Here is a 446,605-nt window from a genome sequence, read left to right as displayed (position 1 = left end):
GTCTTGAACTCCTGACCTCAGGTGATGATTCAGCAATTCTACTCCTAGGTGTATAGCCAAGATAGCTGGGAACATAGGTCCACACAAAAACTTAAACATGAATGTTCACAGTAGCATTATTCATAATAGCCAAAAGGTGAAAACCATCCAGATGCCCATCAACTGATGAATGAATTTTTAAAAATGTGATATAAATGGCCAGGTGTGGTGGCTCATGCCTATAATCCCAGCACCTTGGGAGGCCAAGGCGGGCAGATCACTTGAGACCAGGAGTTCAAGACTAGCCTGGCCAACATGGTGAAACCCCATCTGTACTAAAAATACAAAAAATTAGCCAGGCGTGGTGGCACGCACCTGTAACCCCACCTACTCAGGAGGCTGAGGCAGGGGAATTGCTTGAACCCGGCAGGCAGAGGTTTCAGTGAGCCAAGATTGTGCCACTGCACCCCAGCCTGGGCAACATAGCAAGACTCTGTCTGAAGAAAAAAAAGCAATATAACCACACAATGGATTATTCAGCCACAAAACAGAATGAAGTACTGATTCATGCTATACCACAGATGAACCTTAGAAACAGTATGCTAAATGAAAGAAGTCAGACACAAAGGGCTACATATTGTATGATTCTAGTCATTTGGAAAGTCCAGAATAGACAAATCCCATAGAGACAGAAAGTAGATTAGTGGTTGCCGGGGGCTGGGTAGGAGGGTGAGGAATGAGAAATGACTACTGATTGGGTACGGGGTTTCTTTTTTGGGGTGATGAAAATGTTAAAAAATTGATTGTGATGGTTGCACAAATTTGTGAGTATGCTGACAACCACTGAATTGTACACATTATTTTTTAGAGACGGGGTCTCACTTTGTCACCTAGGCTGGAGTGCAATGGCACAATCATAGCTCACTGTCACCTCAAACTCCTGTGCTCAAATGATCCATCCTCCTGCCTTGGCCTCCCAAGCAGCTAGAACCACAGGTATGCACCACCACACACAGCTAATTTTTTAAATTTTTTTTTTGTAGCAACAGGGTCTTGCCATCTTGCCCAGGTTGGTCTCAAACTCCTGGGCTCAAGCAATCCTCCCACTTTGGCCTCCCAAAGTGCTGGGATTATGCACAGCTGAATTGTACACTTTAAAAGGGTGAACTGTATATATGAATTATAGCTCGTATTTTTAAAAGTTTAAAAATATGTTGCTTGGGAAAGGACTCTGGGAAGATGGCAGACAGAGTAGGAAGCACCAGAAATCTGCCTCCCCACCCAGGCTGTCTGAGGTAACTATTTTGGAATTCTGGAGTCTATTGAAGGTTTGCAACTTCTAGAGGAAGACTTGGATGGCAATTTGGACTGTTTCAATTTTCGCTCTTAGCACAGTAGTAGTGCTACCCATCCTGTAGGAGGCGAGTGTGCATTTGTTCCAGTAGGAGCCTGCACATAGACTGTGGGAGCCAGGATAGGCAAAAAAAGTATCCTATCCTCCAAATATGAGATATCTGTGCTGATTACTGAACACTGCTTCTGATCACAGGGGTACAGACAAAGAAGCAGGGGCCATTGTTGCACCTCCCCCAATTGTTGCAAGTCTCTCCCTGTCCAGGTGAAGTGACTTCCAGGGGATTGAAAGGTCTGGTACGTCTGTCTTTACCCCTACCCTTCATTTTTCTCTTTTTCTCCCTTTGCGGGGGCAGACATTGAGACAAGCACATTCAAAAGCAACTACATATATGGGGAAAATTAGAAAGTGGCCACCCACACCCAGAGAAAGGCACAGGCTCAAAAAGACCTGAGAAGACCCTAAGTTTATACCTCAGTATGGTCCTTGGCACAGAGACAGCCTACAACAATAAAACAAAAACAAAAACAATAAACAAATACAGTAACAAAAAATAGCAAACCCTGGGGAAAGGGGAGAATACAATTTCCAGAGTTACCACATTATTAAACCCAAATGTATAATTTTCAATGAAAAAAATCACAAGGCATACAAAGAAACAGGAAACTATCCCCAATCAAAGGCAAAAATAAACAGAAACTGTCTCTAAAAAAAGACCTGGTGACAGATCTATTACACAAAAAAATTTTAAAACCTGTCTTAAAGGCTGGGTGTGGTGGTTCATGCCTGTAATTCCAGCACTTTGGGAGGCCAAGGCAAGAGGGTCACTTGAGGCTGGGAGTTCAAGAGCAGCCTAGGTAACACAGTGAGACCCTGTCTCTTAAAGAAAAAAAAAAAAAGAAGAATTTAAAAATAAGCCAGCCAGGTGCAGTGGCCTGTGTCTATAGTCCTAACTAGCTACTTGGGAGGCTGAGGCAGAAGGCTCACTTTGAGCCCAGGAGTTTGAGGCTGCAGTGAGCTTTGATTGTGCCACTGCACTACAGCCTGGGTGACAGAGCGAGACCCTGTCTCAAAACACAACAACAAAAAACTGTCTTAAAGATATCAGGCCAGGTGTGGTGGCTCATGCCTGTAATCCCAACACTTTGGGAAGCCAAGGTGGGCAGATCACTCGAGCCCAGGAGTTTGAAACCAGCCTGGGCAACACAGTGAAACCCCATCTCTACTAAAAAATACAAAAAATTAGCTGGACCTGGTGGCACACACCTGTAGTCCCAGCTACTTGGAGTCTGACATGGGAGATCAACTGAGCCAGGTAAGTCGAGGCTGCAGTTAAGCTGTAATTGCACCACTGCACTCTAGCCTGTGCGATAGGAGTGAGGCCCTGTGTCAAAAAAATAAAATAAAAGAGATGATCAAAAAACTAAAGGAAGATATGGAAAAAGCCAAGAAAATGATGTATGAAGAAAATGGAAATATCAATGAAGAGATAGAAAACCTAAAAAGAAACCAAATTCTGGAGCTGAAAAATACAATAATTGAAATGCAAAAATTCATTAGCAGGATTCAAAGGCAGATTTAAACAAGCAAAAAAAAGAGTAAGTCAAATTGGAGACAGGACAATGGAAACTGAGTCTGAAAAACAGAAAAAAAAAAGATTGAGGAAAAGTGAACAGAGCCTAAGGGACCTGTGAAACACCATCAAGTGGACCATCATACACATTGTGGGAATTCTAATGGGCAAGAAAGAGGAAGAGAAAATATTTGAAGAAATAATGGCTTAAAAGCTTCCCAAGTTCTATGAGACATGAATATAAACACCCAAGCAGCTCAATGAACTCCAAGTAGATGAACTTAAAGAAAGCCACATTAAGACACATTTTAATCAATCAAAGTTTCTTTTTTTTTTTTTTTTAAGATGGAGTCTCGCTCTGTCACGCAGGCTGGAGTGCAGTGGCGCGATCTCGGCTCACTGCAAGCTCTGTCTCCCGGGTTCATGCCATTCTCCTGCCTCAGCCTCCCGAGTAGCTGGGACTACAGGCGCCCGCCACCACGCCCAGCTAATTTTTTATATTTTTAGTAGAGACAGGGTTTCACCGTGTTAGCCAGGATGGTATCGATCTCCTGACCTCATGATCCACCTGCCTCGGCCTCCCAAAGTGCTGGGATTACAGACATGAGCCACCGCGCCCAGCCTTTAATCAAACTTTCTAAATCCAAAGAGAGAATCCTGAAATCAGCAAGAGAGAAGTGATTTGCCACATACAAGATATTCTTAATAAGATTATCAGCAGATTTCTCATCAGAAAGAATAGGATGATAAAGTGCTAAAAGAAAAAAAAAATTCTCAACCCAAGAATCCTATATCTGGCAAAACTGTCCTTAAAAAGTGAGGAAGAAATTTAGACATTCCTAGATAAAAGCTGGGAAAGTTCATTACCACTAGACCTGCCCTACAAGAAATGCTCAAAGAAGTCCTAGTCCTGCAGGATGAAATGAAAGGAGACTAGACAGTAACTTGAAGCCACATGAAGAAATAAAGATCTCAATAAAGGGTAAATACACGGGCAATTATAAAAGCTAGTGTTATTGTAATAATAGTCTGTAACGACACTTTTGGTTTTCTACATGATTTGAGATGAACACATTAAAAAAAAACTAAACACTAGCATAACTGTAATTTTGGTTTGTAACTCCAAAATTTTGTATTCTACATAATTTAAGAAACTAATGCATTTAAAAGAATTAGTTTATGTTTTGGGCCACACAATGTAAAAAGATGTAATTTTGTGACGTCAACCAAAAGGGGTGAGGACACAGCTGTTAGAAGAGTTTGTATACGTCACTGAAGCTGGCATAAATTTAGTGTTATAACTTTAGGATGTTAAATGTAATCCCCATAGTAACCACAAAGAAAATAGCTATAGAATATACACAAAACAAAGGGAAATGAATTTAAATGTTTCACTACAAAACAACTAAACACAAAAGACAGTAATGCATGAAATGAGGGACAAAAAAGCAATAAGCCATATGGAGAACAAACAGCAATACAACAGAAGTTCTTATCAGTAATTACTTTAAATGTAAATAAATTACATTTTCTTTTATTTTTTGAGATGGAGTCTCGCTCTGTAGTCCAGGCTGGATTGTAGAGGCATGATCTCAGCTCCCTGCAACCTCCACCTTCTGGGTTCAAGCAATTCTCCTACCTCAGCCTCCCGAGTAGCTGGGAGTATAGGCGCATGCCACCACACCCGGCTAATTTTTGTATTTTTTGTAGAGACGGGGTCTCACCATGTTGGCTAGGCCAGTCTTGAACTCCTGATCTCAAGTGATCCGCCAGCCTCAGCCTCCCAAAGTGCTGGAATTACAGGTGTGAGCTACCACGCCCAGCCAGGATTAAACGTTCTAATCAAAAGACAAAGACTGGGCTGGGCGCGGTAGCTCACGCCTGTAATCCCAGCACTTTGGGAGGCTGAGGCGGGCGGATCACGAGGGCAGGAGACCAAGACCATCCTGGCTAACATGGTGAAACCTCGTCTCTACTAAAAACACAAAAAATTAGCCAGGCGTGGTGGCGGGCACCTGTGGTCCCAGCTCTACTCGGGAGGCTGAGGCTGGAGAATGGCGTGAACCCGGGAGGCGGAGCTTGCAGTGAGCTGAGATTGCGCCACTGCACTCCAGCCTGGGCGACAGAGCGAGATCCATCTCAAACAAAATCAAAAACAAAAGACAAAGACTGGCAAAATGGATTTTTTTTTTTTTTTGAGACGGAGTCTCGCTCTGTTGCCCAGGCTGGAGTGCAGTGGTGCAATCTCAGCTCACTGCAAGTTCTGCCTCCCGGGTTCACGGCATTCTCCTGCCTCAGCCTCCCCAGTAGCTGGGACCACAGGCGCCCGCTACCACGCTCGGTTAATTTTTTTTTTTTTTTTTTTTTGTATTTTTAGTAGAGACGGGGTTTCACCATCTACAGGATGGTCTCGATCTCCTGACCTTGTGATCCGCCCACCTTGGCCTCCCAAAGTGCTGGGATTACAGACTGAGCCACCGCGCCCGGCCGGCAAAATGGATTTTTAAAAATCCTTGGGAGGCTGAGGTGGGCGGACCACAAGGTCAAGAGATCGAGACCATCCTGGCCAACATGGTAAAACCCCATCTCAACTAAAAATACAAAAAATTAACTGGGCGTGGTGGCGCACACCTGTAGTCCCAGTTACTAGGGAGGCTGAGGCGGGAGAATCGCTTGAACCCGGGAGGTGGAGGTTGCAGTGAGCTGAGATAGCTCCACTGTACTCTAGCCTGGCAACAGAGTGAGACTCCATCTCAAAACAAACCAACAAACAAAAATCCAACTTTATGCTGTCTACCAAACACTCACATTTGATCCAAAGACACAAACAGATTAAAAGTTAAAAGATGGAAAAAGACACTTCATGCAAATAGTAACCAAAAGAGAGCAGGGGAGGTTATAGTAATATCACACAAGATAGACTTTAAATCAAAAAAGGTTATAGGGGCCAGGCATGGTGACTCAGGCCTGTAATCCCAGCACTTTGGGAAGCTGAGGCGGGCAGATCACCTGAGGTCAGGAGTTCAAGACCAACCTGGCCAACATGGCAAAAACCTGTCTCTACTAAAAATACAAAAATTAGCCAGGCATGCTGGTGGGCACCTGTAATCCCCACTATTCGGGAGGTTGAGGCAGGAGAATTGCTTGAACCCAAGAGGCGGAGGTTGCAGTGAGCTGAGATCAGGCCACTGCACTCCAGCCTGGGCAGTAGAGCAAGACTCCATTCTCAAAAAAAAAAAAAAAAAATGGTTACAGGGGACAAAGAACATTATATAATAAAAAATCCAATACTGCAAGAAGATATGACAATTACGAACATCTACACACCTAATAACAGACCACCTAAATATATGAAGCAAAAACTGACAGAATTAAAGGGAGAAACAGTTTTACAACAGTAACTGGAAACTTCAATACCCCATTCTCAATAATGGATAGAAGAATCAGATGTAAGGAAAAAGAGGACTTAAATAGAACAATAAACTAGATCTAATGGACACATATGGAACACTCTATACCTAACAATGGCAGCATATACATTCTTCTCAAGTACACATGGGATTTTCACCTATTAGGTTGGGTATTATCAAAAAGGTAAGACATAGCAAGTGTTGGCAAGAATGTGGAGCAAAGGGAACCATTGTACACTGTTGGTGGGAAGGTAAATTGGTACAGCCATTATAGAAAACAGTATGGAGGTTTCTCAAAAAATTAAAAATAATATGACCCAGCAATACCACTTCTGGGTATGTATCTGAAGGAAATGAAATCAGTAAAGAGGTATCTTCACTCCCATGTTCACTGCAGCATTATTCACAATAACCAAGATATGGAAACTACTCAAGTGTCCATTGATGGATGAATGGATAAAGAAATTATAGTATATATACACAATGGAATATTATTCAGCCTTAAAGGAGGTGCGGTGGCTCTTGCCTGTAATCCAAGCACTTTGGGAGGCCAAGGCGTGTGGATCACCTGAGGTCATGAGTTCAAGACCAGCCCGGCCAATCTGGTGAAACCCCATCTCTACTAAACAAAAAATTAGCCAGGAGTGGTGGCAGATGCCTATAATCCCAGCTACTCGGGAGGCTGAGACAAGAGAATCGCTTGAGCCCGGGAGGCAGAGGTTGCAGTGAGCCGAGATTGCGCCACTGCACTCCAGCCTGGGAACAAGAGCGAAACTCCATCTCAAAAAAAAAAAAAAAAAAAAAAAATGGAGGAAATTCTGCCATTTGTGACAATGTGAACTATAAACTTAGAGATCATTATGCTAAGTGAAATAAGCCAGACACAGAAAGAGAATATGGTATACCATTTATATGTGGAATCTAAAATAGCTGAACTTAAACAGAGTGGTGGTTGTCTAGGTGAGAGGTGGGGAAAATGGGGAGATGTTGGCCAAAGGGTATAAATTTTCAGTTATAAGATGAATAAATTCTAGAGGTTTAATGTAGAGCATAGTATCTATAGTTAATAATGTACTGAACACTTAAAATTTGCTAAGGTAGTAGATCTTAAGTGTTTTCACCACACATGAAAAAATGGTAACTATGTCAAGGTGACAGATATGTAATTAGCCTGACCTTAATTGTGGAATCATTACACAAGGAATGCTGATATCAAAACACCATATTGTACACCTTAAATATATGCAATTTTTTATTTGTCATAACTCAATTTAAAAAAAGAAAACAACTGGGAAAAAAAAGTAGGCTATGTATCTTAAGCATATAAACATTTGACCCTTTCTTAAAAGGTGCTACAGGTAATACTAATCTATTTTCTATGTGGAAAGTGTTTATGAATACAGAACCAACTTAGGCAAAATAAGATGCAAATTATTCTAGATGTAAAGAGTTGAATTTTTTTTAAAAGTACACAGTTTTAACATACTATCCACTCTATCAAGCAGACCTGGAGGGATTCTGGAAGGCAGAGCTTTCAGTAACCTTCTAAAAAATTATTCAATATTATTACACAGAATCAGAGATTGCTGTGATTTTTATTCAATTTGACATCTTGATTAGAATGAAACTAGTAAGAATGAAGGTTTACAAACATTGCAATATTACTGTATCATTGTGATATGGCTTTACGTTGATTGTATGTAGAGAACAAAATAACATTAGAATTAAGGCAATAACAACATGTGCAAACCAAGCACATTACCCTGATATGGTCCTTGACAGAAAGCTCTTTTGGTTAGCTGATGTTTGATATTGCTGCATGCAGGTCATTGCTCTGAAGGATAAGCTATGAATAGAAATTTTTTTTCATTTAAAAAAAAAAAAAAAAAAAATTCCCTCCTACTGGCCCACAATAGCCAGAAGAAGTCTTCGGTAATCTCCACTCGTGTCACCTGCAATCATTGTGCCCAGAGTCTTCTGATACATCTGAGCGAACATCTGTTTTATTTGTACAAGGTCAATCTGCATAAGAAATAATATTTCTGTCAGAAAAACATCTGTGATAACTGACATTTATTAAAATTCTTTTTAAATAATAAGATCTTAATAATAATCAAAGCTGGGGGGGGGACAACAAGTGACTGACATTTTATGGCTGGCACTCATACCAATGCTAGCACTACCCAATGAAGGTCTGATTCACAGCTCTGTAAAATACTTGGTAAGGGTAGTACTAGTTTCATCTATTATTCCAAAGATATTAGTCATTTAAAAACATTTGATAGGATGGCTATTATCAAAACCAAAAAAATAGTAAGTATTGGCAAGGATGTCATGAAATGGGAACACTTGTACACAGGTTGATGGAAAAGTAAAAGGGTGCAGCTGCTGTGGAAACTAATATGGTTAATTCCTCAAAGCAAAACAAAAACACTTCCAAAGAATTACCATGTGACCTAGAAATTCCACTTCTGGGTATATTCAAAACAAGTGAAAGTAGACTTGAACAGATATTTGTACATCCATGTTCACAGCAGCATTATTCAGGTAGAAACAAACCAAGTGTCACAGATGAATAAAAAAAAAAAAAAAAGGTGGGATACACGTACAATGGACTATTTATTACTCAGTCTCAAAAGGAAGGAAATTCTGACATGCTACAACATGAATAAACCTTGAGGACGCTATGCTAAGTAAAAGATGACAGTCACAAAAAGACAAATATTGTATAATTCCACCAATATGACGTACCTAGAGTAGTCAAACACAGGGACAGAAAGTCACATGGTTTGTTGGCAGCAGTCGGGAGAAAGGAGAATGGAGAGTTACTGTTTAAGGAGCATGGATTTTCAGTTTTGCAAGTTGAAAAAACATCTGAAGGTGAATGGTAATGATGGTTGCATAACAATGTGAATGTACTTACTGCTACTTAAAAATGGTAAATTTTTATGTTATGTATATTTTATCACAACTTAAAACATCCTGCTTTGAAAATTTAAGCTAAAGAACAAAGTTTTTTTCAAAATACCATATTCTGGTTGTTTTCTTTAAAAATAATCTATCTTCTTTAGTATAATTTAGGGTTTTTGGCTGGGTGCGGTGGCTCATGCCTATAATCCCAGCACTTTGGGAGGCCGAGGCAGACGGATCATCAGGTCAGGAGTTCGAGACCAGCCTGACCAACATGGTGAAACCCAGTCTCTACTAAAAACACAAAAAAATTAGCCAGGCATGGTGGCACGCACCTGTAACCCCAGCTACTCAGGTGGCTGACACAGGAGAATCACTTGAACCCGGGAAGCAGAGGGTGCAGTAAGCCGAGATTGTGCCACTGTATTTCAGCCTGGGTGACAGAGCGAGACTCCATCTCAAAAAAAAAAAAAAAAAAAAAAAAACCAATAATAATAATAATTTAGGGTATTTTTTTGACACAGGGTCTCTGTCACCAAGGCTGGAGTGTAGTGGTGCAATCACAGGTCACTGCAGCCTTGACCTTCTGGGCTCAGGTGATCCTTCCACCTCAACATTCTGGGTAGCTGGGACTAGCATGCCCGGTGTGTGTGTGTGTGTGTGTGTGTGTGTGTGTGTGTGTGTGTGTGTGTGTGTGTGTGTGTGTGTGTGTGTGTGTGTGTGTGTGTGTGTGTGTCGTGTGTGTGTGTGTGTGTGTGTGTGTGTGTGTGTCGTGTGTGTGTGTCTCGTGTGTGTGTGTGTGTGTGTGTGTGTGTGTGTGTGTGTGTCTCTACCAAATACAAAAACTTAGCTGGGCATGGTGGCACACACCTGTAGTCCCAGCTACTCGAGAGGCTGAGGTGACAGAATTGCTTGAACCCAGGAAGTGGAGGTTGCAGTGAGCTGAGATCGCGCCACTGCACTTCAATCTGGGTGACAGAGTGAGACCATGTCTCAAAAAAAAAAAAAAATTCAAATGTCATTCCTTCTGAGAAAAAAAATAATTTTTTGTAAGTGCAGTAAATATATAAAGTAAAATTTTTTAAAATGAGGCTATATTTAAAGAGACAATTATGAATATTTTAAAAATTGTTTTATTATTAATAAAGGATGCTAAATTTAAATAATGTTGATATCCAATAGGATTAATCTACATAGGCCTTTCATATAATTTTTATATAAGCAAAATGAAAATCAAAAGACAAATGTCTAACTTCCCATAAATTTGAATTCTCCATTGACCTTCTCAAGTTGTAAAATCTGTTAGTATTATCTTCATTAGGGTAGAGTGGCCTATTGCACTAATGCAAGCTTCTCCCACAGCATGAGGAAAGTGAATTTTCTGTTCTTTATACCACCTCTTTTAGGTGGCAAAGAGAGCTCTTTATCATTTTTGAGGGACTGACAACCAACTGGGGAACTTTTAAGAAGTCAACATTGAACATCAAGTAAGACCTGACAAAAAGAGGCCTGCCTCACCTCACTTCGAGTGACCACAATCCGGACCAGGGTGGAGTCATCTGTGCCAGCACCTTTCATAGCATAGTAGAGCCTCTCAGCAAAGAAGGCAGGGCGGTTCAGGGCACACTGCACTGCAAGTTAGAGATGGTTGAGACATGGAATCATGATCTGACAAGAAGTGTAACCCTCCAGCTTCATTTATCACTTCTAGCCTGCCTTTGATTATTTTCTCTGTAATCATCACAGAAACATGAGGTGAGTTAAGGATGTTCAGATGTTCTCCTTGATTTTTTTTGAGACAGGTTCTCACTCTGTCATCCAGCCTAGAGTGCAGTGGTGCAATCATGGTTCACTGTAGCCTCCCAGACTCAGGTGATCCTCCCACCTCAGCCTTCTGAGTAGCTGGGGCTACAAGTGTGAGCTACTGCCCCTGGCCTGACATTCCATTGTTAATACCAATGTTACTAATACTCCCCTTATCCTAATATCCATGAGAATGAAACTTTCACTTTGTTAGACATCTGTGTATTAGACCACCAGAAACTGGTTAACTTCAAAAAGGAAATGAGTCTCACTGGGCTGAGTACCTGAAATATCTGTTTTGAGGACTCAAACTGCTTCGTGGTGATACTGTGAGTTCCTCAGGGCTTTCCCTTTCTCTTTAAAGGAAGTGCTACAACTATCAGGTATTCTGGCACAGTTCTCAAGACAGGCCTACAGATGAAGGCCAAATAATCCCCAAACAGCCCTGTTTGATCACAGAACTACCACTCATAGGAAATTGCATGTAAAAACACAGATTGTTTCTGGGGGCTTGTCCAATAAAGAAAACAAACAACAAAAAACAAACCCCAAAGGATTAGGTCAGCTACTGCCTAAGCAGATTCCACGTGGACTACATTTTCAACATTTAACGGGAACAACTATTCAAAGCTCCCACTCATTTAAAAAGAAAATAAAGCAAAGCACAAAAATATCTTACAGATGGTCTTCAAACCACTTTCTACATATCCAGAAAACTCACGGCTCACACTGCTTAACAAATCTCGATTAGCCATCTGCAAACAAAATTAAAGGGTTAAATATTTTTGTATCTTACAACAGAAGCCAAATCTTCAAAAGAAAAGCTCATACCCTAGAATAAGCCTCCATGGTAGCTCTCAGCTGAGGAAAGCTTCTTGTGGCAAGGATCATGTTAAAGCAAGATTCATCGGTCCCTAGTCTCCCCTCACCAGCTTGATAGAGACGCTGAGCATCTTCCTGAGCCATTTGGTGGTTTATACTCTGGTTCTCATCACGATTTCCCTGCAGAAGAGAAAGGCAGGAATTGGAAGAAATAAATAATAGTTCTACTAAATTTTTTTTTTCCAATCTAGTTCACTTTTGGATTTAAAGAGACTATTTCTTTTTTTTTTTTTTGAGATAGGGTCTTGCTCTGTCACTCAGGCTGGAGTGCAGTATCAACCTCCTAGGCTCAAGTGATCCTTCCACCTCAGCCTCCCGGACAGCTGGGACTACAGGCACAAACGACCATGCCTGGTTAATTTTTTTATTTTTTGTAGAGGCAGGGTGTCTCACTATGTTGCCCAGGTGCTGGTCTCTAACTCCTGGGCTTAAGTGATCCTCCTGCCTTAGCCTCCTAAAGCGCTGGGATTATAGATGTAAGTCACTGGGCCTGGCCTAAAGAGAGAATTTATTAAAGATTAATCCATAATGTCTGTCATGCATATCCTTCATTTCTATGCATGGAAATATAACTAGTAATTTATTATACTGTCAACTGGATTTTATAATATAAGATCATGGTTTAAGGAGGTTATGTTAAAAATGAGGGCTTTTGGGAGCTAAATTAAACCCAAAATGTTTAAACAAAAATATCTCTACTAGGAGATATTAACTACCACTCAAATGAAGAAACAGCTCTCTTAGCTGGAATTTAAGATCAATATGCACGGTACTCAGTTCTACTTTGTATTCATTCATGCGACTAAGAGATATTAAGCACTTTCTTTGTGTCAGGCACTATGTTAAGTGGTAGGGACACAGGAGAGACAGGGTCTCTGCCCTCAAGAAATTTAACTCTAGGGCAGGAGGGAGGGAGGATATAATATGGAGGCTTCATAAACTTTCTTTTCTTCATCTGAGTATAATATTTTTTTTTAAGAGACACGATTTCACTATGTTGCCCAGGCTGGGGTGCAATGGCTATTTGCAGACATGATCATAGCCTCAAACTCCTGGGTTCAAGTGATCCTCCTACCTCAGCCTCCAGAGTAGCTGGGACCATAAGCTCACACCACCACACTCAGCCATCAAATTATAATCTTAATATATAAGTATTTACCATAAATAATGACACATGAGCTTTATAGAAGCAGCTACAAATAACTCATGTTCTGTTAGACTATGCCTGTTTGTATACCAAACTCTTCCCTGGAATAGAAAGGAAGGAAGGAGGAAGGAAGAGTTTAAGCTTAATGAGCAGTTGGTTTCTCTCAAAAACAGAAAGACAAACCCAAACAAGAAAAGGCTGCCTTTTAGAGTCTCGGGGACCATCTTTGGAATAAGATGGAAAAATGCTCCTTGAAACTGAAGAACTGTCTTCTGAGCAACTGGCACAAGGAATAAGTAGAGGCACATTCTACATGGGCGACTGAATAGAACACAGGAAAAGGTACTCACGAAAAATTTCCCAGATTATTGCCTTTGGATTCACACACACTTTCCCAGGAAGTTACTCCTCTACTCATGCCCTGGAAAAGGTAGGGCTGGGCCTTGAACTCTGCATAAAGAGAGACTCAGCACCTCATGTAAAATCTTAATAACCATTTTTTAGCATTGTCTGTTTTCCTTCTTGTTTCTTTTAAATCCTAACCTACTTCCCTCCTGTTACTCTGATTTAGGTAAATTCAATTTCCTTCAACCCATTTACTTTGCTTTCTCATTTCCATATCCACTCACTGTTACACACTATCCTTTCCACAGCTACCTCCCTTTTTTTTTTTTTTAGATGGGGTTTTGCTCTTGTTACCCAGGCTGGAGTGCAATGGCACAATCTCAGCTCACTGCAACCTCCGCCTCCCGGGTTCAGGCAATTCTCCTGCCTCAGCCTCCCAGGTAGCTGGGATTACAGGTGCCACCACTCCTGGCTAATTTTTTGTATTTAGCAGAGATGGAGTTTCACCATGTGGGTCAGGCTGGTCTCAAACTCCTGACCTCAGGTGATCCACCTGCCTCAGCCTCCCAAAGTGCTGGGATTACAGGCATGAGCCACCACACCCGGCCCCTCCCTTGGCTCTTAAGAGCCCCTCCTCTCCTTTAGATCCCTCCAGATGGTCCAATCTTGTGCACTAGCACAATAGCCAGTAACTCTTGATATTGAATCAGCATGCTAGTCATTTACATAATCTCTTTCAAATACACCTTCTTCATCTCATTCTAAGTGTGCTTCTTTTCTTTTTTTTAAGGACAGGATCTCACTCTATTGCCCAGGCTGGAACGCAGTGGTGTGATCACAGTTCACTGCAGCCTCAATCTCCTGGGCTCAAGTGATCCTCCCACTCAGCTTCCTGAATAGCTGGCACTACAGGCACATACCACCATGCTTGGCTAATTTTTAAAAATATTTTTTATAGAGATGGTTTCTTGCTATGGTGCCCAAGCTGGCTTCAAACTCCTGGCCTCAAGCAATCCTCCTGCCTTGGCCTCCAAAAGTGCTGGAATTACAGGCGTGAGGCACAATGTCTGGCCCTAAGTGTGTTTCTAATGCCATTCCAAATACCCTATTTGGAGTATTTTCTGTCAATTCTCCAGCACACCTAGGGAATCAAAATAAAGAAGGTGCTAATCACAGTTATTACTGGGAACCCTAAAACATTTTTCTGCATTTCTGGGTCTCCTCACACAGTCCTCACTTCCTGTAGCACCTCTATGGGAGTCCTGCACATCTTCACTTGATGGTGGGGCATAATGGGCAGGATAGTGATAAGCTCAAATGTACAGTTTCATCCCCATCCCAGCCACAGAGCCTTGAATTGGTTTCTGATTCCATACAACCTTAGAGGTTAAATCTCTAATTCCTTACAAAAGCCAGATTTACAGGAATAAATCTCAATAGTAACTACAAAGAAATCTGTACACCGGTTTCTGTATTGTCCCTCTTAAAGATGGCAATATTGCAAGGTGGCTAAATATTAAAAGGAATAAAGAATGCTCACTGGCAAAAGGCTTTTAAAGTATGTTCCCTCTATCAACGCACAAGCATTCATACTATACTCACCTGGCACATGGACACAAGTAAACGTTCAAAATGTCCTGATGTATCTGACCTAATGTCCTTTTCGAGGTCTCGTCCAAATTCTGACTGATAACATCTGACAATTTCTCGGATTTCCTGATTTGTTCTTGTGCACAAAATCTCAATCAATACACGTTCCTGAGTTCCTGCTCCCTACATGAAATGAAGGGAGGATTATAGAAAGAAAAATGAAATTTCTGCAAGTAATTAAATCTTACTGCTTCATCAAATATTTCTTTGTTCTCTAGAACTAAAAACTATATATTCAGATGGATGATGTGAAATAAAGAATTGCTTTAACTACCACTGTAAATTCAGAACTGCCATAATTTGTACAGTTTTACATATGAAATAGGACAAAATACTCACAATAAATGACATATAGTACCTGCATTGCTTTCCGTAAGCTCCAGGCATCGTAATACGTAGAAGGCATGAAGAGGGCCAGGATCAGTTCTTCCATATTTCCACTTAACTCTGATTTGAGATCTTTGATTAAATCCTATTTAATCACAAATACAAGCTAAGTATACGTGTTCTCCAAATTTTGTCACTTAAATCTTTTAAGGAAAATACAAAAAAAGAAATGGAATTGCTTTATAAAAACCTAAATTTGAAAGCTGAATGTTATATACTAAGAAGTAAATAAATTTAAAGTCTGTTACACTTACACACTTATTACACTCAAGCAGATCATTTTATTCATTCTATCAATAAACATTTAATAAATTCTTATTCCACTCTACCAGGTACAAAAACAAGCGATATATGAAACAAAGAATTATTCAAACTGACAAAAATGATAAACAGATATTTACTTAGTAAAAGGAACTGTTCTTGGTTCTATGAGGAAGTAGAAACCATTATCATCTTGTTCTTATTTGTTTTTTGTTGTTGTTATTTTTTTGAGACAGAGTCTCACTCTGTCGCCCAGGCTGGAATGCAGTGGTGTGATCTCAGCTAACTGCAACCTCCGCCTCCTGGGTTCAAGCGCTTCTCCTTCCTCAGCCCCCTGAGTAGCTGGGACTACAGGCACATCCCACCACGCCAGGCTAATTTTTGTATTTTTAGTAGAGATGGGGTTTCACATGTTGGCCAGGCTGGTCTTGAATGCCTGACCCCATGTGATACACCCGCCTTGGCCTCCCGAAGTGCTGGCATTACACACATGAGCCACTGTGCCCAGCCGATCTTGTTCTTATTTGGAAAGATACACATCTAAAAAAAATAATGTAAGGTAACCTGTACTCTAGCACTGGGTAAGTAGCATAGAAATAAGTAATAGAGAAAGTTGAAACAGAAAAAGTTCAAAGTCAGCTAGAGAGCTCAGAGAAGAATGTAAAAATTAGCACGCAAAGAGGAAGGAGAAAGGTATTTCAGGTAAGAAGGAACACCACCAAGGAACAGAGAAGGGGTTCCCAGCCTTGACTCTTCATTACATTCATTGTGGAGCTTTAAAAAAAAAAAAACAAAAACATTGATGTCCAGGACTAAGACTCAGAGATTCTGTGTATTTTTAAGTTTTAAAGGAAATTACGATGTTCAGTTAAGGTTGAGAATCACTCCTATAGAGGCAAGAATGAGCAAAGCTTGTTCAATGGAACAATAAGACAACCGGTTTTGTTACAGAGGAAGGTTTTCATAATAGATGAGTTAAAACAAAGTTGTAACTAAATCTTGGATTATTACACTGAATGCCAAGCTAAAGAATGTGGACTTGATTCTGTTTGCTGGGAGGAACCACTGGAAACTTTTCATGCAAGAAAATGGCACTGATGTAGCAACAATATTCAGAATGGATGATGGTGACAAAGAAGCTATAGATGATAACATTTAGGCTACTGGAATATTTAGTTAAGAGGTAATAAAGTCTTGGACTTGAATGGTAACAATGGAAATGAGAAGGAACAAAGTAGACAAAAGAAACATTTTAAAGGGCCATTTTATAGATTAGATTAATAAAAACTAGTAAATAACCAACTGCTAGGACAAAGCATACAGAATACTCCCTATAATAAAGAAAAACATGGACTTAAAGATGCCTCTATAGCAGGCTAGAAGAACAGTGTTTTACTAATTAGGAAGTTAAGAAAAGAGGTGGCTAGTGGTACGGAAATTAGATTGTTAGTTTTAATTCTAAAGCAATATATAAAAAAACTTGAGATAGCACTGTGCAGACTAGATAAAAAATTCATAACATGGAAAATATCTTTTTGAGAAAAGTGAGTCTGATGTTGAAGCTTAAGGAGATCGAGGGTTTGTGTTACATAATCAGTCACTGGGCTGGGCAGACAGGGAAAGGCAAAATAGAATAAGCAAGGTGGGACCAATCAATGGACCACTACCCCATTCTGAGAAACATAAACTAGATGCAGAGAATATTAGGATATTTTTAGGATTCCTATCTAAATGGCCAAGCAGGTCGGGCGTGGTGGCTAATGCCTGTAATCCCAGCACTTTGGGAGGCCAAGGCAGGCAGATCACATGAGGCCAGGAGTTTGAGACTGCACTTGCCAACATGGCGAAATCCCGTCTCTACTAAAAGTACAAAAATTAGCTGGGTGTGGTGGCAGACGCCTATAATTCCAGCTACTTGAGAGGCTGAGGCACGAAAATTGCTCTTGCCTGGAAAGTGGAGGCTGCAGTGAGTGGAGATCATGCCACTGCACTCCAGCCTTTTGAGACTGTCTCAAAAAAGGTAAAAAAAAAAAAAAAAAGGCAAAGTAGTGCTATCCATGTTTTCCCATTACATCTGAGGAACAATGGCATTTTTTAGCCATAGAATCTTGTTGGATTTAGAAACTGATCATCCATTCAACAAGTATTAAGTGGCTACTTGCCATTATATACTTGGTACTGTAATACAAAGATGACTATGACCATGGTTTGTCCTATGGGAGCTGAGTTTTTGGGGGTGGGCCATGAGATTAGTAATAACAGAAGTTTTATGAAGTGCTATGGGACTACAGTATTAAGAAGCAGCTAAATTCTGTCCAGACTAATAAAAGAAACTTCACAGAGTAGCTGATATTTAAGCCAAATCTTAAAGAAGTCTGCCTTGAAAAAAAGAAAAGGTATTCAAGGCCAGGAAAATGGCATGAACACAACACAGAAGCATAAAAGATCATGGTGTGTACAGAGAATGGCAAGCATTTCCATATTATTATTTTTTTTTTTTGAGACAGCATCTTGTTCTGTCACCTAGGCTACAGTGCAGTAACACAATCACAGCTCACTAACAGCCTGACTTCCTGGGCTCAAGCAATCTTTCCACCTCAGCCTCCCAAGCAGCTGGGACTACAGACACATGCCATCATGCCCAACTAATATAATTTGTTGTCATGGCATTGTTGGAAATGAAGTCTCCCTATGTTGCCCAGGCTGGTCTTGAACTCCTGGCCTCAAGAAATTCTCTCGCTTTGGCCTCCCAAAGTGCTGGGATTACAGGCATAAGCCACCACGCTCAGTCCATATAATTTTAACATAGGACATGTTTAAAGAAAGGGAGAGAAGCAGAAGGCGATGCCCAGGACCAAGAATAAACAAGGGCTATGTAATAAGCCTCAAATCCCACTGTAACAGGCAAAAGACTGAGTACCATCCTCTTGATCATGATTGTAGTCGTGATCTACCTTCTACTGAATGTCTATCACATACGTGACTGGGGTAAGGTATGATTATGAGATCAAGGACTACTCTAGAATGAAAAAGCCTTTTAAGAGAAATAGGCCAGGCACGGTGGCTCATGCCTGTAATCCCAGCACTTTGGGAGGCTGAGGCAGGTGGATCACTTGAGGTCAGGAGTTAGAGACCAGCCTGGCCAACATGGTGAAACTCTGTCTCTACTAAAAATACAAAAATTAGCCAGGCGTGGTGCTGTGCACCTGTAGTCCCAGCTACTCAGGGGGCTGAGGCAGGAGAATTGCTTGAACTCGGGAAGCAATGATTGTAGTGAGCTGAGATTGCACCATTGCACTCCAGCCTGGATGTTGGTGCGAGACTTCATCTCAAAACCAAACAACAACAACAAAAAAACAGAAATAGGGAATACGGTACTCTTGAGGTCTCTAAAGTCTAGTTGTCCCTCTTTTGCACCACAGGTACTAATCAAAATATAGTATCCAATCTTACATGAATGCAGAGTCTACCAGCCACTGCTGGTGCTCACTCCAGGAAAGAAAAACATACCTTGCCATAGGAGGTCTTAAATGCTGCTTTAATTTTTTGCCTCTGATCATTAGAACGGTTGGCCACCACGTCCACAATTGCCTGCTCGTCTGTCCCTGGAAGAACCACACATGTTTAAGTAAGGACAAAGTATATGCTAGGTGCTGCTTGAGGTCATCTTTTTTTTTTTTTTTGAGACGGAGTTTGTCACCCAGACTGGGGTGCAAGTGCAATGGTGTGATCTAGGCTGACTGCAATCTCCACCTCCCAGGTTCAAGCAATTCTCCTGCCTCAGCTTCCCGTGAAGCTGGGATTACAGGCATGCACCACCACGCCCAGCTATTTTATTTTTTATTTTTAGTCCAGATGGAGTTTCGCCATGTTGGACAGGCTGGTCTTGAATGAACTCAGGTGATCTGCCCACCTCAGCCTCCTAAAGTGCTGGGACTATAGGTGTGAGCCACCACACCCAGCCTGAGGTCATCTCTTAGAATGCTTACAAGGCACTAGACATCAGATTAAATCCAGGTACGCGCACCCAGGCTGACACATAAACTTGGGTTTATGAGATAAGGTTTATTTTTACTTTAGAATTGATTACTTTAACTTATTAAAAAAGACAAAAATTTGTTTTCCTTACCAAAACCTTTCATTGCCTTACGAAGAATTTCTGCATCTCTTATAGCATCGAAGTTGGCAGCTGGTCGGATAGTTCCTTGAGTGCCCTGAGTCACTGTGGCAGGCTGAAAATAAAAGGCATAAAATCCGTGTCAGCATTTCCAGTGAGTTTCTAATGAGGAAACTTAAAGACTTCCCCAGACATCAATCTTAAGTAAGAAGGCCAATGTTTGGGTTTTAAGGCAAGGATATGAGCATTTTATTACCAGGGCTCATTATGGAACAGACAGGAAAGACCTGTCCCCCTTCAGGACAGATTTTTCTCCTGCCAACAGATAGCTAGCCACCAAACTTCCAGGAGACAAGATGGCAAAACTTGTGAAATTAAAGTCACAATCTTATTATGGTTTCCTTTTTGGTAGAATAGGAAGAAAAAAGAAGACCGACCCCTGAATAGTGTGAGATGAGCGACAATGTTTGATTTAAAAACAGAAGAATATAAAATGGCTTTAGTGAAGTAGCACATGAGCGCCCAGTGAGATTTCAAACCAGCAATATAATTTTAGTAATCTCTCTTAATTTCCTACATGGACCCTGATTATTATACATGAAATAAATCTATATGAAAATTAAAAATTGCCATTTAGCAAATACGATGGTAGTAACTGTTTCAGGCAAGAATCACCAGTGGGTGCTAAAATTAGGTGGCAAAAGTATAAAGAAACAGGATATTTGCTTAACCTATAACATTACAGCAGGGAAACCTTGCAGGCACCAACTTAAATGATCAAAATTAATTATCACCAGTAATGGAATAAGTCAACAATAAGTGTCTCCTGATATAATGCACTGGGGGCACAAAATCATTTCTGTGGTACTCTTGCCAAAAAGGCATGACCTGGATTTAACCATGAGAAAATATCAGACAAACCCAAATTAAGAAATATTTTATAAAATAACTGACAGTGTTCTTCAAAAGCATCAAGGGCATGAACAACAAAGACTGAGGAACTATTTCAGATTAAAGGAGACTTAAGAGACATGACAATAAATACAACATTGCATTCTGGATTTGATCCTGAACCAGAAAAAGGACATCATTGAGACAACTGGTGAAATTGAAATAAGGTCTGTAGGTTGGGTAACAGTACTATATCGATGTTATTTCCTGATTTTGATCATTGTATTGTGTTTATGTAGGAAGTTAACATTTGGAGCATCTAAGTAAAGGGTATATACAAATTATTTGTACTATTTTGCAAGTCTAAAATTATGTCAAAATTAAAAGATAAAACAATTTAAAATACAAAGCTATGAAATAATTCAATAGTTTTCCCCAATTTTTTATTTTTTAGAGATAGGGTCTCACTCTGTTGTTCAGGCTGGAGTGCAGTGGCACAAACATAGCTCACAGTAACCTTGAATTCCTGAGCTCAAGCAATCCTCTTGCCTCAGCCTCCTGAGTAGCTAGCACTACAGGCATGTGCCACCATGCCCAGCTAATTTCTTACTTTTGTAGAGATGGGGGTCTTGCTATGTTGCCCAGGCTGGTATCGAATTCCTGGCCTCAAGTGATCCCCCTGCCTTGGCCTCCCAAAGTGCCGGAATTACAGGTGTGCGCCCAGCCCAGAATAATTCAAGAAGTTTCTTAGGCTATTCAAGTCAGGGCTTAAGAGGGATGGGATGAAGATGATGCTCCACTACTTTTTAAAAAATTTTTAATTGTAACAACACATTTCTTGTATGTTTGAATGTTGACCTAAAATAAAGATTACTGTTGTAAAATAAGTGTTTTCACTGCAGAAAACACACATATAAACACACACACACACAGTTTATTTAATCCAATACCTCCAAAATATTATCATTTAAACATGCAATCAATACCATTTCAAAATAAAAGATGATTCAACTGCTTTTTAGACAACAGAAACTGTATTTAAAGTTATACGCATTGAATACAGCAGTACGCCAGCATTTGTAGGGGCAAAGCAACTGAGGAGATGAGAACAAGCCCCATCTTTCAGCAGCTTTTCAAGATAACACTTTTATGGGTCAATAGCTCCTCCCACTCATATATATTTTTACTCCAACATTTTCTTCTACCAGTAAGCCTTAGCATCCATCCTCTACTAGTTTCCAAGCTAGGGCTGTAAGCAGAGAACTAACAAATATACCTATAGTGGTTTTAATAGAAAGCCAAAATTATTCTACTTGTAGCAAATAGTCAAGTATAAAAAAATTTTATAAGCCTTCATGTCTCAAGAAACTAAGTTTCCTTTGATGTAACCGCTGTCACTAAAATCCTAAATAGGACAGAAGCCATTGTTTCTAACACACTGGAATAGATAAACTAATCCTCACTGTGTACCGTTTGATGATTCTCATTTTCTGTGATTCTCTTTTGTAAAAAAAATATATATATATATATCTCTATAGATATATATATACACACACACACATATACACACATATATATATTTATTTCATATTTCATCTGTAGGGAAAAATTTTTTTGATGTATTCTCTGTTGAAAGTCTAAGTTTGATGTAAATTTTCAAGAATACTGTCACCTTCCAGGCATTAAACTGAATTCAAAGAAATCAGGATCTGGGCTGGGCGCAGTGGCTCATGCCAGTAATTCCAGCACTTCGGGAGGTCGAGGCAGGTGGATCACGAGGTCAAGAGATTGAGACCATCCTGGCCAACATGGTGAAACCCTGTCTCTATTGCAAATACAAAAATTAGCTGGGCGTGGTGGTGCACACCTGTAGTCCCAGCTACTCAGGAGGCTGAGGCAGGAGAATCACTTGAACCCGGGAGGTGGAGGTTGCAGTGACCCGAGATCGTGCCACTGCACACTCTAGCCTGGCAACAGAGCGAGACTCTGTCTCAAAAAAAAAAAAAAAAAAAAAAAAAGAGAGAGAGAGAAATCAGGATCTGTGTTCTTGAGGTTAAATTCTAGGGGAGAGTTCTCAGCAAAATCCGCTACCAGAATTTCCAACCTCTGCTATTCTTCTTTAATGCCCATTTGATTCCAACCTTCTTGCTGAAAAACTATCATAGAGCTGGGCACAGTGGCTCACATCTTCAACTCCAGCATTTTGGGAGGCTGAGGCAGGAGGATTGCTTGAGCCCAGGAGTTCAAGACCAGCCTGGGCAACACAGCAAAACCTTCATTTTACCAAAAATTAAAAAATTAGGTGGGAGTGCTGGTGCACAACTATAGTCCCAGTTACTCAGGAGGCTGAGGCAGGAGGATCACTTGAGCCCAGCATTTTGAGGCTGCAGTGAGCTTTGATCACGCCACTGTACTCCAGCCTGACCCGAGCAGCAGACTGAGGCCCTGTCTCAAAATTGAACAAACAAATGAAACAACAACAACAAGACTATAACAGAATTAGAGAATTGGATCAATCAGGAGGGATAAACTGGCCCAACTTCCCATCTAAGACAAAAATTTTTTTTACACCTTCCTTGATATACACAGACACATCCATACTCAACATCAACCAAAATCTGCCTGTGGACTTTCAGTGACAAGAAGCTCACCCCTCACAGGGTAGCCTATTTCACTTCTATCTAAAAGCTCTTCCAAAATTTAGCACTCTGCATTCTGTTAACTTCGACCTACTGGTTTTAGTTCCAGCTTAAGGTGGTAATTGTTACATAAAATAAGTTGCATATGAGACTAATAAAAAAGGAAAAAGAGAAGAATTAAATAGACGCAATAAAAAATGATAAAGGGGATATCACCACCGATCCCACAGAGATACAAACTACCATCAGAGAATACTATGAACACCTCTATGCAACTAAACTAGAAAATCTAGAAGAAATGGATAAATTCCTGGACACATACACCCTCCCAAGACTAAACCAGGAAGAAGTTGAATCCCTGAATAGACCAATAACAGGCTCTGAAATTGAGGCAATAATTAACAGCCTACCAACCAAAAAAAAGTCCAGGACCAGACGGATTCACAGCTGAATTCTACCAGAGGTAAAAAAGAGGAGTTAGTACCATTCTTCTGAAACTATTTCAATCAATAGAAAGAGAGGGAATCCTCTCTAACTCATTTTATAAGGCCAACATCATCCTGATACCAAACCCTGGCAGAGACATAACAAAAAAAAGAGAATTTTAGACCAATATCCCTGATGAACATCGATGCAAAAATCCTCAATAAAATACTGGCAAACCAAATCCAGTAGCACATCAAAAAGCTTATCCACCACGATCAAGTTGGCTTCATCCCTGGGATGCAAGGCTGGTTCAACATACGCAAATCAATAAATGTAATACAGCATATAAACAGAACCAAAGACAAAAACCACATGTCTATCTCAATAGATGCAGAAAAGGCCTTTGAGAAAATTCAACAGCACTTCATGCTGAAAACTCTCAATAAATTAGGTATTGATGGGACGTATCTCAAAATAATAAGAGCTATTTATGACAAACCCACAGCCAATATCATACTGAATGGGCAAAAACCAGAAGCATTCCCTTTGAAAACTGGCACAAAACAGGGATGCCCTCTCTTACCACTCCTATTCAACATAGTGTTGGAAGTTCTGGCCAGGGCAATCAGGCAGGAGAAAGAAATAAAGGGTATTCAGTTAGGAAAAGAGGAAGTCAAATTGTTCCTCTTTGCAGATGACATGATTGTATATTTAGAAAACCCCATTGTCTCAGCCCAAAATCTCCTTAAGCTGATAAGCAACTTCAGCAAAGTCTCAGGGTACAAAATCAATGTGCAAAAATCACAAGCATTCCTATACACCAATAACAGACAAACAGAGAGCCAAATCATGAGTGAACTCCCACTCACAATCGCTTCAAAGAGAATAAAATACCTAGGAATCCAACTTACAAGGGATATGAAGGACCTCTTCAAGGAGAATTACAAACCACTGCTCAACGAAATAAAAAAGGACACAAACAAATGGAAGAACAAGAACATTCCATGCTCATGGATAGGAAGAATCAATATAGTGAAAATGGCCATACTGCCCAAGGTAATTTACAGATTCAATGCCATCCCCATCAAGCTACCAATATCTTTCTTCACAGAATTGGAAAAAACTACTTTAAAGTTCATATGGAACCAAAAAGGAGCCCACACTGCCAAGACAATCCTAAGCCAAAAGAACAAAGCTGGAGGCATCATGCTACCTGACTTTAAACTATACTACAAGGCTACAGTAACCAAAACAGCATGGTACTGGTACCAAAACAGAGATATAGACCAATGGAACAGAACAGAGCCCTCAGAAATAATACCACACATCTACAACAATCTGATCTTTGACAAACCTGACAAAAACAAGCAATGGGGAAAGGATTCCCTATTTAATAAATGGTGCTGGGAAAACTGGCTAGCCATATGTAGAAAGCTGAAACTTAAATAAAATTTACCTAGAAAGGTAAATTTTATACCTTATATAAAAATTAATTCAAGATGGATTAAAGACTTAAATGTTAGACCTAAAACCATAAAAACCCTAGAAGAAAACCTAGGCAATACCATTCAGGACATAAGCATGGGCAAGGATTTCATGACTAAAACACCAAAAGCAATGGCAACAAAAGCCAAAATTGAGAAATGGGATCTAATTAAACCAAAAGCTGCTGCACAGCAAAAGAAACTACCATCAGAGTGAACAGGCAACCTACAGAATGGGAGAAAATTTTTGCAATCTACCCATCTGACAAACGGCTAACATCTAGAATCTACCAAGAACTTAAACAAATTTACAAGAAAAAAATCAAACAACCCCATCAAAAAGCGGGCGAAGGATATGAACAGACACTTCTCAAAAGAAGACATTTATGCAGCCAACAGACACATGAAAAAATGCTCATCATCACTGGCCATCAGAGAAATGCAAATCAAAACCACAATGAGATATCATCTCACACCAGTTAGAACAGCGATCATTAAAAAGTCAGGAAACAACACGTGCTGGAGAGGATGTGGAGAAATAGGAACACTTTTACACTGTTGGTGGGACTGTAAACTAGTTCAACCATTGTGGAAGACAGTGTGGCGATTCCTCAAGGATCTAGAACTAGAAACACCATTTGACCCAGCCATCCCATTACTGGGTATATACGCAAAAGATTATAAATCATGCTGCTATAAAGACACATGCACACGTATGTTTATTGCAGCACTATTCACAATAGCAAAGACTTGGAACCAACCCAAATGTCCAACAATGATAGACTGGATTAAGAAAATGTGGCACATATACACCATGGAATACTATGCAGCCATAAAAAAGGATGAGTTCATGTCCTTTGTAGGGACATGGATGAAGCTGGAAACCATCATTCTGAGCAAACTATCACAAGAACAGAAAACCAAACACCGTATGTTCTCACTCATAGGTGGGAATTGAACAATGAGAACACTTGGACACAGGATGGGGAACATTACACATCGGGGACTGTCGTGGGGCTGGGGGAGGGGGGAGGGATAGCATTAGGAGATATACCTAAATGATGAGTTAATGGGTGCAGCACACCAACCTGGCACACGTATACATATGTAACAAACCTGCATGTTGTGCACATGTACCCTAGAACTTAAAGTGTAATAAAAAAATAAAATAAAATAAAAATAAGTTGCATACATACATGTGATTTACTTTTAGTGTTTCATGTTTAAAAATCATATTCAGTCATAAAATGATTTCTCTAAAATTATATGCATGCTTAAACTAAAATCAAAATTTTCATAACAAAAGTGATTACAGGTTTATAATATGATTGGCAAACAACTTCGACAACGAAAAAAAGGACTGAAAGCAACTTACTACATGCTTGGGAGGAGTATCATTTACTGTATCAGCAAAGCAACTTTGTATAAGAGAGAGACTACTGGTCTAGAAGGCAGAAGATATAGACTAGAATCTTCTCAGGTTTGTCCTTCACTAGTTGTGTTGCCCTAGACAAGTTTCTCAACCTCTCTGGAGCTCACATATCTCTAATCAGGAAAGTGAGCTAAAAAAATCACTAAGGTGTTTCTCTTCCAATACTAGAATCCTTCTCCTACCCCAGCCTAAAACAAGCTTGAAAATGCTAGACATTCATGAATATCCAATATAGAAATCAATACGAAAATCAAAATAAAAGTAAGCATAAAGTATACTGCTTATTATGTTCCTAGTAAGTTGCATAGGCTATAAAAAAATTAACAAGGCAATTTAAGAATAAAATTTGGGATTAAAATAAGAAACCAGGCCGTGTGCGGTGGCTCATGCCTGTAATCCCAGCACTTTGGGAGGCCGAGGCAGGTGGATCACCTGAGGTCAAGAGTTTGAGACCAGCCTGGCCAACATGGTGAAACCCTGTTTCTACTAAAAATACAAAAAACGTGACAGGTGTGGTGGCGTGTGCCTGTAATCCCAGTTACTCCGGAGGCTGAGGCAGGAAAATCGCTTGAACCCGGAAGGTGGAGGGTGCAGTGAGCCGAGGTCATGCCACTGCACTCTAACCTGGGTGCCAACAGCAAAACTCCATCTCAGGAAAAAAAAAAAAAGAAGCCATACAGAGTAGGGCAAATATCTGACATATAGGAAACTCTGCAGCTACTGAGAAAATCCAGTCAACAGGCTAACTGACTACCATGTCTAAAGCCCTACCAACCATTACAGGAACATAAAGATAAAACAGATACAGGTGAGCCCTTAAGGAAGTAGTGAGAGACAAGTACATGAGAATCAGAAACAAAGGCACATATAAAGGACCTAGTGATTAGTGAACATTAGAAAACCTTACTCACTTCACTGCTATAATCCAAAGAAACAGGAGAGAAAACAGGATAGGAAGGAAAAGATTCTGTATTGATCTGAAAAAAGAGTGAAAAGTTATAAAGGTAAAAATGGGAAACAAAACCACCCTACATAAATCACTGTCAGAAATACCAATCACCCAGCCACCCAAATTCATAGGTATAACTGCTGGTAAGGGCAAGAAAAAGAACTAAAACCAAGACCCCAGGTGAATCTCTAGGATAAAGTTGTGAGAATCATTACCTATGAGAATAGACCTATGCTTGTCTTCTCAAAGTCATCAGGACACTATTAAAGCAGATGGACCAAAGAAAGTATGGAGTCTATCAGAAGCAAAGACTTTAGTCTTCCATTACTATAATGGGCCATTTCCTCTGACCCATGGAAACCTCAGCAAAGGACAGGTTCTTTCTTTATCTAGCTACCTAGACTGAGCTTAAAAGGTAGGAACAAAATACCTGACTAGGGTAAGTAGGTTGTCCTCCAGGATACTGAGAAGGCATCTGTCCTCCAGGAAAGCCACCTATAATGTTAAAAAAAATAATAATAATACGGCAACAGGTCTTACATGTCTTAATTTTTCAAAACAGCATTGATGACTATGAATATGGAAACATACAAGAACATTCACACTATGACACTTATGAGGATAGTTTTTAAAAATACAATTTACTGAATCTAAAACCAACTTTGGTCATAAGAACCTTTCTAATATTCCATGTTCTACCTAAGATCCTCACAAATAATACTTTTTTCACACTTGAACCAGATTAAATTCTGATTCCATCTGGAATGGTTGTCAGAATATAGTTCTGGGGGTGGTTTTACTAGTGGTACAGGAGTGGGCAGAGAAGTTCCTGAAGGCTTCCTTTCTGGCTTTGGGACAGATTTTTTTAATAGAAAAAGTGTGACTTTATCTCTATTTTACTGATTAAACTTTTCCATCAATTTAATATATTTCATAAAACCATTATGTTTAAAATTATTTATGGAAATATATAAACATTTATTGCAGATTATCTCAAATAAAAACTAAGTTCTCTCAATGGCGATTTAAAAATTCAAAATATCATGATACTGTTTTTTTCTGGACAGCTAGTACCTACCAGGTAGTGGGATCTGTGCTGGACCACCTCCATAAGACTGTGAAGGTGGCTGTGGATAGCCAGAAAAGCCTGCTCCACCTGGTGGGACTCCAAATCCTTGGCCTGGAGGAACTAGAGAAAAGAACATGTCAATAAACTATAGTACAGTTCTCACGATTGCAGAAAACACTTTAGAAAAATACCTATTGTTAACAGTGGAAAAATATGCTATTAATGTTATAATAGCAGTCCCTTTTTATCTAGATTCAAAACTTCAAATTCTCCAGTAAAAAATAAGTTTTTAAATTTTTACCTTATTTATTTATTTATTTTTTGAGACAGTCTCACTCTGTTGCCCAGGCTGGAGTTTAGTGGCACAATCTCGGCTCACTGCAAACTCTACCTACCAGCTTCAAGTGATTTTCCTGCCTCAGCCTCCCAGGTAGCTGGGATTACAGGCATGCATCACCACACCCAGCTAATTTTCATATTTTTAGTAGAGACACGGTTTCACCATGTTGGCCAAGCTGGTCTCGAACTCCTTGCTTCAAGTGATCCACCCACCTCAGCCTCCCAAAGTGTCAGGATCACAGGTGTGAGCCACCGCACCCAGCCAAAATTTTACTTTATTACTCTTCCTTACTAACTTAAAATACAAAAGGGCTAAGGTTTTTTTGTTGTTGTTTTTTGGGGTCTTTTTTACCTTTGAATAAAGCTGACCTAAAGGTCACAGTCTTGCTAATTGAAGTGTCTTAATTGGGTCTTAAGACTACAAACAAGCAAAGTGTTACATATTGGTCCTTTATTGCCATTAAATTTATTCCAAGTCCCTTCACAGTGGAATTTTTGAAACTGCTCCCAGCTTTCACGTCCCCAGAGAATCTTCATCCCTCCATCTTGCCAGCTAGGTCCTTACTACCTAAGGTTACCTAAGAGCAACTTGACCTTATACAAAACAAGCAGGAATGAAGAGGATAAAGGGAGAAGGAAAAAGTGCTACAGCAATCCCAATCATTACTAATTCCGCCACCCGTAACTCACCTCCGGGATAGGATGGAGCTCCCCCTGGCTGTGGGGCACCAGGATAGCCTCCAGGGGCTGGATAACCTCCAGGCGCAGTGTAGCCTCCAGCTCCTGGGTAGCCACTACTTGGCACTTGTGGGTAAGCACCTCCCCCCATTGGAGGAAAGCCACTAGGATAAGGATACTGACCAGAAGGGGGAAAAGATGACTCCTGACCTGCAGGCTGAAAAATCAGAATAATTTTTAAACAAATACGATCATAGACAAATATGACCCATCTAAAAATAAGGAATAAACAGAGGTTATTATTAAGGTCTAGCATTCTTTTACTTTTTAATTAAAAAGTCCCATTAGAAATTCTGGTATCTTATACTAGTTTATCAGCATACCAGTTTGTAAGGACACTTGTTTGTCAGAATTCAGTTAAATTTAATTCTACTTGAGTCAGACAGGAGGGGTCTGCTTCTCTATTTGGGAGTCAGAACAGGATTCTTTACAAACCTCAACGTTTTAAGAAAAAAACAACTCATTAGTTCCTTCATTTTCCCAGCATCTACAAATATGAGAAAGATCCTCCTCTATATCCTAAACAGAGGAATTTGAGGCTTTCTTGCAACACATCTGGATCTGTTACATAATATTTAAAAATAAAAAAGGTAACCTGTATATCACATCACACAGAGGATGTGACATTTTGGACCTCATGGTTCAGAGCAGCAATATGCAGAGTGGCAGAGATTGTTGCATGTTCACTGAACTCTTTCTCCCCAGGCCACAAAGCTATACAGACTACATTTCCCAGACCCCCTTGCAGTTAGGTCGAACCACATGAATGAATATCAGTAAATGAACGTAGACAAAAGTGACATACACCACTTTCTAAACCTGTCCCCTAAAAACCTCTGGCAAATCCTCCATGCTCTCTCTCTTCCTTCATCTGCCACCCATAAGCAGAGGATCCAGTGGAGGACTCCAAAGTGCTAGAGGATAGCAGGATCAGAATAAGGAAGGAACCTGGAAACCCAAAACACTGCATGAAACAAAGCCTCGTCCCACCCACCCCCTATCCCCCACTGACTTCCAGGAGACTGAAGAAAGAAATACATTTGTTTTTTCATCATGTTAAGTCACTGAGATTTGGGAGTTGTCTGTTTTAGCAATTAGCCTACACTGACTGAAATAGTTACTACAGTCCTGTTTAATACATAGGGACTTGGGAACATATCCATAATTCTCATCTCTCCTATGATAAATTCACGAAAGCTATATAATCACTTTGCATAAGGATACATATTATCATAAACTTGTATAGATCCCTCTTCCTATTCTCCCAGGGTTAGATAGCAGCCCCACAGTTATGAGTATAAAACCGAAATGTGGGCTGCGCTAAGTGGTTCATGCCTGTAATCCCAGCGCTTTGGGAGGCCGAGGTGGGCGGATCATGAGGTCAGGAGATTGAGGCCATCCTGGCCAACATGGTGAAACCCCATCTCTACTAAAAATACAAAACCTAGCTGGGCGTGGTGGCACGTACCTGTAATCCCAACTACTCGGGAGGCTGAGGCAGGAGAATCGCTTGAACCCTGGGAGGTGGAGGCTGCAGTGAGTCGAGATCGCACCACTGCACTCTAGCCTGGTGACAGAGCCAGACTCCATCTCAAAAAAAAAAAAAAAAAAGAAAAACAAAAAACTGAAATGCGGCCAGGCGCAGCGGCTCACGCCTATAATCCCAGCACTTTGGGGGGCCAAGGAGGGCAGATCATTTGAGGTCAGGAGTTTGAGACAAGCCTGGCCAACATGGTGAAACCCCGTCTCTACTAAAAATAACAAAAAATCAGCCAGGCACGGTGGCGGGCACCTGTAATCCTAGCTACTCAGGAGGCTGAGGCAGGAGAACCACTTGAACCCAGGAGGCATAAGTTGCAGTGAGCTGAGATCACACCACTGCACTCCAGCCTGGGCGCAGAGTGAGACTCCGTCTCAAAAACAAAAACAAATAAACAAACAAAAACTGAAACGCACAATTCTTACTTATGGCTCAGCTATTAGTCCTCAGAGTAGTATAGCTATCAACAAGGTGGAACTTAGTAGCACATTTATAAAACGTACTCCAAGTCTAAGAACTACAAATCCACTGCAATTTATCTCTGGATCTAGCCAAGCCGTTAATTATTTTAAACATTCTAACACAAAGGTTAAGACGCAGTGATATTATGACTCAAGGGTACTAAAAAAAAAAAAAAAGAACCAGTGATTCATGGGATGGATTTTGCTTACATCCATGTTTTATTGGCTCATACAGCGGTTAACATTTTTTAAAACTAACTCCTAAATTTTGAAACTTAGGGCAATTTCACATAGAACCCAAGTTTCTGGCTTTACTTGAAGGGCTGGAGTATCTAGCAACACTGAGTGTGCCTCCCTCCATGGCTACACAGGGCTGGTGCTAAGCACCTGCCAGCTTTCAATAGGCAAAGCAAGACCTCTCTAGTCCCCCCCACAATCGCCTTTGCTCACTTGTTCTACGCAGTACCTCTGAGCATCTGAATTTATGATCCCTGCTCTAGCATATCTGTAAGATCTGACATGGGCCAGTCCCAAACAACACCTGTTTTAAGGATGTGAGGTATTAAGTGGCAATACTTACAGGATATCCAGGGAAAGGTGGGTAGCCTGTTGGGGGATAGCCTGGGTATGACATTCTGTAACAACAATAAAAAACGTCCTCTGTTAAGTTTTTTTTGTTTGTTTTTGTTTTTTTTTTTTTGAGACGGAGTCTCGCTCTGTCACCAGGTTGGAGTGCAGTGGCGTGATTTTGGCTCACTGCAACCTCTGCCTCCTGGGTTCAAGCGATTCTCCTGCCTCAGCCTCCCGAGTAGCTGGGACTACAGGTGCATGCCACCATGCCCAGCTAATTTTTATATTTTTAGTAGAGATGGAGTTTCACCATGTTGGCCAGGATGGTCTCAATCTCTTGACCTGGTGATCCACCTGCCTCGGCCTCCCAAAGTGCTGGGATTACAGGTGTGAGCCACCGCGCCCAGCCTGTAATTTCTTATAATGGTTAAGGCTTTTGAAAACATACAGATATACACACATATATACACATACACACACACACAACACACATACACACAAGGTTTTATGCAAAATATTTCTTTTCAAAAGAGTCTGGCATAAAATTAAAATGTGGATATTAGGGGTATAAGCAAAGCTTATTAAATGCTTATTTCATCATTCACACCAATGGAGTCAGTACAGTCTAGTAAGGTTCCAACTTTGTCATGCCATACAATTTTTGTCACATCTCAATTCTACCACTAGTATTATTCATGAACTGTTCTTTTCTCTTTTTTTTGGAGACGGAGTCTCACCCTGTTGCCCAGGCTGGAGTGTAGTGGCACAATCTCAGCTCACTGCAACCTCCGCCTCCTGGGTCCAAGTGATTCTCCTGCCTCAGCCTCCCAAGTAGCTGGGATTACAGGCGTCTGCCACCACGCTTGGCTAATTTTTTGTATTTTTAGTAGAGATGGGGTTTCACCATGTTGGCCAGGCCGGTCTTGAATGCCTAACCTCAGGTGAACCGCCCACCTTGGCCTCCCAAAGTGCTGGGATTACAGGCGTGAGCCACCTCACCCGGCCAAGGCTTCATCTTGGAAGCAGAGGGCAGTCCTCACCAGATGCCAGCACCTTGATCTTGGACTTCCCAGCCTCCAGAACCACACCTGGCCAATCTATTTTTCTTTAAGCCAATTTTTTACTTCCGTTCATTTTAAAAGTATGCTTATCATCAGTATACTTTTAAATATCAGCATACTTTTAAATGGAAAACTTCCAGTAGTTTTCTTACCACAAATAGAAGGTAATATTAAAATAAATACTTAGCTATTACAATAAAAAGTCCTTTCTAGGTGCCACAGAAATCCCCTCATATGGTGATATAACCACATTATGGGAAACAGTGGTACAATGGCTAAGAGTTAACATTCTGGAGTCACATATACGTGGATTAAACCCTAGCTTTCTTTTTTATAAACTTTTTATTTTTGAGACAAGGTCTCGCTCTGTCACCCAGGCTGGAGTATAGTGGCACAATCACAGCTTGCTGCAGCCTTGACCTCCTGGGCTCAGGTGATCCTCCCACCTCAACAGCCCCCCTCCCCACCCAGTAGCTGGGATCCTGGGCTCAGGTGATCCTCCCACCTCAACACCCCCCCTCCCCACCCCGTAGCTGGGATCACAGGTGCGTACCACCATGCCTGGTAAATTTTTGTATTTTTTTTGTAGAGATGGGGTTTCACCTTATTGCCCAGGCTGGTCTTGAACTCCTGGGCTCAAGCGATCCGCCTGCTTCAGCCCCTCAAAGTGCTGGGATTACAGGCATAAGCCACAGCGCCTAGCCTCAAATTACTGTTTTAATGACACTTTGAAAATAATTCCTGTGTAGTTATGCTACCAATTTGACACACATTAGGTCCATTTGTTTCATTTTGCTTTTGACTTTTAAGGTTTAAAAATTTTTTGATTTAGTTTTGTAATTATGTAAAACATTTTCTGGATTCTAAAGTCAAATCTACAAAACAAGATATGTTCAGAAACCTGTTAACTTCTAACCCTGTCCCTTACTATCTCCTACATATGATTACTTTTACAGTCTTCATTCCTTTTTGAAAATAACAACATAGGCCAGGCACAGTGGCTCATGCCTGTAAATCCCAGCACTTTGGAAGGCTGAGGCAGTAGAATCTCTTGCAGCTAGGAGTTTGAGATCAGCCTGGGCAACAAAGAAAGACCTCATCTCTACAAAAAGTAAAATAATTAGCCAGGCATGGTGGTGTGCAACTGTAGTGCCAGTTATTCAGAAGCCTGGACAGGAGGATCACTTGAGCCCAAGACTTCAAGGCTGCAGTGAGCTAGGATCGCACCACTGCACTCCAGCCTGGGCAACAGAATGAGACCGTGTCTCTTAAAAAAAAGAAAACAAAAAAAAAAACAACAAAAAAACACATAGTACTTCAGTGTGTGGATGTATCATGGCTTATTCAATGGCAGACATCTGAGTTATTTCTAGTCTTTTAACTATTACAGTCTTGCAATGAACAGCCGTGTACAAGTATCTCTGTGTATATTTTGCCAATATTATCTTCGGGGAAGATTCCTAGAAATGGCATTGCTGAGAAGAGGTAAAGGTGAATGTGATACTGCCCAATTCCCCTCCAGAGGGGCTGTACCAATTTGCATTTTCACCAGCCCTGCCAACAGAATTTTCCATCTAACATCCTGGATTTCCAGTTGTGTGAATATGGGCAAGTTACTTAGCTTCTCAAAGGAAGTTACTTAGCCTGTTAAGGCCTTCATTTCTTCATCTATAAAATGGGACGTGAACGTACCTACTTAAGGATGTTGTTGTAAGAATTAAGTAAAAGAACAAAGGCAAAACATTTAGCAGTGCCTGCAATAAAGTCCTCAGTAAATGTTAACTGCTATGATCACAGAGAACTGTGAAAGATTATGCAAGAATATTAAAAAATAATTAGCATGAAGTTTGGCTTTTATTAACTCATTATAACACTTTCAGTACATTTACTTTCTCAATTTTATTAGACTTAGAATAATTTTAAAATTAGAATGCTTTCTGATGGAAAAAGAAAGTAGGGTGGTAGAGTCTGGTTAGTCTGAGATTAAGGAGGCATTCATATATTATCTATTCTGTGATAATAATGGTGATCAAAAGTTGATAGTCTTCTGATCAGCAAACGTAACACTGGAAATATCTTTTAAAAACTGCAGTCTGTACCAGAAAGTTTGAAAGTTATGTTCTTCAAAAGGTGCTCATTTCCATTTGGAAAAGTAAACAATAACCTGCACATCAAGTGATGTTAAGACATTACTATTTTTTTAGGCGTGATAATGGTATTATGATTTTCATCAAGTATTCTGATCTTTTAGAGATATACATTAAGTATTTACAAACCAAATGATACGATGTCAGAGATTATGCCAAAATAATATGCAGGAATATTATATATAATATAGTGCAGGAATTTAGACATAATAAGCAGTCAGGAGTTGATAACTGCTCATGCTGGGTGATAAGTACATGGGGATTCATTACACTCTCCTGTCCATTTTTTAAAAGATGGCTCATGTAAAATAAATGGAGCTAGTGTGGATAGAGACAAATATCCCCATATATATATATATCTTTTGCGTTTGAAGAAAACACTATTAACCTAAAGCAAATGTAAATAAACAGAGAAAAAAACAAACATTCAAAAGAATACCCTCAGCCTGATCAAATCTAAAATACAGCCAGGCGCAGTAGCTCATGCCTGTAATCTGAGCACTTTGGAAGCCAACGCAGGTGGATCACTTGAGGTCAGAGACCAGCCTGACCAACACGGTGAAACCCTGTCTCTATTAAAAATACAAAAATTAGGGCCGGGCGCAGTGGCTCACGCCTGTAATCCCAACACTTTGGGAGGCTGAGGAGGAGGATCACAAGGTCAGGACATTGAGGCCATCCACGCTAACACAATGAAACTCCATCTCTATAAAAAATCCAAAAAATTAGCCGGGCGTGGTGGCATGCGCCTGTAGTCCCAGCTACTTGGAAGGCTGAGGCAGGAGAATCCCTTGAACCCAGGAGGTGGAGGTTGCAGTGAGCCAAGATTGCACCACTGCACTCCAGCCTGGGCCACAGAGCAAAACAGTCTCAAAAAAAAAAAAAAAGGCTGGATGCAGTGGCCCACGCCTATAATACACCCAGCACTTTCGGAGGCTGAGGCGGGTGGATCAACTGAGGTCAGGAGTTCGAGACCAGCCTGGCCAACATGGTGAAACCCTGTCTCTACTAAAAATACAAAAATTAGCCAGGCGTGGTGGCATGTGCCTGTAAGCCCAGCTACTCAGGAGGCTGAGGCAGAATTGCTTGAACCCAGGAGGCGGAGGTTGCAGTTAGCCGAGATCACGCCACTGCACTCCAGCCTGGGCAATAGGGCAAAACTCCATTTCAACAACGACAAAAAAAAAATCTAAAATACTATTAGTGATCAGATATAATATACCTGGCAAATACATCTATATAAAGTCAGTAATCACTTTTTTGGCATCTACAAGAAAACATTGCTACAAGTGGAGAGTGAATGATCAAAGGTTTAAACCAGGCTTTTAAAGGTGCTAGACACAGGCAAGAAAGTAGAACAATGTTATTTGCAAGGCAAAAGGTGGGACGTAACTGTGAGACGGATGATCACCAAAATAGACTAAGGAGCAGATTAAGACAGAAGTCAATTAGGAGGCTTTCTGTACGTGTAGAATAAAATACTCATCATTCTCCACCACACCACTCTTAACATCCTTTATCTGTCAATAGCACCACTACTTAAATTACCTAATACTCCAGTATAGTAAGAAACCCAGTATTTTTCTCTTTTTTTTTTTTTTTGAGACAGAGTTTTGCTCTTGTCACCCGGGCTGGAGTGCAGTGGCGCGATCTCAGCTCACTGCAACCTCCGCCTCCTGGGTTCAAGCAATTCTCCTGCCTCAGCCTCCCGAGTAACTGGGATTACAGGCGCCCACCACCACACCCGGCTAATTTATTGTATTTTAGTAGAGACAGGGTTTCGTCATGTTGGCCAGGCTGGTCTCGAACTCCTGACCTCAGGTGATCTGGCCGCCTCAGCCTCCCAAAGTGCTGGGATCACAGGCATGAGCCACTGCACCCGGCCAAAACCAGTATTTTTCTATCCATCCTTTGTAATGCCTCTTCTGTAATTTCTGTTCTCATGGTCATATACTTAGACCCTAAGTTTCATCACTTGATGCCTATCTTACTAAAACTCCTCCTGTGTTTATATTCTTGCTTATACTCTCTCACCCTCCCAATTTTCTCAGACACTGTCACTAGCTAAACTTTCCTAAAATGCTGCTCTTTCAGCAAATTGCTCTTCAGCTCAAAAATCATCAATGACTACTGCTGGAGTATCAAATGAAAATTAATTGGCCTGATATTCAGGTCTCCTTAGTACTGGCTCCAATTATTATTATTATATATATATTTTTGAGATGGTTTCTTGCTCTATCGCCCAGGCTGGAGTGTAGTAGCATGACATCAGCTCACTGTAGCCTCGAATTCCTGGGCTCAGATGATCCTCTCATCTCAGTCTCCTGAAGAGCTGAGACTACAGGCGCACACCACCATACCTGGCTAATTTTTTTTTATTTTTAGTAAAGACAGGGTTTCGCCATGCTGCCCAGGCTGGTCTTGAACTCCTGGGTTCAAGAGATCCACCTGCCTCAGCCTCCCAGAGTGCTAGGATTACAGGCATGAGCCACCACACCCAGACTCTATTTACCTATTTAACTCATTTCTTACCAACACCTAACCCTCAACGCGAAATCTCTACCACTTGAACCATTCCCAGCATTCCTTTGCTTAAGCCATTCTTATCATTAACTGACTTGGCCCTCAAGCCTGGGCTTACTCACCCCTCCTATCTAGCTCAAGTCTCTCTTCCTTCTTTGAACAACATAGTTGACCAAAATAGTGTTTCTCAATGTTTTCCTTTTGAGACAGTCTTGCTCTGTTGCCCAGGCTGGAATGCAGTGGCACAATCTCGGGTCACTGCAGCCTCCGCCTCCTGGGTTCAAGCGATTCTCCTCCTTCAGCATTCCAAGTAGCTGAGACTACAGGTGCGCACTACCGCACCTGCTTAATTTTTGCATTTTTAGTGGAGACGGAGTTTCACCATGTTGGCCAGGCTGGTCACAAACTCCTGACCCCAAGTGATCTGCCTGCCTCAGCCTCCCAAAGCGCTGGGATTACAGGCGTGAGCCACCGCACCTGGCCTCAAACTTTAATGTGTATATGAATCCCTAGGGATCGTGTTAAAATAGAGACTTTAATTCAGTAGCTCCAGGATGGGGCCTGAGATTCTGCATTTCTAAAGCTTTCAGGTGATATGGATTCTGCAGGTCTGTGATTCACACTCTGATACCAGAATACTTTGGGATTTCTGGATCTACACCTAATTTTCTAAATTTGTAAATATACGTTTTGGCACTTTTCATCAATACAGCTGTAAATGATTCATATTTCTTTTATATCAGATGCCAAATAAACCCAACTCAAGACAACATTTATGAAAGTCCACTGTGTAATGAGCACTGTCCTAGGTGCTGATAGAAAGATGGAGAATAAGTATTCAGCCTTTTGAGTACACAGTATAGGAAAATGAGATAATATAGTGTCCCTTATGACAGGAACACAGGATAGAAGCTAAAAATGTGCTGAATTGAGAATAAATGGACATAGGTTGAATCAAGGCTATAAGTCAATAAGAAACATAAAATGATATGAAAACTGACCCAGTCAATTCTAAAATAATCATTTGGGATCCCAAAGGGCTGGATATAAAAACAGGGACAGGCTGAAATTTTTTGCTTTTTTCTTTTCTAAGCCTGGGTTTGTATAAAGAGTAAAGGACTGGCAAAAGCTCTAAAGAATGGTCAGATAGGCCGGGTGCAGTGGCTCACACCTATAATCCCAAAACTCAGGGAGGCCAAGGTGGGAGGACTGCTTGAGCCAAGGAGTTAAAGACCATCCTGGGCGACATAGTAAGACCTCGTCCCTACAAAAACATTTTAAAAATTACCCAGTGCAGCGGCGCCCACCTGTAGTCCAAACTATTCAGGAAGCTGAGGTGGGAGAATTGCTTGAGGCCAGGAGGTCAAGGCTGCAGTGAGTCGTGTTTGCACCACTGCACTCCAGTTGAAAGACAAGACAAGACAAGGAAAAAGAAAAAAAAAAAAAAAAAAAGAAAGAAAGAAAAAGAAAAGTAGATAGACCAAGGGCAAAAGGGTCAGGGTCAAAATAAAGGAAAAAAAATCTGAAAATAATTTATGAGATAAATTAATAGTAATTTGAAAGGCAATATGCAGTTACAGTACCAAAGACATCATAAGCAATTTAAATTTCTAAGTCTCAAGAAATTGTTCCAGTGACAAGACCTATATCTAAATTCTTTAGCTACTATCTTAAATCTTACCTTTACGAGCCTGGAGGAATTATGTCAACAAAAATGAAAACAAGGCAAAGATTATCTGTATATAATAAAAATTAAAGCTATTTTAAGAAAGTGAATTTTGGTACATGTTGAAAAATAATTATATAAAAGACTAGAATTCAATTCCATTTCCAGGAATGTACCTTATAGAAATACTTGCACAAGGGCAAAATTATATACGTACAAGGCTATTCACTGCAGCATTTTTGTAATAGGAAAAGGTTAAAAACCATGTGAACGTCCATCAGTAAGGGACAGGTGTCATCCCAGGGATGCTGGAATGATTTAACATATGCAAGTCAATAAATGTGATGTATCACATAAAGATAATTAAAAACAAAAACCATATGATCATCTCAATAGATGCAGAAAAAGCATTCAACAAAATCCAGCATCTTTTACAATAAAAAATTCAACAAATGAGGCATAGAAAAGACCTAACTCAAAATAATAAAAGCCATATATGACGACAAAGACAACATCATACTGAACGGGGAAAAGTTGAAAGCATTCCCCCTGAGAACAGGAACAAGACAAGAATGTCCACTTTCACCACTCCTATTCGACATAGTTCTGGAAGTACTAGCCAGAGGGAAAGCAAGGGAAAGCAATAAAGTGTATCCAAATTGGAAAAGAGGAAGTCAAACTATCACTGTTTGCAGATATTATGACTGTATACCAAAGAAATCCTAAAGACTCCAACAGACTCTTAGATTTGATAAATGAAATCAGTAAAGTCTCAGGTTACAAAACCAATGTACACAAATCAGTAGCACTGCTATATACCAAAAACGTCCAAGCTGAGAATCAAATCAAGAACTCTATCTCTTTTATAATAGCTGCAAAAATAAAAAATAAAAAATAGAATACCTAGGAATATGCTTCACCAAGGAGATGACAGATCTCTACAAGGAGAACTACAAAATACTGCTGAAAGAAATCACAGATGACATAAATGGAAACTCATCCCATGCTCATGGATTGAAAGAATCAATATTGTGAAAATGACCATACTGCCCAAAGCAATCTACAGATGCAATGCAATTCCCATCAAAATACCAAGATCATTTTTCACAGAATTAGAAAAAACAATCCTAAAATTAATATGGAACAAAAAAGAGCCTGAATAGCTAAAGCAATTCTAAGCAAAAAGACAAATCTGGAGACATCACATTACCAGACTTCAAATACACTACAAGCCTATAGCTACCACAACAGCATGGTACTAGTTTAAAAGTAGGCACATAGACCAATGGAACAGAATAGAGAACTCAGAAATAAAGCCAAATACATATAGCCAACTGCTCTTTGACAAAGCACACAAAAACAAAAATTGGGGAACGGACACCCTATTTAATAAATGATGCTGGGAAAACTGGCAAGCCACATGAAGAATGAAACTGGATCCCTAACTATCACCCAATGCAAAAATCAACTCAAGTTGATAAAAGATTTAAATATAAGACTTGACACTATAAAAATTCTAGAACATTGGAAACAGTCTTCTAAACACTGGCCTAGGCAAAAAATTCATGACTAAGACACCAAAAACAAACACAACAAAAACAAAAATAAATAGATGGGACCTAATTAAACTAAAAAGCTTCTGCACAGCAAAAGAAATAATCAACAGAGTAAACAGACCACCCACAGAATGAGAGAAAATATTTGCAAATTATGCATCCAACAAAGGACTAGTATCCAGAATCTACAAGGAATTCAAATCACAAAGAAAAAAAAAAACAATTGCATTAAAAACTGAGCAAAGGACATGAACAGACATTTCTCAAAAGAAGATATACAAATGGCCAAAAAACATGAAATAATCATTAATTATTCAACATCATTAATTCTTAGGGAAATGCAAATTAACCACAATGAGATACCACCTTGCTCCTACAGGAATGGTTATTCTTGAAAAGTAAAAAAATTGGCTGGACGCGGTAGCCCACGTCTGTAATCCCAGCACTTTGGGAGGCCCAGGTGGGTGATCACCTGAGGTTGGGAGTTTGAAACCAGCCTGACCAACATGGAGAAACCCGTCTCTACCAAAAATAACAAAATTAGCTGGGCATGGTGGCGCCTGCCTGTAATTCCAGCTACTTGGGAGGCTGAGTCAGGAGAATTGCTTGAATCCGGGAGGCGGAGGTTGGGGTGAGCCGAGATCACGCCATTGCACTCCAGCCTGGCAACAAGAGCGAGACTCCATCTCAAAAAAAAAAAAAAAAAAAAAAAAAAAAAAAAAGTCAACAATAGATGTTGGTGTGGATGTGGGGAAAAGAGACCGCTTATTACACTACTATACAGCCTCTACAGAAAACAGTATGGAGACTCCTCAAAGAGCTTAAAAAAAAAAAAGATCTACCATTCAATCCAGAAATTCCACTGCTGGGTATCTACCCAAAGGAAAGAAAGTCATTATATGAAAAAGACTTTTGCACATGTATATTTATAGCAGCACAATTCACAACTGCAAAGATGCGGAACCAATCTAAGTGCCCATCAACTGAGTGAATAAAGAAAATGTGGTATATATAAACCATGGAATACTACTCAGCCATTAAAAGGAACAAAATAATGTCTTTTACAGCAACTTGGATGAAGCTGGAGGCCATTTTTCTAAGTGAAGTAACACAGGGGTGGAAAACCAAAAGCCGTATGTTCTCACTTTGTAAGTGGAAGCTAAGCTATGAGTATGCAAAGACATAGGTATGAAGTGATATAATGGACTTTAGAGACTCAGAAAGGGGAGGGTGAAAGGCGGCTAGGAATCAAAAACTACACATTAGGCACAATGTACGTTACTCGGGTGACTAAAATCTCAGAATTCACCACCATACAATTCATCCATGTAACAAAAAACCACTTGTACTCCAAAAGCTGTTGAAATTTTATCTTTTTTGTTTTTGGAGATGGAGTCTTGCTCTATCATCCAGGCTGGAGTGCAGTGGTGTGATCTCCACTCATTGCAACCTCCATCTCCCAGGTTCAAGCGATTCTCCTGTCTCAACCTCCCGAGAAGCTGGGACTACAAGCACGTGCCACCGCACCGGGCTAAATTTTGTATTTTTAGTAGAGACAGGGTTTCATCATGTTGGCCAGGCTAGTCTCGAACTCCTGACCTCAGGTGATCCACCCACCTCGGCCTCCCAAAGTTCTGGGATTACAGGCGTGAGCCACTGTGCGGGGCCATTGCTGAAATTTTTTAAAAGGAGGGACACGTGAAACAGATTATGGATAGCCATACAAGGTGGTGTTATGTGGTTATTAAAAATGAGGCAGCTTTTTTTTACCCATATATGAAACCATCTGTAACACGTATTAATGGAAAAAAAAGGCAAAGTGAAAAACTGCATAGTGTGCTGCCATATGTGTAAAAAATGCACTGATTTTGACTTATAGAATATCCCTGAAAGGACACTCAAGGAAGTAGAAAACAGTGACTGCTTCCTGGATGAAGAGCTGGGACACAATGGAGAAGACTATTTACTTTTCTTTTTTCTTTTTTTGAGATGGAGTCTAGCTCTGTTGCCAGGCTGGAGTGCAGTGGCGCGATCTCAGCTCACTGCAACCTCCGCCTCCGAGGTTCAAGCGATTCTTGTGCCTCAACCTCCTGAGTAGCTGGGACTACAGACGCACGCCACCACGCGGCTAATTTTTGTATTTTTAGTAGAGACGGGGTTTCACCGTGTTAGTCAGGATGGTCTCGATCTCCTGACTTCGTGATCCTCCCGCCTAGGCCTCTCAAAGTGCTGGGATTACAGGCGAGAGCCACTGCGCCCGGCCGAGACTTACTTTTCAAAGTACTTTAGCCCTTTTAGAATTGTACATATATCATTTATTCAAGAGGCAGATTTTAAACGTTTTTGTAAAAAGCTAAATAACACCCAGAGTGACTCAAAAAATTTCTCAACTTTGCCCAAGTGAATAGTAAGTCTAGAGTTTTTTGGGGTTTTTTTTGAGACAGAGTTTCTCTCTGCCGCCCAGGCTGGAGTGCAGTGGCAATCTCGGCTCACTGCAACCTCTGCCTCCCGGGTTCAAGCGACTCTCTTGCCTCAGCCTCCAGAGTAGCTGGGATTACAGGCGCGCGCCACCACGCCCAGCTAATTTTTGTATTTTTAAGTAGAGACGGGGTTTCACCGTGTTGGTCAAGCTGGTCTCAAACTCCTCCTGACCTCGTGAATCTCCCGCCTCGGCCTCCCAAAGTGCTAGGACTACAGGCGTGAGCCACCGCGCCCGGGTTTTTTTTTTTAAACGTTCTCTGTTAGCAACCACTTTTAAAAGACTAGAAAATCATTTTTGGTTTTCCAAACCATCTCCACCCAGTGAGTCAGTTAGTAAAAGGGCTGGGTCTCACCGTTTCTCATTGATGGCATGAAGCCCAGGAACCCAAGAGGCAGCTGTTGCAAATTTATGGGGAAAAAAAATACACGAAACAGGAAGGGTGACTGAAGATACGCGCAACACCGAATACAATTTTGCAAAACCGGCTTCTAGGTATGGTAGGATCATTTAAATCGGTCAGTGATTTGGAGAAAGAACGTGGAGGCATGGCTAGTCCTCTGCACGGACAGGTAGGTAGCCAACCACCAGTGACGACTGAAAGTTTGCAGTGGCCAAAATTATCTCTTTTACCTATTCAGTGCTTGAAACTCTTTCTTTGCCTGGAAGGTAACTCATTACACTCATCATCTAATTCGGACACATTTAGCAGACTAGCTGGCCATCAGCTGGCAAAAATTAGGCCGTTTACGGCATTCGGAAGATAACAGCGTCATGTCTGTCACTTTACGGTGGACAACAGCCATCTACCTCTGCACCTTGGTTTCCTTGCGCAGTGTTTGCACAGGATGAGCTAATTTCAACACACATTTGCTGCTGGTCGGGGAACAGGAATCAAATCTGGAATGCTATTCTAGAATAGCTTCCAAGAACTGTAAACGAGAACCAGTGTACGACCTTGGCCTGGCGCATTCTGTCCTACGGTTCACTAAACAGTAAAAATTTCCCAAGTTTCCCTAAATTCGCTGTGTCACCGGAAAGTACAGCCACTACCAGTTAGACGGCTTTCAGCACTGCCCGTGCGTTTCCCTACTCAGCCTCCCGCGAGGCAGCTGGGCCACGCTGCGGCCTCAGCCCCTCCACCTGCCCGAGGGCGGGGCGCCACTGGTCCCTGGGATTTCCAAACGGACCGAAGGGCTTCCCGTAAGCCAGGCCGGCCGCCTCACCCACGCCACCCCAACACACCCCGGCCAGCAGCCCGGCTACAAGACGCGCAAACCGAGTCGCCGCCACCCGGGAGGCCCACACGGCCCTCCAGCCGCGCCCCACTAGCACCGGGACAGCGGCGCCCAGAGCGGGCCGAGGGCAAGACCACCGAGGTAGACGAGGTGGGAAGGGGAGGGGGCGCCGCTCCTCACCTGACCCCGGCAGCAGCGTCACAGCCCAACCCGGTCGCCCGCAAGATGGAGCCGGGGGCGGTCCCAGGGTGGGCGGGGCATCTCGCGAGCCCGTTAGGATCGCGGCTGCAGCCGGGAACGCCCCCGGAGCTGGAGAGGGCGGTGCGGGGAGCGGGCTGTCCCTGAGTCCCGCCCCTAGGCGCCACCTGAGGGAAAAAAACTCTCCCTTCAGGTGGCCCAGCGGATTTTTAATCACATTTATCTGTCACAAGGACCCTGCGCCAATCCCTTTTAAGGCTGCCTCAAGTCACCTAGGAAGTTGCAGCAGTCCTGGGGGTATCCCGGGCCGCTTCAGTGGTGGGCGGTAGAGCAGGGCTGAGACTGGGAGGCTGGTGCAGCCTCCCCGCCTCTGAAATGCCGTCCTCTAGGTATTTTCTGGGGATAAAGACGGCGTTTTTTGTTAGCCTCCTGTGAAAGTAATATTTGTGGGAAATCTTTAGTTGGAACTGTAGATGAACTAATCAAAATCACTCCCGAAGGGAGTTGTTAGGTGATTTTAGGCTCCCCTCGTGGCTAGAGCATTAAACACACATTAGCATTAAACATTTGAGGCAATTACAAGGACTCAGATCAGTATTTTACACTCGTTAAGGAATTTATATTACAGAGCAAAACCAATCAGCTACCTTTTAGAGTAAAAGGTAGTTTCTGGGTGTGGTCCCCCGAACAGCAGCGTCACCTGGAAACGTGTTAGTAATGCAGATTATTGAACTCCACCTTAGACCTACTGAATCAAACTCCCCGGGTGGTGCCCAGCAACCTGGTTTAACAAGCCCTCCAGGTGGTTCTGATGCACACTAAAGTTTGCACATCTGATGCACATCAACTTACTTATTCCTCTACACTTTTCTACCCAAAAGTTTCCTCATGGGGGTGGAATAGAGTGGATTACGATTTTAAATGGGAAGAGCAAGCAAAATATACACGGCTTCCAAATAGGTGTGTGGAGTGAAAAGTATTTGAGGCAGGTCATTGTCTCATTTAACAATGGTAGACAAAATGCACAACTCTCTAGGTGACCAGCATTAATTCCCTGGCGCCCAACAGTCTGTCTACCTGGAAAATAACAGGACTTTCTGTCCTACCTACCCCAGAGACCTCCAGGATTTAAGCCTTCCCTGAGAAGCCCACTCTTCATTCTACAGAGTTCCCTTTGTGAGCTCGTTCCAAACCCTCCCTCTGCCTTAATTACCACTGTAACAGGGTATTTGCCAAACCTCTTATTTCCAGCCCACTTTCCTGAGCTGCAGGAATAGTCCAATAGCCTACTACGACATTTGCCATTTCATCCTTTCAATTCATCCTTTCTTCCTAGCATAAAAGGCGTTACAGGATCAGAGACCCTTTCCTCCTGCTACCTCTGCTTAGAAAGCACTGCTCATCTTTTAACAATTACTCATCTAATTAGACTTGTTTTCAAGGTTGCTCATCTCCCTCTTGCTCCAATAAACTCTTCCTGATCTTCTTTTTTGTACTCAACTGGACCATTTAAATTTTTAAATTTTTTTGGAGACAGAGTCTTGCTCTGTCACCCAGGCTGGAGTGCTGTGGCGCAATCTAGGCTCACTGCAACCTCTGCCTACCAGGTTCAAGCGATTCTCATGCCTCAGCCTCCCGTGTAGCTAGCTGGGAGGCATGTGACCACGCCCAGCTAATTTTTTTGTATTTTTAGTACAGATGGGGTTTCGCCATGTTGGCCAGGCTGGTCTCGAACTCCTGGCCTCAAGCGATCCACCTGCCTCAGCCTCCCAAAGTGCTGGATGTATTACAGGCATAAGCCACCATACCTGGGTCAACATCTCTGAAGGCCATCGTATGTTCCAGAGTTCATGTGAAGTAAGAGCCATCATGCTTCGAATGTGAACATCCCACTGTATCAGAGTCTGTTGTTTTTGTTTGTTTTTGTAGTTTTGAGACACAGTCTCATTCTGTTGCCCAGGCTGGAGTGCAATGGCACGATCTCAGCTCATTGCAACCCCTGCTTCCCAGGTTCAAGGAATTCTCCTGCCTCAGCCTCCCAAGTAGCTGGGATTACAGGCATCCGCCACCACGCCCAGCTTTTTTTTTTTTTTTTTTTTTTTTAGACAGAATCTTGCTCTGTTGCCCAGGCTGGATGGAATGCAGTGGCATGATCTCAGCTCACTGTAAGCTCTGCCTCCTGGGTTCACGCCATTCTCCTGCCTCAGCCTCCCGAGTAGCTGGGACTACAGGTGTCCACCACCACGCCTGGCTAATTTTTTGTATTTTTAGTAGAGACAGAGTTTCACTGTGTTAGCCAGGATGGTCTCAATCTCCTGACCTCGTGATCCACCCACCTCAGCCTCCCAAAGTGCTAGGATTACAGGCGTGAGCCACCGCGTCCAGCCTAAATTTTTATATTTTTAATACAGACGGTGATTTGCCATGTTGGCCAGGCGAACTCCTGACCTCAGGTGATCCACCCACCTCGGCCTCCCAAAGTGCTGGGATTACAGGTGTGAGCCACCACGCCTGGCCCAGAGTCTGGTATTTAAGTACATATCCTTTTTGTTCCATTAGAATAGTAATTTTATCCCTCAGGGACACCTGACAACGTGTGGAGACATCTTTGGTTGTCACAACTGAGGGGAGGTGGTGGGGTTACTAGCATCTAGTGGGTGAAGGCCAAGGATTCTAAACAAAGTACATATCCTACAATGCCTACAGTCCCTACACAAAGAATTATTCAGCCCAAAAAGTCAATAGTGCTGAGGTTAAGAAACCCTGAGTCAGAGTGATCTTTCTAAAGAATAAATTGGGTCATGTAATTCCCATGATTAAACTTCTTTAATAGCTTCCCACTGGAACCAGAATAAAATAAAATCCAAACTCCTGATGATGGTCTATTAGGCCCTAGATAATCTGGTCCCTGCCTACATCGCTCATCTAATCCCTTTTCACTTTTTTTTTTTTTTTTTTTTTGAGACGGAGACTTGCTCTGTCGCCCAGGCTGGAGTGCGGTGGTGCAATCTCAGCTCACCGCAAGCTTCACCTCCCAGGTTCACCCCATTCTCCTGGCTTAGCCTCCCGAGTAGCTGGGACTAAAGGTGCCTGCCACCACGCCCAGCTAATTTTTTTATATTTTTAGTAGAGACGGGGTTTCACCATGTTAGCCAGGATGGTCTCGATCTCCTGACCTCGTGATCCACCTGCCTCGGCCTCCCAAAGTGCTGGGATTACAGGCGTGAGCCACGGCGCCTGGCCTTCACTTTCCTTAATCACTAACCTCTGAACACAGTGGCCTTCGGTCCAAACATACCAAGCTTGTGACCAAATGCACCAGATTCTCAGGACCTTGGCACTTGCTATTGTTTCTACTAGGAATGTTCTCCATGGTGTCATCTCAAATGTGGTCTCCTGGCTGGGTGAGTTGGCTCACATCTATAATCCTAGCACTTTGGGAGGCCCAAGACAGGCAGATCACTGAAACCCCGGAGTTGGAGACCAGCCTGGGCAACATGGCGAGACCCCATCTCTACAAAAAATACAAAAATTAGTCAGGCATAGTAGTGTGCACTTGTAATCCCATCTACTTAGGAGGTTCACAGGGGAGAATCACTTGAACCCAGGAGGCAGAGGCTGTAGTAAGCCAAGATCTCACTACTGCACTCCAGCCTGGGCAACAGAGCCTGACCCTATCTCAAAAGAACAAACAAAAAATGTCATCTCCTCAAGGTACTTCCTGAACATTAGTAGCTGCCACCAGCACAACCACTACTATCAGCTATGCTCATTATTTAATTTTCCTTATACCACTTAAAAGCATCTGAAATTCTGTGTGTTTACTGTTTCTGTCCCCATCTAGAATGTAAGCTCCTTGAGAACAGGGATATCTTTAGAGACTAGTAGTGAGTGTTTGATAAATAACTGATTGTCTGATTGACTACAATAGGGCCCCCAAAACCCAAGCCAACTAATTCATCTGGTGATCAGCCAAATACAGATTTATTTCCAACAAAAAACTGGCTCTGATAGACCTACTGAGAGAACCCATGTGCTACCCTAAAGGATTTTCAAAGGTAGTTTTGAAAATATTTTTTTCATTTCATATGCTGACTTTAGAAAACATAACTCCATTATATTGTCCTTGCTTATGTCAGTCTCCTATTAAGGGCAGAAGCCATCTTAGAATCCTCAGCATTTGACAATAAGCTAGGCATCTGGACTTTTATGTACTATCACCACCATTCTACTAAACTGGATGTTTTTGTGCCACCTGTTACTGTGTAGTTTCTAATTATATTCTGGCTGACAGATACATCACCCTTCATCCATCACAATCAGCAAACAAATCCTACAGATTTTACTTTCATGTTCTACCTGCAAAATGTCACTACTTATTTACTTTACTTGTAGTTAAAAATTACCTCTTGCTCTCCATACCTACTGATATAATCTTAGCGGACACCTACATTATCTCTTGTCTGAACCGTGACAATAGTGTCCTAACTGGATTTTCCATTACCAAACCATCTTACACACTACTGCTAGTTCAATCTGTGTTACTGAGCAAAATTCAAAATGATATTTATCAAATAATAGCTATTAAGGACATACTATTTGCTAGGTACTGTGTTAAGGATTTAAATCTCCTTATTTTTTACATTCTCTAAGATTAGAAAACTTTGGTAACAGCTTTATTGAAATATAATTCACCCACATAATGTGTACAATTCAATGATTTTTAGTACATTCAGAGTTGTGCATCTATCACCACAATCAATTTTAGAATGGTTATATCCCATACCCTTTACCCATCACCCCCAATACCCCCATCCTCCCTGTCCACATGCAGCCACTAATCTACTTTGTCTCCATAGACTTGCCTATTCTGAACATTTCATATAAATGCACTTGTACAATACGTAGTCTTTTGTAACTGGCTTTCATATTGTAACATGAATCAGTATTTCATTACTTTTATGGTCAAATACTATTTCCTTGTAAGGATTTACCACATTTTGCTTATCCATTCATAAGCTGATGGATATTTTAGTTGTTTTCATCTTTTGGCTGTCATGAATAATGCTGCTATGAATATTTATATACATATGATTTCATTTCTCATGGGTACAAACCTATGAGCAAAACTTCTGGGTCAAATGGTAAGTCAATTTTTAACTTTTTTTTTTGTTTTTTTAAGAGACAGGGTCTTGATTCGTTGCCCAGGCTGGTCTCAAACTCCTTGCTTTAAGCAGTACTCCTAGCTCAGCCTCCCAAAGTGCTGGGATTACAGGCGTGAGTCATCATTACCTGGCCCTCAATGTTTAACTGAGGAACTGCCAGACTGTTTTCCAAATTGGCTGCATCATTTTACATTCCCACCAGCAGTGTATGAAGGTTACAATTTCTTCACATCCTCATCAACATTTATTACCACCTCTTTATCATAGCCATCGTAGTAGGTATGAAGTGGTATCTCATTGTAATTTTAATTTGTATACCTTAATGATTGATGATGTTGAGCATCTTTTCATGTACTTATTGGCCATTTATACATCTTTTTTGGAGAAATGTCTGTTCAGATCCTTTGCCTATTTTTAACTGGGTTATCTGTTCTTTTAAGTTGTAGGTCCCTTATCAGATATATAATTTATTAATATTTTCTCTCATTCTTTACTTTTTTTTTTTTGAGACAGGATCTCGCTCTGTCACCCAGGCTGGAGTGCGATCATGGCTCACTGCAGCCTCCTGGGCTCAAGCATCTTTCCACCTCAGCCTCCCAAGTAGTGTGACTACAGGCGTGCGCCACCATGCCCAGCTAATTTTTTTTTTTTTTGGTAGAGATAGGTCTATGTCGCTTAGGCTCATCTTGAACTTCTGGGCTTAAGCAGTCCTCCCATCTTTGCCTCCTAAAATGTTGGGATTACAGGTGTGAGCCACCACACCTGGCCTAAAATTTTAAATTTTGATAGTCTAATTTATTTATTTTTATTTTGGTTGCTTGTACTTTTGGTGTCATATCTAAGAAAACATTGCCAGATAAGTTCACGAAGATTTTCCCCTTTATTTTCTTTGAAGAGTTTGTTTTAGGTATTTGAACCATTTTGAGTTAATCTTTGTATATTGTGTGAGGTGGGGGTATAACTTTATTCTTCTGCATCTGGATATCCAGTTGTCCCAGCACTATTTGTTAAAAAGTCTGTTCTTTTCCCAATTAATTGTTTATGTACCCTTGTCAAAAATCAATTGACCATAAATGTTAAGGTTTTTTTCTTTTCTTTTTTTTTTTTTTTTTTGAGACAGGTTCTCACTTTTCACCCAGGCTGGAGTGCAGTGGCACAATCTTGGCTCACTGCAGCCTCAACCTCCTGGGCTCAAGCGATCCTCTCACCTCAGCCCCTCAAGTAGCTAGGACTACATGTATGTGTCACCATGCCCAGCTAATTTTTTTTGTATTTTTTTTAGAGAGGGGGTTTTGGGATGTTTCCCACAGTGGTCTCAAGCTCCTGAGCTCAAACGATCTGCTTGCCTTGGCCTCCCAAAGTGCTGGGATTACAGGCATGAACCACCATGCCCTGCTATTCTTGTTACAGTCTGAATGTTTTGTGAGCCTCCTTCACCCCAACACATACACATACATACACCACACATACACAAATTCACATGCTGAAATCCTAACCTCTGGCTTTAGGAGGTGGGATCTTTGGGAAATTATTAGGTCATGAGGGCAGAGCCCTCATGAGTGGGATTAGTGTCCTTGTAAAAGAGGAAAGAGTGAGCTCAGTCACCCCTTCCACAGTAAGAACATGCCCTTCCCAGACACGAAATCTGCTAGTGCCTTGATCTTGGACTTTCCAGCTTCCAGAAATGTGGAAAATAGATTTGATGTTTACAAGCCACACAGTTTACAGTATTTTGTTACAGCAGCCCAAGCAGACTAAGACAATTCTCAATTCTATTGCACTGACCTTATGTCTATTCTATGCCAGTATCACATTGTCTTGACTACTACTATTTCGTACAGGTTGAGCATCCCTAATCAAAAAATTTGAAATTCAAAATGCTCCAAAATCCAAAGCTTTTTGAGTACTGAGATCCAAAATGTTCCAAAACCTGAAACTTTTGGAGTGCCGACAGAACACTCAAAGGATATGCTCACAGGAGCATTTCGGGTTTTCAGATTAGGGATATTGAACTGGTAAGTACATAATGATTATAGGTTTTGGAACTGGGGGCCGGGCACAGTGGCTCATGTCTGTAATCCCAGCACTTTGGGAGGCTGAGGAGGGTGGATCTCTTGAGCTCAGGAGTTCAAGACCAGCCTGGGCAACATGGCAAAACGCTGTCTCTACAAAAAATACAAAAATTGGCTGGGCATGGTGGCTTGCACTTGTGGTCCCAGCTACTAGGGAGGCTGAGGTGGGAGGATCACTTGAGCCCGAGACTCTTGTCTCAAACAACAAAAAAAAGAAATTGGGATGTGTGAGTCCTCTAACTTTGCAAACATTTTAACTTCAATATTAATTTGGGATACTTGGTATTATCTCCATTTTACAGATGAAGAAACTAAGGCTTAGAGAAGTTTAGCTTCCCTTGCAATATAAAATTTGATGGCTGCTCCAGGATTCATACTCAGATCTACAAAAATCCACAATACTCCTATAATCTTATCTCAATCTACCTTCCAGACTTAATTTATACTAATCCCCAAAGGTACCTTCAAATATCCCATAGGCTTTTCTGCCTCCAAACTTCTGGTCCTGTTGTTCCTTCCATCTTGAGTGCCTTGTGCTCTGTTTCAAAAAATTCTCACTCAGAATATTTTCACTATCGTTTAGCAAAATGATCTCTTTTCACTCTATTTCTTTTTTTTTCTTTGTTTCAAGTTTTAATCAAAGCTTGTATATAAGATTACTTTATTCCTGCATCTTCACAATTGTTTCTTCCTTGTATTTGCCCTTTTCCTTTCCTACTTCGCGAGATTTGGCTTTCCATTCAAGGATCTTTTTGCGGTCTTTGTCCAGTTTTAGCCTAGTGATGACCACCTTGCTAGGGTGAATGCCTATGTGGACAGTTGTGCCATTAGCTTTTTCCCACTGCACCCGTTCATTGTAGATAACATATTTCTTCCTGTAAACCTGGACTACTTTGCCAATTTGCTGACCTTTATAGTGTCCTCATGCAACCTGAACTTCATTATCCTTTTGGATGGGCATGCATTGCACGTTGTACTTCTGTCTCAGCTCTTTGGAAAGAGGGGAAGACATAATTTTCCTGTGAATGTGGGAAGGTGCATTGAAATGCCTTTTGCGATTCTTGCTTCAGTCGGAAGTCACAAAGGGATTAAACTTCATTTTGGCCGCTCCTGCTTCAGTGATGGCCGCAAGAGGGAAGAGAGCTGTTTTCACTCTATTTCCTTAGCACCAGAAGCCTCTCTCGTATTTCTTACTCCATATTATACCTTGCAATAAAGGTATCTCCAAATACATAAATATTATTTCCCTTCCTAAGAATAAACACCATGTCTTATTCACTTTTCAATCTCCCCAAAGCCAAAATACAGTACCTGTAGTATGACAGGTACTGTTTTCAATGAATATATGAAATTCTAAAATTATCCCTATTAGAGTGGGCAATAGAATGTGTATATGTGTGTTGGGGTGATGGGCTGTAATATGTGTGCGAGAGACAGTCATGGCAAGATTGTAGGAATGAATACCCAGGAAATGTCCTAATCCTGAGAGTATGATGAGAAAAGGATGACATTGGCTGGGCACAGTGTCTCATGCCTGTAATCCTAACACTCTGGCAGGCTGAGGTGGGAGGACTGCTTGAGCCCAGGAGTTTGAGACCAGCCTGGGCAATACAAGGAGGCCCTGTCTCTAGAAAAAAAAAAAAAAAAAGTTAGCTGGGCATGGTGGTATGTACCTGTAAGTCCCAACTACTTGAGAGGATGAGATGGAAGGATCACTTGAGCCCAGGAGTCTGAGGCTGCAAAGAGCTATGGTAATGCCACTGCATTCCAGCCTTGGTAACAGAGCAAGACTCTGTCTCCAAAAAAAAAAAGAAAAAAGAAAAAGAAATAAAAAAGGATGACATGAGGCAAATGTGTGACAGAGTGGCAGACCCAGAGAACTGATGCTAATTACTCTGTTGGCAAGAGAGAAACTTCCAGTCTTGAGGTGTTATGTGCAGATGAGTAATACTTGCCAGTGAATAGGAAATAAAACAAGTGACTTAAGAAGCCCCAAACTGAGTTTATTGGGGTATAGAATGGGGGATAAAAAGTAACTCCAGTATATTCAGGAAAAGTCTGATATAGCTTGGGATATCTAAAATATAACACCAGGGCTACTCTAGGGTCAAAAGTCCCCAAGAGAAAACAGGAAAATTAGACATTTCTCTCAAAAAAGCCAGGAAAACAGGACACTGTACCAATGCTTACAACCTCATCCATGTTCCCAATGACTTCCCTGACTTGTCCATTCTTGCACCACTTCGAGTCATCAACATCTTTCCATTTTTTAGCCCAAATTACTGGATGAGAAGAAAGTCTTTTTTAGAAGAATAAGGTGGTTCTCATTCTTCTTCTCAGTGCCATCTGGTTCCAGTCAAAAGGTAAACTTCTTTACAAAGGAAAGTGTTAGGAACTATAAGCTCTGGAAAGACCAACATCAGGGCCTCTTCCCACCCACTAAATCTAATTTCCTATCTCTAGAAGCTACTGTGGCTAAACTCTTAGAAACCAGTTACATTGGCTGGGCATGGTGGCTCATGCCTGTAATCCCAGAACTTTGGGAGGTCGAGGCAGGCAGATCACCTGAGGTCAAGGGTTTGATACGAGCCTGGTCAACATGGCGAAACCCTGTCTCAACATGGCGAAACCCTGTCTCTACTAAAAATACAAAAATTAGCCAGGTGTGGTGGTGTGCACCTGTAATCCCAGCTAATAGGGAGGCTGAGGCAGGAGAACCACTTGAACCCAGGAGGTGGAGGCTGCAGTGAGCCGAGATCGCGCCACTGCACTCCAGCCTGGGCAACAGAGCAAGACTCCATCTCAAAAAAAGAAAGAAACTAGTTATGTTATACAGAAACTCTCAATTCAGCTTAGAATTTTTACCCAAACAGTGAATGAGGTCTAGAATATAATGTTTTTCAAAGTTTGCAAGAACCTGGCATTAGCAGGGTAATTTCATCACAACCTCCACATTTTCCAGATGTCCATTCATGATCTATTTAAATCCCACCATCCACTTTCTCTTCTAATTGCCTATTATCCAGCTGACAGGAGCTTCCAAGAAACATGATATAGTATGCACTGCAGTATACTGGCTGCTTGTTGGGGTTGGAATAGACCTGTTCAGGTTTGAGGGACATGAAAGGATTAGCCCCAAAGGCAGTGATGTGTGTATCCAGTTCCACCAGAATCTGCAAAGAGGATACCAACTCCTGATGGCTGTAGAAGACAGAGAAGAAAAATTACTCTACTGATTGTGACAGAGATAAAGGAAAAATTGCCCAAGAGCCTGACATTTCTGTAATCACCAATCCCCCAAACTGCCTAAGGCTGGACTAGGCAAGGGCTATCTTTCCCTCCCAAATGTCTCATTAAATATTCAATTAACTAGCAAAGGACTGTTCCAAGGGGATGAAAAAGCCATATACGGAAAAGATGAACATCCTCACCAGAAGGTAGATGAGCAAGAGGGGGCAAAATGAGCTCATCTATATAAAGAGAGATGTAAAGTCAGGGAAGTATCACAAATAGGATGAGGTCAAAACCTGTAAACAGTAATCAATGTAGGAATCTTATAGTCACGAAGTAGCAGCAGGGTGGGCAGCCAAGCCTCCATCAAGTCTGGGGAGGAATGGAAACCTGTGGAACAAAAATAAAAATGGGAATAGGGAAAGACTAAAGCAGACCCTAAGAGCAAGATATTTCTTTGATTGTGAGTACCCCACCCCTCACCTTGCTTATCCCCAATCATTATCATCATCATCATCATCATCATCCACTCTTCAATGAAAAATTCTGAACCCAAGTGTAGTACATATGGCAAATGATCAAGAAAAGTTGGGTCATCATATTGTATTTAATGAGACCAAACGAATGGGGTTCCAAAGACAGACGATTCAGGATGGAAAATTCTCAGGGGAGCCACCCTCTATTCCCCTGAACCAATGACTCTTACCTGGATGGAATGCCGCCACCAAATCTGGATGGTGTGTCTGCCCGGTCTCTACTTGCTCCTCCCAGAAGTCATGGTAGAGGCCCCTGTGGGCACTAAGCTGAATTGTGCCAGGTTCCAGGGGTGAAGTTGAGGTGCTCTGTGAAAAGCCAGTAGCTACGTCTACACCCACCATGACCACACGGAGTCCAAGGTGCCCAGGAAACATGTAACCAAGCTCATCATAGTCCCCTGGGCGAGTAAGAAATGTCTCCACATGGGAAGCACCAACCACATGCACTGTGCTTCCCCCAATCCTCCTAACATCTATCCCCAAGGCCCTAAGTCCTAGGCCTAGAGTCAAGGGCCGTGACAGGACATCTGTCAGCAGCCGCTTCAAAGATCCCTGCAGGACATCCAGGTCTGGCCTTGGCCGTCCTACACTGGCCCATAAGGTGGTCACGGCATGACTAACTAGCACAGCATCCAATGTAGCATCTAGGTGTAACCCCTTCATAGAAAACCAGGAGTCCCAGTCCTGTACAGCTTCAGGTGGCCATGGCCAAGGTCCTGAGGGTAGGACAAAATCACCTGTAGGAAACAAGAAATAAGAAGTAACCTAATGCTTTCCTGGCTTCAAAATTTCCCCCTCACTAATGATCAATATTCCCTCCATGTTCACTCTGCCAACCTGTGAGCAGGGGTGCCCCATCCTTTGCCCCACTTCCTCATTTTTTCATAACAATATGATTTTGTATCTTCCTTTAAATGCAATCAACTATGACCATTATGGCAGAGATCCTCAACACCACCACTCCACCTGTGACCAGAAGCCATTCCATGAGACGGTCCACAGCCACAAGACGAAGCTCTTGACAAACCCTCCTGTGTGCGGGCCAGTCTGACCTCTGGCACTCTGGACCACAGTAATAGACATTTCTGCACCTGAGAGAATGAGAGAGAAATAGTTTTTATACTATAAATGTGATTGGGGTTATCTGAGGAAAGGAACTGATATTCCTGCACCTAGGATGGTGAATGGGTAAGGAACATAGGGAGAGGAATGACAGCTGATGCACCAATTTTGGGGACTACATTTGGCAGACAAGGCAGGAGGGATTGGGAATATAATTACTCTGCCAGACAGAGTGATACCTTACTCTCTATCTGGAACAACTCACTTTTTATATCACTTTTAGAAAAAACACCATGAGTTTGCAGCTGTCCTCTCATAACAGGTATGGTTCAACCCCCACCCACCCAGAACAAATGTAGTCTTACTCCTTGAGTACTCGAGAGACAGACAGAGAGGATTGTATTGTGGTTTCTTGTCTCACTTCCCAATAACACCAAAAATAAGCAGGATTAGAACACTGTTCTAATCTCTGGTAGCCTGGGTGACAAAAAATAAGGACCTAAGTCTTAGGTTATTTTGAAAACTTTCAGATCTTTCCTCTTGGAATGAGGTTGTAGTAGAAGGTCATTGCTTTTTTTTTGAGACGGAATCTCACTCTGTCATCCAGGCTGGAGTGCAGTGTGCAACCTCTGCCTCCTGGGTTCAAGCAATTCTCCCACCTCAGCCTCTCGAGTAGCTGAGGCTACAGGTGTGTGCCACCACACCAGGCTAATTTTTGTATTTTTAGTAGAGACAGGGTTTTGCCGTGTTGGCCAGGTTGGCCTCATGTGATCCACCTGCCTTGGCCTCCCAAAGTGCTGGGATTACAGGCATAAGTCATCATGCCCGGCTAGTACAGGATCATTTCTGAATGTCTCCCTATTAGCTCCCAACAAGTCACCTCTTACAGTGCCGGAGAACCCTGGAGTCTGAAAGCCCATTAGGGAGTGCTCTACAGTGAGCACAGAATCGAAATGTGTCTTCCATCCTCTGGAACATTTCTTGAGGACATCGAAATCCAAAGCCTGATACGGGGGTACCCCCATCTACCACCAACCTGCAGAGACAGCATGGAGAAGGAATGACAATGGGGAAAGGAATATCTCCAAAAGCTCTCATGCCCCCCATCTTGTCTCCTACACATTTCCACTTACTCCTACGTCTCCCACTGCCATCATTTTTCACTTAAGTGAATATTTCTTCTTTTATAGTAATATAGTAACTGGCAAAAGTTAGGATGAGAAAATCTCTTATTGCAAATACTCCATATTCCCCAAACTGTACTCCCTCTCCACCTTCTGAAATTTACTTCTACCAGAGACAATATATCCCTTTTCTATAGAGCTGGTCACTCACTTATATTCTTCATAGCTTTTCATGTTCAGCTTTTGAAGGATCAGCTGCGATAGGCCAGGAACATTATCATCCAAGGAGAAGAAGCCAAGTGTGTCAATGCTAGGGTCAGGTTTTGAGGGGGTCAGAGGCACAGGGGTCACAATTGTGGTTGGGGCCATGATGATGGGAGCCACTGATGAGGGAGGTTTCTTGTGCCTTCGTCGCCAGGACCGTGGAGCCATGGCCTGTCCAGTGATACCTGGAGATTATATGCAGAACAGACATGGAATGGAATTTTACAAGCTGGACACTTGTGAAGTATTTTCATATGCTTGACCTTTCATTTCTCATTCCAGTCTCTCAGACCCAGGTTATCAGTAAGATTTATTCAGTATTTACTGGTTATTGATCACCATAGGCAGCTGTGGAAAATACGGAAGAAGTAATTTGTTCTTGTTGTTTTTTGAGACAGAGTCTCGCTCTGCCGCCCAGGCTGGAGTGCAGCAGCATAATCTCAGCTCACTCCACCTCCTAGGTTCAAGCGATTCTCCTGCCTCAGCCTCCCGAGTAGCTGGGACTACGGGCAGGCGCCACCATGCCCGGCTAATTTTTGTATTTTTTAGTAGAGATGGGGTTTCACCATGTTGGTCAGGTTGGTCTCAAACTCCTGACCTCAGGTGATCCACCCACCTTGGCCTCCCAAAATGCCAGGATCACAGGCTTGAGCCACCGCACCCAGCCGAGAAGAAATAATTTTATATGAATATAATTTATACATATTAAGTCCTATACATTTTATATATATATACACACACACACACACATATATATACACACACACACACACACACATATATATAAGTAAATGCATTAAAAAAGATTTGGCAGGGCCCATAGAAAACTGGTAACAGCCAGGCGTGGTGGCTAACACCTGTAATCCCAGCACTTTGGGAGGCTGAGGCGGGCGGATCACCTGAGGTCAGGAGTTCAAGACCAGCCTGGCCAACATGGTGAAACCCTGTCTCTACTAAAAATACAAAAAATTAACTGGACATGGTAGTGGGTGCCTGTAATCCCAGCTACTTGGGAGGCTGAGGCAGGAGAACTGCTTGAACCCAGGAGGCGGAGGGTGCAGTGAGCTGAAATCGCACCATTGCACTCCAGCCTGGGCAACAAGAGCGAAACTCCGTCTCAAAAAAAAAAGAAAATTGGTAACAGTGATTAACTCTGAATAGTTTAAGAAGGCAGTTAAATAGGAATTGGGCTGATCGAACGGAACTGCATACTTATCTGTAATGTTTGACTTTTTTAATAAGGAGAAAATATTAATATATCTTTAATGTATTTTAAAACTCAATTTAAAAGAGGAAAAAGCAATAGAAGTTTTAGTTCTCCAAAGTGACCATCCAATTGGAGAGTTAGACAGTTTAATCTAGAGAGATAAAACATTTATTTTGAAAGACCTATTATCACATGTATAAGCAATAAGCTAAGAAGTAAAAATTAAATGTAATATAAAATGTGCACTAAGAGTTATGTAGTCAAGCAAGTCAGAAAAATTTCCTAAAGTCGTAAGTTCTGAGGTAGAAGTAAGCCTACACTCAGTCACTATCTGGCTGTGACTCTGTGCTGTCCTCTTTCCCTGTCTCATCTTCTCCCATGCCTTCCATAAGAGCTGAGTAAACAGAAAGGACCATAAGAGAAAAATTAAAATGTCCATTCATGTAATATATATTTACTGATAAACAGATGAAATCATTTGTGAAACACTATATATAGAAGCAAATATGAGAAATACATATCTAAATGTCTTGTAGGGAGATTAGATGTAGACTATAAGGTACTAAATAAATCCAACCAGAAAAGTGCAACTAAAGCACTAATGGGAGATCAGAAGAAGAAAATCTCTTCAGTGGGCGAGAATCTCTTCAGTGGCTTTCTTCATGAAGCAGGTAGCAGTTGGAATAGACCTTGAAAGATGGGAATACTTTGAATACTTGGAAATAGGGAAAAAATAAATTCTAAGCACAGAGGAGAGAATAAACACAGAAATATAGACGGAAACATTCTGCAAATTAATGAAACAGAATGACTCGAGTTTGAATGTTTAAAGTATAAAGACCTAAACTTAAGAAGTAAAACTATAAAAGTCTATGGGGAAAGGTTCATGACATAGGTTTGGCAATAATTTCTAGGATATGACACCAAAAGCACAGGCAACACCACCACCACCAAAATAGATGAATTGAACAGCAAAATTAAAAACTTTTGTGCATCAAAGGATTCTAAACTAACAACAGAGTCAAATGACACCCCAAGAATGGAAGAAAATATTTGCACACCATATATCTGATAAGGGGTTAGTATTCAAAATATATAAAGAATTCCCACAACTCAATAACAAAGAACAAACAAAAAAACCACCAAACAACCCAACTAAAAAATTGGGCATAACATGTGAATAGACATTTTCCCAAAGAATATATGCAAATGGACAATAAACACAAGAAAATATGCTCAATAGTCATTAGGAAAATGCAAATCAGAACCACAGTGAGATATTACTTCATACCCACTAGTATGGCTATTATAAAAAAAAAAAACGGAAAATAACAAGTGTTGATGAGGATATGGAGTGATTTGAACCCTCGTACACTGCAGGTGAGAATGTAAAATGGTGCCACCACTATAGAAAACAGTATGGCAGTTCCCCAAAAAGTTAACATAATATTACTATATAACCAGAAATTTCATTCTTAGGTATGTGCCCAAAATATTTAAAAACAGATACTCAAACCAATACTTATATGTGAATGTTCATAGGAGCACTATTCACAACAGCTAAAAGGTAGAAACAACCCAAAGGTCCATCAATGGATAAACGGATAAACAAATTGGGATATAAATATACATATGAAGATGTATATTATTCAGCTGTAAAAAGAAATGAAATACTGATACATGCTACAATGTAGATGAACTTCAAAAAACATTATGCTAAGTGAAGAAAGCCAGACACAAAATGTTATATACATGTTGTATGATGCCATTTCTGTGAAATATCCAGAACAGGTAAACCCAGAGACAGAAAACTGATTGGTAGTTGCTAAGGGCTGGGTGGAAGGGAAAATGGGGAGTAACTGCTTAATGGTTATGGGGTCTTCTTTTGGGGTGATAAAAATGTTTTGGAACAAGACAAATTGGTGGTTGAACAATACCGTGAATACACTAAATGCCATTTAATTGCTCACTTTAAAATTATTAATTTTATGCTATATAATTTTCACTTCAATTAAAAAAGGAAGGAAGGTATTCATAGAGACTGAGAGGCTAAAAAGTTATTAATCCCCAGATTGTCTTCAGGTACAGAGAAATGATAGAGGATTAAAAACGCTGGCAGTGTGAATGAGGACACTGTTAAAGTTCAAACCAGCGATCATGTTTTGTTACAAAAATGATCTGACATTTGATCCTTCTAGATCAAATCTGTTAGGAAAAACCTCAGAATCATCATGCAGCTGAGATGTATGCAGGTGGCAAAAATAAACAAAAAGCTCCTAGAATTATCCAGCTCATATCCATATCTTACAACATGACTCTTAAAAACCTGTCCTCAGGTTAATGGAAGAACAAATTTGTATTTTCCTTTGTACTTTCTTTCTCCTCATCCTTATGTTTCCATCCACCCTCTTAATGTCTCCCCTTATCCCATGGGTGAATGGATGGTTTCAGAGTCCACAGAACAGAAACAGTCAAGCTCATCTGTATACCATATCCTATATATTACCTTCAATGAAGAAGAAATTGGACCTAATGAAATTAGATTATCTTAGGGTTTAAGGGTCATGTCTTTTTACCAAAAGAGTAGATGGAATTGCCCTTCACACTTTAGGACCCCATTTCCAACAACTAACCTCATTCTGTCCTCCACTTTTAATCACCTCACATTCTCACTGCATTTTCAGAATCACTGCCATTCTACAAAAAGCATTTATCTACTCTACCCACCTGCCTCAGGCAAGATAACATTTTCTTTTTCTTTCTTTCTTTGAGACAGAGTCTCACTCTGTCACCCAGGCTGGAGTGCAGTGGTGCGATCTTGGTTCACTGCAACCTCCACCTCCCGGGTTCAAGTGATTCTCCTGCCTCAGCCTCCTGAGTAGCTGGGATTACAGGCTTGCGCCACCATGCCCAGCTAATTTTTGTATTTTTAGTAGAGATGGGGTTTCACCACGTTGGTAAGGCTGGTCTCGAACTCCTGACCTTGTGATCCGCCCACCTCGACCTCCCAAAGCGCTGGGATTACAGGCATGAGCCACGGCGCCCGGCCAAGACACCACTTCCTTAAACCTTGAAAGAATGGACTTTTTTTTTTTTTTTTTAAATAGGTATGGAAGGAAAGTGTGATTTGAGACAACTCTAGGGTCTTAAATCCCAGAATTTATAATAGATATCTCCCTGAAGTTAAAACATAAGCCTTTTTGCTGCAATGGAAGCAAGCCACTTAAGGTCAGAAAGGTACTGCTTTACTTTTCTGCATTTCCAAGGAGAGGTCTTCCTCTAAAGGAAGATTAGCTCTTGGCAATCTGGGAGTTGGCTGAACTGGTTAGAAAGCAAAAGGATCACACAGTTTGGGGAAGAGGAGTGGCGGTAAAAATCCTTAATGTCACAGTCTCCTCTGTGTCTGGAGCACAATGTTGATGATACAAATGAGTTAGCTTTCTGGCAGAAAAGTAAGAAGGTGGGTGAGAAGCCAGGTCTTTGATCTGCATCTATATACATCATCAGGTTCATGTTTGAGTTTGTATACCCCAGGCCCAGACACAGCTTCCCTAGTTCTAATTCTCCTGCAAAGAGCCCCAGGCTACTCCCTGTTCACAGGTTAAAAACTGAGAGAAACAAAGGAAAAAACAGGGGACTCACGGGAGAAGCTGGAAAGAATTGCAGTAAGCTCTTTGAACTTTCCAGAGTCTAGAATGTTCTCCACTTAGAAAGGGAATCCCTTTCATTTTTTTCTAGCCATCCCCAGTGACTTAGGCTCTAATTTAGTCCCAGTATAAGAGAGAGAACACCAACACCAAGAACTGAAGAGGAGACATGATCTTGATTGCCTAGAAAAACTTTTATCCTTCATGTCCAAATTACAAGACAAAATATTAATCTATTCCTAGACCTAGGTTTCCCATCTTCTTCTTTACCACCAAGAGTTCCAAGCTTCACCTAAAGTACAGTCATATTTTCACTGTCTCCAGATAAGGAGTGCTCATCTAATTTTCTGTAAGTCACCAAAAAATGCAAAATGTCTTTGGGGAGGTAGGAAGAAGGGAGAGTGAAACTGGTCATTGGAGATCCTTATAAGGGGGTAGGAAAAAAGAAGGAGAAATGCATTAAGGACACTGTAATTATGGCCACATCCAGCTGTTTAATCAGTGATTAACACTGCCTGGGGTGATAAATACTTCACTCAATTATAAACTAAGCAAGCAGACAGGTTGACGGAAAAAAAAACTTACCCTGCTAAGTCCTCGGCTTCCTTCCTTCTTTCTTTCCTCCAAGTGAAATGAGTTCTTGATCTCTTCAGATCTAGGTTGTGGCTTACTTGCAGCTGTCCCTTCATATCACTTTCCTTTGCAAACTGCTGAAATGCTGAGTCTCAGTGATTAAGTGTGCCCTGCCAACCAGACAGACAAGGCTGAATTCTCCCTAATGAGGCAAAGAGGGATCTGTCCCCCTGCCTGAGGGCTTCTCTTTCTAACCTTTGTTCTCTGCCAAGAGGGCTCAGGACTGTCAACACTCCCAAGTGTTAGCCAAGTAAAGGCCAGGCAGGCTGACAAAAAATGAAACCTGCTGCTTCCTATACTTCTCTCACTCAAGGCAATATTTCTGTTCTCAGTTTACAGCTTCAGAAAAAACCCTTTGGATTCGTGCAGAAGTCAGTATTTGATTGGAAAGGGTAAGCACCTTTCCAACCAAGTGGGAGGAACCAGAGGACCCTCTGGAGTTCTATTTGTTGATCTAGACACAGGATGAGTTCCCCCAGGCCTGGTGTCCTTTTTCAGCATAACAAACATTGTTCAAACAAAACTCAACAATGTCCAATCTTGGATTAAGTAGAAGGGAGAAAATAAATGGCCATTTAATGGTACAGAATGAAATCAGTTGTAGGGGAAACATGCAGAATTAACTTGTAAAATTCACTTTCCCTGAAAGAAGGGTAAGATAACTCTCTGAGTGAGAGTGTCATCAGGGGCACTTTACCTGTTTAAGAGAGGAATAAATGCTTCTGGGATATTAAACAAAACCAAAATATTAGTTAATGACTAAAAACGCATACTATTTCTAGGAAAAGAAAATAGAAAAGAATCAGCTCAACCATTCTCTTATCCTCCTTTTAACTGCAGCTGATCCAGGAAATTCAATTCCACATTCCTAGCTTCTTTCTACTTACAGCTATCCTATCTGAAGTTGTTAGGGCAGTGGTCCTAAAAGACTGCAAGATCTTTCTTACCCTCAAAATTTTTTAAAAATTTTTTAAATAAAAAAGTTCTGACTTTCTGCTTATATCTGGCCCCAGCTCTCACTTACCTGCTTCTTTGAACATCATCAAACTGGGGAACAGAATCACTTGCAATGAGGTCCCGGAATGTGGCAAATCAAATCCACACAGGAACCCCAAACTGTAAAAAGTACAAACTACATGCAGGGAAGGTGGAAGAAAAGTGTTAAGGATTCAACCAAACACTGCATAACATTATGTAGAATAGCTGTGGATAAAGGAAAATCAGTTGCAATAGGCAAAAACCCTAAATAAAATAGGGGTAATTCACTTTGAGCAAAAGTTTCAGGCCAACTTCAAATTTAACAGGCTTCAAAATTTAGCTGAGAACCTCAAATGTTTTGAGTTCTGTTAATAATGGCTGAACTGCAGAAGATACAAGACATCAGATATTGACTTTTCTAATTCAGAAGTTGTCAATGAATATAAAGGAGAATGGTAATATAGAAAAACTTTGATGTTGAATACTTATATTTTACCATCACTATGACTTGCTCTGGTAGACATTTAAAAAGTCTGAACTTTTCACAATTTGTATTCATCATGAGTTGCATTTAAAAAATCTTAATAAATGGTATGCTGTGAAATGAATTATGAAGAAAGACTAGAAAGAGGTTCCTATTCAACATGTAGGAAGTGGTCTGTGAGGCACTATGTGATACTTTATCACTCTTCAGGTATATTGCTTTTCCTGAGTTTGGTTCCTTTCTCTTATTTTCCTCTTAATTTTTACCATCAATCCATAGTTTTTTTTGCTGATAGTACTTAATGGTCACCCATGATTCCCACAACCACTATATAATGCTAGTTATGTACCTAAGGGCTAGGGAAGTTCCTGGCACCTGATATACTAGTTAAACTCTTATTTACTTTTTAATTTTTCTATTGGGTCTATTTTAGCCAGATAAACTCTTTACTGAATAGCTTTCATAAAACAATATCGACAACAATCTTTAAGGTATGCAACTTTCATAAAACAACATCGACAACAATCTTTAAGGTATGCAATGCATAATAATTTTAGAGCAAACTCATGGACTGCTTTGTAAGTTAATATTTTGGCAAGCAGAGAGTTATAATAATTAACAATTTGTGGCCGGACGCGGTGGCTGACGCCTGTAATCCCAGCACTTTGGGAGGCTGAGGTGGGTAGATCACGAGGTCAGGAGTTTGAGACCAGCCTGGCCAACATGGTGAAACCCCGTCTCTACTAAAAATACAAAAATTAGCCAGGCATGGTGGTGGGCACCTGTAGTCCCAGGTACTTGGGAGGCCGAGGCAGGAGAATTGCTTGAACCCAGGAGGCGGAGGTTGCAGTGAGCCAAGATCATGCCACTGCATTCCAGCCTGGGTGACAGAGACTCCGTCTCAAAAAAAAGAAAAGAAAAAAAAAGAAAAAGAAAAAAGAAACAATTTGAGAAGTTCTGTTTGTTACCTGGAATTAGGCAAGCATATGTCTGTGTGTGTGTGTGTGTGTGTGTGTGTGTGTCTGTGTGTGTGCACGCACGCTTGCCTAATATATTTACATATATTTTGTTTGTTTTTAAGGGATGGGGTCTCACTCTGTCACCCAGGCTGGAGTACAGTGGTACATTCATAGCTCAACACAGCCTGCAACCATGAACTCTTAGGCTCAAGCAATCCTCTGTCTCAGCCTCCCAAAGTGTTTGGATTACAGGCATGAGCCACTGTGCCCTGCCTATATTTTGACTTAATGTTTTATAATATATCTCATTGTAATTATTGTTGAGAACTATAATTCAAGTTATTGTATGATTATATAATTTTGAGCAATATCCTACTATCCCTCAATGTGCAAAATCCTATACTTATTTTGATTATGACAAAGAAGAAAGGAATGATAGGAAAATGCAATTATCACTAATATTTTTTCTTATTGTTAGAACACCCAGTAAATTCCCAATACCACTATAACAAAATTCTAGACAATAACATATTTTCTTTCAATTAAAAGATAATAAACAGTGATCTTAAATATTAGATTTAGGAGGCCTACAGTAGGCATTCAAAGTCCTCTAGTGCTCAGTTACTAATGCTCATGTAAAACAAGTATATAACAAAAGTTTTTTTAAGGCAAAATTTATAAAGAATTTAATTAATCAAATTACCACGAACTATCCAAGAGATAATCTCCAGAGGACATCCCAGCTCTAGTAACAGGATTTTCTGATTTGTATCAAAAGGCCAAATCAGATTGCATCTTCCAAATAAAACCCAACACAGAGATAGGAGCAGCGGCCCATGCATGGAATTTATTGTGTGCTACTGTTTATAAAATACTCGAATAGTCCTGCACATGCATAATATTTCCAACTTAGACAGGAGACCATACAGGGTGCACTTTCTGGCAAACAAAACAATAGATGGTTCCGCTGCCTGGAGCTCTGAGTTGTATTCCAGGGCATGAGGGAAGCAGGCCACCAAAGTAAAGGGAAATACCAAACTACAGTGGCAATCAATACAGGTCAATAATTGTGAAAAATTAGCACATGGTTCCATTTAGTTTAACCAAGCAGTTCAGTAACTATCAAAAGAAAGGTTTCAACATGCAGTCTTGACTTTTATGCTTCCACTAACATCTGAATGATTGAACAGAACCATTGCTTCTAGGCTGCATTGCTTAATCAAAAACACTTCCAGAACATTTTAAAATTTCCTTTGCATTAAAACATAAAAATGATAGAAAGCCAGCAGCAAATCACCCTGGTGGCTCTTTAAGCAACTTGAGTACTCACAATAAACTAAAATTTCTCATAACATCTAGGTAACCTATACATGTCGTACCTGTACATCATAGGTCTATATATTAAATATTTGCAAAATGAAAACATGCATACACAAAATACGTCAAGTTTTACAGACATGATTTGAATTAAAATTTACTTTGACAATGTACAAACTTCTTTTAAAGTACCTTAAATGAGTAATTCTGTAATTCTTCATAATTTTGAAATTTAGAGGTTTTCTTCTTAAATCTCTGGGGTATAAGTCTTAAAAGATCTGGGCAAAAAAGACTCTAAATTAGTTTTTGGATTTGTGTTCAAGTAAGAGAGCCTGCCTAGAAATAGGATATGCATTCATAATTAAAAAATACCAAGACTATGTTACAGAATTAGCCACATTTAAGAACTATAGACCTGAGGTCAACATTTTGTATAAATGCCAACTGGGTTTCTTGGCATTTTGCTCACAATTCAAAATACAGCTAGTAACCTCAGAAATGTATTTTAAGACCATGCTAATTCATCCTTTAAAGACATTTCATGGAAAAAGAAAAGTCCACATTAGCTCTTAGGATTGCATTTGAAATCATGATTGAAAAACAAAATCTAATTCTACTGAAGGGGAAAAGAAATCTGATTTGTAAACTTAAATGTGTGAACCACAAGCATAAAATGGAGGTGTGGATGCCCTCCACTGGAAATTGCCCCAAGCCCCTTGCTCACTGCTCTCCACCTTGGCAGCGATGACCCAATCTTATCAGATAGCACATGTCCCAGGGCCCTCAAGACTCCATCCAGGAAGGGGGCTAGGGTCTCAGAAGCACAATGGTTTCTTCAGAGAGACTGTGAAATTTACAGTCAGCTTGGCCGACCCCTCCAGCTCCTCGGGTGATCTGTCCATTTGGGGCCCGAGATGTGAGAGTCCCTGGGAAGTCGTGGGTCACTGGGCAGTATGGTTGCCCGTCCCGTGGTTCTCAGTGGCATGTGCGGTGTTCAGAGAATTGAAACCATCTTGCTGTACAGCATCTTTCCGAGGTGGCATTCTCTCATTGATCCTATCCAAACCCTTTGCCTCTTCAAAACTGCAGATTCTATGTGGTGGAGAGAATCCTCGTATTGCTTAATAAAATGCAAATTTGATACGTCAGTAATTGAAAAACATTTCTGAGATTTCAAAAACATAATTAATGATTTTTAAGAAGAAAGAAATTAGTAGCTGTAAGTAGCAACACATAAATCTTGCTTTAACTGAATCCTATCCTCATTTCAGTCTTCCCTTAAAATGTGAAATGTTTAAACCTAAATATAAACATCATAGCTTTATAGGTGACAAGTGTTAGCAAAGCCTTCCAAAAAATAAAAATACAAAAAAATGTTAACCCTCTCCTGCCCCCAAAATCAACCTCCAGGCAATGGTCTCAGGGTCTCAGTCTGACTTCTACTATACCAATTATCTCCTACATCAGTCCCTAAGATCACCAGTGACTATCACAGTAAGGCAGCAATGAGAGTAGGGGCAAGTGAGGAGGCTAAACAAGGTTAATCCTCAATATATAAATCTGTACCAAGAGCTTGGGAGGAGAAAGAGGTAAAGAAAGGTTAAAATATAGTAGATCAGAACTATCTTGGAGGTCAAGGTCAGCCCACCACCACCAATATAACATTAAAAAGGTGGGAAGTGCCTCCAAGAGTTAGATCTGTGTATGGCTGATAGCAAAAAAGTATTTATAATCTCGTAATTTAGAAGATGTTCTCCTTAATTCATTGGCCATACTGCACGATCTCTGGAAACTCAAATCAAAATAAATGGCAACTCTCCACCAATTGTATGGTTTCTCATTCACTTCTTCTAGAACGATGCATCCTCCATTATTAAAATGTTCACAGGAAATATTTTCAAACCAATTGTTATAATCTGGTTGCTTAATATCTGCAATCCTTAGGACTTAGTCTGGCACATGAACCAAACAAATGGCTGGGGCTACAAACACTGAGGAATGTGAAATACCAAGCCAACACATATATATATGAACATAATCTTATCCATAAACTATAGCCCAAACTGCAGCCAAAAAAGAAAAAGAAAATCATAGTGACAGTTCCTGTATTCTCAGTCAGGCACACTACTGGATATGAGTAAAAACAAACTCACACCTATACCTAGAGGAGGTTTCACTTAGGGAAAAAAATCTGAGTAGCATAAAATCATGCAAAATATGGAACAGATCTCTATTTGCAGGTCAGTTTGGCAATTTCCATTAAAACAGGCAACTATAAAGCTATACTATATAGCATAACATGCTATACTCTAAAGAAATCAGAAACATTACTTTCTGATTGCATATTACACCGGAAAAAAGAAAAAGACTGTCACCATAGACATCAGCCCTTCTGATTTAAAAATGAAAAATTAAAAAAAGAGGGCTGCAAGGCTTCTAAACTTGATGAATCAGTGAGTCTGATTCATCTTGGGCTGTAAAAGCTAGGAGTAAAACACACCCACAGGACATTCTCTGATGCCCACCCACACACCACAGATCTCTGCCCAGCACAAGGACTCTGATCATACCTTTTTCAGCCTCAATAGCCTCAACTGTGGCTGTACAGAAGTGAGCAGAGGCATGCAAAATGAATGAGAGAGATGAGAAGGGTCATATTGTACAGCAGAAAAGGCAATGATCACTTAAAATATCACAGTATCTCATACTACATCATCATTTACAATTTAACATAAATAGTACCCAAATTAGAGAGCCCCATCCAAACCCCCAATTCCTGACACAGCACAGTTTACACACAGCACTATGACAATATCACTCAGAGCACAGAACACATAAACCTAATGTAAACACAGACAGCTCAGCACCCATGCAAATGCACTCCAGTATTAATCACCCATCTTGAATCAGTAATTTGATGGCCTTAGAATTTTCCATTATGTTTATTATATCACATCCATCACAATCACAGGAAAATGCTCTAGGGTAAAAGTATAATAGAATTGTAGCAGAAAAGCAAACAGAAAAGTCTTTTCTTTCATGTCAATGAGAACAATACTCATTACCAGTTGGTTCCCTAAGACATAAACTAGAAGGGGTCAGCAATGCTTTACCTGTCACTTCTAATTTATAAGGCAAAACATAAGCTGCAAGAGCTGATATGACTACAGTGAAATTTAAGGGCAGTAAACTTGGTGAATTACTATAAGTAGAACAGTTCTGTGGCTCTGTTCTTTGTGGGGGACCTGAAAGGACTTCTCCCGTCTACCAGGAACTTCCTTTCTATTCTAGTACTGATGTTCCAAATACCTACAGATATTAACATCTATAGCCTTAAAAAATTCCATTTATACTGACAGAGTTTATCATGAACTCAAATTTGCCTCAGAAAAAGACTACTGAGCATCTTTTCAAACTCATCTACCAATTAAAGAGACATTAAGGAACAGAAGTGAGGTCTTACAGGCATAAATTCTAATTATTTCATGATATAGACACATAGGTCATATTATAAATAAGAAATACATTATTGGTATAGTGTGTCACTGGTCCATTTAGAGAATTTCACCATAATTAGTTAAACATTTTATAGTCAAGGATTCTTTTTTTTGCTCATTTCTGGGTTTGAACTGTATAAAGAGCTCACACTGAGGACCAGGACCCAAGATAGCACACAACAATACTGTTTACAATATTGTCCATTCTCCTTATTACTCAGAATATTTGTAAAAGTAATGCCCTTGTCTCTTCTATTTTGCTTCTTCTGCAATAAGGCCAATTAGAATAATTATTCCTGAAGTGATCTTTTAGCAATTAACATGATTTAGAAATAATTTTATCCAAAGCAATTATTAATGTAAAAGAAACTGATGAATCTAAGGTATTAAAGTGCACTAAGTTAGAAAATGTTGATCTTAACCAGACAGTAAAGTGAATTGGGGACCCAAAAGAATTAGGACAAACACTGAATAAAGGAAGAGTTAATTTTCATTAACTGTTAAACTACATTACAAATCAGGCAGGACATGGAAGATCATGCCTATAACCCCAGCACTCTTGGATGGCTGAGGTGGAAGGATCCCTTGAGCGTTTGAGCCCAGCCTGGGCAACACATAGAGAGACCTCATCTCCCCCCCAAAAAAGTTTTAAAAATTAGCCAGGCATGGTGGTGTGCATATGTAATCCCAGCTACTCGGGAAGCTGAAGCAGGAAGATCACTTGAGCCCAGATTGCTAATTGCAACACTCTATCTGAAAGGCACTATTTCTCCTCTATTTGTTTTCAGTTATATAGGGCATCTTGTCATGGCCTTAATAAGTTTGAGCATAGTGCTATCTCAAACTGTGTTCCTCAGTACTACACAGGATAAATGACCAAGAGGAATTTGGTATTACTAAAATACCAAATTCCCACATATATTTCCCATATAGATCCTGGTGAAGGTAGCATTACAGTGCTACCTCCCAAACAAATTTCCCAGAAAGAAAACATACATAAAATAAAGATGAACAGAAAATCCACCTCCAATAGAGTTGTGCAGTTTGTAAAAACACTCAAGAAACATCATGTAAATTAACTTTTAAAGTTCTTGAAAAGACAATTTTTATTTTCTGACAAATAGGCACGAGGTCTTAGAATTAAAATTTTTTCCTTTTGCAATACCTAACTCTCAGTTATACACACTAACATCAGGGAACATATCTACTAAAATTTAAAATGTAGGATAACTTTAAAAAAAAAATCACAAACATGCAGCTTTTGTATGACTTTTGTTATTTGTTTCAAAGTGGATTTATCTTATGCTAGGAAAATAATTTTGACCAAATGCCCAAACCACACTATCAAGAGCTAGCAAAACTAGAAGGTATCTAGTTTAAGGGGTCCCAAATTAGACCCCTTAAACTCAAATCCTTCCAGTAACTTAGTCCATGCTGAGAATAGAGAGTCCCTCCAGCAAAGCTGCTGTCTTTCAAACCTCCCCTGCAGTTGAGGGTGGTTTCAAAGTTGAAGGAATGAGCTTCAAGCCGTGTACCAATTAAGAATAAACAGAAGTCAACAAAGCACATTGTAATTAGCAGGGGCTAATTGTGAAATCTGAAAGCAAGGTTTGCTGTGGATACAATATAAAAGTAATGTTATATCCAAAGATAACTGAGAGATGACTATACTGTAGATTTATTTAAGTATGATACCCTTTTGATTTTATTTTTCTTTTCTGAACAAAGAAGAGTATAATATTTTTGAAGCTATTAAAGCTCATCCTTTTCTATTAACATTTTTACTAGTTTTATCAAATGTTTAAGATCTTGTTTTAATGTACATTCATGAAATTCTTTTTAGTTCATTTTTCTAATGTTTACAATATAATAAGAAAAATGGAGGGCAAGGAATGTAAAGCAAATCAAAGCAGGTTTTTTTTTTTAAAAGAAAACCAAAAAAAGAAACCTCATTCAGAATGAAAATTTATAACTATAATTTTGAAACACAGTGTACTTTTCAGATATACCAGTGGTGGTAGTGAACAATACAATGACATTTAAAATAGAACATGTATAGGCTACAAGTAAAAATTGTTTACAGGAAAAAAATTTTTTTTTTATTAAAAAGCAATCATTGGCCAGGCATAGTGGCTCACACCTATAATCCCAGCACTTTGGGAGGCTGAGGTCAGAAGATTGCTTGAGCCTAGGAGTTTGAGACCAGCCTGGGCAATACAAAAATATAAAAAAATAAAAAGTACAAAAAATACAAAAAATTAGCTGGCTGTGGTGGCATGTGCCTATGGTCTTAGCTACTCGAGTGGCTGAAATGAGAGGATTGCTTGAGCCCAGGAGGTTGAGGCTGCATTGCACTCCAGCCTGGGTGACAGAGCAAGAAACCAGACCCTGTCTCTCTCTCACACACACACACGTACACATGCACAAAAAAAAGAAAGAGAGAGAGAGAAAGAAAGAAAGAAAGAGAAAGAAAGAGAAGAGAAGAGAGAAAAGAAAAAAAAGAAAGAGCACTTATTATGGAACCAAGTGAAATGAAATTGTGAGGTCAAATGTAAATTCATTCAAAACGTTAAAATTGCCTATTTTTTTCTCTCTAAAAAAGTCACTAATTACAACACCAAAAAGAAACTTAATTATGACTAAGGAAAACAGATCTGTTGCTGTCTATTTTAATAGACAATGACCCTTAGAGGGCTGTCAAAAGTGACTACAAGAAATTCGGGCTTTTCCACATCATGTATTTTTGCTTTCCAACCACAAGAAAAGAAATCTAGACTGAATTACTGTGTATGGTCACTAATACTCACATCACTCTTTTCTATTTAATCTGTGATGGGCTTTTAAAAAGTTAACCCAGTATTTACACAAATATTTACGCCAAAAAAAGTTTTTTAAGTATAAAATATTCAATGAGCCAGATTACAGGAATGCTTTACGTATAATTCTTTTTATTTTCATGCAAAATAAAGGCACACTTAATAACACCCTTTCAATTTTGACTTACAGGATTTAAATTCAACCCCTTATAACAATGACTTAATATCTAATGTTACATTCATGTTCAGAATGCACAAAGTGCAGCAACAAATGCAGCAAACCTCAAAACAAGGTGCTACAAAGCTGCTTCTACATTGAAAGACAGACAAGTGTCTGATGGAGTAATTTAATTGAACATACTTTTACAGACATACAGCTAACCTAAAGAAAGACAGACAGATTTAGGAAAGCAGCTACATCTGCAGAGGAAGGAAACAGCATGTTACAGACAGTTAATTATACATAGAACATTTGACAAACACCACAGAAAACAAACTTTGGCATCATTTACCAGGGTACAAAACCTTGCACAAATCTTTTGGTAACTGAAGGGCATAAGTAATGTTCTGGGGCCTAAGCAGGTAGTTAACTCTAAATTAAGTAGTTTTAAATATAAGCATAGTCCAATACAATGATATAAATTTAAAAAATTAAAAATAAGAAACTTGGAATTACATTTCCATTTTAGTAACAGGAATGTCCCTGATTCACATTCTGAAACTGGGGCTTTTAAAAGAAAAGGGTGAATTAGACAAATGAATAAATAAATATTTCAGACATTATGATATGAGCTGCTCCCATATCATTTCATGAAAAGCTGAGGAACTGACCATTATTTTCAATTGAAAGGAATACCCATTCTATCAGTTTTCTGCCCTGATCAGGTATTAATGAGACACTAGCTAATACAATACCCTGTCTAGGTCAGCTGCTGAGACAGGAACTAAAAAACAGAAGGAATTCCCTGCATGCATTATGTGAATTGTTAGCAAAAGAGTGAGGTGTGCCCCAGTCCATCTGAGGCACAGCAAGTTGCATAACATCATTACCACTTTGCAGGGTCTGCCGTCCTCCAGCTAACACTCCACTAGGCAACATCCCTGTGGGAGTCAGGCCCTTGAGTGTCAGCACACTTTCACTCTCCTCCCTATAGCAGAGAGATATAACAAATATCAGATACTTCCAACAAGTACTTAATTTAAAAGAAGACATAGAGTCTAGATATAGGCCATATATAAAATTCATGACATTCATTGCTATTACCATATTTTCCTCAATTTCAAGACATTAATTTTTCTATATTTTAAGTGTTTCAGGTATGAGGGTGTGCCTTACAATTGAGGCATATATTATTTTTCCTGAAAAGCTTTATTAAATATGTGGTAAGATTCATCAAGGGGCTTCATACTATTGAGAAAATATGGTATTTCATATGCTCTGAAGTTCAAATGTCTGATGTAGTCAGTTTTGCAAACAAATTTTTAAAGACTGACCTATTCATTTGTACCCTTAAACCTGGTCTTCCTGAATTAACCCCAGGGAAGGCAATTTATGGCTCCAGCACAAGGGACTTCCTACATTGATGAACAAGTTCATCAAGAATACTCTAAAAAGTATCCCCTCCTTCTTATCCTGCTCTAATTTTCAAGGTGTGAATTTAGTGTTATCACAAAAGGAACAGAGATACCAAAGATGAGCAATAACAATCACTAGAGTCAAAAATCTTAGCTTCAAAGGGACTTGTGTTCCCATCTTCAGTATACAAATATATAAACTTCTTTTTCTTTTTGAGACAAGGTCTCACTCCATCACCCGGGCTGGAGTGCAGTGGCACAATCACGGCTCACTACTCACAACTTCCTGGGGCTCAGGTGATCCTCCCGTCTCAGCCTCCTGAGTAGCTGGGACCACAGGTGCACACCACCAGGCCCGGCTAATTTTTGTATTCTTTTTTGTAGAGATGGGGTTTCGCCATGTTTCCTAGCCTGGTCTTGAACTCCTGAGCTCAAGCATCCACCTGCTTTGGCCTCCCAAAGTGTTGGGATTACAGGCATGAGCCACTGCACCCAGCCTAAGGGCCTAAGTACCTTTTTTTTTTTTTTCTGAGACAGAGTCTCACTCTGTCACCCAGGCTGGAGTGCAGTGGCGTGATCTCAGATCACTGCAACCTCCACCTCCCGAGTTCAAGCGATTCTCCTGCCTCAGCCTCCCGAGTAGCTGGGACTACAGGCATGCACCACCACACCCAGTTAATTTTTCTATTTTTAGTAGAGACGGGGTTTCACCATGTTGGCCAGGATGGTCTCAATCTCTTGACCTCGTGATCCACCTGCCTTGGCCTCCCAAAGTGCTGGGATTACAGGCGTGAGCCACCACGCCTGGCCAGGCCTAAGTAACTTCTTTATAGGAAGAATGATACTTTTTTTTTTTTTTTTTTTAGACAGAGCCTTGCTCGGTCGCCCAGGCTGCTGGAGTGGCGCAGTCTCGGCTCACCACAACTTCTGCCTCCTGGGTTCAAGCAATTCTTGTGCCTCAGCTTCCCGAGTAGCTGTGATTACAAGGTGCACGCCACCACGCCCGGCTAATTTCTGTATATTTAGTAGAGATGGGGATTCACCATGTTGGCCAGGCTGGTCTCAAACTCCTGACCTCAGGTGATCCGCCCACCTTGACTTCCCAAAATGCTGAGATTACAGGAGTGTGCCACCATACCCGGCCCCATTTTGCTTTTAGATGCGGGACAATGCTTGTAACAAGGTACAATAAACGTAATTTCTGCAAAACAAATAATCAAGAAAATATATCATTACCTGAGAACAGAGAAGACTCTTGCCATCTTGCCAATTGCTCGAATTTTGTTTCTTATGATTTCTTTCCGGGCTGCAGCTGAACCTACTTTCAATGGAATAAATAGAGAGAAAGGCTCAAGTTTAGGGCATGCATGCTTACAATATTCTATTAGCCTGTTCCACACTCATCTAAACCAGTACCAAGACCCCTGCCACCAGCTTACATGGAGGGGACTAGATGAACTCATGCTAAAAAATGTCTTGCTCTCTCAATGTTTAGCTCAGCATTGGTCTAATACTGGGGTCTGATAAATGTAGAAATAAAAAGTAATCCACAAACTTTAATATTTCACTTTACTGGCTAATCAGTAAAACAGCAATGGGGGAAAAAAAAACAAACTTGAGCCCAACTTGCATTACAAACCAGAGGGCAAAAACTGATAATAATCCTATAGTCTCTGTTTAATTTTCATGACAGCCTACGGCATGCAGACTAACAGACAAGAATTGTAACAGTTCTGTAGTCTTATTTAACTATCACAAAGTATGACATGCAGGCTGACAATATTCCATCAGACTATGAGAGAATAAGCTTCTTTGCTTTAAGTTGGTCTAAAATTAATGGCATGAAGGAGCTACTGTGCAGGTAGTCCTGAACTAAGGGCCATACCAGCATTTCAACAATGCACATCTTAACCTAATGTACCAGGTGCTCCTAAGGTCATGCAAATATATACAATCTTTTACATCTCTAGGTGAGTATGACATAAGCAACAAGAAAAACATGGCTAAAGGATCACTACTGCTTCATCTCTAAAGGGTTAGCTGTGCTATCTATGACTGATGTAGAAGAGAATAAACCAAAATAACTAAATCCTTGGCTGAGGAATGACTCAAAGGTTTTATCTTCCTTCCCTTGGCCTCCAGAAAGAACAACATCAATCTCAGTCCTGTTATTTCATATATAGCAACTAGAATCACTCTGGACCCAAAAGTGTGGTTCCTTAGATCTGTGCTTCAACACAATGAAAACACACATGGAAGCACCACGGTTGAGGATAAGGTTAAGGAAAGGCTAAAGACACTAATTCAAAAGGGGCCTTAGGTATACAGAGGTCTGAACAACTGTAAGTCTTCTGGGAGATAACATCTCATTTAAAATTCAAGCAGTCCAAAATTACATATAATTAAAAACTAAGATAATGACTGGACCTGACTGCAAGAAAAGAGAAAAAGAAATCCAACTTCAAAGACAGAAACAAAAGACATATTTTAGGGGAAAAAAATAGGCTCCATGACATGTTTATGATCTTCTAAAGGGTAAATATTATGAGCACTGAAGCTACAGCTTTTATAAGTCCAAAACTGTGTGGGTACCTGGGTACCACAGCACTCTAAACACGTATTTTTAAAATACCAAAAAAAAAAACCTAAAAATATAAGAATCATAGAATATTAGAATTTGAAGAGACACTGGAGATACTATAAAGTGCAATCTCCTCATTTTATAGACAAAGAAACCGAGGTTATTAAGTGACTTGTTCAAGGATAGAAGGTAAGTCTGATTCTCTTCTAATAAATTATTATAAACATTTTGTTTTAAAATTGACAGAATTTTAAAGTAGCTAGACTGGGGATAAGCAGTAGGGTGTTGGGGAGGATGGCTGTAATAAGTACATTCATATTTTCAGATTTAATTTCTATATCTATAAAACCAAATGACATGTAAACTATACTGATGTCAAATGAAAAATTCACAGGAATATAAAAACACTGTACAAATCAGGATTTTACATCAGTCTACAAACACATCATGCATCATATTAAAGTAAATGTTCACAGTAACATTTCTTTGGGAAATAATAAACAATCAAACAACCCTAATCATGCAGGGAAAAGTACAAAATATTACAAATAAGCAAAAGAATGAAATTTTAAAACAGGAATGAAAAGGAGGGAAAATATTTCCATGCACAGAAAGACAGATATCTTGGAATATGACTTCTAAAAATACCAAATACTAACACAGATAAAACTTAAGCTAAATTTGCACAAGGCCCAAGAGGACTCTGCATAGACATTACTCAATGAATGTGCTAACTTACATGGACATGAGGATAACTTATGAAGTCATATTTCAAAACCATGTTACTCTGTCTGGTCTGTACCTTTTTTATTGCCATATATGAGCCGTTCTTCAGATGGAGAGTCCAGAAAAAAGGAAGTGAATGATGGAGAAAAGGTGGTTGAGACAAATAAAAAGATAGAGATTTAACTTGGCAGTGGTACTGAAGAATGAATGTAGAAAGAAAGGGAGAAAAATGAAGGCCCTCATATTTGGAAATTTGAAAAATGTAGTACTGTAGAATCTGGTGAATAAAGAGGGATGCAACTATGTAGAACTCTAAAGTAAAGATTTCTTAAAAGACATGTGCACGGAAGAAATTATGGACAGAATAACTATCATATCTGATGAAAGCAGACATAATTAGGGACAGAAAAAAACATGTGAAAACACATAAGACTGATAAAACACTGCTAACAACAATTGCACATTTATAGTCATACCCCTAAGGAAATGTGTCACCTGTGGAAGTATGTTAAGTAAAAGGTAATGACACAAATGAAATACAAACTCATGTGGTTCTTCAAGGACACCAACATCTGCAAAATCTGTAGTACATTCAGAGAAATGTAGGTAACTTTATAAACTGCCTCAGTAGAAAACCTCACCCCCTCCCAACGAAGGAAAAGCTAAACCTCCCATATTCCCTAACAAGAGCACATGATTTCCTGAATCTGAATTGCAGAACTTTTGCATATACTCAGGAGCAACAGTATGTGCTTTCTGTCCCCAATCCAATCTGGGAATTTGGGGGACATCTTTTTGCAAAAATAGCAACAGATTGTTTCAAATCAAGTAACAGTTCTAAGAGTAGGCAGCTGGGGTGGTTTCATTTGAGCTTTCCATATCTTCCATTCTAATGCTGAGATATATTATTCCTTTATAGGAAATGTACTTATTTTAGTGAAACTGCAACACATATGGATTATGTACTTCCCTTTACCAAACTGAAGACAAAAGATAAATATCTGGAAAAAACTGCATGCAACCTAAATGTCACAGAAATCAGTTTTCAAAAATTCTCTTTTATGATGAACACTTCTAAAACGGATGCTATGTGCGTTTATACATTTAGTGTTAATGCAAATTTTTGTCTTAAAAATGACCCCACACATACATTAAACAATACAGAGTACCAAAGATTTACCACTTAACAATAGTCTTATGCCTCTACCTAATCTTAGCTTTTTTTTTTGAGACCAAGTCTCGCTCTGTCAACCAGGCTGGAGTGCAATGGGGTGATCTCGGCTCACTGCAACCTCTGCCTCTTGAGTTGAAGCAATTCTCCTGCCTCAGCCTTCAAAATAGCTGGGACTACAGGTGCGCACCACCACGCCTGGCTAATTTTTGTGTTTTTTTAGTAAAGACGGGGTTTTGCCATGTTGGCCAGGTTGGTCTCGAACTCCTGACCTCAGGTGATCCATCTGCCTTGGCCTCCCAAAGTGCTGGGATTACAGGCCTGAGCCACCGCGCCCGGCCATCTTAGCTTTAAATATACAAAAATTACTTCTTCTTTCCTGACACTCAGAAATCTCCAATCCTGCTCTCTTTCTCCAAAGAAAAACTAAACCCTTATTCTGATTCCACAGCCATCCCATCAAATTTTCTTTCTAAAGTCAGATATCTCCCCAGACCAATTACATAGAATGGTTCCACCATTGTGTAGGAAAAGAGGAAGGAGAGAACAGAAGGCACGCCACTATGGTGAAAGGAAAGGAGAAAAGATGGAGGGAGTTAGAGGGAAGAAATCAGGGAGTACAAATAAGGAAGGGAAATAAACCTATTTCCAGTAGCTCTTTCCCTATCCCACTTTAAACCTTAGTAGCTATCCGAATCTCCTCCTCTGTCCTCCACTTCCTCAACATTCTTTTCTCTTTCAAACCATTCCCATTTCTCCCAGACTCATATTCCTAAAACGTTCTTAGAGTCCCTACTCCTAATACGTGGTACTGGAAGAGTGAAAAAAATGAGGAGTAATTGTACCTGCCCTGTTAGCAGTAAAGGGAGATCTATTTCTAATATTCAAAGCTGGAACTCAGTGTATTTTCCCATAGAAACATTGTCATAAATGGTGCTTAACAATTTTTAAAATTATTTAAGAGTGGGAAAGAATTTTCATCCTCTCTATTCCCTCAGTTTCTGAATAAGAAAACCTGAGAAATTAGGTGCCTTTTCTAAGATTACACAGCTAGTAAACGGTAGTGACAAGACACCTAAACCACTGATCCTTTTCATTAAACTACACTGCCTCTTTAATGATCAAATTCAATTCATCCCTGGAATGCAAGAATGATATAACAAGTGGATAAATTATCATACTAATAGGAAAAATATTGATGATATATGAAATCTTCTCATTAGAATATAATAAAATTTTATATTTATCTCTGGATCCATCTCAAAACATGACTCAGTATCTTTATTCATATAAATCATAGGTACCTAAAACCAAGTACTATAATTAGACTTAACAAGGAACCTTTTTTTCTTATTATTATAAGAAGAGGACTAAAGTATTATCTACCATCATTCCTATTTAACATACTATTGGCAATACTGATAATAACTTTTAAAGAATAAAAGAAAGGTAAAAATACAGAAAATAAATAACAATATCAATCCCCTATAAATGACATATTTTTAAAACTAATAGAAAACAAATTTAAAATTATCATAGAAAATAATTCTGCTGATTCAAGTTTCTTAGATATAAGATAAACCCACAAATATATAGTATATTCTTTTACACAGATAGAAAATAAGAGACACCAGTTGTAATAGTAATAAGAACATAAAATACAGATGTATTAATTTAACTTGATAATGACAAAATTTTTTCAAAGAAAAACTATATAACCTTAAACGGAGGAAATAGTAAATAATTATATAGAGCAAGAGTTCTTGGTCTTAGTTTGGAAAACTAAATACTATTTTTTGAAAAAGAAAGAAAGAGAAAGGAAGAAGGAAGGAAGGAATGAAGGAAAAACAAAAGACTTGGCCAGGCATGTTAGCTCATGCCTGTAATCCTAGCACTTTTTGAGAGGCTGAGGTGGGAGGACTGCTTGAGGCCAGGAGTTCAAGACCAGCCTTGGTAACATAGGGAAATCTCATCTCTTTTTTTTTTTTTTTTTTTTTTTTTGAGACGGAGTCTCCATCTGTCGCCCAGGCTGGAGCGCAGTGGTGCAATCTCGACTCACTGTAACCTCCGCCTCCCGGGTTCACTGTATTCTCCTGCCCCAGCCTCCCAAGTAGCTAGGACTACAAGCACCCGCCACAATGTCTGGCTAATTTTTTGTATTTTTGGTAGAGACGGGGTTTCACCATGTTAGCCAGGATGGTCTTGATCTCCTGACCTCATGATCCGCCCGCCTTGGCCTCCCAAAGTGCTGGGATTATAGGCGTGAGCCACCACACCCGGCCGGAAACCTCATCTCTTAAAAAAAAAAATTAAAAAACCTCCCTAGATTCAGATACAGAATTAACATAATATCAATTAAAATTCTCACTAAATATTTCACAGATTTTGAAGAATAGAAAACTTTCTAAAAAAAAATCAGGCTATGTGCCAATAATTACTTCAATTATTCATTATCTCAATACCTACAACATTATGAAGTAGGTATTATTGTCACTTCTTTGAACATGAGAGAAACTGAGACTCAGAAAGGTTAAGTAAGTTGTCTGATGCCACAGAGCCATTAGAAGGAACTAGAATCTGAGCCCAGGTCTATTCTTACAATAGTGACAGCAGAACAGGGAAACAAAATATCTATTTGAAACTATTCAATGGCTGGGCATGGTGGCTCACGCCTGTAATCCTAACACTTTGGGAGGCAGAGGTGGGCGGATCATCTGAGGTCAGGAGTTTGAGACAAGTTTGGCCAAGATGGTGAAACCCCGTCTCTACTAAAAATACAAAAATTAGCTGGGCATGGTGGCGGGCACCTGTAATCCCAGCTACTTGGGAGGCTGAGGCAGGAGAATCGCTTGAACCAGGGAAGTGGAGCTTGCAGTGAGCCGAGATCACGCCATTGCACTCTAGCCTGGGTGACAGAGCAAGACTCTGTCTCAAAAAAAAAAAAGGAAAGAGAATTAAAATAAGGAAAAGTAATTATTATTCACTAAAGTTTACTATCCAAACTAAAAAATAACTGATAATAAATATACTATGTCAGTTATTAACAAATGTGTAAGAATAAAAGCACATCTCTGCCTACCACCAACAGATGGCAATGGTAGCGCTTGTACGGTTACCTTGTACTTTCAACAAATGGGCTTTCAAATGTTTAAGAATCAAACCTGTTTGTAAGTAGAGAAATTTCTAAATAGGCTTCATTCAGATTTTACTCAAAAAGTGATCAAATGAAATGGATAGTTTACACAGTTGGAAAAACAGTAATTTTCTTCTTAGCATCATTAGAAATCAAAGAAATGTAAACTTAAGCAACTATAATTTACTACTATATAGCCATGAAGAAAATAAGTAAGATGACCAAAATCCAATGAGGTAGTCCTGTGGAGAAATATGTTTATGGATTCCTTGCTGGAGGCACTTCATAGCGGTCCAATCCTTCTGCAAAGCAATCTGGTAGTTCACAGCTAAACAATGAAGCTAAAAGAGTTACAGAGTTAATTCTGTAACTCTATAATTCTCTTCAATAAATTTATTCCAAGGAGGAAAATAAAAGCTATTATACAAATATATTTATTTTACTGCTATTCATAAGGATAATTTAGAACCCAGTTGCCAAACAATATGAGATTATGAAAATTAAATTTGTGTGTGTGTGTGTGTGTGTGTGTGTGTGTGTGTGTGTGTATTTTTTTTTTTTAATACAGACAAGGAAATCTTTCCATATTGCCCAGGCTGGTCTCCAACTCCTGGGCTCAAGGGATCCTCCTGCCTTGGCCTCCCAAAGTGGTAGGATTACAGGTGTGAGCCACCACATCTAGCCAAACATTATAGTTTATCAGTGGACTTAGAAATACGTAGCTATTAAATCTTACCAATATATAGACCATGTTTAATACACGGAAACATTGAAATATTGATTGCAACTATAAAAAGTATACTAAAACAAAGATGTTAGGGGAATATGGAAGGGAATCGTTTTCAGTTTATATATTGTTTACCTTTTTATGTACTCAGGTTTTAATTAAACATTTAAATAATAAAGTTTTAAATAAAAATTTCAAAACAAAATAAAATGACTTTTGTTTCTATAGTATTACTTTTTACTATAAACATACATTAGGTACATAGGCTTGTTGGCTTACATAACAACCACCACGTATAACTTTGTTTCTGTGGAAAAAAATGCTTTCAGAATCTAAAACTAAATTAGCAAGTGGTCTTTTAGAACACAACCACACTAATTTAGAAGCAGTCTATTTTAGTGTCTAAAAGGAAGGAAAAGCAAAATTGGGAGTTCAGGTATGCTTCTGATGCACTAAGAATATTGTTCTAATAAAACAAATAGTATTTTTATCCTCTTTTCTCTAACCAGTGTCCATATTCGCCAAGAACTACATCCTTTTAACACTTCAATTTTCCTTTCCTTATGTTCTTTCTTCCAAATTTCTCCTTTCCCAAAGTTCATCTTCTTCCCCATATTACAATAAAAAAATGAAATCACTGAAATTATTTTCAAATCTTAATATCCAAAAAAAGTAACTTGTTACTTATCAAATAGCATAGTCTCTGAAAGCAATGGCTATTTTTTGCAAAATAGTGTGTACTGAGGCTAGGCAGTAAAGAAATACCATTTCGCAGTAAAAAAAAAATAGTAAGATGAATAATCATACCATCAAACTGGTCTTCACCTTCAGTCATTAGTTCATCATCAGAGCAAATACTCAGAACATTTACCAACATTTCTGTCACTATTTGGGAAAAAAAAGTTACATGTTAGCTGACCATATATAACTGTCTATACATATACATAGCAACTATTTTTACAAATGGTCAAATAATGTTTAGCCCAAGAAAGCAAACACATTCTTATAGCAAGAACGATGGAATTAAAAAATGCAAAGGCTTTCAAAATGAAAGAAATTCAGTGGATAACAACTCTGAGAGAAAGAGATTCTTTATGGAACAAATTTTCAGGCCTCCCAAAAAAAAAAAAAAATGAAGCCCCATAGAGATAAGAACAGAGATGAATAACAACTGAATGTATACATTTCAAATCTTCATTCATGGATATAGCATAATAAGAAAAAAAATCATGGCAGAGTTTTAGTGGTTCCAAAAAGTCTCAGGATTTAATCTTTTTTTTTTTTTTTTTTGGAGATAGAGTCTTGCTCTGTTGCCCAGGCTGGAGTACAGTGTCGTGATCTCGGCTCACTGCAACCTCTGCCTCTCAGGTTCAAGCGATTCTCCTGCCTCAGCTTCCCAAGGAGCTGGGATTACAGGTACCCACCATCACGCCCAGCTAATTTTTGTAAATTTTTTTTTTCTTTTAGTAGAGATGGGGTTTCACCATGTTGGTCAGGCTGTTCTCGAACTCCTAACCTCATGATCCGCCCGCCTTGGCCTCCCAAAGTGCTGGGATTACAGGCGTAAGCCACTGCGCCTGGCCTTAGTCTTTTAAAAACTGGCTCAGCAACTCTCTTGAAATTTATTTCTAAAGATTACTAATGACTATCTAACAATCTGAACCCTTGGCTCTTTCATAGGCTTAATCCTCTTTGACTATTCTATATATTTTTTTCCTTCTCTTTTCCTTTGGTTCCCAAGATTCTGCTCTTCTGGTTTTCCCACGTTTGGATCATTTTTCCCCAAAACTTTGGATATCCTCAAGATTCTCTCTGTAGTATTAATCCTCCTATATGTTCAATCACTTGGAATTTCTGTCTATTATCATATTTATAGTTTCAATTATCACCCCGTTGAAGATGACTCCAAAATCTGTATCTCCAGTGTTGACCTCTCCTTCAGGCTCTAGATGTCCTTGCTGGTTTTATTGTCAACTGTCTTAAACCATTTGTATACTGTATGTTTCCCCTACTAGAATGAAAACTTCATGAGTGTAGGATGTTGTTTAATTCACTATTATAACTTCAGAGCCTGGCACTGTGCCCTGGCACATGACAGGTACTCAATAAATATCTAACAAATAACTACACAAAATAAGAAAAAGCAAATTTCAATTAATAAATAAAAATGTCTACTGAATATTAGCACCTAGATGTCCTGAAGGCACCTAGAAATGAACATATCCAAAACAAAATTCAATACTTCTACAAACCAATTTTTCCTGCTAATAAATATACTAAAAGCACCCCACATGTCAAGTACTACACTAAAGCTCTAGGATTCAGGTATGAAAGGCACAGTCTCTACTTCAAAAAGCTTACTAACTACTGAAGGAGACATTAAATATCAACTGCAAAAGGTTGATGGAAAACATGCTGTAAGTATTCAAAGATATGCAAAAGACCTGCTGGGGAAGGCAAGGCTTTTGCTAGATAACATTTGAGAGGAATCATGAACTAGGAGTTTGCCAAGTGGAGAGGGCAGATAAGGCATTCTAAACAGAAGTTAGAAAAGTGATGTAGTAGTCATTTATCATAACAGAATAGAATAGAGAGTCCAGAAAGAAAACCTGATATTTAAGGTCAATTGATTTTTGACAAGGGTGCCAAAACAATTCAGTGGCTAAAGAATAGTCATTTCAACAATGGTCAACTACAAAAGACCATTTGCATGTGCAAATGGTCACATGCGAAAGAATAAACTGCACTCCCCCTACTGCACACCACATGCAAAAATTAACTCAAAATGGATCAAACACCTAATGTAAGAACTAAAACTCTTAGAAAAAAACAGGGGCAAATCTTTACGAGCTTGGATTAGGCAATGATTTCTTAGGTATAACAACAAAAACACAAGCAACAAAGGAAAAAATAGATAAATATGACTTCACCAAAATTAAAAAACTTTTTGAAAGAAGCCAGTCACAAAATACCATATACCATATGACCTTATTTATATAAAATGTCTAGCAAAGGCAAATCTATAGAGACAGAAAGATTAGTCCTTCTGATGGTTACACAACTCTAGAAATATACTAAAACCAACTGAATTGTATGCTTTAAATAGATGAATTGCATAGTATATATATTTCGATAAAGCTGTTATGGTGTATACCTTAAATATACACAATAAAATGTATTTTTTAAAAAAATTAGAAAACTTTTGTGCTTCAAAGGACAAAAAAAATCAGGCATGGAAGCATGTGCCTGTAATCCCAGCTAGCTGGAAGAATGAAGGAGGAGGATCGTTTGAGCCTAGGAATTTGAGACCAGCCTAGGCAACACAAAGATCCCATCTCTAAGAAAGGAAAAAAAAAAAAAAATAGCTAGTCATGGTAGGACATGCCTGTAGTCCTACCTACTTGGAAGGCCATGTGGTAAGACTGCCTGAGTCCAGAAGTTTGAGACTGCAGTGAGTTACGATTGCACTCCAACATTCTAGCCTAGGTGACGGAGTGAAAGCCTAAAGGACATTATCAAGAAAGTGAAAGTCAGCCAGGCCGGGGGCTCATGCCTGTAATCCCAGCATTTTAGGAGGCTGAGCGGGTGGATCACTTGAGACCAGAAGTTTGAGATCAGCCTTACCAACATGGTGAAACCCTGTCTCTACTAAAAATACAAAAATTAGCAGGGCATGGTGGCACATGCCTGTAATCCCAGCTACTTGGGAGGGTGAAGCAGGAGAATCGCTTGAACCTGGGAGGTGGAGGTTGCAGTGAGCCAAGATGGTACCACTGCACTCCAGTCTGGGCGACACAGCAAGACCCTGTCTCAAAAAAAAAAAGAAAGAAAGTGAAAGTGGAATGGGAGAAAATTATTTGTAAATCATATACATAAGGGACTTGCATATAGAATATATAAAAAACACAACTCAATAATTATCTTGCATGAAACAACTGAGGCACAGAAAAATACTGCATGTTCTCATAAGTGGAAGCTAAATAATATATATACATGGAGTTAGAGTGTGGAATGATAGACAAAGGAGACTTGGAAGGGTAGAGAGGTGGGAGAGGTGTGGAAGATGAAATTACTTAATAAGTACAATGTATGCTAGTCTGGTGATAGATACACTAAAAGCCTTGACTTCACCACTATGCAATACATCTATGTAACAAAATTACACTTCTACTTCATAAGTGTATATAGACAACAAAAAAATGTTTTATTTTTTAGAGACAGAGTCTCACTCTGTTGTCCAGGCTGGAGTGCAGTGGTGTGATCTTGGCTCACTGCAACCTCTGTCTCCCGGGTTCAAGCAATTCTCCTGCCTCAGCCTCCTGAGTAACTGGGATTACAGGCACGCACCACCACACTCAGCTAAGAGACAGGGTTTCACCATGTTGGCCAGGCTGGTCTTGAATTCCTGACCTCAGGTGATCCACCCGCCTCGGCTTCCCAAAGTGTTGGGATTACAGGCGTGAGCCACCGCGCCTGGCAAAAAAAATTTTTTAATAAAGAAAATTTTAAGACAAATAATCCAATTATAAAATAAGCAAAGGATGTGAAAATATATTCATCCTCGGCTGGGTGTGGTGGCTCATGCCTGTCACCCTAGCACCCTGGGAGGCCAAGGCGGGTAGATCGCTTGAGCTTAGGAGTTACCAGCCTGGGCAACATGGCAAAACTCCGTCTCTATATTAAAATATACATGTATTTTCTATATTAAAATATATTTTACATATGTAAAGTATATGTTTGTATATTAAAATGTATATTTATTAAAATATATATATATATAGTTTCACCCAAAGAATATATACACTGCTGATGAAACTGTAAAATGGTACAGCTAAGGCTGGGCGCAGTGGCTTATGCCTGTAATCCCAGCACTTTGGGAGGCTGAAGTGGGACGATCACCTGAGGTCAGGAGTTTGAGACCAGCCTGACCAACGTGGAGAAACCCCGTCACTACTAAAAAATACAAAATTAGCCTGGCGTGGTGGTGCATGCCTGTAATCCCAGCTGCTCAGGAGGCTGAGGCAGGAGAATCGCTTGAACCCAGGAGGCAGAGGTTGCAGTGAGCTGAGATCGCACCATTGCACTCTAGCATGGGCAACAAGAGCAAAACTCTGTCTCAAAAACAACAACAAGAATAAAATGGTACAGCTGTTTTGGAAAACAGTTTGGCAGATCCTTAAAAGGTTAATCATAGAGTTACAATATGACCCAGCAATTTCACTCCCAGGTCTATACTCAAGAAAATGAAAACATGGGCCGGGCACGGTGGCTCACGCCTGTAATCCCAGCACTTTGGGAGGCCGAGGCAGGTAGATCAGGAGGTCAGGAGATCGAGATCATCCTGCCTACACAGTGAAACCCTGTCTCTACTAAAAATACAAAAATTAGCCGGGCATGGTGGCGGGCACCTGTAGTCCCAGCTACTTGGGAGGCTGAGGCAGGACAATGGCGTGAACCCGGAAGACGGAGCTTGCAGTGAGCTGAGATCGTGCCACTGCGCTCCAGCCTGGGCGACAGAGCAAGACTGTCTCAAAAAGAAAATGAAAACATAAAACTTGCACATGCATATTCTTTGCAGCATTATAAGTCCAAGAGTAGAAATAAATGTCTATCAGCTGATGAATAAAACAAACAAAATGTGCTATATCCATACAATAGAATACTATTCCATCATAAAAAGGAATGTTGTACTGATTCATGCTACACCACAGATAAACCTTGAGACCATGGAAAGAATCCAGTCACAAAAGAGCACACACTGTGTGATTCTATTTATATGAACTGTCCAGAATAGGTCAATCTATGGGGACAGCAGATTGGTGGTTACCTAGGGTTAGCAAGGGGGGTTAGGGGAAAATGAAGAGGGACTGCTAATGGGCACAGGGTTTCTTTGGAGCGGATGATGAAAATGTTCCAAAATTGTGGTAATGGTTGCACAACTCTGTAGTATATAAAAAACATGGAATTGTACAATTTAAATAGGTCAACTGTATGGTATGTGAATTACAAGTCAATAAAGCAGTTATAAAATATAAAGAAAAGTATGAGGGTATAAAACTTAAAGAGCACAGCACGTTCAGAAAACTGGCTTTGCTGTGTTATGGCTACAACGAAGATAACATGAAAGAGAAAGGCAGGAAATGAGGCTGAAGAGAAAGTAGGGAAGGTCCAAGGACTTTGTGTGACAGGTTAAGGTTTATCTTGAAAGCTACATGGAGCCATTTAATGGATATTAAATCGTAGCTTTAAAGTATATATTTTCATCCAGAAACTTGGCTTCTGAAAGAAAGGCAAGAAAGTAATAGCAAAAAAAAAAAAAAAAAAAAAGTCACATCACAGTAGTTAGAAAAAGACATCAGATGAGAGAAATGTTATTTATTTAAAGATCAGATAGATTTGAATAATTTATAAAAGAACTAGTACAGAGAATGTGAAGATATAGAGGACATAAATGATAAAGCAAGTTTCCTGAAAAAGCAGAAAGGTAATAGAATGTAGAGACAAGTTAGACTGGCTTGAATGGAAGGGTCACCTCTTCAACAAGGGAAGAATTCAAGATAAGGGTACTGTATAAAGGAAGAAAACAGTAAGTAGAGAACACTCCAACTACTAATGTGTTTTCACTAGTGAGGGAAATGGATAGAAGAAAATGTTTAAGAAAAAAATATGAAAGGAGCCAAGTGTTAATAGCCAAGACAATGGAAAAAAGGAAGCAGCCCATCCCATCATAGGCCTAGAGGCCTAGGAGGAAAGAATAGTTTTGGGGGTGGGGGAGAAGCCCATTGACCAGAACAGCCTCAGGACACTGCTCCCCACAGCCAGGGACTGCTCCAGCTCCAGCCACCACCTGGTGTTAAACCCCTAGGCAAGTGTTAAGAGTGAATGAAGCTTGGTGGTTTCCACTTAGATTTCAGAAGGTGTATGAGAAAGCCTAGGTGCCCAGGGGCAGAGCCCTCACAGAGAGACACTACTAGGGCACTGCCAAGGGAAAATGCAGGTCTGAAGGCCCCACACAGACTCCCCACTGAGGCACTGCCTAGTGGGGCTGTGAGAAAGGGCTGCTGCCCTCCAGAATGGTAGAGCCACCGGCAGCTTGCAACCTCAGTGTGGAAAAACCACAGGGACAGAACTGCCCACTCATCGAAACAGTGTGCCCAGGATGTAGGACATGGAGTCAATGATTATTTTGGAGCTTTAAGATGTATGACTGACGCAATGGCTCACACCTTAATCCCAGCACTTTGGGAGGTCGAGGTGCATGGATCACTTGAGCTCAGGTGTTCAAGACTAACCTAGCCAACATAGTGAAACCCTGTCTCTACTAAAAATACAAAAATTAGCCAGGCATGGTTGGGACTAAGTAGCTGTAGTCCCAGCTACTTAGGGGTCTGAGGCAGGGTAATCACTTTAACCCAGGAGGCGGAGGATGCAGTAAGCGAAGATCACACCACTGCACTCCAGCCTGAGCTCAACAGAGCAAGATTCTGTCTCAAAAAGAAAGAAAAATATTTAATAACTGCCTGCTGGGTTTCAGACTTGCATAGTGTCTGAACCCCTTTTCTTTTAGCCGATTTCTCCCTTTTGGAGCAGGAATGTTTATTTTATCCAATGCCTATATCCTCATTATGTCTTGGAAATAATTTGTCTTTGATTTTACAGGTTCATAGGTAGAAGGAACTAGGCTTGAGTCTCAGATGAGACTTTGGAGTTGGCACTTTTCAGTTAAATTCTAGAATGAGTTAAGACTTTGGGGAATCAATGGCAGGGGATCATTATAGTTTGATATATCAGAAGGACATGATATTATAGGGACCACGGGCAGAATGATATAGTTTGGATGTTGTCACCTCTAAATCTCATGTTGAATTGTAATCCCCAGTGTTAGAGGTGGAGCCTGGTGAAAGGTGACTGGATCACGGGGGTGGATTTCTCATGAATAGTTTAGCACCATCCCTTTGGTGCTGTCCTCACGATAGTGAGTAAATTCTTGTGAAATTTGGCGTTTTTTAAGTATCTGGCATCTTCCCCCTCGCTCTCTTGTTCCTGCTCTCACCATGTGAAGTGCCTGCTCCCACTTTACCTTCCACCATGAGAAGTTCCCTGAGGCCTCCCCAAAAGCCGAGGAGATGCCGGTGCTATGCTTGTACAGCCTGCAGAACCACGAGCCAATTAAACTCCTTTTTTTTTTTCAGATAGAGTCCCATTCTATCACCCAGGTTGGAGTGCAGTGGAGTGGAGTGATCAGCTAACTGCAGCCTTGAACTCCTAGGCTCAAGCGATCCATTCACCTCAGCCTCCGCCCTCTTTTCTTTGTAAAATTTTTTAAAAAATGAAAATTTGGACTCTATCCTAAGCAAAATGGGAGAAAAAAGCAGACTAGGGATATAAACGGTATTAGGGTCCTACTGGGAGCTCAGCTAATGTTATAAATCAAGGGGTGGTGCCAATTCACAAGTCCGTAAAAATCTCCAGCAGCACTCTGTACTGTGGCTGTAGGAATGGAGAAAATGGATGGCTGGATTTGACTAGATCTAAGATTTACAGGACAAATGAAGTAGAAAAAGGAGTTTGAGGGTATGTTAAGAAGGAAGAGAGGTAAAAAGGGATTTGACTAGTAAGAAAATGACTTAGGCTGGGTACAGTGGCTCACACCTGTAATCCCAGCACTTTGGGAGGTTGAGGTGGGCGCATCACTTGAGGTCAGGGGTTCAAGAGCAGCCTGGCCAACATGGCGAAACCCTGTCTCTGTGACAAACACAAAAATTAGCTAGGTGTGGTGACACACACCTGTAATCCCAGAGACTTGGGAGGCTGAAGCATGAGAACTGCTTGAACCTGGGAAATGGAGATTGCAGTGAGCTGAGATCACACCACTGCACTCCAGCCTGGGTGACAGAGCAAGACTCTGTCTCAAAAAAAAAAAAAAAAAAGGAAGAAAATGACATACTGAAAGGCCTAGAGATTCCAATGAACATGAAGAACAGCAGTAACCTTAGTAAAGGGTTGTTGTAACAACAACAACTCCGAGTTTTCTCATCGGAGTGTGTTAATGGTACTATCTTCACCAGACTCAAAATATCCAAGTCATCTCCAACCATTCCCTACCCTTAAATATGTAATCTTGTTAAGTCTCACTGATTCTACTTCTACTATTCTTTTGGTTCTCCCCACTCTCCGTTCCTAATGCTACCAGGCCTTCATTATGTCTCTACCTGACTTCTGGCGTAACTTCATAACAGGTCTCTCAACCTCAAGTCTTCCTTCCAGTCCACTTCACCACAGTAATTTTTCTAAATGACGACCACAGTCAAATTCCATCTCAGTGGCTTGCTCACCATTTATCAAAGTTCCAACTTCTCTGTGTGGTGATCAATATCCTCATGATCTAGCCCTAACCTAACTTTTCATTCTTTTTCTACTACTGTCCTTCATATATCCTACTCACTAATCAAATTAAACCCTCAAAGAGACCTATGATTTCCTGCTTTCAGACTCAGGCTCAGGAAGTTCTCTTACCTAGAATTCTGTTGCTCATATCCACCAGCACAATTCCACCCCTGTTCAAGACCCTGTTCAAAAGCTACTTTAATCCCTCTGACAGAAACAACCTCCTTTCTCTTTTGAGATGGAGTTTCGTTCTGTCGCCCAGGCTGGAGTGCAGTGGCTCGATCTTGGCTCACTGAAAGCTCTGCCTCCCGGGTTCACGCCATTCTCCTGCCTCAGCCTCCTGAGTAGCTGGGATTACAGGTGCCCGCCACCGCACCCGGCTAATTTTTTGTATTTTTAGTAGAGACAGGGTTTCACTGTGTTAGCCAGGATGGTCTCGATCTCCTGACCTCGTGATCTGCCCGCCTCGGCCTCCCAAAGTGCTGGGATTACAGGCGTAAGCCACTGCGCCCAGCCTCTGCTCTTTTTTTGAGACAAAGTCTCGCTCTGCTGCCCAGGCTGGAGTGCAGTGGTGCAATCTCGGCTCACTGCAACCTCCACCTCCTGGGTTCAAGCAATTCTCTGCCTGAGCCTCCTGAGTAGCTGGGATTACAGGTGCCCACCACCACACCCGGCTAATTTTTGTATTTTTAGTAGAGACAGGGTTTCACCATCTTGGCCAGGCAGGTCTTGAACTCCTAACCCCGTGATCCACCCACCTCAGCCTCCCAAAGTGCTGGGATTACAGGCATGAGCCACCACGCCCGGCCCCGAGCCACCACGCCCAGCCATCTCAATTCCTATAAAACTAGGCTTGTCTTGGAGCACTTACCATATTACATCTTATTATCATTATTTATATATATCACAAGTCTCATATTAATCTGCAAAGACCCATCTTACTTGTATCTGTATTTCCTTGGTACCTCGAATAAAAACACTTAAAAAAAATCTAGTAAATAAATCTTACATGTATGACCCTCTATGGAAGATCATATAATATTAGATCCTCTAGAACAGAGGTTCTTAAAGGAGGGCCAATAAGTGTGAAGGTTGCAAATTCATTTCAGAACTATGACCATCCTGAAAATGTTGTGAGTACATACATTTATACATGAATTTTTCTGAAGCAAAAGTCCATAACTTTTATCAGATTCTCAAAGGGATTCTATATTAAGAAATTAATAAATGTTTTTGACGGTGGCTCACACCTGTAATCCCAGTACTTTAGGAGGTTGAGGCAAACAGAGTCCTTGAGGCCAGGTGTTTGAGACCAGCCTGGCCAACATGGTGAAACCCCGTCTCTACTAAATATACAAAAATTAGCCAGGTGTGGTACAGCATGCCTGTAATCCCAACTACTCAGGAGGCTGAGGCACGAGAATCACTTAAACCCGGGGGATGGACGTTGCAGTGAGCTGAGATCGTGCCTGGGCAATAGAATGAGACTGCATTCCAGCCTGGGCAACTGAATGAGACTGTGCCTAAAAAAAAAAAAAAAAAAAAAAAAATTAATAAATGTTTTTATGTGTACTTTTAAAATGTGACTCTTTATCTTTTAGAAATATATTCTAAAGTATTTATAGGTAGAAAAGAGTTGAGATTTGTTTCAAAATAATTGAGGTATGAGGTGGGGAGTACTGGATGGGGACATAAATGATACAAGATTGGCTATGATTTGATAATTGTTGAAGATGAATAATTGGTATATAGGAAATTCATATTATTCACTCTACCTTGGTGTATGTTGAAATTTTCCCAATGTAAGTTATTTTACTTCTTTAGAGACAGGGTTTTGCTATATTGTCTAGGCTGGGGTGCAGTGGCTATTCAGACGTGTGATTGTCGTACAGTGTATTCTCAAACTCCTGGGCTCAAGTGATCCTCCTGCCTTAGCCTCCCTAGCAGCTGGGACTACAGGCCAATGTAGGAATATTTTTAGTGAAATAGAAAAGGGGTTCTTGGCTAGGTGCAGTGGCTCACACCTATAATCTCAGTGCTTTAAAAGGCCAAGGCAGGAGGATTACATAAGCCCAGGAGTTCAAGGTTCCTGTGGGCTATGATGGCACCACTGCACTCTAGTCTGGGTGACAGAGCGAGACTCTGTCTCTACAAAAAAAATAGTGGGGGTTTTAACTCCCAAAAGGGTAAGGAAACATTGCTTTCACCTAATTTTGGGATTAAATCAGCCTTTCAGGAAGCCTCTGGCTTAGGTTAGTTGCTTCTCAGGAACTAGACCCAGAGTCCAACTGGCTTCTTGGAAGTAAAACAAATGTCACTTGCTGCTTTTCACACCAAAAGAAAATGCTCATTACAATCAAGAAGTAGTCAGGCTATCTAAACAGCCATCATGTATTAAAATAGCAAAATATGCAAAGAGTTTGAGAAGATTTTCTTACTGTGCTCAACACTGGCTAGAATTCTATTTGCATGTAATGTTAAAATCTGAGCTTTACATTTTTAGAGAGATGTGAATAATTTAGAGAAGATCTAAAGAAAAACAACAAAAATGGTCAAAAAGTTTGAATATTTCCTTGTTTATAAAAGATGATTTAGAGTGGCAACGGAAAAACTAAAGATCACTTAGTACCAGACCTCAAATATAGGAATACTGATAAAAGCCTACTGTTCTCCATCTTCACTTGTAAGGGATCCACAGAATTCATCTTAAATTATCTCATCTCTCAAAAGGAGTTGGGCTAAATGATTGTTAAATCCACTTATGAGCTCTAAAACCCTATGATGCCCTGGTTTTTGACAGGTGCATTAGTTGAGAAAAACCTATTATCTCTATTTCTTTCCTTGTTTAAATACTCATAGCATAAATATTAGATTAGATACAATGAAATATTTCCTTATGTGGGACCATCAGAGAATCAAATTAGAATCCATGAAATGTCCATTTTCCTCCTACCTTATCTTCCTGGCCCCTCCATCCTTCCCATATTACATTAAAATAGTTGAGTTGCACTCTAGCCTGAAGGCAGGAGAGTGAGCAGGATGAATTATTTAATTCGTCTGATGATGCTATGATTGAACTATTTCTCATACACCAAAGATAGAAGGTTGTAAGTGTAATGCATCCCTTGCACCTAAGCCCTTAACTGGCCCCCTTCTCAAATGCTAAAGGGTAATTCTATCTCCATATTAACATTGGACCTACTGAGTAAATGAAGAACACCAAATGCAATCTGCAGAAAACCTGTTTAACATACACAGTTTCAGTATTAATTCTGAATTTCAGAACTACAAATTGCCTTGGCAGAAGTGACATATCTCATACAGAAAGGAACATTTTGTAATATGGAAGAGGTGAGAAAAAATAGAGGGGGATACTGAACAAAATGTTTTATAACCATGTCTGTACTCTCATAATGTCATTTTCCACATATGGAAACTGAGGCATTTTCTTATAAAAAAATTAACTTAAAATGGAAAAGAACATGATAGGTAACAAAATCCTAAGAATTCTATAGAACTACAAATGAAACACAGAAACAGAATTTCTTAAATAGCATTTATTTTCTCTCAAAAAGCCTATTATGTACTAACAAGTGTTCCTCTAAATTATCAGAAAGGCATCACTACTAAAATTTTATACATATTTTTTATATAAGAGAAGGAATATTGGGTTACAATCTGAATTTCTCTTTACGATTTCTCTTAAAGTACAGAACTGCTATTAAAATGACTAATATTGCTAAAATGAAGGCTACTAAATTTTCCCATGAATTTCGGTGAAATGCCCAAAAATGGTGTTAAGATACGCAGAAGGGCCCATTTCAAGCAAAGCAATCTCTCCACCCCTTCATAAAAGATTTAAGCTAAAAAAAAAAAAAAAAAAAAAGAAAATCCAACAGCTGAAGACATTGGGCTATTTATAAATCTTCTCCCAGTTCCCCAGACAGCCTCACATGGGGGCTGTAAACAGCTAACTAAAATATCTTTGAGACTCTTATGTCCACACCCACTGACATAAGTAGAGCTGTAACCACAGTGAAACTAGACTTTGGTTTCCTTTAGCAACTATGTGCCTATGATAGTAAACTGGAGTAAATGTAACAGTAATAAAACAATTTTTTTAAAAAATAAAAATTATACCTTTTTCTCCAACAAACGGTAAAGACCACGTGAAGACATCCATAAAATTAGGCAACCAGTAAGGATGTGGAGAACAGTTAAACTGTCGAATATTCATCACATTATTTTCATACTTTAATACAGCAGCTGCAAGATAAGTTGAACATCAATGTAACTATTTGTCATTAGCCTTAAAAATATAAAATACATAAAAGCAGAAAAATATTAAGAGGAAGGGAGATCGGGGGTGAGTGGAATCAGGGCTGGTAGAAGGAGGAAGGAACTAATTTTTAACAATAACACACGTTTTGTTTTTAACACTGTTATGTAGAACTGTAACTATAGTCAGGTCTTCACATTACTAATGAAATTTCCAGATTCTTTCCAGAATGTTTGTTTTACTTTATAATCCAATGATGAACATACATTTTTACTAAATCCAAAATTGTGAAAACTCAGTTTTTAGAGGAAACACAGAATGGCAATGAGCAATTTTCTAGGTTTTTAACGTTCAAACAAATTGAGAATTTAAGATCTTTCTAGCTTCAGGCAACCTGAAAAGGATAGCTGAATGGTAATAAAGCAAACAAAAAAATCCCACCCATTTGGAATATTTTACTTATAAATGTATGAATGTATTTGTTTCATTTAATATGGAAAATCGGACAAAACTACTACAAAGAAATATTTTACTTCGTTTAGAAAAAAAATCCCACTAAAACACCAAAAGAGAATATTATAACCAAACAATCCAAAGATAACATATTCATTTCAGATGCAGGTATCTAATGTTTCAATATGTTGATATAATTGAAATCTTAAATGACCTACATAGATTTCAGTTACTGGTTATATTACTGTATAGAACACTGGGTTAGAAGGGCTGGATTCTCATCTAAACTATAGCACATACTAGCTGTGCAATGCTTGGTAAATTATTCAACTAATGTGTTTCTCATTTATAAAACAGGACTAATATGTCTACCCTGCCTACCACAGAAGTTTAAGATCAGACAATGCATTTCACATGAAAATACATAAAAGTATAAAATGTCTTGTAGATATAATTTTATGGTTAACTTTTTTTTCATTTTAATGAAAAGCACTGAAATGCAGATGTTAAATTCTAACATTTGTGATTTTGGCTAATAGAGAATCAAAAGTAATTCTGCTACATATTACTGTTTACTAACTTAATAAGTATATATTTGTTTCCCATATGAAATTCCCATCTGAAATAAAAGTATTTTAAATTATATGTTTTGACAATCGGTTCAAAGTGGGAAAAAAAAGTATTTTAAATTAGCCTCAAAAATTATGAGCTGATACCAAGCTTTCAGATCTTTTGTAAGGGAGAAAAGAGAGAAAAATCTAGAAAATTGCCTTATGGATAGAATGAAAAATTACAAACATACCCATACAACGTAAACACTCAAACCATTAACACTATTTATGTACAGACTCAGGACTACAAAGAGACATCTGATTTTTGATAAGACAGTCAATGGTTTGAGTTTCTAAGTGCTAAAAAAAATCCATCACTTAACCTCCTGAGTCAAACCAACAAAGGACAATCAGTAAGGCAGTACTCAACTGGACACTGAACACTAGCTCCCTTAATACTAACAAGAGGAAGTCACAGTTGAGGAATTAGAGCATTGGTAGAAAGTTAAATTTAACACTTGGTTCTGTTTTTGAGAATGGAATCAGGGCAGGGGCGCAGTGTCTCAGGCCTATAATCCCAGCACTTTGGGAGGCTGAGGCAGGCAGATCACTTGAAGTCAGGAGTTCAAGACAAGCCTGGTGAACATGGTGAAACCTCATTCTATAAAAATATAAAAATTAGCTGGGCGAAGTGGCGGGTGCCTACAATCCCAGCTATTAGGGAGGGCTGAGGCAAAAGAATCGCTTGAACCCAGGACGCAGATGTAGCAGTCGGCCGAGACTGCACCACTGCATTCCAGCCTGGGCAACAGAGCAAGACCCTGTCTCGAGAGAGAGAGAGAATGGAATCAAAACTTAGATATGTTTCTTCTCAAAAATGAAGTCATATTTCATAAGATATCTATAGTATAAGTTCTTGTAGCATATTCTGTACCCAAGTTATCCAGCATGCTACTGTTTGGTCTCAGGCGAATGTTTTAATCCTTTAACCATCACCTCTCATCATCCAAAAAAACTTCCTCTGTTCCTCTTTTGAACTTACACCATGACTCTTATTTAGCAATGACCTCATTCTCTCTCTAAATGTCCTTTTTAAACTCTTTAACCTTCTGTTCTTTCCTCTTGGCACATCCACTCCAGTCTGAACCTGAAGCTATGGCATAGTCAACTGAATTCCAGACATGTCAAGACAGAAGAGAAGCTGGCCTCTTAATATCATCTTCCAAAGATGTAAACTACATAAACATACCCAATCTCATCTTCAATGTCCTTGACACACACTTAACTAGATTAAGAACCTTTGGCACTTTCTGTCAATAAACTGTATTCAAAATAAAATGAAATCCAATTACTATACACAGGTCAAATTTTCAGGGAAGGTGGGGAAATGAAAATCTCTGGAATGGAAGGCAAAGGAAAAAAGCAGTAAAAAGAAAGAGAAGAATGTATCCCTCAAATGAGATGAAACTGGATTAATTAAAAAAAAAAGCTCAAATACAAATCTTCATGGGGCAGTGATAAGACTGTGGAGGTAAAAGAAGGAAATAAGAAAGGGAAAGAGAAACTCGATCAGTGAACATAAAACAAGAAACATGATAAACTCAACAAGTAGACAGTGCAAATAAAATCATCAAAGCAGCAGCAGCTTTATACAAATAAGAAAACATCCTCAATAAGGAAAAAGATTTAAGAAAGGGGAGTTTGAGAAAATCATGTTTGGTTTTGCTTGATGCACTTAACTCAGAACACGTTTTACAAAACGGCTTTTCCAAGAGACAAGTTGTGGAATGGGGTTACATATTACTTAGTTTCAAATTTTGGATTTTTATTTATTGTTCTCTCCCCTCCATCTTACAGTTATTTATAAAGAAATCTGGATACTAATAGTTTCAAACAACACCCCTTTTTTATTATATTAAAAAAGTCAATTAAAATACTAAGTTGTTTAACAATTTTTTTAATCAACAATATCTTACCTTTATTATTGTAGACATCTAAGTAATTAGGTGCCGAAAAAATTGTTATTAATGAAGGGAACCCTGTAGTTTGACTTTTTCTGTACATTCTATAGCTGCAAAACAAATAGCTTAATATGCATCGTAAAGCATCAATCATGGTTACTAAGTTTGATTTATATTTTAGATGTTAATTTGGGTCAGGGAAACAAAATTCTTACCCTGCATCTTGAGCTTCATGAGCTCTAATAATCGATAACAAATTATTGTTTTGCAAAAATTCACACACTGCTGGATAGCTGTGGGGGAAAAAGAGTAAATTAAGTAAAATAATGGTTTTTCTGTATGAAGCATATGTTATGTTAACAACTAAAATGTGATTAATCTTGGATATTTTTCCTTACTTATAAAAATAAGAACATCCTCGAACTGTATTGTGACTAAAATGTTCCTGTGATTTTTCATTTCCAAAATCTTCAGAAGGATCGGACCATAACAAGTCACACATTGGTCCAAATGCAGGTGGCTCTTTGAATCTATCTAACTGTGAAAGAAAGAAAAGAACAGAAGTAACTCATCAAAAAGTAAGGACAAAATGTGCATAGGAAAATGATACCAACTTTGAATACAGTTCATACTATATTATTGTGAATAAATAGAAGCTATTTCCTTAAGATATCAGTATATTAATTTTTACCATTACCTAATCTTGGCAGTGAAGAGAAGTTTGAAACTTCAACTCTACTCAACAATGTACTATAAATAGAAATCAATCTTGGAAGTAAAATATATACTTACTCTCCTAATATCATCCAGTGTGTGTATTTCTGGTGAAAGTCCACCATGAACACAAAGAAACTGTTGGTTTAAAAGTGCAGCAAGAGGCAAACTATCAAAAGCTTCCATACAAGCTTCATAGACTCTTTCCGAATACTTAATTTTACCTAGAAAAACAAAAAACTAATTGAAAATTACATTATTGGTTGACCATTTTTAAAAAATATATATTAGATTTTTATTTCTTGTTCTCTCCCCTCCTTTATATCTTATAGCTATTTATAAGGAAATTGAGATAGTTAGTTTCAACTGTAGTAATAGCCCAGATAGATAGATAGATAGACAGACAGACAGACAGATGGCAAGAAAATTATACAAACAGTAAACAGCAAAGTGGTGGCCAGGGCTTCAGAGTGAGTGAAGGGGTGACTATAAAAAGGTAGCAAGAGAGAACTTATGGCATGATAAAACTTTTCTGTATCATGATAGTGGTAGTGGGCAACTCTATGCAGTGTCAAAAGTCACAGAAGTAAATACCACAGAGAATAAATCTTACTGCACACAATTTTTTTTAAGGAAACCATCTTCCCCTATAAGAATCAACAAAAATATGCAATGTTATCAGTCTTATGAAGACAAAATATTTGCTCTCTCTAAAATTATTCTCGATGATGTTATGTCTCATGAAGCAAAATATTTGCTCTCTAAAATTATTTTGGATGACAGAAAAGTCATCAAGTATTGTTAAAAATAAGTAAGTCAAATCTCTAAAAACAGGCCAGGCACGGTGGCTCACTCCTGTAATCCCAGCACTTTGACAGGCCAAAGCAGGCAGATCGCTTGAGGCCAGGAGTTCAAGACCAGTCTGGCCAACATGGCCAGACTGTCTCTACTAAAAATACACTGTCTCTACTAAAAATACAAAAATTAGCCAGGCATGGTGGTGTGCACCTGTAATCCCAGAGACTCAATGGGTGAGGCACAAGAATCACTTGAACCCAGGAGGTGGAGGCTGCAGTGAGCCGAGATCGTGCCACTTGCACTCCAGCCTGGGCAACAGAGCAAGACTCTGTCTCAAAAAAAAAAAAGAAAAGAAAGAAAGAAATCTCTTAAAAACAGCTCAACCCTTCACCTTTATCGGCCAAATAAGGCAAAATTAGAACTGTACTTGAGGTTAAAATCATTTTAATACTTGCTTTATTTTATTCTAAGAGTCAATGACTACTTTATTCTTATTACAGGCAAGATGACTACATCATCACAACAAAATTCAAGGTTCATCAAATTTTTCTGAAAAATAAAAGATAATAGCATGCTCATGTCAGAAAAGCTGAGGGGTTCCTCTTGTCTACAATGAATACTTTAAAATGGGCAGTGAAGCAGGAAGCCAATACAGAAACACAAGAAAGACAAAACTCTACCAAATCAAACTATCATTTACTTTTAGAGAGATATCATGCACTTTCATTTGCTCCTTTACAACTTTAAATTCCTATTTTGGTTTTGATGAGATTTTGGTAGGTGGTTTGTTATTTATCTAGGCAAAGAAAAAGAACTTAGTTCCTATTTCCTGTTTTAATACCGTAATATTCAAATATTTAAAAAACCATATATATATCCAGCAACCAGAGATTCTAAACTGGTAGTGTGCTAACGACTCTGTTTTCTAGCACTGTGGTTTAATAAAAATTCTAATTCGACTGCTTTTAGGTCAAGCATGCACTTTCCAGGTCTTATCTTACTCATTTAGGTTAACTGCCTGATCCTTGAAGTTATGAGTATGCCACTTCTGCCACTACCCATCACTGTATTTTTCTCCTTTTGCTGCAAGTCTCTACTTAATATGACCTTTATTGGATCATGTTTTGAGTCTCAAAACGTTGAAATTATTTCTGCTTTTAGAGTTTAACTCTACTTAATACAGTCATAAATATTAACTTAAAAAGCACAAAGGCAGGCCAGATGCGGTGGTTCACACCTGTAATCCCAGCACTTTGGGAGGACGAGGCAGGTGGATTACTTGAGGTCAGGAGTTAGAGACCAGCCTGGCTAACATGGTGAAACCCCACCTCTACTAAAAATACAAAAATTAGCAGGGCGTGGTGGCGCATGCCTGTAATTTCAGCTACTTGGGAGGCTAAGGCAGGAGAATGCTTGAACCCGGGATGAGGAGGTTGCTGTGAGCCGAGATTGTACCACTGCACTCCAGCCAGGGCGACAGAGCGAGACTGTCTCAAAAAAAATAAATATAATAAAAATAATAAAAAAGCACAAAGGTTTGAGGTGTGAAAAAGGCCTAATCTTGTTCTGTAACATATGGTTACTTACAGGTATTAGATTACCATTGCTGTAATAATTTGAGAGAGAAAGGAGATAAACATTGCAGGTTAAGAATTTCACCAACTGTACCTGACTAGTCTTAAAACAATGATATAAAAAAAACAAAAAAAATTTAAGAAGAATTTCAATCATTAATAGCATGATTCAAATGATCTGCAATGGTAACAAGATAAACAATTTGTAGGTTTCCTCACAGGAATGCCTCAAGATTGAAGGACAAAAATCTCCAATGCAAAATAACATTTTTTTCTTTTGGTTTTTATTTTTTCCTGTTAGAAAAAATATATACATTTTTTTTTTCCTGAGACAGAGTTTCGCTCTTGTTGCCCAGGCTGGAGTACAATGGTGCGATCTTGGATCACTGCAACCTCCGCCTCCCAGGTTCAAGTGATTCTCTTGCCTCAGCCTCCTGAGTACCTGGGATTACAGGCACATGTCATCACGCCTGGCTAATTTTTGTATTTTTAGTAGAGATGGGGTTTCGCCATGTTGGCCAGGCTGGTCTCGAACTCCTGACCTCAGGTGATCCGCCCGCCTCGGCCTCCCAAAGTGCTGGGATTACAAGCGTGAGCCACCGTATGCGGCTTAGAAAAATTAATTTTAACATTAAAACTTATATATAAAACTCTAAGTATGTTTGTAAAAGTTAAACATAATAGGAAATTCTGAAATGAAAACTTTTTTTTTTTTTTTTTTGAGACAGGGTCTGACTCTATTGCCCAGGCAATTGTCTGTGCAGTGGCATAATCTCAGCTCACTACAGCCTCTGATTCCCAGGCTCAAGAGATCCTCCCACCTCAGCCTCCTGAGTAGTTGGGACTACAAGAGTGTGCCGCCACACCCAGCTAATTTTTTTTTTTTGTATTTTTGGTGGAGATGGGGTTTCACCATGTTGGCCAGGCTGGTCTCCAACTCCTGAGCTCAGGCAATCCCCTTGCCTGGGCCTCCCAAACTGCTGAGATTACAGGCGTGAACCACCATGCCCCACCAAAAACTTCTTAATACATTAAACACCAGAGAGTGCTTGACAACTGTCCTCAAAGCTTTATGTGTGGACATGAAATCTGTCCTTACATGTTGCACTGTAAAGTCTTCAAAACTCTTACTACTCACTTAAGTCCAAAAGAATACTGAGGAAGTGAAAACATTTCTCCTGGCAGTACTCACATTCCTGCTTAAAGGTAAAATATTCAGTAAGGTGTCTGCATTCATGGTTGCCTCTCAGAAGAAATAATGTGCTTGGGTATAGAATCTTCAGAACCCATAAATATAAGACACACTGCAAAAGAAAATTTTTCTAATGAATTTATCTTGTATTTTTGTTTAATGAAGCTGCTTGATCTTTGCTCCTTTTCCTCTATTACCCTTACCATCCTCTATTATCTTTCTTTGTCCCTTACTAAAATATAAGTACCACAAAATCACAGATTTTGTCATCTTATTCACTTTTGATTCTCCACTCCCAGAAAAGTACCTAGCAAATAGGAGAAGAGCAATAAATATTTGTTGAATGAATGAGTCAAACAATCTATTTAATTACTTTGGGTTTACAGACTGCCCAATATAAAAACAATTAGCACACTGGTCTACAGATGCATATTAGTAAATAAAATAATACTGTCAAAATAACAGCAGCTAACATTTATTAAGTACTTACAATATGTGAAGCACTATATAATTAATTCCCCTAATTTATTCCTCAAACAACACTATGAAGTATGTAATATCATCTTTATTTTACAAATGAGAAACTGAAGCAAAGATCTTAAGTAACTTGTCCAAAACCACAAAACTTCTAACTGATGGAGATAGGATTCTGATCCTCTGATCTTAAGCATTATGCCATGCTGCCCATGAAGGGAAGGTCCATGTTTTATGTTTGTTTCATTGATTATGAATATTGCCTTACATATGGTAAGTGCTTATTATCCTGAACTAATTCAATGCAAATATAATTTTTCAAATAAAAATATTATTAAACATTATAGCAGATACTATTCTCTAAATAGATTTAACATAAGAAAGAGACTCACATTTTACCTATTTGCTTAAAAAAGCAAGAACTATTTGATATGGAAATAAGCATGGTTTATATAATCATATGCAAAAAGAAAAAACAAACTTTTTTATTTTTAGAGACAAGGTCTCACTGTCACCCAGGTTGGAGTGCAATGGCACAATTACTGCTCACTGCAGCCTCGACCTTCTGGGCTCAAGAAATCCTCCTACCTCAGTCTCTTCAGCAGCTGGGACTACAGGCACATGCCACCAGGCCCAGCTAAGTTTTTGTATTTTTTTGTGGAGACAGGGTTTCACCATGTTTCCCTGGCTGGTCTCGAACTCCTAGGTTCAAGCAATCTGCCTGACTTGGCCAACCTGTGCTGGGATTACAGGTGTGAGCCACCACACCCAACCAAACTTTATTGTTAATAAATTAAGGTATATTTAAACGTAACTATTCACACCCTTCATTTTATTCAAAAGGGAAAAAAGTAATAAAATCAGGGAAATAATCTGTTCTCAATGCTTATTTTGATTCTTTGTTATGTTCCTTTTATAACAACAAAATGTATTGAAAGAGTCAGCTACATCCAGGTGCGGTGGCTCACGCCTGTAATCCCAGCACTTCGGGAGGCCAAGGCAGGCAGATCACCTGAGGTCAGGAGTTCCAGACCAGCTTGACCAACATGGCGAAACCCCATCTCTATTAAAAATACAAAAACTAGCCGGGAGTGGTGGTGGGCACCTGTAATCCCAACTACTTGGGAGGCTGAGGCAGGAGAATCTCTTGAACCTGGAAGGCAGAGGTTGCAGTGAGCCGAGATCACGCCACTACACTCCAGCCTGGGTGACAGAGTGAGAGTCCATCTCAATTAAAAAAAAAAAAAAGAGTCAGCTACAAAACAATCTTACACAAGGACATGCACACCAACTTAGTTACCAAATAAGCTTCATAAAACTGTTTATTTTATTGTTTTGGTCAAATGCCTGAAATTTTTTTGTTAAGATGGGCCATTTTCTGATTTGCCTGAAGCCCTGTGATAATTTGGGAAAAGTTGACGAGGCTAATAATCAACTATCAGCAGGAGGAAGAAGAACTCAAAATAGCAAAATTCCTAAGGGAAGCAGGACGGACAGAGTCTAGAACTTCCTTCCACTCTGAGAATCCTAGCACACCTCAGAAAAAAAGGTATATTGGAAACACTGGAGAAGGAGATATAAATAACAGTAACCAACGTAAATTCACCAGGTAAGGTTTCAGTATCTACTAGGAAAGGTGGTTAAAAGCATATGCTGGGAGTCACATTGCCTGGCTATGCTGTTTACTAACAATACCTTGGGCAAGTTACTTAACCTCTCTAAGCCTCAGGTTCCTCATCTATAAAATGAATAAAACAACAGTACTTACCTCATTAATATTATTGTGAGGATTAATCGATATGTCTTCAGTGCCTAGAACATGCTTAGAACATATTAAATGTGCAACACAGGTATCTATTGGTAGAAATTTGACCCCACAATTCTACCTCTAGGAATCTGTCCTACAAAAATAATCAGGCAAGTATGTAAAGACGTATGAATAATATGACTCATTAAAGCATCATTTGTAAAGGAAAAAAACTGGGAAAATCTTCAGTGTCTAACAACAAGGAATTAATTAATTATGGTTTGTTTATTAGATGGAAAACAACGCAGATATTAAAATGATGCTACAAGTTTATATTTACTGACTTGGAAAGATATTTGGTGTAGGGATATATGAAAAAGCAAGTTACAGACAATATTATAATATGATCCCCTTTTCATTAAAAAAAAGAAAGAAAATATATATATTGGAAAATACATATTGTTCTACATTTACTGAATTTTATTTATATAATTTAAAAAGATGGCAGGGCAACGTGGCTCACATCTGTAATCTCAACACTTTAGGAGTCCAAGGCAGGAGGATCACTTGAGCCCAGGAGTTCAAGACCAGCCTGGGCAACATAGGAAACTCCATTGCTACAAAAAAATTAAAAATTAGTCTAGGCATGGTGGTGTGCACCTGTGGTCCCAGCTATTTGAGAGACTGGGACAGAAGGATCCCTCGAGCCCAAGAGGTCAAGGCTACATTGAGCCATGCTGGTGCCACTGTACTCCAGCATGGGCCACAGAGTAAGACCCTGTCTCAAAAAAAAGAAGAAGAAAAAAGAAAAAGGAGCAAAAGGAACCATCTACTGTTAAGTGATAATCAAAAAGTCATTTTAATGCCTCAAGTTTTTAAAAACAAATTACTACTTTCCAAATACACAAAGATTCCATAGGATATACTTGAGTCTTAATAGCTACACAAGGAGAAACAGAAGCACTGGGGCTCAAGCAATAAAAAAATCACAATATACTTTATTTAATCAGACAGAATTCAAGTAATCTGTTTTCACATGGTTTAATTCCTTTAGGGGCAAGAGACATAAATAGCACTAACTTTTTAAGGCCACTAGTTAACAGGGCAATAAAGACCCCTCAGTCTGCTCATAAATTCCACTGGGAAAAAAATGGCAATTATAATTATATAAACAGAGTTACACAAAGAAATTTATTTGAATTGTTTGAAAGACAGAACAGGAACAAATAGTAGCTTTTCATAAAAACTTCAGAATATGCAGAGTTATTAAAAAAACCTAACACAGGTACTTGTAAAAACTAAGATTAAGGGAAAGCATCTATGTTAACACTTAACAGTAAATCAAATGACAATTTATGATTATTACCTCTATACTAAAATAACCTCTGTCCACATAATCGCCAAGAAAAAGGTATCGCGTATTAGCAGGTGATCCTCCTACTTCAAAAAGTTTCATCAGATCAAAAAATTGGCCATGGATGTCACCACACACTGAAACAAGAATATTATTAGACAAGGGAAAAAAATCTCTAAAACAACAAATTTTACTTAAGTTAAAACGTATTTTACATAAGACATAGTACAAATGCTATCAAGAAATGTCTGAGAAGGAAGTAGTCTATGAAGAGTCACGCTTAGGATGATGTGTAACCAAGTGTTCATGTGCTCAAGATCTAGAAAAAGATGTAACAGAAATAACGAAATTTGTGGTCAGTGACAAACTGAAATCTACATTTATAAAGATCGTCTCTAGGACTCCAAGGATGTGTTTTAAGTTTCAAGATGACAAAATTACAATGGTGGCAGTTAAAATATCCATTCTAACTCAATACTTTCTGTTGCTCTCTAAATGGTCACTTTTGGTATCTGATATTACATCAAGGTATTTGACCCTAACAATTGAAAGCAAAGTAAGTATTGATCAAATTGAAGTATGGTCAACACAATTGATGAAACCTTCACAAAAGCATATTAGACTAACTTCTACACTCAGATTATTTAGAATCATGTCTATTCACTGAAAACAGGCAATCATTTTTAAGTATGGAAAATAATTTGAAATTCAAGATAATGCCCGAGTAATATTGATTTAGCATACACTATCACTGAAAACAGTAAGTTGTAAATCCAGGCAACTAAATAATGACATAATAAAAATAATACCCAAAACATGAATAAGCTTACCTGTGATTGGAGCTTCTACTTCTATCATGGTTTTCTCTCTCCGAAGGATGGCAGCACCCTCATTGATAATTCTAAGCGCAATTTCTTCATCTACTCGACCTTCTTTTACCAAGTGGTTCTTCAGAACATCAACCCTGGGTATCCCATCCAAATCAAATACTTCTTCAGATGTCAAGCGATGTGTTGGGGGGAAAGGGACAGCTGCAAATGTTTTTAATTAATAAAAAATAAGTCACCAAAAATACATTAACTTAAAAACTAATAATTGGATCTAGATAAGAGTAAAAATTGTAAAGCAGGGATTTTTCTTTCTTCTTCATTTATTGGGTAGAAGTGTTTTTCTAAATAGTAAGCAAATTATACCACTTTTAAAGCTATTTATACTAACATGTTCTCTGTTAAGAACTATTAGAGAAATGAGTTGTCTCACAAAATTAAGTTCTTTCAGGATAACCAAAACTTTTTTGTTTAAGCCAAAACATCTTTAGGCAGAACTCTCAAAATATTGTATTATAGTATTAGATATTCTTTACCTTAAATGAAGTACAATAAATACAATTTAACGCTGTGAGTAGTGAAGCATGTCTGTAATCATGACTAATTGGTAGGCTGGGGCAGGAGGATCACTTGAGGCCAGAAATTGGAGACCAGCCTGGGCAACACAGCGAGACACCATCTCAAAAAAAACCCCACAACACTTTAATACCAAATAAGCCTAACTAGAAAGAAACGGTGATTTACCGTGTTCCTTTATAATAAGAACATAAAAACAATGTTTTCTGACCAACTTGATTATGCACTTTTAGAGATATAGACCAAACACGAGATGTCTACTTCTGAAATGCAAATTAATTTAGTAGGCTTAAAATAATAAATCATAATTTCAAAATATTGATTTTTCTCCTACCTTACTTAATGTTTCACAAACACTTTCACTCAAAATCTTTATGCGTATATTCGAAACCAGTGCATTCCTTATCATTGGAGTCACTTTCTGAGTCACCTCACACACATTCTGAAAGCAAATCATATTCATTTCCATCTAAACTGTTTGAGATACAGCAGTTTTTGCATATGTGTAAAATGTTATCACTGCAAATTTATCCCTGTAATTTTTTTTTTTTTTTCTGAGACGGAGTCTTGTTCTGTCGCCCAGGCTGGAATGCAGTGGCGTGAACTCGGCTCACTGCAACCTTCGCCTCCCAGGTTCAAGGGATTCTCCTGCCTCAGCCTCCCGAGTAGGTGGGATTACAGGCATCCGCCATCATGCCCAGCTTATTTTTGAATTTTTAGTAGAGACCGGGTTTCACCATGTTGGCCAGGCTGGTGTCGAACTCCTGACCTCAGGTGATCTGCCTGCCTTGGCTTCCCAAAGTTCTGGGATTACAGGCATGAGCCACTGCACCTGGCCTATCCCTACACATTTAACCAAAAGTTCCCATTTGGTCATGGTTAAGTAGTTGGTTTTTTCACTCTGCAGTACATATTTATGATTTCTGTAAGAAATCACCAACTGTACTGTTTTTAAGTGATATTTGTTGAGTGGAATGGAAAACATGAACGTCTATTTCAATGGCATCTAAGCACAATTTTGAGGTCATATACCTAGGAAAAATTACTATATAGTAAGTTTTTCTTATTCCTTTTTTACTGAATCCAACAAGTAAATCTTTATGCACTCAAAATCAGCTTGGACTGAAGCAGTTTCAGGCTCTTTACTAAATAGTGCTTTGTTTTTCAAAATAAAGAAAGTGAGAGAGAAATGTACATTAGGAGTCTAATAAATATAGACTGAAATGTAAGGCAGCGCCCTCTTTCCAGATTTATTTTATTTTATTTTATTTTTTTAAGAAAAATAGGCCGGGTGCAGTGACTCACACCTGAAATCCTAGACTTTGGGAGGCCAAGGACAGTGGATCACTTGAAGTCAGGAGTTCAAGAGCAGCCTGGCCAACATGGTAAAACCCTATCTCTACTAAAAACAAAAAAATTAGCTAGGCATGGTGGTGCATGCCTGTAGTCCCAGCTACTCGAGAGGGTGACACAGGAGAATCACTTAAACCCGGGGAGGCGGAGGTTGCAGTGAGCCTAGACTACACCACTGCACTCCAGCCTGGCTGACAGAGTGAGACTCCATCAAATATATATATATATATCTGAGCATATGGTATACAGTATTTTCCTGATGCTTTAGGGTCATCATTGTAATTATCAATTATTACAGAGAAGCTTGGAAATGTACAGAACCAACTGCTCCTTTACATTTCAACTTAAACTAAAAAAAAAAAAAAAAAAACTAGGTAAGATTCATATCAATTACCTAAGAAAGAATATAACCACATTCTCATACCAGGAGAAAACATTAAGGAGAACTCAATCCTTTACAAGTGAGGTAAGAACTAAGGCAGAGAGATGCCAACCATTTCTAAAAGACTGAAATCACTAATCCCTCTTTTTTATGTATTTGCTATCTAGTAAAATAAAACTGGACCTTGTTTATTTTCACTTCACAAGAAAGATGTATTACCATTACTTTTTACTCATCTAGAATAAGGCATTAAAATATATTTTACCCCCAAATATAGCATGTCAAGATTCTAATAAAATAAAAGCCTCAAAGAATGTTTTTACCAACCAAAGATTAAACAAACCATTATATATGCTATAACCAAATTTGCCCTCATGGTAGAGTAATTGTTTAAAAAATAAACATTTTTAATGAATTGATTACTAAATAAATCAAGTGTTACTTTTGGGACATTATAAAAATGAGAAGGTTAAATAGCTCTTACTAATAAACACAAATTTCTGAGATCAAGATAGAATCCGTTTTTTCATCAGGTCAGAGAATTTTTTTTTTTTTTTTTTAGCACTCTACTTGGGAAAAGAAACACTATTTAAGATGCTGCGTTCTGGCTGGGTGCAGTGGCTCACGCCTGTAATCCCGGCACTTTGGAAGGCCAAGGCGGGCAGATCATGAGGTCAAGATTTTAAGACCACCCTGGTCAACATGGTGAAACCCCGTCTCTACTAAAAATACAAAAATTAGCTGGGTGTGGTGGTGCACGCCTGTAGTCCTAGCTACTCGGGAGGCTGAGGCAGGAGAATCACTTGAACCCAGGAGGCAGAGGTTGCAGTGAGCCAAGATCGTGCCACTGCACTCCAGCCTGGCGACAGACTGAGACTCAGTCTCGAAAAAAAAGCTGTGTTCTACGTGATGAATATTTCCTATTTATTTACTTATTTTGAGACAGAGTCTCACTCGTCTCCCAGGCTGGAATGCAGTGGCGAGATCTTGGCTCACTACAACCTCCACCTCCTGGGTTCAAGCAATTCTCCTGCCTCAGCCTCCCAAGTAGCTCGGATTACAGGCACCCACCACCACACCCGGCTAATCTTTGTATTTTTAGTAGAGATAGGGTTTCACCATGTTGGCCAGGCTGGTCTCAAACTCCTAACCTCAGGTGATCCACCTGCCTTGGCCTCCCAAAGTGTTGGGATTACAGGCGTCAGCCACTGCGCCTGGCCTAGATGATATATACTTCCTAACAACCAACAACATAATTCCACTAATTGCTGAATTCTGTTCAAAACATAGAACTTCCTAAAAATCCACCTATGAGACCACTCCCTACTTCCCCCTCTGCCAGACACAAGTGGTACTGCATGTTTTCATGCACACTGTGAATGCTCTACTTCAAGTCACACTGAAGAACTATAATGTATTTACCTGAAAAAAAAAGTATAAATTGACTTCATGCCACAGTTAGTTATCTAAAGACCTGTACTTTCCTATTTATTTTTCAACTCAAGGCACACTTCTACATTTCAAAACCAGCTGGGACAGCTTTTTTAAAATGTGTACAGGTTGAGTGGTAGAAAAACGTCACCTACTCATGAGTAAAGGTAGATGAAAGCTATAGGGAATCAATGTTAACATAACACTGAAAATAAAAATAGGTAGTTTCAAATGAGTATGTTTTGGCTGGGCGCAGAGGCTCACCCCTGTAATCTCAACACTTTGGGAGGCTGAGGTGGGTGGATCACTTGACGTCAGGAATTCAAGACCAGCCTGGCCAACATGGTGAAACCCCATTTCTACTAAAAACACAAAAAATTAGCCAAGCATGGTGGCCACATGCCTGTTGTCCCAGCTACTCAGGAGGCTGAGGCAGGAGAATCGCTTGAACCGTGGAGGTGAAGGTTGCAGTGGGCCGAGATCATGCCAGTGCATTCCAGCCTGGGAGACAGAGCAAAACTCCGTCTAAAAATAAAAAATAAAAATAAAATAAATTTTAATTTATCAGCAAATAAGAGAAAAAAGGCATGTATAGTGTTGTTTCGCAAGTGGAGAAAGGAGCTTCAGCAGGAGACCTGAGGGGGCAAAAGATAACTGTCCAAATAGAATTTGGCCTAAAATAAGTTGCTCAATAGAGAGTTAAAATTTTTTTTCATCAAAAATTAATTCTCTGGCCAGGTGGGGTGGTTCATGTCTGTAGTCCCAGCACTTTGGGAGGCCAAGGCAGGTAAATCACTTGTGGTCAGGAGTTCAAGACCATCCTGGCCAACGTGGTGAAACCCCATCGCTACTAAAAATACAAAAATTAGCCAGGCATGGTGTCACGCCTGTAGTCCCAGCTACTTGGGAGGCTGAGGCACAAGAATCGCTTGAACCTGGTGGGGTGGAGGTTGTAGTGAGCTGAGATCGTGCCACTGAACTCCGGCCTGGGCAATAGAGACTCTATCTCAAAAAAAAAAAATTAATTATCAACTACTACTTTGTTTTGCAACTCCTAAAGCATTTTAAAGCATTTCCATATAGTTTTCAGGCTTTTTAAAGGTTTTGCTTTTTCATTTCTAATTCATCTTCAGCCAATTATTTCTACTTTTTTTTTTTTTGAGACGGAGTCTCGCTCTGTTGCCCAGGCTGGAGTGCAGTGGCCTGATCTCTGCTCACTGCAAGCTCCGCCCACTGGGTTCATGCCATTTTCCTGCCTCAGCCTCCCGAGTAGCTGAGACTACAGGCGCCCGCCACCACGCCCGGCGAATGTTTTTGTATTTTTAGTAGAGATGGGGTTTCACAGTGTTCGCCAGGATGGTCTCAATCTCCTGACCTCGTGATCCGCCCGCCTCAGCCTCCCAAAGTGCTGGGATTACAGGCATGAGCCACCACGCCCGGCCTATTTCTACTTTTCCAGAGTTTTTTCTTTCGCCTCCATATATACTTTTTTCTCCTAATTTTCAGACTATGTTTCCTTACTTTTCTATATTTGCGACAGGGAAAAACCAGAAAACAAATGTATATAAATGCAATATAAATAGTCAACAACTGAAATGGCTAATAATAGAGGATTTGTTGGAACAACCTAAAGAGCTACAAAATCTGCCGGGCGTGGTGGCTCACGCCTGTAATCCCAACGCTTTGGGACGTCGAGGCAGGTGGATCACCTGAGGTCAGGAGGTCGAGACCAACCTGGCCAACATGGTGAAACCTCGTCTCTACTAAAAACCCCAAAATTAGCCGGGCATGGTGGCGCACGCCTGTAATCCCAGCTACTCAGGAGGCTGAGGCAGGAGAATCGCTTGAACCTGGGGGGCGGGAGGTTGCAGTGAGCCGAGATCATGCCACTGCACTCCAGCCTGGGTGACAACAAAACTCCATCTCAAAAAAATAAACCAACCAAACAAAAAAGAGAGCTACAAAATCTCCTCAAAACCTAAAAATCTTGATTTGGTAACATTCATTTTGACCAAACTGTTCTGTTGAAAATCTTCCTTTTATCCAAATTTTGACATGAAGGGCACATCTATATAGTAACCAATAATATTCGCAAGTTATTTTCACTCACATTTAATGTATGGTGGCTAAAAAAACAAGGACTGAAAAACACTGTAATTTAGGAAGTTGGAAAAATAAACCAAGAACACAGACTGATCAGGAATTGGGAAAAAGGGGGTGGTGGTACAGAGATCTTCTTACTGTTTCTACCACTGGGCAAGGAAACCTGAGAATTAACTGAACCTGTTCCCCAATTCTAAGCAAGGACTGCCCTCTTAGACCTATGAGGCCTCTAACTTCAATGGGGGTACAGTCCGTGCCAAGTGAATAACTTGACTCCAAAGTATCATTCAGATGCCTAAGGTCAGTTAATCTCATCATGCTTCCCATCATTGCCATCCTTGGCAACTATCCAAAATACGGTCTCTGCATCTACACTTCTAAATTTTTCTCTGTATTTCTTTCCCTCGTAAAATGTCCTTCTTGCTGTTCTCCCTCCATCCTTTTCATTGAGGCCTTCAGAATTCCTATTATAAGATTTTGTTTTAATCTATCCCACAACCCCTACACACAATCTCTTTTTTTTTTGGTTTTTTTGGCAGAGTCTCGCATCGTCACCAGGACTGGAGTGCAGTGGCACGATCTCAGCTCACTGAAACCTCCGCCTCCCAGGTTCAAGCAATTCTCCTGCCTCAGCCTCCCAAGTAGCTGAGACTACAGGCACACACTACCACACCCGGCTATAATTGTGTGTGTGTGCGTGCGCGTGCGCGTGCGTGTGCGTGTGCGTGTGTGTATATATATATATTTTTTTTTTTCAGATGCAGTCTCGCTCTGTTGCCCAGGCTAGAGTGCAGTGGCGCAATATGAGCTCACTGCAACCTCTGCCTCCCAGGTTCAAGCGATTCTCCTGCCTCAGCCTCCTGAGCAGCTGGGATTATAGGTGTGCACCACCATGCCCGGCTAATTTTTGTATTTTTAGTAGAGACGGGGTTTCACCATGTTGGCCAGGCTGGACTCGAACCCTTGACCTCGTGATCCGCCTGCCTCAGCCTTCCAAAGTGCTGGGATTACAGGCGTGAGCCACCGCGCCCAGCCAATTTTTTGTAGTTTTAGTAGAGACGGGGTTTCATGATGTTGGCCAGACTGGTTTTTTTTTTTTTTTCCTGAGATGGAGTTTTGCTCTTGTTGCCCAGGCTGGAGTGTGATGGTGCAATCTCAGCTCACCGCAACGTCCGCCTCCCAGGTTCAAGCGATTCTCCTGCCTCAGCCTCCCAAGTACCTGGGATTACAGGCACGCGCCACCACGCCTGGCTAATTTTGTATTTTTAGTAGAGACGGGGGTTTCTCCATGTTGGTCAGGCTGGTCTTGAACTCCTGACCTCAGGTGATCCACCCACCTCAGCCTCCCAAAGTGCTGGGATTACAGGCGTGAGCCACCGTGCCTGGCCTCTCTGTTCTTTAGCTCTACACAGAATACTGTCGTCATCTCTCTAGTTTAATTACATTTTGGGTCTCCTGAAGGACAACACTTCTCAAATTCTTTTTTCAAAGTGGATGGTGCTCATTTTTCCACATTCCACTAATCCCAGTGGAGGCTTCAGCATTCTCTTAGCTCCCCATTAGCACTTCCAACATCATCTCTCCACTAAGGGGAAAAAAAATGCCTCCTCCTTTGAGATTCATGCCTTCTGGCTAGTTTACCCTTGTCCCTGCTATCTATTAAACTAATCACAGGCTGGGTGCGGTGGCTTACATCTATAATCCTAGCATTTTGGGAGGCCGAGGTGGGTGGATCACCTGAGGTCAGGAGTTTCAGACCAGCCTGGCCTACATGGTGAAACACATTGGTACTAAAAATAAAAAAATTAGCCGGACATGGTGACGGGCGCCTATAATCCTAACTACTGGGGAGGCTAAGGCACGAGAATTGCTTGAACCTGGGAAGCAGAGGTTGTAGTAAGCCAGGACTGGGCCACTGTACTCCAGCCTGGGCGAGAGTGAGACTTTCTCTCCAAAGAAAAAAAAACAAAAAAAACTAGTCATCATAAGCTCAAGTTTCTGGCCCACAAGTCTTATCCATTCTAAGTTCCACCATCATCAATGTCTATGTGATAACCTATCTAAAACTTAAGAACTGGCCAGGTGCAGTGGCTCATGCCTGTAATCCCAGTACTCTGGGAGGTTGAGGAGGGTATCTCGCTTGAGGTCAGGAGTTTGAGAACAGCCTGGCCAACATGGCGAAATCCCGTCTCTACTAAAAATACAAAAATTAGTGGGGCGTGGTGACAGATGCCTATAATCCCAGCTACTTGGGAGGCTGAGGCAGGAGTTGCTTGAACCTGGGAGGCAGAGGTTGCAGTGAGCCGAGATCATGCCACTGCACTCCAGCCGGGGCAACAGAGTGAGACTCCATCTCAAAAAAAAAACCAAAACCAAAAAAAAACCAAACAGGAAAAACATAGGTATTAAGAAATGTTTACAGAATTAATGATTATAGTTTCCAAAATACTTGTTTAACGACACTAATTTATGTAGCAATGACAATATATTTATAGTGTTTTATTCATAGTTGACCAAGTACTTTCACATACATAATCCTATATGATTCCCAGGGACATCCTGTGAGTTTGGTCAGGCAAGGTTTTTTTTTTTTTTTTTTTTTCCCCCCACAGAGTCTCGCTCTGTTGCCCCAGCCGGAGTGCAACGGTGAGATCTCAGCTCACGGCAACCTCTGCCTCCCAGGTTCAAGCGATTCTCCCCACCTCAGCCTCTCGAGTAGCTGGGATTACAGACGCCCACCATCACACCCGGCTAATTAGTATATTTTTAATAGAGATGAGGTTTCACCATGTTGGCCAGGCTGGTCTCGAACATATGACCTCAAGTGATCTGCCCGCCACCACCTCCCAAAGTGCTGGGGTTAGGGTCAGGTAAGTTTTATCTCCATTTCACAAATGATAGATAACAGGTTCAGAGACATTAAGTTGCTTCTCCAGGGGTTTCACTATTAAGAAGTAGAGCCATAGTTGAAGTCTTCAGAATGCTGCTCCTGTATCATATGTCTTTATACCAACACAATGACAATTTTCTTTTGACAAAAGGAGACATCAAAAGGCTGATCATGGCTGGGCGTGGTGGCTCACACCTGTAACTGCAGCACTTTGGGAGGCCAAGGCGGGACAATCACTGGAGACCAGGAATTTGAGACCAATCTGGGCAACACAGCGAGACCTCCGTCTCCATAAAAAATAAACAAAATTAGCCAGGCATGGTGGTGTGTGCCTGTAGTCCCAGCTACTTGGGAGGCTGAGTTGGGGGATCGCTTGAGCCCAGAAGTTTGAACCTGCAGTGAGCTATGATCATGGCACTGCACTACAGCCTGGGTGACAGAGCAAGATCCTGTCTTGAGGTTTAAAAAAAAAAAAAAAAAAAAAGCCTCATCATGAAGAATGATATAACCATTTGCTTGCCAGGAGTAGAAGTATGGATTGGCCACATGCTTTAAGGAAAGATTCAATAAATCCAACAGCATTGTCTTCAAAATTTCAAGGTATCCATTGGGTCTCTTTTAATTTGTGGTGGTTCTTTAAATATACCTTTCCCTCAAAATTGGCTCCCCTTCCTGGCTTACACCTGTTAAGGTATCACCATTCTCTATCACTCACACTTAATGTCATTGTTCTCTTTCTGAACTCTAAGTCCTATTGATTCTTCAAATTCAATTTTCTTAAATCTCCATTGTTGCAATACTAGTTCAAGTTCTTATCATTTACTAGAAAATCTCTTCTTCCTCTTTGACTGAACAAAGTAGTAAATTAACCTACTCAAAAACTTGGGGTAGTTTCTTAATGACTAAAGAATAAAGAAAAAGAAAACCTTGGATCTTATTTTCAAGGTTCTTCTCAATTTAACCATTCTCAGTCTTTTACATATCATTCCCATCTTTGCATCTAACTACAACTGCCCAACTTAATCTAGCCCTAAAGCAAAATTATTCTGATTATTGTTTCCTAAAAAACTGTTGCTCACCTATTTCACTTCCATACTCAATCACTCATCCAATATACTTGCCTTCTAATATTAGTAGGAATTTGTGTCACATCTAGTTTTTCATGCCTTCGTCATCCCTCACTTGGACTACTCCATTAATCTTCTAACTAGACAACCTGCTTTAAGCTTCTCGCCCTCCAATAATTTGTTGCACACAATATGGCCAGAATTAGCCATCAAAAAACAAGATACTGGGTCACTATTCTACTTTAAAACCTTCCATAATAATAATAATAATAATGGTGATGGTTACCATTGGTTGAGTACTTACCATGTGCCAGGCCAGGAACTGTGGTACCTACTTTATATGCACGGTCTCTATTAATTCTCCAAAAACCCTATAATAAGATTTTATTAGCTCTACTTTACAGATAAGAAAATTAAGGCTTGGAGATGTTAAGTATCTTGTCCATGGCAAGAAGGTTATTTATTAAGTGGTAGAGCTAGGATTCAAACCCAGGCAGTCTGACTCCAGAGCTTGTGCTTTTAATCATCCAGGAACTATATACTGCTATACTGCTTAATAGCTTAAGTTTTAGCTCCTCAACTTGTAATACAAAAGATCCTTTTTAACTTCATTCCTGTCACTCCTTGCCAAGCACTTCACATACTTTTGCCATACATTTCATGCTTTTTTCAAACTCCATGCCTTTCTGCTTCTGTTTTCCCTACTCTAGCCCCACTTTCTGGTGAAATTCTACTCATCCTTCAAGGACTACCTCGAAACATTATCCTCTCAGTGATGCTTTCCCTCAAAGTAAGATAGCCAATCCCTTCTTTACAGCTCCAGTAGTGCTTTGTACCAAATTCATTACATTATTTATCTATAATAGTGTCTCCCCCACTAGAATGCCGGCACCACAAGAGAATCTATCTTACTTAATATCCTATTCACTTCTGTATCATCAATGCCTAGCACAATGCCTGGTACAAAGCTGGTACTCAGTAAACACTGCACAAATAAATGGTCCCAATCCTCTATTTTAATCCTAACCATCCTTCAAGGCCCCTTTGCTTCTATACAAGCCCTTCCTAGACCATTCCAGTCCAGAGTCATCACTACCTCCTTTGAACTGACAACTTGCTGGCTCAGCAACTTACCTGGCAATTATTAACTATACCTGTCCTTATGACATATGTTGTTAATTTTTCATGAATATTTATTCATGAACCAAGTCTGTATTTTATATTTTATACTTTTGTTGTTCTCCTACAGTTTTGTGATACAGCAGACATTTAATAAATATTTGCTATTTCACGACTGTGACGTTCCAAAATAAATTTTATATACCATACACAGACGATGCCCAATTAGCTTCAGCTTATTTCATCTCTGTGTATAAAAAACATTTTTTATGGTGAAATGAAGTCATATGATTGGCACGCTTTGTTTAATAAATCAAGGTCCTTTTACCAAACTTTTCCTTACAACTCTTGCCAATTCATTCAATAGCTCTGGAACCTGAAGCTTTTGCCTCACTACTGAGCAGCTGTATTTCCAACTTGGCATTTTCCTTTTAAGATAACTTGTTACCATAGTGTTCCCTCTCCCTCTCCCTCTCATCCCATCCCCTCACACTCTCTTTTTCTCTCTCTCTTTCTGTTCCTTTGCTTTCACTAGGACACATGGTACTGAAGATTTATTTTATTTATTTATTTTTATTTATTTGAGATGGAATATCGCTCTGTCACCCAGACGGGGTGCAGTGGCACAATCTCGGCTCACTGCAGCCTCCACTTCTCAGGTTCAAGTGATTCTCCTGCCTCAGCCTCCCAAGTAGTTAGGATTACAGGTGCGTGCCACCATACCCTGCTAATTTTTGTTTGTTTGGTTGTGTTTTTTTTTTGTTTTTTTTTTTTGAGACAGAGTCTTGCTCTGTCACCCAGGCTGGAGTGCAGTGGCATGATCTCGGCTCACTGCAATCTCCACCTCCCAGGTTCAAGTGATTCTCCTGCCTCAGCCTCCCGAGTAGCTGGGATTACAGGCGTGCACCACCACACCAGGCTAATTCTTGTATTTTTAGTAGAGACGGGTTTTCACCATGTTGGTCAGGCTGGTCTCGAACTCCTGATCTCGTGATCCGCCTGCCTCAGCCTCCCAAAGTGCTGAGATTATAGGCATGAGCCACTGTGCCCAGCCAAATTTTTGTATTTTTAGTAGAGATGGGGTTTCACCATGTTGGCCAGGCTAGTCTCAAACTCCTGACCTCAAGTGATCCCCCCGCCTCGGCCTCCCAAAGTGCTGGGATTACAGGCATGAACTACTGCTGCGTCTGGCCTGAAGATTTATTTTAGTATGGTTAACAGTAATGAGAGTGGAAAGTAAAAGAAAAATAATTTCTAGGAGTTCTTTTTACAGATAAGTCCACAAAATAGACTTTGTAAACAAAAATTATAATTCAAGCTGCTTTAAAATATAATGAAATAGAACTAGCAAGAAACACTGAAGTAGCTATGTCACACCAAGGCTATATGGGTTATCTGAAAATAAGTAATCTGGCCAGGCACGGTGGCTCATGCCTGTAATCCCAGCATTTTGGGAGGCCGGGGTGGGTAGATCACCTGAGGTCAGGAGTTCGAGACCAGCCTGACCAACATGGAGAAATCTCGTCTCTACTAAAAATACAAAATTAGCCGGGCATGGTGGTGCATGCCTGTAATCCCAGCTACTCGGGAGGTTGAGGCAGGAAAATCGTTTGAACCCAGGAGGTGGAGGTTGCAGTGAGCCGAGATTGCGCCATTGCTCTCCAGCCTAGGCAAAAAGAGCAAAACTCCATCTCAAAAAATAAATAAATAAATAAATAAATAAACAAATAATAAGTAATCCTCCTAAAGCAAAGCTACTAGAAAACACTTTAGCCAAATGACTTCAGATTTATAAGCAGGGCAACTGGCAACAAAATCCAAATGAATTCTAAGGTTGTCAATCAGAAATACTTTAGCTTAAAAAAAATTAAAACACATAAATTCAGCATTTTGGTTCAATCTGAAAGTCTGATAATTTGAGGTTACTATAACCCATGAAATAAAATAATGTTAAGAAAATGACTCACATTGTAGGTGCTAAAATGAACATATACCCAATACTGACAATGCTCTCTAAGTAAAAATGTGAATTTTTTATTAATACTAACAGTCTTGCTAATCTCAAGAGACAATCCAGCTTTACAAATCTAGAACCTGGTATACAAAGCAAAAAGTACATTTTTTAAGTATCTGGGGAAAAAAGGAGGTATCTGGGCAATTCAGGTCAAGTAAACTTTGTGGGAAGGAGGGAAAGCAATATATATAAATTCAGGATTTTGTGCTTTAATTACCTATACCAGCTTTGCTGATGTGGTAAGAAAGTACACATGCAGATATGGTTAGATATTTTTCCTAATTTTTTTCCACTTTCTTATTTCCTACATAGCTAAAGAATGCTTAATAGAATATAATTAAAAGGGTATATGCCATCTTGCTTAATCAGGTGGGTTAGATCAACTTTCAAACAGAGAAATAATTTGACTTGAGCCAGCAGCTGGAGTAGGCTCAGAACTGAATTTAATCAACCAAAAACCTAATGACCCATCATCTATGACATGGAATTACCACTAATCATTTTAGTGATAAGCTCATCACATTTACATATGAATCACCTACAGTATTCTAAGCTCCCAAACTTCACAAAAAAGTGAATTTCAGGTATCTGATCTTAAACACAGAAAGACCTATATACCCTTAAAAACCTACATGACCATAAAATGTAGGCCTTATGACTACAAGCATAGAGTATACAATTTTGACACTAAGAAGTTCCGGGGAGTCAGGCCGGGAGCGGTGGCTCACGCCTGTAATCCCAACACTTTGGGAGGCCACGGTGGGAGGATCATGAGGTCAGGAGTTTGAGAACAGCCTGGCCAACATGGTGAAACTCCGTCTCTGCTAAAAAATAAAAAAATTAGCCGGGCATGGTGGCACTGTAATCCCAGCTACTCGGGAGGCTGAGGCAGGAGAATCGCTTGAACCCAGGAGGCAGAGGTTGCAGTGAGTGAAGATCGTGCCATTGCACTCCACTTGGGCAACAAGAGTGAAACTCCGTCTCAAAAAAAAAAAAAAGAAGTTCCAGGGAGAAAAAGACTACTTGCATTCAATGCCAACAGATAGTCTCCATAATATCACTACTATGAAAATGTATGGATACAAAACTACCACCACATTGTGGACTTAAAAGAAATTTGGATTTTAACAAGTTAAACTTAAGCTGAACTCACATCATTTATCATCATTTATCTGCAGGCAACCAGTATTTTCTAACATCAGGTATCACATTATAGTATAATTACTGAATAAAAGACAAGGAAGAATCCTGAAGATGAAATTTAAAAGTGAATTTCTGGATCTGTAAGAAAGGTGAATTTCCCAGTAAATGCAGGAGACTCCATGCGCAGTGCAAATTAGTCTGTTACACACAATTTTAAAACATATAATCCATACAGGCATTCCAACTGGTTAACAAATTTCATAAAGAAATGAAAGTTGTCTCTATGAAGAGGGCACAATGAAGCACAAGAAATATGATAACCATGAGTTTTATTTAACTATAATTTTCTATATTAACAAGCTCCTTTCCTATTTATCTAAATCAAATGGCTTTTATTCCACACCAATAACCTGCAAATATGACTGCCTTGGACTCAAAACTCACCCCTAAGGAATCTGCCTTATGTTTGGAATCTTATTTTCACTGCATTAAAGCAGTACAGAAAAAACATTACCATATATATGACAAGCAATAAGAAGATTCACAAACATAAGGATAGCATAAACTCATTGTTCAGGAATGTGATTGGTTACCCCATCTAACAGTCTGGTGAAAAGTGCCCAGGGAAATGAACACACAACACAGAAATACAGTCAGAAAATGAAGAGGTCGCCAATGTCCCCTGTTCCCACCCCCACAAAACTCCAGGATTTCTTGATAGAATGAATGCCTACATTACTATTTTTTTTTTTTTTTAAAGATTTCTCTGTATAACGATTCCATAAACTCGTTATTCAGCTCATTCCAATGCCTGGCCCAACTGGATATACTACTAACTTAAGCCTAGGTGCAAATCAGTGTTTTGTTTTTGTTTTTGGAGACAGGGTCTGGCTCTGTCGTCCAGGCTGGAGCACACTGGCGCAAATCTCGGCTCACTGCAACCTCTGCCTCTCAGGCTCCAGTGATTCTCGTGCCTCAGCCTCCCGAACCCTGGAACTACAGGGGCGCGCCACCATGCCCGGCTAATTTTTATTTTTTGTATTTTTGGTAGAGACAAGGTTTCGCCATGTTGCCCAGGCTGGTCTCCAACTCCTGAGTTCAAGCGATCCGCCTGCCTCAGCATCCGAAAGTGCTGGGATTACAGATGTGAGCCACCACGCTGGGCCAAATTAGTATTATTCTTTTAAGAACTGAAGAAGGCTCAGGTTGAAAATTTTTAATTAAAAAAAAAAAGAAAAAAGGTCTCCTCGTTTTTAAATATTTTAATGGAAACGAGTCAAATTTCAAAAAGTAGGCTAACAGTGTTTAAATACTGTGCCAGTGTATTTGAAAAGCTGAATGAAAACAAAGTACCTATATTTTAAAAATACAATACAAATAAGGAAAAGTTTATTCTACGATTTCAATTTATCAATCAAATTGGTAAATTTGATTGATTTACATGGTAAAGAGAATCATTTCAATTGTTTTTCACCTCCACAGCAGTGTTTGAGGTTGGTAGGTTCTCCCAGGAAGCTTGGAATCTTAAGCAACTCTCAATTAGTCCTCAATTTCTCTATTTTAAATTAATCTGCTGACCTGTTGTGGGTAAACATCCATAAATTCTGCCCTGGCTGAGAAACATTTAACTTTTTCGTCTAGGATGAATGTGTGGGTGTGTGTTTGTAAGGAAGGGGTAACCCCTTTTGACCAAAGTGTTGATGGTTTTCTAAGTAAATACTTGCTATCCACAAGAATTTTTTTTTTCGTTTATGCTGCTTTTTCTCCCTTTCTGCACTATAACGGCTGGCCTCCCAATTCCTGCCCCGACCCTTCACCGTGGTCCAATCCCACAAGGTTCCCCTAATTTCTGCTCCGGGTGGCACCTGACGGCCAAAAGTGAACCCCTGCGGTTGTCGCTAGCTAGACGCGGATAGGGCGGACGACTGTCACCGGGGAGCAGGCGTGGGCCAAAGCCGAGGTGATTTCTGACTGCTCACTGGCGGGCCTCGCGTGGCTGAAGGTCTCCGAGCCCCTAGGTTCGCCCCGGCAAGCCAGAAGTGCAGCTGTCGCGGGGCAGGAAGCTAATCGCGGCCCCTGCGCCGCTTCGACAGGCCGAGTGAGGAGAAAACGGGCTCACTGCAGCTAAAAGCCTCACCCCTTGGGTTAGGAAGCCACGGGAGCAAAACCTCCGCCCCGGCCTGAAAGCAACCGGGAGACCGCGGAGCTACTGCCACCGACTCAGCCCTGCCCAGCAGGGGCCCGCCCAGGGGCCACTCCCCAAGGGAGGCAGCCAGTCACTCGCCCGCCCTTCCGGGCCCACTCCCGAGGGGACGGTCTCCCGCCCGCCCTCACACACAGCTAGCTCCTCAGGCCAGGCCCCCAGGGTTTCGTCCACCTCTCACCTTTGACGACGCGGTCAGCCCCGGGAGGGGGCGGCGGGGGCGGGGGTGGGGGCGGTGCAGCCCGGGCCGGCTCCGGGGCGGCCATGCTGGGCCCGGGGCTCGGCTAGGCTCTGGGCCGGGCGGGGTTGGGGGCGGGGGCGGCGGCTACCAGAGCCAAGCGGCGGCGCCGCCGGGGAACATGGCGGACCCTCTTTCCCTACACAGGGGCTAAGACCGGCATGCACTGCGCGTGCGGGGGTGGGGGCGGGGTAGGCTCCAGGGACTTGGGCAAAATTACTGAAGCTAGGAGACAAACGGGACGAAGCCAAGGGATCAGGTTAAAATTCTTTGCATGCAGAATCAAGAATGAGGAGGTGCTGCGATGAACGACTGCGAGAAAACACACCCGCTCTCATGGCATTCCCAGTAAACTGAGGAGACGTGATTAAACCTCAGGATCTCCTACTAATAGAGAAATGTATAACGATTTAGCTACCAGATCTGAACACCGAAGGGTTGGCAGGGGACCAGAGAATAGAGGAAGCATTGTAGGTTCTAGAGTGGAGAAGGGACCATCCAAAATGGAGTTTGAAAGAGAATTCTGGCCTTTGTGTTTAGAGTCTGGAATTGTTAAGAGTCTGAAGGCACAGAATAAGACTGCAGCTAGAGCAATTTAGGCGCCATAGTTTGTCAAAACAGGTAAGGGGAATAAAGGGGATGACACAATCAGAAGAATTCACCTGAAAAGGATACAGCCTCCTCCTGGAAGTCAGAGGAGTAAATAGGGAATTGGAAATTAATTCCTTATTTCTGTGCATGCACAGAATCTGGGCCCAGGTGACTTATGGAACCTTTATAGAGACCAAGGTGACTGACATTCATGGGAAAGGGGGTAGAGGGGCAATAACTGACTGTTCGTCAAAAATTATTAGACGAGTGTGTCCACGACACCAGGAGATATGTTGAATCATGGACAGGTACCAGCATATCCACTAAGCTCTATATATGTTGATGGTGCAAGATCCAAGTGGGATGGAACAACAAATTCCTGCTCATCCTCCTGCTCAATAATACATGTGCTCAGAATCTGTTCATAATGCATGGTGGTCCCAAGGTCTCAAAGAGTACCTTTCTACATCTTCTTTGTGTCAATTTCTATCCTGAGACCCCAGGAAAAGAGGAAGGGAAAGACCAACAATGGATACTTTCCAAAAAGGGAACCCACAAGCTATTTTTTAGAAGGAAGAGTCTTGGGAGTGAGGCACGGGTGAAAATGGATCTTTCTGGCATGGAAGGGCCATAACACCACAGGGGAAGGGAAAGGGAGAGTCCCCAATGGAAGGAGAGGAAGGAAGGCACAGGAGGCACATCACAAACTTATAAGATAGAGGGAAGGCACCTGGAGTACATTGATCAGGAGTGAGTTTGTAAGAAGAGCTTGAATCCCCAGAAAATCTTCCTAAGGAGGGGAGGAAGTGTATAATGTACTGAGTACTGAATGCTCTGTCAGGAAAGGAATGGGAAACATCCTAGCAGCAATAGTAAAAAGGAAAGGCACCCTATTTTAGGACCCATTGATTCCCACCTTGATTGTATATCCTTCAACTCCTCTCTGGCTCCTCACTTCCACTCAGTCAAAAGCCACTTCATATATTTATCCAGCCTCACCGCCCCAATACAAAGAAAGCAAGAGCATACAAAGGGAAGAATGACAAGGAATTAAATAGAACTATCTTATAGATTTATTAATGAAAAATACTTTACAAAAACAGTATGTTTGGCCTAAAATAGTTCAGCTGACTCTGAGGGTTTACAATGATGACTGAGCAAGTGGCAATAATGGCTGTGCTATTGAGGACAGAAGGCTGTGTTAGTGTGCCTGACTCCATCTGTTCAAAAGGGTGAATGTTATGTTGGCAGCTCCGCGTTCTAGGCCTAAGGTTTGGAGGGCACAGGGAATGCTGACAGGCCATAATACCTGGGCAGGGGGGCTGCCCTGATGATGCAATCAGAACCATGACCACAGGGCTACATATCCCCCCAAGGATGGGGGATAGGGAAGACAAAGGGTCAGGTAATAGGGATAGGTGGATAAAACAAAGAGTAGAAGTTGGGAATATAGTAGGGAACAGAGGACGAGGGCTCAGGTGGAGGTGGGGACATAAAGCATCCAGGAATAAAATGTGACCTTAAGATCCTAAGGAATGGCTAGTATTCAGAGTAATACCATGGATTCATCTTTAAAGTGGTTCAGATAAAACCCTTAAACAGCAGCTGCTTCCTTTTGCTAGGGGGAATGGAAGTTGGAATTTCAAATATCCCCTCCCAAAGAATCACGTCTTTTTAGAGGTTCCTGACACCCTTAGGAGAACCCACCAATTCTATGTTGAGATGAGAATAGCACAACCATGGCAGTGATGCAGGGTACCAACGCTGCCACAGTAGTTTTTTTTGTTGTTGTGTTGTTTTGTTTTTTGAGATGGAGTCTCACTCCATTGCCAAGCTGGAGTGCAGTGGTGCGATCTCGGCTCACTGCAACCTCCGCCTCCCGGGTTCAAGCAATTCTCCTGCCTCAGCCTTCCGAGTAGTTGGGACTACAGGCACGCACCGTCATGCCTGGCTAATTTTTTGTATTTTGGTAGAGACGGGGTTTCACCATGTTGGCCAGGATGGTCTCAATCTCCTGACCTTGTGATCCACCCGCCTCAGCCTCCCAAAGTGCTGGGATTACAGGTGTGAGCCACCGCGCCCGGCCCACAGTACAGTTTTACAAAGAAAGGTGTAGCTCCAGGAAAGGAAAGGTGTAGCTCCAGGAAAGGAAAGGAGTAACCTTTACCATTGACTGTGCTGCAGGACTCTAGCCCTGATCTGCTCTCTTCTGGGAGCATCTGATAGAACGAACAGAAACCCCTCTCCCACTGTCCTCCTGTGTCCAGAGTGGGAGGCATAACTGCTTTGCCTCCAGTCGTCATCTGGGGGCATATCTACTCTTCGAGGACCAGGGGTTCGGGACCCTGGAACAGGATCTGAATTCCAAGCTGACCTCAGGGGTACATGAAGACTGCTAGATGGTGGGTACACAGGATGAACAATGGGAGGGTGGGAGGGTGAATGGAAAAGATCACTCCAGGACTGAGCGTGAGGAACCTGAAGGCCCTTGCTTCTTTCTGGTAGTGTGGCAGTGTAGGTTAGCTGAGGATTGCACCCTGGAGTAGTCAGGAGTCTGGTCCCAATATGCTGGTTGGTCTCTGACCAGGGTGCCCAGGAGTTGTCTGTTCTGGAGTGATGGGGGAGGCTCTGGTAGTTCAAAGTCCTTCCTGTGTACTTGGCCCCTTGGGAAGTTTCACCCCTGTCACACATAGCCAGAAACTGCTGGACACTCCTTGAAGTTCCTGGGGAAAGAAAAGAAACCCAAAGACTGAGCATCTTCAGAAAACCATTCTCCTTCCCAGAGAGCCATGCCTAGCTGTGTAGCCCAATTCCCTACTCCTCCAAGAGCATACACACAAGGGGAAGAAGGAACCAAGCTGTGCTTTTGATTCCATTTTTTAAAATTCTTAATATACATCAAAATCAAATCTCATACCTCCAACCTGGGCAAATGAAACAGTCTCATGGATGTTGCCATACCTCTACCTCCCTCCACTATAATCTCTCATCCACTATACACACACATACAAAAGAAGGGCTCCCTAATATACAGCAATATATAGCAAACATACCCTTTGTGATGACTATACTCCTAGAGCCACCATACCAAAACCTCACTCAGCTTTTCTTTTTAAAAAAAATAGAGATGGGATCTCACTGTGTTGCCCAGGCTGGTCTCGAACTGCTGGACTCAAGTAATCCTCCCATCTTGGCCTCCCAAAGTGCTGGGATTATAGGTGTGAGACACTGTGCCTGGCTTTTTTTTTTTTTTCTCCCAACTTTTCTTAAAATGTTATCTTCACTTCAGTTAAGCTGCCTTTGTTTGATCTCTGAGATCTAATGTGGAATGCCTTTTCTTATACATTTATTCAACTTTGGCACTCTTGATATCTTGGGCTGATAATTCTTTGTTGGGGTTGGGGAGAGACTGCCCTGTGCATTGTGTGATTTATTAATGAAAAATACTTTACAAAAACAGTATGTTTGGCCTAAAATAGTTCAGCTGACTCTGAGGGTTTACAACAACGACTGAGCAAGTGGCAATAATGGCTGTGCTGTTGAGGACATCCCTGGCCTCTACCCACTAGATACCGGTGGTACATCCCTTTTATCCATTGAGAACCACTGCCTCAAGCTTGTACATCCAGCACATGAGGGGGAAAAAGAGAACATCTCACTTGGAAGGTCAAAGAAAGCCAAAATCATATTGCACACCTTCCCCACAATTGTCTGGGTCTGTACACATGGTGTGGGTACTCCATGTAAAGGGTCTTTCCGATTCTCCCACTCATTCCTTATCTTCCTAGACCATCCCTCAGCTGACACTCAGAGGATAGAAGGAGAGAAAACTAGCTGATAGAGATGACCATTTCTGTTCTAGGGGTGTCCCAAAGACTGGGTATTAACTCCCCTTTGTCAGTTAAAAGCTTATTCTATCATGACTGAAGCAGTTCATTCTTGTAAGTACACAGACTCTAGGGGTGCTGGTCTAAACCCTTGGTCTAAGAATCATGGTGCCCAACAAATGATTTAATATTTATCTAGATAAATGCACGACTTTGAAGCAGTAATTCATATCTTCACACCACTCCACCTTGGGATACCCCCCTCCCCATAGGTATACTGATTTGACCCTTGAAGGCCCCTGAAAAGGTACCAAATTCTGGCATATAATATTAGATTTGGGGGAGTTACCTGGGAGTCTATGGGGCTCCCCTGCCACGCTGGGCATCAGGACATCTGGGGACAGGAACTGTGGTTGGGGAAGGTAGAGTTGGGGACCGAGGAGAAACACAGAAGGGTCATGGATGACAGGGAGGGAAGAGGAGCTGGAACAACGGTGCCCGGTTTCCAAAGGCTTCCTCACGTTTGATGAATCCTTATAATGAGACAAGACAAAAAAACATAGAGATGAGGATTAACACAAAGCAGGATGTAGTTGGGTAAACACAGTGAGGCAAGCAAAGGGAAATGGAGGGAACCAGAACACAAACATGCCTACATGCCTTGTTATGGAACAGGACCCAATTTACTCAGTCACTCTCCCTGCTAGCTCTCTAAGAAACTGCAAACTTCAGATCCTTATCCCTTAACCAGTCTTCCTCACATCCCTCACCTTCCCAACCCTACCATTCAGGTCTTTAGCAAACTCCTTAATGCTAACAGTAGAATTAGAAAGATTGAGATAGAAATTTAAAAATAAAAACGAAATATGAGAAATTCAGAAAGCCTGAGAGAATGAGAAAAAAGAAATCCTTCACTTATTCTAAGTACTGAGAATGAAACTATATATGTTTAAATGTAGAATCAAGAACTCTACCCCATCTTCTCTCCTGTCACTGCTACACATTCCACAGCTTCCTCTTTTGCCTGTCAAGTTTGTATTTACTGATGATTATGTCCTGCTCTACTCCCTATTAGTTATCTACTTTTATGATAAATACCCAGAAATATTCCCCTTTAACATCTGAAACACTGACATATCCAAAATTGAACCAAAGTCCTTCCAAACTCCTCCTCCTGGCACCTCATATTCCTAAATCACCCATATTCAAACATTGGCAATGACCTTGATTTCCTACTTCCCATCCACAATTCCATTACTTGCCAAGGACTATCATTTCTACCTATGGGTTTTATATTTAAATTCACCTGGACTACTGCAACAACCTTCAATCTGCTTTTCCTATCTTCCATCCACTCCTCCTTACTGTGGCCTACAAGGTCCTGTGTGATATGGCCCTGCTGCTCCTCACTTTATTTCCTATCATTCCTGGAGCTTTTACACTCTAACTTTAATATTCCTCAAACACACCAAGCTCATTGCTACCTCAGAGTCTTTATACTTACTGTTTCTGTTACCAAGAATATTCTTCTGATGGCTCATACTTTCATATCACTGAAGTCTCTAATCAAAAGTTACTTCCTTAGAGCTGATTTCCCTCACTACCCTAGTATCAGGAATAGCCCTCCAAAAAACCACTATTACCTCTTTACTCCTTATTCTCTTGCCTTATTTTATTATTCTTTATCATACTTATCATCGTCTGGCATTATGTCATTTATTTGTTTATTGTCTTTCTCCCCTATTTCTTTTTACTTCTGTATCCCCAGCACCTTGAACAGTGCCTAGAACAATGTGGGCACTTAGTAATAATACGTTAAATAAAATAATCTATCTGCCAGTATGTCTAATTTCCCTTACGAGACTGCAAGCTACTCAAGGGCAGAATTTGTGTTGTTTCATCAGTGTATGCTCACAGCACCTACTACAACATGGCACAAAGTAAGCATTTATCATACCGCCTAAGGACCAGGTGCCAGTCCTCTCAGCATGTGACATAGCTAATTATTCCTTTCTTCTTTTTTTTTTTTTTTTTTTTGAGACGGAGTCTCGCTCTGTCACCCAGGCTGGAGTGCAGTGGCGCAATCTCGGCTCACTCACTGCAAGCTCTGTCTCCTGGGTTCACGCCATTCTCCTGCCTCAGCCTCCTGAGTAGCTGGGACTACAGGCACCCGCCACTGCGCCCAGCTAATTTTTTTGTATTTTTAGTAGAGACGGCATTTCACTGTGTTAGCCAGGATGGTCTCGATCTCCTGACCTCGTGATCTGTCCACCTCGGCCTCCCAAAGTGCTGGGATTACAGGCGTGAGAGCCACCACGCCCAGCTATTCCTTTCTTCTTGAAACACTCTCACCTTGGTGCCTATGGTACCACACATCCTTGGTTTCCCTTCAGTCTCTCTAATCTTTTTTTCTCAGTCTCCTTTTAGGGTTCTTCAGAAGAACCACCTTAAATCTGATGCTCTTTAGGGATATGTCCTGGCTCCTCTTCTCTTTCTGCAAGTCTTTTCCTCTTTTCAATGGCTATGATTCCCAAATTTCAATTTGCAGCTTATATATCTCATTCCAAAAGCCTGCCAGATACCTCCACTCAAGCTTAATATATGTAAAACTGAATGCATATCTTCCCTCAAATATATCATTATCTACCCATAAAACTTGAGTATCATCCTTTATCCCCTCTCCCAACATCCAGGCAGGCACCAACTCCCACTGATGTTTACTTCCTAACTGGGTCTCAAATACATCGACTTATCTCTATCCTTCCAAACTACTTACTGTGACATACAGGGCTGTCTGTGGTTCATAATATTCTTTGTATCCTCTCTTGTCAACACTCTCCATCATCTCCCCTCGCCAGACTTTCTAATCCTGCCATACTAAATAAGCTTCTTTTAATTCAGTTAATATTTGCTCAGGTCCCTTTTACCTGCTATATTCTTTTTGCTTCCTCCAGGAAGCCTTCCATGATACCTCAAGCCTGATTTAAATATCCCTTCTATTATGTTCCCATAGGATCAAATCCTTAACACATTATAATTGTTTGTTTATTTATCTGTCCCTCACTGTAGACTGTAAGCTCCATAAAAGCAGGGACTATATCTAACTCACCGTTGTATCTCCAGCACCTAGCACAATACCTAGAACACACTCAATAAGCACTTATTTATTTGTTTATTTTTGTGCTAGGAATCTTGTGACAGAATCAATAAGCATTTATTTAAAAGAATGAATCAATGAATGATACAGAAGTCAGAAGAAAGGAAGCCAGCTCTCCTAGGAAAATAACAATTTGCCATTAAATGAATTGAAAGTACATGAGAACAAATGCTAGGAAGGAGAGTCCACCTTTTCCAAAAAAGAATGGCAGCCTGATCAGAATTGTTTAGGAATTTATGAACGATAAATTGAATGAAACTTATTATAAATTCGGCTGGGTTTTTTTGTTTGTTTTGTTTTGTTTTTGAGACAGAGTCTTGCTCTGTTACCCAGGCTGGAGTGCAGTGGCTCAATCTCGGCTCACTGCAACCTCTGCCACCCAGATTCAAGCGATTCTCCTGCCTCAGCCTCCCGAGTAGCTAGGACTACAAGCACCCCCCACCATGCCTGGCTAATTTTTATATTTTCGCCATGTTGGCCAGGCTGGTCTCAAACTCCTGACCTCAGGTGATCCACCATCCTTGGCCTCCCAAAGTGCTGGGATTACAGGCATGAGCCACCACGCCTGGCCTCAGCTGATTTTTAAAAATTGGAAAAATGAGTACCTCTTAGGAGGGAAACTGAATCTGAAGGGCTGGTAGAAGACAGACTTGGTTTTCACCATATATGCTTTTATACCTTTTTATTTTTGTACCGTGTATTTAAAACCTGTTTTTACATTTTTCCTGAACTGACCTAGTGGACAACCTTGAATGCACTGGTACTTTGTACCCTGACCTCTACTGTAATGAAAACTCAACTTGGGCAAGGAAGTGAAATTCTCCAAAGGTATGATTACCTACAAACCTAGCCACTGATATTATTTAAGTTTGTTGATCTCTAATGGCTTGGGCTTTCCTGCCTCTTCTACTTACACATTACTGCACTAGTACCATATGAAAATTCTTAAGAAGGCTTTTTTCCTTTTCTTGCTGATGCACATGCTTCACTTTAGCTTGAAAACACACTGAATTCTATTCAATCACATACTGGGGGTGAGAGGAAAAAGCAAACCAATACTCCATCCCATTTCTTTCCTTCTTCCTTTGATTAGTGCAGTGGGTTCTGACCCAATCAGCAGCCTTTGCTTCTCAGATTCTTCTCAGGGCTTTATGACTCTTCTCACCCCAGGAAACCCTACAACACGCACAGCCTTCCAGAACTGCTACACGGAATGGACATTCCTCTGGGCTCCAACTGAATGTTTGTAAACAAAATAATGACTGCGCGTCCTTATTTTTGCGGAGTACACAGGGCCTTTCCTCACATTACAACCTTCACTTTCTCCCTGCTTCTTCACCTGCACTGTATTTTTGCTTAGCAAGGAGGAGGGTGCTCTGAATAGATGGACTCTGATTCTACTTACAAAACTGTGGGAAGAAACTGGAGCTTCCTCCCTCTCTGAGACAACGGTGCCACTGAGACTGCGTGAGATGCGACGTAAGTTCTCTGCACTGTACTGCTCATCCTCCCCACACTCCCTGCTGAGGCCTCGGCAAGGTGTAGCCTTCAAACACACAGACACATACAGGCAGACACATAATACCAGACTTATGGTTTTCCCACAGACAGTATCCTCAGGGTATGGGAAAAGAGTAGGGGAAGACTCAGTAGTAATAGACACCTGAATTAGATGTATTGGTAAGATAGTGGCCATGTAACAATCTCCTCTAATACAAAAGAAGCCCAATCATAGACCTTATTTTCTTCTGATAGCTCCATATCACCATGCCTCTGCCTTATCATCATCCCTACCTGTCACATCTCTCCATAATTCCTTCCCCAACACACCACCCCAGGCCTAGCACCTTAGCACCTGAGGCTGCTACCTGAGAAGTACGCACTGTTCTGGCTTCATGGAGACCATGCTCCATTTCTGCTGTTGGAGTCTTTGAGAGACCAGGATCATGGGCTGAGTGCAACCTCCTCCCCATGCCATCTGCAGAGCCTGAAGAGGAAAACACAAATACAAGTTGAGGCCATCTCTTCCCCTAGGGCCTAACCTCTAAGCCTAGCAGCACAAACTCAGGAGCTGTTGTTTCATTAAATAATAAATATGCATCCCTGAATTCAACGGAGGAACATGCTCCTGGAATTTAGAAACAAGAGAGGTGGGCACGGTGGCTCACACCTGTAATCCCAGCACTTTGGGAGGCCAACACGGGCAGATCACGAGGTCAGGAGATCGAGACCACCCTGGCTAACACGGTAAAACACTGTCTCTACTAAAAATACAAAAAATTAGCCGGGCGTGGTGGCAGGTCCCTGTAATCCCAGCTACTTGGGAGGCTGAGGCAGGAGAATGGTGTGAACCCGGGAGGCGTAGCTTGCAGTGAGCGGAGATCGTGCCACTGCACTCCAGCCTGGGTGACAGAGCGAGACTCCGTCTCAAAAAAAAAAAAAGAAACAAGAATTTTAGAATATGGATAGTTTACTGAATGTCCCCATCTTGCTTCATTTCATTTTTGTAAACATAATCAGCTTCTGTCAGACGTAGGCTCAAGACTTATAGACAGAGGAAAGTATCTAACAGTGATTTTTTTTTTCTAACACAGTGATTTTCTAAAGTATCTGTGGTGACAAAGGAAATTATCTCCAGTCTAGTTCAGAATAGAAATGATCATAATAATCATCTATCAAACCTCCTCAGTTTATATAACAGGAAAATGAGTTCCAGGGTCTGAGAGTTTCGTAGTTTAACCAGGATTAAAATTAAATCCTCTTGATTTTCAGTACAGTACTCTTACCATCTCACCTGGTGACCTCTTGTACTCTGAGAGCAGGAGCTCCTCAGGAATGTTTTACATATGTAATGCTCTTTTCCCCTTAGCTTCTCTCAAATCATTTAAATTTCTAAACAACCACTAAATGCTTACCTCTCTTCAAAATCTTTCTAGATTGTTCAGAGTTGCTCTAAACTGGATTGGTGACTCCCAAGGGGCTATCCCCAATCCAACTAATTAAGTTTTCCATTCTGAAACTGTATATGCCCTGACCTACATTTGATACATATGTCCATGGCCAATTTATGTCTTGATTTGATGATTTTATTCATATATATATATATATATATATCTGGCTGAAGCTGATATTATTCATGTAAGTATTGTAAGACAAGTTATTTTCAGTATTCCTGGGTACTTAAAGGCAGTGCTTTCAATACCACTTCAGATTCATCTGGGAACTTTTAAAAATATAGCTTCCTGGATGTTACCACAGACCTGAATCAGAAGGTTTGTGGTTGGCGCCTGGGAATTTTCATTTTTGAAAGGTTCCCAAAAAGTCTAAGAAAATATCCTTGAACATTATTGGGGGAAATGTGAAATGTTACAGTCTTCCTAAAAAGCAACCTGGTAATCTCCAATAAAATAAAAAATATATTTATCCTGTTGCCCAACGATTCTAATCCTGAGAAGAAAAAAATACCAGTTCATAACATATATATAAGAATATTTTCTACTGACATAATTTATAGTAGCCAAGAACCAGAAATAAAGTAATGCCCATCTATAGAAGAATAAATACATTATGGTTTAATACCAAATATTGTCCAGCCACTTAAAAAGACTGAACTGAGTTAAACCAGATGATCTGAAGGAATTTTAATGAAACACTGTTGCATTAAAAGGAAAAAAATCTGTAAAATGATATACAAGCAAAAAAAACCACTGTTTATGTATATGTAGGTCTACATAGGGTTGTATAAACAGAAAATACAATGTATGCACACTAGATAATTACCTGTGGAAGTAGGGACTGGCTGTGAGAGAAGAGACAGGAAAATTATCTATAATAAAAACAGCATGTGTGTTATGTTCTTATTTCTATAAAATTATTTCTGTATTTACGTGTTTTTTGGGGTTTTCTGAGCCACTCCTCAGATGAGTATAGGTAGCCAGGTTTAAGGATTACAGCTAAGGCCAGGCGCGGTGGCTCACGCCTGTAGTCCCAGCACTTTGGGAGGCCAAGGCAGGTGGATCACGAGGTCAGGAGTTCGAGACCAGCCTGACCAACATGGTGAAAACCCCATCTGTACTAAAAATACAAAAATTAGCCAGGCGTGGTGGCGAGCGCCTGTAATCTCAGCTACTCAGGAGGCTGAGGCAGGAGAATCGCTTGAACCCCGGAGGCAGAGGCTGCAGTGAGTCGAAATCGCGCCACTGCACTCCAACCTGGGCGACAGAGACTCCATCACAAAAAAAAAAAAAATTACAGCTATGGCTGGCCGTGGTAGCTCATGCCTGTAACCCTAGCACTTTGGGAGACTGAGGCAGTAGGATCACTTGAGCCTAGGAATTCAAGACCAGCCTAGGCAACATAGTGAGACCCCATCTCTAAAAAAAGAAAAAAAAAGCATTAAAAAAATTAGCCAGGTATGGTGGTGCACACCTGCACTCGGAAGGCTGAGGCAGGAGGGTCACTTGAACCTGGAAGGTGGAAGCTGCAGTGAGCCGTGATCATGCCACTGTACTCCAGCCTGGGTGACAGAGCAAGACTTTGTCTCAAAAAAAAGAAAAAAGATTTACAGAGTAATGTTTAGAATTGGGTGTTCCTCTAATCAAGCCAAATGTGACTCCTAGACAAGAAGGTAGCCACTGGAACCTCTTGAAGGGAGTAGAATCTGATTCCTTTAAAAGAAGGCAGGGTGCGATGACTCACGCCTGTAATCCCAGCACTTTGGGAGGCGAGGCGGGTGGATAACCTGAGGTCAGGAGTTCAAGACCAGCCTGGCCAACATGGCGAAACCCTGTCTCTATTAAAAATACAGAAATTAGCCAGGTGCAGTGGTGTGCGCCTGTAGTCCCAGCTACTCGGGAGGCTGAGGCAGGAGAATCACTTGAACATGGGAGGCAGAGGTTGCAATGAGCTGAGATTGTACCACTGCACGCCAGACTGGGCGACAGAGCGAGAATCCATCAGAAAAAAAAAAAAAAGAATTTAAGCAGAGGCAGAGGTGGCCATTTGTAAGGGAATTTCTAGATTCAATAGAAGATAGGGTTAAGATGATGTCTACTCTCTGATCAATAGAAAGACTACCAGACATTATGTATTTGCTGATATGATGTAAGAAATACAAAGAACTTCCTATTAAATATTCTTATTTTTAAAATTTGTATCTGATTTTAATTGAGCCTCTAGCTCTAAGTACTAAGTTACAGGAAAAATGTGGGCTAGAAGAACATGTTTTTTTTTTTGAGACAGAGTCTCCCTCTGTTGCCCAGTCTGGAGTGTAGTGGTGTGATCTCAGCTCACCACAACCTCCACCTCCCAGGTTCAAGCGATTCTCCTGCCTCAGCCTCCCGAGTAGCTGGGACTACAGGTGCATGCCACCATGCCCGACTAATTTTTACATTTTTAGTGGAGACGGGGTTTCACCATGTTGGCCAGGCTGGTCTTGAATTCCTGACCTCATGATCTGCCTGCCTTGGCCTCCCAAAGTGCTGGGATTACAGGTGTGAGCCAACGCACCCGGCCAGAACATTTTTTTTTTTTTTTTCTTAAGGACTTAGACTATAATCAGCAAAATCTACAATGTATGAAATGTTAAAAGACAATGACCAAATTTCTTCAACAAATAAATGGAAGGGGAAAAAACATAGGGTATCATACTGGCAAAAAAAAAAAAAAAAAGACTTAAGAGCCTTATCATCAAAATGCAATATGTGTATCTTGTTTGAATCCTGAATTGAAATAAAACAACTGTATAAAGACATTTATGGGACCACTGAGAAAACTGGAATATTGGCTAGGTATTATGTTAAGAGATTATTAATTTTTTAGGTATAATAATATTATAGGTTTGTCTTTTAAAAAAGAATCTGGCTGGGTGCAGTGGCTCATGCCTGTAATCCCAGCACTCTGGGAGGCCAAGGCAGGTGGATCACCTGAGGTCAGGAGTTCAAGACCAGCCTGGCCAACATGGTGAAACCCTGTCTCTACTAAAAAAAAAAAAAAAAAAATTAGCCAGGCATGGTGGCACACGCCTGTAATCCCAGCTACTCAGGAGGCTGAGGCAGGAGAATCGCATTAACCCAGGAGGCAGAGGCTGCAGTGAGTCGAGATCGCGCCACTGCATTCTAGCCTGGGTAACAGAGCAAGATTCCGTGTCATTAAAAAAAAAATAAAAAAGAATCTTTATTTCTGAGAGACACATGCCAAATTATTTATGAATGAAATAACATAATGTCAGAGATTCAGAGATTTGTTTTAAAATAATCTAGAGGAGGCTGGGCATCGTAGCTCATGCCTGTAATCCTAGCACTTTGGGTGGTTGAGGCGGGTGGACTACTTGAGCTCAGGAGGTAGAGACCAACCTGGGCAACATGGCAAAACCCTGTCTCTCCGAACCACACACAAAAATTAGCCGGATGTGGTGGTGTGTGCCTGTGGTCCCAGCTACTCAGGAAGCTGCAGTGGGAGGACCTCAGCAGTGGCCCTGATGGCACCACTGCATTCCAGTCTGGGCAACAAAGCAAGACCTTGTCTCAAAAAATAAAATAAAATAATGTAGAGGGGAAAGGAAAGTGGGGGAGGTATAGCTAAATCAAAACTGGCCATATGTGTGGTGGCTCACGCCTGTAATCCCAGCACTTTGGGAGCCCGAGGCGGGTGGATCATGAGGTCAGGAGATGGAGACCATTCTGGATAATATGGTGAAACCCCGTCTCTACTAAAAATACAAAAATTAGCCAGGCGTGGTGGCACGTGCCTGTAGTCCCAGCTACTTGGGAGGCTGAGGCAGGAGAATCGCTTGAACCCGGGAGGCGGAGGTTGCAGTGAGCCGAGATTGCACCACTGCACTCCAGCCTGGGAGATAGAACGAGACCTCGGCTAAAAAATAAATAAATAAAATAAAATAAAAACTGGCCATATGTTGATAACTGTGCAAGATAATCACTATGGAAGCTGGTTATAAGTACCTGGAGGGTTATTATAACATTTATTCTTTTATTTTTTTTTTTGAGATGGAAGTTTTGCTCTTGTTGCCCAGGCTGTAGTGCAATGGGCAGCTCACTGCAACCTCCGTCTCCCGGGTTCAGGTGATTCTCCTGCCTCAGCCTCCTGAGTAGCTATGTTTACAGGCGTCCACCACCACCATGCCCAGCTAGTTTTTTGTATTTTCAGTAGAGACTGGGTTTCACCATGTTGGCCAGGCTGGTCTCAAACTCCTGACCTCAGGTGATCCATCCTCTTTGGCCTCCCAAAGTGCTGGGATTACAGGTGTGAGTCCCTGTGCCTGGCCTACTCTTATTCTTTACTTTTGAATATATTTGAAATTTCCCATAACAAAAGTTAATTTTTTATTTTTTAGATATCTATAAGATGATGTCTGCCCAAGTTCAAAGTACGATGAAATTCAGAATATAGGTCAAGAGCAGTGTTTATATAACACTTTAGGAACTACGATTATGTCAAAATTAATCTGGTTACAAAAGACCACATACTGTATGATTCCATTTATATGAAATGTCCAGAACAGGCAAATCTCTAGAGAAAGAAAATAGATTAGTGGTTGCCTGGGGTTGGGGGAAGAAAAGAAGGAGATAAAGAGTGATTTGCCAATGGGTACAAAGTTTCTGATGAAAAGACTTTTTTTTTTTTTTTTTTTTTTTTTTGAGACAGGGTCTCACTCTGTTGCCCAGGCTGAAGTGCAGTGGCACAATCTCAGCTCACTGCAACCTCTGCCTCCTGGGTTCAAGTGATTCTCCCACCTCAAATGAAAACACTTTAAAACTGATTGTGGTGATGGATGGAGAACTCTGATATACTAAAACCCATTGTATTGTACACTTTAAATAGGTGAAATGTATGGCATGTAAATTACTTATCAATAAAGCATTTTTTTTTTTTTTTTAGCATTTTTTGAAAAAGTAATTTGGTGGCCGGGCGTGGTGGCTCATGCCTGTAATCCCAGCACTTTGGGAGGCTGAGGCAGGTGGATTGCTTGAGCTCAGAGTTTGAGACCAGCCTGGGCAACATGGTGAAACCCCGTCTCTATAAAATATACAAAAATTAGTCAGGTGTGGTAGCACATGCCTGTAATCCCAGCTCCTTGGGAGACTGAAGCACGAGAATCGCTTGAACCTGGAAGATGAGGTTGCAGTGAGCTGAGGTTGTGCCACTGCGCTCCAGCCTGGGCAACAGAGCGAGACTCTGTCTCAAAAAATAAATAAATTTTAAAAAGTAATGTAATTTGGTGCTTAATAAATGTTTTATAATAAGATAAAGAACTCCTCGCAAATTATATTTTTCTTTTTTTTTTCTTTTGTTTTTGAGACAGAGTTTCACTCGTCACCCAGGCTGGAGTGCAGTGGCGTGATCTTGGCTCACTGCAACCTCCATCTCCTGGGTTCAAGCGATTCTCCTGCCTCAGCCTCCCGAGTAGCTGGGATTACAGGCACGTGCCACAACACCCGGCTAATTTTTTTTGTATTTTTAGTAGAGATGGGGTTTCACCATGTTGGTCAGGCTGGTCTTGAACTCCTGACCTCAGGTGACCCGCCTGACTCAGTCTCCCAAAGTGCTGGGATTACAGGCATGAGCCACCATGCCTGGCCAAATTATATTTTTTCATATGTGAATCCTAATTGGCATTTTCCTTCATCATCTACTTCCCGATTAATTCTATCTGATCACTTCTTTATTCTATGTCATATCACTCCTCTTTTTTTTGAGACAGGGTCTTTTTCTGTTGCTCAGGCTGGAGCGCAGTAGCATGACCACAGCTCACTGCAGCCTCAACCTCCCAGTCTCAGTTGATCCTCCTGCTTCAGCCTCCCAAGTAGCTGGACTACAGACCTGCACTACCACACCCAGCTAATTTTCTCAGCCTTTGTAGAGATGGGGATCTTACTGTGTTGCCCAGCTGGTCTTGAACTCCTGGGCTCAAGTGATCCTCACACCTTGGCTTCTCAAAGTGCTGGTATTACAGGAGTGAGCCACTGCGCCCAGCCTGTCATGTCACTTCTTAAGGACTCAGTTTTTAAACCAGGGACTCTAACAAAAATAAAGACTAGTTTGATTTTACTTTTTTTTTTTTTAAGAGATAGGGTCTCACTGTGTTGCCCAGGCTGGAGGAGAGTGGCTGTTCACAGGCATGTGCTCATAGCACACTACAGCCTGAAGCTCCTGGCCTCAAGTGATTTTCCTGCCTCAGTCTCCCAAGTAGCTGGGGTTACAGGCATGAGTCATCATGCTCCGCTTGATTTGATAAATATATTGAGAATAGATTGACTACTAGATAGATTTTTAAAAATTTGTTTCTTTATACTACTAGATAAAAAAATTAATGGTCAGTAAGTACTCTTTCATACTGTTTTCAGAAGTATAGTCTTCTTCAAAGCTAACTGGCCAGTATGTATCAATTTTTTTTTAAGTTTATAACATTCAAATTAGTCAGGTATGGTAGTGCATGCCTGTAGTCCCAACTACTCAAGGGGCTGAGGTGGGAGGATCTCTTGAGCCAAGACGGTCAAGGCTACAGTGAGCCGTGATCATGCCACTGCACTCCAGCCAAGACAACAACATGAGACCCTGTCTCAAAAATGAAAAAAAAAAAGTTTATAACATTCAACTAGTTATTAGTCTTCCAAAAGTTTATTCTAAGGAGCTCATGAGAAATGTGGCCACTTAAGTGCAAAGATATTCAACACAGTACTATGTTATTAAAAATTACAAGTAAGCCAGGAGCGGTGGCTCACCTTATAGTCACTTCTCACCTTATAGTCCTAGCACTTTGGGAGGCTGAAGCAGGCGGATTACTTGAGGCCAGGAGTTCGAGACCAGCCTGGCCAACATGGTGAAACCCCGTCTCTACTAAAAATACAAAAAATTAGCCAGGCTTGGTGGCACACGCCTATGGTTCCAGCTACTCGGGAGGCTGAGGCAGGAGAATTGCTTGAACCCAGGAGGCGGAGGTTGCAGTGAGCCAAGGTTGTGCAACTGTACTCCAGCCTGGGTGACAGAGCGAGATTGCCTCAAAAAAAAAAAAAAAAATTGTAAGTAACCTAAATATTCAACAATAGTAGGATGTTTGAAGAAATAAATTACAGTACATTCATATGAAACACTTTATAACCATTAAAGGTAGTTTTTACAGCAAATGCTCACAGATATAACATGAGAAAGTCATGATACTAAACTGTATACATATAGTGTAAAGATACTGCTTTTTGCAAAAACAAAACTATATAGTACATGTGTATAAAAATGAAAACCAAAGGTAAGCTTATGAAAACATTAAGAGTGAGATTATCAGTGATTTTTGATACTTTATGTATTTTCAAACTACCTGCAATGAAAAATGTTGCTATTTTGGGTAATACAATTTTTTTTTTGTTTTTGATTTTGAGATAGAGTCTTGGTCTGTTGCCCAGGTTAGAATGCAGTGGCACAATCTCAGTTCACTGCAACCTCCACCTCCTGGGTTTGAGCAATTCTCCTGCCATCAGCCCCTCAAATAGGTGGTATTACAGGTGCCTGCCACCATGCCCAGCTAATTTTTTGTATTTTTAGTAGAGACAGGGTCTCACCATGTTGACCAGGCTGGTCTTGAACTCCTGACCTTGGGTGATCCACCCGCCTCAGCCTCCCAAAGTGCTGGGATCACAGGTGTGAGCCACCGCACCCAGCTAATTTTCGTGTGTGTATTTTTAGTAGAGACAGGGTTTCATCATGTTAGCCAGGATGGTCTCAATCTCCTGACCTCATGATCCGCCCACCTCCGCCTCCCAAAGTGCTGGGATTACAGGCATGAGCCACCACGCCCAGCCTTATTATTCTTAAAATAATTATTTGTGGCCTGGCACGGTGGCTCATGTCTATAATCCCTGCACTTTGGGAGGCCAAGGCGGGTGGATCACTTGAGGTCAGGGCTTCGAGATGAGCCTGGCCAACACGGTGAACCCCATCTCTACTAAAAATATAAAAATTAGCTGGGCGTGGTGGCACACACCTGTAATTCCAGCTACTCGGGAGGCTGAGACAGGAGAAGTGGCCTGAACCCAGGAGGCGGAGGTTACAGTGAGCTAAGATCACGTCACTGCACTCCAGCCTGGGCAACAGAGCGAGACTCTGTCTCAAAAAAAAAAAAAAATTATTTGTGTACTCTTGTTTCCTTAGATAGAAAGCTCACTGAGGCAGACTCCAGCTTTCCCTTATTCTTTAGATTCTTCCCATATCAACCAGTCCTATCAAAGACCACCTTAGTAAATGTTATTGTAAAATCTACATTAGGATACGGATCCTCAGGAATGTATCTTAATATCAAGTCTTAGGACAGGCACTGTGGCTCACACCTTTAATCCCAGCACTTTGGGAGGCTGAGGAGGGTGGATCACCTGAGGTCAGGAGTTCAAGACCAGCCTGGCCAACGTGGTGAAATCCCATCTCTACTAAAAATACAAGAGTTAGCCAGGTGTGGTGGTGGACGCCTGTAATCCCAGCTACTTGGGAGGCTGAGGCGGAGAATCACTTGAACCCGGGAGGCAGAGGTTGCAGTGAGCTGACATCACGCCATTGCACTCCAGCCTGGGCAACAGGAGTGAAACTCTTCTCAGAAAAAAAAAAAAAAAAAAGAATAAAAAATCAAATCTTATATTTATGTGGTATTCCCCTCAAAGGCTCTGGAGAACACATTAAGTACTCAATAAACACTTACTTAACTGTAATTATATGTTGGTTGTCAGCATGCAAGGAACCTGCACCATTGCAGAAACCGTCACAGCCAAGCTAAGGAAAAGTTCTCCAAGTTCAATTTCACAGAATCATACCTGCCATTTTAGAGTTAGAACATATCTTTTTTTAAAAAAAGCCAATTCTCTCATTTTACAGGTAAAACCTTGGCCCTGGGATATTAAGTGACTTGTCCAAATTTATACTGAGAGTTAATGTTGGAACCAGGAAAATAGTTCAGGCTTTGGAGTTAAGTGCATCAATGTAAGTTACAAACATTCTTCATGTCTTCAATTTCCAGAACTGACTATGATGTGCACTTCAGGTGCAGCTCTTCACTCTGTATTATCTCAGTCAGTGGCTACCCTGTAGGCATATAGTACATTAAAAATTCCATTAACACCAAACTTGACTTTTCCTAAAGGGATCAGGAAGGTCTTGATATTGCTGGTTCAGTATGATCTGGAAATGTCCACACTGAGCATATGGACATCCTACTGCAAAGCAGACCTGGAGGCTGAATCTTGGGATTCTAAGCCATAGAAGAATATATTTTCCTCTCAGCCTCCCTTCATTTCATGCTGTCATGCTGAATCACTCTCAAAGACCTATGAACCATTCTTTTTTTTTTTTTTTTTTTGGAACGGAGTCTCATTCTTTTGCTCAGGTTGGAGTGCAGTGGTGTGATCTCGGCTCACTGTAACCTCCGCCTCCCAAATTCAAGTGATTTCCCTGCCTCAGCTTCCCGAGTAGCTGGGACTACAGGCACGTACCACCACGCCCGGCTAATTTTCTGTATTTTTAGTAGAGAAGGGGTTTCACTATGTTGGCCAGGATGGTCTCGATCTCCTGACCTTGTGATCTGCCCACCTCGACCTCCCAAAGTGCTGGGATTACAGGAGTGAGCCACCGTGCCCGGCCCTGAACCATTCTTTAGCACAGCATACTGGAGAAGCCATGGGCAAATACTTAGTAATCTCTTACTTTAGAAGGAGGGAAGTTGCCTGTGAGTGGTTAATTCTGCCCCTTCCTCCACTCTAGCCAGAAAAATGTCTAGGTCTTGTCCTGAAGGCTTTCTGAGTAAAGTCAAAAGTTCTACTACCTCCTACTAAGCTGGGGATACTATCTGTATAGAACACTCCCTTCTTCTGATCTTTCCCTGCTTTCAGCTTTTATATGATCCTCCCCCCTCCCCCCAACCCCTGGTTGCATTGTTACCTGTTTGGCTAAGTGGGTGCCAGGCCGTATCCTGCTGCCCCCATCCAGAACAGCCAGCTTGAGAAGCCTGAAGACTGGCCTGATACAGAGACTCCAATTCTGAGGTCTCCTGCTCTGTGTCTTGGTTCCAATGTGGATGCAAAAGGATGTGATTTCTCTCTGGATAGGTTACACACGTATGGGAATCATGAGGGGAGGACTTCATTCCTGGCCTAGGGGCCCCATGTTTAAGCTGAGAATCACAGAACCTTGTGATATTCACCCAGGAATCCAAAGGCAAGGAAGTCCCCAAGTCAGTACCGCTGCCCAGATCCTTAGACCTAACATCTCTCACTTGGGACAGCTTCTCTTGGTATATGTCTGGCTCTGCCAATCTGGGCTGTCCTCCCCTAGAATTTTCACCATTAGGCAGCCCAGAGTTTAAGGCAAGAGAAGAATGTTCAGTGGACTCTTCCCAGGAAAGTGGTCTATCCCCACCCTCCAGAGAGGATTGTTGGTTTGCCCATGGCCAGTGGCCTTTCTCCTGACCCTGTGAGAAAGGAGGCTTAGAATCAGAAGAGGAAGAGTTCTTCCTTAGACTACCTGACAAACTTCTATCCTTGAAACCTGTACTATCCCTCATGGAGACACCCTGCATCCTCTGGAACTGCTCAGCCAGAGAACGGACAAGCCCCTTCGTGCTGGGAAACTCTGGCCTATAGGTCTCCTCACTGCCTCTGTCCACTTTTAAAGTCAATGAAGTTTTGAGGCTTTGGCCTTGGAGGCATTGGTTAGTTTTCTGCACAGGATCAGGACAGTGAAGCACAAATGAAGAAGCAACAGGCATTACGGGGTGGCAGCTTCTATACAGGGGAAGGCTGGGCTGAGCTGATGAATTTGAAGGACTACAACCTAGGCTGTGTTCATCTCCCCTCTCAGAGGTGGCTATTCCAGGCATCACCGTGGAGGGGTTAGCAGGATCCCTCTTTTCTTGGAACAGCTGTTCTTGAGCAATGCCTCTTCCTTCTTGTGGAGGGAGCTTGCTGCAACTGCTGTTGTCACACCTAGAGCCTTGCAGCTTACTCTCTGGGGCATCCAATGGCTCCCAACTATGATGAGAATTCTTCTCAGTCCACCCTGGTGTTTTAGGTAAACCTTGCCTGTGGAATGCAGAGGGTTCAATGTTGTCTACTTCAACCGAAGTCAGAAGCTTCAAGGCAGATCTACTGGGGGAGCTGTGCTGTGGGGCAGATGACTCTGGAGATAGTGATGAGTGTGACTCATGGCAGGAAGCAGGTGAATGGAAGAAAGAACTGGCCCCAAACTCTGTATCCATGCGGGATTCCAGTTGGGCCTCTTGGCTTAACAATACTTGGAGCGGGATAGGCTGTTCACTGAAACAAATGGAGAGAGCTCGTCATAAGCTGCCTTCACTGACAGGAACGCTTACAGAAAGAACTGAACATTCCATTCCCATTTCTAGCTATTCACACAGGGAATGGTAAAAATAAACAGAAAGACAAGCACAAGTAGAGTCAGTAGTTCAGAGGATCACAAAAGAAAAGGCACATGGTCAGCTCACACCCAGGTAAATAGGTAACATTAATCCTCTTTATTAAATGCCCTCACCAAAGTTGCACAGTAACATTAAGTGGAGCCCTTGCCAATATTCTTTATTACCTGTGAAGTCACATTCCAATCACATTCTACTTGCAAATTAGGAAACAAAATCAGCTAGTTTCACATGCAGATGACATGGAAGGTAAGCAAAGCCTGAAAATCACTCATACCAAACAGCAAAAATCCAGGATGCTATACAGGGAGGCAAGTCCTACCTGGGGTCCTGAGAGGCAGCCCGGCCAAAGAAACCATGAGGCCACATTTACAAAATACAGGGTGATTTGGGCTCATGGGAATACACAGAAATCAACCATTTCAAATATGTTTTTACAATCTGGATTTTGTTCTATTAGTCACTGAGATGTTTCCCCAAAGCAATACGACTCTCTTGAGATTTAGGAGTAGGAGTAGGGATTAACTGTATTTAGTTGGTTTCTCACTAATTGTTTTGTATTTCTGACTTTAAAAACTTAATGTTACAAGGACTTAAATAAAGCCTCGATCACTCACATACATCAGGATGTATACATTTTCTGGAAAGGGTTTACCTATCTAAATTGCTTATATTCAAAACAAGCCCCTAAATTTGAATGAAAATATACAATAAACTTTTGAGGGTATAGTCACCAGTCACCCTTATAACATAATGGAGAATATGATATACTAATATGGGAAGCCCAATCATAAAAGGCAATATTACATAATGGTTAAGGACATGTGCTTTAGCATCAGATAGACCTGCAATTTTTTTTTTTTTTTTCTTTGAGACAAGGTCTTGCTCTGTCACCCAGGCTGGAGTGTGGCAGCGCCATCACGGCTCACTGCAGCCTTGACCTGCCAGGCTAACCGATTCTTCCACCCCAGCCTCCCAAGTAGCTGGGACCACAGGTATGCACCACCATGCCCAGCTAAATTTTTTGTGTTTTTTGTAGAGACAGGGTTTTACCATGTTGCCCAGGCTGGTCTCAAACTCTTTGACTCAAATAATCTGCCCTCCTCAGCCTCCCAAAATTCTAGGATTACAGGCGTGAGCTACCATGCCTAGCAGTTAACTATTTTTGAACATTTGCCTTTTGAACACTGAACCCAGGAGGCTGAGGCTGCAGTAAGCTGTGATCATGCCACTGCACTCCAGCCTGGGTGAAAAAGCAAGATCCTGTCTCCAAAAAAAAAAAAAAAAAAAGTTAACTGCTTTTATTGATTTATATTTTGAAAACTACTCAGAATTATTAACGGTCCAAATTAATGTTTATTTAAATTCATCTATTCTAAGTAAAAGCCAAATTCCAGGGCTAAGATGTGAGAACTACAACAATGACTACTGGAACTTCTTTCCTATTCCTGACCATAAAGAAGCAAAGCAAAGGGAATCTTTGTGTCTCTTCTCTATGGTGCAATCAGAGCAAGAAAGACTGCTTTCTCTGCTTCCATAAGGATAGGAAGCACTGAAATCCCAAAATAAGTCACATGGTAGCTACTACAACATGAAATGTAGCCTGGATTGCCATGTCTAAGAACATAATATATGCAAATATCATAACCGCGTTATTACACAAGTCCAGGGCTAAAGTTACCCATGGGAAATGTGGACAAATGGTCTTATTATGCTGTACTTTTTGCATCCTAGGAATTATTAAGATAAGGACCAGCAGTACAATGAGCTTTTCACTGTATGTCTGACCTGAAAGAAGAAAATCTTTTCAGAGGACTCCTCTCTCCCCTTCAGTCACCAAGACAATGAGAGCTCTTGCTATAGACTACTCATGGTCATTTCTTCCCCTGGCATTCATAAACTAACATGGTTCCCAAGCACTACCTTGTTGGCTGAGAGAGAGTCCCCGCCTGTGTTGGGAGGCAGGCTGAGGGCTGCGACGGCTGCTGTGGTGATTGCTGCTGCTGCATGCGATCCTGCAGGCTCCGTGCTTTTCGAATACTGATTTGCAACTTCTTATCGACTAGGGCTCTGCTGTGCGTGCTACAGCTGGCACCATGCAGGGCAAGTCTTAGTTTAGCTAAAATGCAAAAGAAAATATAGCAGAAACAGAACACAAAACACAAACAAAAATAAAAAGAATAAAATTGAAAAAAAATGAGCAAAGATATGCAGTAAAACTCAAAATATGTAGCAGGAATGCAAGGCATGGACCATGCATATGCTGTCCAGGGCACACAGCTGCCTCTGGCTATAAGGAACATTGATGGAAGCCATGGAGGCCAAACAGGTTAATCCAAATTAAAAAAACAAAACAAAACTAAAATAAATCAAGAAGATAAACCAGTGCCTCCATCTTAGAGACTGCCACTCTTGTCCTTTGCATCTGACCTGTCTGACTCTGGTCTCCACACTCTACTCTCACCCCTCTCTTCCCAATGGCCAACAGCAGAAATAAGATCCAAACCTGCAACTGTCTTTATAGACCACAGCTTCTTGTGGGTCACATACAAGAAGCTGATATCAATTCTAAGCCTTAGTCTCTTGCTGTAAGTTTATGGTGCTGCATACTATGAAAGTAGGGGAGAATCAGAAAGAATCAAATATTGAATTAAAAAGTCACAGGCCTGGGAAGTCATAGCCAATTTATTCAGTTTTCCTTCTATAAGCTCCAACTCACTAGCTAGTGACTAGCAAAAGAGCAGACTAATTTCACATCTGAGGTCTAACTTTATCCTGAAATAAGAAGGTAGACATGACTGGATAAATCATCTATGGATTCCTTGCTGAGGTTATTCTGGTAAATATCCATAGGCCACAGTGCCAGTGTCAGGTACACTTAGAAATCAAAGGGCAAAAACAGCTAACGTGACTCAGTTTGGGAGAGCAAGAGTGAGGAGACACAAAAACTGTTTTTATCCTGTCTGAGTGACAACACTAATAATACCTATTGTGAAGTTAGTCAAAAGTGCCACAGCCATAGCAGTTAGAGTTACTTACAGATAGCTTCATTACAGAGAGCCAAAGCTGCAGCACAGTCTCCTTTCTGTTCCAGATGCAGTGACTCTTCAAACACTGACTCTGCCTCTTGCAGGGACCTCTCAAAGCCGTCACTCCTCCCTGAAAGGGCCAGCACTTTTCATTTTCATTACAATTCATTACAACTTTTCCTGTGTACTGTTGTTTCCCTTCAGTACACAGAGATCCTTGCTGCTGAGCCACTGGTCTACCCTTATTCCAACTGTCTATTCCTATTAAGAATTATCTGAAAACAAGCAGGACATCCATTTTGCCTTCACCAAGATGTTACCAAGGCCATGAAAGAGAGGCATGCCATTAATGGCCACATATTCTAACACCAAGACCCTTAGGAAGTCCCTCAAGGAAGGAGCTCCAGTGGCGCAATCAGTTAGCGCGCGGTACTTATATGACAGTGCGAGCGGAGGAAGTCCCTCAAGGAAAGAACAAAGTATTCTATATAGCAGAAGGGTAGGTTCTTATGCCTGGAATTGAACTGCTCTTTCCCAGTGCAATTCTTGCCAACTAGTGTCAGAACACCCTAGATGTCGACTGAGACCTTCACTGCTATGTTATGGCAAAGGTAGCTTCATTATTCTGTGGACAGCCATCCATACCACTTATTTACTTCACCAATCCACAGTCCTCTATGCACCACCCTAAACTGGAAAATCAGTACACTTCTTGGTCACAGTTGGTCTACACTTCCTAATCCAATGTATCTGCCAGGGCAGTTGAACTGTCTTCATTCCTGGTTTGCATATACATACTTGTCATAAATATTGCTAAGTATTTACTTTCATCATGCTATTCCTCACCAAAACTACCCCCAAAGAAGTCACCTTCCCATACAGCGAGCAGGGAATATTCCATCCTCCTCTCAAAGTGAATGTGTGCCAAAGCAGGTGCAAAAGAGTCTAAAAACAATACCAGATGAAAAGGCTAGGAAGTACAGGCAGAGAAATTTTTGTAAAAGAACAATCATGTTTATGTATCCCTTGCCCTCTACTTACTCATATTCATACATTGGCAGCAAGCTGTAATATAAGTTCACCTACAAATGGGATTGCCAGTGAGCCTTCACAAGGTTGCAGGGGAAAAAAAAAAATGTCTGAGTCACTTCTCCCATAATGTCCCTCATCCTCCACTTACCTCCAGCAGGATGTGGTAAGAAAGGCTCTTCCACATCCCTAACATTCACTTCCTAATTCATCATGACTTTTTGAGAGCAATGGGAAGACAATGGAAACAGCAGGTTGGTTCTGAAGAACTTGGCACTCAGGATCCACTCTATCTCTAGAGGTGTGGTTTCCCTTACTCCCCAGACCTGAAGTCCTCTCATAATATTTGTAATCAACGAAATGTATACAACCTTTATAACCAGAGGTAGTGCCTAGAACCATTTTTTTTAAGTTCTCTACTCTATGGAGATCTAGACAAGCTATAGTTGATCAATCACTGTACTAAATTTTAATTCTTATCCTTCAGAATCTTAGCATTCCATTCCTTGCTCATGCAGGAAATGCTGAACCACAGTGTATAGAGAACTGACATGAAATATAGCCAGTGGGATCTCCTCCTAACTTTAATCTATTGCCCAACTGGCAAAGAGAGAAAAAAAGGAAAGGAGAGAAATGACAAGACCCCTTTTTTCAGAAGCAAAATAAACCTGGCACACCAATGTGATACAGCTTGAGGTCAAAAAGGGAAAAAAGACTATCCAAATATAGAGACAGCTAAGTATTAGGAATTTAAAATTAATTTGGAAACTAATACAGTGTCTTGGGAAATATAAGGCAACAATTACCTTGAATCAAAAGAGGGTAGTATTAAAGGAAAAAAGCTGCCCCTAAACAGGATTACTTGGCCCAAGAAGATTCTCTAAGTGTATATAAAAAGAGAAAAGTGGTCAACAGAAAACAGCCAGCAAAGTTAAAAGCTTGCACTTACAAACTTGGACCTTCATACTGCTTTAGCACAATTTGTTGTAAGTGGGGTTTCCAAATTATAAAAACAATAAAGTCATTTTATAGGAAAAAAAACTAAGATATAGGTTTCATGGCCTATTTAAGGTAGATACTTCAGCTTGGCTCAACTATTTTGAAGGCTAGTCTCTTTTGGTACAAAGTGACATCCTAAAAAAATTCTAGGAAGAAAAAAAGTCTAACATGGGGCAGTTGTGGAAGTAAAGTCCATGCAAATTGTTTGAGGTTACAGAATCAATTGTCATGGTATCAAAAGTAAACTGGCTTTGTTCTTGCTCCTGTTTGGCAGATCCACTTCCCTGATGCTCCAGGTGGAATATTTCATGGGTATGTTTCTTCCCAGCAAGTAGAATTCCCCTCACTGTCAGTGTGGCTCACTGCCATTTTCAGCTATTTCTGACTCAAGGCTAGTTTTATTTACACCTTCAACAGATGTTCATGGGAAACATTATTCATGAAGGATATACTATCTCTAATCTATACGCTTTTAATAGATGTGCCCCAAATCAGTGCCTATCTCCAGTCAATAGTCTTGTCACATCCTACTCTAACTTGTTCTCGCTGGAATGGTGAATTAAGATTTTAAAAATTATTTTGCTAAAGAGAAGACAGGGAACTTACAAGCTTACATGTTTTTTTCTACCCTTTCTGTCTGTCCCAATCACCCACAACCTAATGCTCACAACAATTACCCTGATTCTGCAGTTCATCCAAGTCCATGAAGCGGCTAGGATGAGGGTTAAACCCTTTTGCTGCCTCTAACTCCTTCTCCCGTTTTCTTCGAAGTTCCTGTTCCTGCGCCCTCCTGGCCACCTCTTCCTGCAATTCATCCAGTTCACTTTTAGAAGATATCTCCTCACCTGTAATATAAGCAAGGGAGAAGTCACCACGTTTCCATTACCAAGACTAAGTACTTGATGAATTTATGACCACTGCAATACTTTCCTTTTGGAATTCTTGCTTTCAACTTGGAGTTTATTTATTTATTTATTATTTATTATTATTATTTTTTTGAGACGGAGTCTCACTGTGTTCCCAGGCTGGAGTGCAATGGCGCAATCTCGGCTCACTGCAACCTCCACCTCCCGGGTTCAAGCGATTCTTCTGCCTCAGCTTCCTGAGTAGCTGGGACTACAGGCACGTGCCATCAAGCCCGGCTAATTTTTGTGTTTTTAGTAGAGATGAGGTTTCACCACATTGGTCAGGCTGGTCTCGATCTCCTGACCTCGTGATCCACCTGCCTCGGCCTCCCAAAGTGCTGGGATTACATACAGGTGTGAGCCACTGCGCCTGGCCCAATTTGGAGCTTATATTTTGGATAACGCTTTCCATAATTAGATTCAGGATGGCACTTGGGCAAGGAATAATAATAATAATAACAGGCCAGGCATGGTGACTCACGCCTGTAATCCTGGCACTCTGGGAGGCCAAGGCGGGAGGATCACCTGAGGTCAGGAGTTTGAGACCAGTCTGGCCAACATGATGAAACCCCGTCTCTACTAAAAATACAAAAATTAGCCGGGTTTGGTGGCAGGCGCCTGTTATCCCAGCTACTCGGGAGGCTGAGTCAGGAGAATCACTTGAACCCGGGAGGTGGAGGTTGCAGTGAGCCAAGATCGCGCCATTGCACTCCAGCCTGGGGGATAAGAGCAAGACTTCGTCTCAAAATAATAATAATAATAACAATAACAACAACAACAACACTTATTGAGTGCTTCACAACAATGGTATTACACTGAACATTTGTTCAGCGCTTACTATGTGCCAGAAACAGTTTTAAGCATGTTTACATGTATTATTTCATTTAATCATAAAACAACTTATGAGGTAGATACTATTACCCCCATTTTAGGAATGAGGAAACTGAGTCACAAAGAGGAGAAATAATTTGCCCAAGGTAAACCAAATGGGAAATAATGGAGCTAAATTAAAATCAAGTAGGTTAAATTCATAATCATGCTCTAATCATTAGAGAACACTTTCTACCAGGTGTTGTCACTGACTGACTGGGGAACTTCAAGAATGTCATTTTCTCACCCTTAATTTCCACCACCTCTTTGAATTTGTAAAATGTCCACAGCAGTATAAGTCCAATTTTATAAACCTTTCTAGACAGATCTAAATAGATCTAGAAGGATGTCCATAATAAATTAAGTGAAAAATTGAGAGGATAACATGCATAGTATGACTTCATCTTTTTAAAAACGGTGCTTACCTATATATATATGTACATAAACTTATCTATGTACTTGTGTAAGCATAGAAAAAGACAGAAAGATATATACCGCAATGGTAACACTGGTTCCTTCAATTTCAGGAGGCAAAGGGCAGATTATTGAATTACTGGACTTGATTTACCCCTGCAGTTTTTTAAAGGAGTATGCAAAGTTACCATATAAGAATGTTTGTTCTGTGTCTTAATAAAATGGTTAGATCAAATTGTGAGGCATAAATAGGGCTTATTATACAAACAGGATGGTGGGGTGATACGGTGTGTGAAGAATCTTGCCATAACTCCTTGCTAATTATCTTTTACCAGTTGAAGAACGCTGTTGGTGAATTCTATCCAACTAGTCCAGAATTGAGGACTATTCAGGAGATCATGAGACTCAGTCGTTAGTGTAATTAAAAAAATGCTGACTATCTGAAGAGAAGGGAGAATAGTCTCACGCACGATTCACAAGTTTCTCAAAACAATGTTATTCAACATGAAATAAATTAAAATGTGGGGAATAAACCAAATGTATAATTACAATGGGAAGCCCAAATGTCTTCCACGTGTCTCTAACTGTAACTTACTAGAGCCCAGGATTCCAGAGATATCTGCCTCTGTAGGCATTGTTCTGCTCTGCCACATGTCCACAACCTTTAGTATACATACCTAAAAGGGTTCATGTCTTTTTACTACTGCTGCTGCAGGCCTTTCTTCCTGCTACCTCTAAGAATTGTCAGTAACTATCAAGAGAATTGGTAGTAAGACTAAGATATTTAGCCAGGGGTAAGGATAAATTTGAATTGCTTATTTCCAAGTTTTGCAAATAGCCACATGTACCCCTTCGGTATGTCAATTCGTAATACTAAACAATAAGAAATCCATTTCCCAAGAGGCTGTCCCTAATCCAAGGAAAGCCCTAGGATTTATTCTTCTGAAAAATGGGGGTGTTATTAACACTGTTCACCATATTTCTGTCCCTTCTTGTTCCCACAAGGGCTCCCTCCAAGTAGAAAGAAATATTCAGGCAGGCTGTGAGGGAGAACAAAAAATAGATAAATCCAAAGATGGAGCAACTGAAATGACTCTACATTTACATTCTGATGGAATACTCAAACTGTAACTGTCCTCTTTTTTTTTGAAATGGAGTCTCACTCTGTCGCCCAGGCTGGAGTGCAGTGGCACGATCTCGGCTCACTGCAACCTCCGCCTCCCAGGTTCAAGCAATTCCCCTGCCTCAGCCTCCCGAGCAGCTGGGACTACAGGTGCACGCCGCTACGCCGGTTAATTTTTTGTATTTTAGTAGAGACAGGGTTTCACCGTGTTGCCCAGGCTGGTCACGAACTCCTGAGCTCAGGCAATCTGCCTGCCTCGGCCTCCCAAAGTGCTGGGATTACAGGTGTGAGCCACAGCGCCCGGCCTGTAACTGTCCTCTAATTTCAAATGTGCTCAGGTAAGTCTGGTCCCCAGACAAAACTGCTGGTCAAATCCAGTCCTCAAATTCAGTGTCATTCTGCTTACCTGAGAAAGGCTGACTCTTTGTCCAGCCACCCATGGATGCCGTGGAGTCTACCTCCAGGATGCTACTGCTGTGCGACTTTGGGATATGACGCCAGGAAGGAACCAACCCAGCTGATCTCTTAGCACTTGGATCCCTTCAAAAGAGAACTCAGAGTCTAGTGAAAGCATGAAAGCAGGTTATGGCAACATTCCTAGGACTAAATCTCTCTCAAAAAAAAAAAAAATCAAACTACACAATTAGAGCTTCTGCTAAACTACTTCTGAAGAATTGAAATATCCACTCATTCTCCTATCTCATCTCATCTCACCTCATTCACATCTTGTGCATCTAGCACAGTATCTGGTACATAATACATATTCAAAATCTGTTGAATGTATTAATGAACATATTGGTTTCATATCTATTTCCTTCTTTCTTACTAAACCTTTGTAGCATCTTCTCATAAGTAAAACTGAACAGGATCCTGTGGACAGGGAAGAACATTGAGAGAGTATGAACATGTGGTTATCACCTTTGTAGAAGATATAATCATTCCTTTCAAAGCAGCTCTACTATTAGAAAAATTGCCTTGGCCAGGTGCAGTAGCTCATGCCTGTAATCCCAGCACTTTGGGAGGCTGAGGCGGGCGGATCATGAGGTCAAGAGACCAAGACCACCCTGGCCAACATGGTGAAACCCCATCTCTACTAAAAATACAAAAATTAGCTGGGTGTGATGGCGGGTGCCTGTAGTCCCAGCTACTAGGGAGGCTGAGGCAGGAGAATCGCTTGAACCCAGGAGGCAGAGGTTGCAGTGAGCCGAGATCGCGCCATTGCACTCCAGCCTGGCGACAGAGCGAGACACTACATCTCAAAAAAAAAAAAAAAAAAAAGAGAGAAAAAAGAAAACAGAAAAATTGCCTCTGTGGCAACTCAGTAAAAATAATATATGGAGATTTGAAAGTTATAAAGCAAACTGAGCCCTATGGGCAGGGTACAATGAGTGCTAATAAACTGTCATCATTATTATGAATATTATTAGCATCATAAAACACAGAGTCCCAGTGACCCTAAAACAAATCAAAATAAAACCTATCCCACCACACTGGGTGTGGTGACTCACACCTATAATCTCAGTACTCTGGGAAACTGAGGTGGGTAAATCACTTCAGCCCAGGAGTTCAAGACAAGCCTGGGCAAAATGATGAAACCCCATCAATACCAAAAAAAAAAAAAAAAAAAAAAAAAAAGCAATGACAACAACAAAACACTGTCCGAAAATAACATTTGGGTTTCTTCTCTGATTTTAGGATTACATAAGTTTTAATTCACTAATCCATTCTTTTTGAGATGGACTTTCGCTCTTGTCACCCAGGCTGGAGTGCAGTGACGCGATCTTGGCTCACTGCAAACTCCGCCTCCCGGGTTCAAGTGATTCTCCTGCTTCAGCCTCCAGAGTAGCTGGGACTAGAGGTGCGCGCCACCACGCCCGGCTAATTTTTGTGTTTTTAGTAGAGAAGGGGTTTCACCATGTTGGCCAAGATGTTCTCGATCTCCTGACCTTGTGATCCACCCGCCTCGGCCTCCCAAAGTGCTAGGATTACAGGCATGAGCCACGGCGCCTGGCCCACTAATCCATTCTTTTTTTGTTTGTTTGTTTGTTTGAGATGGAGTTTCACTCTGTTGCCCAGACTGGAGTGCAATGCACGATCTTGGCTCACTGCAACGTCCACCTCCTGCAATTCTCCTTCCTCAGCCTCCCAAGTAGCTGGGATTACAGGCGCCCGCCACCACGCCTGGCTAATTTTTTCTTTTTTTTTGGTATCTTTAGTAGAGACAGGGTTTCACCATGTTGGCCAGGCTGGTCACGAACTTCTGACGTCGTGATCCACCCGACTCGGCCTCCCAAAGTGCTGGGATTACAGGCGTGAGCTACTGCGGCTGGCCTAGTCCTTTTTTGTTGTTTTTTTTTTTTTGAGATGAAGCCTTGCTCTGTCGCCTAGGCTGGAGTTGCCATGGCACGAGCTCGGCTCATTACCACCTCCACCTCCTGGATTCCAGCGATTCTCCTGCCTTAGCCTCCCAAGTAACTGGGATTACAGGTGCCCACCACCATGCCTCACTAATTTTTGTACTAGCCTGGGATTACAGGCGTGAGCCAACATGCCTGGCCTAATCTGTTCTTTAATACATTTTTTTACTGTGTATATTTAAGGTATACAACATGATGTTATGAGATACATAGAGACAGTAAAACGGTTACTATAATTGAAGGAAATTAACATACCCATCATCTCATATAGTTACCCATTTTTTTTTGTTTTTGTGGCAAGAGGAGTTAAAATCTACTCATTTACCATGAATCTCATATGCAGTACAATTTTATTAATTGTAGTCATGTTTTACATTAGATCCCTAGACTTGTTTATCCTACATATCTGAAAAATACAGAAATCTTCACAAATTTTTGTGCCACCTTTGAGCAGGAGCCACGCTAATCTTCTCTGTATCGTTCCAATTTTAGTATATGTGCTACCAAAGCAAGCACTAAACAATTATTTCATTATCCTTAGCAAACTAAGACAGGAACAGAAAACCAAATACAGCATATTGTCACTTATAAGTGGGAGCTACATGATGAGAACACATGAACACACAGAGGGGAACAACAGACACGGGCCTATCGGAGGGTGGAGGGTGGAAGGAAAGAAAGGATCAGGAAAAATAATTAGTGAGTACTAGCTTAATATGTGGGTAACAAAATAATCTGTACAATGAACTCCTATGACACAAGTTTATCATAACAAACCTGCACATATACCCCCTGAACTTAAATTTTTAAAAATTATTTTATACATGATAACTGTACTTCAAATACAAAGTTCTCTCTCCTTTCTCAAGTGCCTTTGTTCTTCCAGCAGAGGGTGCTGTTGTTATAGGAAGTTGATAGAGCACATAGAGATAGCAGCAAAGGCCATCCCTCCACTTGTCTAAGCCATGCCTGAAAGCCCCAAGTAGGTGGCTCACATTGCTGCAAGAGACAATGTTGCTGTTCAAAGGCCAAACGATACCTGTAGACATTTGAACTCTCAGGCAGGGCTGCATCCAGGCTGACAGGGCTGCTGCTGTTCCTCTCACTGCTTTCATAGCCAGATTCCATTCGCTGGATTAGTCGGGGGTGCTGCTCTAAAAGGTGAGAGCCTGGCCGTGCTGGGCCCCAGCGCTTGTACTGAGGGATTGGTCCACCAAATTTAATGTCGTAAGAAGGTGGCTTGCTTGGTTCATCTGGTATAAATTCTTTAGCTATCCCAATCAAAAGACAGGTATGGAAAATGAGGTAGATTTAGCATTTGCCTAAAATCAAGACCTAACTAACTCCTCCCTCTGGCTACTTATTCACTGAACTCATATCCCTAAAACACCCAACATCAGAGTAAAAATGCCCCTTGCCAGATGTACCAAAAAACCCAGGTTTTAAAAAGACATAAATCAACTTTATTCAAAAGCCCAGTTCTTCCCTAATTATCTCCTCACCTGAATCCTCAGAAAAGGGGCTAAGCTGGGTATAGCCACAGTGCTTCCTTTTGTCCTTACTAAAGATACTGTCAATATTCAGAGATTCTCGTTTGGGTCTCCATGTTGGACGATACTTGCTGGAAGAACTGGATTTTGACTCACTGCTGGTACTCTCTATTTCCCAGTCACGAGAGTGTAAAGGCAGGGTCCTAGGAGGTTTTTTGTCAGGCTGGTCTCCTCCCCTGCCCCCACAGTGAGAGCCTACATTGGTCTGAGAAGCCAGGGATGGTCTGTTATGGATCATATTGCTGACTGTCTCTTTAAAATCCCTCAGCCTGTTGGTGCTGCTGGATGGTTTGGAGGCATTTCTAGGAGCCTGCTTCTCTTTCAGTGTTTCTCCTAAAAACACAAAGAATGAAAGAAATATAGATGTTTAAAGTAATCACGGATACTAGACCCCAGTGTCGAAAAAGCAAAGAAAAGCCCTCTGAACAGAAAGGAGAAGCCAACAGTCTGGAGCATGACAGAAGTTTGACAGAGTGAATGAAGGAGAAAGAGAAGCAGTGCAGAAGGGCTTGCCTTCACTGTGGTATCCCGAGGCCTGGGGCTCATCGCCTTTCCTCCTAACCCGACCAGAGCTCCTCTTGCGCTCTATCAGTGACCCTTTCTTGGATGTGTGTTTCTGATTACATTCACTATCAGTCAGGTGTCCTGAAAAAACAAGGAAATTGGGGTAAGCTGGTATCTGAGACTAACCTCCATCCTCCTGAGAACCTACCTAATCTCCCTTTGGGAGTGCCACAAATTTAGAGTACCCATGGAACAGAAGCTGTAGGGCATAAGCTATCTGATTTCAGTGCAGGAACCTCCCAGTAGATAAATGCAGAGAAGGGCCGGGTGCAGTGACTCACACCTATAATTCCGGCACTTTGGGAGGCTAAGACGGGCAGATCACTTGAGGCCAGGAGTTCGAGACCAGACTGACCAACATGGCAAAACCCTGTCTCTACTAAAAATACAAAAATTAGTCGGGCATGGTGGCATGTGCCTGTAGTCCCAGCTACTGAGAGGCTGAGGCATTAGAATCACTTGAACCCAGGAGGTTGCAGTGAGCCGAGATCACGCCACTGCACTCCAGCCTGGACGACAGAGCAAGACTCTGTCTCAAAAAAAAAAGATAAATGCAGAGAAGCTGGGAGCATTCAAATTTACAATGTCTCCTGAGCAATGACCAATCTCAATCCCACTCCTAATCTTCCCCAGTGACCCAGAAAGACTAATGACATGTTTCTAGGTAACTTTTTAAAGGGAAAGTTTTAAAGATTATATAAAAATGTCAGATAGCCATATACTTTCACTCTCATAAATTGAAGACAGAGTTTTCCTTTTATTTATTTAGCAACACATATCAAAGTCTGATTTTCAGTACATCTGGTATTATCCTGGATACTCCAGACTTTGCCCACAAGAGCTCTGATTTTATATGGCTTTAAGACCCAGTTCTAAGCTTTCCTTAATTGTGGATCATTTAAAGGACATTTCAACTTTGATTCTCATTCCTATCCCCAACCCATGCTTCACGAAACTTGGCTCCATCCAGAGATTACACTTCACCGTTCCTTAATACTAATCACTGGGAAAACCAGGAGAGCTGGGCTCTTTTATGTAACTTGCCCTGCTTCATGCCCATAGTATGCAAATATATGAGCATGATTTGATGACAGCAAAGGTCAGATTCTAAAGGATATAAGCAACTAAATTGCTGGAAGCCAGAGATGAATTAAGCAGGTAAATTAAGTTTGAAGATATGCTTAGAAAAAAAAAACCTAGATCAAATGCATGGAGAGCTAACAAAAATTTGTTTTCACGTGATAGCATATGAAAATCCTTATGCATATTCAAGTATCACCAGCATAGTGATATGGATACATATTTTCAATCAGTTGCCCCTTGGAATCTTGTATTGCTTTTATTTGGTCCTTTGCTACCTCTGTGCCCACAAGAAAGATTTAAGAGAGGAGGAAATAACTTGGAGCAACTAAGTCTTTTTTTTTTTTTTTTTTGAGACGGAGTCTCGCTCTGTTGCCCAGGCTGGAGTGCAGTGGTGCGATCTCGACTCACTGCAAGCTCCGCCTTCCGGGTTTACGCCATCCTCCTGCCTCAGCCTCCTGAGTAGCTGGGACTACAGGCGCCCGCCACCACACCCAGCTAACTTTTTGTATTTTTTTTTAGTAGAGACGGGGTTTCACCGTGTTAGCCAGGGTGGTCTCTATCTCCTGACCTCGTGATCCACCCACCTCGGCCTCCCAAAGTGCTGGGTTACAGGCGTGAGCCACTGCACCCGGCCGCAACTAAGTCTTACAAATGTTAAACCAATGGGCATGTTCAAACCATTAACACAAATCTGCCTCTACTGGAAAATATGCTTAGTTTATCCTGTGGCTTGGCTTCTCTCTGGTTCACAGCTTCAAAAAGTGGGTCTAAAAAACACACCTGACACAATCAATGCAGTAGTCATCAAAAGAAAGCCAACACAAGTCTGACAAAACCTCTAGGTCCAACTACCAATTTACAAGAAATATAGGACACAGAAACGTGTTAAAATATACCATAGGAATAAAATCAGCAAAATTCAGAATGTGGGAAATCTACAGGACACAATAGCTAGTTCTAGCAATAAATTGCAAGGAAAAAAATAGAGGAAAAAAGAGTAGATTAAAAGAAATGCAAAGGACTTATCAACTCATCAGAATGCATAGACCTCATTTAGATGCTGAGTCAAACACATAAACCATGAAAATATTATGATACTTATAAGTGGATATGTGAACACTCATTGGTTACCTATCAGTTTTAAGGAATTATCATTACTATTTTTAAGTGTTACAATGCTGGGCCAGGCACGGTGGCTCACGCCTGTAATCCCAGCACTTTGGGAGGCCAAGGCGGGTGGATCACGAGGTCAAGAGATCGAGACCATCCTGGCTAACACAGTGAAACCCCGTCTCTACTAAAAATACAAAAAATTAGCCGGGCGTGGTGGTGGGCGCCTGTGGTCCCAGCTACTCGGGAGGCTGAGGCAGGAGAACGGCGTGAACCTGGGAGGTGGAGATTGCAGTGAGCCAAGATTGTGCCACTGCATCTAGCCTGGGCAACAGAGCAAGACTCTGACTCAAAAAAAAAAAAAAAAAAGTGTTATAATGCTACGTTTAAAAAGTGATTTCTTATGTTTGAGCAAACACAAGATATATTTATGGAAAATGTGATATAATGCCTGGGATGTGCTTCAAAATAATCCAGGAGTGGGTAAAGGTACAGGTAAAACTAGACTGGCCATGAGTTATAATTATTGAAACTAGGTGATGGGTGCATGAATGGGCAGTACACTATTCTATACAGTTTTGAATATCTTTGAAATTGTTGATATTAAAAAAAAAAAAAAGCCCCCACAGCTTATAAACCACCAATCTCAAACAATGAGCTCACAAATTCTCACAGTCCCTAAGAATATGGAAACTGTTCTATGCCTTAGGCATTCTATCTCCCAGAATAAACTTTTCATCTCAGCAGTCATTCACTGTTCTTCCCTGTATTGATTTCTTTCTCTGACATGGGCATACTCTCCTACAGATAAACAAAACAATGCAAGAATATTCTCTGCATGGAACTCACAATAACAAATAGATATCTTTCATTCTTTTGCTTCTCTATCCTTCAGGAAGCTTAGCAAGCTGACATACAGTTGTCCCTCACCAATCCCATAAATAGGCCCCTTCTATCAAAGCTCTTCACTTAGGATAAAGCCTGGCATGAGAACATGATGATGTGCAAGATCACAGCGGCTTAATGGGATACCACGGGAATCAAGAGTATAGGAGGAGAAAAGCAGACTTCAGAATAATCACATCAATAATCACATTACAATCGTCTTTACTGACATGCTGCTATTGACAGGAGTATGTGCAATGGAGCATCACGGTTCATTCAAAACGGTGTTGCTTCTTTGTAGCCCATTGAATTGCCCAAATTCTGTGCCATTCTGCCTTTGCATAACAAACATTTCTGACTTCCCCCAGTTTATTTCTCCTTTTTTTTTTTGAGACAGAGTCTCGCTTTGTCGCCCAGGCTGGAGTGCAGTGGCACAATCTCAGCTCACTGAAAGCTTCGCCTCCTGGGTTCACGCCATTCTCCTGCCTCAGCCTCCCGAGTAGGTAGGACTACAGGTGCCCGCTACCAAGCCCAACTAATTTTTTTTTTGTATTTTTAGTAGAGACAGAGTTTCACCGTGTGTTAGCCAGGATGGTCTCCATCTCCTTACCTCATGATCTGCCCGCCTTGGCCTCCCAAAGTGCTGGGATTACAGGCGTGAGCCACCGCGCCCGGCCTCGCAGTTTCTTTTTCTTAGGAGATCTACGCAGGAATTGATTCACGCAAGCAGGACCCTCTGTATAAGTCCCTACCTGTGTCCCGACTGCTCTGAGACATGGAATCATTCTCCACATTATAGATGACTGTCCCCTGAGAATCAGAAGAGAAGTGACTGACCACAGACTCATGGTGGGAATGTTTGTAGGGATAGCTCTCCGTTGAGGAATCTGTTCGAGTGTCACTTGAGATGGAGGGCTCCCTCCCTGAGAGGAGGAGGAAACACATATGCAAAAAGTGAGGAAACAGAACAGTAACAGAGAGAAGGAAAAGAGATGGACAGAACAAAGCTCCATAAGGCAAGAACTTCCTAGACACAAGTGTGAGAAGGATATGCTATACCATCAAGCCATTCTTCCCAACACCCAACTTCCAGATCACCCAGACACATGTAAAATTCCTCCCCTCCCTGTCCCTACCTTGCTGAAGCCCTCACTTTGCCTGCCACCGTGAAAAACTGTGAGGGTTTTACAAAACCTATTGGGGGAAAAGCAGAAGTAATGAAAAAGTTGTGAAAAGTAAGATCTATTTAGATGGAAAGTCCCAGGACAATCTGTCATACATAGTCAGTTGTTCTCCTATCCCATAATCTTTCTCCTATACTGCCAAGAATGTCACTTAAAATTTTTTAATTGATATTAGATGCATTTTAATGTCTCTGAGAAATTATTGGGGCTGTTATATGACATACATTAGTATAAATTAGTTCAATCAGACTGCTTCCCTCTGAATACCTAGCTGAGATAAGCATAATAGGACAAACGGGTATTTGACTGAAGGGAGAAGAGGTAGAACAGGTCTGGGTGGGGTATGAGAGGTGGAAGAAAGCACCAGGTACCAAGCAGGAGGGAGGTACAAAGGGGAGAAAGAAAGATGTCAAAGTCAAGTATCTTCTCTTTCAAAATTATATCAAGGGCCAGTACCAGATCCAGAAGAGTAAAATAATATTTCTTCCTCCTTTTCAGTAATCAAGCCAAAACTATTAGGTTATACCTCAAATATATTATAAGATTCTGTGAGCTACCCTAGAACTTTAGCCATCAAGCTGAAAATTGTTTTTACAGAAAGTCGTTACCTAAGTTCTGAAAAATTAACTTAGAAGTGAACAACTGATTCATAAGCAGAGGAATATTACTACTGGACAAGGAATTTTCCCCCCCTCCAAGACAGAGTCTTGCTATTTTGCCCAGGCTAGGCTCAAACTCCAGGGCTCAAGTGACCCTCCCACCTCAGCCTCCCAAATAGCTAGGATAACAGGAATGCATCACCCTGCCCAGCTACACATTTGCAATTTTAAAACAAAAATATCTCATGCCAAACAAAATAACTAGCCTTGTAGTGGCTCAAATAAAACAACTCAATTAAGTCGCTGTTAAATTGCTAATAAAAATCAGCCATCCTCACCAATATTAGAAGGCTAAATATTGAGCCTCACAAACTTAATATCTCAGTCTAAATAAACATAATTTCCTTTTCACTTCTGAGTTGAGGCCAAGTGATTTAGGCAACACTCTTTTGACAACTGAAGGAAATAAAGGCTGGCCCAAGTTAGGCTTCAGCACAAATTGGCACTTCTTTCTTACCTCTAATGGATCCTCTTTCTCCAAGCTAGGTTACCAGCTAAGCACATAATTAAGTATGAGTCCCAACTGTTTGACCGCATGAGGTGAGGAGAGAGGAGAGGTAAAGAGCCAGGCTGCTCACCTGAATCTTCACTGTCGTAGCACGTCCTGCTGTATGACTGGAACTCAGCTTGGGGAGGCAGGTCCTGGGTGGACACTGGGGTACCCTGGGGATCTGCATAAAGCAGCAGCAGGGGCTGATAATGCCCCTTGATGCATTTGGTCACCACATCCTTCCATTTGGGCCCAATCTGAACCAGAAACAACCAGAAGAACATGACAATTATACTTTATATCCACAATTCACAACATATCTTCCTGTTCTGTATTTCTAAAGAAAATAAAAGAGATGAAAAGATAAGAATTGGGTAAAAAGGCAGCAAAAAAGATCTCAGACCTAACACTTTTTTAATTAAATCTTTTTTTTTCTTTGCTAAGTCCTTTTAGAAAGCACTAAAATCCTATAGGAGAATAAAAGAATGAATAAAATTACTTTTATTTCTGTGAACCATCAACTCAGTTGTAAAATAGGAATAAAAGTTCTCAAAGGTGGATATGCTACGTGAGGGAACTTCAGCTGCCTTGGTGACCAATTTCTTTTCACAGACATCAAATTAAGCCCTCACTAGAAATTTGCATTTCCTTAGTTTTCTCCCAAATATTAAAATCACTTTCATGAAGCTGAAGAGCAGACAGAAACTCTCTCACAGACTGCCTTAGAACAAATGACATTCAGTTTCAGAGTTCGCAAATGGTAGGATATAAAATGTCAAACTGCTTAGAATAGACAACTGAACCTCTCGGCCTTAGCCCTGTGCTGGATTCAGCTCTGTTACCACAGTGGAAAAGAGAGAGAGAACAGCCACGGAATCAATTCAACCCAATCCTCAAACTCACACCATCTTAAGCTTGAACCAGTCACATTTCTTAGATAATGTGCTGCTCTTGGGGTTAGACAACTAGCAGAGTGATATGTTCACAACAGATGTCCAGTAAACTTAAAACTGAGTTATTAATGAAAACATTAATATGCTCTTCACATATTAATATAATCATATTTACTACTTTGTAAGGGTATTTTCAAATAAAAACCCTAAATCTAAAAGAGCTTATATAAATTGCCCCAAATTACAACAACGCAAAAGAGACAAAGAAAAGAATAAGGGAATTTGACAAATATTTTACTATTTGTGGAAGACACTGCTTAAAGTCTGTGGATTGGTGTAGATTATAGTCACACCTTATCTCCTTATCTGCTAACTTTATCACAAGCAGCTTCCTAACTCATGCAGATCACATAAGCCACTTCAACCACAAACTCTGTGGTTTAGACAGTACCAACTTTCCTGCTTTGTCATTATAACCCTACATGCCTTATAACTATCCCAAAACACATCTTACTCTGTGATGGGGCACTTCAGGGAGATAACAGAGAACAATTTACAGCAGCCCTGAGACAAAGTAGTACCCACTGATAACTCCAAGATCTGAAATTCTGAACTTTGTATTAACCTTATAACCTCATTTGAGGCATTAGAGTGTTCCTACTCAAATCAATCAACACACACATAAAAAAAAACAAATAACAACAACAAAAAAACATTCCTCTCTGGGGTCCTAGCTTCCAAGAAGACAAAGAAAAGAAAGAACATGGCATGCCAAAAAGGGCTCTGGCTATGTGCAGCCCACTCACTGCATGAACTGTGCCGGATGCATGCCCAAGGACAAGGCTATTAAGAAGTTTCTCATTCAAGGCCGGGCGTGGTGGCTCACATCTGTAACCCCAGCACTTTGGGAGGCCAAGGCGGGTGGATCACTTAATGTCAGGAGTTCGAGACCAGCCTGGCCAACATGGAGAAACTCCATCTCTACTAAAAATACAAAAATCAGCCAGGCATGATGGTGCGCACCCGTAATCCCAGCTACTCGGGAGGCTGAGGCACGAGAATCACTTGAGCCCGGGAGGCAGAGGTTGCAGTGAGCTGAGATCGTGCCCCTGCACCCCAACCTGGGTGACAGAGCAAGACCCTGTCTCAAAAAAAAAAAAAAAAAAAAGTTTCTCATTCAAAACATAGTAAAGGCTGCAGCTGTCAAGGACATTTCTGAAGTAAATTTCTTTGATGCCTATGTGCTTCCTAAGCTGTAGGTAAAGCTACATTACTACATGAATTGTGCCATTCATAGCAAGGTAGTCAGTAATCAATCTCCCCAAGCCCAAAAGGTGCTAACATCCCCACCCAGATTTAGACCTTCGAATGCTGACCCATGAACTCCACCAAAGCCCATGTAAGGAGCTGACACCTCAGGACTGAAGAAAAACTATTTTCTAGAAAAAAAAAAAAAAGGAGATTATAGTTTAAAAAAACACTTTGGGCCAGGCACTGTGGCTCACACCTGTAATCCCAATACTTTGGCAGGCTGAGGAGGGAGGATCACTTGAGCCCAGGAGTTCCAGACCAGCCTGGGTAACATCTCTAAAACAAAAAAAACAAAAAATTTTAACTAGCTGGGTTTGGTGGCCACACACCTATAGTCACAGCTACTCAAGAGACTAAGGTGAGAGGATGAGGATTGCTTAAACCTGGAAGATAAAGGCTGCAGTGAGCCATTATCACGCCCCTGCACTCCAGCCTGGGCAATAGAGTGAGGAGACCCTATCTCAAAAAATAAAGTAAAATACTTTGTCACCTATAAATACAAAACTGCTGAATGCCTGGTGAGGGGATTCAGAGGATATAATAGAAGATACATTGTTCCTATCCTCGAAGAACTAGCCATCTTCAGGGGAAGACAAGATGATACCTTCATGAATTCAGTAGGCAGACAGACATAAAAATATAAAATACGCCGGGCACAGTGGCTCATGCCTATAATTCCAGCACTTTGGGAGGCTGAGGCAGGCAGATCACAAGGTCAGGAGTTCGAGACCAGCCTGGCAAACATAGTGAAACTCCGTCTCTGCTAAAAATACAAAAATTAGCCAGGTGTGGTAGCATGTGCATGTACTCCCAGCTACTCAGGAGGCTGAGGTGGGAGAATCGCTTGAACCCAGGAGGCAGAGATTGCAGTGAGCCAAGACCAAGCCATTGCACTCCAGCCTGGGTAACGGAGTGAGACTCCATCTCAAAAAAAAAAAAATATATATATATATATATATATGTTTTATAGAAATGTGGGGAGGTCCCATTCAAAATTATGAAAATGAAACACTAAAGACAAATTATTCTTTTTTTTTTTTGTAGTCACCAAACACTTCAAAAAGGACTTGACTACTCCTACCTCCTTGACATGAGCATCATCAAAATACATCCATTTGCGAATCTTTGTTTGAAAAAAGAATGTAGAATAATGTTTGCCATAGTAACAGATCATTCCAACTAAGTACAGTTCAGATTGCTTGGCCCGGTCATCCGTCACTCTGAAGAACAGCTGAGGGGAAAGAAGAGAAAAGAAAGCACAGTCACATATTCAACCATTCCACATCATCTCTCAGCAGACTCCACTGACATTTCTTAAGTACTGACTTGCTTCTCTTTCCTTCAGTTTAAGATTTTTGTTAGTTTAGATTAATCATCAGAACTTAACTTCAGCAATTTGTGAGGCCAAGGTAAGAGAATTACTTGAGGACAAGAGTTCGAGAACAACCTAGACTAGATAGCAAGACCCTATCTTTAGGCCCAGTGTGGTGGCTCACGCCTGTAATCCCTACACTTTGGGAGGCTGAGGTGAACAGATCTCTTGAGGTCAGGTATTCGAGACCAGCCTGGCCAACATAGTGAAACCCCATCTCTACTAAAAATACAAAAATCAGCTGGGTGTGGTGGTGCATGTCTGTAATCCCAGCTACCGGAGACGCTGAGGCAGGAGGCAGAGATTGCAGTGAACCAAAATCATGACACTGCACTCCAGCCTGGGCAACAGAGCAAGACCCTGTCTCAAAAAAAGAAAAAGAAAGAAAGAAAGAAATTAACCCAAAAAGACAAAAAGTAAGGAAAAGCAAGACAGATAGTGGCCAGTAAACTGGTATGGTGATGATCTTTCTTCACACCTTTCAATAATTTTCTTACCAGGGCCTATCATAAGAGGAGCCAGGAAAGTTGGATTAAAAAAAACAAAAAAAACCAGCTGGGTGCGGTGGCTCACGCCTGTAATTCCAGCACTTTGGGAGGGGGAGGCAGGCGGATCACGAGGTCAGGAGATCGAGACCATCCTGGCTAACAGGTGAAACTCCATGTCTACTAAAAATACAAAAAATTAGCTGGGCGTGGTGGCAGGCACCTGTAGTCCCATCTATTGGGGAGGCTGAGGCAGGAGAATGGCATGAACCCAGGAGGCGGAGCTTGCAGTGAAGGGAGATCACACCACTGCACTCCAGCCTGGGCAAGACTCCATCTCAAAAAAAAAAAAAAAAAAAAAAGAAACGATTGTTTTTGTTTTTAAGAGACAGGGTCTTGCTATGCTGCCTGGGCTAGAATGTAGTGGCTATTCACAGGCAGAATCATTACACACTACAGCCTTGAACTCCTTAAGCAATCCTCCCACCTCAGCCTCCTGAGTAGCTGGGACTACAGGTAGGCACTGGTGAAAAATGGAGATTTTATTCCTCACAGCCTACTCAGGTAAGATTCCTTGGGAAGAAAACCTAAAATAAGATCCCAGAAAGTTCATTTATTCTCAGTCATGGCTTAATGACATTAAAAAACAATAACAAAGGTTCTCTTTAGTCACAGGATTATCCCAGACATTGGTTCCACACTGTGAATTTCATATTTCTGGGCTCAGGTCACCAACTTTTAACTTCTTCACCTACTATAGCAGTTCTAGTCAGGAATGCCCCTCTTTGGACCTTACTACCTCCCATGGTTGAATACCCTTCCCTACTTTATACTCGTATAAACTAACAATGAATAGAACATATAATAACTCTTCGAACTACTGATTTATTTTTATCAGTAGCTAAGTTCTGCCTATCCTGTCTTTCAAGGCCAAGTCATCCCATTTCTTCTTAAAAAACCTTTGCCACCTATAAAAGGAGGTATATGAGCACATACCTGCAAGCACGGGTATCTGTACACAAATAAGTTTATCTGTCCAAAACATTATAATACTTGTCATCTAGGACATACCTGTTTGTCTAGTGCTCACTGCTCCTAAGCAATACTAAGACTCAAGAACTCAAAGTGAGAGATAAAGGTAACTAACACGCACATCACCCAGCTTAAGGCAGGTTCCCAGGCTGTGGATAACATCTTCTGCTAAGTCTGAGTGGTCTGAGTCCCATACCAGCCCAATCGTGATAATCTGTGGAGCATTCATCAAAACACGGCGAATCCTGATCCTCTCTCCACAGTTGCTCTGAAATACATATATAAGGCTAGTTCAACATGTTTCCCACTGGCTTTGCATCAATTCCACTGATCGACGGTTCCCTTTCCCACTCCAAACCCCACCCCTGATTTAACTCACTGGACAGTTCCGCAGATCCCCCATGGTGCTGGCATTCTGCAGCAGTTCACCAAACATGCTTGGTGAAGGTTTCTCTCGTCTTTCCAGCATACAAATAGCCTGATTGCTTCAAGATGGGGAATAGAAGGGGGATGATGGTTTGTACTTAGTTACTGCTAAATCAAACATTAATGTACATTCCTAACTCACATGTTTGACTTTCTTCCTCTGCCCCCTATACCAAAGCCCCTGACCAGGCTCAGTGTCCCATAAACACAGTAAGTACCTCTACCTGTCCCCAGATCCAAAGCTCATAGAATCCCCACTCCTCCTCCCACTTTGCTGGCCAGTACTGAGCCTAAGAAAAGGGGAGGGATGGGAGAGGAAAGAAGGAGAACAAAAGTTATTTTTAAATTACTGTTCTGCGTTCCTACAATATAGCACAGACTCAGCAATAAGGATATAAAACTATTTGTGTTTTTGTTGGTGGTGGTGGTGGTTTTTTTGAGACAGGTTCTCACTCTGTTACCCGGCTGGAGTGCAGGGGCTCAATCTCAGCTCACAGAAACCTCCGCCTCCTGGGTTCAAGCAATTCTCATGCCTCAGCCTTCAGAATAGCTGGGATTACAGGCACGTGCAACCATGCCTGGCTAATTTTTGACATTTTTAGTAGAGACAGGGTTTTGTCATGTTGGCCAGGCTGGTCTCGAACTCTTAGCCTCAAGTGATCCGCCCACCTGTGCCTCCCAAAGTGCTAGGATTATAGGCATGAGCCACCATGCCTGGCCAAGATATAAAACTATTTGAATGTCTCCAATTAAAGTCCAATAGGCCAGGCACCGTGGCTCACACCTGTAATCCCAGCACTTTGGGAGGCCAAGGCAGGTAGATCATTTGAGGTCTGGAGTTCAAGACCAGCCTGACCAACATGATGAAACACCGTCCTACTAAAAATACAAAAAAATTAGCAGGGTGTGTACTATTTGTAGAAGTAGCTGGAAGTCTCAGCTACTTGGGAGGTGCAGGCAGGAGAATCGCTTGAACCCGGGAGGTGGAGGTTGCAGTAAGCCGAGATGGCGCCACTGCACTCCAGCCTGGGCGACAGAGCAAGACTCCGTCTCAAAAAAAAAAAAAAAGTCCAATCAACTAGAGGAATGCCTAAAGGCACAACAGAAAATCTTGTAAGACTCACCAAAGGGAAGTGGTGGAGATATAATGTACCATCTGGATGAAAGGCAGCGGATCAGAAGTGGCACCACAGCTAGTACATACACACTGGGCCAAAGAGAAAAAGGCAAAACCAAGCAACCATAATCAGGAACTGTTTTGGCACCCATTTAACACCCCACATCCCAGGATAAAGTGTTCTCGAAGAAATGTCTAAAAAAAGATGGAGCTAGAGTTCACCTGCTCAAACAATGTCATTGCAAATTTCTGATGGGAAATGCAGTGTTGGGCAGTACATATATCCTCTTTGGTTTCATCAGCAATGTGGAAGTGAATTCTCATCAGGAGGTTTTCCTGACAGGGAAAGAACAAAAGCAGTACACCAACAATATTTAATAGACAAATACATAAATTGGTAAGCAGCTTACCCATAGAAACAGCAACCCTTCTGGAAGGTAGGAATATTTTGATTTTTTTAAATTTTTAGTTTAAAATAATTATAAATTCATAGCAAGTTTCAAAAAAGTACAGGAGATCCCCTGTACCCTTCACCCAGCTTCCTCCAACAGTAACATCTGTGTTTTTTGGTGTTTGTTTTTTTGTTTTTTGAGACGGAGTCTCGCTCTGTCACCCAGGCTGGAGTGCAGTGGCTCAATCTTGGCTCACTGCAAGCTCCACCTCCCGGGTTCACGCCATTCTCCTGCCTCAGCCTCCCGAGTAGCTGGGACTACAGGTGCCCACCACCACGCCCGGCTAATTTTTTGTATTTAGTAGAGATGAGGTTTCACTGTGTTAGCCAGGATGGTCTCGATCTCCTGAGCTCGTGATCCGCCTGCCCCGGCCTCCCAAAGTGCTGGGATTACAGGCGTGATCCACCACACCCGGCACATCTTTGATAACTGTATCAGGAAATGGACATTGATAGAATCCAGACTTTATTCAGATTTCACCAGTTTTACATGCATTCATTTGTGTGTGTGTATGTATAGCTCTATGCCATTTTATCAAGATATAGACCAGTTCCATCACAAGGCTCCCTCGTGCTAACCATTTAGAGCCTTACCCATCCAATACTAACCCTAACCTGTGGTAATCACTAATGTCTTCTCTCATCTCCATCATTTTATTTCAAGAATGTTATATAAATAGGATCACATACCACATAACCTTTTTTTTTTTTGAGACACACTCTGGCTCTGTCGCCCAGGCAGGAGTGCAGTACAGCGATCTCGGCTCACTGCAACCTCTACCTCCCGGGTTCAAGAGATTCTCCTGCCTCAGCCTCCCAAGTAGCTGGGATTACAGGTATGTGCCACCATGCCTGGCTACGTTTTGTATTTTTAGTAGAGACGGCGTTTCACCATGTTGACCAGGCTGCTCTCGAACTCCTGACCTCAAGTGATCCGCCCGCCTTGGCTTCCCAAAGTGCTGGGATTACAGGAGGGAGCCCGGCCAGCATATAACCTTTTGATATTGCATTTTTCACTTTCCCTTGAGATCTGTCCAAGTTGTGTAAATCAATAGTTTCTTTTTATTTTTATAAAAATACTTAATGCTTTGTATTGCTGCATAGTTCTTCATGGTACAGAAGTACCATCATTTGTTTAACCGTCTACTCACTGAAGGACATTTGGGTTGTTTCCAGTTTTTTACTATTATGAATAACACTTCTATGAACATTCATAAACAGGTTTTGTTTTAATATAAGTTTTCATTTCTGTGGGATACATGTCCAGGAATGTAATTGCTAGATCATATGGTAGTTTACATGTCTAGCTTTTTAAGAAACTGCCAAACTGTTTTCCAGAGTAGCTATACCATTTTACATTCCCACCATCAATATATCAGTGATCCAGTTCCTCAGGAGCACCTCTGATTTGGGGCCACATTTTACCCTGTGATGAGATATGTATCACTCTCAAATTTTCTTTTTCTTTTTTTTTTTTTTTTTTGAGACAGAGTCTCACTGTGTCGCCCAGGCTGGAGTACAGTGGTGCTATCTAGGCTCACTACAACCTCCTCCTCCCAGGTTCAAGTGATTCTCTTGCCTCAGCCTCCCAAGTAGCTGGGACTATAGGCGCCCGCCACCATGCCTGGCTAATTTTTGTATTTTTAGTAGAGATGGGGTTTCACTATGTTGGCCAGGCTAGTCTTGAACTCCTGACCTTGTGATCCGCCTGCCTTGGCCTCCCAAAGTGCTGAGATTACACGCGTGAGCCACCATGCCCGGCCTCAAATTTTCTAAATGGACGTACAGAGAGTCTTTTGAAGGTTGATGGATAGAACACAGAGTTCAGAAGAGCGAGGGGCACTGGGGGCAATGTAGCTATATAGCACATCACACTTATGCTAGGGACTTAGTTATTCCCTGATTAATTATCTTTAGAAATGGAGGAGCAGCATCAGTATTAGCATCACTTAGGAACCTGTTAGATACAGATATTCCGGGACCCCTCTGCCAGGCCTACTATATCAGAAGCTCTGGGGGTAACAGCCCAGCAATTTGTATTTTAATGAGTCTTGGATCCTCTGAAGGTGAGAGCTGATGTTTTATGTAATGACAAGCACAAAACCACCAGCCTAAAGGAAAAATAATAACACACTGCTATAACAGAGACACTTTAGATCCCTGAAAAATCAGAGAAAACTCCTAGTTCTAACTGTAGAGATAAGGGCACAGCAAATTCCACCATAAAGTAGCCAGTCCCTGATGGAGACCATCAGCAGTCCCACCCCATATCAAAGAGGGCCAGAGGCCAGCACTTACAAAGCACTCTGCAGCATCATCCATAATTCCCAGCTGGAAACGTTGTTCATCCTGGAAAGTCTTTGCCAGAGCACTGCGGAGAGTGTCAGATGGAAGCACTTTTTCACTACTACACTGAAACTGGTTAAAGATTCCCTATAGGGAAGAGGTTAGACAAGAGAAAAAGTACAATGCTGTTATTAAACTTCTGTACATCCTAGTCTGTCATGCTAGCATCTCCATGATAATAGCTATGAAACCAAATGAGCTTCCCATGGGTTGACATGCTTGCAGTTAGTAATTAAAAATAAAATCAAGAGTCAGAATGAAGGGCATGATCTGTGCTAATAAAGATCCTCACTCCTTCATCTGAGTGTGATGCCAAGGACACATTAGGAGAAACCACTGTCATGAATTAATGTAATGCAGTTACCTCATTTCCTCTTCCTCTAATACAGACAGAAGTAAATGGGTTAGGTAAAAAAAGAAAAATTACATGTAAACATTACTGACAAATTATTTTCTGGGGGTTCATTCTATGAATCTTGACCCCCTTTCTTCTAAAATTTTCAGCTAATATAAAATTACCAAAAAGTACAAAGACTAATATAACAAAAATCTGTGAGTCTAATACCCAGAAATAAACATTCTATCATGTTTACTTTCATCTACAGATAATGGTAAAGTCTTGTTTAAGACTGCCCCACTCTCTACCAGCCACTCATATCATAAATTTGTTGTACAATCTGTTTTTAATAGTTTTACATATATATCCCTAAATAATACATAGGATACTTTTGTGTATATTTGTGGGTTTTTTGTTTGGTTGGTTTTTTGTATGTGTTTTTGTTGTTGTTTTCTTGAACAGGGTCTTGCTTTGTCACCCAGGCTGGAGTGCAGTGGCATGAACGTGGCTCACTGCAGCCTCAACCTCCTGCCTCAGCATCTGAGTAAATGGGACTACAGGCATGCACCACCACACACCACTAACTTTTTAATTGTTTTGTAAGAGATGAGGGTCTCACCATGTTGTCCAAGCTGGTCTCGAACTCCTGGGCTCATGCAATCCTCTCACCTTGGTCTAAAAGTGCTGGGATTACAGACATGAATCACTGCGCCCAGCCCTATTAGTATTTTTTATGTAAAAAGTATCATACTGAATTTTACTTGTTGTTTTTTGTTTTTTATTTAGCATTGTTTTTGAGATCTATCCATGATGATATAGATATAGACCTGGTACACCTTTTCTCTGCTGTATAGCATTTTCATCGGGTCACTAACCCACATCTATTTATCCATTTCTTTACTGACAGACATTTTGGCTGTCTCCAATTTTTTGCTATTATAAAGACACAATGCCAACTTATACTTCTACCAGTATATAGTAAAAATTTCCCCATATTCTTGTCAAAAATTAATACTGTGAGACCATTTAGTTTTAATTTAGTCTAATTTCATCTTTCTGGGTCCTTTGTATTACTTGTGGCAAATATATTCTCCCAATCTACTGACCTTGGTGTATTTGAATGCACATCACTTTTTAATTTTGGTGTAATTAAATGTATCTTTTCCATCTTTACCTACATCTGAACCCTGATGAATATCATGTCCAAAGAGTAGAATCAGCCAGGTGCAGTGGCTCACGCCTATAATGCCAATACTTGTAATCACTTGAGCTCAGGAGATCAAGACCAGCCTGGGCAACATGGTGAAACCCCGTCTCTACTAAAAATACAAAAATTAGCCCAGCATGGTGGTGCATGCCTGTAGTCCTGCTACTCAGGAGGCCGAGGCAACAGAATCACTTGAACCTGGGAGGCTGAGGCTGCAGTGAGCTGAGATCACACCACTGCACTCCAGCCCGAACTACTTTAAAGTTCATATGGAACCAAAAAAGAGCCTGCATTGCCAAGACAATCCTAAGCAAAAAGAACAAAGCTGGAGGCATCACACTATCTGACTTCAAACTATACTACAAGACTACATTAACCAAAACAGCATGGTACTGGTACCAAAACAGAGATACAGACCAATGGAACAGAACAGAGGCCTCAGAAATAATGCCACACATCTACAACAATCTAATCTTTGACAAACCTGACAAAATCAAGAAATGGGAAAGGATTTCCTATTTAATAAATGGTGCTGGGAAAACTGGCTAGCCATATGTAGAAAGCTGAAACTGGATCCATTCCTTACACCTTATACAAAAATTAATTCAAGATGGATTAAAGACTTAAATGTTAGACCTAAAACCATAAAAACCCTAGAAGAAAACCTAGGCAATACCATTCAGGACATAGGCATGGACAAGGACTTCATGACTAAAACACCAAAAGCAATGGCAACAAAAGCCAAAATACACAAATGGGATCTAATTAAACTAAAGAGCTTCTGCACAGCAAAAGAAACTACCATCAGAGTGAACAGGCAACCTACAGAATGGGAGAACATTTCTGCAATCTACCCATGTGACAAAGGGTTAATATCCAGAATCTACAAAGAACTTAAACAAATTTACAAGAAAAAAAAAAACCCCATCAAAAAGCGGGCAAAAGATATGAACAGACACTTCTCAAAAGAAGACATCTATGCAGCCAACAGACACATAAAAAAATGCTCATCATCACTGGCCATCAGAGAAATACAAATCAAAACCACAATGAGATACCATCTCATGCCAGTTAGAATGGCGATCATTAAAAAGTCAGGAAACAACAGATGCTGGAGAGGATGTGGAGAAATAGGAATGCTTTTACACTGTTGGTGGGAGTGTAAATTAGTTCAACACTATGGAAGACAGTGTGACGATTCCTCAAGGATCTAGAACTAGAAATACCATTTGACCCAGCAATCCCATTACTGGGTATATACCCAAAGGATTATAAATCATGCTGCTATAAAGACACATGCACACGTATGTTTATTGCAGCACTATTCACAATAGCAAAGACTTGGAACCAACCCAAATGTCCATCAATGATAGACTGGATTAAGAAAATGTGGCACATATACACCATGGAATATTATGCAGCCATAAAAAAAATGAGTTCATGTCCTTTGCAGGGACATGGATGAAGCTGGAAGCCATCATTCTCAGCAAACTATCACAAGGACAGAAAACCAAACACCGTATGTTCTCACTCATAGGTGGGAATTGAACAATGAGAACACTTGGACACAGGGCGGGGAACATCATACACCGGGGCCTATCGGGAGGTGGGGGGCTGAGGGAGGGATAGCATTAGGAGAAATATCTAATATAAATGACGAACTGATGGGTGCAGCAAACCAACATGGCGTATGTATACCTATGTAACAAACCTGCACGTTGTGCACATGTACCCTAGAACTTAAAGTATAATTTTATTAAAAAAGTAATTTATTCATATTAAAATATCCAAGTTTTATTTTTCAGACATATTACTAACAAGACCAGAAATAAGACCATTTTATAAACCTACCTATGTGATCTAAGAATAGGAGGCCCCCCGCCAACCTTGAGTGGTCAATTCTTGGTTTTCCTCTTACTTGACCTATCAGCAGCATTTAACTCAGCTAATCTTTAAAATACTTCCTTCCCTTGGTTCCAGGGCACCCCTTCAGGTTTTCTTCCTACCTCAATGGTCAATGGTCACTCCTTATCAGTCTCCTTTGCTGGTTCCTTTTCAATTCCAAAACTCAGGCCTTGGACCTCTTGACTTCCCTAAAGTCACTCACGTTCTTAGTGGTCTCATCTAACATGGTTTTACATACACATACATTGACAATTCCCAAAATTACACTAACAGCCCAAATCTCCCTCCTGAATTCCAAATTTGTAGTTGGCAAAAACTACAACTGCTTTTGTACCAACCTAATGTATCTAACTATATATTGGACATCTACATTTGAATATCAATGGGCATTTCAAATTTAACATTCCCCAAACTAAATGTTTTATGTTTCCTCCCAACAACCACATTTTGCCTTCTTGCCCCATCTCAGTAAACACCGCCACCATCCTTGCAGTTGTTTAGGTCGAAAACCTTGGAAACCACCTGTGACCCTTCCCTTGCTTTCACAACTCCCATCCAATCTACGGGCAAATCCCCTATTTCCACTCTCAAATATATCTAGACCCTATTCCACTCTCAAATATATCTAGACCCTACACTGCTCACCACCTCATCTGCTATCAGCCTAGTCCAAGTCATCTCATCTCTTCACTGGATAATTGCAATAGTTTCCTGACTGATCCCCTTGTCTCCCTGCAGAAACACACAGCAGACAAATACAGCAATCATATGATTTTTTTAAAAATATAAATCAGATCATATCATTCTTCTGCTCAAAACTCTCTAAAGGCTTCCCATGGCATACACAGTAAAAGCCAAAGTGCTAAGTTCTTACGTAATCTGGCCTACGATTCCATTTCTCTTTGTTTTGTTTTGTTTTTGAGATGGAGTCTCACTCTGTCATCCATGCTGGAGTGCAGTGGTGTGATCTCGGCTCACTGTAACCTCCACCTCCCAGGTTCAAGCAATTCTGCTGCCTCAGCCTCCCAAGTAGCTGGGACTACAGGTATGTGCCACTACACCCGGCTAAGTTTTGCATTTTTAGTAGAGACCGGGTTTTGCTAGGTTGGCCAGGTTGGTCTTGAATCCCTGATCTCAGATGATCCACCCGCCTCAGCCTCCCAAAGTGCTGGGATAACAGGCATGGGCCACCACGCCCAGCCATACTATTCTACTTCTGGTTCACCCTACACCAGCTGGCCCCTCACTATGCCCCAAACCTACCATGTATATCTCTGCACTTGAGTTCTATGCCTGGATCATTCTTCCTCTAGATATGTATGGCTCAATCACTCATTTCCTGTGGATTTTTTATCCAAATACTACCTTCTCTATAATAGAGTACTTGCTGATCACCCTCTTTAAAATTGTAAGCTCCACCCTCCCTTCCCCAAACTCCCCACTCTTACATATTTTATTTTTCTCTATAGCAATTATTACTATCTGTCATACTATATATTTTACTTGTCTGATTCCAATATTGAGAATATAAGGACATAAATCTTTATCCTTTTATTCTGTGTATATTCCCAGCAACTAGGACAGTACTGGCATACAAAGTGTAACCGATAACTATTTTTAAATGAATCAATTAATCATTATGTGATGTGGGTAGATCTAAGGGGGAGTTATTATTAAAATCTCTATTTTTTTTAAACAAGTAAGGAATCACCTTAAAAAGCAGAAAAACTTTCTTAAGGTAATATAACTGGTTAGGACAAAATAGGACTAAATTTAGTTCTGCTAATTTCAGGTCAAAACTGTTTTTCCAGCCGGGCATGGTGGCTCACGCCTGCAATCCCAGCACTTTGGGAGGCCGAGGTGGGTGGATCACGAGGTCAGGAGATCAAGACCATCCTGGCTAACGAGGTGAAACCCCGTCTCTACTAAAAATACAAAAATTAGCCAGGCGTGGTAGCAGGCGCCTGTAGTCCCAGCTACTGTGGAGGCTGAGGCAGGAGAATGGTGTAAACCCAGGAGGCAGAGCTTGCAGTGAGCCGAGATTGCACCACTGCACTCCAGCCTGGGTGACAGAGCAAGACTCTGTCTCAAAAAAAAAAAATTGTTTTTCCTATTCTGCCCTCTCACTAGCACCTTTCCTCCTCATACACACTGAATATCTACTCCTGCAGCAGCTCAAGAACAGATTACTGTGTAACCTGCTATCATGTTCCTACAAATGTCTCCATATGATGTGGGGGAGGCAGTGCCAGCAATACATATTTAGTATTATTTAATAAGCTGTGAGGGAAATCTGTTATAATTACTCCACATTATTTTGGCTTAACCTAGAAATTTATACACAAGTCCATTATAAGGACAAGGAAAGTCAGGGCAGGGCCTTCCATAATTTGTTACTGGAAGGGGAAGAATGTCTATCAGTAACCTCTTAAACTAGACCAAAAGGAATGATCTAGGTCCACAGTTAAATAATTGGATATGTGTCCAGTGACCTATGGGATTTTGAACCTTTGTAGAAATAAGGAGAAACAAAGGAAAAGGAAGGGGGAAAAAGCAGTGACTGCTTTTACAAATTGCATAGTGGCCTGACGACATGATGATTTGTTGAAAGAAGGTCAACCCAGCTTGGCAAAATTTAGTGACCACTATTACATCCCAGCCTGTAGCTCTTCTCAATTGTTACTGATAAGAAATTACTGCTGACATAGGCTCTATTACAGAACAAAGGATGGATGAGGTTTGGTCCTTTGTTCAAAATCCAAAATTGGTTCCAAAACAAACCAACAGGAAATTATTTCCAGGATAGTTCTATACAAATCTGAAATTTATAAACTCTGGCCCCTTTAGTCTTCTTCAACTGGATTTCCTCAAGAATTAAGCCCTAATACTCTAGGGCCTCAACTGTTCCTAATGAAATAGCAACTCTCCTATGCATAGCACTAGCTATATGCCATCTTGGAGAGAATTAAGAAAATGGTCACTCTAATCACTTTCTGTGTTCTGTGGTTCAGATGACCCTGTTTGAGAAAGACAGGGCTCCACTCAGAGATGGTATGGTGTAATGGTTAAGAGACTGGATTCTGGAGCTAAAATGGGTTCAAAATCCCAACCTGATACTTCAGCTACATGATCTTGGGTAAGTTATTTAACTTCTTAAGGCCTCAGTTTGTCTTTTAAAAGATAGTTTAATAATAGCATTTACACTGGCCTGACCAGTATGGTGAAATCCCGTCTCTACTAAAAATACAAAAATTAGCCAAGCATTGTGGTGAGCACCTGTAGTCCCAGCTACTCGGGAGGCTGAGACAGGAGAATTGCTTGAACCTAGGAGGCGGAGGTTGCAGTGAGCCGAGATCGTGCCACTGCACTCCAGCCTGGGCGATAGAGTGAGGCTCCGTCTCAAAAAAAAAAAAAAAAAAAAGTATTTACTGCCCAGGGTTATTTGAGGATTAAACGAGTACACACACACACACACACACACACGTATATATAAGGTATACATCACCCGGGCGTGGTGGCCCACGCCTGTGATCCCAGCACTTTGGGAGGCTGAGTCGGGAGGATTACCTAAGGTCAGGAATTCGAGACCAGCTTGGCCAACATTGTGAAACCCCATCTCTACTAAAAATACAAAAATTAGCCAGGTGTGGTGGAAATCACCTGTAATCCCAGCTACTCAGGAGGCTGAAGCAGGAGAGTTGCTTGAACCTGGGAGGTGGAGTACACCACCGTACTCCAGCCTGGGCGACAGAGCAAGACTCTGTCTCAGGAAAAAAAAAACAAAAATATAAATGTATATATCCTAGACTAATCTCTGTCAGTGTGATAAGTGCTAAATGTTAGGTATTATTACTATTATTCTATTTGGGAGTCATTTCACGTTGCTAAAGAGCCTGTTTGTCACTGTCCTATGATGAAAGAAGGGATCTGAGTCAGGTGCTTCTACCTTGAGCTACTTCCTCAGTCTCTGAGATCTGAGTAGGAAGAACTACACTTTTTTCTATTCTCCATTCTGTTTCTCCCATTCAAAGGAGGCATATTTCCCATGACCTAGATAACAAGGGTTTCAGTAGAGAAAGGGAAAGGTCTTAAGGTCAGAGCTCTGACTGCACCCAGAGTGGGTCTGTAACAATAGACCTGGCTCCCTCAGTTCAGTGGTATCAACGTCTCCACGATATAATCTTTTCTCACCTCTTAATTACAGGCAGCCTTCCTCATACACACTGAGAATCTGAATGCATTCAGAATGGCCTCTGACTACATCTTCTTTATTCTCTTATTTTAATTATTGTTGTCAGTCTTGCTCTGCTATTGTTAGGAAGAAGCAAGTGTATTGGGGGTAAAGCTGACTGAGCCCGCCCAGCATGCATCTGTGGAGCTCTGGAAGAAGCTGTAGCACAAAGCCCCTCTGTTAGAGCAGCACACTAACCTCTGTGTGTCCCTCTCACATGAGCACAGGGACTGGAATGGGCCTCCTCCCGTTCTCTTTTTCACCCTCCTCCCACCTTTCCCAGAGGGAGATCCTGTTCACACCAAAGAAAGCCAAGAACATTTAGTTCAGCAGTAAGAACAGGTGGCAGCACCAATAAGGAACAAAAACTGGTATTCTTCCAATTGCTGAGTTCTATGACAGGCAGAGAGAAAGGGCAGGAAGAACCAAAACCCAAGAATCACTTTTCCTGTGGGGTCCCTGATGGTTCCATTTCAACAAGTAGAGAAAATCCACCTTGGAGTTTCTCTCTGCTCTTCTTCACAGGGTGAAACCAAAGAGGTCTTCCTTTTCATTCTCAGGAAAAGGCAAATCACTTTTTGTCTGTTAACTAGTTTCTTGGATGCAGTACAAAAGCAACAAGACTTTAATGACTAAAAGCAGGTGCTTCCCCACCCAGAATCTCTCTTGATTAAGCAGCAAACAATTCTATCCACATGAGCACATAATTATTTGGATTAGCAAAAACCACGTAAATAAGATAGAAGTACCATAAAAACAGAAAGCCTTTGTGCTTGGACATCTACAAATGCAGCTGTTGCTTAAGTATTTTTTCCCCTAAAACAGACTCTTGTCTTTAAGTGGGGAACAGCTTTTTTTCTCTCTCAGGATTTCCCAGTCATATCTAAAAGAAGTCATGAGTAGGGAAGGTGAGGATTAAGGAGAAAGGTTGTCACTAATTTTGGTGCTTTTTGAGCTCAAGGTCTTTGGAAAGTGCTCCAGTGGGCAGCCCACTTCATCCCTGCAATACCTTCTGCAAAGGTGTAAAAACCTTTACACCCTGCCATTAACTCAATTCTTAGGGTTTCTCTTCTCGACCTGGACTTCCCAATTTTGGCTCTCATAATCACTGCTTTTGCTACATCTCCTGGGAATTATAGAACTTAATTGGCCAGTCTGGCTTCTTTGTAAACACTACCCTCTGTAAGTAAAAGGAGTTAGTCCTTGAGGATCACTGACTACTGGAAAAGAGACGTTCACTCGGTTTTGTGTATTCAAAAGAATGTTGAAAGTTGTCTTTTAAGAGGGGGAAAACATTTTACCCTTTTGGCACTCAAAAATAATAACATAGGATTTTAACATTTTATTGTAGAAAATTTCAAACATACAAGAGTAGACAGAAGAGCTAAATCATCTCCCTTTATTTATCATTCAACTTCAACAATTATCAACCTGTGGCCAATCTTATTTCATCTATACCACCCACCCACTTAACTTACTCTCAGATCATTTTGAAACAAGTGCCAAACATTTTTCATTTGTAAATATTTCAAAATATATCTCTAAAAAATAACAACTTTTTCTCTGAAACATGACCATAAGGCTGGGCACTGTGGCTCATGCCTATAATCCCAGCACTTTGGGAGGATGGGTTAAAGCCAGGAGTTTGAGACCAGCCTGGGCAACAAGGCAAGACCTTGTCTCTACAAAAAAAAATTAACTGGGTACAGTGGCATATGCCTGTAGTTTCAGCTACACAGTTGGCTGAGGTGGGAAGATCATTTAAGCCCAAGAGTTCCAGGCTACAGCGAGCTATAATTGCACCACTGCACTTCAGCCTGGGTGACAGAGCAAGACCCTGTCTCAATAAATAAATAAATAAATAACCATAATATCATTATCACACACACCCCAGAAGTTATTAATGTCTTAATATCATCACATATGTAATTTAATACAAACTCTTGATCTAACTTTGGCGAAGGCAGAGAAGAGCTGGCTAGTTTCTCCCTTGAGATTCTCTAACCATATATCTACCTTCTGGACTCTCGATTAGAAAAGCACATACCTATCCTTTACCAGTCTCTTTAAATTAAAGTCAATTATCAATACCATATCACCTCATAACTTTAAGACTTTATTTGCATTCTGTTCATAACAATATTTTGGACTTGCAATGGTAAGGTTAAAGACAATCATAAGCTACATATCACACTCATTCCTGCTACCACCTATGCAAAATAGAGGCAACTCACATATGCACAAAGACAAGAGACAAAGATAAACAGGAACATCAAGACTTCAAGACAATGGACAGAGACAGAGATGGGCCAAATTCACCACAGAAAGGTATTGCTTTTAGTGAGAAATAATAAGCTAATGTTGAGGTTTTATAAAATACAGTAGTCAATTTACTAATTTTTGCCAAGATCAAAACTGCAAGACTGTTATAAATTACCAACAGTATTCAAATCAAATTTTGAGAATACATAACCACTTACCCCACAGGAAAAACTGAAAGGGGAGACCCTTCTGGATATGCACAAGGTTTTGAGATTGTCTAAACTGTAGGATCTGCCATAAATTCTGGCAAGGAAAGAATCATGATGATTCACTATATGTTTCCTTGCAGTCATACCCCTTCTATTTGAATATCATATACAATTCTGAACTCCAATTTTTTTTAAAAAAGCTGAAGGATTCATTTTATACTATTCAAGTTTTGCCAATGGATAAATTAGTTGAGAATATTTAAACCAGTCACAGTCTAATAGGAACTTAAAACTAAGGGAAGGATGATCAAAGGACCATACACATATGCTCATATTCATACATAGGTGATCAAAACAATGAAGTTAAACTCAAGTAGATGATATTTGGATTAGACATAAGGACATACTTCCTTATGTGACAGCTGTTTATTACCAGCTAAAATTTCTAGGGAATATACTAGAAATCTAATTTCCTGGTTTAAAGAATCAGTCCAGAATAATGAGTTTTCTCTTCTCTGATAGTGGCTGTGACTAAAGAACAATGAAGAACCTTCCATTTCTACAATCTGCAAAAGAAAGGAATGGATTAATAACGAACAATGGGTAATTTCTTTTTTTTTCTTTTCTTTCTTTCTTTTTCTTTTTTTTTTTTTTTTTTGAGACAGAGTCTCCCTCTGTCACCCAGGCAACAATCGTGCAATGGCACCATTTCGGCTCGCTGCAACCTCTGCCTCCCAGGTTGAAGCAATTCTCTGCCTCAGCCTCCCAAGTAGCTGGGATTACAGGCACCTGCCACCACGCCCAGCTAATTTTTGTATTTTTAGTAGAGACGGGGTTTCACCATCTTGGCCAGGCTAGTCTTCAACTCCTGACCTCGTGATCCACCCGTCTCCGCCTCCCAAAGCGCTGGGATTACAGGCATGAGCCACCATGCCCGGGCTGAGTAATTCCTTATATCATTTTATTCTCTGTGCTTATGTTCAGTACACAACAGAGAAACAGGCATAAGGTATAACTTGAAAAATACTAGAGATTCCTTGAATTCTCAAATTTCCCCCAATTAACAAGTGGACTACAAGTAAAACACATACCTTCCTGTCCCATCAGAACAGTCTAACTGCTCTCCACATATAGATATTACAGGATACCTTATATACAAAATTCTATTTCCTCCCCACCCACCCTCTATCAGCACCATTCCCAGGCTTTCATGCCTTATACTAGCATTCTTAAAAGAAAAATCACTAATTGAGAAGATTTGTTTAATTTAATCAATCAATGCACATTCTGCTTTGCCTATAACAAAAAACACTCTGTCCTACATCCTGGCACTGCAAAGCCTCTAGTACAATCCCTGAAAGAACAAAATCTTTGTGGCACACTAAATACAGAGGACGGATTTCCTCTCCTGAACAGAGATAAATAAATAAGCCAACACCAAAGTCAAGTCATACCCTGGGGGCCAGGGGTGTAAGAGTAGATTCATTGTGAAGAATAAATAAGACCACTGGGCTATAGGCATAACAGTAACTTAGGTTAGAAAAAATATTTTAGTGATATGAGATAGAATAAATTTGGGGCTTTTGAGGGGACAGGGTAATTAGCTCACAAACTTCTTCAATTTTTTTTTTTTTTGAGATGGAGTCTTGCTCTGTCACCCAGGCAGAAGCGCAGTGGTGCAATCTCGCTCACTGCAACCACCGCCTCCCAGGTTCAAGTGATTCTCCTGCCTCAGCCTCCCAAGTAGCTGCGACTATAGGTGCCAGCCACCACACCTGGCTAATTTTTTTTTTTTTTTTTTTTTTGAGATGGAGTCTCACTCTGTGGCCAGGCTGCAGTGCAGTGGCACGATCTCAGCTCACTGCAACTTCCACCTCCCGGGTTCAAGCAATTCTCCTGCCTCAACCTCCCGAGTAGCTGGGACTAAAGGTGAGTGCCACCACACCCGGCTAATTTTTGTATTTTTAGTCGAGACAAGGTTTCACCATGTTGGCCAGGCTGGTCTCAAACTCCTGACCTCAGGTGATCCACCCACCTTGGCCTCCCAAAGTGCTGGGATTACAGGCCTGAGAAAGTTTTATTCTCAAAAGGAGAATAAATGGGTTATTTATCAAATAAATGGGTTCAGTGACTAACCACATCAAGACCAGCTCAAGAAGGATTTAAAGAGCCATTATTCTTTTTTTTTGAGACAGAGTCTTGCTCTGTTGCCCAGGCTGGAGTGCAGTGGCTCGATCTCGGCTCACTTGCAACCTCGCCTCCAGGGTTCAAGTGATTCTTCTGTCTCAGCCTCCCGAGTAGCTGGAACTACAGGCGCGCACCACCACGCCCAGTTGATTTTTGTATTTTTAGTAGAGACAGGTTTTCACCATGTTGGCCAGGATGGTCTCGATCTCTTGACCTCATGATCTGCCCGCTTCGGCCCCACAAAGTGCTGGAATTACAGGCATGAGCCACCACGCCCAATCTTCAATTTTTAAGTCAGAATTGACAGGCATCATGGTTCAAAGTAAGCAGAATGACACACCGACACAAAATATTTTCAATGAAAGGCATAATTAGTAACTTGCATGCAAGATTTTGAGGCTGAATTTACTGTAGGGACTTAGTATCAAGTAACACAGAAAAAAACCAGTACATTTTACAGAACCAAAGGAAATGGATCATAAATTCTATGTACAAATCAAAGAGATTATAAGTACTGGATACAATACTATACAATTGTATACAGGCATGGTATTGTATTATAGTATACATTATAGTATACAATATTATACAAATGTATAAAATTGTATACAGGCATGAACCACCCTTCCTGGCCTCAGGAATATATATCTTTAAGCCACACATGGAAAGGCAAGTCCCTCATCTAAACATCAGACTAAGGGAAAGTTGGCTAGCCTCTGATTCATCTAGAAACATGTTAATGTTTCCTTTTGTCCTTAACAGTGGTTCCTAGAGTGAATAATTATACTCCAAATAAAAGAAATCTGACTTTGCAGAATTGGCAAGTCCTTATAAAGCTGACTTGAACAACTCAGTGGTTAGGGGAACTGACCCCATACAATTGCAAATTTGTGTATAACTTTTGACACCCCAAAAACTTAACTACTAATAGCCTACTGGAAGCCTTACCAATAATATAAATACTTGATTAATATTAATACGTAGACTACTATCTACATATGTTATGCATTTGTGACATAACTTTTTCTTAATTTTTTTGATATTTCTAGGCTACATGGTTTGTGAGTTTTTTCAAATTGTCAGAAATCTCAAAAAATTTTATAATATATCTATTGAAAAAAATACATATAAACAGACCCACACAGTTCAAACCTGTGTTGTTCAAGGGTTAACTGTATTTCAAATTGAGAAAGTTTGGAGTTTCCTGTTTAGAAAAACAAAACTACAAAACAAGAATTTTACAACCAGGCATGGTTGCTCATGCCTATAATCCCAGCACTTTGGGAGGCCAAGGCAGGTGGATCACCTGAAGTTGGGAGCTCAAGACCAGCCTGGCCAACACGGTGAAACCCTGTCTCTACTAAAAATACAAAAAATTAGTAGGCTGGGCACGGTGGCTCACACCTGTAATCCCAGCACCTTGGGAGGTCAAGGCAGGCAGATAACCTGAGGTTGGGAGTTTGAGACCAGCCTGATCAACATGGAGAAACCCTGTCTCTACTAAAAATACAAAATTAGCAAGGCATGGTGGCACACGCCTGTAATCCCAGCTACTAGGGAGGCTGAGGCAGGAGAATCACTTGAACCTGGGAGGTGGAGGTTGCGATGAGCCTAGATCACGCCATTGCACTCCAGCCTGGGCAATAAGAGCAAAACTCCATCTCAAAAAAAAAAAAAAAAAAAATTAGACGGGCGTGGTGGCAGGCGCCTGTAATCCCAGCTACTCGGGAGGTGGAGGCAAGAGAATCACTTGAACCTGGGAGGCAGAGGTTGCAGTGAGTCCAGATCGCACCATTGCACTACAGCCTGGGTGACAGAGCCAGACTCCATCTCAAAAAAAAGTATTTTACATATCAGCTTCACATTAGAGAATGCAAACAGGGCCAGGCATGGTGACTCATGCCTGTAATCCCAGCAGAGTTTGGGAGGCTGAGGAGGGCAGATAGCTTGAGGTTAGGAGTTCGAGACCAGCTTGGCCAACATCGTGAAATCACATCTCTACTAAAAATATATGCAAAAAATAGCCACCACCTACTGGGGAGGCAGAGGCAGGAGAATCACTTGAACCTGGGAGGCAGAGGTTGCAGTGAGCTGAGATCGTGCCACTGCACTCCAGCCTGGGTGACAAAGTGACTCCATTTCAAAAAAAAAAAAAAAAAGAGGGAATGCAAACAGATCATAAGGAGTCAGCAAAAAGGAATTCTTATTAGCCTCACCAAACATCCCTCTAATTTTTAAATAGGAAGCAGTGAAAAAATGGTATTTAAGTATATAAAATTATACCCACACTGGAAACACCACAAGATAACATGTAACTTAACCACAGAATACCACATAAATGCTTTGCTGACAGAATCCCAGGCCTGCTTTCTTCTTTCAGCAGGTCTTTTCCATCATCACTCCAGCCTCATCCACAATACGCACATATTTCACCCTTCCCTTACCAAATGAGAAAGGCCTACTAAAAAAAGTGAGACCAGGCCGGGCATGGTGGCTCACGCCTGTAATCCCAGCACTTTGGGAGGTCGAGGTGGGCGGATCACGAGGTCAGGAGATCAAAGACCATCCTGGCTAACATGTTGAAACCCCGTCTCTACTAAAAATACAAAAAAAAAAAAAAAATTAGCCAGGCGTGGTGGCGGAAAAAAAAAAAAATTAGCCAGGCGTGGTGGCGGGTGCCTGTAGTCCCAGTTACTCAGGAGGCTGAGGCAGGAGAATGGCGTGAACCTGGGAGGCAGAGCTTGCAGTGAGCCGAGATCGCGCCACTGCACTCCAGCCTGGGTGACAGTGCAAGACTCCATCTCAAAAAAAAAAAAAAAAAAAAAAAAAAAAAGTGAGACCAAAAGTCACAGGATGAAAACCTCTTTCCATCAAATAGGACAAGAGTGAGAAAGATCATAAAAGACAGGAAGAAAAACGGAAGGCAACTACCAAAAACTCCATAACTATTTAATAAAATCCAAGAAGCCCAGGTACGGTGGCTCACGCCTGTGATCCCAGCACTTTGGAAGGCCAAGGTGGGCAGATCACAAGGTCAGGAGTTCGAGACCAGCCTGGCCAATATGGTGAAAACCTGTCTCTACTAAAAAAATACAAAAATTAGCCGGGCGTGGTGGCAGGTGCCTGTAATCCCAGCTACTCAGGAGGCTGAAGCAGGATAATCACTTGAACCTGGGAGGCAGAGGTTGCAGTGAGAGGAGATCACGCTATTGCACTCCAGCCTGGGCAACAGAGTGAGACTCCGTCTCAAAAAAAAAAAAAGAAATCTAAGAACTACTAAAAGATTCTATCAACCCAGAAAACACAGAAAAGTAGAGTGTTTATAGTATGGTCCAAGCACTGTACTAGGCACTGTGAGAAATACCAAGAGAGAAGAGTTGAGCTACTTTCCCAAAAATTCATTCAGCCATGCTAAATACTATTAAGTCAAACAATCATAGATCTAGATAGATAGCATTTCTAAAACTTCATGAAGGGCAGGGCACAGTGACTCACATCTGTAATCCTAGCATCTTGGGAGGCCAAGGCAGGAGGATCACTTGAGGCCAGGAGTTTAAGGCCAGCCTGGACAACACAGCAAGACCCTGTCTCCATTTTTTTTAATTAAAAAATTTAAAATTTAAATAAAACTTCATGAAGAAGCTAACTTCTGAAGCAGAGTTCTGAAAAGTGAATGTGGTTTGGCAAAAGGGAGGCAAAACACTCCATGCAAAGTGAATGGCATCTGAAATGTCTAAGAGGTAGACATAGCAAGTGCACTGTTACCACAATTGAAATGGAGAATGCCCAGGGAAGGAAAGGAAAGAAATATAAAATTAAGTTTTAAAATGTTTGTAATCACGCATTTTTAAGTGATTTAAGAAACAAGTGGGAGCCACTTCAGGATTATGAGAAGATACTAACTTCAATATAGCATTCCAGGGTATTCTCAGGTTTAAAAACAAATGAAGTAGGAAGATACTACAGATAGAGGGGCAATTTAGGGATCTGGAAAAAAGTAATCTTTTTACAAAAACAGTGGGCAAAAAGACTTACTACCAGAAATACAGACCAGAGGGGAAGCATAAAAAGAAATGACAATCTGTTAGCTGGGCGTGGTGGCACATGCCTGTAATCCCAGCTACTCAGGAGACTGAGGCACGAGAATTGTTTGAACTTAGGAGGTAGAGGTTGCAGTGAGCCGAGATCATGCCACTGCACTCCAGCCTGGGTGATAGAGCAAAACTCTGTCTCATTAAAAAAAAAGAGAGAGAGAGAGAGAAATTACAATCTCCATGCTAGAATTCAGGCAATTTTCAGCTTTCCTCTTTACACTTTAGTGTGCTTCCTAGAATGGTTGCAGTGCTTTTCTATATTTTATAATTAAAATAGTCACACAAAAAGAGAATAAACATAACATATACACATACATAGCCAAAGAATAATAAACACCCACACACCCATGTGCCCACCACCCAATTTAAGAAATAGAAAAATAAACCATGAGTTTAAGCCTCTCCAACTGATTACATACTTACATGAAATCTACCCTCCACCTTCTACAGAACACAACTATCCTGAATTTTGTGAAAAGCATTTCCTTTTTCTCTACAGACTTATCACATGCATGTACCCCTGAACAATATGTTCTTCAGTTTTGCCTGGTTTTGATTTATATATAAATGGAATCGTGATTCATATAGTCTTCTATGACTTGCTTTTTTCAATCAATGTGATATTTTATGAGATTAGCCCAAGTTGTTGCATGCAGCTGCAGAATTCATTTTCATTACTATATAGTGTTTTACTATTGGAATAAACCATAATTTTTAAATCCACTCTAGTGTAGTTGGAATGTGTTATTTCCATTTTTCTACAATCTCAAAATATACTACTTTGAACATTCTCAAATATATCTTCTGGCACATTATGTATCAAGAAGTTTTCTACAATGTATTGCTAGGGGTGGAATTGCGAGGTGGTTACATGGTGCAAGTTCAATTCTGTAAGTAATGATAAACTGTTTTCCTAAGTAGTGATATCAATTTATATTCCAGCTAGCAATGTATGTAAAGTTCTCATTATTCCACATTTTTGGTAACACTGAATTTTTTTTTCTTTTTGAGATAGACCCTATCTGTCACTCATGCTGGAGTGCAGCAGCATGGTCAAGGCTCACTGCAGCCTCAATCTCTTGGGCTCAAGTGATCTTTCCACCTCAGCCTCCCAAGTAGCTGGGACCACAGGCACACACCAACATGCCCAGATAATTTTTAAAAATGTTTTCGTAGAGACAGGATCTCACTTTGTTGTCCATGGTGGTCTCAAACTCCTGAGCTCAGCGATCCTCCTGCCTCAGCCTCCCAAAGTGCTGGGATTACAGATGTGAGCCACCACAGCCTGGCAGTAACAATTTTATCAGATTTTTAAATGTCTACCAATCTGAAGGGTATGGCTTAATTTACATTTCTTAGATTACTAATGGGGGCAAGCATTTTTCATATGCTTAGGGGTTATTTGGGTTTCCTATCCTGAGAAAGGCCTGTTTGTAGCTTTGTCCATTTTTCTCTTGACTCATTTATCTTTTATTTATTTATTTACTTATTGAGATGGAGTTTCACTCTTGTTGCCCAGGCTGGAGTGCAATGGCACGATCTCAGCTCACCACAACCTCCACCCTCCAGGTTCAAGTGATTCTCCTGCCTCAGCCTCCCAAACAGCTGGGATTAGAGGCATGCACCACCACGCCCGGCTAATTTTGTATTTTTAGTAGAGACAGGGTTTCTCCATGTTGGTCAGGCTAGTCTCGAACTCCCGACCTCAGGTGATCTGCCTGCCTCGGCCTCCCAAAGTGCTGGGATTACAGGCGTGAGCCACTGCACCCGGCCTTTTATTTATTTTTTATAGGAATTCTCTGGAGTTCTATGCTGGATACTAATCTTTTATTACATATATATGTTGAAGATATTTTCTCCAGGTTTGTAGCCTTGTCTCTTTACATTCTTTATGGAGTCTTTAGATGAATGAAAGTTTTTGAATTTTTGTAGTAAAATTTACCAACTTCCTAACATTTTTTTTCATGTCTTATTTAATAAGTACTTCCGTATCCCTGAGGTCATGATACTCTCTCATATTTTCTTCTAAAACTTAAAAAAAAAAAAAATTGAGACAGAGTCTCACTCTGTCACCCAGGCTGGAGTATAGTGGCACAAACATAGCTCACTGCAGCATTGACCTCCTGGGCTCAAGCGAACCTACTGCCTCAGCCTCCCAAGTAGCTGGGCCGACAGGTGCGCACCACCATGCCTGGCTAATTTTTGACTTGTTGTAGAGACAGGATCCATTTTGTTGCCCAGGCTAGTCTCAAACTCTTAGGCTCAAGCGATCCTCCCACCTTGGCCTCCCAGAGTGCTGAGGTTAGAGGTGTGAGTCACATTTTAGTCCTTAATATCTGAAATTCTTCCTTTTGGTATGGTATGAAATAGGAAACTAATTTCCTTTTTTCTTTTCCCTGTAGGGATAACTAATTGTCTAAACACCATTTATTGAAAAATCCATTTTCTCCTTAGGTTCACAGGGCAAGTAGCAAGTTTCCTATATGACTATTTCTGAACTACAAATTTTGTTCCATTGATTTATTTGCCATACTGTGTAGATACCACATTATCTTAATTATTAGTTTTATAATTCTTGATATCTGGTAAAGTATGCTAGTCATTAATACTGTTTGGCAAATATCTCTGGTCTTACCCCTCTCAAGGATCACCATAGGACTACAGTTCCAGGTTCCCTTGTGGGTCAGTGGGACAAGATTAGTTCTGTTTCAATGAGCTGTGAGCAAAAGTGAAGTGACCTGCTGAGCATTTAACTGCCTGTGCAAAATCCTCCAGAGCTCTTTTTACCCTCTGGCTTAGCAACTAATATTTTATATGGTGGTGAAGCATAGTGGCTCACGCCAGCACCTTGAGAGGCCAAGGTGGGAAGATGACTTGAGGCCAGGAATTCAAGACCAGCCTTGGGTAACATAGCAAGGCCTCATATCTACCAAAAAAAAAAAAAAAAAAAAAGGAGTTGGGCATGGTGGCACACATCTATAGTCCTAGCTACTTGGGAGGCTGAGGCACAGAATTGCTTGACCCCAGGAAACTGAGGCTGCAGTGAGCTATGACTGGTACCAGTGTACTCCAGGCTGGGTGACAGAGCGAGATCCTGTCTCTAAAAAATAATAATACTCAATATGATTGTAGCTTTGGTACCTAAGTGACATAATCAGTAGTATCCCTACTTATCTTTAGTGAATGAGAAATAAATCTTTGGTCTATTAATCACAGGGATTTTATGGTTGTTTGTTACCACGATATAATTTAGCATACTCTGGGCCAGGAATGGTAGTTCATGCCTGTAATCCCAGCACTTTGGGAAGCCGAAGTGAAAGGACTGCTTGAGCCCAGGAGTTCAAAACCAGCCTAGGCAACATAGTGAGAACCCATCTCTACCAAAAATTTAAAAATCAGCCAGACATGGTAGCACCTGCCTGTGGTCCCAGCTACTCGGGAGGCAGAGGCAAGAGGATTCCTTGAGCCCAGGAGGTCGAGGCTGCAGTGAACCATAATAGCCCCACTACACCCCAGCCTGGGCAACAGAACAAGATCCTATTTCAAATAAATAAATAAATAACTTAGCCTACCTACTCTGAAGTCACTCACTCTGTTGTTACTTTTCAGCAGTGTCCTATTTTTCCCTGTTATGTAAATTTCAGAACTATCTTTTCTCAACTTCCAAAATAAGCCTACTGATCAGAGTATACATGAGTACCACCACACTGGAAAATAAATGGCATTATCTAAAAAAGGTGAAGACATACATATTCTATGATCTAGCAATTCCAGTCCTGGGCATGTGTACTAAAGAAATGTGTGTGTACACATAGGTAAACATGTACAAAAATGTTCTTAGTAATACTCTTCATAAAAATAAAAAACTGGAAACAATCCAAATGACTACCAACATTTGGTAGTTGGCAGTCATGTTGGTAGTCATCTGGTAGAAGAGATCACCAACAGTGATTTATTTACACAAAGAAATACCAAGGCCAGGCACAGTGGCTCATGCCTGTAATCCTAGCATTTTGGGAGGCCGAGGAGGGCAGATCACCTGAGGTCAGGAGTTCGAGACCAGCCTGGCCAACATTGCGAAACCCTGTCTCTACTAAAAATACAAAATTAGCCGGGCATGGTGGTGCATGCCTGTAATCCCAGCTACTTGGGAGGATAAGGCAGAAGAATCACTTGAACCCGGGAGGTGGAGGTTGCAGTGAGTTGAGATCGCACCATTGCACTCCAGCCTGGGCAACAAGAGGGAAACTCCGTCTCAAAAAAAAAAAAGAAAAAGAAATACCATACAGTAATGAAAATGAACTAGACCTACACACAACAATGTAGATGCTCTTATAAACATATTGCTGAGCTAAGAAACACACACAAAATTTGCATACAATGATTCCATTTACAATGAAGTCTCAAAAACAGATAATTTAAAAATTAGATTAAGAATAAATATATAGGTAGTAAAACATCAGATAAAACAAGGAAATGGGCCAGGTGCGGTGGCTCACGCCTGTAATCCCAGCACTTTGGGGGCCGAGGCGGATGGATCACGAGGTCAAGAGTTTGAGACCAGCGTGGCCAACATGGTGAAACCCTGTCTCTACTAAAAATACAAAAATTAGCTGGGCATGGTGACGTGCACCTGTAATCCCACCTACTTGGGAGGTTGAGGCAGGAGAATCACTTGAACCCAGAAGGCAGAGGTTGCAGTAAGCCGAGATCATGCCACTGCATTCCAGCCTGGGCAACACAGTGAGACTCTGTCTCAAAACAAACAAACAAACAAAAAACAACAACAAGGAAATGATTACCACAAACATTAGGAAGTCCCTGGGAGAAAAGAGATCTGATTGAGAAAAAAGGGAGGAGAATGTACATGGTACTGGCAATTTTCTTTTGTTTTTTTGTTTTGTTTTGTTTTGAGACAGAGTTTTCCTCTGTCACCCAGGCTGGAGTGCAGTGGCATAATACTGGCTCACTGCAGCCTCCGCTTCCCGGGTTCAAGTGATTCTCATACCTCAGCCTCCTGAGTAGCTGGGATCATGAGCATGCGCCACCACACCCGGCTAATTTTTTGTATTTTTAGTAGAGATAGGGTTTCGCCATGTTGGCCAGGCTGGTCTTGAACTCCTTACCTCAGGTGATCCACCCGCCTCAGCCTCCCAAAGTGCTGAGATTACAGGCCTGAGCCACCATGTCCTGCTGGTACTGGCAATTTTCTATTTTGACTTGCAGAGTTACTGCAAGGGTGTTGACTTTGATTACTCATTACACTGGATTTCTGTGGTTTTACACAAATGTCTTATACCATTTTTGTAAGATTTATTCATATTTACCGCACATACTTTGTTGCTATTATAGAATGCTTTTTAAATTGCGTTTTCTGTTTGTTGCCAGCTATAGAAACAGTACTGGGCTGGGTGCAGTGGCTCACACCTGTAATCCCAGCACCTTGGGAGGCTAAGGAGGGGGATCACCTGAGGTCAGGAGTTCAGGACCAGCCTGGCCAACATGGTGAAACTCCAGCTCTACTAAAAATACAAAAAATTAGCCGGGCATGATAGCGGGTGCCTGTAATCCCAGCTACTCGGGAGGCTGAGGCAGGAGAATCACTTGAACCTGGGAGGCAGAGGTTGCAGTGAGCTGAGGTCGCGCCATTGCACTCCAGTCTGTGCAACAAGAGTGAAACTCCATCTCAAAGAAAAAAAGAAACAGAACTGAATGTTATGCCTTGATGCAACAACCCACTATACTCTCTCATTGCTGCTTCTTAATTATCAGTAGATTGAGTTTTTTTGTAACAGTCATATCATCTGCAAATAATGGCAACTTTGTTTGATCCTTTATAATCTTTATATCTTTCCTTTGGTTTTGTTTTATTTACAATGACTAGAATCTAGTTCAGTGATGAATTGTATTATTTTCAATAAAAGTATTTCTGTTTTTTATTTTTTTAGAGACAGGATCTTGTTCTATCACCCTGGCTGGAGTGCAGCGGCACAATCATGGCTCACTTCAGTGTTGAACTCCTGGGCTCAAGTGATCCTCCCACTTCAGCCTCCAGAGTAGCTGAGTCTACAGGTATGTGCAACCATGTCCCACTAATTTTTTTTTCTTTGTAGAGATGGAGTCTTGCTATGTTGCCTAGGCTGGTCTCACACTGCTGGCTTCAAGTGATCCTCCCATCTTAGCCTCTCAAAGCACTGGGATTACAGGCATAGCCACTGCTCCTAGCCCTATAAAAGTAGTTTTAAAGTGGGGAACAAAAGAGACATCGTACAGGAGGACCCAGATGCTGATGGCTCATTTCAAGTTTACTCTTTCATATGTTTATCATCCTTTCCCTTCTCTCAGAAAATGAAGCCCTCCATCCTGGACGAGGGAATAGCTCTTGAAAACTGGCTATTCTAACAATTTAAACTTCTTAACTACTAAAATCAAGTTCAGCTCATCCACACTTCCAAATTAGTCTATCTGCATTACAAGTCTATAATTTTCAAATCAAGTACATAATAATTAAAAGAATAGAAACAACGCCATCTAAAACGTGAAGTGTGTTCAAACTAGAGCCTAATTATTTAACATCTATATAGCACTGAGGAACTGAAAAGCACTTAGGGGAAAAAAAATCAAATTTTAATACACTCCCAACACAACAAATGAGGCAATGAAGGAAAATAAATCTCTTGGTCAGATCAGGCAGTGATGTAATGAGGAAAGTACCAGAATTCTAACACATCCCCAGAGTTATGAAGACCCAAAATATAGCCTTTGATAAATACATCCCCAAGCCCATTTATCTATCCACCACAAGCAACTGTCTCCCTGAAAGAGTCCCAAAATATTTCCTCAGCCCAACAAATTGACAATTTCCCTTCTGTACTTGTGTGTCTCAGAGGGTAAGTCTAGCGGTTGGTTTTCTTCATCTTTCTGGCTTATATAATGATACTGATTTATACTAAGTAACAGTTTGTCCCTCAGGAAAATGAAATATAACAAGAGTGTGGCAGCCAGTTCTCCAGAGTCCCACCCAGATCAATGAAGAGTATAGCACAGTCCTGACTAGTCAAAGGACTATCAGAGGTCATATAAGTGCTCTCATCCCTTCCTGGTACAGACAAGAGTTTCCAGTGTCAGACAGTTCTTCTACAGGGACTTCTCCAGGATTCACATTTCCCTAGTAAGTATCCCCAAACACGTTTTTTTGTTTTTCTCTCCCTTTCTGAATGACTTTTTGTTGTTGTTGTTGTTTTTTTCTCCCTAGCATGGCTCTAATGCCATGAATCAGACTTCCTTTGGACTTACCACAGGACTACTGTATTTCTTGTTTATTTAAAATTAGATACTTAATGTATCTTTTAGAAAATCAGATAAAATGCCCTTTGGATGGACCCCTGTCTAAATGGGCACAGTAAGAAATGTTATATTCAACTTGTAAAAGATTTGGTTTTATTAATATTCATATTTGAACTCCCCAATAAACCAATAATTTATATTCTACATTTTGTTACAAGTTATAATGGTTCCAGCTGGGCATGATGGCTCACGCCTGTAATCCCAGCACTTTGGGAGGCTGAGGCGGGCGTCACCTGAAGTCAGCGAGACCCTGTCTCTACTAAAAATACAAAAATTAGCTGGGTGTGGTGGCAGGCGCCTGTAATCCCAGCTACTCGGGAGGTTGAGGAGAAGAATCGCTTGAGCCAGGGAGGCAGAGGTAGCAGTGAGCCAAGACCACGCCATTGCACTCCAGCCTGGGCAACAAGAGCAAAAATCCGTCTCAAAAAAAGAAAAAAAAAATCTGCCTATCATGGGCTTAAAACGCCAAAGTGAGTTGGGTGTGGTGGCATGAGCCTGTAATCCCAGCCTACTCTTGAGCCCAGGATCTCTTGAGCCCAGGAGTTCAAGACTAGCCTGGGCAACAGAGCAAGATTTCATCACCAAAAAAAAAAACAAACACCCTCCATAGTAATACTGGTCAAAAAAAATTTTGAGTCAGTTATTGTAAATAACTAATATAACTGGGAAAATCTAAAGTTTTTGGTCACAATTCCTATTTCAAGATGTAAAAGCAACTATTATAAATTAAACATATAACGATCACATCCAAACATCCCTGTAACAAACCAAGAATTCAGACTTTATGAGACCAAAAATGACTGTGGAAGCTTACTCAGAAATCAGACAGACTCATCCATATAATCCATTATATATCTGGACTAAGAAACTGTAGGGAAACTACATGTTGGAGAAACAGAGAAAGCAACAGAATTGGCCCTTTACACATCATAGCTCTTTCTCTTTAGCAACATACCTAAAATCTCTAAGTCAGAAATCTCTCACTTTAGGCCATTTTCTTTGCTCTAAAGAAATCTCTGGTTTCATTTTATTCAGAAATGAAAAACTTGGAAACAGGTGGGGAAGAAAAAAAACAGAAATGAAAAATTTAAAACTAAACAATACATGGGGTAGAGAACTGGTATAAAAGAATCTTTTAAGTGGGGTAATGGGAAACTAGGGAATAGAAAAATTTTAGTACTGGCATTATTCTCTTTTCCTTTTTCTTTTTTTTTTTTTTTTTTGAGCCAGGGTCTCACCGTCGCCCAGGCTGGAGTGCAGTGGTGTGATCAGAACTGCAGCTTTTAACTTCTAAGCTCAAGCAATCCTCCCACCTTGACCTCCCAAAGGCTGGGATTACAGGCATGTGCCACCTCACCCGTTGTACTGGCATTTATCAATAGGAAGAGTTTATTGCTAAATTTAGCTTTAACAAACAAAATTAATTATGTTAAAAACACCTAGTTGCATCTTCTTTTAAAATGAAAAATTTAGAATTAGCTTTTCAAATAAACACTCAAAGTAGAAGCAGGCTGGGCGCAATGGCTCACGCCTGTAATCCCAGCACTTTGGGAGGCCGAGGCAGGCGGATCACCTGAAGTCAGGAGTTTGAGACCAGCCTGGCCAACATGGTGAAACCCCGTCCCTACTAAAAATACAAAAATTAACCAAGCATGGTGGCACGCGCCTATAATCCCAGCTACTCGGGAGGCTGAGACAGGAGAATTGTTGGAACCCAGGAGGCGGACGTTGCAGTGAGCTGAGATCGCACCAGTGCACTCCAGACTGGGTGACAGAGTGAGACTCCATCTCAAAAAAAAAAAAAGGAGAAGCATACTTGCACAGTATTCTATCACATCAAACAGAGCTGCATAAGCAAAAAAGGTTCAGTAAAGGAGACTACCCAAGCCAAGTACTAATTCTTTGAAGCAAGCAAACCAATCATATCCATTTTTGCACTAAACCACGGGTAGATAATTCAGTAACAATTTCTTTGGCATCATCCTGATTAACCAAACCACCTTGGTATTGACCATTTGGCCACCCAACGGTAGTGAGAAGAAACTAATTGGAAGTACTTACCTTGAGAGCGCAAAAGATGCAGGAATCTCCCATGCACTTGTGAGTTGTAAGCTGCCTAAAGCTACGTCGGAAGATATCCAAGTGCCACAAAACCTGATGAGAAAAGGAAAATATTTCATTACTCTATAAAAAGCTACCATTTAATTTTAAAGTAAAGAGTTCAAGCAAACATAGGTAATGACTGCAGAAGATGTCTTTATTCCCAAAAGACAACTTCATTCTAGTATATTAAAACAAACGTGAAAAAAGGTGAGGTATCTAACAAGAAAAATAAATGGTCATATTCTGGGAAAGATATTAATTTGAACGTAAAGTGAAGGTAATACAGTTAAAATATGACATGATATACATCAAATGTGATCCTGAAGAGGAAATTTATGGGTTAAAGCTGAAGAATAAGGATTTATATTAATGATCCACACAAGAAAAGCAAAAATATTTTAAAACTTATATTAGAAATGTGAACTGTAGAAATGTGAGCGGTAGTGTGGAATTTTATCTTTGTTCGAACTCTCAATTTTCAGACATTTCTAAGAGAAGTGTGATCTCCTTAAGTCAAATAGGGTAAAAAATAATGATTTTTATACTTTTGTTGAAATGGGGAAAAAATATGATATTAACAGTGATAAATCATGTTATAGTATATATCCTTGATACGATGTGTTGAGAATGGCACTATACTTTTGTGGTCTTCCTCCCCAAAACCTATTACCCTAGTCTAATCATGAGAAAAGCATCAGACAAATTCCAATAGGGGAAGGGGGATATCCAAAAAAATACTTGATCAGTACTCCTCAAAACTGTCAAAGATTATCAAAAACATAAACATTCTGAGAAAATGTCACAGCTAACAGGAGCCTAAGAAGACATGACAAGTAAATCTAAATGTGGTATCCTGGATGAAATCTTGGGCCAGGAAAGGACACCAGGTAAAAACTAAGGAAATCTGAATAAATTGCAATTTTTAGTTAAAAAAGAAATGATGTAGTATATAGCATAATGCCTTAGGAAGCTCCCCCTTGCTAGGAAAACATTTAATGTCATAATACATGAAAAAGCATAATTTCTGGAGCCCCAGATGACAGCACACCTCTGGAGCTTCTTCTTACTTATATGTCTCAAGATACATACTCTAAAAGTTCTTTGAAACTGGCTATGCTCCCAAGTAAATAACATCTTTTTGTAACAAATGTAATAGGTTCAACTCCTCTGTGGCAAACACAGCTTTGAAACCAAAAGTTAGAATATTAGCTCATAACAACAATTATTTTCAACATGTAACATGATTATAATAGGGACTCCAAAACCACCAATGCCTCAATCATTAAGTATGGATACAGAAATATGTATGTGTATATATATATATATATATATATACATATATATAATGTATTATATGTGGCACTGGAAATTAGAATGGAAAATCATAAATAGTATTGTTTCAACTGACAATATAAATAGACCACATAGAAAAAAACAATTACAAAAATGGGACTATGGCCAAGACACGGGTAAACAAACACATTTATATCAATGCCTTATTTTGCCTGCTTCTAAATCACAAAAGTATTATCAGGATACAAAGTAACTAAAAAAACTAATATGTGGCCAGGTGTGGTGGCTCATGCCTATAATCCCAGCACTTTGGGAGGACAACGCAAGAGGATCATTTGAGCCCAGGAGTTCAAGACCAGCCTAGGCAATTATAGTGATACCCTCTCTCCACAAACAATTAAAAAAAAAAATTAGCCACGTGTGGTAGCATGTGTCTGTAGTCCTAGCTACCTAGGGAGGCTGAGGTGGGAGGATCGTTTGAGCCCAGGACGTTAAGGCTGCAGTGAGCTATGATTACACCAGTGCACTCTAGCCTTGGCAAAAGAGTGAGACCTCTGGCTCCAAAAAAAAAAAGAAATAAAGAAAGAAAGAAAACTAATGTGCATCATCCAGGACAAAAACCTAACCAACTCCACCTAACTACATGAAATTTGAGTAATAATTAGGGAAAGCACTTAAATTTTTTCTATAGGCTTGCCAGCACAGAATTTTTTTTATTGTTTACTAATAAAAACTTAAAAACTGAGAAAGAGGCTGGGCGCAGTGGCTCATGCCTGTAAGCCCAGCACTTTGGGAGGCCGAGGTGGGCAGATTACCTGAGGTCAGGAGTTCAAGACCAGCCCAGCCAACATGGCGAAACCCCGTCTCTACTAAAAGTACAAAAATTAGCCCGGTGTGGTGGCGCACAGCCTGTAATCCCAGCTACTCAGGAGGCTAAGGCAGGAGAATCACTTGAACCCAAGAGGCAGAGGTGGCAGTGAGCTGAGATCCCACCACTGCACTCCAGCCTGGGCGACAGAGTGAGACTCTGTCTCAAAAATAAATAAATAAAAACTGAGAAAGAGCATGAAACTTTTATTACCTAGATAAGCTTGGCAACATTCTTGTATTATGAATGAGGAAACTCAGACACTATTACCTGTACAAAGTCACAAGACTAGTCTACAGAATGGCTAAAACTAGAACCCAGGTCTCCTCCTAATGCCCAAGACCATTGGTCTTTATACTAAATATCTTGTCTTCTCTCATAGCAACCCATTTTCTCATAACATCTGAGGAGTCAAGCTAATATTTTACCCAAGTATAATTATCTTGGGTGGCAAATTTCATTTACTTTTACACTGAAGAGCAGAAAAGAAGAGAAAGTAATTACTTGAAAGTTAGGCCAAGGGGGATGAACTTAACATGCTATGGGTGTGACTGGGCAGAGCAGACAGACAGAAAGCTTTGGGATTCTAAGATCACTCAAGTGGCAAGCAACAGTGAAAGGAAAAATGTAGGGTAGATAATCACCTTAAGGGAATTTACTTTCCCCTAGCTCTGTTCAAGTGTATCTGACTAGACATCAGTTATGAGCCAAAACAGGAGAGCTCAAAGGGAGGAGATAAGTTGGACAAAGACTAGACTCCATTCACTATGTGGGCCAAAAGCCTGAATATTAAGAGATGAGATTAACATACCTGAAAGTCTTTGACTTATGGAAAGAATTTTGCTTCTATACTAGAGAAAAGCAACTAGGATAACACACCTTGCTCCCAAAAGGAGAAACAGAAAACAGGCCAGATGCCTGTAATCCCAGCACTTTGGGAGGCTGAGGCAGGCGGATCACTTGAGGCTAGGAGTTCAAGACCAGCCTGCCCAACATGATAACCCTGTCTCCACTAAAAATACAAAAATTAGCCAGGTGTGGTGATGCACACCTGTAATTCCACCTACTTGGGTGGCTGAGGCATGAGAATTGCTTGAACCCAGGAGGCAGAGGTTATAGTGAGCCGAGATTGCCCATGGTCTCAGCTACTCAGGAGACTGAGGCAGTAGATCACCTGAGCCCTGGAGGTCAAGGCTGCAGGAGCTGTGATTGGGCCACTATACTCCAGCCTGGGCAATAGAGTGAGACTGTCAAAAAAAAAAAAGAAAGAAGGAAAAGAAAAGAAAAATAGGAACCGGTAGAGACTGTTCAGGAAAAAAAGTCGATAAATAGAAAGATAGGCCAGGCGTCGTGGCTCATGCCTGTAATCCCAGCACTTTGGGAGGCCAAGGCAGGTGGATCACAAGGTCAGGAGTTCGAGACCAGCCTGGCCAATATGGTGAAACCCCGTCTCTACTAAAAACACACAAATTAGCCAGGCGTGGTGGTGGGTGCCTGTAGTCCCAGCTACTCGGGAGGCTGAGGCAAGAGAATCACTTGAACCCGGGAGGCGGAGGTTGCAGTGAGCCGAGATTGCACCACTGCACTCCAGCCTAGGCGACAGAGCAAGATTCCGTCTGAAAGATCACCTGGTCCATTTACCTCCCTTTAGGCATGTAAATAATAGTAGTTGCAGTTATTATTATTTCTCTTATCATTATTAATCCCTCTTTTTTACAAATGAGGTAATTGAGATTCAAAGAGATAAAGTGACTTGCCAAAGATCACACAGATAAATGTAAAAATTATCTCAGGTTACTAACCTCAAACAGAGACTATCAAGCATTTTATTTAAAAAGAGTTATCAGAAATACAGCATCAGCAATTAAAAGTCAAAGTTCACCAAAAATAAAGAAATTACCCTTACCTGCAGGGCACTGTTGAGGAAGCAGCTGTTTTGCCCTGGCTCATTGCTGAGGCCTTTGCTGGGGGCTATGGAGGTTGAGCTTCGAGGTGCAAACATCCCTTGTACACTACCACGACCCCCTGAAAAATAATTTGTCTTCCAAGACATTATTGTTCACATTTAGCCTGAAAAAAAAATGGAGAAGGATTTGTGCCTTTTTGGCAGGAATTTCTGTCTGCTAAAGTTCTAAAAGGAAAGGGAATCTAGAATTTAGTGAATTTATTTTGGAAGATTTTGAGTTTACCACCTTCCAAATATCATCTGTGTAGTCAAGGGACTCAGGTATCCTCCTAGATCAAGATGACAGAGCCCTCCCTCACTTGTTCCAAACAATCTCCAAAATGTAACATGGCACAGGACTAATGCAAACAGAGAAATCCTTAAGTATTGCTTCCTTCTATTTTTCTTGAACAGCCTCCATAAAGTCCTGGTGCAGTGGATGTAATTCTCAACTCCAACAGCATCCAGGATCAGGGTAAGATATGTTCTTCAGGCTTGTTGATAATGCTTCTTATGGACTGAAGATTTTTCCAACTGGAAGGAGAGGCAGACAGATAAGCAAGAATCCAACATAATCCTCCTCGCCCTCTATTGCCTTGTCTCATCATCCTCTGAAGCAAAAACTCAAATTCTGAGCAACTGCAAAAGGTTCCACAAAGCCAAGAAGAAGCCTGTTTGAATCATCTGAGGTTTTTGTTGCTGTTCTTGCTGCTTCTTTTTAATGTGCCCCAAACTTCTATTGTCCCATCCAGATCTTCAGCAAGTATCTCCTCTTTCTTCTGGGACTAGAATAGCCAGCTGTGTCAGAGAGCTTTAACAGAAATAAAAAAAATCAAAAGCTTGCGTCACTTAATGACTCTACTGGCTTTGGACTGTTCTGCCAAGATCAACGTTGCCTCACCTCTCACTATAAACTTGAAACCTTGGCAAACAACGCCAAAAAAAAAGAAAAAAAGAAAAGAAAAAAAAGAGAGAGACACCCAAACTAAAGAGATGGAAAAAAAGGTATGAACAGCTTTACTTTCAGGGGAAAATTCTCTGAAATTTTCTTGAAGCAGAAGAAAGTTGATCTGGATAGAAATAAAAACCAAATACAAACTTTCCAGTATCAGGCTAACACAAAACAAATCACCAAGTAAGCACACACAAACTAGGAACTGAAACAGTTTCTTTTGGACATTGTGAATAAAGCACTTTTTAAAAGGTGTTTTCCATGAATATGCTCATGAAAAGCTGCTTAAAGGTGGGAAGGCCGTGTTAGCAGTCTTAGATCTGTTCTGAGTAAAGATGTTCCATCCAGAGAAACACTGATGCTGAGTAAACCACATGTCCTTAACATGCAGTCCAAGAGAACTAAATCTTCTCCTGCCCTGTTTGTTTGTTTCATTTTTGCCAGAGGATCAGAGAGATAATTTTGGTTACAAATCACTTAATCTCCAGATTATATCCAAGGGCTCACAATCAGAGGCAATCCATTGACCAACTTTAGTTTTCAACTAATTAAAATGCCAGTGAGGCAACAGAAAGTAATACCAAAGCAAGTATGTTCCCTGGAAGGAAATCACCATATCTCCAGCTTTAAGTTTTCCTATAAGGCTGCCATGTCCATCCACATAAGGAAAAATTTTTAAATGTTAAGTGTTAAATTTGCCAACATCAACAATTCCTCATTCTCCCTCCCTTCTCACCATCATATGCACCATCTAAAAATGCAAAAATGCTTTAACATCTTAATCACTCTCTGGGAGATCACCTAGTGTTGTCTACAGCATGTCCAATGGAAAAACTGAGGTACAGGAATATTAAATGGTTGCATAAGACTGTTCTTTCCCTTCTGTAAATTCCCAGACTATTTATAATCTACATGTCACAATTAAAGTATTTGATTATACAGTCTACTGTCACATTATTCTCTATTTTTATTACTCTCTGTTTTATATCGTATCCGTCATAATATGACTACATGAAATGAAATAGTAACTACAGTCAGGTATGTGCTAAACACGATACTTATGTCCTTTATTTAATATTCACAACAGTCCTATCAGATAGCTATTAGTAGTTCCATTTTACAGAAAAGTAAAGAGAGGCTTAAAGACATTAACTTGCCCAATTCAACACTGGTAAGTGGCAGATCTAGAAATGTTTGACTATTAAACTATGACTCAATTATATATTTTATTATTCTATTTCAAAAGCTCCTATTACAGTGCTAGTCATAAGGAGGTAGTCAATAAATACTGCCTGATGATTAACATGATATCAGAAAAGAACCCATATCTCCCACACAGACTATAAGACCCTCACCTTTCTACACACAACCTCATACACACCCCACTCAAGGCCACTAAGCAACTTCCAACAAGCCATGCAGCATTCCTTCAGCTCAACTGCTGCAAAGGAATGACAAGTACCAAGCCTCCACTTTGCTCACAGCCAAAAGGACTTGGCAGGCAGGTGGGGTTTCCAATATCCACATTAGGAGCTAACTGAAACTCGGCCTGCCCTATGACACACACTCCTGAGTACAGGGAGCAAAAGGAGAAAAACGCAGTAGCAGAGAAAAGATTCTCAGGCTCTGAATGGCAGTATTATGTAGGGTAAAGCAGTAAGTTCTCAGACCTGTTCTAGGTGTGTCACCAACTAGAAGTGAGAGCATAAACGACCAGACAAGAGAGGCAGTAACAAGTGGTCCAGAGAAATACTAACACCAAAAACATTTCACTTAAATTGTAGATATAGCATTAAACAACGTAATCCTTCTCCAATGCCATTTACTGAAGATATGTGAGGAGGGGAATTATAGTTTTATCTGTGTGGCTCTCACTACCTAGTTTTGTTTTTTGGGTTTTTTTTTTTTTTTTTTTTTCTGAGGCAGAATCTCACTCTGTCGCCCAGGCTGGAGTGCAGTCGCGCGATATTGGCTCACTGCAGCCTCTGCCTCTTAGGTTCAAGCAATTCTCCTGCCTCAGCCTCCCGAGTAGCTGGGATTACAGGCATATGTCACTATGCCCAGCTAATTTTTGTATTTTTGGTAGAGACGGGGTTTCACCAGGGGCTGGTCTCAAACCCCTGACCTCAGGTGATCCACCTGCCTTGGATTCCCAAAGTGCTGGGATTACAGGCGTGAGCCACCGCACCCAGCCAGTCAATTGATTTTTGATGAAAGTACCAAGGCAATTTAATTGAGAAATGACAGTCTTTTCAACAAATGACGTTGGAACAATTGGGACACCCACATGCAAAAAACTGAACCTTGAGTCATACCTTACATCTTATACAAAAATAATTCAATACATCACAGTCCTAAACAAAAAACCTAAAACTATAAAATCTAGAAGAAGACAGGAGAAAATTTTATAACCTTTAGTTGGGCAAAGATTCCTTTTTTTTTTTTTTTGAGACAGTCTCCCTCTGTCACCCAGGTTGGAGTGCAGTGGCGTGGTCTCAGCTCACTGTAACCTCCACCTCCCCGGTTCAAGTGATTCTCCTTCCTCAGCCCCATCACCCTCACCCCCACCCCCTTCCCCCAGTAGCTGGCATTACAGGCATGCACCACCATGCCCAGCTAATTTTTGTATTTTTAGTACAGATGGGGTTTCACCATGTTGGCCAGGCTGGACTTGAACTCCTGACCTCAAATGATCCACCATCCTCGGCCTCCCACAGCGCTGGGATTACAGGTGTGAGCCACTGCACCCGGACAAAGATTCCTTAGATACAACAAAAGCATAATGTATAAAAGCAAAAAATTATAGAATTCAACTTCATCATAAGAATGTCTGCTCTTTGGAAGACACTGTTAAGAGAATGAAAAGATTAGCCAAAGATGAAAAGAAAATGTTTGCAAGTCACATAATAGATAAATGACTTAGATCTAAAATATATAGAATCCTCAAAAGTTAATAAGAAAAACTGCCCAATTTTGGCCAGACGCAGTGGCTCATGCCTGTAATCCCAGCACTTTTGGAGGCTGAAGCAGGTGGATTACTTGAGGTCAGGAGTTCAAAACCAACCTGGCCAACATAGTGAAACCCCATCTTTATTAAAATTACAAAAAAATTAGCTGGGTGTGGTGGCAGACATCTGTAATCTCAGCTACTTGGGAGGCTGAGGCAGGAGAATCGCTTGAACCCAGGAGGTGGAGGTTGCAGTAAGCCGGGATTGCACCACTGCACTCCAGCCTGGATGACACAGCAAGACTCCATCTCAAAAAAACAACAACAACAACAACAAAAAAACTACCCAATTTTGTTTAATGGGCAAAAGATTTGAACATTTCACCAAACAAGATATACAAATGATAAATAAGCACACGGAAAGATGTTCAACATTATTAGCCAACAGGGAAATGGAAGTTAAAACTACACTATACACCTATTAGAATAGTTAAAAACAAAAACAAAAAAACTTTTTAAACCTGACAATAGCAAGTGCCGATGAGGAATCAGAGCAACTGGAACTCTCCTACACTGCTTATGGAAATACAAAACAGGCCAGGTGCAGTAGCTCACGCCTGTAATCCCAGCACTTTGGGAGGCTGAGGCAGGTGGATCACCTCGGGTCAGGAGTTCAAGACCAGCCTGGCCAACATGGTGAAACCTTGTCTCTACTAAAAATACAAAAATTAGCCGATAGCAGGCACCTATAATCCCAGCTCCTAGGGGGCACTGAGGCAGGAGAATTGCTTGAAACCAGGAGGCGGACATTGCAGTGAGCCGAGATCAAGCCACTGCACTCCAACCTAGGCAACAGAGCAAGACCCCATTTCAAAAAAAAAAAAGAAAAAGAAATGCAAAATGACACAGTTGGCAGTTAATTCTAAACTTAAATACATAGTCACGAGCTACATAACGTTTCAGTCAAGAAGAGACCGCATATACAATGGTAGTCCCATAAAATTATGGGATTATGGGACTTACCTTATTTTTACTGTAACTTTTCTGTGTTTAGATATGTTTAGGTGCACATCTATTACTATTGTGTTACAATTGCCTATTTTATTTATTTATTTATTTATTTTTGAGATGGAGTTTCGCTCTTGTTGCCCAGGCTGGAGTGCAATGGTGTGATCTTGGCTCACTGCAACCTCTGCCTCCCGGGCTCAAGCGATTTTCCTGCCTCAGCCTCCCAAGTAGCTGGGATTACAGGCACGCACCATCATGCTCAGCTATTTTTTGTATTTTTGTATTTAGTAGAGATGGGGTTTCACCATGTTGACCAGGCTGGTCTCCAACTCCTGACTTCAGGTGATCCTCCTGCCTCAGCCTCCCAAAGTGCTGGGATTACAGGTGTGAGCAACCGTGCCTGGCACCTATTATATTTAGTACAGTAACATCCTATACAGGTTTGTAGCATAGCAACAGTAGGCTATATAATATAGTCTAGGTGTAGAGTAGGCTATATCATCTAGGTTTATGCAAATACACTTAAATGATATTCACACAATGACAAAACCACCTAACAACACATTTCTCAGAACACATCCCTGTTGTTAAGCAAAACATGGCTGCACTTTTGCCATACTTTTACCTACCAATCTTACTCCTAGGTATTTTACCTTAAAGAAATAAAAAATTGGGCTGGGCATGGTAGCTCATGCTTAAAATCCCAGAATGGGAGGACAAGGCTGGTGGATCACTTAAGGCCTGGAGTTCAAGGCGAGCCTGGGCAACATGGTATAAACTTCTAGGAAAGTAAAAGCCAAAATTGGGATGGAAGCATGTCATCTTATTATGTATTTCCTTGTATAACACAGTTACTAAGTTATATGTCCCACTGTTCCCAATCTGAAAACACTAGTCCTGTGGGTAAGCCAAAAAACCTTTCCATGTATGAAATGATGGAAAACAGTGGCTCTCAACCTTTTTGCAGTGCCTCACATCCAGAGGCAGATTTACCAACCCACTGAAACTTAAGCTTCAGGACTCTTTCTCTTGCACAGATTCTCTAGGCCCAATATCTCATTTTCTGTTTCAAGAAATATTTTCCTTAAAGGAAGCCCTCTGAATTGTATAAGCTTCAAGTGTCAGAGAATCTAAGTCTGCCCCATCCACATTACATAAACGGGGCTTTTATAGTATATATCACTTGAGAAAATACATAATTCAAAAAGCTACTTTGAATTCAGTAATACTAATAAATTTGTATTTTATTAATCAAAGAAACATCTAATGTTATTCACTGTATAAAATTTGTTTGAACTAAATAGATCTAAATATAATATTTGGTCCACATTTGGATTTTGGATTCTTGTGCTCACAGCAAGTAACTCCACAGTCAACAGGGCTAAATTGAAAAGATCATTACAGATTAAGGTTGCCAGAATTAAAGGCATACCTCTAGAAGCTGGTGACCTTTAGAAAAAAACACTTTCTCTGTATTAGTGAAATACAGAAATGATTCCTTCACAAGTATACACAGTACAGCTTAATGTGCTACCATTTTTCTCAGGCCAAAGTAATAAACCAGGCTCCAGCTGCAGCCACCCTAATTATCCCCCACTGTATTCTTCACCAACAAAGTCAGCTTCTCTCAGCCTCTGTTTCTGAAAAAACCCAAAGTAGTCATTCAAATGGAACTGGCTTGTGCATAAAGGGAAGTGAGGCCTGGAAGGACACTGGGCCAGGAGGAGCCTGGCGCCCTAAGAGACAGTGGAGTAAATGAGGTCCAGAGAGCTACAGGTTATTAGCATAAGAGATTCATTACGAGCAGAGCTGGAATGGAACTGAAATCAATGAAGACTAGATAGAATTTGTTCCTGCAAAGCCTGGGAACCCTTTGATAAAACCAGGTGTAAAGTGTGGGAAGTTTCTAAGGAGAAGGACTTTTTTTCTTTTTTTTTGAGACAGAGTCTCACTCTGTCGCCCAGGCTGGAGTGCAGTGGCGCAATCTCGGCTCACTGCAACAGCCACCTCCACCTCCCGGGTTCAAGCAATTCTCCCACCTCAGCCTCCCGAGTAGTTGGGATTATAGTCACGCACCACCATGCCCGGCTATTTTTTGTACTTTTAGTAGAAACAGGGTTTCGCCATGTTGGCCAGGCTGGTCTTGAACTCCTGGCCTCAAGTGATCCACCCACCTCGGCCTCCCAAAGTTGTGAACCACGCTGTGGCACAAGTGTGAACCACTGCGCCCATCCAAGGAGATGGACTCTTTAAGCTAATTGATTTTACAGTAACTAAAGCTCAATAAAGTCTTTAAGGAGACACTACTAATTGCATGTGTAGAGAACTCCATGACATTAATAAAAACGACAGTATCAAAGTATCTCCACTAAGGCATTTATTAACTACAAAGGAAAATATAGTAGTCTCACAATGGAGAAACCCAGCAGAAACTACCTTAACCAAGTGATCAAGGTCAAAATAACCAGTAATAATACATATTGACATCATGAATGCCATGATATGAAGAAACTGAAAAGGACACAAAATTATTTCTGTGGTATTCTTGCCTAAACCATAATCTCAGTCCAATCATCAGAAAAATATCAGACAAATCCAAATTAAGGAATATTTGACAAATAGCCCTCAAACTGATGTTGATCAATACTCTACAAAAATGTCAAGGTTATAAAAGACAAAGAAAGACTAAGAAACTTTTACTGAATACAGAAGAGTAAGGAAGAAAAACACCTAAAATGCAATGTGAGATTCTAGATAGGATCCTGGAACAGAAAAAGAACAATGCAGCCTGTGCAAGATGGCGAGACCCTGTCTCTACAAAACAAAGAAAATTTTTTTTCTGAAACAAAGTCTCTCACTTGTCACCCAGGCTTGAGTACAATGGCGCGATCTTGGCTCACTGCAACCTCGGTCTCCCGGGTTCAAGCAATCCTCCTGCCTCAGCCTCTGGAGTAGCTGGGATTACAGGCGCCTGCCACCACGCCCAGCTAATTTTTGTACTTTCAGTAGAGACGGGGTTTCACTATGTTGGCCAGGCTGGTCTCAAACTGCTGACCTCGGGTGATCCGCCCGCCTCAGCCTCCCAAAGTGCTGGGATTACAGGCATGAGCCACTGCACCCGGCCAAAAAAAATTTTTTTAAATTAGCCAGGCTAATGCTTGCCTGTAGTCCCAGCTACTCACAAGGGTGAGGCAGGAGGACTTTTTGAGCCTGGGAATTCAAGCCTGTAGTGAGCTATGACTGTGCCACTGCACTCCAGCCAGGGTGACAAAGCAAGACCCCGTCTCTAAAAATAAAAAAATAAAATAAATTACAATTTTAAAAAACTGAAAATAAAAAAGGAAAAAGAATAATGGTAGGCAAACTGGTAAAATTCAGGAAAGCTCTTTAGTTAATAGTGTTGTACCAATACTATTAATTCCTGGTTCTGATAAATATATTATGGTTATATAAGATGGTATCATTAGAGGTAACTGTTTTTCCAACTTTTCTATAAATTCAAAATAAAAAACATTTTAAATTACGCAAATAATTCACTGAAGAAAGACGGAACTTTGGGCCCAAAAGGGATTGAGGCATTTGGGAAATAAATATCTATATGTCTAAAGGTAGATGGACCAACATAGATTTATAGGAAAAGAAGAGACGTGAACGGGCACAGTGGCTCATGCCTGTAATGCCAACACTTTGGGAGGCCGAGGCGGACAGATCACGAGGTCAAGAGTTCGAGACCAGTCTGGCCGACATAGTGAAACCCTATCTGTACTAAAAATACAAAAATTAGCCGGGCGTGGTGGCATGTGCCTGTAATCCCAGCTACTCGGGAGGCTGAGGCAGGAGAATTGCTTGAACCAGGGAGTTGGAGGTTACAGTGAGCCAAGATCATGCCACTGCACTCCAGCCTGGCAATGGAGTGAGACTTCGTCTCAAAAAAAAAAGAAGAGACGTTGACATAGTTTGTGATCCTACAATCCACTCAGGGTTACATGTGAAACCTCTTGGTTTACTGTTTAACATCACAGTATGGCAATTAATGGGTTGTTTTATTAGTTCAGAAACCTGTTTCTCAGAGCTAAATGTGCACAGAATGAATTAACCGAGAAGTTTAAAATTCAGCAACATCAGGGGTAAGTAAATGTAAAATGATAGCGGTCTTGTTAGGATTATGAAATTATGGATTTTTTTCCTTTTCTCTATTTTCTAAGTTAACTATAATTTATAAATAATCTATAAACTATAATTTCCTTAAAATAGGGGTTTAAACACATTTTCCCTAAAAACAGAGTGAAAGGACTTGAGACCAAAGATAACCGACCACATTGAGACCCGTAATATCCTAACAATATGAAAGCTGGTTAATAATTGGTAACTGTTTCCTATTTAGAAACAGAGGGCCTGGTGTGGATCTCTATTTCCTTTCATTCTATTCTCACTGCTGCTGCTACTAAGGTTCAGATCCTCACCATCTCTGGACCACTGTACCACATTACTGACTCATTGCCAGTCCTCTAATCCTACATGTCACTACCACCTGACTCCTAAAACACACTCCACACCATGTCACTCCTTTTCAAAATATTTAATGGCTCCTAGAGGGAGATATTCTTTTGGCTGGAAAAGAACAATGGTATTTTTCTAATTCACAGGAAAGAAAATTAATACATGGATTTTTCATAAGTTTCTCTACCATAATTTTTTCTTACCTACTTAGTCTACTGCTAGCACTACAAAAACTTGAACAAACAGTAGCAAAATTAAGAGGGAAAAAAATCAAAGCAGTCAATTGGACCTATTTTAACACCTTTTTTCCTGACTGTGTTAAGCCATTTTTGCACTGCTATAAAGAAATACCCAAGGCTGGGTAATTTATAAAGAAAAGAAGTTAATCAGCTCATGGTTCTGCACTGTGTACAGGAAGCATGGCACCAGCATCTGCTCAGCTTCTGGCAAGGCCTCAGGGAGCTTACGATCATGACAGACCGCAAAGGGAAGCCCAGGTGTCACATGGCGAGAGAGACAAGGGGGAGGTCTCAGACTCTCTTAAACAACCAGATCTTGTGTGAATTAACTGAGAACTCACTCATCACTGAGCTACTCATGAGAGATCTACCCCAATGATCCAATACCTTCCACTAGGCCCCAACATTGGGGATCACATTTCAGCATTAGATTTTGAGGGAACAAACATCCAAATCATATCACTGAATCATGTTCATGATTGTGATTTTTATGCTGCATATTTTTGATATTCACATATTCTGCCAATAAAATTAATTCCTGGCCAGGCACAGTGGCTCACACCTGTAATCCCAGCATTTTAGGAGGCTGAGGTGGGCAGATCACGAGGTCAAGAGATCGAGACCATCCTGGCCAACATGGTGAAACCCCGTCTCTACTAAAAATACAAAAATTAGCTGGGCGTGGTGGCACATGCCTGTAGTCCCAGGAGGCTGAGGCAGGAGAATTTTGAACCCGGGAGGCAGAGGTTGCGGTGAGCCAAGATCGCACCACTGCACTTTAGCCTAGTGACAGAGCAAGACTCCGTCTCAAAGAAAAAAAAAATTAATTCCTAATTATAAGATGGAATTAAATATGTCTAGCACCAGCGTAAAGTCTGAGAATCACCGGAACTTACCACCATTTCCAGCTTCATCTACTCATTCACTCACTGATCAAACATTTCATTGATCATCCATTATGTGCCTCTCACTCATCCTTCACTCCAAGTACACTAGACTCCTTTCTGTATAACAAATATACCCTGTCCTTTACTTTCTCATTGTCTTGACTCTAATATTGCCTCTCTCTGGAATGCCTTTCCTCTCCATTTATTCTTGCTGAAAATCTTAACTATCCTACAAGGAAAAGCCTTCCCAGATCATTCTCTCACCCTCTCACCTTTCCAATCTCCCAATTTATTTCATCCTCCTCTGTGCTCTCAGTGCATGGTGGAGTTTGGATTACAATACTCACATTCTCCCTCATGTTACAGTTATTTGGGTACGTGGACTACATTTTATCTTAAGGGCATCTTTTTAATTCCACACAGAGGTTGAATATAATAGGCATTGAATCACTGAGAGTTTCATTGAAAAAGAAAACTTTTTGTTTGAAGGTACTTAGCCTAGAACAACCAATTCTAACATCCTGATAAATTCTGACTCTTCCTAAAGAAAAGAACTGACAAAATGGCCATATCTAGCTTGAGATACTGCTGACAACTTTTTCTAATAGTGACTGTATCAATGGAAACAATATTTGCTTCTGATTCAAGCTTGAAAATAGAAAGAGATAAGTATCTACAACCATAAAAAGGGCCAAGCTATTTGTTGATTTATGAGCTGGTTATCTTAAACTCTCCAGCGAACAGTTACTCAACTCAAACAATTTCCTGAGGGCTGGACTTTGGCAGCTTCAAACTATTACATCATGTACAACAGAAGAATTGTATGCTGATAAAGGACAAAAAGTCTTATTTTTCCTACACAAGAACTTAGATAACTCTCATGTATAAAAAATTTGTCTAAAATTTGTTAAAAAGTAGTTGGAAAGAAAATAGAAAGGCACGTTTCACTTTGTTATAATTGACAAATTATAAGAACTAAGAAATGAAAGCTGCAGGCTACTTAGCCCTTCCTTATAAAGATCTAAAGTTGTATAATTTACTGACTTCTAAGGGAGGCAGCATGGTAGTAGAAAGAACATAGTGGTTAAAAGTATACCCTCTGCAGGCCGGGTGCAGTGGCTCACGCCTGTAATCCCAGCACTTTGGGAGGCTGAGGCGAGTAGATCACGAGGTCAGGAGATTGAGACCATCCTGGCTAACATGGTGAAACCCCGTCTCTACTAAAAAACACAAAAAAATTAGCCGGGTGTGGCGGCGGGCACCTGTGGTCCCAGCTACTCAGGAGGCTGAGGCAGGAGAATGGCGTGAACCTGGGAGGCGGAGCTTGCAGTGAGCCGAGATTGCGCCACTGCACTCCAGCCTGGGCAATACAGCGAGACTCCATCTCAAAAAAAAAAAAAAAGTGCACCCTCTGCAGGGCCAACAATATTGCAGAACCTCGGGAGGTAACATGCTTATAGTGGAGATCCAAAGGGTCCCATTCCTAGAGAACATTATGTGAATTATACAACTTGGGGACACAGAGTTAGTGGAATAGAACAGGTCTCAGCTCCACCACCTAACAGCTGTGGCATATTGACCAAGTTATTGAACTAACTCTTAGGTACTTCATCAGAAAAAATGGGATTAATAAATAACATCTATCTCATAGGATTGTTATAAGAATTAAATAAAATAATGTAGATATGTATAATTAGCCCAGTGCCTAATATGTCGTGTGGAATAAATATTTTGATGATGATTATGATGAGGATAATGATGATGAAGAATAAGATCAATCTACATTCCAATCCTAGCTCCATCACATTCAGGCCATTTACTACCTAAAATAAATGTGATTTGCTGAAAGGATGCAACAAAATAATGTATGCAGAATACTTAGGGCCAGGTACAAAACAGGAATTCCATAAACAGTAACTGTGATTATGATGACTGACCATCCTCTATATGCATTATCTCTCCCCCGTCTCTCTTTCTCTTACAGGCAAACACACACACACATATAACTACTATAAAAATTTCAGGAGATTAAACTATAATTGATAGCATAAATCCCAAGGCCATATAAAAAATGGGGAAAAGTGTATCCTTTTTTTTTCTTAAATGTATCCTTTTTTGTTGTTTTTTTGTTTGTTCGTTTTGTTTTTTTTTGAGACGGAGTCTTGCAGTCACCCAGGCTGGAGTACAGTGGCGTGATCTTGGCTCCCCGCAACCTCCACCTCGCAGACTCAAGCAATTCTCCTGTCTCAGCCTCCATCCATAGTGGCTGGGATTACAGGCGTGTGCCACCATGCCCAGCTAATTTTTGTATTTTTAGTAAAGGTGGAGTTTCACCATGTTGGCCAGGCTGGTCTCAAACTCCTGACCTCAAGCAATCCGCCCACCTCAGCCTCCCAAAGTGCTGGGATTACAGGCGTGAGCCACCGCGCCCAGCCTGGGAAAAATGTATTCTAAAACCAGTGCATTCTCAATACAATTCACCTAGACTACTGCAGAAACTTTCTAACTATTCTTTCCCCTCTAATCCCGTCTATACAATATTGCAAAAGCAAACTGATGAATCACAATTAGCTTAGAAAACTTCAGTGACAAAACACAGCCAAAACTCTGGCTTTGAATGGCCTTCCACAATCTTATCCCCTGCACATTTCCAACCTCATCTACCCTTAAAACATACAAAAAGATTTGTTCTGTGCACATGCCCAGTTACTTTGTTTTTTGTTTTTCTCAATCAAGGAATGCTCCTCCCGTCTTCCCAGTCCTACCTAATACTAGCAATCTTTTCCACTCAGCAAACCTATTTGAAGAAGTCATACCACTGGCTACTTACAGTGATAGGAACTACTAATAGTCATACATCAGCAGGAAGGAGCAGTCATTTACATTAATTCATTTCCCAAAGGACTGTCTTTTTAAATACCTCTCCACACCAACTGGGACTTCTCTCTCCCTCCCAGGAACATCATGAATCAATATTTAACCAGTATATCAATACTTTATTAGAATACAAGGTAGAAAGTTACATTGCCTTACACTCAACAAATGCTCATTCCTTGTTAGACAAATAAATGAAGAACTAAGTTTCATGAGACCAATCAAACTCACATTTTTCCGTTTAGAGATAACTCAGTTACAGGCACAACCAAACAGCTCTTTAGCTTGTCCCTGAATCTCCCGCCTAAATCATATCACATCTAAATCATACCTTGTGCTTCCAAAAGGTCTACAAAAGAAAGATACTCTATTTTATGGTCAGTAGGACAAACGAAATGTTCTTTCTAAACCCTACTGCCAATAGCAGCAAACTAGTAACAGCAGTGGTTAAAGGAACAAAAATCAATAGCAATTTATTAGGCCCCTGGATAGCAAAACAATGAGTTCCAGAAAGTTGCCCTATATAATAACCTTCTGATTTAATCATTTAGAACCAGAGATTTTTATCCCGAATTTTTTGAATCACTAAGACTTTTTAAATTTAAACACTTGATTCCATCAATGCATTATTTATTAATCATTATAAATATACCCGTACTCAAATTATTTCAGTACCAACAATAATGAAAGTATGACAGTGCTATCAACAAGAGGAAAAAAGGAGGGGAAGCAAACTGACAGCACTGGCTTGACTCATTTCTGTTGGGAGAACACTGGTACTGAATGGCACAAGCAACTCCAGTGTGAGAGAGCAAGCACATGACTGACTGGGAGGGCAACAGAGGATACCAAAGAAAGGAGAACATCTATAAAGAAGCTTTCCTCTGTAGGGGCAGGAGGTGAAGGGATGAGAAGGAATCCACTGAAATCTATTCTAACAGCCTTTACAATACTCAAATGAAAACATGCTACCAGACTTCACACTTTGAGCCAGTTCACATCCTAGCTCTACCACTTACAATTGAGTGACCTTCAGCAGATTATTTATCCTCTTTCATCAGGTGTAAAATTATAATAACGGTAGCCCACTTAGTGAATACAAACTACATGTTTGGCACTGCGCTAGGCACTGGACCCATGGTGTATCCTCTAATTCTCACAATTAACCTGCCAAATAGTGATTATTTTTCTCATTTTGCAGGAAAGAAAACCCATGTTCTTTCTACCTATGTATAGCCGCTTTCTAGAGGGATAATATTACTACCTGGCCAGGTTGTACTGGGAATTAGAAGTAAATGCAAAGCACTTAGCAAGGACCCAGCACTTACCTCATATTAGGAGCTCAAGAAATCATTACTGTACGAATATAACCATCACTTGAATAAGTGCCTCAACTGAACAGCAATGAAATCCCAGAAACAAGTTTCCTCTCACATCATCTACCATAAAGATGACTTCTAACTAGCAGTAGTTTGGGAGAATCCAAAGCTCATCACTTGTAACTGCTTGAAATACCAAAGTATCAATCATCCAGTATCCAAAAAAAAAAATTTTTTTAATACACACACAAATATTCTTAGAAGCTCAAAACATAAAACACAAGGAAATAGCCCATAATGAAAGTGATATTTGACTCAATCTAAAGATCAAATATTAAATATTTTACTTTCAAAAGGATTATAGGCCTCATGCCTCAAGGAAGCAGGCGCTAAATTAACAAATCTATCTAACTTCCCAAAAATCATTCCCAGAAGCATCTGTTATCCTGAAGTACTTGGCAAACCATCTCCCAGAATTGACAACATATTGCCAAAATTTTAGTGGATTTTGCCAACACTATTCTGCTAATAGGAAAAAAGAATCATTCAGCTACTTTCCAATTTAGCCACAAAATAGGCTCTTTTTTCTTCATTACTACTTTAACCAGTACGTTAATACTGAAAATAGGTATAAAGAAATCACAAATAACCTTCTTCTGTTTGAAGGAAATTTAAAATACTAAATCCACAACTCTTGCCTTTAATTCTAAGGAACTCAAGAAAATCTATGATTTTTTTTTGAAAAAAATATGAAATCTCCAAAATCTAATAATTGAAACAGAGAGGAGGGGGAAAGAGCAGAAACAACAGCTTGAAAGATGCCTCTTGAAAGTTGAGAGAGTCCCAAAATCTCAATTTCAAAGTTTAAACTACTGCTATTAAAAGAAATAGCTTATTAATCAGTGCTTGGGAATATTTTTTTTAAAAGAAAGAAAACTTCACAAAAACTAACCGGTTCCTGCAATCTTCTATCTGTTTTTACCACAACAACTACAATACTTACCAGACAGCACAGTCAACCTCCAGCAAAAGACCTCTAATCACGAGGGTATCTGTGGGGCAAGTGATACAAGAATGGGGAGGGATAAGGGAATAGCTAGAGCTGTGGGGAGGGAAGGCTAGGAGGGAGGAGACAACTGTAGCTAGCAACAATGAGAAACTGTGAATCTAAACCACAAGGACTTCCCCCAGAACAGGATATCAGAGAGAAGACAATTCTTTTTACCAACTACCAGGAACTCAGCACTGACAATTCATGACAAAGTTAAAAAGGTGGAGCTTCCAATTAAAAACAAAGTAAACTTAAGAAAGTAACCAAAAGTAACTTGACAGGACGTTATCACAAACTTCACCTGAGGCTTAAGAAAAACAATTATGAAGCTGTTTCCTGGGGCATTCCTGATGACAAAGGTCATCAAACAATAAGGTTTGCAGGGTGGCTGCTGCTTCCAAAGAAGGGCCAGTCCCCCACAAAAAAAGTCCTTTGCACTGCAGTCAAAAGGAGCACGAGAAGACACATTTTTGTAGTTGTTTACAGAATAATCAAAACAATGTTATTGTTGGAATCCCTAATTCAGAATTCCAAACTGGGCTTAAATTAAATCAAATCATTTTAATAGGCAAAACTCCTCCAACTGTCTTAAACGAGCCACACTATTAAAGAAAATTATTATTTAAACTGAGCCATTGGAATCTACTGAATCAATTTTAAAATGCTTGGGATCTAAAGGTTCTCAACCCCAAAGTCCACAACAGGGAAAGATCTCCACCCCTCTCTCGGGGAAGAGACCTAGTTATATCACCAAGAACAAACAGCAGGCAGAGTCCCATCCCCAAACATGTGATCAGTCAACCGAGAACTTGCATTTGCAGGCAGGGCACAAAGGCCCCAGAGGACCAACACACACCCTTCTATGTATTACCTGAGGTTATAAAACAGTTTGATTGAAAGAGGTGGTTTTATAAGCATACTGATGGAAAAAACTCATCAGTAGAATCCTTGCCAAATATGAAGGTCTGTTGTGTTTCTATAGGTTGAGAGAAAATATATGAGTTGACTAAAAAAAAGATGTAATTAAGATTTATTGGTAAAATTTAACAAACATGGGCAATGTCCAAAACTAATTAAGCTCTTACATTTTAACAATACAGTATATTAAATTGAAGTAGTCCTTTGGCCACAAGGAAAGTGCCACAAAAAAAAAAATAAAAAAAAGATACTGTTGCTTTTCTTGTTAACCATTAGCATTCTAACTCAGGTCTCCTAGTGGTGCTAGGTGGAGGAGGAGGTAGTAATGCCATTTCAAAGTGTGAAACACAAAATTTCTACTGATAAGTGCTGACTGCAAATAAAGACATACAAACATCAAGACCAAGCTCTTCAATCAAGTCATTAAAATATAGGTATATATTCATCGCGAAACTAATCAAATAAAACTAGAGTACCGGGACAGAGTTACAGAGCTTCAACCCTGATTACAACTAGACAACATTACTTTTCATGTCTCATCCAGGTAAGGGAAGTGATCCACAGGGAAATCTCACTCTAATAGATTGTAATCTCTCCAGAGGCCCCTCAGAAAACACCTCCCATAAAACTCTGCTATGATACTCACATTCTGCCTTGCATAAGTTATTTTCAGACATTTCTTATTCCCTCTTCAAGACTGCAAAAGAGGTTCTGTGCCAAATAGAAAGAGAACCCTGTATCAACCACTGGGCTTCTCCATTCAAAATAAATTGGGTAACTACAAGTTTTTGTTAGGTTAGTGTCGAATTGCATGTAGAAAAGGTTTTATAGGCCGGGTGCAGGGGCTCACGCCTGTAATCCCAGCATTTTGGGAGGCCAATGCGGGAGGATCATTTGAGCCCAGGAGTTCAAGACCAGCCTGGGCAACACAGGGAGGCCCCTTCTCTACAAAAAAAAAAAAAAAAAAATAGAAAGAAAAGAAAAAGTTTTTAATTAGCCTAGTGTGGTGGCATGCACCTCTCTGGTCCCAGCTACTCCAGGCTGAGATGAGAGGATCCCTTGAGCCCGGGAGGTCAAGGCCCCAGTGAGCAGTGATTGTGTCGCTGCACTCCAGCCTGGGCCACAGAGCAAGACCCTGTCTCAAAAACAAAAGGAAAAGAAAAAATAGAAAGAAAAGGTTTTGGGTACATGATTGCTAACTACGTCAAGAGGGAGAGTGATATATAGGGTTTCAGTTTATTATTTTTTTAAATAGGGTTTTAGTTTAAATGTTCAGGTATTCTAAAGTTGGACGACTAGTTACAACAGTACTTTGTAAAACTGTGCTTCAACAAAACTTAACAAGTCGTATTTTTCAAGTACTTTGCAGGGAATATGTAACACCACAATAGGTCCACCTTAGACCAGAATAGACAAAGGTCTCTGAAAAAATATAAATATTATTAACAGGGAGAAACAATATTTAGGATTTGAGTAAATCAATCAAGAAAAATCCTTGGAGGGTAGTGGGGAGGGTAATGGAAAAGCACAGGCTGAAAAGTCCTATTTGGTCACATTCCATAACTTTTCGTTATTGGTTTCTACTAGCAAATAGAGTAAGGTACAACAGAATGTTCAATGTAATGAAAGAACATTTTGCTTCTCTTAAAAGTCATAAAAGAGAAACAGAGGATTTCTCTAAGAAAAACCAAAATAATTCCCTCTGGAGTAACCCCAAAGTCAAACCATCATTGTTGTCTTTTATTTCTGAGATGCTAATGATAATGCTGATGTCGGCAGTAAAGGCAGGAACTGAGTGGCTCCACAGTAGGAACACGGGATTGGAAAATAAAAGACTCTTTTTTTTTTTTTTTTTTGAGTCCGAGTCTTGCTCTGCCACCCAGGCTGGAGTGCAGTGACACGATCTCGGTTCACTGCAACCTCCCCTTCCCAGGTTCAAGTGATTCTCCTGCCTCAGCCTCTTCAGTAGCTGGGATTACAGGTAGGTGCCACTACACTCAGCTAGTTTTTGTATTTTTAGTAGAGATGGGGCTTCGCCATGTTGGCCAGGCTGGTCTCGAACTCCTGACCTCAAGTGATCCACCTGACTCAGCCACTCAATGTGCTAGGATTACAGGTGTGAGCCACTGTGCCCGGCCAATAAAAGACTCTAGATTTTAGAATGTAGTGACAAAATTTGGGAACTTTTTATTTTTTAAGAGACAGGTTCTTCCTCTGTTGCCCAGGCTGGATGCAGTGCTGTGATCACAGCTCACTGCACCCTCAAATTCCTGGGTTCATGCAATCTTCTACCCTCAGCCTCCCGAGTAGCTGGGACTTCAGGTGTGTACAACCAGACCCAGCCAATTTTTTAAAGATTTTTGGAGACAGGGTCTTAGTATGTTACCTAGGCTGAGACTTTTAAATAAACTGGAGGATTGGGGTGGGGAGGGGTGGGGAAGAGACTGCTTCATATCAAGTGAAAGCCTTTAGCATTTGATCCTGGGGAGAGGGGAAGCTTAATTCAGAGCTGTTAAACTGGAGTTCTAGCAAACAAAAATTAGAGACGGATTTGATCTTAGCTAATAAGGAACCTAAGAGAAAATATTCTAGCCTTTGACTCTAGGTTGTAAGGAAGAATATACCATAAAGTAGATAAAAAACAGGGAAAACTACATAACTAATTTGAGTCTAGTGGAGTTTTTTTTTTAACTTTTTTTTTTAATCTTGGTTTTGTTTGAAGACAGAGTCTCACTCTGTCACCCAGGCTGGAGTATAGTGCCATAATCTCAGCTCACTGCAATCTCTGCCTCCCGGGTTCAAGTGATTCTCCTACCTCAGCCTCCTGAGTAGCTGGGATTACAGGTGCACGCCACCACACCTGGCTAATTTTTGTATTTTTAGTCAAGACAGGGTTTCACCATGTTGGCGAGGCTGGTCTCGAACTCCTGACCTCAGGTGATCCACTGACCTCAGGTGATCCACCCACCTCAGCCTCCCAAAGTGCTGGGATTACAGGCGTGAGCCACCAAGCCTCACTGGTGTTTTCTTTTAAAGACAGAGTCTCACTATGTTGCCCAGGCTAGAGTGCAGTGGCTAGTCACAGGTGCAATCCCTGTGCAATCACAGGTGACTCTAGTTTTTATTCTGAGATTTATTCACAATGTTGGCAGAGCACGTGTACCTTAAAGAGCTGGTTGTTTCACTCAAGTACGCATTACTGAGAAGAGGAATATTGCAGAAAGGGTAGAGGGAAAAGAAAAAAACTGATCCAAAGAATACATTTTGGAGAAACTTCGGCTGTTAATCACAGACCTGAGCAGCAAAATCATCCAAGAAATCTCTGTATTTCTCACACAAATGGACTCTAAAGAAAGAAGAAAGGGAGATAGGGGCCACACATTTGGGCTTCTAATGTTATAGCATCATTATTGTTTAAATTCATTTATTTAACTATATCTTGCATAATTCTAAAAATTATATCAAATAGCATTATGTCATTATGAACATTAACCACCCTGTCTGTAGAACAAGGGTTTTTAAGTCTTGGACTGGACTTAAAGCTCCTAGAAAGCAAGAAGAGTATGAAAACCCCTCTCAAGCATACCACAGAATTACCTAAATGCTAGTCTTACAGAAAGTAATCAGCCAGGCGCGGTGGCTCACGCCTGTAATCCCGGCACTTTGGGAAGCCAAGGCAGGCAGATCTCTTGAGGTTAGGATTTTGAGACCAGCCTGGCCAACATGGTGAAAAACCCGTCTTGACTAAAAATACAACAATTAGCTGGGCATGGTGGCGTGCGCCTGTAATCCCAGCTACTCAGGAGGTTGAGGCAGGAGAATTGCTTGAACCCAGGAGGCGGAGGTTGCAGTGAGCTGAGATGGTGCCACTGCACTCCAGCCTGGGCAACAGAGCCAAGACTCCATCTCAAAAAAAAAAAAAAAAAACACAAAAAAACAGGCTGGGTGTGGTGGCTCATGCCTGTAATCCCATCACTTTGGGAGGCCAAGGCGGGCAGATCATTTGAGGTCAGGAGTTCAAGACCAGCCTGACCAACATGGTGAAACCCCATCTCTACTAAAAATACAAAAATTAGGCCAGGCACGGTGGCTCACATCTGTAATCCCAGCACTTTGGGAGGCCGAGGCGGGTAGATCACAAGGTCAGGAAATCGAGACCATCCTGGCTAATACAGTGAAACCCCGTCTCTACTAAAAATACAAAAAAATTAGCCAGGCGTAGTGGAGGGCTCCTGTAGTCCCAGCTACTCGGGAGGCTGAGTCAGGAGAATGGCGTGAACTCGAGAGGCGGAGCTTGCAGTGAGCCAAGATCGCGCCACTGCACGCCAGCCTGGGCGACAGAGTGAGACTGTCTCAAAAAAAAAAAAAACAAAAACAAAAACAAAAACAAATTAGCCAGGCAGTAGTGGTACGCGCCTGTAATCCCAGCTACTCAGGAGGCTGAGGCAGGAGAATCACTTGAGCCTGGGAGGTGGAGGTTGCAGTGAGCTGAGATCAGGCCATCGCACTCCAGTCTGAGTTGGACAGAGTGAGATCCTGTCTCAAAAAAAAAAAAAAAAAAAAAGAATAAAGGGTCTCTCAGTGTTTATGTTCAAGTAACTTTATTTTACTTAATAATATTCCCAAATGCAAGAGTAGTGATAGTGGCAATTTAACAGGCCATAGAGAAGCCATAAGGTGCTTCCTTTAAGTGAAAAAGTGAAAGTTATCGACTTAATAAGGAAAGAAAAAGAATCATACACTAAAGCTGCTAAGGTCTACCATAAGAACAAATCTATGCATGAAATTGTGAAGAAGGAAGGGAAATTCATGCTAGTTTTACTGTCATACCTCAAACTGCAAAAAGTCATGGCCATAGTTCATGGTAAGTGAAACCACCTTTGCAAAAATTATAACAGAAAATTATTACGGTGAAAGAGATCTGACTTACTTGACTCCCTTTTGCTTCTAACTTCCAAGCTGTCCTTGTTCATTCCTGGACATAAGGCGAACTAACTTTGGGAGGAACTTAGTTTATAGTTTAACTTTGAAACAAAGACAAAAACACAGCCCTTTCCCAGAACCCTCTTCTTGCCTGGGGACTAGACTGCCTTTGCAGGACTAACAAATTGCTACAAGATTAGAAATTATGCTTTAGGAATCATGCAGCTAAAGGCCCCAAGGTTCTACACCTCCCTAACTGCTCCTAGGGATAACATCACTAATGTAAAACCTAAGATTGGTGCTCAAGATATTTTTCAAACCCTGAACTCAATGGATCACCTGGCACCATCCAGATCAATAAACTGTCTCATCTGGTCTTGTGGTCCTACCCAGGAACTGACTCAGTGTAAAAGGACAGCTTTGACTCCCTGTGATTTCATTGCTGACCTAAGCAATCAACACTCCCCACTCTCTGGCCCTCTACCCACCAAAGTAGCCTTAAAAACCCCAATCCTGGAATATTCTGGGAGACTGATTTGAGTAATAATTAAACTCTGGTCTCCTGTGCAGCCAGCTCTATGTGAATTAAACTCTTTCTCCATTGCTATTCTCCTGTCTTGATAAATCAGCTGTATGGGGGCAACGGGCAGAATGAACCCGTTCAGTGGTTACATAAGTGCTTAGTTAAGATGGAAAAGGCAGCCAGGTGTGGTGGCTCACTCCTGTAATCCCAACACTTTGGGAGGCCAAGGCGGGCGGATCACCTGAGGTTAGGAGTTCAAGAGCAGCCTGGCCAACTTGGTGAAACCCTGTCTCTACTAAATATATAAAATTAGCTGGGCATGGTTGTGGGTACCCGTAATCCCAGCTACTTGCAAGGCTGAGGCAGGAGAATCACTTGAATCCCCCGAGGCAGAGGTTGCAGTGAGCCGAGATCATACCACTGCACTCCAGCCTGGGCAACAGAGCAAGACTCCATCTCAAAAAAAAAAAAAAAAAAGGTTGGAAAAGGCATTAAATTTGTGGGTGGAAGAAATGAACAGAATTATGTTCCAATTAACAGCTGTCAGGTTCAGTACTATTCATGGTTCCAGGCATCCACTGGAGGTCTTGCAACATATCCTTCATGGATAAGGAGAAACTACTGTAGTCTTTTAATAAACAGTGTTGGAATAACTGAATATCCCCCACATGCAAGAGAAAAAGTTGGACTCCTATCTCACACCATATGCAAAAATTAATTCAAAATGGATCAAAAACTTAAATGGATGAGCTCAAACTATAAAACCTTTAGAAGAAAACATAGACATAAATCTTCATGACCCTGGGTTAGGCAAAGACATCACACAAGTGACAAAAGAAAAAAATACATAAATTGGACTTCATCAAAATTAAAATTTTGGCCGGGCACAATGGCTCACGCCTGTACTCCCAGCACTTTGGGAGGCCGAGAAGGCCGATCACAACAAGGTCAGGAGTTCAAGACCAGCCTGGACAATATGGTGAAACCCGATCTCTACTAAAAATACAAAAATTGGTCAGGCACAGTGGCTCACACCTGTAATCCCAGCACTTTGGGAGGCCGAGGCTGGTGGATCACGAGGTCAGGAGATCGAGACCAGCCTGGCCAACATGGTGAAACCGCATCTCTACTAAAAATACAAAAAAAAAATAGCTGGGCGTGGCAGCATGCATCTGTAGTCCCAGCTACTCGGGAGGCTGAGGCAGGAGAATCGCTTGAACCCAGGAGACAGAGGTTGCAGTGAGCCAACAGAGCGCCACTGCACTCCAGCCTGGCGACAGAGAGAGACTCCGTCTCAAACAAACAAATTAGCTGGGTTTGGTGGCACGTGCCTGTAGTCCCAGCTGGTTGGGAGGTTGAGGCAGGAGAATCATTGGAACCCAGGAGGGGGAGGTTGCAGTGAGCCGAGATCATGCCACTGCACTCCAGCCTGGGCAACAGAGCAAGACTCCGTCTCAAAAAAAATAAAATAACCCATGCAGATTGACTGCCCATTGAAAAAATAAGAATAATCTACCAGGATCTTCCTGGTAAAATCAAGATGATCAGTGGATACAGTTATTCGATGTCTGACACATTCACTTAACCAATCAATGAAATTTGTATCACTACATTATCAGCCACATGAAAGACTGTGAAACTGATGGGATTTTGACTCACTATATGTAGAACAATCGCCTGATCCACAAACCTCTTAATCCTAAATAGAAGTAATGAAATTCAAAAATAGAAATAGAAGTAATTTGTTATGATCAATCAACCCATACTCCTTTTTCTCCTTAATACTCCATATCATGTTTAGTCCTTTATAATTGAATTTTCCCAAGATTTAACAATTTTACACGTCTATGGTTTTCCAACTACTTTCCTTTCCTCTTTTTGGATATAAAGACATTTGTCTCTCTCTAGTCTTTATGGTTTCTCAAAGACAGTGGTTCTGAGATCATCAGCCAGTTAATTCAGCACCCCGAAATGTAATTCATTTCAGCCTTAAGACTTAAATTCATTTAAAAATGTTCACTCTTACCATCTTGGGCTACATTTTCCAGTTTTTAACTTGCTATATACTTTCTAGTTTGAAAACAATTATCCCTGCTGCTAATAATAATCTATATAATATTTATTTTTTGAAAGAGTTTTACAATTTCTCAAAAATCCTGCAAAACAGGTTAATATACCATATCCCATTTTATAGATAAGGAAACTGAAGCACAGAGAAATTAAAATTATTTGCCCAAGGTAAAGAGCTACAATGAACCAAAATCAATTGCACTTTTGGGCTTTTTTTTTTTTTTTCGAGATAGAGTTTCGCTCTTTTTGCCCAGGCTGGAGTGCAATGGCGTGATCTTGGCTCACTGCAACCTCTGCCTCCTGGGTTCAAGCGATTCTCCTGTCTCAACCTCCCCAGTTGCTGGGATTACAGGCATGCACCACCATGCTCAGCTAATTTTGTATTTTTAGTAGAGACGGGGTTTCTCCATGTTTGTCAGGCTGCCTCGAACTCCCGACTTCAGGTGATCCGCCCGCCTCGGCCTCCCAAGTGCTGGGATCACACTTGTGAGCAACCGCGCCCGGCCCAAGGGCTCTTTTCATAAGGCCATGTGGATCTTTAATACAGAACTTCTCAGGATTGCACATAAAATTTTCTCTGCTAAAAATTGATTTTTTGATTAGCAGTTGACAGGAGTTAAGAAAGGTGTAGGGGTGGAAGGGAAGTGGGGGTAGCTATAAAAGGACATGGTAGATCCTGTGGTGATGAAAATATTTGGTACCTTGACTGTATCAACATCAATACCCCAGTTGTAAAATTGTACTATAATTTTGGAAGATATTGCCATTGGAGGAAATGAGGTAAATGGTACATCAGGTCAATATTATTATTTATTTTAACTCTGTATAAATCTAGAATTATCTCAAGATAAAAAGTTCCATTCAAAATAACAAACCATTGGGGCCTACTTGAGGATAGAAGGTGGAAGGAGGGTGAGAATCAAAAAACTACCTATCAGGGGCCAGGCGCAGGGGCTCACGCCTATAATGCCAGCACTTTGGGAGGCTGAGGCAGGCGGATCACCTGAGGTTAGGAGTTCGAGACCAGCCTGGCCAACATGGTGAAACCCCATCTCTACCAAAATACAAAAATTGGCTGGATGTGGTGGCGGTCGCCTGTAATCCCAGCTACTCAGGAGGCCGAGGCAGGAGAATCGCTTGAACCCGGGGGGCGGAGGTTGCAGTGAGCCGGGATCGCGCCACTGCACTCCAGCCTGGGTGACAAGAGCGAAACAACATCTCAAAAAACTACCTATCAGGTACTATGCTTATTACCTGGATGATGAAATAATTTGTACATCAAACCCCTGTAACATGCAGTTTACCTATATAGCAAACCTGCGCATGTACCCTGGAACCTAAAATAAAGGTTACAAATAAATAAATAATAAATATTTGATATTTCTTTTCTAAACCAATTTCATGTTTAAGAACCTTACTTAAAGTGAATAGGAAAGTTTGGGTAAATTAAAACAAAACAGGATCACGTATAGGAGCTCTGAAATCCAACACAGAAGTCTTCTAATGTGGGATAAGTTCCATCAATAAAAGCTCCAAAACAATTCATGAAGATCCTTGAAAATAAAAAAGGAGCTCCTGGGATTCTTATTTCCTAGAGAAATGAAACCAGTCAAGACAGTGTAGGAAACAAAATTGTTAAGTCATGAAAAGTCACCTCAAAAAGAAGCAATAGAATAAAGTTAGAACCACCAAAGCTTTGCTTTCCCCAACACCACCATACACTTTACTGCAATCCTCAACTTAGAGAAAGATTGAATGTGTGTGTGTCACCTTCAACCTGATACTCACACACACATTTCAAAAGCTTCCCCAAAAATGCCTTTTTTCTTTTTTTTTTCTTTTTTTACTACTCACCAAGTGCCTGAAGCGTCAATCATTTCCTGCTTCTCCCAGCTGCAGGACTTGAAACTAGGAAAACATTCAGTCAGCGTCTAGAGCAGGTCTGGTTAGAAGGATGAGCTCATCCCTTTCAGATGCACACCTGATCCTCAAGAAGCTGCCCCTCCTCCAGCAAGCAGATCTTTGTATGTTTAAAGTGACACCGACAACCTGTACAACCACTTTGCCAGAGCCAAAGTAAGTCCTTCCTTATACATGCCTAGTGCCATGGAATCATTTCCTGGTCTAGCCACCTCACACAGCCACTGAACGCAGGTGGCAGTGGCAACAGCTGCTGCTGCTGCTACTATGGCTTTGTTAGAGAAGGACTTCATTTTCAGCTACAATGGAGGTCAAGTCCTTCACCACTGCCCTGGAAACACTGCACTGTTTGTTTCAACAGCCCCTTGCCCACAGTCAGATCTTACCAGAATCATGCCTTCTTTCAAAACTCACAACCATTTTTCTGAACCAAAAATGTAGCACCTCAACACCTGCCTTATTCCATTTGCCCTGTCTAAAAGTTAAATTAGCCAAAGCAGCTAAATGTACTCTATGTATTTAGAGCTAAAATGTTCCCAACTCAGGTTTGCCTTCAGTTTTACTACCTCTAAGAAAACCTTTATTCTGCTGTAGCAGTCTTTTTATTGGTAAAGTATACAGTAATCCTAACACAGAGATACATAAACTTCACTTCATGAAAAAATAGTATAATAGCCGGGCACGGTGGCTCACGCCTGTAATCCCTGCACTTTGGGAGGCCGAGGTGGGCAGATCACGAGGTCAGGAGATTGAGACCATTCTGGCTAACACTGTGGAACCCCGTCTCTACTAAAATTATAAAAAAATTAGCTGGGCGTGGTGGCGGGCACCTGTAGTCCCAGCTACTCGGGAGGTTGAGGCAGGATAATGGCGTGAATCCGGGAGGCGGAGCTTGCAGTAAGCTGAGATCGAGCCACTGCACTCCAGCCTGGGTGACAGAGCAAGACTCTGATTCAAAAAAAAAAAATAGAATAATAGTGGCCAGGCAAGGTGGCTCATGCCTATAATCCCAGAACTTTGGGAGGCCAAGGCGGGTGGATCACCTGAGGTCAGGAGTTCAAGGCCAGCCTGACCAAGGTGAAAACCTGTCTCTAATAAAAATACAAAAATTAGCCAAGCGTGGTGGTGTGTGCCTGTAGTCCCAGCTACTTGGGAGAGTGAGACAGGAGAACTGCTTGAACTCAGGAGGTGGAGGTTGCAGTGAGCTGAGATCGCACCACTGCACTCCAGCCTGGGCGACAGAGCAAGACTCTGTCTCAAAAAAAAAAAAGAAAAAGAGAAAATAGTATAATAGTGGTACAAAATATCTTCAATCAGAAGTACATGGGTTCCAAATAGTCATTCAACAAACATTTCTGTACACCTATTATGTGCAAGTATCTCTGATAGGGTGCTGAACTGGGCTTTGGACAACAGCATCACAAAAATCTAAGAAAAAACTCATCCCACCCTAATTAGCCTTCCCCAGGACCTTTGCAGTATTTTTACTTCAGTCATGACAAGCTTCTAATATGCTAACAGGCTGTCTAAGGAGTATAAACTAGTCAGAGAAAAATCAAATTCATTAGTGGTTACCTTTGGTGAGGGACTTGTAATCAATAAGGGGAAACTCGGGAGCAAACTAATTTACTAATATTTAATTTGTTGGATGGTGGTTATAAAGATGTTTACTGTATTATTCTTTTAAATGTCTTACAAAATATATAATAAAATTTAAAAAAAACAGAACTGTGAATCAAAGGAAAAAAGAGAGGACAACCCATGAGATGGGAGAAAATATTTGTAAATCATTACTCTGATAAGGGGCTAATATCCACAATATACAAAGACCTCCTGCTGTGTGCAGTGGCTCACACCTGTAATGCCAGCACTTTGGGTGGCCAAGGCGGACAGATCATTTGAGGCCAGGAGCTTGAGACCAGCTTGACCAGCTTGGCCAACATGGCGAAACCCCATCTCTACTAAACCTGTCTCTATTAAGCCCTGTCTGTACTAAAAATGCAAAAAAGTTAATCAGGCGTGGTGGCGCACACCTGTAATGCCAGCTGCTTGGAAAGCTGAGGCAGGAGAAGCACTTGAACCCGGGAGGCAGAGGTGGCAGTGAGCCGAGATCACACCACTCAACTCCAGCCTGGGTGACAGAGTGAGACCCTGTCTCAAAAACAAAAACAACAAAAAAACTCCTACAACTCAACAACAACAAAATACAATTAAAAAATAAAGAACTTGAACAGACATTTCTCCAAAGAAGATACACCAATGGCCAATGAACACAGGAAAAGACACTCAAGATCACTAATCATTAGGGAAAATAAATCAAAACCACAGTGAGATATCACCTCACACTTATTAGGATGGCTACTATTAAAAAAATGGTGGCCAGGCACAGTGGTTCACGCCTGTAATCCCAGCACTTTGGAAGGACGAGGGGGGAGCAGATCATGAGGTCAGGAGTTCGAGACTAGCCTGGCCAATGTGGTGAAACTCCTTCTGTACTAAAAACACAAAAATTAGCTGTGTGTGGTGGTGCGCACCTGTAGTCCCAGCTACTCAGGAGGCTGAGGCAGAAGAATCGCTTGAACCCAGGAGGCGGAGGTTGCAGTGAGCCAAGATCGCACCACTGACTCCAGCCTGGGTGACAGAGTGAGACTCCATCTCAAAAAAACAAAACAAAAAAAACAGTGTTGGCAAGAATGTGGAGAAATTGGTATCCTTGTGCACATTGGTAAGAATGTCAAATGGTATAGCCAGTATGAAAAATAGTATGATAATTCTTCAAAATTAAAATAAAATGACATATGATCCAGCAATTCTACTTTTGGTTACATATCCAAAAGAACTGAAAGTATGGTCTCAAAGAGATAACTTGCCAGGCACATTGGCTCACACATGTAATCCCAGTATTTTGGGAGGCTGAGGCAAGAGGATTGCTTGATCTCATGAGTTTGAGACAAGGCTGGGCAACATAGTGAGATTCCATCTCCACAAATTTTTTTTTTTTTTTTTGAGACAGAGTCTCGCACTGTTGCCGAGGCTGGAGTGCAGTGGTGCAATCTTTGCTCACTGCAAGCTCTGCCTCCCTGATTCACGCCATTCTCCTGCCTCAGCCTGGTGTGTCCGGAGTTGGTTCCTTCCAGTGGGTTCTTGGTCTCGCTGACTTCAAGAATGAAGCCGCAGATCTTTGCGATGAGTGTTACAGCTCTTAAAGGTGGCACAGACCGAAAGAGTGAGCAGCAGCAAGATTTATTGTGAAGAGCAAAAGAACAAAGCTTCCACAGTGTGGAATGTGACCCAAGTGGGTTGCCGCTGCTAGCGGGGGTGGCCAGCTTTTAGTCCCTTATTTGTCCCCGCCCATGTCTTGCTGATTGGTCCATTTTACAGAGTACTGATTGGTCCATTTTTACAGAGTGCTGAATGATGCATTTACAATCCTTTAGCTAGACACAGAGCACTGATTGCTGTGTTTACAATCCTCTAGCTAGACAGAAAAGTTCTCCACGTCTCCACTCCACCCAGGAGGTCCAGCTGGCTTCACCTCTCACTGGGACTACAGGCCCCCGCCACCATGCCTGGCTAATTTTTTGTATTTTTAGTAGAGATGGGATTTCACCATGTTAGGCAGGATGGTCTCCATCTCCTGACCTCATGATCCGCCCACCTTGGCCTCCCAAAGTGCTGGGATTATAGGTGTGAGCCACCGCGCCCAGCCAATTTTTTTTTTAATTAGTTGGATGTGGTGGCATGTGCCTGTAGTCCCAGCTACTTGGGAAGCTGAGGTGAAAGGATCACTTGAGCCCAGAATATCGAGACTGCAGTGAGCCATGATTGTGCCACTGCATTCCAGCCTGGGCAACAGAGCAAGACTCTGTCTCAAAAAATAAATAAAGAGATAATTGTATACCCATGATCATAGCAGCATTATTCACAATAGACAACAGGTAGGAGCCACCTAAGAGAACAGGTAAGCAAAATGTGGTACATACATAGAACTGATTCAGCCTTAAAAAGGAAGGAAAATCTGACACATGCTACAACACAGATGAACTTGAGGACATTATACTAAGTGAAATAAGCCAGTCACAACAGGACAAATACCAATGACTCCATTATATGAGGCATGAAGAATAGTCAAATTCATTGAAACAGAAAGTTGGATGGTGGTGGCTAGGCATTTTGGGGAAGGAGGAATGGGGGGTTGTTTAATGGATTTGGAGTCTCAGTTTTATGAGATGAAACAGGGTGGGCAGGTGTGGTAGCGCACACCTGTAATCCCAGCACTTTTGGAGGCCAAGGCGGGCAGATCACCTGATGTCAGGAGTTCAAGACCAGCCTGGCCAACATGGTGAAACCCTGTCTTTACTAAAAATACAAAAATTAGCCAGGCGTGGTGGTACAGTCCTGTAATCCCAGCCACTCAGGAGAGTGAAGTAGGAGAATCACTGCCTCCTTGAACACAGGAGGCAGAGGTTGCAGTGAGCCGAGATCACCCCACTGCACTCCAGCCTGGGCGACAGAGTGAGGCTGTCTCAAAAAAAAAAAAGGATGAGAGAGTGCTGAAGATTGGCTCACAACAATGTGAATGTATGCAACACTACTGAACTGTACACTTAAAATGGTTAAGATGATAAATATTGTGTGTATTTTACCACAATTTTTAAAAAAATAAAGAGAATTAATCAAAACACAAAGTGGGGCGTGATGCTGCTCACCTGTAGTCCCAGCCAATCAGGAGGCTGAGGTGGGAAGGAATTACTTCAGCCTAGGAGTTCAAGTACAGCCTGGGCAACACAGGAGAGCCCATCTCTTAGCCTGATCAGTATAAGGTGTTGAGAGAGAAACACTCTAAATTCAAATTCAAATAAACAATCTGCTGCTTTTCTCATTTCAGAAAGCAATTCAAGCCTTACTGGTGATATTTGTTGAAAAGGACTAATAGGCGCCGGGCGCAGTGGCTCATGCCTGTAATCCCAGCACTTTGGGAGGCCGAGGCGAGTGGATCACGAGGTCAGGAGATTGAGACCATCCTGGCTAACACGGTGAAACCCCGTCTCTATTAAAAATACAAAAAAATTAGCCGGGCGTGGTGGCGGGCATCTGTAGTCCCAGCTACTCAGGAGGCTGAGGCAGGAAAATGGTGTGAACCTGGGAGGCGGAGGTTGCAGTGAGCCGAGATCGCGCCACTGCACTCCAGCCTGGGTGACAGAGCGAGACAATATCTCAAAAAAAAAAAAAAAGAAATGGGCCAATAGGCATCAAATTCATTACTCCTAACTGCCTAACTGAACAGTTTCATACAACTGAAAAACCTAATATATTCAGGGCAGCTAATATATTTCTAGAGGCAGGAATTAGAAAGTAAATATTGACCAGGCACAGTGGCTCATGCCTGTAATCCCAGCACTTTGGGAGGCCAAGGCAGGAGGACAGCTTGAGCCCAGGAGTTTGAGACCAGCCTGGGCAACATGGTGAAACCCCATCTCTACAAAAAATACAAAAATTAGCCAGGTGTGGTGGCATGCACCTGTAGTCCCAACTACTCAGGAGGATCACTTGAGTCCAGGAGGTGGAGGCTGCAGTGAGCCATAATCCTGCCATTGCACTCCATCTTGCGGGACAGTGAGACCTGGTTTCCACAAAAAGTAAATATCATTCCTAGAGTTTGCTTTAAAAAAAAAAAGAAAGAAAAAAAAAAATAAACAGAAAGAAGACTTAGCCTAAAGAACATAGTCTCCAAATACGAAGGATGGTAGCTTAGAAATAAAAAGTCATTAATTATTTGTCATATTCTATACAAAGTTTGAAGTCTGCATTAAGTTATTAAGAGCCCCATTCCTGAGGCTTATTATTCAAAAGGGTGGAAATAAGAAAACTTTAATTTTAAAAACTAAGAAGTAGGCCGGGTGCGGTGGCTTATGCCTGTAATCCCAACATTTTGGGAGCCGGAGGAGGACGGAGAGCCTGAGCTCAGGAGTTCAAGATCACCCTGACCAACATGGTAAAACCCTGTATCTACTGTATCTACTAAAAATGCAAAAAATTTCCCAGGGATGGTGGCATGCGCTGTAATTCCAGCTGCTTCAGAGGCTGAGGCACGAGAATTGCTTGAACCCAGGAAGCCGGAGTTGCAGTGAGCCAAGATCACGCCACTGCACCCCAGCCTGGGAGACAGAGCAAGACTCCGTCTCAAAAAAAAAAAAAAAACTAAGAAATAATCCTTCAGAGGAAGAAATGTGCTTAATTGAGTGGTAAGGATTAAATGAGTTGCAGTGTGCAAAGTGTTAAGCCTAGCTCCTGCCACATGATATTGCTCAACAAGTTATTCAGACTTGGCCAGGCACGGTGGCTCACGCCTATAATCCCAGCACTTTGGGAGGCCAAGGCAGGTGATCAGTTCGAGACCAGCCTGGGCAATATGGTGAAACCCTGTCCCTACCAAAAATACAAAAATTAGCCAGGCGTGGTGGCACGTGCCTGTGGTCCCAGCTGCTTCGGGGGCTGAGGCAGAAGAATCGCTTGAACCCAGGAGGCGGAGGTTGCAGTGAGCCGAGTTCATGCCACCGCACTCCAGCCTGGGCAACAGAGCGAGATTCCATCTCCAAAAAAAAACAAAAAACAAAAAACAAAAAACAATTATTCAGACTTTCTCCAGTGTCTCATTTCCCTACGTTTCCCTCTTATACCAACGTAACCAAAATGAGTTTGACTGTTTTTAACACAAACATGAACAATATTTGAAATAACTGTATACACTTACAAAGTAATTTTACAATCACTATCTTTTAAAACTTAAAACAGCTCAAGGAAGGGAAAAAGAAAACTGAAATTTAGAGTCACTATAACATTATGGCTACTGTGCTAAGAACTGACATCTATCACTTCATTTAATTTGCTCAGATAGGTTATTATTATCCTAATCTCACAGGTAAGGGAAGTGAGGTTCAAAAATATTTAGTAATTTGGCCAGGCTTGGTGGCTCATGCCTGTAATCCCAACATTTTGGAAGGCCGAGGCAGGCGGATCATTTGAGCCCAGGAGTTCGAGACCAGCCTAGCCAACGTGATGAAACCCAGTCTCTACTAAAAATATAAAAAATTAGCAGGGCATGCTAGCACGTGTCTGTAGTCCCAGCTACACAGGAAGCTGAGGTGGAAGGATCACTTGAACCTGGGAGGTGGAAGTTGCAGTGAGCCAAGATCCCAAGATCGTGGCACTGCACTCCAGCCAGGGGGACAGAGTGAGACTTTGTCTCCAAAAATAAGTAAAATTTATATGGAAAGGCATAGGCCCTAGGAATATGTATTATAGATATCAGTAAGTACTCTAAAACACTGAGGTATCTAAAGCTTAATTTGGTAATTACAAAGTTTCTTATATCAAGTCTGTAAAATAAGCTTGATGTTTCCTTAGACCTAGTGGGCATCAGGAAAGGTGAAAACCCAATACTAAAATGATACTGCCTCTCCCTGGTGTTCCCCTAACACTGAAGGAACACATAGAATTCCCATTTGTTCCTAAATACCCTTCTGATCTTCAATGACCATGAGTAAAGATAAACAAGGAGTTGAAAGAAATGGCAAAAAAGAACCAAAGAACTTATCTTGTTTTGGCACTATACAGCTCTGACTGGGGTCAACATCCAAGACAGGATGTACCATCAAAGGAAATGGATCTGCACAGAGAAATAAAAGCTCAGCCCGGGTCAGAAATGAAACAATGGCACACAAATAAGTTTTGTTTCCACAGAGAATGCATTTTTCTACATAAACTTTACCACGAGGCTGGGTGCTGTGGCTCACGCCTGTAATCCCAGCACTTTGGGAGGCCGAGGTGGGTGAATCACTTGAGGTCAGGAGTTCGAGACCAACCTGGCCAACATGGTGAAGCCCTGTCTTTACTTAAAATACAAAAATTGATGGACATGGTGGCTCCTGCCTGTAATCCCAGCACTTTGGGAGGCAGAGGTGGGCAGATCATGAGGTCAGGAGATCAAGACCATCCTGGCCAACATGGTGAAACCCCATCTCTACTAAAAATACAAAAATTAGCTGGGTGTGGTGGCAGGCACCTATAATCTCAGCTACTCGGGAGGCTGAGGAAGGAGAGGCACTTGAGCCTAGGAAGCGGAGGGTGCAGTGAGCCAAGATCGTGCCACTGCACTCCAGCCTGGCTACAGAGCGAGACTCCGTCACAAAAAAAAAAAAAAAAAAAAAAAATTAGCTGGGTGTGGTGGCGTGTGCCTGTAATCCCAGCTACTCAGGAGGCTGAGGCAGGAGAATTGCTTAAACCTGGGAGGCGGAGGTTGCAGTGAGCCAAAATCATGCCACTGCACTCCAGCCTTGGTAATAGAGCAAGACTCTGTCTCAAAAAAAAAAAAAAAAAAAGAAAGAAAAAATTAGCCAAGTGTGGTGGCACACACCTGTAATCCCAGCTACTTGGGAGGCTGAGGCATGAGAATCACTTGAACCCGGGAGGCGGAGGCTGCAGTGAGCTGAGATCACACACTTGAACCCAGGAGGCAGAGGCTGCAGAGAGCTGAGATCACACCACTGCACTCCAGCCTGGGTGACAGAACAAGGCTCTGCCTCAAATTAAAAAAATAAAAATAAAAAAATTTTACTGTGAAACTACACTATCTACAAGATGTTTCTTCAGAAATTTCTTCTCAGGAGAAACTTAAAAATTTTTCTTCCAAGACTTAATAATTGTCACTGACTTCCTGCCAGCTTTATATCAGAAACTTCTGGCCAGGCACAGTGGCTCACACCTGTACTGTAATCCCAGCACTTTGGGAGGCCAAGGTGGGTGGATCACTCGAGGTCAGGAGTTTGAGATCAGCCTGGCCAACATGGTGAAACCCCAACTCTACTAAAATTACAAAAATTAGCCGGACATGGTGGCACACACCTGTAGTCCCAGCTATCTGGAAGGCTGAAGTGGGAGAATCGCTTGAACCCAGGAGACAGAGTGAGACACTGTGTCAAAAAAAAAAAAAAAAAGAATATATTTGGCTGGGTGTGGTGGCACACACCTGTTATCTCAGCACTTTGGGAGACCAAGACAGGAGAATCACTTGAGCTCAAGAGTTTGAGACCAGCATTGGCAACATGGTGAGGCCCCATCTCTACAAGAAACACAAAAAATTAGCCAAGCATGGTGGTGCACGCCTCTGGTCCCAGCTACTCAGGAGGCTGAGGTGGGAGGATTGCTTAAGCCCAGGAGGTCGAGGCTGTAGTGAGTGGTGATCATGCCACTGCACTCCAGCCTTTTTTTTTTTTGGAGATGGAGTCTCACTCTGTTACGCAGGCTGGAGTACAGTGGCATGATCTCGGCTCACTGCAACCTCCACCTCCAGGGTTCAAGCAATCCTGCCTCAGCGTCCGGAGTAGCTGGGACTACAGGTGCACACCACCATGCCCAGCTAATTTTTGTATTTTTAGTCAAGACGGGGTTTCACCATGTTGGCCAGGCTGTTCTCGAACTCCGGACCTCAGGTGATCCACCCGCCTCGGCCTCCCAAAGTGCTGGGGTTACAGGCGTGAGCCACCGCACCCGGCCTACCACCCTCTTTTTTTTTTTTTTGAGACCCTGTCACCCTCACCAAAAAAAAGAAATTTTTACTATAAAGAGATTTAAAATGTCAAAATAAGAAAAAAATTGCATATGCCAAAACAAAGATAGGCAAAGACATGAACAGTTAGAAATATGACTATCTTGAAAACCCAAAAGGGCTGAGCGTGGTGGCTCACACCAAAACTTTGGGAGGCTGAGACAGGCTGACCACCTGAGGCCAGGAGTTTGAGACCACCCTGGTCAACATGGTGAAACCCTGTCTCTACTAAAAATACAAAAAATTAGCTGGACGTGGTGGCGCGTGCCTGTAATCCCAGCTACTCAGAAGGCTGAGAGGGAAGTATCACTTGAACCCAGAAGGCGGAGGTTACAGTTGAGCCGAGATTGTGCCACTGTACTCCAGCCTAGGTGACAGAGCAAGACTCTGTCTCGAAAGGAAAAAAAAAAAAAAACACAGAAGAAAAAATTATAATTAGCAAAAGGATTTAGTGTCTCACACCTGTAATCCTAGCACTTTGGAAGGCTGAGGAGGACAGATCACTTGAGGCCAGGAGTTCCAGACCAGCTAGGCCATGGAGAAACCTCATCTCTACTAAAAATACAAAAATTAGTCACACGTGGTGCCATACACATGTAGTTCCAGCTACTGGGGAAGGATCATTTGAGCCCGGGAGGTCAAAGCCGCGGTGAGCCAGTATTGCACCACTGCACTCCAGCCTGGGTGATACCTGTCTCAAAAAACAAACAAAAGAACTCTATGGTATTGGCCCAGAAATAAACAACTGAAAAGAACAGAAATATTCAAAAATAAATACATGCAGGCTGGGCGCAATGGCTGGTACCTGTAATCCCAGCACTTTGGGAGGCCAAGGCGGATGGATCACTTGAGGTCAGGAGTTCGAGACCAGCATGGCCAACATAGTGAAACCCCCGTCTCTACTAAAATTACAGTAAACTAGCCAGGCGTAGTGGCATGCACCTGTAGTCCCAGCTACTCCAGAGGCTGAGGCAGAGAATCGCTTGAACCCCAGTGGTGGATGTTGCAGTGAGCCAAGATCACGCCACTGCACTCCAGCCTAGGCAACAAAAGTGAGACTCTGTCTCCAAAAAAAAAAGGAAACACAGGCGTACATACATACATACACAAATGGTGGATATATGGCAATTGAGAATATGATGAAGATAAGATTTCATATCATTAAAGACAGGATATTCAACAAATAGGCTTGGGTCAGTTGCATATTTGTGGAGAAAAAGAGTACCTCCAAAAACATATAAAGATAAATTCCAAATCAATTAAAGAGCTAAATATGTTAAGCTAGTAAAGAGTTAGGATAAATATAAAATATTTTTATAATTTTGGGATGGAGAGAGCCTACTTAAGCAAGCCTCAAAACCCAGACACCATTAAGAAAAAAGGCAGATATGAAATTTTAGTGCATCAACAGATACTATAGATGATGCAACAGATTGTAGAAAATATGTGCAATATATGTTTAAAATACAGGGATACATAGAGAGAGTTCCTATTAGTCTAAAGAGAAAAGTGGGGAGAGGTGTGGATAGTTAATGGGTACAAAAACAAATAGAAAGGCCGGGCTTGGTGGCTCACATCTGTAATCCCACCACTTTAGGAGGCCAAGGCAGCAGATCAGTTGAGGCCAGGAGTTTAAAACTAGCCTGGCCAACATGGTGAAACCCTGTCTCTACTAAAAAATACAAAAATTAGCCGGGCATGGTGGCACCCACCCGTAATCCCAACTACTCAGGAGGCTGAGGGACAAGAATCGCTTGAACTTGGGAGGCAGAAGTTGCAGTGAGCCGAGATCACACCACTGCACTCCAGCCTGGGGAACAGAGCGAGACTCTGTCTCAAAAACAAAAACAAAAATAGAAAGAATGAGTAAGAGGGAATATTCGATAGCACAAATGGATAATTACAGTCAATAATTTAATTGTACATTTTTAAATAACTACAAGTATAATTGTTTATAACACAAATAATGAATGCTGAGAGGATGAATTCCCCATTTTACATGATTTGATTATTATGCAATGCATGCCCATGTCAAAACATCTCATGTACCCAATAAATATACACACCTACTATGTATCCACAAAGAAATAAAATATTTTTTTAAAAATAAAGCTGGCCATAGTGCCTCACACCTGTAATCCCAGCACTCTGCGAAGCTGAGGCAGGCAGATCGCTTGAGGTCAGGAATTCCAGAATAGCCTGGGCAACATAGCAAAACTCTGTTTCTATAAAAAATACAAAAATTAGCTGGTCATGATGGCTCACACTGTGGTCCCAGCTACTCGGGAGTGAGGTGGGACGATCACCTGAGCTTGGGAAATTGAGGCTGTAGTGAGCGAAATCACGCCAGCCTGGGCAACAAAGAGATCTGTCTCAAAAAACAAAAAAGGCCCAGCACAGTGGCTTACACCTGTAATCCCAGCACTTTGGGAGGCCAAGGTGAGAGGATTACTTGAGGCCAGGAGTTCGAGACCAGCCTGGCCAACATGGCAAAACTCGTCTCTACTAAAAATACAAAAATTACTTCAGCCAGGCATGGTGGCTCACGCCTGTAATTCCAGCACTTTGGGAGGCCGAGGTGGGCAGATCACTTGAGGTCAGGAGTTCAAGACTAGCCTGGCGAACATGGTGAAACCCTGTCTCTACTAAAAATACAAAAATTAGCCAGGCACGGTGGCGGGTGCCCGTAGTGTCAGCTACTTGGGAGGCTGAGGCAGGAGAACTGCTTGAGCCCAGGAGGCAGAGGCTGCAGCGAGCTGAGATTGCGCCACTGCACTCCAGCCTAGGCGACAGCGAGACTCCATCTCAAAAAAAAAAAAAAAAAATCAAGTTCCATTTATGTATCCTCAGCAAACTAACACAGGAACAGAAAACCAAATACCACATGTTTTCACTTATAAGTGGCAGCTGAACAATGAAAACACATGGACACAGGGAGGGGAACAACACACACTAGGGCCTGTGCGGGGGTGGGAAGAGCATCAGGATAAACAGCTAATGTATGCAGGGCTTAATACCTAGGTGATTAATAGGTACAGCAAACCACCATGGCACACATTTATGTAACAAGCCTGCACATCCTGCATGTGTATCCAGGAACTTAAAATTAAATTAAATTCTAAAAAAAATACAAAAATTATCTGGGCATGGTGGCAGGTGCCTGTAATCTTGCCTCCTCAGGAGGCTGAGGCACAAGAACCATTTGAACCTGGGAGGTGGAGACCACAGTGAGCTGAGCTCACACCACTGCACTTCAACCTTAACAACAGAGGGAGACTCTGTCTCAAAAAAAAAAAAAAAAAAATTAAAAAAATGTTTTCAGAGAATAAATGTAGCTTTGATACAAAAAGAAAAACTAAAATGGGCCGGGAGGAGTAGAATGAGAAGAAAAAAGCCCAGTTACAAAATAAGCAAAGAATAAGCAATTCCACTGAAAGAAATACAGCCAGTAAAGAAATAAAAAGATGTTAGGCTGGGCACAGTGGCTCACACCTGTGATCCCAGCACTTTGGGAAGCCAAGGCGGGCAGATCACCTAAGGTCGGGAGTTCGAGACCAGCCTGACCAACATGGAGAAACCCATCTCTACTAAAAATACAAAATTAGCTGGGCATGGTGGCACATGCCTGTAATCCCAGCTACTCAGGTGGCTGAGGCAGGAGAATCGCTTGAAACCAGGAGGTGGAGGTTGTGGTGAGCTGAGATCGCACCATTGCACTGCAGCCTGGGCAACAAGAGCGAAACCCTGTCTCAAAAAAAAAAAAATTAGCCGGGCGTGGTGGCGCATGCCTGTAATCCCAGTTACTTGGGAGGCAGAGGCAGGAGAATCACTTGAACCCAGGAGGTGGAGGGTGCAGTGAGCTGAGATCATGCCATTGCACTCCAGCCTGGGCAACAGAGAGAGACTCTGTCTAAAAATAATAATAATAAATAAAACAAAATAAATAAAAAATAATAAATATGGAAAATATTCAACTTCATCTCAAATAAATGGAAATTTAAAATGAGATCACTTGGCCAGGTGCAGTGGCTCATACCTGTAATCCCAGCACTTTGGAGGGCTGAGGTGGAAAAATTCCTTGAGTTCAGGAGTTCAAGATCAGCCTGGGCAATATAGTGAGCCCTCGTCTCTTCAAAAAAATTAAAAATTAGACTTTCTCTTCCTGGTTCCTAGCAGAGTCAGGAAAAGCTTTGTTGAGAGGGCGGGGTGAAAAAAACTTTTTTAAAATTAGCTGGGCATGGTGGTGCACATCTGTAGTTCCAGCTACTTGGGAGGCTGAGGTGAGAGGATTGAGTTCAGGAGGTAAAGGCTGCAGTAAGCCGTGATTGCACCACTGCACTCCAGCCTAGGCGACAAAGACCCTGTCTCAAGAAATAAAAATAAAAATAAGGCAGTGGTTCACACCTGTAATCTCAGCATTTTGGGAGTGCAAGGTTGACGGATCATCTGAGGTCAGGAGTTCGAGACCAGCCTGGCCGACATGGTGAAACCCCATCTCTACTAAAAATACAAAAATTAGCCGGGATTGGTGGCAGGTGCCTGTAATCCCAGCTACTTGAGAGGCTGAGGCAGGAAAATTGCTTGAACCCAGGAAGCAGAGGTTGCAGTGAACCGAAATTGCGCCACTGCACTCCAGCCTGGGTGACACAGCAAGACTCCATCTCAAAACATTAATAAATAAAAATAAATAAAATGAGATCGCTTGTCTTCTCTTTTTAGCAGCAGGGTCTCACTCTCACTCTGACGTCCAGGCTGGAGTGTAGTGGCATGATTTAGCTGACTGCAACCTCAAACACCTGTGCTCAAGGGATCTTCCTGCCTCAGCCTCCCAAGTAGCCAGGACTATAGGCGCATGCTGCCAGACCCAGCTAATTTTTAAAAATTTTTGGTAAAAAACTAGCCGGGGCCGGGCACAGGGGCTCACGCCTGTAATCCCAGCACTTTGGGAGGATGAGGCGGGGTGGATCACCTGAGGTCAGGAGTTCAAGACCAGCCTGGCCAACATGGTGAAACCCCCTCTCTACTAAAAGTACAAAAATTAGCTAGGCATGGGGCTCACGCCTGCGATCCCAACTACTTGGGAGGCTGAGGAAGGAGAATCGCTTGACCCAGGAGGCAGAGGTTGCAGTGAGCTGCGATTGCGCCACTGCACTCCAGCCTGGGTCACAGAGCGAGACTCCATGTCAAAAAAAAAAAAATTAGCCGGGCATGGTAGCTGGTGCCTGTAATCTCAGCTACTCAGGAGGCTGAGGCAGGAGAATTGCTTGAACCTGGGGGCAGAGGTTGCAGTGAACTGAGATTATGCCACTGCACTCTAGCCTGGGCAACAGAGCAAGACTCCATCTCAAAAAAAAAAAAATTTTTTTTTGATAGAGGCCAGGCAGGTGGCTTACACCTGTAATCCCTGCACTTTGGGAGGCCGAGGCAGGCAGATCACCTGAGGTCAGGAGTTCGAGACCAGCCTAGCCAACATGGTGAAACCCTGTCTCTACTAAAAATACAAAAATTAGCTAAGTATGGTGGGGCGTGCCTGTAGTCCCAGTGATTCTCAGGCTGAAGCCTGAGAATCACTTGAACCCAGGAGATGGAGGTTGCATTCCAGCCTGGGCAATGGAGCAAGACTTGTCTCAAAAAAAAACAAAACAAACAACAAAACTGCATGTATTTCTTTTTTCTTTTTTTTTGAGACAGAGTGTCTGTTAGTCACCCAGCCTGGAGCGCAGTGGTGGGATCATGGCTCACTACAGCCTCAACTTCCCAGGCTCAAGCGATCCTCTTGCCTCAGCCTCCTAAGTAGCTGGGGTTACAGGTGCATGCCACCAAATCCTGGCTAAATTTTTTACTTTTTTTGTAGAGACAGGGTTTCTACATTTTGCCATATCCAGGATGGTCTTGAACTTGTGGGCTCAAGCAATCCACCCACCTTGGGCCTTCCAAAGTGCTGGGATTATAGGCGTGAGCCACCACACCCAGCCTAGTATGTATTATAACGCAGTTGTACTCCTCCACTTTTTTCTAAATCAGAGAAGTGTTTATTAAATGGCCCAGCAGTGCAACTGAAGACAGAAAAATTAAACAGTAATATAGCAAACCAAAAATAGGAAGCACCTAAATAAAACACCTGAATCACTTATCCTTAGTACAAGTAGGAAGTATAAGTACAGTTTAAGGTAAACAAGTAATCAGTTTGTATTCTATCATCTATCAGTAAATAGCCTCTTGACAAAACTGGTTTCCCAAAATTAGCTGAGGGCATCTATAACTCTACAGTAATTATTAAATATAACTTGGAAATGTGGTAGAGTACTAGGAACAGTTAACTGGAAACCAGGACATCTGGGACACTGCAGCTGTGTGACTTTGGGTAAGTCATTTAAAAGTTCTCTAGGCTTGCTGGGCACAGTGGGTCACGCCTGTAATCCCAGCACTTTGGGAGGCCAAGGTGGGCGGATCACTTGAGGTCAGGAGTTTGAGACGAGCCTGACCAATATGGTGAAATTCTGTCTCTACTGAAAATACAATAATTACCTGGGCGTGGTGGCGGGCACCTGTAGTCCCAGCTACTCAGGAGGCTGAGATGGGAGAATTGCTTGAACCTGGGAGGCGGAGGTTGTAGTGAGCCAAGATTGTGCCACTGCACTCTAGCCTGGGCGACAGAGCGAGACTCCATCTCAAAAAAAAAAAAAGAAAGTTCTCTGGGCTTTAGTTTCCTCAATATAAAATGAATAGAATGGACTGGTTGACCACTAAAGCATTCCAGTAAGTCTAGAACTGATTATCAATACTTCATTAATGGTATTTATCATTCTCACTTAGGTTTCTGGGGATTCTTTTTTTTTTTTTTTTTTTTTCCAGTAGAAATAGGGTCTCACTCTTTTGGCCAGGCTGGTCTTGAACTCCTGGCCTCAAGCAATCCTCCTGCCTCAGCCTCCAAAAGTGCTGGGATTACAGACATAATCTCTTGTAGATTTATTTACAAAGATATAAAATTCGGAGGCTGGGCATGGTGGCTCACGCCTGTAATCCCAGCACTTTGGGAGGCCAAAGCGGGTCAATCATCTGAGATCAGGACTTCAAGACCAGCCTGCCCAACATGGTGAAACCCTCTCTCTACTAAAAATACAAAAAATTATCTGGGTGTGGTGGCGGGCACCTGTAATCCCAGCTACTCCGGAGGCTGAGGCCAAGAGCAAAACTGTCTCAAAAAACAAACAGGTCGGATGTGGTGGCTCACCACTGTAATCCCAGCACTTTGGGAGGCTGAGGCAGGTGGATCGTCCGAGGTCAGGAGTTGGAGACCACCCTGGCCAACATGGCGAAACCCCGTCTCTACTAAAAATACAAAAATTAGCTGAGCTCGGTGGCATGTGCCTGTAATCCCAGCTACTCAGGAGGCTGAGGCAGGAGAATCGCTTGAACCTGGTAAGCAGAGGTTGCAATGACCCAAGATTGTGCCACTGCACTCCAGCCTGGGTGACAGAGCAAGACTCTGTCTCAAAAAACAAATAATACACAGATAGAAAATTTGCATTTCAACCAGAAAACCGTACTTTGGACTTTGGAATATAGAGTGAAAAAAAAAAACCTGAAAGCAAATATATAAAAACATGTGACACATACATACGTTTTTCTCAATATAAAAAAACTACAGTACGAAGGCGGGGCACGGTGGCTCACACCTGTAATCCCAGCACGTTGGGAGGCCGAGACGGGCAGATCACGAGATCAGGAGATCGAGACCATCCTGGCTAACATAGTGAAACCCTGTCTCTACTAAAAATACAAAAAATAGCCAGGCGTGGTGGCAGGCACCTGTAGTCCCAGCTACTCAGGAGGCTGAGGCAGGAGAATGGCGTGAACCCAGGAGGCGGAGCTTGCAGTGAGCCGAGACTGCGCCACTGCACTCCAGCCTGGGTGACACAGGGAGACTCCGTCTCAAAAAAAAAAAAAAAAAAAAACTACTGTATGAAAATATGTTTGACTAAATGCCTTAAAGTATGTTGTAATAACATTTCCCCTATATGTGAATACAGATAACCATTTCCACTACTAAAATGATCACTTGCTGGAAGCTTACAAATATATAATTGCTTGCTACAACTATTTTCCCAAGCAAAGCTCCCTATACAATTATACACAGCAGAAATTTGGTAATTTACTCAATACTCTATATAACAATACAAATTTCGTATTTAGCAGCATGCTAACATTCACATTAGTTTCCCATATGTAGTGTAAATATCTGAGGGAGAAAATCTATGAGTAAAAAAACAGATACCCCTATCCATTTATACCTTCCAAGTCCCACCCAGAATTCTGGTCTCCTGGCCAGTTCCACCTGCAACCTCCCCCACTTCCTCCATACCAAGACTGCCTCCCTACCTCCCTACAAAAGAAAGAAATCTTTCTTAGTGTATTAGAATCACATAAATTTCCAACACCAATCTCTAATCTACCATCTACTAGCTCAATAATCTTCGGTAACTTCCTGAACTTTTTAAGCCTCGGTTTTCTTTAAAACTAAAGTAACTAGTACCAGCTGCAAAGCAGAGTGTTGTTATAAGATAAAATGAGTAATGCACCTGGCACATTAATAATCACTCAATGAATGTTAGCTATTATTATTATTGCCTTAAGACTGTTGTAATATTTATTTACTTATTTATTTATTTATTTTGAGACAGAATCTTGCCTGTTGCCTAGGTTGGAGTGTAGTGGCATGATTTCGGTTCACTGTAACCTCCACTTCCTGGATTCATGCGATTCTCCTGCCTCAGCCTCCCGAGTGGCTGGAATTACTGGCAGGCATCACCATGCCCAGCTAATTTTTGTATTTTTAGTAGAGACGGGGTTTCACCATGTTGGCCAGGCTGATCTCAAACTCCTGACCTCAACTGATCCGCCCACCTCAGCCTCCCAAAGTGCTGTGATTACAGGCCTGAGCTACAGTGCCTGGTCCGTATTTATTTACATTTACAGTAAAGGAGTACTAAAAAAGACTAATAGGACCAGCGAGGTGGCTCACGCCTACAATCCCAGCATTTTGGGAGGCTGAGGTGGGAGGATCACTTGAGCCCAGGTGCTTGAGATCAGCATGGGCAACATAGGGAGATCCTGTCTCTAGAAAAAGTACAAAAATTAGCCAAGCACCTGTAGTCCCAGCTCCTGGAGAGGCTGAAAAGCAAGAGGATTCCTTAAACCCAGGAGACTGAGGCTGCAGTGAGCCATGATTACTCCACTGCACTCCAGCCTGGGCAACAGACAACTCGTCTTAAAAAATCAAAATTTAAAAAAAAAAAAGGGCTTCAATTATGAACTGACCAGTGAATTTTCTCCTCAAACTTCCATTCTTTTATCTCTTCTGAGAAACTTACTATGTGTTTCACTAAGGCAGCACAGTTTAGTTTGCTTAACACTTTGTAATTTTGAAAACTCTTAGGCTGGGCATGGTGGCTCAAGCCTGTAATCCCAGCACTTTGGGAAGCCAAGCTGCCAAGGCAGGAGGATTGCTGGGTAACATAGCCAGACCAGCTTAGGCAACATAGCAAGACCTCGTCTCTACAAAAAAATTTTAATAATTAACTGGGCGTGGTTGCATGCACCTGTGGTCCTATCTACTCAGGAGGCTGAGGTGGGAGGAAAGCCTGGGCCCAGGAGGTTGAGGTGGCAGTGAGCTGTGATGACACCACTGCATTCCAGCCTGGGCAACAGAGCAAAACCCTGTCTCAAAAAAAGAGAAAAGAAAATTCTTACTTTGGGAGGCTGAGGCAGGAGTATCACTTGAGACCAGGAGTTTGAGACCAGCCTGGCAACATAGCAAGACCCCATCTCTAAAAATAAATCAGCTGGGCATGGTGGCCCTCACCTGTAGTCTCAGCTCTATTCAGGAGACAGAGGTACAAGGATGGCTGGAGCCCAGGAGGTTGAAGTTGCCGTGAGCCATGATCTTGCCACTGCAGTAACACAGTGAGACCCTGTTGCAAAACAAACAAACAAACAAAAAAATTATTTGTCCTGTCAACTACTATATAAACTCTTCAGGGGCAGAACCTTGTCTCATACTTTCATGTTCATATATTGTGCTTATTACATTGTAAGCATTTTTTTCTCTATCAGTCTGCCCTCACAGGGTCTGAGTAATTCCAAGGCAGAGATCAAGTTCTACCTGTATTTGTATACTGAAGGCTCAGCAATCAGACACAAAATAGGTCTCAATAAATATTAAGTGGATAAATGAATTAATCTTTTTTCACTGCAATGCCTTACACAGTACTTTACACATAACAGGAGTTCAGTAGAGCTTGTTATTGGATTCATGCAGAAATCTTTTGGACTCAACCACCACACAAAGCTTTATCTTGCATCAGAAAAGCACTTCTACTTTAAAGTTTAGCTGCTGACATTACAAATTAGGTTTTACTCTAACATATATCAAATAAATGGGTTCAGTGACTAACCACATTAAGACCAGCTGAAGAAGGATTTTAAAAGCCATTTTTTTTTTTTTTTTTTGAGACGGAATCTCGCTCTGTCGCCCAGACTGGAGTGCAATGGTGCGATCTTGGCTTACTGCAACCTTCCCCTGTTCAAGCGATTCTCCTGCCTCAGCTTTCGGAGTAGCTGGGATTGCAGGCGCGCGCCACCATGCCCGGCTAATTTTTGTATTTTTTTAGGAGAGACGGGGGTTTCACCATGTTAGCCAGGCTGGTCTCGAACTCCTCACCTCAAGCAATCTGCCCGCCTCGGTCTCTCAAAGTGCTGGAATTACAGGCGTGAGCCACCGCGCCCAGCCAAAAAGCCATTATTCTAATTAATGCATTTGTGAACCTCAACATGAAAAAATCCAGTTATATAATCACAAGAGAGGTTATCCCTTTCAAATGTATACCTACAAAAGATAGAAAAATGATCAGAAAACTTGTATCTGTCGATTGAAATAAGTTATTTTTATGCCTGACTTGAAGCCATTGTTTTCACTACAAACAACAGTTAACCAGCAAAGTGGTCCACACCTGTTTCCAGAAAACAGTCCTTAAGACTCAAAGACTAGATGTTTTCCCCTCTGTGATTTTAACTCCTGAGAGACATCTTTTATTTCAACATTGAGACATTCAAAACATGTTGTCTCCTAAAATAAAATCTCATTCATTTCTTAAAAGGCAAATAGCTTGATAAGCACACTTTAGGAACACCAGGTTTTACATCCAAATAACTAAAACTATCCCTAGATTTAGTGTTCAGCCTGCTGCTGCAATTAAAAATAAATTGTTTTTTAAGTTACATTTGTGGAAGGTTTAAGTATCGTATTGCACATTTTTTCACCATATCATCTAACCTGACTACCTTGCATATATTTCATAAGCACACCGTAAAGAAATTGTGCACTTGAATGAGTCTGGGAAGAAACGTAAGCTTAGCACACACCCCCTTCTTCCAACTCAATACGCTTCGGAGGAAGCAACCTTAGTGTTTTTTTCTTCTCAAGAATCGCTCTCTCCCGCCCCCCCACCCTGCGCTTTATTTTAGAGTAGCAATCATTCATTATCCTACTCGTAGTTTCTCAGTGAAAAGAACCTTCCCAACTAATACTAGTTCACCAGGACTCTCCGTTCGCATCTCAAGAGTGTCCGTGGGGTATCTCTCCGGAAAGAGGGAAAGGAGGCGACGATCTGGGACGCCACCATTCCCGCCACGGCCATTTAGGACCCAGGTCCCGGCGCGCGGTCCCCGACTAGCCTCAGGCAGAGCCCGGGGATCTGTAAAGGTCTGATCCCTTCTCCTCCCTCCACCCCTCTAACCAGTGAAAAGCAAACTGGGCCCAGCGTCTGTGCTCTCATTCAACATACCCTCCTCCTCGCTGTACCCCATTTCTTCCCACTTCTTTCCCAATGTAACCTGGTCCCTTTATCCAGTTCCGAGTCTCCGTAAACACCCTGCTCCCAACACACACACCCCTCCACGCTCCAGCCTGCGCCCCTTGAACCCCATTACACCCGGGTCCCTCCCCCTGGACCTCCCAGCAGCTCTAACCCTCCCCGCGTGCCCTAGAGCAGACCGGCGCCGCGTCCCTGTACCCACAGGACCCAGGTCCTGCCCCACACGTCACACTCAGGTCCATTCCTCCCGCGACCTAACCTTCCCGCACCCCCTCCCCAGGCTCTACCCCCTGCACCCCGTTACCCCCGGCCCCGCCCCCCTGAGGGTGTCGCACTCACCGCTCCTGGCGCCGCATACTTAACCGCCGCGGCTGCTATAGCTACAGGGAGCCAAGGCAACCAGCTCTCGCGACACTTTCCTTGGCCATGGCGAGAGCAGACGAGAAGAGACTCTCGCAAGAAAGTAAATGAGTCAGGCTGGAAACAGCGAAGTATATCTCGCGATAGCACTGTTTAAAATGGCGGCCTCAAGGCGTTTCATGTGTGTCCCGGACAGGCGTGGAGGTGGGGCGCAGGCGAGGATGAAGCTTGAGTTGGCCGGGAGTCGGAAAACGATTGCAGGCGGGACCGTCCGTCGGGTCTGAGGAAACTTAGCGTGGCAGACCCTAAACTGGGATAACTTTAGGGATATGGCCTTCTTTTCCCAATTGACTCAAAGTTAGAGCAGCGTCGCCTTTAGCTGAAGGTTCATTTTCCCAGCGTTTTCCTTCTCCAGGCGGAGTAGTTGGAGACAGAGAGGGCAGGCCAGAAACTGACCTTCCTATCTCCTCATTCCCTTAAGAACTTTTCATCGTTCTTTCCCCACCCTGGTTTGTAAATGGTATTTGGCTTCATAGAAACGTTTGTCCACGGGTGCCCTGCCCCATCAGTTCGCCCCAGCAATATAGGAAGTTACCCAAAAAAAATTTTTTTATTGACCTTGGATGCAGAAAGGAACCGCCTTGGTGTGTGATTTGAATTTTGGACTTGTTGCTTCCTGCCCTGCGGCCAGGTCCCCCTTACTTGGTGACTCTCAGCACTTAGTTGTGGGGCTTTTTCTCTCTGCTCTCAGACAACGAGGGGACACATGAACAAATGTCCACTGCAGTAGGATTTCCAATAGCAAAAAAAAATCTAAAATTCCATCCATATGAAAATGAGGCATATTCACAATGGAATATACTACAGCAGTTCCTATTCATAAACTCAAACTACACATACTAACAAGGATAAAGGGAAAAACGATGTTGAGAAAGCAAAGCCAGGTACAGTGACAGACAGTGTGATGCCACATCTGTACATCTGAAGCATGTAAAAACCTGACATATTCCTCAGCATTTATGTAAAAAGTACTGTTTGGGTGATAGAACAATGTAAATTCATGATTATAGTGCCTCTGGGCAGAGTGACACTGGGACAAATGCAAAAGAATCAAAAGGGAACTGAACTTTTTAAAATTTTAACTTAATATAAACAATTGAGAAAGTCAATTCTGTGTGATAGAACCAAGGTGTTTTCATATTATTCTTTAGTGACAGGGTCTCACTCTGTTGCCCAGGCTGGAGTGCAGTGGTGCGATCACAACTCACTGGAACCCTGAACTCCTGGGCTCCAGCGATCCTCCTGCCTCAGCCTCCCAAGTAGCTGGAACTACAGGTGTGTGCCACCACACCCAGCTGATTTTTAAAATTCTTGTGGTGGATTTAAAGAACATTGGTCGGCCGGGCGCTGTGGCTCACGCCTGTAATCCCAGCACTTGAGAGGCCGAGGCGGGCGGATCACGAGGTCCGGAGATCGAGACCATCCTGACCAACATGGTGAAACCCCATCTCTACTAAAAATACAAAAATTAGCTGAGCGTGGTGGCGTGTGCCTGTAATCCCAGCTACTCGGGAGGCTGAGGCAGGAGAATTGCTTGAACCAGGGAGTTGGCGGCTGCAGTGAGCCAAGATCACGCCACTGCACTCCAGCCTAGCGACAGAGCGAGACTTCGTCTCAAAAAAGAAAAAAAAAAAAAAAAGAGCCGGGCGTAGTGGCGCGCGTCTGTAGTCCCAGCAACTCGGGAGGATAAAGTGGGAGAATCCCTTATGCTGGGAGGTGAAGGTTGCAGTGAGCTATGATCACACCACTGCACTCCAACAAACAGAGCCAGACTCTGCCTCAAGAAAGAGTGTGAGAGAGATCAAAATATCATTTCAACATATAACCAATGTTATTAGCAAGATAGCTTACATTCTTTTTTTCGTATTTTCAAAATTTGGTGTTTATACTTGGAGCACATCTCATTAAGGACTGGGAGCATTTAAAGAGCTCAAGAGCCACATGCAACTAGTGACGACAGTATCGGATAGCGCAGACCTAGACTCTAGAGTAATGAATGAGCTCTCTAGATGTCTAGGGGGTGGTATCATGGGTGTGTGGTGTATGTAAAAGAAACCCTTGAAATAGCTAACTCAAATGGCTGCAGAGGCTAGGCAAGTGACAATAAAAGATGACCTGACATAGGGACTAGGACCCACTGGAGACTACAAACTCCTATCTAAAAGAGCCACTTTTCCTGAGTTTTAAAATACAGTGATGCCAAACAAGATGTCTGTGAGTAGGACACACAGCTAACTCTGCGGCCAATGTACTGCCTCAGTGAACCGTGGTACTCAAATGTATGAAACACAAGGATTTTTTGTTGTTGTTGTTGTTTATTTTTTTTTGAGACAGGGTCTCTCTAGTCATCCGTGATCTCGGCTCACTACAACTTCCACCTCTCCCACTCAAGCGATCCTCCCACCTTACCTCCCAAGTAGCAGGGACTACAGACACCTACCACTACACCTGGCTAATTCTTGTAGAAAGGGTATTTTAATAGAAGAATAGTAATTAGGCAAAGGGATGGCAAACCTTGAAAATCTGACCAGATTTCTTGCTGGGTCCTGTACAAGTGTGTGCACTTTAAGTCACCATTGCAATTTAGGATTATAATTTGACTTCTAAGTAGAGTTTCCTACTGAGGAGATAATTTTACAACCAACCTGGGCTCCCTATAAATTAATAAGCTGATATCATGATTTTTATTATAGTTAAAATTTTAGACATTCTGAGCTTGAAAAAATTATTTCCAGGTTTTCAAAGCTGTTCACTAGCAGACTCCAGACATTTTTTTTCTCCAACTTTAAGAGAAGGCATATACATATATATATATATATATATTTTTTTTTTTTTTTTTTTTGAGACAAGGTCTCACTCACACCCAGGCTGGAGTTCAGTGGCATGATCTCGGTTCAATACAACCTCCACCTCCCAGTTTCAAGCGATTCTTTTGCCTCAGTCTCCAAAGTAGCTGGGATTACAGTCACGTGCCACTGTGCCCGACTAATTTTTTTTTGCATTTTTAGTAGAGACAGGGTTTCGACATGTTGGCCAGGCTGGTCTCGAATTTCTGGCTTCAAGTGACCCGCCCACCTTGGCCTTCCAAAGTGCTGGGATTAGGAGCGTGAGCCAGCATACCTGGCCTACGAGAAGGCATTTAATTATTTTATGGTTGACTGTGAAAGCTCTTTGTCACAGGAAAGTTATTTGTCTTTGTACTGCTTTTGCCTGATACAGTACCTGGTATACAGAAGGCACATAATAAACCTTTGTTAAAGGGATATAGTCCTTAAAACTTTTGAGGGGCTCACAAACTTAAAACCTGAGAATCTGATGAAGGCTAAGGCTTATTCAGATCTTAACTGTGCCCTATCCATATTCCCTCAAACTACCCCAGAGTTCACCTCAACTTTGGTAGACAGATCTTGTACAGGCCCAGAACTTCTTACCTCAAACACCTGAGTACCTCTATCTGGAAGTGCTAGCGGAGTTAACATTATGAGAGACAATCTACAATCAATGAGAGATGGGATTTGGTAGCTAAATATTCCAGTTCCTCATCCCCTCATTCAGAATGGCTTCAGAATGGAGCCATCCTGAAGCATATTCTACTGTAATGTTTCTCAAAATTTTCTAGCATATGATAATCACCTAGAGAGATTAATATGACACAGATTCCAGCCAGGCTCAGTGGCTTACACCTGTAATCGCAGCACTTTGGGAGGTTGAGGCAGAAGGATCACTTGAGCCCAGGAGTTCGAGACCAGCCTGGGCAATATGGTGGGACTTTGTGAGCACGGTGGCACACATCTGTGGTCCCAGCTACCTCAGAGGCTGAGGTGGAAGGATCACTTGAGCTTGGGAGGTTGAGGCTACAGTGAGCCAAGATTGCGTCACTGCGCATCAGCCTGAGTGACAGAAGAGTCTGTCTCCAAAAAAAAAAAAAACAAAAGAAAAACAATAGAGATTCTTGGGCCCAAGAGTTTGCATTCTAACCACGCTCCTAGGAATACTGATGCTGCTGCCAATCCATGGACCACATTTTGTTTTTTGTTTTTTTTTGAGATGGCATTTCACTCTTCTTGCTCAGGCTGGAGTGCAATGGCGCGATCTCGGCTCACTGCAACCTCCACCTCCCAGGTTCAAGTGATTCTCCTGCCTCAGCCTCCCAAGTACAAGTAGGTGGGATTATACGCGTGTGCCACCACACCTGGCTAATTTTGTACTTTTCGTAGAGATGGGGTTTCGCCATGCTGGTCATGCTGGTCTCGAACTCCTGACCTCAGGCGATCTGCCCACCTCAGCCTCCCAAAGTTCTGGGATTACAGGCGTGAGCCACCGCACCCAGCCTAGACCACGTTTTGAGTAGCATTGTTTATAAGACTCCCTAGTGGGATTCAGCCCCAATAGCTCAAAGGGACTTTTGGCTTTCCTCTCACGCCCTTATACTGTTTGGATTTCTTTGGATCATATTCCAAATGAACTGGTCTTGCATCCAAATCTTTCTTTCAGGGTCTGTTTAGGGTGGGTGGGAGAATACAAACTATGACAACCCTCTCCTTAGGAAAAGGTACAGAGGGGTGGGCGTGGTGGCTCACGCTTGTAAGCCCAGCGCTTTTAGGAGGCTGAGGTGGGTGGATCACAAGGTCAAGAGGTCAAGACCAGCCTGGCCAACATGGTGAAACCCCGGCTCTACTAAAAATACAAAAAATTAGGTGGGCGTGGTGATGGGCGCCTGCAATCCCAGCTACTCGGGAGGCTGGAGCAGGAGAATCGCTTGAACCCAGGAGGCGGGGACTGCAGTAAACTGAGACGCGCCACTGCACTCCAGCCTGGGTGACAGAGCAAGACTCCATTTAAAAAAAAAAAAAAAAAAAAGGAAAAGGTACAGAGTTTTGTATACACATTTAAAGGAGGTAGGCCAGGCACGATGGCTCGCGCCTGTAATCCTAGCACTTTGAGAGGCCGAGGCAGGCAGATTGCTTGAGCTCAGGAGTTCAGGACCAGCCTGGGCAACATGGCAAAACCCCATCTCTACAAAAAAATACAGAAAATTAGCCAGGTGTGGTGGCGAGCTCCTGTAGTGCCACCTACTTGGGGGTCTGAAGTGGGAGGATCACTTGCACCTGAGAGGTGGAGACCGCAGTGAGCTAAGATTACACCACTGCACTCCACTCTGTCGCCCATGACAGAGTGAGGCCCTATCTCAAAAAAAAAAAAAAGAAAGAAAAAATTCTTAGAGGGGGTATGAATTCTCTGGAATTTGCTCATTAGATTTTAAGTGAAGATGACCAGGGTAAATGCCATTTGACCCAAAGTGCACTAAAATATGATCCATCTAATGCAGATTCTGGCAAACTTAATCTAACCATTAGCAGCTCATGGAGTTAGAAGTTATTTTCTGAGAATCTTATTGCCATCTTTTCATTCTTCCTGATCTGCATTATTCTTACTTTGTGGAACATGGCAGTAAGCCTGGGACTCTTAGAGAGTCCGCATCCTTGAAATGAGCAAAAAGAATATTGTTGCGCATTCCTATCGGGCTCTTAAGATTTCTTCCCAACCATACTGCTTTCTAGGTACCACTGTAGTGCCCTTGTAACCCTTAGATCTTTTCTTGCTGTGTTCAACACAGAGCCTGGCATACTATAACTGTAGCTGGTTTCTCCCATTTCCTTCTGGATTCTACATGGCCCCCTATTCTATTTCATCCTTTTGGGAATGTGTAACCTTTGAGACATATATTCCTAAACCCACTTTGGTGTAATCTGGAAACTTTATGGCATGCTGTAGTCTGTGACAATCAGGATAACCCTGATTATACCAGCTTCTAATCAACTACATAAAGAGGGTGAACACCAGGGTCACCAACACCTATTTCCCAACTGCGGTGCACAGCAGCTTTTTAGCTTTGCCGGCACGTGTGTTTGTGCGTGATTATTTGTCTCATGTACTATTGAATAAACATCTTTGTAAGTAACTATGAATGTGGTTTTGTGCGTAAGGGTGTAGGTGTGTAAGCAACTGGAGCTCAGGTCTGTCTTAAAGTTTGCATAATTAATGTTTAGTATTTGGCTTTAATTAGTCTCTGTGCATTGTTAGCCTCAGCTTTCATGTGCCCTCAAATATCAGAGGAAGAATGAGTTCATTTTCCTTGAAGTTTATTGACTGTTACTGGTGGCAGAGCAAATTCCATAAACGAGCAGGTTCCATATGGAGCAAGTAGAAGGGGAGCTCTGAGTTGGTGAGGAAGGATGCGTGGAGTGGGGACTTTTAATAAAGGATGGAAAGGTAGATCTCTCCTTTTTCCCTCCATTCCCATAAGGATACTGGATTAACAGTGGGGGCTATCTGCTCAGCATTCCCTCTCCAAATTGGAGCCAGAGAGGGGAAATGATGCAAATCAGAGGAGGAAACACCTCACAGCTCCTCTGTTTCTCCATCCAAGGGGATGCCAATATCCACGTTGTAGTCTACAGGCTCCCCAGAGCTCAGCCAGGGAATAGGGGTTCGATTGAAAGAAGGCCTGTTGGAGAGGTTTTGGTTGTAGAGGACCAGGGGTTCACTCAGCAAGGGCCCCAGGTCAAACTTGGGCATCTGGAAGGTCATGCGTTTGGAGGCCTTCTCATATCCACCATAGGGCATTGCCGTCCTGAGAAGGGGACACATTATTTAATTAAGAATCAGAATAAAAGAAACAGAGCCTTATCATGAGATGCTGCCCTCTTTGAGAATAGGGAAGTCTGTGAATTCTAGTTTGGGATTGCATCTGTACTCCTTCTTCCTTAGCATCCCATTTTGCCTTCCTGGTTAGCTTGTTTCCCCAAAGCTAATAATGAGAAAAGAAGTCTAGTGTGTACTAAATAGAGACTCTTGGATAGCTGTGACCCAGACCAGCATTTCAGAGAAAGTGACCCCAAATACTATAGACCCAAGGGTCTGAGGTCACCTTACATGACAATGTAGAAAGGCCAGGTGTGGTTCAGTGGCTCATGCCTGTAATCCCAGCATTTTGGGAGGCCAAGGTGGGCGGATCACTTGAGACCAGGAGTTTGAGACTAGCCTGGCCAACGTGGTGAAACGCCGTCTCTACTAAAAATACAAAAAAAAAAAAAACAAAAAAAATTAGCTGGGCATGGTGGCGCACCCCTGTCATCCCAGCTACTCAGGTGGCTGAGGTATAGGAATTGCTTGAACCCAGGAGGTGGAGGTTGCAGTGAGCCGAGATTGCACCACTGCACTCCAGCCTGGGCGACAGAGCAAGACTCTGTCTCAAAAAAAAAAAAAAAAAAAAATTGCAATGTAGAGACCCCCTCCCTCCAACCCTAGTGGACAGTGGATATCCTGGCTAAGAGTAATTATTGTTGCCTGGAAAATCCAGGCTCCTTAGGACCAAATACAAGAGCACCTTTCTAGCTCTTCCCTATCCTTTCACACAGACCTCCTCTCCATGGGCTAGAGAAGCCTAATTCCAAAAGAACAGATACTTAGAGCCATCTAAAGCAGGGTGGCCAGGCATGGTGGTTCACGCCTGTAATCTCAGCACTTTGGGAGACTGAGGCGGGCAGATCACCTGAGGTCAGGAGTTCGAGACCAGCCTGGCCAACATGGTGAAACCCCCATCTCTACTAAAAATACAAAAATTAGGTGGGCGTGGTGGCAGGCGTCTGTAATCCCAGCTACTAGGGAGGCTAAGGCAGGAAAATCACTTGAACTCAGGAGGCGGAGGTTGCAGTGAGCCAAGATCATGCCACTGCACTCCAACCTGGGCAACAAGAGCAAAACTGAGTCAAAGAAAAAGAAGAAGGAAAGAAACAAAGGAAAAGAAAAGAGTATAAGGAAATAGAACCATATTACAGGGAGAATAATGGCATCCTAACCTTGAATGGAAGAGAGCCTCAAGAGGCCTTCAGACATGTAAAATGTTATTCCCATTTAACATTCAAAGCAGGCCGAGCGCAGTGGCTCACGCCTATAATCCCAGCTCTCAGGGAGGCAGAGGTGGGAGGATAGCTTGAGCCCAGGAGTTCGAGACCTGCCTGGGCAATATAGCGAGACCCCATTCTCCACAAAAAGGAAGGAAAAAAAAAGACAAAAAATAAATAAGTGTAACATTCAAAGCAACCCAGGCTCAGAGGTAGAGTGATTTTCCTATGCCTACACAGCTAATAAATGACCATTGAGCTAGAATTCAAATCCTGCCTCCCAGAAAATTTTTTCCTTCATCACACTGCTATGATGAAGCTGAGATAGAGTGAAAAGAACAGGGCCTTTGATTAGGGCCCCCATATCCCTGCCATCTCTCCTTAGCCTCCTTCTGAAACATTTGAATTAGTCTCCATCCTAACTAAAGACACAGTGCCTCACACTAGAATGCATCTGGTTCCTTCCTCACCACCCCTACCTGTTGAAGGACTTATATTTGGGAAGTTCAGCTTTGGCCCCATAGGCCAGCAGGTCAATGCCAAGTTCCACTTTTTGCTGGGGGTCAACCCCCATGGCTCGCTCCCATGGGGAAATATAGGTCTTGAACACAGTGATATGTTTTCCTTCTCCGCCTGCCTGGTCTCCTGGTAGCCATGGGAGAGAAAAGTTAGTCAAATAATAGCAGTTAGTAGCCAATGAAAGGTAATCCCATGCCCCTACACTAGGGAAATTGCAAGAGCCAGGGACTAAAGATATAATATCCTGGTAATTGTATAAGGTTTGTGGCATAATGATAGTCTGTGGGCAGATCTGTGACTGAATCCAAAAAGCCAGGAAAGTAACTGAAAAACAAGGCTTCTGGTAGAATAGACACATCTCTATATACTCCTGGACCCAGGTAATTCACCAAGACATTTATGATATTTAAACTGATATTATTATATTTAATATTAAGATATTTAAACTGGCCTCCTCTGCTCAACACACTCAGTGTAGACATCATTCCTGGGACAACTCTGCTCTAGGGACCAAACACATTACTCTCGGGTGAGTGTACTTGCCTGTTCCTGTCTCAACAACCCCTGCTGTGCCAGCAGCTCCTCCTCTGCCAGCCTGGCCCGCAGGACCACCTGTACCCCCAGCTCCAGACCCAGAGCCCAGATGGTGCTGCTGATCAGAGCCATACTGTCCGGCAGAGCCACTGCCCCCTGCCTGGCTGCCGCCTCTGCCGTTGCTCTTGCTGTAGGAGAATCCCTGACCAGCTGTGCCCAGCTGTCCCCCCACTGTCGGAAGGAACTTCTGGAAGTGATCCTGAAAAGAAGACAAAGTGAGGGGAAGGTTAGCAATGGGTATGGAAAATATACAAAAACAGAGGTATGTTTAGCAAAGGCAGAAACAGTGGCTAACCAGAAGACCATGTATTTTCTGAGATTTCCCCCTCCAGTTGATGGGTAGTACTTGGGCTGACTAAGAGAATTAAACTCTTCTTTTTGTTTGTTTGATTTTTTTATTGTTTTTTTAGACAGAGTTTCGCTCTTGTTGCCCAGGCTGGAGTGTGATGGCACGATCTCGGCTCACCGCAACCTCCACCTTCCGGGTTCAAGCAATTCCCAGCCTCAGCCTCCCGAGTAGCTGGGATTACAGGCATGCACCATCACACCCGGCTAATTTTATATGTTTTTATTAGAGATGGGGTTTCTCCACGTTGTTCAGGCTGGTCTCAAACTCCCGACCTTAGATGATCCGCCCACCTCAGCCTCCCAAAGTGCTGGGATTACAGGCGTGAGGCACCGCACCCAGCCCGAATTAAACTCTTCTTAAGAGGTAGGACCCCCTTGGTTCGTTTCCTCCAGTTATACCTAGGGTAAGGGCAGCGTGTTCTCCACTCTCCCCTTTCTCATCTTTAACAAGTCAAAAAAGACCAAGACTCCTACCCAGCTTTAAAAAAAAAAAAATGAAAAAAATTATTTTGCTTTTTGAGACAGAATCTGGCTCTGTCACCCAGGTTGGAGTGCAGTGGCACAATCTCGGCTCACTGCAACTCCACCTCCCTGGCTCAGGCAATCCTCCCACCTCAGCCTCTCAAGTAGCTGGGACTACTGGCATGCCACCACACTCAGCTAAATTTTGTATTTTTTTTTCCTAGAGACAGGGTTTGCCATGTGCCCAGGCTGGTCTCAAACTCCTGGGCTCAAGTGATCCATCTGCCTCAGACTCCCAAAGTGCTGAGATAACAGGCATGAGCTGTGCCCAGCCCCAACTAAAATTTGGGAGGATGGGGTTGCCATGGAGAACCCAGTCTTAATTACAAGGACTAGAGAAATTCTGCCCCCTCCCTTCCTCAGCTTGTCCAACAGTCAGAACTCCCTTCTCTCTCCTTCTTTCTCTCCCTCTCTCCTCTTGGTGCCTGTTGGACCAGGACTTCCTGACAGTGAAACTGTAGCAAGTGGGGGGAAGTGTGGCCAAAAGGGCAACATTAGATGCAAACCCAAAGCCTAAAAATAACCCCACCAACTTCTTCAGGAGGCTCTTCTGGCCATCCCACCACGTACACCCCAATGCTCCCCCCAGTGTAACCAGACCCAGGCAGAGAAGAGGGCTTTTGGCCTCCTAAAGTTAGATATGAGCAGCTCAGCACTTTTACTCTGCTCCTATATGAGGACCAATGACAGACACTTCTGCCCCCGGCCCCATGCAGGCATCTATTTCCACTCTCCCCCAGCCACTCAGAGAGGGTGGAGGAGGAAGAAAGGAAATGGAGAAGGCCCTTCTTCCTCAGCTATACCATCCTGTGCCTGGCCCCTCTCCAGTCTCCTCTTTCTTTGGAGAAGGAGCCTGACTAGAATATATCTTGAAGGACCGTTTCAGTCTCCACACCTGGGGCTTCTTAGGGAATAGACTGACCCTTTAAATGAAAGAATGGCTCAAATGGGAGATGGCTGTAAAAACTCAATTAACTCTTTCCAGGATTGCCAGATTTAGCAAATCAAAGATAGGATACCACTTAAATTTGAATTTCAGATGCACAACAAATTTTTTTTTTTTTTTTGAGATGGGGTCTCTGTCACCCAGGCTGGAGTGCAGTGGCGTGAATATGGCTCATGTTCATGCAGCCTCTACCTTCCAGGCTCAAGCCATCCTCCCACCTCACCCTCCAGAGTAGCTGGGATTACAGGTGTGCACCACCACACCCAGCTAACTTTTTAATTTTTTGTAGAAACAGTCTTGCCATGTTGCCATGGTGCCAGGCTGGTCTCCAACTCCTGGACTCAAGCACTCCTCTTGCCTTGGCATCCCAAAGTGCTGGGATTACAGGTGTGAGCTACCACACTTGACCCAAATACTTTTTTAGTATAGATATGCCCCCAAATATTGCTTGGGACTTACTTATACTAAAAAATTATTCATTTGCATCTGAAATTCAAATTTAAGTGGACATCCTGTATTTTTATTTTAATGTCCCAAATATTGCATGGGACATATTTAAAAAAGAATTCATTGTGCATCTGAAACTCAAATTTAATTGGATATTCTGTATTTTAAAATTTCAATTTTATTCTTTGCCTTATCTTCTTCCTTTTTTCTTTTTCTTTTCTTTTTTTTTTTTTTTTTTTTGAGACAGAGTTTCACTCTTGTTGCCCAGGCTGGAGTGCAATGGCACAATCTGGGCTCACTGCAACTCCGCCTCCCGAGTTCAAGTGATTCTCCTGCCTCAGCCTCCTGAGTAGCTGGGATCACAGGAACCCATGACCATGCCCAGCTAATTTTTTGTATTTTTAGTAGAGATGGGGGTTTCACCATGTTGGCCAGGCTGGTCTCAAACTCCTGACCTCAGGTGACCCACCTGCCTTGGCCTTCCAAAGTGCTGGAATTACAGGTGTGAGCCCCCATGCCCGGCTGCCTTATCTTCTTTCTAAAATTTTTTTAAATTTTTATCTTTATGTCCCAAATATTGCATAGAGCATACTTCACTAAAAAATTATTCATTGTGTATCTCAACTTCAAAATACAAGACTGGACTGCCCCACTGGGCATCCTGTGTTTTATCTGGCAACCTATCTTTAACACTTATCTTTACTGGGAAGGAGTTTTCTCCCTAAGGGTGTGGTATTCGCCAACCCTTCAGTGGCTCTATGACGGAAACTAGGTTTCAGAGGTGGGCTGGAACTCACCCTGGAGCTGCTGGGGGCTCAATATATCTGGGGGTTTAACAAATTTATAAATTTTCAGGGAGGGGATGTTGACCGCATTTTGGAGCTTCAGGGCCTACTAACAAGCTGTCAGAACAGGCACCAGGCTTTGAGATAGTGATAAAGTTCCAGACTCACCATTGAGCTGTCAGAGAAAACATCAGGGTGGTTCTCATAAATAAACTTCTCCACCCTCATCTGCCGCAGTTTGAACATCTTGGAGCCCCGGTTGGTAAGCAGCGACAGTTCCTCCAACATCACATCCCTTGGGACACTGATCTTTTTGCCCAGGTTCAAGCCTGAGCTCTCCTGTCCACCTTTCAGGGAGGCAAAGAAGAAGAATCAAGGGAAAGAGGAAAGTAGGGTTTTCTGGGCTCAGAATGCAGACTTCATCCACAACTAAGTGTGTATGTGTGTCCTGGCAGAGGTCATTTAGGGGAACAAATGCTGTCTAGTTTGTGAGGGATTTTGATTTCCTGGGACTTGGAGAGAATGCATGGGAACTGGGGTGCACTGTGGAGATAATGGGAATACTAGAGTGGAGAGGCCAATGGGGTAAAAGAGGCATGGGCATGGGGTACAGAGCAAAAGGAGTAAAGGAACATCATAGATGGAGGCCATTGGAGAAACCATGGCATCAGGAAAAGCCCAGAGGCCAATCTTGTGTGGAGTCCAAATACAGATGCCATATATATATATGTTTGTTTTTATTTTTTATTCTTTTTTTTTATTTTTTTGAGACAGAGTCCTGCTCTGTCATCCAGGCTGGAGTGCAATGGCGCAATCTCAGCTCACTGCAGCCTCCGCCTCCCAGGTTCAAGCAATTCTCCTGCCTCATCCTCCCAGGTTGCTGGGATTGCAGGCCCGCACCACCATCCCTGGCTAATTTTTATATTTTTTGGTAGGGATGGGGTTTCACCATGTTGGCCAGGCTGGTCTCAAACTCCTGAGCTCAACTGACCTACCAGCCACGGCCTCCCAAAATGCTGGGATGACAGGCGTGAGCCATGGTGCCCAGCCTACATTTTATTTATTTATTTATTTATTTATTTATTTATTTATTTATTTATTGAGTCAGAGACTTGCTCTGTCGCCCAGGCTGAAGTGCAATGGCGTGATCGCAGCTCACTGCAACCTCCATCTCCTGGGTTCAAGTGATTCTCCTCCCTCAGTCTCCCAAGTAGCCAGGATTACAGGCACCCGGCACCATGCCCAGCTAATTTTTCTATTTTTGTAGAGACAGGGTTTCACCATGTTGGCCAGGTTGGTCTTGAACTTCTGACCTCAGATGATTGGCCCACCTCAGCCTCCCAAAGTGCTGGGATTACAGGCATGAGCCACCACGCCTGGACTTTTTTTTTTTTTTTTTTTTTAATGGAAATGAGGTCTCATTATGTTGTCCAGGCTGGTCTTGAACTCCTGGGCTCAAGTGATCCTCTCACCTCAGCCTCCCAAAGTGCTGGGATTACAGGTATGAGACACAGCCCCAGCCCTATTTGTATTATTTATTTTGAGACAAAATAAATATATCTTAGGGTGAACTCTGTCACCCAGGCTGGAGTGTAGTGTCACAATCACGGCTCACGGCAGCCTCCACCTCCCGGGTTCAAGCGATCGTCTCACCTCAGCTTCTGGAGTAGCTGGGACTCTAGGCACATGCCACTACACCTGGCTAATTATTGTACTTTTTGTAGAGACGAGGTTTTACCATGTGCCTAGGCCGGTCTCAAACCCCTGAGTTCAAGCAATCCACCAGCCTTGGCCTCCCAAAGTTCTGGGATTACAGGCGTGAGCCACTGCACCTGGCCCAGACTTGTCTTAACTACTTTCCCTTTTCTTTCCCTCAGTGAGCTCAGAAGAGTCTCTAGGTATTGAAGAGCTCTTCACATGCATGCACTCCTGCCCACCCCCAGGAAACATGCCTGTGCAGTTTTCCATTTTAAGTACTTACACAAGCTCCCTAGCTCTGGGGAAAGAAGTAAGGGAAATTAACCACTTATTGAGACCTGAGTCTGTGCCAGTCTCCATTATATTTTCTTCCTCAAATTTACCTCACTGACTCATGGGTCCTGTGGTCCTGGACCTGTGCAGGTAACATGGCAGGGTATTGTCTCAGATTATGAAGTGAAAAGGGTAGAAGGTGTTAAATCTTTTCTCTCTTTCTCCTTACCCTTCTTACCCTTCCCTCTCCCACTCCCCATCACCCGCCTTCCCACCACTTAATTTCTCTTGTTTGTTCACCCTAAGATATATATTTCTGGGACTCTTGGGTTAGGGATGCTCTTAATAAATCCCACACTAGGGAGATGCAAACATGTCCTACCTCCAGTGAGTTCCATGATCAGCTTGCTGGATTTCCTCTTCTTATTAGGGGCCGGGGTTCCTGAGAGTGGCATTGTGGAGGTGGATTCAGCCTGGACAGGGTGGGAAGGAGGAGTTGGTGGATGGACAGGGACTGGGAAGAGTGAGTGTCTGTAGGAGAGCACTACTTCTTAACCTGGGTTTAAGGGCTTGAGGGGACAAAAAAATTTTTTTTTTCTTTTTTAGAGACAGGATCTCACTCTGTAGCCCAGGCTGGAGTGCAATGGCACAATCATGCCTCACTGCAGCCTCAACCTCCCTGGGCTCAGGTGATCCTCCAACTTCAGCCTCCCAAGTAGCTGGGACTATAGGTGCGCACCATCATGCCTGGCTAATTTTTGTATTTTTTGTAGAAATGTGGTTTTGCCATGTTGCCCAGGCTGGTCTCAAACTCCTAGGCTCAAGCAGTCCTCCTGCCTCCCAAAGTGCTGAGATTACAGGGGTGAGCCACTTCACCTGACCCAGATTTTCAAAGAAGCATGTATTTCCCCAAAAGGTGAAAACTTGCGCTTTAGGGCTTCTCTTTTCTTGGGATACAGGAAAGGAAGTATAGATGCACACCAGCCCCTGTTGTCTACCAACCTGTTGTGAGCTGTTTTTCATAGAGTCAGTGCAGGAATTAGGAACATAGCTAGGGGTGGGGAGTGTTTAAAAAACAATAACGCAAGCAGGGCAATGCACCCAGGTTTCATCAGCTTGGCATGATTTGAAGTTTTTATTTCAGACTGGGATATCAGACTGGGGCTGTGATTCCAGGCTCTGGTCTCTCCTCAGTCTTCCCCTAGTCCCCAGGAGGACAGAGAAATGTTCTGCCAGGGTTGAGGAGATTCAGCCAAAAACACTCTCCATAGGAAAGAGAGGTTGTTGCTCCTTCATCAGGCCAGCTGGAACATGGCCTGGGAAGTCATGGCCCTGCTCCTGCAATCACTCCCGCCACAGACCCCAGAGTGGAGGCAGGTGTGGAATTGGGACGGGTAGGGAGCATTCAAATCCCGACACATGTCAATTCAGCAATATCATAGCAGTGGGGAATTGAGGTGGGGCAGAAACATAGTAATAGGATCTGGCAATGGAAAGCGACAAACTGGAATAAGATAGACTCCAGTCCCTTCTTAAGAGAAGTTGGCACTCAGTGAAATGCTGTCCTCTTCTAAGTCCTGTCTCAAAAAATACATCTGCAACTCTACTGACTTAGTGGGGTCTCCCTTCCCATTCTTCCAGTGCCTCCCCTGACATCTCCATTCCCCCCAACCTCCTGGGCCCCTCTCCTTCCAACTCTCCTTCCCCTCTCCTTCCAACTGGACAGCTGGGAGCTGAGCATAGATGAGGAGAGGGGAGACTCCCCCAGGATCAAGAATCACATTGTAGACACAGACACAGAAGTCAACAGAGTGGGCTCCAGCCTTTCTAACGATAGAGCTGGAGACTTACCGGCTGCTCAGGCAGTGGTCAGCTCTCCCTGGGGTCCAGCAGCTTTGGAGGACTGAGCTGCTGTGACCGGAGAACACGAGCTGGGCAGGCGTGGGGGCAGCACTGGCAGTGGGGGAGGGAAGTTGGTTATTAATAGAGATGATGAGCGCAAGCAGCTCAAGTGGCACAGGGGGTACTGAGACCTGGAACCAAGATCCCTCCCTCCTTGTCCAGAGGCTCAGGAAGGAGGGAAAAGGCCTTTGGGATTCTCCCACTGAACTGTCTGAGCCAGGGATCAGTCTGCCCAGGGACTCCCCTTCACATTGCACCTAGAGCCTGAGATCCAAAGAAGCACTTAGGGAGAAATTGAAGACTGAGAGGGAGACAGGAAGTAGACAGCAAGTATTGGATAGGAATTCAGTCAGAGAGAGTCTGGGGAACATGCCCTGAGGGCCACACAGAGCCAGTCCAGGGCAGAGTGGAGAGACCTGTGGGTGCATTTGGAGCAGGGAGGGCTTAAAGTGCTATATTTGTGGACAAAAAGGGAAGTCTTCATCGTGGAACTGCTCTTTTAAAGTTCCTGGATAGGTTGGTCTTTTCTTGGTGAGGGCTAGATCTTGGTAGGTTAAGGGACCAAATTAACCAAACCCAGTACCTCCTACAAAGGAATGATGTGGGGAAGACTTGACAATTACTCTGTCTGCCTTACTCTCTATTCTTTCCTCTTGAGCTCTGGCAGTTTTAAGAAAAGGCAAACACTTGCATCTGCCTTTTTTTTTTTTTTTTTTTGAGATGGAGTTTCACTCTTGTTGCCCAGGCTGGAGTGCAGTGGTGCAGTGGTGCGATCTCGGCTCACTGCAACCTCCACCTCCTGGGTTCAAGCAATTCTCCTGCCTCAGCCTACTGAGTAGCTGGGATTACAGGTGTCCACCACCATGCCCGGCTAATTGTTGTATTTTTAGTAGAGACAGGGTTTCACCACGTTGGCCAGGCTGGTCTCAAACTCCTGACCTCAGGTGATCCACCCGTCTTGGCCTCTCAAAATGTTGGAATTACAGGCGTGAGCCACCGCCAGGATCTGGTCTCTAAGGAGTTATTCTCTAGCCACCACGCCCAGCCAGGATCTGCCTTTTAACCTCCATTTGCTGTTGAGATGCTCAGTTCAACCTGCTGTGCGGGATAGACATCGATGTCTCCCTGAGAAGCACATATAGGCTCTCTGAGGTTTCTTTTTTTTTTTCAGATGGAGGCTCGCTCTGTTGCCCAGGCTGGAGTGCAGAGGCGCAATCTCGGCTCACTGCAAGCTCCGCCTCCCAGGTTCACGCCATTCTCCTGCCTCAGCCTCCCAAGTAGCTGGGACTACAGGCGCCCGCCACCACTCCCGGCTAATTTTTTTTTGTATTTTTAGTAGAGACGGGGTTTCACCGTGTTAGCCAGGATGGTCTCAATCTCCTGACTTCGTGATCCACCCATCTCGGCCTCCCAAAGTGCTGGGATTACAGGCTCTCTGAGGTTTCTACTTGAGATTTCCTTCAAAGGGAGCACATACCACATAGGATCTGGACTGTGCCATTTGTACTGTTCCAGCGGAGTCTCTGGGCAGGGCCACAAGCTCGAGAGCCCCCTTGGGGAAAGCCTATCATTTGCCCGGCCCCCTCTTCAGTAGCTGCATGATCTTCCTCCACCTTCTGCTTAGATTCTGGAACCAGTTGCTGCAGCACTTCTGCTGCAGCCACCACAACCCTGTTGCTGCTACCTGAGGAAGTGGCTTTATTTATTTATTTATTTATTTGAGACAGTGCCTCAAATAAATTATTATTCTGTTGCCTGTGCAGAAGTACAGTGGCACAATTTCGGCTCACTGCAACCTCAGCCTCCCCAGGCTCAGGTAATCCTTCGACCTCAGCCTCCCAGGTAGCTAGGACTGCTGGTACATGCCACCACGCCCAGCTAATTTTCATATGTTTTGTAGAGACGGGGTTTCGCTATGTTGCCCAGGCTGGTCTCAAACACCTGGGCTCAAGCAATCCTCCTGTCTTAGCTTCCCAAAGTGCTAGGATTACAGGCGTGAGCCTCTGTGCCTAGCTGGCTTTTTAAAACATTATTTATTTCCTACCTCAGCCTCTGAGTAGCTGGGACTACACGTACACACCAGGAAGTGGCTTTTGTAGCTTCCTTTGGCCCTTTCTGAGCTCTTTACTCTTCCTGACCATGTCCTTTTTCCATCCTGTGGAGACCCTAAAAGGTATCCCCTCCCAGTTGGCTTCTGCCCAGGCCAGTTATGCCTCCAGACCCCTCATCTTTTGTCCTCCTCCATCCCCTCCCAACCCAAGGAAGCAATTAGAAGAAAAAATGGGCCGGGCACGGTGGCTCATGCCTGTAATCACAGCACTTTGGGAGGCCAAGGTGGGTGGATCACTTGAGGTCAGGAGTTCAAGACCAGTCTGGCCAACATGGTGAAACCCAGTCTCTACTAAAAATACAAAACTTAGTAAGGCATGGTGGTGCGTGCCTGTAATCCCAGCTACTTGGGAGGCTGAGGCAGGAGAATCACTTGAACCCAGGAGGCAGAGGTTGCAGTGAGCTGGGATCGCACCACTGCACTCCAGCCTGGGCCACAGAGGGCAACTCCATCTCAAAAAAAAAAAAAAGAAGAAGAAATATAAATGGCAAAAGGTGACTTCATCATCACTACCACCCCCACCCTCAAAAACAAAAACAAACTAGAAGTTTGATCTCCTTCAACTGAGAACCCAAAACGACTCAGTGGGTGAAGACAGGCTATTTAGCCTATGGTCTCTGAGATCTTTCTTTGGAATTCTAAGTGCACTTGGAAGAGTCTGTGGCCTGGGTCTGATTATTGGCACAAATGTGCCCTCTGCTGGCAGAATCAGAGCAATGGCACTTTCCTTCTCTGAAGTCTTTAATTCTCACCTACCTCCAATGCCCTCCCTTCTTTAGCAGTCTCAATTCAGCTTTCTTCTTCCCTCTCCCATCCCACCTTCCCCTCCAGCTGTTGCTTTCTCTTCATTTACTTCCCAGAGACTGTTTAATATGGTTGCTTCCTCTAAGGAGCGAGGAAATGTTGATAGCAAAGGGCTCAGAAGGCCTTTCCAACTTCTCTGAGTTCTATGAACTGAAGCCTTACCTAGAAAGTATGAGGCAAGGGAAGGAAAGGGGAGAACTTGGATGAAGACTGTGGGGAGAGGGAACCAAGAAGAGTGAGGGAGGTGGCTAAATCAGAGCAGGACAGAATTTGTAGAAAAGAGCAAAAGACCTGGGAACAAAGGGCAAAAGGATGAAAAATGGGAGGGCAGGAATAGAGACAGATCAGAAATCAGATCAGGGGAATGGGTTAAAGAAGATCAAGGAGAGATCAGGATTTAGGTATAAAACTAGAAGATAACAGCAACAGAAGGCATGCGGCATAAATTTATTCTTGTGCACAAACCAAAGTATTGTGACTTACACCCAACAAGCAAAGGAAATTATCACTTTCCAGATTACACAGCAAACGTAGCTGGTGGTGGTCTTGGTGAGAAGGGAGTCCATACTGAGATTGGAGATCAGGACCTGAAGCTGAAAAGAAGCAATAGCTGGGGTTTTGACGGATGGAGTGGGACTGAAAAGAGGTTTTGGCTCTGGGTATTTCCCTGCTCTGTCCCAGGTAGTCATGGCAAGCTGCAGAAGACACACTGAAGAACAGACTCAAGGAAAGTCACACAGACACCAACCGTTCTTTCAACACTCAGCACACACCCTCACACCTCCCTTCCACCATCATCCCCTTCCATTCTAACATTCTTCTCCCTCAAATTTTTTTCCAATCCCTCTCTCACACACGGTTGGTTTCTTGTTACTCAACTTTACTTTCTCCCAATATGGCATTGTCCCTCACCATACTTCTGTCTGTGGCTCAATCACACTCATTTCTGCCATGCTTCTGGTTTTGGCCTCACTTTCCACACTCTGGCTCTTTTCTCCTTTCTCTCAAGCTCATGAGGCAATGAAGCCAATGATCTGTTCATTCTCGGAGGGAATTTTCTTTCTTTTTTTCATTTCCTGGGTACTGGGTTGCTCAGCACTGGCCTCTCAAGTTGCTAACTTTTTGAAATCCTGAGGAATAGAATTCTTTCTTCTATTCCTGGTCTAGCTGGTATAACTCAGCCCATGCAAACTGTCCTGGCCCTTCAGTCTTTTCATGCTCCATAACTTTCACAAGATGCTGTACACCTGCTACAGACATTGGTCTCTAAGGAGTTATTCTCTAGTGAATCTCTTTCTCCCACTCAACTCCATGTGGGGATATCTGACCCTTCTATCAGTACAATGATAAGACTCAGATTGGGTCTTTTGTTTGTTTGTTTTGAGACAGAGTCTCGCTCTGTCACCCAGGCTGGAGTGCAGTGGCACAATCTCGGCTCACTACAAGCTCTGCCTCCCGGGTTCACGCCATTCTCCTGCTTCAGCTTCCCTAGTAGCTCGGACTACAGGTGCTCGCCACCATGCCCAGCTAATTTTTTGTATTTTTAGTAGAGACGGGGTTTCACCGTGTTAGCCAGGATGGTCTCGATCTCCTGACCTCGTGATCCGCCCGCCTCGGCCTCCCAAAGTGCTGGGATTACCGGCGTGAGCCACCGTGCCCGGCCTCAGATTGGGTCTTTACTTTGACCTCCCCTCTTACTCATGCCTTAGACGGAAGAGCACACACACACACACACACACACACACACACACACACACACGCGCCTAGGTATATGCCAGCCAAGCTTGGGAAAGCAGAGTGGGGGGTGGGGGTGGCTTAGTGCAAACAGGGGTCAGTTCAGTCCCTTTGCTGTGTGCCTGGTGGTGAGCTTCTTGCCTGAGGTCCCAGTGGTCACTTCTGCTCTGTTTACTTCTCACTGAACATTAAAATGAGGCCCAGGGAGAAAAGCACAAATGTCAAGGAAGAGAGACCTGTGGAGGAATATGGGTGGAGAAGCCTGGAAATAAAGACAGCGATCCAGGCAAGGAAATGCAGAGACAAAGAGAGGCAAAGATACCAAAGCAGACATAGTTGGTTGGAAAGTGGCAGGGAGGTAGAGAGTGAGGAGGAAGGTGGGGGATGGGGACATCAACTTGGAAACCATCTCTGGCAGGAGGCAATTTAGCTTCCAGATGCCAGTGACAGGGGGTAGGATAGGGTAGGAGATGCAACTTTAGGAACTGGATGTTCCACCTCTCCTTGGTCCTGGGACCTGTGCTTGTTCACTGGTGCCCTGCCCCAGGCCTCCACACATGAGCTTGCAATCCTGTTCTGGTGGCTGAAAATCGGGGCCTGGCTACCTGGAAACCACAGGAGCTGGGAGAAGCCCCAAGGCCCCTGGGAGCCTCTGGAGGAGGGGCTGGGCTAGGAACAGGGGCTGAGGCCAGTTCTGTTCTCCAGATGGGCTCATCCAGTGTAGTGGCTGCTCGGGGGGCAAGCACAGTGGGAGCCAGGGGTTCTGCAGTGGGCTGGGGCGCCGGAGTGGAAAACCGGCGAATCTCCCGGACTCGGGCAGTTTTGGGGGGCCCTGAGGCGGTAGGGCCAGGAGTCGGGGGAACCTCATCAAAACAGAACATGGCAGTTTTAAGTTGATAGGGCTGATGACGCATAAAATCTAGAGCCCTGATGCCCTGCTTGGGTGTTGCCCGAGGCCCCTGGGATTGGGCCTTAGGGAGAGTTCGGGCCGCCTGGGGGAAAAAGGGAGAGAGCAGTGGGTTGTAAGCAATAGGAGGCGGGGCACGGATGTTGGGTGAATATTTCCAGGAAGAGGGCAGAGACGGGGTAGGAGAAGGACTTCTAGGCCGAGGGCCAAGACGAGGACCAGGTGTACCTTCCACCACATACCTGTCCGCACGGCTCTGCCGCTTAGCAAATAGCTCCCCACCCCTGCCCTGCAGCCTTGGTGGCTCAGGGATTCCAGCCGAAGGGGCTGCCCCATTCACGAGCCCATCAAGGAGCCCTCGAGATAGGGGCTTAGGAGCCACTGGGGGTGGAGCCTTAGGAGTCAAAGGGGGCGGGGTCTTGGGAGCCATTGGAGGGGGGGTCTTAGGTGTCACGTGAGGCAGGGTCTTGTAACTCTTGGCCCCTACAGGCTGCATGAAGTTGCAGGCTTCAGCCCCGAGGCTCAGAGCATCCTCTTCAGGACCAGATTCTGCACCCCCGGCCCGGGGCTTTTCATCCAGGTTCTGTACCAGCGACAGCAGCTCGGGGTTGGGCGAGTTCTTCGTCTCCTCCTTTCCCGGCCGAAACATCTGCTTCCGGGTCCCCCGGCGCCGGGCCTCCTGCAGGATACCCGTGCGGGCAGCTGGCACAGAGATGCGCTGCTCGCGAGCGCTGGGGGGCTCAGGAGCCCCTGGGCCTGGGGCAGGCGCCTCTGGGTGCGCAGAGGGTCGCAAAGGCGCAGATAGGAAGATAGAAGCCGTGGAGGTCATGGCAGCTGCGCTAGGAGGAGCGGGGGGCTCTGGGGCTCCGCCTGGGGTGACAGGCCGACTGGGGGCTGGGATGTACAGGGAGCTGGTGGCTGTCACAGGGCCCGAGGAGCGTGGGGTGCTGGGGGAACCAGAGACTGGCGCGTGGCTGGGAACCCCCGAAGTGAAGCTGGGCAGAGGGGTGGGCCCCTGCGAAGACAAGAAGGGGGGTGGGGCGGGGCTGAGGCCCCCCAGGCTGTCGTTCGCCCTCTTGGGGGCTAAAGGCCGGAAAATAACCGAGGTGGTAGTTGGCCGCTGCCCTTGTAGGCCCGGGGTAAAGGGCCTGGCTGACCGGTTAAAAATGCTTGGAGCTGGGGTCGGGGCTTCACCACCTGGTTGGAAGGGTCTGGGGCTGGCTACAGGGGCCGGCAAGGGGCTGGGTGGGAGCACAGCTGCCTCTGGGGGAGCACTCTGGGCCCGAGGTGGTGACTGCAGGCCCTCTCCGTTGAGCATAGCTGCTGGTTCGGCCCGCGCCAGTTCCTGGGTGCTGGAGTCTGCGCGCTGGCGCTGCTGTTCAAAGAGCTGCACCCCTCGCCCAGAGACCTCACTCAGCTGCCTTCCCAGCCCAGAGCCCTGGCCGTCTGATGCTCTTGAGCCCGCCCTGGCAAGCTCCATGTCCAGATAGGGGCTGTCCCAGTCAGATTGATTGGTGAGGCTGCGGGCGTCAGAGAAGGCTTCTTCGTCCAGCTCGGACTCACTCGTGGGGGGAACACCGTCCTCCTCCTCAGCGCCTGTCCCAGCAGCAGCCCCGAAGCTCACCAGGGTGTACTTCTTGGCTCTCTGCCGCCGTTTCTTAAACATAAGCACCCCTTTGGAGTGGGGGTTGGGGGCTGCAGTGAGCAGGGAGGCAATTGTCCTGCATTTGGTCTTGGCCTCTTTTATGCTCTTCTCTTGGAGGCTCTCTGCACGTTGCAGTTCTGGGGAGGCCAAGAGGTAAAATGGTCAGTGGGGCTTCCCAGCCTCTTTTAGTCCTATTCCCCAAGGCTTTCACCCCCCATCCCAGCAAGCTCCCTCTTGCACTGACCCGACCCACAATGTCCCCTGTGACAAAGTCCTCTGACTTAGGGGCAGAGTGGAGCGTGAAAGGTGAAACCAAGGACAGTTAAAGATAAGGCAGAGTCCAGTTGGCTGCCCTGACACTGCTCTGACCACAGCTCTTCCACCCCATTTTACTGCTATTCTGCTCCTATCTTCCAAGAGATGTGCTCTTATCCACCCCACACACATTCCTCACCTGCCTCCCATTCCTGACTGGCAATGGGAGGGGGAGGAGAAGGATGTCACTCTCCATGGCAGACAGGGAGATAAGCAGGTCCCAGGGAGAGGAAAGATGAGAAGGATCACTTTCCAGCCATCATAGGGACCATGTCAGGAGGCTTCTCATGAAGCTTAGGACGCATCCTCTCCGCTACCCCTTACCCCTGATATGGACACAAAGAACCCTTAGCAATGAGGATCTTCATTCACAATTCCACCCTCCTCCTGCAATCCACATCATACACATTCACAGAAATAACTCCCACCACACAGCACTTCAACAAGAATATCCATCTAGTGAAAGCCAACTGTAGGCGTACTTTCTATTTACTTTTCTCTCTCATTCACATATACCCCAGCTTACATACAGCTCCATTCACATACACATATGTAAATACACATGTGCACACATCAAAACACCATCACTCAAATACATTCACACACCTTACATGCTCTAGGTGGCCCTTCTTCCCAGAGACCTCCCTGCAGAGACCCTGTTACTAACAGTTTAGACAGAATTTAAAGTTTATCTCGGCCTTCCAACTGCCAGGGCAGTCCTCTGGGCTTCACACTCCTGCTACTCACAGTCAGGGGTAGTCTCCATCCAAGATGCAGGAAAAGTTAGAGTGTTGTGTTCCCCAAGGCAACACTCCAAATCTTTAGAATACCTCAAGGTCACCAGGTAAATATATTATTTACCCCAAGCTGGGGATGGTAGTGGGGTGGGCTTCTTCAGGGGTCAGAACTGTCTCTACGTAGAGAGCTCAGGCAGCCACTGCCAGCCAGGCACACAAAGACTATGTGCTAAAGGGAACCAGAGCAGGGCTTTCCATGCCATGTGGGGCCTGGGTAGGTGGGGCCAGGAAATGGGAGAGGCTACCCTGCTGCGAGGACCCCGCCTTGCACATGGATACTCTCTGGTCCATGGTCCCCAGTTCCTCCTGAAAAATTATTGAGATTCCATCTACTTTCCATTCAAGGTACCATGCTCCTTTGTAATGAGCTCCTTTGTAATGAGCTCCTTTGTAATGAGCGTGGTATCTTGAGTGGAAAATAGATGGAATTTTTTCATTTTTGTCATTCCTCTCATCCCAGCGTTTATACCACAGAATAGTGCTATGGATGAGACAACAGGCCCTAGAGTCAGAGTTCAGTTCAGGTTTTTGGTTTTTGGGATAGTTACCTCACCTCATTAAAGTTTGGTTTCCTCATCTGTAAATGAGGGTAGACAATGGCTACCTCATAGGATTGCTGTAAGGATTAACTGAGATAATATAGTAAATTTAGCACTTAACACAGTGTGAAGGCCCACTATAACCATTACTATTGAAGTCTTCTTGACACTATACTTTCTTGATATATATGGATACTTTCTTGTTCACACACATCTTCTCCCACGACTCACACACACATGCCTTCATGTATTCATAATGTACTCACACACGCTCTGTTCCCATGAGTTTTCTACAGCTCTTGTGGTCACAAACCCCTTTGACATGTGACCACAGCATCACTGAGAAAGGGGCAGTGAAACTCTCCTGAGAAAAGGAGGAAGAGGACAGCAAAAAGGAAGGAACAAGAGAGTAAGACCTTTCCCAAAGACTGCCCTTCCTAAACTGTTGACATCTTCCCCTCCACTCTAGACCCCAGACTCTCATAGATATGGGAGGGTAGTACCTGCATAGAACGAGTCTTGGAGCTCAGGAACTGGGTCTGGGGCTTTGTCGTAGCTGGCTTGGCTGAGGGGCTCTTGGCTGATGGGCTCAAAGGTCTCCATGCTGAGAAAGGCGGTGTTGGCTGGAGCAGGACCAGCTTGAGCCACCCCCCATGCCTTTTAAAGCCCCTTTGTCTTGTCCCCAGAGCTGCCAGCTGAATGAGCTCACTGTGCTATTTTTGGAGCCTGGCCCTCTCCCTTCTCTGGGCTGCCCCACAAGTGCTGGTGTGATGGACGTGGGCACCTGCCTTCCCTTCCCCCAACCCCACCCCAGTAGACAATGAGGTCTGCTTGACTAAAAATATCTCTGAGCCAGTAGTTACAGTCTCATCCAGCCTTATGGGAAGGGAGGGGGAGATAAGTGGAGAATTGAGGAAAGCATGGGATCCTAGGCACGCATCTGGAATTCCTGGGATATTGGACACTCAGGGATGTCAGACTCTCAACTCTCATGTCCTTAGCCTCCACTCCAAACTCAGACACAAAGTTCTACGGATCAGGAATCAAAATGGTGGAGGAGAGGGAAGAAATATAACTACAGGGGGAATCCTGAGATTTTGGAGGTAACAAGAACGGTCTCTGGGAAAGCACAGGAGGCACAGAGCAGGGAAAAAGTTTACCCTTAGACCTTGTTCTGTAGCTCACATCAAAAATAGCAAAGCCTGAGATAAGTGGAATGGGCTTTTTCTGCCCAGGCCAACATTCTTGCCTGAGATAAGGAGCCAAAGCTCCCTCCCTCTGCCACTTCCTCGGGATCTCATGATCATCCCATAGCCTCTCAGTCCCCAGGAATCCTAACTGAACTTGCAAATGTCAAAGGTGCCTGCAATTAATACTATAAAGAACCCCTTGGCCAGTGGCTCATGCCTGTAATCCCAGCACTTTGGGAGGCCGAGGCGGGTGGATCACAAGGTCAGGAGTTCGAGACCAGCCTGGCCAACATAGTGAAACCCCGTCTCTACTAAAAATACAAAAAATTAGCCAGGTGTGGTGGCGGGCACCTGTAATCCCAGCTACTCGGGAGGCTGAGGCAGGAGAATCGCTTGAGCCCAGGAGGTGGAGGGTGCAGTGAGCCAAGATTGCACTCCAGCCCAGGTGACAGTGCAAGACTCTGTCTCAAAAAAAAAAAAAAAAAAAAAAAAAAAAAAAAAAAAAAAAAGAACCTCTGTAGCTTTGACCCACTTTTATTTATTAATTTTTATTATTTATTTATTTATTTATTTTTAAGACAGGGTCTTGGTCTGTTGCTCACGCTGGAGTGCAGTAGCGCAAACATGGCTCACTGCAGCCTAAACCTCTCAGGCTCAAGCAATCCTCTTGCCTCAGCCTCCCAAGTAGCTGGGACCATAGACATGTGCCACAGTGTTTGGCTAATTTTAAAATTTTTCCTGGAGATGAAGTCTCACGATGTTGTCCAGGCTGGTCTCAAACTTCTGGCTTCTGCCGGGCATGGTGGCTCACGCCTGTAATCCCAGCACTTTGGGAGGCCGAGGTAGGCAGATCACCTGAGGTCAGGAGTTCGAGACCAGCCTGACCAATATGGTGAAACCCCGTCTCTACTAAAAATACAAAAAATTAGCCAGGTGTGGTGGCAGGTGCCTGTAATCCCAGCTACTAGGGAGGCAGAGGCTGCAGAATCGCTTGAACCCGGGAGGCGGAGGTTGCAATGAGCTGAGATCATGCCATTGCATTCCAGCCTAGGCACAAGAGCCAAACTCCATCTCAAAAAAACAAAAAACAAAACAAAACAAAAATCCTGGGTTCATGCTATCCTCCCACCTCAGCCTCCCAAAGTGCTGGGATTACAGGTATGAGCCACGTTGCCCAACCTTCAACCTGCTTTTAAATACTCCCCGTCCTGTGTCTGTACTCTGCTTTCATCCAATCATGACACACAATAACGATTATCACTACCACCAAACCCTTCATCTATTTGTGTCCCTTTCCAATTTCTCTACTTACCCTGTTCCTGGGTTGAACTGAATCACCTTATCCTTTTGCCACATTGGTTCAAACAGCAAAAATAATGGGGGCCATGAGAATAATTATGCTCCCCTTCTACTCATTACTCCTCCTGTCCCCAAGACTGTATCCAAGGGTCCCAAGGTAGGGAGAATGTATGGCTATAGAAGGGTGGATTTAAGGCTCAGATTGAAGGATCCTGGCTGGGGAAAAGGGGTTCAGGCACTCACTGGCTTGCTTGGCCTTCTGAGTGTAGGTGGTAGTAAGATCTTCTGCCACTGGGTGGGGAACAGGCCCCACCATAGGGATGAGATGAGGACCAGGTCGGAGGGGGCCATGGGGTAACAGCAGAGCCTCAGCTGGGGGTGGCTGAAGGGCTGCCCCATCCTCCCAAGATGGGGAGCTCACACGGCTGTCACCCTGGCTGGGAGGGCCAGGGATAGTAGGTGCTGGCTCTGCAGGGCTGTCAGACAGGTAGACCTCATCAGGTGGGGCACCCGGAGGGGTGGGCCTTGTGGGGCCTCGGCGGCGAGGTCGGCGTGGCTTCTCCTGGGTGGCAGGGCCATCAGCATCACTGTCAGTCTCTCCGTAGTAAGCCTCACTATCAGGAGGTGAACGAAGGCTCCCAGGCTGAAGAGGCTGAGAAATTGGAGCACCAGGGGGCTCAGGACTCAGTGGAGATAAGGGTGATAGCACCTGAAGCTCATGGGGAGATGGAGATTGCACAGGACCCTCGTCTGCTAACCTGGATAGGAAAGATGACAGAGCTTGAGAGATGGGCTGGGTACTGACAGCTAGAGAGATCTGGAAGGGATGGAGGGAAGAGGTAAGGGAGAGAGAAGGCTGTCATACAGTTGGAATGGGTGGGCCGGGAAGAGTGGAGATATGAAGACAAACTGGGAGGCCAATGTGTTTGAAGGGCTGTGAGTGGAAATAGGCTTAGAGGAAGATGTGATGAGGAGGAGACAGGCCAGAGGTTGAAGTAGGCCCATCAGTCAAATACCCACTGACATCCCCATCCCTTAATTGCAGATACGTTCAAGCCTTCTGGGAGGCAGACACAAACCATCTGCACTCCAGCAGAAACGCACGAGCAGAAATAGGTACCTGTTAGTTGCTAAAGCCAGGCCAGTGAGACACAGAGCTGAGACAGGCAATGGGAGCCCTGGATTAGGGAAAGAGAAGAGGAGGGAGGTCCATACCGCTGCACAGTGAGGACAAGCTGATTTCCTGAGGCATCGATGAGGCTCATGGCACTGGCATGGGAGAGGTTGGTGCAAGAGACCCCATTGATTGCCAAGAGCTGGTCCCTCTCTCGGAGTCCTGCTCTGCCAGCCTGGCTCCGTCTTCGAATCTGAGATGTTAAAGGAGACACTGTAGGTAAGAGAGGGCTCCAAAGGGAATAGAATGAAAGGAAAAGATGGGAAGGACCCACAGGAGGGGATTTTACTTTGCAGGGTAAGAAGGGTGGGGAGATGCATGGAAGTTGCTGCAGTTGAAGTGGCCTGTCTAGAGGGAAGAAAATATACAGACTGGAGAAAGAAATACATCATATGGTGGGAAATAGGGTAACCATTGAATGAAAGAGGCTTGGGAAGAACTGCATGGGGTAGGTAACTAGAAATGGATGTTATCGGCTGGGCGCAGTGGCTCATGCCTGTAAGCCCAGTGCTTTGGGAGGCCTAGGCGGGTGGATCACTTGAGATCAGGAGTTCAAGACCAGCCTGGCCAATGGGTGAAACGCTGTCTCTACTAAAAGTACAAAAATCAGCCGGCCGTGGTGGTGCGCGCCTGTAATCCCAGATACTTAGGAGGCTGAGGCAGGAGAATTGCTTGAACCCAAGAAGCAGAGGTTGCAGTGAGCCATCGTGTCACTGTACTCCAGCCTGGGCAACAGAGTAAGACTCTGTCGCAAAAAAGAAAAAAGAAAAACGGAAAGAAATGGTGGTTATCTCCACAAGCTTTTTCTCCAAGGGCAATATCTATATTGGCTGGTAATTCTCTACTAGGCCTTGGAACCCCAGGTGCCATTACACAGTCAAGATTTTAGAAGAGTACTCCGGGTTGGAGGGAGTCCAGTGGTATTCTGGAAGATTGTGATTATTTGGGTATATGTGTGCCATGTGTACACACAAATGTATATATGCCAAAGTAATAATAGTAGTAGTGGCTACCATTTATTGAGTTCTTACTAAGTGTTGGGCACTGTGCTACATGTATTATTGCATTTAATCCTTAGAATGGTTCCATGAAGTAGGTATAAGTACTATTATTACCCACATTTTACAGTTCGGAAAACTAAGCCTGTAGGGTGAAACCAAAAGGGTAATGACTTCATCTGTGAGGCCAGATCTTGCCATAACCCTCCTAGCACCTAAAAAAGTCTTGCCTAGTGGGAGAAAGGATCTGACCTAGGGAAAGAGCACTGAAGGCATGGGCAGGGCAGGGTGAGGCAGGGTAGGGCTGAGCTGGGCTAGGCTGTGCGAGGCAGTTTCAGTTCATCACATATCAGTTTAGTCAGAGAGAAATTAGAACCTTCCCCGTATTTCTGGAGTTTGGAGTAGTGGCACATACCCAAGAGAACAAACACTGGATGACCAGAGCTGGGCCTCTGATACCACAGTGCTGCAGGGAACTGAAATAGAGCATTTCTTTTTCCTCTGCTCCCTGGAAACCACGAATTCTCTTTTCTAATAGACCCCCACAAGAAGCCTGTGGTCAGACGCTACTCCCACTATGAGACTTGAGCATACTTCACTGCCCACCACCCACCCCATCTTCACAGCCTCCCACCCCCCCAACGCCTACCACACCACCCCCCCAACCCCCACCACACCACCCCCCAACCCCCACCCTACCACTCCCCCAACCCCCACTCTACCACCCCCCCACCCCCACCCCCCCCACCCCCCCACCCCCACCACACCACCCCCCCACCCCCACCACACCACCCCCCCACCCCCACCACACCACCCCCCCAACCCCCCCAACCCCCACCACACCACCCCCCACCAACCCCCACCACACCACCCCCCACCCCCCACCACACCACCCCCCACCCCCCACCACACCACCCCCCACCCCCCACCACACCACCCCCCCAACCCCCACCACACCACCCCCCAACCCCCACCACACCACCCTCCAACCCCCCCAACCCCCACCACACCACCCCCCACCCCCCACCACACCACCCCCCAACCCCCACCACACCAACCCCCAACCCCCACCACACCACCCCCCCAACCCCCACCACACCACCCCCCCAACCCCCACCACACCAACTCCCACCACACCACCCCCCCAACCCCCACCACACCACCCCCCAACCCCCACCACACCACCCCCCAACCCCCACCAACCCCCACCACACCACCCCCCAACCCCCACCACACCACCCCCCAACCCCCACCAACCCCCACCACACCACCCCCCAACCCCCACCACACCACCACCCCAACCCCCACCACACCACCACCCCAACCCCCACCACACCACCCCCCAACCCCCACCACACCACCACCCCAACCCCCACCACACCACCCCCCAACCCCCACCACACCACCCCCCCAACCCCACCACACCACCCCCCAACCCCACCACACCACCCCCAACCCCCACACGACCCCCCCAACCCCCACCACACCACCCCCCAACCCCCACACCACCCCCCAACCCCCACCACACCACCCCACCAACCCCCACCACACCACCCCCCCACCCCCACCACACCACCCCCCCAACTCCCACCATACCACCCCCCAACCCCCCCCAACCCCCACCACACCACCCCCCCAACCCCCACCACACCACCCCCCAACCCCCACCATACCACCCCCAACCGCCCCAACCCCCACCACACCACCCCCCCAACCCCCCCAACCCCCACCACACCACCCCCCCAACCCCCACCACACCACCCCCCCAACCCCCACCAACCCCCACCACACCACCCCCCAACCCCCACCACACCACCCCCCCACCCCCACCACACCACCCCCCCAACCCCCACCACACCACCCCCCCAACCCCCACACCACCCCCCAACCCCCACCACACCACCCCCCCACCCCCACCACACCACCCCAACCCCCACCACACCACCCCCCAACCCCCACCACACCACCCCCCCAACCCCCACCACACCATCCCCCAACCCCCACCACACCACCCCCCCAACCCTACCACACCACCCAACCCCACACCCCCCCAACCCCCACCACACCACCCCCCCAACCCCCACCACACCACCCCCCAACCCCCACCCCCCCCCACCACACCACCCCCCCAACCCCCACCACACCACCCCCCAACCCCCACCACACCACCCCCCCAACCCCCACCACACCACCCCCCAACCCCCACCATACCACCCCCAACCCCCCCAACCCCCACCACACCACCCCCCCAACCCCCACCACACCCCCCCAACCCCCACCACACCATCCCCCAACCCCCACCACACCACCCCCCCAACCCCCACCCCCCCCAACCCCCACCATACCACCCCCCCAACCCCCACCACATGACACCACACATCTCTTCCCAGGATCCCTTGGGTTCCCTTTCCCTGAAGCTTCATTTCAGGGGCTCTCCCTTACCTTAGACACCTGTAAGGGTTTCCTCTGCTCGGCCCCCCCCTGAAGTCGGAAGCCCCAGGGGGCCCCCCCTGATAGTGTGACCAGCACCTCCTCCTCAGCACCCATCGCTCAGCTTGGCCTATGGCCCCCGGAGTTTGAACAGTGTCCCAGGAAGAGAAGTTGAGGTGCTCGAACCCCGTCCGGCCTTCCTGTCCGGCTGTCCTGCTCCTGCTGCCCCAGGCCTCCCCCCCACACCACACACCACAGGCAGGCAACTTGGCCCTGGGATCATTACAGTCCAGCACACGTGTCCCGTCAATCGCAGATGTGCTCAAAATAGATGCCGCTTGTACTCCCCTCCCTCCCCCTTCTGTGTTACTCCTAGAGCTAATTATAGTACAAACTTCTGCCCTCCATGTTCCCCATTCTCCTGCATGGGCCTTTTATTCAGGACTCAGAATACAAACTCTCTGGGCTCTATAACCAATGTACACCCTTTCAGGTACTGTGCCTTCTCTAATAGGACCATGGGCTAATCTCAACTGCTTTCCTCCAAAGACCCTTTCAAAGTGGCAGCAGCAGGGGCTTCAATTCCATAGCTGGCAAAGAATGGCTGGGCTTGCTCCAAGATCCCAGGAAAGAATGCATTCTCGCTGTATAAATTTATGTTAATTAATAAATGGTGGGCCAGGCATGGTGGCTCACGCCTATAATCCTAGCACTTTGGGAGGCCAAGGTTGGTGGATTGCTTGAGTCTAGGAATTTGAGACCAGCCTGGGCAACATTGTGAGACGCCCCCCATCTCTATTTTCTTATTATTAAAAAAAGTAAAAAAAAAAATTAAAAAAACAAAAAAAAACTATAGGCTGGGCACGGTGGCTCACGCCTGTAAACCCAGCACTTTGGGAGGCCAAGGCGGGCGGATCATGAGGTCAGGAGATCGAGACCATCCTGACTAACACGGTGAAACCCCATCTCTACCACAAATACAAAAAATTAGCTGGGCTTGGTGGCAGTTGCCTGTAGTCCCAGCTACTCGGGAGGCTGAGGCAGGAGAATGGCGTGAACCCGGGAGGCGGAGCTTGTGGTGAGCCGAGGTCGTGCCACTGCACTCCAGCCTGGGTGACAGAGTGAGACTCCGTCTCAAAAAAAAAAAACAAACAAAAACAAACAAACAAAAAACTGTAAGAAAATAAATTACCTATTACAATACATACGTGGTCACGGAAAGGTGTGTAGGTGTGCGTAAACATACCAACCCATGTTAATACAATCTCTACTTGTCTCTAGGTTTCCATTACGAGAATGTCTCTGTTACAAGGCATAACATTATGGTGCTGTAACTGTGATTATCAAAGGCTACAGAGTTTCATGAAATAGCTTCCCACCTAGTGTATGCTAAATACTGTTTGCCTTGGCATATGCCTCTATGTCCTAGAGACACTTGGACTGGGTGCAGTGGCTCATGCCTATAATCCCAGCACTTTGAGAGGCTGAGGCAGGTGGATCGCTTGAGCCCAGGAGTTCAAGACTAGCCTAGATAACATGGTGAGACCCTGTTTCTACAAAAAATACAAAAAAATTTAGCCAGGCCTGCCTGGTCACATGCTCCTATAGTCCCAGCTACTTGGGATATTGATGTGGGAGGGTTGCTTGAGCCCTGGAGGTCGAAGCTGCAGTGAGTCATGATCCTGCCACTGCACTCTAGCCTGGGTGACAGAGTGAGACCCTGTCTCCAAAAAAAAAAAGAAAGAAAGAAAAAGGGGAGAAAACACTTGGAGGCAACAGAGGGAGACTCGATCTCCAAAAAGAAAATACTTGGGATTTTGGTGTCAGAAGAATTGAACTTGGGTTTTTTTGAGACGGAGTCTCGCCCTGTCGCCCAGGCTGGAGTGTAATGGAGATCTTGGCTCACTGCGACCTCCGCTTCCCAGGTTCAAACGATTCTCCTGCCTCAGCCTGAGTAGCTGGGACTACAGGCATGTGCCACCACACTTAGTTAGCTTTTTGTATTTTTAGTAGAGACGGGGTTTCGCCATGTTGGCCAGGCTGGTCTCAAACGCCTGACCTCATGATCTGCCCATCTTGGCTTCCCAAAGTGCTGGGATTACAGGTGTAAGCCACCGCGCCTGGCCCCCCCCTTTTTTTTTTAGACAGAATTTCGCTCTTGTTGCCCAGGCTGGAGTGCAATGGCGTGGTCTCAGCTCACTGCTACCTCCACCTCCCAGGTTCAAGCGATTCTCCTGTCTCAGCCTCCCAAGTAGCTGACACTACAGGCACCTGCCACCATGCCCAGCTAATTTTTGTATTTTTAGTAGAGACGGGGTTTCACCATGTTGGCCAGGGTGGTCTCGAACTGCTGACCTCAGGTGATCCGCCCACCTCGGCCTCCCAAAGTGCTGGGATTACAGGCATGAGCCACCGTGCCCGGCTTGAATTTGGGTTCTTCCATCACTTACTAGCTGTGTGACCTCAGGCAGGGCAGTCACTTGGCCTCACCAGTAAAAAGAGGATTTAGGCCAGGCTCGGTGGCTCACGCCTGTAATCCCAGCACATTGGCAGGCCAAGGTGGGTGGATCACCTGAGGTCAGGAGTTCAAGACCAGCCTGATCAACATGGAGAAACCCCGTCTCTACTACAAATACAAAAATTAGCCAGGCGTGGTGGCACATGCCTGTTATCCCAGCTACTTGGGAGGCTGAGGCAGGAAAATCGCTTGAACCCGGGAGGCGGAGGTTGTGGTGAGCTAAGATGGGGCCATTGCACTCCAGCCTGGGTAAAAAGAGCAAAACTCTGTCTCAAAAAAAAAAAAAAAAAAAAAAAGAGGATCTAAATATCTATTCATTCACTATTCAAACATTTATTGAGCGTTAGCTACATGTCAGCCATTGTGCTATACCAATGGATTTCAATTAACCCTCAGTGCATATTAAAATCACCTAGAAAACGTTTACAGCTACTGAGTCCCTAAAAAAAGACAGCATATCAGCATATAGGATTAAATGATGATGCAATGAAGTTTTACACACACACATATCCAGGTCTCATCCTTAGGGACAGATTTTATTGGTCTGGTACCTGGTAGTGGCATTTTAAAAAGCACCACAAGGCCGAGTGCAGTGGCTCACGCCTGTAATCCTAGTGCTTTGGGAGGCTAAGGCAGGTGGATCACCTGAGGTCAGGAGTTTGAGACCATCCTGGCCAACATGGTGAAACTCCATCTCCACTCAAAATACAAAAATTAGCCAGGCATGGTGGCGCATGCCAGTAATACCAGCTACTTGGGAGGCTGAGGCAGAAGAATCGCTTGAACGCGTGAGGGAGAGGTTGCAGTGAGCCGAGATCACACCACTGCACTCCAGCCTGGACAACAAGAGCGAAACTCTGTCTCAAAAAGAAAAATAAAAAGCGCCACAGATGATTCTAATGTGCAACCGAGATTGAGAACCACTGAGTGCAGATACAGAAACCAATAAATTGCAACACATTAGTCTCTAACCTCAAGAAACTATGGTACCGAGCTGGGCATGGTGGCTCATGCCTGTAATCCCAGCACTTTGGGAGGCCGAGGCAGGCGTATCACTTGAGGCCAGGAGTTTGAGACCAGCCTGGCCAACATGGTAAGACCCTGTCTCTACTAAAAATACAAAAATTAGCCAGGTGTGGTGGCACACATTTGTAATCCCAGCTACTTGGGTGGCTGAGGCAGGTGAATCGCTTGAACCCAGGAGACAGAGGCTGCAGTGAGGAAAGATAGTGCCACTGCACTCCAGCCTGGGCAACAGAGTGAGACTCTCAAAAAAAAAAAAAAAAAAAGAAAACTATGAACTATGGTCCGGGCATGATGGTTTATGCCTGTAATCCCAGCACTTTGGAAGGCCGAGGCGGGCAGATTGCTTGAGCCCAGGAGTTTGAGACCAGCCTGGGTAACATGGTGAAACCCCATCTCTACAAAAAATACAAAACTTAGCTAGCTAAGAGTGGTGGCACATGCCTGTAGTCCCAGCTACTAGGGAGGCTGGGTGGGGAGGATCACTTTAGCCTGGGAGGCGGAGGGTGAAAGGAGCCAAGATCATGCTACTGCACTCCAGCCTGGGTGACAGAGATCGTCTCAAATAGAAAAAAAAAGGTGGGGGAAGGGGGAAGAAAGAAACTGAATCTAGGATCTACCACTTACCAGGGGTGCAACCTTTTTTTTAAGACGGAGTCTGGCTCTGTGTCCCAGGCTGGAGTGCAGTGGTGCAATCTTGGTTCACTGCAACCTCCGTCCCCTGGGTTCAAGCGATTCTCCTGCCTCAGCCTCCTGAGTAGTTGGGATTACAGGCATGCGCCATGACATCCAGCTAATTTTTGTATTTTTAGTAGAGACAGGGTTGGCCAGGCTGCTCTCAAACTCCTGACTTCAGGTGATCCGCCTGTCTCGGCCTCCCAAAGTGCTGGGATTACAGGCATGAGCCACCATGCCGGGCCCTAGGGGGTGCAACCTTAAGCAAGACAGAAGATATTTACTTTCCTATATCGATATGAGGCAAGTGGGATGAATCATGTGAAAATGCTTAGCAGAGGACCAGTTTAGGTCAGGTGCTCAACATATGTTAGTTGAATTAGGCAAATTATTCATCTAGACTAGTGGTTCTCAAATCAGCAATGGAATCACCTGGAGGGCCTTAAACCATAGCTTGCTGGGTCCCACCTCCAGAATTTCTGGCTCTTATCTATGTAAAGTGGGTCTGAAATTTGCATTTCAAGCAAGTTTCCAGGTGATACTGATACTGCTGATCACACTTTAATCACTGACTATAAACTAACAGGTCAGGTGTGGTGGCTTCACACCTGTAATCTCAGCAATTTGGAAGGCTGAGGTGGGAGGAATTTGAGACCACCCTGGGCAACACAGGGAGACCTCACCTCTACAAAAAATTAGCCAGATGTGGTGGCACATACCTGTAGCCCTAGCTACTCAACTACCCAGCTACTCCTGCTGAGGTAGGAGGACCACTTGAGCCCAGCCTGAGCAACATAGCAAAATCGTCTTTAAAACAAAACAACAGGCTGGGCGCGGTGGCTCACACCTGTAATCCCAGCACTTTGGGAGGCCAAGGGGGGCGAATCACAACGTCAGGAGATCAAGACCATCCTGGCCAATATGGTGAAACCCTGTCTATACTAAACATACAAAAATTAGCTGGGGTGGTGGCGTGTGCCTGTAATCCCAGCTACTCGGGAGTCTGAGGCATGAGAATCACTTGAACCCAAGAGGCGGAAGTTGCAGTGAGCCAAGATTGGGCCACTGCACTCCAGCCTGGAGACAGAACAAGACTCTGTCTCAAAACAAAAGAGAGGACAAGAACAATCTGCTTGTTTAGTAAAGCATGCTCAATGCCTAATATATAGTTTCCAGCACAACCTAATGTGCAAATTTTTCAGTGAATAAACCACTCTGTGCCTCAGAATAACTGATATTTACTGTCCATAATATGAGAACAAACACTTTTGTTCACTGCTCTATTTCCAGAACCAAGAACATGGCTTGGCACACAATGTAAGCGCTCAATGGGTTCACCCTGCCTGCTGCCTTGACAGAGCTGATTTATCAAGACCGGGGAATTGCAATGGAGAAAGAGTAATTCACAGAGAGCCAGCTGTGTGGGAAACCAGAGTTTTATTATTACACAAATTAGTCTCCCTGAGCATTTGAGGATCAGCGTTCTTAAAGAAAATTTGGCGAGTAGGAGCTTGGGAAGCGGGGAGTGCTGATTGGTCAGGTTGAAGATGGAATCACAGGGAGTCGAAGTGATGTTTTCTTGCTGTTTTCTGTTTCTGGGTGGAATGGCAGAACTGATTGAGCCAGGTTACCGGTCTAGGTAGTCAGCTGATCCAATGAGTGCAGGGTCTGCAAAATATCTCAAGCACTAATCTTAGGTTTTACAATAGTGATGTTATTCCTAAAAGCAATTTGGGGAGGTTCAGACTCTTGGAGCCAGAGGCTGCATGACCCCTAAAGTGTAATTTGTAATCTTGTAGCCAATTTGTTAGTCCTGTAAAGACAGACTGGTCCCCAGGCAAGAAGGGGGTCTTTTCGGGAAGGGGCTATTATCAATTTTGTTTCAGAGTCAAACCATAAACTGAATTCCTCCCCAAAGTTAGTTCCACCTACACCCAGGAATGAATAAGGACAGCTTAAAGGTTAGAAGCAAGATGGAGTCGGTTAAGTCTGATTTCTTCCACTATCATAATTTCCTCAGTTGTAATTTTGCAAAGGCAGTTTCAACAGCAGTGCTCGAAAAATTATTAAATCAATAAATAGTAAAGTTCAAATGAAGTCATATATATGAAAAAGAAATGCTAGCATTGTTAACTATAATTACTTAGCCATTAAACGGGGTACTAATAATTACTGCAGGAACTATAACTTTTCCAAGAGAGCTGAGATCTTTTGGCTCTGATAAAGCTCTGCACCTAAACGAAGGCACTGTATAAAAATGGTTAATAACAACTGACCTTTACTGAGTGCTTACTATGATGCCAAGCGGCCTGTGTGGCCTAATTTCATCCTCTCAAGTTCTTATACGGGCATTATTATTATTTCCATTTTACAAGCTGTAGAGCCAGACCTCTGATCCCCACATGCAGGTTGACAACAGTTGGTGCCCTTTACCACCACCACACGTTCCGCAAATCTCATGACCAGCAAAGGCCATGGGTGAGATCAACCTAGCCGACGGAAATCAACGGGGTCAAGGGTCAGCAGGAAGTGACTACAAGACTCTAGCTCAGAGGTCACTAATACGTCACAGGCAGAGTGAAGGGGCATTATTAAAGATAGTTTGACAAATTCTTTTTAATCTCATTTCTATTGGTGAGGCCATAAAGTGACCGGAACATCTGAAAAAAAAATGTCAGGAGGGAAATACATACGACTCAGCAGAAGCGCCCAGGCGGCGGCCATGATGGGAAGATGAAAGAAGCGCATGCGCCGCATCCGGGTCCCCGAAATGCAGACGTGGCAGAAGGAGTGGCCCGGCCCTAAAGCGTGGAGGAGGAACTTCCGGGGGTGACGCGACGGCCCCCTCGGAACCGGAAGTGGAGCCTGGGAGCCTTGACGTTAGGAACGAAGTCTAACCTGGATCTGGAGCCGGGTAAGGAGTGGCATCGGGAGGTTGGCGGGTAGGAAAGCAAAGGAGAGGTCAGGGTATTACTGGCCAGATTGGGGTCCGGTTTCAGAAAGAAGGGAGGAGCCTGGGGGCGGGGCCTGGGAAGAGACCCTCACCTCACGCATCCACCATCCAGGAGCAGGTCCTAGACCATCCCTTCGTCTCCCGGCCCAGATTCCGGCTCCTGCTTCCTGCCCCAAGCGTGTTAAAAGGTGCAAGACGCTTGGTCTCTGTGCTTAACAGAGCAGCCCCTTCTCTTAACGTGGCCCTAGAAGCCGACTTGGCTTCTCGGTTTTGATCCTCGGCTCTCCGAGGCTCCATGGCTTGACTACTTGCAGAGTTCTAGGAAGCTTGCCCCGCCCCCTTGGGTTGTCACCCTCGACTATCCACCCAGAATAGAGTCGAGACTTCAGTCTGACTCCAAGCTCTTGAATGTGTTTGAGGGGATTATTTTCTGGAGAAGAAGCTCCTTTCTTTACCCCTCCCCCCAGCTTTGGAAACATAAAGGGAGGGGACATATTTTAAACTTAGTGTCAGTGACCTGTGTGAGGTTTAGGGTTTGGAAGAACAGCTACTGAGATAACTTTGAGTTTAAAGAGTTTTAGACCAGGAATCAGCTCCTTTTCAATAGTCAAGGTGGCCCTTCTAGCAAAGGGGGAGAGGCCCATTGTTCCCTTTGCAGCAACTCTTGAGTGCTCCTGCTTCCTGGGCCCCTTCTGTCTATAGGATAATTGGAATGATACAGCTGTTGAAAGTAGATGTGATGAGATAGTTTTCTTGGAAAGACCCTATTTAGAAAAGGCCCTCTAATTCATCCCTGTGTTGGTGAGCAAGGTTGTAATACTTTTGATGGTGGCTGAGATTCATAACAATCGTAAGGGGAGCAGAAACAGGAGAGTTGGAGAAGTGCATTGGAATTTAGAATATTCATAGTCTTCTGCTTGAGGGATGAGGTGAATGATTTTTTCCATGAAATCTAACTCTAACTTTGCCCCTGATTCTTGAACTGTTTCCTCAGATTACGTGAAGAAGTTTTGGTGCCTGTTCTGCACTCGATTTTAATCTGTTACCTTGCTAGAGTTTTCAGGTGTCCTTTATTTTTTATTGAAAGGGAGTCTTGCTCTATTGCTCAGGCTGGAGTGCAGTGGCGCGATCTCGGCTTATTGCAACCTCCGCCTCCTGGGTTCAAGCGATTCTCCTGCCTCAGCCTCCCAAGTAGCTGGGATTACAGGCGCGTACCACCATGCCTGGCTAGTTTTTGTATTTTTAGTAGAGACTGGGTTTCACCGTGTTGGCCAGGCTGGTCACCAACTCCTGACCTCAAGTGATCTGCCCGACTCGGCCTTCCAAAGTGCTGGGATTACAGGCGTGAGCCACTGTGCCCAGCCAACTTTTATTGATTTTAATGCTTCGGTTTTGGCCGGGCGTGGTGGCTCACACCTGTGATCCCAGCACTTTGAGAGGCCAAGGTGGGTGGATCACGAGGTCAGGAGATCGAGACCAGCCTGGCTAACAGGGTGAAAACCCATCTCTACTAAAAATACAAAAACTAGCTGGCTGTGGTGGCACGCGCCTGTAATCCCAGCTACTCGGGAGGCTGAGGCAGGAGAATCGTTTGAACCCAGGAGGTGGAGGTTGCAGTGAGCCGAGATTGCGCCGCTGCACTCCAGCCTGGCAACAGTGAGACTCCGTCTCAAAAAAAAAAAAAAACCTTCAGTTTTAAGGTCCATACACTCTTCTGGTGGAAAGACTCGGGTTGGAGTATCATTTGTATTATGGCAGTTTAGCTAAAGAATGTCATTTCTGTAACTCAGCCTAAATTTTGTCAATGAGGGGGAAGGATTTTAGCAGATCTGTTTTAGATTTTTAGCCTGATTGATTTTAAATCAGTTGTTTGGCACACTAGAGGGTACTCGATGTTTGCTGAATGAATGGATGCTAGAGTGAATGAATGGAAAGTGGGAACATTGTTTCTTTTACCTGTAACATCAAGGTAGTTCATCAGCCACAAGACTCTGTGTGACTAGACACTAGAAATCATACCACTGGGGAATGGAGGCTGCTGCTCCATTTCAGTGGGTCTGTCTGAAGTTGAAATTTATACTATTTAGACAGTGACAAAGGGTGGGTGGTCAGAATAACAAAATCCTTGCTTTTAGGAGATAACCTGAATGCTGGCTGGGGCAGAAAATGACTAAGATCCTGTGGAAGTGTGAGGATTATTAAACTGATCACTGTCTGATAAGGTCAATTTCTTTTTATCTCTACTTCTGCCCTGAATAGTTGCTCTCTTTGGAAAGTTCATTTTGACTAATTTCTCTTCTCTCTAACAGGTGAGACCAAATTGGGAATGCTTTCATAATGAACGTCAACCAGTCAGTTCCACCTGTGCCACCATTTGGGCAGCCCCAGCCCATCTACCCAGGCTATCATCAGTCCAGCTACGGTGGGCAATCAGGGTCCACAGCCCCCGCCATTCCCTATGGAGCCTACAATGGCCCAGTACCAGGCTATCAGCAAACACCTCCCCAAGGTATGTTTCTGTTTCTGTTTCCTTTGAGCTAGGGAAGGAAATCAGCAGAGTCTTCAGGTTGGGTTGTATTGCTCTAGCTAAGCTACCTGAGAAGTTTGGGTGACTGGGATTGAGGACATAAATCTGGCCCTGTGTAGCTGAGAGCCCCGTGGGTGCCCTTCCCTTCCCTTTTTTTATTATTATTTTAATTTTTTTTTGAGACAGAGTCTTGCTCTATCACCCATGCTGGAATACAGTGGCACGATCTCAACTCATTGCAACCTCTGCCTCCTGGGCTTAAGCACTTCCCCTGCCTCAGCCTCCCCAGTAGCTGGGATTACAGGCATGCACCACCGCGTCCAGCTAATTTTTGTATTTTTAAAATTTATTTTGAGATGGAGTCTCTCTCTGTCGCCCAGGCTGGAGTGCAGTGGCACCATCTTGGCTCACTGCAACCTCCACCTCCCAGGTTCAAGCAGTTCTCTGCCTCAGCCTCCTGAGTAGGTAGGATTACAGGCACCCGCCACCACACCAGCTAATTTTTTTGTATTTTTAGTAGAGAGGGGGGTTTCACCATCTTGGCCAGGCTGGTCTTGAACTCCTGACCTTGTGATCCGCCCGCCTCAGCCTCCCAAAGTGCTGGGATTATAGGCGTGAGCTACCATGCCTGGCCTGTTTTTTTTTTTTTTTTTTTGAGACAGAGTCTCACTCTTGTTGCCCAGGCTGGAGTGCAGTGGCACGATCTCGGCTCACCACAACCTCCACCTCCTGGATTCAAGTGATTCTCCTGCCTCAGCCTCCTGAGTAGCTGGGATTACAGGCATGCACCACCACACCCCGCTAATTTTGTATCTTTAGTAGAGACGGGGTTTCTTCATGTTGGTCAGGCTGGTCTTGAACTCCCAACCTCAAGTGATCCACCCACCTCGGCTTCCCAAAATGCTGGGATTATTTTATTTTTTATTTATTTATTTTTTATTTTTTGAGACAGTCTTGCTCTGTTGCCCAGGCTGGAGTGCAGTGGCACAATCTCGGCTCACTGCAACCTCCGCCTCCCAGATTCAAACAATTCTCCTGCCTCAGCCTCCAGAGTAGCTGTGATCACAAGCGCCTGCCACCATGCCTGGCTATTTTTTGTATTTTTAGTAGAGACGGTGTTACACCATGTTGGCCAGGCTGGTCTCGAACTCCTGACCTCAAATGATTCGCCCATCTCGGCTTCCCAAAGTGCTGACATTACAGGCATGAGCCATCACCTTTGGCCTTATTTTTAATTTTTTTTGAGATGGAATTTTGCTCTTGTTGCCCAGGCTGGAGTGCAATGGCACAATCTCAGCTTACTATAACCTCCGCCTCCTAGGTTCAAGCGATTCTCCTGCCTCAGCCTCCCAAGTAGCTGGGATTACAGGCATGTGCCACTACACCCGGCTAATGTTTTGTATTTTTAGTAGAGATGGGGTTTCACCATGTTGGCCAGGCTGGTCTCAAACTCCTGGCCTCAGGTGATCCATCCGCCTCAGCCTCCCAAATGCTGGGATTACAGATGTGAGCCACCACACCTGGCCTTATTTGTTTTCTTTTTTATTTTTGAGCCAGAGTTTGGCTCTTGTTACCCAGGCTGGAGTGCAATGGCACAATCTCAGCTCACTGCAACCTCTGCCTCCCAGGTTCAAGTGATTCTTGTGCCTCAGCCTCCTGAGTAGCTGGGATACAGGCGCCCACCACCACACCTGGCTAATTTTTCTATTTTTAGTAGAGACAGGATTTCGCCATGTTGGCCAGGCTGGTCTCGAACTCCTGACCTCAGGTGATCCACTTGCCTCGGCCTCTCAAAGTGCTAGGATTACAAACATAAGCCACCGCGCCCAGCTGTCTTCCCTGTTTTTAGATAAGGTACTGTGTTTCTGCCTTAAGCCATCTAGTGGGAACACATCTCCCAGGTTCACTGACCGCTCACTTCCTGTGGGTATCACCTTGTGCAGCCTTACCTGGTCACATTGTTCAGAGCTAAATGGAAGGGTTGTGGTCCACACCCCTCTAGATCCTGTGACCAGGACCGAATATTTCCTGTTGACTTGTAGTCTCCTTGAAATAATTTATTCCTCATATATGTTGAGAAAGCCTCTTGTTGCACTGCTGATTCTTATGTATAAATGACCCTGGGACAGTGTAGTTTATGGGGACGAAAAGTGTGATATTTGTGTGCCTGACTTTTGGTGCCTCTCATGTCTTTCTTCTGATATCCATCCTTTTCCTTTGCTTGAGTTTCCTCTGCTTTTTAGATGCTCTGTAATGTCATGGTAATAAGAGAATACTAATCTGATGCTGCTCTAGGTTCAATGTTTGGCTTTTAACCTTACTTTTTCTTTTTCTTTTTTGAGACAGAGTCTTACTCTGTCACCCAGGCTGGAGTGCAGTGGCACGATCTTGGCTCATTGTAACCTCTGTCTCCTGGGTTCAAGCAGTTCTCCTGCCTCAGCCTCCCGAATAGCTGGGATTACAGGCACATGCCACCAGGCCTGGCTAATTTTTATATTTTTAGTAGAGACAGGGTTTCACCATGTTGGCCAGGCTGGTCTCGAACTCCTGACCTCGTGATCCACCCGCCTTGGCCTCCCAAAGTGCTGGGATTACAGGAGTGAGCCACCATGTCCGGCCTTACCTTACTTTCTCAAGAAGAGCAGCTAGTACTCTACAGATTCTCCAGAGGGGCTTTTTGGAAATAGTTAACAGTAGATCTTTGCTTAGGCTAGCCGATGATTTAGGGTATGCCAAACTCTATGCTTTCATAAAGGGATATGGAAAAAAGGCATCAAGGAGGTACTGGTAAGATTTGGGAAATAATGAAGTATGATGATTTTAACTGTGGGGAAAAAAATATTGTGATGAGATTAGGCCCCAGGTCTTTGGAAGAAGCTTAATTCTAAGGTGAGACTTTGGCTGGACAGAGTCCACCTCCGCTTTGTCAAGTGCTCGATTTTGGCATTCTCTCACGAGAAAGCTTTGTTAGAGGAAAACATATCTGATTCTGTCACGGTTGGTGAGCAAGTTTAGGTTAATCATGTTCCTGTAGGCAGGTTCTATAATGTCTAATCTCTACTGAGGGCAGAGCAAAAGAAAAACATTCTTTGAACAGAGGTCATCCACGTTTCAAAAGTGATGTGCCAAGTAACTAATTGCTCTCTCCCTGAACTTCATATTTGAAGAATGGCTAAGGGTAGTGTAAGTAGCTTTGGTGGTCGTTCTAAGGAATAGGAAGGATGGAGTACAGCTTTTGTGAGGACATAGGTGGCAATGCTGATGAGAGGACAGGCCAGCTGTCCTTACTGAACTGTTGGGCAGAAACAAGGTCTCTGACCTATAGGAACACGTTCCTGAATCATGTGCTGTTTGACGTTTTCACACTTAGAGGTGGATGAAAGGATATAGTTAGTATAAGCAGAGTGAATGAAGAAGAAGGTGGCAGAATAATCTCCCCAAGAGGTGCCTTTCTTTGCAGCCTAGTTCAGTATATTACTTGGTCATCTTCGGAGTCTCCTTTTTCATATATGCTCCAAGTTTCTGAGTTCTGGAGTAAGATCTTTTCCTTAAAAGGGTTGGCTTGTTGTGTAGGGTAAGAATATTAGGCAGTCTTGGATTGACTGAGAGTATGGTGATCAAAGGAAGGCCCTACATTCTTGTGCCTCTGGCTACAGCTTCACCCCTAGTATGCTTGTTTAGGGGAGTGTAGGCCCCCTGTTGGGAATCTGTGTTTAGAATACTGCTGTAGCTACAGTTGTATGCTGGTAGTGTCCTTTTCACTGCCTAAACTGTGGTATTGGGCCAGTGAAGGTCTGAGTTTATTGATCCTTGCTTTGCATTCCTGACTCAGGGTGGAGAAGAAAGTTATTTCCCAATCACTTAGTTTCTGTCCTTTACCCTCAGGTATGTCAAGAGCCCCACCTTCCTCGGGGGCACCTCCAGCCTCAACAGCACAGGCTCCTTGTGGCCAGGCTGCATATGGCCAGTTTGGCCAAGGAGATGTACAGAATGGGCCAAGCTCCACGGTTCAGATGCAAAGGTAGGTACTTGGTCAATCTAAAATTGGTCTGATGAGGCTGAGTGCGGTGGCTCATGCCTGTAATCCCAGCACTTTGGGAGGCCGAGGTGGGTGGATCACCTGAGGTCAGGAGTTCGAGACCAGCCTGGCCAACATGGCGAAACCCCGTCCCTTTTCTAAAATAAAAAATTAGCCGGGTGTGGTGGTGTGCACTTGAAATCCCAGACTTGGGAGGCTGAGGCAGAGGAATCATGAGGCAGAGGTTGCCGTGAGCCAAGATCGTGCCATTGCATTCCAGCCTGGGCGATAGAGTGAGACTCCGTCTCATAAATAAATAAATAAATAAATAAATAAATAAAATAAATTGATCTGATGAAAGTAGAAAGGTTAGGAATCTATGGGGGTTTGTGTTTTGTTTTGTTTTTTCTCTCCTTTGCCTTTCTTGTAGATCACTTTTTCTCTTCCCTCTACCCTTTTGTACTTTGTCTTCTTTTTTCCAGGTTACAGGTACTGCTGACGTCCAGCCCTGTGGATTATTGACCCATCTTAGTACCTGGGTTCCTTTGCATATTCTTCATTTTCTGTGAACTTGAGTTTCTTGCTTTACTAGACATACATCTTCAATAATGGTTGCAGTCCTATTGAGCCTACCCTAAGGGAGAAATGGGAAGAGGGAACCTCAGGATTATTTGCATCTCTTTTGACTTGCCCCTTTCCTTTAGATCAGGCACTTAGTAAGACTGACTGGTTAAGTTTGGGCATGGTGAGTTATGAACTGAAAGATACTAAAAGGGAAACCACATAAATGGTGAAAACTTCAGTGGTACAATGACCCAATAAACCCATCTTAGCATGAAAGTCCATTAAAGGAGGGCAGTCATCTGTATTAGAGTGCTTTTTTAAATTTTTTAAGTTTTTTTGAGACAGGGTCTCACTCTGTGGCCCAAGCTAGAGTGCAGTGGCAGGATCACAACTCCCTGGAGCCTGGACGTCTCAGGCTCAGGTGACCCTCCCACCTCAGTTTCCCAGGTAGCTGGGACTACAGGCATGAGCCACCACACCCAGCTAATTTTTTGTATTTTTAGTAGAGATGGGGTTTCGCTGTGTTGCCCAGGCTGATCTCAAACTCCTGAGCTCAAGCAATCTGCCCACCTTGGCCTCCCAAAGCGCTGGGATTACAGGCGTGAGCCACTGCACTTGGTCAGGAGTGTTGTTTGTTTTTGGTAAATAAAGAGTAAAATATAACTGTGGGAAAGGGGTATGATAATAGAAAAGTCACTTTCTGACACTTTAACTGGGTGTCCAGAATACACATTTTTAGCGTTGAATGTAAGCCTGGGTAAGTCAAACAAGTGGGGTACATAGAAGATAACAAGTACACAGATGTACATAAAGTTATAAAACAGGGTGAGGATATAGTGAGGCGGTAGGGAGCTGTTTTAAATACATTGGTCCGTGCTGGGTGCAGTGGCTCACTCCTTTAATACCAGCACTTGGGGAGGCTGAGATGGGAGGATTGCTTGAGCCCACAAGTTGAAGGCTGCAGTGAGCCATGATTGTAGTGCTGCACTCCAATCTAGGTGACAAAGCAAGACCCTGTCACAAAAAAAAAAAAAAAAAAAAGCCCATACAAAACAAGTGTATGCCTTAGTAAATTATTATATAGCAAACTCTTTTGTAACTACAACTATGACCCAGATGAAGAAATAGAACTTTGCCACTCACCCCAAAAGCCTTTTCCATGTGCCCCAATTCAAACATTATTCCCTCCCTCCCCTCATAAATAACAGTTATCCTGCATTATCCTGACTCTTACAGTAATTACTTTCTTTTTCTTTTTTTTGAGACAGAGTCCTGCCCTGTTACCCATGCTAGAGTGCAGTGGTATGATCTCAGTTCACTACAATCTCCAGCTCCCGGGTTCAGGCGATTCTCCAGCCTCAGCCTCCCGGGTAGCTGGGATTGCAGGTGCATGCCATCACGCATGGCTAATTTTTTTATATTTTTAGTAGAGACAGGGTTTTGCCATGTTGGCCAGGCTGGTCTTGAACTCCTGACCTCAATTGATCCACCTGCCTCAGCCTTCCAAAGTGCTGGGATTACAGGTGTGAGCCACCATGCCCAGCTGACTTTGTTGTGGTTTTTTTAAAAATAGTTTACACTTGGCTGGGTGAGGTGGCTCATGCCTATAATCCCAGCACTTTGGGAGGCCAAGGTGAGAGGATTGCTTCAGCCCAGAATTTTGAGACCAGCCTGTGCAATGTAGGGAGACCCCCATCTCTACAAAAAATAAAATGTTAGCTGGGCATGGTGGCATGCTTGTTGTCCTAGCTACTTTGGGAGGCTGAAGTGGAGGTATCGTTTGGACCCAAAAGGTCGAGGCTACACTGAGTGTGATCTCGCCACTGCACTCCAGAGCTTGAGAAACAGCGAGACTGTGTCTCAAAAAAAAAAAAAAAAAGTTTACACTCAAATGTACAACCCCACATACCACAATTTAGTTTTACCCACAGGAAAAACACTTGGTGTGTCTTAAGTCTATAAGCTCCACCTCTGTCTTCTTTTTCTTAGTATTTATCTGTTGAAGAAAACAGTTAACCCAAAGAATTTCCCACAGTTTGGACTCTTCATATATAACATTTACATCACACTTGTCCAACTCGTGGCCCACAGTCTGCATGCCCCAGGACGGCTTTGAATGTGGCGCAACACAAATTCATAAACTTTCTTAAAACATTATGAGTTTTTTTTTTTTTTTGAAAGTTCATGACCTGTCATTAGTGTAGTGTTAGTGTATTTTATGTGTGGCCCAAGACACTTCTTCCAATGTAGCCCAGGGAAGCCAAAAGATTGGACACCCCTGATTTACATTGTATTAGGTATTATAAGTAAACTAGAGATGATTTACAGTACATGGGAGGAGGCCGGGTGTGGTGGCTTATACCTGTAATTCCAGCACTTTGGGAGGCCAAGGTGAGTGGATCACCTGAGGTCAGGAGTTTAAGACAAGCCTGGCCAACATGGTGAAACCCCATCTCTACTAAAAATACAAATATTAGCTGGGTGTGGTGGCGGGCACCTATAATCTCAGCTACTTGGGAGGCTGAGGAAGGAGAATTGCTTGAACCCGGGAGGCAGAGGTTGCAATGAGCCAAGATTGCGCCACTGCACTCCATCCTGGGCAACAGAGTGAGACTTTATCTCAGGAAAAAAAAAGTATATGGGAGTTTATATGCAAATATGATGCCGTATAACCCACATCCAATTCTATTGATTCCACCTTCAAAATGTATCCCAAATCTCACTACAGGCATTCCTCAGGATCCATGGGGGAATGGTTCCAGGACCTCCCCTGACCAACAGATACCAAGATCCACAAATGCTCAAGTCCCTCATATAAACTTTATGCAAGTAGAGATGTTAGGCAGGCAGGTGCATATACATATATGCAACTCAAGACTGATGCTAGGACTGGAGATAAAAATTTGGGAGTCCTCAGTCTATAGATATTTAAAGCCATGGGACTAGATGAAATCATTTAAAAAGTGAGTATTGAGATTAAAGAATGGAATTGAGGACTGAGACTTGGAGCTTACCAACATTTAAAAGTAAAGAGGAGCAGCCATTAAAAGACAATGAGGGGCCTGGTACGGTGGCTCACGCCTGTAATCCCAGCACTTTGGGAGGCTGAAGCAGGCAGATTGCTTGAGCTCAGGAGTTCGAGACAAGCCTGGGCAACATGGCGAAACCCTGTCTCTACCAAAATACTAAAGTTAGCCGGGTGTGGTGGCACATGCCTGTGGTCCCAGCTTCTTGGGAGACTGAGGTGGGAGGATGGCTTGAAACCAAGAGGCGGAGGTTGCAGTGAGCCGAAATTGCACCGCTGCACTCCAACCTGAGTGACAGAGTAAGACCCCATCTCAAACAAAAAAAAACAAAAACAAAAGATAATGAGAAAGAGCAGTAGTGAGGTGGGAGATAAGCCAGAAGAGTGTGGTGTCCTGAAATCAGGTGAAGAGAGTATTTCAAGAAGGTGAGAGAGTAATCAGTTGTGTCAGGTCCTGCCAAATTGTAAGATGAAGACTGAGAATTGACCATTGAATTTGGCAAGGTTGGCGTCATTGGTCATTGGTAAAGGCAGTTTCAGTGTAGAGATAAAGAAAACTACCCAGTTGGAGTGAGTCAGAGTTTCAGGCCAGGCGCGGTGGCTCACGCCTGTAATTCCAGCACTTTGGGAGGCCAAGGCGGGTGGATTACAAGGTCAGGAGATCGAGACCATCCTGGCTAACACGGTGAAACCCCATCTCTACTAAAAATACAAAAAATTAGCCGGGCGCGGTGGTGGGCGCCTGTAGTCACAGCTACTCGGGAGGGTGAGGCAGGAGAATGGCGTGAACCCGGGAGGCGGAGCTTGCAGTGAGCCGAGATCGCGCCACTGCTCTCCAGCCTGGGCGACAGACAGCGAGACTGTCTCAGAAAAAAAAAAAAAAAAAAAAAAAAAAAAAAGGAGTTTCAACTGGGTGGTGGATTGACATAATCTGAAAACCCTCTGCTACCAAAGTCTAGAAAGGAGAGAGAAAATAGAAACAAAAAAAATTTTTAAGTGGAAAGTTAAGCTTAAAAGAGAATGTGAAATTCTTAAGTTTTAGAGACCAAGGGAGGACTGAAAATCTTTTTTTTTTTTTTTTTTAAATACAGAGTCTTGCTCTGTCACCCAGGCTGGAGTGCAGTGGCGTGATCTCTGCTCACTGCAACCTCCACCTCCCAGGTTCAAGCGATTCCCCTGCCTCAGCCTCCCGAGTAGCTGGGACTACAGATGTGGGCCACCATGCCTGGCTAATTTTTGTATTTTTAGTAGAGACGAGGTTTCACCATGTTGGCCAGGCTGGTCTCGAACTCCTCGCCTCAGGTGAACTGCCCACCTTGGCCTCCCAAAGTGGTGGGATTACAGGCATGGGCCACTGTGCCTGGCCATCAAGTGAGGACTGAAAATCAGAGTGGTAAATTGACTCTGGGGCTGCCTGTAGATTGGGTGGATTCATTATCTTGAGAAGCCAGGGCCTTAAATTTAAACAGGTACTGGGGAAGACAGATGAGTCCTTGGGCTTTCCTGAGAGTAGTTGTGGAACTGAGACATTGTTTATAAAGTTTGGACCTGGGCTGTACCTTCATTGAACAAGCCGACTAGGGGAAAAAAAGTCTGCAGTCTGAAGAGGGAGATAAGGAGTCCTGTTTCTCTCAGGCTGGTTGTGGATGGGTGAAAAAAAAAGTTCTTGGGACTGCAAATGGATGTGACATCTTTTTGGAATGATGAAAATGTTTTAAAATTTGATTCTAGTGATGGCTGCATAACTATAAATTTACTAAAAATCATTGAATTGTTCACTTAAAAGAAGTGAATTTAGTGGTATGGAAATTACATCTCAATAATAGTTTTTTTTTTTGAGACAGAGTTTTGCTCTTATTGCCCAGGTTGGAGTGCAATGGCACGATCTCAGCTCACTGCAGCCTCTCTGCCTCCTGAGTTCAAGTGATTCTCCTGCCTCAGCCTCCCAAGTAGCTGGGATTCCAGGCATGACCACCATGCCAGGCTAATTTTTTGTATTTTTAGTAGAGACAGGGTTTCACCATGTTGGCCAGGCTGGTCTTGAACTGACCTCAAGTGATTCACCTGTGTTGGCCTCCCAAAGTGCTGGGATTACAGGTGTGAGTCACTGTTCCTGGCCAATTTTTTTTTTTTTTGAGACGAAGTCTCACTCTGTCGCCCAGGCTGGAGTGAAGTGGTGTGACCTTGGCTCACTGCACCCTCCACCTCCCAGGTTCCAGTGAATCTCCTGTCTGAACCTCTTGAGTAGCTGGGATTACAGGTGTGCACCACCACGCCTGGGCTAATTTCTGTATTTTTTTAGTAGAGATGGGGTTTCACCATGTTGGTCAGGCTGGTCTTGAACTCCTTAACTCAAATGATCCATCTGCCTCGGCCTCCCAAAGTACTGGGATTACAGGCATGAGCCACTGCACCTGGCCTAATTTTTTTTTTTTTTTAAATTAGAGGCCAGGTGCAGTGGCTCATGCCTGTAGTAATCTCAACAACTTGGGAGGCTGAGACAGGAGGATCACTTGAGGCCAGAAGTTTTAGACCAGCCTGGGCAACATAGGGAGATCCTGTCGCTATAAAAAAAAAAAAAAAAAAAAAAATAGCTGAGCATTGTTAGTGTGCCTGGGAAGCAGAGGTGGAGGCAGGAGGATTGCTAGAGCCCTGGAGGTTGAGGCTACAGTGAGCCATGATGGCTTTACTGCACTGTAGCCTGGGTGACAGAGTGACACCCTGTCTCAAAAACCAAAAAAAAAAAAAAAATCAATCTAGGGTGACACTGTCATTATTGGAGTACCTTCTGGAAACAAATGTAGAACAACTACACCTCAGTCCGGGCTGGAAGGGATTATCAGAGAAAGGCATTTTGATTAGAGTTGGGCCAGGTACAGTGCTCATGTTTGTAATCCCAGCACTTTGTGAAGCCAAGGCGAGAGGACTGATTGAGCCCAGGAGTTCAAGACTATCCTGGGCAGCATAGCAAGACCCTGTCTCTACAAAAAATAAAAAAATTAGCTAGCTGTGGTGGTGCGTGCCTGTGGTCTCAGATACTTGGGAGGGGAGGCTTAGGTGGGAGGATTCCTTGAGCCCAGGAGGTCAAGGCTGCAGTGAGCCACAGATAGTGAGTGCCACTGTACTCCAGCCTGGGTGACAGCGAGACCCTGTCTCAAAAAAAAAAAAAAAGTAAGGCTGGGCACGGTGGCTCATGCCTGTAATCCCAGCACTTTGGGAGGTTGAGGCGGGCGAATCACGAGGTCAGGAGTTCCGAGACCAGCCCGGCCAACATAGTGAAACCCCGTCTCTACTAAAAATACAAAAATTAGCCAGGCATGATGGTGGACACCTATAGTCCCAGCTACTCGGGAGGCTAAGGCAGGAGAATCGCTTGAACCCAGGAGGCGGAGGTTGTGATGAGCCGAGATCGCACCACTGCACTCCAGCCTGGGCGAGAGAGCAAGACTCCGTCTCAAAAGAAAAGGAAAAAAAAAAAAAAGTAGAGACAGAGTATAGACCTATTCTTTTGTAATGTTTGGCCAAAAGGGGAGCAAAAGTTTGAGGGGGCTGTGAGGTAATTTGGTTGGATTTTTTAAAAGTTTTTTGAGATATAATTCATATACTGTGCAATTCACCTATTTAAAGTGTTTTTGTATATTTAGTGGTTTTTAATATATTGACAGATATGTGCTGTCACAATTTAGTATATTGACATATCACTACAGTCAGTTTTAGAACATTTTCATCATCTGAAGAAGAAATACTGCATTCTTTAGCTACCCCTGTTTAGCTATTCCCTCATTCCCCTATTCTTCCAACCTTAAGCAACTCCTGATCTACTTTCTGTCTCTAAAGATTTCCCTATTCTGGACTTAGAATAGAATCATATACTATGTGATATTTTATAACTGACTTCTTTAATTTAGCATAATATTTTCAAAGTTCAACTGTGTTGTAGCGTATATTAGTACTCCATTCCTTTTTGTGGTTAAGTGGTTTTTCATTGTATAGCTACATGCCACATTTTGTTTATCCATTCTTCTGTTGATAGACATTTGGGATGTTTCCACTATAGTTGGTTTTTGGTTTTTTTGTGTGTGAGAGATGTTTGTATGTTTTTGTGCTGATGGGAATAATCAGAGAGGGAGACACTGAATGGAAAGTATATTGGAAAGACACTGTGGTAGACTGAGGCCGGCAGATTCGTTGAGCTCAGGAGTTTGAGACCAGCCTAGGCAACATGGCAAGACTCCGTATCTATAAAAAATACAAAAACTAGCCAGGCATGGTGGCGTGTGCCTTTGGTTTCAGCTACTTGAGAGGCTGAGGTGGGAGGATCACCTGAGCCTGGAAAGTTGAGGCTGCAATGAGCCGTGATCACACCACTGCACTTCAGCCTGGGTGGCAGAGTGAGACCCTGTCTCAAAAAAAAAAAAAAAAAAAAAAAAAAAGCTGGACAATTAATCTGCATTTGTTTGATTTCATATTTATTAAGGTTCATGCATGCTTATGCGTGCCTTCCCTTTCAGTGCTTTCATGGCTTCAGATTACAAAACTGAAGAGTTTTGTCAAAGAATTGAAGCAGAGGAAGCGGTAATTTAGTTAGCAGAGTAAATAGTACTTGACCTGAAGGTGCTTGGTTTATGTTTGTGGAGTGAGCCTAATGGAAAACAAGATTTGCCATGAATAATCAGGAATATAATTTACCCACAAATATACAAAAGTATGAAGCCATAAAAGAACTCAGGGTGAGAGTAAGATGTCACAAAACAATGTAGCTTCCTGTATGATGCGACGCTTCTGCAGACTTCAAAGGGTGTCCTGGCCCCACTAGTCACCTCTGCTTGCTTTCTTTTCACAGACTGCCTGGGTCTCAGCCATTTGGGTCCCCATTGGCCCCTGTGGGCAACCAGCCAGCTGTGCTTCAGCCCTATGGCCCTCCCCTGACAACTGCACAGGTGACTACGCAGCTGTCTGGAATGCAGATCAGCGGTGCTGTGGCCCCAGCCCCTCCTTCTTCAGGGCTGGGCTATGGTGAGTGGCTGTGAACACAGGAATGTTACTGTCCCCTGTTCAGAGGCATCAGACTCTGGGGTTACACCTGAATCTCTTTTATTTCTCTTGTATTTCCTGTGCCTCTGAGCCTCAGAAGATGGGACAGTCATATTTGCCCCTCTTGTGTGGAAAGGGAAGTGATTTACCGAACAAGGAGGCAGAATGACTGGGCTTTTGACTCTACCTTTATTCTACTTCTCAGGCCCACCAACATCGCTGGCTTCAGCCTCAGGAAGTTTCCCTAACTCTGGTCTGTATGGCTCCTATCCTCAGGGCCAGGCTCCTCCCCTTAGCCAGGCCCAAGGTCATCCTGGGATCCAGACTCCCCAGCGATCTGCCCCATCACAGGCCTCCAGCTTCACACCCCCAGCTTCAGGAGGTCCTCGGCTGCCTTCGATGACTGGTCCACTCCTGCCTGGACAGAGTTTTGGAGGGCCCTCAGTGAGCCAGCCCAACCATGTGTCTTCACCTCCTCCTCAAGCTCTGCCCCCTGGCACTCAGATGAGTGGGCCCCTGGGACCACTGCCACCTATGCACTCCCCGCAGCAGCCAGGCTATCAGCCCCAACAAAATGGTGAGTCTTTCCCAAGGTCTATCTAGAAGCTAGAGGCTTCAGCTACTCAGGTGGTTTTTGATGTTTTTTATTTGTTTGTTTTTAATATTATTTGCTAAGTGGTGAATTAGATGGGCAGCTTCAGGGTATTATTCCTAGGATATGGGGTTTATAAGACATTTTTTCTTGTAGTTCAGATAACATGGTATTTTTCTGAATGGCTTGGCCAGGCATTAGTGTACGTCATAGTTCTATGTTTGTAGGAGTCTAGTCATTTTCCTGAGGCCTTAAGAAGAGATAGGGATGGGATTTTGAGTTCATCAACCTTGTGTCCTTGTTTCAGGTTCCTTCGGACCAGCCCGGGGCCCTCAACCTAATTATGGAAGCCCCTACCCAGCAGCACCCACCTTTGGCAGTCAGCCTGGGCCTCCTCAGCCACTGCCTCCTAAGCGCCTGGACCCTGATGCCATCCCAAGCCCTGTAAGTAGAAACTTACATGGTCCTGAGGAAGGGTTTGTGTCTGCCAGATAGGCAGGTCAATCTAGATGAAATGTTTGCCTAGCATTTTCTGATAATTTTCCCTTTTTGTTCGTCTTCTTGGAGAACTTACATACAATTTGATTCTGAACTGGAACTTGAGGTTCTAGGAGTCTTTGGGGGGGCTGTTTTACTCTATAGCTGGGCAGAGAAGGAAGGGAAACCAAGAGTGAGCAGCAGCACCAGTAGATGTCTGAGTTGAGGGCTGCACTCTGTCACTACTGTACATACATAGTATAGTAGCCTTTGTCTTTCTGTGGAGCAGTGACTGGGTCTTGTCCCCTTAGATCTAGAAGGATGGCATTCTTCCTAATGGGTAGAGCAGGTGGGAATTCTCTGATGTTAGATGTTAAGAGAAGGAAAGCCTCACTGGTTTCTCTGCTCTTACTTGGACAGTTTTAGGAGGAAGTCCCCAGTACTTTTGTTTGGTAGGCTTCTGTTGTGTGGATGGGGAAGAGTGAATGACAGTTTATGAGGGCAGTGGGTATCTAAAGTCCCACTGGAGAGCTGCTTTTCCCAGGAAGAGGGTGAATTGCACCCTTGGAGCCATCAGAATCCTCAGGCCCTCCTTATCAGACTCAGAATAGAGACTAGGATTGTACTGCCAAGTAGGGGCCACTTTATAGTTCCGTCTGTAACATTTGCTATGTCAGTTACCTTGCCATGCTTAGCCATTGTCATATTCCATTCTGTTCTCTTCCCTCTTCCTCCTTTGGGTAACCAACACAGTGAGGGAGCCTGTTGGCCAAGGAGAACTCAAGAGGATTAAGCGGCCCTTCCTTCTTTCCCACTCCTTCAGTGGGAAGGAGAGTCTGGTTGAACATGAAGGGAGGCTTCTTTCAGCATAAGATAGTCCTTAGAATGGGAGGTTTGGCCTTTTAGGGGGAACACTCCTCTTCTTCTTCCTTAAGGTTTCTTCCATTCAGCCTCAGCTCCTCCCTGTATAACTCCTGCTTGCCTCCTGTTTGCCCCTTTCCTTATCTTTCTACATCATAGTCTGAGCCATTAAAGCCTCTGTGTTGGGCCAGAAAGACTTGGAATTTCATATCTAGAGGGGGCTTGATTTCAGCAATATGAGCTGGGCTCCAGCTGTTCATGTCTAACTCAACAGGGTTGAGAGAAGTAACATCTGCCTCTTGTTCTTTTGTCTCCCTCCTTGTATTCCCCTGCTGCCTTTATTATTAAAACACTAAAAGCAACTCAGTGAGCTGCCTCCTCAGCAGAAAACCAGGCACAGAATAGACCCCGATGCCATTCCTAGTCCAGTAAGTTCAGGGGGTGGGTGTTTGTGCATGTCATTCCTGTGTTAGTGCCATCCATGCATGCCTGTGACCTCACCTTCACCTCATCTACCATGTCCATTCCTCTCCATTCTCTTCCTTTAGCCCTAGCCCTTCTAGATACTCACTTATACAAGCTAAAAGGATATGCATGCCTCAAGTAACCAGGTAATGAAAAGGTAGCAAGCTGTTTGCCTTGAGTATGGGGTGGTGGTGGAAGGTCAGGCTCTAAGGTTGGGGTCAGGTGGCATGTCAAACTTTGGCTTTAGTTCTGCTGGCTCCTCCAGGAGCCTGCAGGTGATGTGTGATGGAAGAGGACAAAGTTGAACAGTAGATCATTCCACTTTGGATTTGATTTGTCTGTAGCCTGTTGTGGAGAAATATTGGGGTAGGAACGTACAGATTCATAGTATCCCAAACTGGCATTTCTTACAGGAGAAGGGACTGCTGGTTTGGGAAAGTGTGGGTACTTTCTCATCTGAAGAGTCTTTTTGACTCTGATATATTTCTAAGCTTCCACCTTTCTGCTATGGGATACAGAGTCTTATTTGCCCTTTGCTTTTTCTGGTTTTCCAAACCCATCTTGAAGTAACTGACCAAAGGTCATGAGCCTGCATAAAGGTCTGAATACCAGCTTTGCAGGTCCTTTATTTTCCTTTGCTGAGTCTGTCAAAATGTGGAGGACTGAGGATTGAGCTATAAGGATTGGATACTTCTCATCTCCTCCTATATATACACATTGATGCTTACCTGAAAGTAAGGCAGCATCTGCTTCCTCACCTTACTTGATCATTTCTGGCTGTTTAAATCTCTCCTCACCCTGTCCCTTGTAATTTCATTGAGTGTAGAGTCATTCCAGGTAGATTCATTTTTACGTGGTTACTGTTGTCTGTTTTCCTGCTCTGACTCAGAATGTGTCTTGGGGAGAGGATCGGGGAAGGCATGATGGGGGAGGGGAATGGAATCTAATCATGTTTGAAGTTTTGTGATCAGAGCTGGGGCTTTTCCTGGAATGGGAGCAATGAGAGGGTGTTCACCATTGATGGGGGGTAGGGGGCAATTCATAAAGAAGCCCATTCTCATGTTGCCTGCCCAGCAGGCTGCTGGGAGTGAAAGATTGGCTGCTGTAGAGTGACAGATTGGCTGCTGTAGAGTGAAAGATTGGCATTGCAGCATTTTATATGATCTCCAGGAGAATAGGCCTGGTGCATGAGGTGTTCCTTGGCAAATTTTTAGTTTTTGTGTTACAGCTCTAGCCTTTTTTTCTCTTGGCACTCTGGGACCTCACACTTCCTGTTTCTTCTGTCACATCACTCATTGCACTTCTCTGCAGATTCAGGTCATTGAAGATGACAGGAACAACCGGGGTACAGAGCCATTTGTTACTGGAGTACGGGGCCAGGTGCCACCCTTAGTCACTACCAACTTCCTGGTGAAAGACCAAGGTGAGAATGGAATTAGCTCCTCCCACAGGGGCTTTTTCTTCAAGATTATCAGCTTATGGTTGGGGCTTTTTTTTTTTTTTTTTTTTTTTTTAAGTTTTTAACCAGAGACAAGTTCCCTCTAGTCCCTCTGGGGGAAAAAGCCACCATCACCTCTAGCTTTGTGGAGTTGATGGTGTGGATCACCAATGGAGAGCTGGTGTCTGGAAGAATTCTGTGATCTGACTCGGGTCTTCTGCCTCCTTCTTCAGGGAATGCAAGTCCCCGATACATCCGATGTACATCCTATAATATCCCTTGCACATCTGACATGGCTAAGCAGGCTCAGGTGCCCCTGGCAGCAGTCATCAAACCACTGGCAAGGCTGCCCCCAGAGGAGGTGAGTCAGGGAAGGGGCTAGAGTGTAATGAAAGGGAGGGAGGTAGAGAGGGGACTAAAGCGTCTTCCTGGATGTGATTCCAGCTTCACAATGGAAGATATTTTAGTTAGGCAGGAGAGGAGACTATCTTTAGTGGCTTTCTATCCCAGGGCCCATGCCTGGAGAGGGGATGGTAAGCATGAGAGCAAAAGCCCAAGACATTGCTGGGAAGGAACAGAGTCCCTAGAGGGAACAAGTGGGATGAAAAGAGGTAGGGCCAGGCCGGGCGCGGTGGCTCACGCCTGTAATCCCACCACTTTGGGAGGCTGAGGTGGGCAGATCATGAGGACAGGAGATCAAGACCACCCTGGCTAACATGGTGAAACCCCGTCTCTATGAAAAATACAAAAAAATTAGCCGGGCATGGTGGCGGGCGCGTGTAGTCCCAGCTACTTGGGAGACTGAGGCAGGAGAATGGCGTGAACCCGGGAGGCGGAGCTTGCAGTGAGCCGAGATCGTGCCACTGCACTCCAGCCTGGGCAACAGAGCGAGACTCTGTCTCAAAAAAAAAAAAAAAAAAAAAGAGGTAGGGCCAAATTGTAGGGGAGAAGACAGCTGAATGTAGGAACCTCTCGTATCATGGTCATCTCCAGATGATGAGAAAGGACATCATTCCATGTTTTCCTGACTGTCCTGTCATCCCAGGTTAGGGCTGTTAGAACAGCATATAAGAGAAAAGGGAGATTAGGATCCAGTGATCCTTCTGTCACCTGTTTTGGGACCTGATCTGTCACCCCAGTACCTGATACCAGCATGAAGAGAGCGAGCTAGGCAGCTGCTCCACCAGGCCTTGGTAGGATACTCATATTCAGCCTTGCTTATCTTACGATAGGGTTCTCTATTACTAGAAGCCCAAGGCTCAGTTTATATTCTGCTTATCTCTCCGTCTTTCTCTGTGTGTTTGTCTATTTCTATCTGGGTCCCATTGGGGATAGTTGGGCACTGGTCTCTTATGTGTAGGGTGACATTTGCCTGGGGCATCAGTAGCTGGCACAGAATCCCAGGGATAGGGGAGGAGGTGTTATAGATATTTGGTTAGGGAAGGAGCTGGAGTCCAGATTCTTAGAGCAAGAGTGAAGGGCATTAGAGATGGGGCCAGAAAGGAGAATCCTAGATAATCTTGGCTTTCTCCCTCATATGCCCATGGCAGCCCCTGGTCTGATATGGCCGGTTTTGCATTTCCTCTTCTCTTTCAGTGAGAAATGCAGCTCTGGGGGTGGGATGTAGGAAGAGGGAACTATATAATTTTTACTCATAGGAACATTTTCCTGTGATTTGTCTTTACTCCCTTTCATCATTGTGCTCCCTACTCCCTCTGCAGACAGAATATCTGCGCCATACGCCTTCTCCCTCCGGTTTTTCTTCCTCATCTCCTGGCTGAACCTACTGTAGTTTTCCTTTATGTCTGATCTCCTCCCCTTTGTGCCTTAGGCTTCACCGTATGTTGTGGACCATGGGGAATCTGGCCCTTTGCGCTGCAACCGCTGCAAAGCATACATGTGTCCCTTCATGCAGTTCGTTGAAGGAGGGAGGCGTTTCCAGTGCTGTTTTTGCAGCTGTATCAATGATGGTATGTTCATGGAAGCTGGGATTTGGGGGAAGGTCTTGATTGTATCTTCCTTGTTCTCTATTAAATAGTTAGAGAGATGAGGGTCCATCTTTCAGGAGCTGGGGAAGTAGGGCACATGGGAATGAGGGATAGTGGCGTGAGCTCAGCTAGGGCCAGAATACTAAGATTGAAACTGGATCTTCGAGTAACACACTGCCATGCTTCCCACAGTTCCCCCCCAGTATTTTCAGCACCTGGATCATACCGGCAAACGTGTGGATGCTTATGACCGCCCTGAGCTATCCCTGGGCTCTTATGAATTCTTGGCCACTGTAGATTACTGCAAGGTGAGGGAAGGTAGCATGGGAGGAGCAGTGAGTGGAGGATAATGAGACAGCTGAGAATGGCTGTTATCATTTCCCTCACCCCTTTTTTGTCCCTTTTTGATGCTGACTTCTCTATAGTCAACTGGCCTGCTTACCATTACCCCTCTCCCCAACATTTTCTTCCTCTGCAGAACAATAAGTTCCCCAGCCCTCCTGCCTTTATCTTCATGATTGATGTCTCCTACAATGCCATCAGGACTGGTCTTGTTAGGCTCCTCTGTGAGGAGCTCAAGTCACTGTTAGACTTTCTACCTAGGTGAGAGTTACAGAACTGAGGTGTTTCCTGGGGTTAATGATAGGGTGTCTGGGTTGACTGAAGAGATGTAGCTTGATGTCATGAAGTTGTGGGTGGTGGAAAAGGTGGCAAGTCTAGGTAACAATGTCACCTTCTACAGGGAGGGTGGGGCAGAAGAGTCAGCAATCCGCGTTGGCTTTGTCACCTACAATAAGGTGCTCCACTTCTATAATGTGAAGAGCTCATTGGCCCAGCCACAGATGATGGTTGTGTCTGATGTGGCTGACATGTTTGTGCCACTGCTGGATGGCTTCCTGGTCAACGTCAATGAGTCTCGGGCAGTTATCAGCAGGTAAGAGTCAGATTGTGGAGGTAAAGGTTGGGGGTGGCATGGGTACCACCATACAAGGTCATGGAGTTGAGCAGAGGTGTTGGACAGTAGATGGAAAGGGGTTGTGGCCCAGGAGTTGTCAGATTCTAGAGGCTTGATGACTCTTCAGGGAATCGAGAACTGAGGTATCTGGAATCTGGATAGCAATTTTGGTTGTTTTCCGTCACCTATCTCTTTAGCTTATTGGATCAGATTCCAGAAATGTTTGCAGACACAAGGGAAACAGAGACAGTATTTGTCCCAGTTATCCAGGCTGGGATGGAGGCTCTGAAGGTAAGGCTGGAGTATCGGGCAACCTTCTCTAACTCATTTTCCTCTGACCATCTTATCCCCTGGGATACAACCTCTCTTTCTTCATTGTGGGTGACTGTCCAGTATGTTAGACTGTCTGACATAGTTGGTGCTTAATAAATGACAAGGGAAGGGATGGATGAATAAAGAATAAACAAGTAGTCCTCTCTTTTTTCCTAGGCTGCTGAGTGTGCAGGGAAGCTCTTTCTATTCCATACATCCCTGCCCATTGCAGAGGCCCCAGGGAAACTGAAGAACAGAGATGACAGGAAGCTGATCAATACAGACAAGGAGAAGGTGTGGGACTGGAAAATGGGGGAGGGGAAGGATTTTTCATTACAGAGGAAGTGGGGACTACTTTCTTGATGGGGGCTAGGACCAGACACTCCACCCTTTCAAATACCATATCTGTGACTGCCAACCTCCACTGCTGCCATACTTCTCTACTCCATCCGATGCCACAGCTGTTGGTAGACTCTTGTATTTATTTATTTTTTAAAGAAGAACTTTTGGCTGGGCATGGTGGCTTATGCCTGTAATCCGAGCACTTTGGGAGGCCAAGGTGGGCGGATTTTTGAGGCCAGAAGTTTGAGACCAGCCTGACTAACATGGCAAAACCCTGTCTCTACTAAAAATACAAAAATTAGCCAGGTGTGGTGGCACACACCTGTAATCCCAGCTACTTGGGAGGCTGAGGTAGGAGAAGAGGCAGAGGTTGTAGTGGGGAGGCACTGGGAGGCAGAGGTTGCAGTGAGCTGAGATCATGCCACTCTATGCCAGCCTGGGTGACAGAGTGAGACCCTGTCTCAAAAAAATAAAAATAATATAAAAGAATGTTTTACTATTGGAAAATCCTTGGAAGTAGATCTGAAGTCTTCCATGAATTTGAATATCCCATGCTAGATATACAGTTTTCAAATGGGACGGAGCTGAGATATTTGAACATTTTCTTCTCCCCATTTTTTTTTCCCCCTAGACTCTGTTCCAGCCTCAGACAGGTGCCTATCAGACGCTGGCCAAAGAGTGTGTGGCCCAAGGCTGCTGTGTAGATCTCTTTCTCTTCCCTAACCAGTATGTGGATGTGGCCACGCTCTCTGTTGTGCCCCAGCTCACCGGTGGCTCTGTCTACAAATATGCTTGCTTTCAGGTATGGTGTGGGATTTGGGGTGGCAGGTGGCAGCAGGGCTGGGAATATCTGCTTATAGATGGAGTGGCTGACTCATTAATAGAAATAGTGTTGGGGCCGGGCACGGTGCCTCACACCTGTAATCCCAGCACTTTGGGAGGCTGAGGCAGGCAGATCACCTGAGGTCAGGAGTTCAAGACCAGCCTGGCCAACATGGCAAAACCCCATCTCTACTAAGAATACAAAAATTAATTGGGTGTGGTGGCGGGCGCCTGTAATCCCAGCTACTCAGGAGGCTAAGAATCCCTTGAACCCGGGAGGCGGAGGTTGCAGTAAGTCGAGATTGCACCACTGCACTCCAGCCAGGGCGACAGAGTAAGACTCCATCTCCAAAAAAGAAGAAATAGGGTTGGAAAAGAAGACTGCATAGTCTGAAGAAGTGAGCCCGAGAGTGTGGCAGTTAGTAACATGGGTCTTGTAATCAGTCCTGCATTGATATTCTGGCCCCACCACTTACTAGCTACGTGACCTAGGATAAATTTCTTAAGTACTTCCTCTTTTGTTCCTTCATCTGCAAAATGGGGTTAAAATACTTAAGTAGGATTTGTCTGCAGAATTAAATAATTACATGTAAAGCACTCTGTGTGGTACCTGGCATGCAGTCTAAGTGTTTAAAAGCTATTATTGTCATCATCATTATCATCTTCACTGTTAATGATGATGATAATTAGGTGGCCTTGTAGAGTGGAAGGGTACAGGGAGATTGTCTGCAGGATGAGCTATGTCTAGTCAGTGACATGACTCTGGGCCTGGGGGCCTGCAGGTGGAGAATGACCAGGAACGGTTCCTGAGTGACCTGCGTCGTGATGTCCAGAAGGTTGTTGGCTTTGATGCTGTGATGCGGGTCCGGACAAGCACTGGTCAGTCCTGGTCGAAGAGCAGGTGGGGGGGCTAAATCTGGAAGGGAGGCATGTGGCACTTGTCATACCTTTTGCCCTGACCCTGTCCATGTGGCCTCAGGTATCCGTGCTGTAGATTTTTTTGGAGCTTTCTACATGAGCAACACAACAGATGTGGAGCTGGCTGGGCTAGATGGGGACAAAACAGTGACTGTGGAGTTCAAGCATGATGATCGGCTCAATGAAGACAGCGGAGCCCTCCTACAGGTGGCAGGCGGGAGGCGGGGCTGGGCAGGAAGTGTTTCATTCACTTGGTATAGAAGAGGGTGAGGAGTGGGTAGAGAGCACTGGAAGAAGAGACTGGGCAGGGGAGTGGCTTATTTCTCTCTTCTAGTTTAATGATGTAGCAAAGGGCCTTTGTGAGGGAGGGGTGTGAGTTCCCCCTTTCTCCTTTCCCCTAGTGTGCCCTGCTTTACACCAGCTGTGCAGGGCAGCGTCGGCTCCGCATCCATAATCTGGCCCTGAACTGCTGCACCCAGCTGGCTGATCTGTATCGAAACTGTGAGACTGACACGCTCATAAACTACATGGCCAAGTTTGGTGAGGGTAGAGGCAGGGCAGGGTGGGATTGGGGCTGAGAGGTCCAGGATGGTGAGTGGGTAGTTGTGATGGTGGGAATGCGCACATGATGGGCAGCTGACCAGTGACTATCTTTGCTTTCCCATCCAGCATATCGGGGAGTCCTGAATAGCCCTGTGAAGGCTGTTCGTGACACTCTCGTCACCCAGTGTGCCCAGATCCTGGCCTGTTACAGAAAGAACTGTGCTAGCCCCTCCTCTGCAGGACAGGTGGGGCAAGTATATTAGTGGAAGGTGGGGTTGTTGGGACAAATGTTTGCATTTGGGAGGGATTTCTCATGATCATCGACTTTATTTTGATAATCCCCTCAGTTGATCCTTCCTGAGTGCATGAAGCTACTCCCAGTTTACCTGAACTGTGTGTTGAAGAGTGATGTCCTGCAGCCTGGAGCTGAAGTCACTACTGATGACCGTGCCTATGTCCGACAGCTAGTTACCTCCATGGATGTGGCTGAGACCAATGTCTTCTTCTACCCTCGGCTCTTACCTTTGGTGCGATTGAGGGTTGGAGTATGATATCTTGCACAGAGCAAAGGGCCTCTTAGGAGGAGGAAAGGATAGGCTAGTATCAGTCTGACACTAGTGGAATTTGTTTTTATGTATTTTAGCTGATGTAATTTTCACACTGAGTTACTGTGACCCCAGAAGGAGTGGTGTCTGAGGACTTAGCTTTCAGAATTTTGTGTGTGGTGAGGGGGGCAGACTTGTCTTATGGTCCTTGGTAACCTTTTGCTCCCTTCCTTTTGTCTAGACAAAGTCTCCCATTGAGAGTACCACCGAACCACCAGCAGTTCGAGCCTCTGAAGAGCGTCTAAGCAATGGGGATATATATTTACTGGAGAATGGGCTCAACCTCTTCCTCTGGGTGGGAGCAAGCATCCAACAGGGTGTTGTCCAGAGCCTTTTCAGCGTCTCCTCCTTCAGTCAGATCACCAGTGGTTTGGTGAGGGCAGGGAGTCAAGGAGAATATGGGTGTGGAAGTATACTTTGTGAAACAATTGGGAGCCAATAAAGTTAGTGTGCTAGTCCCCTCAAATATCAGGGAACACTTGGGGACAAAGGCAGTTGCTGTCATTCTTCCCAGGCTTCCCTGTTTCAGATGATGCATACATGTATGCTGCCCCACCTTGACTGAACTCAGAGTGCCTTACCATAAGGATAAATGAATTTTGTGTTCTAGGGTGTTCTGCCAGTTCTGGATAATCCACTGTCCAAGAAGGTTCGAGGCCTCATTGATAGCTTACGGGCACAGAGATCCCGGTACATGAAGGTAACACTGATGTGAACCCTGGATTTACCTTGTCAAGTCCTCACCTAGAAGTGGGGGTTGGGTGGGGAATGAGTAAGTGACTGCCTAATGAGATTTCTGGGCATGTTTAATTTCCTTTGGCCTTGCCTTATGAACCCTGAATTCTGGCCATAGCTTATCGTGGTGAAACAGGAGGACAAGCTGGAGATGCTGTTCAAGCACTTCCTGGTGGAAGACAAGAGTCTGAGTGGGGGAGCATCTTATGTGGACTTTCTCTGTCATATGCACAAGGAGATTCGGCAGCTACTGAGCTAAAGCAAGTGGGTAAATGGCATAGGGCCCAGGCCAGCTTCCAGAAAGCACCCCAGGATGTCAGAGAAATTGGGACAGTAACATATCTTATGTAAGCTGACCTCAGTCTCTTTGGGGGGAGGGGGAGATATAAGGAGACACCTTCTTTCTGGGCTCAAGTATCCTGCCACTCTGTCATGTCCTGCTGATGGAAGGTGCCCCTGTTCCCTCACTCTACCCTCTTTTTCCTGCTAATCCTGTCATAATGAATGTAGTTTCTCAGTTCACTGTATATGATTTGGTATTGGGGGTTTGGAGGCACCCAGACCCTGGCAATATTATGTGTCCCTTTGGACCAGTCTCCCAAGAGGAGAGGAGCAGGCAGGAAAAAGTGGGGATCCTAAGGTTACTACAGGGGGGCTCAGTGTCATCCACAACTTCCTATATTAGGGATAAAACATACAGGTGCACAAGAGCTGGGGTATAGCCCATAGGTGGTGGAGAGAAAAGTGGTCAGTCCTTGGGCCTGGAGGTTAGCAGTCAAGTTTCTCTGCTTTCACTGCTCGCTCGCTCTCTCCTGCAATGATTGATGATCACTCCGTGGATAGAGAGGCACACTGTCAGAGATGACCTGGGAACTGAGTTGCAAAATATATTAGGATCTGGTAGAGGTACCAGCCTCCTTTCCAGCTGGAGAGGCCCCAACACTGGATGGTTCTGTAGGGAGCCTAGGGAGCCTGGTCATCAACTTGCAATACCTCACAGAGCCAGTTCACATCCCACTCTGAGCTCCCACGAGAAACACTGCTTCTCCAGGCCTGGGGTTGTTGGGGAGAGAGGCAGAGGCAGCTGGAGCGCCGTTCTCTCCTGCCGGGACACCGCTTGGGCTTTGGTATTGACTGAGTGGCTGACAGTTATCTTCCAACCCCAACTGGCTTGGGGGCAGGACAAGGGCTAGGCTTAATGGTGGCCAGGCTTGCCTGCTTCCCGCCTGGGATGCCCCTACTCTGGACCTCTCATTTCTCTTCATTGGTTTATTTTTCAATGCATCTTTAATTTGTAAAGAAATAAAATAAATTAAGATGTAACCATTAGCCTCATCTTTACTCCCGAAAGCTCACTTTTAGTCCTGGCCGTCGGCTGAGCGGAGCTGCGCATGCGCCGCGTGCCCCCGTGGCGTAGAGCCTCGTCCCGTCACGACTATCCGCTGGGCGGGGTCCGTGCTGGCCGAGGGTGCGCCGGCTGCCGGAGTGGACATGGCGGCCTGCCCCACTGGGGCGGTGCTGGTCCTTCTGGGGGTGCTCAGTGTCTGTGCAGCCAGCGGATATGGGTCCGTGGCGGAGACGGAGGCTGGCGGGGAGGCGGAGTGGGCGGAACCGTGGGATGGCGCGGTTTTCCGGCCGCCCTCGGCGCTGGGCGCAGTGGGTGTGACGCGCAGCTCCGGGACGCCGCGGCCAGGGAGGGAGGAGGTGGGGGACTTGCCGGTGCTGCTGTGGTGGAGCCCAGGGCTATTCCCCCACTTCCCGGGAGACTCGGAGCGTATCGAGTGTGCGCGCGGCGCGTGTGTGGCGTCCCGGAACCGCCGAGCGCTGAGGGACTCGCGGACGCGCGCGCTGCTCTTCTACGGCACAGACTTCCGCGCGTCGGACACGCCGCTTCCGCGCCTGGCGCACCAGAGCTGGGCGCTCCTCCACGAGGAGTCACCCCTCAACAACTTCTTGCTGAGCCACGGCCCGGGCATCCGCCTCTTCAATCTTACCTCCACCTTCAGTCGCCACTCAGATTACCCGCTGTCGCTGCAGTGGCTGCCTGGGACCGCCTATCTGCGCCGCCCGGTGCCTCCGCTCCGGGAACGCGCGGAGTGGCGCCGCCGCGGCTACGCGCCGCTGCTGTATCTGCAGTCACACTGCGACGTGCCCGCGGACCGGGACCGCTACGTGCGCGAGCTCATGCGCCACATCCCGGTGAGTGAGGGCGGGCCAGAGGGGAGGGAAAGGAGAGGGCGGGCTGAGGCCAGGACTCCAGGTGTCCAGGCCTCCAGGGCCGCACCCTCATGACAGCCTTACTCTACCCGGTCTAGGTAGATTCCTACGGGAAATGCCTGCAGAATCGGGAGCTGCCCACCGCGCGGCTACAGGACACAGCCACGGCCACCACCGAGGATCCAGAGCTCTTGGCTTTCTTGTCCCGCTATAAGTTCCACTTGGCCCTGGAAAATGCCGTCTGTAACGACTACATGACGGAAAAACTGTGGCGTCCCATGCACCTGGGCGCTGTGCCCGTGTACCGCGGCTCTCCCTCTGTGAGGGACTGGATGCCGAACAATCACTCCGTCATCCTGATTGATGATTTTGAGTCTCCTCAGAAGCTGGCAGAGTTTATTGACTTTCTGGACAAGAATGATGAGGAGTATATGAAATACCTGGCATACAAGCAACCTGGGGGCATCACCAACCAATTCCTTCTGGATAGTCTGAAGCATCGGGAGTGGGGAGTGAATGATCCTTTGCTGCCTAACTACCTCAACGGCTTCGAGTGTTTCGTCTGTGACTACGAACTGGCTCGGCTGGATGCCGAGAAAGCCCACGCGGCCTCTCCCGGGGACAGCCCCATCCTTGAGCCCCACATTGCCCAGCCCTCACACATGGACTGCCCAGTGCCCACACCTGGCTTTGGCAATGTGGAAGAGATTCCTGAGAATGACAGGTAAGAGTGCTGGGGTCCCCTGCAGCCATCAAATCATTTACTTACTTGCTTACTGTGGGCAATTAAGTAGCACTAGGTGCTGAGTAGGTGCAGGAGGAAATTATCACATGGCCTCACTGTCTTTAAGGTGTCAACAGTCTAGTTGGGGGGATAAGACAAGCTGAAAAAGCTGAATAGATGTAAAATATAATTCGAGGCAACATATGAAAATCAGCTTATGTGAACAATGTTTCCAGTAGTGGTTCAAAAAGATTGAACCAGAGCACAGGGCCTGTGCGGACAGGGGAGAGAGAAAATGGGGCAAATAAATAGGCACAAGGCTATAAATATCATTAATACCAGGCTCAGGAGTTTGCACTGCACTAAAAATCAACTCAGCTATTTGAGCACCTTTTATAGAGTGGAAATGGGGGTGGGCAGTAGAGAAGAGCATTTTGAGGGCGGCTTTTCTGCAATAGTCAGGGGTTATACCTGTTAACCAGCCATTTTTTTTAAGCGGCTGTACTGAGGATGAGCCCCATGTAGTTGGTGCATGTGGGGACACACTGCCTGTATAACTAGAAAAACTAGGCATGGCCGGGCACGGCGGCTCACACCTGTAATCCCAGCACTTTGGGAGGTCAAGGTGGGAGGAACACTTGAGGCCAGGGGTTCCAGACCAGCCTGGACAATATAATAAGACCCTCTCTGTACAATTTAAAAACTAAAAGCCTGGGATGGTGGCACATGCCTGTAGTCCTGGCTACTTGGGAGGCTGTGGCGGGTGGATTGCTTGAACCTAGGAGTTCAATGCTGTAGTGAGCTAGGATCGTGCGACTGCATTCCAGCCTGGGTTGGAGTAAGACCCTGTCACACACACACACAAATAACAATGCAATGTGCATCAGAAGGGAAGCGAATAGGCTACTGTAGTAGGTGGCAAAAGGTGGTGGTATTGGGAAAAAAGGCCAGCATGAGGTGTGGGGTGGGAAAATGTTGAAACCACTTGTAGCAAGCCACACCCGTTGGGGGAGAGGTGATAAGATTATTAAGCTGAAGTAAGGCTGCTAGAATGGCCTATAGAAACCGACTTGGACAGTGGATGGCAGCAGAAGGCCATTTATTAATACATGCTGCTGGCAGTTTTGTCCAGGTGGTTGGAATCCTTCACCAAGTAATTTGTATCTAATTACAAATTGTTTGTCTCTGAACATAATATGATTTACTAGAGGAAAAGTATGAAAAAATATGAAACATTAAGAAAATATTCAGGTTATGTCTTTTCTAGATACTGGATGCTACTTCATTTTGATGCACCTTCATTTTGATTATTGGTATAAAGGTGAAACTTAAAAGATAATCATCTAAAGACCCCTGCCCCCTTGCTTTCCTTATGGAGACTGCCACTTCCAGTCTGGCCTCTGCTTTGCCTGCCTCTGAACCCCCTCCACATTTTGGAGCCAGAAGCAGGCAAGTCAGGAATCGTAATTGATTGGGTTGTCTGTGTGATGTCTTTGTGTTTGTGGCTTACTGCCTGTCGCTTGGGCTAATATTGGATTTACTTCACGTTGTCTTCCCTTTGCAGCAGTCTTGTCCAAGTTAGAGACCACTGTATCTGCTTAAGATTTCTTTGGCCCCACTCAGAAAAAGGCAGGACTTATAACTATGCTGCAGTTTCATAATCCAACCCCCATTTTGGTATTTCAGTTGGAAAGAGATGTGGCTGCAAGATTATTGGCAAGGTCTGGACCAGGGGGAAGCTCTCACTGCCATGATCCACAACAATGAAACAGAGCAGAGGAAATTTTGGGATTACCTACATGAAATCTTCATGAAAAGGCAGCATCTCTAAGTGCCCTTGCAAGAGTCTTTACCTTGGCGGAGCTAAGGAGATCTTATTCTACCATGGGACATAAGGAGCATCCACTGCACAAACCCTTAACGAACACTGTCTTTTCATGGATTCAAGGAATTCCAGTTTTATCTATTAAGATTTTATCTTAATGATGAGTAGCCAAGGTCTAACATAGGGCCTCTCCTCAAGGAGAGATGGAGGCATACAATTCTTCGTTCAGTGGGAAACAGAACCCTAAAACATCCATTTGATTCAAGGTGCTGGTTCAACAGAGTTTTTAAATTACTCACTTCTTTATTTCATCCTTTCAACTGTACTTGATTACCAGTGAAGTAAGATGGGTCAGGTTACGATTTACAACTTTTGTTCTATTCCCCAAACTCCTCATTATTCAGTACGTTTCCCAATAATTGCTTTTTCTCATCTCTTGCTTTATAAATTGTTATGTTGGTGGAGAAGCAAAACATTTGGTGAGTTGTATTCTGGTTTTCCGGAGTTGGATTTTTTATATTATATACTTTGCTTTCATGTCAAACTTCTATTTTAATTATTATTATTTTTTTTTGTATTTTTTGTAGAGATGAGGTTTTGCCACGTTGCCCAGGTTGGTCTCCAACTCTTGGATCAAGCAATCCATCCGCCTTGACCTCCCAGAGTGCTGGGTTTACAGGCATCAGCCACCTCACCCAGCCCTAATTTTTTTTTTTGGCTTTTTCTGGCCAGGCGTAGTGGCTTATGCCTGTAATCCCAACACTTTGGGAGGCCGAGGAGGGGCGACTGCTTGAAGCCAGGAGTTTGAGACCATCCTAGCAAGACCTTGTCTCTAAAAAAAATAAAAGAATTAGCAGGGCATGGTGGTGCACACCTGTAGCCCTAGATACTTGGGAGGTTGAGGCAGGAGGATCGCTTGAGTCCAGGAATTTAAGGCTGCAGTGAGCTATGATCATGATCACTGCACTCCAGCCTGGGTGACAGAGCGAGACACCGTCTCAAATTATATATATATTTTGAGATGGAGTCTCGCTCTGTCACCAGGCTGGAGTGCAATGGCATGATCTCGGCTCACTGCAACCTTCACCTCCCTGGTTCAAGCGATTCTCCTGCCTCAGCCTCCTGAGTAGCTGGGACTGCAGGCATGCACCACCACGCCCAGCTAATTTTTTGTATTTTTAGTAGAGACGGGGTTTTGCCATGTTGGCAAGGATAGTCTCGATCTCTTTACTTTGTGATCCGCCTGCCTTGGCCTCCCAAAGTGCTGGGATTACAGGTGTGAGCCACTGCACCTGGCCTCAAATACATTTTTTAAATGGCCTTGTCTTTACTGGTTTTAGGCCCTTTTCCACAATTTCTGATGGAAATACAGAAACCTTGCCATCATTCTTACTGCTGGTTTGCATCTTATTTATGGTGTATCTGGGATTCCTTCTCATGAACAGAAAGATTCAGTGGCTGTTATATGCCTTGTCAATTTAATGTATTGCCCTGTCCTCTTTTTGATCAAAGATGGAGAGTAAGACTGGGAATCATGACAGAAAAAGTCATATTTTTCGTTAAATGATTTTGAAATGTTAAAATAGGCCAATATGAGTCAAAGTGCAAATTTTTCGGTGAGAAGGTTGACAAAAAAAAAAAAATCCAGGAAAAAAAGTGCAAATTTTTGTAGGTCCTAATTCTTCTGTTTGCCTAATGAAGTGTTCCCTCTATTTTATTGTTTTTATATGCTACAAAGTCCCATCTTCTGCAGTTATGGAAACAGTGTAGCAGTATGTTTTAGTAATTATTTCATAATCTGTAGCACTTTTCACTTCAAGTGCAATGAATAGTCCAGCTTCATTCACTGTATTACTAATAGGCTTCCCTATGACTTTTTTTTTTTTTTTTTGAGATGGAATTTCGCTCTTGTTGCCCAGGCTGGAGTGCAATGGCGAGATCTCAGCTTACTAGAATCTCTGCCTCCCCAGTTCAAGTGATTCTCCTGCCTCAGCCTCCCGAGTAGTGGGGATTACAGGCGCCTGTCACCACGTCTAGCTAATTTTTGTATTTTTAGTAGAGATGGGGTTTCACCATGTTGGCCAGTCTGGTCTCGAACTCCTGAGCTCAGGTGATTCACTTGCCTTGGCCTCCCAAAGTCCTGGGATTACAAGTGTGAGCCACCGTGCCCAGGTGCCCCCACCTTTTTTTTTTTTTTTTGAGGCAGAGTCTCACTCCATCACCAAGGCTAGAGTGCAGTGGCGTGATTTTGGCTCACTGCAGCCTCTGCCTCCCAGGTTCAAGCAATTCTCCTCGTGCCTCAGCCTCCAGAGTGGTGGGATTACAGGCACACACCACCACGCCTGGCTAATTTTTTTGTATTTGTTTTAGTAGAAACAGGGTTTTGCCATGCTGGCCAGGCTGGTCTCAGACTCCTGAGCTCAAGTGACCCACTGGCCTCGGCCTCCCAAAGTGCTGGGATTACAGGAGTGACCCATCGTGCCCAGCCTGAGGCTACTTTTTGATGGAGCCCACTCAAGGGGATGAGGAGGTTTAAGCCACAAGTGGCTGGCTAAATAAAAGCTTAGTCAGAGCCGGGCGCGGTGGCTCACACCTGTAATCCCAGCTACTTGGGAGGCTGAGGCAGGAGAATTGCTTGAACCTGGGAGGCAGAGGTTGCAGTAAGCCGAGATCGCGCCATCGCACTCCAGCCTGGGCGACGAACGAAACTCCATCCCCTCCGCCCAAAAAAAAAGAAGCTTAGTCAGATTTGGGGATGCAGCCAAACCCTTCTATTGCTGTGATTTGAACATACAGTCTAATGAGCAGGGAGACCATTAGCTCTTTCTGGGGCAGTGGGACAGGAAAGAATACCTTGGACCTTAGAGCTACTCTAGTTGTAATGTATTAATGAGTTATCACTAGAGAAGTTCCACAGTTTATCAATATATTATCTATACCTATATCTACATATCTATCTATATAGATAGATATATGTTAGATGCTTCAACAACTAGGGTCTACACTTAATATACTGACATCTAAGGATGTGGCCAAGAAAAGCTGTAATTAGGCTGAATTTTATTGCCAAAGTTGTTCTTTTTTCATTTAGTCCTTTAATAAAAGATGATCTTCATAAATTACAGAAAGTTTGCTTACCCTGTTTGACCTTTTGCAGAAAAGAACAAGAGGGAAGACAGACCTTCAGGCTGGGTGCAGTGGCTCATGCCTGTGATCCCAGCACTTTGGGAGGCCAAGGTAGGAGGATCGCTTGAGCCCAGGGATTCAAGACCAGCTTGGGTAACATGGCAAAACCCCATCTCTACAAAAAACAGAAAAAATTAGCTGGGCATGGTGTGTGTGCCTGTAGATCCAGCTACTTGGGAGGCTGAAGTGGGAGGAGCGCCACTGCACTCCAGCGTGGGTGACAGAGTGACACCCTGTCTCAAAAACAGAAACTAAAAAAAAAAAAACCTTCAAAAATATATCTAAGCCAGATGTGATGGCATGGGTCTGCAGTTCCAGCTACTCAGAAGGCTAAGGCAGGAAGATCGCTTGAGCCCAAGAGTTTGAGGCTGTAGTACGCTGTGAGTACGCCTATGAGTACCAACTGGGCAACACAGTGAGACCCCTGTCTTTAAAAAAAAAAAAAAAAAATCTGTTGGGCTGGGTGAGGTGGCTTATGCCTGTAATCCCAGCACTCTGGGAGGCCAAGGCGGGTGGATCACCTGAAGTCGGGAGTTCGAGACCAGCCTGACCAACATGGAGAAACCTCATCTCTACTAAACATACAAAATTAGCTGGGCGTGGTGGCATATGACTATAATCCCAGCTACTCAGGAGGCTGAGGCAGAAGAATTGCTTGAACCCAGGAGGCAGAGGTGGTGGTGAACCGAGATCACGCCATTGCACTCCAGCCTGGACAACAAGAGCAAAACTCCATCTCAAAAAAAAAAAAAAAAATCTGTTAAAATTTGATATAGTAGACACTGACAAAAGAGGTCAAATGCAGGACTGATTTCTAAGCTTGCAATCTATCTAAATGCAGATGCTAATTTAGAGTGCATAATACATATTACACAAGTACAGACCTAGATTAGGGCTTAAATTTCATTATGTGCAATAAAAAGGTTAAGTGATGGTTAAACAAGGTGTAGATTATCGTTACCTCTCCTAATGACATGAGCTCACACTGGCATTCCTTTGGTACTTTTACATATAAAGTGGGCAGTTGTTTCTGAATGACTGTTGCTGGAGCCTCAGGCCTGCTTTGTGCTTGGTGCTGTCCAGACTTTCTCCTTTATTCCTATCACCATATACATACTCACAAAAGAGCAGTGTAAACCAGGTGTTACATTTCCACAAGGTAAAGTAGAACCCACAAGGGAAAGTAGAACTAGGAATAGTCACATGATACTTACTGAAAGCTTCACTTTCCCTATAGAGAAAGCAAGCAACATGAATCTTCTGATTTGGGGCCCAGCCTGCTCTGTATACAGCAGCAGGCTCACTCACTGTAGGTTGGCGTTATTGGTGATAGAAATGTCTGATAGGAGTCTTTTAATTATACTCTGGAGTGTGGAGGTGGAGTGCAAGGCTGCTTCCTTTATTACTGCAAGTGTTATTTTCTATTATCTCAGGTTTCGTTTTGTGTAATAAACTGCTTCTTGTTAATGTCTTCTGCTTCATTATTTTTTTGGGGGTGGGTGTAATAAAGTTGGAGATTTGTAAAAAAGTTTCAGGTCGGGTGTGGTGGCTCATGCCTGTAATCCCCGCACTTTGGGAGGCCAAGGAGGGAAGCTCACGTGAGCCCAGGAGTTCAAGAGTAGCCTGGGCAACATACTGAGACCCCATCTCTACAAAAAATAAACCAAGCCAGTCGGGTTTGGTGGTGTGAGCCTGTGGTCGCAGCTACTCCAGCAGCTGAGGCAGGAGGATCACTGGAGTGAGGCCAAGGCTGCAGTGAGCTAATCATTCCACTGCACTCCAACCTGGGTGACAGAACAAGACCCCAAATCCAAAAATAAATAAATAAAACATTTGCTCATTTAACAAGTATTTATTGGTACTATTCTAGGCACTGGGGATTCAGCAATGAACAAGATAGACAACGTTCCTTTCATGCTTACATTTTTAAATGGGTGTTAGGGATAGGTAAGGCCATAAACAATAAATAAGACAATTCAGACTGTGATAGGTGCTATGGAGAAAACAGGTTGATGGTGGTGGGGTGTGAGAGGTCAGGGAAGCCCTCTGTGACGTGAACTGAGACTTAAGGGAAGAAAAATAACCAGCCATACAGAAATCAGTGGGAAGATTCAAACATCTGTGATAAGTGATTTTTTAACACACTAAATTTACAAATCCAAATAAATGTTCCTCCCCCAAAGCAGTCATGAGGTACAGGCTTGTTTCTGCTTCCATTACCAAAAACATTTCTTGGAGCTTATTTGGAAATGCTTTGAGAATACGCTGCACATCCTTGGAATGAGTTTTGTAAATAGCCAGAAGTCACTTGAGAAACAAGTCTGGCTGGGCGCAGAGGCTCAGTCATGTAAAGCACTTTGGGAGGGCGAGGCAGGAAGATCGCTTGAGCCCAGGAGTTCGAGACCAGCCCGGGCAACATGACAAAACCCCGTCTCTACAAAAAATAATTAGCTGGGCGTGGTGTCTTGCACCTGTGTTCTCAGCTACTCAGGAGGCAGAGGCGGGAGGATCGTTTGAGTTGAGGAGTTTAAAGCTGCAGTGAGCTATGAACGTGCCACTTACACTCCAGTCTGGGCAACCAAGAGAGACCCTGTCTCAAAAAAAATTTTGATTAAGCATCACAACTGAAGGTCCAAGTCTATAAGACTGGCGAGAGGACTAAAAAAGACGATGAATGCCAAGTGTTTAGGCTTCATCCTACCAACTGAAATTGTTATAAATGAGCAAACGGTATCTAACTAGTAGCAGTAGTAGCAGTTGTTGTTATAAAATGAAACAAGTCTAATTTTTCTTTGCGGCTTTGTAGTGGTCCTATAGGTAGTGAAAAACGACAGTTCTTGCAGGTTTATTAAAGTAAAACACGAATCTTTCCCAACCCAACATCTTAAAGTCTCAAATTTTGATTCGCCACCCCCCCCCCCACCCCGCCCTATGCTAATCGCCCCTAGACCAAGCCGGCTACCACCAGAGCAGTGTCCACTTACCAGGGCCCTTTCCTGCATGTCCCCGGCCCCGTACTGCCCCCAGACTTCGGGGCCCGGAGCCCATCAAGGAGAAGCCTCAGTTGGCGTACGAATCCAGAGTCTCCCCCTAATCTGCTGACAAGTACGACCCCGCCGCTGTTCGAACCCAGCGTCGCCGCAGCCCCGGCCAAGAAAGAGGTGGCTGCCAGCAAGCCAACAAGCCTTCCCCGAGCTCCGCGCCGATTGGTCCAGCCCGTAGGGGTTACGCGAGGTCACGCACGGAACCGCAAAGCCTGCCGGGAGCTTGGTGCGCTATGGCGACACCCAGCCTGCGGGGTCGCCTGGCGCGGTTTGGGAACCCGCGGAAGCCTGTGCTGAAGCCCAATAAACCTCTCATTCTAGCTAACCGCGTCGGGGAGCGGCGCCGGGAGAAGGGCGGTGAGCAGTCGGAGTCAGGACGGCCCCGGAGCGGAAGCCGGAGCATGAGCAGGGGCGGGTGGGTAGGAGGGCAGGAAGGTGGGTCTTCTTGTGACTGAAGGTTCCCCGGATCTGCCCCTCCAGAGGCGACTTGCATCACGGAGATGTCGGTGATGATGGCTTGCTGGAAGCAGAATGAATTCCGCGACGATGCGTGCAGAAAAGAGATCCAGGGCTTCCTCGATTGTGTCGCGAGGGCTCAGGTGACCGATGGCTCCTGGGGTGCTTTCTCAGGAAAAGAATGGGGGAGATAGAAGTAATGATTCTCCCTGCCTTTTGCTAGGAAAGGCCCTTTCATTCATTTGGGAGGCATATTATTTACGCCAAAGTGGGAAAAGTTACAGTTTTGAAGGCTGTGTGATCTTGACGGATTTATTCATTGCTCTGAACTTTAGAGTTACTATACGTAAAATGAGGCTAATACCACCTTAAAGAATGTTGTGAGTGTCAGATGAAGTAATGAATGGGAAAACCATTTTGAAAAATGTAAATTGCTGCTCAAGTAGACATTATTGTCTGAAATAGAACTAAAGAGACTAAAACTAAATAATGACAATTGTTTGGTTTACAGCCTAGGCTTAATTGCTAGCTGAGATAGTAGCTTCTGAACATAGTCTCATTTGTAGGTCCCAACGCCCTTTTGTTGAAAAGAGGCTGACATAGATCTCTCCAGGCTGGTTAACATCTTCATGTGCTTTAGGGCATTGTGAGAACTATGGGCCTACGTCAGGACAAACTTGATTGATTGATTGATTTTTTTGGGTTAGATCTTAAAAGTCTGGACTAGACAAACTGTAGAGCTGTCATTCTTGTATTCTGTGTTTTCAGGAAGCCCGAAAGATGAGATCAATACAGGAAACCCTGGGAGAGTCTGGGAGTTTACTTCCAAATAAATTGAATAAGTTGTTACGGAGGTTTCCTAACAAACCGCACCTCAGCTGAAAATGGACAAGTATTTTCAATGACTGAAATATAGCTTCTGACAACTATGCAGAGGCATTTTAGAGACATTGGCATTGCCATGCCCTCTTTGGAGGGTAGAAGAGGCAAAACACTTTTTTCACCCTTTGAAATCATAGTATGGGTAGAAGTTGTGATTTATCTTGAAATAAAATCCTCTGAAGAGAACTTGGCCTTTTATTGTGAATTAGGTACTCTCTTCATTCTTGAGCCGTTTCCTCCCCTAGACCCTGGAAATTCTTTCCTTCCTGATTTGCCCTAGGAGCCGGATAAATACCGTTGTCTTGTCTTTCCCTGCATTTGAAGTCTTTTACACCATTTAGTGCCCTTGCTTTTGGATGCAATAAGGAAGTTGAAGTTGCCATCGTCTGTAAATACTTAGTGATTGCCTGTTTTGTGCGTAGTCCCTGCAAGGTGCTCTCTGAATAATCAAGTTGACAAACTGGTGACCTAGAGGTTCTGCAGATGTGTTTTATTTGACCCATGCAGTTAAAAAAAGTTTTAAAATTAGCTGGTCACGTTCAAAAATAGGAAAAAAAGTCATTACAATTTCACATTTTAGCGTTATTTATTTGTTTAAGATGGAGTCTCGCTCTGTTGCCCAGGCTGGAGTGCAATGGCACTATCTCAGCTCACTGCAACCTCTGCCTCCAAGGTTCAAGTGATTCTCCTGCCTCAGCTTTCCGAGTAGCTGGGATTACAGGCACCCACCATCATGACGGGCTAATTTTTCTATTTTCAGTAGAGACGGGGTTTCACCATGTTGGCCAGACTGGTCTCGAACTCCTGACCTCAAGTGGACCACCCGCCTTGGCCTCCCAAAGTGCTGGGATTACAGGCATGAGCCACTGTGCCCAGCCACTTATTTTTTTTTAATAAAAAAAATTAAAAGCTCTGGCAGCCCTATTTTCTTATTTCCACCTGGCAGTAATTAGGTAGAGCTGGTTATCATTTGTCTGCATTCTCCAGTGACCTCACCACTGGACTCTACAAAATGGTGAAACAGAATTAACAAATGTCTACTTTGTTTATTACCTGTTTACTTCTCTCAAGTTATCTGCCTAGTTGCTGAAGGCATTCGCTTTTCTGATTCCCCTGATATTAGGAAAAATTGCATAGCATTTTATGTATACTCTGCCCTTTCAGGCATAATTCAGTTAGCTTTTTTTTTTTTTGAGACGGAGTCTCGCTGTCGCCCATGCTAGAGTGCAGTGGCGCGATCTTGGCTCACTGCAAGCTTCCCAGGTTCACGCCATTCTCCTGCCTCAGCCTCCCAAGTAGCTGGGACTACAGGCGCCCACCATCACGCCCGGCTAATTCTTTGTATTTTTAGTAGAGACGGGGTTTCACCGTGTTAGCCAGGATGGTCTCCATCTCCTGACCTTGTGATCTGCCCACCTCAGCCTCCCAAAGTGCTGGGATTACAGGCATGAGCCACCGCGGCTGGCCTTAGGAGTTCTTAACCTAGGTCAATAGACTCCAGTTAAGACGTCTGTGAACTTGGGAGAAAATTTATATTTCTAACTCCGACTGAAATTTAGCATTTCAGTCAGGGTTATGGAAAACAAACCACAGTAACATTATCAAAACCTATATGAAATCATGGTATTTTCATATCATGTTACAGTTGGTTGCAAATATGTCAAAAAGCATTTATACTCATCACTAGCTTCAAAATTGTGATAGTTACTACACTTCCTCCTAGATCTTGTCATTTAATGTGTAAATAAAGGAGCACTATTACGTTACAGATTTGTTCTATTAATAGTTTAATAATTGTATTTAAACAACTGGTTTCCTTTGTAATTCTTGGTATTTTGTGCATTTGTAAACAATCTGAGAAGGGGGTCCAGAAACCTACCTAGACTGCTAAAGGGTCCATGGCACAAAAAAAGGTTGAGTTACTAGACCCAAAGGCCGTATGGACAAACAGTACAACCATTTCCTGAAATCAAATGCATTCTTTTGTGATGTTTCCCCAGTTAGACCCTATAAAAAGGTCGGCTGGATTGCAGACTTCTGGACTACGATTCCCAGAAGGTGGTGCGGACCTGGGACCTATCCAGAGTTAAGACAATAACTCCATCCAATAGTTCCTGTCCTCTCCTGACAGCCTACAATTCCCAACATGCACGGCGGCTGTTTATTCCTTGGGGACATTATGGACTCCGAGTTATTGCTGGGATCTGTAGTTGCTTCGTATAACGTTGGGGGTTGGCTTCTTCTTATGGTGTCTGAGGGTGGGCTCGAGAGAAAAAAAGCAAATGCAGCAGTTAAATAAACGTGTCCCCTACATCCGCCCGTACCCGATCCGGATCCCGAGCGCGCGAGGGCGGAAGTGGTGGTGGCCCGCGCGGCCGGAAGTCCAGATCAGCTGATGGGGGAGGCGGCTCCGCAGCCGCCTAGAGGCCCCAGCCGCTGAGCGCTTCGTCCCGGCCTTAAGTCTCGGAGACTGGCCAAGATCACCGCTTGCACCGCGCTGTTGGGCGAGGCCCGGTCCTGTCTCTTTCCCAGGCCTGAGATTCTCGCCCGGCACGGCCGCCCTGAGCGCCCCGGCCACCCCCAGCCCCGGCTCGCCCCTCAGGCCCCGGGCCTCCCCTCAACCCCCGGCCGGCGGCCCAGGCCCCGGATCCGCGGGGGGGGACCCGGCCCCGGGGGGTGCGGGCCCCATGGAGCTGATGTTTGCAGAGTGGGAGGACGGAGAGCGCTTCTCATTCGAGGATTCGGACCGTTTTGAGGAGGATTCGCTCTGTTCCTTCATCTCTGAGGCCGAGAGCCTCTGCCAGAACTGGCGGGGATGGCGCAAACAGTCAGCGGGGCCCAATTCCCCCACTGGCGGCGGTGGCGGAGGTGGCAGTGGCGGTACCAGAATGCGAGGTGAGAGTGAGCTGGGGGGAAGAGGAGCGGCAGGCCTTGCTTGGGCCTAGCTTAGGAGCTGTCCGGGACCAGGAGCTGTCCCCGACCAAGAGCTCTCTTCAACTAGGGGAAGAACGGGGAGCTGTCCCCGGCCGGGAGCTGTCCCCGACTGGGAGCTGTCCCAAGCTTAGAACAGACTTCAGAACTCGCTTTTCCGGCCTTCCTGGGGTGGGCTGGCTTCTCCACACCTCTGTGTGTGTGTGTGTGTGTGTGTGTGTGTGTGTGTGTGTGTGTGCGCGCGCTGTGGCAGGGAGATCCTATGGACAGAAAGTAAATCTTTCGTCACTCCTTTGCCTTAGAGATGGGATAAGGCATCCCATCTCTAAGGGAGAATAATCTTGTCTTTGACTTGGGAATACTTAAGTGCGTTCAGTCGGAGGCATACTGGAAAGTAGAGAGAAGAGAATGTGGGTAGGGGGCTGATTGTGAAGAAGTGACCACTTGTGGCTTGTCACCGCATTGCAAAGTGCATTGGGAGCTTTTTGCTTCGGGGTGATGATCTCTGATCCCAGAAACACCAAGAAGGGATCCCACCCAGAGGAAAATAGAGGTGAACTGGCCTGCCAGAGATTCCATAGTTCATAGGTTTAGATCATAGACTTTGCTTCTGGCCATGTCAAATATCTGTCAGAAGCCAAGGCTGGGACTTGCCTGCTGTGCCTTCCTCATGGCACAGTTTTTGTCCTGGTCCTCAGTGGAAGCTGGCTTTTTTCAGCAGTTGAGATGTTTAATTTGTGTGATTCTACTCAGGCCTTTTCAAGAGTCCTGTTTTCCAAACTGGCTTGTGGAGATTTCTGGTGCTCCTTTGGGAAAGAGAGAAATTTACATATATCACTTTTTTTTTTTTTTTTTTGAGACGGAGTTTTGCTCTTGTTGCCCAGGCTGGAGTGCAATGGCACAATCTCGGCTCACCGCAACCTCCGACTACCCAGTTCAAGCGATTCTCCTGCCTCAGCCTCCCGAGTAGCTGGGATTACAGGCATGTGTCACTACGCCCGGCTAATTTTTGTATTTTTAGTGGAGACCGGGTTTCTCCATGTTGGTCAGGCTGGTCTTGAACTCCCGACCTTAGGTGATCTGCCTGCCTCGGCCTCCCAAAGTGCTGGGATTACAGGCGTGAGCCACCGCGCCCGGCATATATATCACTTTTTAGGAGTGGCGGAGTGGTGGCATTCAGCCTCAGTTGGAGAGAGGATATGTCCTGTGTACATACACACAAACACACACAGATCATAGGCAGTTTTACCGTGGGTCTTCTGTGGCCTTCCGGCTTCTTTCATATTTGAGTATGTGGATGGTCTTGGGGCTTAGTGCTCCCTCACTTTGAGGGAAGTAACTGAAGTCATAGTGATGAAGATTGTTAACATATTGGTATCTTCCTGGTCAGGTTAAAATCTGGGAAAACATGCCATATTACCCCAATCCCCCCACTTCAGTCACTCACTTGTAAAATAAAGGGGTTGGCCGGGTGCAGTGGCTCGTGCCTGTAATCCCAGTACTTTGGGAGGCCGAGTCGGGTGGATCACTTGTGGTCAGGAGTTTGAGACCAGCTTGGCCAACATGGTGAAACCCCGTCTCTACTAAAAATACAAAAGATTTGCTGGGTGTGTTGGCATCCGCTTGTAATCTCAGCTACTTGGGAGGCTGAGGTGGGAGGAAAGTTTGAACCCAGGAGGGAGAGGTTGTGGTGAGCCAAGATGGCACCAGTGCACTCCAGCCTGGGTGACAGAGTGAGACTTCATCTCAAAATAAACAAATAAAAATCAAAAAAATAAAATAAAGGGATTAACTTTTTAAAAAAGGTTCTTTTTAATTCTATGATTTTCTGATCTATCAATGTGACTAGCAATTTTGTGAGATGTACAGTTTGTCATGTTATCACTACTTTTTGATTAAAACACTGTGGAAAACCTTGAGTGGTAACTTTATCTTAGTCCAGGTGATTCCAGTTGCAGCAGTAGCTAGGTCCCTTGTGATAACTCTCTCCCCTTGAGGGTTTCCAGTGTGGGAAGTTGTCATTTAGGTGTGCCAAAAGTGGTCTGGCCTCTCGTGCTTCTTGAGACCCCTTCTGGGCTCTGGTCTATCTTTTCTCCTTAGCTGGGGGCCTACAGTCATCTAGAGTTAAAGGGATGGTTAAAAAAAAAAAAAAAGGCAATCAGAGGCAAGAATGCCAGAGGAGAGACATTAACCATGTAATTTGAATTTAAAATGCTCATGGAATATGGGAAATTCAGTGCTGAGCCATGTGAGCAGGGTTACTTGCTAGGGTCCTGGAACGCACCTGTCTGGCCAGGAGTTTCTTAAGATATGTCTGGTATCTTCTGTTCTAGACCTTAGGTGTCGCTGGCTGTGGGCTGGGGATTGTCCAGCTCCCCTTTCCCATATGGAGCCTTAAGGCTTAGTGTATCCTGATAGGGGGATCTCTAGGACTTTCATCCAGGTCTCCTCTTTCTTTCATAGTGAAGGTGAGGCCCAGGATGTTGCACTGGCATGAGTGCCAAGAAACCATGGCCCTTTTCATTTCCTATTCTCTTTCCCCTGATCCCAACCATTGTTTGCAAAGATGGACTGGTGATCCCATTGGTGGAGCTGTCAGCAAAGCAGGTGGCATTTCATATCCCATTTGAAGTGGTGGAGAAAGTTTACCCACCGGTGCCTGAGCAGCTACAGCTCCGAATTGCTTTTTGGAGCTTCCCTGAGAATGAAGAGGACATTCGGTGAGGCCAAAGGACTGATGATGGGGAGTGGGGTCCTGATACTCCACACTGTCTGCTGGGTTTCCCATAGAACAAAGGAGACATTGTATTTGGGGCAGTGGTAAGAGGAAGACAAGGGAGGGATTGCCTGGGATTCCACTCCCTCCCCCTACCCCCCGCCCCGGGGAAGGAGTGAGGCTGGGGAGAGAGTGCCTAGGGCATTGTGGTCTCTGACAGGATCTGCCAAAGGTTATTTGCTGAGTTGTGACTGTGTCCTCTTCTTCACCCCCAGGCTGTATTCGTGCCTGGCCAATGGCAGTGCGGATGAGTTTCAGCGAGGGGATCAGCTCTTCCGCATGAGGGCTGTGAAGGACCCATTGCAGATAGGTGAGTGGGCCATCATGCCATGTGGCACATCCTACTCCTCCCACCCCCTGGCTTATGAAGTAAGAACACACCGCAAGAAGCTGGAGCATGTTGTCTGAATAACTGCAGGGCCAGGGTCAAGGGCAGAGACCCAGGTCTTGACAGCACTCCCTGACCACGCCCCCATTTCTCCCCAGGGTTCCACCTGAGTGCTACAGTGGTGCCACCTCAGATGGTCCCTCCTAAAGGGGCCTACAACGTGGCTGTGATGTTTGACCGCTGCCGGGTCACTTCCTGCAGCTGTACCTGTGGGGCTGGGGCCAAATGGTGCACCCACGTCGTGGCACTGTGTCTCTTCCGCATCCACAATGTGAGGCCCTCCCAATTTATCCCGGCCCTATCCTACACTCCATCCCCCCCTTCTCTGCTGCATGCCTGGCTACAATGTGAGCCTCCTCACCTCCCCTACTCTGCCTGTCTATCCCCCAGCTCCAGCTCCAGCAAGCCTGTTCTCAGATTGTTCCATTTTTCTCTGTGTCCCCTTCAGGCTTCTGCAGTCTGCCTGCGAGCCCCAGTCTCAGAGTCCCTGTCCCGGCTACAGAGGGACCAGCTGCAGAAGTTTGCTCAGTACCTCATCAGTGAGCTCCCTCAGCAGGTGGGTGAGGTTGGCACCCCTTCCTGCAATTAGCTCCGGGCCAGGCCGCATAGCAGCCTTCCTGTTAGGCCCAGGCCTCCATGGGTTCACCTAGGCCGTGTTCTGCCTGCCTCTGTCTCTTTCTCCCTCAGATCCTCCCCACAGCTCAGCGTCTCCTGGACGAACTCCTGTCTTCCCAGTCAACAGCCATCAATACAGTGTGTGGAGCTCCGGGTGAGTGTGGTGAGAAAGATTGGCCGTAGGAAGAAAGCAAGCTGGTAGTGCAGAGCGCCATTTACTCAAGGCTTGCTGTTGTCAGGCGAATCCAGGCCCCTATCTCTAGGTGACTGACTGCCTGTCATCCTCAGACCCCACAGCAGGGCCCTCAGCATCGGACCAGAGTACTTGGTATCTGGATGAATCGACACTCACTGACAACATCAAGAAGACACTGCACAAGTTCTGTGGCCCCTCGCCTGTGGTCTTCAGGTAAATCGGATCTCTGCATACCTGTGTCTGTGGTGGAGGGGGAGCGTCCCTCAGACTGATGACAGATCCTTTCTTCTATTCATGCTTGTGACCCCTACCTTTTATTCCCTGAACTGGCACAGTGCCTGACACACAGTTGTAGTTGTCACTAACGAATTAATGGAAGATGATGACCTTGTACAGTCACAGAGTGGTCTGCTCTTAGCTAGCAAGAGTTCCTTTTCTTCCTTTGATAGATCAGGAAATGGAGGCAGAGAAAGATTTAAAGAGTTTTTGTGGCTGGGGGTGGTGGCTCATACCTGTAATCCCAGCACTTTGTGAGGCTGACGTGGGCAGATCACCTGAGGTCAGGAGTTTGAGACCAGCCTGGCCAACATGGCGAAACTCCATCTCTACTAAAAATACAAAAATTAGCCAGGCGTGGTGGCGGGCGCCTGTAATCTCAGCTACTTGGGAGGCTGAGGCTGGAGAATCGCTTGAACCCGGGAGGCGGAGGTTGCAGTGAGGTGAGATCGCGCCATTGCACTCAAGCCTGGGCGACAGAGCAAGACTTGGTCTCAAAAAAAAAAAAAAAAATTGTTACAGATGTCCTTTTCCCTCTATCTTCTGTATTTTGGGGCCAGAAGCCCTTTTAGGTTTCATTCAACCCTGTCTTACTGTCATGGTTTTCTGTTCCTCTGCTTTTACAGTGATGTGAACTCCATGTATCTATCTTCCACGGAGCCGCCAGCCGCTGCTGAATGGGCATGTCTGCTGCGCCCTCTGAGGGGCCGTGAGCCAGAGGGCGTCTGGAACCTGCTAAGCATCGTGCGGGAGATGTTCAAGCGGAGGGACAGCAATGCTGCCCCCTTGTTGGAAATCCTCACTGACCAGTGCCTCACCTATGAACAGGTAATCACCCAGCATTGGGGAGACCCATGGTGGCTCATTCTCTCCCTCCCCCTGCCTCATCCTCCTCTTGCTGAAATGGACTCTGGGAGGGCTACTCTGCCTTTCTCTGAGCTCTCAGGTGTAGCTCACAGCCTTCTTTGTCTCCAGATAACAGGTTGGTGGTATAGCGTACGTACCTCAGCCTCACACAGCAGTGCCAGTGGGCACACGGGCCGTAGCAACGGGCAGTCAGAGGTGGCAGCCCATGCCTGTGCCAGCATGTGTGACGAGATGGTCACACTGTGGAGGCTGGCCGTGCTGGACCCTGCCCTCAGCCCCCAGCGGTGAGTCTCCCCTGAGGCTCACCACAGAACTGAGCCTGGGCCAGCTCAGGACAGACTGAGCCTTCATCTCCTTGTTTGCAGAGACATACCATGATTTTAGTCCTCGGGAAACGGGAGGTGCCGAGCGCTGGTGTTAGCAGTGATTTATGAGTCCTTTTTCTGAGAGGCTTTCATCCTTCTCTCCCCTAAATAACACCCACTTTTCAAAATTCTCCAGTGTTTCAGTGATGCTTATGGGGCTGGGTCAAGAAGTACTTTCCTGTGTCCTTTCCCCGTGCCCCTCTTTGGGGTGTATACCTACTCTATGCCCATCCTTTCCCAGTAGCCCCTCAGCAGCCTCCTTGCCCCTTGTTCCCACAGGCGCCGGGAACTGTGTACGCAGCTGCGGCAGTGGCAACTGAAGGTGATTGAGAACGTCAAGCGGGGCCAACACAAGAAGACGCTGGAGCGGCTCTTCCCTGGCTTCCGGCCAGCGGTGGAGGCCTGCTACTTCAACTGGGAAGAGGCCTACCCACTTCCTGGTGTCACCTACAGCGGCACTGACAGGAAGCTGGCACTGTGCTGGGCCCGGGCCCTGCCCTCTCGGCCAGGTGCCTCCCGCTCTGGGGGCCTGGAGGAATCCCGGGACCGGCCCCGACCCCTTCCTGCTGAGCCAGCTGTGCGGCCCAAGGAGCCTGGGACCAAGCGAAAGGGCTTGGGTGACGGGGTCCCCTCATCACAGCGGGGTCCCCGCCGCCTCTCAGCTGAAGGGGGAGATAAAGCTCTACATAAGATGGGTCCAGGTGGGGGCAAAGCCAAGGCACTGGGTGGGGCTGGCAGTGGGAGCCAGGGCTCAGCAGGTGGCGGAAGCAAGCGACGGCTGAGCAGCGAAGACAGCTCCCTGGAGCCGGACCTGGCCGAGATGAGCCTGGATGACAGCAGCCTGGCCCTGGGTGCAGAGGCCAGCACCTTCGGGGGATTCCCTGAGAGCCCTCCTCCACCCTGTCCTCTCCACGGTGGCTCCCGAGGCCCTTCCACTTTCCTTCCTGAGCCCCCAGATACTTATGAAGAAGATGGTGGTGTGTACTTCTCAGAAGGGCCTGAGCCTCCCACAGCCTCTGTTGGCCCCCCTGGCCTACTGCCTGGGGATGTCTGTACCCAGGACGACCTCCCTTCTACAGACGAGAGTGGCAATGGGCTTCCCAAAACCAAAGAGGCAGCCCCTGCAGTTGGAGAGGAGGATGATGACTACCAGGCGTACTATCTCAATGCCCAGGATGGGGCTGGGGGCGAGGAAGAGAAGGCCGAGGGCGGGGCTGGGGAGGAGCACGACCTGTTTGCTGGGCTGAAGCCACTGGAACAGGAGAGTCGCATGGAGGTGAGGGGATGGAAGGAGGGAGGGCTGGGTGCTCCTTAGCCACAGCTGGGAGGGGCTATCTAGCTCTAGTTGGGAGTGTCAGGACCATCAGCAGGACTGTGAGAACCCTCTTGCAGGTGCCGAACTGGCCTCCCTGCTTTCAGTCTACTCACTTTACTGCTTCCACGTGATTTTCCTGAAATGTGATGGTGTCACTCTGCTGCTTAAAACCCTTCAATGGGTTCCTGTTGCCCTTACGATAAAATGAAAGTACTTGGCATGACCTATGAGGGTCCACTTGATCTGGTCTTTGCCTGCTTTGCCAGCCTTACTTGGCTGCTCTGTCCTTTGCACTCCAGTCAGCTGAACCACTCATGTATCTGCCATGCTCTCTCTTGCCTCCAGGATTTTGGACAGATTGACCTTTCTGCCTGGAATGCTCTTCCCCATTAGCCCGTGTTTCTCCTTCAGGTCTCAGGGATCTTAAAGATCACTTCCTCTAGGGAGTCTCTCTGATACTGTCCCTGTGCCCCAAGATATCCCACCTGCTTCCCCTTGACCTTTCCCTGTAATAGCTGGCATCATGGTGGCGTGTGTGTTTATGTATCTGTGTCTCTAACCAGAGCTCCTATGGAGCGGCACAGGGCCTGGCATGTAGCAAGCGTTCAAGGAATGTTGGCTGCATGAGTGAGCATGATGTCCTGCTCCTGGAAGTTGGGACTTTAACCTGTCTGGTCCCATGTCCTCCCTCCAGGTACTGTTTGCCTGTGCTGAGGCCCTGCATGCGCATGGCTATAGCAATGAGGCCTCCCGTCTCACTGTGGAGCTTGCCCAGGATCTGCTAGCCAACCCACCCGACCTCAAGGTAGAGCCGCCCCCTGCCAAGGTGAGACAGACCCCCTTCCTCTACCTTCCCCTCCTCCACTTACCCCCAACCTGCTCCCATGCCCCACCCCAAGTGAGAGCCTCCTTCTACCTCCACCAAGGTAAGTCAGAATCATCTGCCTGTCTCCTGTGTTTCTTCCCTTTCTAGGGCAAGAAGAACAAGGTATCCACGAGCCGTCAGACCTGGGTGGCTACCAACACCCTGAGCAAGGCAGCCTTCCTGTTGACAGTGCTAAGTGAGCGTCCAGAGCACCACAACCTGGCCTTCCGAGTTGGCATGTTTGCCTTGGAGCTACAGAGGCCTCCAGCTTCTACCAAGGCCTTGGAGGTCAGAGGCTCCATCTTAGCCTTGTACTTCAGTCTCTTTAGAGCCTTGCACCTTGATCTCTATTGACACACCAGAGGTCTGAGCTCCTTCCTGTGCCCTCAGGTGAAGCTGGCATACCAAGAGTCTGAGGTGGCTGCCCTGCTCAAGAAGATCCCTCTGGGTCCGAGCGAGATGAGTACCATGCGGTGCCGGGCAGAGGAGCTTCGGGAGGGGACACTCTGTGACTATCGGCCTGTGTTGCCTCTCATGTTGGCCAGTTTCATCTTTGACGTTCTCTGTGCTCCAGGTATGGTGCCTGACCCTACAGTAAGTGGGGAACTGGGGTAGGGGTAGCTTTCTCTAAGAAAAACCAAGAGCCCCAAGGTTCTGAATCACCTTTAGGACCCATCAGGCAGCTTCATGGGTAGGTCTGTGATGATGAGGATTTTGGGTTCCCTTGCATTTTTTCCTGTGCATGATACTTCTGTCAGCCTGACTTACCCCAACTTTTATACAGTGGTTTCTCCCACAGGTTCCCGGCCCCCAAGTCGCAACTGGAACAGCGAGACACCTGGGGATGAGGAGCTGGGATTTGAAGCAGCAGTTGCTGCCTTGGGTGAGTCTTAAGCACATCAACGAGCTAAGCCTGGTTCAGGTCTTGAGGGACATGAGACCTGTGCCTTGTTCTGAAAGGCTGTATGGTAATGGAAAGGTCAGGATGACATGTGTGAGCCAACTAGTGCCTGTAAGACAGGAATTCAGGGCAAAAATGTGTGCTATATGGCTGGGCATGGTGGCCCATGCTTGTAATCCCAGCACTTTGGGAGGCTGAAGCAGGAGGATCATTTGAGCTCAGGAGTTCAAGACCAGCCTGGGCAACCTAGCAAGACCTCATCTCTACTAAAAAAAAAAAAAAAAAAAAAAATTAGCCAGGTGTGGTGGCACATGCCTTGTGCTGCCAGCTACTCCAGAGGCTGAAGTGGGAGAATTGCTTTAGCCTGGAGATTGAAGCTGCAGTGAACCGTGATTGTACCACTGCCCTCCAGCCTGGGCAACAGAGTGAAACCTTGTCTCAAACAAAGAAAAAGAAAATTGTTTGCTATGAGTTTTGGGTATTGTAAGGGCAGCAAAACAAAAATCTAGGGAAAGGCCTAAGGGAAGTGGTAGAATATGGAATGTGGGTTAAAAGATCAGTAGGTCCTAGACCAGTGAACACCATGAGTAAATACACAATGCAATCAAGTTTTCATGAGAATGAGAAGGCCAGCTTCCCTAAAATGATAAGTACATGCTGGGTAAGCAGATTGGACCTGGTTATGAAGGTTTTGAAAAGCACACCAGAGCTTAGGCTGGATACACCAGAGCTTAGGCTGGATATAATAGGCAACGAGGATTTCTATAGGTGATGTGGGTTGGACCAAGGGAACCCCTTACTTCATATGCTGATGGCTTGGGAACCCTGGCCTCTCACCTTTGCTGTCTTGGGAATTATGACTACTCTCAATCCCCATAAGGTCCTCTTTCTCACAGGCATGAAGACAACAGTGAGCGAGGCAGAACATCCCCTCTTATGTGAAGGCACACGTCGGGAGAAGGGTGACCTGGCATTAGCACTAATGATCACTTACAAGGACGACCAGGCCAAGCTTAAGAAGGTAAGAGACTGGGGTTGGGTGCGGTGGCTCACGCCTGTAATCCCAGCAGTTTGGGAGGCAGAGGCGGGTGGATGGCTTGAGCCCAGGAGTTTGAGACAAGCCTGGGCAACATGGCGAAACCCTGTCTCTACCAAAAAATACAAAAAATTAGCAGCTGGGTGTGGTGGCGCATGCCTGTAGTCCCAGCTACTCGGGAGGCTGAGGTGGGAGGATTGCTTGAACCCAGTAGGCAGAGGTTGCAATGAGCTGGGTTCACGCCACTGCACTCCAGCCTGGGTGACAGAGCGAGACCCTGTCTCAAAAAAAAAAAAAAAAAAAAAAAAAAAAAAGGTAAGGTACTGGGGCCTTTGACAGGCAGAGAAAGAGAGAACATTTTACTACCTTTCTCAGGGAGTTTCCAGTACAATGAGAAAAGTGCTATTTTAGGCTGGGTGCAGTGGCTCATGCCTGTAATCTCAGCACTTTGGGAAGCAGAGGCGGGAGGATCGTTTGAGACCAACCTGGCCAACATAGTGAGACCCTGTCTCTACAAAAAATTAGAAAATTAGCCGGGCATGGTGGCGCGCGCCTGTAGTCCCAGCTACTCGGGAGGCTGAGGTGGGAGAATTGCTTGAGCCCAGGAGTTTGAGGCTACAGTGAGCTATAATCATACCACTGCACTCCAGCCTGGGCAACAGAGCGAGACCCTGTCTCTTAAAAAAAAAAGAAGAAGAAGAAAAAAAGAAAAGTGCTCTTCTGCCCATAGGAGGTAAGTAGGGAATCTTGGGGACATCTCATAAAGAATAAGAGAAGACCAATGGTTCTTATAGGAGTGCTTGGGCATGGGGTGGAAGAAGAGAAGCAGAAGGCATAAAGTCATTCATTCACTTATTTCAGTATTTATTGACTATCAGTATATTCTGCCCTGTGGTGTTAATGGAGGATACCAAGATATGTTGGGGTTGAATAAGTTACAAAAAGACATGTAAACCAGGAGGTCATCCTGTGGTTGTAACTGGGGAAGGCTCCCTGAGGATGTAGCAATTGGCCGTTTCAAGGAGAAAGGAAGGTAATAGAAGTCAGGAGCTAAAGGGCATCCTGTCACTGCTTCTCTGGAGGTCACTGCTTCTGTCTTCCAGATCTTAGACAAACTCTTGGACCGAGAGAGCCAGACACATAAGCCACAGACGCTGAGTTCTTTCTACTCATCTAGCCGCCCAACCACAGCCAGCCAGAGGTCTCCTTCAAAGCACGGGGGCCCATCTGCCCCAGGGGCCCTGCAACCACTGACCTCAGGCTCTGCAGGGCCTGCTCAACCAGGGAGTGTGGCAGGGGCTGGGCCAGGCCCCACTGAGGGCTTCACAGAGAAGAATGTGCCTGGTGAGGTGGGGGCACTGGGCAGGGGGGATGAATGGTGTGGACCTATGTTGAGGTCCCCTTTCCTGGGCTCATTCCAGCGTCCTGTTTTCCTCACCTAGAGAGTTCCCCACATTCCCCCTGTGAGGGTCTTCCATCTGAGGCAGCTTTGACCCCAAGGCCAGAAGGGAAGGTTCCTAGCCGCTTGGCACTTGGCAGTCGTGGAGGCTATAATGGACGGGGATGGGGGTCCCCAGGACGGCCTAAGAAGAAGCACACAGGTAGGACAGCCTGTGGGCTAGCATAGAGGGAAGGATAATCCTGAAGGTTGGAGTCTAACATCTGGGACTCCTGACTTCTGAGACTGACTTCTCTTGGGGGTTAGGCATGGCCAGCATTGACAGCAGTGCCCCTGAAACAACATCGGATAGTTCCCCCACCTTAAGCCGGAGACCACTTCGAGGGGGCTGGGCCCCCACCTCCTGGGGTCGAGGTCAGGACAGTGACAGCATTAGCAGCTCTTCTTCGGACTCCCTGGGCTCCTCATCCTCCAGTGGAAGTCGCCGGGCCAGTACCAGTGGAGGAGCCCGGGCGAAGACTGTTGAAGTTGGCAGGTCAGTGGGAAGAACTCCCCATCTTCCCTGATCTGGCCCACCCTCAGAGCCACACCCCTAGTGCAATCCAACCATTGTCTCCCAGCATCCTCACTTTCCCTGGTCCTTCCCAACGTACCTGGATACCCATTTCAAAGAAACCCCAACCCCCGTCCCTACCCCATTGCCCCTTCAGGTACAAGGGCCGCCGCCCCGAGAGTCATGCCCCTCATGTACCCAATCAGCCATCAGAGGCAGCTGCACACTTCTACTTCGAGCTGGCGAAGACAGTGCTGATCAAGGCAGGGGGCAACAGCAGCACTTCCATTTTCACACATCCATCTTCCTCAGGGGGCCACCAGGGTCCTCACCGCAACCTGCACCTTTGCGCCTTCGAGATTGGGCTTTATGCCCTTGGCCTGCACAACTTTGTTTCTCCCAACTGGCTCTCACGTACTTATTCTTCCCACGTTTCCTGGATTACAGGTAAATCATGTGACCTGACTTGGGTATGGGAGGGGGATTAATTGGTGGGGATAAGAGCCTTATCTTTGTGGGGTTACTGATCTGATAAAGACATTATTCTCACACCCCAGTGGTGCCCACACTAACCCAACTCTGCCCTTCTCTCCTTTCCCCTAAGGCCAGGCCATGGAGATAGGCAGCGCAGCCCTGACTATACTAGTAGAATGCTGGGATGGGCACCTGACACCCCCTGAGGTTGCATCCCTGGCTGACAGGGCATCACGGGCAAGAGACTCCAATATGGTGAGGGCAGCAGCAGAGCTGGCCCTGAGCTGCCTGCCTCATGCCCATGCATTGAACCCTAATGAGATCCAGCGGGCCCTGGTGCAGTGCAAGGAACAGGTATTTCTATGGGCAATCTGGGAACAACTTCTGGGGCATCTGGGCAGGGAGGTTGGGCATGGGAAAGCTAAGGGCCCAGCTCTTGATTCCCATATCCTGGAGTTTACAGATGATTGTTGGTCCTCTCATGGCGACATTTTCCCCATTAATGTGCTTTCACACCCATCTTTCCTTTACCTTACAACTCAAAGGTTAGGTTTATTTCTATTTTACAGATAAGGAAATGGAGGCCTACAGTTTAGGGACCAAGATGATCACTCAGGATAGAAAACTTAGGGAAGGCCTCATACATGTAAGACTTGAATGGGAGGGGGCTGTTAAATTAGTTTGAAACTGGGACTATAACCTGGGTCTTGACTCATTTTGGTCAGTATTTATTCAGTGTGTGAAGCACTCACTGCTCTGATAACGGACTCTAAGCATTGACACTGACCTCTGATGCCTCCCTGGGAATGAGACAGCTCTGAGGGAGACACTGGAATCTCATTTAACACCATCCATGTGGTAAAGGCCTTTCCACCTTAACACTCTGTGCCCCTCTCTTCCAGGACAACCTGATGTTGGAGAAGGCCTGCATGGCAGTGGAAGAGGCAGCTAAGGGTGGGGGCGTGTACCCTGAAGTGTTGTTTGAGGTTGCTCACCAGTGGTTCTGGCTATATGAGCAAACTGCAGGTGGCTCATCCACAGCCCGTGAAGGGGCTACAAGCTGTAGTGCCAGTGGGATCAGGGCAGCTGGGGAGGCTGGGCGGGGTATGCCTGAGGGTAGAGGGGCCCCAGGGACTGAGCCGGTTACAGTGGCAGCGGCAGCAGTGACAGCAGCAGCCACAGTGGTGCCTGTCATCTCGGTGGGGTCTAGTTTGTACCCGGGTCCAGGACTGGGGCATGGCCACTCCCCTGGCCTGCACCCCTACACTGCTCTACAGCCCCACCTGCCCTGTAGCCCTCAGTATCTCACTCACCCAGCTCACCCCGCCCACCCCATGCCTCACATGCCCCGGCCTGCCGTCTTCCCTGTGCCCAGCTCTGCATACCCACAGGTGAGACCAGTGTTCTGCTGGGGGGGGGTAAGGCATGGGAAAATACTGGGAATTCATAGGGGGTTGGAGTGGGGTACTCTGGGAATATAATTGGGGAGTCAGAGAGTCCTGGTGAGGTGGTGGGAGTCTGGGGGACTCAGCCCAACTAAAGTAAGAAATGACGGCTGGGCATCCTGGCTCATGCCTGTAATTCCAGCACTCTGGGAGGCCGATGTGGGTGGATCACTTGAGGTCAGGAGTTCGAGACCAGCCTGGCCAACATGGGGAAACCCCGTCTCTACTAAAAATTAGCGAGTGCACGCCTGTAATCCCAGCTTCTTGGAAGGCTGAGATGGGAATCACTTGAATCTGGGAGGCAGAGGTTGCAGTGAGCAGATATCGTGCCACTGCACTCCAGCCTCGAGGACAGAGTGAGACTGTCTAAAAAAAAGTCAGGATAGCAGCTTGTGGGGGGTGAAGCAGGAGAGCAACATCCTAATCAAATTTGGCATCTTCCCCCTGTTCTTCTCCTTGCCCCTAGGGTGTGCATCCTGCATTCCTGGGGGCTCAGTACCCTTATTCAGTGACTCCTCCCTCACTTGCTGCCACTGCTGTGTCTTTCCCCGTCCCTTCCATGGCACCCATCACAGTACATCCCTACCACACAGAGCCAGGGCTTCCACTGCCCACCAGTGTGGCCTGTGAGTTGTGGGGCCAGGGAACAGGTGAATGAAGGGGAGGCACACTGGGCAGGGGAGGTGGGGAGGGAATGTTCTGTCTCTTTGGGCTCTGAGTTCCTCACATGGCTCTCACCCCACTTAGTGAGCAGTGTCCATCCAGCATCCACGTTTCCAGCCATCCAGGGTGCCTCACTGCCTGCCCTGACCACACAGCCCAGCCCTCTGGTGAGCGGAGGTTTTCCACCGCCCGAGGAGGAGACACACAGTCAGCCAGTCAATCCCCACAGCCTGCACCACCTGCATGCTGCCTACCGTGTCGGTGAGAGGACATCCCTTTCTGTGCTCCTACCTGCAGTTGTGCCAGTGGCTCTTCAGAGGACCCTTCCTCTAGCTCTTCATTTGTTTACTGTGGGGTCAGGTGGCAGGTTGGGGTAAAGGGTGAAGAGGATACACCCTACCATGTGCCCACCCTTATCTCCCAGGAATGCTGGCACTGGAGATGCTGGGTCGCCGGGCACACAACGATCACCCCAACAACTTCTCCCGCTCCCCCCCCTACACTGATGATGTCAAATGGTTGCTGGGGCTGGCAGCAAAGCTGGGTAACACCTCCCCTCCCTAGGACCATTGCCCCCCCCCACCTGCTCTCCCCACCTTCCTTATCCCAGACCTCCTTCCTAGCTCTTGCTCAGAGTTGAGGCCTTGGTCGGGTATGTGTGCGTGCGCGGGGGGCGGAGGGTTACCTCAGCTCCTGGGGTGGAGGGAGGCTCTCTGCCAGGCCAGAGCTGAGATCTGTAAGTTGGGTCCCTAGGGCAGAGGTGGCCACCCCCGTCTCATGCCCCTCCCCCTGCCCCCCAGGAGTGAACTACGTGCACCAGTTCTGTGTGGGGGCAGCCAAGGGGGTGCTGAGCCCGTTTGTGCTGCAGGAGATCGTCATGGAGACGCTGCAGCGGCTGAGTCCCGCTCATGCCCACAACCACCTGCGTGCCCCGGCCTTCCACCAACTGGTGCAGCGCTGCCAGCAGGCATACATGCAGGTGACAACCTAGAATTATGGAGCAGGGTGGAGCACTTCCTGGGTGGTCTTGGACCAGAGGGAAGGGAGGCAGGGCCTGGTTCTGTGCTTTGTACTAAGGCTCATCCTGCACACATCCTCCTCCAGTACATCCACCACCGCTTGATTCACCTGACTCCTGCGGACTACGACGACTTTGTGAATGCGATCCGGAGCGCCCGCAGCGCCTTCTGCCTGACGCCCATGGGCATGATGCAGTTCAACGACATCCTACAGAACCTCAAGCGCAGCAAACAGACCAAGGAGCTGTGGCAGCGGGTCTCACTCGAGATGGCCACCTTCTCCCCCTGAGTCTTTCACCCTTAGGGTCCTATACAGGGACTCAGGCCTGTGGCTATGGGGGCCCCTCACACAGGGGGAGTGAAACTTGGCTGGACAGATCATCCTCACTCGGTTCCCTGGTAGCCCAGACTGACAGCTGCTCTTGGGCTGTAGCTTGGGGCCAAGATGTCTCAGACCCTAGAAGCCTAGGGCTGGGGGAGACAGCCCTATCTGGGAGGGGGCGTTGGGTGGCCTCTGGTATTTATTTGGCATTTATAAATATATAAACTCCTTTTTTACTCTAGTCGACCTGGGCCTTTCCCTTCTTTCCAAACTCCATGTGCAGATGAACCTTGAACTGCGGGGGAAACTTCTGACACTTGCTTTAGTCTAGGTTTTTCCCACTCCAGGGAGGCAGACAAAACAGAAAAATAAGGATGTTTATTAAGGACATTTCTAGCCCACAGCTAGGGCTCATACTTAGCTCTGTGAGCCACTGTCCGACCTCATCCCCATTCAATGTGAATGACATTAGGGAGGCCGGGCCACAGGTAGATCCCACTGCCTGGCTAAAGGGGCCATAGCAAGGGGTCCCTCCCATGCAAGGGGTCTCTCCCATAGCCAGGTATAGATAGATACACTGCTGTGGATGAAGAGGGAAATCTCACTGGACTAATACATTCCCCTACACCCTGCTTGGACCCTTTCATTCCTCCCCACCTCCCAAGATGATGGGTCAAAGGTACCTAGTACTATTATGTGGGGTACCAAAGGAAGCCCCTTTATTTGCCCCAGAACTATGGGAAAAGGATACCCTTCCCTTCTCAGCCATCTCAGGCCTGGGGGCTACTGAGGTAGAGGGGGAGGGGCCAGGCCACTCTAATCCCCCTTGTGGGCCCTGCTCTCAACCTGCCCCTTAGGGAAGCAGGGGGCATTTTGCTGGTACGGGAGGCTGGGACATCAGCCCAGACTGGAATGCTGCAGTTCTTCCCGAAGCCATGAGGGCACTGGCTGTCCAAGCCGGCTCAGCAGCTTCGACAACTCCAAATTATGGTTCCGGAAAAAATCCATAAGGAAAAGACGGGACTGACAGGAGAAAATGAAGGCAGAAATGGTAAGAAGTGGGACACTAGAGGGACACAGAATCAGATCCTGGAAGTGGAGAGGGATTCCCCTGCCCCTGGCTTTACTTACCTCAGTGTCCATATCTGGATACCTCCGGCCTTTGCTCCGGCCTAGACAGCGAGTCTTACCACCTTCAAGTCCCTGGCACCAAAATCCCTTATCGTCATCAAACCTGCTCAACAGGAAGAGGCCATGAGGTGGCAGGGAAAAGAGAAACTCAAGTTCCATAAATGCACAATGCCCCTCACTGCCCACAGGGACATGTCTCTCCTTGTGAGACAGAGTAAATCTATGTCTCTAACAGACATGGTCAACCTGCTTCCCCATTTCCCATACAGTACTCCGCCCCTGGGTCATGCTCTCCCACCTGAGGGTCCGTGTGTAGTTCAGAAAGGGTGTGATACCCAGGAACTTCTGGATGCTCTCCATTGAGGCTGCTGGGTTGGTACGCAGCTCTTGCCCATCCACAATCAGCAACTAAAGGGACAGGGATGTGGTTCCCTCTATATTCCTAAGAAGCCTCTGGGCTGAAGGGAAGAAGAGGGGAAGGGGAACCCCACTGAGGGCTCTTGTGGGGATTATACCTGTCCAGAGGGGTAGTAAGTCAGCCAGCGTTGTAGATGGGTAGAATAGTAGCCAGGGACAAGACAGCGGTTCTGCAGGGAGCGTAGTGCCAGAGGGGTCTGGGAGGAGGCTGAAATCACCTGATAGAAGGTATAGTTCAGAGCAACTGGGTCTCCATGGGCTCGCTGATGCTGAAGGACAAAGAGAAGGAAGGTGAAGGACTGGTGATTTGACAGTATTCTGCCCTTACGCTTGGTCTGGTGACAGACAGCACAGCATGGGTACCCGTCCCCAAGGCACTAGTTAAGTTTCTCTACCCTCACTCCTTTCTCCCTCTCTAGCAGTCACTGTCCCCTCCCACCAACCTTTAGCCTGTGTGTCCCTAGCTTCAGGCAGACCTGGTACCAGGAGTAGGCCCTGTCAGCAGGGTTGGTGAGCACTGTGATGATCTTGGCTCGTGGCAGGAGGGCAGCCCCCCGCCGTGGTACAACCTCTGAGTCAAAGTAGGTGGCACTTTTTTCAAACAGGAAATCAGTGCTGGCATTGGAAGGAACAGGGAAGAAATCCATGTACCTAGAAAGTATCACAGAAGAGAGAAGCAGAAAAATATGCAGAGTGAAGTGACCAGAAGTCTGTGCTGAGGGAAGCTGGAATGGGGTATTTTGGGGGAAGGGAGTGTTGCTCTGAGAAACATTCAAATGGGGCCCAGTCTCACCAGTCAATACCCTTGTGGTAATTAGGGCCGTTGAAGAACTGAATCTCCTCAAATGTGCTGGGGCTAGGGAAGCTGCTAGTTACAGCTGGGTGCAGGCTCAGGAAGAAGTGAATAGCTGTAGTCCCTAAATGGGAGAGAAAGACCAGGCCATTGTGGGAGGGAAGCCAGCTCAACAGCATAAGCTTGAAGGAAGTGAAAAAATAACCACTCTGGGTAGGAAAATCCCCTATAGCCAAACTACAATGATAGGAGGCAAGTCTGAGAGAGGCCTAGGGAAGGGCTAAACCAGTGGTTCTCTGCTTTAACTGCAACAGAATGACTTGTGGATCTTGTAAAAACACCACAGATGATTCTGATATACAACCAGGGTCAGGAATCACTGCCTCAAGAGACTGGATCAATGAGGGGTGGGTATAAAAGGAGTTCCTTTTTTTCTCTCTTAAAAATTCAAATTAAGCCCGGGTGCGGTGGCTCATGCCTGTAATCCCAGCACTTTGGGAGGCCAAGGCAGGCAGATCACTTGAGGTCAGGAGTTCGAAACCAGGCTGGCCAACATGGTGAAACCCCGTCTCTACTAAAAATACAAAAATTAGCCAGGCGTGGTGGCACCTGCCTGTAATCCCAGCTACTGGGGAAGCTGAGCAGAATTGCCTGAACCCGGGAGGTGGAGGTTGTAGTGAGCTGAGATTGTGCCACTGCGCTCCAGCCTGGGCGAAGAAGTAAGACTCTTATCTCAAAAAAAAAAAAATTTTATTAAAATTAAAAATACTTTTTTCATTCCTGTGATTACCTGGAGAGAGAAGAGAGTTCCCTGACAAAAGGATCCTTTGGGTTTACGGCAGGGCAAGAGAAGTTAGCTAAGGATACTTCACCTGTTTTCTGGGGTCCCACAATGAGGAACTTCGGGAGACGATCACAGGTTTTCTCCTTGGACCAGATATCTTTGTGCCTCTTGTCATCACAGGGATTCTGAAGCCAGGGCCAATAATCAGATAAGGCCTAGTATTTTTTTTTTTTTTTTTTTGAGACGGAGTTTCGTTCTTGTTGCCCAGGCTGGAGTGCAATGCATGATCTCGGCTCACTGCAACCTCCGCCTCCTGGATTCAAGCAATTCTCCTGCCTCAGCCTTCTGAGTAGCTGGGATTATAGGCATGTGCCACCATGTCCAGCTAATTTTGTGTTTTTAGTAGAGATGGGGTTTCTCCAAGTTGGTCAGGTTGGTCTCAAACTCCTGACCTCAGGTGATCTGCCTGCCTCGGCCTCCCAGAGTGCTGGGATTACAGGCATGAGCCACCGTGCCTGGCCTGGCCTAGTCTTTTCTTAAACCCCCACCCCGGCTGGGCGCAGTGGCTCACATATGTAATCCCAGCACTTTGGGAGGCTGCGGCGGGCGGATCACCTGCAGTCAGGAGTTCGAGACCAGCCTGGCCAACATGGTGAAACCTGTCTCTACTAAAAATACAAAAAATTAACTGGGCGTGGTGGTGGGTGCGTGTAATCCCAGCTATTGGGGAGGCTGAGGCAGGAGAATCGCTTGAACCTGGGAGGTGGAGGTTGCAATGAGCAGAGATTGTGCCATTGTACTCTAGCTTGGGTGACAGAGCGAGATTCTGTCTCAAAAACAACAACAACAACAACAAACACCCCACCCCTATCATGTCTCTCATCAGACTGAGCTCCACCTTTACCTGCCAAAGGGGGCTTCGCTCCTGAGGGAAAAGTTCAAAGTACTTCTGTGCAAGCGGGACAGGAGGAAGGGTCTGTAGGCGCAGCCGTGTCCAACACTGGAGGAAGCGCACCAAGCTCTCAAAGGTGTACAGGCCCAGCCGGTCATTTCCATAATTGGACAGATGGGTCATAAAGATGCTGATCTGTAAGGGGGTACCTGCATGTCAGATATGGAGAGCCTACCCCACCTCTGAATTAGCCTTGGTGAGTAAAGGTCCCAGCCTGCAAACACCTTGGCTCTCCAATCTTCTAGCCCTTCCTCTCAGCACCTTACCGGATTAAGCAGCACCGTCAGAAAGAGCTCTCCACCTCGGATGCTCCGGTCTAGTTCACGAGAGCCTCCAGGATACTCATTATAGAAGATTGTGTGAGTGAAGAGGCCACATGTCTGCCGGGGCAGCACCTGGAGGGAAAAGAAAAAACAGATGAGATTTGAAAGATAGAATGAGAAGTAGATGTAGGACACTGGGATTTATAGAGGACTGAGTCTGAAGTTATAGCAATGAAGCTCTTACTGAGGGTGTTAAAATTTCTTCACCTTTCTACCCCCAATTATGCACCCCCATACTTGGACTGGCAGTTGATAGAGAACATAGGTCAATGCATGTTGAAAGCTGTCTAAATGTGAGCGTTTGATTCAAGCCTGTATTGGGAGTCCCTTACCATAATGCCATTGTGAATGAAGCCACGGCGGTAGCGGGCAGGGCGGAGATGGGGATACTCCTCAGTGCTGGTCACCTGGATGCCCCACACGGATTTCCAGGCCTCATAGAGCTGCGTGTGGATGGGGTACACGCCCGAGTGGTGGGGGGCCACGGCATACCCCAGGTCCGTGGGAATCCCATGCTCCTGGAAATGGCATAGACTTTCACCAGGACCTGGTGAGGTTTGGGGAGTAGAGGGTAAAGAGGGTGGGGAAGCCTCCAAATAAAGAAAAATGCAAAGGATAGGAAAAGGGTAGCCCATTAGGGGAAGGTAGAAAAGGAAGCATGGCTGGGAGAAAGTATGGGGAAGAGATCCAAGGGTCTCACCAGAGCAAACTGTTTGTTGAGCCTCATCTGGTCAGCCAGCACGGAGCGATTGTGGAACAGGTGTGGCTGCATGTGGCTCCACATGTGGGGGAACCACCAGAACTCTTTGCGGTGCTTCAGCAGCATGTCGTCCCCTGCATCCTCCTCCTCTGTCCCTATGACCACACGCTGACCACTGACCACAGCCAGTCAGCCCCTGTTCCCTCCTTTATTTTGTAACAACACTGATCACCTTCCATCCCTGATCCTTGCCTAAGACTTTCTATTTGCCCCACTGCCAACTTGCCATCCAGCCACCCATGCGAACCTAAATTCATGCCCACCACTAGCTCCTCATAGCAGTCTGACCCCAAACCTTGACCCTTTTCTCCAACTTGTCTGCCCAGGGAGGTGGACAGTGAAGGGACAGGTCAAGCTATGATATGCCAAAGGAGTAGGGGAATAAGCTCACCAGTATGATAGAACTTGCCCGAGAAGCCCAAGTTGAAGGTGAAGTTGGGAACTAAGGTCCTGAGTTTGTTCTGGGTGGTCAACAGAGCCTGGGAAGAGTAGCAGGGACAAGAGAAATCAGGAGAGCAGACTGAACAGGAAATACATGAGAAGTAGCATTCTTCCTGCCTGGAAAGGCAGGGAGTGTACCTATGACAAGCTCAGAATCAAGGAAGGGAGTCTGACAGGCCAGAGTGTGAATAGCTTCTAAGAAAAAGATTTAAGTAACAAGACTGACCTCAACATCAGCCACCTTCATGCGGGTCCCTTCCTTGCCCACAAAGATGTCATCGATGTCTACCAAGATGTAGCGGTCAAGGTCCAGGCAGAGGCGCTTGCCAGTGAGGTATGCAACAGCGTCAACGAAGATAAGTTTGTGGAGCCAGAAGGAAAGGCCATGACCAAAGAGCACCCGCTGGATGCCATCATGAAGCCCCAGGTCCTGTACCACAGTGGGAAGCCGGGCCCGACGAAGAACTGGTCCTGGCACTGGGGGCTCAGCTGGCCGAAGGCTGGCAAGAAGCACTGGTTCATATGTACTATGATTGGATTGGAAGATGGTCCAGTCATCACCAGGCAGTGGCCCTGGTTCTAGGCGGCTGGGGCGTGTGAGATGCAGTAGCGGGGCAGAAGGATTCACTTGGTAGTCCCGGAGCCCCAAGTTTGAGTGTAAAAAAAGGGGAAAGCCCTTGAGCTGGGCACTCAGTAGGCTGTGCTCGTGGGCTCGGAAAAAGCCAATGATGCCCACACCATACTCCACGCAGTACCGGTCTAGCAGTTCCCGACTCCAGGCATCCAGGTTGACATACTTGAGCAGGTTCTCATAAATGACCAAGACATAGCGGCCATGGGTATTATCAGTCAATGTGGGCATGTCCCCTCGGCCAGGTGCCAACTCAGTGCTATAACGAAAACGACTAGACTCCAGGATGGCCACAATTTCCTGCCCCAGCTGTGAGTATGCACTCTCCACAAACACAAGGACCACGGGTTCAGTTCGAGCTGTCTCTGGAGGCCTGGGGGGCCGAGGTGGAACTGGAGGCCGTGCAGGGCCAGGACCAGCTGCCCCACCGCTGCTGCAGTCTCCCAAGGGCAGGGGCAAGGGTTCCTTGGCCTTAGGGCTGGTGGACACATAATAAGCCAGGAAGCCCATGGAGCCCAGGCTGAAAGCGATCAGCAGCAGTATGAGGCGGTGCAGTTCCAGCTGCCGAGCTGGGCGTACCACCTTCCACAACTGGAGCATGGCGGGGGGAGGAAGGGAGGGAGGAATGGGGGCCACCTCAGGGGATGGGAGGTAGGAGTTCTATAGGCTAGGACTGTCTTGGAAGGGTACAAGGATAGGAAAATAGGGGACAGGGATTCCCTCGGGGAGTTTTTGAGGTGGAGACGAGTCCCCTTAGCATAGGGTAGGGGAGGTAGAAGGGGAAGCAGGGGGCAACTATACAGAGTCCACTAGTCTCAGGTCACCATGGCCCCCTGGCCCATGGCTTCAGGCTGCAAATCTTGCCAGGCTCTCCCCTTGGCCCTGGCTGAGCGCCTCACATCAAAGGTCAGCAAAGTTCAATCTCTTCCTCTCTACCTGTAAGACAGAGAAATCAGTGGGTTACTCCTCCCTCTGAAATTGTCATTAATCCATTCTCCTCCCCATCCCATCTCTCTTACCTCCTGCTTACTGGATAATCTGTTCTCAAAAAAAAAAAAAAAAGTTTCCTGTAGGAGAATCTACAAGCTGAGTCCTATACCTTAGCTTCACAGCTTGTTCCCTTTCCCTTTCTTAGAATACCCAAATGAACGTCCAAATTCTCCTCTCTAAGCAAAGCTCAGAGATGGAGCAGTATATGCAAATGATAGAAAGGAACAAATCTCCCATCAACAAGAGGCTAAATATCCTAGGAGGCTATAAACAGGCCCGCTCTGAAAGGAGTTCCTAGCCCATGACTGAGCAGCTGGCAGCCAGCAACAGCTCTGATCTTTCTGTGAGCAAGGGATGGAAAGCCCCAGAAGTCTTCAGAAGTCCCATGCTCCAACGAAATATCAGATAAGGAACTCATGAGTCTGTTAATCTTCCTCATCAATCAAACCCAATATCACAGCCAACAGCGTTAACGAACTTGCAGTCAGGTGGACACTATGGTGGGGGAGTTCAAAAGGAAAGAGCAATCCTCATGATAGGTAATCATTCTACCAGTTTCCAAACCCAGAACTCAGGGACTCCCTTACCCGTTGCTTGTGAAACATTACCTGCCCCTGACCTTCACCTCAACTTTGCCAGTCAGGAGATAAAAATGTAACCCCTGAGCAGGCCACACACTGGGTGTTGAGAAAAGCCATACAGCTGAGTCCACTCTACTTCTCCTTCCTAACTTAGCCTAAGTGGTTCTACAACCCTATTCCTAAACAGCTCAGAAGAGTCCCTGAGCTAGCCTGGAGAGACATGAGGTATTGAGTCCAGTTACACAAACAGAACAACTTGAGTAAGGACTGGATGACAGAGAGCAACAGGAGCTTAAGTCACATCCAACCAATGACAGAAGGAAAGAGGACAGTGTGATCAGAAAACAGTTTTAAGGAGGTCTAATTTTGGGGATCTCTTTTATTATTTTTAGATGGAGTCTTGCTCTGTCACCCAGGATACAGTGTGCTGGTGTGATCATAGCCTACTGCAGCCTCAAACTCCTGGGCTCAAGTGATCCTCCCACCTCAGCCTCCCATGTAGCTGGGACTACAGCTTTGCACCACCATGTCCTACTAATTTTTAATTTTTGTTAGAGATGGGGGTCTTGTTATGTTGCCCAGGCTGGTCTTGAACTCCTGGGGTCAGACAATCCTCCGGCCTCAGCCTCCTGAGTCTGTTCTTTTTCTTAAATCGACTGCTTCTGTAAGCTTTATTGTCACTATCCCCACTCAGCCTCCTTGTAAGGCTGGCAATCCCTCTCTACCACCCACCCCCAAACACACACATCTCAGGGGTGATAAGGCAGAGCCGAGGTCCTTCAGAATTGACAGAGATGATTTAAAAACAGTTCAGGACAGGTGTGGTGCCTCATGCCTGTAATTCCAGCACTGTGAAAGGCTGAGGTGGGTGATCACTTGAGGTCAGGAGTTCGAGACCAGCCTGGCCAACATGGTGGAACCCCGTCTCTACTAAAAATACAAAAATTAGATGGGCATGGTGGTGGGCGCCTGTAGTCCCAGCTACTCAGGAGGCTGAGGCAGGAGAATCACTTGAACCTGGGAGGCGGAAATTGCAGTGAGCTGAGATTGTGCCACTGTACTCCAGCCTGGGTGACAGAGCGAGACTCCGGCTCAAAAAAAAAAAAAAAAAAAACAGTTCAGCTTTGGCCTAGGTAAAACGACACGAGAAGAGAGCTGGGGGAGAGGATCAAAATGGTGACGGGAAGGGGTGAATGCTAAGAATTTGATGCAACTTTAGAGAAAACATTGTAGTGAGGAGGTCACTGACGGGAAGCTGATAATCAGGGTGTATTACCCCGTATTTGAGAACTTACAACTTGCCAGCCATTCTTCTAAGAGCTTCACATATATTTAATCTTCACACCAGCCCTAAGAGGTAGGGAAAAGGTACATGCTCCATTATCCCCATTTCACATATGAGTAACTCAGAGAAGCTTAGAAACTTGCCCAGGATCACACAGCTCAGTTGGTGGGAGTGCTGGGATTCGACGTCAGGCCTGTCAAGCTCCAGAGCCGCGTTCTTAGCCGCTGCATTTTAGCTTCATACCTGGAAGCAGCAGCAAGGTTTAGGGAAGGGGCGCCGGGAGCGCCGCAGGCCGGATCAGTGAACACTGAGGGCCAGCAGGGCTGGGCTGGGAGGGGTGGGTGTGGGCGGGAGGTCTCTGAGGACGGCGAACCCAGACGGGGGCCGGGCCCGGGTTTGGGGAGGCCGGGACGGCCGGAGCAGCGGCGCGGAAGCTGCGGGCGCCGAGGGGGCCCGGGGCTGGCGGGTGGAGGGGCCCCGCCGAGAGGAGACGGGGGCACAGGTGGACGCGAAGAGCGCACCGGATGTGGGACACCAAAGGGGAAGGGGCCACGGGCGCGCGGCGGCGACTCCGGGGTGACATCGAGACAGCCTCTGGGCTGGGAGAGCCCTGCGGGAAGAAGGGAGCCCGCCCGGTCCGGAGGGGAGCGAGGCGGTTCTGAGGGAGGCCGGCGGAAAGGACCCGGGGCGCGGCGCACGCTGGGCCGCCCGGGACGACCCCGCGGGTGGTGATGGTGGCAACATCCAGGGGAGTCTGTTGGGGGGGCCTGAGCGCGACCGTGGGCGGGGGGGTCTCCTCAGGGGCTGCTCACCCGGAGGACTGGGCGGCGTCCCCGCTGTCCCCGGGCTCCGCCGCGTCCCGGGGCTGCCCGGCTTCCCTGCTTTCGGGGCCACGGGCCGCGTCGCGGCTGCTCCGCCATCTCCGAGCGAACGCTCTGCCGCAGCCTGGCCCAACCACCGCTCCCACCGGGGGAGGCGGCGCGCCGCCGCTGGTGGCACCCGCTCGGATCCACCGGCTCCGGCCCTAGCAGCCGCGCGACCTGGGTGCCGGGAAATCAAGCGGCCCTCCGCAGTGCCGGGCCGAGCCGCGGCCTCCGAGACGGCGGGCTCCGCGCCCCGCCCGCGGAAGCGCACCCCCTCCTCCCCGCGCGATGGCACCGCCGGCCGAGCGTCGGGGACCACGACTTCGGAGCAGGGGCGGGCTCAGGCCTGGGCTCATCCACTCAGCCCCGCGGAGGGGGAGCCGGACCGGCCCACTCGGGGGAGGAGAGGGGAAGAGGCGGAGCGGCCTAACCGGAGCCGGGACCAGGGGCGGGGAGAGGCCCTCAGCCGGCTCCCAGGGAGGGCACTCACCCTCCCTCCCCGCCTCGCCTCCACAGCACCGAGCGCTGGTTGGAAGCTGTTTATGAGGAAGTTTTTTTTTTTTTTTTTTTGAGACGGAGTCTCACTCTGTCGCCTGGGCTGGAGTGCAGTGGCGCGACCTCAGCTCACTGCAACCTCCCCCTCCCAGGTTCAAGCGATTCTCCTGCCTCAGCCTTCCGAATGGCTGGGATTACAGGCGCCCGCCACTATGCCCAGCTAAATTTTTTGTATTTTTTAGTAGAGACGGGGTTTCACCATGTTAGCCAGGCTGGTCTCGAACTCCTGACCTCGTGATTCGCCCGTCTCGGGCTCCCAAAGTACTGGGATTACAGGCATGAGGAAGTTTTATTCTCAAAAGGACCCAAAGGGAGTAGGAGGAGGTACTCTCTCCAACCTGGTAACCCAGGCTGCTAAAATCTACGCCTCTGGCCGTAAACCTCCAACAGCAGTAACACAATGGACTGTTTAAAGGTTATTTTATTAAATATCTTCAGTTCAAGGTTTCATTGTAACAAAGCTATGAAGGGTCTACCAACATTTGGAACAAACACTATTTTTAAATTATTTCTATGTTGTCATGCAAAAATTCTGCATCAAATGCCTTCCATTTCTTGTTTAAAAGGTGATTTTTTTTTTAATAGTCTATTGTCTATAGATGCTGACATTAGCCCCAGAAAAGGAGTGAAGAATGCTAAGAAGTGGGGCTGGAGCAGCCATATGAAGCTATGGGTCTCAATGAATTCTAAGACCATTTGTCTTCAAGCCAGCAAAACGAAACCCTGTGGTGAAGGGATCTGCGTGCTGGCACTGCAGACTGCAGGGCAGGAAAGGGCTAGGGCCCAGGGGCTGGGACATGCATGAGGTGCTCGGAGGAGCCTGGCTAAATCCAAGCACCAGCACCTGTGAGTCTGCTCTCTTCTCAGCTGGCCCCCAAGTAAACCTGTAGCTTTGCCTCTTCTCCCAGCTCTCGTGCCTCCTGAAGGTAGTCCAGGGAACTGGAATCTACCCACCTTTCCCCCAAAAGTGGAGATGTTTGTGCAGATAAATCTGCAGCGTTGTTTTGAGGGAAACCAAGGCCCATGACCAATTGCTCCTCCATTATCTTCTTTGCTATCTGCTTAGGGTATAGATCTCTTCCTCCTGGAATGGAACTCCTTGAGCACAGAGAGGGACAATGAAGGTAGAAGCCTTGGCTCTGGATACCTCTTTTGGGTTACATGCGGGGAGGGGTGATGCCCATGCAGATTGTCCAGCAGTAAGTCTATACTTCAGTTGGTCAGTAAAGAGGCCTCTGTAAGGACACCTCTTCTTCTTGCCAGAGCAGTCAGGTCAATCTCAAAGACAGGAAAAGAGATGGACGTGCAGCAAGGAAGAGTAAGAAGGGAGGCAGCCCCAAAGGCAGCCTGAATGCATAGAAACGACCACCACCTCTTCTCCCACTGCCTCACTCCTCCCATCCCACAGGGGCACTTGGCAGAGGGCCCAGGCCCAGATGAGGGTCAGCATGGGGACCACTACCGTGAAAAGGCAAGACAAAGATGGTCCAAATCAGCACAGAAACAGAACTGCCAAAGGCGGCACGGGAGCCCTGACCAGGGCCCGGCTCTCTCCTTGCCGAGTTAGAAGAAAACACGAAGCAAAGCAGCAACAACCCCTCCCCCTTCTAGCTGCAGGTATAAGGCCTCAATATCAGGGCCCACATGCATTGTGCATCCTATAGAAATGGATGAGTGAGTGCATGTCAGACTAACACGAGGTTTCTCATCGGCTTCATGGCGGGTACACTTCTGCAGCACCAATTCTCTTCCCTTCTACACTAAACAAGACAGTACAGCAACGTCCAGGCCCTCAGTCCTGAGGCCACCACTTCTCAGCTGCCTCCACAGCAGGCTGGGAGCTCTGCGTTCTCTCCCAAGTAGGTCTGATGGTCACGATGTTCTCATCAGCCCCATTCTAGGCGCCTATGCAAGTTCCAAAGAAGTCCATTCCTAGACCTGGGGTAAGCAGGCCACCTCAGGAGCTGCAATCACATCACGGCCCCCAAAGCTCTGTCAGAGTTCTTGCCTGGTCCCCCTGAGTCCATGGGGACCAGAGAGGCCAAGCTCACCTCTTCAAGGCCGGTGGGTGAGCCGCTGCTCATGCCAGGATGGACCTCATACATACTCCTGCCTTCTTGCCAACCCAAGGGCTGTCGGTGGTTTTAAAACGCATCATGGTACGGATTCCTTTTTTTTTAAACAATCTTTTTTTCTTTTTCTTTTTTTCTTAAATGTAAAAAACACCTCGGTACAGCAGAGACAGACACGAAGGGCGGGCGGGAGGGCTGCATGCAGGGGCGTGCATTGGCTGCTGCCGCTTTTGTAATTGAATTGTTTTAAACCTCAAACAAACAGGACTGCCGCTGTCACTCAGGCCCTCCAGAGCCACTGGCTGCGAAGGTTCGACCTCTGGCTGGAATCTCCTAATGCCCCTGTCAAACAGGACAGAATGTGGTAACAGAACAGAGGACAATGAGCACACAGATGAGTTTCAGCGACTTTAGCACGCTAAACACATGGCCAAGTCGGCCTGAGAAAGTGGGGAAAGTGGGTGAAGCTAATGCTTAAATACAAAACTGCCTCCCATTTGCTGAACACTAAGTGCTTTACTTATAGTATCTTACTTAATCCTCACAATGATTAAATGAGGTAGGCACCACTCTCTGCCTTTCTTTGACAGCTAAGGAAACAGTTTAGAGAGGGGAAGTAACCTGTCTGAGGTCATCCAATTTGGAGTCACGGAGCCAGACCCCAGTCTGTCTGATTTCCAAGCATAACTTATTGCAACCATTCTGCCAGGCTTTGCCAGTCCTCTGGGACGGCCCACACCTCCTCTCCCAGGACCACCTCCCAGCCTTCTCTTCTTCCTCTGACCCCACCTATCCCAGGCCCTCCCAGCCCCTCTCCCCCGTCAACCAGGTGCACCTGTGGCTGAGCTCACTGCAGCGGTGCGGCAGGGGCCCCTGAGCAGTGATAGTGGACATTGAGCCACTTGCCATCCCGACGGTGCCAGACCCGGGTCTCTTCTGACTGGCTGGTGCGAGGCCGACCCTGCCCGTCGATGTACTGGGTGAGGCGGATGTAGGCGATGCACGCTGCGTCCTCCCCAATCACGTGGACGTGTGGGTTTAGGATGGTGGTATGGATAGGCTTGCTGTTCTTGGACAGGACTGCAGGGCAGGGTGGGGTAGGTAAGAGGACATCAGGCCTGGGCACCTGCATTTTCCTCCCAGCCTGCACTTCCAAGTCTTACCATCTCCCGAGCAACCACTCCCAGAATCTCCAAGTACCCCACCCCCCGAATCCCCGAACGCCCTCCAGGGGCCAGGATGCCACATTACATTAGTCTCCTTTATCCAAAAGGAACAGAACGATGGGTAACAATGACAGTACCTGCTGCTCTTTTAATCAGGCATTGTGCTGGGGTTTTACATGACCGAGCTGTATTTCTTGGTGGATAATATTTTCTTCATTATAAGATGAGGAAATAGGCTCAAGGAATAATTTGCTCAAATCACACACCTGAACTCAGGACCATGTGACTCTTAACTAAAGCCTATAGATTTTCTATTCTGTTAGGCTAAGTTTAGATTTCATAAGGCTCGGCTCACCCCTAGCTAGGGCTGCAGAACAAAATCATGAACTTAAACCATTCAAAATTGATTTGTAATTTTTTTTTAAGGCACCAAAGCTGAAACAGAATCATCAAACCACCAAGCTCAGGATATTCCCAGGATTCTCTGGGGAAAAGGCAAAAGAAGTTGGATTGCCATTATCAGCATATGCTGTGAAAACTGTGTTGCTTTTATTGAGATTCACATTTTAGTTCAATTCAAATGTTAGGGGCTACATGACACCTTCCTAGTACTAATATAAACTCTGGAATTGCTTCTGGCTAATAGCATTACTTAGATAACAGAGAGTTTATATATGTAGCTGAGATGTGATAAGGGTGGGAGTCAGCGGAGAAGTTAGTGACTAACTATAACTCAGGGCAGGATAGGGAAGGCCCAGCATAAAGTGGGAAGAGATAAAAATAAGGAGGGGGAGGGTCTCATAGAGCAGAGGGAAAGATGGGAGGGGGTGATGATTCAGCTTATCCCCTTATTTTCCACAAACTGTCCAGAATGTACACCCCACCCCCCATACAAGACGTCTGCCTTCCTCCATAGTCAGGAAGATTCTAGCCACAACTTCCGATCTCACAAATCACCAACAGTGCCCTGGTTTGCACATTCTTATCCTGGTTTTAATTTCCTCTATTGTGAAACCTGCAGACACAGAGCTTAGTTCTTATGTGCTGAGATCATCTCAACCTAATCTCAAAGGGTTTCCTTCCAATCTGTCTTGGAAAGAGGTGAGGCTTAAAGAAATAATTTTTTTTTTTTTTTTTTTTTTGAGATGGAGTCTCGCTCTGTTGCCCAGGCTGGAGTGCAGTGGCCTGATCTTGGCTCACTGCAAGCTCTGCCTCCCAGGTTCACACCATTCTCCTGCCTCAGCCTCCCGAGTAGCTGGGACTACAGGCACCGCCACCACGCCCGGCTAATTTTTTGTATTTTTAGTAGAGATGGGGTTTCACCGTGTTAGCCAGGATGGCCTCGATCTCCTGACCTCGTGATCCGCCAGCCTCAGCCTCCCAAAGTGCTGGGATTACAGGCGTAAGCCACCGCGCCCAGCAAGAAATAAGTGAGCTTGACTGTGGTGACTGGCACTGCCACAAGGCAGCTGCAGAATGAATGGCACTTGGAGCTCAGGAGCAGGGCCTTCAAAGGTGCCTGTTTACAACCATCGGGGCACAAGGGGGCAAGCATACAGAGTAGGAGTGCAGCACGAAGGTCAAATAAGGGAAAAGTGGGCAACTGGGATGAGAAGGTGAGCAGGAGACAGAGGCAAAGGGGTGAAGGGGCAGGCAGGAGTATATCAGCAGCACGAACCCACTCACGATTCTCAAAGTAAAACTTATGGAAATCCATCCCCTCCACGAGGTTACCAAGGGCCTCAGGCTCAAAGGAAGTGAGGCCTGGATCACAAATCTTCCTACAGGGAGAAAAAAAAAAGCAGCCTATCAGGCTTCTATGGAGTGACTCGTCTTCCTTATCAGCGGTGTCTATCCAGTAGCAGCAGGCTAGCTGTGGCCATGCCAGACAAGACAGCAAAGATCTTCCAGGCCTGCCTGCTGGGCCACTCAGCCCTGTGCTTTCGGCCCACGGCCAGGACACCATGGGTGAGCTCAGGGAATCTACCTGGAAGGGCTCCCAGCTTAGGAGAGGGTTTAACTCAGATACTTTGCCCAAGGTCCAACCTCCCTTTTCCCAGGGTCCTAATTGTTGTCTGGAAGCAGAGAAGGCCTTGGGAGATGACTTAGGTCACAAAAAAAATGGGTCTCTACATACGTGTAGGCCTCAAAGTCCCCATTGTTGATGGCTTCAATCAGCTGTTCTGTAATCTTAATGATCTCCTGTTTTCGCACTGTGGGGGAGAAAAATCCATCAATTTACCTATTGGGGAACCTCCCAAGTGACACAGAGCCCTCCCCAGTCCTCAGGAGTCCCCTGTGATCGCTTACGACAAAGACATCCCTCTTCTCTGTCTCTAGGGCCCTTGGCAGGAAGAGCGAACACACCTTCCCTTCCATCTCCCTCTCCGCAGTCTGCAGAGACAACGACCACTTCCTCCTGAAGCCCAGCCATTAGTTATGGTTCTTTGGCCTTTGCCTCCCTCTCCATCAATAACCAGGTTGCAGAAAACACGCTTGCCTTTAACAGGTGAGGAGCCTGGTACATCGTGAATGCTGTGAGCCCCTCCCCTGTATGAGCAGCCACTCTCACAAGCATCTCCCAATAAGGCTGCTTCCACCCCCAATTTACTTCTCTCACCTGAAGGGGCTCAGTCAGGTCTCAATCACCATCCCCACTCGTAGCCCTCATTCAGTGGCCAGGACCCAGCCCCGGGCGACAGGTAGCCTGACAGCAGAATCCAGCTAGGGCTGGGGTGCCAAAGGACCATCAGAACCCTAGGATGGATGCTTCCCACTGCTCATCAACTCCACAGGGCTTTTCTGGGAGAAATGATCCCAGAATTGTAAAAACTTGGGACAGCCTGTACCAGAGAGGCTGCTCCGTTTACGTCTCGAGGCTTGGGAAAGCTGCACATTTCATGCCAGCTCTCATGCCAGGACGTGTTCCTCAGGAAAACCAGACAGGGCTCAGACTGACAGGCAGGCAGAGGTGGTGCCCTCCAGAGCCCTCCTCCCCAACCCATCCCAAGCCAAGAGACAGCTGGTGATGTCCTGCCGGCATAGGCTTCTCTTATAGGGAATGCCACTATCAGCAGGGGCTGCCACCAGGGTAAGGGAGAGCTTGGGTTGAGCTTGGACTTACCCTAACCCGAGCCCTGGGCTGGGCCAGGCCACAACCCTTTCCTCACAGGAGCAAAAGGCTGCAAGACAACTGCAAGCATTAGAACAGCACCACCACGGCCTGGCCGGGCCAGCACAGCCAAGCAGCACAGTAGGAACAGGGCAGTGCAGCCAAAGGCACGTCCAGGAGGGGGCCCCACAGCCATCAGCCCCGCTAGGCCACAGCTCCAGGTGAGCAAGCAGCAGGTTAAGGGAAGCAAGGAGTTCGATCAGCTTCCTAAAGCAGCAGGCAGGTGTGCACCCACAACACACACACCCTCTCCAACCCCACCAGACCCATCTGGATGACCTGACTGGGGCCCCACGGGCGAAGAGGGTTGTGCTTAGAAACTCTGCAAGGATAGATGGTGGGAGGAAAAACAGCAGACAAAGGCATCCTCCAGCACAGATGTAACTAGAAATATGAGGATGAGCCACTGATAACCCAGTGAGGCACCGTATCAAGACTTCCTACTGCCTCGTCTTTTATCTAACAAGGCTCTGAGGTGCGTGCCATTTTATTTCCACGTTACAGATAAGGAACCTGCAGCTCTGGGAGGTTAAACTTCACGCTCTTGAAGGCAGCATAGCTGGGATTTAAACTCAGATCTATCTTGCCTCTGACCCCATGCTCTTAATATGTTATGCTGAGACTCAGGAAGCACTACATCCCCAACACAGTTCCTCGCTGTCACGATTTCCCCATCACCCCACTCCCACCCCCACAGACCTGACTTCCGACTCTGCCCTTCTTCCTGGCTCGGCGCTGAGGCAAGGCCCACTGCACATCCTGGGGGCTTTCTACTCCCCCCATCCCAGGCCATGTTCTTCCACCCACTCTTCTCATATTTCTTTGGGCCCCAGACTCAGGGGCCCCTGCCTGGTCTCAACAGCACCTCCAATCTACCCCCACCCCTAGCAGAGGCCATGCTCCCGGAGCTTACTACCACGGGCAGCTGGGTGGGACTGACAGCTGTGGTGGGGGTCCCTGAGGGGCTTCAGGACGAGCCAGGGAGACAGAAGCCAGAATGTGCCTCCCTCACACTTACTGGCTGAGGAGCAGAGAGAAGGCTGGGGCTGCATGCCTGCAGAGGGGGCTGTTCTGTCCCGGGAGCTCCGTCCTTCAGGCACCGAGTTGCCATTCCCAGTGCGGAGCGGGGCAGCTAGCCAGCCAGGGCAGGGCAGGGCAGGGCAAGGCAGAGCAGCCAAAACAAACAGAACAAGGCAGGTGAGCGAGCAAGCCGGACAGGACCCGAGCCCATGGCGCTGCAGAGCCGGGGCAAGGGGACGCCTCGCCTCAGGCTGCTGTGGACACTGGACGACATCCCACGCCGCCGCCTCTGCCGGAGAGGCCTCCCAGCTGAGGGCACCAGGCAGGTGCCCAGACCTGGGCTGTGGCTTCCAGACGAGCCTTACAACAGCCTGTCCAAGGACCCCTGATCCTGAGGAAGATGTTCCAGGGGGCCAGGCTACAGGGTCCAGAGCCCAGCAGTGACAGCGCTCCTATGTTGCCAGCAGTGCCGGAATCAAAACTGATCTGACCTCACTCACAGGGGCCTGGAGCTACTATGATTCACTTCCTCGCAGCTTTCTGCTATTTTTTTGTTTCCAAAAGGTTTGGTGCCCCCTTGCCACCCAGGGCATGCTTTCTCAGCTCTGTCCTAGAGTGTTCCTCTGTCTTTTCTGATGGCCTGGCCCAAGGTCACTTACTGAATTCAGGCAAAGGGAGCAATTCCAGGAGGCCCAACCAAAGAGCAGGACAGAGATTCCCAGGGGTCCGGCCTGCCATGCCCTCCCACCGCCCTGGCACTCTAGCCAGGCCCAAGCTTAGGCTAGTGGTCCTTATAGGCCCACCAGGACATGACCAAATGTGGCCTCATGGTTGTCAGATTGGTTCCAACTCCATCATTCAGGCCAAAATCTTAGGACTAGAGTGACCAACTCATCCCAGTGTTCCCAGGACTATCTGGGTTTTATATTTATTTATATATTTGTCCTTTTTCTTTTTTTCCTTGAGACAGAGTCTCACTCTGTCACCCAGGCTGGAGTGCAGTGGTGCGATCTCAGCTCACTGCAACCTCCACCTCCCGGGTTCAAGCCATTTTCATGCCTCAGCCTCCCGAGTAGCTGGGATTACAGGACCCCGCCACCATGCCCAGCTAATTTTTTTTTTTTTTTTTTTGAGAAGTTTCGCTCTTGTTGCCCAGGCTGGAGTGCAATGGGGTGATCTTGGCTCACTGCAACCTCCACCTCCCAAGTTCAAGCGATTCTCCCACCTCAGCCTCCCGAGTAGCTAGGATTACAGGCACCTGCCACCACACCTGGCTAATTTTTTATCTTTTTAGTAGAGATGGGGTTTCACCATGTTGGCCAGGCTGGTCTTGAACTCCTGACCTTCAGGTGATCCACCCACCTTGGCCTCCCAAAGTGTTGGGATTACAGGCGTGAGCCACTATGCCCGGCCTTTTTCTTGTATTTTTAGTAGAGACGGGGTTTCATCATGTTGGCCAGGCTGGTTTTGAACTCCTGACCTCAAGTGATCCGCTTGCCTCAGCCTCCCAAAGTGCTGGGATTACAGGTGTGAGTCACTGCACCTGGCCTATTTATTTGTTCCTAAATTCTTTTTTTTTTTTTTTTTAATAGAGACAAAGTCTTGCTATGTTGCCCAAGCTTGTCTCAAACTCCTGGTCTCAGGCAATCCTTCTGCCCTGGCCCTCCCAAAGTTCTGGGTATTACAGGTGTGAGCCAGCACTCCTGGCCCATCACAGTCTTAAAACCAAAAGTTCTGTGTCCGAGGAAAACCAGGACGATTGGTCACTCTATTTATGACTCATGGCACTTACAGGCTACTTCGGCAGGGACTTGGGGTACCCCTGTTCTGGGATGGCACATCATTATCAGCAACAGGAACAGTTCTCTGAGCCCTGGCCCCTGGAGAATCTCTAGCTTAGCTATTTTAGACTTGGGGTCAAAGAAGAGAAGCCTCTTGCCCAGCTCAGCAGCGCCAGACATATCTTGGCTCGTGGAAAGTAGCTTTTATACCAAGCCCTCTCCTAGGGGCATAGGAGCCAGCATTCCCAGTTCTGGGGACAGAAAAGGCAGGTGCCCCATTGGAGCCCAGGTACCTGGGTCACTGCTGGAGTCCTTCCCCCTCCAAGGACCAGCACCTACCTTTGAGGTCCTCATCTTCTGTGGTTGTGTTGCAGCTCTCTGTGGAGCCCTGTAGGCCAAAAAGAACATGTTTCTATATGCTCCATCCCTTGGAAATCAGAGGAGCAAAGCAGAACAAAAGCAGAGTTTGTGCTCCTACAAGAGGTGCAGGGAGGAATTGTGGAAGGTTCTGCTTCCACCCTGGCTGTCGGACTCTTCCCAAATCCCCTCCCTAGTCTTCCCCCAGTTGGTAAATGCCACCATCTACCCAGTTACTCAGGCTAAAACCTGGAGTCATCCTCAATCCTTCTCTTTCTCCCTTATATTCAGATCACCCAATCTAAAATAAAATCTTTTGGTTCTGCCTCCAAAGTAAACCCCATGTCTTACCTCTTCACTTCCAATGCACAGCTACAACCTGACTCCAGGCCACCAGCATCTCACACCTGAACCATGATAACAGCTTCATGGTCTCCCTAACTTCCACGCTTACCTCCTCCCTAGAGTTTTTCTTTTTTTTTGGAAACAGAGTTTTGCTCTTGTTGCACAGGCTGGAGTGCAATGGCGTGATCTCGGCTCACTGCAACCTCTGCCTCCCAGGTTCAAGTGATTCTCCTGTCTCAGCCTCCTGAGTAGCTGGGATTACAGGTGCCCGCCACCACGCCTGGCTAATTTTTGTATTTTTATTAGAGATGGGGTTTCATCATGTTGGCCAGGCTGGTCTCGAGCTCCTGACCTCTGCTGATCCACTTGCCTTGGCCTTCCAAAGTGCAGGGATTACAGGCGTGAGGCACCGCGCCCGGCCCTCCCTAGAGTTCTTGATCATGAGGCCAGAGTAGTGTTTTAAAGAGTCAACTAGATTCTATTACTCCTGCTAAGAACTCCCAATAGCTTCTCCTTGCCGCTGGAAGAAAATGCAAACTCATACAAGGGCCTCTGCAGCAGGCCCTGCTGCTTCTCCAACCTCATCACTCTCCTATGGTTCTCCCTGTCTCACTCTGCTCTTCCCTCTGCTTGATTACACAGGCCACATCTGAGCTTCAGTTCCTTCTGCCTAGGGCACTCAGCCTCAGAGCTGGCCTGGCTGCCTCCTTCCCACCCACCATTCAGTTTCTAGCTCAGATATCACCTCCTGAAAGAGGCCCTCTCCTGACTACTTAATTCAAGGCCCTGTTCTCTCTCTCTCTCTCTCTAGTTTGGTGAGGTTTTTCTGTTTTTCATTTTTTAGACGGAGTCTTGCTCTGTCGCCCAGGCTGAAGTGCAGTGGCATGATTTCAGCTCACTGCAACCTCCGCCTCCCAGGTTCAAGCGATTCTCCTGCCTCACCCTCCCAGGTAGCTGGGATTACAGGCATGTGCCACCATCCCCAACTAATGTTTGTATCTTTAGTAGAGATGGGGTTTTGCCATGTTGGCCAGGCTAGTTTTGAACTTCTGACCTCAACTGATCCGCCCGCCTTGGCCTCCCAAAATGCTAGGATTACAAGCGTGAGCCACCGCACCTGGCCCTCTCTCTACTTTGCCATTTTCTTCAGATTACCTATCGACGTTAGATTTTATCTTATTTATTTTTTTTGAGAGATTAAGTCTCACTCTGTAGCCCAAGCTGGAGTGCAGTGGCGTGATCTCAGCTCACTGCAACCTCTGCCTCCCAGGCTCAAGCAATTATCGTGCCTCAGCCTCCCAAGTAGCTGGGACTACAGGCACGCGCCACCACACCTGGCTACTTTTTCGTATTTTAGTAGAAACAGGGTTTTACCATGTTGCCCAGGGTGGTCTCTAACTCCTGAGCTCAGGCGATCTGCCCACCTTGGCCTCCCAAAGTGTGAGGATTACAGGTGTGAGCCACAGTGCCCGCCTTATCTCATCTGTTTGCTTAATGGTTTTTTATCTGCCTCCCATCCCACCCACCGTTTGAACAGGTAATTTGTCTTGTCACCTCTGTAAACCAGAGCCATGGATGGTATCTGGGCTTAACAGATGTTCAGGAATGCTGGTGAAAACATCAAGGGCACAAAGGGGTCAGGCCATGGAGAACGCTCCAGGGTCTGGAGATGCTCTTGCCTGTTTTTTCAGTGAACGTTTACTCTCATTTAAACTTCCGACATATGGAGGAAGATTCTATTATTATCATCCCTAATTTGCAGATAAAGGATACTAAGGTGCAGGGCCAGGATTCAGACCAGGTCTGTCTGACTGCAAAGCCTGGGCTCCGTAAGGTATAACGCCCTTCCTCAGCATGGAGCAACTGTGGGCACAGGCTATATTCAGCTGAGCCTCTGCAAACACCTTGGCCTCAGGGTGCAGCCTGTAGACCCCTGGGACCCAGCCCACCTGTCTCCTGCTGACCTGGAAAGCAGGAGGCAGGCTCAGGAGCCACTCACCTTGATCCCATCTGTAGCGTTGTGTACCACAGTGGTTTGTGGCTCCTGTGAGAGAAGATGAAAATTACCCTTCCGACTTGGGGACAGACTATGGCTCTTCCCTGAGGAGCCCCACCTGCACCCCAGGACCCCCACAGACCCTATGATGACCACTGAGGCCTGCCCACCAGCCATCTCCAGAAGACAAAATGTCCCGGCTCCACTGGGGTCCCGGGCAGCTGGGATAGCCCTGGATTTTGGCAGCGGCACTGGCCGGTAAGAAAAAGAGGCCTGGCAGGTGCAGATGCCCAGGAGGCTGAGACAGCAAGGGCCTCTGTCCCTGATTCCTGTCAGTGCTGAGGGCTCTTTCTACATGGGGTTCCCACAGGGCAGGTACACTGGAGGAGCTGTGGGACTGAGGGCACAGGCCGGGCCCCGCCCACAGCGTTCATCACGGGGAACGTGTGAGGCAGGAACATGGGCAGAAGAATGAGGTCTCCCAGAAAGAGCCAGGACGGGAGGCCCCCTCAGCAAGCTGAGCCCAGAGAGCCGCCCACTGCGCCCACCTTCTGCCTTCCCTAGGTCCTGGCCCCATGCTGCCACGTCAGGTGGCACGAGGGTCCACAAGAAGGAGGGGAGTAGCAGGCAACATCACCTCTCCCTCTTTCCCAGTCACCCCTCTGCTGACGCTCTAGCCACCACTAAAAGAGGGAGCTCCAAGAGCACACAGAACCCCTGGAGGAGCCTAGAGAGAACTTAGCCAGCACGAGGCACTGCAGGAGCCTGGAGACCTCAGCACCATCCAGAGGTGGGGACCCCAGCCCTCTTTCCTGTTTCTGGCTTTGCAAAGGAGAGGCTGAGGCAGGTTTTACAAGGGGGCCTCCAAGAACTGATGTTCAGGTCCCAAGAAAGCTCCTACCCTCTCCTTTCCTAAGCAACTCACCTTCCCAGCCCCCACAGCAGACCCACTAGGGGTCCTGGGCTGGGCCTGGGAGGTTCAGCTGAGAGCCCTGATCACTCTTCCCCCCACCAGCGAAAGGAGCAGGAGCAGGAGCAGCAGTTCTGCCATGCGGGACGGAGCGCGGCCAGGCGGGACAATGAAGGGGAAGGGGCATACGGGGCGGCACACAAAGCAGTCAGTTCTATGGGGACCAAGAAAGGAACAGGCCCAGGAGGCCAGGGAGGGGGCACAAGAGGAGGAAGAGGGAAGGGGCAGGAGGCAGCCAGGGTCAGAGGCGGAGAAGCTGTAGTCAGGAGGTACCATGGCCGTCTGCAAGGGCGCGGGCTCTTGGGCTGGGCTTACGAGACTGTTTTTGTTGTTGCTCTGTGGCTGAGACAAGAAAACAGATGGTTTAGTTCCTCCAGAGTCCCCAAGGCCACTCAGGTTCAACTCCCAGACCTCCCTTGCCCCCTGGCCTGGCCTGGAGGAGATAGGCCTGAGGTGGCCTCCGTAACGCTGTGTAGATGGGAGCGATGGCTAGAGAGACGATCGGAGGAAGTATTTGTGGGGCCCAGAGACCTAGCTCTGGGGGCACCCTCAAGGTGGGACCAGCCCAAAGCCTTGTTTTAAAGCATCCCTCCAGAAATCTCTACTTATGCCAGGTGCCAGGTCATTGCAAAATCCACACCTGACCCAAAGAAGTTCAAGATCTTCTTCCCACTGTACGGGGAAAAGGGGGGTAGTTTATAAGAAAGCAGAACAAAATTCAGAAACTCTGGTCCCCTATCTGTGGGCAGTCTCCTGCTGCACTTTCAACCCAGCACCTGTATTTCCTTCTTACAACACCAGCTCGAAGCCTGAAACAAAGAGGAAGGAGAAAAGAAAAGTATGCCTGGCCTAAGAGATGGTGTCCAGAGGATGGGGGTGGAAGTCCCTTTCAGACACAAAATGCATTCACTGACCTCAGGGAGCAGAGTCAGGATGTGCTGTTCACCTTTTTGCCTGACAAATCTTAGGCCTGATCAGCTAGAAGGGCAGTGTTCTGGGGAGGGGCAGATGAAACCCAGCGGGGCTGTAGCTGTAGTCCCAGAATCCAGCCCCCAGGACAGAGTAGGCCACACACAGGCCAACATTCCCAACAGCACCATGACCACCAGGGATATCTCCTTGCCTTTCAAAACTACACGGTGGTGGGCGGGCATGGTGGCTCATGCCTGTAATCCCAGCACTTTGGGAGGCCAAGGCGGGTGGATCACCTGAGTTCAGGAGTTCAAGACCAGCCTGGCCAACATGGTGAAACCCCGTCTCTACTAAAAATACAAAAATTAGCCGGGCATGGTGGCGCATGCCCGTAATCCCAGCTACTCGGGAGGCTGAGGCAGGAGAATTGCTTGAACCTGGGAGGCAGAGATTGCAGTGTGCCAAGATTGCGCCACTGCACTCCAGCCTGGGCAACAGAGCAAGACTCCATCTCAAAAAAACAAAAACAAACGAACAAACAAAAACATTACATGGAGGGGCACAGCAAGGGAGGGGGAAGGGGAAGATGGAAGGAAGGAAGAAGGCTGATCTCCAGGGCAGGGAACCATATCCATGTCATGTTCTTTGCCTCTGATAGTTCCCTAACCAGCGTACTCAATCTCACTGAGTTCCAGTGGGGTTGGGGGCCACTGAGGAGCAGCCTGATGCCTGCAAGCTCTTCGATAGGCAGTGAGACAAATGTGTGGCTACCATCCCTGCACAGGGCACAGATGATACATCGACAGCTAGAATGTGTGTCTTCTCTCCTAGGACATACACAGAAAGCATCCTGACTGTCCTGCTTCTTGCCTGGAGGCCTCTTGGACCAGACCTGAAGCCGTCCACTGCCAGCTTGCTGTCAATGGCTCAGACATCCCCAAACCCAGGGCTAGGCATGGAACCTCAAGCCAGGCACCGAGTGACTCCACTGAACAAGACTCCACAGACTGCGACAGCTAGAGAAGAGGGGTCCCAGGAGTAGTGAGACGGTGGGTCTAAACTCACAGGGGCTCTGCTGTCTCTCATTCCCACCAAGAAGCAAAGCCCACCTAGCTGAGTGAATGATGCTGACCTGTTCGGGGTTGATTAGAGAGGGCTGCCCTACCTGTAAATCCCAGCTGAGGCCAAGACCCTTATAGGGGGCAAGGACTCCAGGGTGCCCATAAAACCTGCAGAGGGCTGGGATGTCACCCAAGTGGCCCCACCTCTGGTTTATATATTTTTTGAGACGGAGTCTTGCTCTGTTGCCCAGGCTGGAGTGCAGTGGCGCGATCTCGGCTCACTGCAAGCTCCGCCTCCTGGGTTCACGCCATTCTCCTGCCTCAGCCAGCCGAGTAGCTGGGACTACAGGTGCCCGCCACCACGCCTGGCTAATTTTTTGTATTTTTAGTAGAGACAGGGTTTCACCGCGTTATGATCTTGATCTCCTGACCTCGTGATCCACCCGCCTCGGCCTCCCAAAGTGCTAGGATTACAGGCGTGAGCCACCGCGCCTGGCCCCCACCTCTGGTTTTAATGGATGGTTTCATAATGACTCAGGCTGCTGTGTTGCCCTTGGTGCCCAGTGTCCCATGAGAAAGATGAGTTAGCTGTCCCCCCGAGGGCTGGGTGGGCAGGATGAACCACTGGGCACAGCTAGAGAGAATGGGATTTGCACGGGAGCAGAGCCAGGAGAGCAAGACTCACAAGTGGGAGCCTGCAACCAGCTCCTCTGCCCACCACACAGTTGCCCTCCAGCTGCCAGTCTGTAGGAAGCAGCTGCTCATGCCTGGGAAGCAGGGCCTCTCCTTCTGGGTGACAGAGTGAGGGTCTCTCCCTTGCTTGCCCCAAGTCCCTACCAGCTTCACATCCTACCCTGGGCCGCTGGAGTCTGTCCAAGCTCCACAGCAGGGGGTGCCGTACCACCCCTTCCAATGCCCACTTTTTAGGCTACTGGGTGACCTTGGGCAATGGCCCCCGCCTGGCAGGACAGGCCACACCTGCCCACACAGCACAGACATGCAGTGAGGATGAGTGAGGCACACGCACGTGGCAGAACAGGTTTGCGTGGCTGGCAGGCGGGCACAGGCAGCATGGAGCGGGCGATGGGTGGGCAGGCAAGGCTCACCATTAGGTGCACGCTGGAACTCGACTTCCTTTTCTGGACACACCACAGCAAGAGGGAAAGAGAAGGGGAAAGAGGAGGTAAGAAGAGAAGCACAGAGATGCTGCAGGTTAGCGCACCAGCGTGGGCTCTGCATCGGGGAGAAAAGAGCGGAGGGAGACCCGGAGTCCAGCACCAGAGGGTTAAACAGCACATGGACCGACAGGCACTCACACCCTCCAGACCCTGGGAGGGAAGAACTCTTTTGTGGTCAGGTTCATAGACACAGATTTAGTATCTTCTGAGACGTCTCAGCCTTGCTCAAAAAAAGCCTCTTAAGGCGATTAAGTCACAAGTCTGTGAGGGTAAGTATCATTTTGCTACAAATTTACAGGTCTGGGTTCATAGGGTTAGCTCACCCTGTAATGTTATTTATTTTCTCTCATTACTAGAACTGTCTGAAATTCAAGTGAGCAGCCACCAGGGAAAAAGCAAAAGCTACTATAGGCTGTCCTCAGCTCTAATAAAATTTGACTTCTGACTTCGCTGCACCCCTACTATGCTTTTTACATAAAGATGCTGAGCTTTTGAAAATCACCTAGCAGTTAAATGTTGGCCTTCCTTTGTCAGTATAGCCATGCTTGTTTACAATATTTGAATTTTTTATTGCATTTTGCAATTCGTGGAAAATGGAAACACAGGAGTGCCAGTGATTAAAACTACAGTGATCATAAAAATGCAGGGATGTAAGCCACAGGGAATGTTGAAAGCAGTGATTCCTCAGCCTCAACTAGATGCTCACGAACTTTACGTTCACATGTGAAACAGACGCATCAACATGAAGACCACATGGAACACTGAAAATATATCCCAGAAGACTGTGTCTAAAAAATGAAGAGTAATTATCAATGTCATCATTAGCTCACTAGGGGTAAGGTCCCCCTGTAATATGTCCGTCTGTCATTCAACTTTTGCACATTCATTTAACAATGCCCAGCAAACGCTGAGGGCTGTTTCAGGTACAGTAAACACAGCTGATAAACTGCTCCTGCCCTCAAGGGGCCAGCATTCTTTAGAAGGCATTTTCAGGGATTATTATTATAATCAACGAAAGAGGCTACAAATATTGACAATGGTCCATAATTTAGAATTAGATTTAAAGGAAAAGAAAAACCTATAGTTAGGCCTCTTTTACATTGGCCTTTTATTTATTTATTTATTATTATTATTTTTTTTTAGGGAGTCTTGCTCTGTTGCCCAGGCTGGAGTGCAGTGCCACCATCTCGGCTCACTGAAACCTCCACCTCCCGGGTTCAAGCAATTCTCCTGCCTTAGCCTCCTGAGTAGCTGGGATTACAGGCGCCTGCCACCACGCCCCGCTGATTTTTTTTTGTATTTTTAGTAGAGATGGGGTTTCGCCATGTTGGCCAGGCTGGTCTCGAACTCCTGACCTCAGGTGATCCACCTGCCTTGGCCTCTCAAAGTGCGGGGATTACAAGCGTAGGCCACCGCGCCCAGCCTTACAGTGGCCTTTTAAATATGCTCAAATATGAGATTTTACTTCTAAAATTATCCCTCAAAAAGAGGGAGCTCCCTTATATTCATATATATAATATAGGTAGCGGGGGGTGTGTGTGTGTGTGTGTGTGTGTGTGTGTGTGTGTGTGTGTGTGTGTGTCCTTATCCCAAAGAGGGAGCTCCCTTGTGTGTGTGTGTGTGTGTGTGTGTGTCCTTATCCCAAAGAGGGAGCTCCCTTATGTGTGTGTGTGTGTGTGTGTGTGTGTGTGTGTGTGTGTGTGTGTGTGTGTGTCCTTATCCCAAAGAGGGAGCTCCCTTATATTCATATATATAATATAGGCAGTGGGGTGTGTGTGTGTGTGTGTGTGTATCTCCTTATCCCTTTACCCAACTAAAGTGTTACTGCTTTCAGGAAGGTTCCTATCTTATGTATCTTTACACTTTCCACAGTACCTAGCAACATGCCTTATAGTTAGCATACAGGCGACGAAAGTTTGCTGAGTTGAGCTGGGTTTGCTGACTTTGTTTTTTCCCCAGGCTAAAGAAGAGCACAGGTTTCTAACTTGCACTGAATCACAGCAGCGAGAACTCTGCGCAGGCACTCACTCACCCGGCCCAGTCTTGGTTCTGGTGATTTTCAGGGGCTCGTTGTCAAAGGCCATTGCAGGATCTTGACTTAAAGCAGACTTCTGACTAATGGGGAGTAAGTTCTCAGCCTTCTCCTGGCTTGCTCTCTTTTTCCTAAATTGTCCTGCATGAGAACCTGAGATCACCCTTTTCCAAAGACTGTTTCTCAGGTTAGTGAACATTTTTCAATTTCCTTCTCCATTCAGGGATTTGCCCTTAGCCATGCATAGCTGGGCTCCTTCTGAACCAGCACACTACCACACTGTCTAAATGTGAGGTCTTTTTATTATTTTTTTAGAGATAAGGTCTTGCACTATTGCCCAGGTTGAGGTACTGGCATGATCATGGCTCACTGCAGCCTCAACCTCCTGGGCTCAAGGGATCCTCCTGCCTCAGCCTCCTGAGTAGCTAGGACTACAGGTGCACACCACCATGCCTGGCTAAATGCCAGATGATTTCTAAAGAATCATATCTCACTTTTACTTAAAAACTGTATATTTATTTAAAATTTTAAGCTGGAAAAGGGTTCAAACCTCTTTCCATACTTAATTTAACAAAATAATTCAAATAGTACTTAGGGAAATAACTATAACCTTTTGTTTTTCTTGCTTGCTTTCTTTTTTAAAGATATGATGGCCATTCTGGCCTGGGACTAGCAGGAGGCACAAGTTGTCCTACACTCTCAGGATCTGAGAGTTTGTGGCCTCTTCAGTCATCCTCACAAGTGGCTCTTACTCTTCCACAGATCCTGGGTCACTGGCATCCAGCTTCAAAGAAATCTAAATAGAAGCTAAGTCCCCCAAATCAAGAACACAAGACAGAGTAGCTGCTCAAACCAACGCTAGTATTTTGAACATCTTGCAGAAAGCTTCTGAACAGTGAAAAAGAAATCGCCCTATGGGCACTTAAGCGGTAGGAATTGAGGAAGGGGGAGTTGGGAAGGGAAGATCGGATCTAAAAGAAGAATCCATGATGCTGAAAGCTCAAGACGATCTGAGCTACTTCACAGGCCTCCCTCATAACATTGATCAAAACCTTGACTTTCAGAGAGCCTGGAAAGGTCGAACTCCGCACATCTTGCTTTGTCCTCTCCTTTTCATTTCTCAGCCCTTTGATGCAGCCACAACATAAGTTGTTATTTACCTGTTTCATATTATAAAAGGACTGCAGCCACAATACAAGCAATTTGGAAAACACAGAAGGGGCATGGGAAAACCACTCATACTCCTAGCAATCTTCCAGTCTTTTTAAAAAATGCAATTGGCCGGGCACGGTGGTTCATGCCTGTAATCCCAGCACTTTGGGAGGCCGAGGTGGGCGGATCACAAGGTCAGGAGATCGAGACCAGCCTAGCCAACATAGCAAAACCCCGTCTCTACTAAAAATACAAAAATTAGCCGGGTGTGGTGGCACGCGCCTGTAGTCCCAGCTGCTTGGGAGGTTGAGGTTGGAGAATTGTTTGAACCCAGGAGGCGGAGGTTGCAGTGAGCCAAGACCGTGCCATCGCACTCCAGCCTGGGTGAGAGTGAGACTCCGTCTAAAAAAAAAGCAATCTTTTAAGATATCATTATAGGCCAGGTGTGGTGGCTCATGCCTGTAACCCCAGCACTTCGGGAAGTCAAGGCGGGCAGATCACCTGAGCTCAGGAGTTCAAGACTAGCCTGGGCAACCCCGTCTCTACTAAAAATACAAAAATCAGCCGGGCGTGGTGGCACATGCCTGTATTCCCAGCTACTCAGGAGGCTGAGGTGGAAGAATCACTTGAGCCTGGGAGGCGGAGGTTGTAATGAGCCGAGATCACACCACTACACTCCAGCCAGGGGAACAGAGTGAGACCCGGTCTCAAAAAACAAAAAAAAAGATACCATTATAAGATATAATAATACAAGCACATGCCTTACCTCTTTTCTTTTTTTTTTAATTGAGATGGAGTCTTGCTTATGTTGCCCAGGCTGAACCTCCTGGGATCAAGCGATCCTCCCACCTCAGCCTCCCAAGTAGCTGGGATTAACAGGCATGAGTTGCCACACCTGGTATTATGCTTTACTTTAAAAAAAAATAGTATTAAAAAAAATTCTGATAACAGTAGTGCACAATCTAGATGAAAAATATAGAATACAGAAAAATGTATAAGAAAAAAAGTTTCTCAAATTCCCATCACCTGGTGAAGTTACTGTTGACACTTCAGTGGGCTTTCTTCCAGTCTCTTTTTTATCCACATATTATATACTGAATAAATATCTACAAACACGTTTTCTTCAAACCAAATTTAGAATGATAGTGTATGTACCCCCTTTTTTTTTTATTTTTTGAGACAGAATCTTGCTCTGTCACCAGGCTGGAGTGCAGTGGCGCGCTTGGCTCACCGCAACCTCTGACTCCCTAGTTCAAGAGATTCTCCTGCCTCAGGCTTCCGAGTAGCTGGGATTACAGGCACGCACCACCACGCCCAGCTAATTTTTGTATTTTTAGTAGAGACAGGGTTTCACCATGTTGGCCAGGCTGGTCTCGATCTCCTGACCTCGTGATCTGTCTGCCTCGGACTCCCAAAGTGCTGGGATTACAGGCATGAGCCACCGTGCCTGGCTTGTCTGTACTCCTTTATGTACCACTTCCTTCACTTAATATAAAACATTTCTGCACTTTATTTTTCACTTAAAACATCCCTACGGTCATGAAAATTAATAACTTTTTAATAGTTTATTAAATAGATTTCCCATAAGTATTTAGTCATTTATTGGCTTTTAAAAAATCTTTTTATTTTTAAATTTAAAAACATTTTTAAGGTTGGGGGTCTCACTATGTTGCCCACCTGGCCTCGAATTCCTGGGCTCAAGCAATTCTCTCCTGCTACAGCCTCCTAAGTAGCTGGGACTATAGGTACGCACCACTGTGTCTGGCTCCTTATTGGCTTTTCAAATTGTCTCCAATCTTTTTTTTCTTCTCTAGACAGAGCCTCACTCTGTCACCCAGGCTGGAGTGCAGTGGTGTGATCCTGGCTGTAACCTTAGCCTCCTGGGCTCAAGCAGTCCTCCCACCTCAGCCTCCCAAGTAGCTGGGACTACAGGCACATTCCACCACGCTCGGCTAAATTTTTTTTTTTTTTTTTTTTTTTTAGAGATGGGGGTCTCACTACATTTCCCAGGCTAGTCTCAAACTCTTGGGTTCAAGCAATCCTCCCAACTTGGCCTCACAAAGTGCTGAGATTACAGGCATAAGCCACTGTGCCCAGCCTCCAATCTTCCCACAGCTATAAATAATGTCATGTTCAACATTTTTCTGCTTTTAGCTTTTTCCTATTTTGAATTATTTCTTTAGGAAAAACTCTCAGAAGTAGAATTAACAGGGTAAAAGAGGTAGAAGCATTTTTATGGTTTTGACACACAGGCTGTTTTAGAAAGGACCATTCTGGTTTTCACTACCATCACTAACTAGAGTCCAAAAATGGCACCTTGTTTCAATTTGCATTTCTCTGATACTGGTGAGGCTAGAAATTTTTCCACATTTGTTATCCAGTTCTACTTCCTTGTTTTCAGGTTGTCAGTTTATTTTCTTTGATCATCTATCTTCCTTTTTTTTTTTTTTGAGACGGAGTCTTGCTCTGTCCCCCAGGCTGGAATGCAGTGGCGCAATCCTGGCTCACAGCAACCTCTGCCCCCCAGGTTCAAGTGATTCTCCTAACTCAGCCTCCTGAGTAGCTGGGACTACAGGCGTGCACCACCACACCTGGCTACTTTTTGTATTTTTAGTAGAAAGGAGGTTTCACCAAGTTGGCCAGGCTGGTCTCGAACTCCTGGCCTCAAGTGATCAGCTCGCCTCGGCCTCCCAAAGTGCTGGGATTACAGATGTGAGCCACTGCACCTAGCCTATCTACTGGGTTTTTTTTTTTGAGACGGAGTCTCGCTCTGTCGCCCAGGATGGAGTGCAGTGGCACAATCTCAGCTCACTGCAAGCTCCGCCTTCCGGGTTCATGCCATTCTCCTGCCTCAGCCTCCTGAGTAGCTGGGACTACAGGCACCCGCCACCACGCCCAGCTAATTTTTTGTATTTTCAGTAGAGACGGGGTTTCACCATGTTAGCCAGGATGGTCTCGATCTCCTGACCTCGTGATCTGCCCGCCTCAGCCTCCCAAAGTGCTGGGATTACAGGCGTGAGCCACCACGCCCAGCCTCTACTGGGTTTTAAGAGGGATTATTTGTTACAGAAACTCTTTCAATAAAAATATTAACCCCTCCCATCACAACTGCTGTGAATATGCGGTTGGCCTTTTAATTTTGGGTGATAATTGGCCTCTGGTTCCCACCATGATATTGAAGCTCTTTTCTCAAAAGAATGTGGCATAAAACTCATTTACTGAGCACATATCAGGGTCAGACACACAACACATTGCAGGGCTAGGTTCCCCACGCATGTCTTCATTTAAAGCCCTTACCTAATGATGTGTCTGCCCAGCCCTCATCCTCAGGGTTCCTGGAAGAGCTGCTGCTGCTGCACACGTCTGTTTTTCCCCTACCTCTCTGTCCTTCTTCTGTTTCCTTTGCCGACTCTTGTTCCAGCCCTTTCTTAACACATAACCCCGAAATTTTGCCTTTACCAGACTCTTAAACCTTCATGTGCTTTGGATTCATGAAAGTGTTTTTAAAATTCAGATTCTGCCTCCCAGCCAAGGCCTCCAGAATATGAATTCCAAGCTGGGCCCTGGATGTGCATGGTTTGAGCTGGCTCCTTGGGCTAATCTTACATGGCTGCACATGACCTTCATCTTTGAGACCAGTAGTATCTAGAAAGTTTGGCTAGAAACCTGTTCTGTAATGGTGTCTTTTCCATCCTCTCCTCTCCACCTCAGCAGTCACTGCTTTATTTCAGGTCTCATTTTATGCAATTGCTCTTCCCTTCAGCCATAAAGAAGATACTGAAGTTCCCAGAATCATCATGCTGTTTCAACCTCGTGTATCTTCACATGCGCTCTTCCCTCTGCCTGGAATATCCCTCCCCTCCTGTCTCCTCCTTAACCCAGCAAAATCCAGCTACTCCCTCAAACTCAATTCCTGGCCGTCTCCTTCCAGAAGATTCCTGTCCTGGTTTGGATGTTTATCTGTCTGCTCCCCCAGCACCTGCCAGGTGCACACCTCCCTGAGACCTTAGCAGACTCCATAGAACCAGTAGCTGCCTTGTGTCTCTCCCACTGTAAACACCTTAAAAGGTAGATTAAGTTTTGCCTTCCCAACTCCTAGGGGCACAGCAGGTATCTTTTTTTTTTTTTTTTTTTTTTTTTGAGGAAGGGTTTCACTCTGTCACCCAGGCTGGAGAGTGCAGTGGCTTGATCTTGGCTCACCTCAGGCTCGAACTCCCTGGGCTTAGGCAATTCTCTCACCTCAGCCTCCCAAGTAGCTGTGACTACAGATGCACACCACTATGCCCGGTTAATTTTTTTTTTTTTTTCCACAGACAAGGTTTTGCCCAGGCTGGTCTCAAACTCCTGGACTCAAGCAATCCTTTTGCCTCAGCATCCCAAAATGCTGGGATTACAAGAGTGAAGCCACCGCACCCGGCTTGCCAAATCATTTCTATCAGCACTCTCACCATAGCTTCCCTGCTCAGTGGCAGGGTATTTCCCATGGTCTGCCACAGAAACTTCCAATTCTGCCTGATAAGACTGATCCAACCATATTTTTGACATCAATCTACCACACACCCTGTGTTCTCACTGGGCAGAGAACATCAATATGTATAAAAGAACTCATACAAATATAATTTGTTGTTTTTAAGTTATAGAAATGGCATGTTGTTTTCTTTTCTCTTTTCTTTATTTTCAGACGGAGTCTTGCTCTGTCGCCCAGGCTGGAGTGCAATGGCGCAATCTTGGCTCACTGCAACCTCCACCTCCCGGGTTCAAGCCATTCTCCTGCCTCAGCCTCCCGAGTAGCTGGGATTACAGGCACCGGTCATTATGACTGGCTAATTTTTGTATTTTTCTGGAGACGGAGTTTCACCAGGTTGGCCAGGCTGGTCTTGAATTCCTGACCTCAGGTGATCCACCCACCTTAGCCTCCCAAAGTGCTGGGATTACAGGAGTGAGCCACCAAGCCTGACCCATATTTTCAATTTAAAGAAAACATATAGCAGAAAGTAAAACTGCAAAGTGAGTCTCACCTATGTCCCTGCAGCTTTCTCCAGTACGCTCTCTCCTATGAGCTTCCTGGACTAAACCGTCTCACATGGGTCCACTAGCAGCGCTCAGCCGCCAGGTGCGGCCCCCTTCCTATGGCGACTGAAAGCCACACCCCCTCTTACACCTCTGTTGTGTCCCCTCAGAACAGAATGCTGCGTGGACATCTGACTGACAGGTACTTATTAAACACTCTCTCCAACTAAACCTGCCCCTTCTCCTCACCTGGCTGCATCCATGTAGCTCAGGGCAGAGCTTGGGACTGCACGATGCCCCCAGCTCCATGTCAGAGGGTGTGCGCGGAGCCCAAGCTCCTCTGCGAGGGGCGGAAGGACAGAGAAGCAGGCATGCAGAGAATGAGGGAAAGAGGAGGGAGTGGGGAGGGAACGGGGCATGTGTGTGTATCTCAGCTGTTGATGCAAGATCTTGGGAAAAGGCCCAGTGAAAATCTAGTCTAGAGTGTAAGCTGGGAGGCTTCAAAATAGCATGAGCTCCTACCCAATGCCCTAGCCCCAGGATCCTTTCTGCCCCCAAAGCATCTACAGAATGTCTTGGGCCCTGTGGGTAGCCCCAGTCACCTCTCCTCTACCTTGGCTAAGCAGCCATTCCCAGCAGGGCTCCTGGTGGGTCCCAGGTCCCTCCTCTTGCCCCAGTCCCATGGGAAAAGCTCCCTCACCCAGTGGGAACAAGCCGTGATCCACCATGGCCTTTGCCTTTTTCTGAGGAGCCTATGTGTCAAGAAAGCTCGAGGCTGTTGCACTCAGTGGGATCTGAAAGTGTTGTAGAGAGAAGGAAAAAGACCAAAAGGAGAGTGGTTTCAGGTTCCAAGCCCTATACCCTGCCTGAATCACTCAGGCAAACTTGGCTTTCATTTGATTAAAAGGATTTGCGCTCTAAAAAGGAAAAAAAGAAAGATAACCAAATGACCTAAAAAACCCAGAGTCAAGCCCTGGAGATGAAGCATCCTTGTGGAAGTCAGGTTCCGGATTCAGCTCTGGTATAAACTATGATTTGGATCACTTCCCCTGAGTCATTCCCATCCAGCGAGGGCCAGGAAAAATACCTCCCTACTTCCCTCTCAGGCCAGCGGAACCTTCTGTTCTGAGCACAAAGGCATCTTGTTTAAAGCAGACCAGCAAGGATAGGAAGATTCCCTGGGAAAGGGGGAACCAGGTGCCAAGAATTCCCATAGTGACTGCGGGGAAAAAGAGGCCAGTCTGTTCAGAGGCTGGAGACACTTACCTTGACACCGCCATCCGACTTCTTGTTCAATAGGCTTTTGGCAGCTGTGAAAACAAAGAGGAAAATCAAGTCTCCTGCATTGTACCCTCTCCCCAACCTGAAGTCCGGCAGCCAGATCCACAAGAGAGTGCTGTGTCTGACAAGGGGGCCAAGGGTCTCCCGAAACCCCCAAAAGAGGCACTTCCTATAGCCTCTCAGCAAGGGGATCTCGAGTGGCGTCAGAGCCCTCAGGGTGGCACCTCAGGATCTCCTCTGCGTGGAAGAGGGCATGGATGCACGACACTTAGAGGAGAAACCATGCTCAGTACTGGAGCTGCCTGGGGCACTGGGGATTCTGCCTTTGACAGCTTCCACCCAGGCCTGGAAGCAGAGTACCAGGGTGAAAGAGTGAGGGCTCCATCCCTAGGTGCCGTGGAAGTTCTCTGGAAGGCCAAACTGCAAGGATGCAAGACATCTCCTGAGTGTTCTCAAGAAGCAGAGTGTCACAGTTCACACAGGAGACCAGAGGACAGACAGACACAGACACAGAAACCAGGACCACCTACAGGAGGGTTTTGCCAGGGGGTTGAAGCCTTCACTGAGCAGGTCCTCACCAGGTTCACTGGGTCCTAGCTGCCACCCTTTCCCCAGTGTCCACTCTCTGGACCTGTGAGCAGGAAGGACTCGGCAGAATAATGAGCTGTCAAACAGATTCTAGCCAGGCATGGGGTGACGCTCCAGGCTGACGAGCTCTGTGCCAGAAGGCTGGTGACACCAGCTGGCCACAAAAGGCCACAGGAAGGCAGCAGACAGTGGGGAGGAGAGTCTAGGAGGCACAGGGAGATGGAATCAGCCCAACTGTCTGATACACCTGGACTGCCTGCTCTGGGTTTGTATCTTGGTTCCACCACTTGCCAGCTGTGTGACCTTTGGTGAGTTACTTAACCTTTCTGAGCCTCAATTTCTTTATCTATAAAATGGGATAAAGTAGGGCCGACATCAAAAAACAGTGGTGGGAATCCAGTGGGATTATGCATGAAAAGCACTTAGCAGAGTGCCTGGCATATAGCAAGTACTCAGTAAGTGTCCACCATCGTTGTCACTATTGCTGCCACCCTCCTGCCCTTTGGGTAGCCATTCTTCCCCAAGCTGTGTTCCATCTCTCTCCAGTGAGAACAGGGGTCCTTCCATTACAAGAATTCTGACTCCAGAAAAAGACCTTTGATCTTATCTTGTCGTGCTGGGTTTGAATGTTGTTTTTTAAATGTGCTGACTCCTGTGCCTGACCTCCTACTGTCTAAGTGCTTTCCATTCACCAGCCAGCTCTCAATGCCGGTTGCCCATTAGGATCACCTGGGAGCTTAAAAAAAGCGTACTACCTATCCTACCCCCGAGGGTCTGATTTTATTGTCTGGGGTGGGGTCCTGGCATTAGGACTTCTTACGAGCTCCCAGGTAACGGCTGTACTGCACAGGCAGGGCTGAGAGCCTTTGACAGGGTGATCTTAAGCACCACCATGTTATTTATCATCCCCATTGGAGAGGTGAGGACATTAAGGCTGGGAGAGCTGGTGTGACTCGCTCAGGGTGTGGCAGGGCTAGGATATGAACCCAGAAACAGCTGGCTTTGAGGCTTCTGCACTCTGGAGCCTTTCAGACCTGGAGGCCAGCAAGCGCCAGACTTCACAATTTTGAGGAGCGTGGCTCCTCTGTGGGGTCTTAAACAGTGCTGCAGAAATCTAGTCCTAGCACCGGGCAGCTCACGGCAATGCCCAGCACTGTCTCTGAGGGCCCACTGTTGGCTGCAGCCCTCCCAGGGCATCGGGCTCTTGGCAAGGCTCCCGCTGCCCGGCTCCATGCCCCCAGGCTACTGCCCCCTGAGAGTTGGCAAGCGCCCAGCATGCATGGCTGGTTGGGGGCTCTGTAACAACGATGCGCTCGCAGATGCCAAGTTAGGTAGTCTGTCTGGCATGCCCATCTCAGCCCGCAAGCATGGGACTCGCCTCCCTGGTGAGTGGGCCCGGCATGCTGGCCCTCCTGGTGGGGTGGCAGGGGGCCGAGGCAGGCGGTCGGGGAGGACTCATGCCACGTACCTTGCCCGGCCAGGCCGGCGGCGCTCGCGGCAGGCGAGGCGGGGGCGGAGCTCTGCCTGCCAACTGAGGGGATACAGTCTCTCAGTGCACAGAGCCCCGCAAAGCCACGGGGCCATCAGCAGCGAGCATGCCCCAGCGCGAGGCGCAGCCCAGGCGGCGTGGCCAAGCCAGCCGAGCTGGGGGAGCGGAGCGCCAGGGGCAGGCTGAGGAAGTAGGCGCAGCCAGCCCTGCAGCAGTCTGGGGGCCTGGGAGGACCGGGCTGGGCCAGGGCATAGGGAACACTGCGTCCCCACCAGATGGAGAGGGCTGCAGTGCCTGTCTCATGACCCCCTCCGGAGGAGGGTCCACAGCGAAATGCCTGAGCCGGTGAGAGGCAGGTGCCCCTTCTGAGGTAGCCCGGCCCTAGCTTAAGGCTGTGATGAAATGCCCTCCCTTCTAGTCCTTCCCTCCCTAGAAGCTAAATGAGCCCACGATGAGAGAGCCGGGGGCGCAGAGCAGCCCTCTCCCCTCTCCACATCCCACACACTAGAGGGACTGGCGTGGGGGGCCCAGGGAGGGTCTGTGGCCCTTGTGCAGCTAAGTTTACTGGTGGGCCCCAGCTCCACGCCCCCCAGCCTCTCAGAGACACAGGTCCCTGTCTTAAGGGAGGTAGCCGGGAGAGGCAGCGTTCTCAGTCTGTGTGTCACAGTGTGCTGAGGTGAAAGGTGCCCAAGAAATAAGCCCCGAGAAAGAAAACAAAGGCTGCTGAAGCAATATACTCTGGAGGCCCCGATTCGCTGCTAGCCAAACTGCTAGAGTCCAGGATAAGCCACATCTCCTATTGGGGGTCAACTCAAAAAACAGCCCTAGAGAAACACACAGATGCCCTTCCTTCTTGATTGCATCCATAGACACCTCTTTCTGCAGAAGCTTCCGGACAGACTCTGTCCTCACCTGTCCCAGAGTCAGGGCAGAAGAGGCCATCCTGGAATGCTTGCAGCATTGTTTGTCTCCTCTGACCCAAGGCAAAGTGAGCTCAAAGGCCAGTCTAGGTCTGGCCAATAAGAACAGGAGGCTCTACAGGGATGAATAAAATGCTTTGTCCTAACACCCGATTTCCTGAAACCAGGAGGCCAGTTTCCTGAAATGGAGGGGGAGGATGACGTGGAGGCCCAGGGCCGCAAGACAGGGCCCTTGCTATTGACTGGCTGGGCTAAAAGAGAAGCAGCAGCCTGTCTTCACATTTCTTCAACTCAGAGGGGAGAGAGGACAGAGCTTCGCTCTAGGAGCAGCACAGAAACGCCGTTAAATGTCCTCTGGAAAGGCTCGTAGACCCAAAAAGTAGAAGCTGCGTCATTAAAGCACAAGAAGCAAGCGTGGGACTACAGTTGCAACTCCACCAGAGGCAGCCAGCCACGCTTCCCCGTTCTCATCTGCGAGAGGTGGATCCACACCACAGTATGCCCGTCGTGGGTACCCATGACACAAGATCAAGCCCCAAACCAAGGTCAAAGGAGAAGGCCTGAGGCAGGGCACCACCAGCCCCGGGCTCACTATCCAGCCCTGGCCTTCCGGAGCTCCATGGCTCTCACGTTACACCATGAAGCCCTAGGCTCCCTGCCTGCAGCATCCTCACAGCCAAGGCCCTGGGGTTACCTAGAGCCAGCGCAGGCAAGCCCATCAGGACGGGTACTCAGAAGCGGCTCCCACTGAGTGGTGGCTTAGGCTCCCATACAACCCCCTTTCCATGGTGGTGCAGAGGGGAAGCAAGGGAGGGAGTCTTATTATGGGAAGGAGAAGGGGGGTCTTGAACCAAAACAGTGAGGCAAGGGGTTTGAGGGAGGGAGGACCGGGGGAGATGGCAAGCTGGGCAGAGCCCTCTCTGTCTTCAGTCTCGACATTAATCTTTTCCTCACAAAAAAGCCACTGTGCTTCCCAATTGAAGGCAAACAATAATAGGGTCTGGGGTGAGGGTGGGGGCAAGGGGGGAGTGGAGTGTCTTGCATCTTAAAAAGAAATGTCAAGTGTGATTTACAAATTATTGGTCCCACCTCTCCCAATTCTTTATACAAATTTAAGCAAGTTCCTTTCCCTCTCTCCTGCTGGTCTTTATTTCTTCACTTTTATAGCTAGTATCACAGGGAATATTTTAAGCACAAGTCACCGCAAAAGGTTTAAACATCTGGAATAATTTCTATTAGTCATCTCCACTTGGACAAAATGAAGTAAGAGATCGTCCCAGCAGGCAAATGAATGGTGGCAATTTGGCAATTGAGAAGACTCGCTGTACCTCATCTCTCTTTTCTTCCCCCAGCACATTCTCCAAGATCCTAGAATGACTAAAATCTGTAAAGTGCTGAGAGTCTTCAGAGAGTTAAATAAGAATCCAGAGAAACAAGGTACATAGCAAGCTGGGCAGGCTACTCCTTGGGAAGTTCTAGGAAACAGAATTCACAAATGTGAGTCCAGCCCCCTGAATCTCAGGAGCAGGACTCAGCAGCAGCAGCAGCCCCTCAAAACAGGATCCTCACTCGCCCTGGTCAAGGTGTGGCCCAGGACGCCGAGGAAACCCAGCGGTGCCCAGGATGGCAACAGCCCATTCCTGACCCACCCACCTCGGCATAATCAAAGTACACAGCCGGGAAAACATACCTGAGAAGTTCCTGGAGACAAGCATGGTCGTGAGGATGGCACCCTGGGGAAAGAGGAAGGTCCTGTGAATTCACTGAGACCCTAGAAAAGGGCAGGCTGGTCTCAGGCAAAGGCAGGTCCTGGCTAGAGCCTGAAGACATCAGACCTCTGGGCCCCCTCCCCTGCGACATGTACAACTTTCAGAGCCCAGCTCCAGCCAGGAGGGGAGCTTCCTTCTGAAATGGGGCAGGAGCCACGCTGGTGCAAGGCATGATGTTAAGTAGGCTGGCAGCCCAGAAACGACACTCACCTTCAGTTTTCTCCGGGCATTGAACTTGCGCAAACACTCCACAGTCTCCTGACGATGCATCATGGATGCCACCGTGGATCGTTGCTAGAAACCAAACAGACAGGCTGTGAGCTCCAGCCCAGATCCTCTGCGCCTCCCACAGTCCTGGCACCAATACCATGCCCAGGACAGGGTCATGCACTCAGCCACCCCAGAGTTGCTCTGAAGATGAAATGAGGTCACACATGTGAAAACACTTTTAGAATAAAAGCACTACCCCAAACTCAAGGTTACATAAGGACAACATGAACGTGAGAACACCATAACGGATGCTAGACGGGCTGCTGACAGACTGTCCTATTCTTCCTTGGGAAACAGAGGCTATGGAACAGAAGAGTACCCTGGGGGCTGTGATCCTCATTCAGTCACTCCTTAGGCAGCTGTTTACTGAGCACCTACTGCGTTCCAGATGCTCGGCAGTGAGAGAATGGCAGGGTTCCTGCTCTCTACAGAGGACGTTCCTTCCTTCCAAGAGCCCCTCTCCACACACCCCCAGCAAGGTCCTGAATGAAGCCATGATCCCAGAAGCTAAGGATCGTCACCTTGAAGCATCAATTCTTTTCATCAATCTGGATGTAATTTTTTTTTTTTTTTTTCAACAGAGTCTTGCTTTGTTGGTCAGGCTGGAGTGCAGTGGTGCGATCTCGGCTCACCGTAGCCTCTGCCTCCCAGGTTCTCCTGTCTTGGCCTCCCGAGTAGCTGGGATTACAGGCACATCCCACCACACCCAGCTAATTTTTGTATTTTTAGTAGAGACGGGGTTGGCCATGTTGGCCAGGCTGGTGGTCTCAAACTCCTGACCTCAAGTGATCTGCTCACTTCAGCCTCCCAGAGTCCTGGGATTACAGGTGTGAGCCACTGTGCCCGGCCTTTTTTGGATGGAAATTTGTCTTCAATGTATTTACTGCCAACTTCCTGGCCTCCTTCAACAGAGTCCACAGGACATAGTCTATACTTCCTCAATGACTCAGTTGTCAATACCAGCATCATTATGTAATTTCAGAATATAGTGATGTCCTCAGGGGCTCGAGACACACAGGACTGCAGAGGGTAGGGCCCGCAAAAATGACCCCAGAACAGAGTATTTTCCTCATTCTTGGGTGCCTGTTTCAGGCTGTTTGCCCTCTCCCCTTGCTGTTGCTGTCTTCACCAGCCTGTCAGAAAAATCCTGGCACCTGCAGCCAGGTGCCCACAACACTACGGGACCTCCTCGCATCCTTTCCCTCACCCTTGGCCCACTCCTTCCAGGTCCGGAGGCAACTCTCCCCACCTTCTCTACCTTCCCCAAGTCTCTCATTTCACCTCCTCCTTGGTGTAAATTTCTCCAAAAGCAAAATGAGAGGTCATCAGCAAGAACACCTTTCAGCTCAGACTTCCACTCACAAGCCGATCTTCACCTGCCTCCACCCTAATAGAAGTCTCAGGGGGATCATGCCTCATCCCTGGGGTGGACCCCTTGCCCTTGGCTCAGGAGCCCCCTCTCTTTTTCTGCTGTCCAAACCTTTGCTTCCTCAATTAGCCAGGATCTTCAACTCTTTCTCCTGGACTAGATTATTCTCTATAGATTATAGTTAAGCCTCTCCTTAAACAAAACAAAAATTTTTTTTTTGAAACAGCATCTCACTCTGCTGCCCAGGCTGGAGTGCAGTAGCACAATCATGGCTTACTGCAGCCTCCACCTCTCTAGGCTCAGGTGATCCCCTCACCTCAGCCTCCCAAGTAGCTAAGGCACACGCTACCACAACCAGCTAATTTTTAAAGTTTTTTTTTGTAGAGATGGGGTTTTGCCATGTTGCTCAGGCTGGTCTCAAACTTCCGGGCTCAAGTGATCTACCCATCCTAGTCTCCCAAAGTGCTGGGACTACAGGTGTGAGCCACCGCTCCTGACCAATATAATCTTTAAAAAGAAGTTGTTTTTTTTTTTTTTAGAGGCAGAGTCTCCCTCTGCCACCCAGGCTGGAATGCAGTGTCATTATCTCGGCTCACTGCAACCTCCACCTCCGGGGTTCTAGTGATTCTCATGCCTCAACCTCCCAAGTAGCTGGGATTATAGGTGTGTACCAACATACCCAGCTATTTTTTTGTATTTTTAGTAGAGGTGGAGTTTCACTATGTTGGCCAGGCTGGTCTCAAACTCCTGGCCTCAAGTGATCGCCCGCCTTGGCCTCCCAAAGTGCTGGGATTACAGGTGTGAGTCTTACATTAAAAGCTCCCCTGGCCCATCCTAATCTAAGTAGCACCATTTATTTCCTACCTCAATGCCTAGCTCCCCATGCCTCTCCTCACCCTCACTCCCTCTTCGTCTCACTGAAAACAGGGTTTCATCTTTCTCTCCACTCTCAGTAAAATGATGAAACAATGGCATCTAATGGTCAGAGCCAGGGGATTCTTCCCCAACTTAATCAGGGACTCTTCTGCATCTGATTCCCGATGCTCCCTTACTGAGACCCCCTGTTTCTTAGCTTCTGGGTCTTCTGGAAGGTCTCACTCTCAGTGCCCTTTGCTGGGCCCCCTAACTCTCCCTGTCATTAAATGCTGGTGTGTAGTGGCCGTCTCTTCTCTACTACAGCCAATACAAGCTCACTGTAAGAACTCAACCAGCATAGGAACAGGCCCATCTATAGCATAGGAAGAGGCTATTTCTACAGCCTCACTACCAACTACACAGAAATGACTACAACCTGGATTTCCAATTTTTAGCTTCTTTTCTAATCTCTAGGACCATATTTCTAACCACCCACTGAATGTGTCTGGCTGGAGGTTGCCAGACACCATACTCAGCAGGCACAAAATGAAAACCATCATCTTGGCTGGGCGTGGTGGCTCACGCCTGTAATCCCAGCACTTTGGGAAGCCGAGGCGGGTGGATCATGAGATCAGGAGATCAAGACCATCCTGACTAACACGGTGAAACCCCATCTCTACTAAAAATACAAAAAATTAGCTGGGCGTGGTGGCGGGCACCTGTAGTCCCAGCTACTCGGGAGGCTGAGGCAGGAGAATGGCGTGAACCCGGGAGGCGGAGCTTGCAGTGAGACCGCGCCACTGCACTCCAGCCTGGGTGACAGAGCGAGACTCCATCTCAAAAAAAAAAAAAAAAAAACAAACAAGCTCCTCCTCTGGTTTTCTTCTGGGTCAGTGAGGGTACAACTCTCCACTCAGGGACCAACTTGAAACCTGGCCTCTCTCTTTGCTCCCCCAAATCCAACTGGAGAGAATTAAATCCTTTAGGTTCTCTCAAATATCTCTTGAATTTCAACACACTGCACATTGCCCCATCCTTACCCTCTGCTGAGACCTCACCTGGTCTTGCTTAGACTATTACAACTATTAAAAAAGCTCCCTGAGCTCTCTGTCTCCGACCCTTTTCTTTTAAAAATTTTCAATTCCCTTCCTTTTTTTTTTTTTTTAAAGAGGTGGGGTCTGACCATATTTCCCAGGCTGGAGTACAGTGACTATTCACAGGTGCAATCATAGCTCACTGCAGCCTCAAACTCCTGGGCTTATGATCCTCCTGCCTCAGCATCCCCAGCAGCTGAGACTACAGGCACATGCCACCATGCCTGGCAGTTCATTTTCTACACAACTTCCAAAGTGTTCTTACATGCAAATTTCATTCCTTCTTTAAAACCCTTAAATGATTCCCTATCAGAATAAAATCCAAACTCCTTAGGCAGAAACTTGTATGTCAGAGAATCTTTTGCCTCATTCTCTTGCATTCTGATATTTGCAGCCTCATCGACAACCAAACAACTCAACATTCCTTCAACTCACCACAGTTTCCCATAACCTCTCGCTGTGCTAAATGTAAACCTGCAGGTTAACGTTCTGAAGACCACGTTATTTGCCAAGAACAAGGACAGGGGTGTCACCTCCTCCATGCAGCCTTCAGTAACCCCACCACCCACCAGGAACAGTAGGAGCTCCTGTACTCTCATTAGATTCTTGTACCTACTTGTCACATTGTAACATGACTGCCTGTTTGAGTGCCTGTCTCCCTAGATGATCTTTGGGGGCAGGGACCACGCCTCATTCATCTTTGTATCTCCAGCACCCAGACGGTGACCAGCACCAAAAGGTATTCAATAAACACAGAATGGACAGATAAATAATGCCTCGTGGCTGTCAAGATGCCTAACTCTACCAAATCCTCTTCGTCTGAAAGTAGATATTTCAGCTTGAAAGAATTGTGTATGAAAACAGAGTATGTCGACCCACACTGAGAGCCTAGAGGACTCTCCTAGGACTTTAGCACAGAAGCTTTATGCCTCAGCTTTTATGCTTTTAATGACTCAGAGACCCCTTCTGTTGATTTGCTGGATCTTGGTCACCACTCCAGTGGAGTTGAGATCTGAGTATGAACCCCAGCTTGGGAATTCACTTTGGGTTTTGCCAGCTGCTTTCTATCACCGGCTACCTGGAGTCCACAAGGGTCAACCTGAGCCCTCATCCAAGAACAGAACCAATCCCAGACTGACAGCCATGAGTGGGGGAGAGAGGAGCAGCGGCCCACCAGCCCCATCAGCCTCCCAAGCCTCCCTGGTGACATTTATTGACCCTAGCCCTCAACAGTCCTCTGCCCGCCTGCTCAGTTACTGCTTGGGGCCCAAAATGAATCTCTGCTGGTAAGGAGGGGGTGGTGCCGAGGGCACACAGAAGGCTGACACCCCTGAGCTCCTTGGCCACTGGCAAAGACACTTACACAGACCCACGGGTGCTTGAGAGCCTGGTCAGCCGTGATGCGCTTTGCTGGGTTTATGGTCAGCATCTGGTTGATCAAGTTCTTGGCTTCAGGAGTTACCGTGTCCCATTCTGGTGATGGGAACTAAGGAGCAGGAATAGGGAGAAGAATATGGTATTGGTGAGCTTCACACCCTGAAACACTGGCTCTGTCTTCAACTCAACTCCTGTAATTGGGATACTCTGTGGTACCTAAAGCTGTGACTGGCAGAGTTGGAGAAGCCCTGGGGCTATCCCAGAACCTGTGTCAACTTAAAGACTGGGAAAGACACACAGAACAGTCATGTTCAGAATGACAGAACATCAGATCAGAGCAGGAAGGGGACTCCAACATTCTCTGGTTTAAGCCCAGCTCTCTACTTAGGAGGGAACAGAGGCTCAGCAATGTGTCCAAGGTGCCACTGCAGTGAAGGGAGTCTCCAGGCCTTTTGTCCCTGTGTTACACAGCACACCAATGAGGCTGCTCCATTCTTTGCAAGTAAAGATCAAAGTACTTCAGTGGGCTCCTCAATTTTAGTTATGAAGAAGGCTGTGCAAAAGAAAGTTGCTCCCTGGGACATAGAGTGGCAAGAATTGGGCCCTGGATGCCCATTCCTGGGTCCTCAAAGTCCCCTAACACCCCCTGTATCACGTGACACACTAAACAAGCCTGCTCCCTTGGACAGAGCCCGAGGAGCAGGACATCTGCCCTTCCTGGCCTGGCTGCCCGGCTCTCTGGTCCTTACATCATAGGCTCCAGCCTTGATCTGCTGATACAGCTTGTGCTGATCCTCATCCCAGAAGGGAGGATAGCCCACCAGGAGGATATACAGGATGACCCCTACGAGACAGAACACACAGGTCATGGGGGTCAGTCGCCTACTTCCCTGAGGAACCAAGAAAAACCATGCAGGGCTCAGAGCCACCTAGAAAGGCAGGGGCCACACCAGAGTCAGAAGTGGATGCCAGCCGATAATGCTATGCTACCAGCCCCTCCTGCTATGCCTCACACTTCACGTCACCAAGTCACACCAGGGATTTCTTTAGGCACAACCCATCCTCTAAGGCGTGGGCAAATCCCTCTTCAAGAAGGATACAATGTCATCCCAGAAGTATGCAGGGAGGAGGGTGTGATGGGAACAGCTATCCCAGGGGCAAACACCATAATTTCACATACACCAGGCACGTGTGTGACCCGCAAGGAATAGCGATGCCTCTTTCTTGCCATCATCGCAAGTTGAGGGCCCTTAACAGCGAAAAGCTGAGAGCGTGGAATGGGCTTACCGCAGGCCCAGATATCCACAGGTTTTCCATAGGGATCTTTCCTCAAGACCTCAGGGGACAAGTAACCTGGGGTGCCAGCAAAACCTGTAGCAGAAGAGAGGGCAGAGGCATACTGAACCCACTTTCTCTCTCGTTAAATCCACACCAGCCATTTCCCCCAAGTCCCATCTCATTCCTGCTGCTTTTTCTACATAAACTCTCAGCACATGGGCAGCAAGAGCTGACAGGCTGGGCTTCTTGTAGCACCTGGAATCTGAGCCAGAGGGCAAAGCCGTATGCCTACCAGGAACTCCAGCTCCTTCCCAGAGGCAGCAAGAAAGCAGTGCTGACAACAGCTAGACTTGCTGTACTGAGTCACATATGGCCAAGAGAGATCTCTGCACCCTCCCACCCTCCGTCAGTCTCTGAGGAGGTGGGGACCATTAAGGGTCTGGCTTCTAGTTCTAATAGAGGAAGGCAGATCAGGAAGGGGAGGAAGGGCGGGGGCTGCATTCCGGGAAGACAGGGTCACCCTTACCAAACCAAGCCTGCTGCTCTCCCTGTACTTCGATGGCTAGGCCAAAATCAGCCAGCTTGACGGCAGCACCCTTGCATTTACTCGCCAGCAGCAGGTTCTCAGGCTGCAGAAGAAACACAGAGAACCTTGTGAGCACCCACCCTGCAGCCCAGAGGGAGCCTAGTTTGGGCCTACGCAGTACCACTATCTGGCACCAGGTGGCGCCAACACTTCATGAGCAGAGGCAAGGAGGGGAGCTTGGGTAGTACCTTCAGGTCCCTGTGGACGATGTCATGCTGGTGGATGTGGTTAACACTCTCCAGAATCTGATGTATACAGTGGCTAAAAAAGCAGAAGGAAAAGAAATGTTAGCGCAGGGTTAAACCACCTCATCCACATCCACGACCACATGCTGCAGACTAAGGCATGTGACAAGGGGCCACGGATTCACAGAGAATCACTTAACGGCCACTGGAACCTTAGACTCTGCACATCATCTTGTTCAACCTATTTAAAGAAAGAGGAAGCTGAGGCCCAGGCAGATTCAATGGTTTTTCTAGGATCACCGCTAGAACGGGTTCACCTCACCCGCTTTTGACTGGAAAGGCCTAACACAACCAATTCATTTCCAAGAGATCAGGAGACAGCTCAGAATCCTGAGGACGAAGAGACCATCCAATCCCTTCCTTCTTTCTCTTTCTCCATATAGTAATTTTGTTCTTGGAGAAGAGGCTTGTGCTGGCAACTTAGGAAGGAGAGTCCAACTAAACAACCTAAGCTACTTTGGCGGTGGCTGTACTCATTCATTTCCCTAAATGTTTATTGAGTGCCTAGGATATGAAGATGGACAAGACCCAATAGCTGCCCTGAGGTCTGGCATCCAGTAAGGCAGCTAAAACAAGTGCAAAGATACCTTTAAGAAACAATGTACTTAAGAGCTTCCAAACAGGGCATTTGAGGAGCACTTCTGATGATTTTGCATAGAGAAAAAAACCCAAAGTTATTTTATTATTTTATTTTTGAGACAGGGTCTCACTCTGTTGCCTGGGTTAGAGTGCAATGTTGTGAACACAGCTCACCGCAGCCTTGACCTCCTGGGCTCAAGCAATCCTCCCACTTCAGCCTCCCCAGTAGCTGGGACCACAAGCATGAGGCACCGTGCCCAGCTAATTTTTGTATTTTTTTGTAGAGACAAGGTCTCACCATGTTGCCCAGGCTGGTCTCGAACTCCTGAGCTCAAGTGATCCACCCACCTTGGCCTCTCAGTGTTGGGATTACAGGCGTGAGCCACTGCGCCCAGCCACAGTCACACATGTAAATCAGACTGTCCACATTGCAAACCATCCTGCCATCCCTGTCATCAAACTCCTGACAGGGAGTGGGGGCAGTCTAGAGCAGTGGTTTTCAACTGGGAATGAATTTGCCACCCCCCCCAACCCCCAGCAGGGGACATTTGGCAATGCCTAGGGAAATTTCTGGTTGTCACAACTGGAGGAGGGGTGCTCCCAGCATTTGGTGGGCAGAGGCCAAGGATGCTTCTAAATGTCTGCCACAATGCACAGGAGAGGCCTCACAACAAGGAAGTACCTAGCCTAAAACGTTAGTAGCACCAAGGCTGAGGAACTTGGCCTAGAGTATAGATCCCCGTCATCAGGCACTATCTGGTATACTGAGCACATCTGCAGAGCATCCCAGTGTATTGGGCTGGGTGGCCTGGACTTACTATTCCTAAAATCTGATGCTGGGGATCCCACAAGAACCAAGGGGTCGTACTGGGTCCCTGGGGGCTGAAACTCGGGCCTCCCCATAGGACACAGCCCAGGAGTGTCTTTAAGACTGAGCTATAGAGGCAAGTCTCCACAGAGATGTATAATTAGAACAGAGCCGGGCTAGCAGGGAGCGCCTTCTGGCCAAAAATGGCAAAAGTGCAAAGTGTCCCAGCAAAGCCAGGCCAAGCCCACTGGTACAGTCACCCCCCTCAGGGCCCCCTCCCTACAGCTCTCCCTCCTCCCCACAGGCTCCCTGAGCCATCACTGCCTCCTCCGTCCCACAGCCTGGTCCTCCCCTGCTGGCACTGGAATTCATCTCCCCACTTGAGAATTCTTCCCGAGGCTGAAGCATCTGAAGTTGATCAGCAAACATTGGCCTCTCAAGGTTGAGAAATTCGTGAGGAAGCTGCACTCCCCCACTCTCCAGAAGCAGCCAGAGCTGCCACGTCAGCCAGATAAGCTGCAGGCAGGATGATCAAAACCAGGTTGTAGGGACATCACCCCCCGAGAAAAGCAAGGCTGGGGGAAGAGCCAAGGCGGGAAAGGCAGGCTGAACAGGCTCCTGAGAGCGTGGGTGAGGGAGGCACCAGGGATTCCAGGCAGGGCAGAGGCTGAGGCATGTGGCCGGGGAACGGTCCTCAAGTTGGAGGAGCCCCACGGCGAGGCTGGTCTTGGTGGTCTAGGGACAAGGTGACAGAGGCTGAAAGCTCCTGGGGCTCTATGGTTGGATTATTAGCCCAGAACTCTCCACTCCCTCAGGACAGAAACCATGTCTTCTGCACTTCTGGATCATGCCAGAGCCTCAGCACAGTGGCTTGAGCACACTAGAATTTGTCAAAGGAAAGAAAAGGGCAGAGGGGGACATTGGGCATGGTGGTGAGTACACAGTAGTGCAAAAAGAAGTATTTCTGGGGTCACAGGGTAAAGGAGACTTGGAAAAGCTTTGTAAAACATTCATTTGGGAGTGATTTTTTTTGTGGGGGGAGGGGGACACAGTCTCACTCTGTTATGCAGGCTGGAGTGCAGTGGCATGATCTTGGCTCACTGCAACCTTCGCTTGCAGGTTCAAGTGATTCTCCTGCCTCAGCCGCCCAAGTAGCTGGGATTACAGACACACGCCACCACACCCAGCTAATTTTTTTGTATTTTTAGTAGAGACAGGGTTTCACCATGTTGGCCAGGCTGGTCTCGAACTTCTGGCCTCAGGTGATCCAACTGCCTCAGCCTCCCAAAGTGCTGGGATTACAGGCATGAGCCACTGTGCCTGGTTAGGAAGTGCTGAATTTTTAACTTCTAATATCACCCACAGTATGCAGCCCTAGCCCAGGTCAACAGAATCTTTCTCCAGACGAGAGCTATTCTGATCTTCCCCAAAGACTATTCAAACAGGTACAATGCTGGCCCCCGAAGGTGGCCAAGACTTCCTTCAGTCCTAAACTCCAGAGCTACATTTGAACTCTTGGGCCCTCATCCTACCTGGCATCTGCTTCACTGTAGTACTCTCTGGCCACAATGTCTTCAAACAGCTCCCCGCCGGTAACACTGCAACCAACGGGAAGAAGAGGGTCAGAGGCAGAAAGGGTCCTTTGCCTAACCCCAATGTCCAAGAAGAAACAGGGTCACCCTGTAGAATGGCTTTCAGAGAAATCCCAACTCCCCATGCATTTCATCTGAGAGCTCAGAACACACTCGATCCTTCAGTGACACCTGGATTCTCCTTGAGGTATCATGGACCCTCCCTTCCTTCCGGACATTTCTTTTTCCAAAATCCACAGATTCACTAATAGTCAGGCAGAGATGAAGATACAGGGATCTAAGAGAAAACAATCAACTACCCCAAAAGTCACAGCTTTGAGACCAACATAAACACTAAAATATCGCTGCCCGGGAAGGACAGAGCTACTACTGAAGTTGAAGAGTAATGAGACCAATGACACAGAGACCCAACCCTGAGAATCCTGGAGAGGAGTGTCCAGGAGGTAAGAGCCACTTTTAAGACATTAAACCACAACCAACGTGGAGGAGAGACCCAATCCAATGGAGCCTGGTTTCCGACTAATGAAAGCTACCTCTGATTTCTCAGGATTTTTAAGGTCATGCAAAGAGCTGTATTTTATTTCCTCACTAAGGACAGCACACTGAGAAACAAGACAAAGGCATCTGTGCAAGGTGTGCTGCTGAACAGAAGTGCGAGAGGAACGCTGTCCTGGGGTTCAGAGCCCTGGGGGGACACTGGGGGAACATGGAGACCCCCTTGGTGGGGGCAGCAATCTGCCCCAGTCAAATCCTTTCCCTCGGACAAAGGAGGGGGCCCTGGGCAGAGGCTGGAGAGCCTGTTTTAGGCCTCTTCCTGAGCCTTTATTTTGAGTCAGCTGGAGGGAAAGGCCCCCACACCCTCAGAAAGTGGCACTTACAGGTCAAACACGAGGTAGTGAAACCCTTCTTCAGAAATACTGTCATGGAGGCGCACTGCAAGAGAGGAGATGGGGACAGAGATTAACAGAGAGAAAACTCGGAAATCCTAGGCTTCTCCTCCTCAGCAGCCCCACCCCTGCCCCATCCTGTCGGGCTCACAGGGCTCTCCAGAAGGAGCAGTGGGGGGAAGTGGCGACGTGCCCAGTGCCCCCCAGTGCAAGGCTATGCAGCCTGGGAGCCAGAGCCTGGCGCTCTGGTTGCCACCTCAGACTCAGGCAAGAGAGAAAAGCTTCATGGCTAAGAAGTCAAGATGGAGAAAAGCCGGAACCTTCCCAGAGGGCTGGGATATGATGCACAATGGTGAGATGCAGCGTGAGCAGCACCTAGCAATGTTGACGGCAGGGGACAACAATGACCAGATGGGAAAGCCAGAGAGCTCTTCCAGAGCAGTAAATGGGAGCAGAACTAAGGGATGGTGAAGAAGGTGGAAAGGCAGAGCTCAGCAGGAAGGCACGTGGTGCAGGATAATGGATGGCGAGCCTGGAAGGCCACGTACACATTCAGGCAATGACAACAATAACAGCTTATTAAGTGCTTACTATGCCAGGCCTTGTGCTAGGCTCTTGCATACATTACTGATTCTGCAAGCATTTATCCAGCACCTACTATGTGCTGGAACCCATGCTAGGCAGTGGGATTCAGGAGGAACAGACAGAGTGCCTGCCTTTGAGGAGTTTATTATTCCTTTCGACCACCTGAGATGAATGTTATTCCTATTCTACAGATGAGGGCACCAGAAGCTCAGGGACACAGTCTCTCAACAAAGGCCAAAGAGCTTCTAAGTGGTGGGTCAAGATGTGAATCCAGTGCTACCTGACTCCAGAGACTGTGGTCTACACCACTGCTTCCCATAAGAAACGTGGGGCAGCCCCCATATTCAGGCAACAAAGCACTGGCGTCCAAAAGAAAGACTGCTTACAAATGTCCCTAAAGCAGCATCGCAGACAGGTCCGGGAGGGTGCCACAGGAAGAAGACTCGGGCGATGCACCAGCTGCGAGAAAAGGCTGGCAGGCGGAATCCCTCCCTGCTCCTCGCCTCCAAAGCTCTTGGGCAAAAAACCAACCTGAAGTCTTCTGAGGTCTCCTCTTCAAGTTTCTGCCCACAAAGCCACCTCTGGGTTAAATGCCAACCCCTGAGCATCATTCTAATGCAGACATGACTCCGCTTTGGCTGACTGTCCTGTCCCTCCCCTCACCTGAACTCTCTTGATGGGGAACCTCTGTTCCAAAGGCCTCCCTCGGTTTGACCTTTGCTCCAAGCCTTGGCAGTTACAGGCGCACCTCATGGAGCACTTCAGGAATGGCCTGACACCAAACTAACCAGTTCAGTGCTAGGAGACAAAGAAACGGCCATGTCTCTTCCTGGGTGGGCCCTGGCTGCTTCCGTTTCCAGTGTCACACATTTCCTCAGGGCTGAGGTGCTTCCCTATGTCCCCTCCCCACGGAGCAAGATCATTCAGAAAGCAAAATATACAACCCAGCCGGCACAGTTCCGAGGCACTGAACCACCACTATAGCCCCCTTGTTCTCCTCCCTTGATGACTGAGGACTCCAAAGCCTGCCAGGGCCGGAGCCAGGGCCTCAAGACTGTTTCCGCATCCCATTACCTACACTATTTGATCTGATCTAGTGACTCAACCCCAAAAATCCCATCCCAATCTCAGTATTTCTGCGAACAGGATCAAAGGCAGGTGATACTTCCAATATCCCTCCCATTATTGGATATAATGTATATATCCAATATACATTATCTCCTGGGCAAACAAGATGCTTCCCTAGGCCTGCAGATGACAGAGGGGGCTTTTAGGACAGGAGGAAGGAGCCAGCGCCAGGCCCCTGCCTTCCTCCCATAAAAACTAGCCTGGGCACACTCCATATACACTCAATCAAGTCCTCTCGAAGTCCTGCCATTGCCTCCGCCCCACTCACTTGCGCACCTCTGGTCTAAGTCGGTGCCTCACGCTGAGTCTTGCTGCAGCTGCTGCTCCCTCGCTTCCAAAAGGACTTTCCATTTAATTAAAAATTTGCTATTAAAAAGCATTAAAGTGTGTAATACAAATAATCCCCTGGAAATCAGCTGTCCCAGAAGCTACAGACCAGCTCCATTAGGGAGGTGACTAACAGCAGCAGCATGGGGAATTAACGGGACAGCAGCAGGTATGATGCTGACAACCATCTCAGAGAAGTGGAGCCACTCAGCTCTGCCTGGGCCTGGTCCTGAGCTCTGTCAGTCAGAACCCCACCCCATGCCCAACACCACCCCATGCCCCACACCACCCTGCCCCCGCCCAGCACAGCAAGGTCAAGAACAGGGCAAGAAGTGCAGGCACCCAGGCCTCTGCCTAGACACGGAGTCATTGGCATCTGCCCTTCTCCAGGAAGGCCACACACACAGCCCAGGTGGGAGGAAGCCGGGGAAGGGAATTAGAAGAAAGGAGCAGCAAAGGAAGACTAATCCTTCTAGGCCACCCAACAGAGAGAACAGCTTCGATGTGTGCCCCAGAGCAAGGCACCTGCCAAGACAAGGAGGGATGGAGGAAGCTGTATCTGAATAAGACTGCTATCGACATTTTTTTAATTTGTAAAGAAATTAACAGGACACTGAAGACAAGAGGAGAAATGACTGTGCCATTCTAAGTGCCTATTTAGCAACAGCAGATTCATTATTTCTTTTTTTTTTAAGAGACAGGGTCTCACTATGTAACAGCCCAGGCTGGGCTGGAGATCCTGATCTTGAGCCATCTCCTGTCTCAGCCTCCTGAGAGGCTGGGACTATAGCTGTGAGCCACCGTACCCCATTAGATTCTGATAATAACAATCTAAATCTAACAACTAACACTTAGTTGAGCTGTCCGTGTGCTAGCATCATTCCATGGGCTCCACGTGCATTACTGTATTGAACCCTCACACCAGCTCTGCAGGGTAGCTACTTACATATAAATAACTCCATCTGACAGGAGAGGAAACTGAGGCTCCATAAGAAACCTGCCCAAAATCACACTAAGTGGCAGAACCGGGACTTGAAGCCAAGACAAACCAACATCAAGATTCCTGATATTGCAGAGTTGCTTGGGAGTCACCTTCTCAAACTCTTAGGCAAAGGAGCTCCAATTGCTCCCCACTACCTCTGGACATTCTGACTGGCTCGACAATGTCCACTGGGCAGCTACCCTGGAGCAGGCGAGGCTGTACATGCCATGAATGTGGCTGTGAAGAAGAGGAGCCAGCCCTGCCACCTGGAGCTGCCAGGCGAAGAGGGAAGACAGGCTTTAAACCAGCAATTACACAAATGCGTTAACTAAGCACAACTGTGTCATGCTGTGAGGCAGGAGCAGAGGGACTATGGATGCGTGGAATAAAATAATCTGCCACCCAGCCCGTTCCAGAGTAAAGACAGGGCATGAAGGCCAACAAGGGCCAGGCCATGTCCATAGACAGGAAGATCTGGGGAAAGGAGTATAAAGCATTTACTGCATTTCAGCAACAAACCTAATTGCTGTTCTTTAAAAACCGTGGAAGACAGAACAGGCCAAAACACCTACAAACCTTTACTTGATATTTCATGTCTTCAAGGACTGAGATAGCCACAACCCAAATGTTGTGGCTATTTCCAATTCTTTAAAAACCACCCAACAATATGCCACATTTTAACTAACAAATCTTTCTCCAAAAAGCACTGAAAAAGTGTTGCTGTTAAAAATATCTGCAGCAATAACACAGTGGGAAGGAGGTCCTGTTGCCATGGGGGCTTGTGGGGGACTGAGCTGCCCCCCAAGAGCTTGCTGTGACAGGGCTCCCCCCACCCCCACGCTGGGGGCAGGGATGTAGGAACTGCTCAGTCATGATTCAATGTTTCTTTTTATTTGCAACCGTTTCTTTGCTACACTCACTGTTAGCTGAATGGGTACTGGGCTCAAGGGTAAATGGTCAGGCTTGAATAACTTGTGAACTGAGTCAAGGCTGGGGGTCTTGAAGAGATCACTTCTAGGGGCTGGAATCTCCGTTTTCATCATCTCCCTCCTAGCCTCCTTTCCTGGCTGAACCCTTTCATAACAACTCCACGAAGGGACCCAGATAACAAAACAGAGGCAGGCACAGAGGAGTTAAATAACTTGCCAGAGGTCACAGTTACTAATTAGCAAATCCCAGATTCAAACCCCAAATCTGGATGCGACTCCAAAGCTGCAAAACTTGGCTTCTCCAAGTATTGACCAGCATGCGGACCAGTAGCATGAGCATCAGCTGGAGACTCAGGTCCTAACCCAGACTCCCTGAATCGGAATCTGAATTTTAACATGATCCCTGGGTGAGTCATAAGCACATAAAAGTTTGAGAAGCGCTGCTCTAAACCACAATGCTAGACTATGATCGAAACTGCTGGGGCAGCTCAGCACGAAGGAAGACAGAGTCTATTCATTAGAGGACTTGAGAGCAGGGAGCAGGCAGATCACAGGTAGAACGGACTTCATTCAGACCTCACACTTCACACCAGCGTCTCCTCCTCTCAACCCCCCACCACTGGCCACACTCCCAGCGCTGTTTGGAGTTCGGCAGTGTGCCTTACACCCAAACAGGCATTTTGTTGTTTGTTTGTTTGTTTTTAATTAATAAACTTTATTTTCAGAGCAGTTTTAGGTTCACAGCAAAATTGAGCGGAAAGTACAGGGTGTTCCCAAATACCCGAGAACATTCCCAAATACCCCATGTCCCCCATATGCACAGCCTCCCCCACCATCAACATCTCCCACTAGAGTGGTAGATTTGTTACTGTCTATGAACCCACATTGACTCATCATCATTACCCAAAGTCCAGAGTTTATATCAGGGTTCACTCTTCCAACAGGCTTTTAACTCCTGGGACAGAATATCTAGCTATTAAGGGGAAACTGGGCATGGCTGGCCCCTAGCACCAAATGCTCCATCTGAATTCAGTGCCTCCGAGTCTGACCACAGCCAGGGCTGACCACATGCTCTCTGCTCTAGCTTCCTCGACTGTGCACTGTTCTTGGGCTGGCCCATTTGTTTCCCTTTGGGATGGAGTTCAAGAGGCCAGAGCCAAAAGGGTCACAGTTCTGAAGGACAGCGCAGTGGAGAGAGGAGAGGAATAGTGAATTAGGGGCACAAAATTGCCTCCTCTCCTGCCACAAGCCAGGTCCAGATCCATGGCAACCACAGCCTCCTGGACCTGCAGTTCCGCCACATCTTCAACAGCCCTGGTTCCCACCGGATGCCGGAGCTCCCGGGACACAGTCTTGACTCCCCCTTCCCTCTGCCCACCCTCAACCCCAGAATCGGTCCTCGGACCAACCTCCTTAGGACCTGGGAGCAGTCATGAAACGGAAGCACAGTTCTAGGAAATCAGAGGCCAAAAGAGTGACTGTGCCCCACCTGGCCTCTGAGCAGACGGCCAGGATATATGGTCCCTCTGCCTGCCTCCGTTCTGAGCCGAGGGCAGATGGTGAAAGCAAAGGGCTACCAAACAGAGTGAAGTCTAAGAGGTAAAAAAGTATGTATTTAATTCTAGAAATAAATAAAAAGACGCCTAGTGCTTTTTTCAGCTAGAATTCTATTTTTGTTCTTCCTGCTCATTTCTCAATTGTCTTCATTATACCCTGACCTATCCGTGGTCAACCCATCCATGGTCAACCCATCCGTGGTCAACCCATCCGTGGTCAACCCGCCGCCCATGGTCAACCCGCCCGCGTCGCGGGTGATGCGGACGTGGTTCTGCTTCCTGCATCACTGACCCCTAGCTGCTGTTCTCCTGCCTACATGAGGACAAATTATCACTGCTGTACCAGTTGGTCGCAAGGAGCATAAAGGAAAGGAAGTTACCCTCCTCAGATATTGAGACCTGGGTCTGGAACATCAAAATGCTTCTGTGCTTATGGGTGGCTTTAGTCACGCACATGCTTTTTCTTCCTGTTCTGGAACTTCTAGGTTAGAGGTCACAAGCTTGCAAGGCCTACAGGGGCCCAGGTGGGTAATGCAAATGTGAGCTCATAGTGGGTGACAAGGACAGTGGCCAGCGGGCTGCAGGGGCAGCCACCGCTCCTCACAGCTCCTTCTGGCCATGCAAGGTGGGGGCTCAGCGGAGCCGAGCCTTCTGACTGGAAAGGTGGGGGAATAGATTTTTTTTTTTTCAAAATGTGAAATCTCGTTTTTAAATATTGGCAAATAATAAAAATATTTTTAGACCACTGAGTCAGCCAAGCAAAACATGCCTGAATCTGTGACTGCTGTTCTAGGTGTTTCCCTCTGTGGGCCCTCTCCTACCAAAGGCAACATGTCAGTCCCCACTGCGCTGTTTTCAGGTGAAGGCCTAACCTCAGAAACCACCTAGGAGCTCCAGTAGTTCTGAGGCCAGGAACCCATCAGCTGAGAGGTGCTGGCTCTGCAGAACACACTGCATCAGGCAGAGCCGATCGCCACCGGCCACACCAATCTGCTTCGGGTGTAATCCAAGCTGCTGATTGCCATCTAGAAAGCCCTGCACAGCTGACGTTCTGACTACCTCAGAGCTGCTCCTCTCCCAGAGGGCTAGAGCAGGACCTCAGCCCTTCCACGACAGAGCTCACTTTGAGTGTTCTAGCCCGACACCTGGGAGGCCAGGGGCTGGGTAGCTCTGAAGGAAGCATTAGGCTTCAGCAAGTCACCTCACAGCCCTGGCTGCAAACAGAGCAGAGCAGGCGGCCTCCGGGGCACGGTGGGAGCCCCGACATTTAGGCCATGCCTGAGGAGCACAGAACACGTATTGTCTTTTGTGATGACTCAGGGCTTTCAGGGAAAACCTAGGAGATGCTCCTTGCTCTGTCTCATGTCAACACTGGGGCTTCTGCTCAGACACTGCAGCCAGCCCAGTTTCTGTCCCTTCTGCAAGGAGCACCAAATCAGGGCCAATGCTTTTGGCAAAGACGATTTCAGCTGAACAAAGTAAAACTGAGCCAGAGTGGGTTGAGGCAGGCGAACCTCCTCAGGCTTTAGCACAACCAACAATGTGCTCTTGTCCCCCCAGTCAGGGTGGGAGCAGGGAGAAATCCTCTTTTTTCTCCTTCCCCATCTGAGTGGTTCCTGCCATCCCTTCTCCAGAGAAGCCAGGCAGGGGGGCAGCTTGCTTTCCTGGCTCTGGGGAATACAAATGGGAGCACCATGGAAACCCCCAGAGTGTGCAGGACACTGCAGCAGGAACAAAACTCTTTCAGGTCCACAAACAAAATCCTGACCCTTTCATGAGGGCTGTGGATGGCCCCTGGTGAGGGACGCTGGCAGGCCAGGAGCCCGGAACCTCACACGCTGAGGACCCTGGACCTCAGCCCAAAGACAAAAGGAGAAAGGGAAGAAATAGCATCTGAAACCTATTCTGATGCCTCACACCCCAGCCCTGAGAAGGTGCTGCAGTGATGCAGATACTCAGGTCTCTAAACTAGAATGCCCCAGAATTCTGAGACACAGTTGCTATCCTGCTCATGTAAAAACAGACACCAGGTGAAGGTCCACAGACAGAGGTGATCCCACACACAAAAGCAGTGGATATCTGTTATGCCTGCTTCTACAAAATACCCACAAAATGCTCCATGCCCAGGAACTCACCGATGTTTGGATGTTTCAGAAGTCGACATATCCGAGCCTCACGTTCTAGTTTCTGGTGATCTAAAAGCAGAAGAGAAAAAACAAAAGCCATCAACCATCCATTCTCCTTGTGGTCACCTTGTCATTCATATTCCCACAGTTCAGGTACTAACTATGCACTTGTGATGATTTGCTGAAGTAATGCAGCAAGTCATGGCAATCCTGGGGACAACTTGTTTTCCTTTCATTTTAGGGTCTCACTCTGTCCCTCAGGCAGGAGTGCAGTGGCATGATCGCAGCCTCAAACTCCTGGGCTCAAGCGATCCTCCCACCTCAGCCTCCTGAATAGCTAGAACTATAGGCACCAGCCACCAGGCCTGGGCCAGATAGTTATGACCACCTTTTCCAGATGAGGAAATGACTTGAGGGTTTGCACATTTTGAGCCAGTGAGCAGCAGAGCTGGGATTTGAATCCAGGTGCTCTTTCCACCACAACAGGGTTTCAGTGGTCCAGGGTGTCCAGAATCTCTTTTTCTTTTTGAGACGGAATCTCATTCTGTTGCCCAGGCTGGGGTGCAGTGGTGCGATCTCAGCTCACTGCAACCTTCGCCTCCTGGGTTCAAGCAATTCTACTGCCTCAGCCTCCCGAGTAGCTGGGATTACAGGCACACACCATCACGCCTGGCTAATTTTTGTATTTTTAGTAGAGACGGGGTTTCACCACGTTGGCCAGGTTGGTCTCGAACTCCTGACCTCAGGTGATCCACCCGCCTCGGCCTCCCCAAATGCTGGGATTATAGGCGTAAGCCACCATGCCTGGCCCAGAATCTCTTTCTTGTTAGGAATACTAATAATAGCTAAGTTATACTGAGCACCTAATATATACTTGGCACTGGCTAGGGGTTTTGCATATATTCTCTACATAGTCCTGATGGCAAGCCTGAAACATAATGATGCTGATAATAAAGAGGTTAATCATCAAGATAATGACGACTTAAAATAATAATAGCTAACATTTATTGAGAGCTTACTTCTACACCAGGCAGCTGCCTCTTTTAATTTATCCTCATAACAACTCTAGGAGGTTGGCATTAGTATGATGCCCATTTTATAGAAAGAGAAACCAGGACACAAATCTTGCTTCTCCCCAGGGTCCTCCTGGCCACCACCGCTGTGAGCTTTGACCTCTTCAAATTCAGACTCCAGGATTACTTGGTTTTGGTGGAATAACCAGAAATCCACAAGTCCCCAGATCCAAGTGAGCTGCGTGGGTCAATTCCTTCCACAGGAAGGCAGAGCTCCAGTACGTGGGAAGAGAGGATGCTACTCACAGCACGGAGGCCTCACAGCCCTCCCCCACTGTCCTTCCCTCTTTCTACTTGCTGAAATCCTGCCAAAAGTCACCTCCTTCATGAAGTCTTCCCTGCTCCTCTCGGTAGACTGTGACTTCTCCCTCCTACTCCACCCCTCCAATTTCCCAATGCACTTCTCACGATTCTCACATCATATATTACATCAGTTATCTTTCAGTTGCAAGCTCTTCGAAGGGCGGGGGTACCTTTCCAGGTAGTGCTTTCTAGAGTTCTTTCTGTAACAGGGGCTTAATAAGGGTTTACTAATAACAACAGTAGTAGCCATAACAATCGCTTACTATGCATGGACTACATGTCAGGCAGAGGCATGGATTACCATATTTCATACCTACAGAAACTCTGTGAAGTAGGGATCTGATTAGCTCTATTATATTACAGAGGAAACAGGTTTAAAAAGGTAGAGTAATCTGCCTAAGGTAACACGAACAGGCAGTGATGCAGGTGATCTGAGCCTAGAGCCCTCTTTCTCCACCCCTGTGCTATTATGGCCAGATAAAGAATGGTGAGAGTTAAGACTCCAGGCTTTGGAGGGGGTACAAAAGGAAGAGAGTCCAGTTCACCCTGAATTATCCAGGCCCAGGCAGGGGCCTTCACATCCATAGCTGCCAAGCTATTCCTGTCTCCCTGCCTCTACCCTAAACAGCAAAAAGCTTCTGTAAATCTTCCCGTGGCCCTCACAATGATCCCATCAGGTGAATGCTGTGATTGTCCACATTTCCAGATGATGGAAGAAAGCCCAGGGAAGTTAAGTAACTTGCCCAAGATCCCACAGCAGGAAATGGATAAAAGGGGGATTCAAACTCAGGCCTGTCAGTGTGAGATAATGTAGGGATTATGGACTAGAAGAAATTCACATTTATTGTTTCACTAACCAAACCCAGCTTTGTCCTGAACTTTCCCTCTATCAACAGCTCTACTTTGTGGAAGGAGGTGGGGACAGACAGAGATTAGTTCCTGCTGCCCAGCTAATCCGTCCCAGCTGCCCAAAGATCTGGGTCAGGCCTTCCTTCCTGTGCCTGGGTTCAGCATGACCACTGACCAGGATGCAGCCAGGAGAACCCCAAGTAACTCCCAACTCCCAGATCACCTGGCATCCCTTGGTCCCAGGCACAGGGATGTGGCCAGTGACCTCCAGAAGCAAGGCACTCAAGGAGGCTGTAACAGCCTTGCCTGGTGGCTGGGGGCTTGCTTCTTCCAGATCTGGCAGGATGTTGACATGACCCCGCCTTCCTTCCATCCCTGGACTTGAGATGGAGGTACCAAGCTAGCCAGCCCCAAAGCTACAGACCCATGGCCCTCTCTCTGGGCACACACCTCACCACCCTCCAGCCCATAACTCTCAGGCTTGGTTGCCTGGGCAGGTGCAGGAGAACAGCATCTTGCAATGCGGAGGTGGCAGCTGAGGGAAGGCCCAGAAGATTAATGTTTATCTCCTTCCTTAAGTCTCTTACTAGCTAATGGTTACAGTCGCACAACAGCAACAGCACTAAAAATAAGGGCACTCTGGTTTACCAGTGACTTCATGTGGAGAGAAGACACACAGACTCAGGCTCCCAGCTCCTCAAAGGAGCTGCCCAGCATCCAGAGGGTCCTTTTTAGCCTCTTAGTTCAGCCTTAACTCCAAGGAGCTGAGCCCTGTGTTCCCAGCAAGGCCCAGGTCTTCTCTGAACCCCAGGACTGCACCTTGATCCTCATTCTGATTCTAAGCTGTAGAGTATGGCAATTAACAACACATTGGTTTTGGAGTCAGACAGCCCTGGATTGAGCCCAACACTGCCACATCCAGCAAGCTATTAAACCCACCTGAGCTTCATTCATTCCTTCAAGAAATATGTGTCGTGGCTGGGAGTGGTGGGTCATGCCTGTAATCCCAGTCCAGTACTTTGGGAGGCCAAGGTGGGTGGATCACTTGAGGTCAGGAGTTCAAGACCAGCCTGGCCAACATGGCAAAACCCCATCTCTACTAAAAATACAAAATTTAGCCAAACGTGCTCACTGGAACCCAGGAGGTGGAGGCTGCAGTGAGCCAAGATTGGGCCACTGCACTCCAGCTTGGGGTGACAGAGCGAGTCTGTCTCAAAAAAAAAAAAAAAAAAAAAAAAAAAAAGAAATATTTACTGAGGCCTACTATGTGACAGACAGTATTCGAGATGCTAGGAAGACAGTGGTGAACAAAACAGACAAAAATCCCTGCCCTCATGGAGCTGACACTCTAGTGGGTTGTGTATGGGGGAGGGACAGACAGTAAGAAAACTCAACAGCACGTTAGATGTCACGGCAAGTGCTGCGTAGAAAAAGCAGAGAAAGTGTGGAGTGCAGATTTAAGTAGGGCAGTCTAGGAAAGCCTCAGTAAGGAGGTGACATTTGATTAGGACCCAAAGGAGGTGAGACAGTGAGCCAGGCACATTATCTTGGGAATGAGGTTCCTCACCTCTTTTTTTTGTTTGTTTTTTTTGCTTTTTTTTGAGACGGAGTCTTACTCTGTTGCCCAGGCTGGAGTGCAGTGGCACGATCTCGGCTCACTGCAAGCTCCGCCTCCCAGGTTCACACCATTCTCCTGCCTCAGCCTCCCGAGTAGCTGGGACTACAGGCGCCCACCACCATGCCCGGCTAATTTTTTTGTATTTTTCAGTAGAGACGTGGTTTCACTGTGTTAGCCAGGATGGTCTCGATCTCCTGACCTCATGATCTGCCCACCTCGGCCTCCCAAAGTGCTGGGATTACAGGCATGAGCCACGGCACCCGGCCAAGAGGTTCCTCACTTCTAAAATAGAGACAGCAAGATCTGAGGTTTAACTGAGGTGGTACAGGTCAAGAGTTTTGCATAAGGTCTGGCATATAGCTGCTTTCCAAGGGCCCAGTGAGAAGCCTGACAGGGTCTCCTGGGCTGGGCTTATGGCCACAGCTATCACCAGAGACACTGTGAATGGGACCCACTGTCCCCTCAGCCCAGGCAGATGCAGGGTCTGCAACACAGCAACTAAGCCCTCCTGCCTGGCTTCTGGGCTCCCCACATGGTCCTCCATTGCAGTCCTGGGGGTGGAGTGTCCCTCCCTGTTTTGGCGGGGCCCACCCATGTCTACAGTCTGCAGGTGATGGGCAGCAACAGGGGCTCCTCAGAGAGAGGGGAACGCTGCAGGAAGCGCCACTGTCTGCTTCCCTCCTCTTCCTCGCAGCCGTGGCACCCTGCCATCCACAAGTTCTCCTCAATGAACAGAGCGGTTTCTACCTGCCCCGCTCTCCCCGTTCCTGCTGCCACACACTGCCCGGCCACCACCCAGCCTCTCCAGCTGTTGTTTCCTGTCTCTTCCCCCGACACTTCCTGTCCTGTAGTCACATCCAGGGCTGGCCCATGGCTGCAAAAAAGCAGAGGGTCCATCCCAGCAGCAGCGGCAGCAGAGGGGTTCCAGGATGGAGTAGTGGTTTCTAGAGCATCTTTCCCAAAAGCAAGGGCATCCCAGCTGGACGCAGCATCCCCAACCCCAAAAAGGGCGAGGCCACTGAATGGGCTTGGTCCACAGTGGGAGGGCCCTGGCTCGGCATCTCAAGGTGCTGCAAAGGTGTCTCCCCTTAAGACACCCCTCCTTCCAGTAACCACTAGGGAGAGGCTCAGACCTTCCAAGGTGGACCCTCCTCCACGCACCTTTCTACCAGGCTCATCCCCGCCCCTCCCACAGCCCAGCCCCCCCTTCCTGTTTGACAACTGCCACTTCCCGCTTTTGCACAGGGCCACTTCCTGCCTGCCTGTGTGCTACTGCCATGGAGAGACCCACCCCTGCCGGCCTTCAGCCCAGCTCCAACCACAGCCCTCTACAGGTTTTCCCCATCATGAGCAGAGGTGGCAACAGGAGCAGAAAGCAGAAGCAGCTCCAGCCTTTCCCCAGCAGCCTGCCTAGAACAGAGTGGTCTGAGCCCAGGCCAGAGCCAGGCCCTGGGAAACAAGGATCCTAGAAACCCAGCCTCTCCCGCCTTCTGCCCAAGTGCTTCAGGACTTGGTCCAAGGTGCCACGATTTCACAAGAAGGGAAGCAAGAAGTGACCAGATGCACCGAGGGAGGCAGAAAAGAGGAAGCAGATAGGGAGGTGATAGCTTGCAGCCAAGGGGTGCACCAAGCCTGCCCTTGAACCACCTCCCCCTCTGGCCTGAAGACAGAAGCCTACTCCAATGCCCTTTCCTTCCTCTGCTGGGTCAGGGGGCCAGGGAGGGCTGGCCACAGACTCTCCATGGCCCTCTCAGGGATGGGCCTGCTTGACTTAGTGACATTTTCCTAAAAAAAACACACAAATGCCAGCACTAGCTTCAAATAAGATCCTGCTGCCACCTAAACATACAACCCTCTGTATGTGGGAAAGGAGGCACATTCCTACTCTGACTGAGGACTCTCCCAAGTTCCAATCTCAAAGACATTCTTAACTTTGCAAAGGGTATTTTGCCGGTCTGTGCCTGTGACCCTAAACATGGATGTGAGAAACTTCCTGCAGCCCCACTGATTTCAGGGCTCGATGGGAGGCGGCCTCACTTGCTGCCCTCCTGAGTGCCTTTCATCTTCTTCCCAAGCAGCAGAGGCCCCCGTCTGGCCCCCTTGGCACTCTGAGGAGCAGAAACAAGGACATCGCAGGGATTTGGTGTCATAATCCACCTTCCCCAGCTGCTTATGCACAGCCCTGGGCCTGGGGCACTGACCAGTGGGAATCCCAAGCCACGATCCCACCGACCTCACCCTCACACTGTGATGCCACATCCCTTCCTCTTTGAATCTCACTCTAAAGCTGCAAAGTCTCCAATTAAAAGCAAAGTCCATCCACCACACAAGAGTAGGACCATGGTTTCTAATGCCCTCACACATGTATACCTGGTGACTAGCTGGGGGCTGTGATACAGAGGGACGGGGCCTGAAATGTGCCCACGTGACCCCCACCAAGGCTCTGTGCATGTACCCAGCATCCTCCCCTTATCTTCAACCCTCACTCAAGCAGTTTTAACTTGGTGACACAAAGACCTGGGCCCCACTTTGGCCTCTGAATCTCAAGGCAAGGGAAGCTCTAAGGAGAGAGAGAGGCTCCAAGAAATGCCCTACAGCGAAAAGGCCCTAAATCAGCTTTGACGGAGAAAATCCCCAGGGGGTCACTAGCAAGCCCCAAGAAGGCAAGGCTCTGCCTGGAGGCACTCTGGCTGCTCTCAAGGGCCAGAAAAGGGTCAGCCGTCGTGTTCTCCATGCCGCCCGGCAGGGCTCCTGGTGCCTGCAGCCTTTGCCCACTGTTTTGGTGGCATTTCCTTCATGGTAACCAGCCCCAAGTAAAACATCCCAGGAAGCAGCCCCTAAAAATAGCTCCTCCCAGGGCAGCAGCAAGCAGGGGGGAGGGGAAAGAAAGGGAGGAGAAAAGAGGGGAGCAGATGGGAAGCTGCGGCTGCTGCTGATAGGGCCCAGGAAGCGGAGATGGTGTTGGGGAGGAGTGGCTGGAAATCTCCCCACCGCACAGCCCAGAGAGGTGGGTACAGACGGGAATGGGGCCTCAGCCAGCAACGAGGAGGGATTTGCTCCACCAGGCTTGGAGCTTGGGGCCTAGATGGAGAGGTGTGAGGTGATATGCCAAGATTCATCACAGGAACAAAGTATCCAGAACCTGTGCTTTAAAGAAAGGTGCCAAGGAGTGGGTGGAGGCCACACGGCCTGAGGACACTGGGTCTGAGCCCTGGCAAAGTCACGGGCACCTGCAGCGCAAAACCAAAAAAGAAAAAAGAGACCCCAGACGAAGCTTTTGTGCTTTGGTTTCCCCAGCGGTCCTGCGGCAGATCTGTCTGGCCACGGGTAGGTGACAAAGGGGCTCTGCAGAGAGGCATTCAAGAGGTGCAAAGTGCCCATCTCCTCCTGTCACCACCCTTTTGGCACCCATGGGATCAGGCCCTTGTTGCTCTGCCAAAGCTGTTCAGAGAGCAGCAAGCATAGAGATGGGAACAGGAATGGTCACAACCAGCCTCCCCTTCCCTGTCTCCAGCCTCAGCAGAGAATGGGGTCAGCCACTCACCTCTAGGGTTTCAGCACAGCTTCTAACAAGGGTATGGTGACAAGGGACCAGAGGAAGCAGCAGGAAGAAGGCAGGGGCCTCCCTGACAGGACAGCGCAACCTTCCCACCTCCATCCCCACACTGTGATGCAGTACCCCAAGTCACTCTAGGAAGACAGGTGGGAGGGGAGGGGAACAGGCCAGTGTTGTGTGCGCTAAGGCCCACAGCTCAACGTGACCGCATGACAAAAGCCGCCTGGCAGAAGCCTTCGCACAGAGGGACCTGCAGTCGGCTTCCATCCCTTCAGGAGAGAAGGTAGAGGCGTTCCATCACTGATATGCAGGATGCCCATTTCTCTGTTTACAGAAATTGGCCTGTTTTATCTTCAGGAGGAAAGCATGGTTTCGCACACAGCCTCCTTAAATGCTTCCTCGAGGCCTGTGTTCCAGTGCTGTGTGGATTTCTCTTCCTTCTCCCACTCCCTGCATTGCTGCTTCCCCCTCCCTTCTCTTTCCCTCACTTCACCCAGATCCTTAACAGGAAAGTCTCACTTGGAGATACCACAGGGGACACAAATGTCATGGGGGCTACTCAGGCCAACACTAAGGGGGCGGGGACTCTCAGCTGGCACCATCCAGGGGATCCCATTTCAGTCCCCAGGGCCAGCTGGACCCAGAAAGGGACAGCCTTTACCCTTCTGGTGGCCAACATGCCACAACCCCAGCCACCCAGCTTGCCGCAGCCTCAGACACAGACACCCCAATCCCGAGGCCCAGAACGAGGCCCCTAATCACAGAACAGCCCATGTGCACAGATGGCCACATAGCAGCAGACACACAATCTGGAGAAGGCTGGGCCAAGGTGTGTCTGTTGAATTCCAGAGGGCATGGCAAGAGCAACTGTTGTTGCAGATTTTAGGTGGCATCTCTTAAAGAGTGGCTCATGCCTCACCTGCATGAAATTCACTGGAGCATGTGTTAAAAATGCAGATTCTGCAGCTCCACCCTAGACCTCCTAAAGCAGAATCTCTGTGGCTAAAGCCCAGAAATCTGCATTTTTTAAACTAGTACTCAGGGTGATCCTTATGCACACTAAAATTGAAAATCACTACCTGGAAGAGATCCCAACAGTGGCCCTATAGTGCCATTTAGTGACAAGGAAGGAGGAATCATCAGCTAAATGTCTGCCTACATCTCCCACTCTGCCTTATGCCCCAAGCACGGGTCTTTATCCTCATCTGTCCTCTCTTCCAGCAGCCGTATCAGGTCTGCAGCCTGGCTCCCTGGATCAGAAAGGGAGGACCCAAGTCTGTAGCAGGGTACAAGGGCTCTGGCAACTTGACTCTGAGTTTCCCAGGAGCCAAAGCCAAAAGGCAACCATGATTGGTTACACAGTCCTCTTGACCCATTCATTTAATGCGTATGTGGCTGGCATACGTCAGGCTCTTTGCTAGGGCCTGTCCATGCAGAAGTAAAGAAACACATAAGGACCCTTCCCTCACCTCTCAGGTCCTCACAAAGAGGGAAGCCTTTGCTTACATTTAGCTTCAAAAGAAATTTCTTCACATGGAATGTACAGATTAAATAAATATGTTGAAGTATTACAACAGATTTCAAAACACTGTTTCCGGTAGCATCTCTTAGTAAGGCCAAGGGCATTACCCCCGTATCCGTCTCAGTGAAAGCAACTGGAATCCAGATAAATGGTACATATACAGAAGTTTCTTGTGATGCTGATTGTTCTAGGGATAAATCCTAAACGACATAGAAGAAAGGACCATTTGCCCTTCAACTGTAGCAATATGGGGGAAATGCTTTGGATATAAGCAAAGAGAGCAGGATATAAAATGTTATGCTCCGCGAGGTGAAAATCTGTATGCATATGAATAAAGATAAGAAGGGAATATGAAGATTTAAAAATAAAAAAAGACATAAGGGCTCAGGCTCCTTGAGGGGGGTGCTCTTAAATCTTAAAATAACGACTTATCATTGCCATCACCTGGCCCACTAGCTCCTGCATCCGCCTATTTTAAATGCCTCCTTCGGCCTAGTGGAGCTAAGCTTGGAACCATGGGCTGCCTTAAGAGCCCAGCTCCACTCCTATCACGGTTCTGAAGCAAACGGAGTGACGTTATGTGACTTTCAGTGACTTTATGTAGACAGGCCCGCAGACGAAGACAGTGCTCAATGCATATCTGCATGAACTCCCCACCTTGCAACCTAGCCGCCAATGTGGGCCTCTGAGGCCACAGTGACAAGACATAACAGCCCAAAAGAAGGCTTCCTGTCTCGATAGGACCCCCCTAGAAGACCAGGTGATCCCTCTCCCTGCCTCCTAGCCACCTCACCAAGGATGCCAAGGAGAAACAGCTCTATACCCTCTTTTTATCTTTTCAGTTTGTAGCCCAGAGGATCACAAACAAGAAACATAGCAGGCAGGAAGACCCAGTGAACACAGCAAGCCCCTTCAGACCTTCACAGATGACCCTGGTGGGCCCGACATTCCCAGACACAGAAATCCAACACCTGCGGAGGCCTAGACAGACAGTGATGAGTGAAACCCAGCCCCAGTGGCTGCACCTTTATAAAATATATAGTGTAAACTGAGAGTCTGCAGGAAAGCCATGGCCCTCACTCCCTAAACCCATGGGCACCAGCCCATGGCTACCCTGGCCCAGCTCTCTCCAGGAGTTCACATCTCCCATGCCCACACCTATAGTCCAGCCCCACCTTGTTCCCTCCATCTCCAAGACAGCCCCTTTCCACTTTCCCACCTCCACACAGTACTGGCTGGCACTTACACATTCTGACCCCTCTGGCTGGCATCTGTGCCTATCATCTGTGCCTCTGTCTCAAAGTCAACCTGGCATATGAGGCCACACAACAGAGCCCAGTCTTGGCATATCCATCTTGGGAGAGGGGGAGTTGCTGTCTGAAGCATATACTTTTACTTTTCTTGAGGGGAAAAAAAAATCAAAGAGAAATGAAGTCTCATCCAGTTTGGCCAGGGAAAGATATCCGTTGGGAAAGATGGGACAAGGTTAAAAGGAGATGAGGAAGGGAAAAGGATGCTATCACACAGATCATGGAAGTTTAGGCAGGTAGGGAAGGAGTAGGAAATGAAAGCCCCAGTCAGGCAGCTGTAGGAAGTCACCACATCACCTACCCTCACATCCCAGAATTCGGCTCCCAGCCATCTCTCCTTCCCTTACCCGTGGGTCAGAGGACACTGGTGAGATGAAGAGAGCAAAGCATTGCGTCATCAACTGGAGACACGAGACGCCAGCCCTGTTTCTGATGCACCAGGGCTCTGCTGTGTGGGCAAGAGAGGTATCCAGCCTCAAGCCATCGTTCCTGCCTGCACCTTCCATCCTTGGCCAGAAGATGTCTGCCAGAGAGCCCAGCCCCTGTTGTCCCCCGCACCCCCACTCCAGGGGATCTGATTGCCCACATATTTCTATGGCAACCATCCTCAGACTCGAGGTACCCAGAGAGAAAGAAAACAAGCAAGTCCAACTTTATAGGCAATGCACACGAACAGCAAGAGATGGAGCTGGATGGGAGTCAGCAATTAGTGCCCTACTAGGGGGATGGAGAGAGAGTCCCCAGTCAGGGGGCGGACACGGCCCTGCTAAACAGGTCCCAGAACAACTGCCAACATGACAGAAGCCCAATGTCATCTCCGTGGAATTGTAGAGCTTCTCTGAGCATTTGAGACATCTATTATGTCTCTTATCCTAGAGAAACCCGCGTCATTATTGGCCAAAGCCCATGTCTTCCCCAGGGCATGTGTCCTGGCTCCTAATATATTTATGGCATCCTACTGCCCAGCCCTAATTCCTTTCTCTGAGTCTCACAACCTTTGTCCCCCAGCTGCACCCTGCAGCCCTCCAAGATCTGACCTCTGTACTCACCAGACCTGTTCACAGAGCACTTCACACATTGCTAGGTCTACACCTATCAGATGAGGTGAGTTTGGCAAGCACCCAATAGGAGGTTCGGAGAGTGTAGGTTCAAGGTGTGAAAGACAGGCCCTGACCCTCTAAGCCTCAGGTACTTGGGAGGATCTCGCAAGTGAGGCCCCAAGGCCTTGGCCTTTATGCTCCACGGACTCGGAGGCAGTGCAGTTCCTACCCAAACTGGGCCTTTGGGATTTCTAGACCATGAGGCATCACCCTCCACCCAGGACAGACTACATCTGCTGCTGCACCACCAACTTTGTAATTTGATCAAAAAAGCAATCAAGTTCATCTGGCAGAATTTGTTCCTGAGAAGCCCTCGCCAGTAGCAGCCTCCCCTGATGTTTACAGATTCCCTTCCCTTGGGAGTCTGTTCTGCCGCCTGGTGGGCAGGGGAGGTGGCTTTGTCAGAGCTGCTCACTTACTGCATTTCCAACCTAAGTCACCACTGGGGCACAGGGACCAGGAAAGGCCTGCAGTAGCCACCACTGCCCCAAAGGGAGAGGCTCCAAATGCCCCAAATTAAGAGCTCCCCATTCCATACCACCCACTACCCCCATATCCTCCACCTTCCTGAAGACCGAACTCCCTTGAGCCTTTGGGGGCCACTGCAGCTACCTGCATCTCTTCCTTCATTCTTTTGTACCTGCGCGCTTCCAGTCCCCCATGCAACTCCTTTTCTGGCTTCAGCCTGACACAAAGTCTAACCAGTCTGAAATTCCAACTCCTCTCCAAGTGCTAAAACGCACAACCCCCAATTCCTGGGGCTTCCTCAAAAGAAACCATGGCCCCTGGAGGCACCCTCGGGAAGAGGTCAAGACAGGGAACACTCACCCCGGGCAGACAACTTCTTGGTATTGATGATTTTTGCTGCGTACTCCTGCGTGGAGGTTTTCTTCACACACCTGCGGACCACAGAGAAAGCACCCCTGGAGGGAGAAGGGGGAAAGAACTGGGACACGGAGCAGGGCAGAGTGACACAGACACACTTCAAGTCTGGGGACGATGATGCTCCCACCACCAGACCTCTAGTCACACTCACGTACATGCACACACACCGGCGCTGCGACCACCACCATCCAACATGAAGCAAAAGGACGCGGCCACCGCAGGACACTGAACAGATGTGGGTGGCGTGCCGCGCTCCCATCCCCTCATCCAGTCCCTGGGCAAGGCAACAGCCTCCACCTCAGGCTGCACATCAGGAACGGGTGGGCGACGCTGAAAACACACACCTGCTGCATCTCAGACAGCCCTGCGGTCCCGGCCAAGGGAACCAGGGCAGAAGGGAGCAGAGAGACCCTGCCCTTCTCTCAGCAGGAACAGTTGAAGGTCGGGGAAGGAAAGATTAAAAAGAGGGTATCATCCCCTGAAAGAGAAATCTCCCTCAACCATGGGGCAAAGTGAGGCTCAAACCCCCCCCCCCCCCCAGCCGGTTTCATCTCACTGCATCCCGGCTCAACTGACAGCAAGAGAAGAGAGGACACAGTCAGACATCAAGAACTCCCCTTCCCATGCTATTTTCTTTGACGTTCCCCTCAAATGGGAGCTCGCACTCTCAGCTCTGGAAACGCCTAGGGGGGCGGGCGGGGCGGGGGCTGCAGTGGCCGGGCTCGGCGCCGCGGGTGGGGGTGGGGGGCCGGGGCTGCTGCAGCGGCCAGCTCAGTGCGGAGGGGAGGGGGATGCTGCGGCTGCGGCGCGGCTCCCGGGACCACTGCAGGGTTAGGGGGAGGGGACGGGGGTGCCGCAGCACTGCCCAGCCGCTGGGCTGGGAGCCTGGAGCGGCACTCGCGGGGGGCGGGGCCGGGCGCCAAACAGCCCCCCCACGCCCGGGCTCCGCAGCGGAGCTAGGGCTGCAGGGCCGGGGAGGGTCCTGAGTTGAGGCGCGTGGGACCTGGGTTCAGGTTGCGGAGTGAGCAACCGGGCAGCATTGGGAGGTGGTCGGGAGGGGGGCGCCTGAAGGGTGCGGAGGGGCGGGGCTGGTGGGCACCCGGGAGCGGTTCGGGGTCTGCGGTGTCCGCGGCGGCGCGCGGGGAGCAGCGGCCCCGCCAGTTGCTGCAGGGCGCGGAGGCGGATGCGGGGCAGTGCGCGGGGGCGCGGGGACCGAAGGCGGCGGGCGGGAAAGGCGGGGGTGGGGCGGCCGAGGGGGCGCCGCAGCGGCCGGTGCAGGGCCGGGGGGCGGGGCGAGGAGCCGCATAGCGCCCGGGCGGCAGGGCAGGCAGGGGACCGCGGCGGGCGGGCCGTACTTGCCAAGCTCCTCGAAGAGCTGGTAGTCGTCGGTGAAGCGGGTGCAGGTGGCGGTGGTGGCCATGCTGGCGGGCGTGCGGACGCGGCGGTGCAGCCCGCGCCGACGTCGGTGCACAGTCACCGCCGCCCGGCCGAGGGAGCAAGAGGAGGAGACGGGGCTGAGCCCGGCAGCACCGCGAGACTTTACCGGGGAGAGCGAGGGAGGGAGGGACACCCCCGCGCCTCCCGCCCCGCCCCGCCCCCAGCCCCGCCGGCCCCCCTCCCGCCCGGCCCCCGGCCCGCCCCCGGGGAGGGGCCTCCCGCCGCCGGCCCCGCCCCGCCCCGGATCCGCCAGCTCTGGGCCAGGCGCGCGGGGCAGCCGAGGGGAGGGGGTCTCCGCTCCGGGCCACCCGTCTGGGCAGACGGAGCTGGAAGGTTCGCGACTTATGGGCTCGTCCCGCAGCGGACCCCGCGCGGGCTCGGGAATGTGCATGCGAGGGTGCGTGTGTTAGGAGTGTAGGAGTCAGGACCACTGAGCTCTCTGGACGGGTCCTATACGCGGGTCCCGAGCCCCCAACCGGGCTCCTAGCACGTGGGGAGAGAGCCAAGGTCAAGGAGCCTGTGCCAGGCTGCACGCCCGGGAGGCGCCCCCAGCCTGCGCAGAGCCAGCTGCCAGCCGCCTTCCCTCTGGGAGCTGACAGTCTAGACTTGCGCAAGCACCAGGGCCATTATTAGAAAGAAACCCTTCAGGCGCGGGTTGATCAGGGAGACCAGGCCAAGGGCAAGGATACAGGTAGGACTCTGCGTTCCTGCACCATAACTGCAGAGATGAAAGGGTATTCTCTATCCGGCCAGAAATGAAAGGGGTGAAGTGGGAAGACTTGAAAAGGCTTTGTGCAGTGGGGGCTAGAAGAGAAAGTGGAAGAAAGGGGAAGTCCCCATTTTCTTGCAAGGCACCCTCGTACTTTTATTTTCTGGCACCTACCACATTTTGTAGTGATGCATTGACTGGTATAAGGGGCAGTAGAGCTATCTCATAGCTGTCTAAGAGTGAACTTGCATCAAACTGCCTGGCTTGGATTTCTGGGTAACTCACTGATCAGCTCTGTGACCTTGGGTAAGTCACTGAATCTTTTTTTTTTTTTTTTTGAGACGGAGTCTTGCGCTGTCGCCCGGGCTGGAGTGCAGTGGTGTGATCTTGGCTGACTGCAGCCTCCACCTCCCGGGTTCAAGCGATTCTCCTGCCTCAGCCTCCCGAGTAGCTAGGATTACGGGCGTGCGCCACCACGCTCGGCTAATTTTTTTGTATTTTTAGTAGAGACGGGGCTTCATTATGTTGACCAGGCTGGTCTTGAACGCCTGACCTTGTAATCCACCCACCTCAGCCTCCCAAAGTGCTGGGATTACAAGCGTGAGCCACCTCACCCGGCTGGGAACAATAATATTACCTACCTCATAGGCCTGTGAGCATTAAATGGACTAAGGCACTTAGAATAGTACTTGGTACCTAATTAGAACTACGTTTGCTGGGCTGGGCATGGTGGCTGATGCCTGTAATCCCAGCACTTTGGGAGGCCGAGGCGGGTGGATCACGAGGTCAGGAGTTCGAGACCAGCCTGGCCAACATGGTGAAATCCTGTCTCTACTAAAAATACAAAAACTAGCTTCCCACTGAATTGTAGGCTCCAATAAAGCAGGGCCTCTGCACCTTTTGTTCACCATTGTACACTCAGCCCCTGACCCTCAGTAAATATTTGTGGGATGGCAGAGGGAGATACCATCCCTTCTCTTGTCCCCACCATCACAAGTTGGTGGGACAGAGGCACATAACTGTCTCAATGGGGGACAAACAGGCTGGGCAGGTTCCTGACCTGCCTGGGCAGCTGTCCCCTGAGGCTGAGGCCAGCCCCAACTGGGCAGGGTGGAGCTCAGCCAGAGGCTGCTGCTCAGTCTTGATTACAGCAGGATGCCCACTGGGAGTCGGGCCTCCGTCCCCAGCAGGCTCGCTCTGCCAGAGGAGGGAGCTGAGAGGTGTCCCAGCCTCCCAAGCTGCCTCCCTGAGGAGTGGGTGGGGCAGAGCTCTCCAGGAGTGCTCCCCTCCTGTCCTGACCCAACAGCCCTGGGAGCTGCTTTGGGAACCAGACTGCCCAGTAGGGGTGATTAGGGAATGAGAGGGCCTGAAGCCCTAAAGGAAAAGCATTAGCAGTTCTCTTGGGAGAAGGGTAGAGAGGGCCAAAGGAAAGGGTAGCAGTGCCAGAGCACCATGCCCCACCCCTCCCCCGGGCAACAGGAAGTAAAGTGGAGAGTAAGGCCACTTCCTATCTCAAAGCACTTGGGTGAGAGCCAGGTCCCAAGTCCCAGTGTGGGGTAGGGCAATGAGATTGCATACATGGGGATGCCAGTAAGTGTTGAGTTTCTGTCATCCATCTTCAAAGCAGAAGCAACCTCGAATATCAGTTCCCAAGTGCTCAAGGCAACTTGCTTCCTGACCTCCAGGCTGATACTTGAAACTTTCTATTCATGAATGGAAGGTGGAGTGAGGAGACCTGGAGAGGTCAGAACAAGCACAGAGGAGGGCTGCCATGGAGTCCCCTAGGAGTATCCTGGGGCAAATGTAAAACAGGACTACAACCCTGACCAGTCTCATGTGCCTGCTGTGAGAGGAACATCATCCCGACTGAGGGGAGGGTTCAACACTAGGTGTTTCGGGGTAACCATATAAAGCATTTTGCATTGTGTCTCTAGGTAAAAGGAAGAGTGATGAGAAAAATATTGGGGTGAAGCCTCAGGGGTGACTCATAGTACTATATAAGTGGAGCTAGCTGCCTTTCAACAAATATCACTCCCTACCACAGGTTTGTCACTGCCTTTTACTTTTTGAAACATTCAAATAAAGTAGAAAATTAGAATTCACACAATTAGAAGAATCAGTCCATCGTCTTTTTTTTTTTCCCCTCAGACAGGGTCTCGCTCTGTCGCCCAGGCTGGGGTATAGTGGTGCCGTCACGGCTCACTGCAGCTTCAGCCTCCCAAGTAGCTAGGACTACAGGCATGTGCCACCACACTCAGCTAGTTTTACATTTTTTTGTAGAGATGAGGTCTCACAATTTTGACCAGGCTGGTCTCAAACTCCTAGACTCAGGCAATCATCCTGTCTTGGCCTCCAAAAGTGCTAGGATTACAAGCATGAGCCACCTTGTCCAGCCTCCTTTTTCCTTTGTATCTCTACTTCACTTCTCCTTTCCTCCCTCACTACTTCTCTCAACAGCGCAGCCTCTGACGCATCCACGGTGGTGGTTTGGAGCCTATAGACACTTCTGTGTGCACACACAAACACACACCCTCGCACATACACCCTCCTCTATCCCCACTGCTGTAGCGCCCACACAACCTCCAGCTACCCCACAGCAATTAGAGGGAAGATACACACAAATAATAACAAGCTCACCAGCTCCCTCCACTACAGTGTCTATGGCAACCTCCTGGGGTCTTCGGGCTGGGTTGCTCTGGTTGCAGCCAGTCCCCTGGGCAGCACCAGCACTCAGGCTGTGCTCAGAGCTCAGAGAACAGGGAATGACAAAGATATCAATACTCTGATATCACCAGAGGCATCCCACTGGGTGGGACCTTCCATCATTCAGATCTTTCTCTTTGAAGCCTGCAAAGTCTCATGTCCATGAGGGGTTTTCAATCCATATTCTAAGCAGAATCCATGGGGTTACGAGGCCAGGCCGCAACAGCTAGTCAACATATATATTGACGTTCCACATAAGATTTGGTTGCAGTTAAGAGTCCCTGACTAAAAAGAAGTTTGGAACCCATTGGACTTCTGGATCCTTTCCAACTCTGAGATTCTATGATTAGTTTTGGAGAATTAGGAGTGATGAGATCATGACCTCTCTCCAAGGAACTCTGAGAGAATTATTAATGGTGCGGCATTTAAAACTGGAGAGAAGATGTGATCATGGAGATAGGAAAGAGTGAGAAAGCAAATACAACATTTGTTTTGTTTTGAGACAGTGTCTCACTCTGTCACCCAGGCTGTGGTGCAGTGGTGTGATCCTAACTTACTGCAGCCTCGAACTCCTGGGCTCAAGCCATTCTCCTGCCTCAGCCTACTGAATGGCTGGGACTACAGGTCCATGCCACTACACCCAGCTTAATTAAATTTTTTTTTGGTAGAAATGAGGGTCTTGCTATGTTGCCCAGGCTGGTCTTGAACTCCTGGCCTTAGGCTGTCCTCCTGCTTTGGCCTCTCAAAGTGCTGTGATTACAGGCATCAGCCACTGTAAACACAGTATTTAAATAAGCAATCCTCACACTGGGAGGGAGTGAAGGATGCCCCTCTTTGCCCTGGAAGATACATCAGAAAAAGCCTACCAGTGGGCTTCTCCAAATCACTACTTTTTCCCATCCCTCCTGAGTCTAAAAGCTGGAAAAAAAAAAAAAGACTGAAACCACAGATTATGTCAATGACTGCAGCATTTTTTTTTCTTTTTTTTTTTTTTTAAGATAGAGTCTTGCCGTGTCGCCTAGACTGGAGTTCAGTGGCGTGATCCTAGCTCACTGCAGCTTCTATCTCCTGGGCTCAAGTGATCCTCCCACCTCAGTCTCCTGAGTAGCTGGGACTACAGGCACGGGCCACCATGTCCAGCTAAATTTTTTTTATTTTTAGTAGAGACGAGGTCTTGCTGTGTTGCCTGGGCTGGTCTTGAACTCCTGAACTCAAGCAGTCCTCCTGCCTCAGCCTCCCTAAGTGCTGGGGTTACAGACATGAGCCACAGCACCTGGCCTGACTGCAGTATTTCTTAGAGGAGGGGCTGAGATATTTGAGGTGAGTGGCTGAGATCCTGAAGTTTGGGACATAGGAGATTTTGGAATGAGAGGCTGAGGTGTTTGGGGCAAGGGCTACAGCATCTGGTGTAAGGAACTGAGGTGTCTGGAATAGAGTTTGAGGCACTAGGGATGAAGAGCTGAGCTGAGAAATTCAGGTAAGTGTAGAAATGTGTAACGTGAGGAACTGAGGGCCTGATAGGGGGGAACTTCCTTACATTTTCCAGCCATTGGGTTAGTTCCAAAGAGCAATGTGATCCTGATCTTCTCATCCATCAAGTCCAGGGCATGGCCCCCTCTGCCTCTTGACCCCTCTGCCATCCTCCTATAGACTGTGAGCTTCTTGAAGGCAGCACACTGCTGATCTTTCTGCTTGTATCCCCAACACCTACCATTGAAGCCTGGCACATAGTAGGTGCTCAGTCATTTATGGAATGAATGAAGTATTGGGTGCAAGGGGCTGAGATATTTGCAGTGAAGAGGCAGAACCAGTGGACAAATCTGTCATCAGAGACAGTGACAGAGCTGTCATCAGAGGCACAAGGGAGGTACTGATGCGACGACAGGCGGGCGGCATGTGTCAGCGTGGACGACCTGGGCAGGAAGAGCGGCATGTGGGGCCCCCTGGTGGGCAAGTGTGAGGGGCGCAGGGAGGGACGGGAAGGGGAGCGTCAAAAAAAATGACAAAGGGAGGTGTGGTGAGGATGACAAAACTCACCAGGGTAGCTAACGTCTACAGAAAGCTTGCTACTTACAAGGCACATGCACTAAGCACTCTAAATAAGCTACTCCATTTAACCCTCACCATCACCCTGCAAGTGTGGGAGTTTTACAGAGGAGGAAACTGAAGTTTAGAAAGGTGAAGTAGCATGCCCCAGGGCAAATAGCTAACACAGTTTATGGTGGAGCTGTGAGAATATGATTGAAGGGCAGTGAAAAGAAAGAGATAGGGAGGTCAGTAAATTGTATGGGGAGCAATCCAGATAGGCTGACACCACCAATACCATCTAGATTGGAATCTTAAACTCAGTGTGGATTTATCTCAATCTAGTCCCAGCCCCCTGAATCCAGGCATGTACCCACAGGGGACATTTGTTCATTCATTCATTCATTCATTTATTTTATTGAGTAGCTCCTCTGTTACAGTCATTTAGGAAACAGAAGAGGAGATTCCAGCAAAACTCTGCCTCTTGTAGCTTACATCCCTGTAGGCAGGCAGTGTAACTGGAAAGAGGTCATTTTGGACTGGAGTTAGGTCCTACTGCAGAGAAAGTAAAATCAAGTAATGGGGATAGAAAGTGATGGGGTAGGGAACATAGAGGGCGCCTTTAACTGAGGTGCTCAGACCTGGGTGCTCTCTGAACGCAACTTTTAAGGGAGACATTTAGGAATAACATTTAGAAATGATGATAAGGAGGTAGTTGTTTGAAGAGCCAAACAAGAGCATTCCTGGTGGAAGGGGCAGTGACAAAGTCCTGAGATAAAAAATGGTCATGGTCCCAGCTACTCGGGAGGCTGAGGCCTGAGGATCACTTAAGCCTGGGAGGCAGAGGATGCAGTGAGCCGTGATCATGCCACTGCACTCCAGCCTGGACAACAAAGTGAGACCCTGTCTCAAAAAAAAAAAAAAAAGGTCATGGCCTATTTGAGGGGTGGAAAGAAGACTGGCGTGGCCAGAGTGGGCCAGGGGGCAGCAGGAGGAGAATAGGGCCCAGAGGCCCTAATAAACCCCACATCCTGGTACAACCACCCTGATGTTCCTTCTGTGGCCCCAAACTCTGTAACTCGCAGGGAGCCCACAAGGACAGGCTACCTCCATGCTCACAAGCAAAGGAGACCTGAAATCCCAGCTCAGTGCAAGAAGACACCTTTATCAAGGACAGACATCAATCTGGGTCTGGAGCTAGAAGTGATGCTGTTCCTTGGCCCCTGGCCACCACAAAGAAGGGTGGTAGAGATGGCCACAGGATGACCTGTCTGCACTCCAGGGACTCTGGGGGTGATGCACTGGGGGTCTCTGCGGAAACAGGCAGTGTCCCCTTAGTCCATTCAAACAACTGTCTCCCTGCCCTGGGCAAGCTTTAGTCTTAACCCCTGCAGCAGACAGCAAGAGGCCAGAAACAGGCCCTGCCTTAAAGAGCTTTACTCACTGGGGACAAGAAGATAAACATGATAATAAAACAAGGATACAAGGCCCAAGATTAATACCACAGGCAGCCTCTGGGTCTTTGCACAAGTGGCTGCCTGACTCACTCTTCCCTCCCCTCTTTGCCTGTCTGTCCTCCAGTTCTCTGCCCAAGCAGCATTTTCTCAGGGTAACTTTCCCTGGCCTCTTGACCAGATCAAATTTGTGTCTTGACAGCCCCAAAACTACCACCTGCCACTTCTTCAAAGCACTTGTCCCAAGTGTATACAGGTGTTTCTATGACTACAGGCCTAATGAGGGTAGGGTCTATTCCTGTTTATGTTCATCCTGGCATCCGCAGGATCTAAAGTGCCTCGGCTGTAGTAGGTACTCAATAAATGCTTGCAAAGTAAAAGCAAAGTGTGATGTAAATGGGAGTAATGGAATCAGTTGGAACCATCAGAAGTGACTTAACAGAGAGGAAGGAGAGGAAGGATGTTGGTGGATAGAGGTGGAGTTGAGGTGGCAATGCCAGTGGAAAACACAGTGTTGAGGTGCTGAGGGCTTGGCAGGTGTTTGGGACACGGGGTGGTCAGGAGAAATGGAGGGGAGGGGGTGAAGAGGGGAGAAACAGGCCATAAAGCTGGGACCAGCCATGTGGAAATCGTGCCTGGCTGTGGGTGGGCCAACAGGCCAGGCAGGGACCTGCCTCAGGAAGGACCCATGTCAGGCCGGGCATGGTGGCTCACGCCTGTAATCCCAGCACTTTGGGAGGCCCAGGCAAGAGGATCACCTGAGAGGTCAGGAGTTCGAGACCAGCCTGGCCAATATGGCGAAACCCTGTCTGTACTAAAAATACAAAAATTAGCCAGGTGTGCGGGTGCACGCCTGTAATCCCAGCTACCTGGGAGGCTGAGACAGGAGAATCACTTGAACCTGGAAGGCGGAGATTGCAGTGGGCCGAGATTGTGCCAGTGCCCTTTAGCCTGGGTGACAGAGCGAGACTCCATCTCAAAAAAAAAAAAAAAAGAAGGAAAGACCCATGTCCGTCCAACTCTCTGGACTCCAGGCAAGGTCCAGAGGCTGCTAGGTCCCAGACCTGAGCTACAGATGATCCCCTTCCAGACATTCCCACTTGAATGTCCCACTATCCACCCAAATTCAACATGATCCCCGTCCAAATTAACCACATTGAGAAGCTGGATAACATGGTGGTTAAGAACACACTAGCCATGGGAGCCTGTGAGCATTTCTTTTGTTTTTTGTTTTCGAGACATGGTCTCGTTCTGTTGCCCAGGCTGGAGTGTAGTGGTGCAATCACAGCTCACTGCAGCCTAGACTTCCCAAGCTCAATCTGTCCACCTACCTTGGCCTCCTGAGTAACTGGTTCTACAGGTGTGTGCCACCATACCCAGCTATTTTCTTTTTGTATTTTTTGTAGACACGGGGTTTCACCATGTTGCCCAGGCTGGTCTCAAACTCCTGACCTCAGTGATCTGTCCGCCTTGGCCTCCCAAAGTGCTGGGATTACAGGCGTGAACCACTGTGCCTGGCCTGTATTTTATGATTTGTCTGCGCCTCAGTTTTCTTACTGGCAAAATAGGAATAATAATAGTACTTACTTCATAGACTTTTTTTTTAAATTAGCATCTTATTTATTTTCACTGGCAAAAAGATGTATATATTTATCATATACGACATGTTGTTTTGAAATATGTATACATTATGGAATGGCTAAATCCAGCTGATTAACATATGCATTACCTCACATACTGTTTTTTGTATTGAGAACACTTTAGAATCTACTTTCTTAGTTATTTTCAAGAATACAGTACATTGTTATTAACTATAGTCACCATGCTAACTTATTTTTTTTTTGAGACAAGGTCTCGCTCTGTCGCCCAGGCTGGAGTGCAGCAGCATGATCTTGGCTCACTGCAACCTCTGCCTCCCATGTTCAAGTTGGTATTACAGGTACGTACCACCAGACTCAGCTAATATATATATATTTATTGTAATTTTAGTGGAGACAGGGTTTTGCTATGTTGGCCAAGCTGGTCTCAAACTCCTGACCTCAAATGATCCACCCACCCCAGCCTCCCAAAGTGCTAGGATTACAGGCCACTGCACCCAGCCAATCATTGTGCTATATCTCCTGATAGATCTCTTGAACTTGTTCCTCGTATCTATTGATAGGATTTTATGAGGAATAAATTATCAGTATAAGTGAAGGGCAAAACAGTGCCTGGAATAGTCAGGGCTCAATAAATGTTAGCCATTAGAACTATACCCCTTGCCACCCTTGACCGGTTTTCTTCTCAGGATCCCTTGGCTCTGACAATGACATGACTAGTCTGCTGATGACCTAGGTTCAGAATCTTGGGAGTCAATCTTGACTCATCTCTTATCTCACTTAGGGGGCAGAGCTGGATTTGAATTCTGGGACTGCTGCTTACTATTAATACTTGTGCGACCTGGGCAAGGTAACTAATCTCCCTGAGCTTCATGTTCCTCATTGGTAAAATAAAGATGTTGTAACTTTCACTGTAGGGTTGTTATAATAATTTAATGATAGCATTTGTAGGTGAATGGCTCGATGCCTGATGCTAAATAAATGGTACTTGTTATCATTATCATCCTGTATATCATTAGGAAGTGACACCTATATATTTTTCCCTTTACATGTCCTTGTATCCATCTCTTCTTTTTTATTTCCCTCCCACCATCCTGGACTAGGCCTTCCTCAGCCTCCCGAGTTTCTGCAGTAGCCCTCCTTCTAACTTTGCTGACCCATTTTATTCATTTTCCTCTTTCTTTCTCTACCTTTTTTTCTTTCCTCCCTCCCTCCCTCCTTTCCTTCCTTTCCTTCCCTTCCTTCCCTTCCTTCCCTTCCTTCCCTTCCTTCCCTTCCTTCCTTCCTTCCTTCCTTCCTTCCTTCCCTATCTCTTTTTCTTTCTTTCTAAGAAATATTGGCCGAGCGCAGTGGCTCATGCCTGTAATCCCAGCACTTTGAGAGGCCGAGGTGGGTGGATCACCTGAGGTTAGGAGTTCAAGACCAGTCTGACCAACACGGAGAAAACCTGTCTCTACTAAAAATACAAAATTAGCCGGGCACGGTAGCGCATGCCTGTAATCTCAGTTACTCAGGAGGCTGAGGCAGGAGAATCGCTTGAACACAGGAGGTGGAGGTTGCAGTGAGTTGAGATTGCGCCATTGCACTCCAGCTTGGGCAAGAAGAGCAAAACTCCGTCTCAAAAAAAAAAAGAAATATTAATGGGACATTGTCTCAGTGCTGGGGATAGAGTAGTGAACAAGGCTGGTCACGGTGGCTCACGCCTGTAATTCCAGCACTTTAGGAGGCTGAGGCAGGTGGATCACCTGAGGTCAGGAGTTTGAGACCACCCTGACCAATATGGTGAAACCCCGTCTCTACTAAAAATACAAAAATTAGCCGGGTATGGTGGCGTGCGCCTGCAGTCTCAGCTATTCGGCTGAGACAGGAGAATTGCTTGAACCCAGGAGGTGGAGGTTGCGGTGAGCAGAGATCACGCTAGTGCACTCCAGCCTGGGTGACAGAGCAAAACTCTGTCTCAAAAAAAAAAGTAGTCAACAAAAGAGGTGATGTCCCTGCCCTCAGGAAGCCACTTTGGGAGGCACTTGAGGTCCCAGCACTTGAGGTCAGGAGTTTGAGAGCAGCCTTGCCAACATGGTGAAACCCCATCTCTAATAAAGATACGAAAATTAGCAGCAGGGCACAGTGGCTTATGCCTGTAATCCCAGCACTTTGGGAGGCCGAGGTGGGAGGATCACGAGGCCAAGAGATTGAGACTAGCCTGACCAACATGGTGAAACCTCGTCTCTACTAAAAATACAAAAATTAGCCGGGCATGGTAGCACATGCCTGTAATCCCAGTTACTTAGGAGGCTGAGGCAGGAGAATCGCTTGAACCAGGGAGGTGGAGGTTGCAGTGAGCTGAGATTGCAACACTGCACTCCAGCCTGGCAACAGAGCCAGACTCCGTCTCAAAAAACAACAGCAACAAACAGAAACAAACAAACACAAATAATAAATTTCTTTTTTTTTTTTTTTTTTGACACAGAATCTCGCTCTGTCACCCAGGCTGGAGTGCAGTGGCGTGATCTCAGCTCACTGCAAGCTCTGCCTCCTGGGTTCATGCCATTCTCCTGCCTCAGCCTCCCGAGTAGCTGGGACTGCAGGCGCCCACCACCACGCCCGGCTAATTTTTTGTATTTTTGGTAGAGACGGGGTTTCACTGTGTTAGCCAGAATGGTTTCTATCTCCTGACCTCGTGATCGCCCCACCTCGGCCTCCCAAAGTGCTGGGATTACAGGCGTGAGCCACTGTGCCTGGCCACAAATAATAAATTTCTTATGTTGAACATAGATTGCTTGAACAACAACAACAATAATGCCATATTTTCTCCCTACTGTCTCATTTTAATCATCATAATAACCCTAAAGGGTAAGTTTTGGTATTCTCATTTTACAGATGAGAAAACTGAGGCACAGAGAGATTGCACTGATTCTCTGAACTCATCCCTTGAAATGGTTGGCACCTAATTATGGGCTTGCTGTTTGCTTTCTTAAAATTTTTGTTTTGACTTCTCATTTAGATCATAGGTTCCTTAAAAGCAGAGCCCTAGTCTTCTCCTCCTTATATCTCCTTCTCCTCTTATCTTGTGGCCAAGCACTGTGTGCTACACACAGTGAGTGCTTTTTAATGGGTCTGTCCGTTGGATGGATCCTGTTGTTCTGATATGGGCCGCTTATATTGTTGGTGGTGCCATCTTGAATGCTTTCCACTCTGGGCCCAAGGATGGAGAAGCTGGAGATGGTGCAGGCCACAGAAGTGAGGAGGCTGGGCCTCCACCCCAAACGGGCAGTGATTCTGCTTGTCCACTAGAGGCCGCCTTAGACCCAGTTTTAGAGAGCCAGAGAGCTACCAGATTACTCAGCCCACTCCACCCCAGGGGTCATTTCCAGCACCAAGTCTGTCTTAGAACCCAAGGCCCCACAGTCCATAATTAGTGCCTCCAGCTTTGGTTTCTTCCAGTAGATCACTAGATCTCAGACATGGAATGTGCTCCAGAATAAAAGTTGCTGATGCCAGCTAGATAACAGGAGTGTTCTGGCAGGTTCCAGGTGCCCCTCAATGAGCCAAATCAACAAATGTATATGGGGCACCCAACTGAGCACCTTCTGTGTACTAGGCAGAGTGCTATAGTCTGGGACTAGTTTGGTGAACAAGACCTGCCTTCCTACTCTCCCAGCTCTTATGATCTAATGAGGTACACAGACAAATCTAAAATCAATGCATTGTGTGATAAACTGCTGACATGATTTCTCCTCCAGGGTTAGTTCTCTCTATGTCTCATTTCACTGTGAATTATCCCTTGGACACCTACTTGCTTTAGGGCAAGGAAGTAAGGCCAGAAGCAGAGAAAAGAAAATCATCCACATTTGGAGAATCACTGCAGAACCCCTCCTTTCTGGAGGTAGAAGGATCTCCGGTGTCTTCTGGTAGATCTGAGGGCATCTGGGGCTGGAGTGGGTGCTGGGGACAAGGAAGTACCAGGCCACCTCGACACAGCCTTCCTGCTCTCCCTTCTCCAGGTGGCCTGGGAGCTTTGCTTGGGGAGTGAAGCAGATTCCCCAGACTTTGGGTTGCGATCTGCCTGCTTACTTTCTCACTGATTTCTCTTTGCCTCTTTTTGTTTATTTCTTCCTTTTTCTCAGATTATCTGTCAGTCAACATGTTTGTCAAATGAATGTGATATTCAGGGCACTCTTTTTCCCTCAGAAGCATGAGGTCAAGGAAGTCCCAGAGTTGGGAAGATAAGATACAGAGGGATAGAGACAGACTCCCATGCAGTGCCGCATTTTTGTAAGTGCAAGTTGTGACTGCCTGTGGCCATTTCTAGGAATAGATCCCTGGGGTCTGAGGGGGTCCGGGAAGGCTTCCTTCCTGGAGGAGCTCTCAGCCTGCCCAGTGGTGGGTTTCTGTGTGTGGGTGTTTTCAGAAAAGACAGAGAAGAGTGAAACATCCCTTCCACCCAGTTGTTCATTCCACTGTGCCTGGACAAGGGTCTCAGAGGCCCCAGTGCTCCACATTCCTGAGAAGCAGCTTCTGAGTCAGAGCCCCAGAAACAGCCGAGGCAGCTTCAGGCTGGAGTCTTGGCTCTGTTTTCCTCCATTCTGTCCAAAAGCAACTCCCTCCGTAGCTATTTGGATGTGACCAGAAACCCAAGCAGGGCCCTGGGGTGGGAGCCTGGCTCAGCCAAAGTCTATAAGATGGATTTGTTCCCTGCATTCCCTCCAGGGCTGCAGCCGTCAGGTAAAGGTGGGTGCCCAGTGACACCTGTGCCAGAAAGCCCAAGGGGCAGGGGAGACTCACCCTGTGACTACAAGTTACAGCCCCCAATGCAGCTATTATTGGGTTGCCTCTGGGAAGGGGGTCGTAATTAGGATTTGGCTTAAGTTAAGACAGCAGCATTCCATGGGCAATCTGCCAGCGCCTCCTCACTGCCTGGGCGTGGGGCCCAGGACATGCCAGGGCAATGCCAGAGAGCTGACTCAGGGGGCGGCATTAGGGGAACAGAAAAACCCTTCCCACCCGCCAGCCAAGAGAGGAGATGAAGCTGCCTGGGGGCCCACTGTGATGGCCCTGCATGCCCAGACCACCAGCAGGCTGTGTATGGGGTCACTTCTCAGACCACAGAGCCATGAAGCCCCATATTTCCCGGGGCCATCAGCAGAAGGCCAGGGCTCCCCATTCATTCTCTGAGTTCCTTTCTTCCTGCAAAGACCTCTAGCTATGCAGGTATAGGTTCCCCAAACCCCCTTCTACATTGATGCAGGCCCTGCCATTGCCACTTTCTTAAGACTGTGACCTTGGGCAAGTCACTTACTTGGGTGAGATTTAGATTCCTTATATTTAAGGTGGGATGAAGAATATCTGCCTGCCTCATAGGGCTGCAGTAAGGATCAAATGAGATAATGTCTATGAAGGTATCTTGTATATTATAAAGCACATTTATAAGGGTATTATTGTTGTCATCATTATTCCTGAGACAGAAATTATAGCCTCTGGCTCCTGAAGCTCAAAGTCCTCCTCTTTGCCTCCTTTATTCTGGCAAGTTGCTCTGAAACCCAATGCCGTAATCTTAACCCAGTCTTGAGCCTCGGAAGCATTGACACCCGCTCTTCTGCCTGGTGCTATGGTGCCAGCTCCGGGAAGCAACCCCCATCACCCTAGCTCTGTTAAACCGGTTCTTTCTCTTCTAATCAGACTCCTCCAGTCCAGTTTGCCTGCAGTGATGACAAAGAAACCTAAAATAGCACAGGCTCTGCAAACACCGCTAGAAACTGGGCTTGGGGCATAAGGTGCTGTCTGTCACCCATGGGCCTGTCTGGGCATCCCAGCCAGGTGCAGCCCTCTGCCCTCCAGGGTCTGGCCTGTATTCCTTTATGCAGCCCCAGGATGACAGTTCCTCCTGTCAGCACTTTGTGTGGCTGAATTGGATGACTACCTAGAAAGCTGGCTTGGCTAGAGATGCCAGAGGAGGGGGCTTACTGCTCCCTCGACAAGGTCCTCACCCCTGCGCTCTTGGGAACTTCCCTCGTGCCAAGAGGCCAGTGATATTAGCTGAGCTAATATCACAGGGAACAACAGCTGCAACTGTGGCCCCAGGGAAGGTTGTGGACTGGGTACCGGAAAAGCCTGATTCTGAGGACTCTGTGACCAGCAGGCCCTGGCTTGTCACTGTAACTACAGAACCAGTTTAGTGTGCAGCTGCTGGAGTGTCTGCCTGTGGGCCACTGGGCCTAGCTAGGCTCTGGGATTTCCCATGGGGCCTTCACACTCCCTGGTGGGAGTGGTGGCTGCCAAGGCCTGATTCAAATGAGGAAGCTTGCAGCGGGGAGCCACGGGCAAGAAATGCTGTTCTAGCAGAACACTCATCATTACCGAGCTCTTCTCTAATTGACCACATGTTAAGTCGCCATTTGCATGTGGCACGAGTCTCTACCTTTAGAACTTTCTCATCCAGCTCTTTTCTTTTCTTTTCTTTTCTTTCCTTCTTTCTTTCTTTCTCTCTCTTTTTCTTTTCTTTTCCTTTCCTTTCCTTCCCTTCCCTTCGCTCCCCTTCCCCTCCCCTCCCCTCCCCTCCCTTCTCCTCCCCTTCCCTTCCCTTCCCTTCCCTTTTTTTTTTGTCTCATCATCTCACTCTGTCGCCCCGACTGGAATGCAGTGGTGTGATCTTGGCTCACTGCAACCTCCGCTTCCCAGGCCCAAGCGATTCTTGTGATTCTCCTCAGCCTCTTGAGGAGCTGGGATTACAGGCATGCGCCACCATGCCTGGCTAATTTTTTGTATTTTTAGTAGAGACAGGGTTTCACCATGTTGGCCAGGCTGATCTTGAACTCCTGACCTCAAATGATCTTCCTGCTTTGTCCTACCAAAGCGCTGGGATTACAGGTGTGAGCCACCACACCTGGCCTCATCCAGCTCTTTCTTTCTTTCTTTTTTTTTTTTTTTGAGACAGAGTCTCACTCTGTTGCCCAGGCTGGAGTGCAGTGGCCTGACCTTGGCTCACTGCAATCTCCTTCTCCTAGGCTCAAGCGATTCTCATGCTTCAGCCTCTTGAGTAGCTAGGACTACAGGCGCCCACCACCACACCCAGCTAATATTTGTATTTTTTAGTAAAAGCAGGGTTTCACCATGTTGGCCAGGCTGGTCTTGAACTCCTGACCTCAGATGATCCACCTACCTCAGGCTCCCAAATTGCTGGGATTACTGTTGTGAGCCACTGCACCCGGCCTCCTCCAGCTTTTTCTAAAACACCTTCTTTAGTACGTGTGTTCCTTTACTGGGTGGTTACTATAAGAAAGACAGATGAAGTCTTAGCTTATGTCAGAATCCCAAACTGATGGTCTGTTGGTCAAATGTAGCCCCCAGACCTGATTTTGTTAACATGTACTATTTTAATTGGGAAAATTTAACATTAAAAAATCCAGGTTTCAGCTGGGCATGGTGGCTCATACCTGCACTTCCAGCACTTTGGGAGGCCGAGGCAGAAATATTGCTTGAGGTGAGGAGTTCAAGACCAGCCTGGGCAACACAGCAAGACCCCACCTCTACCAAAAAAAAAAAAAATTAGCCAAGTGCAGTAGTGCGTGCCTATAATTCTAGCTACTCAGGAGGAGCATCTCTTGAGCTGGGACGTCGAGGCTGCTGTGAGCTGTGATTGTGCCACTACACTCCAGCCTTCGTGACAGAATGAGACCCTGTCTCTAACAAAACCAAAATCAAAACAAAACAAACCCAGATTTCAAATATCTTAACATTTGGTGTCCTTAGGTTGGTTTTTCTCAGAAGCGGACCCTGCTACAAGGCTTTAGTACCAAGTAGTTTATTTGGAAGTTAATTCCAGGAAACTGCAGTAAGGGAGTGGGGAAATGAGACAGAGAAAGGAAGCAGGAGCTGGGTGCAGAGGTTCATGCCTGCAATCCCAGCACTTTGAGAGGCCAAGGCAGGAGGCTCGCTTGAGCCCAGAAGTTTGAGACCAGCTGGGCAACATAGTGAGACCGTGTCTCTACAAAAACATTTAAAAATTAGCTGGACGTGGTAGCGCATGCTTGTAGTTCCAGCTACTTGGGAGGCTGAGGTAGGAGAATTGCTTGAGCCTGGGAGCTGTGATTGCACCACTGCACTCCAGCCTGGGCAACAGAGTGAGAATGTGCCTCAAAAAAAAAAAAAAAAAGGCCAAGTGCAGTGGCTCACTCCTGTAATCCCAGCACTTTGGGAGACCAAGGTGGGCAGATCATTTGAGGTCAGGAGTTTGAGTGCAGCCCGGCCAACATGGCAAAACACTGTCTCTACAAAATATACAAAAATTAGCCAGGCATGGTGGCGGGCACCTGTAATCCCAGCTACTTCGGAGGCTGAGACAGGAGAATCGCTCAAATCCGGGAGACGGAGGTGGCAGTGAGCTGAGATCACGCCACTGCACTGCAGTCTGGATGACAGAGCAAGACTCTGTCTCAAGAAAAAAAAAATTACAGAAAGGAATTGAGACAGTCAATAAGGGTGAGGTTTCAAGGAAGGACTATATGGGCAGCTGGAGCTTAATTTTCCTGGAGAACTCTGGGAAAAGTGTCCAACATGTATCTCAAAGCTTTCTCACCTGAGAGGCAAGGGCATTAGGGTATTTATCCACCAAACTCATCAGTCACTGGTTGGGCGCTGATGTGGTGTAGGGGAGGAAGGGTAATGGCAGTGGTAACTCCTGGGGAACTTCCAGCCTACTGTGCAGGAGGGAAGAGTGGGCTCCAGAGGCCAGAGGAAGCTGGCACTGACAGGATCTGCTACAATACACAAAATCTAGCAAAACTGGTCTTCAGTTCCTACGTGGCAATAATCAGTGAGAGCTGAGCAGCAGTTGCTCCTTTAGGAAAGTCAAGAACTGCACTCAGCCTGCTTTCCTCTTTATATTACCTGTACAGCTTCGTGGGTGCACACGTTCACGACTCCTGGTTTATGTCTGTGTGTAGTCTACTCCACTACAGCTCTGAATCCTGCTGTCTCTGTTTCCAATAGTTTGTTTCCTATTCTTCTATGCATTACATGATACAGCTAGCCCAGTGGTTCCAAAATATGTTGCCTTGCTGGGCATGGTGGCTCATGCCTGTAATCCCAGCACTTTGGGAGGCTAATTCGGAGGATTGCTTGAGTCCAGAAGTTCAAGACCAGCCTGCGCAATGTGGTGAAACCATCTCTTCAAAAGGAAGAAGAAAAAAATACAAAACTAGCCAGTCATAGTGGTGCGTTCCTGTAGTCCCAGCTACTCGGGAGGCTGAGGTGGGAGGATCACCTGCCTGGGAGGTCGAGGCTGCTGTGAGCTGAGATTATACTCTAGCCTGGGTGACACAGTGTGACCCTGTCTCCAAAAAAAAAAAAAAAAAGAAGAAAAGAAAAAATTTTGACTGATTATTTCTGTTTCTCTAGCCCTGCAACTGAATTATTTAACTCCCTGAATCTCAGACTGCCTTCCCTCTATGCAGTTAAGTGCACTGTGTCAGAGCATGTGAAATAGAGCCTCACTTTGAGGACTGATGAGGGGAGGCCCTTCGTTATCTCTTTGATGTCTTGTACCTGACTGGCTTTCAGTTCCTACAATGCTCCGAGTTCCTTTCTGCCTCAACTCCTCTGCCTGGGAAGTTCCTTTTCCCCTTAGGACAGGCTCCCTCATGGCCATTCTTCAGGATTCAGTGTCAATGTCACCTCCTCAGTGGGATCTTCCACTTCATCCGCTCCTTCGCCCCTCACCAGGTTATGTCCCTCTGCTGTACATTCGCACAGGCCATTGTATTCCTTCTTAGCATATTCACAATCATTACTTACATATTGGTTTAATTTGTATTTACACTGTGGTTCCATCATGAATGCAGTTCACTTACTCAAACCCGACCACACACTCAGCTGAAAAAGCCCAAAACAAAGAAAATCCTTTATTTAGAGTCACATGCCACAATTAAAGCCAGATCTTGACAGCTACTGCCCCAGGGTCACAACCAAAGTACAAAGAGAAATAGATGTTGTTTCTCGGCTTTTGTGCTTCTGAATGCCTAGGTCCTGGTAATGTAAGGGATTTTCAGGAATAAGTTGGCAATCTTTATCTCCCAGACTGATTTTAGAATCTGCCACTATTCCCATAAATGCAGAAGGTGGAAATCCATTGTATTATCTGGCTCCCCTCTGGATTGAAGCTCCACGAGGACAGGTTATGGGCTTGCCTTTATCATTGCTGGATCCCCAGAGTCTAGCACAGTGCTGGACACATAGTAAGTACTCAGTACATCTTGGGTTGATGGATAAATGATGCTAGGTGGATGACGGATGATGGATGGAAGAGGGATGGTCAGAGCCATGAGGACCAGCACAGTGCAGGATGTCCCTGGAGATAGGCTAATACTTGATCCGACTTAACTACTGGGGGTGGGGAAGGAGGATGAAGGAAATGAGATGGTTGCACTACTCCAGTGGAACTGACTTGCCAAAGGCCTGTACTTTTGCAGATCTCCAAGGATTTTTTAAATCCCACGCTCTACTTTCCCCCAAACTAAGATCATCGGATTAGAGCCTTAACCAAGGCAGTGTAGCCGCCTCTGAGTCACTGCACAGCACTACTGTACCCCCTCAGGGCTCAGACAGTGTGCACCTCCCAGCTTGGATTCCTATCCTGACCCAAAAACCCCACCCAACCCCCTGCTGTGACCTTCCTCCTTATACTTTCCCTGTCCTCGTCCAAAGCTTTGTTTTACCCCAGTGCCAACCCTGATCTTGATCACAATTGCTTTTACAGCCCTGGTGCCAATCCCAGCAATCCCAACCTTGATTCCCATACATACATATTTTTAAAAAATGTTTGGAGACTGGATCTTGCTGTGTTACCCAAGCCAGTCTCAAACTCCTGTCCTCAAGTGATCCTCCTGCCTCAGCCTCCTGAGTAGCTGGGACTACAGATGTGCCACCATGCCTGGCTTTGATTCCCATCTTGACCCTAACCTTGGCCCAGATATGTCTTTGCTTCTGATCCTGAGTACGTTGTACATCTGTGCATCTATGCCTTTTTTTATTATTATTTTTGGCTATTTATAAAGCTTTTGCACACATTATTTCATTTGACATTTACAACTTTACATAATCATCCTATTTTACCCATGAGAAAACTGAGACTTGTGAAAAATGCCCAAGGCTGCACAGCTAGTAAATGGGGGAACCTAGATCAGATTCAGGTCTTCCAGCTTTAAACCCAGCACTACAGGAGCCTGGGTGGCTGAAGCTCCCCATATATAGGTCTCCGTTGCCCTTGTGAAGCCATGAGTTCAAAACTAGCATGGGTAACAGAGTGAGCAAAACAAAGGATCTCAGAGTCCTAATAATAGTGGTGATAACAATAACCTTAGCTTACTGGGGAATTCCTTCGTGACAAGCAGAGTGCCAAGAAGCTCTTCATGCACTATCTATCTTATCGCCACAGCAATGCTATGGAGCTTGGTAGCCCCATCTCACAGAGGAAACCATGGCTTATGGAGGTTAATGACTTATGCGTTTAAGGTAGCACAGCTAACAAGAGTTTGAGCCAGAGCTTCAACCCAAGTCTCTCTGACTTTAATTGCAGTTCACTCCAATCTTTATAAAGCAATGGGATGGGGCAACAGGAAGTAGCTGGAGCCCGGTCTTCTAACCATGGGCCCGCCATACCTTTTGAACTGTAGTGCCAAATTCCAGGGTATTGTGTTTGATCACCAAAACTGGGTTAAAAATGAGTCAAGCCTTGGCAGAACTGACTCACTGTGGTGTCTGTCAGCTCTAAAAGGAGACAGGAAGCCTCAGAGGGCAACTGCGGACTGACCAGTGGCCAGTGGATGAAGGTCTCAGAAGCATCCTACCGCAAGCCCTGTGGGCAATAAACACAGAAATCCATATGCCTGTTAAAGAAAAAAAGACTCAGACTCAAAGTTCATTTTTAAAATTAGACCTGCCAGTGCCCATTTCTTTCTCCATACTCAATGTTAAATTGTATTAGATGTGATATTATTGTGGTTATTTATGAGAACATTTTTGTTCTTAACAGATATAAGCTGAAGTGTTTGGGGTGAAGTGTCTCAATGTCTTGCTTTCAAATTGTTAAAGAAAAAATAATTAAAATGAGGTGCATACACATGGCCACCCCGTGTGGAGGGGACAGGAGAGAGAGAATGCAATTATGAAAAAAGGTGAAAATTGTCAGCCCTATCTGCAGCAGAACTCCATTTGAGTCAACTTCTCTTTCTTTTTTTTTTTTTTTTTTTTTTTGAGACGAAGTCTTGTTCTGTCCCCCAGACTGGAATGCAGTGGTGCAATCTCGGCTCACTGCAAGCTCCACCTCCCGGGTTCACGCCATTCTCCTGGCTCAGCCTCCCAAGTAGCTGGGACTACAGGTGCCTGCCACCACACCCGGCTAATTTTTTGCTTTTTTAGTAGAGACAGGGTTTCACCGTGTTAGCCAGGATAGTCTCGATCTCCTGACCTCGTGATCCGCCCGCCTTGGCCTCCCAAAGTGCTAGGATTACAGGTGTGAGCCATAGTGCCCAGCTAGGTCAACTTCTCTTTCATCTCTAACACTCACACTTGATCTTTGTCCCTTGCCAGCAGGTTCTTTATCTCCATCCCAGTCCCCACCCCCATCTCAGTTCACATCACTGAATGTTGTTGCTGCTGTCTTCTCATGTCTCTGAGTCTCAGTCTCAAGAGTCTGCTAGATCCTTCTGTTGTGGGATCCTTTTGTTTTGGGCAACTTTTTTTGTAGCAAAATATGTGCAACATAAAATTTACCATTTTAATTTATTTTATTTTATTTTATTTTAATTTTTTGAGATGAAGTCTCAGGCGCTGTCGCCCAGGCTGGAGCATAGTGGCACCATCTTGACTCATTGCAACCTCCGCCTCCCAGGTTCAAGCGATTCTCCTGCCTCAGCCTCCCAAGTAGCTGGAATTACAGGCATCCACCACCATGCTTGGCTAATTTTTGTATTTTTAGTAGATACAGGGGTTTCACCATGTTGGCCAGGCTAGTCTTGAACTCCTGACCTTAGGTGATCTACCCACCTCGGCCTCCCAAAGTGCTGGGATTACAGGCATGAGCCATTGTACCCAGCCAAAATTTACCATTTTAAAAATTATTATTTATTTTATTGTGGTAAATTATACATAACATAAAATTTACTTTTTTTTGAGACAGATTCTCACTCTGTCAACCAGGCTGGAGTGCAATGGCATGATCATGGCTCACTGAAGCCTCAGCCTCTGGGAGTCAAGTGATCCTCCCACTTCTGTCTCCTGGGTAGCTAGGACCACAGGCATGTGCCACCATGCCTGGCTAATTTTTTGTAGAAATGGAGTTTCACTATGTTGCCCAGGCTGGTCTAGAACTCCTGGGCTCAAGCAACCCACCTACCTCGGCCTCCCAAAGTGCTGGGATTACAGGGGTGAGCCACCGTGCCTGCCACCCACCCTGCCCTACTTTTTATTTATTTATTTTTATTTATTATTATTATTTTTTAGACAGAGTCTCACTCTGTTGCCTAGGTTGGAGTGCAGTGGCACAATCAAGCCTCAAACTCCTGGGCTTGGCCGGGCGTAGTGGCCCACACCTTAATCCCAGCACTTTGGGAGGCCAAGGTGGGTGGATCGCCTGAGCACAGGAGTTCGAGACCACCCTGGGCAACATGGTGAACCATGTATTTCTCTACTAAAATACAAAAAATTAGCCGGGCATGGTGGCATGCATCTGTAGTCCCAGCTACTCGGGAGGCTGAGGCATAAGAATTGCTTGAGCCCAGGAGGTGGAGGTTGCAGTGAGACGAGATCGTGCCACTGCAGTCCAGCTTGGGCTACAGAATGAGACTCTGTCTCAAAAACAAAACAAAACAAAACAAAAACCAACCAACCAACCAAACAAACAAAGAAAACTCCCGGGCTCAAACAATCCTCCACATCTGGCTAATTTTTTTAATTTTTTGTAAAGAGAGGGTTTTCCTCACTATGTTGCCCAGGCTGGTTTTGAACTCATGGCCTCAAGCAATCCTCCCACCTCAGCCTCCCAAAGTGCTGGGATTACATGTGTAAGCCACCACACCTAGCCAAAATTTACCTTTTTAACTATTTTAAAATTTATAGTTCAGTGACACTAAATACATTCATATTATTGTGTAAAAATCACTGATACACATTTCCAGAACTTTTTCATTATCCCAAACAGAACCTCCACCTGTAAGTAATAACTTCCATTCCCCTTAATCCTCACCCCCTCTAACCACCATTCTATTTTCTGTCTCTATAAATTTGCCTATGTTAAGTACCTCATGTAAGTGGAATTATACAATATGTGGCCTTCTGTGTCTGGCTTATTGCACTGAGCATAATGTTTTCAAGGGTCATCCATGTTGTAGCAGGTATCAGCAGGTATCAAAATTTCCTGTTTTTTTTTTTTTTTTGAGACAGAGTCTTGCTCTGTCACCCAGACTGAAGTGCCATGGCATGATCTTGGCTCACTGCAACCTCTGCCTCCCAGGTTCAAGCTGTTCTCCTGCCTCAGCCTCCCGAGTAGCTGGGATTACAGGTGTGTACCACCATGGCCAGCTAATTTTTGTATTTTTAGTAGAGACAGGGTTTTACCATGTTGGCCAGGCTGGTCTTGAACTCCTGACCTCAAGTGATCTGCCTGCCTTGGCTTCCCGAAGTGCTGGGATTACAGGAACGAGCCACTGTGCCCAGCCCAGAATTTCGTTCCTTTTTAAGACTAAATAATATTTCATGTACGTATATGCCAAGCTTTGTTTATCCATTCATCCATCGATGGGCACTTGGGTTGCTTCCACCTTTTGGCTGTTGTGAATAATGCTGCTATGAACATGGGTATAAAAATATCTGTTTGAGTTCCTGCTTTCAATTCTTTTGGGTAGATACCTAGGAGCAGAATTGCTTGATCATATGGTAATTCTATGTTTAACTTTTTTAGGAACTACCAAAATGTTTTCAACAGTGGATGCATCATTTTACATTTCCACCAGCAATGCACAAGAGTTCCAATGTCTCCATATTCTCACCAGTGCCCTTTTTTTTTTTTTTTTTTTGAGACAGAGTCTCTGTCACCCAAGCCGGAGTGCAGTGGCATGATCATAGTTCACTGCAGCTTCAAACTCCTAGGCTCAAGTGACCCTCCCACCTTAGCCTCCTCAAGTACTGGGATTGAGGCCAGGCATGGTGGTGCACACCTGTAATCCCAGCACTTTGGGAGGCCAAGGTGGCCGGATGACTTGAGGTCAGGAGCTCAAGACCAGCCTGGCCAACATGGTGAAACCCCGTCTCTATTAAAAATCCAAAAATTAGCTGCGTATGGTGGTGTGCATCTGTAATCCCAGCTACTTGGGAGGCTGAGGCATGAGA

The 446,605-nt window shown here is 45.1% G+C and overlaps 12 protein-coding genes, 1 long non-coding RNA gene, 1 other non-coding gene and 1 pseudogene across 132 annotated transcripts; 4 read left to right on the top strand and 11 right to left on the bottom strand.

Moving 5' to 3' along the window:
• Positions 1-7,555: 7,555 nt before the first annotated feature.
• ANXA7 (annexin A7) lies at positions 7,556-45,309 on the bottom strand. Of its 3 annotated transcripts, XM_054503766.2 has the most exons (14): positions 45,207-45,276; positions 32,367-32,421; positions 29,738-29,942; positions 28,718-28,828; positions 28,070-28,134; positions 27,602-27,667; positions 19,831-19,933; positions 19,212-19,306; positions 15,412-15,525; positions 15,006-15,176; positions 11,861-12,031; positions 11,709-11,784; positions 10,745-10,857; positions 7,556-8,338 (listed from the first exon to the last, which is right to left on the bottom strand). In XM_054503766.2, the coding sequence occupies exons 2-14, from the start codon at positions 32,418-32,420 to the stop codon at positions 8,216-8,218; spliced, it is 1,467 nt and encodes a 488-aa protein (XP_054359741.1). In that variant the 5' UTR covers position 32,421; positions 45,207-45,276; the 3' UTR covers positions 7,556-8,215. The 3 variants fall into 3 exon arrangements, with proteins under 3 accessions (XP_054359741.1, XP_054359742.1, XP_063526556.1); XM_054503767.1 differs by lacking the exon at positions 27,602-27,667 and having other exon boundaries at positions 45,207-45,309; XM_063670486.1 differs by lacking the exons at positions 27,602-27,667; positions 32,367-32,421 and having other exon boundaries at positions 45,207-45,251.
• A 6,124-nt stretch (positions 45,310-51,433) lies between these two features.
• LOC129045261 (large ribosomal subunit protein uL24-like) lies at positions 51,434-53,560 on the bottom strand (annotated as a pseudogene).
• On the bottom strand, positions 51,434-65,898 carry MSS51 (MSS51 mitochondrial translational activator). Its single transcript, XM_063670485.1, has 8 exons — positions 65,190-65,898; positions 64,118-64,275; positions 58,626-58,863; positions 58,171-58,326; positions 57,195-57,319; positions 56,399-56,965; positions 55,989-56,082; positions 51,434-55,662 (listed from the first exon to the last, which is right to left on the bottom strand). Exons 3-8 carry the CDS (start codon positions 58,844-58,846, stop codon positions 55,443-55,445), a joined length of 1,383 nt encoding a protein of 460 aa, XP_063526555.1. The 5' UTR covers positions 58,847-58,863; positions 64,118-64,275; positions 65,190-65,898; the 3' UTR covers positions 51,434-55,442.
• A 1,509-nt stretch (positions 65,899-67,407) lies between these two features.
• PPP3CB (protein phosphatase 3 catalytic subunit beta) lies at positions 67,408-126,123 on the bottom strand. Of its 8 annotated transcripts, none has more exons than XM_054503760.2 (14): positions 125,903-126,123; positions 109,444-109,644; positions 108,626-108,750; positions 105,039-105,150; positions 101,553-101,698; positions 101,159-101,298; positions 100,976-101,053; positions 100,776-100,870; positions 97,657-97,782; positions 84,937-85,014; positions 77,028-77,112; positions 75,267-75,364; positions 70,474-70,503; positions 67,408-69,023 (listed from the first exon to the last, which is right to left on the bottom strand). In XM_054503760.2, the coding sequence occupies exons 1-14, from the start codon at positions 125,985-125,987 to the stop codon at positions 68,845-68,847; spliced, it is 1,578 nt and encodes a 525-aa protein (XP_054359735.1). In that variant the 5' UTR covers positions 125,988-126,123; the 3' UTR covers positions 67,408-68,844. The 8 variants fall into 8 exon arrangements, with proteins under 8 accessions (XP_054359735.1, XP_054359736.1, XP_063526551.1 ...); XM_054503761.2 differs by having other exon boundaries at positions 77,028-77,109; XM_063670481.1 differs by lacking the exon at positions 125,903-126,123 and adding an exon at positions 125,656-125,795.
• A 1,477-nt stretch (positions 126,124-127,600) lies between these two features.
• Positions 127,601-254,824, bottom strand: USP54 (ubiquitin specific peptidase 54). 31 transcript variants are annotated; one of them, XM_054503759.1, is made up of 24 exons: positions 253,642-254,824; positions 205,650-206,499; positions 201,541-201,633; positions 175,653-175,787; positions 173,126-173,239; positions 172,911-172,993; positions 172,011-172,076; positions 171,740-171,845; positions 171,482-171,628; positions 169,553-169,702; positions 166,356-166,524; positions 164,687-164,857; positions 160,806-160,937; positions 160,245-160,625; positions 159,782-160,013; positions 156,732-156,865; positions 153,691-153,858; positions 150,996-151,115; positions 149,880-150,075; positions 146,465-147,837; positions 135,403-135,521; positions 134,940-135,080; positions 130,727-130,910; positions 127,601-129,273 (listed from the first exon to the last, which is right to left on the bottom strand). In XM_054503759.1, the coding sequence occupies exons 2-24, from the start codon at positions 205,794-205,796 to the stop codon at positions 128,714-128,716; spliced, it is 5,121 nt and encodes a 1,706-aa protein (XP_054359734.1). In that variant the 5' UTR covers positions 205,797-206,499; positions 253,642-254,824; the 3' UTR covers positions 127,601-128,713. The 31 variants fall into 31 exon arrangements, 27 of the variants coding, with proteins under 27 accessions (XP_054359734.1, XP_063526531.1, XP_054359724.1 ...); XM_063670461.1 differs by lacking the exons at positions 172,011-172,076; positions 253,642-254,824 and adding an exon at positions 221,418-223,326 and having other exon boundaries at positions 150,996-151,130; positions 205,650-205,813; positions 205,936-206,499; XM_054503749.2 differs by lacking the exons at positions 172,011-172,076; positions 253,642-254,824 and adding an exon at positions 221,418-223,326 and having other exon boundaries at positions 205,650-205,813; positions 205,936-206,499.
• Positions 159,152-159,258, bottom strand: LOC129006933 (U6 spliceosomal RNA). Its single transcript, XR_008492126.1, has one exon. It is a non-coding gene; the product is annotated as a U6 spliceosomal RNA (small nuclear RNA).
• Positions 254,825-259,806: 4,982 nt separating the features above from the next.
• Positions 259,807-269,807, bottom strand: MYOZ1 (myozenin 1). The gene is made up of 6 exons (XM_054435845.2): positions 269,613-269,807; positions 268,144-268,234; positions 265,959-266,137; positions 262,692-262,941; positions 262,109-262,274; positions 259,807-260,356 (listed from the first exon to the last, which is right to left on the bottom strand). The coding sequence occupies exons 2-6, from the start codon at positions 268,214-268,216 to the stop codon at positions 260,125-260,127; spliced, it is 900 nt and encodes a 299-aa protein (XP_054291820.1). The 5' UTR covers positions 268,217-268,234; positions 269,613-269,807; the 3' UTR covers positions 259,807-260,124.
• Positions 269,808-273,011: 3,204 nt separating this feature from the next.
• SYNPO2L (synaptopodin 2 like) lies at positions 273,012-285,923 on the bottom strand. Of its 2 annotated transcripts, XM_054503581.1 has the most exons (4): positions 285,618-285,923; positions 282,219-282,370; positions 281,247-281,761; positions 273,012-277,000 (listed from the first exon to the last, which is right to left on the bottom strand). In XM_054503581.1, the coding sequence occupies exons 1-4, from the start codon at positions 285,720-285,722 to the stop codon at positions 274,839-274,841; spliced, it is 2,934 nt and encodes a 977-aa protein (XP_054359556.1). In that variant the 5' UTR covers positions 285,723-285,923; the 3' UTR covers positions 273,012-274,838. The 2 variants fall into 2 exon arrangements, with proteins under 2 accessions (XP_054359556.1, XP_054359557.1); XM_054503582.2 differs by lacking the exons at positions 281,247-281,761; positions 282,219-282,370; positions 285,618-285,923 and adding an exon at positions 279,018-279,181.
• Positions 285,924-291,241: 5,318 nt separating this feature from the next.
• On the bottom strand, positions 291,242-292,612 carry LOC129045190 (uncharacterized). Its single transcript, XR_008504912.2, has 2 exons — positions 292,515-292,612; positions 291,242-291,489 (listed from the first exon to the last, which is right to left on the bottom strand). It is a non-coding gene; the product is annotated as an uncharacterized LOC129045190 (long non-coding RNA).
• Positions 292,613-292,634: 22 nt separating this feature from the next.
• On the top strand, positions 292,635-320,318 carry SEC24C (SEC24 homolog C, COPII coat complex component). Of its 8 annotated transcripts, XM_054503575.2 has the most exons (25): positions 292,635-292,735; positions 294,910-294,996; positions 295,084-295,283; positions 299,187-299,322; positions 307,752-307,924; positions 308,148-308,519; positions 308,842-308,978; positions 310,232-310,300; positions 311,649-311,760; positions 312,009-312,136; positions 313,607-313,745; positions 313,956-314,071; positions 314,242-314,366; positions 314,506-314,697; positions 314,916-315,009; positions 315,208-315,324; positions 316,004-316,174; positions 316,977-317,073; positions 317,174-317,319; positions 317,514-317,652; positions 317,782-317,900; positions 318,003-318,182; positions 318,442-318,633; positions 318,871-318,960; positions 319,114-320,318. In XM_054503575.2, exons 3-25 carry the CDS (start codon positions 295,112-295,114, stop codon positions 319,252-319,254), a joined length of 3,357 nt encoding a protein of 1,118 aa, XP_054359550.1. In that variant the 5' UTR covers positions 292,635-292,735; positions 294,910-294,996; positions 295,084-295,111; the 3' UTR covers positions 319,255-320,318. The 8 variants fall into 8 exon arrangements, with proteins under 8 accessions (XP_054359550.1, XP_054359552.1, XP_054359549.1 ...); XM_054503577.2 differs by lacking the exon at positions 310,232-310,300 and having other exon boundaries at positions 292,647-292,735; XM_054503574.2 differs by lacking the exon at positions 294,910-294,996 and having other exon boundaries at positions 292,655-292,735.
• Positions 320,319-320,335: 17 nt separating this feature from the next.
• On the top strand, positions 320,336-328,414 carry FUT11 (fucosyltransferase 11). 5 transcript variants are annotated; one of them, XR_008504911.2, is made up of 4 exons: positions 320,336-321,194; positions 321,315-321,936; positions 323,623-324,027; positions 326,919-327,038. XR_008504911.2 is itself a non-coding variant. In XM_054503584.1 (3 exons), exons 1-3 carry the CDS (start codon positions 320,387-320,389, stop codon positions 327,013-327,015), a joined length of 1,527 nt encoding a protein of 508 aa, XP_054359559.1. In that variant the 5' UTR covers positions 320,336-320,386; the 3' UTR covers positions 327,016-328,414. The 5 variants fall into 5 exon arrangements, 4 of the variants coding, with proteins under 4 accessions (XP_054359559.1, XP_054359558.1, XP_054359561.1 ...); XM_054503584.1 differs by lacking the exon at positions 323,623-324,027 and having other exon boundaries at positions 326,919-328,414; XM_054503583.1 differs by having other exon boundaries at positions 323,623-328,414.
• Positions 328,415-330,188: 1,774 nt separating this feature from the next.
• CHCHD1 (coiled-coil-helix-coiled-coil-helix domain containing 1) lies at positions 330,189-331,515 on the top strand. The gene is made up of 3 exons (XM_054436727.2): positions 330,189-330,348; positions 330,472-330,590; positions 331,216-331,515. Exons 1-3 carry the CDS (start codon positions 330,225-330,227, stop codon positions 331,327-331,329), a joined length of 357 nt encoding a protein of 118 aa, XP_054292702.1. The 5' UTR covers positions 330,189-330,224; the 3' UTR covers positions 331,330-331,515.
• Positions 331,516-333,727: 2,212 nt separating this feature from the next.
• ZSWIM8 (zinc finger SWIM-type containing 8) lies at positions 333,728-349,976 on the top strand. 14 transcript variants are annotated; one of them, XM_054437299.2, is made up of 26 exons: positions 333,728-334,224; positions 336,827-336,980; positions 337,252-337,346; positions 337,523-337,695; positions 337,873-337,980; positions 338,112-338,193; positions 338,328-338,448; positions 339,138-339,339; positions 339,487-339,662; positions 340,023-341,019; positions 341,753-341,884; positions 342,032-342,211; positions 342,314-342,497; positions 342,723-342,806; positions 343,721-343,845; positions 344,964-345,204; positions 345,303-345,461; positions 345,566-345,794; positions 345,970-346,259; positions 346,417-346,640; positions 347,189-347,677; positions 348,198-348,357; positions 348,479-348,655; positions 348,819-348,938; positions 349,263-349,373; positions 349,499-349,976. In XM_054437299.2, the coding sequence occupies exons 1-26, from the start codon at positions 334,017-334,019 to the stop codon at positions 349,957-349,959; spliced, it is 5,682 nt and encodes a 1,893-aa protein (XP_054293274.1). In that variant the 5' UTR covers positions 333,728-334,016; the 3' UTR covers positions 349,960-349,976. The 14 variants fall into 14 exon arrangements, with proteins under 14 accessions (XP_054293274.1, XP_054293281.1, XP_054293276.1 ...); XM_054437306.2 differs by having other exon boundaries at positions 342,708-342,806; positions 348,198-348,381; XM_054437301.2 differs by having other exon boundaries at positions 333,729-334,224; positions 348,198-348,381; positions 349,195-349,373.
• Positions 349,977-350,098: 122 nt separating this feature from the next.
• On the bottom strand, positions 350,099-360,003 carry NDST2 (N-deacetylase and N-sulfotransferase 2). 6 transcript variants are annotated; one of them, XM_063670460.1, is made up of 15 exons: positions 359,636-360,003; positions 358,967-359,066; positions 355,563-356,903; positions 355,287-355,374; positions 354,836-354,990; positions 354,468-354,653; positions 354,079-354,207; positions 353,765-353,947; positions 352,949-353,045; positions 352,077-352,200; positions 351,760-351,934; positions 351,382-351,552; positions 351,165-351,274; positions 350,867-350,969; positions 350,099-350,758 (listed from the first exon to the last, which is right to left on the bottom strand). In XM_063670460.1, the coding sequence occupies exons 3-15, from the start codon at positions 356,565-356,567 to the stop codon at positions 350,633-350,635; spliced, it is 2,652 nt and encodes an 883-aa protein (XP_063526530.1). In that variant the 5' UTR covers positions 356,568-356,903; positions 358,967-359,066; positions 359,636-360,003; the 3' UTR covers positions 350,099-350,632. The 6 variants fall into 6 exon arrangements, with proteins under 6 accessions (XP_063526530.1, XP_054293284.1, XP_063526528.1 ...); XM_054437309.2 differs by having other exon boundaries at positions 358,834-359,066; positions 359,636-359,997; XM_054437310.2 differs by having other exon boundaries at positions 350,714-350,758; positions 351,202-351,274; positions 355,563-356,899; positions 358,963-359,066; positions 359,636-359,998.
• A 641-nt stretch (positions 360,004-360,644) lies between these two features.
• CAMK2G (calcium/calmodulin dependent protein kinase II gamma) lies at positions 360,645-422,900 on the bottom strand. Of its 50 annotated transcripts, none has more exons than XR_008492119.2 (23): positions 421,457-421,626; positions 421,245-421,339; positions 409,095-409,154; positions 401,444-401,498; positions 400,506-400,571; positions 397,530-397,602; positions 397,282-397,384; positions 396,765-396,848; positions 396,227-396,321; positions 395,464-395,586; positions 390,723-390,806; positions 390,434-390,476; positions 387,803-387,865; positions 385,732-385,775; positions 376,200-376,232; positions 373,394-373,462; positions 372,154-372,198; positions 369,792-369,840; positions 367,670-367,783; positions 365,617-365,692; positions 365,158-365,260; positions 363,149-363,393; positions 360,645-362,655 (listed from the first exon to the last, which is right to left on the bottom strand). XR_008492119.2 is itself a non-coding variant. In XM_063670442.1 (23 exons), exons 1-22 carry the CDS (start codon positions 422,719-422,721, stop codon positions 363,161-363,163), a joined length of 1,743 nt encoding a protein of 580 aa, XP_063526512.1. In that variant the 5' UTR covers positions 422,722-422,857; the 3' UTR covers positions 360,645-362,655; positions 363,149-363,160. The 50 variants fall into 50 exon arrangements, 47 of the variants coding, with proteins under 47 accessions (XP_063526512.1, XP_054293224.1, XP_054293229.1 ...); XM_063670442.1 differs by lacking the exon at positions 421,457-421,626 and adding an exon at positions 422,657-422,857 and having other exon boundaries at positions 365,166-365,260; positions 421,245-421,315; XM_054437249.2 differs by lacking the exon at positions 421,457-421,626 and adding an exon at positions 422,657-422,856 and having other exon boundaries at positions 365,166-365,260.
• Between the last annotated feature and the right edge of the window lie 23,705 nt (positions 422,901-446,605).

This window comes from Pongo pygmaeus, chromosome 8 (assembly GCF_028885625.2).
Source record: "Pongo pygmaeus isolate AG05252 chromosome 8, NHGRI_mPonPyg2-v2.0_pri, whole genome shotgun sequence".
NCBI lineage: Eukaryota > Metazoa > Chordata > Mammalia > Primates > Hominidae > Pongo > Pongo pygmaeus.
Note: the sequence above shows the minus strand (reverse complement) of the source record. Positions and strands in the feature narration are given on the sequence as shown.

Bases quoted from the DNA above. Each gene is read 5' to 3' on its own strand.
- NDST2 (XM_063670458.1), bottom strand. From the start codon at position 356,567: ATGCTCCAGTTGTGGAAGGTGGTACGCCCAGCTCGGCAGCTGGAACTG. The intron at 354,654-354,835 runs GTGAGACCCTTG...TGCCATTTCCAG, and splicing joins TCAACAAACAGTTTGCTCTG to GAGCATGGGATTCCCACGGA. The intron at 354,208-354,467 runs GTAAGGGACTCC...TTTTCCCTCCAG, and splicing joins TCATTCACAATGGCATTATG to GTGCTGCCCCGGCAGACATG.
- USP54 (XM_054503759.1), bottom strand. From the start codon at position 205,796: ATGTCTTGGAAGACAAATTATTTTTCAGGGGGTCGTGGTAGTGTACAA. The intron at 175,788-201,540 runs GTAAGTACTTCC...TCTTCCCTATAG, and splicing joins GCATCTTTTGCGCTCTCAAG to GGAATCTTTAACCAGTTTCA. The intron at 160,938-164,686 runs GTAGGGACTTAT...TTGTTTTTTCAG, and splicing joins TCAGAGCAGTCGGGACACAG to GACACCTGACTGATAGTGAA.
- SYNPO2L (XM_054503581.1), bottom strand. From the start codon at position 285,722: ATGGGTGCTGAGGAGGAGGTGCTGGTCACACTATCAGGGGGGGCCCCC. The intron at 282,371-285,617 runs GTAAGGGAGAGC...TTAACATCTCAG, and splicing joins AACCCTTACAGGTGTCTAAG to ATTCGAAGACGGAGCCAGGC. The intron at 277,001-281,246 runs GTGAGTGCCTGA...TGGCCTCCCCAG, and splicing joins TCAGAAGGCCAAGCAAGCCA to AACTGCAACGTGCAGAGAGC.
- FUT11 (XM_054503583.1), top strand. From the start codon at position 320,387: ATGCGCCGCGTGCCCCCGTGGCGTAGAGCCTCGTCCCGTCACGACTAT. The intron at 321,195-321,314 runs GTGAGTGAGGGC...CGGTCTAGGTAG, and splicing joins AGCTCATGCGCCACATCCCG to ATTCCTACGGGAAATGCCTG. The intron at 321,937-323,622 runs GTAAGAGTGCTG...TTGGTATTTCAG, and splicing joins GAGATTCCTGAGAATGACAG to TTGGAAAGAGATGTGGCTGC.
- CAMK2G (XM_054437246.2), bottom strand. From the start codon at position 421,560: ATGGGAGCGCGGCACGCCACCCACATCTGTTCAGTGTCCTGCGGTGGC. The intron at 401,499-409,094 runs GTGAGTTCCTGG...CCTCTCTTGCAG, and splicing joins TCTGAAACATCCAAACATCG to TGCGCCTCCATGACAGTATT. The intron at 400,572-401,443 runs GTAAGTGCCACT...CGTTGGTTGCAG, and splicing joins CACTACCTCGTGTTTGACCT to TGTTACCGGCGGGGAGCTGT.
- PPP3CB (XM_054503760.2), bottom strand. From the start codon at position 125,987: ATGGCCGCCCCGGAGCCGGCCCGGGCTGCACCGCCCCCACCCCCGCCC. The intron at 109,645-125,902 runs GTGAGAGGTGGA...AAACATTTGCAG, and splicing joins GGCTGACCGCGTCGTCAAAG to CTGTCCCTTTCCCCCCAACA. The intron at 105,151-108,625 runs GTAATAATCATA...TTTCTTTTGCAG, and splicing joins GAGGTTATTTTAGTATAGAG to TGTGTCTTATATTTATGGGT.
- SEC24C (XM_054503575.2), top strand. From the start codon at position 295,112: ATGAACGTCAACCAGTCAGTTCCACCTGTGCCACCATTTGGGCAGCCC. The intron at 312,137-313,606 runs GTGAGTCAGGGA...TTTGTGCCTTAG, and splicing joins CAAGGCTGCCCCCAGAGGAG to GCTTCACCGTATGTTGTGGA. The intron at 318,961-319,113 runs GTAACACTGATG...TTCTGGCCATAG, and splicing joins AGAGATCCCGGTACATGAAG to CTTATCGTGGTGAAACAGGA.
- MSS51 (XM_063670485.1), bottom strand. From the start codon at position 58,846: ATGGCTCCACGGTCCTGGCGACGAAGGCACAAGAAACCTCCCTCATCA. The intron at 57,320-58,170 runs GTGACTTGTTGG...TCATTCTCTCAG, and splicing joins GTTCTCCGGCACTGTAAGAG to GTGCAGAAATGTCTATTACT. The intron at 56,966-57,194 runs GTGGAGTGGTGG...TGTTTCCTACAG, and splicing joins GGAATGGCTTCTGGTCACAG to GTGATTTTGTCCTACCCTCA.
- MYOZ1 (XM_054435845.2), bottom strand. From the start codon at position 268,216: ATGCCACTCTCAGGAACCCCGGCCCCTAATAAGAAGAGGAAATCCAGC. The intron at 266,138-268,143 runs GTAGGACATGTT...CCTCCCTGAAAG, and splicing joins GATCATGGAACTCACTGGAG to GTGGACAGGAGAGCTCAGGC. The intron at 262,942-265,958 runs GTGAGTCTGGAA...TCTTCTTTTCAG, and splicing joins TTTTCTCTGACAGCTCAATG to GATCACTTCCAGAAGTTCCT.
- CHCHD1 (XM_054436727.2), top strand. From the start codon at position 330,225: ATGGCGACACCCAGCCTGCGGGGTCGCCTGGCGCGGTTTGGGAACCCG. The intron at 330,349-330,471 runs GTGAGCAGTCGG...CTGCCCCTCCAG, and splicing joins GCGGCGCCGGGAGAAGGGCG to AGGCGACTTGCATCACGGAG. The intron at 330,591-331,215 runs GTGACCGATGGC...CTGTGTTTTCAG, and splicing joins ATTGTGTCGCGAGGGCTCAG to GAAGCCCGAAAGATGAGATC.
- ANXA7 (XM_054503766.2), bottom strand. From the start codon at position 32,420: ATGTCATACCCAGGCTATCCCCCAACAGGCTACCCACCTTTCCCTGGA. The intron at 19,307-19,830 runs GTAAGGAAAACA...TGGTTCTTCCAG, and splicing joins TAAGGCAATGAAAGGTTTTG to GGACAGACGAGCAGGCAATT. The intron at 10,858-11,708 runs GTAAGATATTTT...TCTAACTTGCAG, and splicing joins AAGTGGTTTGAAGACCATCT to TGCAGTGTGCCCTGAACCGC.
- ZSWIM8 (XM_054437306.2), top strand. From the start codon at position 334,017: ATGGAGCTGATGTTTGCAGAGTGGGAGGACGGAGAGCGCTTCTCATTC. The intron at 338,194-338,327 runs GTGAGTGTGGTG...TGTCATCCTCAG, and splicing joins TACAGTGTGTGGAGCTCCGG to ACCCCACAGCAGGGCCCTCA. The intron at 343,846-344,963 runs GTAAGAGACTGG...TCTGTCTTCCAG, and splicing joins ACCAGGCCAAGCTTAAGAAG to ATCTTAGACAAACTCTTGGA.